At 43.3% G+C, this 576,716-nt stretch overlaps 4 protein-coding genes across 6 annotated transcripts; 2 read left to right on the top strand and 2 right to left on the bottom strand.

Annotated features, from left to right (window-relative positions):
- Window positions 1–34,988: 34,988 nt before the first annotated feature.
- On the bottom strand, window positions 34,989–37,115 carry LOC147886090 (protein NRT1/ PTR FAMILY 8.2-like). Its single transcript, XM_087395057.1, has 4 exons — window positions 36,944–37,115; window positions 36,641–36,858; window positions 35,983–36,509; window positions 34,989–35,898 (listed from the first exon to the last, which is right to left on the bottom strand). Exons 1-4 carry the CDS (start codon window positions 37,113–37,115, stop codon window positions 34,989–34,991), a joined length of 1,827 nt encoding a protein of 608 aa, XP_087251183.1.
- A 125,874-nt stretch (window positions 37,116–162,989) lies between these two features.
- On the top strand, window positions 162,990–165,849 carry LOC147886089 (protein NRT1/ PTR FAMILY 3.1-like). The gene is made up of 4 exons (XM_087395739.1): window positions 162,990–163,422; window positions 163,585–163,802; window positions 164,106–164,653; window positions 164,810–165,849. The coding sequence occupies exons 1-4, from the start codon at window positions 163,272–163,274 to the stop codon at window positions 165,813–165,815; spliced, it is 1,923 nt and encodes a 640-aa protein (XP_087251865.1). The 5' UTR covers window positions 162,990–163,271; the 3' UTR covers window positions 165,816–165,849.
- Window positions 165,850–172,003: 6,154 nt separating this feature from the next.
- Window positions 172,004–477,150, bottom strand: EMB2771 (E3 ubiquitin ligase). Of its 2 annotated transcripts, XM_087395130.1 has the most exons (37): window positions 476,839–477,150; window positions 476,563–476,626; window positions 475,836–475,920; window positions 445,325–445,632; window positions 439,815–439,920; window positions 434,808–434,977; window positions 434,542–434,714; window positions 434,287–434,353; window positions 424,028–424,213; window positions 409,345–409,841; window positions 393,942–394,410; window positions 393,489–393,791; window positions 393,171–393,263; window positions 386,016–386,108; window positions 385,864–385,923; window positions 371,361–371,459; window positions 371,105–371,245; window positions 370,936–371,016; window positions 370,096–370,167; window positions 354,657–354,728; window positions 347,698–347,791; window positions 347,448–347,536; window positions 347,134–347,223; window positions 329,002–329,079; window positions 328,763–328,884; window positions 328,505–328,677; window positions 328,189–328,265; window positions 327,973–328,086; window positions 304,760–304,861; window positions 268,300–268,440; window positions 211,818–211,991; window positions 211,631–211,694; window positions 211,284–211,423; window positions 187,167–187,297; window positions 186,973–187,051; window positions 186,750–186,860; window positions 172,004–172,540 (listed from the first exon to the last, which is right to left on the bottom strand). In XM_087395130.1, exons 1-37 carry the CDS (start codon window positions 477,078–477,080, stop codon window positions 172,091–172,093), a joined length of 5,610 nt encoding a protein of 1,869 aa, XP_087251256.1. In that variant the 5' UTR covers window positions 477,081–477,150; the 3' UTR covers window positions 172,004–172,090. The 2 variants fall into 2 exon arrangements, with proteins under 2 accessions (XP_087251256.1, XP_087251257.1); XM_087395131.1 differs by lacking the exons at window positions 385,864–385,923; window positions 386,016–386,108.
- Window positions 477,151–513,289: 36,139 nt separating this feature from the next.
- LOC147886087 (uncharacterized) lies at window positions 513,290–576,151 on the top strand. 2 transcript variants are annotated; one of them, XM_087395133.1, is made up of 17 exons: window positions 513,290–513,383; window positions 513,580–513,624; window positions 513,876–515,734; window positions 515,897–515,943; window positions 516,059–516,184; window positions 516,681–516,823; window positions 516,935–517,631; window positions 517,762–518,003; window positions 518,120–518,155; window positions 518,298–518,523; window positions 548,991–549,191; window positions 573,910–573,990; window positions 574,083–574,234; window positions 574,336–574,441; window positions 574,556–574,723; window positions 574,823–575,162; window positions 575,312–576,151. In XM_087395133.1, the coding sequence occupies exons 3-17, from the start codon at window positions 514,003–514,005 to the stop codon at window positions 575,461–575,463; spliced, it is 4,449 nt and encodes a 1,482-aa protein (XP_087251259.1). In that variant the 5' UTR covers window positions 513,290–513,383; window positions 513,580–513,624; window positions 513,876–514,002; the 3' UTR covers window positions 575,464–576,151. The 2 variants fall into 2 exon arrangements, with proteins under 2 accessions (XP_087251259.1, XP_087251258.1); XM_087395132.1 differs by having other exon boundaries at window positions 515,891–515,943.
- Window positions 576,152–576,716: the final 565 nt, after the last annotated feature.

Here is a 576,716-nt window from a genome sequence, read left to right as displayed (position 1 = left end):
AAGGTCAGAGGGCCCATTGTCACTCTGTGCACCTCGTTGCATCTGTGAAGGAGCAAAATAAGGAATGGGTCATTAGGATTTGCATGTCCATGTGTCCGATCGGGTTCAAATTTGCACAAGCCCTAAAACCTATGATTTCCATGCTCTTGCAAAGTTTGAGTCCCATCCGACACCGTATATGGGCACGGCGAGGTCAGAGGGCCCATTTTCACCCTATGCCCCTTGTTGCATCTGTGAAGGAGTAAAATATGGAATGGGTCATTGGGATTTGCATGTCCATGTGTCCGATTGGGTTTAAAATTTTCATAGGTCCTAAACCCTATGATTTCCATGCTCTTATGAAGTTTGAGTCCCATCCAACACCGTATGTGGGCACGGCGAGATCAGAGGGCCCATTTTCACCCTATGCACCTCGTTGCATCTGTGAAGGAGCAAAATATGGAATGGGTCATTAGGACTTGCATGTCCATGTGTTCTATCAGGCTCAAAATTTGCACAGGTCCTAAACCCAATGGTTTCCATGCTCTTGCAAAGTCCCATCCGACACCGGTGTGGGCGGCGGGGCGAGGTCAAAGGGCCCATTTTCACCCTATGCACCTTGTTGCATTTGTGAAGGAGCAAATAAGGAATGGGTCATTAGGATTTCCATGTCCATGTGTCCGATCAGGCTCAAAATTTGCACAGGTCCTAAACCCTATGGTTTCCATGCTCTTGCAAAGTTTGAGTCCCATCTGACACTGGATGTGGGCACGGCGAGGTCAGAGGGCCCATTTTCACCCTATGCACCTTGTTGCATCAGTGAAGGAGCAAAATAAGGAATGGGTCATTGGGATTTGCATGTCCATGTGTTTTATTGGGCTCAAAATTTGCACAAGTCCTAAACCCTATGGTTTCCATGCTCCTGCAAAGTTTGAGTCCCATTTGACATCGGATGTGGGCACGGCGAAGTTTGAGGTCCCATTTTCACCCTATGCACCTCGTTGCATTAGTGAAGGAGCAAAATAAGGAATGGGTAAACCCAATGGTTTCCATGCTCTTGCAAAGTTTGAGTCCCATCTAACATCGTATGTGGGCACGGTGAGGTTAGAAGGCCCATTTTCACCCTATATACCTTGTTGCATCAGTGAAGGAGCAAAATATGGAATGGGTCATTGGGATTTGCATATCCATGTGTTCGATCGGGCTCAAAATTTGCACAGGTCCTAAACCCTATGATTTCCATGCTCTCATGTACATCAAAGTACACATACATGATGGCCAAAGTATGTGCCACCTACATCGGCTATCATAGGAGGAATTTGACAACTCAACATAGGTGCCTCTAATCACCCTTTGACGAGGCTCCTACACGACATGCTACTCGATCATCCGCTATGTAGAAGTTTCGGCTTCATTTCCATGGGATGCAGCAACACGCTGAGCCACTGCTTGTATCTCCATAATCCTCGCATCCTCCACATATGCACGCCTGAGCTCCCAAAGTCGCTGATCTACATAGATTCGTGCCTCAAGTCTAGCATGAGTAAGCTCCTCCTCATGTTTGAGCCGCTGGTCCATATCCTCCCCAATATTCTGCTGCACCCAATCTTGTAAGGATATCTTTAGGTGTGCCTCTCGCTCAATGCATCGTGCCTCCTCCGCTCGTGCCTCATCGCTGGGCATGATGCAATGTGTGCTGAGACCGTTTGCTCCTGCAGCTCTGCCTCTAGTTATTGTACTTGAGTCTCCTTCTGCCAAACAAACACACATCATGAGGTGAGAAGGGGGCATGGCACATGAGTAACTCATGTGGCACCAAAATATAGTAAAAGATGATGAACGACTAAACCCGCTAGTAGACTCTACCAACTGTGCCTCCAAATCAGCAATACATGCATCATGCTCATCTGTGGGAGGTGGAATCTGTAGTGTGCACATGCAAAAATTATTCTAATGTGACTTTGCAACGAAAAAACATGGCAAATTTTCTAGATCAAGAACAATGATCTCTACTTGTACAGATCTCAAGACAAGGCGGAGACCATGTCATGCAAGGATGTGGCTACAGAATGAATGTCCGAACGTAGTCGTCGTTTGATAGATCGTAATGCTGGTGCAGGGAGCATATGAAGCTTTGGTGCCTCGCATTGACGTCCCACACCTATTGTTTATTGCTGGCGTCCCATCCTGCCACGTCCAGCTCCTAATCTAGGACGCACACTGAGATAATCCACCCTATGCCCAAGGATGAACTCAACATATAGCTGCATCACAAATGAGTGAGGGATTTGGCGGTTATGAGGCAACCGACCACCATTGGTAGCGATATACCTCGGATAGATATGCACTGCCATGATGGGGTGCGTACACCGCAATATGTGAAAAGGCTGTCTTGAATGAGGTCGCTGGGACACTGTCTGACCATCCCAAAAAAGTAGATCTAGAGTTGCCCTATGAGGAGAATCATGCTTAAATAGGGCATGTACGGCTCTCCAATCCATGCCTTGACCTCCTACCTCGTCCTCTGCCTGTGCGACTGAAACGTCTGCTGAAGGTCCTTGTAATCACCTAGTCGATGTAGACCATCGATGACTGCATCCACACTCGCAACCAAGTGAGGGGGGGGCCCAGTGTTCTGCAGAGTCCTCATCTCGACTCTCAAAATCTCAATTTTTTGCTGTATAGTGGCGGGAGCTGCATAAGGTCTGCACAAATAAACACATACATCTAAGGTCACTAATTCAAGTTGCATATGTACGTTTGCATGTGTCTACCCACATACACATGGATGCTCAGGTGTAAAACCCAAAGGTGATCTACATGGATTTGGATTCAGCTCCATATTTTCAAGCACTAACACAAATTAGTGCTCCATAATAACAACATTTGCATCCCTAGAGGACCAAGTCTTTGCTACATGTTTTGGGATATTCTACATGTTTCTATCCATGACTATCATCAAGTGTAACTATTCTTCTATCTCTCCATAATGTTTACTGAAATTCTTTCATTTTACATTTTTTACTTCAAATGAAATTGATGATACAAGTGAAAAAAAGCGAAATCCCGATGAAGGGTACAATGATTTCTTTCTTGACTTTGAAAGTTTATTTCTCTTGGATGAATCAATAGCTATTGCCTCTATGAAAATTATCTAAACCTGTAAAATGTGTTGGCCGCTATTCAACGAGGTAAATTGGGTTCTACCATTGTATTAGGTGATTCTATTTGTTAATGTGAGTAGTCAAGTGTCGCTTGACTCCTTACATTATGCTAGAGATGCATAAACTATGGCATTGAAATTCTTGAGAGAAAGCAGGAGGGACTAGACTCCCACTTGCTAACATGTACATATAGGTGGCACTACCAAGTGGCCCTTATGCTAACCCCCTAAATTAATAATACTAAAATGGAATCAATATAGAAGTTATTGTTACGAGAATTGGAATTATCCCATTAATTTAATCTTTTAGTATTTAGTTTAGTGAGATCCAACATTTTTGTCATGCAGCTGATGCATGTGTACTCGTTGTTCCGTAGTAATGCATGTGTGCTCCTACATGGTTGGATATACGACTTCAGCTATATGAGTGTGTAGCATTGTGTGCACCACTTATGCAATGATGGTATGTATAGCATGTGTGCACCATCCGTACGATTTTATTCGTGTAGCATCAGGTGCACCATGAGATGGTATGTGTCGCAAGTGTGCACCATTCATATGTGAGTTATTGATTTCGCATTGCTATAATACTGAAAGGTTGATTGATTGTGGTGATTAATTCCAAGGTTATCTTATGCTTAAAATATTTCATTACTATTGATCGTGTGAATCCAGGGGAAGAGTAATTGATCGGGCAATGGCATCTCGCAAGCATGAACCGCCATATTTTGGGCGTGTAGGCTCAACTCCAGTGATGTGGGGATGAATAAGGCTCATGCTTAATTTTTGATATTACAAAAACTTATGTACATAATTGAATTTTGGAATATTAGTGGCTTGGCTAAGTGTATAAACTAAAGTTAGAAAAAGCTTTATTTTTAGAAAAAGCTAGCTATTCTAGAAGGTGGATGGGCTTTTTGTAAAAGGGTGTATGGAGGAAAGCACAGAGGCTTTTGTATGATTTTTGCTCGAAAGCTTTTTGGGAAATATACATAAATACATAGGAGGTGGAAGGAGAGCACCACTCCTATGGGGGGAGATTATACTTAGCATGCTTGTTCTGTCTCTTCCATTTGTGAGTTTTGAGAGTTTGTACATATTTTCGAAGAGTGTTACTGTGTTTTTCAAGGATTTGTAGGTTCCGTGAGCGTTTCCCGTTGCAGTGGTATCAGAGCAAGGGTTCATCATCCATAGCACGGGAAGCACACGCACCCTGCGTCCTCGAACAAGATACCGCAGCATGCATCAGATTGCGAACACCATGTACAAGAGCGCAATGAAGTTCGAAGCAGCAGAAGTGAATAGTGCAAAACGGCTCGCAGGTAGGAAAACATGCGACGAAGAGAAAAGAAAATCATAGCAAAAGAAGTCAATCGCACATAGACAGGTCGAAGCTTGTGAATGCACACCCACGCCTTAGCTCCTCCAAGCGTATGATAAAGGCGGCAACCAAGGCATAGTCCTTGGCATACCTGGCACTGAAGGCACCGTTGGCACCGTTGGTTGCGCGCAAGGAAGACTTGGGAGATTGCTCATAAAAACTTCTCAGGAGGTCCCCCATCCCTATTCTAGCTCAAGTCCCTAGCTCAAGTCCCCTTAGCAATTGGTGACTATCCACTAGATCAAGTCACTTTATTGCTCTATTCTTTGAAGTTCCTAGCCATAAAGATATCCTTCAAGGAAAAAGTGCAAACAAGGGTGCAACCCAACGGATTTTGGAAGAGAAGAATCTCAAAAGCAAGTGTTCACAAGAGCAGGAGGCAGTCTACAAGTGCTATTGGACAGTGCTATTGGACACGAGCTTTGCTTTGTACCTTGCAACGTGGATTCACTTATTGGAATCGTGTGAGTTAAAGAGCCCACAGAGATACTATTCGACAAATAGCTGCTTTCAAAGCTTGGAAACCGAATTGAGATAAGTCTTGTGTTTGTGTGTATTTCCTTTCATAGTGATTTCTTCTTTGCACCATGCACAAACTATGTCTGGAAGGCATATTCCATTAGAGATAGGTTATCTTGAAGATCTACATCATGATGAGGGTGTGGAAAACAATCACCATCGGTCAAGAAGAAGTTCAACACCGATGACATTTACTGAGGAAGAATGGCGAGAACGCTATCAGCATGAGAAGCAACAACGTCAAGAGATTAAAGATGCTCTATGCCAAGTGACGACAACTTGGAAGCCACCTATATCGATTGAGGATGAGGAACCTATGCATGCATTAGATTCATTGGATGCATGGAAACATCATGCACGGGACCTTGAGCAGAACTTGAGTACATGCACAACATGTGCGACATGCATAAAGCCAACGAAGAACACGCAAATTGAGTGTTAAATGAGATGACTGAAGTCACAAAGAAGCATATGAAGGACAAAGATGATGAAAAAAGTGAAAGCAGCAAATCATCAGACGCCAGTGATAGTGAGCATGGAAGAAGCAAGACGAGACATCAAAGGAAGAAGTCTAAGCGACTTGTGAAGACTTCACTACGACGACATCATGACACTACTCCTTCACGTGAGTCCAATGATGAAGACAACGTGGGAAAGGCCATCTTGAAAGCACTCAAGGTTCGTGATAAGAAGAAATCTGGTAAGATTAATCACAAAACTTTTTCTTTTCCAAAATATGATGGTAAAAGAGATGGACAAGCTTTACTTGCGTGGATTAGTTCTTTCAATCAATACTTTTTGGGAGAACGCTATGAAGAGATTGAGAAGGTAAAACTTGCTGCGAGTCACATGACAAGCAGTGCACAATTATGGTGGAGTGTGGTTGCCGAAAGCACTCATGTTCCAAAGACATGGGAAGCATTCAAAGATAAAATCAAGAAGTGACCCTTTCGAGTCTATGAAGGCGGACTATCCTACCGATCAAGACTTTTCAGAAATCTGGCATAAGATTAAGCAAGCTAATAGCACTCCTATGGCCTCGTATTCCATTCATAATGACTATCTATTCTACGAAAAGCGCTTGTGTGTCACTGCACCATTTCGACGCTTAGTACTAGAAGAGGTACATCAGCCACCCTACATGGGACATAGAGGCGTCGCTGCTACGTATCAGACTGTAATTCAAGAATTTTCTGGCCTAAGCTTAAAGTTGATGTTGCAACTTTTGTTGCACAATGTCTTATTTGTCAAAAAGTCAAGAGCTACAAGGGCAAATATCAAGGTTTACTTATGCCTTTACCAATTGCTGATGGCCCATGGGAGCAGATTTCTATGGACTTTATTACTAGATTTCCTACAACTAGCTCATGTTTTGATATGATTTGGACTATCATTGATAGATTTAGCAAGCAGGCTTACTTTATTCCTTGTAAGAAGACCTTGACCACAGTTCAAGCTGTTCATTTATTCATCAAGCACATCTTTATACACCATGGCCTTCCAAAAGTAATCATGTCAGACCGGGATAGTAAATTTTGTAGTAACTTCTGGACCGCACTCTTTGACAATCTTGGTACGAAGTTAGATTTTTCCACTGCTTTTCATCCCGAGTCTAATGGCCAAAAAGACCGAGGTCACACAAAATACTATTTGTGACATGTTACGTGCTTACGTGTCTGCTCAACCAGGCAAATGGGACAAATTTATACACATATTACAATTTGCCTACAACACTAAGCACTCTGCTACAGGCAAATCTCCATTCCAAATTGTCTATGGAAAGACCATTCCTACTCCATTGACCCACCTTAAGCACCAAGTAGACACTGCTGATCGATTTTCTGAAGATTTCTCTAGCATTTTGACTACTGTCAAAAAGAATATCGAGCATGCTCAAGCTGTGTATGTCTCTTCCGTTTGTGAGTTTTGAGAGTTTGTGCATATTTTCGAAGAGTGTTGTTGTGTTTTTCAAGGATTTGCAGGTTCTGTGAGCGTTTCCCATCGCAGTTGTGGTGTGTGTTGAGCTAAGCAAAGTCGCACAAAGACTTCAGAGGTATATGCTCCGAAAGAACAAGGCCTGTTTCTGCCTCTTTATTTGTTTTGCACATTCTAACAAAACTACATGGAGGACCTCTATTCTTGATACATGTTGCAATCATCAGGTAATCCATTTGTTGAAATTAAGGGAACCTAGGATGCAAACCTTTGAATTGGACAAAGGTGGATGCTTAGCTTGTCTACGGACAAGTCATTCTACTCGTGACTATAATTACATCGACGATAAAGATGTGTCAACAAAAGACTTAAGCATTCAAAGACAAATACTTGTAACATTAAACCAAACTCATAGACTCATGTACAATCCATTATAAAAGCTCATTCCATCACTATACCATCCAATAGACTCATTGACTTGTTAAACATCATAACTTAAGCTCTATGCTTAACAAATTCCAATGACTAATGTACATCTCAAAATCTCATGTTCACTAGACAAGTGGTATCCATTGACCGATATGGTTGCCCATGCATTTTGATAACAACATTTGATAACAGCCTAGAATTCACCCCAATGCATGCCTGTCACTCCCCCCCCCCCCCGCCTCCACCTCCACCTCCACCTCCACATCCCTGCCTCCATCTGCCTCTCCCCCCCCCCTACGCCTCCACCTCCCTCCCCACTCCCTCCACCACCATCCCTCCCCACTCCCTCCGCCTCCCCCTTCCTCAGCCACCCTCCCTGCGCCTCTACCTCCCTCCCCACTCCCTCCGTCTCCCCCTTCCCACAGCCACCCTCCATATGCCTCCACCTCCCACCATACTCCCTCCGCCTCTCCCTTCCGTCAGCCACCCTCCATGCGACTCCACCTCCCTCCCCACTCCCTACGCCTCCCTCCATACACCTCCACCTCCCTCCATACGCATGCACCTCCCTCCCCACTCCCTCCGCCTCCCCCTTCCCTCAGCCACCTTGGGTCTCATCGTAGAAAAAGATAGAAGGAAGTGCCTATTGAAACACATTATGCATGAGGGACAACTTGGAATCTTCGAGCGCCCCTCGCATCATCGCATTGCCCCTCCCCTCGTTGTGCTACCTTGCATTCGGATCGCCTCCGTCCAAGATGTCCGTCCGAGATGTTCGTCAGCAATTTTCGTCGAAAAGTTGCAATTACCACCTCGATCCTAGTTTTGGACTAAACTCCGGACACGTGTCAGCCTCCCCGTGGTAGTCACAATGGCTTATCATAGTCAAACACCTCGATCGTGGTAATTGGCAAGGCATACCATATAATCAATACCTCGATAGCGAATTTGATGTGACATCCATGCATGCAAGGGATGTATGAACATACCACGATCGAGGTTTCCTTCACACACGTATGCATGTGAGGCATGAAGAACCATACCTCAATCGAGGTCTACATGCAACACCTATGCATGTGAAGGATCCATGTAATGATCACGATCGAGGTTTTCTCCGCCAACTCGGCTGCATGCCAACTTACCTCGATCAAGGTGATTTCTAGGGAAGGAAATAGTAAGTGTAAGTTGGACCAATCATAAAAAATCAAAGAATTTCTAAAATTCAAATGCCAGTTTCGCTTCTTAGGGCGTGTTTCCATGCAGGGGCTCTGCAGGGGTGAAAGCTACACCAAGGTGCCCCTCAATGCCATCAATGGTTGTGGCGTTGCCCAACCACTATCCATCGTAGTTGCTGTTCACGTGCCATTTTAAAAATTGGCCCTGTCCCTGTTCCTCCTGCACCTAGAGCCTGTGGAACCTGTAGGAGAGAGGAGATTGGATGGATGCTTTGCCCGAGGTTGGGGTTCAGCTTTCTATGCAAGCAGCACCCAGGAGCCCCAAAGGATCCAACAAAAAGTGATGGATTCATATTACCATCCTTGGGTTTCCTCCGCCATTTCCTATTCACTCCTTCTCTCACTTGGGAACCTTCCAAACGAGCCTTCAGCGTATTCAAATGGGTCATTTACCCATGCGTGGAAAGAGGCCCTTAGAAGGTGAATCTCAAAAAATTTGTACTCGAAGGTGAGTGGGAATAATATCGTGCGGAGGGGGGGAAGGGGTGACACTTGTCAAGATATAAAAAGGGGGAGGTGACGCCACGGGGCGGAGAGGGGAATTTACGTGGGCGAAGGCAACATCGACGGTTGCATGGCCGCCTTCCACCCGTCCCCCCCGTTTCCTTCCAACACCACCATCGCCATCCTCATTTTCTTCGCTTCTCCGACCCCGTCCGTCACTCGCTCCCGCTGAGCACGACCTAAAAATCCCTTTCATAGGAGCTCTTCTATCCTTGCTGCTCTCGACCTCAGCAGTACAAGACTCATGACTGAGATCACTGTTGGTGGAGAAGGCACAGGCTTTGAGACGGAGCTCCTGAAAGTGGCTTCAGCCCAGCTATATCTTGTGGATGGAGAAGAAAGCCTTCTCATGAAGCAGGGAAATTTCGTCGTCAGGTTTATGAAGCAGAGTCAATCTCCATTAGCTGCCGTCTTGGCATCCGTCGATGATGTCCATTGGCCATTAGGAAAGGACTCACCAGCCCTGAAGCTTAAAAACAGACACTTTACGTTTGTACTCCCAGGTTTGATTTATGGTCTGGTTTTGCACGACTCGACTTCTACGGAAGTTTTGAATCACCTGGAGGTTTTATTGGCTCAGTATTCCGCTTTTGAAGTCCATCAGGAATTACGAATGCCAGGTAAGAGGGGAACTGTTCTTTTCCCGTCGATTCCAAGGCATGCGTTTGAGTGTCCATTGATCTCTTCTCTACGAAAGAAGGTACGTAAAGTGGCCACTTTTTCCTTTTATTTGCAGGTACACCCTCCAATCAAGAGAAGCCTTCTCTCAGCTTCTGGACGACAGAAGCCCCAGAGATTTCCAGGTTAAGCCTAAAAGTAGCGAGAGATGTATGCGGTGCAGGCGGTTCACTTCTGGCTAGTACTATACTTAAGAATATACGCACCCCTCTATCAACATCGTCTTCCAAAGGACATACCAATAGTAATGACATCGGTGGGCAGCTTGATCCAAATTCTCGTTCAATGAAGAGAGTTCAAGCAGCTCGGCGAGTGTCTGCGATCTCTAAGCTGCTGTCAAGAACTCTGGTGCGAGGCGCTCTGAACGCATCGAACCATGTAACGGGTATTTGTATGACGCAGCCAGTTTCGAGAAATCAGGTGCAAGGGCTGACGGATGTAGCTGTTGCAAGTGTGGATGCGATTACAAAGGTCGTGGAAGCGGTAGAGTCTGCAGGGAAAAGCTTGAATTGGGAAGGTGGAAAGTCTGCTTACAGGCCAGCTGCGAGCAAGCAGGGGGAAACGATGCTTGGTAAAATAGGATTTGGCAACGCAAACACACCGAGCTGGACTTTGAACAGAAACGGGCTTGCTCTGCTTTTCCATGTAACAGCTGCATCTGCCAAAATTCACTCGTCCAAAACTCATGGTCATACCAATTCTGTCCAGGAAACCAGCTTGTCCTCTCATGAGATCAATCTTCCTACGTGTGTAAATAATTGTAACGCACACAGCACTGAAGCATCCTTGAACTCTGCTGAAGCGCATCAAGACACGCTATCGCGGCATCTTAATTCATCACTAGAAGCTTCATCATTTCCTGAGTTATCAATTTCTGCAAACCCTGCTTTTGCTTCAGCGTCTCATGCAATTGCTCCACTCTCGTCACAGAAGCAGCAGCCAATTATGTCAAGTGGCCCGCTTACGCCGTTTCTCCCAGCCAATCCGTACTTTGCTAACAGCGCGTTCCAAAACATGGGAGGCGCACTTGACCGACAGCATTTCTACCATCCTCACTCTTGAGAAATGAGCCTGGATGTCTTGCACGTCCTAAGGTGTCTAGGAACGCAAATATGAGCGTACATTCTCTAAATGTTTATGTGCGAGGTCTTAGTTACTGTCCGTCTAGATCTGGATGTACGAGAATATATCTGCTAAAATTGAAACAGATTCTTATGAAAGCTCACCGGATTGAAGACCTCAAAGGCTTGAAGCAAAACGGTCAAGCTGGTGAAGAAGCGACAGTACTTGAAGCTAGAGAACGTCCTTTTTGGGATTTCGTGTGAATCTTTGTAAATTACGGGTTTGATTTGAAAATTTGAGAGTGTCTTTTGATTTCCTCTGCATATCATTGGAGTGTAGGGTTTGTGAATCTAAAGACATTAGGTTTGTAAGTTACGGGTTTGATTTGAAAATTTGAGAGTGTCTTTTGATTTCCTTGCATACCTTTGAAGTGTAAGGTTTGCCAATCTAAAGACATTATTTTCATCCTTCTTTTCCAAGGGCAAGCGTACGTTATATCTTTGGTAAGAAAACGCTACTTAGGAGAGTTTTTTTCATAAGTATGTATTTATTTAGGTTTCAATCAAGTTTTGAGTCATGTGGAAGCACGTAGCAACTACAACTCAACTCATAGCTTGCCTAGATTCCCTTCTTTTCCACTCAATTGGCGACAAGTTGTTTAAACTAAGTATACTATCTAAAATATTTATGACCACAACATCATGACTATTTTGGGCCCCTCATAGTGAGATTGTAGCCAGTTGTAGGTTGTCCATGCTCGATAAATATCTCCACTTATCTAAATTTTTTTGGATGACATCGAGACTATTCAACACCTTCTTAGTGAGAGAGTATAACCAATTGTACGAATGCCATGTGAGATGCAATTGCCATGTTTGACAAAAGAAAATCGTGTTGTCACATTTGTAGACACTCTCAATAGTAAATCTCAAGAGAGTCTAGTACTTTGAAACAAAACACAATTGCTTAAGTTGCAAAATTTTACAATGGTTAAAATTTAATATAATTTATCAAGTCAAATGGTGAAGGCAATTGTAAAGAGGGAAATTAGTTTGTAAAATGTAAGCTTTATTGTTCAGGGTGTTCTATGATGAATATTCAAAGAAAGAATAAAAGCTAAAAAGATAATTGAGATTCAATCATTCAAAAAGTGATTCAAGTGGAAGGATTTGTCACACATTACACTCATCGAAGGCGAATCATTATGCAATGATGGTTTTTAAGGACAATGATGCTTTTTAAAGGGCTTGCTTTTGGGGGTGGATGATGGTTTTTAAGGACAATGATGCTTTTTAAAGGGCTTGCTTTTGGGGGGTGGTCACTAGCATATATAAAACAGGAGGACATTTTTTGGAGATATTTTTGTTTATAGGGTGTTATAACTCATGGATTTTTTAATTCAATTTTTTTGAGAGTTTTATTTATAGGGTATTATCATGGATTTCGAGAAATTTTTTACAAGAGTTGAATAGAAACTCAATAGAAAATGGGTATATATAAATCTTACACAATTCTAAAATAAAGGATTTTACATGTATCCCTTGAATGCACGTGATATAGTAGGTTTTAATGTAAAGAACCCCTCTTGCCTCCATTCTTATATTGAAATGTCTATGTATCATTTTTGCGAATGGCAAATTAGCTTAGTCTTTTGTTGTCTTCTACTCAACAAATTTTGCATGCCATTAGCAAATAAGAGACTTTACATATAACCCTTGAATGCATGTGATATAATAGATTTTAAGGTAATGAACCCCACAAGGCTTGCCTCAAGCCTCCATTCTTCTATTGTAACCTCAATGTATTCTTCTATCTAATGGAAAATCATCTTCTATTCTCTTCTACTCAACAATTTTGCAATGGCAAATCATCTTAGTCTTTTGTTGTCTTCTACCTAACAATTTTTTGCCCAAGAGTATTTTGCATAGTAGAGTATCCTGTGCCACCATGAGGATTCAACAAAGATCTTCCTGTGCCACCATGAGGATTCAACAAAGCCCTTTGTAAAGATTGGTATATGGAATTGAGTAGGATTTGAGTGTGGTGAGAGTATCCTGTGCCATGAGGATTCAACAAATCCCTTTGTAAAGATTGGTATATGGATTTGAATAGGATTTGAGTGTGGTGATTTGCAGCTGTGGATAAATGTCCCTTGAGCGACATGGAGCCCTACCCAACAACTATGCTCATATAATACTCCTCATAGGGAGAGGAAAATAATGCAATTTTAATTAGGCTGACACAATTTTGATTAGGCCTCAAAGGGACAGAAAAACAATGCAATTTTAATCTTGGGGACATTTGAATTCTTTTCAAATGTGTATCTTGAAAACTATTGTATAATGGCCACTTGAATTCTTTTCGAATGTGTATTGAAAACTATTGTATAATCTTTTCTCTTAAGTTGAAATGAAAGTTCTTACGATGGTCTTCTCAAAGGAACATATATATAAATTTTGAAGGTTCTTTTTTCTTTTTCATTCAATTATGGATCCTTTCCAAGCTTGAGATCAATCTATAGCACGTGCAAGTCTATAGCATGTGCATGTCTATTATACATAAGAAGGACGATGTCATTTGAGAGCATCGTGGCAAGTGAGGGAAACTTGTCATTGTAGAAGCCCTTGATATTCTTGCAATGTGCCTAATGGAATGCATTTATATGTGACCGTCACTAACATGGGGTGACATCCATTCACATATAAATCACAATATTTAGATAGAATCCATTTGTTGAAGAGGAGTAGAAAGCTTAATTGTCAAAATCTCTTTGGAAACATGTTGAAACTAAGAGATATCGTATACTCTAGGCCCTGGGGTTCCCAAATAGTAAGTTGCAAAAACATGCGCACACAACTAAGAGAATTCATGTACAGAGACCTCAGGTTCCCAAATAGTAAGTTGTACAAATATTGTTGGTATTGGATATCATTTGAGAGTTAAAGCTATATCATTGTGAGACAAGAAAGTCTACAATTCCAAAAGGTGTGATAGGGAGAATAGAAAGTGTGATATAGAGATAATGAAAAAGAGGGAAGGGGGATAGGTAGTTGCCAAGGTAGGGATTTAAGAATCAATCCCTTAAAAACTTATTAAACTCATAATAGTGCAGCTACCATTGCATTTAAAGAAAGCATATTACACTTAAAAACTTATTAAACTCATAATAGTGCAGCTACCATTGCATTTGAAGAAAGCATATTACACTACTATTGCATTTAAAGAAAGCATATTACACTACAAGGTATTGGCCGCTTCCTTCTATTTTGTAATTTCAAAAAAATGCAAACTTACATTTAAAGAAAGCATATTATACTACAAGGTATTGGCTGCTTTTCGATGGAAACTACAAATTAAAAAAAAATTTCCAAGGAGGGAAGTGTTGGAATTTCCATAGGAGGGATTTTTGAAAAAAAATAGTGGAATAGAATGGGGTTTGTTTCAACCCCTTTTTGACCTACTATATTTATTTTATCACAAGGTAGTACGAAAATGAATACATGTAATCCAAGCCACAAAATTGCTCAAAACTCTCTCATCGTTTATTATTACATATACAAAAGTTCGCACTTCCAAAGAGGGTAGTACAAAAATTGAATAAGAGCTACAAAACGGCAAAATGCCCTAAGTGTGGCTAAATCAAGGTAAATTATTCCTACTCTTCATCATCATCTCCTTCTTTACTGGCTCTAGGCTCACCTCTTTCGTCTCTTTTTCCTCCTTATCTCCTTCTTTGTTGTCTCCTTTTCCCTCGTCTCCTTCGCCCCCACCTCCAGGTTCATCTCCTCCCTTGCCTATATCCTCACTTGGGTTGACCATGCCACCCTAAGAATATTGCTACAACACTTTAGAAAAAATAACTAAAGCTTGATTGTAAGAATGAAAAGTTCAAACATGATTAATGAGAACAAGGAGGTTCAGAGAATTAGCATGCTGACCTGCCATTGCACTCCAATTGCCGGTACACCCTCTTGGTCTAACTTCTCAAAGAGAGCTTTTAATCCATGCGTAAATGCATAATTATATTCATCATACATAGGAATGCAACCAATCCTAGCATACTTGTAAACCGAAAAAGAAAACTTTAGCAGAAGTACTATGACCAAAATAATTTATTCAACTTTAGCCAAAGTACTATGACCAAAACAATTTATTCAACTAAAAGTTATAAAAGAAGTGTTCTACAACACACATATACTTACCACCCATGCCTCAATGCCTTTCTTGATAGAGCTATACATATCTCACCCTAACTCAACCTAATCCTCAACTATATATATGTCTATGATGCATGAATACACTCACTACTTTTACAATCTTGTGTCTGACTCCTCTCTCCCTCTTCTTCCAACATGGTATCAAAGCTAGGGCTTCCTCCCTCATAGTACATCGACTTTTATATATGATGTTTTTTGCCAAATCTTCCCATGCAACCTTACGGACAAGGCTTGTTACAAGAATTTTAAGATACAACATGAGGGTATTCATCGTGAGATGAAAAAGATATGGCTCACACTCTGATTTTGGCTATGCTATATAGGGACTGCCTCCTTTATAGTATATCGACTTTTGTATATGATGCTTTTTACCAAATCTACCCAAGCCACCTTGCATACCAAGCTTGTTTAAGACCCAACTTGAGGGTATCCCATCGCGAGATGAAAAAGATATGGCTCGCTCTCCAATTTTGGCTATATGAGACAGAGACTGCCTCCCTTATAGTATGTCAACTTTTGTATATGATGAATTTCGCCATATCTTCCCAATTTACCTTGTAGAATAGGCCTATTCCAATAATTTTAAGACTCAAGATAAGGGTATTCCATTGCTAGTGAAAAAGATATGGCTTGCTCACTGGTTTTGGCCATACCAGACAGGGACTGCCTCCATCATAGCCCTGTGAAAGCAATTGAAAATAAAAATTTTGCTTCTCTCATGTTTGACATTGGAATCAAGTTTGCGACGACTAATGGATTTAAAACCAGGTGCATGTTTTCTCTTCATCAAATTTGCTTTTAGGTATTGTTGAATTATCTTCATGTCTTCTTAGTGAAAATTTTAAGCTTGCTTTAGGCCTTTTGACAAGGAATTTTTTACCAAACCCAAGTCTTGTCAAGCTCTTATTAATATCGTAAACTGTTGCACCAAGATAATAATATATTTAACTCTTGCTTTTAGATCTCTAACTATTATATTTGATATCTTTGGAATGTTGGAAATAAGTGGAGTACCTCTAACTAGTATGTTTCTATTAATAAAACATTAGCTTACAATTGGTATCTAACTAGCACATGAGCAGAAGTTTGCCAAGTTAGTACTCTCTGCATGAATGCTAACTAACTAACATAGGGTAGTTGGGAACATACGTATACCGGTTTGTGCACAATAGCATAACTTGTGCATTGAGTAGAATATCTAGTACGCTAGTTAGCTTTAAATAAATGTCAAATGGGGGTTGCCATGGTAAGAGAACAATTTTACAAGGGTTTTCCTCAAAGCAGGGTATTTTATTTATCATTTATAAAAGGGACTATGAAGTCTTTACAACTATAGGAGACCAAGTCACAACATCTACTAGACAACACATAGGTTTTCAAAAGTAGAAAAACGCCACATTGAATATAGGACCCTTGGTTCCACTTTGGCATGGACCTGAACAACAAGAAATTGTACATAACTTCTTGCATGCACATGGTTTAACAACATTCTTAACAATAGCATCCTCCGTTGTGCCGGATGGCATCTTTTGTTTCTTTAAAGATTCAAGTAGAGAAGCAAAAGTGGACTTTTTCTTCTTGCCCAGTTTGGCAGCCATGTTTTCTAAGAACCGTCATCGTGCATGTCCATCTAGACAGTAGTAGAGCTGATGCCTCCAATTGCATTTCAAGCTTTCTCAATCATTCAATACTTCAATGATATCATTTGTCATCACATCCACATATTTAGGCATGGGGACATTACTAGACACATCTTCACTGGGGACGACCTTCGGGCGCAAGTTGTCCTCTCCACCCGATTCATTTGTTGCAGCCACCTTTCCAAGCTCCTCCTTTGTAGAAAAATCATCTCCAAGGTGTTTAGTGTAGGAGCTGTCTCTTCACCATCTATATATGCAAAATATAGTTTAAATCAATAGTGGAAACACATGTGGCTTTAACCATACAAACAAAAATATATGGTAATTAGCATATATGCTAATAACAGATGTGCCAATTTTACATGTTCTAATAACACATGTTCTCAATGATATTTTAATTAGCATATATGATAATTAGCACGTATGGTAATAAAAAATATGCTAGTAACTGATATGATAATTAGCACATATGCTAATAACTGATATGCTAATTAGCAGATATGGTAATAGAATGATATGCTAGTAACTGATATGTTAATGACCACATATGCGAGTAACTAATATGCTAATAATTGATATGCTAATTAGCACATATGCTAGTAACTGATATGCTAATTAGCACATATGCTAGTAACTGATATGCTAATTAGCATATATACTAATTAATAGAATATACCTGATATGCTAACTAGTGCATATGCTAGTGATATGCTAATTAGCAGATAATAGAATACCTTATATGCTAACTAGTACGTATGCCAATAATAGACATGCTATTAACAATATGCTAATAGCACAAATTTGCTAATAGCATCCTGGTAATAATATATATGCTAATTAGCACATATGCTAACAATAGATATGATGATTAGCACATAGATATGCTAGTAATTGATAAGCTAATTAGCACATATGCTAGTAACTTATATGCTAATAACTAATATCGTTTTAGCACATATGCTAGTAACTGATATGCTAATAGAATACCTAATATGCTAACTAGTACATATGCCAACAATAGACATGCCATTAACAATATGCTAATAGCACAGATCTGCTAATAACATAATTGATAATAATACATATGCTAATAATAGATATGATGATTAGCACATACAGATATGATTCATGAATTGACATGCTAATCAGATGTGCTCAAAACACAGGTATGTTGAATTTGAGGTCTATTAGTGAACTTGAGATGTTCAACGTTACACCATGCTTCTTACCAAATAGATCCTTGCCAATAGTTGTTGTTGTAGATTGCATACCAATGGGAGGTTTTTTGGTATCATTGTCCACAAACATCCCAACCATCATGGTCATCACACCATCATCAATTACATAAGTTGCAATCAGAAGCCCTGCATAATGAGCCTATGGAGCAAGTTGTGCCAAAGCACAAAACATGGTAGCTATGTTTACATGGCAAGCATACCAACATCATGGAGTTCTCATGCTCAAGGGACATCCCACAGCTTATGCACCACCCTACAACATTGATTTGGCCCTTTAATGCACAATAGGGATGAGGAGGCTAGTACAAACTGCATGCCCCTTGCTCTTCAAGTGACGTAGCATCTGGATAGCGAGAGCATGTTGGCCTCCCAACTCTGACAAATGCTTTGAGAGTGCAGGCCTCAACCGCAGCCTGCAAACATGATACAACGTGGACAAGTCTTATAATTATTGAATGAATATATGCAAATGCAACTTAACATGGGACTAGGGACAGTTAAATTTGGTTGCACATGCCCGGACATCAAACACTTCGTTCTCAGCATGTTCGGTGTCTAAGCGGGCCCGGGTCTTAAAAAGATGTTCAATTATCAACTGCAGCTCAAACATCCTCTTTGTATCTGCAGAGTCTAGCTGCTAGGATTGTAGTTCAATCTCCACTTTTTCCTTCTCTACTCTAAGTTTCTTCACAACTGCACTTATAGTTTTCCAACTTCTCTTCCTAACCATTGCATCTGTTAATGAAGTGTTCGCCCTCTCCAATTCTTGTGCAATAGTTTTAAGTCCAGCATCCAAGTGATCAACCAGAGAAATAATTTTTTCCTCTGCATGTGGGTGGCAAACAAGCATACGAACCTTGTTTTTCTTGCCATGCCTATAAACTCTCTTTGATATGGGGGTTTCTTCAAATGCCCCTTCTCATCTATTCCAAGAGTGTCATCCTGAAAGTAATATTCCTCATCATCATGGATTGTAGAACTTCCTTCATTATTTCTCTTCCACTTAATGGGGTGGCTCAATATGCTACTCTGAAAAACCGCCCATGCAAAATCATCTAAATTGCATTGCTCAATTGCAATCGCACTAAACTATTTTGCGTATGCTCTCGCAAAGGCCACTGTGACCTCCATATTAGTAGGGCATTGTTTTTGGTACACCTTATTGTGGGAAAGAAGATAATACCTATATGCTTTAGGACGAATACTATTGCATTTAATTCTACACATGGACATATCTATGGGAGTCTTAAACACGCCCAACCATTCCTTCTCTGATAGATCAACCCCCTTTAAGGTTTTTGGATCACCTCCCATCAAATTAAGGCCGTATTTAGCATGAAAAACCTCCTTCGTAAGGCACAACCTCCTTTGCTTTGGATACTCTAGTTTGGTGCCCTGAAAACAGAATGCCACATTAGTTGAAGTGTATAAACAACGTGGAGATGAGACAGAGAAAAAACAAACTTATAGGTATAGAAAAATGACAAACTAGTAGTAGAAGAGGCTTGTATGTTGAATCTCCTCCTCTTTGGAGGGGTTTTGTCTTCTGCTTTTAGGCAATGTCAATGTTTGGCTATGCTAACAATGGAATAATGCCTAATAATCATCATCAAATGTTGTTACCATTTGGCATGTAGTTGCATGAAGCCTTTAGATTAGGACACTGAGTAGATTATAGTAGCATGCAGTTTGGTAGTGGAGTTGGTAGTGGGAGGATGCAGGACTAGCCTATAGCTCAATGGAATACTACTTAATATCTTGATGGAAGAATGCCTAATAATCATCAAATACCCTTATATTTTGGCATGTAGTTGTATGTAGACTTTACATTAGGACATCAATTAGATTATAGTAGCATGCAATCTTGTAGTGGAGTTAGTAGTGGGAGGATGTAGGACTAGCCTATATCTCAATGTGCAAGACATGTTGCACGTTGTATTGGTGGGCCTCACTTAGGATGTAGGTGTGAATTTGTACCAACCTCTTCTATATAGGTGCTAGGGACCCATATCAAAGTGGGTGTCAAATCAATAGTCAAGTCCATTCACCATGTGTTGAGTAGTACTTCGAGATTCCAGCCTCCCATCACCATGGTATATATCTCTTTTCTTATTTTTTTTTCCTTATAGTTTCAAGTTGAAGTTTGTGGTGCTTGTTTATCTTTGAAATCTCATATAGGTTCCATCATCAACTCCTTTTACTGGCAGAGATGCATGCTTTGTCTGTGTATTATATTCTTGAGCTCCCACTAGCCCTAGAAAGGTATGTCCTTTTTCTTTTTTGCAATAAGCTATTTTTGTGTTCATATGTCATTGTAGTACTTATTCAATAATTTTATATTGGTTTAGTACTTGTTTTAAATTTTATTAAATAATATAGACTTAATTTTAGTATTTTCTTTAGTGTGTGTGTTAGTTGGGCATATGTGCAAGCTAATAGATTAGTTTTGGCTAGCTCTTAGTCATTTACATGGCCATGTAGGGATATAGGTAGCCAGTGAATAATTTTAGCCAATTAGGATGTCATATGAGATTCACCTATACATGACCTTATAGAGAAGTAGTACATGTGTCTTATAAGGAGCTTGCATGGCCTTGTATAATGATGCATGTCTTGTGTCAGGACCTATACATGTATTTATAAGGACATATTAAGACCTATGTGATCCTTTTAAGTCCATTCAAAGGGATCTTTAATTGTTGGAAATATAGATAAGGACCTACATGGCATTAGAAGGACTCTACATGGCCTATGCAAAATTAAATTTTGTATAGGCCATGTAGAGTCCTTCTAATGCCATGTAGGTCCTTCTATGTAGTTTACATATTTTTTGTAAGTACCTACAAGGCCTTGTAAGGACATAAATAAGGAGTAGACCTAAACCTATGAGGAATTGTAAGGGCCTACATGGTCCTTATAAGGCCATTTGAGAAATTTTTAATTGTATAGATATGTTATAGTACTTGCTTGTTTTATAGTGTATTAAATGCTATAGGATTTTTTAGAGCCATGTTCCTTATTTAAAGTACAAATCCATTATTGTTTACATGTTTCATATAGGTAGTACCATTCATCCATTAGAGATGAAATACTAGTTGTTGTATCATCATCTATGATAGCACTAATCTCCCCTATTGAGGTATGTTTCTCTATTCTTCTATCCTTCTTATATGCAATTAGTTCAGTTCCTCATTGAGATTTTGGTACTTTACTTTTGTTGATAAGAGTGCCTAGATACTAAGTACTCAAGTCTTTAAATTGGTTTTCACAGGAAGGCACCATCCTCAACTTCTTTTATTGATGGAGATGTAGCATCAGGTTTTGGTTCATCACCCCATGCACCCGTCGGTCTTAGTGAGGTACTCATCCAAACTTTTTGTTTTCTTTTGTATACAAAGTTTTTTTTGAATCTAGAATCATGGTTATAGCCCATGCATATATATATGTAGGGATGTGCCATAGTCTCAAATATAGTTGAGCAGATAGTGAGAGACTAACATCAAATTTGAGAGAGACACATGGTCGCCTAGATGAGGAGAGCACTAAGTTGATGGAGACATAAGAAGTCCTAGAGGAAGAGATCACTAGGTATAGGATCACTAGGATTCTAGAGGAGAAGATCATAGGATTCCTGGAGGAGGAGATCAATAGGCGTAGGATTGCAAAGTATAGATCAAAGCATTTTGGATGCAATAGTTGATCATCATATGGGGGTTAGGGTTGATCCATCATAGCCCTCTACCCACACCGAGTGACAGAGATTATGGGACATCATGTCCTTCCATCTATAGCAACCAATATTAAGAATTGTGCAAATTATTGTACCCATTGAACACATACACATGATGGTAGAAGCACATCGATGCATATTTTTCAAGCACTTATGCATGGTACATGATAGATGATCACCCTTAATACAATCGTAATATGGCCATTTACTGACCAGAATATGCTCTCATGCAAAGTGTCAATAGTATTCCCTCATGTTGAGAGTTGTGGTGCCATGAGCACATAATTAGAGGCTAAGGTATGGTATAGGAAAGAATTAAAGTAGCCACCCTAGGATGTAGACTACATGACGTGGAGATGTGGATCAAGGATATCCATAAGGAGAGATGTGGATGAGAGGATCCCACATGTGTTGACTATTCTAAAGGCTCTCTCTATATAAGAAGCCTATCACGTATTGTTGAATATGCATATTGCAATAGATTGAGTGTTTGCTTCCCTATGTCTCTCTTGTTGTGCTTTGATCCTCCTTGATCCCATATTTTGTCATGGTATCAGAGCTCCCTTGCCTTTCGTTGAGGCATTGTGATCCTTGAGAGTGTGAGAGAGTGATCGAGAGATTGAGAGATATAATTTCCGTCCGTTTGAGCAAATTTTTCTACAACACTTTCCTGAGTGTTTGTGAAAGATTTTCATTCTTCTGCGAGAGAATTCTATTCTTGAGAGATTGAGAGATCTACGGTGAGAGAGAGTGTTCTGCTTCCTTTGTACTTGGAGTAAGAAAGGAAAGATAGGGAGTCTTATCTCTGCAAACAACAAGTAAAGCTTTAGTGAGATCTCTCTTCGAAGAGAGAAGAGAAAGAGTTATGTTTGGAGCTCAAGTCTTGCGAGACTCCAAGTCTCTCATGTAACTGGAGAGCTCCAATTGCTTCGACTCTTCCAAGTCCACACAGCTTCATCTGCCAGAGCCTTCAACACGACCATCAACAGCCTCAAGTGGAATATCAAGTCTTCAGAATACCGACGACGCAAGCCTTAGCCTGTATCTGCCATATCAACGTCCTCATGCACACGGGCAGCCTGCTCGAAACGAATGCCACCATTCAGCAAACCACTGTTGCAACGACCGAGCACCGCAATCTCTCCAACAGCGGCTTCCACTCCTCCATCGAGCCTTTCTCCAACTACAAATGCCACCGACGGACTTCATCGATGTGCCTTCTCCACCGCATGCTTCCAGTAGCCGCCTTTGTCAAACAACACTCCTGCTCCATAAGCCGTAGCCATCGCTCAGCCTTTCGAATGTCGCCCTCCAAGGCAGCTTAGTAGTCTACTCGATTGCTTGCACCAGCAAATATCAACGCTCCATCCCACTGGCCCCTGCATCTAAGGCCCTTACAACAGCAACACACATAAAAGGCAGCAACGCACACAGGTTGCAGCAACGCTCTCCTACTCTTTTAGCTCCTGCCCACGACCAGCGCATCCACGTTCACTGCTTCACGGCTCTGCGCTCCTCCATTGCCGTCATCGCGTCGTGGCAGAAGCCTCCTCCGAGTTCTAGTTTTCTTCTTCTCTAAGGTTTATAACCTTAAGACACGTGGCAAAGATAGGAACTAACCATGGTTAACTGACTTGGACCTTGATTAAGGATGGCCTTGGGTTTAGGTTATGGTTAGTCTAACCTTACGATGGTTAAATCTTTGTAAGTTTGGTTTAGTTAGTTGCCACGTGGCATAGTGCCACCTAAGCACATAGCCCCTGCAAGCAGAGTGTATCTACAACATGTGAATGCCCTTTGTGCCACATCATCATGCCTCTTCTTTCTTCATAAAAGCTTTGACAAGCCATAACTCTCAATCCAGAAAGAATTTGCATGCGCTTCGAATAGGAAAAATAACCGGTTTTTCAAGCTCTATGCGCCAGTCAACTTAGATTTTCTGTATGCAATTAGACATTGCTAGATTTGAAAGAATCTTCAACTGGTAAGACCTTTACAATGGCAATACACACCCCAACTATTGAGAAGTTCATTGGGTAAGGATTTCACACCTAGTCTACACAAATGAGGTATCTCCTAATGCATTAAAAGCTTTGGAAAGACTGTAAAAGAAGACATACCCATTGCACAAAATGATGCGTGGAAGGAAAAAGATGAAGCATCACTATCACTCATTGGATTGCACTTGGGTCCAAACATAATTCATCGTATAGACTCCAAGGATCATGCCAAGGATGCATGGGATGAGTTGAACATAGTGTTTGGTGCAAAAACCAAAAAACCAAGAAATCCATCTTAAGATTGAAATCTATGGTTTGCACATGAGCTTCAATGAATCGATGGCACAATTTGTCAACAAAATAAAAAGCATTATGACCCAACTAGAAGGCATAAATGCAAAAGTAGGGAAAAAAGATGCACTTGCAATTCTCCTTAAAAGCATGCCTGCAGAGTGTAGCTCCACTGACAACCACTTTGAAGAGTTTGCCAGATCTAAAGTTTGAGGAATGTGTATTCTCTCTTCTTGAAAAAGAAAGAGAGTTCAAGGCATCGACATCGACATCAATATCTACATCAACACGCAACACCTATAATGTAGAACAAGCACTATTCAGTAAAACATCAACGAAGTGCTACCATTGCGGAAGGATGGGTGACTGCAGATTGAAGAACAAACCAAAGTATCACCATTACAAGAAGCTAGGACACAAGGAAGAAGATTGTAGATTGAAGAACCAATAGGTCAACTACGTGGAGTCATCATCAAGCCATGCGCTAAATGACAAGCACAACATGTATTGAGAAGCAACATCCTTGCCACCTTTAGCCCATATGTTTGTAAATCAAACGTGACCACCTAAGAGTAGCCATGTAAGCACCCAGGGGAGGATTTGATCTTGTAACTCACCACTTTGTAGTAGCCAAAGGATCATGGCACCAAGGGGATGTGTTGAGAGTTGTGGTGCCATAAGCGTAGAATTAGAGGCTAAGGTATTGTATAGGAAAGAATTAAAGTAGCCACTCTAGGATGTGGACTACATGATGTGGAGATGTGGATCAAAGATATCCACAAGGAGAGATGTGGATGAGAGGATCCCACATGTGTTGACTATTCTAAAGGCTCTCTCTATATAAGAAGCCTATCATGTATTGTTGAATATAAATATTGCAATAGATTGAGTGTTTTCTTCCCTATGTCTCCCTTGTTGTGCTTTGATCCTCCTTGATCCCATATTTTGTCACCTCATGGTCCTCCAAAGCAAGTCACCAATGTCGGATGGTAGTCCCCTTGCTACTGCACACTCGATGAAGTTGTAGCTGCTAATACTAGCGAAACTCGATGAACCTATAGTGCCTCTCTACCTATTGGAAGTAGGCACCCATGACCATGCTATGGACATCAAGTGGCATCCCATGGCCATCCACACTATCATGTTTGATCACACTTTTTGTCTTAGAGCATCTCAATAGATAGTACTCCACATGCTCCTCATTCTCCTCAGGAGAAATCATAATAAAAAAATCACCAATGGGTAACAAATCTATCAAATGGTCATAATCCCTTCTAGCTACCTCCCAAGGCTGATATGGAGAAAGCTCATGCTAATTCCATGGATCAGCCCATGCCACCATGGAACATACTCCCCAATCACAGTCAACACATGTGAAGCAAGCATGCAAACATCGACACACCAACAAAATCTTCTCACAAACCTATCATCACTCTTATGATAAGAAGAGGCTATACTAGGGCTCAAGTGCTGTGTGCACCACCCAACAAAATCTTCTCACAAACCTATCATCACTCTTATGAATAAGAAGAGGCTATACTAGGGCTCAAGTGCTATGTGCACCACTCAATAACTTATTGAGCATCCCTGAACCGCTCGGCATCATGATGGAGCTCATAACACCGTAAAGCATACTTTATGCATAAAATTCCACCATCATGCTCTCCTTTCCCATGGATATTCTCAAAGTAACTCCAAATGACTTGGATGCTAGTGCGTAAGTGCCATCTACATAACCAAAGAAACTACCTTGTTGTTTTGAGGTGTGCGCAACATCCGTCAGACCAATCCAATGCTAGTGCCATGTGATGCCATGATCTCCCAAGAAAGTATCTTGATTATTGAAGCAATGTTTCACAAATTGTGCATCATGAGAGTGATCATCACTCACATAGAAATGGTACTCTCTAACAATCACTCAAGGCTCAGGAGTGCTATTAACCCCATCCAACACTATGTACAATGATAACTAATGTGCACAAAAATAGCAACCTATGTAAGGAGACATTAAAAATATAGGAAAATAGTATGGATATGAAAGAACATTGAATAGAGAAGAGAACTCAAAGTAGGTCCTTGATGCACGGAAGGACACACTTTGATGACATGGCAAGTTTAGGAGGAAAAGTAGGGCCTTACATGGAATGATGTGGCAAGTTGAGGTGGCAAAGTAGGGCCTTGCACCTTGATGACATGTAATTCATGATGCACCAACATGTATGTGGTGGCAACACTAGTTGGTAAGGTGATGTTGGCTCGGGGGGTCACTCAATAATATATGTGACTATCACATGAGTTCAACATAAGGGCATTTTTAATTTCATTTTTTCTCACATTTTCACAAACAGAAGGGTGTTCTAAAAAAATTTTGGGAAAAAATTTATAGATTGAATAGGAAAATGGTGCATATTATTAATGAAAAATTCACAGATAAGGGGTTTTATAAATAGGCCTTGTACACACATGATATATAGGGTTTATACATAGTGATCTCCCTGAGGATGTTGGCAAGATATGTGAGGTGGTAAATGACACGTGTTCACTTACATGTCGTTATTGTAAGGTGGCAACATGAGGTGGAAAGGGCAGGTTGCAACCATGCTAATGTGGCATGTTGAGGTGGTAACATGATTTGGCAAGAGGGTCACTGTGGCACCTCACATGTCTATTGTATCAACCTAGAAGGTCCTTCTACAAGGACACGTTGCCCCACTCTCAACTTGCCACTAAGACTAGTATTCCCCCAAAACCTGGCTTTCCAAGACTAATAGAAGGCTATGTAGCCTTGTATTTGGCTAGTGAGATCTTTTTCCCCTCTATAAAGTATTTTTCATGCACAAAGGGCACAATTTACCCTTTCCTTACTCAAAATTTACCAAAATTTTTTCGTAGCTTTATCACATTAAGGAATATTACCCTTGTGAAATTGGATATGATTGGAGTTCTTTACAAATTACTACATTTTGTTTTCAATTTACCTAACCAAACCTCTGACAACTTGAGGTAGAATTTAAAAGTAGATCTCACAAGATTTGACCATTGGATTATAGATTTAATATGTGAGCAACATAACCTTGAGTCAATGAGCCCCTATTTATTCAAACATGTATAAATTATAAAATTGAGTACCTTTGATTAGAGAATAAAAAATGCACATTTTAAAATACTTTTAATTAATTTCTAATTAGAAAAAACTTCAATAAAATACCAATAAATTGGGTTAATCTGTACACTATGTGAGGTGCCTCCATATAAATTGATATGGCCATATGATATATAATCAGGGAGATAATTTTGATTTATTATCACACTATCTACTTGTTTAAATCTGGGACAGGCAGGCCTTATATACCCATATCGTACATATTAAGGAAATAAGGACTAACATATCTTTGATTAGATTCTATTTTTGTGTGAAAAAATAGATCTATGATGTTTCATTAGAAGACTAGAAAACATGTGAAAGTTAATTGCTGATGTGTATTATATTGCATATAAGTATCTTGAATGTGCAAAATCGAGAAAATTTGAAAGGCAACCCACACAAATTGTATCCGATAGACATGAGACTTTGTAAGGACATTAAATTTATTTATTTTGAGACTTGTGAAACATTAAATACTTATCAGACACTTGGACATGTGAAAGTCGATACCTGATGTGTATTTTATTACACATACGTACCTCGCATGTGCAAGATTGGAAAATTTTGAATGGCACGGGCATAAGGAGAATCTGATCGTGATGGAACTTTGCAAGTCCATTAAATTTACTTGATTTAATACTTGTGCAAAATTTTGATACCTATCTGACACTCCGACATGTGGAAGTTGATTGCCAATGCATATTTTAGTGCATGTGTACCTTGCATGTGCAAAACTAGAAAACTGACACGAATGGTATCCAATCAAGATAAAACCTTGCAACGATATTAAAGTGGCCTAGTTTAAGATTTCCAAAAAATTTGATACCAATCCGACACTCCGTCATGTAAAAGTTGATTGCTGATGTAGCATGTATGTACATTACATGTAAAAAATGGAAAATTTTGAAGGCAACCACACAGATCATATTTGAATGAGATGAAACTTTGCATGTACATTCAAATTACTTAGTTTAAGACTTGTGCAAAGTCTGATATCTATCCGGCACTTTGATAATTACCAAGGCATATTTTAATGCACATACACATCCAACCATCTTAGCATTAAAGAGTTGTTGTGGCACACATGCAAGAGAAATTTGCTCATGATGCATAAAATAGGAGAATATGTAGATTTGATGGCCATGAAACTTTACAAGGGCGTGTAAGGGATTTATGTAAACACCCATATAGATTTCCATGGCCATTGAATCTAAAGTGATGCTCCTATTAAGCAATGGGATCCAATTTCTCATGCATATGTGCCATAATAGGTCCTTCTAAGTCCTAAAATGAGGCGTTTGCTCCCCATTGACATTAGTAAAAAATATAATTTTATCATAGAAAACATGAGATAACTCAATCTTACATTTTCAAATAATATTATCTTTATGCAGTGTGTGTTTCTTAGCTTGTGAAAAAATTTACCCTTTATTAGTAACTTTTTCATTAAGTTGTACTTTTATCTTAGAAAACATGAGATAATTGAGACTTTCATTTGAGTATCAATTTGATATTGGAAATTATACTTTTAATTAGCATTTTCATTTGAGTTTCAATTTGATATCACACATTGTATATTTGACAATTTAAGTATGTTGCCCTTAGAAATGTGTCAATTTAATATGTTTTTGGATGTAGAGAAGAATAAATAGTTTATAGATTGAATCAAGGTAATTACCTTATAATATAAATATGTGACCTTGTTATGTATGTTAATATATATGGTTTTAAGTTTTTTGATGCTCATATTTTTGAAGTTAAAAAGTTTTCTTACATAGAGAATACTATGTTCTTGCTTATTTCCTATATAAACAACTCATTTCCTATGTAGACAATTATAATGACTATATAGGAAAGGGTACATTCTTTCTAATTTCCTAGATAAAAACCTCATTTACTATAAACGAAACTTACAATCCAATCCACATGTGCTAGATAACACTATGTGCGCTATATAGGAAATAAAATTCCCTATATAGAAAAAGCAACATCCCCTTGATTTTGTTTATAATAAAAAACATTTCCTAGATAGCACCATGTGGGCTAAATATAAAATAGAAATCCCTAGATGAATATAATTTCCTTTCATCTATGTAGGAAATATGCTAGTAATGTACCAATTTTCTATAGAGAGATTGGTCAAATCCTTGCACACGAGTGTTCATGTGTCACATAATAGTACAATCCAAAAAGGGTAAAGATAAATAGAAAACTCTAGAGTCAAAACTATGAGAGAGAGAGAGAGAGAGAGAGAGAGAGAGAGAGAGAGAGAGAGAGAGAGAGAGAGAGAGAGAGAGAGAGAGAGAGAGAGAGTTGATTTAATTAATACTAGCCATTAGGGGAGAATTGGGCACTCAAAAGGGCCTCCAATTAGTGTTTCCTAATTTCAAGGGATTAGAGAGTGATTTGAGGTGTACCAATGAGGGTGCTAGAAGGTGTGGGGCAATGGTATGTTGAGGTGGAGGGTGGGCAGGCCTGCAGAGAGCCCCTATTGGTTGCTCCCCTTACACTAGGGACCACCCAAACCATCCCCCCCCTCTTAACCCATGTTTACCCTCCTACCAGGTGCACCTCCACCACATGAACCCAAAACTGCCTTCAATGGGATGGTAGGGCCCTTTTGGCAAATTTTTCTTCTGCCCTCCCTCTTTCTAGGGCCTTTGCCCCCCACTGTTCTAGTCCAACCTGCCAAATCACTCCATTTGAACCAAATCCCATGCATTTTCCCTCTTCCCTCTCTTTCTCTGCTCCCTCCTGCTCTCTGGCATGCTTGCGGCAGCTCCTCTCTCTCTCTCTCTCTCTCTCTCTCCCCCCTCTCCTTCTCCTATGCCTTTGTTGGAGCTACGCTGTCCCTCTCCTTCTCCCTCTCCTGTGCCTCTGTTGCTGTTGCTCTGTCCCTCTCCTTCTCCCTATTTTGTGCCTCTATTGGAGCTGCTCTATCCCTCTCCTTCTCCCTCTCTTGTGCCTTTGTTGCTGTTGCTCTGTCCCTCTCCTTCTCCCTCTTTTGTGCCTCTGTTGGAGCTCCATTACCCTGTGTAGGAGTCCCATTCTTGCTATTGCAACCTCTGCAAGCATGGTGAGGAGCATGGCTACAAGACCACACAATGCTATGACCTCTTGTGTCTTCCACAACACCAGAAATGCATTGGATGAGTGGATCTTGCACCTACAGCTTAAATGACTGGATAGTGATGAAAGGATCAGCCAAAGGACCACATAAGCTTCCTAAGAGCAAGAGAGGTGACATCTTGCATGAGTGGAAGGGGCGCATCTTGAAGTTCAAGTTTGGGAAGAAAGGATAGCTCGCAAAAGTGCAACATGTTTACATGGGAAAAGCTATGGCCATCTGCAAACCATTGCGCCACCACAACTTCAAGACATGGATTGCAACAATGTGGACTCCAGGACATTGCAATCGTACAAGAACAAGATTGCAAAGGATGTGGGCATGGTCATGAAGTTTACGTTTGGATCCAAATGGGCAAGGTTATCACGGTTTATGCCTTTGCACATTTTTACTTCTTTATTTCAAAATATACATATGCATGAAACAAAAACTATGCGGTCCTGCAAGTGTGTAGATGAAAATGCTCTTGAAGATTTACTTGGGATGAATTGGGGAACTAGGTCAGGTGACCAAAAGGGTGATGTGTTTCAATGTCATGCATGTAAAGACAATGTGGTTATTAGATACCATTTGTCACACCAAATGTTGTATTTAGCTTTTCAGTACAGGCGCTGGAAGAAAACAAATGGCTAGTGGCTTCCCCTAGACTCTAATGAGATGAAGACAATACAAGGGTAAGTTTGTCTATTGATGTTGAAGAGGGAGATGTCAAGAATGTGAATGTCACATCGCAATGGACTTTAAGGGATGTGCGAGAACACCTATTGGTCATGGAGGATGGCATGCCGGAGTCCTTCTACTTTACCTTAAATGGTGGTAAGATCAGCCGCCATGTGGAGAAGTGCATGCATAGTACCAATTTCATTCCTCCTGCAACTATGAAGATTGTTAACAATGTGTTTCACTAGTGCAGCATTTAATTTTTTGACTATCAAATCCTAGTTATTGCTTCAAAAGATGATGGACAATTAAATTAAAATGTTATTTCTTTTAATGTTTTCTCCTTTCAGTACATGGTAAATCTTTTTCAAAAAATTTGGGGATTTTATGATTAATTTTAATTTTTAGGGTTTTGATATATATTAAGGGGTAAGAGCCCTTTTTACATCAATTCTCACTTTCACATTTAGAGAGCCATAGAAACTCCCGTCCTCAGAAATTACTCCCTCCATCAACTACTATTTGCCATGGATTCAGCTAGAATTGTGTTCCATGACTTCATCTCACAAACTGCATTTGCAGATCGTGAGGAAGAGCTATTTTTAGTGTTTGATAGGACTGTAGATGTCCTAGGCACATATATGTGAGCCAAGGATGACTTCTCAGATCTCATCCTTTACATGCAAGATAATTTCTCAAATTTTGCCTATACACTTGACCACTCTTCAAAGAGATGGGTTCCCATAGATTACATAAAGTATCTGTTCGTAGAGGAACCCAAGTTTGTAAAGCGTTTGGCCTGCTTTTGTGACAACCTTACAAACGAAGGGTTTAGGATAGTCGAAGTTCAAGACATCCTAGACACGGGGATCACACGAAATACAAGCACCAAATTCCTTTCATGGAAGATGACATTCATCTTCCTTCTCCAAGAAGGAAATTTAGAGGAAGAAGCCTCATCGTCCACCTCCTCTAGTGAAACTGCTGATTTGGTCATCCCTAGACTAGACTCGGACATCTACATGGAAGAGAGTCTTGACATTCCAATAGAGGAGATGGAAGCAGCTCAAGCATTGAGCCTACTTCAAGAGCCCCCAGTAGAGCAAGAATCTACATCGGAGACCGCTGACCCAGACTTAGAATTATGGTCCTTGTCCCCTCTCATCATCGATGGAGAAGAGTACGTATTCCTCCATGACATAGAAATCCTTTTTGGACCACGAGAGGATGAGGCACTCGGAGTCCTATCAGGGTTCGATGTTGACACAAGTGTCAAAGATCCCGAGGGTTTAGGTACTAAAGACTAGACAATAGAAGACTTTCTCTTGACGATGCTAGTTTCAATGAGGGATGTAGACATGTCCGTATACGATGCACAACCCTCTCATGTAGAAGCTTCCACCTCCAACACAGGTCAGGAGAAAGCGTCCACCTCCCAAATGGAACATCACACAGCACCTGGTTCCACCAACATTGCAAATGAGGAAGGGATAGAAGCCGACGATGTTGTAGTGGTAAGTTCGAACAATATTTTTTATTTTGATATTCTTTAGTATAATTTGTTTTGTCGGTCTTTTAATGTTTATTAAACTGTTGTAGGATGTGTTTGAGCTTGATGAATTCTCATCTCGATGGGGTAATGTTCGCAGTGCATTTGGGCGAGATCATTCTTTGGTCCATTACCTTAGCAAAGTCACAGAGCATATCATGGTCTTTCACAATAAATTTTCTCCTCGAGGTCCTTCGGACCTGCTGAAGTGCAAGGCATTGTCGTGCACTATTAGATACTCCAACACTACTCGAAATGTCGACAAAGTTATTTTGGTACACCGCCTAACTGCTATCAATGCCTTTGGATCGAACATTCATGGCAGGGCATTGACAGCAACGGCTATGTCTTTGGTAGCAGGAGAGGAGGATGTTAGTGCTGTTGCGACTAGATTTATATCTAGGAATCCATTAGGGGATTCAAAGACCCCTATTCTCGATGTACTCGAACTAGCCAAGAAGAAAGATAGCTTGTGAGGCCTTTTGTATATATAAACATATATTTAAATGGATACATGACTACATGTCTTTATTATTTGTTTTAAGTTATCAATGCTCGTCATGAATTCCATTGTATTTTGTTTAAGTCGTTGATGATATATTTTATCCATCATTTTAATTGTGTTAATTTAATAGATTTCTAGTCAATTTAGTATCATTTTCACCAATTCTGGGTATCAAAAGTTCATTTCTATCAAATCCTGAAGGAATTTCATCGTCGCACAGAAGGGAAAAGTGTCCAGCACGTCGCTAGGACCCCAGAAAGCCCAAAATCTACCACGGCACGAATTTGGGCATTCTGGCGGGTTTTGGGCTTTCTTGGGTCAGAATGCCCAAGAAAACCCGCCAGAATGCTGTGGCAGATTTTGGGCTTTCTGGGGTCCTGGCGACAAAACCCGCCAGAATGCCCAAATTCGTGCCGTGGCAGATTTTGGGCTTTCTGGGGTCCTGGCGACGTGCCATATACTTTTCCCTTCTATGTGACGGTGAAATTCCTTCAAGATTTGACAAAATTCAAAACTCACATTAAAATGATCAGTTACTGCAGTCATAGAAATGGAAAATACACAATAATACGATAATGTAGAGAATGTCGATATATTTTATTAAAAAAGATCGGCCCTTGGGCCTTAGATACAATATAGTGCCTTCAAGGGAAGGGGGTGGTCTAAGTCCTAAGAGTGGGCTGCAAGAGAATCTAGGGCTTCAAACTTGGGTCACTTCGTAGCCGCTTCACCATAGCCATGTTCTTATACATGACCGTGATGCACTTTGCATGCAGGATGGCACACAAGTTGGCATCCTCGAACAGAGCAATGGTCACTTGCTCCGCAACCTTTTGGAGCACCCCCATAGCTCATGTGTTGAATTGCATGTCGTCCTTGTATCCTTGTGCTATCTCCCATACCACACATTGGAAGGGAGCACACGGGATCAGGTTGTCGGTGGTATTTTGCATTTGCTTGATCTCCCTTAGGGCCCGCGCTCCTGGCAAGTTTGCTTTGTATGGCTTCCTGACTCTTGGTGGAGGCTTTACAGAGGTACCCAAACACGATCTCACGGCCTCTTGTTTGCCTTGAATTTCTTCCTCTGCTCTTGTCTGCATTGATCCTCCTCCGAATCCTCCTCTCGTGGATGTCTTGAGCTTTGTCCTTCTTTGGAATGGGGCTTCCTCGACATCTGCTTTACCCTCTTCATGGGCATAGGGATCATAGAGGAGGAAGGGTGGAGGCAGCGTGCAGTGGGTCTAGCAGTGTTCTTTACTCTTGCCATTGAATAATGAGAGTTAGGGTTTTTAAAAACGTTTTATATGGACCCATCATGTTTTGACATCCCTTTTAATTACATTTAGGGTTTCATCGTGCCTCCTATTGCCACCCTAACCCCTCCAATCCCCCCCACCCTCGTCGCCCTCCCCTCCCATTGCCCTCCCCCTACTTGCCCTGCCCACACCCGTCGCCCTCCCCCATACCCCCCCTCCCCCCCTCCCCCCATCCTTGCTACCACTCCACCCCTCCCCTTGCCCTGCCCCATGCCCCTCCCTTCTTTTCCCCCTCCTTCACCATGTCCCCACTTTCCCCAACGTCACGTGAGTACAAAAATTGTGGTCAAAATAAGCAAGATATTAAAGAGTGAGTACACAAATTGTGGTCAAAATAAGCAATATATTTATTTCATATTTGTATACAATTACACCATAGCTTATGTTGGTGGTTGGACCCATCTGCTCCCTTCTGTGGGGTCACTTTTGGGTGTAACCCACCTAGGTGAGAGGGGGTTAGGACTTTTTGGAACCTACCTTGGCCCTTTCATTAGGACTAATCCATTTCTTAATCTATTCCTTATGCCAATTCTCCCCTAATGTTTCGAAATGTAGAGACCAGAGATACAACATGATGGAAAGAGTATTAGTTTTCCACTAATGGAACTCGTACATGAAGCATCATATGAGAGTTTCTGATCAACGTTATGTTGAGCACAACAGACATGATCTATAGAAGATGGTTTTACAGAGGAGCATGAAGCTCATCACGATTGGCTCCTCCTACGAGTTGATTGTCACAAATATCTTGAGCATGAAGATCCTTTTGAGAGCCCTTGTACGTGAATTGGTGAGCCACAACTAGGAACATGACAAAGTTGCAAGATTGTAGCACAGCCAGGAGGTAGAAGAAGTAGTCAAGATGCCCACGATTGAGATTGCCTGCTAGCCAGTCTTCGTGCCCTGGTGTGCGTGTGTATCTGTGCACTAGTTGTAGGATAATGGTGCCGGCATAGTGACCTATGCCAGCGCTGCACCAGAAGACCGCCCCAGCCATGCTGCGCATGTTATCAGGAAGCTGGTCGTAAAGGAACTCTAGCTGCCCAACCGCATGAAAGGAATCCCCCAAGCCGTAGAGGCAGTATTGAGGCACCAGCCAAAAGACGGAGAGAGGAAGCGGCGCATGCGGTTTGTTGGTGAAGCCATGGTCGCGAGCAAAGTTTCTACGTTTGGATTCGACTAGCCCAGACATGATAAGTGCTACCACGTATATGAGGAATCCAATGCCTACACGTTGCAACACTTTGATACCGCCCGGATGCCCCGTAATCCTACGTGCTTTGGGTACAATAATTCTGTCGTAGATGGGCATCCAAATCAACAAGGTGGTCGATGCGAACACGCTGAGGGATGCTGGGGGTATCTTGAACGATGAACCGATGTGCCTGTCCATGGTTTTGGCCTGTGGTATGTTGAAGGCTCCGTGCTGAGAGAGCACTGTAACGGATAACATGTTGATCATCCAGATTGGCGTCAAGCCTATAAGTGCTTTGAGTTCCTCTATTTGACTCAGAGTGCAAAGTCTGAAACGACTTTTAACACTGCCATCTTCATTGAAATCTTCCTCAGTTTCGATAGCTGCATGGTCCAGCCACCTGATGGAGAGAAAAACTACGTGAGGAATAGATTATGTTCGACAAGAGCGAAACATAAAGCGTTGCAAGGAGGAAGAGCTCTACCTTAGACGGTTTGTGTGAGGGAGGTCGATTTTGCGAATCTGAGCGCCGTGGTGGAGCTTGCTTGCATCCAATGGCACCACGTGGTTCCTCTTTCTAAAAGCTGCTACTACCACTTGGGCGAAGCCCGTGAAGGGGCTGCCAGTTGGAGGGACAAAGCGATAGTTTCTGCTTCCTAGTAAGAGAAGGCTTATAGCGAGGACAACAGACGCACACGGCACACCGAAGCCCCAAACCCAGCCGGCACTGTCTTGCACATAGACCAGCACTGTGGCACCCACTAGTGATGCCGCATAGAGGGAGAAGAAATACCAGTTAAAGAAACTTTGCGTCTGCTTCTTGTCTTCGAGGGTCCCTGCTTGAAACTGGTCAGCTCCAAAAGCGTATATACAGGGTCGAAGCCCTCCCGATGCAAAAACCGTGAACGTGAGGGCTCCCAAGAGAAACGCAAACTGGCCATGGGATGCCTGCTGATGAGATGCCGGCCGAAGTGATGGGCAAGCAGCAGTAGAGAGGAGGAGAATCGATGCCTGAAAAGATAAGAAGCAGCCTGCATCAACTGGTTTCTGATGATTAGAACTACTTAAGCAGTTATTACGTGATTTGATTGAGTTAAAATTTTGGCAGCACCCAAGGTGACGCAATCCATAATACAACATACAATCAGGTTGCAAAAGGAACCCAGGATGATTGTCCAGAAGCGGCCCAGGTACGCATCGGACAGGAATGCTCCCACCAAAGGTGTAAGGCTGGCTGTGCCGGACGTAATGCTGATCAAGGAAGCGGCTTCAACCTGGTTCATGTGGTATTTCCCCATCAAATATGAGATGAAGTTGAGGGTAAATCCCACACTCGCAAGCCTCTCGGCAAGCTCGTTCACTGCAATATCAAACCTCACATTATTATACCAGTGCAACACGAGATCATATATAACTCAAAGCAAAGCGAGACCCCGAGGGCTTACGCAGAATGTAAGGCATGCTCCTCCATCCGCCGAGCCGCTGGCGTTCTTCTGCTGGAGGAAGATTGGTTGGACTAGATTGATCCAGTCCATGAATACCATTATCTAAACGCCGTCGGAAGGGGCTAAAACAGCCACAGCTGCTGAGTTGCACAGCACTGTTAGACGTTTCCATGGGTCCGTCCACCCAACACCAGACCTTCCCTCTTCCTTAATTAGACTTGATTAATCAGCTCGTAGCCACGAGCTCTCATGTGGGCATGTACGAGTTCACCCGCAGAGAGGGCTTTGGCATTGGTGCAAAGCCTCAAAAGCAAGGGAAGAGACGGAAGAAAGCAGCTACGGCGGCACGGAGGCCTTATGAGGAGCAAGAGTTTATGTGTCGATGCAATTGCAGAGCCTCCCAAGGTCTTATACTAAGCGGTTCCAAGACTAATTAACAGGTACTATTTAACAGAGAGTCGCCTGCACGATTCCGATCCTCTTGCGCGGGATGACAGCAGCTCTCCTTCTCTCTCTCTCTCTCTCTCACACACACACACACAAATTAACCGAATCCTTGCCGGCAAATATTCCCCCCTTCCTTCTCCATGTCATGCGACTTATCGTGATCAACCTCTGCACAGGCTTCACAGTCGCCCTTCAAGCCCAAGATGAGTGTGCGCCCTCCCTCCACGGGTAGTACCCCAATTATATAGCCACTTCGAAGCTAGCCCATCTCTTTGCACTTGATTTGGGCGTCCTGGCGCATCACCAGTGAGATCACGTCTCCTACCTTTCGTACTGGCCCTTCCCCCCCCATCGCCATCTGTCCGATCCCCTCAAGTGTGCTGTATGACTTCTCAAGCTCCACAGCGACTTGGAAAGCGCACTAACGCATGGCCTTCCCAGTTTTTGCTGCCTAGAAGATCCACCTTTTCAAGATATGTATGATGGAAAATTTACGATCTGCCCCATAATGAGAACAGAGTCGATAGCTATGCCTATGCAACTCTGCGCGTTTGGGCTAGTCTAGTCAACCGAGAATCTGCCGACTGGATTGAACTAGACCCCGAGAGAAATGCATCATCTCGAAATTAATCATTCCCAGAACTCATCTCCATCGCGATTTCTCGTCAGGCTTCCTTTGACGGAGCTCTGTCACCCGAATGGGTATCGATTGATGCTAGCTTGAAATACAATGTCGTCATCATTCACTAAGAAGGTGCCACCACTACTCAGGTTAGCAACGAGTGCTAGAAAAAAACCGCACTTCAAGTGTACTCCTGGCAAAAATGTTTTTGGCTGATTAGTTACCATCCCAACCGGCTTGAAGGTTCCAACGTGAGTTTCTCTAGAAGGACGATTGGCTAAAATTAAGAAAAACCTGTATTGTTAAGATTTTGAGAAATTCTATGTAAAATATGACAAATATGAGTGTTCTAGATGCAAAAATTGGCTTGTACCCTTTATTTTCATTGGTTGGGAAAAAAGAATTAAAAAGTCCTATAATTAATGGAGAGGGAGAGAGAGAGAGAGAGAGAGAGAGAGAGAGAGAGAGAGAATGCATAGGTCGGCACAATTCATTAAGTTCCCCGTTAGCCAAGAATGCATAAATGTATGCAAATTTATCAAATGCCAAAAGTGGTAGTCCCCTATTGGATAAGAATACTAAAAATGGATGGGCATACATAAATGGGAGGGGGCACAAAAGAATACTAAAAAGTGGTAGTCCTCTATTGGATAAGAATACTAAAAATGGATGGCCATACATAAATGGGAGGGGGCACAAACGAGCTGTAACTATGGTTTAAGATTGTCTATCGATCATCATTCTTTTCCACAACATTTTACCCTTGAGGATTTGGTTGGCTCACCCTCTCAAAGGGGGCTATACATCGAGATTGAGATTGAGATAAGACACAGAGAGAGAGACAGAGAGAGAGAGAGAGAGAGAGAGAGAGAGAGAGAATTGTGTGAGCATTAGAGATAAGTTTAAAATTGTTGATAACAAGCCAAATTATAAACACTATATTCTAAGTCCTTGTACAATGCCTAGTTCAAAAGTTAAAAGGATCTTATGAAATGCTTCAAAGAATCCACTCCAACTTTCAACTATGTTACTATACCAGAATGCTCTAATGGCCTCTTAATGTGAGGCTAGTAGTCTTTACACTAATAGAATCTTGCAAAGCATGCCAATCACAGTCAAATAATAGAATAACTTTCAGGACATTTGACATTGTGACATATGATGATTCAACATTGTGACATATGATGATTTGACATGGGGAGTTTCAAGGAGAACATTGCAAAATTTTGGCTTGGCATAAAAATATCATTACATCATATCATTGCTATTGCATAGGCTTAATCTATGACATGAATATCTACCCCACCTATCATTTCATTTTTATTAAATATATTTGATGGCTAAATCAAACCATCAACGAGGATCATTGATGATTATGAATCCAATTTTTAACGAATTCAATTTCTGCATCCTGGGCAAAAAAGGGAATCAACATCTTAAAGCCTTGTCTGCCATTCATATATGAGCATTTTATGTTTCATGTAGAGAGATCATCCTTAAACTTCTAGAAAGGCATGCCTTATAGATGCGTAACATAACTTAAATGTGAAAGGTTAAATCTTTTGCATTTTGAAAGCACGCCGATTAGATATGTCAATCACATTTATGTACTATTTCGTTATCATGCCTATGAAATTCTCACAAAATATCAACTATCACGCCGATTAGATATGTCAATCACATTTATGTACTATTTTGTTATCATGCCTATGAAATTCTCACAAAATATCAACTATCACAACCACATGTGTTTAATTCTTTTAGAACCAAACTCATGTGAAATTAATAATATGAACACTATATTAAAAAATTTGGGACTTTTTCTCTTGTTTTGGAATATTTTTTAGACCAATCACCTCTATTGGATATTGACTTCAAATGGGTGTCTTTGCAACAATACAGAATCATAAAAGAGAGGTGGGTGTGACAAAGAGATTGTAAGGGGAAGAAAAAATATTTTTTCAGTATACATCAAAAATGAATTCATTAGCCCGTTTTTGAATGTTGTGACTATGAACATGACTACATTCTAATATTCCAAATGAAAATTATGATCTAAAAAAGGGGAAGGTTACCCCCACATGTGGCTTGCACCATTTGTGGGGGAGGGGGGAACACGTGGTGTGAGTCTCATGTTCCCACATGTGGTATGTGCCATATGTGGGGGAGGGGGGGGAACATGTGGTGTGTGCCTCATGCTCCCCCTTCCAAACACATAGCATGCACCTTATATTTAGAATGGGACCTAATTAATTTTTTGATCAAGGAGAGGCTATCTAATTAATTAATAAATTAATTCTTTGATTAATTGTTGATTACATTATTGATTGATTGTTGATTAATTTCTTAACTAATCATTAATCAAGAGCTAATCAACTTTTTAATTAACTTATTTACTAACTTGTTGATCGATTATTGATTAATCTCTTAACTAATTACTAACTAACTTTTCAATTACTTATTAAATACTTTTTATTACTAGCTATTTTTTGATTAATTAATTAATTATTTCTTACCTAGTTAATAATTACTTTTTATTACTCTCTTGCATCTTCATTTGTAAGGTCAAATGTTGAGTCCTAGCCTTGATCACTTTTTGATGCTTTGTAATATCTTAGACATGGCAATCTTTTAGACAAGTTTGTTGAAGTCAATAGTTTTCCAAAAGTATTCAATGATTGAATATGCTGTTGACTCACTTCTAATTCAATACAAATATCAAGACTAGTATCACAACTAGGGTTGGCTAGTCAATTATACCCTCATGACCACATTTGTCACTAATGTCGGGAAGTAGCAAGCTAAGGGTGTCCACTTTTTGTTCACTCCCCAATCCTTAGGAGGTGGAAAAACAAGCTTTTTAGCACACAAAAATGCAAATCTCACCTACTTCCCTATGGATCTAGTCTTTGAAGTCTTTAGACACAACATCACACATCTATTGTGCACATAATGGTATAGTCTGATCGAAAATTTGATGCACACACAAAAAATTTCTTTGTGTCACACGGCATGGTTCCAGGGCAGTCACACCTTTGTCACGAACAGAGAGTGTCATATTAAATTCTAAATTTCTCACTCATTTTAGATTAAATGTTATTAAAACTTTATAGGTGGTCTCTTTACATTATGTAGAGCTTAACTTGATTTATTGGTAATTATTTGAGTGATTTATCTAATTGTAAATAATTATTTATAATAAATAGTCATAAAATACATGCATTTTAGTAGTACACCACATTTTTTCAGTATTTTGAATAATTAAGCAAATCCAATTCGGTGGAAGGTTAGTAGGCACATGAGGGTGTGTGGTTCAATCTTCAAATCCCAAATCCAACGGTTAGATTTAGGAAGATTGAAGTTTAATTTTTACTTTTACTCCTTAGAGGATCAACAAAGAATATTAAAAATAAATCTAGTAATTCTCAAACATGACCAAACATTTCAAAAATGTCAATATTTTTAGTCCTCCACATGATGAATAAGAGGAAAAATTTTTGGTTAAATTTGAGTAAGGAAACGTACAATATGGCCTTTAAGAGTGAAATCTCCCTAGTTTTGTGGGGGAAAAAGGGCCACCCAAGCCTAATACCAAGACAAGGTAGGCTTGGTATTAGGCTTGGTGAGGTAGGCTAGGAGCATCACCGACCCTAGTGGCAAGCCTTTGGAGTGTGCATGCGGCATGTGGAAGGCTGAGTCATCTATTTTTGCCTTGCAACCATGCCACGTTGTTAGACCGCATGGTGCCACGTCATCAAGGAGATGTGACATCACTCCTTGCCATGTCACCTTAGATTGCCACACATGTTGCCACATCAGCCACATGTGCCACCTCATCATTCCACATCATAGGAACTCTTGGAGCCATGTCATCACACCTTGCCACCTTGGCATACCTCGTCAACATTGCCACATCACCAATCCCTCCACCTCAATTTGCCATGTCAATCTACCACCTCATGAATGCCAACTCATCATGCCACATCACATTTCCACATCATGGAAGAGACTCATATATTCCACACCATATTGCCACATCATCACCATGCATGGTGCCACATCAGCCACATGTATACACATCATGATGATGGCGAGCCACATCATCAACATGCATGGTAAGTTATACATGCATGTGATTTGAGTGTGTGAGGCAAAGACTACCACGATCGAGGTTTATGACCACGATGTGCGTGAGGCATAGAATACCACGATTGAGGTATTTGGAAGTGGCAAAATAATCAAATTGGCATGGTTTATGACCATGATCTAGGTGTTTGGAGGTATCCAAAGGTGACAAAATAATCAAATTGTCATGGTTTATGACCACGATCGAGGTATTTGGAAGTGGTAAAATAATCAAATTATCATGGTTTATCACATAGGTTATTCTCAAATTGCATTAACGAAAATATTAATCAAGATAGCACATATGTTATGTGAATATTAAACTGAAATAAATTCAAACGATGCAAATATTCAAAATTAACATTGGATTCCATGTATATATAATATGATTAAAATCAACTTATTTGAGTAGACCACAAAAATTAGTTTCAAAACAAAATCAAACGGAATTTTAGTAGCCAATTATTTTCAATCTTAGCACCTTCTCCACCAATAATAATCAAGAGCAATCTAGTGGATGAGTTTAGGCTCTCTATAAGACACCACTTTTTGGTTCATTTCACCCATTCTTAGCCATTCTTGCCTCCCCATCATTTTGTCACACCTTCCATCCTACTTTCATTGAGAATGGGTTCTCAAAGCCGTAGAGCTAGTAGATGTGAAAGATGTAGGAACCCCCCCCCAAATCTCATTGATGAGGAGCACAAGCGGAAGGCTCGTGAGCGTAAGGGAGCCTCTAGAGCTAGAGCTCGCGTTGCCACCATCGATCCACCTCCATCTCTACATCCCACCTCCACCTCCACCTCCACCCCCACCCCCACCCCCACCCCCACCTCCATTGTCCCCCCCTCCACATCCTCATCTGCTCCCCTACCTCTAGCCTCTGCCCTTCCCCTAGCCACCTACATTTTGCCCTCCACCTCTACCTCTTCCCCCCCCACCCTACCATCTCCCATTGATCCCCTTGCCCCACCTTGTAGCAGCAGTGTTGCTTCACGATGTGACTTGCCAAAGTCCACTATCCGTCGTCGTACTAGCAAGATTGTGCAGTCTTTTTTAGTGACCTTACGCCAGCTTCACAGTCTGCTCTTCTCACGTCCCTAATTGATCACCCTGACTTGGTAGAGTGTAATAGGCTTACTGGTCTTGGTGCACGTAGAGATAGGGTTGTATGTAGCGAGGTCCTTAGCAGTGTTCGACGTTCCTATGCTTCTATTAAGCATAGGAACTCCAGTGATGCCTTGGCAGCACGTCGTGCTATTGTGGTTGCCATTAGTAGACCTCATATGATAGGCCATGTGCGTACTGCTTCACGTCTTCTTCAGATTGCACCGTGCACATTGCGAGCAGGCATGATTAGGAGGCAGAGTCTGGAGGATAGTGAGACTGATGCTCTTTGGGCTTCGAGTGGTCGTGCACCTCGTAGCGATCAATTGTTGGATGATTCCACTAGGTCCTTCATACAACAGTTTTGGGAGGAGCATTGCAGAGCATCCCCGGTGTTCAAGAAGGCATTGCAGAAGAGGGTGTCACATGATGTGTACATTGAGCATGGTGCATGTTTTTTGGAGTGTACCCAGACTGAGTTGTACACTCAGTTTGTAGAGGTGCACCCGGAGTTCAAGATTGGGCAGAGGTCATTTGAGCGATGCAGGCCATGGTTTGTGCGATGCTCTCAGGAGCGTGACACGTGCTGTTATTGCTACCATGTGGATTTTGGATTGATGTATGACGTATTCCGTTCCCTTGATGGTCATAGGGGAGTGGTTCCTACTAGCCCTCACGACTTCATTCATTCCATATTGTGTACATGAGATGGCAATGCTTTATTCCACTCCCTTGATTGTGTGGAAGGCAGGTGTACTTTGTGTGGTGACTTTGCTAGAGTGCCACGAGTTGTACTATATACTTGTGACATGCAGATGATTCGCTGTTGGTAGTAGTATGAGTACAGTACCCTGACATTAGATGGTGGTGCACATTCGAGGAGGTTGCAGCTTGTGGGGAAGGAGAGACCACGTGTTGTATTCATTGACAGTTTTCGAGGGAAGCTATACTGCTACATACGCCACTTGCAGACTGCGAAGTGGGAGGATCATCAGTTTTGTGCATGTTTGAGGACATTTCCTATAGGGGTGGTTGTCTCAGTGGTGGACTTTGCGAAGAATTATACCTTAGCACCACAGCATGAGATCCAATCGGAGTATTATTTCTCTGAACAGGTGACATGTGATTGAGTTATTGGTTTTTTAATGGCCTCATTATATTGAATTATTTCAATAGTCATATTTTTTTTCAATGCCATATTGTAGGTTGCTATATTTGTGCACATTAGCTATCATCATGTACAGGCTCATGTGGATGGCATTGATAGCACCATGGACTCACACGTCATTGTGCGAGAGTATCACTTCTACATTAGTGATGATCGATCATATGATACCCATTTTGTGCAGCATTGCTTCAATTTGCATGATAGTTTCTTGAGGGATCATGGTGTCACATGGCAGCGGCACTGGATCTAGTCAGATGGCTGTGGTGGTCAGTTCAAATTTGCTAGACAGTTTTATTGGTTCTACAGATGGCACCATGAGACAGGCATTCCAATCACATGGAGCTACTTCAAGATAGGGCACGGTAAGGGAGAGCACGATGGTGCATGTGCTTACGTGAAGCGTGCTTTGTGTCGATACCAGTTGCATCACAGTGCCGATTGCTGCAAGGATGCACATGATGTGGTGCGGTGATGAGCACTTATCCACTAGTGCTGTCTCCTTGTTTCAGCCGCGTGACGATAGGGTGGTGAGTCGATATTTTTGGTGCATGGACATCGGGAGTCTTGATCGGTCTAGGCCTTTTGATTGTCATTCAGTGTCTAGCACTCTTGATTTCCATTCCATCAGGAGCATAGGTGAGTCTCACCCCACGATCTTTTCTCGACGGTTTGCATGTTTTTGCTCTGCATGCATTGATGATGATTGGGGAGGGTGTGCCATGATACCATGGGCCGATCCATGGGCACGTCGAATGCTTTCTCCCTTTTAGCCTTGGGAGGAGGTACATGATGATCAGGATGCAGGATTCAGTTCCTCTAGAGATTATGACCAGCTTATAGATATGTTGCGTATTGGTGATATCTTCACGGTCATTGCTTCGGAGGGCAATGAGGAGGGTGTGGAGTATTACTTGTTGCGATGCTCTATGGTGAAGAGCGTGCTAAATGAGGATATAGTGGATGGGCATGGGATGCACTTCGATGCTCATAGCATGATCGTAGGTGGCCACTCTTTTTAGCAGATACAGAGGCATGGCCATTATATTGAGTTCCAGGAGTACATGGCGGATCAGGAGGCATACATGTATTCTCATCTTGTTGTTGCGATCAAGATTACTTTGAGTCGTGTTTGCACTCACAAGGCAACATCCACTCCACGATGGCACCTTGCAGTGGAGGATCATGAGAGCATACTTGCAACTATTGGCATGAGAGCCGATCCTGAGGAGTAGCACATTACATATCATAGTTTTGGGATCATCACTTGATCAGATAGATTTTTATTGGGTATTACTAGTTCATTACATATTTTTGTATTCGATATGTATAGGCTCACTGTGTGACCGTACCATTGTAATTTTCAAGGACACATATTTTGTATTTCACTATGATGGTTTTATACACATTCATACACATCATTGTATTAGATTCTATTTTATACATGATGTCCATTGTCTTCTCAATGGGATTTGTTGTTTCTATAAAACAAAAAATTCTTTATTAGTAGTTATGTTGTAATTGTGTTTTGTGCTTTAGGACATTTTAAAAATGTGACTAAGAAATTTGTGCACGTACTAACCAAATATGCATGTGGACTTATCTATTGGGGATGAAACTCTGCATGGCTCTTACCCTACCCTAGATCTAAATCCATGCAAGATTTGGTCTCCAAATGATTTGGTATGTGCCATGTGGAAGGTATAATGCGTACATTTTTACAAGCGCTCCCTACTAGTGACTATGTATGAAAAATGGCGCACGTACTAACCAAATACGCATGTGGACTTATCTGTTGGGGATGAAACTTTGCACGGCACTTAGCCTACCCTAGACCTACATCCATGCAAGATTTGGTCTCCAACTGATTTGGTATGTGCCACGTGGAAGGTATAATGCATACATTTTTGCAAGCACTCCCTACTAGTGACTACGTATGGAAAATGGTGCACATACTAACCAAATATGCATGTGGACTTATCTATTGGGGATGAAACTTTGCATCGCTCTTAGGCTACCTTAGGCCTATATCCATGCAATATTTGATCTCCAACTAATTTGGTATGTGCCATGTGGAAGGTATAATGCGTACATTTTTACAATCCCTACTAGTGACTACGTATAAAAAATGGCATACATACTAAGCAAATATGCATGTGGACTTATCTATGTGGGATGAAACTTTGCACAGCTCTTAGGCTACCCTAGACCTACATCCATGCAAGATTTGATCTCCAACTAATTTGGTATGTGCCATGTGGAAGGTATAATGCGTACATTTTTACAATCCCTACTAGTGACTATGTATAAAAAATGGCGCATGTACTAACCAAATATGCATGCGGACTTATCTGTTTGGGATGAAACTTTGCATGGCTCTTAGGCTACCCTAGACCTACATCCATGCAAGATTTGGTCTCTAATTGATTTGGTATATGCCATGTGGAAGGTATAATGCGTACATTTTTACAATCCCTACTAGTGACTATGTATGAAAAATGGGGCACGTACTAACCAAATATGGATGTGGACTTATCTGTTGGGGATGAAACTTTGCACAGCTCTTAGGCTACCCTAGACCGACATCCATGAAAGATTTGATCTCGAACTAATTTGGTATGTGCCACGTGGAAGGTATGATGCGTACATTTTTACAATCCCTACTAGTGACTACATATGAAAAATGGCACACATACTAACCAAATACGCATGTGGAATTATCTGTTGGGGATGAAACTTTGCACCACTCTTAGGCTACCCTAGACCTATATCCATGCAAGATTTGGTCTCCAACTGATTTGGTATGTGTCACGTGGAAGGTATAATGCGTACATTTTTACAATCCCTACTAGTGACTACGTATGAAAAATGGTGCACGTACTAACCAAATACGCATATGGACTTATCTGTTGGGGATGAAACTTTTCACGGCTCTTAGGCTACCCTAGACCTACATCCATGCAAGATTTAGTCTCCAACTGATTTGGTATGTGCCATGTGGAAGGTATAATGCAAACATTTTTATAGTCCCTACTAGTGACTACGTATAAAAAATGGCGCACGTACTAACCAAATATGCATGTGGATTTATCTGTTGGGGATGAAACTTTGCACCGCTCTTAAGCTAACCTAGACCTACATCCATGCAAGATTTGGTCTCCAACTGATTTGGTATGTGCCACGTGGAAGGTATAATGCATACATTCTTACAATCCCTACTAGTGACTACGTATGAAAAATGGTGCATGTACTAACCAAATACGTATGTGGAATTATCTGTTGGGAATGAAACTTTGCACAGCTCTTAGGCTACCCTGGACCTACATCCATGCAAGATTTGGTCTCCAAATGATTTGGTATGTGCCACGTGGAAGGTATAATGTATACATTTTTGCATGCACTCCCTACTAGTGACTACGTATGAAGAATGGCGCACATACTAGCCAAATACACATGTGGACTCATCTGTTGGGAATGAAACTTTGCACGGCTCTTGGGCTATCCTAGACCTACATCCATGCAAGACTTGGTCTCCAACTGATTTGGTATGTGCCATGTGGAAGGTATAATGCGTACATTTTTACAATCCCTAATAGTGACTACGTATGAAAAATGGCACACGTACTAACCAAATATGCATGTGGACTTATATGTTAGGGATGGAACTTTGCACAGCACTTAGGCTACCCTAGATCTACATCCATGCAAGATTTTGTCTCCAAATAATTTGGTATGTGCCACGTGGAAGGTATAATGCGTACATTTTTGGATGCACTCACTACTAGTGATGACTACGTATGAAAAATGGCACACGTACTAACCAAATACGCATGTGGACTTATCTGTTGGGGATGAAACTTTGCACGGCTCTTAGGCTACCCTAGACATACATCCATGCAAGATTTGATTACTAATCAATTTCGTATGTGCTGCGTGGAAGGTATAATGCATACATTTTTGCATGCACTCCCTACTAGTGACTATGTATGAAAAATGGCAAATATACTAACCAAGTACGCCGGTGGACTTATCTGTTGTGCATGAAACTTTGCACAGCTCTCACGCTACCCTAAACCTACATCCATGCAAGATTTAGTCTCCAAATGATTTTGGTATATGCCACGTGGAAGGTATAATGCGTACATTTTTGCATGCACTCCCTACTAGTGACTACGTATGAAAAATGGTGCACGTACTAACCAAATATGCATGTCGACTTATCTGTTGGGGATGAAACTTTGCATAGCTCTTTGGCTACCCTAGACTTACATCCATGCAAGATTTAGTCTCGAACTGATTTGGTATGTGCCACGTGGAAGGTATAATGCGTACATTTTTGCAATCCCTACTAATGACCGTATGAAAAATGGCACACATACTAACCAAATATGCATGTGGACTTATCTGTTGGTGATGAAACTTTGCACAGCTGTTAGGCTACCCTAGACCTACATCCATGCAAGATTTGGTCTCCAAATGATTTGGTATGTGCCATGTGAAATGTATAATGCATACATTTTTGCATGCACTCACTACTAGTGATGACTATGTATGAAAAATGGCGCACGTACTAACCAAATATGCATGTGGACTTATCTGTTGGGGATGAAACTTTGCACGGCTCTTAGGCTACCCTAGACATACATCCATGCAAGATTTGGTTGCCAATCGATTTCGTATGTGCCGCGTGGAAGGTATAGTGCATACATTTTTGCATGCACTCCCTACTAGTGACTACGTATGAAAAATGGCAAACATACTAACCAAATATGCTGGTGGACTTATCTATTGTGCATGAAACTTTGCACAAATCTTAGGCTACCCTAGACATACATCCATGCAAGATTTAGTCTCGAACTGATTTGGTATGTGCCAGGTAGAAGGCATAATGCATACATTTTTGTATGTACCCACTACTAGTGACTACATATGAAAAATTATATTTGTATTATATGATTTTGGACCAATCGTACATAATCATGTATTAATGTTTGACACATGTTACTACCAATGAGCACCATTCCATGCTAAACATTGATATTTTTTTTTTAATCTACAATTCACAAAAATTAGTGACAATATTAGTGAAGCATTGATATATACGAAATTCAATATGACATTCAAAATGATAAAGTTCATAGCACGAGAGAGAGAGAGAGAGAGAGAGAGAGAGACCTTATACTTGAACACCTTTTCAATGCTTAATGTTTACAATTACTTCACACGGCATTATTTTTAAAATACCTTATGTATTAGATGTGTAAATTGAGATATCTGAAATTCAAAATGATACTCCTAATTTTAAATGTTTATGTTAGATTTGAACAAACTATAAATTGAACAAACTATAAATGTTTATGTTAGATTTGAACAAACTATAAATTGAGATAAACAAAGTAAGAAGAACATCATGAAAGTACCAAAATACTCATACATCATAAAAGTAAGAACATCATGAAAGTACCAAAATGAATGTGTACATCATCATCATCATCGTGCAGAAGTGCATCCCTAAACAAGATATGTGTGAAGCCTAAACAATCATCTTGAATCAGAATCTGATAACTCCACATATGATCCTCTAGTCGTCCTCTAACGTGGCTTCTGTATGACTTGCTACCCAATCGTCTGCTGTGTGCCCTCAGGCAAAGCCGGATCAGATGGGCCAGCCTCATCTCCTAGATTAGATGGGCCAGTCTGATCCTGATGAAGAGGAGGGCATGCTGCATGAGCCACTGCTGCCATCTCTGCCTCTCTGGCCTCCTCTATGTATGCACGCCTTAGCTCCCAAAATCGTGCATCTATGAATACTCGTGCCTCAAATCCAGCATGAGTAATCGTCTCTACATGTAGAAGACGCTGGTCTTGACCCCGCCCAAGCTCCTGCTCCATTTACTGCTGTAATGATATATGAAGCTATGCCTCTCGCTCAATATGATGTGCCTCCTCTGCTCGTGCCTCATCACCTGGCATGAAATCACCATATGAGAAGCATCGTGAAACACACACTGTAACCACTGAAGTATCAGCACCCTCCTTGTGGGGGTTAAAGGTCACTGTGCCTTCACCCCAGTTATGTACAATACTCAAACACATATATAAATGAATGAAAAAGAAGATTAGGGTGGTTCTGCACCCACCAAACTTGTGTGGCTCTCTATGTCTCTCCCTCCTTCTTCCATTCTTGCTTCCATTGAGAGCACTCTCAACTGGTATCAGAGCCCGGGTGATCTAGCTGAGCGTGTGTGAATGCTTGGAAGCCCAGCAGCTCTGTGGGAGGAAGGAGAAGCTTTGTGGGAAGCTTTGTGGGTGACTTTACTTGCATCCGAGTGTGCAGAGACCTTGGAGGAACCTTTAGAAAAGTCACTTTGGCTTTGCGAAGTGGTTTTGAGAGCCTGTTAAGTGGTTTGAAAGAAAAAGTCGTTTTTTGAGCTTTTCCCTGTTCCGTTCGATGACAGAGACTCCATATTGACTTGTAGAGGCAACTATTGCTTGCTTTTGGTATCCACATTACTTCAGGAGCTTGGAAACACCTTCATTCTTGAATATGAGATCATTTCAATGGATTTTTGACTCACTGTGTCAGTTCCTGCGTTTTTTGCTTGAGTGTTGGAACTCAAGTTTGGAGCAACCATTTGCAGATCTGTCAGTTCTGGTGGACTCAGGAGGTCCTAAAACTTCTATGTTGCTCATCATTCGCACTCCGGTGGAGTTTACAGATAGCTCTGTTTCCAAAAACGTTTTTCAGTCCGTGCGTTGGACCCAGTGATTGAGACCACGGTTTCCAAAACTGTCTGTCTCATTGCATTCCGGACGCCCAAAAACCCCTACCTATCAGTTCTTACGTGATTCGGTGGAGGATTTTCAGAGTTATAAATCTCTGTGTATTCGATTTTGTCTCTCTGTTATGCATTTTTCATTCTAAGGTTTTAAAACCTTAGATTTATGCCACATGGCAGTGGATAAGTGTTGACTCCCATTTCTCACTCATCGGTTGGGATTTTGGAGTTCTAGCAGAAGAGAGATATTTGTAGATTTTCTTGCTAATTCCGATTATGCAATGGCGCCCATGTTTTGAGGCATCTCAGGTTCTATTTTCAGTAGCGCTCATTACCATGGAACTATGATTTCTTAAGCATACCTTATGCAGATCACTCTGGTTACAGTTTGAGCAGTGTGCGCTCATTCGTGGTATGCATTGGGTTGCAATGGATGATTTATAGGCCATTTGGATGCATTGCGGTCCTTGTTGGATGCGCTGATAGGCCCAAATTGCCTTGTGGGATGCTATTTTTTATGGACGCTTTGCACATGGATGCTATTTTATGCTGAGGGACAGCTTTGACACATTGCTGGTGATGCATTGATAGTGCTATGCTCTCTTGGATGAGATATAATTGATGCATATGCCAGTGGACGGTGTTTATGCTTGAGTCATTTGGCACTCATATGGATGCATAGTATATGCACATGAGTCAGATGCATCTTTTGATGCTTTGAGCTTTGAGTTTTGGTGATATTTCACTCTATTGTGGCATACACATTTGGGTGCACTTGGTATTTGGTGTGATTCTCTCTTGCAGGCACTAGCATTTGGGATTTTGCTTTATTTGCATCATGGCATCCTCTTCCATGCCTGAAAAGGAGTTTTTCAGCATTAAAAAGTTTGATGGGACAAAATTTTCTTTGTGGAAAGAACAGATAAGGGATGTGCTTATTTAAAAGAAGCAGATTAAACCCTTGGCAGGGATTGAAGCTAAGCCTGCAAATATGTTTGAGGATGATTGGAATGAGTTGGATGCATTAGCAAAGTCTACTATTAGACTTCATCTTGCAGAGTCAGTTTATTTCACAGTAGTATATGAGCAGACTACTGAAGATTTGTGGAAGAAACTGTGTGCCACTTATGAGAAGGAAACTGCCTCTAATAAAGTTTACCTCATGAAGAGGTTGTTTGAGCTGCAGATGAAAGAAGGGGTCTCCATTGCTTCTCATTTGAATGAATTCAATATTATTTTCAGCCAGCTTCAGGCTCAGAAAATGAATTTTGATGCGGAGACTAAGGCAATATTTCTCTTATGTTCGTTGCCATCCTCATGGGATACCTTCCGTACAGCTGTCAGTAACTCTGCACCTGGTGGAGTACTGAAATTTGATGATGTTGTGGGTAGCTTGTTGGCTGAGGAGATTAGACGGAAGTCTATGGATGGCAACAAGCAAGATGCAGCCTTAAATGTGCAAAGGGGCAGATCACAGTTCAGGGGGAAGGCCCAAGAAAGAGGGAAGTCTCGTAGCAAATCCAGGGCACGGAACATTGAGTGTTACCACTGTGGCAAGAAGGGCCATATGAAAAAGGATTACTACAAGCTGAAAAGAGAGCAAAAGGATAAGAAAAAGAATGCAAATTGGGGTGCAAATCAAAAGGAAGAGAGTCCAAGGGAGGACAAAGGAAAAGTGAAGATCGAGGAGATCAATGCAGTCACACATGATAGTGACAATGACATTCTCTTCATGTCTAGTTTATCTGCAGAGTTGCTTGCCACTTCAGATGATGCATATTCCCAGGATTGGATTTTGGATTCTGGTGCTTCATTCCATGTTACTCCCCATAGGGAATGGTTCTCCACTTATGATAGTGGAAAGACAGGTTTTGTGCATCTTGGAAATGACTATGCATGTGACATAGTGGGAGCAGGTGACATAAAGTTTTCTTTTGCAGATGGGTCTGCATTTGTTTTGAAACATGTGAGACATGTGCCTAAGCTGACCAAGAGTCTTATTTTAGTGGGTCAGCTAGATGATGCTGGTTTTCACACGACTTTTGGCTTTCAGAGTTGGAAAATTCAGAAGGGCTCTATGCTTTTGGCCAGGGGTGCCAAGTGTGGGACTTTGTATCCCTCACATGTATCAGGGGTATTTGATCATGTTGTTGCAATAACCGAGCAGGCAAGCAATTCTTTGTGGCATTGCAGGTTGGGGCACATGAGCCAAAATGGAATGAAACTCTTATGCTGTTTGGGTTATGTACCGCATTTGAGTTTCTCTGATTTTGAATTTTGTGAGCACTGTCTCTATGGGAAGCAGACTAAATCAACCCATAAAAGAAGGGGAAAGAAAGAGTTTGAAATGCTTGATTTGGTGCATTCAGACGTATGTGGTCCCATGCCTACACGGTCATTAGGTGGGGCTGAATACTATGTGACATTCATTGATGATGCAACTAGGAAAGTGTGGGCTTATGCTATAGCTCGGAAGAGTGATGTGTTCCAAGTATTTCAGAAATGGCTGGCCTTGGTTGAGAATCAGTCAGGTAGAATGCTTAAATGCCTACGGACTAACAATGGTGGAGAGTATCTCTCTCATAACTTTCAGCATTTCTGTGATACACGTGGGATTAAGAGGGAGCTCACATCCCCTCGTACTCCAGAGCAAAATCCAGTTGTAGAAAAGATGAACCGTACCATTCAAGAAAGGTTGCAATGCATGCTTTCCAATGCAAGTCTTTCTGGTGGTTTTTGGGCTGAGGCAATGAAGACTGCAGTGCATGTGATCAATAGATCACCTAGTAAGAGTTTGGATGGTGGTATTCCTGAAGAGGCATGGAGTGGCAAGAAGCCCTCTTACTCTCATTTGCGTATATTTGGGTGTGAGGCATATGCACATGTGCCAAAAGAGCTTTGAAAGAAGCTAGATCCTAAGTCTAGGAAATGCATCTTTCTGGGTTATGGTGAAAGTGGAGAGATGGGCTATCGTCTCTGGGATCCAGAAGCAAAGAAGATCATACGCAGCCATGATGTGGTCTTCAATGAGAAGAAGATGCATAAGGCACCCATGAGGGATGTGGAAATGAGGAGAATCACTTTCCAGGATGTGAATCCACCTGCATATGTTGATAGACAGCAAGCTGTCCATGCACCAAATGTGCAAGAAATGGTACCACCAAGTACTCCCACAGGTATACAATCAAGGGTAGATGATGGATCATCTATTGGTGGAAATGATGAGCCAAATGTGGCTGATATGCAGGTGGGACAGCAAGCTGAAATGCCCTTGAGAAGATCATCTAGAGTGTCTAGACTGCCTGATAGGTTTGTTCCAGGGGTAGACTATGTGATGCTTACTGATTGCGGGGAGCCTTCTTGCTACAGAGAGGCTATGATGCGTGAGGATAAACGCAAGTGGGAGTATGCTATGCAATCAGAGATGAGTTCATTTATGAAGAATAAGACTTGGGACTTGGTTTCTTTGCCACATGGAAAGAAATCATTGCCATGTAAATGGGTCTACAAAATGAAGGTCACAGGTGATGATGTGCCTAGGTACAAGGCCCGTTTGGTTGCTAAAGGGTTCAAGCAAGAGAAGGGTGTGGACTTTGATGAGATATTCTCTCCGGTTGTGAAGATGACCACACTTAGATGCATGCTTGGACTAGTGGCAGTAGAGGATATGGAGCTTATACAAATGGATGTCAAGACAGCTTTCTTGCATGGGGATTTGCATGAGGAAATTTACATGGTGCAGCCGGAAGGCTTTGAAGAAAAGGTCAAAGAGCATTTAGTTTGCAAGCTGAAAAAGAGTCTCTATGGTCTTAAGCAAGCACCTAGAGAATGGTATCAGAAGTTTGATGCTTTCATTCGGTCCCAGGGTTTTAAAAGGAGTGAAATTGATCATTGCCTCTACACTAAAAGGGCTAAGGATAATAGCCTGATAATCTTGACACTATATGTGGATGATATGCTATTGGCTAGCAAGAATACTTATGAGCTAGATGCATTAAAGGCCAAGTTGCATGAGGCCTTTGATATGAAGGATTTGGGATTTGCAGGTCATATTCTTGGTATGCGCATCACGCGTGATCAGAGTAGGAAACTCCTTTGGCTTTCACAAAAAGAGTATGCTACAAAAGTATTGCTGCGTTTCAATATGGAGGGGGGAAGGCAGTGAGTACTCCATTGCCTCCATATGTGAAACTGAGTCATACAGATAATCCCAAATCAGATGAGGAGAGGGCCATGATGGCCAAGGTTCCTTATGCATCAGCAGTTTGGAGTCTTATGTATGCTATGATAGCTACTAGACCAGACATTGCATTTGCAATGGGAGTTGTTAGCCGGTATATGGGTAATCCAGGAAAGAGGCATTGGGAGGCAGTTAAGTGCATCATGAGGTACATGAAGGGTACCAAGGAGATGTGCATTTGCTTTGGTAGAGGAGACATGCGTGTACTTGGGTACACAGATTCAGACTATGCAGGGCATGTGGATAGTAGGAGATCCACTTCTGGTTATGTGTTCACCTTTGCAGGTGGTGCAGTGTCGTGGATGTCTCGTGCACAGAAGTGCATTGCTTTGTCTACCACAGAGGCTGAGTATGTTTTGCAGCCACAGAGGGTTGCAAGGAGGCTATATGGCTTGATCGGCTAGTGGGAGATTCGGGGATTCATACAGGTGTACCGACATTGCATAGTGATTCCATGAGTGCTATTAAGCTAGCACGGAATCCGGTCTTTCATGCAAAGACCAAACACATTGAGGTTAGGTACCATTTCATCAGGGAGGTACTTGAGGACAAGTGCATAGAGCTTGTCAAGGTTCATATAGATGATAACCCTGTAGATATGCTGACGAAGAGTCTACCTAGTCAGCGGTTTGAGTATTGTCATGTATTGATGGGCATTGGATAGTATGCTCACTGGTTGTTCTCCCTTGAAGGCACATTGTCCTTTAAGTGGGAGGTTATGGGGGTTAAAGGTCACTGTGCCTTCACCCCAGTTATGTACAATACTCAAACACATATATAAATGAATGAAAAAGAAGATTAGGGTGGTTCTGCACCCACCAAACTTGTGTGGCTCTCTGTCTCTCTCCCTCCTTCTTCCATTCTTGCTTTCGTTGAGAGCACTCTCACTCCTGCTGCAGCAAAGCTCTTTGTGCCTCCTCCCTATAGTGCTCTATCAAGACCACATGGGCAAATGGATCGATGGCCTGACGATGACCAAGATACAGATCATCCATGCCTAGTCCTCTGTATGTGGCCACATCAATGTCAGCAAAGCATACAGGGCACACTTATCGTGCCACCATGTGGTGGGTCATGCAATGGAGATGTGCGATGTGGCTGCACCCTAGTCCAAACCACCCTACGGTGTCAAAATCGTCATGGCAAAGGACGCAAGTGGCAGTAGGAAGCCTGGCTATGACAGGTGCATCTATGGGTGTCCTAGTCAGCACATCTATAGGAGGAGCAGGGTACAGGGCCACACTGGGGTGGATCCTATGGTGAGATGGATCACGACTAATATGTCTCAACTACAAAATATAGTGCTCCACTCGATGGTAGGCTATGCATGTCTGAATCCTTTGCTCCTCCAAATCTGCCTCCAAGATAGTACATGAGACTCCATATCCTGTCGCAATAGATGTGCCTGCCAAGCAAACATGTCATGTACATGGTGAGAATGAACCAAAAAACTTTAGTTCGAAACACGCAATAAAAAAAAAACTAAAATAATCAGAATAACTAACCTCAACCCTAGATTCAGCCAACAATGCCTCCAACTTTACAATCCGTGCATCTCGAGTATCCAACTCATGCTGAGGCGGTGTAGATCTGGGAGGTGGTGTAGATGTGGGAGGTGGAATCGAAAGTGATCTCGATAGGGCAGAGACCATGGCGTGCAAGAACGAGGCCATTGAATGAACATCCCCCCTAATCCATCCTCCAACAGCTCGCAATGCCAGTGCAGGGATAGTGTGCAACTTTGGTGCCTCATGTCGACACCGAACACTGGCAGTCTGACGCTCCTGATGCCCCATCCTACCATGTCCCGCTCTTGATCCTGGACAAGTACTAAGGTAGTCTACCCGATGACCAATCACAAACTCGGCGTATAGCTACATGGCAAATGACCTGGCTATCTAACGGTTGTGAGGCAATCGACCACCATTCACAGTGAGATATCTTGGATAAATGTGTGCTACTATGATGGGGTGCCTACAACGTAAAATATAAAAGGGCTACCCTGATCATGGTCGCATCGCCTCAGTGTGACCATCCCAAAACATATCCTCTAAGGCCTACCTATGAGGTGACTCATGCTCAAACAACTCTCGATCCAAGCCATGACCACCGATCTCTGCCTTAGTTTGTGCCTAAAAGGTATCCAAAACGTCCTCAACTGTGTTTAATCGACCTAGAGCATCAATGACTGAATCGAGACTTGCAACCAAGTGAGGGGGTGCCCCAGCATCCTGCAATGCCCTCATCTTAGCTCTCAAAATCGCTATCTGCATATGAATATGCCAGAACCTGCATGCTGGCTAGTGCATGCATAAAAAAACACATGGAAATTAATATTCTATTTGGGTAATGAAAATTAATATTCTATTCAATGGGACTTAATAATCTATTTGGGTAATGAAAACTTTTAGCTAGCCAATTTTGATTGAATTTTTGTAAAAGCTCATGACAAGGTATCATGGAATCACATAAGTCTTTGTATTTGTCTATGTAACTATATCCATACATAGATCTACAACCTTCCCTAGTTCCCTATTTCTATAGTTTCACATGCCACCTAAAGGGATTGCTAGCCACATGATCTACCCTCTCCTTGCATGAACCTCTTGCACCATATGATTTGAAAATGATGTGTAGGCGAATGTGTTGTTCAAATCATCCTATTTGTTTGATTGATTACACTTAGTCACATACTCCTTGATGAGGTAGGATGTCGTTGGGATCATCCTATGCACCTAACAGTAGATGGGCCAAATGTATGGCTATGCCTACAACAGTGCTATGTTGCAAATGCAACACATGCACTCCCTACATGCTCTAAGTTGCTCCACTCTTCAATGGAAGATGCACACACAATAGTTATTTAACGGTGTCATTGAAAAAGGGATTTAGATGTACATCCTTGGTCTTATTTCATTTTCAAAGAAATTTCAAACTTTGTGTTAAAGATGCTGCACTTCCCTAATTTGAAAAAAAATATAAAAACTACTTTAATCTCTTTTTTAAAATAAACTAAATAAATGATTTTAAAAAACAAAATATATACATTTTGATATTTAAATAAAAACTTCAGTAACTTGAAAAATAATATAAAAGCTACCTTAAACTCTTATTTTCTTTTTTTTAATAGATGATTTCTAAAAATAAAATTTAAACATTTTTATATTTAATTCAAAACTTCACTAATTTAAAAAATAACATAAAAACTACTTTAATCTCTTTTTTTTAATAGATGATTTTAAAAAGCAAAATATATATGTTTTGACATTTAAATAAAAACTTCACTAACTTAAATAATATAAAAGCTACTTTAAACTCTTATTTTCTTTTTTTTTAAAAGATGATTTTTAAAAATAAAATTTAAACATTTTTTTATTTAAATAAAAAATTCACTAATTTGGAAAATAACATAAAAACTACTTTAATCTCTTTTTTTTTAAATAGATGATTTAAATAAATATATATATATATACGTTTTCACATTTTAAATAAAAACTTAACTAATTAAAAAAAACTTTTAAATGCATTTTAAATTTGAAATATTTTATAATTAAATTAGATATTCCCATAAACTAAAATTTAAATAAATTTTCGCAGAAAAAAAAATGCTACATTTAAAAAACCTTATCTGGAATCTCCGCTCCATCCATCTCCGTCGCTCCATCGTTCTCTGTCGATCTCCGTCGGTCCTTTTCTGTCACTCCAGCAATTCCATCGATTTCGATGAGGAGGAGCTCGATCGAGGTTTGAAGAATGAGGGGGTCCCTCTCTTTATATATAAAAATTTAGGGTTTCAATACCACGATCGAGGTATCGCGATGCCATGTACCTCGATCGTGGTATTGGACATGCCATATACATCATCGGTCCAGCATACCACTTGCGATGCCACATACCTCGATCGTGGTATATCACATGCGACATACCTCGATCGTGGTATTTCACATGCCACATACACATCGGTCTAGCATACCTCGATCGATGTATAGACATGCCACGATACCTTGATCAAGGTATGTCAGCTGCCAGCACAGTACATGTCGGATGCCACATACCTCGATCGTGGTATTTGACATGCCACATACACATGATTCAGTCCAACATACCTCGATCGAGTTATAGACATGCCATGATACCTCGATCGAGGTATGTCAGCTGCTAGCACAGTACATGTCAGATGCCACATATCTCGATCGTGGTATTTGACATGCGACCATGTCATCGTCGAGCATACCACAATCGAGGTATGTGGACTCGCCACGGTACCTCGATCGAGGTATGTCAGCTACCATGTTGGATGCCACATACCTCGATCGTGGTATTTGACATGACCCATGTCATCTATTCACGATACCTTGATAGAGGTATGTAGACTTGCCAGATACCTCGATCGAGGTATAGGTGCCTTGCCACGATACCTCGATTGAGGTATAGGCTTAGTTCGGTGGATTAAAATGGAGGACCTTGATCGAGGTATTGACTTGGTTCGGTTGTCCTCGTGTGCGAATTTCATTGGAGACGATACCTCGATCGAGGTATTTTCGCTTGGTTATTGCAAACACATTATTGGAAATAATGTCCAAGCCTAGTCCTCAACATTAGAACTACCTTTGTTGCAAGAAAATAATGGAAAGCTTCAAGAATTCTATTCATCACAATTTACAATAAAAGGCAGTAGAACAAGAATTGTTTTGTACATCTCTTTGCACATAGCTGTTAGATAGTCAAAATGGCATCCAAGCATATAACTAGCAAGGAGTAGGCATAACAAACCATTCAAAATTTGGAAAATGAGAACCATGACTTGCTCAAGGACATGGAGTTGCAAAGGCAACGAATTGAGGCATTGAATTAAAAAATATGCAACTTTAAAAGCACACCTCTTGGTTACAAGCAAAGGTCTACGTAGGGATGTCCTTCGAATGATGTGCTTAGTAGAAATAGTAGCTGATGGTGCAACCTAGCATAGAATGCAAGCCACACAGCTTGCATTATGTCCCATTTTTTTTCATTGTGCTTGTTGAATGTGCTTTCCATTTTTTGAATTGTTTCTCTCCATGATGTTGAGTTCGTGTTCATAAAGTATTTTTCAAGAAGTTTACTACTGATGTTATTGGAAAGAACACTTGTGACAAACCTTATGCTATGGAGAGAGCCATAAAAATAAGGAATTCATTTCCATTCTTTCACCAAGATGACGCACGTTTTGCCTTGCAGTATTGCACTATGATCTAGGCAATGTAGTCAAAGTGGTGCATGCTTGTGATGCTACTAGAATCACTAGATCGGGATACCTACCCATTTATAATACTTTAAATTATGATGCACTTCTTTGACATGGTGTAAAGAACCCAATATTGATGAGACCTAAACATATTATGATAGAAAGAAAAAGGTCTAATTCTATTGTGCAAGATTTGTTGGGTAGCTATTTATACATTTCAGACACAATGACATTACACAATGAACAGACTACCAAAAAAGTAGTATGGTAAAAAAATATCTCAAAAAATTCCTTCTAGAGTGCCTTGGTGAAGATATTTGCTCCATTTTGCTATGTTGGACAGTAGACCAATTCCACTATCTCGTCCTTGATCAAATCATGCACATAGTGATACTGAATCTCTATATGTTTTGTGTGCACATGAAACACTGGATTTTTAGCAATGTCCATGCAACTTTGATTGTCACACCTCAGCATAGTTGCCTCATCCTCTTGCACTCCCATGTGCCATAAGATCCTCCTCATCCACACTGCTTCACAAGCAACAAAACATGCTGCCTTGTACTCAGCCTCTGTAGAAGAAAATGCCACTATTGTTTGTTTCTTACTAATCCAAAAGAAGATACCTGAACCTAAAGAGAAACAATATCCAGAAACTGATTTCCTAGAATCAACATCTCTAGCCCAATCTGAGTCACAATGATCAGCCAAGGAAGTTCTCGTACAATAGGTGATGCCATAATCAAGAGTGCCCTTCACATACCTGAGCACCTGCATCCCTGCATTCCAATGATTCTCTCGGGGCTTATTGGAGAACCTACTCAAAATGCCAACAGCAAAACTAATGTTTGGTCTCATGTTGCATAGATAGATGAGATTGTCAACCAACTTCGTGTACCTCCTGATGTCTACTGGTGGTGAGGCATCCTCCATAGATAGCCTCGCATTTACCTCCATAGGTGTAGCTATCTCCTTGCACTCGGATATACCAAATGCCTTCAAGATCTCCCTTGCATATTTCTGCTGAGAGATGAAGATCTTGCCTAACTCTTGCCAGACTTCAATCCCCAAAAACAGTAGTGCATCAAGACTAAGTCTGTCATCTCAAACTCTGTGCTCAATGCCTTTCTAGTCTACTAGATCATGTCTTCATATTATCCACATATAGAACAATAATAGCAGATTTTCCACCTTTCCTGTACACATACAAGTTAGCATCTGAGGCACATATTTTGAAGTTTAATTTATGAAAGAATTTGTTTATCCATTGGTACCATGCTCTTGGGGCCTGTTTCAGCCCATACAGAGCCTTCTTCAGCTTACATACCTTGTTCTTAGAATGGGGGGGCTCAAACCCAAGTGGCTGAGCCATGCATACCTCCTCCTTGAGGTCACCATTCAAGAATGTTGATTTAACATCCATTTGATAAACTGGCCACTTTTTATGAGCAGCCACCGATAGTACTATGCAAATAGTGGTCATTCTGGTAGTCGAAGCAAAAGATTCTTGAAAATCAAACCCTACAACCTACAAAAATCCTTGTGCAACCAATCTGGCTTTGTACTTTTCCAAAGTCCCATCGGCCTTGTACTTTACCTTCTAAACCCACTTGGTGCTAATAACCTTTCTGTTAGGTGGTCGATCTACCAGCTCCCAAGTTTCATTCTTCGTGATGCTATCATATTCTACTTGCATAGCGTTTTTCCAATCTCGGTCTGCAAGTGCTTTCTCCAAACTCGCAGGCTCCTTTACTTCTACAATAACCTCAGCCATCAAGGCCATATTGACTATGTGAGTAGAAGCCCTCCTTTGCTCCTCGATTCTTTGAGACCAGCCTTGGTCCATCTATATGCTACTCAATAGACATAGGCATTTGGTTATCATGGTCGTAGAGTTGCCTTACCCATCATGGCAATGGATTTTTTGATGGTGTAACAACAGGTTGGTGACTTATACCTTCACCATCTGAAATCTCCTCCTCCTTTATAGCTCCTAGGACAGGTTCATACTGAATTACCTCTTCCCTTGATGATAAAGCTGAAGAGCTCTTCTTTGCCTCCACTGCATGTGGCTGCTCCTTGAACACCACATTGCGGCTCGCTATGATCTTCTTTGCCTCTCAGTCATACAACTTATAGGCTTTCTTCTCATCACAATAACCTAAGAAGATACATTTGGTGCTTTTTGGTTGTAGCTTGTTTCTCTCTTTGTCGAGTACATGCGCATAGCATACACACCCAAATGTTTTGAAGTGGGAGATAGATGGCTTCTTACCCTGTAAGCCTCATGTGGTGTTTTACCTTTGAGTGCCTTTATATAGCTGCGATTAAGGATGTAAACTGCAGTATTGATAGCCTCAGCCCAAAAGTGGTTTGGTAGTCTAGCACCTTTTAACATACACCTCCCCATCTCCACCGCGGTCCACATTCGGTGTTCAACACCGAATTTTACTGAGGCATATGTGGTGTCGTTTTTTGTTGCTTGATCTCTTTGCTCTTGCAAAAATCTCCAAACTCTGTAGAAACAAACTCAGCACCACCATCCGATCTGATTTTCTTGACTTTTCTCCCTATTTCATTTTCAACAAGCTATACCCATTCTTTCAATTTACCAAAAGCTTGAGCCTTTTCGCAAAGAAAGTACACCCACATCTTCTTGCTATAGTTGTCGAGATGATCAATAAAAAATAGGAAGATCCCCCTTGGTGTAGGCATCTTATCGCACAAGTCAACATGCACCAACTCTAGAGGAGCATTCGCTCTATTCTTGCTTTCTTGTGGAATGCCTTTCTTTGTTGCTTGCCCATCATGCAACCTTCACATGGTTCTTTGATTTTTGCTACTGTAGGTAAGTGAGCAATCATACCTTGCTTTTGCATCTCCTTCAGTATTGCAAATTTGATGTGGCTGAATCTTTCGTGCCAAATTCTGCTTATGCCCACTCTAGCAGTGGATATAAGAGCACTTAGATCATACACATTGTTCCTCCTTACTCCTGTGCCAACAAGATTGGTAGCACTATCCAGAATTTTTGCTCGTGTCTTGTTGAACCTCACCTCATGGTCAAGGTCAGTTATGGAAGCAACTGATAGCAAATTTCTCTTGATTTGTGGAACATACATCACATTAGATAGTTTCTTAACATCTCCATTTATGAAACAAATGAAACCATACCTGTACCCTCAACAGGGCATTTTGCATTATTACCAACCGTCATGGAGATGGGTTCCTATAGAGGCTACATGGAATAATATAGACCCTTCTTGCAGGTCATGTGACGGGAGGCACCAATATCCAACACCCATGAATCAATGGTTGAAGCTTCTTTAATTGAGGAACACTCTTCCTCAATGGCCAAGAATAGATCCAACTCTGCTTCCGCTGTGTTAGCTGTCTCTTTCCCCTTATCTGTCTTCTTCAGGGTACGATTCTTTTCATCTGCTTTCTTGACCCGACAATCTACAATCACATGGCCCTTCTTCTTGTAGTAGAAGAATTCTCCCTGAAACTTCTTCTTGCTGCCCTTCTTCTTTTTGTCACCACTAGTAGAGGACCCACTTTTGGTGGAGGAACCACCTTTTCCTTTTGCAGTGGCAAAGAATGCAGCATCCCCATTGCCACCTCCATCTTGAGCTTTAAGCCTCGATTCCTCCTCCATAAGTAAAGCACAGAACTCCTCAAATGACAATGGTTGGGGTCTCACCTGAGTGTTAAGTGCTATTACTAGTCCATCAAACCTTGGTGGACATATCTGGAAACACCGCCGAGTTAGCTCTTCACTAGTCTTTTGTATCCCAGCACTAGCCATCTGGTCACATAGATTTTTGATTCGGGTTATGAATGCCTCCACTGTCTCTCCTTCATTAAACTTCTTAGCTCTATGAGTTGATTCTGTAGGTTCTGGATCCTTGTCTGATCCTGCATCTCATACTGACTCTTTAATATATTCCAGGCCACACTTGCCTTAGATGTATGCTGAATCAAAACACTATTAGTAGTACTTGTAACCAGGGCACACAGAGCATCTGCATTCCTACATTTCCAAGCTCATAGAAGGTCGGCATTAGGAGGTATCGTACTCCTCGAATTTGTTGGGTTGGGGGTTCCTCGTGGTTATGGGTCAGCAGTCCCTAGTACTATCTCTAGAAGCTCATATGAATCTAGAATAGCAGTAATTTTAAACTTCCACAGAGTGTAGTTCGTACCATCTAGCTTGCCTTCAATGAAGGCTGGTGGGCGAATCCTCAACGCTTGGATTGTTGGTGCAGGTTTAGCTACTGAACTTGAGCCGCTTCCTGTTGCCATCACTTTGTATGCTGTTGAAGCCCTCACCTCTCTTCTACTCTTCGATCCCTAGAGCCACCTGGGCTCTGATACCATGTTAAATTACATGGCGTAGTGGAACAGAAACTGAACAAAGAATAGAGAGTACATAGCAAACTGGAGAGGAACAAAATCTTCCTTCAATACTAATGTAGTACAGATGATGGCTCCATCTACCCATGCACTCCCATAGTGGAGCATAGATAGTGATCTAGACAGATACTAGGTGAAGAGCTACTAGCTAGAAGATCTCTATTGGAAGATCTGATCTGGTACAATGGACTGGGGAGGTCACCTCTTTATAGCTATGAAGGCAGTAGTCAGATCAATGTAGTCAGTGGAATCGATCAGTCAACCTAGTCGGTGGAACCGACTAGTCATCCATGGAATATTCAAGGAATATTTCCTAGACCCCAGCAAGAGTAAGGGGCTCCCACACAATCGCCTTTCTACCATCAACGGTCTGATTAATAGACCTCATTTGACATGCAAGTTAGTATCCCAGTGTCCTAGGCTCACACATGACTTCTCCTCATATGGGGGCCTTACAACTTGAGCACCTTGGACCACTGGTGGTTATCAGGAGGATGGGACATTGAACATATCTAACAAATCCCACATTCCATAGTTCCTTTTAGCAATGGCCCTTGGGGACTAATCCCACATTCCATAGTGCCTTTTGGCATGTGCACAAGTCGGCACATGGATACAAGGGATAAAGCTCCCTCTCTCATACAATCCCTCGGTGAACGTTTTGAGAGGGGAAAGAGGGTGGCTAGGTGGCTCTGGCTTGTGGCTCTACATGTGGCATCGCTCAATTGGTGGCCATGCAAGTCCTTAACAAATGGCTTTGTTGGGAAAATACATTTTGGATTTATGTGAAAAATAATCAGCCTCAAAGTGTACACCTAAGGCTAGAAATTTTTTTAATAGCACTACTCTGGCACACATGCTATGTACAACATTTTGGATTTGTTTGTTGGAAAAGATATGAGCTGGATTTTTTGGAAATCAAATAGCCTCAACTACTTAAGTCTTAAAATAGAATTCCTAATTTAGCATTGTTTCAATAAACATGCTAGGTACAGCTTTAATTATAGATCCCTTTAATTAGGTACGAAGCTTTACTTTTGTTAAATGCAAAAAAGAACAAATGTATTCATAGCAAAGCTTCGGACGTTGATTCCTTGGAAATTTGCATAAGAAATGCCTTCAACGGATTTAGATGTCTATATTATCTATGAACCATTACCTTTTCTCTTAAAATATGATGATTATGCATGTATAAGTCTACATGGATGATTCTAATAACATAACTTAACAAATTCTTACAAATAAAAATGTGTAGCTATTCTTTAGCATTGAATTAGGAAATCCATTGAACCCCTGCATTATATTTGTGTTCTTTTAAGCCCCCCCTCCCCCCGCACCCCACACATAAAAGTATTGAAGAAAATATCAAAATGGCTAAGCTCATTGAGGAAACAAATCTAAAACATGTATAGTTGTGGTTGCATTTTCTCCATAGACGCTATGATAATGTTGTACTAATTGTTTCCATAACATAAACACTATATTCCAAAAAATTGGACCTATGTAAACTCTAATTTTAGAATTGTAAATATTGTGCCAGTGCAATTTTTAAGCTAACTTTTAAAACCAAAGTTCAGTGAAATAACCAAATTCTTGATGAGATTACTAAAATAACTCCCATGATCAATAAAGTGCTAATGATGAATAGTGTGTGTACTAGCATGATTTTTTAAGATAATTTTCAAAACCAAAGTCTAGTGAAATTACCAATAAAATACCTTAGAGTCCAAATGATTATTCAAACACTATACTTCACATATGCTATGATTAATCTATCTTTTTAAAAAAAAATCTTCAAGGAAAACTATACAAAGAGTTGAAACACAAGGATGGAATCATAAGTTTCATTACAAAATCTCCAAGCAAAATTATGAATGGAGTTTTTTCATTACATCAAAAGCACTACTAAAATCTCAAAGTACTTACACCTTTCAATAGTCACAAGAATATGAAAATGTGTGTGTGTGTGTGTGTGTGTGTGTGTGTGTGTGTGTGTGTGTGTGTGTGTGTGTGTGTGTGTGTGTGTGTGTGTGGGTGCATGTGCGGGTGCATGTGTGTGTTTGCATGCGTGTGCGTGTGCATGTGCATGTGTGTGTGCATGTCCGTGTGCATGTGCATGGGCATGCATGTGCATGTGTGTGCATGTGTGCGTGTGCATGCGTGCATGTGTGTGTGTATGTGTGTGTGTGTGTGTGTGTGTGTGTGTGTGTGTGTGTGTGTGTGTGTGTGTGTGTGTGTGTGTGTGTGTGTGTGTGTAAATCCTTATTTATGATTAGAATACTCTTTTCCTTTTTTCAAGCCATTAAAAAAAGATTTATATTAGCAAAGAAAAAGGATAATGGTGCATGCAACATGTGGGGGGAGGCCTCCCCCCACACGAGGTGCATGCCTCATGTTGAGACATGTGGCACTCATCACATGTGAGGGGGACCTCCCCCCCCACATCTAGTGAGCACATGAGGCACATGCCACATGGGGGGAATGGCCCCTCCCACATGTAGGCCCTCTTGCCACCACGTGGGCACGTGAGGCATCCACCCACCATCCATTCGTCCTCAACAATGACCACCACCCTACTCCCATCCTCACATAGTAAGTTACTTCAAGCCCATCTCACAGTGATAACCTAGCCATCCATTCATCCTCAACAATCCCATTTCATTGAGAAAGACTTGGAGAGCGTTCAGGTGACCATCTCTCCCTCCCCTTGGATTTTCGTCAAAGTTTTCCATTTCTGTCAAAATTTTCCGTCCAAGTTTTTTTCTTTTTTTCTTTTCCCCCCCTCCCCCTCCTCCATCTCCCCCTCCACCTCCACCCCTTCCATCTCCATCCCACCCACCCCTTCCTCCATCTCCTCCTCCACCCTCCACTCCTTCCATCTCCACCACCCCCTTCCCCCCCCCTCCATCTCCACCACCCTTCCCTCCATCTCCATCACCCCTTCACCCATCCCTCTCATACTTTTTCTCACATCTTGCCTCCATCCTCTCCCCCATTTTGAGCCCTATGCAAGACACTCCTCCCTCTCCATCGACCACCACCCTACTCCCATCCTCGCACGGTGAGTTACTTCGAGCCCATCTTGCAGCGATAACCTAGCCATCCACCCACCATCCATTTATCCTCAACAACGACCACCACCCTCCTCCCATCCTCACATGGTAAGTTACTTTGAGCCCATCTCGCAGTGATAACCTAGCCATCCATTCGTCCTCAAAAATCCCCTTACATCGAGAAAGACTTGGAAAGCGTTCAAGTGCCCATCTCTCCCTCCCCTTGGATTTTTGTCAAAGTTTTTCGTTTCTGTCAAAATTTTCCATCCAAGTTTTTTCCTTTTTCCCCCCTCCCCCTCCTCCATCTCCCTCTCCACCCTCCACCCCTTCCATCTCCACCCCCCCCCCTTCCTCCATCTCCCCCTCCACCCTCCACCCCTTCCATCTCCATCTCCACCACCCCCTTCCCCCTCCTCCATCTTCACCACCCCTCCCCCCCCCCCCCTCTCCCTCCACCACCACCCTTTCTCCCCCCCCCCTCCTCCATCTCCACCTCCCCCCCTCCATCCCCACCACCCCCTCCACCCTCCAACACTGCCCCTCCCATCTCCACCCCAACACCCCCCCTCCCATCTCCACCCACACACCCCCCCATCTTTTTTCCCCCTCCCCCTCCACTACCCCCCTTGCCACCCTCCACCCCCCCCTCCACCACCACCCCCCTTCCATCTCCTTCATCCTCCCCTCTCTCTATCTCTCTCTCTCTTTCCCCCCCCTTCTCTCTCTCTCTCTCTCTCTTTCCCCCCCCTCTCTCTCTCTCTCTCTCTCTCTCTCTCTCTCTCTCTCTCTTTCTCTCCCTACCTGCACGACCTAATCTATCTACTTTTCTTAAGAAAGGGCCTAAAGCCCTAACTAAAGAAGGGCCTAAGGCCCTTTTTCATAGAGCGATGGTGTATAGCCGCAGCGCCCACCTATCGGCGGCACAAATCATAGTGCTCGCATGGCGGAGGCTCAGCCAACCAGGCGGCACCCACTCAACGACGGTGCTTGCCAACCCAATGATGCTCCCTAGCGCCAGCCTCCCGTAGCTAGTGTTCACCTCCTTTGCCTACCTCCCTTGCCTCCTCTAGCCCGCCACACTCGGCCCGTGACCTCCTCCTCAATACTAACTCCTCCACCCTCCCTACTTCTCCCTCTACCAAACCTCCAAACCCCCCCCTCTCGATTCCAACTCAAAACCCCCACCTCCGATCGAAAACCCTTGCCCCCCCCCCTCCCCCACCCAAAAAAAAAACCTAACCAAACCATCCAACTAAGTATAGTTAGGTTAGTATTAATTTTGACTTAGGCTAGGTTAGATTTAACCTAGGTTAGCTAGTCTAAACTCTAGGTTAGTTACTTGCAGTTAGGCTAGTTTAACTGTTAGTTAGTTACACTAACTGGATAGCTAGGTTAGTTTGATTGTACTAGGTTATCTCAACTAACTGTGGTTAGTTTAGTTAGCTGTAGTCAATTTAAACCATAACTAGGTTAGGTTAGACTAAATGTTAGGCATCTAACTAGACAGTAGGTTAATTAGACTAATTGGGCTAGTTAGGTCAACTAAGCTGGGTCAGTTACTATCCCTCAGTTAGACTTAAAGCCCATTCACACCAAACCTTAAGACCAAGACCCCCCCCCAAAAAAGGTCCATTTTTCCCTTCTTTAACCCCTCGTAACTCATCCGTTTAGGACCCAAACTAGACCCCATTTGAACCAAAATTTCACACACGAAAACTCCTTGCTACGGGGAATTTTTTCAGCCCATTGCACACCATTTCAACATCCCTAGCACTCGCTCATTTGAGCCCTAGTGTGGGCCTCGTTTTGCACTAATTCGCTCGTATCTTTATGCCATGACCTCCAATTGATGATCCAACTGCACCAGCACATTTCCCTACACACATGGGACAATCTTAGGCACATTATTAACACAACGGTCCCTAAAAAACTAACACCACTATAACCCTTCAAACAAAACCACATCAACATCCGCACTTGCGATAGAGTCACCCTTTGCAACTCTCGCCCAATCTGCATGCAGCTACGCACTGGCCAATGCCTCCGAATCCAATGCTCACCAAATTCACATACAACTCTGCTGCAACCACCTTCCTTGACAATCCTATACCCCGAATCCCCCCCTGAAATTCAAGCAATCCCTTTAACTCCTCCACGCCACAAAATGGATGGATGCCGTTGTGACGATGATGGGGATATTAACCTCGATGCAGAGGCTGACAATTTCTTTAATTGAAGAAATAATAACAATCAAGGCAGGCGCCCCTTAGGAAAACTGGAACTTCCCAAATATAATGGTAGGGGAGATCTAGCCCGATTCCTCTAGCATTTTGATGCCGCATGCCAAGCAGGTGGAGATCAATCCCATGAGACCAAGGTGGCTTGGTTTCCCATGGCCTTAACTGATGAAGTGTCTTAATGGTACCTAGACCTTTTAGTGGGAGAGCAAGCTGCATGGGACCTACTTCAAACAAAATTTAAAAGATGCTTTCAGACAGAGAGGCTACAAGATGATCCTGCTCTCCAACTAAGCAAGATCGAGCAAGGCCGTCGAGAAGATGTACGCACGTATCTGGGTAAGATGAAAAGATTAATCACCAAATGTGACCCACGCCTGATGAAAGTACCTCATGGCCTGGTTCATTGTAGGACTAAGAAAAAAATCCGAAAGGATATAAAAAAGATTAGCAGCTATGAAACGCTATTGCTCATGCAACAGCCATTGACATCGAGGATGGCATGACTGAGTCTGACACTAGCAGTGATGATGGCAGATCTAGTGCACACTCCACTGCTGAAACATCAAATGAAGATCACCTAGAGGCCATGACCATGAAGCTGAAAGAAGACATGATGCAAGCCATGGAACAAAAACTTCACTTGTCTTAGCCACACCAACTCAAACATATCCATGGCGAGAAAATGTCTGGTGTCCACATTGCATGGCCAATCATACAACAAATGAGTGCCTGGTCCCAAGAGCCAGGATCACTGCACAAGCAAATCCACCGCCAAGGTTGTGGTGCCATATCTACATCGTCGATAGCCATGATGAAAACAGTTGCATTTTCAACATGCAAACAACCCGCCTCGACCTCAACAATACCAAGCAGCACCCATGCTAGTGTACAGGCAACTGGCACTTGCAAAAGTGCCCCTAACTTTGAGGCTAAATCTTGTTCCTGTTCGGACACAAGTCCCAAAACTACTTAGGAATCCAAATCCACGACCATATCCAAGAGCACCAAATCCAGTTCCTCAAGCAGTTCCAATACATCAATTACAAGCCGAGGAACTAGACTCGCCATTTGAGTATGAAGCAAAGTACCCAGTGTACTATGTAGAAGGTGCAGAGTGTCTAATACCAGTTTATGCAAATCAAGTACCTCCTAACACATATCAAGCACCAATCAAGTGCTATAGTTGTGGAGAAAATCATCGGATCATAGAGTGCCCTCATCATGGTAGCCCCGCTACTTTCCGACCACTCTGCAGAGATTATGGCATAGGACATGCCTGTATGGATTGTCCCATGAAAAATAAGGTCATATGTTAATCCTGACATCCCAATCGACATCATTGGGGTGGACCATCAAAGTCTGGGTCTGGCAAGTGTAATATCACAACTTGTGAATGTAATTACACGCCAACAAAAAGAGGCAAATTTATCACCTATGTTCATAGTATGCTTTTTATGATCAAGGTCATTAAGTTGAGATATGAGGGCATTATTCAAAGTGTAATGGATGTTTAGATTTACAAGTGCATAACACTATCACTTGGGGGGTATCTTTCTTGAAATCCCATTTTCTTTAAAAAATTTCCTTCAATGCCTTGGACAACAAAATAATGTTGTACCAAAATAATGGAAGAGGACAAAAGGACATCGAGATCTCAAAGACAAGGGGTTGGTTGAATAAGTGAGGGATTGTTGATAAATTTGTAATATTTTCCATGAGGTACCTACTGGCATTGGGGATATCTTGGATTCCATTTATGGGATAAGCGATGCAGTAATAAGGGTCAATAATAGCTTTAGTGATATTGGCCATGAAGTACCTATTGAATTGAAGACATCGACAATGTTTGAGGGAAAAATGATGCAATAATCATTAGGGGAGATTTGGGTTCAAAAAGTAAAAGGCTATTAGGAAGAATCTTGGAACTTGTAGGGGTCAGTGTGGCAATTAAAGTATTAGATGCTCCATAAATTTCCAAAACCTTTGCAAGCTTGAAGATCTTACCAGGTCAAAGACGGGCTTCAATTCAAAGTAGACTAAAAGGAGCAAAGAAAAACGATTTAGATTGAAGCTACTTGATATACTTATATGGATATAGTTGCATACTTCAATGTACATTTGAGTCCATATGCATTACAAATAGTTAGAATGACATACTTGTATTTACCTTCATGAATATTAATACAAAAATTTTTTATATGCTGCATTGTTTCTATTCTGCTTGAAATATCATTATGTTCCTTTCCCATCCCATAGATTTGAACTTTTTGTAAATTGTTGCTAGTTGTGATGCATAATGGTTATGGTAACACTAATACTTGTGATAATTAGTGCTTAGGGTATGTTGTGAACAATTTAAAAAAGGGGTAGACTAGCATGACCATGGGCCAGACGGAGTCCCCATGGGCATGCCAATCTTCCCCTTTCTAGTGCAAGTCCTCTTGTGGGCTCCAAGGGAGTCCTAAACTCCCCTACCTAGGTGGGTTAAGCCTAGTCGATCCCACCTCTTACACCTAGGAGGGGGCCACCTCTTACACCAAGGAGGGGGCACTTTTCCCAAAGTCAAAATTTTGAATTTTGAATTTGAATTCCCTCTCTCTCCCTCCTCCCCCCATCCTCCAAAGTCAAACTTTTGAATTTTGAATTTTGAATTTGAATTCCCTCCTCCTCCCCCCATCCTCCTCCTTGTCTCCCTCCTCCCTCCTCCTCTTCCACATGCCCCATTCCTCCTCCTCCTCCTCCTCCTCCTCCTCCCTCCCCCTACCTCCCTCCCCCCCTCCTCCTCCCTTTGTCCACATGCCTCCTCCTCCCTCCTCCCACATGCATCCTCCTCCTCCCCCTACTGCTTTTTCCTCCTCCCTCCTCCCACATGCGTCCTCCTCCTCCCCCCTTGCTACTTTTTCCTGCTCCTCCTCCTCCCTCATGCTCATCCATTCTCATCTTCCCTCATGGTCATGCCTACTCCTCCTTCCTCCCACTCATGCAAGCTCCTCTTGCCTCATGCTCACGCCTGCTCCTATCCCTTCTACTCCTCCTACTCATGTGTATTCGTCTACCTTCATCCTCACACCTAGTTCTCCGCTTGCTTCTCCGATGCAAACGAGATGCCTAGAGCTTGTGATGTTGTAAATGTAGGTCTTGAAGCTCAAAATTTTATTGAAGAAGAAGAATTCACATGATGCATTACATCTATTTAAATTTAAATTTATAAAATGATGTTTCTTCATATGTGTAGTAGTAAGCAAGAATGGAGAGTCTATCCATTTGGAACAAGAACGCATGGAGAATTCACAATATTGACACAAGGAAACCTACATGATCCATTCCAATGTGTTGTACATGAGATTATAAGAACTTACGAGTTGAATGTGAGATTCCAAATAGGATAGTGGTCTTTCTAAGGACTTAGTCAAGGATTCAAAGACCCTATTATTGGTGTATTAGAGTTAGAGTTGAAGAAGAAGAGAAACAAGCTATGAAGCCTCTTTGTAATACAATTTGAAATACAAACACCTATTTCTAATAATATTTTTCTATCTAAAGCAAAAAAATTTCATGTATCTATGGCCAAATGGTGAATCTTTTGTTATGTCAGCTTGCACACAAAAGTTATATCACATTTTGATGTAACTTACAAGTCAATAAAATGTTGTTTGCCAAGTTTGGCCATTCTAATACATATGTAGAAGGGATTTGACCATGGCACCACATTGATTAGATGGAGTGTTTAAAAACAAAAATTTGGGATTTTCCTACTTCACCTTGTAAAGGATTGATGCATTTCATGATTTTCTACGAAGAAATATAGATTTTGAAGGGGTAGATGAAGAAATTTGACAACTTTAGCCATTTCAATGTCAATTTTTGCCAAATGTAGGAGGAATTTGATCGCAGTGAAGAAGGCATCACGGGGTGTCTAAAAATGCCAAAACCCACCACGGCAGGAATTTGGCCATTTAGACACCCTCCAAATGGCCAAATTCGCGCCATGGTGGGTTTTTGCATTTGTGGACACCCCATGACATCTCGACCAACTTTGTCTTTAGTGCTGCAGTCGAATTCCTTCCACATTTGCAAAAATCAACATTGGAATGGCCCAAATTGTCAAATTCCTTCATGTACCTAATTGAAATCCATGTGTTTATAGATGCATCAACTTCAACATAGATAAACATGAAAAAGAAAATATATACAAAGTAACTTAGCAAATGATGGTTGGTCAATATGACAACTTCTGTGCCTTGTAGCAGAGCTCTGGTAAGACCCTTAGGTAATATATTCTCTATATAATTTCTTGCACTTTGGAGGATCCTTGTAGGTTGGTGATGTCAATGTAATTTTTAATTTAATGCAGAAGACTTTAATCTTCCACTACATCACCTTATAAATTTTCATTTTCTTTGTTTATCTTGCCTTTGGAGCCACCTTTTAGGTTGGTTATGTCAATGAAATATTTGATTTCATATCACTAAATCACCTTGAAATAATTTGATGCATTACATGAGAAAATATATATTTTGAAGAGGAATCTAAAATTTTCATTTTCTATGTTTTCTTAGTCATGGAGGTTTGCTATGTCCATGTATGTTTTATTTTAATTTTTAGGTTTGCTACTATATCACCTTGTAAAGGATTAATGCACTTCATGATTTCCATAAAAGAAATATAGATTTTGAAGAGGTAGATGAAGGAGTTTGACAACTTCGGCCATTTTGATGTCCATTTTTAGCAAATAAAGGAGGATTTTTTTTTTCAAAAAAGAGACTTCTATTAAGAAAGAAACTCACTAGAGCAAGCTCTGTGTGAAAATACACCATGCTAAGCATGTAATAAAAAACACCTCAGAGGAATGAGGTAGAAAGAAACCAAGGCTGAGGCTGAAAATGCCATCTCAACCCTGTAGAAGTCTTAGCAAAGAAGGGAGAGTCTCTCCAATCTCTGAGAAAAGTAACTCTCCTGGAGGAGGCTGCTCGAGATGATCTCTGCATGGTTGCCCAAATGGCCATCAGAGTGTGTATCATATCTATCCAAGTACTGGCCAAGATCTGAGAAGGGTAAACCTAAGAACCCTCCAAAGCCTTAGTGCATCTGGCTCTCTAAATGTTCCATGATGCAATGCTAGCTAGGATCTCCCATGGAGAGGCGACCGAGGAGTGAGCAGCCCTGAAAAGAGTGGCCGGAACATCCTCTAGAGAGCATGAGTCCACAAGGTGTCATCAAATGTGAAGAGCCCAAGAGGAATCAAGTCTCTCAAAAAATATCTGGGGCCCTGAAAGAGTAAGCCAAGCCACTGAACCTCAGGTCATATAGAAAGGTAGGTGAACAAAAGTGCTAAAAAGACTCTTCCATATGATTCTTGCCTATCTACAATCCCAAAGGTAGTGCTGTATTGTCTCCAAAGTAGAAAGGCAGCGAGGGCAAGAAGGGTCAGCTCCGAACCTAGATCTCCAATGGTTTACTACTATCCCACCATGAATAGAAAGCCAAAAGAAGAGAGTGATTTTTCTATTCCAGTGGGATTTCCACAGTCTTTGCCAAAAAAAATTCTGCAAGTCAGCATGAATCTGAAAGTTCTCCCAATGATGAGCTTTGGTGGGCGTCCAACCCCTACAGTTGAGCTGGAATTTCCTGGCATTACTGACCATGTATTGAAAGAGGATGCCCTTCTCTCAGTGCCCTTCATCTATCCATTCCCATTCCCCAGGGTCCCACTACAAAAACCTAATTGGGACACCTCCATAGAGCCACAGCCTCCATGAGCTAAGGGCGAGGAGAAGCGGGTCAGGATCCAAATACTACTATGAAAGAGAGCCATGCTCCATGAAGCCCACTATCCTGACTGGCTAAAATGGTACCTCCAACAAGATATCATCTTTGGATCTTGACAGCCTGCCCCTCGAAGAAACATAAAAATCTAAGGCATCCTCATGTATGTCAAGAAAAGCAATCACCTGTAAAGGAACTCCCAATCTGGAAAATGCCCCCATCCAGGTGGAGCAAGTAATAGGCATGTCATCTATGTCCACCCAATCCAAGGGCAAGGCTGCATCAACCTATTGGACTCTCCCTGCACTCCCTCTGAGATTAAGAACCATCTAGGCTTGTCGGTCTGCAGGAAGCTTCCTAAAGGCTTTCCATGCTCCCATTGTAGATGCAGAGCCCCTCTCCAATCTTGGCCATTGCATGTAAGGAGAAGCTCATCCAAAATCCTGTGATTCCACATGATAGGTTGCCTTTCAATCTCTTCACAGGTGGATGGGGAATCCTGCGAAGAGTACTCCTGAAGCTAGCCCATGCTTTAGGATAGCAACCATAAAAGGGGAAGAGGGAGACTTGAGGTGGGGGCAAAAGTGAAAACCCATCTAGTATTGTGTGTCCAATCCTCTCCTGAAGTGGGTGTGTGAGACTATATGCATTTGATAAAAAAATCCTTCCAAGGCTCTTGCCCTGGCATAAGCCCTCTCACAACGAACTTGCAGAGTAAAGCTCTGCACTGTAGATCTGGGTTGATGATATTCAAACCCACTTCTCTTGTAGGAAGAATCAAGGTCTCCCAAGCCACCCTGGTTGTAACATCAGTTGTGCCATCTAGACCACTCCATAAAAAGTTTCGTATAGGCCTCTTAAGCTGAGTGATACAATCCCTAGAGTGGCACCAACAAGAGCATACAAACCATGCTATGGCTAGAAGAACTTGGTTAACCACCACCACCCTAGAGGCCAAGTCAAGTTAGGTTGAGCTCCAGAAAAGGAGCTTTCTTCTGATGCTTTCCAACACCGGAGCAAACTGATGTGAAGGAGAGATGCCCACCCCAACCTGGCAGCCCAAATATCTGATGGAGATGCCCCTCTGTACCCAAGTGAAGCCAATATCATTACCCCAATCCGGGATGTCATCCTCGCAAATCCAAAAACCACTGGATTTATGCCAATTAATGTGTGCACCTACAGCCATGCAAAACAAATCCAAGGCTGTTCGGAAGGAAGTGAGTGTCTTGGGGGAGGCATCTAAAAAAACAGCCGTGTCATCTGCCAACTCACTATCCAAGAGCTCTTCTTCCTAGCAAATAGGAAGCCTCAGCCCATAAATATCAGCTTGAGATCTAATGTAGATACTCATAGCTTCTGCCACAAACAGAAAAAGAAATGGGGAAAGAGGACATCCCTGGCGAACTAATCTGGAAATTTGAAGCCTGTCCCCTCTTACCCCCCCAATGAGCAAGTGGCTATGGGCTAATCTGTAGAGAGAGGATACTCCTCTAATCCATGCATCGGAAAAACCAAACCGAGATAGAGTACCCTCTAAAAAATCCCAGTCTACTCTATCGTAAGCTTTCTCAAAGTCCAAGAGTAGAATGGCCAATCTCTGGCAACTCTACGTGGCCCAGTCTGAGGTCTCCCAAAATGAGAAAATATTATAAAAAATACTTCTACCATGCACAAACCCTGTCTGCGTGTCATGAATCAAATTTGGAAGAAAAACCTGTAGCCTTAGACTGATGGCTTTCGCCGGAATCTTGTAAAAAGTGCCCAATAGAGTGATGGATCTCCATTGAGACACAAGATTCCTATTACCCCCCTTTGGGATGAGATGAACGAGACCATCTGTAAGTGAGTCCGGCATCTCACTAGAGTCCCACACGCCCTGCAGGGCTGATGTAATGTGATCACCAATCTGCTCCCAAAAAGTAATAAAAAAGGAGGGGGTAAGTCCATCTGAACCTGGGCACTTGCCCTTGTGAAGGGCAAGTAATGCAGTCTTGAATTATGCATTGGTGAAAGGTGTATCCAGAGAAACATACATCTCATCCTTCACCAATATAGGGATACACTACCAAATAACCTCTCTGGCATCATCAATGGCCCTTGCAGTAAGAAGGGATGTAAAAAAATCTGAAGCTACACGGATGATAGCATCAGGATCTGTGACTGTAACACCCCATATGAGTCAACAAGCTGCAAAACACTATCTCTACTATGTCTGGGCCCATGAGTAGAGAAAATGTGTTTGTTGACCCTGCCACCCATCTGAATCCAAAAGGATTACCATGCATGAAAGGCATATTCTACTCTCTGATCCAACGATGTCTACAAATGAGCCCTTGCTGCAGCAAGGCGCTCCTGAATCCAAGCATCTGTGGGCCTCTTCTACTCTTCCCTCTGAAGGGATGCTAACTGCTGGCGTATACCAATCTCACATTTGAGAATCTCACGTCTCCTAGAATCAATGAGTGTATGATAATAGTCACTAATTCCGGATAAGGCTGCAGCTACCTGAGATGGGTGGATAGCTCCATCCTATATGTGAGAAACCCAAATCTGTAAAATATCCTCTGTGAGGCTCTCCTCTACATAAAAGGCATCCAGAATCCTGACACTAGCAGAGCGTCCTCTCCAATGAGGCTCAAGAATTTCCAACACCACTGGAAAATTATCTGAGGTGGAAACCCCAGTAGAAATGCATACAAATCCTCTTCTGTCAAGTGCCCAATCATCTACATAAAATCTATCAATCCTTGCATGAATGGGCATGTGTATTCTCCTGTTCGACCAAGAGTACAGGAGTGACTATGGCATAATATGAAAGGCATCATCCAACCAAGTGTCCCTACCACTGAATTGAAAGAGGAAGGCATCCCAAGCTACCCTCTCCAAAGAATGAATTCCACCCTGTCTGCCTCCCTTTTTGTCTAAAGGCAACTCAACCATGTTGAAGTCGCCACCAATGATCCAAGAATCTGCAATGGGGGACCAAGAGAGTAACTCCTTCCAAAAGGAGATATGCTCCCCTTTGTTGTTGGGAGCATAAAGATTGAGAAGACCAATCTTACGCCCTCCAATCAAAATAATGATCCATTGAGCTCTAGAAGGGGAGATAATACCATGACCAGCAACCAAGGGGAGAATAGAAAGAGAGATCGAAATGCAAGTACCTCCCCTTGTGCCCATAGCAGGCGACCAGAAGGTATGTCCTGAAAGCAGTTTGCTAGACTTAGAGCAATCACTGGAGTCCAAATTGTGTTCCTGGATAAAAAGGATATCAATAGCACCTCCAGTAACATCTGGATGAAGCTCAGCTACCTACGGTGATGGTGTGGAACTCTGCCTAGGCCCTATATGTTCCCTTGGCCGAAACACTCCTACTGAGGGCAAGAAACTCAACAAGTGAAAGGATCCCCACACCTGCTGAAAGGGAGGCCCTATCAGAATGAATCCCAATGACCGAGACCCCTAAGGTGGAGGGCACAAACTCCTCATCATCCATGAAAGTCGCCGAATCTGCTAGTGCCGAAAAAGAGTTCCTGATAAGCAAGTCTGGCCGAGGAGTGCGAAGAAGACCTGCACTCGTGGAAGATGGAGGAGAAGGACCTGCCAGGCCTCTATCAACAGAACTAGAGCTAGGGGTTAAGGAGGCCTATGGCTGGAGTGAAGAGGAATCAGGAGCCCTCATCTATGCCTGCACTTTCTCGGTTGTCTTGACTATGGTAGGAACAGTCTACAGGGAAGAAGTACTTGTAGCCCCCTCATGGTCAGAAACCAAGGGGTTAGAAACCAAAGTGACTGGGGTTGATGGATCTAAAGGCCCCTCTTGATGTGGAACTGCAGTGTTTGGGGCTACAGCAACATCCACCTCTAGAGTCTGGAAAGCATCTGCCTGAACTGAGTCAAAAGTCTCCTTCTTAGGTAAGGGAGCCACTCTGATAGCTCTCCATCATGGTACTGGGTGAGCTGCGGGCATTGGGCACCTTGTTGCCCCTGGTGGTCCTAGGGTGTGTGAAGCAGGGCACCCTGTTGCTCTTGGTGGTTCTGGAGTGTGTGGTACACGTGTTGGGGAGGTGCAGTCATGGTAATACGTGAAGGAGCCAACTAGAAGTCCTCTTGGGTCTTTTTCTCTTCCTTGGGCAGTCTCTAGCAAAGTGCCCAAGGGTCCTGCAAATCTTGCACTGGTCCTGTCTACTTGAAATCTCGACTCTCTGTCAAAAGAGAGAGCCATCTGGATGTTGAAGCATAATGTGGTCATCTGAGATGTTAGGGTTAGAGACAATGACCCTAACATGAGGCACCTCATCTGCACTAACTGCCTCTGCTGAGGAAGAAGGCATGCCAAGAAGGGAGGGGATCTCAGTGACCACTCCGAATGTGGCTCCGATAGTGGCAAGCAGTCGATGGTAGACCTGAGGAAGACCAGGAAATCTAATGAACAGTGATGTGACCTACCTGTCCTCCTCGACTGGATCGAAGCCCAATGTATAGGGTAAAAGAAAGATCCTCCTCCAACCCAAAGCTAGGGGATTAGCTTTGAGAACAAGGGCTGTGGACTCGTGGGAGTCGAAAACCACTTGGAAGAATCCACATTCCAAAAGTCGAATATCCCTGAGGTGTATGGCGAGGTCTCCTGGTAATGCCACCAGCATCCAGTCTCTAGCTTGTGATCTGGAAGGGTGTGACCCAAAGATGTGGGTGAAAAGTGATGTGGAGCCCTCTAATTCCACATCTTTCTTGAGCTGTTGCAACTCGGCTTCTAAAAAAATGATGGTTCTCGCGGCCGGTGGGAGTGGACAGAGATTGGCTAAATGGGGATCCATTCACCAATCGATGTGAAAAGGTCAATTCCAACACTGAAAAAGCTCCGCGTCTATGAAACTACTGCCATGAACGCTGGCACAAGAAGAAGGAGAAAGAGAGGGTAGGAGAGAGGGGAAGGGAAGGAGAGGATAGACTGAAGGGGGAGACAGAGGTAGGTTGAGGGGGAGGGATAGGGAGCTGAGTTAGGAAGGAAGGGGGCAGGGAGGGAGAGGGAGGAGGTTTTTTTTTTTTTTAACTCTTTAAAAAATAATAATAATAAATAGTCTCCTTGGAGGGGGGATAGGAGGGAGGGAAAGGGAGGGCGGGGAAGAGGAAGGAGGGGGAGGGGGAGACGAAAGGAGGGCAGGTTAGGAGGGAGGGAAAGGGAGTGCGGGGGAGAGGAAAGGATGGGGGAGGGGGAGAGCAGCAAGGGGGGAGAGGGAGGGCGAGGGAGGGGGGCGGGGGAGGAGAAGGGGGCGGGGGGGCTGGCGAGGGAGAGGGAGGGCGAAGGAGAAGGGGGCAGCGGAAAGGGGGGTAGCGAGGGGGGGGAGAGAGATGACAGGGGAGGGGGCGGGGGAGGAGAAGGGGGGCGGGGGGCTGACAGGTGGGGGAGAGGTAGGGCAGGGAGGGAGAGGTAGGGGTAGCAAGGAGGAAGAGGTAGGGGGCAGCAGGGGGGAGAGGGAGGGTTGGGAGGAGGAAGGGGAGAGGGAGGGTGAGGGAGGAGGGAGAGGGGGCTGGTGAGAGGGGAGGGAGAGGAGTAGTAGTGAAGGGGGGAGAGGGGTGGCAGCGAGGGAGAGGGAGAAGGAGAGGGGACTGGCTAAGAGAGGGAGAGGGGGGACAGTAGCTCACGAGGAGGAGCAGCAGCTCAGTTGTGAATAGTACCTTTCTTGTAGGTAGTAAAGTTTTGTGGCTATAAAAAATCCCTTGCTTTGATGTGCAAAAAGACTCTTCCAACTCATTTAGAGCAAAGAGGTCTGGTAAGATAATGTTATTAGTATGTGCCGGTCTCCCCTCAATAGCCATGTTCCTATATTATTTTTTAACAGTATCAACATGCTCAGTTATCCTTGCTAAAACTGCCCACATTTCAAATGTGATAGGTGCTGTAACGCTCAAGTCACTGATTGACCACAACTTATGGTTAACCTAGTGTGCAAATGTCCCTTCCAGTATTCTTCTTGGGATAAGGGGATTAACTGAAATATCCTTGATATGTTAGATATCAATGCTCCACTCTCCTGTAACTATGCGGGAACCCCAGCTAACTCTACTTGTAAGCCCCCCATATGAGGAGAAGGCATTTGGGTAGCTCTGTTATCCGGTAGGTCCTGGTTTAGACACCAAATGGGGGCCATGTGTGGCCTGATGGCTGGTCGGCTTCAGATAGTGTTGGCACACTACTAGCTAGGCTACATGCAAGTGCAGGAAGGCATCCCATGACTGACCGCACTAAGGGTAGATGGAGCATTTCTCGGGGCAGCAGCCCACTCTCGAGTTGTGGGGACTATTTGGAGCCCCAGATGATCTCGGATGGCTCTGGGCTGAATGGAGATGTAGGTTAGTTTCTCTATTCTATGGCATGGTTCTAACGTGTGGTCGGTGGCCTATTTTAGGACCCACCTCCAGTTGACCGTTTTGGGCCGACTGGGTCGAACTCCCAATTGGGTCTAGCCGACTACGACTGGTGGCTATATAAGAGCAACCCCGTGAAGCCCATATTCATTATTGGCTATAGCAACCCTGATTCCTTATCATCCAGCCTCCGTCCTATACTGTTTCCAGCATGCCATCGAAGCTTCTCACACAGGAGCGCACGGGTGGGAAGCAGTGCCATCTATTGTATCAGTTTTATAGTAATCAAATTTTTGATTCTCCATATTATGTGCTTTTCTCTCTTGCATACGAGATCCTATTATTTGTTGAGCGCAGACGTTGTATTGTTTTCTTACATGGTATCAGAGCTTGGGCTCTAGCAAGAAGATTTGGTAGTGTGTTTCTATTTGCGAGTAGATTGTGAGAGATGGCCTAGCCCACAAGATTGTGAATCCCACCGTTCCATGAAAGCAAAAAGTTGGATGGCACTAACTATCCACTCTAGAAGTTCAAGATGAAGACCATCCTAAGCGCATATGAGCTTTGGGATACTGCTACTGGGGTGGACGTGAAGTCAGTTGTGAGACCAAATCCAGCCAATGCAGGACAACAGATAGTACCAACTACGGATCAGATTCTTGTGTGGACAAGAAGAAGTGCAGATGCGCTGTGTTCTATTGTTTGCAGTGTAAGTGATTATGTCATGGCATTATTAATTCAACATGTCACCACAGCGGAGGCGGCATGGACGGTCTTGAAAAATTAGTACAAGACCACGAATCAGACGCAGATTCAGAATCTGGAGACTCAACTTACGAACAAGAAACTATCTGAGTTTGAAACGGTAGAGAAGCTCATCACCAGGGTGAAGAATCTACACGATCAGATGACTGCGATTGGCATCACCATCACTAGCGAGAATATAGCACGAAGGTGCATACAAATTCTCCCACTAAAGTACGATGGTCTTGTTACGGCACTAAATATGCAAAATAGAAATCTGCCCCGCAACTTTGAGGATTTCAGTGCAATGCTTCTAGGGAGGAGATGCGTCAAAAGATGAGGACTGGAGAAGATTCAGCTTTCTCGGCTAGATTAAATAAAGGTAAGGGTAAGGACTCTAGTAACCCATCTTCTTCTGATGATAAAAAGAGAAAGAAGAAGATCAAGTGCTTCTATTGCAACAAGGCAGGGCACAAGTAGAATGAGTGTCGGAAGAAGATTGCAGATGAGAAGAACGGAGTAAAGAAAGAGTCCAGCAACAACATGCAATTAGTACCAGTAGAGCTATTCATAGCAATTGAGGAGATTTGCACGGAGGCAATTCATGTACCTACAGATGAACCTTGGATTATTGACAGTGGTGCATCACACCACGTGACCAGTCGGAAGGATTGGTATACCTCTCTACATCCGGTAGGGAATGACATCCTGGTAGCAGTCAGCAATGATGTAAAATGTCCAGCAAAAGGAAAAGGTATGATTACTCTCAAGTCAAATGGAGTTGTAAAACAGTTGTTCGATGTTCTTTATGTGCCAAATATCAAGAGGAACTTGTTGTCCATTTCTACGATCACAGATTGGGACCTCAAAGTTCACTTCGATAAGAATGGCGCACAGATTTTGGATCTTCAAGGGAAGGTCATTGGTAAAGGTACACAGCGCAATAACATCTACAAACTCTCATTTTTCAGTGCTCGAGCCGATGTGAGTAACACTAAGCTGTGGCATGAGAGGTTTGGTCATCTAAACCTTAGTTCTTTAAAGGAGATGCATAAAAGTGGAATGATTGCAGACCTACAAGAAATTATAGATCTGCCCGATGTATGTGAAGCTTGCATGATGGGCAAGTAGCATCGGCAGCCCTTTTCTAAAGAGGCAGCAGGAAAAGGCTCCTCTAGAGCTCATTCACATGGACCTCTGTGGAAAGATGGAGACGGAAGCTTTGGGTGGTTCCTACTACTTCATGACGTTAATCGACGACTACAGTAGAAGAATATGGATATACTTCCTGAAGACTAAAGATGAGGCTTTTAGTAAGTTCAAAGAATGGCATGTAATGGTGAGAAAGAAACGGGGAGGAAGGTGAAGAAGTTGAGATCAGACACAGGTGGAGAGTTCACATCAAGTGAATTTGAAAGGTGCTGCAAAAGTCACGAGATCGAGAGTCAGAAACCCCCGCCACATACACCATAGCAAAATGGAGTAAAAGAGCGCAAGATGCGCATAATCTGTGAAATGGGCAAGAGTATGATGAAAGGGAAAGATTTGCCAAAGACTTTCTAGGCTGAAGCATGTAACACGGTAGTTTACATTCTGAATCATAGCTACATGAAGGCTGTGAATGGGATGACTCCACTGCAGACCTTTTCTGGTAAGAAACCTTTAGCAGCACATTTCAGAGTTTTTGGATGTGACTGCTTTGTGCATGTCCCTGATGCTAACAGGACCAAATGGGAACCGAAGAGCCGGAAGTGTATTTTCTTGGGCTACAGTGAAGAGGCGAAGGGTTACCGTCTTTATAATCCTCTTACCAAGAAGGTAATAGTAAGTCGCGATGTGGTCTTCTTAGAATAGCTGCATCAATTGGAGGAGGATGCTTCCTTCCCAGACAACTAGGACCAGGATATCCATCTAGTACAACCACCAACAATAGACCAAACTCCCCCAACTTTGCTTGGGAGGATTCAAGATAAAGAAGAGGAAGAAGAGCCTGCAGAACCACAATGGCAACGGCCATTCCCGAAGTGGGTAAAGCAACTTTTTGATGGTAGAGAACCTCCAGCCATTGAGGAGGAACCATCCGAACACCGACAGTACAAGAGATTAGAGGAGCAAAGAAGGACACAGGAACACTTGGTCAACTACGCTTTGATGACAGAGGTGATCCGTGCTGAAGAACCCAAGTGTCTTGAAGAAGCACAGGAAGAAGCACAGGGTGATGATAGGTGGATGGAGGCTATGCAATCAGAGTATGGCTCCATAATGAAGAACAACACTTGGGACCTTATGGATCGACCACCAAAACACAAGGTAATCGGCACCAAGTGGGTGTACAAGGCCAAGTACAAGTCCGACGGCACATTGGATAAGTACAAGGCTCGGCTCGTGGCAAAAGGATTCGCACAAGTACATTGTTTTGATTATTAGGATACTTTTTCTCCCACAGCTCGACTAACCACAATTCATAGTGTTTTGGCTTTAGCAGCACAGGAAAGTTGGCCCGTGTTTCAAATGGATGTAAAACAGGAGCAGTCAAGCTACATGCTCTTTGTGGCCTACAAAGCTGAGTCCAATTGTGATTGGCTCATTGCATGTTGGTGTCGTGTGGTGGTCGTATGAGCCAAGGTGTTTTTCAGCCTTTTTTCATGTGACTTCGAGATGGCAGAGAGTGAAGGTCATCCCTTTTCTTCTCCTTCTCATTTTTATTTTGGTTTTATGGTTTGATAATGCTTTCTCAACTAGATATAAGGATTTCTTATGAATAGGTAATGCTAGAATTCCAATGTCTACTTGACCATTGTGGGGGTTTGATCACTTTAATCACTATTCAAGGTCTGAGATTTGAATTATCATTGTCAAACAAGGGTTTTGTTCACCCAAATCTTCAAGTCTGAGTTACGTTGTTTTTCTTTTGAGTGTTGCAAGTTCATTTTTCTCGATTTTCATTTACAAACGAGTAGTGTTGTCATTAAAAAATGATCCTTAGTACCCCTTGATAGAAAGTTGCTCTGTATTTTCATTTAAAGTTGTGAATATGGTTGAAAATGCATTGGTGGAGTATTCAAGATATCATTATTTCAATCCATTAGTAGATTTGTATTGAGTCTCGAAAGTTGCAGTTGGAAGTAGACTTTCCATCAAAGAGATTACAATTTGTGTTATCAGTATGTAGATTAGAAGTTTCCATGTATTTCCTTTACGATATGTGAGTGACAGTGTTTTTTAAGAATTTTTCAAAGCAAACGAGGTTGAGAAAACGTTGTATTTGCTGAAAAGTATTGTCCATCAGTGGGCTAACTTGAAGGTAGCTCGCTACAATTCTAACTAGGGACTCTTTGAGTTGCAAATGCAAGTAGATATTTTTGAAAAATATCTCAACTTATGTGTTGAGTATATAATATTTGAAGTGTCCTTTCTATTTTCTTTCCAACTCATGACCGAGAAAGGGATTTTATATCATTTTTGGTTGTCACACTAGTAGAGGGTTGGTAGATAGACACTTACTTTAACATTTGTAATCAAGACAACAAGTTCTTATAGTTGGAGAAGTTAAATCTCAGAGGTGGCTTCAGTTAGAGTTAGTATGCAGAGTTGTACTTGGGGATAAGAGGCTTTTACCTCTTTGAATTTCCTACATTACATGTTCTAGAAAATTAGTTCTAATCCTTTATTGCATTTTATATTGTCTGCACTTTAGCTTTTGTAATGATAGCCCAATCTGATGTAGTTTGAGAAAGCAAATCTGACAAGTGGTAACAATTACTATTCATATGCTTAGTCTTGTGCTTTACATTTGGGCTCATTGCAAGTTCTAATGTATTGTATTTTCTATTATTGGAATTAAATACAATTATGGCATAAAGAAATGTGGGTTGCTTATGCACATGCCCTGATATCCTCAGTTCAGTTCAGTAGATCAAGAAGCTCATTAATCCTCGGTTGCTCCTTACCATGAGAAAGCAATCCTTATTGGTAGTTGTTTCTTGCTTATATAAATTTCATGCTTTTCTAGTATACGTAGAAGAGGATCAGAGTACATGATATGTTGGTTGAGGGTTGCAAATTTTCTTCTTGATTCGTAAGCTTGATTATTTGAGAATTGGAAGCCTAAGCATTTCAGAGAGAGAGAGAGAGAGAGAGAGAGAGAGAGAGAGAGAGAGAGGTAGGTAGGTAGGTAGGTAGGTAGGTAGGTAGGTAGATAGATAGACAGATAGATAGATAGATAGATAGATAGATAGATAGATAGATAGATAGATAGATAGATAGATAGATAAGTTCTACCATGCTTTAAATGGTTGACCTTGCTTGTACATAATACTTATTGTTGATTCTTTCATTTCAGTATTGAAAGTTTTATTGAATATTTTAGGTCTAAAAGTTGAACTTAAATCATTGTATAAATGTGATTGTTATTAGCCATTCAATTAATTTCCTAGTCCTTCAATAGGACTCTATTGTTGTTTGGGGCTAATAATAAGTAGTTGAATGATTAGTATTCAAATGTTCTAGGACTTTACTATTGTTGTCCTTAGTTTCTTAGGTGACTTTAGTAGATCTTCTTAATTTATTGTTCTTGTCCTGATTTAACTGTATGTCATCAGAAGATGGAAAAGATGCCTAAGATTTAGATGTTTTAGGTTTAATGTTGCTTGCCTGCTAACTTGTGGCTGGATTTATTCCAACCAAGATCAAAGCTACTTAGGAAGAATACTTGTTTTGAGATTTCAATTGAAATACATGTTGGTTGAGCCTATTTCTCACATTTTGTATTTAGCTTTGGATTTCACACTGCATTCCAAAGGGTATTAACATTTTCAAAGGAGGACTATGCCTAAAGTGTCCTGGATTTATGTATTGGATGAGAGCATCTCTTGCTATTGTATGTTTGAAGTAGTCATCATTAGGCATGATTATGTTTTGTTTAATAGGCACTACAAAGTTTTTTTCTTACTTTTTTTAAAGGATTCATGGCATCATGTCAAAATAAAGATTGTATTGCTTGTCTTGAATGATTGGAACTAATGGAAGAATACAACTTAAGTCATCAGGATCCTCCAGTGGCTTAGGTAGATCATGGGTGGCTAAATTCAACATGTTGTAATTGTAGTTGTATTTGTTTCTATTCATTTCAATCATGCTCTCTTGTGCAGTATAAGCATCATGCCATGAATGATGGATTTTGAACTCATCATACTCATCATCTTGGAAGGGGTTGTATAGGAGCAATTGCTCTAGATAATAGTTTTTCAGATCTTTTTCCTTGTTGAACCTAATGAATCTAAGTATTTTGAGTTTTGTATTTTTTGTAAGGAGTTGTTAGAGTGGTTGTAGTTTGCAACAAATTTAGTAGGGCATATGTTTGGCATGTAATGTATTTGTGTATAATTTCTACACTTGTTATGTTTATTGATATACATTACAATTGGGGGTTTTGGGTATTTATGTCTGCATTTCTTTCGCAAGTTGAAGTATGCCTATGTGGTTGTATTTCTTTCATATTATCATTTAAGAAGTCCTTATTGCATGTCTATGAAAGATATGACTTCTTTACAGCATTGCATTTGTATATAGGAGCATTTTGAGCCAAGATAACTCCACGCTCATGTTGAGTTCCCCTACTTTGAATTCTGCCACCAAAAAGTAATTAAGCACATTTCCAATTATACTATGGTCTTTTGAAATTAGTGTTACATATTTTGCAATTTGTGCAAAGAAGACCTTGTACATGGGATTGGATTTTGTCTTGTTAGCTGGAAAATTAGGTCATTTTTTAAGCCTAGTTGATCTCCATCCCTAATTGTGTTGTACTAGGTTGTTTGGAGGCATGTACACAATGGTTCCCATAACCATTATGCAGAAGAGAAGGTCACAAAAAAGGTTGGACCTCATCATGGCAAAAAACTTTTACGCGTAGCTTTTCTTTGAGATCTGGAGAGTTTGAAGGTTATTGAAATCTCTATCGCCTACTGGTGATTTCAAAATCTTCTCTATGTTTTTATCATTCTTTACATCTTTTTCAATCAAAGCAAAATTTATTAATTTGCCTTTTCTTTAGGATACCCATATTGATTGCATGACTTGTTATATTAGCACCTTGATAGATTTCAACAAAAGGTTTGGAATGTTTTGAGAAAATTTTAGTAATTAATGTGTTAGTTTCCATTCATAATATCTAAGTAAGTGAGTTCAGTGTTTCCAATAGATCATTGGGAGCCAAAATATAATGTTGGGAAGTTTAATTTTTCACTATATTTGTCTTGAAATACACCCAAAGATTTTTTATTCTTGCAAGGTGCTACATAAGTTACCTGTGTCTCTAATTTAATTATTTGCTTAGCGCTTATCAAGTTGTGCACCAATGTATCTATAGAAAAATCATCAAAACCATTCTTTATTTTATTATCCCATTGTATTTCTTCATTGATTTCATTGTCTATTGCTTCTATATTTGATAAACTACTATACCACTCATTGTTGATGCTAACATTGTTGATTATATGTATAATGGTGGATTTTTAAAGAGCATATAGCACTTTCATTAGCATCTATGGTCTTACTTTCCCAATTAAATATATAGATTTATACTCAAGTTTCTTTTTTATCCCAATTATCATTGAAGCCACGTCATCCAAAAAACATGGAAACACATTTTGAACCTTGCTTGTGTTTGCTATCACATTCACTATACTACCTGTCACACCATAATGTCCATTGTGTGTTAGTTGTTACTACATGTCACACAATAATGGCCATTGTGTGTTACATGTCTAATTTGTGTGAAAGCTATTCTAGAATATATAAATCTCTCTTCTATCTCATTTAGCATATTGACTGGTGGAATCTCATTGTTAGGTCTAGTTTGAGTTAGCACAAACAATTTTGGCATGTTCTTTTTTATAGCCACCTTACAATCAGAACAAGTCATAGATTTTTGTTCTTGGAACGTTTGGTTCCTAATTCCTTTGCATGACAAGCATTCATTTATAGGAGTGTCTTCTATTGCTTTTATATATCTCACCACATGTTTGGAATGATGGCCAAACATTGTTTTGTATTTTTCCTTGCAAAAATCTTTGTCGATTATATTTTTTTCTTTTTTCAGGAGCAACTGTGAACTTGCAACTTTTGGTGATGTGAGGACATTTAAGGTATTTAGAACCTCTCTGGGTGTATCTCCTTCTTCTTGTGCCATAGGAATGTTGGAGTTTTGTCTTTTTAAATTTTGTATTGTATTTTTTTACTTTCTTGTATTAATTGACATATTTGTGGAGGAATATTTCTTTTATAAGATAACCATATGTGGTATTGTCATCTTACCCCCATTATTTATTTTTTCTGACCAAAAATCTTCCATTTCATTGGCCTAATTTTTTTCTTGTTAAAGCTTTCGCAAAAAGTGCATGGGGAAATGCTCTCCTCTTTCGTATCAAATGACTAGCTAAATTGTGATAGATTTGGTCTCATAATGGTTGTTCTAAAGCTTTTGATATCTCACATTCCAATGTTTATTGTAATTATATAAACAAACTTGTACACAAAGGATCCGAGGGAGATAGCAAGATATCTATGTCTTGCAAAGCATTGAAATATCCATCTATACTTGATATCCTTTGTAGAATCAAATAATTTGCTATCTTTGAAGAATTCACTTCATTTCATGTCATGTCCTTCAATGCATTGTTGAATAGTTGCATTAGCACTGGAAGTGCACTAATATGGAAAATTAGATAACAAGATAGACAAAGGAAAATGCACTTATTCTTTGGATACAATGCTTTGAACTGCACATGTATATGCCATAATCCATTGATTGTTTGATGTCATTCATCAGATTCCTTACCCTAAAAGTGTTTGCAAAAAATATTGAAAGAGGAGCAAGAAATGCACTTTATTGAAAGTGAACCACCCATTCTATGCACGATTCCCACATTTAATAAAAGCATTAGAGAGCCATTAAAACATGCAATTTTTAATATTTTCATGAGTAGCACATGTGAATTTGAATAGAATAGAATAAACAATAAGGCATTGTATGATAATAAAGCATGCATTTATTTTTTTTGTACAAGGATGCGTATGATAAAACAGTTGCAAAACTTCCTACTTTTATGTTTTGAAATTTTTAATTAAATTTGAGACTTGCAAAATTCTCAAAATAACTAAAAATATCTTTATCTACACAGCATGCACATCCCCTAATTTCAAAAATCACACTATGTGAACTAAGCTTAGTCACCCTTGAAGCATTATGTATTTGCTATGGAGATGTAACTCATTGACATAATGACTAAATATATCTGTTTTTGCAATTCAATTGCAAGATTAAGTCTATCATCCATAGTTCTTGTAAATATCGTGGGGAAATATATTTGATGGTTTACATATTATTTGATGCATCTTAATAAACATCAAAATAGCACAAAGAAGTCAAGTAAGGGTATAATGATGGTCTTCTAAGAGAAAGAATACCATCATGGAGTTTTTTTGTACTAGCTTTATGATATTATGGAGGGCATACAATGCAAAATATAAGTAAGCAATAGAATTGAATATCTTATTAAAATTCCAAGTTATATTAATAGACACCTATTTGACTCTCATCTTTTTAAAAGTTTCAAGGTACATAATAGGCATCTAATTTGGCTCTCACCTAGTTCCTCAATTATTTTTCCCATCTATACTTCCCATCTATAGGTTCTTAATCTCAACAAATTATTCCATAAATAAAACTTAACTTAAGGAGAAATATAATTGAAAAGAAATTCATTTTTAAGACAAGTGAAAAGGTGGAGTATCCAATTAAGCTAAGATGAGAAGGAAAGATTCCAAATTTTTATATAAAGGTCGGACATGAACTCAAGACATACATTTTCCACATGCATTAGATTTTACCACTAGGCTACATGCAATGTTGTGAATATAAGAGAGTTTAAGGGTTTTAATTCTTAACCTCACAAACAAGAGAGGAGGGGGACCCTCCCCTCATAAGTAGAGGGAAGTCCTCGTTAATCATCTCCTATTTACCCCTACCCTTGCCTTTTCACCTCTCCCCTCCTCCCTTTTCCACTAATTAATATATTTTTGAATTCTTTTTTATTGGAGGGATCTGAGCAATGATTGATGTTCATCTTGTAAAATCCTACATATGCAAATCATATCAAGAATAACTTCTTGTTAAGTATTTTAATACCTTCCATATCATCCTTTTAGCATATCAAGTCTAGAAGTATAATTTTTTGAATAATTTTGGGGTTTTCATACATGCAAAATGTTCAATCATTGGAGATCTACAAAGTTCTTTTAAGTACATATGCTTTAGGTTTTAAAAATAATACCTACTTGGGTTTTTTTCACCTAATATCTCATGAAGTTTTAATACTAATGCTAAATCTGCATTTGTACCTGCCCCTTAAATATCCTCATTAACATGTATACAATAAGATATTTTGTTATCAAAGTCAATGCCTAGTACTCGGCATTCTTATTTTATTGAATATTTTTATATGTCTTAGGCGAATGATAACCATTAATAAGATGTCCTATATAAGATAGGAAAATGATAACCATAAAGCTCTAGTATTTTATTAACTTACAAGAGCTTCAAGATATTGAGCTTGGTTGATTTCTCTATTCTATGGATGATGAGAATCTCTCTCTCTCTCTCTCTCTCTCTCTCTCTCTCTCTCTCTCTCTCTCTCTCTCTCTCTCTCTCTCTCTCTCAATTATCGAAGAAGATCATGGCCATTGGAATGTGTCATTGTTGCTGCTCTACTTGCTTTTTGTTGGTCACCCACACTTTGGCTTTGAACAATTAGATCTATAATTGAGGTTGTGACTGTATCATGGGTATTTTCACTCGAAAGACACATGGCACGTGTGTCTCAACTTGCCTGTGCTCTGCTCAATGTTGCTCCACACATATCATTACAAGACTAAAAGCCATTGTATGGGCTTTAGATCTCACGATTGGAGACGGGTTCATCTCATGAGCTCTTGGATGAATCCAAGGATCCAATTCATGAGAAATGACATGATGTGCATATCGTTGAATCAACTACTCATGAGGATCTAGTGGATCATAACACTCCACTTTGTCATCCATTGAATGACTAATTTAATATCTACACCATCAGAAATTTGAAATAGTTACTAAAAACAAGATTTTAATTAGGGACAACCCCTAGAGCTCACTGTGACTAGTGAAACCATGAGGTTTTTCCCATAAATTTAAGCAGTTCATCCATTCTCTAATTAAATCCTTATGAGGTATTTTTTACTCTAGCTTGCCCCATACACACTCTCTTTCTCATTTATTTATATTTAAAAAACATTTACTTTTACCCTTTATGCCTAAAGTTTTCCAGCTTTTTTATAATTAGACCTTTGGCACAATTTGCCACACCATTTATGTCAATTCCTTAAAGGCTAAGCATGTAGACAACATAATGTTAACATAGTTATGTCAAGTCTGATCCTTCAAAAGTAAATTGCTCACAAGTTGTCCTCCATTATGCTTCGCATGGGGCGAGAGCAACTTTTTGGAAAGAGAAATTGTCATATATCTAGAGGCAAGTCAAGCAAGTCTGTCTTTGCGTCAATTGGTTCATAGGTGCAAAAGATGGGTTATGTCAATTGTTCCGACCCAAATTTAAAAGAGATGCTCTCAAATCAACACGCCAACCAATCATGGAATTTGCAAAAAACATACATTGGGAAAATGCTCGAAATTATTTTTGGCATCTCAATGTAAACCTTCACTAATGCGTACCTGATTTTTAAGTTCACGTTCTTGAAAGGATGATTAGTTATGCGAAGAGCTTTAAAAATGCTACTTTCCAAAGGCAGCGAAAATAACTTGGCAATCAGGCTGGGATCTTGAAAGAGGACATAGATGCAAGGAATCCAGAATTTGGGACGCGTGCAAGGGTGACGCCTCAGTTACGTCTGATGAATAACGGAAGCTTGTCAATCAGTACGCTTGCGTCTACTGCTCTCTAAAGTCTAAAGAAAAAGATAAAGGAAAAGTGCAGTCGACTGCCGACTAGCCGATCTCTCGTCTATCTACTAAATTTACTAATCGATTCGTCATGTGGCAGACATGCATGAGTTTTCACATGATTGCCACGTAGGTGGCTGGCTTAACTAGCTGATAACTAGCCAACATCCCCACCTCGCAAGCTTATTACATGTGCAAATGTAACCTTTTAGCTTTGAGCTTACATGTGTCCTACTGATGGATAGGTTTGAGAGTATTATTCAATGGTCGTGTTGGACTCAATTCGTTATGCTGTTTGCGCTAGATCATGAAACCTTCGTGGACCTTAATCTATGGTTTGTCTTCAACACCTAGTATATTTTGAGGCTAGAGAGAAATAGTAAGTGAAGAGAGCGTGAACTCTAGTGATCTCTAGTGCAATCTAGCATCACTCAGAGCTCTTCGATTTGAGTTGTACTTACTACATACTAAGAGATATTTGCAATATTCATTCTAGAGCAAGTTGGACTCGTGTATAAATATTTGATAATGTAAAGGATTCCATAGTCCTTTCCCTCCACTCTTTTGTCCTTGTGCATTCTTACTCTTATCCACGCATCATAGCATGATCTAACCTTGTAATCTTTTAACTCCATTCCATTCCTTACAACCTTCCACTCTCTCCTTGCTCTCCAATTCTCATATCTAGTTCTCCCCCCCCTTTTGGCCTACATTTTAGTTTGCAACCATGTCATGCATGTGTTTCTACTGTGAAAACAAAAAAAGGTTGAAAGATCACCAATCAAAAGTTTGTCGAGTTAAGTCATTTTACAAGCAATTTGAACATTTTAAAAACCTTGCACATTTTGCATATTTGTTAGCCATCATGCCAAACACTCATTTGTGACCACATTAAGATCATTTAGAATTTTAAATTAACAAATCCTCATTAGCATCGATCTCATTGGAACACTTTTCTACTTGCTCAAACACAAGATTATCATGTAGGGGACTAGGAAGGGTACATGGCACCTACTTTATGAGGTAATTATTAGTATGCTCTCCCCTCATAGCATCAAATGCTCTTCTGTTTATGTATACATGTCCTAACATTTTTTCCCTATTTGAATACAAGCGATTCCTTATGAATGAGTACATAAACTTGTAGTTAGTCCAATTTTTCTTATGGGAGGAATTTCTAGAAGGTTACGAGAGAGATTTCATAGTAAGAGCTTGCAAGTGATGTTCCAATGCTTCATACTCCTCTTGCAATTTCCACATAAGCATACTTTTTGCCAATTATTATATTCTAAGTTTGTAAATAATCACTCTTTGTCTAGAAAATTAGATGATTTGTGAAGAACCACATAATGGTCTTTATTTTTCTCGAAGAACTTCCCTAAGAGCCCATGCCAAGACTGCATCATCTTCTCAATAGGGAGGTAATGTTAACATAGTTTGCCATCTTGTGGCTTCGTTCAATCTATAGCTCACCTCTTTATGACTTCTTAGGTCAATAGGGAAATATGGTTCATGGTTCGCAAAGTGCCATTTCCTCTCCTATCCCCGACAGCCTCCCTGCTCGGCCTCCCTATCCCTGACAGCCTCCCTGCCCGGCTTTGATGAAAGACCCCATTGCTACCGGTGTTGCCATGGATACCCTCCAGAATTGATTTGAGTTGCCCATGCATGACATTACCTCTAGAGCTCCCCCAGTTTCTTTTGTCATCTGTGATGCCTTTTGTTCTTAGATGTAGGCCACTGTTCATAATTTTTAGGTCCCAGAGTCATGCTTTGGACCACTCCCATCCTTGCCAATATTATGTAGTTTTGTCAAAAACATCTCATGGTAAAAAACCTAGTAAATATTTTCTCTTTACCCTTGATTGATATTTTGCACTTGCAAATCACTGCATTTGGGCTTTATTTTTAATGAGTTTTGTGTGGTCGAACCGAGGCTCTCCAAAGCTTCACATGCCAATAAGCCCAAACTTGCAAATCAAGTAGACCATCTCTTGAAATCAAATAGGTTTGAAACATTTATATAGTCTTTTTATTGTGAAAAGCACCTATATGCTTTTAGTGCTTTAGTCAAAACCTTAGCTTTTACATCAAACAAAATCAAGGGCATAAGATGAAACCAGATCAAGGGCTTAGATTCATGACATGTGGCTCAAGGGGCTGTGACAAAACCCAAACATCTCTGTAGGCTGCCTACTGTAAAGATGTCTCACACACTCATGTACAAGATCTTAAATAGGCAAATGGAAGAGCCCACTTATCTTTCATTAAGCACTCTACTTCCAAGTGTCCCACATGCAAGGAGTTGATTACATTATGTTCCCACATAGCACCCACATGTGTCTCAAACCTAACACATAAATAGAAAAATAGACACCCACTCGAACGTACCTCCCACATAGAATCACTAAGTATGGATGCTATGATCATCCATTTCTCAACAGATACAACCACCTTACTTGTGATGTAATGTACAACCTATACAATTAAAAGTGTTTTCCAATTGTATTGTAACCATGTCCAAAAATATGTTGTAAACATTTAATTCATCAACCTCCATAAGGGCTATGTTAAGGCCCTAAACCTTGGCCTTAAATAGGATTGTAAGCCTAAGCCTTAAACCTAGGCCTTAAGGCACTAAACTATGTCTTAATTAAGACCCTAGACCTAGGCCTTAATTAAGGCCATAAAATTAGGCTTAAATCAAGATCCTAAACATAGGCCTTAACAAGAAGATCTAGCCTCACAGTAGTAAGAGAAAGAAAGGGGGGATGATGCAGAGGAAGAACTGGCCTCACATCAGTAAGAGGAAGAACTAGCCTCACAGCTGTTGGCTCTTTCCCACGGCTTCTGCAAGAAGAGCAGGGTTTTCTTAATATGCGGGGTTCCAAGGCTTTTTGTCACCTATAGATATATCGGTGTTGTCATTTGTAGTATACGTGTAGCTTAGGACCTCGAGTCATACTCCAGTGAGAGATGTAGCCTTAAGTGTGGTAAGCAAACATGGTGCATGCATGTGTAAAAGGAACGTGTATCATCATGGTTAGGGTAATGAAGGCTTTCACCTTCATTGGGGGTTGTAGGGTTTAGGAGGAGATTCCAAGGTTTAAAGAGAGGTTCCAGAGTTTAGAAGAGGTTTCAGGGTTAGAAGGAGGTTCTAAGGTTTAGAAGGAGGTTCAAGGGTTAGAAGGAGATTCCAAGGTTTAGAGAGAGGTTCCAAAGTTTAGAAGAGGTTCTAGGGTTAGAAGGAGGATCCAAGGTTCAAGGTAGAGTACATGGAGAGAACTTGTCTCCCTCATAGATCATGGAGAGGAGGAGAAGAAGGAGGAGGAGGGAGAAGGAGGAGGGAGGAGGAGAAGGGAGGAGGAGAAGGGAGGAGGAGGAGGAGGAGGGAAGAGGAGAAGGGAGGAGGAGGGAGGAGGGAGGAGGAGGAGGAAGAGGGAGGAGGAGAAGGGAGGAGGAGGAGGGAGGAGGAGGAGGAAGAGGGAGAGGGAGAGGATGGGTTGCAAGGTTGGAGGAGAGGGGAGGATGTTGAGAGTTATGGTGCCATGAGCACATGTAGAGCAAAGGTATGAGTAAAGGGCAAGCTGCCACATGGCATGGAGGAGATATCCCACATGTGAGCAAGCAAATGGATGTAAATACCCTCACCTATAAAAGGGAGGTTCATTTGAAGTAATATCAATCAAGCACTTTGCACTATCTTAAGATTCTCTTTATGAGTCCAAGCTAATCTATCTTGGAACCTAATTGACTTGAGGTACATGTCATGAGCACTCTCTTCATAATGTTTCCACATAGGTTTCATCCACCTTAGAGTGCTCCATAGATCCTGAGGCACGCATGCTTTCTCATGGTATCAGAGCATAGGTTTAACTCTCCTAGTTTAGCTCATTAGTAGTTCACTAGGATTACTCCCATTCCTAGAGTAGTTTCATGAAATATTAGTTTTAGATCTCAAGAGTCCTTCATTTAGAGAGATTCATTCTGAATGAGAGATATGTTTAGAGGTTCTTAGAGAACTCCGAGCTCAAGAGAAAGATAAGGAGAGTTCCTGAGATTTCTGAGAGAAAATCTATCTTTGAGAGAGGTTTTTTTGAGTCCTAGTTTGAGGAAACTAGCTTCCTCGACTTCCTCCATGGTTCTCATACAGAGATCTCCAAGTTGCAACGTTGAGTCGAGGATTGCAGGCAGTTGGAGATGAAGCTACAACTAAAGAGTTCCATATAGCACCTGCTCCTCTGCAAAGGAGACCTCCAAGGTCTCCCAGCCGGCTCTCCATGCACTTGAACAATGACTCCTTCTATCCAACAAACAAACCGTTTTAGGCCAGATTTGCTCATATGGATGCATAGTATATGCACATAAGTCAGATGCATCTTTTGATGCTTTGAGCTTTGAGTTTTTTGTGATATTTCAGTCTATTGTGGCATACACATTTGGGTGCACCTGGTATTTGGTGTGATTCTCTCTTGAGGCACTAGCATTTGGGATTTTGCTTTATTTGCATCATGGCATCCTCTTCCATGTCGGAAAAGGAGTTTTTCAACATTAAAAAGTTTGATGGGACAAACTTTTCTTTGTGGAAAGAACAAATAAGGGATGTGCTTATTCAAAAGAAGCAGATTAAACCCTTGCAGGGATTGAAGCTAAGCCTGCAAATATGTCTGAGGATGATTGGAATGAGTTGGATGCATTAGCAAAGTCTACTATTAGACTTCATCTTGCAGAGTCAGTCTATTTCACAGTAGTAATAAATGAGCATACTATGGAAGATTTGTGGAAGAAACTGTGTGCCACTTATGAGAAGGAAACTGCCTCTAATAAAGTTTACCTCATGAAGAGGTTGTTTGAGCTGCAGATGAAGGAAGGGGTCTCCATTGCTTCTCACATGAATGAATTCAATATTATTTTCAGCCAGCTTCAGGCTCAGAAGATGAATTTTGATGCGGAGACTAAGGCAATATTTCTCTTATGTTCATTGCCATCCTCATGGGATACCTTCCGTACAGCTGTCAGTAACTCTACACCTGGTGGAGTACTGAAATTTGATGATGTTGTGGGTAGCTTGTTGGCCGAGGAGATTAGACGGAAGTCTATGGATGGCAACAAGCAGGATGCAGCCTTAAATGTGCAAAGGGGCAGATCACAGTTCAGGGGGAAGTCCCAAGAAAGAGGGAAGTCTCGTAGCAAATCCAGGGCACGGAACATTGAGTGTTACCATTGTGGCAAGAAGGGCCATATGAAAAAGGATTGCTACAAGCTGAAAAGAGAGCAAAAGGATAAGAAAAAGAATGCAAATTGGGGTGCAAATCAAAAGGAAGAGAGTCCAAGGGAGGACAAAGGAAAAGTGAAGATCGAGCAGATCAATGCAGTCACACATGATAGTAACAATGATGTTCTCTTCATGTCTAGTTTATCTGCAGAGTTGCTTACCACTTCAGATGATGCATATTCCCAGGATTGGATTTTGGATTCTGGTGCTTCATTCCATGTTACTCCCCATAGGGAATGGTTCTCCACTTATGATAGTGGAAAGACAGGTTGTGTGCATCTTGGAAATGACTATGCATGTGACATAGTGGGAGCAGGTGACATAAAGTTTTCTTTTGCAAATGGGTCTGCATTTGTTTTGAAACATGTGAGACATGTGCCTAAGATGACCAAGAGTCTTATTTCAATGGATCAGCTAGATGAGCTGGTTTTCACACCACTTTTGGCTTTCAGAGTTGGAAAATTCAGAAGGGCTCTATGCTTTTGGCCAGGGGTGCCAAGTGTGGGACTTTGTATCCCTTACATGTATCAGGGGTATTTGATCATGTTGTTGCAATAACCGAGAAGCCAAGCACTTCTTTGTGGCATTGCAGGTTGGGGCACATGAGCCAGAATGGAATGAAACTCTTATGCCGTTTGGGTTATGTACCGTATTTGAGTTTCTTTGATTTTGAATTTTGTGAGCATTGTCTCTATGGGAAGCAGACTAAATCAGCCCATAAAAGAAGGGGAAAGAAAGAGTTTGAAATGCTTGATTTGGTGCATTCAGACGTATGTGGTCCCATGCCTACACGGTCATTAGGCAGGGCTGAATACTATGTGACATTCATTGATGATGCAACTAGGAAAGTGTGGGCTTATGCTATAGCTCAAAAGAGTGATGTGTTCCAGGTATTTCAGAAATGGCTGGCCTTGGTTGAGAATCAGTCAGGTAGAACGCTTAAATGTCTACGGACTGACAATGGTGGAGAGTATCTCTCTCATGACTTTCAGCATTTCTGTGATACTCGTGGGATTAAGAGGGAGCTTACATCCCCTCGTACTCCAGAGCAAAATCCAGTTGCAGAAAAGATGAACCGTACCATTCAAGAAAGGTTGCAATGCATGCTTTCCAATGCAAGTCTTTCTGGTGGTTTTTGGGCTGAGGCAATGAAGACTACAGTGCATGTGATCAATAGATCACCTAGTAAGAGTTTGGATGGTGGTATTCCTAAAGAGGCATGGAGCAGCAAGAAGCTCTCTTACTCTCATTTGCATATATTTGGGTGTGAGGCATATGCACATGTGCCAAAAGAGCTTCGAAAGAACCTAGAACCTAAGTCTAGGAAATGCATCTTTCTAGGTTATGGTGAAAGTGGAGAGATGGGCTATCGTCTCTGGGATCCAGAAGCAAAGAAGCTCATACACAGCCATGATGTGGTCTTCAATGAGAAGAAGATGCATAAGGCACCCATGAGGGATGTGGAAATGAGGAGAATCACTTTCCAGGATGTGAATCCACCTGCATATGTTGATAGACAGCAAGCTGTTCATGCACCAAAATGGTACAACCAAGTACTCCCACAGGTATACAATCAAGGGTAGATGATGGATCATCTATTGGTGGAAATGATGAGCCAAATGTGGCTGATATGCAAGTGGGACAGCAAGCTGAAATGCCCTTGAGAAGATCATCTAGAGTGTCTAGACCGCCTGATAGGTTTGTTCCAGGGGTAAACTATGTGATGCTTACTGATTGCGGGGAGCCTTCTTGCTACAAAGAGGCTATGATGCGTGAGGATCAATGCAAGTGGGAGTATGCTATGCAATCAGAGATGAGTTCACTTATGAAGAATAAGACTTGGGACTTGGTTTCTTTGCCACATGGAAAGAAAGCATTGTCATGTAAATGGGTCTACAGAATGAAGGTCACAGGTGATGATGTGCCTAGGTACAAGGCCTGTTTGGTTGCTAAAGGGTTCAAGCAAGAGAAGGGTGTGGACTTTGATGAGATATTCTCTCCGGTCGTGAAGATGACCACACTTAGATGCATGCTTGGACTAGTGGCATCAGAGGATATGGAGCTTATGCAAATGGATGTCAAGACAGCTTTCTTGCATGGGGATTTGCATGAGGAAATTTACATGGTGCAGCCGGAAGGCTTTGAAGAAAAGGGCAAAGACCATTTAGTTTGCAAACTGAAGAAGAGTCTCTATGGTCTTAAGCAAGCACCTAGAGAATGGTATCAGAAGTTTGATGCTTTCATTCAGTCCCAGGGTTTTAGAAGAAGTGAAATTGATCACTGCCTCTACACTAAAAGGGCTAAGGATAATAGCCTGATAATCCTGGCACTATATGTGGATGATATGCTATTGGCTAGCAAGAATACTTATGAGCTAGATGCATTAAAGGCCAAGTTGCATGAGGGATTTGGGACTTGCAAGTCATATTCTTGGTATGCGCATCACGCGTGATCGGAGTAGGAAACTCCTTTGGCTTTCACAAAAAGAGTATGTTACAAAAGTATTGCAGCGTTTCAATATGGAGGGGGGGAAGGCAGTGAGTACTCCATTGCCTCCATATGTGAAACTGAGTCATACAGATAGTCCCAAATCAGAAGAGGAGAGGGCCATGATGGCTAAGGTTCCTTATGCATTAGCGGTTAGGAGTCTTATGTATGCTATGATAGCTACTAGACCAGACATTGCATTTGTAGTGGGAGTTGTTAGCAGGTATATGGCTAATCCAGGAAAGAGGCATTGGGAGGCAGTTAAGTGCATCATGAGGTACATGAAGGGTACCAAGGAGATGTGCATCTGCTTTGGTAAAGGAGACATGCGTGTACTTGGGTACACAGATTCAGACTATGCAGGGCATGTGGATAGTAGGAGATCCACTTCTGGTTATGTGTTCACCTTTGCAGGTGGTGCAGCATCGTGGATGTCTCGTGCACAGAAGTGCATTGCTTTGTCTACCACAGAGGCTGAGTATGTTGCAGCCACAGAGGGTTGCAAGGAGGCTATATGGCTTGATCGGCTAGTGGGAGATTTGGGGATTCATACAGGTGTACCGACATTGCATAGTGATTCCATGAGTGCTATTCAGCTAGCACAAAATCCGGTCTTTCATGCAAAGACCAAACACATTGAAGTCAGGTACCATTTCATCAGGGAGGTACTTGAGGACAAGTGCATAGAGCTTGTCAAGGTTCATACAGATGATAACCCTGCAGATATGCTGATGAAGAGTCTACCTAGTCAGCAGTTTGAGTATTGTCGTGTATTGATGGGCATTGGATAGTATGCTCACTGGTTCTTCTCCCTTAAAGGCACATTGTCCTTTAAGTGGGAGGTTGTGGGGGTTAAAGGTCACTGTGCCTTTACCCCAGTTATGTACAATACTCAAACACATATATAAATGAATGAAAAAGAAGATTAGGGTGGTTCTGCACCCACCAAAACTTGTGTGGCTCTCTGTCTCTCTCTCTTCTTCTTCCGTTCTTGCTTCCGTTGAGAGCACTCTCATATGATGCGTGAGGATCAACGCAAGTATGAGTATGCTATGCAATCAGAGATGAGTTCACTTATGAAGAATAAGACTTGGGACTTGGTTTCTTTGCCACATGGAAAGAAAGCATTGCCATGTAAATGGGTCTACAAGATGAAGGTCACAGGTGATGATGTACCTAGGTACAAGGCTCATTTGGTTGATAAAGGGTTCAAGCAAGAGAAGGGTGTGGACTTTGATGAGATATTCTCTCCGATTGTGAAGATGACCACACTTAGATGCATGCTTAGACTAGTGGCAGCAGAAGATATGGAGCTTATGCAGATGGATGTCAAGACAACTTTCTTGCATGGGGATCTGCATGAGGAAACTTACATGGTGCAGCCGGAAGGCTTTAAAGAAAAGGGCAAAGAGCATTTAGTTTGCAAGCTAAAGAAGACTTTCTATGGTCTTAAGCTGGTCTTAAGCAAGTGCCTAGAGAATGGTATCAGAAGTTTGATGCTTTCATTCGGTCCCGAGGTTTTAGAAGGAGTGAAATTGATCACTGCCTCTACACTAAAAGGGCTAAGGATAATAGCCTAATAATCCTGGCACTATATGTGGATGATATGCTCTTGGCTAGCAAGAATACTTATGAGCTAGATGCATTAAAGGCCAAGTTACATGAGGCCTTTGATATGAAGGATTTGGGACTTGCAGGTCATATTCTTGATATGCGCATCACGCGTGATCGGAGTAGGAAACTCCTTTGGCTTTCATAGGAGTATGTTACAAAAGTATTGCAGTGTTTCAATATGGAGGGGGGAGGGTAGTGAGTACTCTATTGCCTCCATATGTGAAACTGAGTCATACAGATAGTCCCAATCATATGAGGAGAGGGCCATGATGGCCAAGGCTCCTTATGCATCAGTGGTTGGGAGTCTTATGTATGCTATGATAGCTACTAGACCAAGCATTGCATTTGCAGTGGGAGTTGTTAGCCGGTATATGGCTAATCCAGGAAAGAGTCATTGGGAGGCAGCTAAGTGCATCATGAGGTACATGAAGGGTACCAAGGAGATGTGCATCTGCTTTGGTAGAGGAGACATGCGTGTACTTGGGTACATAGATTCAGACTATGCAGGGCATGTGGATAGTAGGAGATCCATTTCTAGTTATGTGCTCACCTTTGTAGGTGGTGTAGTGTCGTGGATGTCTCGTGCATAGAAGTTTGTTGCTTTATCTACCACAGAGGCTGAGTATGTTGCAGCCACAGTTGCAAGGAGGCTATATGGCTTGATCGGCTAGTGGGAGATTTGGGGATTCATATAGGTGTACCAACATTGCATAGTGATTCTATGAGTGCTATTCAGCTAGCACGGAATGCAGTCTTTCATGCAAAGACCAAACACATTGAGGTCAGGTACCAATTCATTAGGGAGGTACTTGAGAACAAGCGCATAGAGCTTGTCAAGGTTCATACAGATGATAACCCTGCAGATATGCTGATGAAGAGTCTACCTAGTCAGCAGTTTGAGTATTGTCGTGTATTGATGGGCATTGGATAGTATGCTCACTGGTTGTTTTCCTTAAAGGCACATTGTCCTTTAAGTGGGAGGTTGTGGGGGTTAAAGGTCACTGTGCCTTTACCCTAGTTATGTACAATACTCAAACACATATATAAATGAATGAAAAAAGAAATACTTACTAACGATTTAAAAAATGGATTTGCACTATGGGAACTAATCAAGTGACTAAAGCAATGGCACACTTAGATTGGTGGAGTTCATATCCATCTCTATTGTAGATGCTATGGAGGGTATGTTCATATTTAATCATTCTTTGGTTGTCAAGAAGTTTGCACTTGCAACACATAACTCAAATCCATAAAGTTTATGATCACATAGACCATCCATGCATGTAATTAATTGTCATTCAATAATTCTCAATGAATTGCATAGTGCAATCATGCCACTAGATGCAATGCATGCTTCTCAAATTGGTGAGTTGTAGGAAACATATTAACTTAGTAATGAGAATTAATTGTCATTTGCAAGCGTCATAATATCAGTGGGGGAGTTGGGTGTTTTGCACCCACCAAAACGTGTGTGGCTCTGTGTTTCTCTCTCTCCCTCTTCCATTCTTGCTTCCATTGAGAGCACTCTCATTCAAGGCATTAGATAGCTATAGGTGTTTTTCTTGGAGAGAAACCGTGGTTTGTAGGGCATCCTTTCTACTTTCTACTAGAGCATTTTGTCCAAGGAGCTGTTGTTGCATTTGTTCTACCATGCTTTCCTTGAGCTTAATAATTTTAGTCTCAGCACTTTGCAACTTGGTTTTGAGTGATGGGAGTATCTATCTTTCCATTTCTCTTTCCTGCTCATCTAATGCCATGGTAGCAAATAATTGAGACCATTGTTGTAATTGTTGGTTGTGATGTTGTATAATCGGGAATGTGCTATGGCCTTGCTTGTATTGGACATACAGTTGACTCCCATGTGCCCATGTGGAATTTGATCTATTTCTTGAACAATAGTTTGTTGTATGGTGCCACTAGAGGCATTTGGGGGTTGTGACTCTAGAGTCATGGAGTCTTCAACATTGGTGACTTGTGATTCTTGGAGAGGCATGCTATTTGGCTCTCTTGCAAATTTATTAAGTGGCATGGTATCCGCTTGGATTTCCACGGTCAAGTCCTTCTGTTGCACGATTGGGCTGAGTTGCAGTATTCTTTGGCAGAGTTCCACATTGTCATTCTCTGGATCTATTCGTATTGTTGCCCATCCATGTTATCCGCATTGAGAGTAGGTGGAGGTTCTAATTCCCATTCTAGCAATAATATCAATGTTTCAAAGTCCTCTATATCTTGTGTTGAGAGGGGTGTAGAGTCATCCTCTTGCTCTATTGCAAACCCAATTATTATGGCCAATAGATGGGCAATGTAGCTTTTGCCATTATGTGTAGTGTATATACATAATTGGTTAGCAGCAAGGATATGTGTTGAGCCCAGTCTTGTAGTTTTACTCTACCAAGGAGTGTAAGAGTTTTTACTGACATATAGTTTTTTCTCACTCCTATATGATTAAAAATGTCAACCAAAGACTTAGTTGCCTCTTTGCATATGGGACCCAAAATCATATCATGGCATATTCCCCCGCTTTGTGACTTTGTGTTAGGTGGGAATAAATCCTGAATTTCAGAGAATCGTGCATCCAAATGTTTCTTTGAATATTCTTATGGCGCCTCTGAAAATGAGAGAGCATCTTGCATAGTGGATCTCTTGAGGTATATCTGTAAGGGCTTTTCTTTATATGTTAATGTTCCATACTTATCTTTCTCCAACTCTTTGCTTTTAAATGATGTTATGAATTGACAAATGTATTTTGTCATAGCAGGTGTTAGTAAGAGGGATTTTAGCTTCTCAAAAAGACTACCTAGTCCCTTTGACTGCAAGAAGTTGTAAGCATCGTGTGACATGGCGAACGTTGAGACTCGTGGCCATACAAGCTGTATTGTTCCATCTGTTGCTAGCTCTTTATTGCTCTGGTCATCAAGGTGTCCTTCAGCTACATCCTACATAGTCAATTGCTCTGCTTCAATTTCTCCTGCCTCTAGGATCTTTCAGTTTTGTGGCATATCTTCTTGGCATGTTGCATTTATTTGCTCATCAGTATCACTATCCAAAACCACTAGTCGTGATCATTTTGGTGCTGTTAGTGATTCTAGACCGTGTCCTTTAGGTTAGTGATTTGAGGAGGGCTATTGAGGTTGAGGCTTGGGACGTTTGGCATGGTGTCTCTTTGTCGATGGTGTTGTAGGCCTTTTTTCCATCTTATTGGACTGTCTTCACCTCTGCATTGCACACATAAATCAGGTCCCAGTTTGACAGTGCTAATATAGTGCCATGTGCTAAGAGTGCCTATCTCTTTTCTGAGTGGTTAATGCATCTTACTCTTTTTGTGATGAGGGTGCCGTGTGTGTGGATCAAAACAAGTATCTCTTAGGGCTTTTATTTGCAATTTATTCATGGTGCTCAAAATGTGTGGGTACGCTATGCACGACTAGTGAGGTGGGCATTCCTCCTATATGCTTAATATGCTAGGGGAATCATAGGGCAACTAGGATGACTCAATCATCACCTCTGAGCCCTAGGTTGAAATCGATTGAAACTACCTATATGTGCAAAGGCGTACATATGCTAGTGAGTGCTCGTGATACAATCTAGTCCTAACTATGGAGGACTTGGGGCCCCCAAATCTTCATTATTATCGAGGATAGCTTGCATGTTGATGTAGTAACACTTCAATCGGCTCTCGTTTATTGTTGTTGTGAACTATACTCCATCCAGTGTTTCTAGCAGCACAACTCCAATGGGATTCATTTTTTTGACTCTATAAGGTCCTTGACCTAGAAATTTGAGCTTTCCCTTATGGACTTTGGTATTGTACAACAAAACCAAGTCACCTTCCTTGATGTCTGTCTTTGAGGTTTCTATCAAACCATGCCTTCCTTCTTCATTTTTCTATTGTCATGGCATGGTAGGCAAATAATTTGGTCTCTGTATGCTTCTCTAATTGATAGATTCTTTCTTTCAGCGATGCATGATCTGCCATACATTCTTGTACTGCTATGCGTAGACTAGGTATTACAAATTCTAGTGGGACCACAACTTTAAGGCTGTACACCAATTGAAAAGGTGTATTTCTTGTACTGACCTTGAGTGTGGTTTGGTATGCTCGGCTTGTCCATTCCCTTGGGGGTAGTAAGGTGTGCTCTTTCTATGGATCACCATAAAGCCATACAAGAGTTCTTGGATGACCTCATTAACAAAATGTGTGCCTCTATCTGACACAATTTCAATGGGACATCAAAATCGGGTGATCACATTCTCGTACAAGTACCTTGCTATGCTTCTGGCATCTGCTTTTCTGACTACTTTAGCTTCAGCCCATTTGGTAAAGTAATCCATGGCCACAATGATGTAGCATGCCTGTGTTCCCTTTGTTGTTGGATCGATGGGACCCACAAAATCAATCCCCCATTTTTTAAAGGGTTTTTGTGCAATGAGTGTTGCTAGGGGATTGAAGTCTTTGTGTTGTGGTTTAGTAGATCGTTGGCATACATCATAGCTTTTGACATATTCATAGACATCTGACCAAAGTGTTGGCTACTAGTATCTTGCGATGACTTTTCTTACTATTGCTTCTCCTTAGAAATGTCCACTTGCAATGCCTTCATGTGCTTCATTGAGGATTGGCATGATCTCATGTGGCATTACATGTTGAGATATGGTGCCATGAGCACATAGATTAAAAGGCTAAGGTATGTGCTAAGGAAAGAATTAAAGTAGCCACCCTAGGATGTGGACTACATGATGTGGAGATGTGGATTGAGGATATCCACAAGGAGAGATGTGGATGAGAGGATCACACAAGTGTTGACTATTTAAAGGGCACTCTCTATATAAGAGGCCTATCATGTATTGTTGAGAACACACATTGCAAGAGATATAGATTTGCTACCTCCCTCTCATGTCTTATTTAGTATGCTTTGATCCTCCTTAGTTCTTCCGCTTATCTTGTGTGCACTAGGCTAGTACGATCCGCACTTTGTTATGGTATCAGAGCATAGGTTTAGCTCTCCTAGTTTACCTCATTAGTAGTTTACTAGGATTGCTTCCATTCCTATATTTGTTTCAGAATGTAAGATTAGTTTCAGGTCTCAAGAGTTTCTCACATCTAGTTTTGAGAGAGATATTCCTATGGTTCATTTCCATTTGTGAGACTTTTCGTTGTGAGGAAGAGAGATATCATTCTGTCCATTTTCTTATGAGAGAATTTCTCTTCATGAGTTCAGTGCTCTTTCTTCTCTTCTTCTCGGATGAGGAAATTTCTGTTGTTAAGGGAAAGAGAGCTTTGGAGAGAGATCTAGTCTCTCGGTTTTGTGAAAGGCAAGAACGGCTAAGTGATAGAAGTGCTCAATGTTCCTATGCACACACCACTCAACTAACAGCACCAATGAGCGGTTAGTCATTGATCTTGGCATCTCTTATGGGCTACCTATGGCCAACAGCTACTTCTTTGCTTAGCTCAAGCAAGACTAGCCACTGGGACAGCTTATGGCAAAGCAAGCCTAGGCGGCTCCCTCCAACAAAGGCGTTCGACTCCCCGCCAATGCAATGGTCAACATCCTTCAACAACAATACAATCCAAGCCTCTACATCAACCTGAAGCCCATCTCTGCTATGTGCTCTACCAGCCCGATAGGTAGACAACGACGCTGCAGTAGCAGTGGTAGTGTTTCCTACGACTAAGGCAAAGCTCATGGGAGGCTCCAATGAAACGGCCTCACCGTTGAGCGCATCTAGCTCCTCGACTCTGCAACGGATGAGCTCCACCCACCGGCGCCTAGCAACTAAGCTCTCCAACGACCTACGCAACCTTCAGCATACGCTAGCTCCACGACAGACGCCACGCACAGCAAACAACTTCCTCACGGGCTACCTCCTAAGGTGTAGCATAGCCTAGAGACAAGGCTTCATCTACAACAACCACATGTGACTATTGTAGGCGACAATAAAAGCACATAGTAGCGCACACACCTAGTGCCAGCTGCAACCCAAGGACTCACGACAAAGACTCAATCTTGTAGCAAACGGCTCTCCAACACAATAGGGTCATGGGCGAGCGATGCCATAGCCTTGCCTCATAGCTCCAGAGCTCAAGGCCCTCACGGACTCAGATGAACAGCCCACGCTCAGCTTCAAATGAACAACCCATAGTAGACTCCGCTAAGCTCCTCCTCCATCGCACTTCTGTTCACTGATGCCCACGTAGTCCGCGTCGCCGCTTCGATGCCATGGCAGATAGGCTTTTGATTTAAATTTTTCATTCTTCCTAAGGTTTCCTACAAAGTGACACGTGGTAGATAAGACTTAATCGAGGTCTAGTTAACTTAGCCCACCATGATTAGAGTCAAGGTTAGTTATGCCACATCAGCATGCACAGTCAAAGTACCACCTGAGCACAGAGTCCCTTGCTAAGCATAGTATGGAATTCAACATGTGAATCCCTGTGCCACATCATCAAGACCCCCTCTTCTTCACAGAAACTTCGACAAGGCGTAACTTGCAATCCAGGAGGAATTTGCACATGCTCCAAAAAGGAAAATTGATTGTCTTTTTGAGCTCTACGCGTCTATCAAGTTAGAATCATTGTTAGCAATTAGACACTGCCAATATTGTACAAGCTCCTTTTTTTTCTAGACCAATTGCTATTGGATAGTGCTAGAGGGTAGCTTGGGGTATTCTATGGCCATGAGTGCCTATAGGTTTCCCAAGTCATTGTCAAATACTTGGCCTTCCACAACTGCATTATCAGTTTCTATTTCCATATCCCAATATATATTACCACTGTAGCCTTCTATTATGGACTCTTTAGAGTCACTGTCCCATTCGACACCTGTCATGAAGACTGGCATTTCCACTACTTCTGATTCATCATCCCAGATTGGTGCTTCTAGTTGTATCATTTGGGCATCCACATCTGGCAACATTAGATGTGTTGTTTTACAATTATCTATTGTATCCAATGTTTGTATCCAATTATTGATGTCACTTTATGTATCCCCTTCTATGAGCTTTAGTACATTGGTAGGTATAGGGGATGCATGACTAGTGGCTATAGTGGAAGAAGTGTCTTTAACATTTCTAGGAATAGTGAGTTTGATTTCCCTTGTTCCCAGATTTATCTTGACAGTGGTTTCTCTATTTTGGATATTGATTCTATCGGTGCCCCAATCATGATGTACCGATGCTTCCCGAAGCCATGGTCTTCCCAACAATATCTAGTATGCTGTGGCTCCCTTTAGAAGATAAATTGGAGTGTGAACCTTACTCCAGCAGTTTTTGTTGACACATTGTCAACGATACCCAATGGCTTCATTTTTGTGTGGTCAGCTAGGTGGATGTTAAATGTGGCCTTTTGCATTGGAGGTAGGCCGCATTCTTCATATAGCTCCCTTGCTAGAATGTTTACTCCGGCTCCGCTGTCTACTATTGCCGGGTATTGACCAAAGGCTTTATGCTCCAGTGGGATGGTTACATTTTTTATGTCATCCCTAGCACCAAATTTTATTGAAATTACATTTTCCTCTTCTTTAGGTGGAGGGGAGTATTGTGAAGATTCGATCCATCCCTTGAAACTCTCCCACATTGTAGGGCAATTTTTTAGTAAGGTCCTAATTGGCATCAAGACGGGGTAGCTTATCAAGCTTGCTAGTGTGGTGCCATCCAATTGGGGATGTTTTGCATGTTGCTCTATTACCCGTTGGAAGTTGTTGGGGTCAATCAATGTGTCACTGGGTGCTGATGGTGCCTCTGCTGCTGGCATCCTGTCTGCCTTAAATTTTGTAGATGTGCTAGGCATGGTGTGTTGTGGGATTGGCATGGCTTGTTTTGCCAGAGATCTCTTTGCTTTTTAAGTGAAAAGGAGTTTTTGTTGTGGCACTTCTTTCTGCTATCTTGTTATGATCAAGACTTCCTGTGATGGCACACTTGTGATGCCACACTATGATTTTCCACACTTATTATCCCTAGGGGTACATTAGGTTTTACTTCCATGGTTGGTTAAGGCTTTGTTCTTAGTGGGCAATCCATCAAGCATGTCCAACTCTACATTCCCTGCACACAAGTTGGAAAGTAATGGGGTTACCCTTGTGTGGGCATTTTGCTATGTGATGGTTTTCTCCACAACCAAAACACTTGATGGGTGTTTGATATGTGGTGGGCCTTACTTGATTAGCATACACCGGGATGAGTCCTTCGGCACCATCCATGTAGTACATAGGGTATTCTATTTCATACTCATAGTGCGGTTCTAGCACTTCAGATTGGAGTTGTTGCACCAGAACTACTGGAGCAAGATTGGGAGCCCGTGGATATTGCAAAAGATTGGGATTCCTCATTCATTGAGGCACTTGTGTTCTCACTGGGAGTGGGTTGAGATGTGGCACTTACGCATTAGGTGCCAGTGCCGGTTGTTTGTACACTGGGATTGGCAGTTGTTGGTATTGTTGGGGCCGGGGTTGTGCTACCCTCATATTGTAGAAACAAGTATTTACATCGTACCCTGCAACATTGCAAATGGGACAGCATAACCATGGGGCTGAGCCACTTCTGGTGGGTTTAGTCTATTCCTTAAGATTGGGCATTCATTGGCTGTAGGGTTGGCCATATAGTGTGGGCACCAAACATTTTCTCTCCATGGGTACTGTGGTGGCTGAGAGACACACATCTTTTTCTCGATGGCTTGCATCATTTCATCTTTTACTCTTAAGGCCATGGCTTCCACTTTGTCCTCGGTGGTGCGATCTTTGTTGGAAGTGCTACCCTTGTTTGAAGATTTCTTGTCACGTTGACTTGATTTATAGCCATCACTGTCACTATCAGAATCAGTCATGCCATCCTCAATGTCAATTGCGGCTTCATGAGCATTGCTGAAATGTGCATAGCTGCTGACTTTTTTCATGTCCTTGCGAATGGATTTTTTCAGGCTAGAGATGAACCATGCTATGAGGTACTTGTCATCAAGATGGGGATCATACTTTGCTATTAATCTTTTCATTTTGTCTAAGTATGTTCTGACCTTTTCTTTCTTGCACATATCTAAATTGCCTAGTTGTAATGCGGGGTCATCTTGCAGCCTTTCTGTTTGGAATCTTCTTCTGAACTACTCAAATAACAGTGCCCATGTGGCTCTTTCCTCTACGAAGCCTCTTCAATTAGGGCCATTGGGAACCAGGTGGCTTTGGTTTCATTTGACTGATCGCCTCCAGCACAACATGCTGCATCGAAGAGTTGAAGGAATATGGCAAGATCCCCTCGTCCATTGTATTTTCACATTTCCAATTTACCAAAGTGTCATCTGGCATTGTTTTGTTGGTTGCGATTGCATTGTTCTCTAAGGTGATCTGTAGGATGCAGATCATCATTACCTATTTCTTCTTCACTTGTTACGTCATCCATGCTGCTTGTCGATGGTGAGAGGCTGAATTCTTGAAGAGCTTCGACAGTCGAAGAAAGCTCGTGAAAGTATGCAGGTGCTAGTCTTATTCCTGATCTCAAGTGCGTAAACAAGTCCTATTTGTGACCCTCGAGTGAGTGCATATGACTGCGAAGTCCAATTATGATTTGGACCTTCGTGGACCTAAAAATGGTAAAAAATAAGCAAGCGGCAGATTGAAATCAGTGCCTATGTGAGGTGACTACCGAAGCCCAAAAATGATGGCAAAACACTTTGAAAAACTTCATTTACAGTAGATTTTTACATGCATTAGGGGAGAATTGGGGTCTCAAAAGGGCCTCATAAGGAATGGGTTAAGAAATGGATTAGGCCTAATGCAAGTTCTCTTGTGGGGTCCAAGGGAGTCCTAACCCCCCTATTAGCCCAGTTGATCCCACCTCTTACACCTCTTACACCTAGAAGGGGGCCACCTCTTACACCTCTTACACCAAGGAGGGGGCACTTTTCCCAAAGTCAAAATTTGAATTTTGAATTTGGATTCCCTCTCTCTCCCTCCTCCCCCATCCTCCAAAGTCAAACTTTTGAATTTTGAATTTTGAATTTGAATTCCCTCCTCCTCCCCCCATCCTCCTCCTTGTCTCCCTCCTCCCTCATTCTCTTCCACATGTCCTAGTCCTCCTCCTCCTCCTCCTCCTCCTCCCTTCCCCCGCCTCCCTCCTCCCTCCTCCCTCCCCCCCTCCTCCTCCCTTTGTCCACACGCCTCCTCCTCCCTCCTCCCTCCCCCCCTCCTCCTCCCTTTGTCCACACGCCTCCTCCTCCCTCCTCCCACATGCATCCTCCTCCTCCTCCTCCCCCTGCTGCTTTTTCCTCCTCCTCCCTCCTCTCACATGCGTCGTCCTCCTCCCCCCTACTGCTTTTTCATGCTCCTCCTCCTCCCTCATGCTCATCCATTCTCATCTTCCCTCACGCTCATGCCTACTCCTCCTACCTCCTACTCATGCAAGCTCCTCTTGCCTCATGCTCACACATGCTCCTCTTGCCTCTACTCTTCCTACTCATGCGTATTCGTCTGCCTTCATCCTCACACCTAGTCCTCTGCTTGCTTCTCCTTCCTCATAATCATTCATGGTCCTTCTCATCCCTCCTCAAACATCACCTACCTTCTATCATGGCCTATCACACTCTGTAAACTCTACGACTATTAATGGCACCATTTGTGGAGATCTCCCATGTTACCATGTGACCGTATAGTTGCAGGATCAATATGTGATCCATGATTGTTTTTTTCAAGAAAAGAAGCATCTTGAACCTCAGTAGGTGCTCTAAAGAGAAGAATATGAGATAAGATGTTAATTTCATAGTGTTTCAATGTAATTTCTTACTTTGGATTATCCACAGTGGTGCATTGATTTTGCTAAGGTTCCCTTAGTTGTTCTTTCATGACCTTCATGGAGGATGATATGAGAATGGTGGGCATGGATGATATGGACTCTTCATATCGAAAGACACAAAGTCATGCATGAGCAATTTGTTTTGGAGGTGATGTAGGACTTGAAGGGAATGGTGATGCAAACGAGATGTGTGGAGCTTGTGATGTTGCTAATGTAAGTCTTGAAGCACAAAAGTTTATTGAAGAAGAAGAATTCACATGATGCATTACATCTATTTAAATTTAAATATCTAAAATGATGTTTCTTCATGTGTGTAGTAGCAAGCAGGAATGGAGAATCTATCCATTTGGAACAAGAAGGCATGGAGAATTCACAGTATCGACACAAGGAAACCTACATGATCCATTCCAATGTGTTGTACATGAGATTATAAGAACTTATAAGTTGAATGTAAGATTCCAAATAGCATAGCGGTCTTTCTAAGGACTTAGTGGAGGATTCAAAGACCCTATTATTGGTGTATTAGAGTTGAAGAAGGAGAGAAACAAGCTATGAAGCCTCTTTGTAATACAATTTGAAATACAAACACCTATTTCTAATAATATTCTTCTATCTAAAGAGAAAAAAATTTCATGTATCTATGGCCAAATGGTGAATCTTTTGTTATGTCTATTTTAATTATCTGTTGTTTTTAATATTGCATCTTTTTTTATATCAGCTTGCACACAAAAGTTATATCACATTTTGATGTAACTTACAAGTCAATAAAATGTTTGCTAAGTTTGGCCATTCTAATACATATGTAGAAGCGATTTGACCATGGCACCACATTGATTAGATGAAGTGTTTAGATTTTGAAGGGGTAGATGAAGAAATTTGACAAGTTTGGTCATTTCAATGTCAATTTTGGCAAATGTAGGAGGAATTTGATCATGGCAGAGAAGGCAAAGTTGGTTGGGACATCATTGGGTGTCCAAAGATGCCAAAGCCCACCATGGCACGAATTTGGCCATTTGGACACCCTCCAAATGGCCAAATTCGCACCATGGTGGGTTTTGGCATGGGCATCTTTGGACACCCGATGACATCCTGACCAACTTTGTCTTCAGTGCCGTGGTTGTTCCTTCAACATTTGCAAAAATGGACATTGGAATGGCCCAAATTGTCAAATTCCTTCATCTGCCTAATTGAAATCCATGTGTCTGTATAGATGCATCAACTTCAACATAGACAAACATGGAAAAGAAAATATTTACAAAGTAACTTAGCAAATGATGGTTGGTCAATATGACAACTTATGTGCCTTGTAGCACAACTCTGGTAAGACCCTTAGGCAATATATTCTCTATATAATTTCTTGCGCTTTGGAGGAACCTTGTAGGTTGGCTATGTCAATGTAATTTTTAATTTAATCTAGATGACTTTGATCTTCCATCACATCACCTTGTAAATTTTCATTTTCTTTGTTTATCTTGCCTTTGGAGCCACCTTTTAGGTTGGCTATGTCAATGAAATATTTGATTTCATATCACTAAATCACCTCGAAATAATTTGATGCATTACATGAGAAAATATATATTTTGGAGAGGAATCTAAAATTTTCATTTTCTATGTTTTCTTAGTCATGGAGGTTAGCTATGTCCATGTATCTTTTTAGGTTTGCTACTATGCTACCTTGTAAAGGATTGATGCACTTCATGATTTCCTATGAAGAAAGATAGATTTTGAAGAGGTAGATGGAGTTTAACAACTTCGGCCATTTTGATGTCCATTTTTGGTAGATAAAGGAGGAATTCGACCATGACGTAGAAGGCAAAGTTGGTGAGGACATCATGGGGTGTCCAAAAATGCACAAACCCTCCAGATGGCCAAATTCATGCCATGGCAGGTTTGTGCATTTTTGGACACCCCATTATGTCTGACCAACTTTGCCTTCTGCACCATGGTCAAATTCCTACTACATTTGCAAAAAATAGTCACCAAAATTAGCAAACTTGGTCAAGAGTATTATTTTAACTTGGAATATTCATAATATTTTCCTAAATTAGTTCTACAAAAATATATATACAAGTAATAGATCAAGAGTATTATTTTAACTTGGAATATTCATAATATTTTCCTAAATTAGTTCTACAAAAATATATATACAAGTAATAGGACTTAAATGCATGGAATATGAAGAGAATAGTAAAATAGCTATAGCTTTTGCGCTATAACTCCGATTGGAAAATTTTCTAGTTCAAAATCAAAAGCATGAGTAGCTCTATGATATTAGACTGGAAAAATAGGGTCTTTCCCTGAATGTTCAAATTCAATGTAGAAGACCTTCAAAAATCAGTCACAAGTTGAGGGAGTCATAAATTTGTAATCACTTTGGATACAAATGAAGGAAAGGGGACAAGTTTGCATCTAAAAGTTTCACCTCTCTACACAACAAACTTGGAGGTGGTGTATTCGATACTCTACAATTCAAAGCGACATTACCTTATATTGAATTAACAACACATTCGAAATTTCAACCATGACTCAATCAAAATTATTGCTAATGACATGGTATCTTGCAAGGAAGAGAATGTGATAAAATGTACATTTTGTTTTATAATCTCTCCATTCAAATACAAAGACTCTTCATAGCCTGTACCTCCTCTTTGCTACCTCTAATACATAGAAAAAAGAGGATTTTGAAATCCCTAAGTAAGATCCTAATACTAATACCATTAAGGTTCTCCTCTTAGAGTAGCCAGGCACAAAGATTTTTACACCATTGCCAATGGGATACAATTCAATAGGAGAAGCCATGTGATGTGGATCACAATGATCAAGCTATCAATGCTTTGATGCACTTCAGTAGTTAAGTAGGCCATTCTAAAAATTGGATGTGAAAGACCACAAGGTATCCTCCTGCTCGACTAATATAGTGCACCAATGAGTGATCTCAAATGTCTTCTGCATTAATTCAACAACCATTACATTAGTAGACCTAACAAAGCACATTATATTAGAAGACCATAAAATATAAATCAATACATAGGATGCTTACCATCATGGCATTGTCTCCTTTAATGATGCAAGCAAGGCAAATAGGTATAAACTGTAAACTTTAGACATAAAAACTTTTTACATATTACCTGAAAACTTTGGACACAACACCACACAATAAAACCACCAATGCTTTTAATGTCCTCCAACTCATGAAGAAAACCTATGGAAATTCCAAAATACCCAACCTATAATTTATGGATAGCTTGTACTAGTCAAACACATTGTTTGATGTTGCACGAGGGATAAAATGGACATTTTTATGCATTTCTCTAGATTCTTGCCTGCTATTCCATCATTTCAAGTAAAGTTGAAGGACTATACATTTGGTTTTCCATGACTAAAAGGTATTCCTGCACATAACTTACAGATAGTCCATTGTCAGTTATATCAAAGATTCCACTACTTCCCACTCCTATGTTAAAATAGGATCTTGTATACAAGATAGGCAAGGAAGGTACATAGTCTAAGAAATACATCCTTCCTCTTAGGAAGCTTATGTGGACCCTTGACAAAACCTTCCATGACTATCTAGTTAGTCAAACTATAAGTTCAAGTCATCCAATGCGTTTTTCATGTTCTAGAACACACTAGAGCTCACAATATTGTCAACTTCTATCACTTTCTTTCTGACCATGCCTCTAGAACACACTAGAGCTCACAATATTGCCATCTTTGGCCACTTTGGTCACTTGTTTTTGACCATGCCTCTACAACACACTAGAGCTCACAATATTGCCAGCTTGTGTCACTTTCTTCCTGACCATGCCTCTAGAACACACGAGCTCACAACATTATTACCTTGTGTCACTGTGTTGTAGACCATATCTATTGGGAAAACAATAGTTATAGGAGAGGAATGAGTAGTTGTATCCTATATGAGAAGGAAAAGAAAGAAGGAATAAGCTCCTATAGGAGAGCAAAGAGTTGCTCTAGTAGAAGGAAAAGTGCTTGTAGGAGGGAAAAGAGCACATGTACTAGAAGGAGAAGCACCTACAGAAGGGAAAGAGAACTTGTAGGAGAAGCGCCTATAGAAGGGAAAGAGAATCTATAGGATATGGCGGCTAAGCAAAAGGCCATAGAGCAAGAGAGGCCAGATCAAGAGAGGAAAGAGAAGGCCGAGGTAGAGCATGAGGGGATAGAGCAAGAGAAGGCATAGAAATAGTGAGAAGAGCAGGAGAGAGAAGACCAGCTGTAGGAGGTGCTGCAACCCAAATTTTGAAAAATGGAGGGAGAGAGTAGCTGGACTAGAGCAAAGGAGAAGAGAGAGAGGGGACAGTGCAGTAGGCTAGAGGACAAAAGAAATTGGTCCAAAAGGTCCCACAATGGAGAGAGAGGAAAGTTGGACTAGAGCAGGGAGTAGAGAAAGGGGGCAGACCTACAGTAGGCTAGAGGACAAAAGAAATTCGTCCAAAAGGTCCCACAATGGAGGGAGAGGGCAATGGACCAGAGCAGAGGAGCAGAGAAAGGGGGCAGACCTGCAGTAGTCTAGAAGGCAAAAGAAATTCGTCCAAAAGGTCCCACAATGGGTGGAGAGGGCAGTTGGACTAGAGCAAGGAGCAAAGAAAGAGGGGGCAGACCTACAACACACCTAAGGAGAAGAGAAATTTGCCCACAAGGGCCCACAAAGAGATAAATGAGATTTGGGGATGATCTAGGGTGGGTGCACATGAGAGGGTGGTCAAGCATGGGTTAAGGGGGGGGAGGATGGTTTGGGTGGTCCCCAATGTAAGAGGAATAGCCAATAGGGGATCTCTACATGCCTGCCATCCCTCCACCTCAGCATACCATTGCCCCACACAAAGGAGCACTCTCATTGGTACACCTCGAATCCCTCTCTAATCCCTTAAAATTAGGAAACACTAATTGGAGGCCCTTTTGAGACCCCATTTCTCCCCTAATGCGTGAAATATGGGTTCAATTCGGGTGTAATTTGGCCTCCAAATGACCAAGAAATGGGCCTTCGACGAAGGGGCAAAAAAATGCAATTTTGTGAGGAAGGGTCCCCTCTCCCTTTTTTTTTCTAAATAAATAAAAATCAATTTTATTAAGGGAGAGCTCTTATATATATATATATATATAAAATAAAGCTTATATATATAATGAAATAATTAAAGAATTTTTTACTTGGGAAGAAAAAAAAAGGTGGGAGGAAAAAGGGGGGTGGTGGTGGAGGTGGAGGGGGGGAGGAGATGGGGGGGGGAAGGAGATGGGGGTTGGAGGTAGAGGTGGGGGGGGTAAGGGAAAGGGGATGTTGGTGGAGGTGGAGGGGGGGAGGAGATGGGGGGAGGGGAGGTGGAGGTGGTGGAGGGGGGGGGGGAGTGGAGGTGGAGGTGGGTGGAGGAGATGGGGAGTGGAGGTGGAGGGGGAAAAGGGGAGATGGGATGTAGAGAGAGGTAGAGAGATGGTGGAGTGGAGGGTGATGGGAGTGTAGAGAGAGGTAGAGAGATGGTGGAGGGGAAAAAGGATGGTTACCTTGCATGGGGGAGATGGGGGATGGACGGAAAAAGTGGAGGTGGTGGGGAGAAAGATGATGGGAGGTGGAGATGGAGATCAAAGAAGGGGTGACCGAAAAAATGGTGGTGGAAGGGGGGGTTGATGGAAAAAGTGGTGGTGGTGGAAATGGTGGACGGAAGTTGGACAGAACATAGAGATAGATGGAAAATATGGAGGCTTAACGAAATTTGGAGAAGGAAGTGGCTAGCAAAAGTGTGGGGAAAGAAGTGAGGGGGGGTGGTGTTGCTTTTATAGGACGTGGGGGAATTAAGGGTTAATTTTGGGTGTTTAGTATATTAATGTGATTTTGTAAGTCAACATTATCCCTTTGCATCATTTGGAAGCATTTTTTCACTCCTTTGCCTTGAGGGATGTATCTTGAATGGTTTTTCAAAGGGGTTCTTTTTCACACATGCAAACACATGCTCCGCTTTCACTTCAGGCACTAACCTCCCTAGTAGCAGTGCCAAATGTTCTTTGTTTCTCCCAGGTGCAAGTTTCAAGGGTGTTGGTCACCTACAATCATGTCATTGCTCACTGTAGCATAGGTGTTCACAAGTGTAGCATAGGTCCTCGGGTCGTGTTCTGATGAGAGGTGTAGGCTAAAGCTTGCAAAGCAAATCTCATGCACGCATGGGTGCAAAACAGGGTTCGATCATAATGATTGATGGAGGTTCTTGCCTCCACTGGAGTTCAAGGGTTTAGAAGGGGATTTATGGGTTCGAAAGGGGGACAAGGTTGAGAGAGCTAACTAGAAGTTCTAGGGTTCAAAGGGGGTTGCAAGGTATAGGAGGAGTCCAAGGTTGAGGACTGGAGAGCTAGTCTCCTTCGCAGATTCGAGGGGTAAGGAAGGAGGAGGGAGTAGGAGGAGGAAGGAGGAGGAGGAGGAGGAGGAGGAGCAGGAGAGAAGGAGGAGGAGGAGAAGGGAGGAGGGGATGAGGGAGGAGGAGGAGGGAGGAGGAAGGAGGAGGAGGAGTATAAGGGTAGAGAGTGCAAGGGTAAGGGCATGCTAGAACACGATAGTGTAAGAGAGCATGGATGCAATGGAGCATGAACACAATAGTGAGTTTGAACACTGAACCCCAAAGAGTCAGAGCTTCATTCAATTGAGAGATATTTATACATGTTGGTCTCTACACGATCTGTAGGTACCTTCGTGGTGGGACCTCTTTTGTAGGAGACCTTTTGGAAAGGAGTCCCTCCATATTGGGGGGGACCTTTTGGGTCTCTACACAAAGTGGAGGGACCTAAAGAATTGTAGGCTATTAGTCTTTCTCTCTCTAGATCATGATTCTGCAAGTATGATTGGATCTCTTCTAGAGAGGATTTTGGCTATCCTCATCCTTTAAGATTCATCATTCCATCTTTCAGGCTCAATATATTACAAGCGCCACTACTCCACACACATAATGTTGTCATAGTTGTTGTTGTAGACAACACTTCTGGCCCTTGTTGCCACAGGGTCAACAGCAGCATGCTAGTAGTTAATTACCAACCACAGCAGTGGCTTGCAATTACTCACCTTCCAGTTACCACCACTGGGCTTGCATGCATGATTACTACGAGTGTAGTAAATTACTAGTCATCGGGCTTACGTGCTTAGTAGAGTACTAGAGTGCATGGTAATGAGTGGTTAGAGGTGATTAGGCTTCATGATCTATTTTTGTGGTAATTACTACTCGGTGGTGGTAAATCTCATCAGCTACGTCTGCGGTGGTGGCTCTCATCAGCCACATCTGTGATGGCTAAGATGCCACCAAGCTAGCAATACTAGCGACTGAAGTGGCCTGTAATTACTCACTTGCCAATTACCACCACTATGCTTGCATGCATGATTACTACTAGTGCATTAAATTACTAGTCACCGGGCTTGCATGCTCTCAGTAGAGTACTAGAGTGCATGGTAATGAGTGATTAGAGGTGATTAGGCTTCATGATTTGATTTTGTGGTAATTACTACCTAGTGGTGGTGGTTCTCATTAGCCATGTCTTTGGTGGCTAAGATACCACCGGGCTGGCGGTTAATTACCAACCACCATAATGGCCTGCAATTACTCACTTGCCAGTTACCACCACCGGGATTGCATGCATGATTACTACAAGTACAATAAATTATGACCCACTGGGCTTGCATGCTCAATCCAGTAGTGGTGTGCATGGTAATGAAGAGTAATTAGAGGAGATTAGGCTTTGTGATTTATTTTTGTGGTAATTATTGCTCGATGGTGGTGGCTCTCAAACCCTTCATTCCCATAGTCAATTCCCCCTATATCTGCAGGTCACCACCTTAGATGACATGTTCACCTCCTCTGGCCTCTTTATGGCTATGTTGTATGGGTTCCCCCTAGGCGTTGATAAAGGCCTCAGGATTTCCACAGCATAGTACTCTTAACTTGTTAGGGTGACTGTAATTTGAGTCTTGGCAATGTGCATGCTCTTCGACCTCTCCATTATCTCCTCCATTGGCTCCCTTAAACATTTTAATGGAATAAGCTGGGCTGGCAACAATACTGAGTTGTACAAATTCTCTTACTCAATGAGGCTCATAACCACTCAGTAATGGTTGGATGTAATCTTTTGTCCTCTAAGGCTCTCCACGATCTTTTGACTTGGTGGATGTAATGTTTTGGTCTCTAAGGCTCTCACTGATTTTTCATTACATTTATGTAATATCTTTTTATTCAATTTGAGGCTCTCAGTATGCACTATTGTTAACTTTTATATTTGAATGGCTATGGCCGCTAGATGCTCGGCTAGATGTAATCTTTTGGCCTTTAAGGCTCTCAACAATTGCTAAGTTTTTATAAATGTAAGATCCTCTATTCAATTTTTGCTCGGTATAAGTTGTTAATTTTTCTATAACGTGTTATTGGATGTAGATGTACATTGTAATCTCTTTTTCTTAATTTTCACTCAATGAATTGTAATTGATTATCTGGATGGCACCATCGGGCATCCAGTCACCATGGTGGCTCGGAATACTTTTGCCCTCATTTAGGATTTACTGCCAACAAGGACTAAAATACCAGTAAAGTAGGACTACAATTTCCTTGGTTTAGGACCAAAATAGTGTAAAATAGCTCCAACAACCCACCGTTGTGGTTGCATGGAGATACATCTAGAAAAATACAATTGACATATATGGCCTTTAAGGGGTCCCCTCTAGGGGCAAGGGTCATATCAACATGCGTTATACAATATCTAGGATGCTACTGGATAGATATGGCATGTCAATATGGCCCTTACCCCTAAAGGGGACCCATTAAGGGCCATATCATCAATTGCATTTTCCTTGGTTGCACAAGGAAATACATTTTCCTTGGTACACAAATATATAACTCCAAGAACCAGTGCAATAGCTATCATAGATCTCCTTCTATTTGCCAACATGGTGGTCGTCATAGAACTCCTCTTGCAATGCGTAAAAATACTTAATGGAGCTATAACTCCAAGAACTAGTGTGGTGGTTGCTCTAAGACAACAACCTTGAATTTTGGGCAATGACAAGTCGTCAAGCCAGAGACTGCGTTGAGGCAATGTTCAGAATGATAGATTGTGTATCATTATTACACTAAAAACTAGCGCAGTGGTCTCTCCGAGCCAACCTATGATTTGCATGGGTGCGTTGCCTAGTGACAGGTGGCAAAGCTACGGTAAAAGGCTGCACAATGACAGGTGGTTAGGCAGAGATTGCATTGTAGTGGTGTTTAAAATGATAGATTGCATCTCATTATTATGCCAAGAACCAACGTGATGGTCTCTCCAAGACAACCTTGATTTTTAATGATTTGCATAGGTGCACTACCTAGTGAGACAGGTGGCAAAGTTACAACAAAAGGCTATGCAATGATAGGTGGTCATGTGTTGTGTGATGTAGTGTAGAGATGCACGATGTAGTGTAGAGCTGTCATGTGTCGAGAGCTCTATGGTGTTCAAAATAAATAGATTGCATCTCATTATTACGCCAGTGTAGCATCATGACATCTAAAAAAAATTTCGGCAAGAGCGCGGGTTTGTGCAAATTTCAAAATTGCACCCAGGAGCGCATCGCATTGCTATCCCAAAATGGCCCCAAAAATAGCTCTACGATTGGCTACACCCATGCAAATGTTGACCCCAATTGCCATATTCTGATTTTTGAGTTGTATCAAACTTTTGAAATTGACATGTCCATATCTCTTGTGCGATACTGCAAAAGGTGGCATCTATAGTGGTTGAGCTAACATGGCATGCAAATCTGGTACTAAAGCTAGCATTCTAAACAAGCATCCTTCCTTGACTGCTTTTTCTACTAGCTGATATCCTGTGGATTTGTCTCTAATTGTGCAGTCATCTCCATCAAAGATGACTCGATAGTTGTGTTCTATCATGTGACCAATTGACAAGAGGTTCTTGTTGAGCTTTGGAGCATAGAGTACGTCCTTTACCAATCCTTTCTTACTAATGAAATTGTTATAGGGACAATCCTTTTCCCTTGAAGTAGATTCGATGTATTATCTGCCATGTAGATAACATTCTTTTGTCCTTCTAATGGTTTCATCTCTGTGAACAATCCTTGATGCTTTGTCATATGAGATGATGCACCACTGTCGATGTACCAAGGATCCTGATCTACTTCATTGAGTTGATATCTGCATTCTCCTTTTGAATTGTAATCTATGTCAATATAAAACTGTTTTATTCTTTTGCATATCCTCACTTTTAAGAAACATATTCTCAGGTTCATTGGCGTAATGACTGTGACACGAATGTCCATAACAATGATTTCCTCTTCCTCGAAAATTCCCTCAATTTTTGCTGGTCATACTACTTCTTGCAGCAAGCTCTTTCATAGTGTCCAAACTTATGACAGTAGTTGCACTGAATGTTTGACACATTGGTGGATGCATTCCCTCATCCTTGGAATCTTCCTCTGTTGTAAAAATTTCCTCTTGGATTCTGATGTTGATGTTGTTGGTGATGATGTTAATGCTAATTTTGCTCTTTCTCTACCTTTGCTTCTATTTGAAGCTATGAATGCTTGATCATTGGAATGCCCTTTGGGGGTGCACACAACCCTATTGCACATGCAACAGGTTAGGGGTCCACACAACCCTATTGCACATGCAACAGGTTGTAGGTGAATACAACCAGTTGCACAAATCATCAAATTTTCTTGATTTATGCAACATGTTATATAACCCCCAACTTGTTGCACATGCAAGAGGTTGGGGGTACACTCAACCTATTGCACATGCAACAGGTTGGGGGTGCACACAACCTATTGCACAAATCATCAAATTTTCTTAATTTTTGCAATAGGTTATATGCACGCCCAACCTCTTGCACATGCAACATGTTGGGGTTACACTCAACCTATTGCACATGTAACAGGTGTTAGAAATGGAGCATGAGCAAGAGCAAGTGAGCAAATGAGAACAATGACTTCTTGATTTCATTCATGAGTAGAGCTACATATAGGGGAATGCCCCTGAGTAGGTGGCTCCAGATCCATTATTATCTCCCTGATTGTCTCCATCAATAACACCCCCAAGTCCTCCATCAAACTGGCCACCAAGTCCCTAACTTATCTCAATCACACCTAGATGGGTGACACCTAATTGATGAGTCACTTGACACACCTACCATGGTGCTCACTAGCACTCACACCATGTCCTACACAAGCACTAGCACACTGGCACACACACACCACATGACCATGTCCATAAATGTGTCCCCTAAACATCAATTTATCCAACAACACGTTTGGGGTGCACACCACTTGTTGCAAAAATCATCAAATTTTCTTGATTTGTGCAATAATTTGTGTGCACCCCCAACCTATTGCATGTGCAACAGGTTGGGGGTGCATAAAACCTATTGCATAAATCAAGAAATTTTGATTATTTGTGCAACAAGTTGTGTGCACCCCCAACCTGTTGCACATGCAACAAGTTGAGTGTACGCCCAACCTGTTGCATGTGCAATAGGTTGGGGGTGCACACAACCTCTTGCACAAATCATCAAATTTTCTTTATTTGTGCAATAGGTTATATGCACCCCCAACCTGTTGCACATACAACAAGTTTGGGGTGCATGGAACCTGTTGCACAAATCAATATATTTTATAGCTAAAGTTTAGGATCTATGGTCTAGGGTTTAAGGTTTAGATCCTAAGTCTTAGGGTCTAGGTTCTCGGGTCTAAGATCTACATTTTAGGGTCTAGGATGTAAGGGCAAGCATCCAAGGTCACGAGTCTAGGGTTTGGGATTTAGGGCCTATAGGTTAGTGTATAAGGTTAAGAGTTAAGAGTCTAGGGTCTAGGTTCTAGGGTCTAGAGTTTAGGGTCTAGGGTCTATGATTTAGGGTTTAGGGTTTACTATTTAGGGTTTAGGGTTTAGGGTTCATGGTCTAAGGTTTAGTAAAAAATATGTAAAATGTATTCCACACTATGAAATTGATATTCTATTGGTAGATGCTTTGCACATGCCTTAAAATAAGTAACTTTTAGACCTGTTCAAAGTATCATATCTATCTAGGACAAGCACATAAGCCAAAAGCACACTGATGCATATTTTTCAACACTCATGCATGATGCATGATAAGAAACAAGGAAATATGCATTTCAAACCATGAAAATGATATCTTATAGGTATGATACTTTATAGAGGCCTTATAATAAGCATGTTTAAAGCTTTTGCAAAGTATCATACCCATCAGAGCTAGGCATATACCCTAGAGGCACACTGAAGCATATTTTTTAACACCCAAGTATGATGCATGGTAAGAAACAATTCAATAATATCCATTCCAAACCATGAAAGTTATATTTAATGTTATGTTACTTTGGAAATCATTGAAATCTATTTATTTTAAGGCCTAAATAAAGTATCATTACCATTGGATACAAGCACATCGGCTAGAAGCACACTGATGCAAATGTTTCTACACTCATGTATGATGCATGCACGAAACAAGAAAATACTATGCAAATGATATCTAATGGGTATGATACTTTGTAGAGGCCTCAAACTAAAAAACTTTGAGGCCTCTTCAAAGTATCATACCCATTAGAGGTACACACATAGTATAAAAGCACACTAATGCATATTTTCTAACACCAAGCTTATAAATTCATTCGCTAATTTCTAAATTACTTTTGGAATTGTACGTAATCCTTAGTTTATGATTCACTAATTCTCTTCAATTTTTCGAAGAAATTCTTTTTAATTCTCAATTTTTTTTTGAATTTTAAAAATATTTTAATAAAAATAAATGTTATATTAATAATTATAAATTAATTTAAGTTAAATTTATTGTAATTTATATTTTTTCAAACATTGAATATCTTGAAAAGTTTTAAAAGTGCAAATCAAATCAAGCTTCTTAACATTGTTATGACTTTAATAAAATAAAAGTAAATTTTTCACGATACAAATAAAACTAAATTATAATATTTTAAAACAAAAAGTCTCTTTATATTTACTTTTTATATTTTCAAAAATTACTTAAAAATATTTTAATTTGATTATATTTAATAAATAATTAAAATTATTTTTTAGAATATATAAATTGATTTAAATTTATTTCATATTTTAAAAAATTAATTAAAAATATATTAATTTAAATGATATTTAATAAATAATTACATTTATTAATTAGAAAATATAAATTGATTTAAATTGACTTTTTTTAAATAACATTTATTTATTTATTTATTTTCTGGGACAGGAGAGAAGAGACCAGGTAGACATCGAGGCATGTGAGGATGGGAGGTGGGAGGAGGCCAAGGTAGGTGGAAGGGGGGTGGGGCAAAGCCACATCGAGTGGAGGGGGCCAGCATGGACAAAGACCGGAGCAAGCAAGGTCGAGAGGAGGCCAGGGCAGGTGGAGGAGGATGCATGATGCATGATAAGAAATAAGGAAATTATTTTTTAGAATATGTAAATTGATTTAAATTTATTTCATATTTTTAAAAATTAATTAAAATCTATTACATGCACAATAGGTTGGGGAGGAGGGGGAATTGTCCCCCCACCCAACCTATTGCATACAAATAGGTTGGGAGGGTCGGTAGGTGGGTGGGTGGGGAAACGAGAGAGAGAGAGAGAGAGAGAGAGAGAGAGAAGAGGAGAAAGAGGTTGAGATAAAGAGTCTAAGAGAGAGAGAGAGAGATGGGAGGGAGAGAGAGGAGGGGAGAGGATATGAGGGAGAGAGAGGAACGGTATATACATGTGTGTGTGTGTGTGATAGAGAGAGAGAGAGAGAGAGAGAGAGAGAGAGAGAGAGAGAGAGAGAGGAGATACGAATGTGTGTGAGAGAGAGGAGAGAGATGGAGAACATGGTGGGAAATGAAGGAAAGGAGAGGAGGAGGAGGAGGAGGAGGAGGAGGTCGAGAATGATGGAGGATGATGAAGATTTCAAAATGAGGAGTGAGTAGGATTTTATGGGAGGCAGAAAAAAATTAGGTTTAGGGTAGCTTTTTGTTTAGATAAGTATAAGTAGCATAACCTTTAGTCGTCCTTCATTCTTTAATAGTCATGGTTCTCTCCTCATCTAACCTATTGCACAAATGGAAAAATTTTCAAAATGTTACAATAGGCCAACCTATTGCATACGCAACAACATCCAACTATTAAGTCTTGGACCTTTTTTGGGGATTTCCAATGAAATCTCTCTCTCTCTCTCTCTCTCTCTAGGGGAGGAGGGATGAAGGAGGGGGAGGGTTTGCCCACCCCCCTCTCCCCAACAAATTGCATACACAATAGGTTGGGGGGGGAGGGAGAGGGGGAATTGCTACCTCACCCCCCCAACCTATTGCATATGCAATAGGTTGGGTGGGTGGGTGGGGGGAGGGATAGCAATCCCTCCCCCCCTGCGGCCCGCTCCAACCTATTATGTACACAATAGGTTTGTGGGGGATTCAAGGGAGGGGGTGATTGTTTCCACCCCTCCCCCCATCCAACCTATTGCATATGTAATAGATTGTTGCCCCCCATCCAACCTATTGTGTACGCAATAGGTATGGGGGGTGGGGTGTTACCTCTCGCCTCACCCCCCTAAAAAAAAAACCTATTGAGTATGTAATAGGTTGCGGGCAAGGGGGGAAGGGACAATAATCTCTCTCTCTCTCTCTCTCTCGCTCTCTCTCTCTTTCTCTCTCTCTCTCTTTCTCTCTCTCTCTCTCTCTCTCTCTCTCTCTCTCTCTCTCTCTCTCCCTCCTTATGCATGCATAAGGAGGGACTTTAACAACATTACAAAGGAACACGACACCCTCGCAAGCTTGCTTTCACATACCCATATAGCCACTCTGGGCAATTTTATTGCCAAGATTCTTCAATATCGGGAATGTTGTATTACTCAATGTATTTCAGAATAGTTGTTTTCCTACCCCTTCCATAAAAGAAGGGAGACACTTGTATTGTGATTTTCATGGGTCCCATGGGTCGGTTTCTCGGCCCCCAGAGGACGGTAATACATTCTTCTTCTTCTTCTTCTTCTCCAGCTCCTAAGAAGGTGTATTTTTACACCAAGAAGGTGTATATGTACACCACCTTTCTAAGAGAATTGGTCATCTATTAATGTTCAAACTTTAAAAACAACATTACAAGTGTATTCATATTTTTGTGAATGTTTTTAGTGCAATTTTAGAATGGACTAAAAAAAGTCAAAAACATATGAATATTGTGTTTAGAATGATAATATTGCTATACAATAGGAATCAAAAGAAGGCAAAGGTCTCAAATTCTTGGGACAAATTTCACATGGAATAACCATTGCTTCAGGAAGTTTCTCATATGATATTCAAGTGATTGAGGTAGCTTATGGCATAAATATATAGCCACCCTCTTCTTACATGGCAAAATGGAAGTAACAATTGAGGTAAATGCCTACTACAGACTTATTTAAACTCTCAATTCCCTCAAGCAAAGGAAATGGAGTTTTGTTAACATCAAGGCAAATTTTGAAGGAAGCCTTGTTAGGGCTAAACATAAGGTAGACCTTAGATGACTATGATGCATTCAAGATGTATTTTTATGGAGAATAATGAAGGGGCCTATTCTCTACAAGCAACAAAACTTTTGACTTCTCTAATCATACATCTCACACTCTTCTTGTGAACATAGGAAGGCTAGATGAGAATCCCAAACTGAGACAAGGTATGACATTTCTTGATTAGAAGCCCAGTGGTATGCAATAGCCATCTACATGAAAGAGAAAATTCATTTGAGATGGACCTTGCCAATGTTTCAACATTGATGATGGTATTAGCTTGTTAGTATAGGATACCCTCTTAATAGATTAGAAGGTAGTGTATTTAGCAAAAGGTAGCAATTGGTCTGCTTAGATGTATATCCTTAATAGTGTGTCATTTAGCAAAGAAAGAGATTCTAACAACTTATTCTTTTTGTGAAGGAAAATCAAGAAAACGAGTACTCAAGATAGATAAACCGATAGCATGTAGGGACCTTCGTGAGTACCGATTCATTTTGCCATTCTCATGGCTAATTTTGTATGTTGCAAGCCACGGGTCTTGCACTTGCACTAGTTTGTTCTTATCGAGATAGAATTCTACATATATGCAGCAAAACTAATTAAATAGAGAACATTGGTTCACCTCAAGCTTAGTAATAACGATCTAATCAAACCAAGTGGGAATATCAAATTTTCCATACTACAGATTATGTGGCTCAGTAGTGGCTAATCTAGCTAGAGATGTTCATAAAAAAGTGGAGCTATTTTTTATTGCCACTCAGTCTTTGGTGAACTTTGAAGAATGGACTTAACAGTTCCATGCTCAAAACTTTGTAGCCTTTGTAGACTTTGCAAACATCAAGCTACCTAACATCCTTTGTTACATATGGTTCTTGCAAGTTGAAATATAAAGCACCTAATGTCACTATAGCAACCTCTATTCAAAGTTTTGTTTCTTAGGATGACCTATTTTCAAGGTTCTATTTCAACCGTTTCAAGATGGAAAATCTGAGATTTGAGTGGGCACAACCTTCTACGTAGATGTTCATATGGCACTTTGTGGTGCCAAGTGAGTAGAGCCTCCTATACAAAGGAGCGTGTGGTAGAAAAATGATGAAAATACCATTTTCTCAACACCTTCTCACATCAACTTACAGAATCTAAAGGTGCAAATCATAAAGAGAATATAGTCAGATAAGGCTAATCAATACTTTGTATATTTCAAGGGCTTCATAAGCTTGAAATTGATGAAGCCATAGCTTGACAAACTCATCCTATTTATGATTAGTACACAGAACATTTCATTGTAAAATTTACTAGTTACAGTTATATTGAACAATGCCATGGTTGTTTTCTCATGAACAAACTATCTAACAATATACTATACTTCTTTCATGTTTGGACTACAAAACTTTGCAAATTTGTCGCTTAAATAGTTTTAGTATAGATGTAGCATATTCCCACAATCAACATCCCTAGTTTATTTGTATTTGCTTTCTTTATGCAAAGTTATCCTTGTCTATGCTCAACTTGTTGAGAGGACACTTATAGTAGTGATTTACAAGATAGTGGAAGAACACTACTATATAATTAAGGATGCCATAACAGAATGGAGAAAGATATGAGTTGAAACGTGGAAATATCTTAGTATGAAGAGCAATTTGGTCATGCATAATATCTTAGTAAGGAGAGAGTTTGGTTATAGGGTGAATGAATACAAGATTTAGACTTTGTACAATAAAGAACTACTTACAAAATGAATGCCAAACTTTGCAATGGAATTATGGATGGAACGGTATATGGAGACTCATACACCTCTATTGTATCGATAGTTGCCCATGTCTATCATTGTAGCCTAGTTCCTACAAAATGCAAACTACAAACTACCATGCCTGCTACATCCATTAGCAGCAAGCTAAAGGGGGAAAAAAGGGGTGAGGACAAAATCTACACACACTTTTGTTTGAAAATTTTGAGGGAATCAAGGTGGGAAGGAGGGGAATGCGGTGGGAAGGAGTCACAACAAGGAGGCATAAGTGAGGAATCTAAAGGCACACTAGATGGAAAGAGGGGATTTGAGGGGGGAATCAATGGCATTAGGCACTCAATGGGAGATTCTAGAGGAAGATTAGGGAGAGATTCTTAAGGGGAATTTCCTTTATTTTAAAACAAAATTCTTTCTTTTCTTTCCAGGCTCACATTTTCAAAGAGAAAATTCTCTCCCCTCCCCTTTCTCCTACTTAGCAAAACATAATAGTAAACTCATAAGCCTATAGATCAATTAGTCCAGTACTACCATAACTGTGTATAGCTCCATTCTAGCCACTCTAGCTGGGAAAGTTTAAAGCCACACAAAATAAAAGTCACTAACCACTACCCTAATCTAGGCCTAGGGCTAAATTTTTCAAATGAGGAAGTTTAGCCTAGATGTAAATTCTTTAGTCAAATTTATAAATATAAAACCCCCTTTTATAAATATACCATTAGCCTTTATTGTGTGCAACCTTTTGTGAATAAATTTATGTGGACCCAAGCAATAAAAGAATACCTTCTATTGAATGCACGTGCTTCACTCACATATTGATGATTAAACCCCTCGAGCATATTTTGTCACATGATTTACCTAAGTTAGAGAAGTCACTGGAGCATTCATGAAGTATTTGGAGATATCATAAAACAAGTCATTGTCATAGTTCCACTCTACCTTCACAAACTTACTCTATGAATCTATCATGACATGCATGATAGTACTATGGCAAAATTATATGGATTTTGCTATACCCACTAAGTTAGTAGAGTAAGGTAAGGTTTCATGGAGTAAATATACACAGCATGAGATAAATCCTTCTCTTTTCTCCACTCTACTTCAAGGTTTTGTGATCTAGATAGATAGTATGACAAGAGTGCATGCATTCCATTCTCTAAATCAGTCAAGTGAGTTAAATACTTCACAAAGCTTGGTCCATCAAGAGTCCATGATCTAGTACATAGATCTAGATAGACACTATGATAAGAATGCATGAACTATATAGATTCACTATGTCAATCGGGCAAGTGAAGTTCTTTAAGGAATTCATTTTTCAAGAATCTATGGGCTTGATAGACATAATGTATGATAAGAGTGAATGCACTTAATAGACCCACAAATTTATGAGAGGAATACTCATCCTTGCTCCATTCTTCTCTCATCATCTTAGTCCATGAAGAGCCCATTATCTAGTAGCATTATAATTACACATGCATTCTCTAGAACCACTAAGTCGATCAAGTTGGGTTGGAGTCCATGAAGCAAATATACACATCATGAGAGTAATCCTTGACCTTGTTCTACTATACCTTTATAGACTTGGTCAATCAACTATGCATAATGTATATGGGGTAGAACATAGGTCCAATGGACACATAAACATCTCATCTCTATATTATTTGTTTTCTTTTTTTGTTTCTTCTTGCCATGATGTTTGTTAGTTAATTAGTTTAGCAATGTTGATGTTGGATCTATGCATAAAGATAGGGATGTGTATTATGAAAGAAAATAGTGCAAGGCCTACGAAAGTGATTCCTTATCAATATATTCTACCTGTTATAGATGTGGAAGAAGATGAAAATTGAACATTTTAATCTTCACCTTGACATATGAATTTGTTAGGTTAAATGGAGATGTGTTTCTTTAGGTGAATGAAAATGGACAAAGATATAGATATTAGGAATAATTTTTAGCATGGAGAACATAATTTTTTCATATGGTGCCCCTTGTAACTTTTCTCAAGTGGGGTGTCCACAAAAGAAGAGAGAAGAGAGATTCATTAGTGTATAATTTCTATATCCTTGGTACTCTCCCATCATGATGGTGCCAAAATAAAATGGAACATGATCAAGACGGGCTGAGAAATTCTAAAGCTTTCATAATGGATTATAGATTTTGGGCTCTCTTCATGTGATGAAAGTATTGAATGATCTAAAATCTTAACAGCTAAGAACACTAAATAACAAAGATATCCTTGCTCTAAAGTTTATTTTAGTATTATAAAAGATACATAGAAGGGAAAGAAGCAACATACAATGATAAATGATGTGTTTTCTAGAAGAGGCACTCAATTAGCTTTAACTACGGAGGCACAAATAGATCAACATGGTAAGTAAGTACTATGAAGTGGTTTTTAAATAGGCAAGTACAAGATCAATATCATCTCTTCCAATACATGTGTTACCATTTCATTCAGTATTGCAATCTCCATTTTCCAATCACACAATTTTATTACACCATACTATTCTTCTACCACTCACCATCATCTAGTGCTCCATGACACCATAATTCTCTACACCCTCCCTTAGTGGCGACATGGCTATTGCCAGGTAGTTGGACGTGAGATTACACTTTTCATCTTGACTCTTCCTTTCTCTCCTTATGTGTTTAGGTAGCTTTGGCATTGTAGCAACTCTGTCTCTTCACCTTGAGTGCATCATATGGTTTTAAAGGGTGGTAATAACAACTTTTGTAGAGAAAAAAGTGTGAACACCTACAATGGCTTCTGAAAGAGCTTTGCTTGAAATTTGACTAGGACTTCTTGGGCTTTGATGTAGTTTGTTTGCTTTTTTTTGTGGTAGTGTTTCTCTTATTTATAACTAATTTTTCCACAAAATGTGAATCCCAACTTTGTTTGGTTCTTGTTGCAACATTCATTCCTGGTATGCCCAAGATTTCCACAATGGTAACACCTTGGCATTGGTGATGAGTTAATTTTTCCTCCTTTGGCATAGAATACTTGATCTCTTAAAGTAATGGGGAGAGCTCTGTCCTTTATTTTGATTCATGCTTGAGCAATGCTGCTTCAATGAAGCATAGCTATTGCTTCATCCACTTCAATCTTCTTCTTTATCCATACCAATTGTTGCTTCAATGCCTTGAACTACCAAACAAATTGCACTAAGAGATTCACCTTTGAGCTTTTAGCCTCACTTCCAAAGTCTTTGTTGAGTTTCTCCCATGCTAGTTTTGTATCTTTGATCCTTGGAATGTGATGTTTCAAGTGCCTTGTGATTATTAATTGTGCTTTGTGTCCTCTCAATCTCCATACTTGTCTCAATTATCTCCCATAATCCCTTTCTCATTAAGATGGACATGGTTTTCATTTGCCATGTATATAACCCGTCCCCATTAAATTTTGCAACAATTACTTTTTGTGCTCCATGAAGGGTCTTTGTCAAGTACTAGTTTCTACCTCCTTTACAACTTTGGATATCGTGGATGTGTAAATCTTAAAAATATGGGCACTTTTTCCTGTTGGACCAAGTACAAATGCTTCCTAGATCAAAAGTTACAATGTGTCAAAGTTCTCATGATGTATATGAGACATTCACATGCTATTTACTAACTACTCTTAGCAAGAGTGACATCTGATTGTGCATGTTGAGGTATTAATGTTAACATGGTAGGTGACACATGTCTGTTGATGTGGTAAAAGTTGTGTGCCACATGGTAGCATACTGACGACTCTCCAGATTTAAATTAAACAAAGCTAAACAAACTAACCCATGCCACATGTCAATCAATGGGAACCTTAACTGAAAAGAAAAGAACTTTGAAGATGCATATAATCTTGATGGTGGCATCAACAAACTCAATTGTAGATTCTAGAGAGTGAGGAACAAGGCCTACAAAGGAGATGGCAACTACAAGGAAGGTGAAGGCACTAGCTACGATGTCGATTGCAATCGTTGCTAGAGACTTTGTGCATTAACTTTGTTGTGTCTCATAGGTACATTGCTTGTTGTTATCAGTTGTTGCAGTAGTTGTCTAGTGCTATTTTCTTTTCTCTTTCTTGAGTCGTGTTGTTTGTGTGCCTCAGTAGGTTGTCTATTGCCACTTTGCCATATAGGCTTCAAGTAAAACTTTGAATACTACATAGTGTGTCGCTTCTCATTGCGTCTAGCTTGTGTGCTACATCCTTTAAGTAAAACTTTGAATACTACTTGGTGTGTTGCTTCACATTGTAGGTTGTCAATTGCCACTTTGCCATATAGGCTTCAAGTAAAACTTTGAATACTACATAGTGTATCGCTTCTCATTGCGTCTAGCTTGTGTGCTACATCCTTTAAGTAAAACTTTGAATACTACTTAGTGTGTTGCTTCACATTGCATCTAGCTTGTCTACTACATCCTTCATTGTTATCATAGAATTGATGTTCCATCCTTTGTCGTTGTCATAGAGTCAATGTTGTGCTTAGGTGTTGTTGCATCTTGTCACTACTACTTTTGTGTAAGTGTCTTGTTTCTTTTGTGTTGGCCTCCTTGACGTCTATAGTTACTTGGATGAACTTGCTTAAATGTTGTAGTTTTGTGTCTATTAACAGTGTTGTTGACATGTTGTATGCTTCGTCTTTTCTTCTATCGCTCTAGTCATTGAAGCAATTGTCTGCCTTGAAATTATTATTGTAAAGGGTGCTTATGTTGCATCTGGTCATTAGGTGGAGTCCATGCGACTGCTTTGAGACAACTAGATAGAATGGTAGTAGCATGAGCAAATAGGTGACTAGTGTATTCAAGAAATAGCATGAGTAGGATGGAAGCTCAATGAGAGGAGCAGAAGAATGAAGAGGGCTGTATCAGAAGGTCCCTACAAAAGGCTTTGACACCACATGTAACTACAAAGTCTCAAAATAGATCAATATTGCAAAGAAGTACTTGCAAATGATTTCACTTTCGATTAGCAGAGGCCTTTTTAAATAGGCAAGTACAAGATAAACATTATCTCTTCCGATACACATGTCACCATCTCATTTTCCATAGGAGGTGCCTTTTAAATAGGCAAGTATAAGATCAACATCATCTCTTCCAATGCACATGTCACCATCTCATTGCTGCATCCTCCATCTTCCAATTACATTTTTTTCCACTCCATACCACTCTTCTACCACTCACCATCACTCTCATGCTCCTTGTGCAAATTTGGAATTGTAATGAAGACAAAGGGGAAGGTCTCTAAGACAAAAGTTCCTAACATAGATTGTGTGAAAGAAAAGATTCAAGAGAGTACAAAAGAATTGGAGGTACTTGTTGACAAGGATATAACCTCAAACGAAGTTGAAGATAAGATAACGATAGTAGATCCAAACATCAGAAGGAATCAAATCAAAAACTCTTCAAAAGAAAACAAAATTGACAACATCTTAATAGAGAAATGAAACATTAAAAAGCTTCAAAATTCATGGATAAGATCTAGAAATAGGCTTTGTAAAGATTTTGTATCAAAATTATCTATAACTAGAATAAAACAAAGGGAATTTTTTGATTTTCCACAAAATCCAAGGGGAGGGCAGTCCATGGTAGACTCAAAATGGAAGGTAAACAATGAACAAAAACATGGAATTGACAACATCTTAATGGAGGAATGAAACATTAAAAAAGATTCAAGATTCATGGAAAAGATCTAGCAATAGGTTGTTGTAAATATTTTGTATCAAATTCTCTATAACTAGAATAAAACAAAGGGAATATTTTAGTTTTCCACAAAATCCAAGGGGAGGGGAGTCCATGGTAGACTCAAAATGGAAGGTAAGCCATGTACTTGTGCCATGTTTTTCTTCATCGATTGATTTTATGTTGTTAATATTTACTTGAGATTTTTTTCACTAGACAAACCATCAATATTCATTTTGCAAAGTCAAAGTTTTGTATACGTATATCTATCATCCATATATAGAATAGCAGAATTCAAACATTGCCTTTTCCATAGTTCTTCAAGTCTGTCCAAGATAAGGCAATGTTTGAATTCTGCTATTCTATATATGGATGATAGATATAATCCATGATAGCTAAGTAAGGCAATGCTAAGTAAGATATATGCAGTCAACTTTAGTAATAATAATCCATGATAGCTAAGTAAGCACAAGAATGTTCTAGAGTCAAATCTTGCCCATAATATCCTAGCATCCTTTTATGGTCAATAGCATCAGTTCATCTGTACTCTTCCTATGTAGCCCAAGAGGGAGACATAAGCCAGATATAAGTACATCAATCGTGATTATAAGCCCTGCTTCATCAATATTTTTAGATAGCTTGAGGGAAAAAATAGGGCAAATGTACATCATCCCGTGATCAACCAGGTCTCAGCAAAACATAAAACCACACAGCTCAATAGAAATGTAAAAGCTTCCATTATCTATTATACAGGCTCAGTCCAAGGGAATATGATGCAAATACAAAGATCTATGGCTAAGAAGCAAACTGCACACAGTTTGAACAAGCCAAACCAACATATACAGTCATAAATGCGAGGTTAAACTAGGGAGCTTAAGCGTTTCAGTCATCAACCATGGCATGGAGCCTGCTACTGCTACAATCAGTGGCTGAGGAGCAATAGTTGAGCATCATTCATCATGCATATAGAAAAGCAATGTATATCTCAACTTTAGAATGGTGAACGGGTACACAGCCTTTGGTCATTCAAGAAATTCATCAACTAAGGGATCACGGGATACAGAATTTTGTGGTTATTACCCCATTGAAAGTAGAGTTGACGTAAGACACAAGCTCTGAACTGAGTTCATCCTGTGGAAGCTTGCCCACAGTCGCCGGAACTCTCACGCTCCTTGAACCTCCTTCACAAGTTCTCTCGCTAGTGCTCACGGGTAGCGTATGGACAATATGTGGAGTAGTAAAGTATTACATGTTGCTTATAACACTAGAGCATCAACTTCGTGGAGTGATCGGAGGTCGTTCTCCGTGGCCAAATGTGAGACGCTAGGATTTTAAAAAACATAAGGCATCTCTTGTGCCTACTGTGTCCGATTGCGACAAAAAAGAACGACCAACTACCGAGCTTTTCTGATATGCATCAAAGACTATGCCAATATAATCTTCGAAGGAAAAGCGCAGTTTCCACGTCGATACCTCGAGCGCTTATACATGCTAGGTCTTCAAGGATTCAACTCTCCTAAATCCCGGTGCAAATCCTTGCTTCTTCATGCTCCTGGAGCCTACAGTCATTAGAAGCAATTTAGAAGCGAATGCACTTCTTCAGGTAGGGTCGTCGACCAGGGACCCAGCCCTATATTACTTTGGAGTATATACGGACTGATCACGTAGTGTTACAAGATGGGTCACTTCTGATCTGTAGATACGAATTAAAACAGAAGCAAGCGAACGGTAACGTGCGTCCAAACAGATCGTAAAACAGTTGTAGGAGTTCGTTTCACTTGTCAATATGGGCGCTCCCTGCGATAACGGCCAGAAGGTAACTCTGATTCTCCCACTTCCTCAATGCCTAGGGGTGGCATCTCGTGGGCAGGCTCCTCCATTCCAGAGTAAAGGGAGGCCGTTCTGGAGTGGAGACTATGAGCTCAGTTCTCTCCCGATTGTATGTAAGGTCTCTCCCTCACCCCATATTACTAGCAGAAGCAGACCAGATCTTCAACGCGTTTGTTATGAAGCGGATTTCGACCGCACTCTACGTGGGCTGGTCACCGTCTGGCTTCGGCTAGGCGAGTTCCAAAGCTAACGTGAGCATATGTTGGAAAGACGACGAGGGGGAGGGGGGTCGAAATGCAATACACTTAAGAGAAGCAGCTCCCGTCTGGCTGCGCGACGCGCCTCCCGGCCTGCGAAGTCCCACCCATTAGTGGTCGTGGGTCATCGCTCCTCGCTTCATCAGGCTCATGAGAGCCCTCTGCCACTGTCTCCGTGTTCCGCATCTTCCATGCAAGCTTCGCTGTTGCAAGAGCTTAGGGAGAGGGAGGGAAGGCGATGCCATTCCATGCATGGTGTAGAGCGGGAGCGGGGGGAGAGAAAAGTTGAATCCGTGTCACTTACCTGTGCGCCCTCCATCGTTTTGTGGAGTGTGTCCTTCGAGGGTCCCTAGCTGCAGTGAAGAGCCTTGTCAGGGATGGGTTGTCACACCAGGGTTCTCGGCTTTTGTGCAGGAGCTTGGAGCTTCTTGGAATCCGGTTTGTCAGAGGTTTCATAGGCTTTTCCAGGCGTTGGGGTCAATGCGTTGGAGACACCTTGCGAAGGGTGGGAAGCCGGGGCCCGGGAAGAGGAATTCGCATGTGACGGTACTACGCACTTTTGTCAGGCTCCGGGGGCGTTTTGTCTTTATTGCCCACAAGTTACATGCGGGAATGGGCGGTCCTATCCCCTCACTTTAGTCAAATACTTTCTCCATACCCATAAGGCACCTAATGTGCACTATTTGGGATTTAGTTCGTGATGTTCCACCTCTTTGAGGGGGTCCATCGTGGGGGTTTGTAGATGCCCCTAGTTTTTCGGTTGAATTTCCCCTTTAATTGTGGGTAGTACCTTTGTAGTTGATCCTACACATGGAAGCAAGTAGTTCCATCCGTGGGATCTTGATGGGATCGAGTCCCTTCCCTCTTGGGAGGCCAATGTGTGTGTGTGCGCGCATTTCAAGACAAACATTATCCATCTTAGACTTATCAATCAAGTGTGTGTGTGTGTGTGTGTGCGCATTTCAAGACAAACATTATCCATCTTAGACTTATCAATCAAGACTGTACATGACAATATAATTTTTACACGGAGGGATTGAAAATATATTCAATTTACTAAATTATAAATACCGAATGATATTGAAGGAGCACTTGCATCCATCCACAACAAGGACAAGTTAGAACAAGAACCTTAGCTTGTGGGACTTTTGGCTTCAAAGCACAACTCCACTTAATATTGATGTCACAACATCATAAACCATTTATAATGGTATATCATATCGACCTTCGATGGTGATGCATCATGTGGCACCTCAACATTTGAGTCACAGGTATCCAGATGTTCCATGTGTGTGGTGTAGGTAATTCACTCTTTCCGAACTGTCATTTTTCAAAATCCCCAGGTAAGGGGTCATAAGATACTTCACATCATATTTTATAGAGTAACATTTTCCAAGTGAAATGGCTAATTAACCAATATATCAATAATGAAAACTATAACTGTCACAATCTGGGATTATGTTCCCATGTGGAAATTGTATTTGTCTTTCCTAACATGACCCTTTTGTTAAGGTAGTTGTTCCATTATCTTTATATACATCAAAGGCAACAAGACAAAGATCTGTTAAAGTCGTTCATATTTCTCATCACACACATATACCATCCCCATGATAGTACAATGCCAATTTACCTTATCCATGGTGTTCCATAGCCTATCTTTAAAGGGATGGTAAAAATAGAGTTAATACCGATAATATGTCACATGTTGATGTTTACTTTAGAAAATCATACTTTTTGTGAAGATGATCCAAACTCCTCTAAATCTGCCCTACTTTGCTTAGTATGCAAAGCCCTCCATCCCTTGCTCTTAGTAATGAGTATGTACATAACGATAATTGCCTATCCATGTGATAAAGTTGTAAGCTTATGAGTTGTCCTTTATGACGTATGTAGTAGTTATAAGGATCTAGAGATGTCTCAACAATACATAGCTACTATAGTCTCGTAGTTATTAAAAACAAGTGTTCCCTTTTATTAGCCAAATAGTCAAGAAAGTCCAGGTGTATAGCCTTACCTTCCAAAAATCCTATTACTAGTAGTGCTACTAGTCACCCAAATCCTTAGTATCAATAGGTTATGACCTGGCAATGTACAACAGTTCCACGGCTCAATAGTTGGCCACTAGGTTCGTTTAGTCTTCCATCCATGACAGCCATACAAAGGATAACCGTGATGAATTATGATATTTGTGTTTACGGGGCATTAGTGACTTTTAGATAGTTATGCATAGCTTTAAGACAATATATAAGTCTCCATATTACCTCTAATGGCCACTTGTCCAATCCTTCAATCATTTTTGGATTAAGATGACTCCCCCATTTGTCTAATGCTTGACTAGCTCAGATGATCATGCTGTGGAGCTTGCCCAAGTCTTTAGTCCTATGCTAGTAATATCACCTAGTCATGGTGATCTTCAGGGCGAGCCTTCAGATCGTGGGCAAATACTTGAGAGTGGCCAATAGGCCTCGAATGTAGACACCAAGACCAGCACCAGTAAACAGTGAGAATTTTTTGCTGCTCCGTGAAGGATGTTTAGTAGCAGTTTTATGTGTCGGCGCTAAGTCCTCTACGTACACAGCTCATCTATATTGCCTCTTGGGGACATTTTAGCTATGCATAAGCTCTAATTCAACAATCATACATATTGCAAACAATCATGATGCATGCAATATGCGATCATACTGTGTATTTTGAGCATCTATCACCCAGACAGTAATGAAGTAGAGGCAAAGTGTACGTGACATCTTACTTGCTTTTAGCTCGAGATCATGAATGTAGAAGGTACTGCGCCCTATAATTCGACTACTATGTGCTGTCTTAGAACATCAACTAGCTCCACCATAGATGCCAAGCATGGAAAAGGTTGTGTAACTCTAGATCATGGTGTTAGATCTTTCTTAGGCATTATCCCTCCAAGTGTGGCACGAGATAAAAGAATGTTGGGTGGCCATGTATGTGACTGAGAGTTTGAGGCAAAAGTGCCATGCTAAGTCTACTATGTAGAGAGACCAATGATCAGTTCTATGCATGGGAGAGCACCAAGAATGTTCCAATAATCCTACTGGATGTGGCTTAAGGCAAAGAGGTGAATCAAGCTCTATCTCAGGAGGAAGAAGGTGTGCTTTGAGTAGCTTTGGCCTATAGGGAACGTTTATATAGACAATGCTTGCTACGGCCGACTCAGTCGATTTAGTTTAGTGTGTCGTTTCATTTTCCCTTGAGTAATATCGCGTAAAAACAAGTATAATATGCATAATAAATTTCATACACTCCAATCATGAAGACCATGTATTTTTATGAGCGCTCCTTCAAATAGTCATGGCTTGTAGTTTTGAATTTGTGTCCATTCAATGGATCTATTGGATGTACCCTTCTATTACCATTCAAAGTCTCCCATCATATTCATTACAGAGATGAACTTGTATATGTACATATCGTCGGGTTGTGATGCTTGGGTTCCCATGGACCGTAGATAATGTTTTAATGCTCTTTGACTTCCCAGCATATCAATGATTATAGTGTATGTACTCCTTTATTATCACCAACAGGTTTCATTCATAGATATGACATCGTACATAACATGTACCATGAACCATCATTCTTGTCTTAAAACATTTCAAGGATCATCAGATATTCAATCACCACATTAATGTAATGGTCTAGCTTTAAATGTTAGTCCAACACGATAATGTTGTAGCAAGCATGTGTGTGTGTGTGTGCACGTGCACGCGTGCCCAACCATTCGCTCGCACAATTGCAAACCGGCACCCTACGTGGGTCACCATGCCCCATTGTAGGGAGGGGATCATGTTGCCCACCTTTAGATATGAATGATATCTGAAAAAGCTTAATTAGATCATGAATGTTGATCAATGTTCCAGGAAAATATTTATGAGAAAGTCAATTATAGTCCCCATTGTTATCAATTTTTTAAGAATCTTGATACTTTATAAAGGGAGAATTTATACAAATTTTATTAGATCCTCAGTATTGGTCAAAGTGCCAGGGAAATCACCCTTGAGAAAGTTACAAACAATCCTTTTGAGTCTCAGGCTATTGCATCCATTATCAAAAAGGTATCTGAACAATTTATGGATAAAGTATTTAGCCTGCTTAGGATTGTTACAAATGTAAAGGATAGGCATAATTTGATAGCATATACCCATATAACATAGCTTTGATGATCTATTACTATCCACTTTGATGAATCTTGACACCTTAAAAGAGAGGGAATCTTTCTTATCATATTTGAGGATGATGAATGTCCCATTATGTACGGATGTGATAATGATCTTTGTGCTAAGAAATTTAGCGCTAGAACCCATTATGCAACCATTCTCTTACCGGAAAAATGTTGTGGTGTCAGCGATAATCTCCACAAAATCTAGAGGGTAGAAACAATAATCACCATGAGAGCAAAACCTCATAGGGTTAGGTATATTGATCATGCAAATGTCGTCAATATATTTAAAGGGATATTGAAACCATTTCATAATATCCCGTCTGCCTTGTCTGGCCAGATTAATGCAAAATTTGTACTCAAAGTGAAATAGGTATAGATTGCACCAAATGGGTGAGCACGATAAGCCCATAGGAATTCCCATCTTCTGTCTCCAGGTCATGTTGTCTAGTTGTAGGTACATGTTCAAGATAAGCCCCATGAATTAATTTTAATGATAGTTTCCATATCATAGTTGAGATCAAGTCCATCTGTCATGGTCCAAATTCCTTCAATGGGAGAATGGGGCATCTTTCAAAAAGAGATGAATTTGAAGTTACTATCTCTAAATGCCATAGTGATTATTTCCCTTATGATGTTAACTAGACCATTTTCACATACTAAATATTTTGTCGGGAAGATTTAGAGTGTAGTCGTAAAGGGATTCAATCCCCCACCAACAAGAACATTTAACACCACTTCTGAGAAAGACCTCATGCTGAGTTTTAGCACATTTATTTTTAAGTTGTGAGATGCATGTTTTTAGTAAGCACGTATCGATAAGTCCAATTTCATCATATATGCATACAGCAGCATTGGTAATCCATCTAAAAGTGTTTTTATAGGCTTTGTACATACCCATAATAAATGGCAATTTTGTGGATAAAGGTGTCATAGAAAATGAATGGAGTTTGGCCTCTATCTTAATCTTTAAATTTAATGTATTTATGATTTCAAAATCTCCATCATTAAGTCTCCCGTAAGGCGAGTCATGGGAAAATTTTTGACAAACCAATGCCAAGTTATTATAAGCTTTGTCGATTCCATGCATGATGAGAGTACTTAAATTTTCCAAAAGTGTTTATCACTCCATGCATCTTTCATAAACCTCTTATGGTTGGGTAACTTTCTATATTGGTTCCATATCCAATCATAAGAGAATTCTATGAAAATTTGTAAATGCATGTAGGGATATTCCAAGTATGTGGCACAATTTTTTTCAAGCTTGTTCAAGAGCTTTATGAGCATCTCGTACACAAGGTCTTTCAACTAGGTATGATGTGGTTTAATCAGTTTATGAGCTCATGTCTTAACAGTTCGTAATCAATAATACTTAAATCACAAGTAACGACATGACCCCATTTACTATCGATAAAATTTTCAAATTCGTGGCATGAGCAGTGTAACTCAACACTATTACAGAAGGTCTCCTTTGGAGAATAAACATATCCCAATAAATTTTTTTGGAGTTTCCATGTAAACAAGATTTCATCAAAGATAGTATTACCCACCATTACTTTGCACAAATCACAGGCATTTAAAAAAAAGTCTCTCAAAATTATTCCCTCAAGTAGCAGGTTATAAAAAAGAACATGGATGAAGTGTGAAAAGTTACTTTCTCTCATACTTTCCAACACCTTCCTTCCGTGAGTTGAAAAAGAGATCCATCTATGAACCTGTATAAAAAAAGAATCCTTTTAGTAGGATCCCCTTCCTCTATAATAGATATTCTTGATTCTTGAAGAGCTTTTACTTCCCTCCTTAGCATCATATCTTGTGTTGCCATGTCTTGAGTTGTCCATCACGAATGATCCACCGGGGGCGAAATCAAAAGTTTCATGTCTTCTCCCGAGATCACTGCCTTTATTAAATTCATAGGTATCAACTAAATGTTGCCCTCTACCTCTACCCATGGGGGGGTGGTAGCCTCCTCTTCTAGGTATGTTACCCCATCTCCCACCATGTGCTGAGTTGCCACCACCTCTAGAACTTCTGGGTCGCCTTTCATCCATAACTCTAGCCTGTTTTGGGTTGAGAGACCTTATCAAAAATTTAATCCCTTTGCCATTAAGTCCTTGAAATGGATTAGTGTCTAGATCATTTATTGTAGCCTTTACACCTTCATTGACCAGCTCTTAGTAATAGCAAAAAATCATTGCTTGCTTAACAAAGAATTAAAGAAAAGATGAGCACCATTGTATGAAGGCATACATTTTTACTATAAGGGAGTTGCCATGCATAAATATGTGTACATGATTCAGTATGTACCATATAGCATGGTTAAACCACATTATCTTGTTTGGGCATTGTAAACCTACATTGTTAGAGTTGCATTTTAAGTGAGGTTGCATATAATTCCAAACACTTCAAAGCTTCTTCGACTTCTAAAAGACGAATTTGACCACGGCGGAGAAGGCAAAGTTGGTCAAGACATCATGGGGTGTCCAAAAATGCACAACCCTGCAACGGCACGAATTTGGCCATTTGGAGGTGTCAGATGGCCAAATTCGTGCCGTTGCAGGGTTGTGCATTCTTGCACACCCCATGATGTCTTGACCAACTTTGCCTTCTCCGCCATGGTCAAATTCCTCCTACATTTGCCAAAAATGGTCACCAAAATTACCAAACTTAGTCGAGAGTATTATTTTGACTTGGAATATTCATAATATTTTCCTAAATTAGTTTTACAAAGATATATATACAAGTAATAGAAGTTAATTGCATGGAATATGAAGAGAATAGTAAAATAGCTATAACTTTTGCACTATAACTCCGATTTCAAAATTTTTTAGTTCAAAATCGAGAGCATGAGTAGCTCTATGATATTTGACTAGAAGAATATGGCCTACGATCCTATTTTTCCCCGAATGTTCAAATTCAATGTAGAAGACCTTCAAAAATCAATCATAAGTTGAGGGGGTCATAAATTTGTAATTACTTTGGATACAAATGAAGGAAAAGGGACAAGTTTGCATCTAAAAGGTTCACCTCTCTACACAACAAACTTGGAAGTGGTGTATTCAATACTCTATAATTCAAAGTGACATTACCTTATATTGAATTAACAATACATTCAAGTTCTCAACCATGACTAAATCAAAATTATTGCTTATGACATGGTAAATTGCAAGGAAGAGAATGTGATAAAATGTACATTTTTGTATTATAATCTCTCCATTCAAATACAAAGACTCTTCATAGCCTGTACCTCCTCTTTGCTACCTCTAATACATAGGAAAAAGAGGCTTTTAAAGTCCCCAAGTAAGATCCTAATACTAATACCATTAAGACTCTCCTCTCAAGGTAGCCTGGCACACAAAGTTTTTTACACCATTGCCAGTGGGATACAATGCAATAGGGGAAGCCATGTGATGTGGATCACAATGATCAAGTTGTTAATACTTTGATGCACTTCAGTAGTTAAGTAGGCCATTCTAAAAAATGGATGTGGAAGACCACAACGTATCCTCCTGCTCGACTAATATAGTGCACCAATGAGTGATCTCAAATGCCTCTTGCATCAATTCAACGACCATTACATTACCAGACCTAACAAAGCACACTTTGGTCACTTTGTTCCTAACCATGCCTCTACAACACACTAGAGCTCACAATTTTGCCAACTTGTGTCACTTTCTTCCTGACCATGCCTCCATAACACACGAGCTCACAGCATTACCATCTTGTGTCACTGTGTTCTAGACCATGCCTATTGGGAAAACAATAGCTATAGGAGAGGAAAGAGTAGTTGTATCCTATATGAGAAGGAAAAGAAAGAGGGAAAAAGCTCTTGTAGGAGAGCAAAGAGTTGCAGTAGCAGAAGGAAAAGTGCCTGTAGGAGGGAAAAGAGCACCTATACCAGAAGGAGAAGCACCTGTAGAAGGGAAAGAGAACCTGTAGGATATGGCGGGGCTAAGCAAGAGGCCATAGAGCAAGAGATGGCAAATCAAGAGAGGAAAGAGAAGGCGGAGGTAGGGCATGAGGGGATAGAGCAAGAGGAGGCCCAGAAATAGTGAGAAGAGAAGGAGAGAGAAGACCAGTTGTAGGAGGTGCTGCAACCCAAATTTTGAAAAATGGAGGGAGAGAGCAGCTGGACCAGAGCAAAGGAGAAGAGAGAGAGGGGGCAAGCTTGCAGTAGGCTAGAGGACAAAAGAAATTCATCCAAAAGGTCCCACAATGGAGGGAGAGGGAAGTTGGACCAGAGCAGAGGAGTAGAGAAAGGGGGGGGGACCTATAGTAGGCTAGAGGACAAAATAAATTCGTTCAAAAGGTCCCACAATGGAGGGAGAGGGCAGTTGGACTAGAGCAGAGGAGCAGAGAAAGGGGATAGACTTGCAATAGGCTAGAGGACAAAAGAAATTCGTCCAAAAGGTCCCACAATGGAGGAAGAGGGTAGTTGGACAAGAGCAGAGGTGCAGACAAAGAGGGGTCAGACCTACAACACACCTAAGAGAAGAGAAATTTTCCCACAAGGGCCCACAAAGACATAAATGAGATTTGGGGATGATCTGGGGTGGGTGAACATGGGAGGGTGGTTAAGCATGGGTTAAGGGGGGGAGGATAGTTTGGGTGGTCCCCAATGTAAGAGGAATAGCCAATAGGGCATATCTGCATGCCTGCCATCCCTCCACCTCAACATACCATTGCCCCACACAAAGGAGCACTCTCATTGGTACACCTCAAATCCCTCTCTAATCCCTTGAAATCACGAAACACTAATTGGAGGCCCTTTTGAGACCCCATATCTCCCCTAATGCATGCCCAGTAGCCCCATTGGTGATTTTTGGAGGCAATACCCAAACATCTAGTTAGGAGGAGGATGGGACCTCTGTGGAATTTCAATGAGTATTTGCCAAGCACAAATCACTCTAAACATCAACATGAAATTGGAACCATAGGCCAAAGCTGCTCAATGAAAAGTACCTCCTTAAATACATATAAGCTGCATCTCCCTTTTGCACACATCCCACATTTGATGTGGTACCCCGTCGCTACTAGTGGGATGCCAATCATCATGATCTAGATAATTCAGATGCTCCTCATAATTGGCAGTTGATCGGAACACTATCATAGCCTTGGACAAACATGCATCAATTATGCAAGGCAGTTATGACAAAACACTCAAGGAAAGTGCAAAATATAGTGAAGTCTTAGCAGTCATCTTGGAGGTGTCCCTCACCATTGATGACCAATTGCCCGACCTCAGCTTCAATCTAAATCAGTAGATAGATGCTTAAACAACAAGTTGCCTCTTTCAAAGAGCCATATCTCTTCAAGGGCGTTATGTGTATTTGTTAGAAGAAATGGTTAACACCGTCTTCTTAAAACCTAAGCAAGCAATCTACAGTGTTCCTGGATTACAAGGAAAAGATAGACAACAAGCTCGCTCCATCTATAACCACCACCATCTTTACCATACTCATTGGGTGAAGACAACCGCAGCACATCGTCTGTAAACTCAACCATAACCCAAGTACAGATAATCAAATCGGTCCAAGGGAGTTGTTAACCCTATGGCAACAAGGGCCAAAAGTGCAGTCTAGGACAACAACTATGATAACATTGTGTGTGTAGAGTAGCGGCAAAGCTCCGCTTGTAATATCTTGAGCCTGAAAGATAGTATGATGAATATTAAAGGATGAGGATAGCCAAATTTCTCTCTAGGAAAGATCCAATCATACTTGCAGAATCAGGATCTAGAGAGAGAAAGACTAAATATAGAGAGAGAAAGACTAAAAGCCTACACTTTCTGAGGTCCCTCCACTTTGTGTAGAGAGACCCAAAAGGTCCCCCCCAAAAGTAGAGGGACTCCTGTCCAAAAGGTCTCCTACAAAAGAGATCCCACCATGAAGGTACCTACAGATTATGTAGAGACCAACATGTATAAATATCTCTCAATGGAATTAAGCTCCAACTCTTTGGGGTTCAGTGTTCAAGCTCACTATTGTGTTCATGTGATTGATTTCCATTGCGTCCATGCTCTCTTACACTATCATGTTCTAGCATGCCCTTACCCTTGCACTCTCTACCCTTGTACTCCCTCCTCCTCCTCCTCCTCCTCCTCCTCCGCCGTCATCCTTCTCCTCCATCTCCTCCTCCTCCCTCCTCCTTCTCCTGCCTCCTCCTCCTCCTCCTTCTCCTCCTCCTCCTCCTCCTTTCTCCTCTTCCTCCCTCCTCCTCCTCCTCCTCCTCCTCCTCCCTCCTCCTTCTCCTCCTTCCTCCTCCTTCCTTGTCCCTCCTCCTCAACCCTTACCCCTCGAATTCGTGAAGGAGACTAGCTCTCCACTCCTCAACCTTGGACTCCTCCTATACCTTGCAACCCCCTCTGATCCTTGGAACTCCTAGTTAGCTCTCTCAACCCTGTCCCCCTTTCAAACCCTGAAATCCCCTTCTAAACCCTTGAACTCCCTTGGTCTTGCCTCCATCCATCGTTATGATCAAACCCTCTTTCTCACCCACATGTGCATGAGATCTGCTTTGCACGCTTTAGCCTACACCTCTCATCAGAACACGACCCAAGGACCTATGCTACACTTGTGAGCACTTATGCTACAATGAACAACGACATGACTGTCGGTGACCAACACCCTCAGAACTTGCACTTGGGAGAAACATAGATAATAGCTAGAATCTTAGTCACCACCATAGATGTGGCTGGTAATCTTAGACTCCACCACCTCTAATCACTCATAACTATGCAAGGTAGTACTGCCTCCTTGAATTAATAAAAATTTGGGCGAACCATTGCTATGGATCTCACCTTGATAGTTCCTTGTAGTCGAGCTACAAACTTAAGCCTCCGCTACTTCATTCCCTTCATTGTTTCATCTTCTATCCCTCTTGACTATTTCTTTCTCCCTTGCACTCGGACTGTAAACTTAAGCCTCCACTATTCCATTTCCTTCACTATTTAATATTCTATCCCTCTTAACCATTTCTATCTCCCTTTCACTCTTCTTACAACTTCTATCCTCTCTCATAATGGACCTTGCATAGTCTGGGAGCTCCTCACATAGTCTTTCCTCCCCCTTTAGAGCGCAGTGCAAGAGCCTTTCCTCCCTTGATCTTGAAATCATGACATCTAGGATCTCCTCACTCAATCTTCAAAAAGCCAATTTAAATGCTCTCAGCAACTTCACCAGGTTGGTATAGGAGGTGAACATGTAGGAGGGACAAAAATTTTGCCAAGGTCATAAGATTACCATCTTTGAAAGCGTGATTGAAAATGTGTTAGGCATTCTTGGAGGCAATTTAGAAGCACACTCCTTTGAGAAGCAGTGGAAGAGACATGATATTCTAGATCTATACCCCAACGCTCAGATAAGTAAAGATGGTGGAGTCAAGCTTTCTACCTTGCCAACAGACCTCCAAGATTTGTAGAAGAAAATAATGCACTTCTTTCCTAATATGAGAGGAACCGTGAAGTTCCAATAGGTTCAAGCAGTAGTAGAGCAACTGAAAGGACATGATGTATCTTTCTCAAGGACAATCTCCAAGAGCATGATAAACAACCTAAAGAATTGCATGGATAGAAATCCCAATTTTCATCTCAATCCGCTAGAGTTCCAATGCACCTGATTACATCTACCCTCAAAGGGATTTTTGAGCAATACAATAAGAAGATGTCTTAAAAGGTGCCTTTTCTACAAGAGAAAGCCACCGATGTAGCAAAGGCATGGCAACTTGAGAAAATTCTCAGCCTGGAGGGTGTAGAAGCCAAGGTAGAGGAGGCAGAAGCGAGGGCCTTTCAAGCACGAGAGCAAGCTGAGGCCACTGCAAAAATGGTCGACATGGAAAGGCAGGAGAGAAGAAGCAGAGAAGTGCATCAAGGAGCTCTAACATAGGCTTGAAGAAGTTATACTTGATGGGGACATTGCTAGCAATGATGCAAAAGGAGCTTGAAGATCAGAGTTCCAAAAATGAGGGTCTTTATAAAGGCTCTACAACATGTAAAACATATCAAACATTGAAAAAGACCAGATGATGGAGAAACTGAAAAGGGAGAATGCAAAAACCAAAGCGGTGATGGAGCTAAAAAATTAGGTTTTTTAGAGCACTAAATGGGTCACTTATATACAAATATGGCCTTATTAAGCTAAATGGCATACGATTCATTCATTTAAATATTGTGGATTAGTTATGTGATTTCATATTTCTCAATGCAAGTGCACTTGTTAAGATATGTGTGTGTGTGTGTGTGTGTGTGTGTGTGTGTGTATGTATAAATAGAGAGGAAAATAGCTACAAGGAGGACATGCTTGGCAATTGGCTATATGACTTGGAGTCGGCAAAGATGGTGAATATTAATTTCCTTGGCTATCATTTTTTCTACTCCTTTAAGGTACTTATCAAGCTCATGACGTAGTTTCTTTTGGCATGACATGATGGCGGTACGAAGTTATATAGAGCTCCAATACTAGGATAAAGAGGACCCCGAGCAAAATGGAGGAGTTACTATGGGCATAGGCAGAGGCAAGCAAGTAGTTGATGGTCTGAGTGTGTAATGAGGTCTACGATAGTTCATCAGACTGGTCTAAAGAGTTGGGAGATGCTTGCTATAAAGAGGTTGATAAGATAGTTGGGAGTTTGGAATTTCCTTGACGAAAAAATGTCATCATATTCTTAAAAAAGTAAAAATCTTGCATGCATTTCTTGGACTTGTGGACTGCTAAGGTTCCCTTAGTTGTTCTTTTAGGTGTAGAAGCCAAGGTAGAGGAGGCAGAAGCGAGGGCCTTTCAAGCACGAGAGCAAGCTGAGGCCACTGCAAAAATGGTCGACATGGAAAGGCAGGAGAGAAGAAGCAGAGAAGTGCATCAAGGAGCTCTAACATAGGCTTGAAGAAGTTATACTTGATGGGGACATTGCTAGCAATGATGCAAAAGGAGCTTGAAGATTAGAGATCCAAAAATGAGGGTCTTTATAAAGGCTCTACAACATGTAAAACATATCAAACATTGAAAAAGACCAGATGATGGAGAAACTGAAAAGGGAGAATGCAAAAACCAAAGCGGTGATGGAGCTAAAAAATTAGGTTTTTTAGAGCACTAAATGGGTCACTTATATACAAATATGGCCTTATTAAGCTAAATGGCATACGATTCATTCATTTAAATATTGTGGATTAGTTATGTGATTTCATATTTCTCAATGCAAGTGCACTTGTTAAGATATGTGTGTGTGTGTGTGTGTGTGTGTGTGTGTGTGTATGTATAAATAGAGAGGAAAATAGCTACAAGGAGGACATGCTTGGCAATTGGCTATATGACTTGGAGTCGGCAAAGATGGTGAATATTAATTTCCTTGGCTATCATTTTTTCTACTCCTTTAAGGTACTTATCAAGCTCATGATGTAGGTTTCTTTTGGCATGACATGATGGCGGTACGAAGTTATATAGAGCTCCAATACTAGGATAAAGAGGACCCCGAGCAAAATGGAGGAGTTACTATGGGCATAGGCAGAGGCAAGCAAGTAGTTGATGGTCTGAGTGTGTAATGAGGTCTACGATAGTTCATCAGACTGGTCTAAAGAGTTGGGAGATGCTTGCTATAAAGAGGTTGATAAGATAGTTGGGAGTTTGGAATTTCCTTGACGAAAAAATGTCATCATATTCTTAAAAAAGTAAAAATCTTGCATGCATTTCTTGGACTTGTGGACTGCTAAGGTTCCCTTAGTTGTTCTTTCAGGACCTTCATGGAGGATGATATGAGAATGGTGATCATGGATGATATGGACTCTTCATATCGAAAGACACAAAGTCATGCATGAGCAAGTTGTTTTGGAGGTGATGCAGGACTTGAAGGGAATGGTGATGCAAACGAGATGCCTGGAGCTTGTGATGCTACTAATGTAAGTCTTGAAGCTCAAAAGTTTATTGAAGAAGAAGAATTCACATGATGCATTACATCTATTTAAATTTAAATTTCTAAAATGATGTTTCTTCATGTGTGTAGTAGCAAGCAGGAATGGAGAATCTATCCATTTGGAACAAGAAGGCATGGAGAATTCATTGTATTGACCCAAGGCAACCTACATGATCCATTCCAATGTGTTGTACATGAGATTATAAGAACTTACGAGTTGAATGTGAGATTCCAAATAGCATAGTGTTCTTTCTTAGGACTTAGTCAAGGATTCAAAGACCCTATTATTGGTGTATTAGAGTTGAAGAAGAAGAGAAATAGGCTATGAAGCCTCTTTGTAATACAATTTGAAATACAAACACCTATTTCTAATAATATTCTCCTATCTAAAGCAAAAAAATTCCATGTATCTATGGCCAAATGATGAATCTTTTGTTATGTCTATTTTAATTATCTATTGTTTTTAATAGTGCATCTTTTTTTATATCAGCATGCACACAAAAGTTATATCACATTTGATGTAACTTACAAGTCAATAAAATGTTGTTTGCCAAGTTTGTCCATTCCAATACATATGTAGAAGAGATTTGACCATGGCACCACATTGATTAGATGGAGTGTTTAAAAACCAAAATTTGGGATTTTCCTACATCACCTTGTAAAGGATTGATGCATTTCATGATTTTCTATAAAGAAATATAGATTTTGAAGGGGTAGATGAAGAAATTTTACAACTTTAGCCATTTCAATGCCATTTTTGCCAAATGTAGGAGGAATTTGATCGCGACGGAGAAGACAAAGTTTGTCGTGACATCATGGGGTGTCCAAAAATACCAAAACCCACCATGGCACGTGGCCATTTGGACACCCTCCAAATGGCCAAATTCGTGCCATGGTGGGTTTTGGCATTTTTGGACACCCCATGACATCCCGACCAACTTTATCTTTAGTGCCACAGTCAAATTCCTTCAACATTTGCCAAAAATGGACATTGTAATGGCCCAAATTATCAAATTCCTTCATCTACCTAATTGAAATCCATGTGTCTTTATATATGCATCAACTTCAACATAGATAAACATGGAAAAGAAAATACTTACAAAGTAACTTAGCAAATGACGGTTGGTCAATATGACAATTTATGTGCCTTGTAGCAGGGCTCTGGTAAGACCCTTAAGCAATATATTCTTTATATAATTTCTTGCGCTTTGGAGGAACCTTGTAGGTTGGCTATGTCAATGTAATTTTTAATTTAATCCAAAAGACTTTGATCTTCCACTACATCACCTTGTAAATTTTTATTTTCCTTGTTTATCTTTCCTTTGGAGCCACCTTTTAGGTTGGCTATGTCAATGAAATATTTGATTTTATATCACTAAATCACCTTGAAATAATTTAATGCGTTACATGAGAAAATATATATTTTGAAGAGGAATCTAAAAATTTCATTTTCTATGTTTTCTTAGTCATGCAGCTTGGCTATGTTCATGTATCTTTTATTTTAATTTTTAGGTTTGCTACTATATCATCTTGTAAAGGATTGATGCACTTCATGATTTCCTATGAAGAAATATAGATTTTGAAGAGGTAGATGAAGGAGATTGACAACTTCGGCCATTTTGATGTCCATTTTTGGAAAATAAAGGACAAATTTGACCATGGAACAGAAGGAAAATTTGGTCAGGACATCATTAGATGTCCAAAAATGCACAAACCTACCACGGCACAAATTCGGCCTTCTACGCCATGGTCATATTCCTCCTACATTTGCCAAAAATGCTCACCAAAATTACCAAACTTGGTCGAGAGTATTATTTTGACTTGGAATATTCATAAGATTTTCCTAAATTAGTTTTACAAAAATATATATACAAGTAATAGAACTTAATTGCATAGAATATGAAGAGAATAGTAAAATAGCTATAACTTTTGTGCTATAACTCCGATTGCAAATTTTTTTAGTTCAAAATCGAGAGCATGAGTAGCTCTATGATATTTGACTCAAAAAATATGGCCTATTACCCTATTTTTTCCCGAATGTTCAAATTCAATGTAGAAGACCTTCAAAAATCAGTCACAAGTTGAGGGGGTCATAAATTTGTAATTACTTTGGATACAAATGAAGGAAAAGGAACAAGTTTGCATCTAAAAGGTTCACCTCTCTACAAAACAAACTTGGAGGTGGTATATTCAATACTCTATAATTCAAAGCGACATTACCTTATATTGAATTAACAACACATTCAAAATTTCAACCATGACTCAATCAAAATTATTGCTTATGACATGGTAAATTGCAAGGAAGAGAATGTGATAAAATGTACATTTTTGTATTATAATCTCTCCATTAAAATACAAAGACTCTTCATAGCTTGTACCTCCTCTTTGCTACCTCTAATACATAGAAAAAAGAGGCTTTTGAAATCCCAAGTAAGATCCTAATACTAATATCATTAAGGTTCTTCTCTCAGGGTAACCAGGCACAAAGATTTTTTATACAATTGCCAATGGGATACAATGCAATAAGGGAAGCCATGTGATGTGGATTACACTGATCAAGCTATCAATACTTTGATGCACTTCAGTAGTTAAGTAGGCCATTCTAAAAATTGGATGCGGAAGACCACAACATATCCTCCTGCTCGACTAATAAAGTGTACCAATGAGTGATCTCAAATGCCTCTTTGCATCAATTCAACAACCATTACATTAGCAGACCTAACAGAGCACATTACATTAAAAGACCATAAAATATAAATAAATACATAGGATGCTTACCATCATGGCATTGTCTCCTTTAATGATGCAAGCAAGGAAAATAGGTATAAACTGTAAACTTTAGACATGAAAACTTTAGGCATGAAAACTTTATACATATTACTTGAAAACTTTGGACACGAAACCACACAATAAAACCATCAATGCTTTTAATGTCCTCCAAATCATGAAGAAAACCTATGCAAATTCCAAAATGCCCAACCTACAATTTATGGACAGCTTGTACTAGTCAAACACATTGTTTGATGTTGCACGAGCAATAAAATGGACATTTTCATGCATTTCTCTAGATTCTTCCCTGCTATTTCACCATTTCAAGTAAAGTTAAAGGACTATACATTTCATTTTCCATGACTAAAAGGTATTCCTGCACATAACTTATAGACAGTCGATTGTCAGTTATATTAAAGATTCCACTACTTCCCACTCCTATGCTAAAATAGGATCTTGTAAAGAAGATAGGCAAGGAAGGTACATAGTCTAAGAAATACATCCTTCCTCTTGGGAAGCTTATGTGGACCCTTGGCAAAACCTTCCATGACTATCTAGTTAGTCAAACTGTAAGTTCAAGTCATCCAAAGGGGAAAGACCTACAGTAGGCTAGAGGACAAAAGAAATTTGTCCAAAAGGTCCCACAATGGAGGGAGAGGGCAGTTGGACCAGAGCAGAGGAGTAGAGAAAGAGGGGGGCACACCTACAACACACCTAAGGAGAAGATAAATTCGCCCACAAGGGCCCACAAAGACATAAATGAGATTTGGGGATGATCTAGGGTGGTTGCACATGGGAGGGTGATCAAGCATGGGTTAAGGGGAGGGAGGATGGATTGGGTGGTCCCTAATGTAAGAGGAATAGCCAATAGGGGATCTCTGCATGCCTACCATCCCTCCACCTCAACATACCATTGCCTTACACAAAGGAGCACTCTCATTGGTACACCTCAAATCCCTCTCTAATCCCTTGAAATTAGGAAACACTAATTGGAGGCCCTTTTTAGACCCCATTTCTCCCCTAATGTTTTTATCGGATCCTTCAACATTGACATTTTTAAATCTCCTCCATCTTAGAGGAATATGGTTATCTTCCCTCATTTCATTTGAACAGACATGAAATGTTTTCTTCTTCAGCTTCAAAATTCAATGCTTGCATATGCCACGAATGCATTCATTGCGGTGCCACTCACAATCTCCCTTTGGACATACCACTAGCTCCCATAGAGAGCTTAGGCTACAAAACCTGCTCTCCCTTGCAATACATGATGAGGATCCAGATGGCCTGCAAATTGTGCATTCATCGGGGAGACATGTGCATCAATCCCCAATGGAGAAATGCTCCAACATGACCAGATCTCAAGTCATTCATAGCTTGTCGGGCCAGGTCAAAGTCTATGTGTGTTTTGCAACAATCGACATTTATGTCTTTGAGTTTCTTGGCATTCCAAGGCTTACAATGCTCAAAGCTCCTCTGCCCAATTGAAATGTCGGAATTCTGATCCATAAACTTAAGATAGAACTCCTTCTACTGATCCAACATGCAGAAGCAATTGAACAATGAGCCCTCTTTTAAATGGAACAATAGTGCAATGAGCTCCCTTTTTGCACTACTAAAACAAGACAAAACAAAGTATGCACAAAAATGTGGTCTAATTAAAGTATATAATGAAGCAAAACAATTTTCAACCACCATGCTAGTTTAGGATAGTCACAATTTCAATTACCGAGCTGGTTTAGGACCTATTTAGGACTGTCACAATTTCAATCACCGGGCTGATGTAGGACACGTTTAGGATAGTCAACCACCGGGCTAGTTTAGGACACATTTAGGACAATCATAATTTCAACTACAAGGCTGTTTTAGAACAGTCACAATTTCAACCACTGGGTTAGTCTAGGCTGATAATCTCAACTTCACATATTAGATAATAACAAGTATATTGCTTTGCATTTCTAGATTTCACAATTAGAAAATAACATTTCACAATTAGAAAATAACACTATATTGCTTTTCATTTTTGAATTTCACAATTTCAATCAATTCAGTGATGTTTGCCTTGAACCAGCACCGGACTGGGTTAGGATCATCAGATTAAGTCCAAGCCATCGAGGTCTAGAAATTAAGTGGTATATGACCCAAATAGTAGGAAATTAAATTTAACTAATTTAAGTACTAAGAAACACAATAATTTCAACCATCGAGAGTATCTATTCAACCCCGACAATCACATAACTAGTGATTGAGCTAAAGCAACCACAGTTGCATGATGTTCCAACCATCGGGCTGGTTTAGTAAAAGAACATTATATTACTTTTCTAATGTGAAATATATTTCCTATTATGTTCTGCTCAACCATGCCACTGGCCTGGTCAACAAGTAATGTTTGTTCAACCACTCCAATTCAGAACAATCACATAATTGGTGATTAAACTGAACCAGCCACGGTTGCATAATGTTCCAACCACCGAGTTGGTTTAGTAAAATAACTATATATTGATTTTCTATTGTGAAATATAGTGCTATCAATTTTTACTCAATCATGCCACTAGGCTGGTCAACAACTAAGCTGGTTCCGAACAATCACATAACTGGTGATTGAGTTGAACCAGCCTACGATTGCATGATGTTCCAATCACAGAGGTGGTTTGGGACAATCACATTTAGTCCAAGCATGGTTTAAGAAATGAAACAAGTAGACTATCCCAAAACTCAATCACAAACAACCACCAGGCTGGTTTAGGCACTACTGACCTACGTTGTATCAAGCATGTGTATGATGTGCTCCTCAAACACCTTGCGTATCGTCCACTTTTTACAAATGTCCTTTCTATTTAAAGAAACTCTCATATTTTGGTGCCAAAACGTTGTCACTATAGCAATGACTTCTGCAATTAAGCTATCTCTCCTTTTCTTACATTCTATTGAAGCCCACAGACTTCTCGGATTGGAATGATCGTGCATTGCTTTTGCTCTATGAGTTCAACCACTGGAGCCACGTTGGTCCTTTTGATTGTGACAACATCTTTGACATTGTGCACCCAAGCCGTTTCTCCTTTGTTTTAGGGGACACCAACATAGCTAATGTCTCCCTCTTTGCAGCTAGTTGGGGAATGATGTGTCAATATAGATAACTCCATATATTATTGACCTTGTAACGTTCAAATTGAGTTCTAATTTTGATCATTTTCATTGTTACTTTTTTAGTTAGATGACCATGGTGATATAACATGAATTAAATTAGTTCTTGGACTTGAAAGATGACCTATGTAATGAAGATTCAAAATGAAATAGATCAAGTTTTAATAGTCCAATTTGAAATAACAAATATGAGTTGATGAGCATTAAAAATGACCTATAGCTATATTATGCAAACCCATTAGAAGGCCTCATTTTGTTTATAATTTTCAAGTTTGAGTCTCAGAAGTCATTGGATTGTCCCAAAATTCCTAAAATGGTCTTCACACACTTTGGAAGTCTCTTGGATTCTCTATAGTAGTTAGAGATTTGAGCATAAATTTTGATATAGATGTGCACACCTTGAACATACCTTTAAAGGAGACGTGATGAATGCATATGCATAAAAGCATAGGTCACTCACCCACCCCAAATGCTTCCCCCATGGCACATCTTTAAATGGATTGAATGCATAGGTCACTTCATCCACTCCAAAAGCTTACGCCTCCACTTCATTGTGCTTATTGATCTCATTTGGGTTGTACTAGCACTAGTCCTTGATGATGATGAATGCATATGTACAAATGAAGGTCACTTCACCCACCCCACATGCTTCCTCCTATGGCACACGTTCAAAGAGACCATGATGAATGCATAGGTCACTTCTTCTACCCCAAAACTTCCCCCTCGCTCCACTTCATTGTGCTCATCAAACTCATTTAGGTTGTACTAGACATGATGCAAACATGTAAACAATGGGTGAGATATCTTAAACTTGATCGACTTTTAAGTTCAAATGGAAGTAAAGGTTTCCAAAGCATGAAATAGAAATTTTGTCTCTTATACCTTGAAAAAGTGCACATAGTCAAACATAACACTTCAGGTAGTGCTATGTGGAGGGATACCATGCCACAACTTATGTTTAGTGAATTGAACTTATAATATTTTGATGTTTCCATTAACCAATATTCTAAGAGAAATAAAGCACACTTACAAGTACTCAGGCAAGGCGACAAAGATTTTAAGCTCTTGAGACAAGAATTCTAGGGAGCAATAAGAAAGTTGAGGAAAGATAGGGCATGTGCACTTAATGTCAATAATTTCCTACTTAACTCCACGTTTCATGTTGAACATTGTGAGTTGTCTAGCCCCTACTTTCACCATTGTAAGCTTCTTGGACACATGAACTGTATGGTTACATGTTCTCCTCATTATAAGATTGGATTTATCTTATACTTGACTTGCTTGATGATGTGTTTCTAGATGCTATGATGGTGTGGTTCTAGATACAACTTTGTAGTAACAAGATGATCAACTATGAGACTTAACTTGGTAATTACCACTTTTCTTGATGCTATGTCCACTCTAGGGACATGAAATGTCGAGTTATATTTTACTCAAACTCATGTTTTATAGTACTATGCATCTACTGATAGTACTAATAGACTATATTTACTTCTTCACAATTAATAAACTGAGAATAGGCTTTTCTAAGTTTATATTGTAGGAAGTAAAGCCTACTCAACTTTGTGATCAACCTATAGGTCTAGTAAGCTAGCACAAGATAGGCGTACTTCCTTTGTTAGCTTAATTAGTTGAATCTATCTTTTTCAAACCATTAAAGCAGTTGATTGTTTTGAGTTTACTATTATTTGTCTAGATCGTGTTCTCCAAAGGCTCTCCATATGATTTATACATACCATGCCCTTACACCCAATTGTCGACTCTACATAGATCTTTGCATCACCATAGCATCTTCATAAGGTAAAAATCTTGGTAGAATCTAAATCGATTTTTCTTGAGGATATTGGGGAATATAGCGCTCAACTTATGGTAAACTAAATTATGAGTTAGCCTCTAAGGTGCCAAGTTATATTTAGTGTTTGAGATTTAATTCTAGTTTAAAATTACTAGATTTAAATATAGATAAAAGGGAATAGAGTGCCCTTCATATTGTAGCCTGTAGTAGAGTAAATAATGATTAGCCTTTGAGACCCCAAGTTCACTTGTGTGTCTCAAACTAGGTTGGTAAGAGAAATATATATTTTTAAAAGATTCTTTGTGCCCTTGGTAAGATAAAATAACTTTATATTTTGTCTATTTTTGACACACTTGATTTTTTACAAATTGTTGGATTGATTGTCGTTGTACCCTTTCTTTTCTCATAGGGGGATTGGAAACTTTTTGGGGGGTCTTCTTCATCTTATAACATTTGTCATTTTATTCCTTTATCCATTATTGTGTTAAAGAATTACCCACAAGTCTCCACTTATTATCATGCTCTTGCATATAATTTGCTCAATATGTTTTGGTTGGGGTGGCTAAAATAAGAATCATAAATTTTTTGTGAAGGCTATATACACTTCTAGAAATGCGAAGTTCACACTTACTTCCTTTTGGGATGGTAGCAAGTGAGTCGATTTATTTCTCTAGGGATATGCACCATGACCTTTTATTTAGGATACGAAGGTATCACCACTTATATTTACTTTATTGAAAAGATCAATAAATTGAAATATTGAAAGCTTCTTTTTGTATAATAGTTTTGATGAGACTAATATATTTTTGCAAGTTTATAATATTTAAATTACCTTTTAGTTTTTGGCATAATAGCTGGTCAGTGTATAAAACTTGGTTATATACTTAAGTTTAACTTTTCCAGTAGAGATGGATGGCTTTTTTAAAAAGACTTTATTTGTTAGTTTGTTTTTATCAATAGGACACACACCCCCGCGAGAGAGAGAGAGAGAGAGAGAGAGAGAGAGAGAGAGAGAGAGAGAGAGAGAGATTTATGAATTCTAATTATTAGATGCAAGGTCATTTCTACGTCCAATTCTAGATTTCTTCGACCACTAGACTATGATGGTTGAAAAGTGGCATAGTAACATCAATCAAATAAGCTTATTCCCCGTGGCCATGTAGAAAAGGCATGTAGAAAAGGCAATCGTGCATGTTTATCAACACGACCCCTTTAGAAATCTTTAAGAGATCTTCATATTATTTTTCCTTGGTATCTTTTTATGGATTCCCCTCCACATCAACTCTTCATTCCAATTAATGCACTTCATTTTAGTATTTGTCCTATCATTCTTAGCATGCGCATTAATTTTTCATGCTTCATTACTCATATGTGGTATTTGTGTGAAATTAGCTTTATGATCATTCGGCTTAACTTTATGATTCGCATGGCTTATTTTTTATGAACTTAAGAATCTCAGCATGCGCATGGTGATCCTAAACTTTAAAGAAAATAAAATTAGGTGATATCCAAATTGCGTACGCTACGGATAGACCCATATTACAGTGTTTGCATTACTCAACTACGATACAAAAGTTCTCAGCTTTTGGAAAGGCAGCGTGCGTTGTTCAAGGCACACTTGATTGACGGCTCATAGACAGAGAAAGCCCGGGCGCCACCATGGTAAAGGGCACAGGCATTGCAGCACCGTGCTGCACGGGTGTCCTTTTATGGAATGATGAGGGTGGCTGGCCTGGCTGCCCATTTCAAAAGTAGATGTGCGAAGCACTGTCCAGCAGCTGCTATATAGTCTACTGGGATATGGGAAACTTGGAAGGCGGCCAGAAAACTTAGAGAAGTGCTAGAGAGTAGGAAAGCTAATATACAGCTGGCTGAGCTGGGTAGCTGAGGAATATAAATAGGAGGCAAAGAATGAGAATTGAGAGAATGAGCTGAGCAGTTTTGATGAGGAGAAGCTTGACGCGAAGCTGACCGAGAAATGGGCAGTTTGCCCAAGAAGAGGGCAAAAAGATAGAATTTGAGTCCACGCACGGTCCTTGTGAGTGACGCTAATTAAGGTATCCGAGGATCTTGGTGTTAAACCTGTCGAGGTTTCATCCATGGAACCGTCGACTGGCACTATCCGCCGGTTCATGTCGATGGGCTGCTGTGGGTCTCCTCAATCTGTCCATGGGCATGCTCCCGCAATCCCTGCGCCTACGGCTGACCAGCGTCGACTTGGCGGCTGGAGGAGTATGCCTTACATCCTGCGTAAGTTCAGCCCGATTTCCCCCGTGAGCTGCCAATTAATAGTTCATGCTTGTGCTCGCTGATTATTATGTTTGTGGGCCTGTATGACTCTATAGCTCCTTTTTTTTTACAGAGCCCATGCATTGAAGTCTAATCTTCGTCTTCATGTGGCGCTGCATGCAGTGAACGAGCTTGCCGAGAGGCTCGCCAGTGTGGGCTTTACCCTTAACTTCATCTCATATTTGATGGGGACTTACCACATGAACCAGGTTGCAGCCGCCTCCTTGATCAGCATCGTGTCCGGTACCGCAAGCCTCACGCCTTTGGTGGGAGCATTCCTGTCGGATGCTTACCTGGGGCGTTTCTGGACGATCGTCCTCGGATCCGTTTCCAACTTGATTGTAAGAAAATCTCTGTCCGGAGTACGCTTTCTGAGTGTTTTGAAGTTCGTCGATTATCTCAGTTTGGGGCTTGCAAATATCACACTAAAAACAAATAATTCAACGAGGAAGTTTCAACGGAGCACTGGAACGAGAAGGTCCGATTGAAGCCTGTTCAGCGAATTGACCTCGCGAAAAATCAAGCATTGGGACGAGGAGGCCCGAGCGAAAATCAATGTGACCTAGGAAGCCCGATTGAAGCCTGGATTAAGTGCATCTCTCTTGAGCTAGACCGTAATCGAAATGCATGCATTGGGTTTGCAGGCATCGATATTGCTTATCTCAACCGCAGCTTGCCCGTCGCTCACACCGGCAGCCCATCAGCAGGCATCCCATGGGCAATTGGCGTTTCTCGTCGTGGCTCTCACGTTCACAGTCTTTGCAGCCGCAGGGCTTCGCCCCTGTATATACGCCTTCGGAGCTGACCAGTTTCAAGCAGGTACCCTCGAAGACAAGAAGGAGACGCAAAGCTATTTCAACTGGTATTTCTTTTTCATCTATGCGGCTGCCCTAGCCGGTGCCACGGTCCTTGTATACGTGCAAGACAATGCCGGCTGGGTATGGGGCTTCGGTGGACCAGGCGCCTGCGTTGTCGTCGCCTTAATCCTCCTTTTCATGGGAAGCCGTGGCTACCGGTATGTTCCTCCTGCCGGCAGCCCCTTTACAGGCTTCGCACAAGTAATTGTGGCAGCATTACATAAACGAAACCGTGCCTTGCCACTTGATGAAAGCAAGCTGCACAAAGCTGCGGGCCACCAAATGATCGAGGAAGTTTCGAAGGCCGACCTTTTCCCGCACACAAACCGTCTGAAGTGAGTTCCCACAGTCCCACTTCTCAGACTTGTTTCATTGTTCAGCGGTTTGACTTCATCCATCGACAATGCTGTTTCGACCAGAAAATGCTTCTCGTCAATAGGAGAGAACCGAATGACAGGTTTCTGATATTTGTAATTTGTGTCCAATATTAGGTGGCTGGACCATGCAGCTATCGAAACCAAGGACGACTTCAATGAAGATGGAAGCGTCAAAAACCGTTTCCGGCTTTGTACAGTGCATCAAGTGGAGCAGCTCAAAGCCATAATCGAAGTGGCGCCGATCTGGTTGATCAGCATGCTATCAGTCACGGTGCTCTCTCAGCACGCGGCCTTCAACATACCCCAAGCAAAGACCATGAACCGGCACATGGGACTGTCCTTCAAGATACCCCCAGCATCCATGAGCGTCTTTTCTTCCGTTACATTGTTGATTTGGATGCCGATCTATGATAGAATTATTGTACCCAAAGCTCGCAAGATTACGGGGCATCCCCACGGAGTCAAGGTGCTGCAACGGATTGGCATCGGATTCCTCATATCAGTATTGGCACTGATTGTATCGGGCTTGGTCGAGTCCAAACGGAGAAGCTTTGCTCGCGAACATGGCTTCACCAACCAGCCTCACAAATCTATTCCTCTTTCCGTCTTCTGGCTGGTGCCCCAGTACTGTCTGTACGGGCTGGGCGATAGCTTCCATGCAGTTGGCCAGCTGGAGTTCCTTTACGACCAGCTTCCTGACAACATGCGCAGCATGGCCGGTGCGGTCTTCTGGTGCAGCGCTGGTGTGGGTCACTACGCTGGCACCATCATCCTGCAGATGGTGCACAGATGGACCAGTACGCCAGGGCACGAAAACTGGCTTTCAGACAATCTGAACCGAGGCCATCTCGATTACTTCTTCTATCTACTGGCGATGCTACAGCTCTGCAACTTCCTCATGTTCCTGACTGTTTCTCGCCAGTACAAGTATAAGGGCTCTCACAACAAATTTGACAACGATAATCAGCAGCAAATCGGAGTAGCAGCAGAAAAGCCTGATCAAGAGATGCTTTCTCATCATGGTGCTGTCTGTACACCAGCAGCTTTCGAGGGTCAAGTGATACCTGTAGGAAATCCACTTCTGCGAACGTCTGCTGCCCAAGTTGATGTTGTAGTATGAAAAGATATGGAGCTAGTTCACGCTGCAGTGTGTTTTCAAGGCGGTTGTTGCGAAAGAATGAACGAGTATTGCAGATGTTTGAAAACGTTGTAATGTCGCTTGATAATGAAGTAAATCTCACATAATACAGTGTACCAATTCTTTGGCCCATACCCATTTTGAAGTAGAACTCTCGCCTGTCGGATTTGCATTTTTGGCCCTCATTATATTCTTAGTCCAAGAGAATGAACTATAGTATACATTAAAATGAATGTGGTGGCCACATTGGTTGTGGCAAGTGGTAGGAACGTTCTTCTTAGAATGGCCCTTTAGGGAATGCCTACTAGAGCTTGTGCATGTGTGTGCGAGTGCTTGCATGTCTGTGTGTGTATGAGAGAGAGAGAGACGAGAGAGACGACAAGAAAAAGGTCTAAAAAGGGCGATCCTAAAGGGCACCCAATCTATTGGCTGTCCTTTTGTGAGGCTTGAAGGACGGTCAAAACAGTTTTGATAGGACAGGGCAACCAAAATTTTATCCACCCTTTTTTCCTTGAAAATGGGCACAAAGAAGGGCGGCCAAACAAGTCCTCCCTTTTCTTTCAATAACTAGATTTGTGGCAGGTAACCTTTCCGTCGTGAAGCGCATAACTACTAACTTGAAATTCAACCCAAATCATAGCATTTTATCAAATTTTTAAAGGAAGAAAGCAAACGAGAAAAAATGTGGACATGAGACACGGCACAGCGTCCAATAGGACCCGATCCTCCCTGCAAATGTAAGGGGTGGTGATTTATTATTGACTTGGTGATGTCCATGTTGATTGTGCAATTTGGAAGTTGAAGCCCACAACAAACACATGAATAAAGCGACGCTCACAAGAGCTCATAACTGATCCTCATCGTAGACTATATAATATTGTCACATGGATCACAATCATATGAATAAAGGTGTCGATAATATATATAATTCAATCTTGAATCTAGCTTGGCTTTCCTTGCTCCCTCACACTGAGAACATGCATCAAAAGAGAGGAATGTTGTAAGAATTCAGATCGAAAACAAGCAATTTTGAATGGACGAGCAATTGAAAATATTTGTATGATAATATTATATTATAATATATATACCACACATAGTGTAGGCATAGAGAGAGCGCTCTTCCTTCCCCAAAGAGTTATAATCTGAGGGAACGGGCAAGGCCCTGGGCACTGAGAATATAAACGTCGAGAATATAAATGTCAAGAATATAAGCCCTGAGAATAAGTCTTGTGAATGGATAAGATACTAGCATATTACCTGGATGTCAATAGCCGTAATTGTATTTGTAACAATTTTAAATGACATCGAAGAGCGATTGGTTGCTCCCAGAATAGCATTTACTCAAATCAGAGAGCTATCATAAGGCAGCATTGTTAATGTTGTGTCCAACACAAGTAAAGTGCAGCATATCTTGCTACGATTCATTAACGATGAGTCATCCATTATTCTCGAAATCAAGAAAAACTACAATATAAGAGCACATACCTTTTCGAAAAAGTTCTTCCGAATGTTTTGATGCGAGTACTACACACCCTCATTCAAACACCACTTTACAGAGCTAACAACGTTGAAATAAACAACCAATGGACTGCACATTTCCAATAAATAATACATGATAATCAAACAATGGAGGAAGACAACGACGACGACGAAGCTGATGACGAAGAAAAAGATGACACCTATACAGATACACTAATTCATAAACTTATTACAGCTGAGCAAGTCATAGATGACAAAACAGACATCAGGTACGTTGCTCCTTGTGAAGACAACAGACCGTTGGATTTGTTCCAAGACAAGTGCAGTGAAGAACTAAACTTTCCAACACTCTTCTTAAGACATGAAAGAAAATTGAAAATGCCAAGCTTACATACGAAGACATAGAAAAATGATAATTAACACACACATCCCTTCATTTCTCACAAAATATACCAAATCTGTTCTTCAAATCAATCAAAGTTTGATCAACCAAGTGAAGCAATCGATTTGGGTTCGCTTTCGTAAAGGGGCTTTACAAAATAAAACAACATATGCAAAGGATATTATGAATGATACCAATATTGAAGCTATTCTGAAGTCTACAATTGGATACAGAGACTTCGAGAACCTACGCACTTCTCCAGACTATAAAGAGAAACTAAAAAAAGATGTGTTCGCAATGATGAAACAATTGGGCCACCCAACCTTTTTTATGATACTACCATGTGCAGAGAGACTATGGGAATCTTTGACAAAATGTCTACAAAAAACGAACTCAAACAATAACAAAACACATCCAAAACACAAAGACTCAATCATCACATTAAGAGAATTGATAAGAGACAATCCGACAATATGTGCAAGATATTATATGCACAAACTCCAAATTTTTTAAATTTAATAATGAAAGAGAAACAATTACTCCGAAATGTAATGGACTACTTTTTTGTTACAGAATTTCAAGATCAAGCAACAAATACAAGTGACAGTCTATTAATTGACAACGGCAATACAACAATAAAACATGAGCCCACACAAGAGCACGAATTTTCCAAATACGACATTGCATTAGACATGAAAACAAAACAATGGAAAACATTGAATGAGAAATTCATCACTTCTATTAAAAAACAAATACTCGTGCAAAATGACAAGTACTTCAAACTGATGCGATCGTTGAACTTTGAACAAAGAGAACTATTCGATGATGTTAAATTAAACCAAACGAAAAAATACACCTATTCCTAACAGGTGGGGCTGGAACAGCAGGGAAAACATATCTTCTGTTGCTCATAGTACAAGGTTTGCTTTTACAACCAGACAATCCAAAACATAGATTACGAATTACATGTGCTAATGTTAGCTTACACAAGAAAAGCTACATACAACATAAACAACCTCACTATTCACTCCGAACTACATTTACCATTATAAACAAAGAACCTAACAAGCTTGGCCAAGGAAAGACTAGACACACTCATCCGTCTCTATGAACAAGTACAACTTATTGTGTTCAATGAGATATCATTAGTTGGTAGGCAAACTTTAGATTTTGTAGATCTTCACATGCGTACATTTAAAAGAAATCACCGCTACAACAGCAACGATGATGAGAAACTAGAAAAAGGAGGAACCTTTCAGAATTGGATAGGTGAAAGGATGTGGTATGAAACTGTTATGTGTCCAACGGCCAATATTTGCATGCTCTAATTTGCATGAAGGTTTGTATTTGTGCCATGAGTGGTTGGTGCAATGAGGTATGTGCATGTGGTTCATTTGCATGCACATGTGCATGTGCTTTTTCGTACACATAGCATGTTGAACATGCACCACAAGTCATGGTAGTGGACAAAGCTCACCTCCTAGGCCCAGTCTTAAAGTACTAGAATATCTACAAGATATATAAAACTTATGAGCGGGTACAAATACATTTGTGAATGTAAGGCTCATGAGGCATGCTATCATATGGCCGTTGATTTTGTATGTACCAAGCCTATAGGCTTGACTAAGCTTATGGGTTATAGTAGTGGAATCCACTTCTTGTCATTGGATGTCATTGGCCGGTGCTATTTAAAGTATCAGCTATGGCTACCCTCACTAAACATGCCACCATAGCAAGATGGTGTGAAGTCGTGGTCATGAAACAATTGTTTGTGTTATTGCCTTGAAAGTACCATACACATTCCAATCTTAACCTAGAGTCTAGATTGTGTGCTTCGCATTAATACTTTGTTTCTAATGTTAGCTTTGAGTGAATTGTCACATTAAATAGTATACATTAAACCTAACAAATAGTTTGTGGTGGGGTTGAATATGAGAAGTTCAGTTTGAGTTAATAGTCAAGCCTTGAAAGTATTACTTTTTTTAGGCCTATTTATGTATTTCATTGTGTGCATGTGTTGAGTCATCATGGGGCAACATTTTCAGAAGAACTATAAATGTAATGAATTAAATTATCATATTTTCTTTCCTAATTAAGGCTACATTATTCACTCTGAATTTAAAAGTATCTACATAAATTAAACATAAATGTTGTTTTGGGATTGTGACTTGATTTTTATAACTTTCTAGCTTTTTGTTCTTGTTGAGATTTGAATGTCTTCTTGGTTCCTTATTTATTATTGATGATTAGCATATAGATTGCAATGAGGGAGAATGGGAGAGGTGTGGTGCAATAGTACCCAAGAGAAGCTTCGTGAAAGAAAGCATAGGTGGTTGATGCCATAAGGGATTTCAATCTTTCTTTCCTTGTATTTTGAACGAGATTTGTTTACAGAGTGGGTATCCTCAAGCAAAGATTGAATGAGCCATTGAGGGGATATACATATCAATTTGATCTATTTTGTTGAAAGTTTAGACATCCATCTAACTTAGAGTAGCTAGTATCAAAAGTTTTGAAGAGGGTAGAGTATCCAAAAGGAGGTGATGCGCTTTGATGTGATGGATCAGAGAGAGGATTGATTTTGGTGAGTCGAATTGAAAATAAGAGAACTTATCACGAGAGATTTGATTTGGGATGTGATAGAAAGGAATTTAGGAAAGCTAAAGATAGAATCTCATGTAAAATGACTCAATCATTTTCAACACAAAGTGTTAGCACTAATCAAGGAGGAGATAATAGAATAGGATCGTGGAACACAAGCGCCACCATGAAAGTGATTAGATAAGAGGAGTAATCACTTTTTATTGAGGTTTGAGATTCCTAAATGATACTGTTACTTGTGTAGATCTGAATAATAACTCTAATACCTCTCTTCTAGTTGAGTGCTTACTTGATGTTTTCTTAAATGTAACTTTTTGTGTACAAGAAACTTGCTAACTGGGCCAATTTTAAATTATTTGCATGGTGTTGGTTTGCTTTGTATTGATTTTCTAGTTTTACTCTTGTTAATGAATTAAAGTTGAGACTTGGCTTAGGATATAATTTTCTTGACTTCCATAACCTTGCTAAATGTAGCAAGTAGTTTCGCGTGCGCACACGCACACATCTTGCTAATGGAATCAATAAGTTGAATAATTTTCATGGTGTTAGTTTGTATTGAAATTCTTGTTTATTAAGTTGAGACTTATTTTAGGATCAAATTTTGTTTCAATGGTAGCTCCCATATAATTCTGGGATAGAACTGCTTCAAAATGAGGTGGATAACACAATTACATTTGGCACCTTAGCAAAGTCATAGCGTTCAAAGGCATCAACCATCACCTCCAATCTTATAAGAATGGAACAAATCATGAAGTTGAATTATCTAACATCTAGGACAATGGCTCTTCCACTTCTAATTCTAGAGCATATAACAATTCCTTGCATCCAAAAGTGCAGAGTAAAACAAGGTGGTGGCACCACTATGGCCCTACTTGAATGATTTTTTTGGTTTTAATAATTTTGTTTTTAACAAATTAAGGTTTTTTTTTGAGTTTTTTATATGAGAAATGAAGTTATCTTTGTTTTTTTTATTTTCTTTTGAGTTGTTTAACATGTAGTACGATGTGAAAGTCCTTGTTTTATTATGCATGTATGTATGTTATGGAGTGATTTGTCCATAATGAGCGGTTGTCTTTGATATGTTGCTCCAAATGTGATCTAATTGTGTTCCATATATTGTTGTGATGTGGTCGCATTGTTGGTCGTATTTAAAGGTAGTCATAATTTCTTTTAATGTGTGTGATTGTTTTGTTTTTTGTAACATATCAATGTTGAAATCTCCTAGCAATATAGCATTGTTCGCTTTATCGATGGTCGATAATGTGTTATGCAACAATCGAAAGAATAATTTGTATTTGCTAGATGGTAATCTGTATATATTTGCAATCGTGTATTGGGTGTTTTTTTTTATACGTATAGTTGTAATTTCAATTTTGAATTGTGCAATCGTGTTTGTTTGTTGAATAGTGATGTTATTTCGTACTAGTGTGCAAGTGGAGCGGTTATTAATGCATTTGAAAGTTGAAGGGAGATGTGTTTCATATTGTTCAGTCTTGGTTTCTTGTAAACATATAATATCTGAATCCATAAGTCTTTGAGTGGCTATAATGTCTTATGTTTTTGTAAGGATCTTGTGTTTAAAGATTGGATGAGAATAGTTGATTCTCTATGTTTGTGCGTTCTATTGTTGAGGTTTTTCCATCTTGATCGAGTGGCTAGTCTTCGCATTTCTTCATGGACGTCTTTGTCTACAAGAAAATGATTTAAAAACTGGAGTTTTTCCCTCACATAACTTAGTATGTCCAGCCATAAGAAATCAAAACTATCTAAAACCGTAACTTTTCTTAAGCACATATCAGCGTGTGCACCAATAACATAATAAATCATTAAGTTGAAGAAGAGTTTGGGTCGCTGTTCCTGGTAGCATTAATGCCAACTGTGGCAAGTTGAAAGAGTCAAACTTCATAGAAGAAAAGCCAGGAGTGCAGCTTGATAATTGCTTGATAGCATTGGCAAGTACTGAAGAATATGGAATATCATACCATGAGAGATAGCATGCAAGAAGAGAAGGACTTTGCAATTCCTTCAGTTGGCGGTCATTCTGAGAACTATTCACTATATCTAAGTATTTCAGAATGTCGTTCAAGAGTAGATTTGAAGTATTCTGACCAAGAAGAGAGCCTTCCAGAGTGAGAATGCCATCCACACGCTTGGCAAGGGCTGCAAGGAATGTTTGCTGTACCAAAGGCCCTCCCTGCAAATGCAATTTTTTTGCCCCCACTGCTTCATTATATGCCAATGCAACCTGCATAAATAGCAAGCAGAACTTTTTTCACAAATTTCCTAGTCCTAAAAAACTGGCATCATAATTTCCTGTGTGGTGAAGGTACTTACACTCTGCTTGAACAACTTGACAGAAATACTTTGGTATATTATACCAGAACAATGACGTAATGATACTAGTGTTTGACATAGAATAACTCAACTGAGGCTCTGAATTTAACAGGCCCATTCGCACTAAACGTGCACAAAAGCTTCCACTCTTAAAAAATGAATGCAATACTACTGTATCTTGGCTGGATATTTCAACACGTTTCAGGTTGGCTTGAAGAACTCTTGGAATATCTAAGTAGCAAATTTAAATCCAGAAATTGTAACTACTGATACAAAAGATATTAATCAATGATAAGAATCAAGAAAAGTAAATTGTAAGAATGTGACGAGTCATTTTTCATTCAAATAAAAAAGATGAAAGAACACATGAAATATGGCATATCAAAAATCACAACCAAAAAACTGTAGCCTATGTCACAGGTATCATGAGCACTATGGCTTCAGTTACAATTTTTTGTTGCGTCCGTGAAATAGAATTCTATTAAGTATGAAAGAAACAGCCAACAGAAGAAACTCAAGGCAGGAGTACATCATGCACGGCATGCTCATCCAACAGTATAATAACCGGTCTAAACAAAGAGCAACAAGATAAAAACCAAGAAAAACCGTCCTCTTGGTTGAAGGTGACCTAGAAGAACCCTGGATCCTAGACCAAATAGTCATGAGAGCGTGTACAATATTGGCCCAAATGCAGACCAAGGTATGAACTAGGTGGACCTAGGTGACGCCAATAGCCTCTGTATATCTAGATCTCTAAACGTACCAGGCAGTGATGCTCGCTCACCACAAGCTCCAAGCAAGTGTCCATTGAAGTATTTGCACGCCTGTACTGAGAAGACATGACAGTGAAGTCTGTAAAAGTGCACACGCTGGGGCCGCACCAAGATAGCCCAAGAGGAGTCCTGACTGTCATAAAAGCTCTAAGGCCTTAAGGAAGAGCCAGGCCATGCAACTCAAAGAAATGAAGAAAGTGGATAAGGAAAATATACATAGTAGACCTATAATCCCAAAGCTCACGAATGTCTCCCACGTCTGGCAACAATCTGAAACTTCTTGGCATGACTTTATTGTTAAAGTCCAAAACAGAAAAACCCTTTGTGTGGTTAATTGTTTTAATCCACTCCCACTCGCCCGGACTCCATTAAAGAAACTTTATGGGGACACCCCCAAGAAGCCAAGACCTCCAAGTACCAAAAGAGAGATTTTTGGATGAAAGCCTACAAACCAGCCATAAGCGAAATAACATTGCTCAATAAAGGCCACAACCCTGATTGGCTCCAAGTGTGCATCAAACCCCACATCAACATCGGAAATCTGACCAACCTACCTCCGGACTGCAGATTGAAACCAAATAGTCCTCACCACTATCCTACTAGAGACCTATCGACCTAAAGAGCGACACTTTTGCACCTGAAAAACTGTTGCTCACCACTGTAGAGACCTATTCTAGAGGAATAACTGCTTCAAGATAAGCAATCCTCCTACCATTCTTTTTAGGTGATTAGTCAGCTTAAGTCTGTGAAGATCCTTGAAAACCTTCCAGGAACATAAAGAAGCAGCAAGACCTCTCTCCCACTTGGACAACTACGTATATTCCGAGGCACCAAGAGGTCTACCAATCTCATCAAGAATAGAGTCATTCCACATAATTGGATGCCTGTCAATCCCATCTTGCAAGCTGGGGAAACCCTTTGTAAAAAACTTATTGAAACCCCGCCAAGCTCTGACAATAGCAGCCATAAAAGGTAAAGGACATATCCTGATGTCCGCAGAAGAAAGGAGTGCTGTCCATCCAGGTACCACCAGAAGGGGTGCAAGAACAAAGCATTGAAGTAGGAAATCTCTCCAAGGCTCTTCACTTGGCATAAAGTCCTTGACCACAAGCTTGCAAAGTAAATCTCTGCGCTGAAAATCATAGCCAATAGTGTTAGGCCCTCCCCCCTAGGTCGGATGAACCAAGGTCTCCCAAGCCACTCTGACTCTTGCATTTGAGGACCTGTGAAGTCCACTCCAGAGAGTTCTTGATAACTCTCTTAAGCTGAGAAATGCAGCACCTAGAGTGGCACCAGCATGAACAAACAAACCAAGCAATGCCCATCAAAATTTAGTTAACAACTACCACTCTAGACGCTGGATCCAGCCTGGCTTAACCCCTAAAGCAGGGTTTCCTCTTGATACTCTCCAACACGAGAGTAGAGTCTAAAAAGAAGAAATGTCTGTGCCAACTTGACAACCCAGATACGTAACAAATAGTAAAAGGGCATCCCTAACGGACTGATCTAGAAATCTGAAACCTCTCTCCTCTAGCACCTCTGATAAGAACTCGACTGTGGGCTGAGGACACCCCTCTAATCAATGAATTAGAAAAACCAAAACCAGCAGCGTACCCTTCAAAAAACCCCAATCTACTCTACCATAACCTTTCTTGAAATCCAAAAGTAGAACAGCAAGGTCCTTGCCACTTTAACTAACCCACTTAGAAGCCTCTCACAATGAAGATGTTATAAAAAATGCTATGCCCATGCACAAAGCAATTTGTGCGTCATGTATCGAGTCAAAAAGTAAAGGCTGATTGCCTTCGCTAGGATTTTATCTGCAATGTGATTGGCCTTCCCTTTTTTATGAATGTTTGCACCCCTCCTTAGGGATCAGATGCATGAGACCCTTAGTACTTGAAACACGTATAACACTAGAGTCCCAAATGCCCTGCACAGCAAAAACGATACGATCACCAATATTGTCCTACTAAGTAATGAAAAAACATGGGTCAAACCATCTGCACCTGCACACTTTTCCTTGTCAAGGGCACGTGAAGTCCTAAAAAGTTCGTGAAAGGTGTGTCAAGAGAGATCCTCATATCTTATTTCATCAACATTCGAAACTATTTGCCACACCCTCAAATGGGTACCATCTTTGTTACTCATGTCCGGATCTGCAATAAGGACGGAAGCATAAAAAATCAGAAGCAATATGCATAATAGTACAAGAGTCTGATGCAAGACCTGTCAGAATCAATCAACAGGGAAACACTATCTAGCAAGCCTACGACTAAGACTAGAGAAAAAGTGTTTACTGACTCTTTCCCCCATCTGAACCAGACTCTCATATATGATATGAAAGCTCAGATCTACTCTCCATGGGAGTCTACTGGTGCGCCCTTGCTGCAAGAAGGTGCTCGTGGTCCCAGGCATCTAAAGGACTTTCTTGTTCCTCCCTTTGCAAGGCTGCCAAGTGCTCACAAATAGCAATAACCTGCCTAAGAATATCTTGTCTCTTGAACCTCGCAACAAAGTGATAGAAACCACAAACATAAAAAAGAGCTGCAGTAGGAATCCCAGATTTGCATAAAGGCCACTAAAAAGTCCTCCTCTATATAATAGACACCTGGAATCCTAATACTTGCATAGCGAGCATGAGTGTGAGGCACAAAAATAATATCAGGATAATGATCTAAAGTACATACACTAGGGGGCATCTCCTATTCGACCAAGAAAATAGGAGCACTTGAGGCAACCCAACAATCTCTGTTCCTGAACTAAAAAAGGAAAGTAAATCACAACTTCTCTTCCCTCTCTTTTATCTGTAGCAACTCCACAATGTTGAAGTCACCTCCAATTACCTAGGAATCAACAATATGGGCCCAAGAAAGAACCTCCTTTTAGAACATAACTCTTTCACCTCTATTATCGAGATCATAGAGGTTGAGCGAGCCAATCTCACATCCATTTGTCAACAAAATAATCCATGAAGCCCATGGTTGTACAAGTCTTTAGGTGTGTAGCATGAGGTGGATTAGGTGTGAACTTTGTAATAGGTTTATGATCAAAATTTTAAGGTGCAAACTTCGGTAAAAATTTATATTTGAAATTTGAAAAAAAGGGAGAAGGGGAGGGAAAATACTTATATGGCATGTAGTGAAGCATAGGGCGGGCATACATAGATGACTTGCAATATCCACATGCATGCACCATGGGAGAAAAACTATGAGAGAATTTATAATGGGGGGTTTGAGAATGATAGTGGTTGCCATTTGGGACCCCAAGTTAGTGCCATGTGTCTTTAAGGACCTTTGCTTAATAGACCCTCTCATGGGCCCTTATTTGCACCCCATGTTATTGCCTAACCCTAGGATTACCTCTTCACTCCAACCCAGTTAAGGGAAACAGAAACAGGGAAACGGGGAACAGAAACGGAAACGTTAACGTTTCGGGATTTTTGGGAGGGCTGAAACGGGAAAACGCCACGTCACGAAGGGGGGGTTTAGAAAAGGGGGTTTTGAGATGAGAACACACATTTAGAATGCTACAGCCTACAGCTTGAAAGAGAGCCAAGGGTTGAAAGAGAGGGCTGAAACTTGAAAGTGGGGCCTAAAAGAGGAGGGAACAGAAGGCTGAAAGAGAGGGCTGAAGGAGGGGGCTGGAGGGGAGTAGATGATGATGGAGGGCTAAAGCAGCTTGTAGGAGAGAAAGGAGAGGAAAGGAGTGAATGGGGCTCAAGGAGGGCTGGAAAACCTTGAGGATGGAGAGAGTATGAGGCTGAAGGAGGCCAAAATCGAAAGCAAAAAGACCAAAAACGGGGCTGGCGGCGGATTTCGCGTCATTTTGGAGACCTAGCAGCCTGTGTTATCTGAAACGGCCCGTTTCAGGATTCTGAAACGCGTTTCAGATTGGCTGAAACGTTTCAGCCAGCCGCTTCAGGGTCCTGAAACGTTTCAGACTCTGAAACGCGTTTCAAGAAACGGGGCTTCTTTGAAACGGCATTTCAGGCCTGGCTGGGCTCTGAAACGCGTTTTAGCATAACTGTGCTTTTAATACAACGACAGCCGGACCAAAATCCCAAAAGAGACGAAGACTCCAAGTCCGATACAAAAGGGACGCCCACTGCTTTGACCCCAACAATCTCTCCACACCATGGAAAAGATGTCCACGAGTTAAGGCATAGCCAAGGTGGGCGAAAAGAGAAAACGAAGGAATCAAACAAGTCTAGGAGCTGCTTCTGGAGTAACAATGAATCAAGAAGTTGAGAGAACACGAGCGAAGGCAAACAGTTGATCTCACTAATTCCGAGCCTGAAGAATTTGGCCAGTCACCAATGCCCATTCCCCCGAGAACCGGACAAGAGAACTTGCTCGCAGCATACAATCTCGACAATGCAAAGTGCCAACGAGGGAGTTTCTATCACCAATCTCCCTCATCATTCCTCTAAACCGAGAACGCATGGAAAAGTACAGATCCCAATGCGAATTGTGAAGGACTTGGAGATCCGAAAAGTGACGGCCAACAATTGAAACACACTATTGGATGATAGAGACGATCCCAAGTCCGTGGACCAAGCACGAGATCATTGTCTATTTCAATATTGTGAAGGACTAGTACTACAAGATGCATTGCATCTCACAAGTCCAAGCCCCACAGATCTAGAGCCTATAACGCCATAATGGAATACAAACACCAAGCAAAGGTACATGGAACAACAACCTGAGGTCCAAGCGGAGAGGACACGATAAGACAACAATTGGGAATAATGTTGACCCCCCTAAATGGAGAAATCCGGCTTCAACAACAGGAGGCAAAGGCGATGCTGAACGAAGAAACAAAGGCGAAACTGAGCAATGAAGGGCACCAGCAACGAAGTGGAATGAAGGCAAGGCTTGGGGAAGCGAGGGGCGATCAATTCACCCAAGTCAACATCGCCTTCACCAAACCAAGGTGACAATTGCAAGAGCGTGTGACGAAGAGCTGCCTGTGTCAGAGTATTTACAGCACCCACCTCCCCAATAGGTAGGTGCATATAAATGTAAATGTGGACAGGTGGTATCCATGCCATGCATTGTCAGAGGGGAATATATATAAAAGGGAGTGAGAGAGAGGTATATCAGGTCATTTTGATTACTCATACAAATAGTGGATTCAGCTGAAAAACCCTTTGCATTGCCATTGCCAAAAGGTATCTTAATACTAAGAAACTTTTTACCATTGCCTCCTTGTCTTGAGTCCTTCCATTCAATTATCCTGAGTACTTCTTTGCATTCATTTCAAGCAACTTGTTTACTTGCTTTTCATTTGGTGCTATGTTCATTCATTGGAACAAACATCAAACTCCCTTCCTATCGACCCGCCTAGAAGCAATGATGTGCCTCACAAACACGCAGAACAATTGCAAATCACAATACCATGCTCAAACGGACAAATCAGCATGTTGACCACGATTCAATATTAAGAGTGAGCTCTCCACTCTCGGCCCTTCCCCAACGTCTCCTTAGTTCTTCCTTCCTCTAGGCAATATAGCTCAAAGAACTCTCTTTCAACTCCCTCTAGGCACTTATCATGTCCTTAACCTCCTTTGCTTGTGGTAGACATACTCTTGTCCTCCACTCCTTCTTGAATTCTTCCAATGCCCATCCTTGCATCTCCTTTTGCTCCTAGTGGTGACACACTCACTCTTGGTATTGGCTTTTAAATTCATGGCACCACTCAGTGCTGTCCTCTCTATTATAAATAGGCTTCAACAACTCCTCACTCAAAGCCCCTCTTGCAAAATTTAGTGTCCTCAACTCCAATTGTATAGTTGTGAAGATAGTGGGAGAGAGGGAAGGAGTCTCACTTGCGGCTTTCTCACATACACAATGGAGGAATACACACACAGGTGGAGGCTGAAAACAGTTTTCCTCTTCTTAGTTGTGAAAGCCAAAATAACTCTAGTACAAAGAAATAGAAGAACCCTATATGTGAGTCTCAAACCAAACTCAAGTAACTAAGGTGGCATACTAACTGAGCCACGAACTAGAGTAGATAAGGATAGCTGTCATCCAGCTATTATTCATGGGCGGTATACCAACCGCATCTGCAGCTAACAAGTCGGTGACATAAATGCACAACGGTCACCCTGGCATATCGCGAGTGAAGCTCGATATCTCAACACTCCCCCTCGAGCTCAATCCCAATTTCTGCACACCAAGCAGGTCTCTGAACTTGTGCAGCTTCTCTGCACCCAATGCCTTCGTGAATATGTTAGCTACCTGATCCTCTGTGCTGACATAAACTAGATCAATAAGACCTAGTAAAACCTTCTCCCGCACATGGTGATAATGCACCTCAATGTCCTTTGTTATAGCATGATAGACTGGGTTATTTGCCAAGTGTATACTGCTCATGTTGCCACAATAAATGACAACTGGTCCATCTGTAGACTGATGCATATCATAAAGTAGCTTATGGGGTGTGATTTTTTGGTGAGCTTTTTGTCATGAGCTTTTTTTCAATTTTCATGAGTATTGCGAGCTTTTCATTCACTTGAGAGAGAGAGAGGGGGGGGGGGTCATGGAGTGGGGTGGGTTGAAAGTTTGGGTTGTGGTTGCAGTTAAGAGGAGAGAGGGGGAGGAGGGGAGATAAAGGAAAGGGGGAGGGACGGACGCATAGGTAAGGTGGCATGGAGAAGGAAGGGGAGGGGAGTTGGAACATATATTCATTATCATAGTGGAGAACGTAGAGGGGGAACTTATAAGGTATGCAAAGAGGAGTGCAAGGAGGAGAGAGAGGATGAGGAATGTGAAAGTTATGTTCATCTACTAAATGTAAAGGGGAAGGGAGAGCATGTGGGAAATTTGTTTATTTTAAAAGTGTATAATTTGACAGATTTGACCTCATATTTGGATTCCTCGTCGAATTCCGGTCATTTTGAGTATCAACATGACCATATTCTGATAAAAATTGGAAAAATGGTGTTTTTGTCATTTTGGCCTGTTTGGGGCCTGTTTTGAGTCTAGCGCTAGACTCAAAACAGGCCCCAAACAGGCCAAAATGACAAAAACACCATTTTTCCAATTTTTATCAGAATATGGTCATGTTGATACTCAAAATGACCGGAATTCGACGAGGAATCCAAATATGAGGTCAAATCTGTCAAATTATACACTTTTAAAATGTACATATCTCCCATAGTTCCTCCCTTCTACTTTGAATATGGACATATCTTCCATAATTTTTTGCCTCCTACTGCCACTCATATCCTCCCCCCCCTTGTGCATAGTATACACCCTTGCACCCCTCCCACATGCTATGAAAATGAACATATCCTATATTCTCTCCCTCTCTTTCTAACCTCCCCATCTTTCTTATAACAAAAACATGTATGGATTTCTAAAAAAAGCTCGCAAAAACAAAGGACATGGTAAAAAAGCTCACATTAAAAAGCTTGCCAAAAGATTTTCCCCTAGCTTATGAAACCAAGCTACCTCTCATGCAGCCATTGCTGCATCCCTGTACTCAGTCTCTGTGCTCGACAAGGCAACTGTAGGCTGTTTCTTGCTGCTCCAGGTGACTGCAGCACTCCCAAAAGAGAACACATATCCACTGGTAGATCGTCTATCAGAAGTACTATCAGTCCAATCAGCATCAGTGTATCCATGCAACTGTATCTGAACCCCAACCTCATAAAATAGTCCATACTGCAATGTGGACTTCACATACCTGAGTATGCGTCTAGCCGCATCCAAATGCGGTTTTCTTGGAGCCTGCATAAACTGACTTACCAATCCAACAGCATAGCTTAAATCTGGCCTGATAATAGTCATATAAATCAAACTTCCTACTATGCGTCTGTACATAGTAAGGTCTTCCAGAAGCTCACCTGCATTTGTGCTCAGCTTCACATTCTGCTCCAAAGGAATTGAAATAGACTTACAGCCTGTCATCCCATATTTGGACAGCATGTCCAATCCATACTGCCTCTGCAAGAGTTGTATCCCACTTGATCTAATCACCTCAATGCCCAAGAAATAACGCAGCTCTCCCAAATCCTTCATCTCAAACTTCTGCTTCAATAGCATTTTCACATGAAGGATATCTTCATCACTATCACCTATGATGATCAAATCATCAACATAAATGACAAGCAGCATAATACCTTTCTCTCTCACATAGAGTGAGAAATCTGCCTTGGAAATCTGAAAGCCAATAGTGACAAGATACTGTCCTATCTTGTCAGACCATGCCCTAGGTGCTTGCTTCAAGCCATACAAGGCTTTCTTCGAGCTGCAAACAAACTCAGGATGAATAGCATGAACATAACCTGGTGACTGTTCCATAAAGACCTCTTCTTGCAAATCACCATGCAAGAAGGCATTCTTTACATCCATCTGATGTAAAGACCATCCCTTTGATGCAGCCATAGCAATGACTGCTCTTACAGTTGCCATCCTTGCAACCGGACTGAATGTTTCTTCATAATCAATGCCATATGTCTGCATACCCCTTGACAACTGATCTTGCCTTGTATCTGTTCACAGAACCATCTGCATTGTGCTTGATCTTATAAACCCACTTACAGCCAATTGCATTCTTGTCTTTAAGCAAAGGCACCAATTCCCATGTAGCATTTGCTTCTAAGGCATCCATTTCTTCATCCATGGCTTTCTCCCATTTTTCATTTCCCATGACTTGCTCAAAAGAAGTGGGTTCTGGTTCCTGTATCACTTTGACCATATAGGCATAGTGAATGGCTGTAAATCCATCATATTTCAGCCTATCCACAGGATACCTAGCTCTGCTAGACTTGCGTAAAATAGGCTCACTTCCAGGTGCTCTCAAAACATCCCTGGTCTTTCTTACTCCAGGTGTAACAACAGAAGGAATACCCAACTCATCATCAATGCTCTGTTCTGAGCCACTGGATTCATCATCCACATAAGAGTGACCTGCATTCACATCAAACATGGGCTGATCTACCTTCTGTTTTTCTTTTCGTGATACCTGCGTATCACTATTTGCATTGCTTTGAGGAGATTCTCTTGATCTCAATCTGCCTGTCCATGGCGAAGTATGTGAACCACTGCTAGAGGACACTACAGGTCCACTGATATTTTGTGATTGCTGCTGTGAATTCTGTGCAGCATTACCATTTTGTGCATCTACATCAATCATTACATTTACTGGTTTATACCAGCTGCTCATCTCATCAAAAACATCTCTGCTCACTGTAAACTTACGAGTAGAAGGATTATAGCATCTATACCCTTTCTGCTGCAGAGAATAACTTATAAAGATGCACTTCTCAGCTTTCGGATCCAACTTGCACCTCAACTCATTTGGCACATGAACATAGGTAATGCAACAAAAAATTTTCAAATGAGAAATGTCTGGTTTCCTACCAGTATACATCTCCTCTAGCGTCATGCCATGTATTGCTGCAGTGGGAGTCCTGTTCATTATGTAAACTGTTGTAGCAACTGCTTCAACCCAATAATAATCTGATAGATCTTCTCAGCTTTCGGATCCAACTTAGACCTCAACTCATCTGGCACATGAACATAGGCAATGCAACAAAAAATTTTCAAATGAGAAATGTCTGGTTTCCTACCAGTATACATCTCCTCTGGCGTCATGCAATGTATTGCTGTAGTGGGAGTCCTGTTCATTATGTAAACTGCTGTAGCAACTGCTTCAGCCCAATAATAATCTGATAAATCTTTTTCATTTAGCATGGCCCGAGATACCTCTCCAATATGCATGTTTTTCCTTTCTGCAAGTCTATTTTGCTGTGGGATATGACTGCATGAATATTGCTGCTTTATGCCATGCTCCTGCACGAACCTTGCAAACTCATTTGAGAGGTAGTCTCCCCCTCCATCTGACCTTAGGCATTTTATTTGTAGACCTGTTTCTTTTTCAACCATAGCTTTAAAAGCTTTGAAATGCCCAAACACTTCACTTTTATTTTTCATAAAATACACCCAAACTTTTCTGCTGAAGTCATCAATAAAAGTGACAAAATAGTGACAGCCTCCAATAGATGCAGCTTTAGTAGTCCACACATCAGAGTGGATTAATTCCAATGGCTTTTTACTGTCTTGAACATGCCTAGGAAATGGTTTCCTTGCCTGTTTTGCAAATTGACAGACTTCACAAAACTTATTCATTTTTGCAACCTTGAATTTAGGCAATCCTGCAACAATATTTTAAGCTTGCATTAATTTAAGTCGCTGTATATTAACATGAATGCGTTTATGCAGATATCAATATCTGCAACTACACTAGTCCCACGTGTAAACATTGCTGCACTCAATTCAGGCATGTCCGCATCCAACGTAAACATCCTGCCCTTCTTTCCTTTTGCTATCAAGCGACCGTTACTTTTCATATCCTCAACAAAGCATCCATGAGGATTAAATCTGACCTGCAAGCCCTGCTCAACCATTTGACCAACAGAAACAAGGTTCTTGGTGATGTTCGAGACATGACATACATCAGACAGGTATTTCTTTTTCCCATCCTCCATAGACAAAGGGATTTTACCAATCTGCACAATAGGATGTGCAGTATCATCACCAGTCTCCACAAATCCTGATTTTTTCATTTTCCTTGCATCCTGCATCCATTTTGCATGACTTGTCATGTGGTTTGACGCACCTGAGTAAACATACCACACATCATTTCGTTCTTCTGCACTTGTCACACAATTGGTCATGTGCTGCACCATAAATAGATGCTCATTTCTGTCATCACCCTGTCTACTAGAAGATGCATAATTGCCTTGCTGCAATTTTCCATTCATAATGTCATTCTGCTTTTTGTAGCAGTCCTTTGCCATATGACCCATTTTACCACAGTAGTAGCATTTAACATTGGTGTTTGCATTTTGACCTCTCTGCCATCCACCACGGCCTCTTTGGCTCCCCCTGTCTCTAGAGTTACCACGTCCTCCTCCATAAGACTTGTTTTCTTGAGTTTGCTGCATATTCTGATTTCTACCACGGTAGTAGTATAACTGCCTTGCTGCAATTTTCCATTCATAATGTCGTTCTGCTTTTTGTAGCAGTCCTTAGCCATATGACCAATTTTACCACAGTAGTAGCATTCAACATTGCTGTTTCATTTTGGCCTCTCTGCCATCCACCACGGTCTCTTTGACTCCCCCTACCTCTAGAGTTACCACGTCCTCCATAGGACTCGTTTTCTTGAGTTTGCTGCATATTCTGATTTCTACCACGGCCTGCAGATCGGCCTCCTCTACCTCTACCTCTACCTCTACCTTTGCCTCTACCTCTTCCAACATTTGAGTAGAAGACAGTTTCTTTTGAAGTTCCTCCTGAAGAAGATGCACCCCTATTTCTCTGCTCTTCAGAAATTAGAAGAGCAAACAACTCTTCAAAATCAGGAAATTTTTCACGGACGGCAATGAATGTCCAGAACTGTGCATAATCCTTTCCTAGACCATTCAAGGTCACAGAAACTAGATCATCATCTTTCACTGGCGACCCAATGGAAGCAAGTGCATTTGTAATTTTCTTCACCTTCATGTGGTAGTCATTGATGCTCATATTTTCTCTCTGCACATTGTGCAACTCCTGTTTGAGCTGCATTTTCCTGACTTGCGTATTTGTGCTGTACATTTTTGCCAAAGTATCCCATGCCTCCTTTGACGTACTTGCATTCTGAATATGCACAATCATAGAATCCGAAAGACTGATAGATAGCCAGTACATAACTTTTCTGGCTCTCTCATGGCATCCTTTAAATGCATGCATTTCCTGTTGATTGGGAACATTAGGAAGAACTGGTTCTTCTTCATTTCCTGTAATGAACTCCCAATAGCCTTTTCCCATAAGGAAATTCGTCATTCTAAACTTCCATGCTTGGAAGTTGTTCTTGTCAAGCTTTTCAGTGACAATCTGTGAAAGAGAATCAGACGCCATTACAGAACACTGCAAAATATTCTGTCACTGCAAAAAACAAAGCTTTTGCCTCACACGGACATATCTGCAAAACTGACGAAAGTGGTATTTGACCACACAGTCACGATTTTGCATCAACAGGCAACAAGCATGATTCTGCAACTCCCAATATCTCTGCACACAGGCATACGATGCAATTTCTGCGGCAACTTTTCACCGACCAGCAGAGCAGTGTCGCACAGCAAAAACAGAGCCTTTTTCTGAGTGCCTGCGAAGAACATCCGCCTTCAAAACGGACCCCGAAATAGCCTCGAATCAAAAAAATAAAGTCATCGAGAGCTTCGCCTTATCCCGCATCATATACTGTCCTCTCGCCACACCACGAAGGGCGTCTCAATCTAAGACAGTGCACTCTTGCACTTCCGGCTGTGCTACTTGCAGAGATTTGCTCCCAAACTCGAAAAAGGAAAGCAACATTGGTCCTCTTACCAGGACACCGCGAACTTGGTTTGCTTTCTTGAGCTCCTTACCACGAACAAGGCTCTGATACCATGTGAAGATAGTGGGAGAGAGGGAAGGAGTCTCACTTGTGACTTTCTCACATACACAATGGGGGAATACACACACAGGTGCAGGCTGAAAATAATTTTCCTCTTCTTAGTTGTGAAAGCCAAAAGAACTCTAGTACAATAGAAATAGAAGAACCCTATATGTGGGTCTCAAACCAAACTCAACTAACTAAGGTGGCATATTAACTGAGCCACAAACTAGAGTAGATAAGGATAGCTATCATCCAACTATTATTCGTGGGCGGTGTACCAACCGCATCTGCAGCTAACAAGTCGGTGACATAAATGCACAACGGTCACCCTGGCATATCGCGAGTGGAGCTCGATATCTCAACAATAGTTAGCCTCTATTGTAGACTCTTATTCAAATCGATGGTCATCTAGTCAGAGCTGAGAGCACAATTGTCCCTTTGAGACAAAGGCATTGCTTCTTCCGCAAGAGATTGATTTCTGTTAGGTCATAACTTTCCAAAGCACTTTATTCATACCAGGCTAGAGTATCTATAGATCACTCCCATTACAGTTCTATCTTTCACATTGATCATTCAAAATATTACTTCCGGATTGAAGATGGAGCCTACTTACCTTATTTACTCAAGAGGATGACTCCTCTTCATCAGCCTTCTTCTCCCTTGAGGGATTCCTATCGCTTATTAGATCCAAAATTGATGCCAGTTTTATGAAATGTGGAAATTTATTCCATTATTGATGCCGCTTTTAGGTTTGTTATCCATACGAGTCACATTAGGTTCCACTCAATGGCAGAGCATCAAATTGGTTGGTTCCCAAGGTAAGATGTGGTTCATTGACCCATCTTGCAGCATACAGGAACCTTCTTGTTAGTAAAGATGGAAGGGAAAACTAGTTCTCGGTTCACTTACCTTAAGACTGCAGAGAGACAAAGATCTGCTGCAAAAGCTGCTTAAAGTTTCACAGTGACCTCTTGCATTATCTATGAGTGACTCCACCACAGTGTAGAAGGAAAGATAGGTCTGCATGCAAAGGAGATGATTGCTCAGGGTTGCATTTTCTGGTTTCATCAAATCTAAGTTAGATGCTTCGAATGGACCCACTAATCTTGTAAATGATATTTGAAAGACATACCTCCAAGACAGCAGCTTTGTCTGAGCTAACACATTCCAACAAGGCTTGTAAGCAAAACTCCTCATAATCATTTCCCAACCTGGAGATCAAAGTTGTAAATTTTACACAATTTGCAACATCAATTAAAGTAAATCTCTTCATTGCAGGCCTTAAATTGTTCTTTTAAAATAAAAAGAGTAGAAGAAGGGACACACTTGACATGGTGAGAATTGCAGAAAACTTGAGCAAATGCCAAAAGGCTTGGGTCTGCCGAAAATGTGCTGACTATTTCATCCACTTTTGAATCCCTATCCTTGACCAGACCTGTGCCATCCTGCTTTATATTCTGTTTGTATTCAAAACATCAAAACTTCAGATTGCCAAGCAATGGGACCAATCCATAGAATCAAGGACAACAAACACATTTATATTGCACGAACCCAGATCAAAACATATTTAGAAGTGATGAAGTCCACCAAAGCACAGGAATATTCTATGCTGTGGTGCCAAATCAAAGAAAATTTATCTCATATTTAAGATGTACTAGACCGAATCTGTTCTCCAATTCATTCATTTTCATCCACATCATCACATTCTGATGCTCTATTTACCCAACAGCAAAGGCATCCATCATCCTGAAGGAAGGTACCACTTCATGTCCTCCTCGCTTTCAACTGCAAATGCTATGGACCCTCTTTTGTTAACCAGGCTCAAAGTGTGCTCCATCGTTTGAGGGGAAAAAAGGTATTAACAAGAAAAAAAGCACAGAGGAGACCTGAAGTTCCAATTCATCCATCACATACAATCAAACATGTACAAAATATGATGTCAGTACATCGGATGCATTCCACTTGCAGAAGTGAAAGCTGGCAAAACAATTAGTGTGGGAAGTCTTGCCTATGGGACTGTAGACATGCAAGGATCATCCAGAATTGCTAGATTATTGAGCACTCCGCTTTCTTCATGATCTAAGGCACTGTAGCTTGGGTCTCTCTTTCGGGGCCTCAAATGATTTACGAAAGACATGACTTGGACTCTTTCAGTTTGACAAAAGTTGGTTCAATCATGTTCTTTGGATGACAAACTTGGATCTCCATATACACCTGGGCATGCCTTTGTGGATACTTTATCGAAGATTCTAGCTAGCATATCAATGTGGCATATTTGGAGATCTAGATGCACAGAGGCCTTGGATGGTCCCTACACACACACTGGCCAGTATTTCAATAGATAAGGTACACACCTTGGTGGCTATTTGAAGGAGCATACAAGGGTCTTTACAAGAAGCCTCTATCAAGAGGACTCTTTTCTTACGGAGGATCGTTTGCCAGTCACGGCATTCAAATGGATCGGCTTCCCCCGTTTCAGTATAGCATGGATGCACCGCCCGAGTTGATCCCACAGGATGAGATTAACCGCATCATATGGTTAGATCTCCTCCAACTCCACATATCTCGCACTTTGGGGGGGGGACCAAGAGTTCTCCACCAAGACCCAGCACTACTATGACCATTTTCTGAGAGTATCGGAGGATGGGCTCATCATCAGAGCTTAGTATCTCGAGGGCAGAGGAGTCTCACACACGCTGAGGATTGCCATCGGACAGATGCAGGTCTCGTCCCATTAGCTGAGGATCGAGGCAGGGAGAGCTGCAGGCATACCCAGAGAGCAACGGACTTGCAGGTTGTGCACGATGGGGGCGGTCGAGACAGAGGAGCACTTTCTATGTGTCTACCTAGCCTACTATGAGATCCGAGGGCGCTACCACTGCCTTTTTCAAGAGGGACACGGCTTTGGCCCACTCTCACGACTGATCCACTTTCAGGACCAGGTATGTATTGGGCTCTACCTAATGGAGATGCGACGACACAGGGAGATGCTACTAGACATATCAGAGAGCAACAGGATGGGACCACCGCACCACAAGGTACTCAGGTAGACCAAGCGCAAAGACAGCTCACGGATTTCTATGAATTCGACTTAGCTTCGGGACACTCTAGGGTAGAGGAGGAGGAGCTAGCCGACATGAAAGAAATATGGATCGGTGGAGAGAGCCGACACAGCATTGCTGGACGAGGGACACAGAGACCGTACACGACACAACAAGCAACCAGAGCACACACGATCGTGGTTCGACCTCTTTCAACTCTCCTCAGGGGAGATCGACGCCCAGCTTTGATCATGATACTGCCTAATAGCACGTCACTTAGGGCGAGATGAATCCAACCGGTCGAAGCGAGTCATCATCTGGCCCCAACTGATAGACATCATATACGCTTTTTTTTTTTCTTTTTTTTTTTGTGAAACCAGTAACTATATTATTAACTTCATATCAATGTACATGATATTAGACTCCAAAAGAGAGCCTAATGCAAGAACTCAAAAACTGTCAGAAAACACTTCAAGGCTAGTCGCATTCAAGTCCCTCGCAGCATAGCTATCATGTAAAGATTACTTGAGGGACATTCTGAAGAAAACATATGCCTGAGGAAACTCTTGTCCCATCCTAGAATGCAATCTCTGTGTCCAAATAGTCCAGAGTACCCAAAAGCGAGTCCAGTGAAAGAAAAGGAGGAATGGAGACATCTGGGATGAGAAGCATCCAAACATCCAGAATAGTTTCCCAAATCTGATAGAGGGAAACCGAAGCCGCAGCAAATGGATCAATAACCGAGAGTGCGGACAAGACCATAACAAATGGGGAACTGTCTCACGGTGATAAGAATAACGGGGGCAGGAAGACGAAGCAATGCGACGTGCTGCCAATTTCACCCCAATGGAAAAAGCTCCCACTATACATCTCCAAAAGAAAAGCCTCTGTTTCAATGGCAATTTGGCTTTCCAAATTTTCTTGAGTCATGATTGCCACCAAGATAGAGGCCTATCCTAATTCCAAAGATTGTTGGCATGCTTATCAATCCATGGCGGTGGAAGAAGAAATCTGTAAACCATCGAGGAGGCCAGATTATGCATTCAAAGCGAACAGGTAGCAGGGGATAAGGAAGTCAGATTCCAGTCCAGCAATCTGTCATGTACAAACAGTGGAGGCACAGGAACAAATGGCTGCAACATAGTTGTAAGTATTCTCCAAATGAGCCGATGATGCAGACCCAAGGGGAATGTCCTACAAGCTTGTGGGAATGAAAGCACATAACCATGTTGATCCACAACATCTCCGATAAATCTTATGCCCAATTTCATAAGATTATATGCTTTGATAGGCGCCTGTAAAGCAAGAGGCGATTCAAACACCTTGCTCCAATGGATACTTTCCAAGCGAAAAGAATTACCATGATTGGAAGAAGCACCTGTCCATTTAGCATAAGAGAGAATTCTCTTCCAATCATGAATAAAAGCAGTAGAGACAGGACAACCAGGAATTTTCCCCTGAAATGTGGTCATGACTGCTTCCCAGTGATCTGTAATCCAATGCCCATATGCATGGGACGTCATGTTTCCACACATAGCTGCTAACATAATAGCCCATGGCTGTTTTTGCTGAAAAAAATCAGCAATCATAGTGCTCTTTCTTGCCAGCATATGAAACTGAAGATTGAGAATACTCAGTCCCCCATGAGTCTTAGGAGAGCAAACAGGCTGCATGGGAAGAATTCGCAATGCCTTTTTGTGAGATTTGCTTTTCCAAAATATCTCCATAGCCTGGGACATATAGGAAGCCAAATGCTTAAAAGACCAGGGAAGAAGAGGCAATTAAAATTGCACGTATGCCATAATGATAGACTGGACTATCCGAAGTCGAACATGTAGAGGCCAAGTGGACAAATGCCAGTATTCCAGCTTCTTGTTGATCTTTTGAAGCACCCATTTGAGCTGTTGTTGAGGGGTAATATTCCAGCCAATGGGATATCCTAGATGCCTCACAAGAGTGTGGGAAGGGAGGATGTGGCCAGGCCAGAGAAGTGCATGCCAATCAGCTTCTTTCAATGCTAAAAGATTGGATTTCTGAAAGTTAATATGCAGTCCAGCAGCTATGCCAAAATCATTCAGAGTATGCATCAAGTGAGAGAGGTCAGTTTGAGAATTCCTGGGCATGAAATATGAATCATCAGCATATGCCTGTGCCAGAAACGGCTGTGCCCCTGGAATTTGCAAGCCATGGAGCTGCCCTGTAGTTGTAAGATGGTCCATATGCAACAACAATGGATGAGTAGCAATGGCATATAGTAGCGAACTAAGAGGGCAACCTTGTCTCACTGAGCGGGTCATAGTCCATGCTCTTGACAACCCACCACCAAGCAAACATTGCGCAGTGGCATGAGAATAGAGCCAATAAATAATGCCGAGGGCCAGATCCCAATTTGTGCAAAGTCTGAGAAATAAAATCCCAATGGACAATATCAAATGCTTTGGCAATGTCGACTTGCAGAATGAGAACATCTTGTTTAGAATATTTGGCATACTCAATTGCAAGCAAAGCATTGGAGATATTATCAGTAATCTATCTTCTGGGAACAAACCCATACTGCCTAGGATGAAGTCCTACTTGCAAGATACATCAAACCCTGAGAACAATCATCTTGACAATGAGTTTGTAAATGACTGGCATAAGAGATATGGGTCGCCAATCAGCCATTGTCTCACACAACCTTTTTTTGGGGATCAATTTGTCCAGGCCATGTTTCCAAGAAGGAGGGAGAGATTGTTCTGCCCAAGCATGATTGATCATAAGAATTCACGTAAGTGAGCGTCATCCATTTCATTAAGCATAAAGGGCTGCTCCAGTGCACGAGCCCGTTCCAAAGACAATATGGGCTGAACATGCATCAAAAATTGAGACCTAGCTGCATTCACTTGCATTGAATGATCAGGCTGAGGAGAGAAGAGATGCTGGAAATGACTAGAGCGTTACGATTCCAATTCTGATTTGGATGTGGTCCAGGTGCCATCATCTTGCCTGATTCTGCAAATATCCTCCTTTCACCTATCCGCATGCAGGCTTTTAAAGAAAGCTTTGGAGGAGCAGCCCTTATCCAAAAGGGGTTTCATGCGAGCTCGGATTTGCCACTTCTTTAATTTGTGAAGATCATTTTGATGAATGATGTGAACCGCATAAGCACAGGAATCCTATTCAAAGGAGGTAAGCTGCCTATGAGAGCGGATTAAATCCATTTGTTGCTTGTGAGATTGAGCCCATTTCAGCTTAAGCCTGAGGGCTCCCATGTAACTCCGTCCATAATCTTGAATGACAGCCTGCAAACGATGGGCAAGACTGATCTAGGCGAAATCCATGTCCTCCTGAGCATGTGAAAGGAGGGGACGGACAGCCACTCTCACCATGTTTTGAAACTGCTGATGCAGCAAATAAGCACCATTAACATGGAGCAGGCGACGACCAAAAAAAGGCATATCATCTGTCAGGCGTGCTAAAGATAATGTCAAGCATACTGGGAAGTGATCAGATAGCAAAAGGGAATGATCAACCCATAGTGCACATGTGAATCTAGCATACTACTGAGCATGCAACAAATACCATCTGTCAAGTCGAGCCCAGTAATGAGTAAAGGCATTGTAATGGTATGTGTAACCCATATCTCTATCCCTTGTTGAGAGCCATAAATCTTCTGCATGCAAGAAAGAAAGCATATCTTCCCAATGTCGAAGCTCAGTGGCCATCATGTGAGAACGATGAGTGGTGTTGTCTTGGATGGCTGGCGAGTTATTAAAGTCTCCACACAAAAAGGCATTGGACAGCCAAGGATATTGTTTGAGGGAGGCCCACATTCGAGCTCTTGTCGCAATAATTTTGAGAGGCATAAACAGATGCTATTTCATAAAGATCCGCTTGACAGATGCATCTGATCACCATCCATCGACCCTAGGGGTCATTGTAAGCAACTGTGGGCTGCATATCATGTTTCACCAGCATGCATACCCCCAAAAAGTTCATTGTACCAGCATAAAAGATGTCATAACCAGCATAATGGCCTTGCTGGCCAGCCAAGAAGTGTTGGTTGTGTTCTTGTAAGCAAATTACATCAGGGTGCATTTTATGTACATAGTGCCAAAAAAGTCTCCACTTATTGACATTGCAAAGACCTTGAACGTTGTATGAAATGCAAGTAATTGAAGTAGACATAGAAAGTATGTACAGCCGAGCCAAAAAGCATAGTGAAGGTGTAACTTGTCAGGCCTCAGCCATGACATCGACATCCACTTGGCCTCCTGGATCAGTAGCTCTATAATCCTCATCATTATCACATACAGGGATGCCCCTCTTGAGCACATCAACCCACAATTGAGAAGTGAGGCTATCAGCAGGGGTAGAGGCCTGACCAGGGGTGGAAGTAGAGGCATCCCAATGGCGAGATTGTAACGGTCGTGGCTTGAGCGCAAATACCTTTTTGGGTTGCTGCCAGGCACCCTGAGGAGCAGCATGAGATTCTGAAATTTTGCCCTTTCCCTATCCTTTTGCTTGGCTGGAACCTGAAGCACATTTTCTTTGAGTGGGGCAGATTTAGATGCCATATCCCCCTACTTACTAGGCATAGCCTTAGGCCCCGGAGCATAAGTTGAAGGGGAAATATTTTCTGGAGCAATAGCTGTGGATGGGAGCTGATGCAGGACTGCAGGACACTGTGAAGCTAGGTGGCCAAATTTATGACATGTGAAGCAAGCACCTGCAAATACTCCCCATTTCAAGTCAAAATATTTTTCGCCCAAGGGGACGTCCTCCACCTCCACCGCAATAGAGGGAGGGGTGGGGTGATCTGTATCCCAAAGAACACAAAACCGATTTCGATTACTCGAAGGACGGGGTGGGCATACAACTTGCCCCAAAGTAGCTGCCAGGCTTGGTAACTCAACCCTCATATAGTCTGGAAAATCTACGACCTCAACCCATACAGGGTAGTGATGTCGAATGAGACCGTGATAATCCTTATTTGGCGACCATGGCATGACATGGACCATTTGTCTGCCATAGAAAAGAGGGGACATCTCCAATATCTGCTGACGATATGAGGCATCCAAAAAGTGCACTTCATAAAAACCTCGAGAAGCAAAATATACTCCTTCAACAAAGCAACCTCCCAACAAAGCCTGAACCCACTGAGCTACATCATTTGCTGAAGGTAGCTTCCCTGGAAAGAAAATGATAATTGCTTGCTGAGAAAACTTTCGGAGGGGAGCGACCAAAGAGGGCAGCTTCAGCCTGTATTTAAGTGCCGGAGGAGGTTTGGCCCACTCCTTCCGGCTGTGATGAAATTCATCCTTGAGCATGTCGAAAACATAGTGAGCATCTACAGAGGCTGAAGTAGAAAAATCAACTTGCTGTCTTTTGGGGTCCCGGGACAGGTCCTTCCGGGAATAGCTTTTGAGATGTTCCTCCATGAAGTTAAGCAGGGCAAGATTGATGAAGAGTCAGAGAGAACTAGAGCTGTACAGCAGGGATTGAGCAGAACAAACAGCACGGGAGAAATAGGGAAACAGTACGGACAAATGAGGACTGTACGTACAGTACGGACAGACAGGAGCGTACGGACTGTACAGATTGCTGACAAGAAGGACAAAGGCTGTACGGAACAAAACCACTGTGGCAGAGATGCTGACGGAGGGCAGGGAGGGCGAGGTGAATCTGGCCGGCTGAAGCGAGCCATCACCCGGCCTTGACTGAAAAAAAAAACAAGGCTAGAAGCTCACTAGAAGGGAAGTGCGGGAGAAATCGGTGAAAATGATAGCCAAACTATGCTTTTATAGACCCCAATTGAATACACCGTCCGGTGTGATGCAGCATGCTACACCGACCAAAGTATTATACCTAATGCATGCGCGCCACGTGGTATGATGTGACATACCAATCACTGTAGATGAGGCACCACCCTTGATATAGCCCATCAAATCCAAAGATCAAGGAGACCATGCCCTCCATCAGCACGGGAGACAACCTGACAGATGCAGATACGTGAGCTCTTTGCATCTCATCAGAGAGCCACCATGGAGCCTAGATACATGGAGCCGGCTGTAGCTCTAAGCACTTGATATTGTCATGCCACCCTCATGCGTCTGTATGAGTTACTTGATTTTGTACTTTGTCCCATAGGCCCGCAAGGCCTTCTGCGGACATTAATATATCTGTCTTTTCTTTCTCTCTCTCTCTCTCTCTTTCTCTCTCACCCGCTCAGCCCCTCCGCCTCAGCCCCCCCCTCACCCGCTCAGCCCCTCCGCTCAGCCTCCCGCTCAGCCCCTCCCTCACCCGCTCAGCCCCCCGCTCAGCCTCTTCACCTCAGCCCCCCCCCCCCCCTCTCACCCGCTCACCCCTCCGCTCAGCCCCCCCGCTCACCCCTCGCTCACCCCTCCGCTCACCCCCTCGCACTCGCAGCCCCCGCTCACCACTCGCTCACCCCTTGCACCCCTCCTCTCACCCCTCCGCTGCCCCCCCGCTCACCCCTTGGAACCCCCCCCCCTTCACCCTCCGCTCAGCCCTCACACCCCTCCTCTCACCCCTCCGCTCAGCCCCCGCAGCCCCCCCGCTCACCCCCCTCCCTCAACCCTCCCGCTCACCCCCTCGGTCAACCCCCCCGCTCACCCCCTCGCGCCCCTCCTCTCACCCCTCTGCTCAGCCCCCTCAGCCCCTCGCTCACCCCCCCCCTCGCACTTGCAGCCCCGAACCCCCCCCCTTTTTTTTAAAAAAAATAAATTAAAACGCAGCCCCAAACCCCTTTTTTTTTTTTTAAAAAATTAAAAAAACCCCAACTTTTCTTTTTAATTTTAAAATCTCTTCTCTCTCTCTCTCTCTCACGTAGCCTCACGTAGCCTCTCCGTAGCCTCTCCGCTCAGCCTCACGTAGCCTCACGTAGCCTCTCCGCTCAGCCTCACGTAGCCTCTCCGCAAAGCCTCTCGCAGCAGCCTCTCCGCTCAGCCTCACGTAGCCTCTCCGCCCAGCCTCTCCCCTCATAGCCTCTCTGCTCAGCCTCACGTAGCCTCACGTAGCCTCTCCGCTGCCAGTCTCTCACAGCCCCTCGTAGCCTCTCCGCTAGTCCCTTGTAGCCCATCCGGCAACCCCCACACCTCTCTCCCTCTCTCACCCTCTCCCTCTCTCCGCTTTTGAATCCAGATCCTGTAAGTCTTTGTTCTAGATCCCGTAACACTCTGTTCCGGTTCCCAATTCCGGATCTCTCTAGAATCCGGATCCCCGTTCTCAGCTCACCCCTCCGCTCACCCCTCGCTCACCCCCCCCGCTCACCCCTCCGCTCACCCCTCGCTCAGTCCCCCCGCTCACCCCTCCGCTCACCCCCCGCCCCCCCCCCCCCGCTCAGCCCCCACAGCCCTCACAGCCCCTCGCTCAGCCCCCCCGCTCAGCCCCCCCCCCTCGCTCACCCCTCCGCTCAGTCCCCCCGCTCACCCCTCGCCCCCCCCCCGCTCACCCCCTCGCACTTGCAACCCCGACCCCCCCCCCCTTTTTTTTTTTTTTTTGTGGGCAGCCCCAACCCCACCTTTTTTTTTTTTTTTTTTTTTCGGGCAGCCCCAACCCCAACTTTTCTTCCCGCTTTTCAATGTTGCCGGCTTCCCGTAATTAAAAATGGCCGACACCGTCAAGCATGTTACAGAAGCAGCAACAGCAGCAACATCAATGGCCGCCACGACCGAGATGCTGCACTATAGTAGAAGAGGACTCGCATCTTCTACAAAGGACAGCGCACTGCCCGCACTTGCCGCACTCCCAGTCGCAGGTACACTGGTTTCAGCTCCATTGTCCCATCTTCCGCCCAGCGCAGTGCCCGCACTCCCAGTCGCAGGTTCACCGGTTTCAGCTCCATTATCTCATCTTTCACCCATAGCTACTTTATACCCGCAGTTTTTTTCACCCCTCCCCTCTCAGGTTCCTTCTTCTCCTACCCCTTCTCCACCCTTTTTTCTCTCCCTCTCACAGCCCTCTGTCACCTCTTCCCCTTTGTTACCTATTTTACCTACTTTGCCAGAGGTTACCTCCTCCTCATCCTCTCTACAGACTTTACCCATCCCCTCCTCTCCTTCCCCGGTACCCGTTTTCTCTCCCCCTTTCATGCCTTCTCTTTCATCCCCGCTACCCACCTTACCGGTTTCCCCCCTGTCTCCCTCTCTTTCTCCTTCCATGCCTTGCACTGTTTGTCCTTGCCGCCACATCCTGCCAGAGCTTCAGCACTTTGAGACCCATCTCCGAGCTGCACTTCAGATGCTTCACAGAAAGGACGAGACCATTTCTCTACTTACAGCTCAGGTTGCATCTCTTGCTGATCGAGTGACACAGCAGGATCGGGAGGTCTTATCTATTAGGACAGATCTTCAGGTCTTACAGGCGACCCATAGGACTCTTGCTGGAGAGATTCATGGACACACAGAGCGAGTGCAGCAGATCGAGACTCGCGTTCAGCACATGGATACATCTCCCACTACAACAGTAGCAGCGGTTGAGGAGCGTTTGACCTCCCTTCAGACAGAGGTCCAGAGAGCCACAGAGTGGGTGGATGTCGTCCGCCGTCAGCCATCACAGCCTCAGAGATCTACTGTATCAGCTACATTGGTCGAGTCACAGCAGAGGGCCACAAAGGCCCTCAACATTCGCATTTGTGGTATCTTGCCCTCGGCGACAGAGTCCACGATGACACAGGCTGTGACCTTTGTCTCTCAGACATTGGGAGTACAGGATCATGGCATAGTAGGAGCATATAGAGTCGGGAGGGATCCTACTAGAGAGCAGCCCCTCAGAGCAGCCCCTCATTATCAGATTCAGAGATGCCCAGGCACGTCTAGCTGCCCTCAGGAGGAGAGGGACACTCAGAGACCACCCACAGATTTCCATGCACGAGCAAGGCGCTCATGCCTCAGAGAGATGCAGCCCGAGCTCAGGGCAAGTGGGCAGTGATTAGGGAAGGCAGACTCATCATAGGCACCTTGAGGCGTGCTCCCACAGTGCTTAGAGATGGCAGACCAGCAGATACAGCCCCACCTCCACCTCCACCTCCACCTCCTGCCCCGTTCGCTTGACGGGACAGGGCCCATGGGACACACCACCCGTCAGATAGTCTACGCATCGCTGTATGGAACTGCAATGGTTCTTTCACAGCACAACCAGGCAATCTACGGGGGGCATTCCTTGGGAGAGAGATCATCTTTTTCACGGAGACACACGAGAGTCCAGAGAGACCTTTGCAACGAGTGACAGGGTATACATGGAGATCTGCCTTCAGGCAGCATGCCCGGACATTTGGAGTGAGAGGATCTGGAGGAGTGGCCATTTTGTACAGAGAGCATCTCGATCGGATCATCACAGTGGAGAGAGCAGATTCACATGCCCGATTCTTGTGGGTACGCATCTGCCGCAGGGCCCCTCTGCGAGATCTTTTTATTGCAGTTTGCTACTTCCCCCCGGCGCAGTCGATCTATTCTTCCACTGGACCAGGCCGGTCCATATTTGAGGATCTCTCAGCGGACATTGCAGATTTTTCACGTCGCGGAGAAGTCATCCTTTTAGAAGACTTCAACGTGAGGACCTCAGAGAGACTGGCCTTCACTTATGACTTCATGGAGGATCCGGTCATACTCCCAGCATTTCACGATGATAGCCTCTGTCGGACTTCATCAGACTGCACAGTACAGCCCACAGATCAGGGACGTCAGCTACTGGAGCTCCTCACCTCGCACAGTATGGTCATTTATAACGGCTTGTCTAGGTGGCCACAGTCTTCCATGCCTACATTCTCTTCTGCTTCTGGGCGTGGTACTAGCGTGATCGACTACATCATAGGTCCCCCGACTCTAGTCCCTTCCATCCATAGCCTTACTGTTAGCCCCTTCATCCCTCTGCCGACCATGCACTCATCCACTTTACTTTGACTCATGTCTCCCATGACCCACTTCCCCCTCGTTATCACGACCGCCAACCCTACTACGAGGTTCATTTCGACCACCAGTTCGATGATGTATATAGCCAGAACCTCAGCCGCCTACTCCGTCCTCATCTATTAGATGCTCTACCATCCACGCGGGACCGGTGGGAACTTGTACATACTTCACTCGTTTCTGCCGCTCACATGTCGTTCCCTGCCACATGTCATTCGTCTAGTCCCCCACCGGTTGGTCTTGTTCCTTGCAACGGTTGGTATGACGAGGAGTGTAAGGAACTCCGCAGGAAACTTAACCTTGAGACCAAGGAGAAGTCTCCCCTCCTTGCCGAAACCAAGAGAGACTACAAGTGGTTGGTTAGGCGCAAGAAACGCCAATTTCTACCCCGGAATGAGGAGGAGCTGAGAAGCTTGCTTTTCAGCTGTGACTCCAAGGAATTCTGGAGAAAATTCCTCCGCTCGAAGTCTCAGAGCCCCCTCACAGATCCACGTGTCTGGTCTGCATATACTTCAGCTCTACGATGTTCCAGATCAGCCAGATATCGATTTATCCCACTCCCCTAGGCCAGCTTCATCTAGTCTCTTCACACCGGAGAGTGTCCGTGCAGCAGTCCACCGATTGAAGAACAGGAGAGCTAAGGATCATGATGGATTGCAAGCGGAGTATGTAATCCATGGGATTGATACCTTAGCTTTTGTTCTCTCCCGTCTCTTCAATGAGTCTGTTTGTACAGGCCTACCACAGTCCTGGTTAGGCAATACCATAGTACCTATCCACAAGTCGGGGGACCCTATGGAGCCGTCGAATTACAGGACCATCATGATTGGCCACGTTATGGCCAAGATCTATCCATCAGTTTTGGAAAGCCGTATAAATGACCATGCCGAGACGACAGGACTCAAAGCTAGAGGACAGACTGGATTTCGCAGAGATCATTCGACGCTTGACCACATTCTCACACTCGCACTCGTAGAGGAGGCGAAGTCACGAAGGCAACGGCTTTATTGTTGCTTCGTGGACTTCAGGAAGGCATTTGATACAGTTCCGCGATTCAGATTGTTTCAGAGGATTCGCGAGATGGGATTCAGTGGAGAAACACAGTGGGCTATCATGGCTTTGTATGAGAGGGTCACTGGTCGGGTTCGGACACGTGAGGGGCTCTCAGAGGAGGTATGCAGCACGATTGGGGTAAAGCAGGGTTGCCCGCTCTCTCCTACTCTCTTTGGACTATATATTGATGAGCTAGAGATGTTCGTACAGATGACAGGCGGTGTGGGCTCTACTCTCTCAAGATCCTCCATTCCTATCCTCCTGTATGCGGACGATGTGGTTCTCATTTCCTCTACTGCTCAGGGCCTCCAGGCACATATTGAGGCACTCCACAGGTTTTGCCAGGACAGGGGATTGACCGTAAACCTTGGCAAGACCAAGGTTATGGTTTTCAACACCTCTGATCGTATCTACAGCACGGATGAGTTTTGCTTCACTTATGACGGACAGCCCATTGAGCTTGTTAGAGAGTACACTTATTTGGGGGCAGTTTTCAGGGGACTGATCTTTACCATGACATATGCAGCACGAGATAGGATTAGTAAAGGGTATGCTTCGTTGGCTCATCTTGAGCGTCAGTGTTTTCAGTCCCACTTTCAGCATCCCGATACGAAATCCCTGCTATTTGACACATTGGTGAGACCAGCTGCGATGTATGCAGCTCCTTTCTGGGCAGGAGACCTTGGCGCTGCAGATTGGAGACGAGTAGAGAGGTTACAGATCATCATGTTCTCTCGGCTCATTAGGGCCAAGGCTACAGTTCCGCACGAGATCATGCTAGCAGAGTTTGGAGCTACTCCCCTTGCATTGCATGCAGCATTTCAGTCGGTCATGTATTTGCACAGGGTTAGGGCGTTTGGAGACTCAGCAGCAGGCAGAGCTCGGTTGCCATGGTTAGCACTTGCATCTTCTATGGAGTTGGCACGATCTGGGGCCCGATACTGCTGGTACTTCAAACTCACTAGGTGGCTCACATCTCTTGGACTAGACATGGATAGACTGCCTCCCTTCCGATACAGCATAGATGCCCCTCATCTCGAGTTGACTCGCCACGAGCTTAGTCAGGTCACGAGAGCAGACTCGCTGCAACTTCATACGTACCGCACTTGGATTTATCCCACGCAGCTTCCGACGAAGATGGCCACATATCGTGACCACTTCCTTCGGATCTCAGAGGATGGATTTGTCATTCCACCAGGCTACACAGGTATCCACATGTCCCACTCACTGAGGATTGCCCTTGGCCAGCTTAGAGTCTCTTCGCATCAGCTCGAGATAGAGGCTGGTAGGATGCGACGCATGGAGGATGGACGGCGTCCAGGCCGAGAGACCAGGATCTGCCCTTGTTGCACCATGGGAGAGGTGGAGTCAGAGGAGCACTTCATTTGCAGATGCCCGCTATATTATGAGATCAGAGGTAGATTCCACTGTCTCTTCACGGATGGCTTTGGACCTCTCTCACGAGTGATGGATTATGAGGATCAGCATTGCCTAGCTCTTTATGTCAGGAAGGCCACTATGCTTCGACGACACTACCTCAGAGACGATCAGCACAGACCGGAGCGTGATAGAGCCCAGCCCGATAGAGTTCGGACACACGCTATACCAGATGACAGGTATCAGGAGGAGCACGAGGAGGTCAGAGCTCACACAGGACACATGCCTCCACCCTGTGGATGTACATATGAGATGGTTTGTAGACGCCGCAGGATCTTGTTACATAGGGGACGTACTCGCCGCTTCATCTCCAGACGATCCAGGATGATGGCAGCTTTTCGGAGGAGACTTACTCATGGAGATCTCGCCCTACCAGCCGCTCACCTCACTTTTGCTCAGATTTGTACTCTCATAGCAGAAGGCAGAGTCGATGGACAGGATTTCCAGTATTATTTTGGTTCTCAGACTCCGTGATACATGGACTTGTATCTTTGCATTGACATATTGTACTCATCCCCCCATTTTGCACCCAGGGGCGGTTTCCTTGCATCTAGCTTACTTTGTATTTAGGCTCGGATTTGACATTATGTACTTTCACTTGCATTGTATTGCGTAGCACTTAGATGATATTCGACGATGCCTCTTCTTTCTGGCACGTTGATTTTGTGCTATCTTGTACGCAGAGTTCTTGATGTCCCATGGGCCCATTTTGGCCTTTAGTGGACAATAATACACTTTCTTTCTTTCTCTCTCTCTCTCTCTCTCTCTCTCTCTCTCTCTCTCTCTCTCTCTCTCACATCGCGCATTGGCAGCACTCGCCATCTCCCGCTTTTCAATGTTGCCGGTTTCCCGTAATTAAACATGGCCGACACCGTCGAGCATGTTAGAGAAGCAGCAACAGCAACAACATCAATGGCCGCCACGACCGATATGCTGCACTATAGTAGAAGAGGACTTGCATCTTCTTCAAAGGACAGCGCAGTGCCTGCACTTGCCGCACTCCCAGTCGCAGGTACACCGGTTTCAGCTCCACTATCTCATCTTCCGCCCAGCGCAGTGCCCGCACTTGCCACACTCCCAGTCGCAGGTACACCGGTTTCAGCTCCATTATCTCATCTTCCGCCCATAGCTACTTTGTACCCGCAGTTTTTTTCACCCCTCCCCTTTCAAGTTCCTTCTTCTCCCACCCCTTCTCCACCCTTTTTGCTCCCCCTCTAACAGCCCTCTGTCACCTCTTCCCCCCCTTTGTTGCCTATTTTACCTACTTTGCCAGAGGCTCCCTCCTCCTCATCCTCTCTACAGACTTTACCCATCCCCTCCTCTCCATCCCCGGTACCCGCTTTCTCTCCCCCTTTCCAGCCTTCTCCTTCATCCTAGCTACCCACCTTACCGGTTTCCCCCCTTTCTCCCTTTCTTTCTCCTTCCATGCCTTGTGCTGTTTGTCCTTGCCGCCACATCCTACCAGAGCTTCAGCACTTTGAGACCCACCTCCGAGCTGCCCTTCAGATGCTTCACAGGAAGGACGAGACCATTGCTCTACTTACAGCTCAGGTTGCATCTCTTGCTGATCGAGTGACACAACAGGATCGGGAGATCTTGTCTATTAGGACAGATCTTCAGGTCTTACAGGCGACTCATAGGACTCTTGCTGGAGAAATTCATGGACACACAGAGCGAGTGCAGCAGATCGAGACTCGCGTTCAGCACATAGACACATCTCCCACTACAGCAGTAGCAGCGGTTGAGGAGCGTTTGACCTCCCTTCAGACAGAGGTCCAGAGAGCCACAGAGTGGGTGGATGTCGTCCGCCGTCAGCCATCATAGCCTTAGAGATCGACTGTATCAGCTACATTGGCCGAGTCACAGCAGAGGGCCACAAAGGCCCTCAACATTCGCATTCGTGGTATCTTGCCCTCGGCGACAGAGTCCACGATGACACAGGCTGTGACCTTTGTCTCTCAGACACTGGGAGTACAAGATCATGGCATAGTAGGATCATATAGAGTCGGGAGGGATCGTACTAGAGAGCAACCCCTCATTATCAGATTCAGAGATGCCCAGGCACGTCTAGCTGCCGTCAGGAGGAGAGGGACACTCAGAGACCACCCACAGATTTCCATGGACGAGGATCTGACTCAGATACAGGTTGAGGAGCGCAAGGCGCTCATGCCTCAGAGAGATGCAGCCCGAGCTCACGGCAAGTGGGCAGTGATCAGGGATGGCAGACTCATTACAGGCACCTTGAGGCGTGCTCCCACAGTGGTTAGAGATGGCAGACCAGCAGATATAGCCCCACCTCCACCCCCTCCTACGACCGATTGACGGGACAGGGCCCATGGGACACACCACCCGTCAGATAGTCTACGCATCGCTGTATGAAACTGCAATGGTTCTTTTACAGCACAGCCAGGCAATCTACGAGGGACATTCTTTGGGAGAGATATCATCTTTTTCACGGAGACACACGAGAGTCCAGAGAGACCTTTGCCACGAGTGACAGGGTATACATGGAGATCTGCTTTCAGGCAGCACACTCGAACATTTGGAGTGAGAGGATCTGGAGGAGTGGCCATTTTGTACAGAGAGCATCTCGATCGGATCATCGCAGTGGAGAGAGCGGATTCACATGCCCGATTCTTGTGGGTACGCATCCGCCGCAGAGCCCCTTAGCGAGATCTTTTTATTGCAGTTTGCTACTCCCCCCGGCGCAGTCGATCTATTCTTCCACTGGACCAGGCCAGTCCATATTTGAGGATCTCTCAGCGGACATTGCAGATTTTTCACATCGCGGAGAAGTCATCCTTTTAGGAGACTTCAACGCGAGGACCTCAGACAGACAGGCCCTCACTTATGACTTCATGGAGGATCCGGTCATACTCCCAGCATTTCACGATGATAGCCTCTGTCGAACTTCATCAGACTGCACAGTACAGCCCACAGATCAGGGACGTCAGTTGCTGGAGCTCGTCACCTCGCACAGTATGGTCATTTATAACGGCTTGTCCAGGTGGCCACAGTCTTCCATGCCTGTGATCGACTACATCATAGGTCCCCCGACTCTAGTCCCTTCCATCCATAGCCTTACTGTTAGCCCCTTCATGCCCTCTGCCGACCATACACTCATCCACTTTACTTTGACTAATGTCTCCCATGACCCACCCCCCCCTCGTTATCATGACCGCCAACCCTATTACAAGGTTCATTTCGACCACCAGTTCGATGATGTATATAGCCAGAACCTCAGCCGCCTACTCCGTCCTCATCTATTAGATGCTCTACCATCCACGCAGGACCGGTGGGAACTTGTACATACTTCACTCGTTTCTGCCGCTCAGATGTCGTTCCCTGCCACATGTCATTCGTCTAGTCCCCCACCGGTTGGTCTTGTTCCTTGCAACGGTTGGTATGACGAGGAGTGTAAGGAACTCCGCAGGAAACTTCACCTTGAGACCAAGGAGAAGTCTCCCCTCCTTGCCGAAACCAAGAGAGACTACATGTGGTTGGTTAGGCGCAAGAAACGCCAATTTCTAGCCCGGAATGAGGAGGAGCTGAGAAGCTTGCTTTTCAGCTGTGACTCCAAGGACTTCTGGAGAAAATTCCTCCGCTCGAAGTCTCAGAGCCCCCTCACAGATCCACGTGTCTGGTCTGCATATACTTCAGCTCTACGATGTTCCAGATCAGCCAGATATCGATTTATCCCACTCCCCTAGGCCAGCTTCATCTAGTCTCTTCACACCGGAGAGTGTCCGTGCAGCAGTCCACCGATTGAAGAACAGGAGAGCTAAGGATCATGATGGATTGCAAGCGGAGTATGTAATCCATGGGATTGATACCTTAGCTTTTGTTCTCTCCCGTCTCTTCAATGAGTCTGTTTGTACAGGCCTACCACAGTCCTGGTTAGGCAATACCATAGTACCTATCCACAAGTCGGGGGACCCTATGGAGCCGTCGAATTACAGGACCATCATGATTGGCCACGTTATGGCCAAGATCTATCCATCAGTTTTGGAAAGCCGTATAAATGACCATGCCGAGACGACAGGACTCAAAGCTAGAGGACAGACTGGATTTCGCAGGGATCATTCGACGCTTGACCACATTCTCACACTCAGGGCACTCGTAGAGGAGGCGAAGTCACGAAGGCAACGGCTTTATTGTTGCTTCGTGGACTTCAGGAAGGCATTTGATACAGTTCCGCGATTCAGATTGTTTCAGAGGATTCGCGAGATGGGATTCAGTGGAGAAACACAGTGGGCTATCATGGCTTTGTATGAGAGGGTCACTGGTCGGGTTCGGACACGTGAGGGGCTCTCAGAGGAGGTATGCAGCACGATTGGGGTAAAGCAGGGTTGCCCGCTCTCTCCTACTCTCTTTGGACTATATATTGATGAGCTAGAGATGTTCGTACAGATGACAGGCGGTGTGGGCTCTACTCTCTCAGGATCCTCCATTCCTATCCTCCTGTATGCGGACGATGTGGTTCTCATTTCCTCTACTGCTCAGGGCCTCCGGGCACATATTGAGGCACTCCACAGGTTTTGCCAGGATAGGGGGTTGACCGTAAACCTTGGCAAGACCAAGGTTATGGTTTTCAACACCTCTGATCGTATTTACAGCACGAATGAGTTTTGCTTCACTTATGACGGACAGCTCATTGAGCTTGTTAGAGAGTACACTTATTTGGGGGCAGTTTTCAGGGGACTGGTTTTCACCATGACATATGCAGCACGAGATAGGATTAGTAAAGGGTATGCTTCGTTGGCTCATCTTGAGCGTCAATGTTTTTAGTCCCACTTTCAGCATCCCGATACAAAATCCTTGCTTTTTGATACATTGGTGAGACCAGCTGCGATGTATGCAGCTCCTTTCTGGGCAGGAGACCTCGGCGCTGCAGACTGGAGACGAGTAGAGAGGTTACAAATCATCATGTTCTCTCGGCTCATTAGGGCCAAGGCTACAGTTCCGCACGAGATCATGCTAGCAGAGTTTGGAGCTACTCCCCTTGCATTGGATGCAACGTTTCAGTCGGTCATGTATTTGCACAGGGTTTGGGAGTTTGGAGACTCAGCAACAGGCAGAGCTCGGTTGCCATGGTTAGCACTTGCATCTTCTATGGAGTTGCCACGATCTGGGGCCCGATACTGCTGGTACTTCAGACTCACTAGGTGGCTCACATCTCTTGGACTAGACATGGATAGACTGCCTCCCTTCCGATACAGCATAGATGCCCCTCATCTCGAGTTGAATCGCCATGAGCTTAGCCAGGTCACGAGAGCAGACTTGCTGCAGCTTCATACGTATCGCACTTGGATTTATCCCACGCAGCTTCCGACGAAGATGGCCACATATCGTGACCACTTCCTTCGGATCTCAGAGGATGGATTTGTCATTCCACCAGGCTATACAGGTATCCACATGTCCCACTCACTGAGGATTGCCCTTGGCCAGCTTAGAGTCTCTTCGCATCAGCTCGAGATAGAGGCTGGTAGGATGCGACGCATGGAGGATGGACGGCGACCAGGCCGAGAGACCAGGATCTGCCCTTGTTGCACCATGGGAGAGGTGGAGTCAGAGGAGCACTTCATTTGCAGATGCCCGCTATATTATGAGCTCAGAGGTAGATTCCACTGTCTCTTCACGGATGGCTTTGGACCTCTCTCACGAGTGATGGACTACGAGGATCAGCATTGCCTAGCTCTTTATGTTAGGGAGGCCACTATGCTTCGACAAGACTACCTCAGAGACCATCAGCACAGACCGGAGCGTGATAGAGCCCAGCCTGATAGAGCTCAGGCACACGCTATACCAAAGGACAGAGACCAGGAGGAGCACGAGGAGGTCAGAGCTCACATAGGACACATGCCTCCACCCTGTGGATGTACATATGAGATGGTTTGTAGACGCCGCAGGATCTTGTTACATAGGGGACGTACTCGCCGCTTCATCTCCAGACGATCCAGGATGATGGCAGCTTTTCGGAGGAGACTTACTCATGGAGATCTCGCCCCACCAGCTGCTCACCTCACCTTTGCTCAGATTTGTACTCTCATAGCAGGAGGCAAAGTCGATGGACAGGATTTCCACTATTATTTTGGTTCTCAGACTCCGTGACACCTGGACTTGTATCTTTGCATTGGCATATTGTACTCATCCCCCCATTTTGCACCCAGGGGCAGTTTCCTTGCATCTAGTTTACTTTGTATTTAGGCTCATATTTGACATTATGTACTTTCACTTGCATTGTATTGCGTAGCACTTAGATGATATTCGACGATGCCTCTTCTTTGTGGCACGTTGATTTTGTGCTATCTTGGATGCAGAGTTCTTGATGTCCGATGGGCCCATTTTGGCCTTTAGTGGACAATAATACACTTTCTTTCTTTCTTTCTTTCTCTCTCTCTGCCTCTCTCTCTTTCAAATGAATGGAAAGAAATTACCACATCACTAGAATGAAAGAATGCTCTCAATCTCGCTCGAGCACTCACCTAAATGGAAGAATGCTCTCATTCCATGTTACCATTTAGAGAGTAGCTAAAGTGGAATGTGGAAAGAGAGATGAAATCATGAAACACAAGATATCACAAAGCAACACTAAGTTTTGTATTGATCACAAAGAAAATACAACGATTGGGCTAACTCACCAAGATGTCACATTCATGTACAATACCTCCTACTCTCTTGCCCAGGGTGTGATTACAATGTGCCACATAGCACCTACGATGACCTATGCAGCCCAGGCACGGCTCACACAAGGGCGTAGTGCTTTGGCTAGACTAGAGCGACAGTGCTTCCAAGAGCACTTCCAAGATCCACCGACGAAGGGCTGGCTTTTTGACACACTGGTGCGACCGACTTCCATGTATGTAGCGTGCATCTGTCCTTTGTTGAATGTTACACGTCTCGATCTCGGGTCTTTGCCTTGCCTACTATCCCCCTGAGCAGTATGCTCTGGTTGGAAGAACTCTGTGATCACACTCTGAGATGAGTTTGATAAGGCCCCACGTCCCTATCTCTATGATCTGATAAGACACTCTCTATGTTGAACCGCCTCACGAATCAAAAAGGGCACCTCTGGTTTGGGTATGAGAGAAGTCTGGAAAGGGGTAGCCGTTTCTAACACAGTTACGCTGAAACGCGTTTCAGAGCCCAGCCAGGCCTGAAACGCCGTTTCAGAGAAGCCCCGTTTCCTGAAACACGTTTGAGAGTCTGAAACATTTCAGGACCCTCAAACAGCTGGCTGAAATGTTTCAGCCAGTCTGAAACGCGTTTCAGAGCCTTGAAACGGGCTGTTTCAGACAACACAGGCTGCTAGGTCTCCAAAATGACGCGAAATCCGCCGCCAGCCCCATTTTTTGTCTTTTTGCTTTCGATTTTGGCCTCCTTCCACTCCTTCAGCCTCATACTCTCTCCATCCTCAAGGTTTTCCAGCCCTCCTTAAGCCCCATTCACTCCTTTCCTCTCCTTTCTCTCCTACAAGCTGCTTTAGCCCTCCATCATCATCTACTACCCTCCAGCCCCCTCCTTCAGCCCCCTCTTTCAGCCCTCTCTTTCAGCCTTCTGTTCCCTCCTCTTTCAGGCCCCACTTCCAAGTTTTAGCCCTCTCTTTCAACCCTTGGCTCTCTTTCAAGCTGTAGGCTGTAGCATTCTAAATGTGTGTGTTCTCATCTCAAAACCCCCTTTTCTAAACCCCCCTTCCTGACGTGGCATTTCCCCGTTTCAGCCCTCCTAGAAATCCCGAAACGTTTCCGTTTCCGTTCCCCCTTTCCCTGTTTCTGTTTCGCCTAACTGTAGTCTCTAAAGAGGCAATGGTATATCGTCCACCATGGAGCTCGTAGTAGACTGGGCAACGGAAGGCGAAGTGCTCCTCTGACTCAATCTCATGTCGATCACATAATGTGCAAGTACGACTCTCTCTAGGTATCCCCTTTCCTCGTCTACTCTCGATACGAAGTCGGTGTGATGAAACACGGCATTTCCCAATGGCAATCCTAAGCAAGTGTGGAAGGTGGATCTAAGTGTACTGTGGCGGGTAGTTTACTTTGAGATTAGAGCGGATTCTATTGTCTATTCAGAGGTAGCTCCGGGTTGTTATCCCGATTCCTCTCTTTTCTAGATCAAAGGTACCTAGGCCGCATTCATTCATGAGGCAGTCAGGCATCGTAAGCGCCTACTCTGATCTCAGAGACAGGAGGAGCGTACCTTGGTAGACTCTTCTCAGAGCATGATCACAGAGTTCTTCCTGTTGGAACACATAGACTCCCCCCTTGGAGGCCCCAAGCATGATTGGGATCCTAAGCCAATGACACGATAGCTCAGGCAGAGGGTTGATAAATAGATTACACTTGGGAACATTCCCTCCATGTACAGAGTAGGAGCGCAGCCGATAGGGGTGATTGTTGCCCTTGTTAGACGTAGAGCTATGAAGCGCAGGATTGCACTACAGGCAACCGGTAGCACTCTATATCTGATTTCATGCTATCGCTCCCTCACGCTAGATGAGGGGGATCTCGGTGACCTTGGAGCATACTTCACTTTGTAGTATGATGAAAGTCGCATACTTCACTTTGTATCACGCTGGATGAGGGGGGGGGATCTCGGTGACCTTGGAGCATACTTCACTTTGTACTATGATGAAAGTCGCTCTAAAGATGCTGTTGATGATAGTGATGTTGATGACTATTATTTTGATATGACTATGTAGGATATAGGTTTTTGCTTTTTGTATGGGTGTGGATGCTCGATTAGTAGCTCCACTCTTTCAGCTGGCTTGTATCAGGTTTCTCATAGTCTCATAGACCCATCAGTCTTCCGAAGAGTTTAATAAACTTTCTTTATTTCTTTCTTTTTCTTTCTCCGGCCTCCCTCTCTCTTCCTCCCTCCCTCCCTGCCGCCTCCCTCCCTCCTACCTCTCACTTAGCCAATACTTAACCTCTCTCTGAAATAAACCTAGATTCTTCAGCAGACAAATAAGATGAAGAGTACAAAGACATGGATATTGAGGAGCTTTCTCCGACTCAGCTCAAACAAAAGAATATTGAACTCACTAAAGTGAACGCTGCACACAAAGCAGGAAAATGGGCAGCTACCGAGATGGACTAGCATTAATTAGAGATTTCAACTCCAAAGCTAAAGACTCTTAATCTTAAACCGATTTAATGAAGGCCACTATGCTATAGGACTATAACATAGATCTGTGCTAAAATAATCTCAGGCTGATCTGCCATGTGCAGTCCTCAACTCTGTAACATTCCAAGATGTAGTAGCTACCTTTTCTGGTGTGTATTGTTGTCTCGAAGGCCCTTGAGGCCTTCTGAAGGCGTCAATACACTAGTATGCATCAACACTAGCTCACTTGATGGAATTCCAATGGGTCTTTTTAAATAATGCACCACCCTACATTGACAATTAATACATTACCATATGTGAGACTAAGGGAAAACACTCCCACTTGCATTTTTGCTAGCATTCATGAAAGGTGGACAAGACATGCAATGTAGACAATGAGAAACAATGGGCCTACTTTTCGCTTGCAAGCTTGCTTGTTTGCATGTCATCTTATCTTCTTACTTAGATCATTAAACCTTTAAACAATCCTGAACATGCCCATTCTCATGCATACATATGCTTAACGTTCTAAGTGATACCTCAATGCCATGCAAAACACGAGAAACAAAATACTTTTTACTGCCTAGTGGCCTCACTAAGCCTCTAAACAATCCTCAACATGCTGAATTGCCTCTCTTTTATCCACATTGCTGTATGTATATGCTACTGTCCTTGGCATTAGCTTACAACTACATTGAGCAGCTCTTTGTTAGCAGTTCTAATACTATCTCTAAATACTTTTTTAGGATGTCAATAGCCTATAAGTTTACATATACATAATACAGTCCCCATTCTTCAAGTTTATCCTTTTAATTCAGTAAAGAAAAAAGGGGAAAAACTGTAGCATGTCTTACACTTATATGACTTTGTTTTACACACATAAAGAAGCAAGTCATTACCTTATGTAAGGTGCATGAGAGCAATGATCGACAACCGATTGGATCATCGCCATAAGACCGAGCTCCGACTTTTCGCTTCACCAAGATTACCCCGTTTTTGAATGGATTTTCAATCTCATTAATATCCCACCAAGAATTATCTATTCATATGCTCCAAAAAAGTGTAATTAGTCATTGGAGAATGCTATACAATTTATAAAAAGATATATAAGCATATACACCATAAAACACGAGCCTATTTCAAGCATCCGTCTTCAAACTACACAATATGATGGAAGTCCCATAATACATGGCATTCAAGGACTCAAGAACACTACATCATACAAATATGGTAACCATTCATTTACCGCATGGACGAAGCATGATATCTTGAGGCCAATAACGCGGTCCACATACCCGAACACGTTTGAGCTGCATACATTTAAGACATACTAATGAAGAGTGTTCTATTTCATCCATATACATATCAGCAACACTAAAGTGTACTTCAATTGTAACACTTTAAAAGACGAGTCAATAATAGAAGATACCAACCAAGGATCGCTCTGGAAAAATACAAGGAGACACTTGACAAAATGTTGTTTCCAAGTGAGAGGAGGTTTCCTTCAGTGTCATCTCAAGTGGAACATACACAGGCAGCCCTGTGTCAACATCAATAGTTTGGATACATCGTGCTTCTGTTGACAACACATACAAGTGCCTGAAAGCCTACACAAGAACATGATTAGATTTTGCTTACACATGGAAAAACATATACATATAACCATAAGAAGAAGGATACTACTCTTTTTTAAGCGGACTGTCTAAGCATGCATGTAGATAGAAGTAGCTACCTATGCATATATATGTGCTTAAACATGCCCGAGCCTCCTAGTGCATCTGCATCCATGCAAGAATACATTTGCACACCTACCCACCCAACCACCCATCCATGTGCGTGCGTGCACACACACACACACACACACACTTTTTGTAGTGAGAAGAAATATTTTATTGCTGTGAAATAATTACATTCACAGGTACTCCAAAAGCGGAGTAACTACTACTCAACCGGAAATCTCAGTATAGGCCATATATACATCATGATCAATCAAATGAGTCTGAAAGCAATCATAAAACCATTGCTGTAGAGATCGTTTGAAAAAAACGAAAGATGGAAAAGTAGGATCACCAAAGACTCTATGATTTCTGTCCATCCATAGAGTCCAAAGTGCCCAATAGCGCACCCAAACAAAATATAAATCAAAACCTTGTCTAGCGGGATGAAAACCAAATAACCAAAAGAACCTGCCAAAAGTAACAGTAGGAAATCTAGCTCGAAGCCCCTGACGAATGAGAGCCAGGAAATCACAAGTATGTGTACAGTGCTAGAAAATGTGAGGCACAGATTCAGCAGGATGTAAACATCTATGGCAAGCAGGATGTAAACATCTGTGGCAAACAACCGGGGCAATATGTCTATGCGCGAGTAATTGCCCAGATGGAAAAATGCCAAGTAGGACTTGCCAGAGGAAAAGTTGTTATCGAAGAGGAACTTTATAATGCCAAAGGAGACGCAGCCGCTTTCTCCACCACTTTGATGGGCGATCCATATGCCAAACTGAATTGGCTCTGTCAGAAACCCAAGACGGAGGTAACAACACTTTATACAGAGAAGACACTATGATATGTTACAGCTTCAAAGAACAGGTTAAAGAAGAGGAAGAATGCAGAGTCCAATCCTCAAGCCTATCCTGAAGTTCACACACACACACACACCCACTTTTTTTTTTTTAGTAAAATCTTATATTTCTGTGTGGGAAACCTCAAAAGAGGTAAAAACCCACCAATAAGTATAAGGAAAAAATTTACAAGTAAAGCCTCAGAGCAAAAGTCATGAGGCAGCCAAGTAAATAGTTACATATCAAGCTGGAGGAGGATCAAACCACACACACACACACACACACACTTTTTTTTTTGTGAAATCTTTGATTGATTATATTATATGAGTAGCAACCTCAAAAAAAGGTGCTACAAATACATCAACTGAAAATTTCAGTATATGCCAAAAAGACCTCATGATCTATGCAGCGGGTCTACAAGCAATCAAAGAAAGATTGCTGCAGAGAACGCCTAAAAAAGCCAAACAGAGAGAAAGTTATGTCCATAACGTGCATAGTGCCCAGTAGCGAACCCAAACGAAGAAAAGATGAAACTCCGATCTGGATGGATGAAACCCAAATAGCCATAAGAACTTCCCAAACGGAACAGATGGGAATCTCGCTCGCAGGTGCTGTCGAAGCAGATCAAAAAACTCACGAGAGCACGGACAATGCCAAAACAACTGAGGCACAATCTCCGAAGAAGCAGAACATCTATGGCAAAGTGCAAGAGCAATGTGTCGATGAGCTAATAGCTGTCCAGATGGAAACACTCCCAAAAGAACTCGCCAAAAGAAAACCTGTCTACGTCTGCATTTCCACCTCAATGTCCGGGCCTCTGCCCTGGGAGGAAGCATCAGCTTGAGGACAGGACAACAGTGCAACAACTTCTTCTTCAGGAAACAAGGTCCGATTTGCAATCACAGTAGCCCAGGTCAAGCCAACACCAGAGTTTTCAGCAGGTGTTTTCCTATGAGAGGATGCACCACTCCAAGTCCGAGAAGGCAAAGGTCGCCTCGGGGAGATCACTTCGCAAGGAGTTTGCCATCCATCAGTCAAAAAATTTTCCCCCTTCCCCTGAGGTGGAGAGGACAAAGGCATAGGAAAAGAAGCATTACCATGTGAGACAGCCGGGGCTTTGCCTTTGTCTTGAACAAAGAAAAACTGTTTGACCCCTTTGTTTTTTACCACAGAAGAGGCATTTGCATTCTTATTCAAAGGCTGAACCATTTCAGCTTGCACTGGCATCCGTGGAGCTCGGGAAGGACATTGTGAAGCCATGTGCCCAAATTGCTTGCATTCAAAGCAAGCACCTGCAAACAGCCCCCACTTGAGCTCGTAAAAGGCACTCTCCATGGAAACATTATTCACAGTAACCGAGTATGAAGCTGAAGTGGGATGATCTCTATCCCACAAAATGCAGAAGCGATTCCACCTTACCGAGGGAAGCTGCAATTTTAGGTAGAAGGGAAGAAAAGCATTGAGGAAAATCCACAACTTCTACCCAAACAGGGCAACGATGCCGAATCAATGCCTGATAATCCCGGGTGGGAGACCAGGGCAGAACATGGGCCATCTGCTAGCCATAGAAAAGAGGAGAGTGCTCCAGCAAAACCTGACGGTGCTCCTCATCAACCATCATGATCTCAAAAAAGCCCCTCGCTGCATAATGAACTTTTTTGACATAAGAACCACCCAGGGTTCGAGTCAACCAATTCCCAACATCTGCAACAGCAGGCATCCGTCCTGGGAAGAAAATTATAATGGCATGCTTTGCATACTCCTTAACTAGATCAAATATATCATCCACTTCCACCATAATGCCAGTGGTGGGAAGTGGATCTTTCTAACCTTTACGGGTGTCTTCAAACCCTTAATGCATAACCTCATAAACAAGCTGAGCCTCAGCACAGTCATGAAGGGAATCATCTGAATCCATCACCTGTTTTTGTTTCTTGTTGGAAACCGACTTGTCTTTGTGAAAGGTTTTCTCATAGGAATAATCCGCCATTCGAGTTAAGGAAAAAACTTGGAAGCAGCAACGCTTTACAAGGAGGAAAGCACAGCAGGTACAAAACTGTACGGTTTTTTCCTGGCTGTATGGACAAAACGTACGGATTTTTGACAGTACCAATTTTTTTTTATTTTTTCTGACAGGCAAACTGTACGGACTTCCCTGACTGTACGGACAAAACTGTACGGAATTCTCTAACTGTATGGACAAAATCGTACGGATTTTTGACAGTTCGAAAAAAATCTGACATGCAAACTGTACGGACTTCCCCGACTGTACGGACTTTTCTGCCTGTACGGACAAAATCGTACGGATTTTTGACAGTACGATTTTTTTTTCCGGATTTTCTAACAGAGCGTATGGACAGAAAACAGACGTCAAAAGGAACCTCGAGGGTGTCAAACTGAGGGAGAAACAAGAAGTTGTAGCGTGGGAGCACGAGGGCTAGCACGGAATCTCACTCTCTCTCTCTCTCTCACACACTTTTTTTTTTTGTGAAACCAGTAACTATAAAATTAACATGAAATCAATGTACATGACATTAGACTCCAAAGGGGAGCCTAATGAGAGAACTCAAAAACAGTGAGAAAACACTTCAAGGCTACTAGCATCCAAGTCCCTCGCAGCATAACTATCATATAAAGATTGCTTGAGGGACATTCTGAAGAAAGCATATGCCTGAGGAAACTGTTGTCCCATCCTAAAATGCAATCTCTGTGTCCAAATAGTCCATAGTACCCAAAAGCGAGCCCAGTGAAGGAAAAGGAGGAATGGAGACATCTGAGGTGAGAAACATCCAAACATCCAGAAGAGTTTCCCGAATCTGATAGAGGGAAACCGGAGCCGTAGCAAACGAGAGACATGAGTGATCAGTATTCGAGAGTGCGGGCAAGACCATAACAAATGGAAAACTGTCTCATGGTGATGAGAGCAACGGGGGCAGGAAGAGGAAGCAATACGGCGTGCTTCCAATTTCACCCCAATGGAAAAAGCTCCCACTATACATCTCCAAAGGAAATTTACATGTGCAGAGAAAATTTACATGTGCAGGGTCAAACTCTGCAAAGACATGATACAAATGAATGTCCATTGGCTTGAAGGATGAATATTCAGCCCGTATCTTGTCCAGCATCCTGACCATCTCAATCTCACTAGCTCCACATCTCGGCCCGATACACCTCCTGCCCCTCTCGAACTCCAAGATGATACAAGACCACAACTGCTTGCAAGCTGTTTCAATCGCTTCCCTGCTAGAAATTTAACAATACTTATCACCTATTGGAACCTCTCTCTCTCTCTCTCTCTCTCTCAGGACTCAGAGCCAGAGGGCAGGCTGGATTTCGCAGGGATCATTCGACACTTGACCACATCCTCACACTCAGGGCACTGGTAGAGGAGGCGAAGTCACGAAGGCAACGGCTTTATTGTTGCTTCGTGGACTTCAGGAAGGCATTTGATACAGTTCCGCGATTCAGATTGTTTCAAAGGATTCGCCAGATGGGCTTCAGTGGAGAGATACAGTGGGCTATCATGGCTTTGTATGAGAGGGTCACTGGTCGGGTTCGGACACGTGAGGGGCTCTCAGAGGAGGTATGCAGCACGATTGGGGTGAAGCAGGGTTGCCCGCTCTCTCCTACTCTCTTTGGATTATATATTGATGAGCTAGAGATGTTTATACAGATGACAGGCGGTGTGGGCTCTACTCTCTCAGGATCCTCCATTCCTATCCTCCTATATGCGGACGATGTGGTTCTCATTTCCTCTACTGCTCAGGGCCTCCAGGCACATATTGAGGCACTCCACAGGTTTTGCCAGGACAGGGGGTTGACCGTAAACCTTGGCAAGACCAAGGTTATGGTTTTCAACGCCTCTGATCGTATTTACAGCACGGATGAGTTTTGCTTCACATATGACGGACAGCCCATTGAGCTTGTTAGAGAGTACACTTACTTGGGGGCAGTTTTCAGGGGACCGGTTTTCACCATGACATATGCAGCACGAGATAGGATTAGTAAAGGGTATGCTTCGTTGGCTCAGCTTGAGCGTCAGTGTTTTCAGTCCCACTTTCAGCATCCCGATACGAAATCCTTGCTTTTTGATACATTGGTGAGACCAGCTGCGATGTATGCAGCTCCTTTCTGGGCAGGAGACCTCGGCGCTGCAGATTGGAGACGAGTAGAGAGGTTACAGATCATCATGTTCTCTCGGCTCATTAGGGCCAAGGCTACAGTTCCGCACGAGATCATGCTAGCAGAGTTTGGAGCTACTCCCCTTGCATTGGATGCAGCGTTTCAGTCGGTCATGTATTTGCATAGGGTTAGGGAGTTTGGAGACTCAGCAGCAGGCAGAGCTCGGTTGCCATGGTTAGCACTTGCATCTTCTATGGAGTTGGCACGATCTGGGGCCCGATACTGCTGGTACTTCAGACTCACTAGGTGGCTCACATCTCTTGGACTAGACATGGATAGACTGCCTTCCTTCTGATACAGCATAGATGCCCCTCATCTCGAGTTGAATCGCCATGAGCTTAGCCAGGTCACGAGAGCAGACTTGCTGCAGCTTCATACGTATCGCACTTGGATTTATCCCACGCAGCTTCCGACGAAGATGGCCACATATCGTGACCACTTCCTTCGGATCTCAGAGGATGGATTTGTCATTCCACCAGGCTATACAGGTATCCACATGTCCCACTCACTGAGGATTGCCCTTGGCCAGCTTAGAGTCTCTTCGCATCAGCTCGAGATAGAGGCTGGTAGGATGCGACGCATGGAGGATGGACGGCGACCAGGCCGAGAGACCAGGATCTGCCCTTGTTGCACCATGGGAGAAGTGGAGTCAGAGGAGCACTTCATTTGCAGATGCCCGCTATATTATGAGCTCAGAGGTAGATTCCACTGTCTCTTCACGGATGGCTTTGGACCTCTCTCACGAGTGATGGACTACGAGGATCAGCATTGCCTAGCTCTTTATGTCAGGGAGGCCACTATGCTTCGACGAGACTACCTCAGAGACCATCAGCACAGACCGGAGCGTGATAGAGCCCAGCCTGATAGAGCTCAGGCACACGCTATACCAGAGGACAGAGACCAGGAGGAGCACGAGGAGGTCAGAGCTCACACAGGACACATGCCTCCACCCTGTGGATGTACATATGAGATGGTTTGTAGACGCCGCAGGATCTTGTTACATAGGGGACGTACTCGTCGCTTCATCTCCAGACGATCCAGGATGATGGCAGCTTTTCGGAGGAGACTTACTCATGGAGATCTCGCCCCACCAGCCGCTCACCTCACCTTTGCTCAGATTTGTACTCTCATAGCAGGAGGCAGAGTCGATGGACAGGATTTCCAGTATTATTTTGGTTCTCAGACTCCGTGACACCTGGACTTGTATCTTTGCATTGGCATATTGTAGTCATTCCCCCATTTTGCACCTAGGGGCGGTTTCCTTGCATCTAGTTTACTTTGTATTTAGGCTCAAATTTGACATTATGTACTTTCACTTGCATTGTATTGCATAGCACTTAGATGATATTCGACAATGCCTCTTCTTTGTGGCACGTTGATTTTGTGCTATCTTGTATGCAGAGTTCTTGATGTCCCATGGGCCCATTTTGGCCTTTAGTGGACAATAATACACTTTCTTTCTTTCTTTCTTTCTCTCTCTCTCTCTCTCTCTCTCTCTCTCTCTCTCTCTCTCTCTTTGTATCCAATAGATGTAACTATTGTTAAATTGCCAACGAATTGGTGCTTGGGATGAATAAGTAATTGAATCTTTTTATGTTTTTATCGTTGTGTAAAGCAGCGAGTAGTTTGACGAGTAGATGTAGTTTGTCCAATATTTTGCACTTTCTGTTTTTGAGTTGGTCCATATGTGATCAATTGTTGTTCCATGTATTGTTGTTGCACTTGAAATTAGTTAAACCATTCCATGGCTTTCCAATAGTTGTTTTATTTTTAGTGTCGGTGCTATGTTAGAATTTCAGTGGATATTGAAGTTGCCTACAATGTATGTTGTTTCCTCTCGTGGTACTCTATTTAACATTGTCTTGATACTTTGTGTCAATGCCTGTGTTCTTGTTTTTGGTGACTTATATGTGTTTAAAACTACTATTTTCCTTTTTTATTTCATCCTGACTACATCTTTGGAATACACTACCTGACCTGGCCAGAGAATAGAATGCCAGTCACATTGTTTCAGGAGAAGCAATTTGGATTTGTCAAAGTTGACATGCACTCCCGCTGCTAATCCATACAATGATAATGTGGTCATAAGCATGCGGACTTCCCAGGGAGAGTTTTGTGGCATAAAGAAGGAATCATCAGCATATGCATGTGCCAAAAAGGATGCAGCCCCAGGGATTTTAAGACCAGTCATCTGTCCTGTGTTTGTAAGATGATCAAGATTCATCAAGAGGGGATGGGTCGCAATGGCATAAAAAAGAGCACTAAGGGGGCAGCCCTGTCTAACTGATCTACCCAATGTCCATCACCGAGATAGATGACTTCCAAGAATGCACTGAGAGGCAGAGCCAGAATAAAGCCAATAAATTGCATTTGCTATCATGGGACCAAAGCCGAACTTTGTCATGGTTTGAGAGATAAAATCCCATTCAACAGTGTCAAATGCCTTAGTGATATCTACCTGCAATATGAGCACACCTTGATTCGAGTACTTAGCATATTCAATTGCAGTCAATGCATTGGAGATATTGTCATGGATTTGTCTGCGCGGCACAAACCCATACTGATGAGCATGAAGGCCCGCATTCAGTATCCCATGAAGCCTATACACAATCATTTTGGCAATGAGTTTGTAAACTCCATGCATCAAAGTAATAGGTCTCCAATCTGACATATGATCACACAGATTTTTTTTAGGCACAAGTTTGATTATGCCATGCTTCCAAAGGTGCGGCAATTGATTTTCTTGCCAGGCAACATTGATCATTTGTAAGAGAACATCTTTCAAATAATCCCAAAAAGAATTATAAAATTCCACCGTAAGACCATCCCAGCCAGGGGACTTGTATTTGCCGAGATGGGACAATGCATTATCAAGTTCTGTGTCAGTAAAAGGTCTCTCGAATGTAAGAGCATCATCTATTTCCACTATCTCAGAAACATATTGAAGAAATTCAGTCCTCGCATCAGTCATTTGATTTGATGGGGAGCCAGGGGTAGAGAACAATTTCTAGAAGTAATTTTGGCATTCATCTTGGAGATCAAAGAAAGAGTGCGTCCAAGAGCCATCTAGCTTCCTTACCCTTAGACATGAGTTTTTCTTTCGAGTAGCATGCAGGCCCTGGAAGAAGGCATTTGATGAGCAGCCCTTATCCATGAGGGGCTTCATTCTTGCTCTAATCTACCATTTGTGCAATTTCCTCTGATAATTATCAGTCAGTTTGATCCGGGCTTGTGAGAGGGAATCATTTTCTGATTCAGAGCGAGGCCTTACATGTGAAAATTCAGTCAATTGTTGTGCTGTCCTTTTTGCCCATTTGACCTCATTCCTCCATGTAGCCATGTGCCAGTTTCCATACTCCCTAATGACATTCTGTATACGAGAGACAAAACTGTCCCAAGCATAATTCATGTCCTCCTGGGCAAGCAAAGGCAAGGGATGAATTGCAAATCTGATCATTTGCTGGAAATGTTGATGTCGGAGATAAGCCTGATTAACATGCAGTAATCTGCCGGAAAGAGTCGGCAAATCATCCAGTGGCATACCAAATTGAAGATTTATCCATAATGGGGCATGATCTGACAAGCCCAATGAGAAATCTATGAGGAGATGAAGGCTAAATTCTGCATATTGTTGTGGATAAAACAAATACCATCTGTCAAGCCTTGCCCAGTATGTAGTAAATCCATTATGATGAAAAGTATATCCGGGCACTGCCCCTTGTAGAAGCAGCCATAAATCTTCAGCCTGCACAGAAAGAAGCATGTTATCCCATTTCTGTCTTTCCGATGATAGCATATGAGATCTTGAAGTGGTGTTATCTCTCAGTAGAGGGGAATTATTAAAATCTTCACAGATAAATGCATTGGATCTCCATGGATATTTGCTTAAAGAATCCCATAAAAAAGCCCTCATGGCAGAGGTCTGGGAAGCATAGACTGATGCAAACTAGAGAATGTCACCATTGACATTACATTGTATGACTATCCATCAGCCACTGCTGTCATTGAATGCTAACTGAGGCTCCAGCTCATGTCTAACCATTATGCATACACCTGAGTAGGTAGTGGTACCAGCATAATATATATCATAGCCGCCAAAGTGATCATGATGACTAGCCATAGAGTGTTGATTATGTTCTTGCAAACAAACAATATCTGGCTGCATTTTATGTACATAATTCCAGAAGAGCCTCCACTTTGAGACATTGCAAAGGCTCTGTACATTCTTTGTAAAGCACTTAAGTGTTTGATGCATCAAAGAGATATATACAGGAAAGTATAAGTATGAAACAAGATATCTGAGAGGCAAAGCCTCTGCCTGCATGGGTTGCATGCCTTCATGATCCATGAAAGATATGGCATTCTCCCCTTCTTCATAATCACATATGGGGATGCCCTTCTTCAAAACCCCCACCCAATTTTGAAGGACAGGAGCTGAAGTGGAAGCCTGTCCTGGTGAGGGAGAAGAAGCATCCCATTGACGGGATTGAAAGGGGCGTTGCTTCAATACAACCACCTTCTTAGGCTGTTGAAAACCATCCCGATCTGTCCCCACAGATTCCTTCATCTTCTCTTTTTCTTTTTCTTTTCCTTTTCCAGCAAGTGATTGCACCTGATTAATTGATTTAGCATTCTTTGCTCCATTTCGATTTGCTGCCTTAGCTTGCAAATTCTCATTCTTTTCCCGTGTCTGGGGCGGCAAGGCATTAGGAGGGGGTTGATGCAGAACCATTGGGCATTCAGAGGCTAGATGCCCAAACTTGTGGCAGGCAAAGCAAGCGCCTGCAAACACACCCCATTTCAAGTCAAAAAACTTTTCCCCCAATCGCACACCCTCAACTTCCACTGCAATAGAAGGAGAGGTAGGAGTGTCAGTGTCCCAGAGGATGCAGAACCTGTTACGATTTCCATTGGGGCGTGGAGACAAATGACCTGTCCCAATGATGCAGCCAGGCCAGGCAATTCTTCATGCATATAATCCGGGAAGTTAACAACCTCAACCCCTACAGGACAATGATGTCGTATAAGACTTTGGTAATCCTTGTTTGGGGACCAAGGCATGGCATGTATCATCTGCTTCCCGTAGAAGAGGGGAGAAAACTCAAGGAGCCTCTGCTTGCACAAGGCATCTGATAAGTGCACCTCATAAAAGCCTCTGGATGCAAAATAGACACCCTCTACAAAGCATCCTCCAAGGATAGACTTGATCCATTGCGCAACATCACTGGCTGCTGGGATTCTTCCTGGAAAGAAAATTATTACCGCGGTTTGAGATAGCTTCCTGAGAGGATTCACAAGGGAGGGCAATTTCAATTTGTATGTGACCTCTGGAACTGGTTTGCCCCATTCCTGTCGTGACTTCTGAAAGTCATCCTTAAGTGTATCAAACACATATTGAGCTTCCATAGTAAGCTCATCATCTTGTGATGCAGGCTGAGAAGGAAGACGCTTGGCATCTGCGGGTCTTTCTTTTCTAGCATATGTACAGACATCAGAACCTGAAGCCATGATTGAGATATGGCAAAGCAAAAAAGAAATAGAGTGAAAGATGAAGCAGATAGAGAATATGTACGGAAAGGCACAGGGAAATGTAGGGAAAGCCACACACTTTTTTTTGTGAAACTAGTAGCTATATTATTAACATGAAATCAATGTACATGGCATTAGACTCCAAAAGGAGTCTAATGGAAAAACTCAAAAACAGTCAGAAAACACTTCAAGACTAGTAGCATCCAAGTCCTTTGCAACATAGCTATCATATAAAGATTGCTTGAGGGAAATTCTGAAGAAGGCATATGCCTGAGGAAACTGTTGTCCCATCCTAGAATGCAATCTCTGTGTCCAAATGGTCTATAGTAGCCAGAAACAAGCCCAGTGAAAGAAAAGGAGGAAAGGAGACATCTGAGATGAGAAGCATCCAAACATCCAAAAGAGTTTCCCGAATCTGATAGAGGGAAATCGAAGTCGCAGCAAATGAGAAACATGAGTGAGCAATACTGGAGAGTGCGGGCAGGACCATAACAAGTGGGGAACTGTCTCGCGGGGATGAGAGCAACGAGGGCATGAAGAGGAAGCAATACGACGTGCTGCCAATTTCACCCCAACGGAAAAAGCTCCCACTATACATCTCCAAAAGAAAAGCCTCTGTTTCAATGGCAATTTTGCTTTCCAAATTTTCTTGAGTTGTAATTGCCAACAAGATAAAGGCCTGTCCAAATTCCAAAGAGAGTTGGCATGCTTATCAATCCATGGCGGTGGAAGAAGGAACCTGTAGACCATCGAGGAAGTGAGATTATGCATTGAAAGTGAACAGGTAGCAGGAGATGAGGAAACCAGATTCCAGTCCAGTAGTCTGTCCTGTACAAACAGCGGAGGAACAGGAACAAATGGCTGCAACATAATTGTAAGTGTTCTCCAAATGGGTCTATGATGCAGACCCAAGGGGAATGTCCTGCAAGCTTGTGGAAATGAAAGCACATAACCATGTTGATCCACAACATCTCCAACAATTCTTATGCCCAATTTCATAATATTATATGCTTTAATAGGTGCCTGTAAAGCAAGAGGCGATACAAACACCTTGCTCCAATGAATGCTTTCCAAGCGAAGAGAATTACCATGATGCGAAGAAGCACCTGACCATTTAGCATAAGAAAGAGTTCTCTTCCAATCATGAATAAAAGCAGTAGAAACAGGACAACCAGGAATTTTCCCCTGAAAAGTCGTCATGACTGCTTCCCAGTGATCTATAATCCAATGCCCATATGAATGGGACGTCATGTTTCCACACATAGATGCTAACATAATAGCCCATGGCTGTTTTTGCTGGAAAAAATCAGCAATCATAGTGCTCTTTCTTGCTAACATATGAAACTGAAGATTGAGTATGTTCAGTCCCCCATGAGTCTTAGGACAACAAACAGACTGCATGGGAAGTAATCGCAAAGCCTTTTTGTGAGATTTGCTTTTCCAAAATATCTCCATAGCCTGGGACATATAGGAAGCCAAGTGCCTGATAGACCATGGAAGAAGAGGCAAGTAAAATTGCACATATGCCATAATGATGGACTGCACTATCCGGAGTCGAACATGTAGAGGCCAAGTGGACAAATGCCAGTATTCCAACTTCTTGTTAATCTTTTGAAGCACCCATTTAAGCTGTTGTTGAGGGGTAATATTCCAACCAATGGGATATCCTAAATGCCTCACAATGGTATGGGATGAAATAATGTGGCCTGGCCAGAGAAGAGCATGCCAATCAGCTTCTTTCAATGCTAGAAGATTTGACTTCTGAAAGTTAATATGCAGTCCAGCAGCTATGCCAAAATCATTCAGAGTTTGCATCAAATGAGATAGGTCACTTTGAGAATTCCTGGGCATAAAATATGAATCATCTGCATATGCCTGTGCAAGAAATGGCTGTGCTCCTGGAATTTGCAATCCATGAAGGTGCCCTGTGGCTGCAAGATGGTCCATATGCAACAATAATGGATGAGTAGCAATAGCATATAGTAGCGAACTAAGAGGGCAACTGTCTCACTGAGCGGGTCATTGTCCAGGTTCTTGACAACCCATCCCCAAGCAAACACTACGCAGTGGCATGGGAGTAGAGCCAGTAAATAAGATGGACCAGCCGAGGACCAAATCCCAACTTATGCATGGTCTGAGAAATAAAATCCCAATGGACAGTATCAAATGCTTTTGCAATGTCCACCTGCAGAATGAGAACATCTTGTTTGGAATATTTGGCATACTCAATTGCAAGCAAAGCATTGGAAATATTGTCAGTAATCTACCTTTTGGGAACAAACCCATACTGCCTGGGATGAAGTCCTGCTTGCAAAATTAATCGAACCCTGAGGACGATCATTTTGGCAATGAGTTTGTAAATGACTGGCATAAGAGATATGGGCCGCCAATCAGCCACTGTCTCACACAAGCTTTTTTTGGGGATCAATTTGACAAGGCCATGTTTCCAAGAAGGAGGAAGAGATCGTTCTGCCCAAGCATGATTGATCATAAGAAGAAGAGTGTTTCTGAGATCACCCCAAAATGCACGGAAGAATTCAATTGTCAATCCATCCCAGCCAGGAGAGCTGCCTTTACGTAAATGACTCAAAGCATCATCCAGTTCATGAAGCATAAAGGGCTGCTCCAATGCATGAGCCTGTTCCCGACACAGTATAGGCTGAACATGCACAAGAAATTGAGACCTCGCTGCATTCACTTGCATCGAATGATCAGGCTGAACAGAAAAGAGATGCTGGAAATGACGAGAGCATTGTGATTCCAATTCTGATTTGGAAGTGGTCCAGGTGCCATCATCTTGCCTGATCCTGCAAATATCCTTCTTTCGCCTATCCGCATGCAGGCTTTTAAAGAAAGCTTTGGAGGAGCAGCCTTTATCCAGAAGCGGTTTCATGCGAGCTCGGATTTGCCATTTCTTTAATTTGCGAAGATCGTTTTGATGGATGATATGAACAGCATAAGCACAAGAGTCCTACTCAGAGGAGGTGAGCTGCCTCTGAGAGCTGATTGCATCCATTTGTAGCTTGTGAGATTGAGCCCATTTCAGCTTAAGCCTGAAGTTTCCCATGTAACTCCGTCCATAATCTTGAATGACAGCCTGCAAACGATGAGCAAGACTGATCCAAGCAAAATCCATGTCCTCGTGAGCATGTAAGAGGACGGGACGGACAGCCACTCTCACCATGTTCTGAAATTGTTGATGAAGCAAATAAGCACTATTAAGATGGAGTAGGCGACGACCAAAGAAAGGCATATCATCTGTCAACAGATAATGTCAAGCATACTGGAAAGTGATCAAATAGCAAGAGGGAATGATCAACCCGTAATGCACATGTAAAACTAGCATACTGCTGAGCATGCAACAGATACCATCTGTCAAGTCGGGCCCAGTAATGAGTAAAGGCATTGTGATGGTATGTATAACCCATATCTCTATCCCTTGTTGAGAGCCATAAATATTCTGCATGCAAGAAAGAAAGTATATCCTCCCAATGTCGAGGCTCACTAGGGATCATGTGAGAGCGATGAGTGGTATTATCTTGGATGGCAGGCGAGTTATTAAAGTCTCCATACAAAAAGGGATTGGACAGCCATGGATATTGTTTGAGAGAGGCCCACATTCGAGCTCTTGTCGCAGAAGTTTGAGAGGCATAAACAGATGCTATTTCATAAAGATCAGCATTATAGGTGCTTCTGATCACCATCCATCGACCCTGGGGGTCATTGTAAGTAACCATGGGCTGCATATCATGTTTCACCAGCATGCAGACCCCCGAAAAGTGCATTGTACCAGCATAAAAGATATCATAACCAGCAAAGTGGCCTTGCTGGCCAGCCAAGAAGTGTTGGTTGTGTTCTTGTAAAGAAATTACATCGGGGTGCATTCTATGTACATAGTGCCAAAAAAGTCTCCACTTATTGACATTGCAAAGACCTTGAACATTGTATGTAATGCAAGTGATTGAAATAGACATAGAAGGTATGTACAGCTGAACCAAAAAGCATAGTAAAGATATAAGTTGTCAGGCCTCAGCCATGACATCAACATCCACCTGGCCTCCTGGATCATTAGCTCTATAATCTTCATCATTATCACATACAGGGATTCCCCTCTTTAGTACATCAACCCACAGTTGAGAAGTGAGGCTATCAGCAGGGGTAGAGGCCTGACCACGGGTGGAAGTGGAGGCAGTCGTGGCTTGAGCGCAAATACCTTTTTGGGTTACCGCCAAGCACCCTGGGGAGAGGCATGAGATTCTGAAATCTTGCCCTTTCCTTTATCCTTTTGCTTGGCTGAAATCTGAACCACATTTTCTTTGGGAGGGACAGATTTAGATGCCACATCACCCAATTTGCTAGGCATAGCCTTAGGCCCCGGACCATAAGTTGAAGGGGAAGTGTTTTCTGGAGCAATAGCTGTAGGTGGGAGTTGATGCAAAACTGCAGGACATTGTGAGGCTAAGTGACCAAATTTATGACAAGTGAAGCATGCACCTGCAAATACAACCCATTTCAAGTCGAAATATTTTTCACCTAAGGGAACATCCTCCACCTCTACCGCAATGGAAGGAGGGGTTGGATGATCTGTATCCCAAAGAACACAAAATCGATTTCGATTACTTGAAGGGCGGGGTTGGCATACAACTTGCCCCAAAGTAGCAGCCAGACTTGGTAACTCAGCCCTCATATAATCCGAAAAACTCTCTGTCACACACACTTTTTTTGTGGGAAGAAATCTTTTATTTCTGTAGAATAATTACATTCATAGTTACTTCAAAAACGAAGTAGCTACTACTCAACTAAAGATCTCAGTATAAGCTGTATACACATCCTGATCAATCAAACGAGTCTGAAAGCAATCGTAGAATGATTGTTGCAGAGATCGTTTGAAAAAAAGAAAGGATGAAAATAGTGGATCACCAAAGACTCTATGATTTCTATCCATCCATAAAGTCCATAGGGTCCAATAGCGCACCCATACAAAAAATAAATCAAAACCCTGTCGCTGTGGATGAAAGCCAAACAACCAGAAAAATCTGCCAAAAGTAACAGTAGGAAATCACTGTCGAAGCCTCTGTCTGATGAGAGCAATGAGATCATAAGTATTTGGACAGGACCAAAAGATGTGAAACACTGATTCAGCAGAGTGCTGGCATCTGTGACAAACAGCTGAAGCAATATGTCTATGTGCGAGTAACTGTCCGGATGGAAAAATGCCAAGGAGAACTCGCCATAGAAAAAGCTGTTGTCGAAGAGGGACTTTCTAATGCCAAAGGAGACGCAGCCTTTTTCTCCACCACTTCATTGGACGATCCATATACCAAACAGTATTTGCTCTATGGGAAATCCAAGGTGGAGGTAATAACACTTTATACAATGATGACACTGTGATATGTGAGAGCTTCAAAGGACGGGCGTATAAGGAAGGAGAGCGTAAAATCCAGTCCTCAAGCCGATTCTGAAGCTCCAAATGAGGTACCGGCAAGTACGGTTGGAGCATTGTTGAAATTCTATGCCATAACGGACGATAATGAGCTCCCACGCCATATTTACGAGCAGCCATAGAAAAAGATAAAATTGTGCCATCATCCTGAAGTACATCCGCCACAGATGAAATGCCTTTGAATGAGAGAAAATAAGAATGTCGGGGTTCTTGTATGGCCAAAGGAGGGTGGAATACTTTAGACCAAAAAATATTCTCTACCCTCAAAGAGTTGCCCGAGAGAGAGTCCCTGCCATGCCATTCCAAGTGGGATAGAATGTGTTTCCAATCCAGAAGCAGATGAGAGACAAAAGGGCAGCCTTTGATCTTGCCTTGGATAGAGCCAAATAAAAAATCCCACTGAGTAGGCTGCCAATTCCCAAAGGCAGATATATGAAGATGTAATAAGAGAGAGCGGATCACGAAAGCCCAAGGCTGATCTCCTTGCATAAACTGTATCATCATTTTCCCTCTGTGAGCAAGTAAATGCATTTGAATATTGAGAATGTTCAGACCCCCGTGCATCTTTGGAGAACAGAGACGATGCATAGAGAGTAATCTGAGACTTTTCTTGCCATGTTATGAACGCTAGACAATTTCCATAATAGCTGAGATAAATGAAACCAGATCTGCCTTAGTGAACATAGTGAGAGGCAGATAAAATTGTTGTATGCTATCAAAATGGATTGTGTAATTCGCAGACGAACATGTAATGGCCAAGTTGCAAGCTTCCAATATTCAAGTTTTGCCCTTCACTTTACTAGCACCCAATCAGTTTGTTGTGAACGGGTGAGTCCCCAGCCTAGAGGATAACCGAGATGTCGAATGAATTGAGAAGCCGGGACAATTTTCCCAGGCCACAGAAGGTTGTGCCATTCCTGTGCATGTAACGGCAACAATTTTGATTTCTGAAAATTTACCCGAAGGGCAGCAACCAATCCATATGTAGAAAGAGCGTGCATAATCATGGACAGATCAGCCCGAGTATTTTTTGGAGTAAAGAATGAATCATCAGCATATGCCTGAGCAATCATGCTATGGCTGCCAAGAATCTCCAAACCGTGCAACTGGTCAGTGTCCAAGAGGTGATCCAGATATTGAAGCAGTGGATGAGTGGCTATGGCAAACAGTAAAGCACTCAGGGGACATCCTTGCCTTACAGAGCAAGCAAGAGTCCAGGATGGAGAAATATCTCCTGAAAGTATGCAAGCAGCTTCACTGTCTTGATATAGCCAATTGATGAGTTGCTGCATTTTTGTGCCAAAACCCAATGCCTGCATAGTCGATGAAATAAAATCCCACTGAACAGTATCGAAGGCTTTGGCAATATCAACTTGCAATAACAAAACATCCTGCTGTGTGTATTTGGCATATTCAATTCCAATGTAGGCATTAGCAATGTTATCTGTGATATGCCTACGCGGGACAAAGCCATATTGAGAAGGATGCAACCCATCATGTAAAAACCCCCTTAGCCGATCAACAATCATTTTGGTAGTGACTTTGTAAATTACGGGCATAAGAGTGATAGGTCTCCAGTCTGCCAAAGACTCACAAATTTGTTTTTTGGGAAGGAGTTTAACAAGACCTCTCTTCCATGTGTCCGACATTTTCTGATTTTGCCACACAGCATTCACCATATATAGCAATGAATGCTTCAAAATAGGCCAGTATGCGAGAAAAAACTCGACTGTTAAACCATCCCATCCTGGGGATTTCCATCTGCCACATGATTTGATTGCATCTGACAGTTCCCTCTCAGTAAAGGGTTCCTCCAATTCCAAAGCTTGAGTAGGGGAAATGATTGGAGAAACATGTTGCAACAGTAAATTTCGTGCAAGCAAAATCTGTTGCGAGGGAGGAGCTGCAGAGCCAAATTGCTAAGAGAAATGATGCACACAAATAGAGGCAAGCTGTGACCGTGAAGTAGTCCATGATTCATCGGGCATAAGCACTTTGCAAATTTCTGCTTTGATTCTCCTCTTATGTAAACTTTTGAAAAATTATTTGGAAGAGCAACCTTTATCTGTGAAAGCTCTTTGTCTTGCTCTAGTCTCCCATTTTGCCAGTTTCCTATGATCATTTAGTTTCAGACAATGTCTAGCCTGGCATAGTGTTGTTTGCTCATGCATGGACAACGAACGATGATGACTGAGTTCAGTGAGGTCTTGACAAGTAGATTTGGCTTGAGCAATGGTTTCCCTCAGAGTCTTCATGTAAGACTTGCCATAAGCTCTAATCACCACTTGCATTTTAGAAATAAAAGAATCCCAGGCACCATCAACATGAAGATGGCTGCTAGAGGAAAGACAATGAGCTGCTTCAGTAACCATTGCCTTGAAATCAGCATGTTGCAAATAACTCTTGTTTATGATTAGATGTCTCCTTTGTGGCAATCTATCATCTCGCATATGATAAAAAGATAACCGCAACCATAAAGGTGCATGGTCTGAATGCACAAAGGCATAGTCGATCCACATTTTGCATGTGAAATCCCCATTTTGTTAGGGAGCGACACTATACCATCGATCCAGACATGTCTGATAAGCTGAAAGAGCATTATGTTGAAAAGTGTAGCCCGGTGACAAAGGCTGCAATTCCTTCCAAAGGACAACCAAATCCAAATGCAAAAGTAGTTGAGACCATGCATGCCTTTCAGCAGACAACATATGGTCATGTCTGGAGGTGTTGTCTCCCTGTTGTGGAGCATTATTGAAATCCCCACATATGTAGGCAGAATATCTCCACGGATATTGTTGCATGGCATCCCAAATTGCAGTTCCTTCTCTAGAGGACTGAGGTGCATAAACTGAAGCAAATTCAAACACCTCTCCTCTAATAATGCATTCGAGAACAAGCCATCTGTCTTTGTTGTCATTTAATGCAATGACTGGTTCAAGCTCATGTTTGATCAGAAGGACAACCCCTGAGAAAGAGTGCTCCCCAGCATAGAAAATATCATATCCACAGTAGTGTCCTGTCTTGCCTGCATAAATATGTTGGTTGTGCTCTTGTAATGCCACTATGTCAGGCTGAAATCTGTTGATGTACAGCCACACAGATTTCCATTTCCTACTGTCACACATGCCCTGAACATAAGTGTAAAACATTTGATGTGAGCAGTCATATATACAAGTATTTATAGTAATGTAACAACTATGTACAGCAGCAGAATTTATGCGCTCAGCCTTGCATTTCTATCTTAGGGTCGAGGCCTCGCCCCTGAGAAGAAGTAGCCGCCTGAGAAGTAAACAGCAAAGCAGCAACCTCTTCTTCAGGGAAGAGTGTTCTGCTGGCTGTTACTGCAGCCCATGTAATCCCAATTCCTGAATTTATCTCTAGGGTATTTCCGCTAGAAGATGCACCATTCCAAGTGCGGGGGGGTGGAATTCTTCGAGCAGAAATAACTTTTCTTTGGCTTTGCCGGCCATCAGTTGAAGGGCTTTCCTATGGTCGAGGATTGAATAGCAGGAGGTGAATGTGAGGTGAGATTCCCATTGGGGGCCACTAGAGCTTTGCCTTTATCCTGACTCCCAGAAGGCTGCCTGAAAGTCCGTTGTGGGAGACCATGGCAAGACATGCACCATTTGCTGCCCAAAAAAGAGAGGTGAATGTTCCAAAAGCATTTGTCTGTGGATCTCATCCACCATGATAACCTCAAAAAAGCCCCTGGCTGCATAGTGTACTTTACGAAATGTGCGTGTCAGCCAGTTGCCTATCTCTGCAGCAGGTGGCATCCGGCCTGGAAAGAATAATATGACTGCATTCTTGGCATATTCTCTGACTGGATCCACAATTTCATCGACCTCAACCATGAGGCCAACTGAAGAAACCGAGTCTTTCCACTCTTTTCTCGTATCTGCAAATCCTTCATGCATTACATCATATACCAGTTGAGCCTCAAGAGTATCATGCATCGGGTCATGCTGACCCTCAACCTGCTTTTGCTTCTTGCAGGGAGCCGAGCACTCCTGTTGAAACGTTTTTTCATATGAATACTCTGCCATGACTTTGTAAAAAAGGGAACTTGAGAATCAAATATCTGTAAAAGGGTAGTAAGAGCCAAATAAACCAGTCCCAAAGAAAGTAAAAGAGAGGAGAAGGAGAGTATAACTGGTAAGGAGAGAGCAGAGGGATAAGTGAGATTTTGGCAGAAGACACAGGACTGCTAGGGAAGACACCGGAGCAGAAAAACCCCAAAAACTGTACGGCAAGAGGTACCAAAACTGTACGGACGATGATGAGCTGTGCTGTAGTAGATACGCGCTGCACAGGGGGGGAGTCTGACTGTATGGGAAGGCCGAGTTGGTACGGAATCCTACCAACGTGCGACCGTACAAACGTACGGACACAAAACTACACAGGGTTCCTGGCGAGAACAAGGATGCTGACGGAAGGAAGGCGAGCTGAAACGGTACGGAGATGACAAAAGTGTATGGAGGTACAAAAAAAGGCTTCAGAAGAGAGAACGATGTCGACGCACACACACGCAGAGTTTGGAACGGGATTACACAGGTTGCGCAGGGCGAGCAGAACTGAGCGTACAGTCCGTCCGTACTGACGTACGGCACCTGTACAGCAGCCGTACAGGTGTACGGGCAGAAGAAGGAGCTGTACGGAGCTGTGTCTCTTGACCTGATCTCCTCTCCAAGCTCGGACAGCGCACACACACTCTCTCTCTCACACACTTTTTTTGGTAAAATCCAGTGTATTTATATTATCATAAATTTACAAGATGGGAAGTCTCCCACTCACTGACATGAGACTCAAAAAAAGAGCCCAATGGAAGAACTCAAAAACAGGTAGAGAACACTTCAAGGCTAGTGGCATCCAAGTCCCTTGCAGCAAAACTGTCATATAAGGATTGCTTGAGGGACATTCTGAAGAAAATATATGCCTGAGGAAACTGTTGACCCATCCTAGAATGCAGTCTCTGTCCAAATGGTCCATAGTACCCAAAAGTGAGTCCAGTAAAAGAAGAGGAGGAATGGAGACATCTGAGATGAGAGGCATCCAAACATCCAGAAGAGTTTCCCAAATCTGATAGAGGGAAACCGAAGCCGCAACAAATGAGAAACATGAGTGATCAGCATGCGGGAGTGTGGGCAAGACCATAATAGGTGAGGAACTGTCTCGCAATGATGAGAGCAACGGGGACAGGAAGGGGAAGCAATGCGGCGTGCTGCCAATTTAACCCCAATGGAAAAGGCTCCCACTATACATCTCCAAAAGAAAAGCCTCTGTTTCAATGGCAATTTGGCTTTCCAGATTTTCATGAGTCGTTATTTTCCTCTCTCACACACACACACAAAACACAACACTCACACACACACACACCTCCAACACTCTCTCTCTCTCTCTCTCACACACACAAAACACAACACTCACACACACACTTTTTTTAGCAGTGCATTATATTTATATTCTCATAAATTTACAAGATGGGAATGGAGAGTATCCCAAAGATCAGAAACATAAAAAGAAAAGCTCTATGCAAGAAGCATGTATATCCCCCTCATGGCAAGCATCATATAAGGATTGCCGCAATGAGGCTCGGAAAGATTCATATGACTTGTGAATCTGCCGACCCAAGTATGCCAAATTATGTTCACTCCAGATTGTCCAAAGAGCCCAATATCTCACCCATGAGAAAAATAGTGAGTATAGAGACAGAGACCTCATAAATCTGCCAAATAATCAAAAATGTTTCCCAAATCAGTAACTTGGGAAACGGAGCCGAAGATGATCTGAAATTCTCCCAAGGAGGTTCCTAGAACACTGGCAGTGCCAAAGCAAATGAGGGACAGTCTCTGAAGGAGCCTGACATCGTAACACACACATACACACTTTTTTTTTTGTGAAACCAAGATACTTATATTATGAAACATTCATTTACATCTGGGCAGTGCTCAAAAGAGAGCCAAACCCCTATCCATTAGAAGCAATAAAAGAAAAGCTGAATACAAGAAACATCCAAATCTTCCTCATGTAAGGCATCATATAAAGACTGCCGCAATGAGGCTCGGAAGAACTCATATGGATGCTGAAGGGGAGAATTCAGATATGCTTGCTTGCGCTGCAGCCAGAGGCTCCATAAGGACCAGTATCTGATCCAATACACTCACACACACACACACTTTTTTTGTGAGAAGAAAGCTTTTATTTCTATTGGATATTGTTGCATGGCATCCCAAATTTCAGTTCTTTCTCTAGAGGATTGAGCTGCATAAACAGAGGCAAATTCAAACACCTCTCCTCGAATAATGCATTGAAGAACAAGCCATCTGCCTTTGTTGTCATTTAGGGCAATAACGGGTTGAAGCTCATGTTTGATCAAAATGACCACCCTTGAGAAAGATTGCTCTCCAACATAGAAAATGTCATAGCCACAATAGTGTCCTGTCTTTCCGGCATAGACATGTTGGTTGTGTTCTTGTAATGCCACTATGTCAGGCTGAAATCTATTGATGTACAGCCACACTGTTTTCCATTTCTTACTGTCACACATCCCCTGGACATTGAGTGTAAAGCATTTAATATGAGCACTCATATTTACAGATATTTATAGCAATATAACAACTATGTACAACAGCAAATTTCCTGATGTCAGCCCTGCATTTCTATCTCAGGGTCAATGCTTCTCCCCTGAGAAGAAATATCCACCTGAGTAGACAACAGAGCAGCAACCTCTTCTTCAGGGAAGAGTGTTCTGCTAGCTGTCACTGCAGCCCATGTGATCCCAATTCCTGTATTTACCTCTGGGGTGTTTCCACTAGAAGACGCACCATTCCAAGTGCGACGGGTCTTCTAGCAGAAATAACTTTTCTTGGACTTTGCCATCCATCGGTTGGAGGTTTCTGTCCTTTTGCCGAAGGTTGAATAGCAGGAGGTGAATGTGAAGAAACATTCCCCTTTGAAACCACTGGAGCTTTGCCTTTATCCTGAATTCTAGCAAACTGTCTACTACCTTTGTTTTTATTTGCAATAGTAGTAGGAGCATCTTTAGTGGGCATATTCTTTGACAGGATCCACAATTTCATCAACCTCCACCATGAGGCCAACTGATGGAACCGAGTCTTTCCACTCTTTCCTTGTGTCTGCAAATCCTTCATGCATGACATCATAGACCAGTTGAGCCTCAAGAGTATCATGTACCAGGTCATGCTGACCCTCAGCCTGCTTTTTCTTCTTGCAGTGAACCGAACGTTCCTTTTGAAATGTCTTTTCATAGGAATATTCAGCCATAGCTTTGTAAAAACTGGAACTCAGAAAGGAGGTACCTGTAAAGTGGTATTGGACGAAAGAAACCAGTCCCAAAAAAAGCCCACAGGAAACCCACAGAGAAGAGAAAAAGAGTATATGTGTAAAGAGAAAGAAGGGAAAGAGGTATGTAGAGATGTAGAGGTCAAGATAGGATAGAAAACAGTTTTGTAGAGGAAGAAGAGAGAAAAAACCAGTAAAAAACCCCAGATGAACTATATTTCAGAGGAAAATGGAAGATTTTGGCGATGGGAAAGGTGTAGCAGACCCAAAGACTGAAGAGGGGAGAAACGGGAGCGAAGGCCTTCAAGATCCCAGCTCTGGTCCGGAGGCAAAACCCTACGTGGAAAACAGTCCAGAAACCAGATATGATAAGGAGGTTCCTAGAACCCGCGCAGTGCCAAAGCAAATGAGGGATAGTCTCTGAAGGAGCTTGACATCGTAAACATGTGGATGGTGCAATGTGACATTTGGCAAGTGTGATTCCCACTGACAATCTGCCAGTCATGCATCTGCAAAGAAAAAGTCTTTGTTTCAAAGGCATTTTACACTTCCATAATATCCGGAGATTCTTCCGCCACCTGAGAGGGGCTTCCTGATATGCCACAGAGTATTAGCATATTGCTGAATCCCTAGAGCAGGCTGAAGAAGCCTGTAGGCTTTGATCGAGGTCAAGGCAGGCAGAGGAACAGGATGAGAGCATGTAGCAGAGGGTTGCAATTGCCAATCCATAAGCCTGTCTGTGCCAGCCATACGAGGAACAGGTAGAAAAGGAAGTAACAAATCAGCAATTTTTTTCCATATCGATCTATGATGCATTCCCAATGCATAGGAAGCAGTGGCCTGAGGAAAAGATAAGACATAGCCTTTATCATCTACCACATCATTGATGTATCTAATTCCCAATTTCATGAGATTATATGCCCGAAGAGATTCCTGTAAAGCAAGTGGAATGTCAAAGATGGCACTCCAATAAATACTTTCTTTCCTCATTGAGTTTGTCCCCGAGCGATTATCGGGAGCCCATGTGACCTTAGAAAGTACTTGTTTCCAATCAAGTATCAAAGAAGTAGAAAAAGGACAGCCAGGTATCTTCCCTACAAATCTCCCGATGAGAACCTCCCAATGATCAGTAGTCCAATGGCCATAAGCAGATGTCCTCATGTTGACACACATGGATGCTATCATACAAGTCCATGGCTGTTGTTGACGGAAAAAAGTATGGAGCATAGTCGCCTTCCTTGCAATAGACATAAAGGCTGAAATATCTCTGGAGGACCAATGTAGCAAAGGCAAAAAGAACTGAACATAGGACATTACAATGGACTGTATTATTCTGAGCCTGACATTAGGTGGCCAAATAGAGATTTTCCAATATTCCAATTTATGCTGAAGTCTTTGGAAGATCCATTTTAACTGCTGCTTCCAGGTGATATGCCATCCTATAGGATATCCCAAATGCCTGACTACATCTTTGGAATACACTACCTGACCTGGCCAGAGAATAGAATGCCAGTCACATTGTTTCAGGGGAAGCAATTTAGATTTGTCAAAATTGACATGCAATCCCACTGCTAATCCATACAATGATAGTGTGGTCATAAGCATGTGAACTTCCCGAGGAGAATTCTGTGGCATAAAGAAGGAATCATCAGCATATGCTTGTGCCAAAAAAGATGCAGCCCCAGGGATTTTAACACCAGTCATCTCTCCTGTGTTTGTAAGATGATCAAGATACATCAAGAGGGGATGGGTCGCAATGGCATAGAAGAGAGCACTAAGAGGGCAGCCCTGTCTAACTGATCTAGCCAATGTCCATGACCGAGATAGATGACCCCCAAGAATGCACTGAGAAGTAGAGCCAGAATAAAGCCAATAAATTGCATTTGCTATCTTGGGACAAAAGCCCAACTTTGTCATGATTTGAGAGACAAAATCCCATTGAGCAATGTCAAATGCCTTAGCAATATCTACCTGCAATATGAGCACATCTTGATGCAAGTACTTAGCATATTCAATTGCAGTCAATGCATTGGACATATTAAAGCCTATACACAATCATTTTGGCAATGAGTTTGTAAACTACAGGCATCAAAGTAATAGGCCTCCAATCTGATATATGGTAGCACCGATGTTTTCTGGGCACAAGTTTGATTATGCCATGCTTCCAAAGGTGCAGCAAGTGATTTTCTTGCCAGGCAACATTGATCATTTGCAAAAGGACGTCTTTCAAATCATCCCAAAAAGAAATATAAAATTCCAGCGTAAGGCCATCCCAGCCAGGGGACTTGTATTTGCTGAGGTGGGACAATGCATTATCAAGTTCTGTGTTAGTAAAAGGTCTCTCCAATATAAGTGCATCATCCATTTCCACTATCTCAGAAACATATTGAAGAAATTCAGTCCTCGCATCAGTCATTTGATTTGATGGGGAACCAGGAGCAGAGAAAGAGTGCGTCCAAGAGCCATCTAGCTTCCTTACCCTTAGACATGAGTTTTTCTTTCGAGTAGCATGCAGGCCCTGGAAGAAGGCTTTTGATGAGCAGCCCTTATCCATGAGGGGCTTCATTCTTGCTCTAATCTGCCATTTGTGCAATTTCCTCTGATCATTATCAGTCAGTTTGATCCGAGCATGTGAAAGGAAATCATTTTCTGATTCAGGGAGAGGCCTTAAATGTGAAAATTCAGTCAATTGTTGTGCTGTCCTTTTTGCCCATTTAACCTCCTTCATCCATTTAGTCAAATGCCAGTTTCCTACTCCCTAATGATATTCTGTATACGAGAGACAACACTGTCCCAAGCATAATCCATGTCCTCTTGGGCATGCAAAAGCAAGGGATGAATTGCAAGTCTAATCATTTGTTGGAAATATTGATGTCGGAGATAAGCCTGATTAACATGCAGTAATCTACTGGAAAGAGGTGGCAAATCATCCAGTGGCATACCAAGTTGAAGATTTATCCATAATGGGGCATGATCTGATAAGCCCAATGAAAAATCTATGAGGAGATGAGGGCTAAAATCTGCATATTGTTGTGGGTAAAACAAATACAATCTGTCAAGTCTTGCCCAGTATGTAGTAAATGCATTATGATGAAAAGTATATCCAGGCACTGACCCTTGGAGAAGCAGCCATAAATCTTCAGCATGCACAGAAAGAAGCATGCTATTATTTCTGCCTTTCCGATGATAGCATATGAGATCTTGAAGTGGTGTTATCTCTCGGCAGAGGGGCATTATTAAAATCTCCATAGATATGATATCTGATATTTCCATCTTCAGCAGTCTCAATGCTTTCACTGCAGTTTTTGTCTTCCATAACAGCTCCATAGCTTGAGACATAAAAGCTGAGATATCTCTGGAGGACCAATGTATCAAAGGCAAAAAGAACTGAACATAAGACATAACAATAGACTGGACTATTCTGAGCCTGACATGAAGTGGCCAAGTAGAAATTTTCCAATATTCCAATTTGTGTTGAAGTCTTTGGAATATCCATTTTAGCTGCTGTTTTCTGGTGATATGCCATCCTATAGGATATCCCAAATGCCTGACTACATCTTTGGAATGCACTATCTGTCCAGGCCAGAGAATAGAATGCCAGTCACATTGTTTCAGGGGAAGCAATTTGGATTTGTCAAAGTTGACATGCAATCCCGCTACTAATCCATACAAAGATAATGTGGTCATAAGCACGCTGACTTCCCGAGGAGAATTTTGTGGCATAAAGAAGGAATCATCAGTGTATGCCTGTGCCAAAAAAGATGCAGCCCCAGGGATTTTAAGACCAGTCATCTGTCCTGTGTTTGTAAGATGATCAAGATACATCAATAGGGGATGAGTCGCAATGGCATAGAAAAGAGCACTAAGGGGGAAGCCCTGTCGGACTGATCTACCCAATATCCATGACCGAGATAGATGACTTCCGAGAATGCACTAGGAAGTAGATCCAGAATAAAGCCAATAGATTGCATTTGCTATCTTGGGACCAAACCCCAGCTTTGTCATGGTTTGAGATATAAAATCCCATTGTACAATGTCAAATGCCTTAGTAATATCTACCTGCAATATGAGCACATCTTGATTCGAGTACTTAGCATATTCAATTGCAGTCAATGCATTGGAGATATTGTCATAGATTTGTCTTCGCGGCACAAACCCATACTGATGAGGATGAAGGCCCGCATTCAGTATCCCATGAAGCCTATACACAATCATTTTGGCAATGAGTTTGTAAACTACAGGCATCAAAGTAATAGGCCTCCAATCTAACATACGATCACAGAGATTTTTTTTGGGCACAAGTTTAATTATTCCATGCTTCCAAAGGTGTGGCAATTGATTTTCTTGCCAGGCAACATTGATCATTTGTAAAAGAACATCTTTCAGATCATCCCAAAAAGAAATATAAAATTCCACTGTACCCAGCCCGGGGACTTGTATTTGCCAAGATGGGACAATGCATTATCAAGTTCCGTGTCAGTAAAAGGTCTCTCAAATAAAAGAGCATCATCCATTTCCACTATCCCAGAAACATATTGAAGAAATTCAATCCGCGCATCAGTCATTTGATTTGATGGGGGGCCAGGGGCAGAGAACAGTGTGTGGAAATAATTTTGGGATTCATCTTGGAGATCAGAGAAGGAGTGCGTCCAAGAGCCATCTAGCTTCCTTAACCTTAGACATGAGTTTTTCTTTCGAGTGGCATGCAGTCCCTTGAAAAAGGCTTTGGATGAAAAGCCCTTATCCATAAGGGGCTTCATTCTTGCTCTAATCTGCCATTTGTGCAATTTCCGCTGATCATTATAAGTCAGTTTGATCCGGGCTTGTGAGAGGGAATCATTTTCTGATTCAGAAAGAGGCCTTAACTGTGAAAATTCACTCAACTGTTGTGCTATCATTTTTGCCCATTTGACCTCGTTCCTCCATGTAGCCATGTGCCAGTTTCCATACTCCCTAATGGCATTCTGTATACGAGAGACAAAGCTGTCCCAAGCATAATTCATGTCCTCCTGAGCATGCAAAAGCAAGGGATGAATTGCAAATCTAATCATTTGCTGGAAATGTTGATGTCGAAGATAAGCCTGATTAACATGCAATAATCTGGTGGAGAGAGTTGGCAAATCATCCAGTGGCATACCAAATTGAAGATTTATCCATAATGGGGCATGATCTGACAAGCCCAAAGAGAAATCGATGTGGAGATGAAGGCTAAAATCTGCATATTGTTGTGGATAGAACATATACCATCTGTCAAGCCTAGCCCAATATGTAGTATATGCATTATGATGAAAAGTATATCCGGGCACTGACCCTTGTAGAAGCAGCCATAAATCTTCAGCCTGCACAGAAAAAAGCATGCTACCCCATTTCTATCTTTCCGATGAAAGCATATGAGATCTTGAAGTGGTGTTATCTCTCAGCAGAGGAGAATTGTTAAAATCTCCACAGATAAATGCATTGGATCTCCATGGATATTTGCCTAAAGAATCCCATAGAGAAGCCCTCATGGCAGAGGTCTGGGGGGCATAAACTGATGCAAGCTCAAAAATGTTACCATTGAACATTGTATGACTATCCATCGGCCACTGCTATCATTGAATGCTAGCTGGGGCTCCAGCTCATGTCTGACCATTATGCATACCCCTGAGTAGGTAGTGGTACCAGCATAATATATATCATAGCCGCCAAAGTGATCATTATGTCCAGCCTGAGAGTGTTGATTATGCTCTTGCAAACAAACAATATCTGGCTGCATTTTATGTACATAATTCCAGAAAAGCCTCCACTTTGACACATTGCAGAGGCTCTGTACATTGTATGTAAAGCACTTAAGTGTTTGACGCATGAAAGAGATATATACAGGAGAGTATAAGTATGAGACAAGATATCAGAGAGGCAAAGCCTCTGCCTGCATGGGTTGCAGGCTTTCATGATCCATAAAGGATATGGCATTCTCCCCTTCTTCAGAGTCACATATCGGAATACCCTTCTTCAAAACCCCCACCCAATTTTGAAGGACTGGAGCTGAAGTGGAAGTCTGTCCTGGTAAGGGAGAGGAAGCATCCCATTGCCGAGATTGAAAGGGGCGTTGCTTCAATACAACCACCTTCTTAGGCTGTTGAAAACCATCCCGATCTGTCCCCACAGGTTCCTTCATCTTCTCCTTTTCTTTTTCTTTCCCTTTTCCAACAAGTGATTGCACCTGATTAACTTGTTTAGCATTCTTTGCCCCATTACCTTGTCTTGCAAATTCTCATTCTTTTCCCTTGTCTGAGGCGGCAAGGCATTAGGAGGGGGTTGATGCAGTACCATTGGGCATTCAGAGGCTAGATGCCCAAACTTGTGGCAGGCAAAGCAAGCGCCTGCAAATACACCCCATTTCAAGTCAAAGAACTTTTTGCCCAATTGCACACCCTCAACTTCCACTGCAATAGAAGGAGGGGTAGGTGTGTCAGTGTCCCAAAGGATGCAAAATCTGTTACGATTTCCCATGGGGCGTGGAGGACAAATGACCTGTCCCAATGAAGCAGCTAGGCCAGGCAATTCTTCATGCATATAGTCCGGGAAGTTAACAACCTCAACCCATACAGGACAATGATGACGTATAAGACTTTGGTAGTCCTTGTTTGGGGACCAAGGCATGGCATGTACCATCTGCTTCCCGTAAAAAAGGGGAGAAAGCTCAAGGAGCCTCTGCTTGCACAAAGCATCTGATAAATGCACCTCATAAAATCCTCTGGAGGCAAAGTAGACACCCTCAACAAAACATCCTCCAAGGATAGACTTGATCCATTGCCCAACATCACTGACGGCTGGAATTCTTCCTTGAAAGAAAATAATTACCGCAGTTTGAGATAGCTTTCTGAGAGGATTCACAAGGGAGGGCAATTTCAATTTGTATGTGATCTCCGGAACTGGTTTGCCCCATTCCTGTCGTGACTGCTGAAAGTCATCCTTAAGTGTATCAAACACATATTGAGCCTCCATGGTAAGCTCATCATCCAGTGAAGCAGGCTGAGAAGGACGACGCTTAGTATCTGTAATTCTTTCTTTTCTAGCATATGTACAGACATCGGGACCTGTAGCCATGATTGAGGTATGGCAAGGCAAGAGAGAAAAAGAGTGAAGGACAAAGCAAACAGAGAAAACGAACGGAGAGGCACAAGGAGAAAATGCAGATCAGTACGGCAGAAGCTACACAGAGGGGCTGTACGGAAGGGATAAGCTGTACGGAAAGACCTGTACGGAAAAGCCTGTACAGAAGGACCTGTACGGATAGTCTGTAGGAAACAACGGGAGGAAATGTACGGAAGTTACTGTACGGACGAAGACTGGTTGTACGGGAAAAGCTGTACGGAGGAACCTGTACAGAAAGTGGGAAAAGAAATACAAGGATTCTGTACGGACAGATGGTGCTCACAAAAAAGTACGGAAATGTACGGGAAAGAGCAGGGTGGTACGGGGAGGCTGGGTGTACGGAAGATGGCGACGTCGTACAACAGGGCTGACAAGGACGTACAGTATGTACGAAAAGACAACGGGGTGTACGGGCCTGCACACCAGGGGAGTCCGTACGACGATCGTACGGACGTACGGACGGAGGGGGAGAATCCTAGCGGGTACCTTCGTCTCACCGTCGCTCACCGTCTCTCCTCTGCTCTCAGACACTACCAGTGCACACACTCACTCACTCACACACACACTTTTTTTTTGGTAAAATCCAGTGTATTTATATTATCATAAATTTACAAGATGGAAAGTCTCCCACTCACTGACATGAGACTCAAAAAAAAGAGCCCAATGGAGAAACTCAAAAACAGGTAGAGAACACTTCAAGGCTAGTGGCATCCAAGTCCCTTGCAGCAAAACTGTCATATAAGGATTGCTTGAGGGACATTCTGAAGAAAATATATGCCTGAGGAAACTGTTGACCCATCCTAGAATGCAGTCTCTGCGTCCAAATGGTCCATAGTACCCAAAAGCGAGTCCAGTAAAAGAAGAGGAGGAATGGAGACATCTGAGATGAGAGGCATCCAAACATCCAGAAGAGTTTCCCAAATCTGATAGAGGGAAACCGAAGCTGCAGCAAATGAGAAACATGAGTGATCAGTATGCGGGATTGTGAGCAAGACCATAATAGGTGAGGAACTGTCTCCAATCTGTTGAGCCCACATGCTATTCTTACAAATTTATGACTGAATCCCCAAGACATTTGTTTGGATGAACACTTGTGATTAGGAGCATGCTTTAGTAGTTGATCCTTGTGGAAGTAGATGAGTTACGGAATAGTAAGGGAGAACGGTAGAGTATAGTGCATTGGAAGGGGGGGGATGGAATATTGTTGATAGATGTGCAACACTATCTCTTGAACATATTAAGATCATTGGGCAATGTCTAAAATTCAAATTGAGCACTTTTTAATGAATGCTTCATATATCTCCTAAACTTGTACAAGGCTTGGTGCTTAAATGGTAGAAATGTATGCAATTGTTTAAAAGTATCTTTCTTCCTTGTTATTACCCACCACCGTTACTTCAACTTTAGGTGAATACCTCAATTTGGGCTACCTAACTCTCACTAATTTTACAATTTATCCTGTCAAAATATCCATGGTTGGGGAGTTACCCTTTTGAAATAGCCAAATGAAGGGATTGTTTGTGAGGAATTGAGCACTTGGGCTATCCAAACCGGCTTCCTTGCCTAAGAATACCCTCACCATCCTTAGTTTGGTGCATGGAGGAACTTTTGGTGAGATGAAGAGTTTCTTGATGGGTAACAAGAAGAACCATGCCAGTCTTTAGTGATCAAATCTGAAACTATTTGATTGATTGGGGACTTTTGCCCCATTGTGCCTATGATGCTTGTTGAGAACAACGGGGACAGGAAGGGGAAGCAATGCGGCGTGCTGCCAATTTAACCCCAATGGAAAAGGCTACCACAATACATCTCCAAAAGAAAAGCCTCTGTTTCAATGGCAATTTGGCTTTCCAGATTTTCATGAGTCGTGATTGCCACCAAGATAAAGGCCTATCCAAATTCCAAAGAGTGTTGGCATGCTTGTCAATCCATGGCGGTGGAAGAAGAAATCTGTAGACCTTCGAAGAGGTCAGATTGTGCATTGAGAGCGTATGGGTAGAAGGAGGTAAAGAAGTCAAATTCCAGTCCATTAATCTGTCTTGTGCAAACAGTGGAGGAACTGGAACAAAAGACTGCAACATAGCTGAAAGTGTTCTCCAAATGGACATATGATGCAGGCCCAAGGAGAATGTCCTGCAAGCTTGTGGAAATGAAAGCATACAACCTTGTTGATCCACAACATCACCAACAAATCTGACGCCCAATTTCATGAGATTGTATGCTTTAATAGGTGCCTGTAGAGCGAGAGGCAATTCAAACACCTTACTCCAATGGATGCTTTCCAATCGAAAAGAATTACCATGATGAGAAGAAGCACCTGTCCATTTTGCATATGAGAGAATTCTCTTCCAATCACGAATAAAAGTAGAAGAAACAGGGCAACCAGGAATTTTCCCTTGAAATGTGGACATGACTGCTTCCCAGTGATCTGTAATCCAATGCCCATATGCACGAGTCGCCATGTTTCCACACATAGCTGCTAACATAATAGCCCATGGCTGTTTTTGCTGAGGAAAATCAGCAATCATAGTGCTCTTTCGTGCCAACATATGAACCTGGAGATTGAGAATATTCAGCCCCCCATGAGTCTTAGGTGAACAAATGGACTGCATAGGTAGTAGTCGCAAGGCCTTTTTATGAGATTTGCTTTTCCAAAATATCTCCATAGCCTGGGACATATAGGAAGCCAAATGCTTGAAAGACCAGGGAAGAAGAGGCAAATAAAATTGCACATATGCCATAATGATGGACTGTACTATCCGAAGTCGAACATGTAGAGGCCAGGTGGACAAATGCCAGTATTCCAGCTTCTTATTAATCTTTTGAAGCACCCATTTGAGCTGTTGATGCGGGGTAATATTCCAGCCAATGGGGTAACCTAGATGCCTGACAATAGTATGGGAAGAGATAATGTGGCCTGGCCAGAGAAGTGCATGCCAATCAGCTTCTTTCAAAGCTAGAAGTTTTGATTTCTGGAAATTGATGTGCAGTCCAGCAGCTATGCCAAAGTCGTTCAGCGTGTGCATTAAAAGAGAAAGATCACTTTGAGAATTCCTGGGCATAAAGGATGAATCATCAGCATATGCCTGTGCAAGAAATGACTGTGCCCCTGGGATTTGCAAACCATGAAGCTGTCCTGTGTCTGCAAGATAGTCCATATGCAACAGTAACGGATGGGTAGAAATGGCATATAGTAAGGAACTGAGAGGGCAACCCTGTCTCACTGAGCGGGTCATAGTCCAGGTTCTTGACAACCCACCACCAAGCAAGCATTGCGCCGTGGCCTGAGAATAGAGCCAGTAGATGATGTGGACAAGCCGAGGGCCAAATCCCAATTTATGCATAGTCTGAGAGATAAAATCCCAATGGACTGTATCAAATGCTTTCGCAATGTCTACTTGCAGAATGAGAACATCTTGTTTGGAGTATTTGGCATACTCAATCGCAAGTAGGGCATTGGAGATATTGTCTGTGATTTGCCTTCTAAGGACAAACCCATACTGCCTAGGATGAAGTCCTGCTTGCAAAAAGAAGCGAACCCTGAGGACAATCATTTTAGCAATGAGTTTGTAAATGACAGGCATGAGAGATATAGGCCGCCAATCAGCCATCGTTTCACATAACCTTTTTTTGGGGATCAATTTTACTAGGCCATGTTTCCAGGATGGATGCTATCATACAAGTCCATGGCTATTGTTGGCAAAAAAAAGTATGGAGCATAGTCGCCTTCCTTGCAAGTACATGATATCTTATATTGAGGATATTAAGTCCACCATGCATCCTAGGAGAGCACACCATTTCCATCTTCATCAGTCTCAATGCTTTCACAGTAGTTTTTTTCCTCCATAACATCTCCATAGCTTGAGACATAAAGGCTGAAATATCTATGGATGACCAATGTAGCAAAGGCAAAAAGAACTGAACATAGGTCATTACAATGGACTGTACTATTCTGAGCCTCACATGAAGTGGCCAAGTAGAAATTTTCCAGTATTCCAGTTTATGTTGAAGTCTTTGGAAGATCCATTTTAATTACTGCTTCCTGGTGATATGCCATCCTATAGAATATCCCAAATGTCTGACTACATCTTTGGAATGCACCACCTGACCTGGCCAAAGAATAGAATGCCAGTCACATTGTTTTAGGGGAAGCAATTTGGATTTGTCAAAATTGACATGTAATCCCGCTGCCAATCCATACAATGATAGAGTGGTCACAAGCATGTGAGCTTCCCGGAGAGAATTCTGTGGCATAAAGAATGCAACCCCAGGGATTTTAACACCAGTCATCGTCCTGTGTTTGTAAGATGATCAAGATACATTAAGAGGGGATGGGTCGCGAAGAGAGCACTAAGAGGGCAGCCCTGTCCAACTGATCTACCCAATGTCCATGACCGAGATACAATGCCTTAGCAATATCTACCTACAATATGAGCACATCTTGATGCGAGTACTTAGCATATTCAATTGCAGTCAATGCATTGGAGATATTGTCATGGATTTGTCTTCTCGGCACAAACCCATACTGATGAGGATGAAGGCCCGCATTCAGTATCCCGTGAAGCCTATACACAATCATTTTGGCAATGAGTTTGTAAACTACATGCATCAAAGTAATAGGCCTCCAATTTGACATATGCTCACACAGCTGTTTTTTTTTGACACAAAATTGACTGTGCCATGCTTCCAAGAGTGCGGTAACTGATTTTCTTGCCAGGCAACATTGATCATTTGCAAGAGGATATCTTTCAAATCATTCCAAAAAGAAATATAAAATTCCACCGTAAGGCCATCCCAGCCAGGGAACTTGTATTTGCTGAGGTGGAACAATGCATTATCAAGTTCTATATCAGTAAAAGGCCTCTCCAAGGTAAGAGCATCACCCATTTCCACTATTTCAGAAATATATTGGAGGAATTCAGTCCTCGCATCAGTCATTTGATTTGATGGGGAACCACGAGCAAAAAACAGTTTCTGGAAATAATTTTGGCATTCATCTTGGAGATCAGAGAAAGAGTGTTTCCAAGAGCCATCTAGCTTCCTTACCCTTAGACATGAGTTTTTATTTCGAGTCGCATGTAGGCCCTGGAAAAAGGCTTTTGATGAGCAGCCTTTATCCATGAGGGGCTTCATTCTTGCTCTAATCTGCCATTTGTGCAATTTCCTCTGATCATTAGCAGTCAATTTAATCCGAGCATCTGAAAGGGAATCATTTTCTGATTCAAAGAGGCGCCTCAAATGTGAGAATTCAGTCAATTGTTGTCCTGTCCTTTTTGCCCATTTAACCTCATTCCTCCATTTAGTCATATGCCAATTTCCATACTCCCTAATGACATTCTGTATACGAGAGACAAGGCTGTCCCAAGCATAATCCATGTCCTCCTAGGCATGCAAAGGTAAGGGAGGAATCGCTAGTCTGATCATTTGCTGAAAATAGCGATGTTGGAAATAAGCCTGATTAACACGTAATAATCTACTAGAAAGGGGTGGCAAATCATCCAGTGGCATACCAAGGTGCAGATTCATCCATAATGGGGCATGATGTGACAAGCCCAATGAGAAATCTAAGAGGAGATGAGGGCTAAAATCTGCATATTGTTGTGGGTAGAACAAATACCATCTATCAAGCCAGGCACTGACCCTTGGAGGAGCAGCCATAAATCTTCAGCCTGCACAGAAAGAAGCATGCTATCCCATTTCTGCCTTTCCAATGATACCATATGAGACCTTGAAGTGGTGTTGTCTCTTTGCAGAGGGGAATTATTAAAATCTCCACAGATGAATGCATTAGATCTCCATGGATATTTGCTTAAGGAATCCCATAAAGAAGCCCTCATGGCAGAGGTCTGGGAGGCATAGACTGATTAAAACTCAAGAATATCACCACTGACATTACATTGTATGACCATCCATCTGCCACTGCTGTCATTGAAGGCTAACTGAGGCTCCAACTCATGTCTAACCAGTATGCAACCACCTGAGTAGGTGGTGGTACCAGCATAGTATGTGTCATAACCGCCAAAATAATCATGATGACCAACCTTAGAGTGTTGATTATGCTCTTGCAAACAAACAATATCTGGCTGAGAGGCAAAGCCTCTCCCTGCATGGGCTGCATTCCCTCATGATCCATGAAAGAAATAGCATTCTCCCCTTCTTCAGAATCACATATGGGGATTCCCTTCTTCAAAATCCCCACCCAATTTTGAAGGACAACAGGAGCTGAAGTAGAAGCCTGTCCTGGTGAGGGAGAAGAAGCATCCCATTGACGAGATTCAAAGGGGCGTTGCTTCAATACAACTACCTTCTTAGGCTGTTGAAAACCATCCCGATCCGTTCGCGCTGATTCCTTCATCTTCTCTTTTTCTTGATCTTTTCCTTTTCCAGCAAGTGATTGCACCTGATTAATTGGTTTTGCATTCTTTGCTCCATTTCTATTTGCTGTCATAGCTTGCAAATTCTCATTCTTTCCCCGTGTCTGGGGCGGCAAGGGATTGGGAGGGGGCTGATGCAGAACCATTGGGCATTCAGAGGCTAGATGCCCAAACTTACGGCAAGCAAAACAAGCTCCTGCAAACACACCCCATTTCAATTGCACTCCCTCAACTTCCACTGCAATAGAAGGAGGGGTAGGTGTATCAGTGTCTCAGAGAATGCAGAACTTGTTACGGAGGGCATATGACCTGTCCCAAGGAAGCAACCAGCCCAAGCCATTCTTCATGCACATAATCCGGGAAGTTAACAACCTCAACCCATACAGGACAATGATGTCGTATAAGACTTTGATAATCCTTGTTTGGGGACCAGGGCATAGCATGTACCATCTGCTTCCCGTAAAAGAGGGGAGAAAGTTCAAGTAGCCTCTGCTTGCACAAACAAGGCATCTGATAAATGTACGTCATAAAAGCCTCTGGATGCAAAATATACTCCCTCTACAAAGCATCCTCCAAGGATGGACTTAATCCACTGTGCAACATCACTGGCTGCTGGGATTCTTCCTGGAAAGAAAATTATTACCGCAGTTTGAGATAGCTTCTTGAGAGGATTCACGAGGGATGGCAATTTCAATTTGTATGTGATCTCTGGAACTGATTTGCCCCATTCCTGTCGTGACTGCTGAAAGTCATCCTTGAGTGTATCAAACACGTATTGAGCTTCCATAGTGAGTTCATCATCTTGTGATGCAGGCCGTGAAGGACGGCGCTTGGCATCTGCGGGTCTTTCTTTTCAAAAAGCATATGTACAAACATCCAATGCTGAAGCCATGATTGAAATACGGCAAGGCAAGAAAGACTGTACGGAGAAGTATAGAGGGAAAGAAAAGGAGACAAAAAACTGTACGGTAATGCACAGGAGCAAAGCCCAGAAATCGTACGGAAAGGATACACGCGCGCGCACACACACACATTCAAGATACTTATATTATGAAACCAAGATACTTATATTATGAAACATTCATTTACATCTGGGCAGTGCTCAAAATAGAGCCAAAGCCCTATCCATTAGAAGCAGTAGAAGAAAAGCTGAATACAAGAAACATCCAAATCTTCCTCATGTAAGGCATCATATAAAGACTGCCGCAATGAGGCTCGGAAGAACTCATATGGATGCTAAAGGGGAGAATTCAGATATGCTTGATTGCGCTGTAGCCAGAGGGTCCATAAGGCCCAGTATCTGATCCAGTGGAAGAAAAGAGATTACTGTGACAAAGAAGCTGATAGTTTGCCATACATCCAGAAAAACCTGTAGAACCTGTGTGCTGGAAATCTGAGAGATAGGAAATAGGAGATTCTGTCTAGAAGGTCTCTGGAATATGAACAAAACCACTGTAAATGTGGAATACTCTTTGATGTAAGGTGACATCTTGGACAAAGAGATGTAGCTATCCTTCTTTGAGCCAATTTCACCCCTACTGGAAGAATACCAACAATACATCGCCATAGAAAGAGTCGTTGCTTCAATGGCATTTTCAACTTCCATATCAATTGCAATCTTCCTTTCCACCAAGCTAATGACTTGTTCAAATGCCATAGAGAATTAGCATGATGGGCAATCCAGGGAGGTAATATCAATCGATAAGCCTATATAGAAGTCCATAACTTCAAAGGCCTAGAGGATATGCTTGTATTTGAAGACCGAAGGAGCCAATCTTGAAGCCTGTCTCTGACATTCAATGTCGGAATCGGAACCAGAGGGAGTAAGAGATCAGCAATAGCTTTCCAAATAGGTCTATGATGCATCCCCAGATTGTATTGTCGACATGCTACTCTAAAAGTGAGAATATTTCCTTGCGTATCTACCACGTCATCAATGAACCGGATACCCATTTTCATAAGATTGTAAGCTCTGATGGGTTGTTGAACAGCAAGGGGAGAGGAAAACACAGCACTCCAATGAATACTTTCCATTCTTAGTGAGGAAGCTATAGAAGCAGGATGGGGAGACCATTTGATGTGAGAGAGTACTTGCTTCCAGTCCTGAATCAAGGAATTAGAAAATGGACAACCAGGGATTTTTCCTTGCAATTTGCTAAGTACTACTTCCCATGGATCAACTAGCCAATGTCCATAAGCATTTGTGCTCATCTGTCCACACAAAATTGCCAACATGATAGACCAAGGCTGCTCTTGTTCAAAAAATGTCTTAAGCATAGTGATCTTTCTTGCCAACACATGAAATTTGATGTTTATTATATTCAAACCACCATGCATTCTTGGTGACCAAAGCAAGTCCATTTTGAGCAGCCGTAAACCTTTTTTAAAAATATCCATGGCTTGAGACATAAAGAAAGTGAGATATCGAGATGACCAATGTAATAGAGGAAGGCAGAACTGGACATAAGCTAGAACAATAGACTGGACAATTCGAAGCCGTACATGCAGAGGCCAAGTGGAGATCTTCCAATATTCTAATTTGTCCTGAATTTTGTTTGCCACCCACGACATTTGTTGCTTATTGCTGATTTTCCAGCCAATGGGATAGCCCAAATGTCTTACTATGTTTTCCGGATAAATAATCCGCCCTGGCCACAAGATAGCGTGCCAGTCACAATGCTTGAGAGGCAAGAGTTTTGATTTCTGAAAATTAATTTTAAGACCAGCTGCTAACCCAAAATCTGAAAGGGTATCCATCAAGAGGCGAATCTCCAAAGGACTATTCTTTGGCATGAAGAATGAATCATCTGCATAGGCCTGTGCAATGAAGGGTCGTGAACCAGAAATCTGAAGCCCCTCTAGCTGTCCAGTATCAACCATGTGATCCATATAAAGAAGCAAAGGATGTGAAGCGATGGCATAAAGCAAAGCACTGAGAGCGCATCCCTGTCGAACTCAACGTTCGAGAGTCTAAGACTTAGACAAATGATTCCCTATAAAGCATTGTGCAGTGGAATCTGAGTAAAGCCAATATATGACATTAACTAGCTTTGGCCCAAAACCAAGTTTTAACATGATTTGAGAAACATAATCCCACTGTATTGTATCAAATGCCTTCGCCACATCCACCTGCATGACCAACACATCTTGATCTGAATATTTTGCATATTCCATTGCAATGATAGTGTTAGAGATATTGTCATGTATGTGCCGTCTTGGAACAAAACCATATTGCCTGGGATGAAGTCCTTCATGAAGGATATCCTTTATCCAATGTACCAACATTTTGGCAATCAGTTTGTATATAACCGGCATCCAGTCATCCATAGTCTCACATAGAGGTTTTTTGGGCACAAGCTTAACCAAACCATGCTTCCAAGCTGAGGGAAGATGTTGATGCTGCCAGGCTACATTTATAAACTGCAGAATTGGACCCTTCAATTCAGGCCAAAAGGCTTCAAAAAATTCAACCGTCAGACCATCCCAGCTAGAGGATTTATGTTTACCCAAATGCCTAAGAGCTTCATCCAATTCAACATCTGAAAAAGACATTTCCAGCATTGAGGCTTTTTGCAAGGAGACAATAGGAGAAAGAAGCTCAGTAAATCTGTTACGAGCTGAAATAACCTGAGGTGTAGAAGAAGATGGCTGAGAAAAGAGAAGCTGAAAATGATCCAAACATTGTTTTTCTAGCTGAGATAGAGTCTGGGTCCAAAGGCCGTCTGGTTTCTTGACCCTCATGATAGATTGGCTTTGTCTATGTGCATGTAAGTTTCGAAAAAAAGATTTCGAGGAACAGCCCTTATCTAGCATAGGTTTAGCTCTGGCCCTGATCTGCCATTTGGACAGCTTGCATTTATCATTGGCATCAACTATGGAGGAAGCACAAGACAATAAATGCTGCTTAGAAGCAGATAGAGATCTTTGATGACTACTCTGTACCAAATACTGCTTGTATGATTTTGCCCACTGGATATGCTGTCTGGTTTCTGCCATGTACCATCTTCCATATTCCTTAATGACATTTTGAATACGATGTATGAAAGAGGTCCAAGCAAAGTCCAGATCCTCCTGAGCATGGGAAAGCAATGACCTGCAAGCCAGTCTGATCATATACTGGAATTTTTCACGAGAGAGATATAATTGATTGACCTGTAAATTTCTGACTGAAGAGAGCTGCAAGTCATCCAGAGGCATACCAAAAGAAAGAATGAGCCATAGTGGAGTATGATCAGATAATTGTTGTGAATAATCAGTCGACATTTGACATGTATATTCATCATATTGCTGAGCATGAATGAGATAATATCTATCAAGCCTGGCCCAATATTCTGTAAAAGCATTATGATGATATGTAAATAACTGATGGGTGAGTTGCTGTCCATAATTCTGCAAATAGAAGTGATGATGTCATATCTTCCCATTGCTGGATTTCAAAGGGCAGCATATGGGATTTATGTGTGGTATTGTCCTGCCAGTGAGGAGAATTGTTGAAATCACCACAAAGTAATGCATTTGACGACCAAGGATATTGCTTCATGGAGTTCCACATTTGAGCTCCGAAAGCTGAATTTTGAGAGGCATACAAAGATCCTATTTCAAAAATCTCTCCATTAATCATACATTGAATAATCATCCATCATCCACCAAGATCATTATATGCTATCCAGGGTTGCAGATCATGTCTGGCTAAAATGCACAGCCCAGAGAATTGTTCAGATCCTGAATAAAATATATCATATCCAGAAAAAAACCCATGCTGGCCAGCAAAAAAATGCTGATTATGCTCTTGCAGACACACAACATCCGGCTGAGTTGTATTTATATAATGCCATAGAAGCCTCCATTTATTCTGGTTGCAGAGGCCCTGTATATTATAGCAAAAACATTTAAGAGAAGCACGCATGAAAATATATACAAGAGATGATCGTTCCTTGAAAAGAACACGAGGCCTCAAGCCTCTGCCATTGCCACAGGGTCTTGCTGACCCTCAGCATCCAATTCCCTGATAATACCATCTTCTTCACAAAGGGGAAGACCCTTCTTGATTGCATTAACCCATGCCTTTGAGATGGGGTTGCTTGGAGAGGTACAAGATTGTCCTGGAGAAGGAGCAGAGGCATCCCGGAGAGGTCTTTGTTTGAGAGGCACCGTCTTCTTTGCAGTCTGCCATCCCTCATGAGAAGATGGGTTATTTTCCCCTAACTTGCTTTTTCCTTTATCCTTATTTTGAGCTGAATTGGCCTGGCTCCCTGTATGAACTGCAGGCTTTGCTCCTTTAGCTTCAAGATGCCCAAACTTGTGACAAGAAAAACAAGCTCCAACAAAAATGCCCCATTTTAAAGTGAAATATTTCTTTCCCAAATTAACACCCTCAATCTCCATCTCAACTGCACTAGAGGAGGGAGTCGGTCTATCAGTATCCCACAAGATGCAAAAACGATTTTTATTACCTGTGGGACGAGGGGGACAGATCACTTGTCCCAATGTCATAGCTAAACCTGGAAGCTCTGTTCTCATGTAATCTGGAAAATCAACCACTTCAACCCATACAGGGCAATGATGCTTGATGAGGTTCTGATAGTCCTCATTAGGGGACCAGGGCATGATATGCACCATTTGTCGACCAAAAAATAAAGGAGACATTTCCAGCATCGTTTGTTTTGTCAAGGCATCCAGAAGATGACCTTCATAAAATCCTCGGGAGGCAAAATAGACTCCTTCTACATAGCATCCACCTAGAAGAAAATTCACCCATTGTCCCACATCATTAGCAGAGGGAATTTTTCCTGGGAAAAAGATGATAACTGCAGTTAGAGAGAGCTTCTTCAAAGGATGCACAAGAGAAGGAAACTTCATTTTGTAAGTGAGTTCCGGAGCAGGTTGAATCCATTCCCTTCTACTTTGTTGAAAATCATCATTCAACATATCAAACACATAGGAAGCATCTTCAGATGAAGGAGCTATGGGGGGAGAGGTTTCCCTTGATTGTCGTTTGGATTCAGGAGAGAGTGCTTTCTTGACATAATACTTGTTTGCTTCTGCCATGGAGGCCAAGGGATTGAACAGATATCAAGCGAATAGAATGAGATAAGGCTGAAGCACTGTACTAACGAAAGGAGAAGCTGACAGAACTGTACGGAAGGGACGCTGGACTGAGGCACGTGCGGACGTACGGAGAAGTGACAAAACTGTACGGAATATTCACACAGAGAAGCTGACAGAACTGTACGGAACAGAGATGCTGACGGGACACGAAGGGGCTAAGCTGTACGGAAGAGCCAGGGATGTACGGACGTACGGAGGTATGAAGAAGCTGACAGAGCCGTACGGAATATTCACACAGAGAAGCGGCAGAACTGTACGGAAAAGAGATGCTGACGGGACACGAATGGGCTAAGCTGTGCGGAAGAACCAAGGAGGTGTAAAGATTGTGGGAGAGAGGGAAGGAGTCTCACTTGCGGCTTTCTCACATGCACAATGGGGGAATACACACAAAGGTGAAGGCTGAAAACAGTTTTCCTCTTCTTAGTTGTGTAAGCCAAAAGAACTCAAATACAAAGAAATAAAAGAACCCTATATGTGGGTCTCAAACCAAACTCAACTAACTAAGGTGGCATACTAACTGAGCCACAAACTAGAGTAGATAAGGATAGCTGTCATCCAGCTATTATTCGTGGGCGGTATACCAACCGCATCTCCAGCTAACAAGTCGGTGACATAAATCCATAACAGTCACCCTGGTATATCGTGAGTGGAGCTCGATATCTCAACACTCCCCCTCGAGCTATATCCCAAATCCTGCACACCAAGCAGGTCTCTGAACTTGCGCAGCTTCTCTGCGCCCAATGCTTTCGTGAATATGTCAGCTACCTGATCCTCTATGCTGACATAAACTAGATCAATAAGACCTAGTAAAACCTTCTCCCGCACATAGTGATAATGCACCTCAATGTGCTTTGTTCTAGCATGAAAGACTGGGTTCTTTGCCAAATGTATATTGCTCATGTTGTCACAATGAATGACAACCGGCCCATCTGTAGACTGATGCATATCATAAAGTAGCTTATGCAACCAAGCTACCTCACATGCAGCCATTGCTGCACCCCTGTACTCAGCCTCTGTGCTCGACAAGGCAACTGTAGGCTATTTATTGCTCCTCCAAGTGACTGCAGCACTCCCAAAAGAGAACACATATCCACTGGTAGATCGTCTATCAGAAATACTACCAGCCCAATCAGCATCAGTGTATCCATGCAACTGTATCCGAACCCCAACCTCATAAAATAGTCCATACTGCAATGTGGACTTCACATACCTGAGTATGCGTCTAGCCGCATCCAAATGCGGTTTCCTTGGAGCCTGCATAAACTGACTTACCAACCCAACAGCATAGCTCAAATCTGGCCTGATAATAGTCATGTAAATCAAACTTCCTACTATGCGTCTGTACATAGTAGGGTCTTCCAGAAGCTCACTTGCATCTGTGCTCAGCTTCACATTCTGCTCCAAAGGAACTGAAATAGGCTTACAGCCTGTCACCCCATATTTGGACAGCATGTCCAATCCATACTGCCTCTGCAAGAGCTGTATCCCACTTGGTGATCTAATCACCTCAATGCCCAAGAAATAACGCAGCTCTCCCAAATCCTTCATCTCAAACTTCTGCCTCAATAGCATTTTCACATGAAGGATATCTTCATCACTATCACCTGTGATGATCAAATCATCAACATAAATGACCAGCAGCATAATCCCTTTCTCTGTTTTTCTCACATAGAGTGAGAAATCTGCCTTGGAAATCTGAAAGCCAATAGTGACAAGATAATGTCCTATCTTGTCAGACCATGCCCTAGGTGCTTGCTTCAAGCCATACAAGGCTTTCTTCCACCTGCAAACAAACTCAGGATGAGTAGCATGAACGTAACCTGCTGGCTGCTCCATAAAGACCTCTTCTTGCAAATCACCATGCAAGAAGACATTCTTTACATCCATCTGATGTAAAGACCATCCCTTTGATGCAGCCATAGCAATGGCTGCTCTTACGGTTGCCATCCTTGCAACCGAGCTGAAAGTTTCTTCATAATCAATGCCATATGTCTGTGCATACCCCTTGACAACTAATCTTGCCTTGTATCTGTTCACAGAACCATCTGCATTGTGCTTGATCTTATAAACCCACTTACAACCAATTGCATTCTTGCCTTTAGGCAAAGGCACCAATTCCCACGTAGCATTAGCATCCAAGGCATCCATTTCTTCATCCATGGCTTTCTCCCATTTTTCATTTCCCATGGCTTGCTCAAAAGAAGTGGGTTTTGGTTCCTGTATAACTTTCACCATATAAGCATAGTGAATGGCTGTAAATCCATCATATTTCAGCCTATCCACAGGATACCTTACCCTGGTAGACCTGCGCAAAAAAGCCTCACTTCCAGGTGCTCTCAAAACATCCCTGGTCTTCCTTACTCCAAGTGTAACAACAGAAAGAATACCCAACTCATCGTCAATGCTCTATTCTGAGCCACTAGATTCACCATCCACACAAGAGTGACCTGCATTCACATCAAACATGGGCTGATCTACCTTCTCTTTTACTTTTCGTGATACCTGCATACCACTCTCTACATTGCTTTGAGGAGATTCTCCTGATCTCAATCTGCCTGTCCATGGCGAAGTATGTGAACCACTGGTAGAGGACACTCCAGGTCCACTGATATTTTGTGATTGCTGCTGTGAAATCTGTGCAGCATTACCATTTTGTGCATCTACATCAATCACCACATTTACTGGTTTATACCAACTCCTCATCTCATAAAAAATAACATCTCTGCTCACTGTGAGCTTACGTGTAGAAGGGTTATAGCATCTATACCCTTTCTGCTGCAGAGAATAACCAATAAAGACGCACTTCTCAGCTTTTGGATCCAACTTGGACCTCAGCTCATCTGGCACATGGACATAGGCAATGCAACCAAAAATCTTCAAATGAGAAATATCTGGTTTCCTACCAGTATACATCTCCTCTGGCGTCATGCCATGTATTGCTGCAATGGGAGTCCTGTTCATTATATAGACTGCTGTAGCAACTGCTTCAGCCCAATATTAATCTAGTAGATCTTTTTCATTTAGCATAGCCCGAGATACCTCTCCAATATGCCTGTTTTTTCTTTCTGCAATTCCATTTTGCTGTGGGGTATGACTGCATGAATATTGCTGCTTTATACCATGCTCCTGCAAGAACCTTGCAAACTCATTTGAGAGCTACTCTCCCCCTCCATCTGACCTTAGGCATTTTATTTGCAGGCCTGTTTCTTTTTCAACCATAGCTTTGAAAGCTTTGAAAGCTTTGAAGTGCCCAAACACTTCACTTTTCTTTTTCATAAAATACACCCACAGTTTTCTGCTGAAGTCATCAATAAATGTGACAAAATAGTGACAGCCTCCAATAGATGCAGCTTTTGTAGTCCACACATCAGAGTGGATTAATTCCAATGGCTTTTTACTCTCTTGAACATGCCTAGGAAAAGGTTTCCTTGCCTGTTTCCCAAATTGACAGGCTTCACAAATCTTGTGCATTTCTACAACCTTGAATTTAGGCAATCCTGCAACAATATTTTGGGCTTGCATTGATTTAAGTCGCTGTATATTAACATGACCAATGTGTTTGTGCCAGATATCAATATCTGCAACTACACCGGTCCCATGTGCAAACATTACTGCACTCAATTCAGGCATGTCTGCATCCAACGTAAACATCCTGCCCTTCTTCTTTCCTTTTGCTATCAAGCGACCATTATTTTTCATATCCTCAACAAAGCATCCATGAGGATTAAATCTGACCTACAAGCCCTGCTCAACCATCTGACCAACAGAAACCAGGTTCTTGGTGATGTTCGAGACATGAAATACATCAGACAAGTATTTCTTTTTCCCATCCTGCATAGACAAAGGAATTTTGCCAATCTGCACAATAGGATGTGCAGTATCATCACCAGTCTCCACAAATCCTGGCTTTTCCATTTTCCTTGCATCTTGTATCCATTCTACATGACCTGTCATGTGGTTTGACGCACCTGAGTCAACATACCACACATCATTTTGTTCTTCTGCACTTGTCACAGAATTGGTCATATGCTGCACCATAAATAGATGCTCATTTCTATCATCACCCTGCCTGCTAGAAGATGCATAATTGCCTTGCTGCAATTTTCCATTCATAATGTCATTCTGCTTTTTGTAGCAGTCCTTAGCCATATGACCCATTTTGCCACAATAGTAGCATTCAACATTGCTGTTTGCATTTTGGCTCCTCTGCCATCCACCACGGCCTCTTTGGCTTCCCCTGCCTCTAGAGTTACCACGTCCTCTTGCATAGGACTGGTTTTCTTGCGTTTGCTGCATATTCTGATTTCTACCACGGCCTGCAGATCGGCCTCCTCTACCTCTGCCTCTACCTCTGCCAGCATTTGAGTAGAAGACAGTTTCTTTTGAAGTTCCTGCTGAAGAAGATGCACCCCCATTTCTCTGCTCTTCAAAAATTAGAAGAGCAATCAGCTCCTCAAAATCAGGAAATTTTTCACGGACAGCAATGGATGTCCGGAACTGTGCATAATCCTTTCCTAGGCCATTCAAGGTCACAGAAACCAAATCATCATCATCCACTGGCGACCCAATGGAAGCAAGTGCATCTGCAATTTTCTTCACTTTCATGTGGTAGTCATTTATGCTCAAATTTTCTCTCTGCACATTGTGCAACTCCTGTTTGAGTTGCATTTTCCTGACTTGCGTATTTGTGCTGTACATTTTTGCCAAAGTATCCCATGTCTTCTTTGGTGTATTTGCATCCTGAATATGCACAATCATGGAGTCCGAAATACTGATAGACAGCCAGTACATAACTTTCCTGGCTCTCTCATGCCATCCTTTAAATGCCTGCATTTCCTGTTGACTGTGAACATTAGGAAGAACAGGTTCTTCTTCATTTCCTGTAATGAACTCCCAATAGCCTTTTCCCATCAAGAAATTCGTCATTCTAAACTTCCATGCCTGGAAGTTGTTCTTGTCAAGCTTTTCAGTGACAATCTGTGAAAGAGAATCAGATGCCATTACAAAACACTGCAAAATATTCTGTCACTGCAAAAAACACAACTTTTGCCTCACACGAGCAGATCTGCAAAACTGACGAAAGTGGTATTTCACCACACAGTCACTTCCTAGTGACGATTTTGCATCAACAGGCAACAGGCATGAATCTGCAACTCCCAATATCTCTGCACACAGGCATACGATGCAATTTCTGTGGCACCTTTCCACCGACTAGCTGCGCAGTGGTCACACAGCCAAAAACGGGACCTTTTTCTGAGTGCCTGCGAAGAACTTCCGCCTTCGAAACGGGTGCCAAAACGGCCTCAAATCGCATCATATAACTGCAATCTCGCCACACCGCGAAGGGCGTCTCAATCTGAAACAGTGCACTCCTGCACTTCTGGCTGTACTACCTGCAGAGATTTGCTCCCAAACTCGAAATAGGAAAGCAACACTGGTCCTCTTACCAGGACACCACGAACTTGGCTTGCTTTCTTGAGCTCCTTACCACGAACAAGGCTCTGATACCATGTGAAGATTATGGGAGAGAGGGAAGGAGTCTCACTTGCCGCTTTCTCACATGCACAATGAGGGAATACACACAAAGATGGAGGCTGAAAACAGTTTTCCTCTTCTTAGTTGTGTAAGCCAAAAGAACTCAAATACAAAGAAATAAAAGAACCCTATATGTGGGTCTCAAACCAAACTCAACTAACTAAGGTGGCATACTAACTGAGCCACAAACTAGAGTAGATAAGGATAGCTGTCATCCAGCTATTATGCGTGGGCGGTATACCAACCGCATCTTCAGCTAACAAGTCGGTGACATAAATCCATAACAGTCACCCTGGCATATCGTGAGTGGAGCTCGATATCTCAACAGGAGGTACGGACGTACGGAGGGAACTTCAGAAGGGGAAAATCGATGGCGAGGTGAACAGCAGCGGGATCAGTCGAGGCTGCGCAGGGATGGGCCGAACCTGTGCGTACAACCGTACAGTGAGCGTACGGCGTCCGTACAGATGTACGGACGGAAAGGGGAGCTGTACGGGGACCTGGCTCCGCGTCGACCTCCTCTCACGCTCTCTCACGCTCTCTCTCTCTCTCTCTCTCTCTCTCTCACACACACACACACACACACACACACACGCATGCACACACGCACGTACACACATTTCAAAAAAGAAATAAACTTTTCTATAAGAATTCATAGCTGCCCCAGAGTGGAACAACTACTACTCAAAACTAGAAACAATAATAAAAGACTTCCACCACACACACAAACACTTTTTTTGTGTGTGGTAAAAAGCAGTATTCATTAGAAAAGATATGCATTCATAGCTGTCTCAAAACGATAGCTACTACTGAAAGTCTCCAAGAGAATGCGCATCTTGGAGAGATTGATGCAAAGGATGAACAAAAGAAATGATAAATATCCAACTAAGATGCTCGTGCAATCGAATGTTACGAGCATGATATAATGACTACAAAGCCAGTAACAACACCGATAGAAGAGCTGATCATAATCTAGTCTAGAGGCATATCTGCCAAATAACCAAAACTGCATGCCAAAAGACATCCTGGGAAGACGAGCAGATAGACTAGCTCTCAGCCAAGGAAGAAGATCCTCGGAACAAAAATAAAAGGTTTCCACACACTTTTTTTTTCGTAAAAGAATTTTTGCATTAAGAAAGCATTTACATTCATCCAAATTTTGGAGCCTTGTGTTGTCTCACATAGGAGAATTCTAGATCCCTGACATGTTGGGGTATTGAAGAAGCTTATGGAGCTGTTTGAGTCCAAATACAGCAGCAGCTATAATGAAGATTATTTTCAGTTCTTGACATTTGGCAAGGACAGCATATCCATAGATGCAATGCAAAGACAGCTCATTGACGCGCTCATGGATGCTACCATTGAGGGTATATGGCAAAGCAATCAATGCTTTACATGCGGAGAAAGTGGACAGCAAACCACAATGTGGTGTGCACAACAAAAACCATGGGGACAGCCGTAACTTATGTGATTATGGAGTTTCATGATGATAATCATGGCAGGAGGGATTACCACCACCCACATGACCCTGAAGGTGCCAAAACACCCAAGGCACAGGAATATATTACATTTCCTTTTGGCCCCGGTGGTATGCATGACGGTGTATGTCCTCTTTACAACAAGGACCCATCACCTACAATTTTGAGGACAAATTTACTTTTTAAAGGAGGGATGGTTGTAATGAAGGCCAAAAGTGGGTCAAGTTAGTGGGGGTTAGGATATTTAGTATTTGGGGAGACAGCTACCACTCATAACAAAATACTGACAACTAAAAGCAGTAAAAGCTGCTCCAGTAAAGAACAACTAGTACAAAAGAACTAAAAACACTCCAAAAACACTTCCAGCTAGGCCGCCGGAAAATCTCCCATGCAATGTGCATCTTGCAAAGAGCAAATCAGGTAGAAATGGAAGAAATGATGAACATCCATAGCAGAATGTCCATAGAGCGAGAAGTACATGCATGATATAATGACCATAGAACCCAATAACGACACAAATTTAAAAACTGAATGTAGTCAAGGTAGTGGTATATCTCCTATGGCTTGGGAAAGAGTAGATTGTCTCCTTCTTGGTATGTCACTTGTCTTTGTTCTCTTTAATGCCATGACGGAGAAGATGGCAGTCCCAACAGATACGGATTGAGAGGACGCTTGGATGAAGAAATATCTGAGCACACCATCTCCTCTTGTGCCGTTGAGATGTTCTTCCTTTTCAGTCAAGGGTGGATAGTCCTCACAAAATCCCCTTGCATGGTCAAGATTGCCCACCTACCTTACACAAATGGATAAGAAGGCAGGTCACACTTCTAGTTTGCACCTTGGGGCAAGCAATACTTGCAATGCCACTTGCAAACATTGGACGTTTCTTTCACTCTCTCAGAGAAGGCAAAGACTTCATAAATATTCGACCGTATGCGAGGGGGAGAGAGAGAAAGAGAGAGACAAAGACAGAGAGATAGAGATGGAGAAGAGAGACATGGAGATGGAGAGGTAGATGGAGAGGAAGGCAGAGCGAGATGGAGAAGGAGATGGAGATGAAGGGGGATCTTGATGGAGAGGCCCGAGGGAGCTTGATGGAGAAGAGATGGAGAGGAGCTTGATGAAAAGCGTTGGAGACTTGGGAGCTTGGGCTGCTTGGTGGAGAGGGAGATGGAGAGAGGAGAGTGCTTGATCGAGAGGAAGAGGGGGGGAGGGGTATATATGCAGGTTTGGAGGAGAGGAAGACCCAAAACGGGCAGAAAGCAGCAAAAACACACCTTAAAACAGCTATTTTCTGAACCTGCAAACGGTCATTTTTTGCTGGAAACCCTAATCCTCATTCACCGTACATTGAATGTAGGCAACCATGCTGCTGACCTAGGTGGGGAGGCTGAGCTAGGCGGGAGCTAGCATGCAGCTAGGCGAAAGTTGGGCAGGAGAAAATAGGGCTATTTGTGATTCTCCTTAGCCGCCAAAGAGGTGCCAAGAAGTGGAAGCAAAGCTAACAAGAGTAGTTGAGAAATTTGGTGCAGTGCTCTTCCTACTCCCATAGATGAACACAATACCTAGAAAGAAAAGCCTCTATTGTAGGATGTAGTTATCTTCACGTCCTCATGAGGAGAAGACTTGACTCCAAGGTTAATAGGAGTGGTAGAAAGAGTAAGTGCCATGTGGCATGATTCCATGCAAGTTTCTACGTGGTTATTCATAGCAGCTATGTCTCGACCTTTCGAGTCAGTGTGAAGCTTCATCATTGTCAATGTGGAGATCCTCCATAAGAGTCGGGGGTCTTGACTATTGGCAGCTACGAGGAGGTCACTAGGAGCTGAGGCGCGACATCTTACGATCACCTCTCGGGTCGGTTCTGTCTCCTTATCAGGCTGATAGATAGGTAGTGTGTGCGTGGCTTTTGTAGCTGTCGTGCGTGCTCTTTGTGAGCCTATGCATGTGTAAGCCTTTGTGTATTATTACTTACAACTTGTAAACCTCCACAACAAGCACAGTAGTGATGCGTGAAGGTCTTTAAGTATTTCTTGAAGATTAATATAAGCTTTCGACTCATTCTGTACTGTCAATTTATGTGACCCACTTCGCATGCATAATCTACTTTGTGTATCTAAAAAACCAACATCTGTGACTACAGATCTATCGACGGATCAGCCTCGAGGATATCCACCCTCAAAACGGTGGAACCATCTCCTCCTATCCATCATCCTATCGAATTGGACGAGTTTTTTGTTATGTGTCTTTGGAAGTTGCTTGCTTCCCATGCGATGAATGGGATATGGTCTTGTGGTAGTCAGGTAACTTTGGCTATGTACTATGTTGTACACAGTCCACACACACACACACAACGAAAGAAAGAAAGTGTAAGCTACTCTATGCTTTTATCACTTTAGAAAATGGAGTCTCACATCTTTATTTTATAGAAACTCTTTCAAATTGCTAACACACATAAATGCTGAAATTGAGAGTCTGCAGACGTGGCTGAATTCAGATTTACACAGCTTAACAATTGTTGCTGACAACAAAAAGAGATTGCAATATGGTTGAGGGGCCAAGACGCCCCCCCCCTCCGGAGGGACTGAATTGGACGTTGGATTTTTGTGTAAAAGAGGGGGGGGAAGGCCTTCTTTTATTGGCTCAGCCCACCCTCTGCCCAATTAAGAATGGGGGCTGGCCCCCCTTGGATTTTGGTGGGCTGCACGGCTGCAATTCCTGCAGTGACAAGTGGTGCCATGGTCCATGCATGGCTCTCCACATGTCCCTACAAGCTGCCATGTGTCCCATGAGCTGCCATGTCGCTATGTCACATGTCAAGGCTGCCATGTCAGCATGCCACGTCACCAGTCCAAGTGTTCAGCTAGACTAGGCCTACTCAATGTTAAGAATCCTCCTCAAGGTGTCCTTATCTTAAGGGCACCCATACACTAGGTATGGTTGCTAAATCCTTTTAACAGGTTGAACACTTGGACCAGCCCCACTATTAAGCCAGCACGTGCTATGACCTCGTGGTCATGACAAAATGACTTGGGCACTATCGGCTAAGCAATTGCAAAGTTAGCCACAGGGAGAATGTAAACTTGAGATATCGCTGATCCAAGTAGTCCTTAAAATGGTAGCCTGAAGATATCCCATTTCTAGATTGGATGAATTAGATTACCACTAGCGGAGAATGGTAGTGATGCCAATCTCATGATGTCAGCTACATAATGACACTGAGATCATCAAACTCACATGTGGAATAGAATAGGACACCACTCTCTTATGATCACTGGAATACCCCTCCTAGAATAGTAGGGTAAACATTTGTATAAGTGGAGAATGGCAGTGGTGCCAATCTCTTATTAGGCCCTAAGAAATGGCATTGAGAAGCCTAAACTCACATGTGTAGAGATCATATGGATTTGTGTCAATATCTGTGGAGAATGCCACCAGTGGAGAATGGCAGTGGTGCCAATCTCATACCATGACCTGAAAACATGCACTTTTGCCATTATCCTATTGTGCATTCTTCTATGCAATGATAATTGTCTCCGCTGTGTAGAGATCATATGGAATCGTAAACTCACATTTGGATTGGCACTTTTGCCATTATCCTACTGCAGCCAATAAGATTAGTGGAATGTCAATCTATAGGTTCACTTTGTCTAGATTACCACTAGCGGAGAATGGAAGTGATGCCAATCTCATGCTTGCCCTAAGAAATGGCATTGAGAATCATAAACTCACATGTGCATTCTTCTATGTAGTGATCACTGTCTCCACTGTGTAGAGATCATATGGAATTGTGTCAATCTCTGTGGAGAATGGCAGTGGTGCCAATCTCATACCATGAACTGAAAACATGCACAAGGAATTCTAAACTCACATGTGCATTGGCACTTTTGCCATTATCCTACTGCAGCCAATAAAATTAGTATTATGTCAATCTATAGGTTCAGTTTGTCTAGATTACCACTAGTGGAGAATGGCAGTGATGCCAATCTCATGCTGGCAACTACATAATGATAGTGAGATCATGAAACTCACATGTGGAATGGAATAGGACACCACTCTCCTATGATCACTGGAATACCCGTACTAGAACAGTAGGGTAAACATTTGTACAAGTGGAGAATGGCAGTGGTGCCAATCTCTTATTAGGCCCTAATTAATGGCAGTGGTGCCAATCTCATACCATGAACTGAAAACATGCACAAGGAATTCTAAACCCACATGTGCATTGGCACTTTTTCTATTATCCTACTGCAGCCAATAAAATTATTGGACCACTAGTGGAGAATGGCAGTGATGCCAATCTAAACTCACACTCGGATACTCAGCATTTTTTCATACCTCCCCCTTCTTCATGACTTGGGGCTCGATCGCATGGTTATCCCTTACTGGGCCCCAGATGTTTTATGAGGGTGAGCCTTCTTCTTGGGCACTCTCGGTCCGCAGGCAGGTGATAGAGACCTACTCTCTTCAAAATGTACCATTTACGCCCTTCAGAGCTTCTCATGCTTCAGTAGATACTTCCTGGGAGATTCTGGCTAGCATTTCCTCTTGGCACATGTGGAGAGCCAGATGTACAGACGCCCTGGATGGCACCCAAATACACCCTTCACAAGTGTTCATGGGTATTTGGACTGACACGGTTCATACTTTGATAGCCATTTGGGCTAGCATGCAAGGCCCTTCATGGGCAGCCTCTTCTAGGAGGACTGTATTCCTACGAGTTTGGAGGGGTTCCCTGGGAGAAAAAGGAAAACTAGAAAGAGTAAGAAAGAAAAAGAGTGAAGAAAGGGTAGAGGGAGAAAAACTGAACAAAGCTAGAAAAACAACCACAAGGGAGCTTTGAAGTAGAGAGTCTAGTAAAAATATTGGAAGCTTCTGTAGTCCTTATGCCTATTATTTTCAAACTGAACTGCATGCTTAGCTGGTTCTAAAACACATGTCTGGTCTTTATAACCCAACTAACATTTATTGATTGTTGTATTAGGATGCCTTGACCTCCACCGGTAATCCGCCAAGGGTGAAGGGTGAGCTACTCTCTGTGCATGAATGTGTTGACGATCATAATCTTGGATTTACAAAGATAGATCTTTAGATCATGTGTCTCAACAGAGGGTGTGGGTGCATCCAGGTGTGGCTGGAGGCCATCACTTGAAGAGAACAGTAGGACCAAATCGCCTACATAGAGACGAATCTGAATCAAGGAGCCCACAAGAGATGAGCTTTTCCCTCCTAGTGTCCCAATGAAAGTCTCAAGCTTGTCCATATAGAGGGTTAATAGAGTTAGTGATAATGGACAGCATTGTTTGCCCTAACAGTGCTCTTCATCACCTCTCTCTACCCTATAGCCAACCAAACCCTACTTGAGAGCATGTCATAAAGTGCCATAACTACTCAAATGATCTTCTAAATATACCCCAATCTTGCAAACATCTGGTGATCTCTCGGCAATGTATGAAAAGCCTTGCGGGAACCCACAAAGCAACAATAAACCCTCTATCTCTATGCTCTAGCCTCCTCAATGACACCTATGAGTGTGAGGATGTGATCTAGAGTCGCATGATCAACTCTGAGTCCCTAGAGCTCTGCAAACTGGATAACCTTGCATGGAGCATAGAGGCATCGATCTTGGACATGACATGCCCAATCGTAATGGTCCTATAGCTTAGGCTCATGGAATCCCCTGCCTTCTGAATGGGAGTGCTTGTGTTAAGAGCCCAGGTCTCGGGAAAACTGGTGCAAACCACTTCAGTAAAAATCTTTGCCAAGTCTGGGGCCATAGTACTTTGTCCATATGCAATTATTTCGTACATAGTCCCTCATCATATTTGGCTTGGCTGTCATGTAGCTTTAGAGCTATGTGTCGATGTCATTGGTGGTGACCAGTGCACATGAGGTGGGACTGGGTAGCTGGGAGCTCACATGGTGGGTTGTGGGGAATGTTGTATATTGTGTGTGTGTACAAGTGCCAAAGTTTGGTGTCGGAGACCGAGAGACAATTAACATTTATAGAAGGCAGATATCGCCTATGGGACCAAAAAGTGTCATTACAAACCAAAATGCCTCGTATCAAGAGCTATCTATGGTAAGGAAACAAACTTGCGCCTACATGCTGCTATGATCGGGGAATTTTGATATGCTTTCATGCAGATTTGCAAAACTTTCAAATTGTTGAACCCCAATGATGAAAAATTAGGAAATCGATTTCAAAAGAGACAAAGACAAATTTCAACCAACCCATTATTTCAAGCAACGTTTATCAAACTTTACTTGAAGATGGCATCGGTGATCATTTGGTGCTGTTGGAAAACGTGGATATAAAGCAATCAATAGTGCCGCAACCGCATTGTTGTTTGTGGCAAGTGTGAGAGTGCCTCCCCCAAGGAATAAAAAACCAGTAGCCATGCTGATCTGTCATCACCCAACACTGCTTGTCAGGAGAATACAAATGAACAAATATAGCAATTTTTATGATCTCTACTAACAATCCAAGGCTAAAAGCTGTATTTACCATACTAAACAACCCTATTTGCTGAAAAGGAAAACAGAAACCAGAATGTTGCAACATAGCAAACAAATATAATTATAATTATCTAGACTTGTTGTATAATACTTTTTATAGGTTCCTATGATGTCCAAACTCATAATTCACAATGCAGATCCAGGGGATCCCAAGCCTAAAATTTACTAAAATATCAATTTTGTATCAAAACCTCAGCACAAGCATAATTGCATGTTTACAAATGGCCTTGAGGTAACATAGAGCAGCACTTCATAGAAACACTTACAAGAGTAAGAGCAATGTACATAACACCTGACTGTTTCGAAATGCTTCCCATTATGCCTTTGTTGAACATTGGAAAGAGGTTCACAAGGAATTCCATACAGTGTAATTATGCACATAGCATTGGGACTTCATTCATGCAGCATGCCTGGATGCATTGCACAATTTTGGCAGCAATAGGCCACGCCAAGACCACAACATTGAAGGTCAAGCCTCTCCTCTTTTAACTTCTCCTGGCTTCCTCTACCCCCACCAGCGCCTCTCCCCCCGAGCCCCTCCTCTTCTCCCCATGCCCTTCTCTACCTCCCTTTTGTGTCCAAAAAACAAAGTTTTTAAAGCTAGATCTATCCAGCCTTGTGCGCAACCAACCCCCACCCATTGCTTGTTTCCTGCTAACCCATTCAACTATGTTCCCACCCCCCTCTCACCTCTGGCCCTTTTGCCATCCACACCATAGTTGGGGGAAACGGAAATGGAAACGTTTTGGGATTTTTGAGAGGGCTGAAACGGGGAAACGCCACATCAGAAGGGGGGGGGGGTTAGAAAAGGGGGTTTTGAGATGAGAAAGGTGGGCTGAAATTGGAAAGAGAGCCAACGGTTGAAAGAGAGGGCTGAATCTTAAAAGTGGGGGCTGAAAGAGGAGGAAACACAAGGCTGAAAGAGGGGGCTGAAGGAGGGTTGACAGAGGGCTGAAGCCTGAAAGAGGGCTGAAGGAGTGGAGTTTGAGCTTTGAAGGAGGGCCTGAACGGAAGTAGATGATGGAGGGCTGAAGCAGCCTATAGGAGAGAAAGGAGTGCCAAGGAGTGAATGGGGCTCAAGGAGGGATGGAAAACCTTGAGGATGGAGAGAGTATGAGGCTGAAGGAGTGGAAGGAGTCAAACATTGCACAGGAGGCCAAAATCAAAATCAAAACGACCAAAATCAGGCTGGCGGCAGATTTTCGCGACATTTGGAGACCCTAGACGCTTTGTTGTCTCAAATGGGCCGTTTCTATGCCCTGAAACGCGTTTCAGGCTGGCGAAACGTTTCAGCCACCCATTTCAAGGTCTTGAAACACGTTTCAAAATCCAAGCTTCCCTGAAACGGTGTTTCAAGCCAAGCTGGGCTCTGAAATGCATTTCAGCTTAACTGTGATCCATACTGCCCATAACAACCTTCGGCAGGCACCCTTTCCGTTCAGTGTGACAATGTTCACATAATTGCTTTTTGGAAATCAAACGCAGCAATCGCTTTTTTGCTCATGCTCAGGGGAGACCTGCTTGCTATGTTTACCAAACAGGGAGTACAATGAGACTAGTAAGAGGAAGGTGCAGCAGCAAACTAAGGCTCCTCACAGCCAACAACTCACCATACAAGACAATAAGGCAGCAGTCGACTCCATGAACGCGGACCTTCACGACATGGCCGAGCTGGCAATGATGACGTGGCACAGTGCCACGTGTCAGTGCTGATGTGGCAGCTGAGGTGTCTCTGATGACAAGGCTGTGCTGACATAGCCTACTGAGGTGTCTCTGATGACGAGGCAAGGATCAGGTTGATGTGGTGGTGCCACATGTCTTGCTGAAGGTGTAGTGCCACAAGGCCATGCATCATTCATCATTCGCAGCAATGCAACGCTCCACTCATCCCAAAATTGAGTGACGAACTCAACCGTGAGACCATCCCACCCTGGGCTTAAGCATCCCAACTCACTCAATGCCTCTTTAAGCTCTTTATCAGTAGATGGCAACTCTAATGCATGCACCTCATCTAGGGAGAGATTTGGTTGGACATTTCGAAGAAACACATCCGGGTATCAGCCTCTATAGGTGAAGAAAGAGGAGGGGCTACAAACAAATCAGTGTAGTATCATTGTACCACAACATCAATCTGTTGCTTGTTCTCTGTCCATGAACTATCTGGGCCAAGTACCTATGCAGCGAATGCATCTGCCGGGAGGTGTGTAGGCTTTTGAAAAAAGCCTTAGAGGAGCAGACAGTTATTCAGCAGGAGACTGCTCAGGCTGCAGTTACTGTGATGGATGCCTCTCCCCAGCAGTCCGTTGAGAGAGTGGTATTTTACGACACAAGTCAGAGTCAGAGCCCGTCCCAAGATCTCATGCGCCTGTACGAGGTTCCCTCCAGACCCCTTTCACAGCCCCATCGCACAGTATCTTCCTTTGTTGCTATGCGGAGCGTCCTTTTAGACACCCCTCCCAGTACAGCCTCGTCCATGCAGCTTTTCACTCCTGGTTTATCCAGATCTTTTGAGAGTGCGGTCACAGATTTTGCTCAGTACCCAGAGAGGCGTGAGGATTGGGAGATCCTAGCAGACGAGATCGAGCGAGAGTATCAGTCACCCACGCGGACAGGCACCTCGTCGCAGATTCTTCCTCTCCCTCTCACCTATTCCAGGAGCAGAGTCAGGACGGCTCAACCCTTTTCAGCTCTTCTGAGTCCTAGACCTGACCCCAGGATGGTTGACAGAGATTTGCCCGTTGAGTTTTGGCCCTTTTTGGCTCGAGGGGTTATCACAGACTCCCTCACTCGATTGGAACTTCTACCGGCGTTTTGCCGACGGTCAGAGGAGGTAGAGAAGTACTTGGGATCTGTTACTCTCTCAAAAGAGGGGCACGTTCTTCGTTTCTTTGCAGGTAGCTTTCAATCTCGGGGGAGCGAAAGCTGGTCCGCTGAGTTACTTGACAGCGAGATTGCTAGACATCTTATGAGCATGACTCAGTTTTCATCGGTTCACCGTATTGTCGACTCGCAGATTCATTCTTGCCCTAGGACTCTTCGACCTGGCTTCGGTGGCAAGGCCTTTCTGTTTCTGTCCTTTGAGATTCAGGGAGACTTTGATTTGCCCAGGAGTGCTGGTTGGTTTGACTTTCAGCTCCTCGGTTCGCACCACAGTACTATTCCCTTGGATGGAGCCATTTTACATGAGTTGGGGCAGATTTGGAGTTTGATCAGACACCGACTTTGGATTGCGCCGTCAGAGAGAGAGTTTTGTGCCGTTGCCACTGGCACACCCTCACTTCCATCCGATGTCTAGGTTGTCCACTATTTCTTGGAATGTGAGAGGACTGAACGGCCACAGATTTACCTCAGATGCAGATGGTCGTAGATTGGGAGTTCCTAGATTGCAGTTGCTTAGGGACTCCCTTCGGTTTATTTCCTCAGGGTCCCCTCCAGACATTGTGCTTATCCAAGAGCATAAGTTCTCCCGGGACAAGATTGACAGATGCATATCCTTACTCAAAGGACAGAGCCGGACATATTGGAGCCCAGTGGATGGCACGAGGGGAGGAGTTTGCATTTCAGTTTCAGCTAGGTGGGCCTCAAAGATCACCCAAGAGGGTACACTAGTGGAGAGCAGAGCATGCTATGTTATTCTTCATATTGAGAGCACAGCAGTTGGTGTTCTCAATGTGTATGCTCCCACGGATCTAGCCCACAGAGGTGCTTTTTGGAGACAGCTCACAGAGTCCCTTCCTCAGGCAGACACCTGGATTGTTAGAGGTGATTTCAACATGGTTGAATTCGCTGAAGCCAAGTCGGGTCAAACAGAGGGTGGCCTTTCTGATAGGGAGAGAGAGTGGAGTGGGATAGTTTTGTTTTGCATGCTGGACTTCATGATGCAGCTCGATTGGACGACTTTCGTCACTTGGCGAAGGAGAGTCAGCAGGAGATTGCAGTTCTTCTTCTCGATTTTGGGAAGGCTTATGATAGGGTGGAGTGGGGTTTCTTGGAGGGCACTATGAGGAGGCTAGGCTTCTAGACAGGAGCTCAGCAGGATACCCCAACATGGGGAGGAGACAGAGGCTTTGTATGGATTCCCAGAGGCACCTCCACGAGATATCTAGGCTTCCAGGTTGGCATTGAGGTGTCCCCGACGCAACAGTTTGCCCCAGTTCTTGAGAGCATCCGGAGAAAGCTAGCCTACTGGAGCACGGCTAGACTTTCTTTGGTCAGAAGAGCGCTGGTACTCAATCAGGTTCTACTAGTGACTATGTGGTACGTTGCGTGATGCTGGAGCTTTCATGCTGACTCGATCCGTCAGGTGAGGAGATTGCTCCGAAACTTCCTGTGGAGTGGTGGCGACGGTTCTGAGGACACTAGGGCTAGGGTTTCATGGGATACTATCACTTTACCCTCCTCGCAGGGAGGACTTGGGGTTCTTGATCCTGAGATGCAGAGCAGAGCACTTTTAGTAAAACATCTTGCTAGAGGTTTGACTCCAGGAGATCAGCCGTGGAAGCAGTTCCTACTGCATGGGATTCACCAGTGCACCCCCAGAGCAGCAGGCCAGTGGGGGCAGGTAGAGTCAGTTGGATCTTCCTGATGGACCAGCATTCTCAGCCTTCCTCACCACTTGTGAAAAGGCTTATTCAGATATGGGATCAGTTTCGACAACACCTCATCAGAGCAGTTCCCTCCTCCAGAGAGGAAATTGCCCGACAACCACTCTATCATAACCCCCTGGTTCGGTATCAGAGATTTTCCCCTGGTACAGAACTTAGGACTCCCTTGGCCAGATGGCATGCTCAGGGGGTTGTGACAGTCGGAGATTGGTTCAGGGGAGGTGTGGAGATGTTAGAGGAGGAGATCAGAGATAGACACGGGCCACTTCGACACATTGCAGCCACCAGATTACTGATCATGAGAGCTATTCCTCAGGAGTGGAGGGATATGCTTACAGATCCAGCCTATGATCATCCCATCTCTACTTGGTCAGGTTGTTTTAGTGAGGCTGGGCTATGCATTGGAGTTCGTTTAGGACCGGCACCGTTTACTTATTTTGAGACGGACTCCTCTCACAGATTCTATCCCACTCAACCCCTGGATCGACAGGAGCTCCTTTGGCAGAGAGTCAGGGTCATTGGTTTCCTGGGTAAGGAATGGGCCACAGATCCTTCCAGGTTGACCATTGCAGAGGATCCTAGATGGAGACTTTAGATTTTTCAGGGTCGACCTCTTGCGGAGCTCGACTGGGACCCAGGTGAGTGGGCGTGGCCTGCTCCGGTGGCAGGCGTTCGTCCTCTTTCTTTTTTCCAGTACTCGCAAGGGCAGGTTACACGCTTCAACAGAGAGACTCTCATCACCTACCATCTGCCTCACAGCATTGGCACGCACAGGAACTTACTGCAGAGCTCTTGCTGAGCTATTGGACTCACTTTTGGGGCATCAGTAGAGCCAGGAAAGTCTCCTACTTTCTTTGGCTCACTATACATAGGGGTATACCTGTGGGTACTTGGCTTCAGCAGATGGGCAGACCCTCCTTGTGTATGCGTTGTCAGCTTGCAGAGAAATCTAGTAAGCATTGTTTATGGAGCTGCCCTAGCTCTAGAGTGGTATGGACAAGTATCTTCAGGTTGTTCTCATATGTTACATCCGAGTCCTTTCTGATGACATGGGGTGCTGCCCTTTGGGGGAGAGGATCTGGAGCCTTTGCTCTCTTTGAGTCAGAGCCAAGAGACCACGGTTTCTTCATGCAGCGTCACCAGAGATTTACTTTTGGTACCTGTACCAGCTCAGGATTCCATGCCTACTTCACCTGCAGGGTCAGCCTGGGAGGTGATTTCCAGCATTACCCTATGGCGGATATGGTGTTCGCGATGTTCTTTTGTCCTTGGGGGCCATTTATGCACGAAGGCTGACACTCTCACTTCCATTTGGGCGGAGATTATCTTCACTCTCAGGAGTCAGTGGGAGCGGTGTACAGGCACCTCTTTGGCAGCTCGTGGGAGACTTTTATCCTTCATGAGGACATGGGACTGCTCATTATTTTTTCGTTTGACCCCTTTTGGGATGTCGTGGCATTTTCGACCACCACCATGGCTTTTTTGCCACATTGTTGAGGCTAGGGATAGAGTACTTTCTCTCCCACCTGTTGTATGATTCGTTTTGAATGGAATATATCACTTTTTCTTTAAAAAATGATGTTGCAGTTTATGCAAGGGGATCAGCATTGGGCTTTCATGATCCGCTCTCTTTTATTGCATATTGATACTTCTGCTTTTGGGCATTGGCAGCCTACACAGTGGGATTTTCTACTTGGCTCTATTCAAGGCAAGATCAGAGGCTGCCCTTTTCTCCCTCATTGGCTTCTTCATTGGAAGCATATTTTATCCCACTTGGAATGGCATGGCAGGGATTGTTTGTAGGGAAATTCCTTGCGGGCTGACAATATTTATTGGTCCAAAGTATTCCACCCTCCTTTGGCTATACAAGAACCTAGGCGTTCTTATTATATTTCAAAGGCATTTCTTCTATGGCAGATGTACTTCAGGATGATCGCACTCTTTTATCTTTTTCTACGACTACTAGCAAATATGGTTTGGGAGCTCATTATCGTCCTTTATGGCATAAAATTTCCGAAATGCTTCAACCTTTCTTTCCGGTACCTCATTTAGAACTTCATGATAGGCTTGAGGATTGGACTCTACATTCTTCTTCCTCTTCAGCCCGTCCTTTGAAGCTCTCACATATCACAGTGCCTTCTCTATATAAAGTGATGTTACTTCCGCCTTGGATTTGTGACAAAGCAAATTCTGTTTGGCATATGGATCGCCCACTAGAGTGGTGGAGAAAGCGGCTGCGCCTCCTTTGGCATTATAAAGTCCCTCTTTGGTAACAACTTTTCCTTTGGCAAGTCCTACTTGGCATTTTTCCATCTGGGTAGTTACTCGCGCATAGACATATTGCTCCGGCTGTTTGCCACAGCTGTGTACATTCTGCTGAATCTGTGCTTCACATCTTTTGGCACTATCCACACACTTGTGCTTTCCTTGCTCTCATTCGACAGGGGCTTCGAGCGAGATTTCCTACTGTTACTTTTGGCAGGTTCTTCTGGTTATTTGATTTTCATCCAGCTAGACGGCGTTTTGATTTATTTTTTGTTTGGGTGCGCTGCTGGGCACTGTGGATTCTATGGATGGACATAAATCATAGAGTCTTCGGTGATCCTACTTTTCCATCTTTTGTTTTTTTCAAACGATCTCTGCGGCAATCGTTTTATAATTGCTTTTAGACTCATTTGATTGATCATGATGTATATAAAGCTTATACTGAGATTTTCAGTTGAGTAGTAGTTACTCCGCTTTTAAAGTAACTATGAATGTAATTATTTTACAGCAATAAAATATTTCTTCTCACCCAAAAAAAAAAAGTGTGTGTGTGTGTGGTGGCACGATGGAGACCTCCTTCTCTGCCCTGCCAGCCTCGTCTTCCTCTACATTTCCATCTGTGCAGCCTACTTTGTCTTTCGTACAGCTGCCATCAGCTGTACGACCTTTCGTACAAGTTCCGTGCACCCTGCAACCCCGCATAAAGCTGCCCGTACAATTTCCCGTACAGCTCCCGTGCTCCCTGCACATCCCCATACAACCTTCCATACAATCTTCTCTGCAATCGTCTACTCCGACACTTTGTCCTTCGGTGCCTGCCATACAGCCATCCGTACAGGCTATACGGCCACCCTGCAGCACCCCATACAACTCCCCGTATAGTTTCCCGTACAGCTCCCGTGCTCCCTGCACATCCCTGTACATCCTTCCGTACAACCTTCTCTGCAGCCGTCTACTCCGCCACTTTTTCCTTCGGTGCCTGCCATATGGCCGACCGTACAACCTGTACGGATGGCCGTACGATCAGAAATCCAAGGCGGAAGTAACATCACTGTATACAGAGAAGGCACTGTGATATGTGAGAACCTCAAAGGACGGGCTGAAGAGGAAGAAGAATGTAGAGTCCAATCCTCAAGCCTATCCTGAAGTTCCACACGAGGTACTGGCAAGAAAGGTTGAAGCATTTCAGAAATTTTATGCCATAACGGACGATAATGAGCTCCCAAACCATATTGGCTAGCAGCCATAGAAAAAGATAAAAGAGTGCCATCATCCTGAAGTACATCCGCCACAGAAGAAATGCCTTTGAAAGATAGAAAATAAGAACGCTTGAGTTCTTGTATAGCCAAAGGAGGGTGGAATACTTTGGACCAATAAATATTCTCAGCCCTCAAGGAATTTCCCGACAAAGAATCTCTGCCATTCCATTCCAAGTGGGATAAAATATGCTTCCAATCAAGAAGCAAACGAGAGACAAAAGGACAACCTTTGATCTTGCCTTGAATGGAGCCAAATAGGAAATCCCACTCCGTAGGCTGCCAATGCCCAAAAACAGAAGTATCAATATGCAACAGAAGAGAGCAGATCATGAAAGCCCAAGGCTGCTGATCCCCTTGCATAAACTGCAACATCATTTCCCCCCTGTGAGCAAGTATATGCATTTGAATATTGAGTATGTTCAGACCCCCGTGCATCTTTGGAGAGCAGAGACGATGCATAGAGAGTAATCTGAGACTTTTCTTGCCATTTTTTGAACACCAGAAAATCTCCATGATAGCCGACATAAAGGAAACCAAATCTGCCTTAGTGAACATGATGAGAGGCAGATAGAATTGTATGTATGCTATCAAAATGGATTGTGTTATTCGCAAACGAACATGGAATGGCCAAGTTGCAAGCTTCCAATATTCAAGTTTCGCCCTTAACTTTGTGAGCACCCAATCAGTTTGTTGAGAACGAGTGAGCCCCCAACCTAGAGGATAGCCAAGATGTCGAATCAATTGAGAAGTTGAAACAATTTCCCCAGGCCACAAAAGACTATGCCAGTCTTTAGCATGCAACGGCAATAAGTACAAAGGAAAAATTTACAAGTGATGCCTCAAAGCAAAAGTCATGAGACAGCCAAGTAAAAAGTTACATATCAAGCTGGAGGAGGATCGAACACAACATCCTCCAGCTTCAGATTATTGCTTTGTAAAAACTGATGCAGCACACCATCAATAAAAACAAGCTGTTTTTTGCCCTTGTGATTCTTCTTAATATAGGTGGGCACCCAAAATTTATGAATCACAGGGTCAAAAACCTGTTGTAACATGGGATGAAAAGAATCCAGTAAAAATGGCACATCTGCATCCCGAACAGAAGAAGACTCTGGCACAGGCATCAGAGGAAAAGGAGCCAGATAAACATTTGTATCCTCCGATGAAAGAGCTGCATCTGATAAAGCAGGACTCAGCATTTCAGCTTCACTCCGAGGATCAACCTAAGAAGGACCATGTGCAACATCCTGTATGATCCCCTCTGCAAGGGGCACATCCATATCCTGAGGAGGAGGCTGATGATGCTCAACAGGAGTCGGATCCTGAACTTCTTCAGCAAGAGAAAGTGTGGCCTGTGATTTTTCTACCTTCCTCTAGTAATGCTTCAGAACAGTAAAAGAAGGCTTATCCAGTAAAGCCTTAGAAACAACTGGAGGAGGAGGAGGAGTAATCTTCACAGCTGAAAGAGGAGCAGGAGGAGTGGTCATGGAAGCAGAAGGACAAGCACGTGCAAAATGACCAACCTGACGACACCGATAACAAGCTGTAGGAAAAGAAGCAAAATGCAACTTGATGCGCATTGGATGAGCAAATCCAAGATCAAGATCCAGAGTAGATGGCATGGGTTGCATCATATCCCATAAAATACAGAGCCTAACATCACGGGTAGCCTGCAAGAAATCCTGTCTCGGAACATGAAGAGGCCTGCCCAAAAAAACTGCAAGAGTAGGAAGATGCTGAAGAAGAGGCACAGGCAGCGCTTTGAGGGTAATCCAAACCGGACAGTGCGTTAGAAGGGAGGCAGACGGATCAAATAAGGGATCCCAAGGCATCACATAAGCAAAAACGCAAGCTCCAAGAACACCAGCACGACTGACAAGACGCTCTACCACCTCAGTCGAAGAGCAATGGGCATAGTAAAATCCTTTGCCCACAAAGACAAAGGAAGAAATACAATCCACACCCACTGCAACATTAGCCCAATGACGAAGATGAGCCGAAGATAATACCTTGCCTATAAAATAGAGGTAGACTCGAAATTCCTGAGCTTGTCAAAGACCGGAGACCAAAAGGGCAGAATCCAAGGAACAAACAAGCGGGAAACCCGAGTAAGGAACTTTTGTGACAGAGGCAGAGCACAATTGGCGAAGAAGATCCAACTGGAGAGAAGAAGAAGGGCCATCGGAAACATCCAGCTTTGCCGATTTAATCGAAGGCGAGGCAAACAAACCACCATGCTTCCGCCGAAGAAAAACACGAGTAGGAGAAGCAGAGGCAGAAGGAGGCGCTGAGGCAGAGAAAACAAAAGAAGCAGGTGTTGGAGCACCAAGAAAGGAGGAGGGAGATGAGACCGGAGCAAAAGCCACCGAGGGCTGCAACACAGATACGGAAGGAGGCTGCGCAGATCGCGTGCTTTCTGCACATCCCCGTACAACCTCCTCTGCAGCCATCTACTCCGCCACTTTTTCCTTAAAGTCCCTCTTCGGTAACAGCTTTTCCTTTGGCAAGTCCTACTTGGCATTTTTCCATCTGGTCCAATTACTCGCGCATAGACATATTGCTCCGGCTGCTTGCCACAAATGTCTACATTTTGCTGAATCTGTGCTTCACATCTTTTGGCACTATGCCCACACTTCTGATTTCCTCGCTCTCATCCGACAGGGGCTTCGAGCGAGATTTCCTACTATTACTTTTGGCAGGTTCTTCTGGTTATTTAATTTTCATCTAGCTAGACAGGGTTTTGATTTATTTTTTGTTTGGGTGTGCTACTGGACACTGTGGACTTATGGATGGACAAAAATCATAGAGTTTCTGGTAATCCTACTTTTCCATCCTTTCTTTTTTTCAAACGATCTCTGCAGCAATCGTTCTGTGATTGCTTTCAGACTCATTTGATTGATCATGATGTATATACAGCTTATACTGAGATTTTCAGTTGAGTAGTAGTTACTCCGCTTTTGAAATAACTATGAATGTAATTATTTTACAGCAATAAAATATTTCTTCTCACAAAAAAAAAAAAAGGTGTGTGTGTAAGAGAGAGAGAGTCATTGGGAGTATGAGAGAGAGATCCCGTGCTAGCCCTCATGCTCCCACGCTGCAGCTGCTTGTTTCTCCCTCAGTTTGATGCCCTCGAGGTTAAGTTTGACGCCCGTTTTGTGTCCGTACGCAATATCAAAAAATTCGAAGAAAAAAAAAAGGAAAAAAATAAATTCCATACTGTCAAAAATCCGTACGATTTTGTTCGTACAATCAGAAAAAATCCGTACAGCTTTGTCCGTACAATCCGTACAGTTTTGTCCGTGCAGTCGGGAAAATCCGTACAATTTTGCTGTCAGAAAAAAAAATCGTAGTGTCAAAAATCTGTTGGGATATATCAAGGTGTATGCCTCAGGCACACCTTGGTTTCTATGTGTGAGTGCTAGAGGCACAGTTAGGTGCCCATAAGCACAGTCAAGTGGGGGTAAGCCACATAGGATGATTGAGAGAATCTAGGAGCAGATTGAGGAGATGATTGTGGAGCTCTGAAGTCATCAGTGATGTCAGTGAGCATGTAAGAGGTGCCTACATAAGGACCTCACTCTTCTTCATTCTATATGCAAGTATTCTGAGTTTGTGTTCACTTCAAAGGAAAGCATAGAGTGAACAAAAACTCAGAATACTTGCATATAGAATGAAGAAGAGTGAGGTCCTTATGTAGGCACCTCTTACATGCTCACTGACATCACTGATGACTTCAGAGTTCCACAATCATCTCCTCAATCTGCTCCTAGATTCTCTCAATCATCCTATGTGGCTTACCACCACCTGATTGTGCTTATGGGCACCTAACTGTGCCTCTAGCACTCACACATAGAAACCAAGGTGTGCCTAAAGCATACACCTTGATATATCCCAACAGACCCCCCCTCAAGGGAATGCCTCAGGCTATGTCAAGGGTACAGCTAGCACAAGGTGTCTCATGCCATCTCATGGTGGTCATGGATCTATCAATGGCTAGGATCTCAAGCTAGCAAGGGTTCCCATGGGTGTAAGGTATACAAAAGGGATACAAAATACCTTCCAATGGTTATCTCCCCTGCATGTACATGCACACAATGTCTGCAGGAGGTACCATGGAGCAAAACACATACACATGGCCTACATCATAAGGTGACCAGAGGTGTAAAACACACAAAACAGAATAGTTTATTTCATTCATTTTGGAGGACTATCCAGGCTGAGTACCTTGACTCAACATAAAAAGAGAGATCTGAAGCATACATAGAGATGATTTAAAAAGCATAATCTTCAAAGGATGCCTCATCTTGTGGAGGCACATCAACTGAAAGTAGATTGGCATTTTCTGTCTTTGAAGTTGCTTCCTTTTTTGCTCTGCAAAACTTCTCATGATGATTGTTTTTGCCACAGTGTTTGCATGGATTGATTTTGAAGCAATCCTTTGAGAGGTGATTTGTCTTCCCATAATGATTGCAAGGTGAAAACTTGCCCTTCTGGATTTTTATGGCATAAGCTGTGTCATTGCCCTTCCTGAGCTCCATGTGCCTTTCTTCTTCTTGGAGAGCAAAGATAATACCTTCAAGATTAGGATTAGGAAGATTTTTCAAAGTGGTAACAATATGATCATAATCTTCAGGCATACTCTTAAGCAACACTGCCATAGCATCATCTGTAGTGATAGGAGAGTTGATAGAAGCAAGTTGAGTCATAAGACTCCGCATGTAATTGACATGGGCAGCCAAAGGAGTGCCACTAACCATCTTCAATTCAAAGAAAGAAGTTTTAAGTGATAATTTTGAGACGTGAGAGCTAGCACCAAAAATCATGTCAAGCTTCTGCCAAGCTTCTGAAGGAGACTCTAAGTCACAGATGTAATGAATATAATCATCTCCTAAAGCAAGAGCAATGATACCATATGCTTTCTCCTCTCTAGCGGGATCCCTTGCCGGGAGTGTCGGAGCTGAGGATTCTCTAGCATTGGAGGCTGTAGAAGAAGAAGTTCAAGTCGGTTTGACAAGTCCCCAGAGGTTTTCCCTCATCAATGCAAATTTCACCTTCATCTGCCATGTGTGGAAGCCCTTTCCATTGAACTTATCTATATTCAATATGGTAGCCATGAGAGGGTCTAACCCAGGTATTGGGCAGTGTCTTCTCTCTTACAAGGCTAGAATAACAACTGAAAGGCTTCAAAATATAAGCATTTGATGTAGCAAAGACTAGTGACCAAATTCCAATCAATGATGCTTTTTCTTACATGCTTCACAGAGATGGCTAAATGAAAGCTTTCCAATCAAAACCAGGTATAGCAACTCAAAGCAAAGTTGAACCCACAATTGTACTGATGCTATTGAAAACAACAAAAACTCAGAAATGCTAAAGTAGCATCTTATGTAGCATCACTTTCAAAAACTTGTCAAAAACAAAGGACTGAACTTGGAGGGCTTGTATCTCACTCTCCACAGCAAAGAAAAAGGGGGTTTCTGAGGCAAAAGAAAGCTTATATACCACAAAAGGTCCACCGAGGAGAAGGGGCGCAAATCCGCGTCAGAGCGCCATAGCTTGCCTCTTCATTTTCGACTGGTTTCTCTGTTTTCAGCTTGAATATGCAGCCATTGCTGCTCAGATTTCAGCACAGGATAGCTCAAGGTATGGAGAAGCTCCCTCTGAAAGGAATTAGAGAAGCATGGAGCAGTCTCAGAGAAAACGTGGAAGACAGGGTCGACGATCTACGTGAAATGACGACGAGCAGAGGCAATGATTCGTTAATTCCTTGCAACCAAGGGTTCGCCCCTTCGAGGTGTATCTCCAACAGGAAGGGCGTGGAGAATGGCAGAGAAACGGAGGAGAATAGGCTTAAGCAAGAATTGGGAAGAAGAGGAAGAGATGGTGAAGAAGAAGATGGAGAAGAAGATGATGATGTGGCACAGTTAGGTGGTGGTAAGCCACATAGGATGATTGAGAGAATCTAGGAGCAGATTGAGGAGATGATTGTGGAGCTCTGAAGTCATCAGTGATGTCAGTGAGCATGTAAGAGGTGCCTACATAAGGACCTCACTCTTCTTCATTCTATATGCAAGTATTCTGAGTTTGAGTTCACTCTATGCTTTCCTTTCAGTTTACCAACAAAATCCGTACCATTTTGTGTACAACTTGGAAAAATCCGTACAGTTTTGTACCTGCTGTGACTTCCTCCTTGTAAAGCATTGCTGCTTCCAAGCCTTTTTCTTAACTCGAATGCCAGATTATTCCTATGAGAACCTTTCACAAAGACAAGTCGGTTTCCAACAAGAAACAAAAACAAGTGATGGATTCAGAGGATTCCCTTCATGACTCTACTGAGGCTTAGCTTGTTTATGAGGTTATGCATGAAGGGTTTGAAGACACTCGCAAAGGTTGGAAAGATCCACTTCCCACCACTGGCATGATGGTGGAAGTGGATGATATCTTTGATCCAGTTAAGGAGTATGCAAAGCATGCCATTATAATTTTCTTCCCAGGACGGATGCCTGCTACATCAGATGTTGGGAATTGGTTGACTCGAACCCTGGGTGGTTCTTATGTCAAAAAAGTTCATTATGCAGCGAGGGGCTTTTTTGAGATCATCATGGCTGACGAGGAGCACCGTCACGTTTTGCTGGAGCCCTCTCCTCTCTTCTATGGCCACCAGATGGTCCATGTCCTGCCCTAGTCTCCCACCCGGGATTATCAAGCATTGATTCGGCATCGTTGCCCTGTTTGGGTAGAAGTTGTGGATTTTCCTCAATGCTTGTCTTCTCTTCTACCTAAAATTGCAGCTTCCCTCGGTAAGGTCGTATATCCACCGCGATCCAATGGAAATTCAAATCGCTTCTGCATTTTGTGGCATACAGATCATCCCACTCCAGCTTCATATTCGGTTACTGTGAATAATGTTTCCATGGGAAGTGCCTTTTACAAGCTCAAGTGGGGCATGCTTGCAGGTGCTTGCTTTGAATGCAAGCAATTTGGGCACATGGCTTCACAATGCCCTCCTCGAGCTCCACGGATGCCAGTGCAAGCTGAAATGGTTCAGCCTTTGAATAAGAATGCAAATGCCTCTTCTGTGGTCAAAAACAAAGGGGTCAAACAATTTTTCTATGTTCAAGACAAAGGCAAAGTCCTGGCTGTCTCAAATGGTAATGCTTCTTTTCCTATGCCTTTGTCCTCTCCACCTCACGGGAAGGGGAAAAGAATTTTGACTGATGCATGGCAAACTCCTCGCAAAGTGATCTCCCCCAGGCGACCTTTGCCTTCTCGGACTTGGAGTGGTGCATCCTCTCATGGGAAAACACCTACTGAAAACTCTGGTGTTGGCTTGACCTATGCTACTGTGAGTGCAAATCGGACCTTGTTTCCAGAAGAAGAAGTTGCTGCACTTTAGTCCTCTCCTCAGGCTGATGCTTCATCCCAAGGCAGAGCCCCGGACATTGAGGTGGAAATGCAGACGTAGACAGCCCGTTAGTTGCTGTACATACCTGTCCCATAACTGTAAATATGCTTGATCATCTGAAGTGTGTTACTCTCAATGTACAGGGAATGTGATGGTCGCAAATGGAAACTGGTCTGGATGTATATCAGGCAATTGCAGCCTGATATAATTGCTTTGCAAGAGCATAATCAGCATATGTATGCTGGTCAAATAGGCCATTTTATTGGTTATGATATCTTCTATGTTGGAGAGCAGTCCTTTTCTGGTGTAGCTTTTTTGGTAAAGCACGACCTTCAACCTGTTGTGGCTCTCAATGATCGCCATGGTAGATGGATTATTGTTCAATGCCTTGTTCAAGGGAAAATTTTTGAATTTGCATCAATTTATGCCCCCCAATCTTCTCGTGATAGAGCTTTGATATGGGCTGCCATGCATACTTATCCATGGCGACAACATGCCTTCATTTGTGGTGACTTTAATAATGCCCCTCCACACTCATATGTTGGCTTCTGAAACACAAGCATGGTCTGATTTTTTGCTTCAATTGCACCTGGTTGATCTCTAGAAGGAATTACAGCCCATGCTTCCGGGCTATACCTTTTAGCATAATGCTCAATCTTCGTATCGGGCACGCTTGAACAAATGGTATCAGATTGATCTACAGCATTGTGATGCCTTTACTTGTCAAATTTGGCTTGATCATGCTTTCACACATTCGAATCATGCTCCTCTTTGGTTGAGGCTTTCCTTGCATGAATTTCCCACTGACAAATTGCCTTGCCGAAGGCTTTTGCTGATTAATAATAGTTATCTAGAGCATGCTGACTTTAAAGCCTTGGTCTCTGATGCTATTAAGCCTCTGTCTCGTCAGATACACATTGGTTTGGATTATGCCTAGCGCTTTTGTTGCTCGGATGCAAGCAGTTATTCGAGATTATGGCAAATCCTATATGCAAGCCACAAGGGAGACTGTAGCACATGCCAAATTTACTTGTCAAAGTTTGACTGAGCTTGCTCATCTTCGCCCTTTCTCTTCAGAGGAAAGCATGCTCTTATGTGAGGCCCAATTCTCTCTTCAATCCAATGATCGCAGAAAGCTTGCTAAATGGGAAACTCGATCCAGACAAAGGGCATTTGTTGATAAAGGCTGCTCTTCCAAGCAATTTTTTTAAGAGTTTACACTACAAAAACCAGGCTGCAATTATCTGTCGGATCCAGATGCCTGATGGTTCTTGCTCAACATCTCGTTCAGAGCTTGCTGATTTATGTGTGCAGCACTTCTCCACTCATTTTGGGCATCTGGATACTCTTTCTTCTCGGGTCGTGTCTGCACGTCAGCTTCTTTTGCAACATATTCATCCAATTCTGTCTCATGCTCAGGCTTTGGAACTTGAACATCCCTTCACTGAAAGGGAATTGTCTGATGCACTAAGATCCTGTGGTAGATGGAAATATCCAGGATGGGATGGTCTCACTGTTGAATTTTTTCTTGCATTTTGGAATTATTTTTAAATTCACCTTGCTGCAAATGGTAATTGCAGCATGGCAAAATCAGCAGATGCCTGTGTCATGGAAAAAGGGTCTTCTCAAACTGATTCCAAAAAAGCAGCTATGTGATTCACTTGGTGATTGGAGGCCAATCACGCTCATGCCAATCATTTACAAGATCATTGCCAAAATGGTGGTTGATCAGATTAAAGGTTATTTACATGATGGGTTGCATCCCTCCCAATATGGCTTTTTTCCATGTCGCCATATCACAAATAACATTGCCAATGCGTATATTGGGATTGAATATGCCAAATACACATAGCAGGATGTTCTACTCTTGCAAGTAGATATTGCAAAAGCCTTCGATACAGTTCAATGGGATTTCATCTCGCAAACTATGCGAGCTTTGGGGTTTGGACCAAGAATACAGCAGGTTATTTACTGGCTTCACAGAGATAGCAACGCGGCTTGCATTCCCTCTAGGGATATCTCTGATGAGTGGATTCTTCGTTGTTCGGTCCGCCAGCGATGCCCTCTCAGTGCTTTACTGTATGCCATTGCTACTCATCCTATGCTGCAATATATTGATCATCTTGTGGCTACAGGATCACTTCATGGCTTGGAATTGGATGCTAATCGCAGCATGGTTGCTCAACCTTATGCTGATGATTCTTTCTTTACCCCGAAGAATACACCCCATGATCTTGGTGCCTTGATGCAGGCCCTCTCTGTTTATGGTTTGGTAGCTGGTCTTCATGTTAATTTTTAGAAGTCTGAGCTGCTCCCTTTGCATTCCAAAGACTAGCATAGTCTATTATGGCCCGGGGATATCATTCCACCCACTCAGTTTGTTCGTCATCTTGGTTACCCTTTGGGGTAGGAACTCACTCACTGACAACAAACTGATTGGGTTTTGCCTAAGCTTCGGAAAAAGTTTGAGTATTGGAAACTGGCAACCTGGCCTTTGCACGTTCGTCTTCAAATAGTGCAGTCCATCCTTGTGGCATATATTCAATTTTACATGCCATTAATCATGTTCACTAAGGCAGATCTTACATCTTTCATCTCTGTCTTTATGGAAATATTCTGGCGATCCAAACATAGCACAAAAAATCTCAAGCTGCTTTCGATGCATCACATTTGTTCTCCCAAGATGCATGGTGGATTGAACATCACGGATATTCATGTGCGTATTCTTGCCCACAGGGGGAAAATGTTGCTGCAATTTCTGCAAGGTGATCAGCCTTGGGCTCTTATGATTAGGACTCTTGTCACTCATATCAATATTTCTGTGTTTGGTCATTGGCAACTCGATCATTGGGATTTCTTTTTTGGCTGCACTGATGGCACTTTGCCTGGCTGCCCTTTTGTCTCCTGCTTGCTTCTTGACTGGAAGCATGTTCTTTCTCATCTGGAATGGAATGGACGGCAATCTTTGCTTGGGAATTCTTTGAGAGCTGAAAGCATTCACTGGTCGAAAGTGTTTCAGTCTCCCTTGGCTTTACTGGAACCTCGACGTTCCTACTTTGTCTCGTTTAAAGGCATCACCTCAGTTGCTGATGTTATAGATGATGCTGGTACAGTGCTCCCCTTTTCTCTAGCAGCCACTACATATGGATTGGGCTCTCATTATCATCCTTTGTGGCGACAAATTACTTCTATGCTTTCGCTTATGGTGTTGAATCATAATTGAATCAAAACTGACAACGTTTGCTAAAAGAAGAATGGGAAAGTAGGATAAGAATCAGGAGGGGAGCTGAAGAACATGAATATGTACCTATAGAGAGTGATCAATGCATTGCACGACAATATATATGCATATTTTGATCCAAATTGAAGAAATGAGCATGAAGAATGAGTACAATTATAACTGCACCCCATGACACCTAAGATAGTCAAATACAATATTGTACATAGGATCTAACACATCTCATCTTCCAACAATTAATCTCATATTGAACCTACAGGCTCCTATGTGGAGTCTAAAATAAACATCACCTCTCTTTTTCGATAAGGAACCTTGTCAAGTTGTGATAAGAGATTTGTTTAAACATTAACCTATTTGACATTTGCTTTTTTGCAAAAGTTGCTTCATATATTCCTTCCCAAAGGGTAATATGGTCTTGGAGTCTAGAAAGAGGCTCTCATACCATTAGGTATAGAACACTACTCATGTTTTCCCAAATGATTGTATTCTTTATAGGGATGCATATGGTCATGCTACAATTTGTCCAAAATGTGGAGCACTATAATATAGGCAAGATACATAAGGCGAAAAGATATCAAAGAAGGTGTTGTGACATATGCCCCTCCTTTCGAACTCCAAGACCGGCTGGAAGATTGGACTTTGGCTTCTCCAGGGTCCTCTTCTCGTCCTTTGAGGCTATCTCAGATTACTGTACCTACATTGTATAAAATCCTTTTGCCTCAACCTTGGGTTTTAGAGAGAGGTGATTTTGTTTGGCGAATGCATCGCCCAGCCAAGTGGTGGAGGAAAAGATTACAGCAACTTTGGGCCTATAAAGTACCGCTTCAGCAATAGGTTTTCTTTTAGCGAGTTCTTTTGGGAGTGTTTCCATCTAAACAGCTATTAGCTCATCGACACATTGCTCCTACACTTTGCCAAAGATGTTCTGCTTCTTCAGAGACTGTGCCTCACTTGTTTTGGCATTGTCCGTGCTCTCGTGAGTTTTTTGATCTGCTTCAACAGCGCCAGCGAGCGAGATTCCCATCTGTTCCATTTGTGAAGTTCTTCTGGCTATTTGGGTTTCATCCATCCAGACCGGAGTTTCATCTTTTCTTCGTTTGGGTTCACTACTGGGCACTATGGACTTTATGGATATATAAGAATTGTAAAGTCTTTGGTAATCCTACTTTCTCTCTGTTTGGCTTTTTTAGGCATTCTCTGCAGCAATCTTTCTTTGATTGCTTGCAAACCCGCTGCATAGAACATGAGGTCTTTTTGGCACATACTGAAATTTTCAGTTGATGTGATTGTAGCACCTTATTTTGAGATTGCTACTCATATAATATAATCAATCAAAGATTTCACCCAAAAAAAGTGTGTATGTGTGGTGTGTGTGTGTGTCTTGTGTGCAGTGTGTGTGTGAGGTGAGAGTGTGAGAGACGATGGAGAGCTCTGGAGCCCCCGCAGCCCTGGTCAACCCTCCGTCCCCCTCTGTTCCCTCCCTCGTTTTGCCTGTAGTGCCCGTACAGCCCCCGTCTTCTACCTTGCAGCCTTCATCGCCATCCGTACAGCTCCTGTCAACTGTACGAAATTCCTACAGTCCATACAGCCCCCCCGACCCCTGCAGTTATCTACACAACCTTCGGTTCAGCCCTTCGTACAACCCTCCGTCCAGGCAGACGTGGTGCAGACGCCAGTACCTGCTTCATCCGTACCTGCAAAATCCGTACAAATTTCCCCACCCGTATAAGCTCCCGAAACATCCTTTGTTTTTTTTGCTTCCTCTGTTCCTCCTGCTCAAGTCTTCATTCGACGAAAGCGTGGTGCTTTGCCTTCTTCATCCTCTTTCAAATCGGCAAAGCTTGATCTCGCAGATGGCCCTTCTTCTTTCCTGCAGCTGGATCTTCTGCGTCAGTTATGTTGAGCCTCTGTCACAGATGTTCCGTCATCAGGTTCACCGTTTGTTTGCTCTTTGGATTCTGCCCTTCTCGTTTCACGACTTCGACAGGCTCAGCAGTTTGGAGTCTGTCTCTACTTTATGGGCAAGGTTCTTTCTGCCGCTCAGCTTTGTCGTTGGGCTGAAGCTGCAATGGGTCCGGATTGTATTTCCTCCTTTGTCTTTCTGGGAAAAGGATTTTATTATGCCCACGTTTCTTCGACTAATGTGGTGGAGCCGCTAGTCAGTCGTGCTGGTGTTCCCAGGGCTGGTTTCTTCTCTTATGTGATGCCCTAGGATCCACTTTTCGATCCTTCTGCTACCCCTCTGACTCATTGTCCGGTTTGGATTACTCTCAAAGCGCTGCCTGTGCCTCTTCTTCAGCATCTTCCAACTCTTGCAGCTTTTTTGGCAAGGCCTCTTCATGTTCCGAGACAGGAGTTCTTGCAAGCTTCCCGTGATGTTCGCCTTTGTGTTTTGTGGGATATGACGCAGCCTGTGCCATCTACTCTAGATCTTGATTTGGGATTTGTCCATCCGATGCACATCAGGCTGCATTATGCATCTTTTCCCACTGCATGTTATCGGTGCCGACAGGTTGGTCATTTTGCACGTGATTGCCCTTCTACATCCAAGCCCATTCCTCCTGCTCCTTCAACTGTCAAGGTTACTCTCCCTTCTCCTCTGGTTTCTACTATGGCTTCTTTGGAGAAGTCTTCTACTGCTCCGAAGCACTACTGGAGGAAGGTAGATAAATCACAGGCAAATCTTCCTCTTGCTGAAGAAGCTCAGGTTTGCACCCCTGTTGAGCACCATCAGTCTCCTTCTACTCAGGATATGGATATACCCCTTGCAGAGGGGATTTTACAGGATGATATGCATGCGCTCTCTCAAGATGCTGCCCCTGCTCTTACTCAGGTTGATCCTCAGAATGAAGCTCAAATGCTAGGTCCTGCTTTATCAGATGCAGCTTTTTCGTCGGAAGATACAGATGTTGATTTAGCCTATTTGCCTTTGATGCTTGTGCCATAGTTTTCTTCTGTCCGGGATGCAAGAAGTACCTTTTTTACTAGAATCTTTTCATCCCATGTTACAACAGGTTTTTGACCCTGTGATTCAAAAATTTCGGGTACCAGCCTATATCAAGAAGAATCACAACGGCAAAAAACAGCTTGTTTTTATTGATGGTGTGGTTTCATCACTGCATCAGTTTTTACAGAGCAACAATTTGAAGCTGGAGGATGTTGTGTTTGATCCTCCTCCAGCTTAATATGTAACTATTTACTTGGCTGCCTCATCACTTATGCTCTGAGGCTTTACTTGTAAATTTTTTCCTTGTACTTATTGGTGGGTTTTTGCCTCTTTTGAGGTTTCCCACACAGAAATATAAGATTTCACTAAAAAAGTGTGTGTAGATTGTGTGTGTAGATTGTGTGTGTAGATTGTCTGTGGTGAGAGGATTCACAGCTTGTTTGTTCTTTGGACTCTGCCCTTCTCGTTTCCAGTCTTTGATAGGCTCAGCAATTTGGGATCTGTCTCTACTTTATGGGCAGGGTTTTATCTGCAGCTCAACTTCGTCGTTGGGCTGAAGTTGCCATGGGTCAGGATTGCCTTTCCTCCTTTGTCTTTCTGGGCAAAGGTTTTTATTATGCCCACTGCTCTTCGACTGATGTGGTGGAGCAACTTGTCAGTCGTGCTGGTATTCATGGGGCTGGTTTCTTTGCTTATGTGATGCCCTGAAATCCACTATTTGATCCGTCGACCTCTCTTCTGACTCATTGTCCGGTCTCGATTACCCTCAAAGCGTTGCCTCTACCTCTTCTTCAGCATCTTCCTACTCTTGCAGCTTTTTTGGGAAGGCCTATACATGTTCCGAGACAGGAGTTTTTGCAGGCTACTCGAGATGTTCGCCTTCGTATTTTATGGGATATGATGCAGCCCGTGCCCTCTACTCTAGATCTTGATTTGGGATTTGCTCATCCGATGCGCATCGCTTTGTTCTCCAAAGATGCATGGAGGTCTTAATATTCTCAATATCCATCTGCACATTCTTGCCCATAAGGGGAAACTCATGCTGCAGTTTTTGCAAGATTCTCAACCATGGGCTGCCATGATTCGTCGTTTACTCTTGCATGTTGAATCTCCAGCATTTGGTCATTGGCAGCTTTCCCAGTAGGAGTTTCTTCTTGGTTCTCTGACAGGTAAAATCCCTAGCTGTCCTTTAGTTTCCCATTTGTTAATGGATTGGAAACATATCCTTTCCCACTTGGATTGGCATGGCAGTGATTCCTTGCAGGGCCACTCTTTCAGAGCTGAAACTATACATTGTTCTAGAGTGTTTGCCCTTCCTTTGGCTTTGCGGGAGCCTCGACGTTCGTATTTTCTAAGTCTCAAGGGGATTCGTTTAGTTCAGGATGTTGTTGATGATGCCAGATTTCCCCTTACTTTTCCTTTGGCCGCTGCCAAATTTGGCCTTGGAATGCATTATCATCCACTTTGGCATAAGATTACTTTGATGCTCCAACCTTTTCAGCCGGTTCCTCCATTGCATCTACAGGATCGTCTTCAAGACTGGCCACTTTCTTCTGTGGGCTTCTGATGCCGTCCTCTGCAGTTTGCACATATTCCTCTCTGCTCTTTATAAAGTTCTACTTCCTCCACCATTTATCTCACAAAAGGCAAATCAGCTTTGGCATCTTAATCATCCTATGAAATGGTAGGGGAAACGTTTGAGACAGATTTGGCATTCTAAGATTCCTCTTCGTCAACAGGTTTTCTTGTGAAGAGTTTTGTTGGGTGTTCTTCCTCATGGACAGCTCTTGGCACAATGACATATTGCTTTCTCTATGTGTCGCAGATGTCTGGCTCCGAAAGAGACCATGCCTCATCTCTTTTGGCCTTGCCCTTCCTCTTGTGCTTTCTTGGACTTCCTTGGGCGGATTTTGAGAGCTCGGTTTCCTCAGATTGCTTTTGGTAAATTCTTCTGGCTTTTTGGTATACATCCACCTAGACAAGAGTTTGATATCTTTTTTTGTTTGGGTTCGGTACTTAGCACTCTGGACTCTTTGGAAGGATCGCAATCATAGGGTCTTTGGTAATCCCGTTTTTTCCAATTTCTCTTTCTTCAGACACTCTTTGCATCAATCGCTTTTTGATTGCTTGCAATCTCGTGTCTTTAAACATGATGTATATTTGTCCTACAGTGAGATTTTCTCTTGATGTATTATAGCTCTCCCTTTCTGGGATCGCTTTTTCTGTAAGATAATGACTCCAAGATTCCACACAAAAAATGTGTGTGTGTGTGCGCGCGCGCAGTGTGTGTGTGTGTGAGAGAGGCAACAGTGTGTGTGTAAATGTGGTGTGTGTATGTGTGTGCGCTCAGTGTGTGTGTGTGTGTGCAGTGAGCTAAGTGCTCGCTGATCAGCGTCATCCGAGATCGTTTGGCACCTGCCTTTTTGTCCGTACCTCCGTACGGCCGTCGTACGGTTCCCGTACGGCTTTTGCGTCAAGATACCTTACCATCGCGGCTCCGTTCAACCCTGCACGACATTTCTTACCTGCAGTCTGCCTTCTCAAATTCCGTACAGTCCGTCCGTACTGTTCCCGTACAGTCGTCAAATTTTCACATCCGTACTGTCCCCATACTAGTTCCCGTACAGTCGTTAAATTTCCCGTCCAGACTCTCTGTTGTCCCGTACAGCCTGTCAGCAGTCCCGTACAGTTTGTCAGTCCTTTCCTGCAACCTCTCAATCTGTCCGTACAGTTCTGTCAATTTCTTCGTGCCACCGTACAGTGCTTCAGTTTAGCGTCCGTACAGCCTTACAACCCTTCTTTGTGCTCTGTCCGATTCTCTCTGTTTGATATCTGTTGAATCCCTTAGCCTCCATGGCAGAAGCAAACAAGTACTATGTCAAGAGAGCCCTCTCTCCTGAACCCAAAAGAAAATCAAAGAAAACCTCTTCCCCCATAGCTCCTTCTGAAGATGCTTCCTATGTGTTTGATATGCTGAATGATGATTTTCAACAAAGTAGAAGGAAATGGATTCAACCTGCTCCGGAACTCACTTACAAAATGAAGCTGCCATCTCTTGTGCATCCTTTGAAGAAGCTCTCTCAAACTGCAGTTATCATCTTTTTCCCAGGCAAAATTCCCTCTGCTAATGATGTGGGACACTGGGTGAATTCTCTCCTAGGTGGATGCTATGTAGAAGGAGTCTATTTTGCCTCCCGAGGATTTTATGAAGTTCATCTTTTGGATGCTTTGATAAAACAAAAGATGCAGGAAATGTCTCCTTTATTTTTCGGTCGCGAGATGGTGCATATCATGCCCTGGTCCCCTAATAAGGACTATCAGAACCTCATCAAGCATCAAGCAGTATTTGGTACAGAGTAGTCATCAAAGATCTCTATCTGCTTCTGAGCAGCATTTATTGTCTTGTGCTTCCTCCATAATTGATGCCAATGATAAACGCAAGCTGTCCAAATGGCAGATCAGGGGCTGAGTTAAACCTATGCTAGATAAGGGCTGTTCCTCTTATTCTTTTTTTCGGAACTTACATGCACATAGACAAAGCCAATCTATCATGAGGGTCAGGAAATCAGATGGTCTTTGGACCCAGTCTCTCTCTCAGCTAGAAAAACAATGTCTGGATCATTTTCAGCTTCTTTTTTCTCAGCCATCTTCTTCTACACCTCAGGTCGCATTGGCTCGTAACAGATTTACTGAGCTTGTTTCTCCCATTGTCTCCTCGCAAAAAGCCTTAATGCTGGAAATGTCCTTTTCAAATGATGAATTGGATGAAGCCCTTAAGCATTTGGGTAAACATAAATCCCCTGGCTGGGATGGTCTGACGGTTGAATTCTTTGAAGCCCTTTGGCCTGAATTGAAGGGTCCAATTCTGCAGTTTATTAATGTAGCCTGGCAGCACCAACATCTTCCCTCAGCTCGGAAGCATGGTCTGGTTAAGCTTGTGCCCAAAAAACCTCTATGTGAGACTATGGATGACTGGAGGCCCATTACTTTGATGCCGGTCATATCCAAACTGATTGCCAAAATGTTGGTACACCGGATAAAGGATATCCTTCATGATGGACTTCATCCCAGGCAATATGGTTTTGTTCCAAGATGGCACATACATGACAATATCTCTAACACTCTCATCGCAATGGAATATGCAAAATATTCAGATCAAGATGTGTTGGTCATGCAGGTGGATGTGGTGAAGGCATTTGATACAGTACAGTGGGATTATGTCTCTCAAATCATGCTAAAACTTGCTTGGTTTTGGGCCAAAGCTAGTTAATGTCATATATTGGCTTTACTCAAATTCCACTGCACAATGCTTTATAGGGAATCATTTGTCTGAGTCTTGAACTCTCGAACGTTCAGTTCGACAGGGATGCCCTCTCAGTGCTTTGCTTTATGCCATCGCTTCACATCCTTTGCTTCTTTATATGGATCATATGGTTGATACTGGACAGCTAGAGGGGCTTCAGATTTCTGGTTCACGACCCTTCATTGCACAAGCCTATGCAGATGATTCATTCTTATGCCAAAGAACAGTCCATTGGAGATTCGCCTCTTGATGGATACCCTTTCAGATTTTGGGTTGGCAGCTGGTCTTCAAATTAATTTTCAGAAATCAAAACTCTTGCCCCTGAAGCATTGTGACTTGCATGCTATCCTGTGGCCTGGCCAGATTATTCATCCAGAAAATATAGTAAGACATTTGGGCTATCCTATTGGCTGGAAAATCAGCAATAAGCAACAAATGTCGTGGGTGTCAAACAAAATTCAGGACAAATTAGAATATTGGAAGATCTCCACTTGGCCTCTGCATGTACGGCTTCGAATTGTCTAGTCTATTGTTCTAGCTTATGTCTAGTTCTACCTTCCTCTATTACATTGGTCATCTCGAGATCTCACATCTTTTATGTCTCAAGCCATGGAGATTTTTTGGAACACTAAGCTTCATGAAAAAGCTTTACGGCTGCTCAAAATGGACTTGCTTTGCTCACCAAGAATGCATGGTGGTTTGAATATAATAAACATCAAATTTCATGTGTTGGCAAGAAAGATCACTATGATCAAGACATTTTTTCAACAACAGCAGCCTTGGTCTATCATGCTGGCAATTTTGTGTGGTCAGATGAGCACAAATGCTTATGGACATTGGCTAGTTGATCCATCGGAAGATGTACTTGGAAAATTTCAACGTAAAATCCCTGGTTGTCCATTTTCTAATTCCTTGATTCAGGACTGGAAGCAAGTACTCTCTCACATCAAATGGTCTCCTCATCTTGCTTCTATAGCTTCTTCACTCAGATTGGAAAGTATTCATTGGAGTGCTGTGTTTTCCTCTCCCCTTGCTGTTGAACAACCCATCAGAGATTACAATCTTATGAAATTGGGTATCCGGTTCATTGATGACGTGGTAGATATGCAAAGAAATATTCTCACTTTTCCAGTAGCATGTCGACGATACAATCTGGCGATGCATCATAGACCTATTTGGAAAGCTATTGCTGATCTCCTACTCCCTCTGGTTCCGATTCCGACATTGAATGTCAGTGACAGGCTTCAAGATTGGCACCTTCAGTCTTCAAGTCCAAGCATATCCTCTAGGCCTTTGCAGTTATTGACTTCTATACAGACTTATCTATTGATATTACCTTCTCCCTGGATTGCCCATCATGCTAATTCTCTATGGCATCTGAACAAATCATTAGCCTGGTGGAAAGAAAGATTGCAATTGATATGGAAGTTGAAAATGCCATTGAAGCAACGACTATTTCTATGGAGATGCATTGTTGGTATTCTTCCAGTGGGAGTGAAATTGCCTAAAAGACGGATAGGTTCACCTCTTTGTCCAAGATGTCACCTTACATCTGAGAGTATTCCGCATTTATTGTGGTTTTGTTCATGTTCCAGAGCCTTCTAGACAGAATCTCCTATTTCTTATCTCTCAGATTTCCAGGTTCTACAGGTTTTTTCTGAATGTATGGCAAACTATCAGCTTCTTTGTCACAGTATTCTCTCTTCTTCCACTGGATCAGATACTGGGCCTTATGGACCCTCTGGCTGCAGCGCAATCAAGCATTTCTAAATTCTCCCCTTCAACATCCTTATGAGTTCTTCAGAGCCTCATTACGGCAATCTTTATATGATGCCTTACATGAGGAAGATTTGGATGTTTCTTGTATTCAACTTTTCTTTTACTGCTTCTGATGGATAGGGCTTTAGCTCTCTTTTGAGCACTGCCTGGATGTAAATGAATGTTTCATAATATCAGTATCTTGGTTTCACCAAAAAAAAAAGTGTGTGCTCGCGTGCACAATTTCCCATTTGTTATGGTCTTGCCCGCACTCTCAGATATTGATCACTCATGTCTCTCATTTGCTGCGGCTTCAGTTTTCCTCTATCAGATTTGGGAAACTCTTGTGGATGTTTGGATGCTCCTCATCTCAGATGTCTCCATTCCTCCTTTTCTTTCACGGGGCTCGTTTTTGGGTACTATGGACTATTTGGACACAGAGATTGCATTCTAGGATGGGACAACAGTTTCCTCAGGCATATGCTTTCTTCAGAATGTCCCTCAAGCTATCTTTATATGATAGTTATGCTGCGAGGGACTTGGATGCTACTAGCCTTGAAGTGTTTTCTGACTGTTTTTTAGTTCTTCCATTAGGCTCTCTTTTGGAGTCTAATGTCATGTACATTGATTTCATGTTAATAATATAGTTACTGGTTTCACACAAAAAAAGTGTGTGCGCGCGCGCCAGGTATCTGATCTTTGGGATACTCTCCATTTTGGAGACTTCCCATCTTGTATATTTATGAGAATATAAATACACTGCACTGGATTTTACTTTAAAAAAAAGTGTGTGTGTGCGATCCAAACATGGCAAAAAAAGTCTCAAGCTGCTTTCGATGCATCACATTTGTTCTCCCAAGATGCATGCTGGATTGAACATCTCGGATATTCATGTGCGTATTCTTGCCCACAGGGGGAAAATGTTGCTGCAATTTCTGCAAGCTGATCAACCTTGGGCTCTTACGATTAGGACTCTGGTCACTCATATCAGTATTTCTGCGTTTGGTCATTGGCAACTCGATCACTCGGATTTCTTTTTTAGCTGCACTGATGGCACTTTGCCTGGCTGCCCTTTTGTCTCCCACTTGCTTCTTAATTGGAAACATGTTCTTTCTCATCTGGAATAAATTGGATGGCAATCTTTGCTTGGGAATTCTTTGAGAGCTGAAAGCACTTACTGGGCAAAAGTGTTTTAGCCTCCCTTGGCTTTACAAGAACCTCGACATTCCTACCTTGTCTCGTTTAAAGGCATCACCTCGGTTGCTGATGTTATGGATGATGCTGGTACTGTACTCCCCTTTTCCCTAGCAACCACTACATATGGATTGAGCTCTGATTATCGTCCTTTGTGGCGACAAATTACTTCTATGCTTTCGCCTTTTGTTTGGATTCCTCCTTTCAAACTCCAAGACCGGCTGGAAGATTGGACTTTGACTTCTCCAGGGTTCTCTTCTCGTCCTTTGAAGCTATCTCAGATTACTGTACCTGCATTGTATAAAATCCTTTTACCTCAACCTTGGGTTTCAGAGAGAGGTGATTCTTTGGCAAATGCATCGCCCAGCCAAAAGATTACAGCAAGTTTGGGCCTATAAAGTACGCTTCGGCAACAGGTTCTCTCTTGGCAAGTTCTTTTGGGAGTGTTTCCATCTGGACAGCTATTAGCTCATCGACACATTGCTCCTACACTTCGCCACAGATGTTCTGCTTCTTCGAAGACTGTGCCTCACTTGTTTTGGCATCGTCCGTGCTCTCGTGAGTTTTTTTATCTGCTTCGACAGCGCCTGCGAGCGAGTTTCCCATCTGTTCCGTTTGGGAAGTTCTTCTAGCTATTTGGGTTTCATCCATTCAGACCAGAGTTTCATCTTTTCTTCGTTTGGGTTCGCTACTGGGCACTATGGACTTTATGGGCATATAGGAATTGTAAAATCTTTGGTGATCCTACTTTCTCTCTGTTTGGCTTTTTTAGGCGTTCTCTGCAGCAATCTTTCTTTGATTGCTTGCAGACCCACTGCATAGATCATGAGGTCTTTTTGGCATATACTGAAATTTTCAGTTGATGTAATTGTAGCACTTTATTTTAAGGTTGCTACTCATATAATATAATTAATCAAAGATTTCACCCCAAAAAAAAAAACTGTGTGTGTGTGCGTTTTTTGGTAAAATCCTTGATTGATTATATTACATGTGTGTGTGTGTGTGTGTGTGTGTGTGAAGTGTGCATGGTGAGAGAGAGGAGTCACCTCTACCACTCTGCCTCGTCAAGGTTTCCGTACAGCCTCCCCCTTCTGTCCCGTACACTTGTATGGTCCCCGTACAACATCCGTACGCTGTCAATACGTCTGTAGAAGCCTAGGTTGCAGATTCCGTACAGGTTAGGTGTACGTACCTCTGTGCAGTTCTGCTCGCAGTTCCGTACACGTTCCGTACAGTCCCGTATGCATCTCCGTACAGATTTCGGAAAGAGCACGTCTACAGCTCCGTACACGTTTGTGTTTCCGTACTTCTCTGTAGAGTCCAGCATCCGTATGCTCAGCTCCCGGTTTCCTGGCTGTTCATCCCTCTGTTTACTCCTCCCTCCTTCCCTTTTTCCTTGACAGTCTATATCCTTTTTGTGACCTCTTGCAGCAATACCTTCTCTTGTCCAGTCTTTTTATTCTGTCTTCCTTCGTTACTCTATACATATTTCCCTTTCTTTACCTTTCCTCTTTCTTCAGAAAATGGCAGATGGTCCATATGCAAAGACTTTTCAAAAAGAAAGATCAGTCCAAAGCAAGAAGCAAAAGCAGGTCATGGGTCAGGATGACCCCTTTCATGCCTCTGCAGAGACTCAACTTGTATACGAGGTGATGCATGAGGGTTTTGAAGATACCCGAAAATTTCGGAAGGATATAATTCCCACCACAGGCATTATGATCGAAGTGGATGATATTTTTGATCTAGTCAAAGAATATGCCAAGCATGCCATCATTATCTTTTTTCCAGGACGTATGCCTACTGCTACAGATGTGGGTAACTAGTTGACTAGAACCGTGGGCGGTCGCTATGTCAAAAAAGTTCATTATGCAACAAGGGGCTTTTTTGAAGTGATCATGGCACATGAAGAGCACAGACAGATTTTATTGGAGCACTCCCCTCTTTTTTATGGGCAGCAGATGGTTCATGTGTTGCCTTGGTCTCCTACCAGAGATTATCAGGCGTTGATCCGACACAAATGCCCTGTCTGGGTGGAAGTTGTGGATTTCCCTCAATGTCTAGCTTCTCTTTTGCCAAAAATTGCAGCCTCTCTTGGCAAAGTGGTTTGTTCACCACGGCCTAATGGCAATTCAAATAGATTTTGTATTTTGTGGGACATAGATAATCCCACCCCGGAGTCTTATTCGGAATATTTCGATGGGCAATGCCTTCTATAGGCTGAAATGGGGTCTCTTTGCACGTGCTTGCTTTGAATGCAAGAAGTTCGGACATATGGCTTCGCAATGCCCTTCACATATTCCCAAAATGCCATTGCAGGCTGATTTGTCACCGCCTTCAAGCAAGACTTCTACTACCTCCTCTTTGATGAAGATTAAGGGGGCGAAACAATTCTTTGCTATCCAGGATAAAGGGAAAGCACCGGTTGCTTTGAATGGTGATGTTCCTCCTTCTGTGCCTTCGGCCTCTCATCCTCAGGCGAAGGAAAAAACTTTGAATGATGCTTGGCAAACCCCAAGAAAAGTCTTCTCACCTAGGAGACCTTTGCCCTCACGGACTTGGAATGGTGCTTCCTCTCAGGGCAAAACACCGGCTGAAAATTCTGGTATTGGTTTGACTTGGGCTGAGGTGACTGCCAATCGTACCCTCTTTCCAGAAGAAGAAGTTGTTGCCTTATTGTCTTCTCCTCAGGCTGAATTTTCTTCTCAGGGCCGAGGCCCGGATACTAAGGTGAAAATGCAGACATAGAAGGCATTTTTGCTTTTGTACATACCTGCCCTATACCTGTAAATATGCTTGATCATCTCAAATGAGTCACTTTGAATGTACAGGGTTTGTGTGATGGTCGAAAATGGAAACTGGTCTGCCTGTATATATGCCGATTGCAGCCTGATATAGTGGTTTTACAAGAGCATAATCAGCATATGTATGTTGGCAAATCTGGACATTTTGCTGGTTATGACATTTTCTATGTTGGAGGGCACTCTTTCTCTGGGGTAGCCTTTTTTATTAAGCATGATCTTCACCCTATTGTGGCCTTCAATGATCACCATGGTCGATGGATGATCATACAATGCCTTGTTCAAGGCGACATCTTTGAATTTGCATCAGTATATGCTCCTCAATCTTCTATGAATCGAGCTTTGATTTGGGATGCTATGTTTAAATATCCATGGCGGCATTATGCTTTTATCTGTGGTGATTTCAATAATGCCCCACAACCAGAAGATAATACCTCGGGCCACACTCACATGATGGCTACTGAAAAGCAGGCATGGTCTAATTTTTTGCTTCAATTGTCTCTAATTGATCTCTGGAAGGAATTGTGGCCCATGCTCTCGGGCTATACCTTTCAGCATAATGCTCAATCTTCATATCAGGCACATTTGGACAGATGGTATCGGGTTGATCCGCAACATTCCGATGCCTTCACTTGTCAGCTTTGGATTGACCATGCTTTCACATACTCTGATCATGCTCCTCTTTGGCTGAGGCTCTCTTTGCATGACTTTCCACACGATAGATTGGCTTGCAAACGCCTTTTACTGATAAATAATGGTTACCTTGACCATGCGGATTTTCAAGACATGGTTTCTGATGCCATTCAGCCTCTTTCTCATCAGATGCACATTGATCTGAATTATGCATGGCATGCTTTTGTTGCAAGAATGCAAGCTGTTATTCAGGATTATGGTAAATCTTACATGCATGCCACACGGGAGACCGTGAAGCATGCCAAATACACTTGCCTGAGTTTGACAGACCTCAGTCATCTTCGGCCTTTGTCTTTAGAAGAAAGCATGCTATTATGTCAGGCTAAATTTTTTCTCCAATCGAATGATCGAAGAAACCTTGCTAAATGCGCGATCCGATCTAGGCAAAGGGCTTTTTTGGATAAAGGTTGCTCTTCCAACCAATTCTTTAAAAGTTTGCATTACAAAAGACAAGCTGCCAAAATTTGTCGGATCTGGATGGTTCTTGGTCCTCATCTCGCTCAGAGCTTGCTACTTTTTGTGTGCAGCACTTTTCATCTCATTTTGGGCATGTGTCTGCCCGCCAACTTCTTTTGCAGCATGTCCATCCCATCCTCTCTGATGCTCAAGCTTTGGAATTGGAAATTCCTTTCACTGAAAGAGAATTTCCAGATGCTGTTAAATCCTGTGGCAGATGGAAATCTCCCGGATGGGATGGTCTCATTGTTGGAATTTTTTCATGCCTTCTGCGATATCCTCAAGCAAACTTTGCTGCAAATGGTTAATTCAGCTTGGGAAAATCAACAAATTATGTCCCAGAAAAAGGACTTGTGAAGCTCCTTCCAAAAAAGCAGTTATGTGATTTGCTCACTGATTGGAGACCAATAACACTCATGCCAGTTATTTACAAGATCATAGCCAAAATGGTTGTTGATCGTATTAAAGGTTATTTGCATGATGGGCTTCGTTCCCCGTAGGCATATCACAAATAATATTGCCAATGCTTAAATTGGGATTGAATATGCCAAATACACACATCAGGATATTCTGCTCTTATAGGTGGATATTGCAAAAGCCTTTGATACAGTTCAATGGGAATTCATCTCGCAAACAATGCGAGCTTTGGGGTTTGGAACAAAAATGCAGCAGATTATTTACTGGCTTTACAGGGACAGCAATGCAGCTTGCATTCTTTCTGGAGATCTCTCTGATGAGTGGACTCTTCGTTGTTTGGTCCGTCAAGGATGTCTCCTTAGTGCTTTATTGTATGCCATTGCTACCCATCCTATGCTGCAATATATTGATCATCTCGTGGCTACAAGCTCCCTTCATGGTTTGGAATTCGATGCAAATCGCAGCATGCTTGCTCAACCCTATGCTGATGATTCTTTCTTTACCCTGAAGAATACGCAAAATGATCTTTCTGCTTTGATGCAGGCTCTCTCTATTTATGGTTTGGCAGCTGGTCTTCATGTAAATTTTCAAAAGTCCAAGCTGCTCCCATTGCATTCTAAAGACTGGCATAGTCCTTTGTCGCCCGGGGAAATCATTCCACCCACTCACATTGTTCGTCATCTTGGTTACCCTTTGGGGAAGGGTCTCACTCGTCATTAACAAACTAATTGGGTGATGGTCAGGCTTCGAAAAAAGCTAGAATATTGAAAATTAGCAACCTGGCCTTTGCATGTTCGGCTTCGGATAGTACAGTCCATCCTTGTGGCATATATTCAATTTTATTTGCCTTTGATCATGTTCACCAAGGCAGATCTTGATTCTTTCATGTCTGCCATTATGGAAACCTTTTGGCGTTTCAAACATGGCAGAAAAAGTATCAGGCTGCTTTCAGTGCATCAACTTTGTTCTCCCAAGATGCATGGTGGTTTGAATATCACGAACATCTAGGTGCACATCCCTGCTCACAGGGGAAAAATGTTGCTGCAATTTTTGCAAGGTGATCACCCTTGGGCTCTTATGATTAGACCTCTAGTTACACATATCAATAATTCTGCCTTTGGTCACTGGCAAATCAATTACTGGGATTTCTTATTTGGTCGCATCGATGGCACTTTGCCCCTGCCCTTTGGTCTCCAATTTCCTTCTTGATTGGAAGCACGTCCTCTCTCATCTGGAATGGAATGGTCGATAGTCTTTGCTGGGAAATTCTATGCGAGTTGAAAGCATAATCACTAGTCGAGAGTTTTTCAGTCTCCACTGGCTTTACAAGAACCTCTTTGTTCCTATTTTGTTTCTTTTAAGGGCATAACTTATGTTGCTGATGTTATTCAGGATGATGGCTCTGTGCTACCTTTTTCTCTGGCAGCTACATAGTATGGCTTGGGCTCTCATTATCGTGCTTTGTGACAACAAATTGTTTATATACTTTCGCCGTTTGTTCCGATTCCTCCTTTGGAACTTCAGGACAGGTTGAGAGATTGGACTTTGACTTCACCAGGGTCCTCTTCTCGCCCTTTGAGGCTATCTCAAATTACAGTGCTTGCATTGTATAAAATCCTTTTGCCTTAACCTTGGGTTTCAGAGAAAGGCAATTCCATTTGGCGAATGCATTGCACAGCCAAGTGGTGGAGAAAGAGATTAAAGCAGCTTTGGGCTTACAAAACTCCTCTTCCACAACAGGTTTTCTTCTGGCGAGTGCTTCTGGGCATTTTTCCATCTGGACAGATGTTGGCCCGTAGACACATTGCTCCTACTTGTTGTCACAGATGCTTGAGTAGTTTTCATCCACCCAGACCAGAGTTGCATCTTTTCTTTGTTTGGCTTCGCTATTAGGCACTCTGGACTTTGGTGATCCCATATGTTCCTTGTTTCATGATCCCATCTGTTCCTTGTTTAGTTTTTTTAAGCGTTCTCTGCAACAATCCTTCTTTGATTGCTTTGCAGACGCACTGCATAGATCATGATGTATATTTAGCATACACTAAGATTTTCAGTTGATGTATTTTTGGCTGCCTCGTTTTGAGGTTGCTACTCTTGTAATATAATCAATCTTGCGCATCTAAAAAAACACTAAACTGACCTGAGGTTTTCAAGATTACATCCATCCTACAAGCTAACTAATCTCACTCTAAGGTTTCAGAGATTACGTTGGCCATAGAGGGTGACACTAAGTAATCTCATTTTGACCTTGTTACCCAAACATGATAGCCTGGTGTTAGAACCCTAAAGATGAGCAAAGCAGTATCTCGTACGACTTGTGATCATCTAAGACCAGCTGAAGGGTGAACCGGTAAAATTGAACAAGTCCTAGCCAGTGAACTAATAAGCTCATGTCACCTATGGTGATTGACTGAATACTGTGAAAGATGTTGGCTATCACTACCTTCCCACAAGGTGCCACTACCCTAGCTGGATGGTATAACTTCATGGTTAAAACCATGGAAAGAGATATCTCGGTATCTGATGAAGACCAATGCATACCCTGCCAGTGTATGAAGCCCAAAAGCAAGAACTCATACAAAATCTCACACGTGTGATCAGTATGCATGTGCACAACTAAAGAAAAAATGATAAAAAACAGAAGTGAATATCCATGGAAAAAAGTCGGCCTATTACAACAAAGTTTCCAGTTTCATCAAAATCACAACAAAGTTCCTAGTTTCATGAAAATCACCAAACTATCTTATTTTCTAATAGAGCGTGAATATCCATGGAAAAAAAGGGGCCTATCACAACAAAGTTCTCAGTTTCATAAAAATCGTCAAATTATCCTATTTTCGCATAGGAGTATTGTGTCAAGGATATTACAGCCATATGATTTCCATAAGTAATAGCTCCATCAACATCATTACGTCGCCGTAGATATCGTAGAAGCCTAAAAGTTTCTAAGTGGCCACTTCCCGCCATTACCTACAACAACATCAGCATCAAAAATCACTTCCTAGGACAAAAAGCAGTCTCACATTTTCTACCATGACTCATACAACAAATCCAACATAGAAAGTCATTTCATTGAATATAAAATCCTACAACGAATTGCTAATTTCATGATGCGTAAACAATTTCAGCTTCCCTTATTCACATTCCACATATGATAACCTAAATGCCGAGTAGATGTATTGATTGTACAAGAGGAGTGTGGCCACTATATGGCCCTAAATGGAGTATATAGAAAGTACAATTGTGTCACTATATGGCCCCAAAGTCAACTGATTGACCAAGACTAGGACAAAATGTCCTAACTATATCAGGAACAGGTGCTAACAAACCCCCCTCCATGGTATGGCTGTAGTATCCTGGATGCATCGTAGGTAAACTATAGCATGGTTGCACATATTCGTCCACCTTGGATATAGCAACCTATGATAGTACAGGGAGATCAACATCACGTAATAAATGGTGCTAAGTGTAAGGCATGTCAAAGTTGGGTCGTGGCAGAGCCTTCGTGAAGAGATCTGCTAAGTTATCCTCCGTGGGAACGAAGGGCTACTGTATATCTCTAGCTTATAAGCGCTCTCAAACATAATGATGATGTATCTCAATATGCTTCGTCCACACATGAAACACTGGATTACGCGCAAGTGCTAAAGCACTCTAGCTATCAGTGTAGATGATCGTAGAAGCGTCCTGGTTGACATGATTTACGGAGCTAAAAACAGTCTACAGTAGTTACGAAGGCTGCCCTAAACTCAGCTTCACAACTAAAAGTGACAACTCTAGGCTGCTTCCTTCTAAGCCAAGAGATGTATGAAGAGCCAAGCATGCACCATGTTGGCACTATTTGACACATGGGTGTCATAACAACCTGCCCAATTACTATCGTGAATGCATGCAAATCCATTGAAGACTGGTCACCATAAAACAATCCCAAATTCTGCGTGGCCTTCAAGTAATGGAAGACCCACTTCACTGCCTGCCAATGCCGTGTGCTAGGCTTGTGCATGTACCTGCTTAACTGGGAAACGGCATACTACAAATCAAGTCGGTTATGACATAAGTAAATAAGGCAACCCACAACAGCCTGCTGGTTTTAAGCATTCTTTTTTCATGAAATTACTGGTTTTTTTAAATGTTTGACATGAAGTGTATATTTCATCCCTCTAATTTGGACTATATGCACATTTTTTGGGATTTTTTCCAAAAATGGAGTTGACTTGTCGTTTGCATGATTTTGTTTTTTTTTTTAAATGACTTGGTGTTAATATGGTTTAGTCTTTTTTTCATACACTCTTGTAGGAAAGGGTGTCTACACAAGCTAGGGTCAGTAGATAAAATATGAGTTCCAAGTCCTTCAATTTCCTAAGTAAATAGTTTAAATCTTTTTGATATAGAGAAAATGCAAGAAATGGGGTCAGATTCATAATTAGAGAAAGTGTCAAAAGGTTTATATAGTAAACAAGACAAGTTTTAGAGTATTTCCAGCTAAAGCCAATATTGAATGTAGAAAAAGATTTGTTAATGAATAATCTTTCAAAGAATTCTAAAAATTCCAATGAGAAACAGAAGCCAGGTTCCAATGGAGTAGAAACAGGCTTGCAATCCTCGAATTGGAAGCACTACAACAGCTGTCCTTGACTCAGCATTATGCCCCCCCTGAATTGGAAGCACTACAACAGCTGTCCTTGACTCAGCATTATGCCCCCCCTCAACATTAGCAAATTGGAATTGCATATGATTTCTGCAAATCTGCCTTGAAATTTGCAATTTTCTGAGTGTTTGAGCCAGAGATAAGCATGTCATCCACATCAAGAGTTAAAATCAAAAATTTTGATTCACTCTTCTGGACATAAAGAGTGGGCTCTGTAGGGCTGTTTTATAATCCAAGGCATAGAAAAAAAGGAATGTATCTTCGCATACTATGCCCATGGTGCCTACTTCAAACCATAGAGGGCCTTTTTCAGCCTGCATACCTTATTTACAGAACCTTCAATCTCAAAGCCTGGAGGTTGGGTGACATAGACCTCTTCCAGTAAATCACCATGAAGGAAAGCAGTCTTATTGTCCAGCTGGTGAACTTCCCAATTCTTGTGGGATGCAAGAGCAATGACACACTGAATGGTCGTGATGCGTGAAGTGGGAGCAAATGTCTCCTCAAAGTCAATGCCATGTTGCTCGGCATAGACTTTTGCAACAAAGCGGAATTTGTAGCGATCAACACCGCCATTGATTTGTAGACCCACTACCTGGTGGCAACTCACACACCTCCCATGTGCCATTTGAATGAATGGAATCAAGCTCAGCTCTCATGGCATCCATCCATTCTCTGCTATCAGATGCATCCTTATAACAAAGGGATTCCTCATTGCAGGCTGTAGCAATCAAAGCAACATGAAGCAAATTGGCATCCATTTGTTTTATACCTCCTCTGGTGCAGGCAGCCAAGGGCTCAGCTTTCTTGCTGTCCCATAGAGTATCCAAGAGCCACCTTGGAACACGTTCCTCTGTAACCGCATGTTCAATAGCATGATCATCATGTGGCTGCAAATTAGGCTGAATATGGTCAATAGGAGGCAGCTGTGAGCTCTTAGAAGCATTTGTACCCGGATTCTGCAAAGTTTCATCTGAAGCAGTGAAATGGCATCAAATAGATCAGACGCTTCAACAGATGGCTGTTTTTTTGCAGTCCAGCCAAGGTGAAGCAGCATTCTCACCAAAAACAACATCTCTGCTGATGATAACCTTTCCTGTACCAGGCTGATACAACCGATATCCTTTGCTCTGTGAGCTGTAGCCAATGAAAATGCATTTAATAGCCTTATCCTAGCTTATGCCTCAGCTGAGATGGAACATGTGCATATGCCAATGACCCAAACACCCGCATGTGGGAAATCACATGCTTCTTGCCACTCCATGCTTCATAAGGAGTATTGGTCTTAAATACCCATGTGGGTAGTCCGTTCAGTACATGGTTGGAACACATAATGGCATCCAACCAGAATTTATTTGGTAAAGACTTGCCCTTAAGCATGCACCTGCCCATTTCCATTTTTATGATTTGCAAACTTGCGGAATGTATGGCACAGTGCATTGATGAATTATACCCCAAGCTGCTAAAAAATCAGAATATTCATGGGACATATACTCACCCCCCCGCCAGCAAGGAGAGTCGAGAGTTTGTTCCCACTTTCATTCTCATCCATGGCAAGAAAGCCCTTGAAACAAGAGAAGACAACTGACTTGGTCTTCATGCCATAAACCCAAGTGAATTTGGTGAAGTCATCCACAAAAGTAGAGAAGTATAAGTCATCCCCAAGTGATGCCGTCCACATCGGCCCACACACATCATTATGCACAAGATGCAAATTCTTTGGGAAATGCGAACCGATGCACTTTGCTCCATAAGCAGCCCTCACACACATGTTTGGCAGGTGCATGCATGGGTGGAAGGTCTACTACCATAACCTTTGAATGCATTTTCACCAGATATTTGTAGTAAGATGCCCCAATCTCTCATGCCACAAATGTGAATCTGAAATGACAGATTCAAAGCCCAAATTTGCTAGCAAAGCACTACGCCCTCGTGTGCGTCGTGCCTGGGCTGCATGTTTCATCATGAAGATGGGTCCTATGAAAATTGCTCCTAGATATGTGTATGACTGCACTATCTCCACTAGTTCACCACGATAGGTGAAAGTGAGTCGATTAGTCACCGCTCGTGAGCTGTTGAAGATCATAACCTTAGTTTCCCAAGGTTGACTGTCAGATCTCTCTCTGTGCAAAACACCTCTAAGGCCTCCAAATCTCTCTGTAGTCCCTCCGCTGAAGAGGATATGAGGATATGAGAGAGAGAGAAACAAAGAAAGAAAGAAAGTGTATTATTGTCCACTAAAGGCCAAAATGGGCCCATGGGACATCAAGAACTCTGCGTACAAGATAGCACAAAATCAACGTGCCACAAAGAAGAGGCATCGTCGAATATCATTTAAGTGCTACGCAATACAATGCAAGTGAAAGTACATAATGTCAAATCCGAGCCTAAATACAAAGTAAGCTAGATGCAAGGAAATCGCCCCTGGGTGCAAAATGGGGGGATGAGTACAATATGTCAATGCAAAGATAAAAGTCCAGGTGTCACGGAGTCTGAGAACCAAAATAATACTGGAAATCCTGTCCATCGACTCTGCCTCCTGCTATGAGAGTACAAATCTGAGCAAAAGTGAGGTGAGCGGCTGTTGGGACAAGATCTCCATGAGTAAGTCTCCTCCGAAAAGCTGCCATCATCCTGGATCGTCTGGAGATGAAGCGGCGAGTACGTCCCCTATGTAACAAGATCCTGCGGCGTCTACAAACCATCTCATATGTACATCCACAGCGTGGAGGCATGTGTCCTGTGTGAGCTCTGACCTCCTCGTGCTCCTCCTGATACATGTCATCTGGTATAGCGTGTGTCTGAGCTCTATCAGGCTGGGCTCTATCACGCTCCGGTCTGTGCTGATGGTCTCTGAGGTAGTGTCGTCGAAGCATAGTGGCCTCCCTGACATAAAGAGCTAGGCAATGCTGATCCTCATAATCCATCACTCGTGAGAGAGGTCCAAAGCCATCCGTGAAGAGACAGTGGAATCTCCCTCTGATCTCATAATATAGCGGGCATCTGTAAATGAAGTGCTCCTCTGACTCCACCTCTCCCATGGTGCAACAAGGGCAGATCCTGGTCTCTCGGCCTGGACGCCGTCCATCCTCCATGCGTCGCATCCTACCAGCCTCTATCTCGAGCTGATGCGAAGAGACTCTAAGCTGGCCAAGGGCAATCCTCAGTGAGTGGGACATGTGGATACCTGTGTAGCCTGGTGGAATGACAAATCCATCCTCTGAGATCCGAAGGAAGTGGTCACGATATGTGTCCATCTTCGTCGGAAGCTGCGTGGGATAAATCCAAGTGCGGTACGTATGAAGCTGCAGCAAGTCTGCTCTCGTGACCTGACTAAGCTCCTGGCGAGTCAACTCGAGATGAGGGGCATCTATGCTGTATCGGAAGGGAGGCAGTCTATCCATGTCTAGTCCAAGAGATGTGAGCCACCTAGTGAGTCTGAAGTACCAGCAATATCGGGCCCCAGATCGTGCCAACTCCATAGAAGATGCAAGTGCTAACCATGGCAAGCGAGCTCTGCCTGCTGCTGAGTCTCCAAACTCCCTAACCCTGTGCAAATACATGACCGACTGAAACGCTGCATCCAATGCAAGGGGAGTAGCTCCAAACTCTGCTAGCATGATCTCGTGCGGAACTGTAGCCTTGGCCCTAATGAGCCGAGAGAACATGATGATCTGTAACCTCTCTACTCGTCTCCAATCTGCAGCGCCAAGGTCTCACCAATGTGTCAAATAGCAGGGATTTCGTATCGGGATGCTAAAAGTGGGACTGAAAACACTGACGCTCAAGATGAGCCAACGAAGCATACCCTTTACTAATCCTATCTCGTGCTGCATATGTCATGGTAAAGATCGGTCCCCTGAAAACTGCCCCCAAATAAGTGTACTCTCTAACAAGCTCAATGGGCTGTCCGTCATAAGTGAAGCAAGACTCATCCGTGCTGTAGATACGATCAGAGGTGTTGAAAACCATAACCTTGGTCTTGCCAAGGTTAACGGTCAATCCCCTGTCCTGGCAAAACCTGTGGACTGCCTCAATATGTGCCTGGAGGCCCTGAGCAGTAGAGGAAATGAGAACCACATCGTCCGCATACAGGAGGATAGGAATGGAGGATCCTGAGAGAGTAGAGCCCACACCGCCTGTCATCTGTACGAACATCTCTAGCTCATCAATATATTGTCCAAAGAGAGTAGGAGAGAGCGGGCAACCCTGCTTCACCCCAATCGTGCTGCATACCTCCTCTGAGAGCCCCTCACGTGTCCGAACCCGACCAGTGACCCTCTCATACAAAGCCATGATAGCCCACTGTGTTTCTCCTGTGTTTCTCCACTGAAGCCCATCTCGCGAATCCTCTGAAACAATCTGAATCGCGGAACTGTGTCAAATGCCTTCCTGAAGTCCACGAAGCAACAATAAAGCAGTTGCCTTCGTGACTTCGCCTCCTCTACCAGTGTCAAGTGTCGAATAATCCCTGCGAAATCCAGCCTGCCCTCTGGCTCTGAGTCCTGTCGTCTCGGCATGGTTATTTATACGGCTTTCCAAAACTGATGCATAGATCTTGGCCATAACGTGGCCAATCATGATGGTCCTGTAATTCGACGGCTCCATAGGGTCCCCTGACTTGTGAATAGGAACTATGGTATTGCCTAACCAAGACTGTGGTAGGCCTGTACAAACAGACTCATTGAAGAGACGGGAGAGAACAAAATCTAAGGTATCAATCCCATGGATTACATACTCCGCTTGCAATCCATCATGATCCTTAGCTCTCCCGTTCTTCAATCGGTGGACTGCTGCACGGACACTCTCCGGTGTGAAGAGACTAGATGAAGCTGGCCTAGGGGAGTGGGATAAATCGATATCTGGCTGATCTGGAACATCGTATAGAGCTGAAGTATATGCAGACCAGACACGTGGATCTGTGAGGGGGCTCTAAGACTTCGAGCGGAGGAATTTTCTCCAGAATTCCTTGGAGTCACAGCTGAAAAGCAAGCATCTCAGCTCCTCCTCATTCCGGGCTAGAAATTGGCGTTTCTTGCGCCTAACCAACCACTTGTAGTCTCTCTTGGTTTCGGCAAGGAGGGGAGACTTCTCCTTGGTCTCAAGGTGAAGTTTCCTGCGGAGTTCCTTACACTCCTCGTCATACCAACCGTTGCAAGGAACAAGACCAACCGGTGGGGGACTAGACGAATGACATGTGGCAGGGAACGACATGTGAGCGGCAGAAACGAGTGAAGTATGTACAAGTTCCCACCGGTCCCGCGTGGAGAGAGAGAGAGAGAGAGAGAGAGAAAGAAAGAAAGAAAGAAAGTGTATTATTGTCCACTAGAGGCCAAAATGGGCCCATGGGACATCAAGAACTCTGCATACAAGATAGCACAAAATCAACGTGCCCCAAAGAAGAGGCATCGTCGAATATCATCTAAGTGCTACGCAATATAATGCAAGTGAAAGTACATAATGTCAAATCTGAGCCTAAATACAGAGTAAACTAGATGCAAGGAAACCGCCCCCGGGTGCAAAATGGGGGGGATGAGCACAATATGCCAATGCAAAGATACAAGTCCAGGTGTCACGGAGTCTGAGAACCAAAATAATACTGGAAATCCTGTCCAGGTGTCACGGAGTCTGAGAGAGAGAGAGAGAGAGATGATGTGATCTGCTCTGATATGATTGTATGGGACTGGAGACCCTTCAAGATCTATGGGACTGATATGATCTGCTCTGATATGATTGTATGGGACTAGAGACCCTTCAAGATCTATGCGAATGGAGATCACAATCAACTAATAGTGATCCCTTAGCTCCAGTGAGAAAATTTACAAACTTGTCATCAATTGAGTACTTATTGGGCTAGCTTGTGTGCTAGACCCAATACCTTGTTGCGATGTTCCAAAACTTCTTTCAAGTAGCTTTCTAGCTTTTTCGTTGGCTGCTCCAACTGATCGTTTAGGTCACTGCTGTCTCCATATCCTTCTCTGATGTGTGTGTAGGCTTTACATCTTAGGAGTACATGCTGTTCATTCTCTACCTCCCCTCTTTTCCTCTCAAGGAATCTGTGGTCTTTCCCATCCACCCCTCACTACCTCAAGATCATATGAGCTGGTTCTGATTTTGCAGATGAGATGCCTTTTAAATGTTAGCATGTCTTCCCTGAGGTATTACTCCATTCCATGGCTATCCATTGAGTTAGTTTCCTATTTTAAAACTGCATTTTTATCCTCGAGTTTTGCCATAGACTTTTTGTAGCATTTTCTGCGTCACAATCTCTTGCATTTCATATGCATCTCCTGATACATCAACGGCTTTTATACCCCATGTTTCCATCCATTTCATCCCCTACCTATGCCAGCCCATGCTCTGCGTAGCTTCCATCGTCTTGTGTGGCATTATATTGTCGTCTATCTTGTTAACTTTGATGAGTTGACACAATGCTTCCCCCTCTAAAGGTATAATACTCGTCTCAGCCAGTAGGATCAGGTAGGGTGTCTGTGCCTTAATCCCCAACTCCCCTATCAAGAAGTCTATGTATAGTTTCTATTCTTTGCCAATATGTTCTAGACAGCCTAGGTGCCAAGCGGGGCATCCGTAGAGGATTAATGTCTGCACACGCATGGTGTACAGAAACTTTCTCATTTCCTAATTCCACAGTTGCACCTTCTTGCATTTGTTTTGGACGCTATATAGAGCTTTCAAACCCCTTAGAATCCTTTGTTCCACACATGCATTCCTGAAATTCAGAACTAAATATTTATATCAGTTAACTATTTCCAAGGGCTCCCCTCCATATGTGACATGTACTTATTTGTTGTGTGTCCTGGTGACCATTGCCTTTGACTTGTCAATATGGACATGCATCCCCGACTGTTTTCAGTGCATCCAAATGTGCTTGCAGGCTCTCCTAATTCTTTGTGAATAATACTACGTCATCTGCAAAGATAAGCATTAACAAAGCGTACCCTGCAGTCTGAACCCCCTCCTTGCTATACATTATCATCCACTCTTCCAACTCATCGATAAAAAGGCCGAAGATTGTCTCTGAGAGGGGGGCAACCTTGTTTAACCCCTATTTCACTCCTTATTACAGCTTTCCCCTTGGAGCGCTACCCGTACACTAGCGGCTGTGCTAACTCAGCTAGTACCTTTTCATAGAGATGGTATGTGGCTTCTCTGGGTTCTTGAGGAACTTTGAGCTTTTCGAGTCTTTTCCATAACCTCTTACGCGGCACTGTATCGAAGGCATTCCTGAAATCCATGAAACAACAGCAGACAGCATCTTTCTCAACTTTGACTTCTTCAGTTGCAGCCCTTATAGCCACCTCACAATCAACCGATGAGTGTTTGGAGTAATACCTTGCCTGGGATGTCGCCCTCACTCCTTATTCCTCCGCCCATTTGCTGATTTTCCACTCAAGGATAGTGCCATGTATTTTTGCCATTAGGCTGCTTACCATGATTGTCCGATAGTTCTTTGCCATCTTGCTATCTCCCCCCTTATGAATCAATACAATCCTACTTATCTACCAATCTATTGGAAACCCTTCCTCTAGAGCCATATTCCATAACCCCGGAAAGCATTTTCTTTGCTTTCTCACCTCTGTTGGAGGTGGTGGACTTCACCCCTCATTGTGCGTGAAAAAGGCTTCATGAAAGGGGGCGCAGCCTCATTTGACACGTAGATCTAATGGGAGTAATCCCATAAGCAAAGGTGTGTATTTGGGGGCCTAGGATATAATGGCCCATTTGAACCACTCTCTCTAATCCCTCCCGGGATTTTTTGGGAGGAGAGAGAGGCCGTTTTCATGGCTAGGGAGCGGGCTTGGGACCCCCCGTACCCAGTGCACACGTGGTGCCCTCTGCGCCTACATGGTATCAGAGCAGAGATACTCTGTCGACCTGTGCGCTCACGGGTTGCTGCGTTGTCGACGCGTGGCAGCTCTGGCAGATTTACTGGACTGTGCCGGCGGATTTGTCGCGATATGATGGCGTAGTAAAAAGTGTGATTGGACTGTTTGGCGGCTCCCCCTTGCTCTGTTGATGATTGTGCAACTGTTACCTCCTTCGTGGGCGTTGGTGACCTTTGAAGACTTTGTGGCAGCTACACTTGAGTTTGTGACGACCGCGGTACATTGTGCGCTTGTGTTTGTGCACGTGTGCATTTGTGTGCTTCGGGGATTAGCCCACAGGGAAGTGTTGGAGGTGGTGGCCTTCACCCCTCATTGTGCAGGAAAAAGGCTTAATAGAAGGGGGGGCATCCTCATTTGACATGTAGATTTAATGGGAGTAATCCCATAAGCAAAGGTGTGTATTTGGGGGCCTAGGATACAATGGCCCATTTGAACCTCTCTCTCTTATCCCTCACGGGATTTTTTGGGAGGAGAGAGAGGCCATTTGCATGGCTAGGGGGCGGGGCTTGGGACCCCCCGTACCCGGTGCACACGTGGCGCCCTCTACGCCCCATGTTAGCATCTCTGCTACTAGTCCTTGCGTATCTAGAGCTTTCCCATTAGCTAGCTTTTTCTGGCTGTTTCCCGTGCTCCTTCTATTATGATTCCATTTGTTGCTTTGATAGTATAGTTGTGGTTGATTTTTTCTTCCCCTTCTCTTTCATAGAGACTTTTGACAAATTGTATCATGCCTTCCTCCCTTGGGATTTGTTGCCATGTAGTTTCTGAAAGTATTCTCTGGGATTTTGCTTCAGCTCAAAGCTCTCAAGCTGCTTATTTTTTAGATATATCCTTTTTTAATGCCTTACTACCTGTCTATATGTTGAGCTTTGTCCTCACTTCTCTGCTGGAAAATCTTGGCTTTGCTAATTTCAAGGCTCTATTTGCATCCTTGCAATCTTGGTCGTGCCAATGATTACATGGCATTCCCGCACTTCTCCCCTTGCTTTTAGTGAAACATTTTTAGGCTGTTGACAGCAGCATATTTGTTATGTATTTGCTCATTTCTTGACAAGTTGGAGGCATTTGCCCTTGTGCCATTGCCACCTCTATCTCCTTTTCATATATATGCACTTTTTTGTAGTCCATTCTTAGCCTGACATGTGAAGTAATTTTATGTTTTTTCACACCATGCTTGTTCCTATGATGCCTATGGACATTGCTTTATGGTCTGACTCAACAGACTCATCCTCAACATGTGCTTTGCATGTGACTTTGTGATCACATAATCAACTACACTTGACCCTTGAGATGCCTTGCATGTGTACCCTCCCGTGTTTTGAAATTTCATTGTGCCATTACATATTTGGCATCTTCAGGAGGCCTCACAGGCCCATAACAAAGTACATATCCAAAAAGGTAGGAAAACATCCCTACATGACAGAGAGTCAGGATTGCACAAGGCATCCCAGCTCGAAACTATTATAGCACACTACTATATTATATTCCTGTCACGAAGTGGCCCTCATTTCATCATTTTAAGACTCAAAGTCTTTGGGCCTAGATTTGAAGTCTCTGATTAGCGCTATCCCATCTTGGTAAACAGCCCGCTTTCCTTCCTTTTGAGCTTCTTTTCCTTCAGTCAATTCTGCATTGACCTGAGTCGGAGTGAGCTCCTCCAAAATCAACATCCCGGTACCTCTCAGCTTGTTAGTTTGTTAGAGAACATTCCTCCTTTCTACTTTTCCTAAAAGACTACTTTTTCTTGTGCCCTCTTTTGGCAATCATAAGCTATTGGCAGCCCTGGTTTCTTGCTCTTTTACCTCATCATAGACATCACATTTGTTAATCTTGTTATCCACAGCTACTGTGAATTCCTGCATCATATACTTGAGTTGTGTGGTAGCTATTTATTGTACCTCAGTCACAAGGCTGTGGTGTAGGTGGTGTTGTAACTTGTATTACATTGCTGCAATACCTCTTGGACTACTTCCTATTTTTCCTTCTATTCATCTGAAACTTTCCTCTCTAGAGAGGCAATTCAAAGCTTTGCATCTCTAAGTTCTTGCTGCAAGAAGTAGATCTGCTCCTACGAGTCAAGCTTGCTCTAAAATCTATTGTAGGCCAAGGCATAGAGGGAGATTGTCCAGGCTACAGCAACATAGGAAAGTTTCTTTGGAGTCATATTCGTTGCTGGAGTCAAAATGGTGGGTTTCCTGTCCATAATGGCCTGAACTGTATCGAAACTCCCCCTAGCTATGTAATGCCTGAGCCGGGCTAGGGGGTCAGCCCTAAATGAGAGTGTGAAAAGTGAAAGGGGGGCTGCTGTGAGCTTCTGCTGCTGGGGGAAATGACCGCCGGCAGGCTATTGGGCAACAACGAGATGAGGCAATCGATGTTGCCTGGCTGAGGGCAGCATTGCTCCACTGGCGATGTAGCTCAAGGCGGCGCTGCTGCTAGAGGGTAACATTGCTGGCTAGCGGCACTGACCTACTGGTAGCTAGGTGGGAGCTAGCCAAAAAAAGAAAGAAAGAAAGAAAGTTGTGTTAGCATCTTAAGGAGGCCTCGCGGGCCTATGAGAAAGTACAATCAGCAGAATAGCTCATACAAGCCGCTATGGGCTGAAGTAGAAGGCTCGTTGGACGTTCTATTTATATTCTCTTTATCCAAGAATGCAAGATGGATGCGAGAGATTATGCAAATTCAGGTAAATGGCTTGTAGGTCATACCTTTTGGTAACCTATTTTGGGCGCTATGGGAGGAACCTACATTTTAGATTCAGATTCTTTCTTCTCCTAGTGGTTGGACATTGATATCATCACATCCTCTACGAGACATTGGATCACGGGGTGAAAGGTTAGCCTTCTCAACCTTGATACCGCCAAGAATAGAGGGGATTGTGTCCTTTTCTATATGTAGTTTCTTTCTTCTGTTCCTATTGCAGATTCAAGGATCAATGGAGGTGACTTGAACATGGTGGACTTGCCTTTAGATAAAAAGGGGGGAACACAAGGTGGCATTCACTCACTAGAGAGAGCGGCTTGGGATGCCTTGCTTTTTTAGTTTAGAGACAGAGTGGGACGGCAGATTGGCAAGGGCGTTTTGAAAGGGGATTGCTAGTTTATTGAGCATTTTTGTCCCCTCTCCCTTCTTGATGACCTTTGGCTCCGTGACTTGGCTCTCTTTCGGGACCTCATGTGTTTTAAGAGAGAAACGACTCTTCTTGTACTCTCTCGGTTCAACAACATGTGCATGCCTTAGTGGACACTTATTTGGTGATTCTAGCGAGCTTTTCAGTGTGGCATATTTGAAGGGCAAGATGCACAAAGGATTTGGATGGCTCCAAGCTCCACCATTCACACACTTTGGCCACTATATGGATAGAGCTTGTACACAATTTGGATGAGCATGCAAGGATCTTCCGGAGTAGATTTCATGAGGCGTGACTCCCTGTTTTTCTCGGCATTCTGTGCAGGGTTGAGGTGGTATTTACAGCCTCAACCTTGGATTTTTTGTAGCTCTCTTTGATGAGCACATTATTTTCCCTCCTAAGATGTTTGCTTTCTATGCTCCGCATGATGTACCTTTACCATGAGCTTGCTCTTGGTGTTTCTTTGATACTTTATAGAAGTCTTTTCTTTGAAAATAAAATAAAGAACATATAGTGGAGTGAGTATCTATAGGGCGTGAGTGGCAACCCTTACCCAGGCAAGGGAATTCTAAGGAGATCATTTACAAAGTAAAGGCTTTAATAAAAACAATTCATTCTTGAGCTTCTCCCTCTCAATTCCCTTGACCATTCTCATTGCTAAGAACTTTTATTGATCAACAGAGTGATTAAATTGGTAAATGAGACACCTTTAGACATATTTTACGTTTCTTTCTTAGTAAAGTGTTAGACCCACACGAGGAGTGTTGTTTCCAAAAGTTCTTTCAAGTAGATGCCTTTGGATGAGCTTGATCAGTTTCAATCACATCCAGATGGATCCATGGATATAATAGTTCATTAAATGCCATTTAGACACTGTTGAGCTATCACCCAGAGTACTCCCATCCCTACTCGATGATGACATAGACCTCACACGTGCCTCGGACGCCCTTGTCTCAGTGGTACAGGACGTTGATACATTAAAAAAACTATTAACGCCTAACTTCCTTTGTAATTCACGGGCTCAAGCACATACACTTTCCTCTCAGGCAACCTCAGGGGTTGCAAAACTCAGAATACCAAAATTACGTGAAAGCTCCTGCTTGCAAAATTCCACCGAGCCCCAATTCCCTAGATTGATCTAGTATGCCACATGTCTTCATTCTAAGGTACCTCCTAAATGCATCATTTACCCCTCTCTTGTAAAATATCATTGAAATCATTTGCCCCTTGGCACATTTAATGCATTTAGTGTTATGCTCTAGCCGAGATAACATGACCTCGGATAGATCGGTGGGCATTTTCTCTTAGATGACCAACTTTTGTAATAATTAATGTGCGTAATTAAATGGTCAAGAGAAGTAACTGCCAAGGTCCTAGGTGAGGGCGTAATGGCGTTGACTAGGTAGTTCTAATAGGGCTTGGGCCTAGGTGCATCTAAATGTGAAAATTGCCAAGGGGCAATTGGTTTTAAAGGAACTCCAAGAGAGGGGTGAAAAAGGATGCATCTAAGTAAGGGCCTAAAATGTAAACATGTGGCCAGGAACTATCTAGGGAGATGTGGGTCTCAAGGATAAGTATGAGGGAAATAACGTAGATTTGTGTGTGAAAATTACGTATGCAGTCCTTGAGAATTGGCTGGGAGGTATAAAGAAACTGCCATCGCCCGTGAGCGTGACAAGATAGTGCGCAGGTTCAATATTAGTCAGGAACTGTAGATTAAGGAAAGGGAGAAAATTGTTAACACTTGGTATCAGAGCGGAGGCAAGGAAGAGTTCAACGGGCTCAACCTCACCTAGGAATTTTACGGAAAGCTGACGGAAGGCTGTGCGTGAACGGACAGTAGACGACCGGTGTGGGTGATTTGCTGATCACCGTGAGGCGTTGCGCGGTGGCTTGGTAGAAGAGAATCGACGAATGATAGAATTGTCGATCATACGGGTTGCAGTTAGAACCGGTATCGTGAATCGAGAAGGGGCAAAGTTGATTGCGATTTCAAGCGACTGGGAGAACTAAGCGTGACTGTAGTTCGATTCGAGACTTCGTGCAACCGGTAGCAGCGTGAGAAGTGACTTGTCCGTGGCTACAGCAGTTGGGTGCTTCATCGTGCGGCATATACTCTGAGCGCCGATGCAAGGATTTGGAAAGCGATAGCCAGGGGTAATTTAACGTTTTCAAAAAAAAGGTACTCGCCCGCAACCAACAACGAACTATTGGGCTTTGGATAGCGTGGTGGTTCGCCGGTCAGACGGGACTTCTGAAATTGTGGCTGGACCTAGAGGGTTGCCGTGACGATGGATAGCAGCAGTTCGGAGGTTGGAGACCGTGTGGTCTGAAATACTCACCGAAATAAGAGAAGGATATCCCGCTAGCTAGCGCTTTGTTTGCATCGGAGTTACATCGGGCGTTGGTACCTTTAACGTGGAGATTCCAGGGAGCATTTTATTTCGAAAAAAAAATAATTCTGAGTGCTAAGTACCTGTTAGTTCGTTTTTTTTTCCAGCAGGGACTGTTGTTTATTTTTTCTGTGTATAAGAAAAAAGGGAAATCCAAAAAAAAGAAAAAAAAAAAAAAAACCCCCATCTTTCATTGCGAACTTAATGGAAGCAGAAGGGCAGAATTCAAGGATGAATCCTAGTGAGTCTAGAGCTCAATCTACACAACAGATGAGCACCTACATTGATTGGTAGGATTTCAATATTAGAGGATGCTTTACAGCAGATTATGAACCAGCAGCTTCAGGTGAATGCTGGTCAAAATGAGATTAGGGAGATGGTGCAAGCCTTGTCGGCTAGACCGTCTAGGATTGATAAGGGCAAAGCTCCAGTAGAGCCAGAGCCCAGTGTACATTCCTTAGAGCGCGCAAGGGTCAAAGTGCCTAATATCGCTAATTATAGACCGGAGAAATACGCTGGTCGGATGACCGAGCGCAGCTCTGATGTGATCGAGGTTTGGTTGCACAAGTGGGAAGAAGCCTTCGCCATTTGTGAGATTAAATCCGATCTAAAGAAAATCCGCGAGGCCACACACATGTTTATTGAGGCAGCGGACAGATGGTGGATAAAGCAACAGAAGGATCAAGTTGCTCCAACCACCTGGGAAGGGTTCAAAACTGAATTCAAGAAACACTTTCTCCCACCTGATGAAGAATCCCGAGCTTGGGATGCTTATAGAAATCTTCGTCAGAGGAGCTTGTCAGTGGCAGAGTACACTGACAAATTCAGGGAATGTGTTATAAAAAAAACAGACCCTCTCCCTATGTCGGTTCAGTTAAAAGACTATATCTATGGACTAAACGACAAGATCAAGATGGAAGTTCGGGCTAAATATGTGACTACATTAGATGAATCTATAGCAGTAGCCCTGAACTATGAGGATGCCAGAGGTAGATCTGGTGGATTTGTGCAGGCTGGGACTCAGTATGAGCACCCGAGGAAAGGGGGATTTCAGAGGAAATGGGTTTCAAAGACAAGTGTCTCGCAGCCAAGTGGCCAAACCAAGCAGGTGAAGCCGGTTGAGGGACCAACAAAACCAAGTACCACCGTTGGGGTGAAAAGGAAAATAACTCCAATGGCAGCCCGGGCTTGGTCAACGTCCTCGTTGACCCCTGAACAAAAAGAGAAAGCTAGAAAAGAAGGATTGTGCTTCGGCTGCCTTCAGCGACATCAGTGGAAGGATTGTCCACTGAACAAAGATCGTCGCACGGCTAATATGATAATATCTGAATGCGACGTAGAAATGCAGGAGAGTCCCAGTGCGGAACATATGCAGATGCAACTGGCGGGACCTTCTCAGAGGTTAGTACCATGTTTGTTATGTGTATCTGTTGCTAAGTTAGTGACGAGTGCACCTGATAACATCCTATCTAAGCCCGCAGCAACGGGGTATACAGCCTTCAATGATACGGAGTTAATTAAAATGAAAGGGCAAGTGGCCAGTCATGATGTCATTGTGTTGTTTGACTCAGCGTCAACTCACAATGTGATTAACTCCAAGCTCGTGAAGAGGCTGAAATTAAAGACAAGTCCATCTGACTATGCGTATACAGTCAGGATGGCTGATGGAAGTTCAACTGAAGTATGGGACCAAAGGGTTACCCAGTTGGAGCTTCGAATTCAGGACTATGCTGAGAAGCTTGATTTTGAAATGACCAAGCTTGCTCATGCAGATATAGCCCTGGGAATGGCGTGGCATTCTAGGAAGAATCCAGCCATTGATTGGAAAAAGCACGTATATCAATTCAAGATGAATGATGTGCTTTATGTCTTGCGAGGTGAAAAAGATATACCTCAGGGACCGTTGGTTTCCGTGATGGAAATCAGAAAGGCTCAAGTAGAGTTTTTGTACCTTTGCACCGCATCGGTAGAGTCGGTGAATGATTCTTCGACTAGCACTGATGTTACACAAAGTGATGAGATGGCCAAGCTGGCTAATCTTATAACAGAGGAGTTCTCTGAATGTTTTAGGGATGAACTACCTTATGGGTTACCTCCAGAGCGGAATGTTCAGCATAAGATTGAACTGATCCCGGGGGCAGAACCTGTAAATAGACCTCCCTATAGAATGAGTTTTACTGAAGAAGCGGAGGTGCGTAGGCAATTGGAAGAATACCTCAAGCTGGGGCAGATTCAACCAAGTTTCTCACCTTTTGCTTCACCAGTGATATTAAAGAGGAAAAAGGATGATACGTTTCGCCTCTGTATAGATTACAGAGCATTGAATAATATCACTGTTAAGCACAGGTATCCGATGGCTCGGATTGATGATTTGCTAGATGCATTACATGGAGCCGTGATTTTCAGCAAGATAGATCTTAAGTGCGGCTATCATCAGATCCGGATTAGAGCCGAGGATGTGCATAAAACCGCTTTTAGAAGCAGGTTTGGTCATTATGAGCTTTTGGTAATGCCCTTCGGACTTACCAATGCTCTAGCGACCTTCGTCATGCTTATGAATGATTTACTACGTCCGTATATCGGAAAGTTCGTAGTACAAATTATTGACGATATCTTGATATTCAGTAAAAGTGTTACTGAGCATTGTGAACACTTAAGGATAGTGTTCAGTACTTTGAGGAAAGCCAATCTTTACGTGAATAAAAAGAAAACTATACTGTGTATGGTTAGGCTTGAGTACTTAGGGTTCATAATTACTCCACAGGGGGTAGAAATGGATCCGAAGAAAGTGGCTGCGATACTAACTTGGCCAATCCCTCAGAGTCTGACCGCGTTGCGATCATTCTTGGGATTTGTCCAGTTTTATAGAAGGCATATCAAAGGATATTCCGAAATAGTATCGCCATTGACTGATCTGACCTCAGATAAAGTACCTTTTATTTAGGGACAGAATCAACAAGAAAGTTTTAACACCATAAAACAAGCTGTGGTCTCAGTACCGGTGTTAAAAATAGTTGATCCCCAGAAACCGTTGTTCCTAGAAACCGATGCAAGTGGCATTGCGGTAGCAGCAGTCCTCCTTCAAGAGGGAAGGCCAGTAGCCTTTGAAAGCAAGAAGCTTTCTCCCTCTCAAAGGAATTGGCCAACTCATGAATTGGAGTTGTATGCTGTTATCCATGCTTTGAAAACATGGAGGCATTATCTGTATGGTTCAGAGTTTTATGTGGATGTAGATCATGATACTCTGAAACATTTTTGTAAACAACCTGACTTGAGGGGCCGCCAAGCTAGGTGGGCAGAGCTCATGCAGGAGTTTAATCTAACGATTCGGTACCGAAGAGGAAAAGACAATAAGGTAGCTGATGCGTTGTCTCGCATTATGCACAACTTGAGTTTCACGGTATTAGAGAGTGCTCTAATGACCGAGATCAGAGAAACTCAAAAGGTGGACGAGTTTGTCCAGAGCTTATGGCCTAAGGCTCATGTGTTAAAACCCGGGGAAAATGAAAAGGATGACCTGGCATCCAGAAAAGGCCAAACTTATGCAAGATATACCATAAGGAATGGTATGCTAGTTAGAAATGGCAAGGTTGTAGTACCTGGTCAGAATGATCTCAGGCAGAGAGTCATTCGACAATGCCATGATAGCCCGTGTGCGGGACATCCAGGAGTCGAGAAGACATATGATCTCGTGAAGCGAGATTTCTTTTGGCCAAAGATGAAAAAGCATATTCATGAATATGTGACACGGTGTTTCTCGTGTCAGGTAAGTAAGGCCGAGCGGGTGAAGCCACCCGGACTTTTACAGCCCTTGGAAATACCACTAAGTAAGTGGGAGAGCATTTCCATGGATTTTATTGTAGGACTACCTGCAACACAAGGAGGGTATAATTCTATCCTTGTGGTGGTTGATCGTCTAACCAAGATGGCTCACTTCATTCCGACTAGAGAGTCTATTAGTGCCCCGCAAGTAGCGGAGTTGTTTATTAGACATATATTTCGTCTGCATGGATTGCCTAGATCCATAGTGTCAGACAGAGATGTCAGGTTTACCGGTCACTTTTGGACAGCGGTATTTGAGACACTAAGGACTGAGTTGGGAATGAGTAGTGGGGATCATCCTGAGACGGATGGTCAGACGGAGAGAGTCAACCAGACTTTAGAGGATATGCTGAGGGCATATGTGTCATTGAGGCAACATACATGGGACAAGTGGTTGCCATTGTTGGAGTTTGTCTACAATGATAGAAAACATTCATCTACTGGGTTCAGTCCGTTTGAACTGAACTATGGTTATAGACCAGCTAATCCAACTATAGTTGGAGTACCTCAGAAAGTGCCTAGTGCCGCGAACTTTGTAGTTCAGATGCGGGAGATGCTAGCACTTGCGAGAGCTAATATCCGCCAGGCTATGGATAGAGCCAAGGTGTATGCGGATGAAAATCGGTCTATAAGAGTATTTGATGAAGGAGAAAAAGTTTTTCTCACAATTCCTTCGCACTCGAAGTCGTTGACTTCAGGGGAGTGTGCTAAGTTATCACCTCGATACTGTGGGCCGTGGTTAATTCTAAAGAGAATAGGCAGTGTAGCCTATAAATTAGAATTACCACAAGGGTGTAAGGTGCACCCGGTTTTTCATGTTTCGCGCTTTTAGAGGAGCAAAGAAGGGCGCAAGAACACTTGATCAACTATGCTTTGATGATAGAGGTGATCCGTGCTAAAGAACCCAAGTGTCTTGAAGAGGCACAGGGTGATAATAGGTGGATGGAGGCTATGCAGTTGGAGTATGGCTCCATAATGAAGAACAACACTTGGGACCTTGTGGATCGACCACCAAAACGCAAGGTAATTGGCACCAAGTGGGTGTACAAGACCAAGTATAAGTCCGACAGCATGTTGGATAGGTACAAGGCTCGGCTCGTGATTTATGGATCGGTATTGGAGAGGGCGATCAGCAATTATACAGAGGACCTTGGACAATGGGCTCTTGGGCAGGCAGGCTTCCGGAGACAACACTCCACACCGGACCATATTTTTACCCTCAGAGCCATCATCCAGGAGGCGAAGTCGAGACGCCAGAAGGTCTACACTTGTTTCGTGGACTTTCAGAAGGCCTTTGACATTGTCCCTCGCTCTCGCCTGATCAAGCGACTATAAGAGCTTTATCTCCCAAAGGTCATGATCTGGGGAGTGATGAGCCTATCCGAGCCCGTCAGAGGGCATGTCCGCGCTCCTAGGGGGCTTTCAAATTGGGTTGGGAGCACCATAGGGGTGAAACAGGGCTGCTCCCTCTCACCGACTCTCTTCGGACTATACATTGATGAGATCACATCCTTTGTTGATCGCTTAGCAGGAGAGGACTCCCTATTGTTTGACTTGATGGTACAGATACTACTTTATGCAGATGACATAGTCCTCATTTCGTCCTCAGCAAAGGGTTTGCAGAAACACTTAGAGACCATGGAGATGTTCTGTAGAGAGAGGGACCTTACAGTCAACCTTGAAAAAACCAAGGTTATGATCTTCAACACATCCCAAGGAGTGCTTCACCACCATCGACGTCCCATAGTTTCAGTTATCGTGGGCAGTCCTACACGTACCTAGGGGCAGTATTCACAAGACCAAGCTTCACGATGACCCATGCTGCCAGAGCACGACTCACACAAGAGAAGGGAGCCCTGGTCTGACTAGAGAGAGAATGTTTCCAACCGCATTTCCAGGATCCACCGACGAAGGGCTGGCTTTTTGCACTCTCGTGAGACTGACTGCCATGTGTGCAGCACCTTTTTGGCGGAGTGGGTGATCATGGGGTCTAGGATGATTCGGAGTAAGCCTTCAGTCCCCCATCAGATCATGCACGCAGAGTTCGCTATGACACCGCTCCAAGTGGACGCCCTCTTTCAGACCGTAACGTTTCTCGACAGAGTTTGCGCCCTACCTCAGTGGAGATTACTGAGACTGGCATTGGAGTAATCCCGACGCCTGGCAGAGAGAGGCTTTGATACAGCATGGTATGTGCGGGTGTCCACTTGGTTTGATAGCCACGGTATCCAGATGGATAGGCTCCCCTCCCTTTTAGTACCGTATGGATGCACCACCAGAGCTCCTTCCACATGATGAGATTAACCGTATCATACGGTTAGACCTTCTCTAGCTTCATGCTTCTCAGGCTTGGGGGGGGGGGGGGTGGGGGGGGTGGATCAAGAGTTCCCCACCAAGACCCAGCTCTATCATGATCACTTCCTGAGGATATCGGAGCATGGTCTCATTATCAAGCCCCAATACCTCGACGACAGGAGAGTCTCACACACCTTGCGGATTCTATCGGACAGATCTGAGTCTCATCCCACCAGTTGCAAATTGAGGCTGGGAAAGTGACCGGCATACCTAGAGAGCAACGGATTTGCAGACTATGCACGATGGAGAAGGTCAATACAAAGGAGCATTTTCTATGCAATTGTCTAGCCTACTATGAGATCCGAGGATGATACCAGTGTCTTTCAGGAGGGGCTCAGTTTCGGACCACTCACTCGACTTATACATTTCCCCAACTAGGTTTGCATCAGGCTCTATCTGATTGAGATGCGGAGACAAAGAGACTCCCTCCTGCGGCACGTCAGAGATCATCTATTATAGTTGATGCCTCAGGACACCAAGCTAGACCGAGCACAGACACGTGTCACTGGTTTTTACACATATGAGTCAGTACCGGATGAGATTGTGGGGGAGGAGCTCGAGGAGAGTACTATGGATCAATAGTGAGGCCCATCACCACGATGTGGTTGGACGAAAGATACGGAGACCACATATCAGAAAGACATGGGGTGAGGTTCAAAGGCTAAGGCCACAAGCATCCAATCCTAGCATGTGATCTGGAGGGGTGGGCCAATGAATGCATGTAGAGAGAGTGGAGGAGATCCGAACTCACTTGGGAGAGCTGGTGGAAGTAGGCAAGAATTGACTAAATCAGTCACCATTCAACAATATAAGGTGAAGGGCCGATTCAAACAATTGGAGCTCACTTGGGGAAAGTTGAAGGGAGAAGCTAGAGGGGATAGGCTGAGGGGAGGACGGCTGGGGCGGCTGCAAGTGGTGGAAGGGCAGTTGCAAGGAGGTGGAAGAGGCTGCTCTATGAGTGAGGGAGGTGCAAAAGTCGAGGGAGAGAGAAGATGGCAAGGAAGGTGATGGGGGGTGGGGGGGGCGCGTGCGCGAAGGAAGCTGCGGTGAATGAAAAAGAAGCTGCAAGAGGAATGCAGCTACCAGGAGGGATGAGGACACACTGTTGGTGGAGAAAAGCAGCCCACGGAGGAGGAGGTAGGTGATGAGGGGCACGGCAGCTGTGGGTGGCTGCAAGGAAGCTGCCCTGGAAGATGGAGCACACGAGACAGGCTGGTGGTGGCAGAAAGAGGCCGCAGGGGATGGAGCAGGTAGCTGAGCAAGAAGGCAGGATGGGCAGCCGAGGGAAGAGCAGGAGCGACAGGGAGGAGCAGCAGTTCCAATTCCTCACTCCACTATATCAACTTGATGCCCTCCAGTAAATTCTGGAGTCTCTATTCAAAATCTAATTGAGGTGTGCAATATGGCTAGCCCTTTTCTGAATATTAAAGACAGACATAAACATTCTATTTATCATAGAACTTTCCAACAACAGTTGAAGAGGGAAGCCGTAGGCATGTAATTGCATAACTGTCTTCTCAAAGCCAAGTATGCAACTATCGAACCAGTAAGTTCCACCCTCAAGAAGGCATTTAGATTCCATTAACTTCTCACCATACACATCAACAAACAATGTTTTATTGAGAAAGCATGGTCCAACCCATACCAAGGCCACATCTGCTAATGTGGGATTTTGCTTGAGAAAAGTTCAAGAAAATACAAAGGAGACTTCCACTTTTATGTGTTTTACTTTTCCATAACATTTAACATTCCTACCATCCCTTCTGGCAGCATGGATTGATGACTTCCCGCAAACAGCCACCAATAGTCTCAAGATTAAGGCCTACCACACTAAGAGACAGTATCGCCACATTCAAGCAGGTCTCCAGGGTGCCACGGTCAACATACGTGCATCGACCATTTGGACCAACTGTTCCACTTAAAGGTGCAGCAGACCGTTTCTGCACATTTTACTCAACAAGATACAAGTCTTTAAGCCCCTCTTCGAGAAACTACCTTGATCTTCCAAGAAAAGAAACTCAGTGAAGTCATTTGACCAATACCTCTTTTAGAAAATATAAAGCATAGCGGTATAGTAATTTCTGAGCATCAGAGCTTGAGGTCCCTGCATACCGAAGTCCTGCAATCCCAAAAGAGCAAGACTCTTTACCAGATATGCCAATGATACCTTGAACTGAAGAATATCTAAATGAAGCAAAGAGCATCCCATGACAATATTTGAACATAATGTCCTGTTTAAAAGGATCAGTATCTTCCATAAGCAGACCAAACATTTTCACATGTAATGTGCACTCAATACTCTAACAATAACAAAATATAACAAACACATAAAAATTCATTAAGAGTTTTAGGGCATACCAATTGATAAACATGCTCCAGCTAGTATGTTCACATGGGCTTGTGTCAGGGCTTCCATGTCCACCTCCCCAAGAGAAGTATCCGACCCTTCTTCATCCTTCAATGTAGCATTTAGAGCCTCTTTAATTATATAGGGTATTTGTGCTTGCACCCAATCTTCATTCGCCTGAACACTGTGGAAAAATAAATTCAGACTTCAGAAAGAGACAAGAAACAGTCATAACTAACAAATGGAACTAGAACTCTAGGTGACCTTACCTGTCCCACAAAATCAGACTGCGGGCAACAATACGGAGCAAGATAAAATCGGGGCGTACATATTCAAGAGCGAAATGTGTGTCCGGAATTGCAAGCCTTGCAGCAACTTCCTCACTATTCGTCTGCCATCGGTCATACAAAAACTAAGTCCAAACCCAATAACCCTTGAAATTACACCCACTGGAGAAGATATCAAGCCAATTTCTGAGAGTCACCCCAACTATAAGATAAGAGGTGACCTTCAAAAACATTAGACCAAGTGCAAGCGTGGCTCCAGGAGCTGTAACATCAAGGTTGACCATGGATCCCTCCATCACCTACAAGGCATCATATGTGTAAAAGGAATATAATATGAGAAGATAAACTATCTTTGATCCCAGAAAGTAAAGCTACTACTTGACGAAGTTTGAAGCTGATATTTCAGACAAGTTTTCGACTGTTTCAAAATTCACTCACACATTTGTGATCACAAAACATTTTTTAATCCAGCACATAAAACTAGTCCTTCAATACATAAGTTGCAAACGTGCATGTGAGCATCCATACCATTTAAACATAAATGGAAATGGTTTTGACCATAAGTGAAAATACTGTCAACAGATACAGTTGAAAGATGCTACAAAAACTGAAGACTTTGAAGCTTGAACCGACAACATAGAGCAATTTTCTCAAAAATGAGACGCATATACCAACATAAGACAAGAATATATCCAATCTTTCACATAGGGTTTGTTTTTCTTAACTGAAGGTAAGAAGAAAAGAAGACTACAACAGAAAATCTATAGACAAACAATCTGCTTTGATGTCTGCCTTCTTACACAGGATCCTTTTCTTCGTGTCTTTCTTTCAGTGTAGTTCTTCAGTAGTGTTAAGGTACTATCACATGCAGAACCTTCCCCTTCCCCTTCTCCGCTCTTTCTTTCCACCCATTGGATCGAAACAATATGCTGTAGTCATATTTGCACAAATTCCTGCCCTCCTGGCTGGCTACTTCCGGCCCACTCCAAAAAACCCCCAAAAAAAAACTCCCTTCTCTCTCAAGTAATTTTCTAAAGACCTACACCACAATCTAGTCTAATGCTTACACTAAAACATGTTTGAGATTGGAACTAGAAAAGGATGACATCTAGACACATTATTTATAAAAGAAAACAATAACAAGTAAACCTATGATTTAGGGCAATTTCAAGGCCCATGAATAACGAAGAGGCCTTATTTTAGATCACCCTTGATAGGCCTTATTCTAGATCAACCTTGAGAGGATGTGAATGGACGTGACCCCAACCTTCTGAAAGTATGGCATTGCAGCATATGGTAAGAACACCTTCTCATATGTCATAGAAAGTTACCAATAATTTGTATCCATTGGCATGACTATCCTCGTAGGACTACTACAATTAGGACACTACAATATGGACTAATGCAACAAACCTCCGTTTCCATGGTTATTCATTTTCTATTCTTGTATTGATTTATTATCTATTTTCCTTGTACATCCGCATTAGTTTGGTTGTCTATGCCCTTGAATTGGTTTCCTAATACCCTCATACTAGGCCTTTGGGGTGAGCCTTGATGCATTAATGAATGATGCTTGTTTAGTGAGATCAAAACGAGTAAGTGTTAATGAAATCTCAAAAACCACCTTTCAGTAGTTTTCCTAAATTCTACAAGATCAACTTAACCACTTAGACGCACACTAAGCAGTGCACAATAAAACTTAACCATCGATTTGAATTTCAGTTAAATCTAGCTTTTCTAACATGAGTTGTGATCCTAGTAACCTCATGTTTGCACGAGCTTGCCATGGCTTTTAACAGTTATGAAAAGCAGTCCGTCGTCTTGCGAGATTTCCAAATTAGAGTAGAAGTCTTGGAAACCGCCCATTTAGATGTTTTTCAGCAATTTACGCAACTTCAACAGATGCTAAGGGAATCAGATGAAGCTGTTGCACAAAGTGAGCAAAAAGTGGAGGAGATGAAGGAGAATATCCGCAGCCTTAGGATGAGGGAGGACGGAATCAAGAAGCAACTTCGTCATGTACAGAGCAAGATTGTGGTATTGACGGCCGCAATAGTTAAATCGGATGCCTATCCTACTATACAGCAGGGTCCAAAATGCATGGTCTGCCATACCCCCATCAGAGATGACTGCTGTATCCGATGGCCTGCATGCTACCACCCTATGCACGTGCATAGGGCCTAAAGTTTAATCCGTTATGTGTATGGATAGGGGATTGTAAAGAAAAATTATACAAAAAGAATTAACGTTTGAATTCATTTAGGTTAGCATATTTAGTTTAAAACTACATACAAAAAGAAAAGGTAAAAAATGTGTGGCACCTCAAGCTTGAGCTTCACCATCGTCTACCAACATCCTACTATCCATACCTTGCTCCTAGTGAAAAATCCTCACAACTGTCAATACACTAAATAAATTTGTATGCTTTTTCCATGTAAGGGCAACATCGGTATAAAAGAAAGGAGAAGTGTATTCTCAATGGCAGCTATTCCTCAAGAATTGGAAGGAATGGACATGAATCAATATAGGACTATCCCACTTCACCATGTCGGTGCTCGAGATTGATGTCCTTATTAGTGTTGACAGGTTAGATGCCTTCTCATCTTCAAACTCAATCCCTTGAGATTGATGTTCAAAGCCAACCTCTCAACCACCTTCAAGGAAATCGATAGTGCCGAATGCATCAAACGGATTGCCAATTTGTTCGACATGGTTCTCAACAACGGCAATTCAGATGGTTTGTCTCCAGCAAACATACAAGAACCAAGGCTCTCAAAAAATTCCAGTTCCGAAAAACCTTACTAGGGGCCATAATCCACTCTGTCTTTCGGCTCACAATTTACATACCATGATGCCTTTGGCAAGACCATGTAGACAAAGACTAGCACCTTTATCTCACAGCAGGTGACCAATCATAGTTGTCCTCAAACCTTGTACTTGATAAGAGACATTATGTTTCAGCACGAAGGTGGCATGGGTGGCCAGCCAAACATTGATGACATGCTGTCCATACTTTGTGGGCATTTTGTAATCTATTTGAGCACATCCTATGTGAACCTCAAGAGGGATGATGCTGATCATTTGGAGGAGGTCAGCCCACAAACTGTGCTTCCAAAGATGTTAAAGATAAGCTCAACCAGGACACTCACACCCCTAATAACTTTGAGAAGTAGGACACAAAAGATGAAAGATTATTTCTGCTTCTATACTAAGGATGATGAGGAGAGGATTGCATTGTCAGGTATGCATCTAAAAGGCCTAGCCACATTTTGTGCCATCACATGCAGGATTAATCAAGTAGTATACATCACACGACCAATTCAAGAGCCTAACACTCACCACGCTTGTATCCAGACCAGTACTAGGAAGATTTTTATGCATTATCCCAAGCTGGCATGATCCAAAGTGCACACAGAAATTTCAAAGGCTTTCCTTGTTCGATATATCAATGAGAAGTAAGTTGCTAAGTTTCATTTACAAATTGCACCCCACCATAGCATGTGAGGTTAGGAACCATGAGCCTGAGACCATTGATTGAGCTACAAAGCTTGCCAAGGTTTTTAACCCAAAGTATCCAAGCAAATACAATATATATAGATAGTGCATACAAGAATACACTACCAAAATCCTCAAAGGCATGATAGGAAAGTTACAACAGCCCCATGTCATAGATATCCAATAGTATCACACAACCGAACGCCTTGTGTCAAGCACCATAAAACTTAGAAATTGAGAAGCACTGAAGGGCCATAAAAGAAAAAAGTCAGATCTATGTTTTGACTGAAGGAAACAAGAACGGCAGCCTGCTAGACTACAGTGCCCTCCACGTACATGTAGGAAAAGATACACACACATGAACCGCTGCACATTCATATGCTAACGCTTCCTAGAAACGAAGGCATACAACTGAAAATGCAGCAATTGAGCAATAAATGCACAATGAACCCTATATAAAGCAAACCAACTAAGAAGGTGAGGAAGTGAGGAGCTTCTTGAGAGGCTTCCAGTGGCTTCTCACAGAAAGCCAGACCTTCAGTACCATCCTATGTGGCACACTGACACAAAATGCACCAAATACATGTACTAGATGCAGTACTTCCATCTGATTATCTACCCTAGAGTGAGTGAGATATTGAGTAAATGTCTGTGTCCCACGTGGCAAGGCCACAAGAGATAGACCAATAGTATGGTGCCACGAGGCAACCACCCCATTCAACACTAATGTGATACAGACGCCGACACTAATGCCAATGTAAATGTAGGTCATGATGATGATGTGGATGATGATGTTGAGGTCAACGCTGCTGCGATTGTTGGTCTATGTGCAGTTGGTGCTATATATCTGAAAACCATTTTGTTTCTTTCATTTGTTGACATCCTCTGTGATCTCCAGTTGTTGTTGAAATCCTTTCTAGTGGCTTTTTTGTTGAACACCACAGGTTTGAGATGGCAGTTTCGCCTCAGCTTGGCAGCTTTACTGGCTCTTCTTGGTAAAGATGTTTTTAACCCACTCGGTTTGCTTTTCATGCTATGCATGATGTGCTCTTTCCATGAGCATTTCCTCTTGGCGCTTTTTTCCTATTTATAGAGGTCTTTTCATTGACCCCAAACAAAATATAAAAGAAAGTGTCATTTCTTACGTCCCACTAAGCATCGATTCTCCTCGCCTATCTTGTTCCTTGCGTGGGTGCCCTTGTTTGGTCTCAGAGTGCCAATGTTGTCCAAGCGCTTTGTACCCATTATCATACCAAGTATTTTTAGGAACAAACCCTTTGTTTGGCTTCCCCACGACCTGTGTGAAGAGAAATGAGTATTGGGCTGCCATGTGGATGGAGTGAGTGAGGAGTTAGATGAGAATGGGCTGGCAGTCTATTCTCCTAAGAGAGTGGCATGGTAGCTGCCATATATGTGATCTAGGAAATGGTCAAATTTACATTGATAATATGTCAAAAGAGCAAGAAGTGCCACATGAGTGGTCAGCCCCTGGCATGAGTGGCTGGACTCTGAGGCTGGAAATATGTGATCTCAAAGCATAAGACCCATCGACATAATCAACAACGCTATGGTGACCCTTGTGGGAGCCATGTGCATCTCTCTAATCCAGGCGATCTCAGCAAGCCATTATATATGACCTGGTCGTGGGCTGTTCATATATGTAACAAGTACTAGTCATACCAACTGACCATAGCCTGTTCATGTGTGGTCAGAATCTCTACATGATATTATGATAGCGCATGGCAAGTGGGGGAAAATCACTTGTGAGAAGCCATTGATTCTAAAAACCCAAAGATGCAAGTGCAAAGCAGAGTATATAAAAGACAGTGCTACCTTCAAAAGCAACACCATTTATGACAATGAGGATGCACATGAACAAAGAAAGGAAGGCCTCAAGAGGATGATGGGAAGGCGTGTCGGAAGCTTTTAGAGATGGCAAGTCATTGTCCAAGACCACAAGCCTGTTCTCACTCATTCTAGAGCTATAATCCTTAACAAGCAACTTTACTAAGACCCTCGAAAGAAAAACATAGTTGTCTACATGGAGACACACCAAAGGCGACAAAAGAGTCCATACTACATGGGTACCCATACCTTTCCACAAAAGAACTCGACCCACACAGCAAGGTAGAGTACATGGGTCAAGAGTTATGGGGGTATTAGTCACATCTATACATCAACACAATAGACATAAAACACAGTGTAGCTGCTTATGCTTGGACACTGATGGTGACATAAGTGTTGCTTTGCTTGCTAATTATGTCTTCCTTTTGTTTTTCAAAAAAAATTGTTACCTCTTTTTTCTGGAATTTTGGAATTTAGAACAACACAAAATCTAAATTCGTACGATTGGATATATTCTAATCTCACAAAGGTATATAAAGTATGCATGCCTCTATATGTGGATATGCCTCCACAAAAATTCAACTACGGGATAATAAATTGCAGCATGCTATTTCCATAGAGACATCTCACTATGCTAAAGCCTCCACTATGTTTATACTATGGTCTACACCCATGTTGGGTGCTGATGATGTCAGTGGGGATCTCATAGTAGCTAGTCCCTGCTATGCGGGATGGAGTTTATGGTTTTCAACCTTATGAGTGACTATCATGAGATTGAAACTGCACTATGTTGTGTTTTTAGAGAATGAGTTTGGGCATGTTCCTAGATTCATCTAGATATATGCTAAATCCTCTACACGAGGGGGATATCACCCTTCATGGCACTGTAAAAGAATATATAAAGGTATTCCTTACAAGGAGATGTTCTATTATTGGTTGACTAATGCCAAGACGTCCGACGCGCGAAGAAAAAGCTATATCTCGAGACAATCCTAACATGCTAACACTGAAAAACATTGGGGTAACTGAGTTTTTTTGACATTGGCCAAGATACAAGACCGATGCATTACCTCACAGTATGGCCACTCATTGGATGTCATATTTGGTAGCATATCTATACCTTGGAGGAGATAGACAACCAACTTACCCTAGAAGCCTAAGGTCAGATCATCACAAAGTGAAGAGGGGAAAGCACTTACATGATGCTTGCAGCAGCTTTTCTTCCAAGACTAACAAGGAAACTTACACAAGGGGTAGACCATAGGGTATCATGCTTAGTGCAATGCAAGGAACATCAGCTTCTTGTAAGATGAGAACTATTCAGCTATCGTAGTACTCTCAAACAACCATGGACGATACTCTTGGAAAAGGGGTCACCGTGTCTCATCCGAAAACACGAGCTTGCACTAATATTTTTAAATGTACCAGCCAGCACATACCTCAACCTTGACCTTAGACAGTTCAATCTTGGTGAAGTCCTAGTTAGTCCGGTTATGGACATAACATTCTCCCTCTTTAAAATAGATTTATGTTGGCATAAGTCAGGGTGGGAAAACTAATCAACTATTCCCAGTAGTATCCGTAAAGAACTTGGAATCTAGACAATTACCATACAAGGTAGATTGAGAAGTATTCATCTAGAATTCTCTAGGTAAACTCAGAAATTGATTACGGCTCGCTTATTCAATCCTCATCTAAGGGTTGAGTAGGCAATATTCAAACTCTTGTTGAGTATCTTGATTCTGTATTCATCTCAGCAATATCAATGTTGTAATCTCAAGGTCATGCAGTAGTTCTACTCTTCAAATCTGGATTAATTGTAGCCTGTTTAGGGTAGTATCTGTCCAAAAACCCTTAGAATCCATACAAGTACACGTAGATATAAGGAGAAATCCCAGTCGATAAATGCACTTGGCAAAATTTAGAGACCGATTACTATGCTCTTGTAACTCTCTTAATAGAGAGTTAAACAAACCAATAGTGAAACCTTTACTAGTACTGGCCGATTGTAATGGTAAGCTGCCCTATCTGAGCTTAACCGATGTCAAATTTAAAAAACGACCAGTGGTGCGTGTAAAAATGACAAGATAGTATGCTACTTCAGCATTAACTTCTAGCACCAGCCTGATCAAAAGCGGTGAGAGAAGTAGTTGTAGGGTAGTCGCCGAGCGGGCCAGTGGGGGAGGGCCACAAGGGGAGAGGGGGGTAGACAGAAACAGACAGAGGGAGAAAGGCAGTTGAGAAACTTTGGATAGTCCTTTCAATAGCCTTATACTCGCAAAACATCACATACTAGACATTTAAGGAATGCTCCACCCCTCTCTGCAATGAATGCTATGCAAGCTTCTAAATTGGCTATACACCTAGGGTACAAGGGTACCTATATCAAGGAACACATTGCTAAGGCCTATATAGATCGGCTATGAAACGCATATTTTCCACGAAGACACAAGTGTCAACTTTTTCTTTTTTTAAATCTCAAGTTACTATGATGGTTATTTGGATCTTTGAGCTTATCTTTTGTCATGTAGAGATATATATGATTGAATCATGCTTGAGTAGGTACATAGTAGAATCTGATTAGCTTGGAATGCTAAAGTTTCCTATTACTATCAATAAGGTGTTTCAAATCAAAAGAGTGGCTTTTGAGGTGCATGAGTAGACTATTGCAAGTGCTAGCCTAGGCTTAGTTGTGCATGATTCCCTCAAGAGAGGGACTACCATTTTCCATTATGGAGGTGACTAGTACTTATAGGGAGATTGGAAAGAATTTATGTAGAGCTCATTCAAGGCTAAATAATTAATCCATCCAAGAGGACCTTACTATTGCTTTGAAGGATATGGTGCACATTGTCGGTGATGTTTGGTATGGAAATGTGGCTGCGAGAGGGAGGGATGGGGAGAGTCATGTGGGAGGGAGGGAGAGAGACTGTCATGCTGTAGCTGTTTCTGTGAGAAAACAGTAAATGTACCCAGTGGAATTGCATATAGGATACGGTAAGAGATTGGCTGAACTGCTGCCTCATAGTGTTGTAGTTGAAACTAGTTGTCTCCTTTGTTAGAGGACATTTTCCTCGTATTCACATTCTACAAAGGTATTTAACGAACTATATGCAGCCAAGTCACTAAAGCTGAGCGCTCCTTTTGCTAGCACCTCCTGGCTACTGCTCTCACTGCCCCCTCCTCCTCGCCTCTCTCGCCCAGCCCCCCTGCCACTTTCCGCCCCCCCCTCCTCCTCCTTGCTTCCACCCCATCCCGCCTCCTCCCCGCCTAGTCCCGCCGCAACCCCTCCACCTCATTCCGCCTCCCTTTCCTCCGCCTCATTCTGCCTCCCTTTCTTCCGTCGGGTAGCATCTCCCTTCTCCCCCCTTGGCTGGTTTTGCCTTTTCCTCTTTCCTTCCTTCCCCGTAGCTTTGTTTTGGAGAAAAAGAAACCTTGGTGGTGGCTCTATGGCAGCACCCTCGAATCCCACAGCCGTTAAGGTCATTCTTTCTCCAGCTGACAAGCAGCAACAGGTGCAGCATGCAGTTCAATCACTTCAACACATGGTAGTCATCGTGGGCAGAATTATGGGCCTCACACCCACAAGGAGACAGGTGAGAGAGTGGATGCAGGCGAGCTTAGCACTAGAAGGCGACCACATCCAGGAGGTCACCATCTCCGAAAAAGGTGTCTTCCTCATCCAGTTGAGCTCCCCCACCACCGCCTAGACACTTGTGGAGAAAAGCCCCATCCTCCTTGGCCCGCATTTGGTGTACCTTCCCTCTTGGTACCATGGCTTTACAGTGGAAGACATGGACACGACACACGGAGGAGCAGTTGCATGAGCCCTTGGTTGGATCTCTCTCTCCCCCAACAGCAGGGGCCACTGTCCACCCAGCTGATCCTCCCTTAGTGGAGGTCCAAATTTTGCAATCACCTAGGCATCAACAACGAACCTCAGGAGTCTCTGACGTTAGGATGGCAGAAGCTACGGAGGTTAGCTCAACAACGGGTGAGGAGGGGATCCAGAGCCGCGGCGCGCCTGATTAGCAGGGTGAGCTTGCATTCATCCCTATTCCTCCCCAACCCCTCCCCCTCCCCAGATCCCTCTCCCTCCCCACCCCCACTCCCTCCTCTCTACTGCCCATATCTTTGGATGTCTTCATACACTGACAAAAAAGCGGATACATGTGCACTCCCTATGGTGACCCTAGCATACTCTCATTGTATCGCGAGGAAAGTAGCATGCTTCAATGTATACATCTCTAGAGACACTGACATAGGATTGCAGGTACGAGCAAACCAGAATCGCCACTTCACCTTTCCCTCCTACTCTCGCGTGTCTCCATCCAATGCATTGCTCTCTAGTGCTGGCATCTTGTTGAAAGTATCTTTTTGGACTCCTTTGCCTTTCGGCATTGTGTAGGGGGGGAGAATAGTTGCACCACCTGCTAGTAAGAGTGATTGGCCACCTATTAGATACCAGATCCACAACTGTACTCCGAGCTCAAGCCATCTCCTACTATTCTCGATCAGGCACTATTCGTGCATATGTTTTAAATCACAGTCACAAGTCCACAGCCAATCTTTAGTTTCACTAACGAGCTTCTCGGCTCACATTGTCTACTACTTGCAAGTCAGTATTTGAAGGGGGGGGGGGGGGGGGGGGGGGGGGGGGGGCGCAACCTGTCTCTTCTGCATAATGGCTCGCCCATCTGTATATACTGCATATGTCCCTTGCCAACTAGCCTCCAAGTCTATATTGAGACCCTCCTTTTGTTGCTCTACCTGCATATATATGTGATCTTCATTAATGAAGAAAATGGTCCCCTTTAGACTAGCCGTTTTTGTGAGAAACATTTCTCTAGTTTTAGCATCTTTGCACTTGATGATCAAGAGCCTTCCCCATGTCTCATCTCTATCAATTCTCTATGCATTCTCAATCTTCCCTTTTTCTTTCATGGAGGAAGTCTTTGGCTGTGTCCAATGGCTGGTCACATCATCCTTTATCCCAACATCTTCACATTCCGTGCCTTGCATTTGCTTCATGATTCTCTTGGATGACCTTTTGTGGTTGCTGTTCTTTTACGAACAGGATGTAGTTTCCTTGGATTGCTCTTCCACTTTGGCTGCAATTTTTCGGAATCCTCAAGTGCTTGTCCATGACAAGCACTTAGTTCCTTGAGGTTGGCCCGGAATGTTGCATTTTTCGCCTACGAATTCTCTAAGAATTGGATGTTATATCCTCCCCATTGGCAACCCATGTGAGGCTATCAATATCTGATTAACTATTGTGACAGCATGCTTGTCCACTATGTTGTTATTCAGTATCTCATGTTCTTTTTTTGAAGAATTCCTATGTCTCCTCGGTTGTAAGAATCATGCATTCCTTGAGCTTTATGCCGAAATCCTGGGTCACATTGTTCTCTCATGCTGGCTTCTTGTTGAGTGTCTTCTTCCAAAACTTCTAGGATTCCTCTGCCTTTTGGTATTGTGTAGGGCAAGAGAATAGCCGCCACCTCTACACCTCGAGATCTATGAACTAGTTTTGATTTTCTTATTTTTTCCAAAAAATAAACTTCAATTAAGTGTGAATGAAACCAGCAAGAGCAAGCTCTACGCGGAGATACATCATGCTGTGCATGAAAAAAAAACTCACAAAATGAGGTCGAAAATAACCAGGTTTTAGGCTGGAAATGCCAGCTCAACCTTGTGGGCATCTGAAAGAAGAAAGGAGAGCCCTTCCATTCTCTCAAAGAGATAGCTCTCCTTGTAGTGGCTGCCCGAGAGGATCCCTGCATACTCATCCAGGTGGCCATGAGTGTATGTATAGTGTCTGTCCATGTATTGGCTAGAATTCAAGAGCAGGGTAAACCTGTGTCCCATTCAAAGCCTCTCTGCATCTATGCAGGGTGAACTAGTTCTAATTTTCCAAATCAAAGGTCTTTCAAATATTGATTTGCCTTCCCTGAGGTATTTCTACATTCCATAGCTGTCCATTGAATTAAAATCCGCGTGAAACCCTTCACGATCTATGGGACTCGCGATCACTATCAACTAATACTGACACATCCAATCAGAGAAATATTTCAAACTTGTCGTAACGTGAGTATTTGTTGGACTACCTTGTATACTAGTCCCAAACCTTGTTGCAGTGGCTGCAACAGCAGATTTTTGAGATCTCCGCTGTCCTCATAGCCTTCTCTCATGTGTGCCTAGGCTCTACATCTTAGAAGTACAGGTGGCTCATTTTCTACCTCCCTTGTGGGGAAGATTTTGCAGATTCTTTCCTTTCTAAGGATCCGCGGGGCGGGGGGGCGACAAACACACAAACACTTTTTTTTTTGTGAAAACTTTTGATTGATTATCTTACGAGAGTAGCGACCTCAAAACGAGGCAGCCGAAATTACATCAGCTCAAAATCTCAGTGTATGCTAGATATACATCATGATCTATGCAGCACATCTGCAAGCAATCAAAGAAGGATTGCTGCAGAGAAGGCTTCAAAAAGCAAAACACGGGAAATATAGGATCACCAAACTTCCTGTCTGTCCATAAAGTCCAGAGTGCCCAATAGCGAACCCAAACAAAGAAAAGATGAAACTCCAGTCTGGGTGGATGAAAACCAAAGAGCTAGAAAGACTTCCCAAAAGGAACAGTCGGGTATTTCGCTCGTACGCGCTGCTTAAGCAGATCAATGAACTCACGAGAACATGGACGAAACCAAAATAAATGAGGCACGGTCTCCTGAGAACTCAAACATCTGTGGCAACGAGCTGGAGCAATGTGTCTACGAGCCAACATTTGTCCAGATGGAAAAATGCCCAGAAGCGCTCGCTAGAAAAAAACTTGTTGCCGAAGAGGGGTTTTGTAGGCCCAAAGCTGCTGTAATCTCTTTCTCCACCACTTGGCTGGCGATGCATTCGCCAAATAGAATTGCCTTTTTCTGAAACCCAAGGTTGAGACAAAAGGATTTTATACAATGCAGGCACCGTAATCTGAGATAGCCTCAAAGGGCAAGAAGAGGACCCTGGGAAAGTCAAAGTCCAATCCTCCAACCTGTCCTGGAGTTCCAAAGGAGGAATCGGAACAAAAGGTGAAAGCATATAAGCAATTTGTTGCCACAAAGAACGATAATGAGAGCCCAAGCCATACCCTGTAGCTGCCAGAGTAAAAGATAGCACAGAGCCATCATCATGGATAACATCAGCAACAGAAGTGATGCCCTTAAAAGAAACAAAGTAGGAATGACGAGGTTCTTGTAAAGCCAGTGGAGACTGAAAAACTATCGACCAATGAATGCTTTCAGCTCGCAAAGAATTACCCAGCAAAGATTATCGACCATGCCACTCCAGATGAGAGAGGGCATGCTTCCAATCAAGAAGGATACTGGAGACCAAAGGGTAGGGACAAAGTGCCATCGATGCGACCAAATAAGAAATCCCAGTACTTGATTTGCCAGTGACCAAAGGCAGAAATACTGATGTGTGTGACTAGAGATGGCTGGATCACCTTGCAAAAATTGCAACAACATTTCTCCCCTGTGAGCAAGGATATGCACCTGGATATTCGTGATGTTCAAACCACCATCCATCTTAGGAGAACAAAGTTGATGCACTAAAAGCAGCCTGAGACTTTTTCTGCCATGTTTGGAATGCCATAGGATTTCCATAATGGCAGACATGAAAGAAGCAATATTTGCCTTGGTGAACAGATCAAAGGCAAATAAAATTGAATATAAGCCACAAGGATGGACTGCACTATCCGAAGCCGGACATGGAAAGGCCAGGTTGCCAATTTCCAATACTCTAGCTTTTTTCCAAGCTTGACCATCACGGAATCAGTTTGTTGACGACGAGTGAGACCCCACCCCAAGGGGTAACCGAGATGACGAACAATCTGAGTGGGTGGAATGATTCCTCTGGGCCACAAAAGACTATGCCAATCTTAGAATGCAATGGGAGCAACTTAGACTTTTGAAAATTTAATGAAGACTAGCTGCTAAACCATAAACTGAGAGAGCTTGCATCAAAGCAAAAAGATCATTCTGCGTATTCTTCGGGGTAAAGAAAGAATCACACACACACACACACACACACAAAGGAAAGAAAAAAGGGTGTATTAACGTCTTCAAGAGACCTCGCGGGTCTATGAGACAAGGTACAAAATATATGTAACCCATACCAGCCATTGTGGGCTGAAGCAAAGGGCTCACTAAGGCCCTTACTGAGTGTTAACTGCTAAAAATGCAAAAAGCTAGTACAAAATAGTAGGAAAAGAGCAATCAAGTATTGCTCAGAACTAGAGCTCCAAGTACATGTGCAGGCTCTATATAACCCAGCTCCCCGATGGCCCTCTGCTGATGTGATGCAAAGAACTCACGTATCTGTGTCTGTTGGGCTGTCTCCCGCGGTGACGGGGGAGGCGCTCTCCTGGATCTCTGTATCCGATGGGCTACATTGAGAGTAATGCCTCGTCTCTGGCGGTCCCCTTTGAGCAGGACAGAGATAGGCCGGACCTCAATCGTGCGTGCTCTGCTCACCTCACGTGCCGTGTGTGGTCTTCATGTCTCTCGTCCAATCGCATCGTGGTGACAAGTCTCAATGCTGATCCATAGTGCTCTTGTCTCCTCGAGCTCCTCCCCTTTGATCTCATCTGGTGTTGGCTCGGATGCATAAAAATCATTGACGAGTGTCTACGATCGGTCTAGCTCGTGTCCTGAGGCATCAACTGTAGCTGATCTCTGCCCTGCCACACAAGGGAATCTATGTGTCTCCACATCTCAATCAGGTAGAGCCCAATGCAACCTTGGTCGGGAAAATGTATTAGCCGTGTGAGTGGCCCGAAGTCAAGCCCCTCCTGAAAGAGACACTGATATCACCCTCCGATCAACCTCCCCCATCGTGCAAGTGATCATGACAGAACTAGGTCTTGGTGGGGAACTGTTGATCCCCCCCCAAGTCCGAGATGCATGGAGTTGGACAAGGTCTAACCGTATGATTCGGTTAACCTCATCATGTGGAATGAGCTCCGGTGGTGCATCCGTGCTGTACTGAAAGGGGCGGAGCCTATCCATCTGGATACCGTGGCTATCAAACCATGTCGACACCTGCACATACCATACTATATCAAAACCTCTCTCTGCCAGTTGTCGTGATGACTCCAATGCCAGTCTCGATAATCTCCCCTGTGGTAGGGCCCAAACTCGGTAGAGAAAAGTCACGGTCTAGAAGAGGGCGTCCACTTGGAGAGGTATCATGGGAAACTCTGCCTATATGATTTGATGGCGAACTGAAGGCTTACTCCGAATCATCGTAGATCCCATGATCACCTGTAGGCTCTCAAATCCATTCGAGTCAGTAGCGGAAAGGTCACTCCCCCAAAAAGGTGCTGCATACATGGCAGTCGGTCTCATGAGAGTGTCAAAAAGCCAACCCTTCGATCCTAGAAATGCACCTGGAAACACTGTCTCTCTAATCAGGCCAGGGCACCCTTCCCTCGTGTGAGTCGTGCTCTAGCAGAATGGTTCATCGGCAATACTGCCCCTAGGTACGTGTAGGACTTCACTATCTCCACTTGCTCCCCTCAATAAGTGAACCTACGTCGATGTCCATGTCAATGAAGCACTGCTTGCGAAGCGTTGAAGATCATAACCTTGGTTTTCCCAAGGTTGACTGTCAACTCCCTCTCTCTGCAGAACATCTACAAGGCCTCCAACTGTTCCTGCAATCCCTCGGTTGAGGACAAAATGAGGACTATGTCATCTGCATATAGTAGTATCTGTGCCATCAAATCAGCCAATAGGGAGCCCTCTCCTCCTAGGCGATCAACAAACGATGTGACCTCATCAATGTATAGCCCGAAGAGAGTCGGTGAAAGAGGGCAGCCCTACTTCATCCCTATGGTACTCTCACCCCAGTCTGACGGACTCATATAAACTCATCACTCCCCAGATCATGACCTCTAGGAGATGCAGCTTCTGAAGTTTCCTAATCACGTGAGAGCAAGGGACAATGTCAAAAGCCTTCAGAAAGTCCACGAAGCAAGTGTAGACCTTCTGGCGCCTCGACTTCAACTCCTCGATAATGGCTCTGAGGGTAAAAATGTGGTCAAGTGTGAAGTGCTGTCTCCGGAAGCTTGTCTGCCTAAGAGCCCGCTGTCCATGGCCCTCTGTATGGCTACGGATTGCTCTCTCCAATACTGATCCATAAATATTAGCCAGGGTGTGGCCAAACATGAGAGTGCGGTACTATCCATGGGGTCCCCCGCCTTATGTATCGGTACAATGGTGGTAGTGCTCCAAGTAGGTGAGAAACAATGGCATACTGCATGGTTGAACAGATGCGCTAGAACCGGGACCAAGACCTCCTATCCATGTGCGAAGTGCTCTGTGCGTAGCCTCTCATGATCTGGTGCCCTCCAATTATGCAGACACAGGAGGGCATTCCTCACGTTCCGCGCAGTGAACAAGTGACAAGTAGTGGGTCTGGGCATAGAGGACATATCTGGTGGAATCTGACCTAGGATGTCGTATAAGGAGCATGCATATTTGTGCCAACTCTTTGGGTCCATAATGAGAATGGTCTGTTTCCCCTCTGATAGGAGTCCCCAGCCAATAGCCAGGTCTCCGCCTTGAAAGGATCCAACCACCTCATCAATCCTGCGAGTCAAAAAAGTCCGCTTCTTACGTCACGTCATCCAACGTGAGATGCGATAAACCTCAAATGAGGTCAGGTGTCGCAGGGACTGCTGGCGTGTGAGGTGAGCTCTCATCTCTTTACATTCATCATCGTACCAAGGGTTTTGAGGCATCTTCCCAACCGGGGCATGTGTGGGTCGAGTCATAGGGAAAGATATGATAACAGCCTCGTGTACCACTAAAGCCAAAGTGGCTGAAACCTGAGCAAGATCTACCTCTGCTCCATGTAGGGTCAGAAGCTCTCGAGCTAAGTGACTCACGTAAACTGGATCGAGAGTCCGGTCAAAGTGAACAAGGGTCCGAGTGGGCGCATGAAGGACTCTCTCTGTGGCTGGCCTGGTAGTGGAAATACAAAATGTCAGGTAAGAGTTATCAGCACCAAGTGAGGGAGGGGGTACTACAAAGTCGTGAATCTGAGATGCAAAGGCAAGGGAGCCAATTAGATAGTTCATTGTGTGTGTCCCTTCCCCATGTGGGAAACAAGTGAGTCCACCGGATGATGGCCATCTCTGAAGACCATTGTTTATGATCAGATCACGTACTGCTCCCATCACAAGTAGGTGCCGCCCATACCCTGGAGCATCTGCTGAGTGTCTCACTATCCCGAGCTCAGCTGCATCTAACTCTGGTATTATGAGGGAATCGGATGCAAAGTCAGGTAGTCCCACCTCATTGTCCCCTGTGTGTGCATTGAAGTCACCAAGAAGGAGGATGTCACCCTGTCTAGAGAACTCTGTGATATCATCATGTATACTCTCATATGGGCCGTACCCCTCTGTGGCAAGCTCACGTGAATAGGATGATGTATCCGGAGGAAAGTAGCTATCCTATATAATTTATATTCCTCCAACAAATACCTAGGGCAGATATTTGATGTATGTTCGAGACATACATGTATTTTCTCCAACATATGCCTAAGGTAGGCAGATTAATGTATGTTCGACACATCATGTCATCATTTTCCTCTATTCCTTTTGTCCTCGTTGCAGTATTTGAGTTATGATGATCTGGAATGAGTCATCTGTGTGGAGGCATCTTGCAGCGAATTCAGCCACGATAATGTTGTGCGAAATGCAGCTAGCATGTCTTTCCAACCTTGCCAATAAGGCCTACCCTCTACCCAAGCACGTATTTTCATGGAGAACTTGGGACTGGCAAAGGTCCAACCAAAATATACATATGATCTGACTATCTCAACCAAAATCCCCTGCAAGTGTAAATCTCCCACACTGAAGATTGCTGACCTCGATTTTACCCAAGTTGGCCTTCATGCCTTGACTCTGACAGAAGGTCTGCAGCACTGTCAAATGCATCTATACTTCCTCTGTTGTGTGAGATATCAGAACAACATCATTATAGCAGTATAGATATGGCAATCTATGTCAAAGTTGAGGCTGGACCTCCTAGTGCGTCCACAAAAGAGATCAGCTCGTCAAGTAGAGGCCAAAAAAAGTTGGGAATGGGGGGCACCCATGTTTCACCCCAATGGAGCTCTGTATATCCTCTGACAATCCGTGTGTCGTGCGTACTCTGCCTATAACTCTCTCATATCAAGCCACAACAACCCATACAATATCATGTGAAATATTTAAAGCTCAAAGTCGTGCAATGAGCCAGACCAGTGGTACTGAATCAAAGTCCTTCTGGAAAGCCACAAAGCAGGAACATACTCTCTATTTTGGTGTCTGGCCTGCTCTATGATGCCCTAAGGGTGAAGATGTGGTCTAGTGTGAATATGCCTGCCCAGTTGCTTGCATGTCCACTCTCTCAGCGTATTCACTGATGTGCATCTCAAGAGCCAACCCATCCATCTTGGCCATCAAGTGGCCCACCATGATAGTATGGTCATTGCTTGCATCCATGGAATCTGAATGGGCATGATGGCGTTTGTGGTCCAAGGATTGGGGAAGCCTGTACAAAAGGCTTCATTGAGCATCCCTTTTGAAGTTCATGCCTTCAATAACAAAGGAGGGTGCATCACAACCACCTGAAAATTTGTCTTTTGACAAAAGAGAGTAAAACCAGCACGAGCCAGCATAGAAGACCAAGTCAAGAAAATATATAACAATGAAATTTCTTCATTCACCTTTTCACGATAAATTATAACCTTCTCTAAAACGAGCAGTATTAGATGTAAATCAATATCTACTACATCTGAGAAGAAGTAAGCATTGATTGATTAAAGCAAAATTTGCTAAGGCTCAGGAAACATAGAGAAAATAAGTCAAGCTGCAAAAACTTCAATATTTCTCCTCTAAAATTCATTTTTCTTTTTTTTAATACATATTATTGGGAGGAATTATGACACCCTGCAAATCCCTTCTAGACAAACCTGACCACTATTTTGATACAAGTCTTCAAGGTTTTTCGATGTGTTAAAGAAAACAGGGCCAAAAGATCCATCAAGTCTCTGGTGTCGTCCCTGAAATAGATAAAACAGCTGGATGTCAGCTTGCATATTATTGTCATTTCAAACACCAGTTTCAATTTGTTGATGTCAGCTTGAACAAAACATAAATGTGGCTCAAAGTTCTACTTCTGCCACATTTTCTTTATCCATATTTAAAAGCATCATACAACCACTAACCCCTGCATCCTACGAAGGAGACTCAAAGATAGTTTACAGAAATTGGTAATTGAGCTTACGTCACTAGGCTCTGTGCCACCTGACATGTAGTGGAGCAAACGCTCTTCAATCAGAAGATCTGCCAAGCCCCAAGCACCTTTTCCCTTCCCTGCTCGTCAAAAGTGTCATGATTTCCATCATACGCTAACTAAAAATTTTCTACAACTAGCTACCTTAACTTTTCTACTTCATACTGGAGTTGGCATAGATAGCAATCTCTAAGAACAATTCTGGTTGAGCAATAGTATTTAAACACCAACGATACATCACCTAAGGTCACAAGACCCAATGCAAGACCTGCTGCAAGAGCATAGCCCTCCCTTTCTAAAGCATTATCACCTCCCGGTTTGCGTCCAATCTCTGCCTGTATCCACAATTAGAAAAAGTCACAACTCTCATGACTGCACCTGTTTCGCTATGCAAAGTGTTATCCAACACAGCCTGCAGAGACAAATCTTTACAATAGAAAGTAGCATGTTTTCTTCTAGTGAGAGCTTCCACATTTCAGGAAATAGTTTTCTTACCATTGAAACCGATTCACTCTACCCCAAAACCAGCATACCAATATGGCTGCTTAGCTGATAATACATTAAAAAACATTCGCCAATTAATGAGGAACGACTTTTACCATCTGTCCCTCTTTGCTGCACTCTTCTCATTCCAGCCAATCCCCCCCCCTCCCGGTCCCCAGCCATGAGAACATGCATTTTCTCTGAAGATGATTGCAGCAGCTAAAAAAATTCGTCGAGGTAGAGAGCCAGTCTGTGACAACACACAAAAACTAGCCAAGCACTGCTCTACGATGGCGGGGAAACAAAAATGGTCAGTGATGGTAAATGCATACCAGGAACATGGTTCACTCATCATCTTTGAGAAAGAAGAGAAAATAATCTTCTAGTTTCGTGATCCACTCCTCACGGTCATTCAGGATTCAAGTATCCTTTTTAAGTTCTACACTCTAAGCTTATCCTTAACATCTTTTAGGATACAATTGCATGCTTGGCCACCTTTATGCCCTCAAGAATCCTCTTGCCTCATGCTGACATAATGCTAAAGAGGCCTCTCCTGTTGCACGTCATCTGGTATAGCACGATTTGTCCATAAGGCATTGGATAGGATCTCATCAATGTCAGACTAGCCACTAGCTGTCTTCCCTTGCTGCAACAAGGAACGTCTTGTATGATGATTGGACTACGCTTGCCTAGAAGTGCTCATCCGTGATACAAATGCATCAAAATGCAGAAGTTGCAAAGCAAAAGGATACGAACACCTCTCTATACATGCGAACTAGTGGGGTGAAAAGACTAATGGTGCTCATGGGGAGAACATCCGCATGCCCAAAGCAAGATGCAAGCTAGTGGGATGACCAAGAATCAATGCCTTCATCTAAAAAGGTGCAAAGGGTTGGAAATGCAGATGGCTGCCAATTATCTCATATTAAATTACTAGAGGGTGCAAAGAAAATGCTCTCAATGCCAAGGTAAGACCCATACTAGAATATTCATTACTACATCTGAAATGACATGGAAGGCTTACAATCAAAGCGGAATCTACAAATCTCAGAGGATGGTTTTACTGATCCCCTTGCCTATACTCGGATCAATCTCCCACATGCACTAAAGATCTCGATTCGATAGTTTCGTGTAACACAAATCTCACGGAGGAACTCGAAAGATTCACAAAATACAACATTCTCTCTCTTTAATAGACTTTCTTTCAATATTCAAATTAAGATTACCATGTACTATGTAAAATAATTCTTTTCCAAGTGATCTCCATATTGATGCAGCCAATCATTCACAGTATTGATGAATTTGTCCATATCACATTCATCAAACCTTTTCTTTTGTAGAAAAGGTACATACCAGGCTATCCAAATCTAAAGAAACTCAAACATTTTCCAATGATCCCCCCCCCCCCCCCCCCCCTCTTTCCCTTTTGTTCACAACAAGCATTGTGTAACTTTCATTAACACGCTTGATTTTGTCAATTTCTTTGTAGAAAGAAAGTTTAAAGCCTTACTCCACTAAAGCTTGGCCTAGATGAAATATTGCATGTTTTTCCATACTTTGTATCATCTTTTGTAAATTTCACTTGGATAGAGTGTAGTCCCATATGTGATAGGAGAGAAGTAAGGATGCCCCCTCTCACCAACAACATTTGGGCTCTGTATTGATAAGATCATGTCTTGCATGGACCACCTAAGAGGTGAAGAATCCTTGCTCGCCGATTTGATGATAAAGATATCGTTGTATGTAGATGACATAGTCCTATCCTCTTCAACAGCAAGCTTAAAGAGACATCTAGAGGCCCTAGAGGCATTTTGCCAAGAGAGAATCCACCTTGGCCACGCAAAGTGGGAAAGGCTTGCGTACCTACGAGGCCACTGGTGGTGATATTCCAAAGTTCGAACAGCCATGGACAGGTCCATTTTCAAGAGCATGAGGGCCATACTGAAGGGAACTAGAGTCTAGGACATATCTGGATGGTAACTTCACGCTCTTGCAAAAAGAGCACCACAGAGAGGGGATGGTCCGTGTAATGGCGGCCAGAGAGGAAGGAAAGTGGGTTGTCTACAAAGATGGCAAAGTCTTTATCCAAGAGAAGGAAAAAAGAGGAGAGAAAGAAAGAAAGAAAGTAAGTAAGTAAGTTTATTAAAGTCTTCGGAGCACTGATTCAACAAGATGACACAGTGGAGCCATTGAAAAAGGCATCATCACCCATGCTACATGAGAAATGTCACATAGTTATAGAAGGTACCAATACTACACATTCCTAATGTCAACATCATCTACATCATCATCACCACCATCATCGTGTAAAATCAAATCCAATCTCTAGTCTAGTCCGGTGTATATAGAAGATACTGGGGGTCTCCTAGAAGAGAGGTCATAAGGGACCCAATGACTGGTGTGGCTGTGCGAGTAGAAGATCAAAGATAGAACGCTGAAGGCTATCTACGTGTGTCGGTCGCGTGTCCTCTTGACTGCAGCTCTGCGTCTTACAAGGGCAATGGTAAATCATGTGGGCCATGTAGGTCACGCCCCGGGTCTAAACACGCAAGGGATGTCCCCAAGCATAATCTGTGCATCCTCCCTCTGTCGAGTATGCCATGTCTCTGGCTCTGAATCTCTACCTCGTCGACTACCAATGGGGCCATGATACGTGTGATCTGGCTCGAAGAACTCTGTGATCATGGTCTAAAATGGGCCTGCCTGTGTCACCTGTCCCTATCTCTGTAGTCTGAGTAGGCGTTTCTCAATCCCTATTTGTCTCATGGATGAATGCAGCTAAGCATCTATGATCTATATAGGAGAGGAAGTGGGAGAGCAATCTGAAGCTATCTCTAAAAAGACAATAGTAGCTGCCTCGAATCTCATAGTACACTAGGCAGTGGAAGATGAAATGCCCCTTTGACTCAATCTCATGTAGAAATTGCCCAATAGAGATCCTCAATGAGTGGGGGACATAAATTTGAGCATATCCTAGACGATCAATAAAGCCCTTCTTGGAAATGTGTAGGCAGTGATCTCTATAGAAGTTCAACTTCATCGGGAGCTCACTCGGTGCCCACCAGGTCCTAAATGTGTGTAGCTATAGGAGGTCCTAGCGTATGACCTAGCTAGCCTCATGCTACCCGAGCGATAGAAATGGCACATCAATGCTATATTGAAACAGAGCTAATCTGTCCATGTGGAGCCCCAATCTCTCAAACCACCTACATTTGTGTGCTGGTATGCATCTCTGTTACCCTCAACTACTGAGGTCATGGAAGAGAATAGCCATGGTAGTCTACGTCGCCCTTGAGTGCAGTCGCCATATCCTCTAACCCGGTATAAATAAGTGGTGACCAAAAATGCTACACCGAGCTGCAGAGGGGATGACCAAACTCAACATAGATGATATGGTGGGGGACTAATGGCTACTGTGTATCATCCTCGATAGCATGAGAACCTCAAGACGCTCTACTCGATTCCACACTGCATCAGAGAGATCCAGTCGCCAACATGGGCTACCACATATGCCTGCTGGCCGGACCACGAATCGAAGAGGAGAGTCTTGGTCCAAGCGTCCTAGATAGGTGTATGACGAACAATCTCAATTGGTGACCCATCAAAGGTGAATTGCTCTCTATGCATAGTTGCTTGTGATGTATTGAAGACCATGACCTTGGTTTTGCCACGGTTGACCTTCAAATCATGCAACTTGCAGAATGACGATAATGCATCAAATGTTTTTGGAGGACCTTTGCAGAGGAGGACAACACAACGTCATCCGCATACAACAAGATCCAAATAAGAGAACCAGCGGGCGGAAACATCCAACCCCTCCTAATGTCTCCATAAATGCCTCGAGTTCGTCTAGATAGAGGCCAAACAAGGTTGGTGAGAGAGGGCACACTTGTTTGACCCAGATAGTGCTCATGGTCTCCTTTGTCCACCTAGCTCATGTCCGGACACTGCCTGAAACACTCTCGTAGAGTGCCATAACAGCCCACATGATCTCCTGGCACAACCCAGCTCCTATAGCTGTCTAAAAAGGCGGGCTTTTAATACTACTTTGCGAAAATCCACAATACAACAATAGAACCTCTGTCTTTGTACCCTAGCCTCCTCGATGACCCCCCTGAGTGTGAGTATATGATCCATAGTCTTGAGGTCACGTAAGAAGCCAACCTGCCCCTCTGCCCTGAGTCCCTACAACTCTGCGAACCGGCTAACCTCAGTATCAAAAAGTGGTGCATATATCTTGGACATGACATGTCCAATCATGATGGTCCGATAGTTTTCCAAGCTCATGAGATCCCCCGCCTTTTGAATGGGTGCGAGGCCGATGGTAGTGTGGAACTGCAATGACGCCCTGTGGTTTGACCCAGAGTTTTCTTAGAGAACATACGACAGCGAGATTTTAGTCCAGGTACACCTAGGAGTCCACCCACATGCAGGAGACGGGGAGAGACAGGTGGGTACAAGGCTCCACAGATGTGGCAGTTCCTTTGAGATCACATCTAAGACCGCTTATCTCTGTGACATTAAGGAGAAACATACACAACATACGTGGGTGCGAGTTCAACGGTCCGATACACGACCGGTTTTTATTGGAGTATGCTACTTCTCCCCAAACACATCATCATATGCGCATGAGGTCACCACATAGGGCCAAAGTCCATACGAGACAATCTATGACGATATCACGGAGTTCTCTAGGCAGGGAGAGGTTCTTCTCTTAGGTGACTTCAATGTACGTATAGGGAGAAGAGAGGTGGTATTGCTAGATTTTGAGTTAGATTCCCTCGGAGTGCCAGAGATGGACCCGGCAAAACTTGGGATAGTGAGACACTCTGAGGATGGACCACTTGTGATACGGGAGATGGGAGCAATGCGTGATTTGATCATATATAACAATCTTCAAAGATGACCACTAGTAACTAGAGGGCTTACCTGCTTTCCACACTAAGGGGGCATTGGTACAGTGGACTTCTTGGGCTCCCCAGCATTTGTGACACAGGAACATGATTTTATAGTATCTCATTCTTGTCATTTATCATCTTGACTGCACACACATAGGAGGTGATCCCCTACCCACACCCAAGTCCAGGTACATTTTGATCATGCTCTTGATGCAGAATATGTGATCCACTTGTCACATGGGCTAGCAACCTCCTTTTGGGATGATGCAAATCTTGCTCACACTTCAGACACACTTGTATTCGTACTCCATGAGGCCGCCGTCAAATTATTCCCCATGACCCAATCTGCAGCACGCCTTCTAGTTGGGAAGATGCCCCAAAATCCATGGTTTGACGATGAGTGCTGGAGATGAGATCTCAGCTCATATGATAGCAGGCTTTGGGGGGGTACTTCACAAGGTCTCAGGCACAATGAGTCTCACGGCGTTTGACACAATGCAAGAGGTGAAGGCGGACTTTCCTCTCACACAAGATGGATGAGGTCATTTGACCTTCAAAGGAGGTGACCCCACTATTTCATGGGGCCTTTTATCTAAGGGGGAACCACCTATTTCTATCACAGATTTTGGATGTAGCACACATACGCGGCATAGCTCTATGACATCCCAATTCAGATACCGCTCGATATGTCCTCTATCCCCAGACCCACCATATGCATTTTCTTCACAGCATAGAATGTCCAGGGTGCTTTACGTCGGCTTCACAACCAACGAGCCCAATACCATGAGGGATTGCGGACTGAACACTTCACACATGGGTACGAGGTCTTTGCCACAATACTAGCACAGTTGTTCAATCCGTATGCCACAGATTGGTTAAGATTTATGGGTCTTGCCCACCTAACCAATCTTGGGTCTTGCCCAAGATCCCCTGAGAGCAAAAGAACTGCCAAATCTCACCCACAAGGGAGGCAGAAAATGAGCAGGCATGTACTCCTAACGGCCTATGCACACATCAAAAAAGGCTACGAGGACAGCAGAAACAATCTTTAAAATCTCTTGGAGCAGCCGGTCAAAAAGCTAGAAAGCTACATAAAAGAAGTCTTGAAACACTGCAACAAGGTAGTAGGACTAGCACACAAGCTAGCCCAACAAGTACTCACTACATAGAAAGTCTGTAATATGTTTTTTACCGGATGTAAGGATCACTATTTGTTAATATTGACCGCCAATCCCAATCCCATAGATCCTTAAGGGTCTCACGCAGACTTTGATACTATCATGTCATATCATATCCTCTCTCTCTCTCTCTCTCTCTCTCTCTCTCTCTCTCTCTCTATATATATATATATATATGTATACATATATACATATATGTATATATATACATATATATATACATATATACATATATGTATATATATACATATATGTATATATATACATATATGTATATATGTATATATATATACATATATACATATATGTATATATATACATATATGTATATATGTATATATATATATATATATATACATATATGTATGTATGTATGTATGTATGTATGTATGTATGTATGTATATATATATATATATATATATATATATATACACACATAGGGGTGTGTGTGCGTGCGCACGCGCACGCGTGAGCGCATGCATGTGTGCAAATGGACGTGCACATGTGTATTTTGGTGCATAAGGAGGGGGGGGGGGGGGGGGGGGGGTTTAATCTTTTGTATTTTGAATTGTCATTGGGGGTGGAATGAATGATAACTCAAGGCCACAAAGGAGTACCAATGTTACAATAAGATACTCACCAATAAGATCTCTGTTGTCAAACGATGAGCAGATCCTTGATAAAGCATCCCCACAGCCATCAATGCCGCAGACTGATATAAGTCAAAGAAGGCCATATAATTATAAACTCGTAAAACCAAGGCTTTTTGTGTAAGGAACAATACATATCAAACAAAATTTTCAATTTGGAATTGCTCTCTTGCACATTGAAAGAATATATGGAAAGAAAGTGCATTCCTGTTTTTTTTTTTTTGCCTTTTTTAGAGAAGATTCCTCTTTTGTATATCCCAAAACCTACACAACAAATCATGCATGTAAACAACCTTTGCAATGCGTCTGCTTGACACGTGTTGGGCTTATCCTTAAATACTCTCTTGGATGTCACATTGGCAAGCATCCCCTCCCCCACCACCCTCACCCTTCAAACATGCAGCCCTACAAGACCCCCAACATCTCCATCTCCAACCATGACCCTCTCCAACCTCACAACATCCTTGTGGCCTCCTTTTCCATCTTCCACCATTTCTTGGCTTAATCACAACTCCCTTTAAGCCTTGTATCTCCTTGTTCACAATGTCATCCTTCTCCTTCATTACCCTAGCAACTCCTAGTTTCTATGACTTCATTTCTAGCAACACCCCCTTCCTAATCGCAACTCCCTTTCAGCCTTGTATCTCCTTGTTCACAATGCCATCCTTCTCCTTCATTCTCCATTTCTAGCAACGCCCCCTTCCTCCCCCCAACACACTAGTTGAGCCTAGGCTTTGGTACGATCAACAACCTCTTTATTCTTCCTGCATAATCTACATCCCCCATGCCTTTACTTCTTGTTGAACCTCGTAGGCGCTCTAGAGGCCCTTGATTGGCCATGCAAGCAGCAGTTCAAGCATCATTACAGGCTATGCAGAAGACCGTAGGGTGTCTCTCCTTGCCATTCTCCCTCTCTTTTAGCCTTCATAGCTTCACACGGATGGCAATAGGTGCTACCTCTTTTGGAGGCTGTGATTGGTGGTTCTATGGTAATTTGTCTAGCTTGTGGAAGGGCACTAGAGGCTTTTACGACTTATTCTCGAGATATGTCTTGACTGATTCCATGAGTGTCCAACTCAGTTTCTCGTATATAAGTTAGTTGTGTTGTAATTAGTGATCTTAAAGAGGCATGTAAGGCTGTGTAAGTGTTGCAATGAGCTCTAAAAGGCTGGGGTGGGACAAATGACTATGGGCAGCAAGATATGATCCTGACATTGAAAGTCTCCATGATCGCGAAGATACAAGATAGCCTAATAAAGAGGAACACAAAAGACCTAAAATTCTAGAGTGGCATGCGGTAATGGAAATACCTCAAAAGTGTTGAAGTGTTACAAGAAATAAATTTCACATAATACTTGCCACGGATATTATTTTATTTTATTGTCATGTTGACTTTGGCAAAGTATACCATAGACCATATCGACGTGGCAGGGTTCTAGTGGAGCCTTGCATGCTACAATACAATGAACTGAAGAGTTGAGCCACTAAACGGGCATCAACACCTAGGACAAATACAAAATCCATAACCAAAATTCATGATCCATAACCTTGTCCATAACAGCGTTTGTACATAGAAGGGACAAAATCTCTGAGTGGAAGCCAACAAGAGTGCCAGCCTTAGACAGAGGATGTGGATATGTGAGGCTGCAAAAATCCTATGATAGAGCGCTGGTAGCTGTCAGTGTGGGCAGCTCGCAGAAGTGTCCTAGCTATAGCCTGACGATGAAGTGCCACAGTCACTCCTCTGGGTCGGGCATATGGGTAGCAAAGTCTCCTAGCATTATTTGTGCCTCAGTGCACTGGTGAGTCTGACGTGTCTCTGACTCGGGTACCCAGAGGGATGCCTATCTAGACTTGTGTTTGTTGCCATGCTAGATGGTCGGTATTCTGGCTGATTCCATGCTAATAGTGATATTGCTAGGGTTATTGGTGTTGTGTTTGATTATTGTACTTTGAGAGCAATTCTATTGGGATAGATTGAATCGATGATTGGCTTGATTGATTGCTAATGACTAATGTGATTGCAACTGAGTACAAATGATGGAGCTAATGATGAGCATTGTAGGAAGTGCGAGGGTACTGATTGAGGTATCACCCACCCATGTTATATGGCCATAGGCCAATTTTTGTACAACTTTGATATTGTATACCTAGGGCAATATTTTTGTATGAGGACATAAATCATGACTTATTTTGTTGAAGGAAAGGGATAATTTTAGCTCCTCATGCTTTAATGAAATATCTCAAATACTATAGATGATTGGTTGCACGGGTATCAGAGCAAGGCTAGACTATAGGCCTATTGGGAAGGAGAAGAAAACGAGCTCCCTCGTGTGAAGGTTTCACGAGAGAGCCAAAGAGTACATGTGGCAGAATTCTCAAAGAAGAGAGAAAAAGAAACCAAACAAGGGGCTTCTCCAAAGTCAGACTTTGCAAAGGGTGATTTGAAATTAATTCTTTATCAATTGGTTCCTGTGTGTCAGAGTTCACAACATCCACGTTGCACGAACACATCCATGTCTATGAGCTTGTATCATACTCATAGCCTCACTGCACCTTTGGCCAACCACGAGCCATTGCAATAGACGTGCTTCAAGGGGAGTGTCTCCATATAGCCACTCGACCAGTAAGCAATCCTCTGAAGTGTGTGGCAGAATTCACTGTCTCATGAATGCATTGACAGCAATTCAAGGTGCCTCCCAAGCAGCCTTAAACCAATTTTTACTATAGTCTATCCGTACAATGGAAGATTCTGTAAGCAACAAGATGTCTAGATCATGCTTACCACTTAGATTCCCATGATCTAGACCTGAAGATCAGAGGATAGGAATCCAAACGAGTATTACTGCATCTTGTAAAGCACCATATAGAGTGAAGCAAATAGAGCAAAAAGAAATCCAAGAGCAAGTCGAGGAGTTGATAGAAAGGGGATTGATAATACCTAGTAGTTCTCCTTATGAAGCACATATTTTATTGGTCAAAAAGAAGGACCCTTACCGAAATGTGCATGATTATCATGCACTAAACAAGATCATAGTGAAAAAACAAGTATCTGATTCCTCGGAAGGATGAAATTTTGGATAAATTCATAGGGACCAAGGCCTTTAGCAAAATTGATTTTAAATCCCGTTATGATTAAGTTCATATGGCAAACGAAGTCATATATAAGACTGCCTTTACAAACTCATACAGGGACATAATGAATTCCTACTTATGCCTTTTGGGTTAAACAATGCTTCAGATACTTTTAGTAGAATAATGAAGCGGTTTTCTTAAACACCAAGACTGTATTGTGGTATTCTTTCATGATATTTTGGTGTTTAGTAAAGATTTAAAAGAACACAACAAACATATGGAGTTGGTCTTTACACTCTTGAACCAATATCATAATCCTGAAGAGAGTAGTCTCTTTCAAGATCAAATAAAATACTTAAGCCATATAATATCAGCCGATGGAATCCGAGTAGATCCACAGAAGATAGAATGTATAATCACATCAATCCTAGGATTAAGTAGCTTTTATAGAAAGTTTGTCAAGAATTTTACATTCATTGCCAACCAATCGACATGAATTTTTAGAAAAACTAAACATTTTCATTAGATTAAGTCAAAAGATAAAATCTTTTGAAGCTTTGAAAGAAGCTCTTGCAAAGGATCGTGTGTGACAACTACTTGGTTTTTCTAGACTATTCTTTAGGGTTGGAGCAGTCCTTATGTAGGATGGACATTCCATAGCTTATGAAAGCCAAAATTAAAACCAGTGCAGTGCAAGTACAGCACATATGATGAAGAATTGATCGTCGATGTTCATGCATTAAGGATGTGGAAGCATTATCTGAAGGGAGCTTAATTCCTTGTCAAGATCAACAAAGTATTTAACACTTGTTGGACCAGCCATTCATATCAGATAGGCACATTAAATGGGTATCATTTAAACACAGCTTTCAACCGGCAAACAAAATGTAGTTACTAATGCTCTAAGCAAAAAAACCAAGTACTAATCACATTACTACTTTAGAAATTCCGTCATTCAAACACATGAAGAATTCTTATCAAGGGGATCCAAACTTTTCTAATATATAGAATGAATTGGATAATAACAATCGATAACCTATGTCAAAATAGTCATACAATGATGCATACCTCTTTTACGACAAAAGTGTGATGGAAGAAATGCATCAACATCATATATGGTGTTACGCTCAAGTTGACGTAGCATGACCTCGGAACGGTCAGTGGACATTTTCATTTAGAGGATCAATGTTTGTATTATATTTACTTGGGCTTCATGTAAATGGTCAAAAGGATTAATGTCAAGGTCCTTGATGAGGGTGACAAGGCACGGACTAGATGGGTCTAAGGCTATGGGTCTTAAATGCATTGAGTATGTAAAAGCGCATAGGGACAAGTAAATTAATTGGTATCCAAAGAGAGGGGTAGAAAAGATGCATTTAAGAGGTACCCTAGAATGTAGACATGTGGCAGACTAGATCCATCTAGGGAATTGGGGCTTTGTGGATTAGCATGCAGGAGCTTTCACGTGCGATTAAAGTTTTGAGAGAGCTTGCTACCATAGAGAACCAGCTAGGTGGAACGATAGCGTGCCATCACCCGTGAAGAGAGAGAATTGACGAAGGAGAGCGTAGGTGTGTTAATATTTGGTATCAGAGCCGAGTGATCGATGAAGGGATGTTTGGTTTACCGTAAGGATGGACAAAAGAGTATGGGAACAAATTGCATAGGTGCCATTACGGTAGGAAAAGGCGAATTCTTGGTAGTGTGAAAAATTCATGTCATCAAGAACAATTGCGCAACCGTTGTCATTACTGGACATATTTTCACATTGTGTCAGCCTTCACATGTTCTCCCACATTCGTAGATTTGGGTCAATCAAGGAAGGTTCTCATCGACGCTCGGTGGCTTTACTCGACCATGATTACCTTCATATGTTCATGCTGAGGGTATGAGGTTTGCTATGATTAGCAAGCAATGAGCCTCTAGTATCCGACGCGCAAGTTAATGATGCTTGGAAGTTCTACGCTACAAGTTGACAATTGGAGTAAGACATTGGAATCGTATTCAGGGAGCGTGGGCGTAGAGTGGAAAAGGATAGACGGACGTCGTCAACATTGCAGGAGTTTATGACTTCTTTTCCGTACCCGCTCCACATAGTACTTGATTGTCACAAGGCTTTCCAGGCAAAGAATGACACACATGTACTGCTTCACGGTTGCCCTACGAAGGCTTGTTGACGATTGGGTGAAGTCGAATTTGATGGTATAGAGAATTACGTCAATCAGTGACAGAATCCCGTTTTTTTCCGTCCATATATTGACGGAACTTGACGAAAAATCAATTTGGAGGTGCTTTTGAGTAGATTTGGATATATCGAAGTGGCGTAGTGTTGAATTGAGGTGATTAGGGACCTGAACACAGAAGTTGGGACCAGGGATCTTTCTATTTCTTTATGCCTTGGAGTTGTTTAAGTTTTAAAATTTTATTGTGGGTTTGGTTATCTCCCGTTGCTAAAGATTGCAGATATTTCCCTAGTATTGTGAAGTTGCAGTTGTCTAGCTTGCAGGCATTCCCTAGTATAGGAAAGTTGTGACAGTTTGCATTTACAGTTTATATAGAGTGTGTGGGGGGGGGGGGGGGGGGAGGGAAACCAATCGACCTAAATGGAAGTTGAAGAAGAAGCTTCTAGGGTGGATCCCATAGAATCGGGAGTCCGGCCGACCCTGCAGGTGTCACGCCGAACAAGCCATACACTGTGCGGTAGAATAGCATTATTGGAGGATGTCTTGCAATAGATTTTAGCTCAACAATTGCAAGCAAATGTAGGGCAATCCGAGCTCAAAATTATAGTTCATAGTATGTCCACCAGACATCTCATGGACAGAAAGGTAAAGCTCCAATGGAGCCTAAAACCAATGTTCATACGGTCGAGCCTAGGAGGGCTAAGGTGCCTAATATTGCCAATTATAGGCCAGATAAGTATTCTGGTCGGATGTCTGACTGTAGTTCCAATATCATAGAGACCTGGTTAAACAAATGGGACGAGGCCTTCATTTGTGAAATCAAGAATGATATGAAGAAAATCCGCGAGGCCACCCACATGTTTAATGAGGCAACAGATAGATGGTGGATAAAACAACAGAAAGATGGAGTGGCATCCACTACTTGGGAGGGGTTTTAAAAAGAATTTAGAAAACACTTCTTACCTCCTGACGAAGCCCGAGCTCGGGATCAGTATAGAAACCTTCGTCAGAGAAATTTATCAGTAGCGAAATATACTGATAAGTTTAAAGAAGGTGTAATAAAATTTTATGAGCCTCTACCTCAGTCGGTGCAGGTAAAAGATTTTATCTTTGGACTGAATGATCAAATCAAGATGGAAGTTCGAGCTAGATATGTGAACACGCTAGATGAAGCAATTGCCACAACCTTGAACTATGAGGATGCAAAAGGAAACAGACTAAGTGGGTTTGTACAAAGGTTGGGACTCGGTACGAGTACCAGAAGAAAACTGGGTTTAAGAAGAAGTGGATTAGCAAAGGAAGTGCCTCACAGCCTAGTCGCTAAGCCAAGCAGGCGAAGCCAGTTGAGATTCCTTCTAAATCAAGTACCACCATTGGAGTGAAAAGAAAAATAACACTAATGGCAGCCCAGGCTTGGTCGAAGTCTTCTTTGAACCCAAAGCAAAGAGAAAAAGCGAGGAGAGAAGGCTTGTGTTTTGGATGCCTTTAGCCTCATCAGTGGAAAGATTGTCCATGAAACAAGAATTGTCGGATGGCTAAGATGGTGATCTCAGAATGCGACGTGGAAATGGAGAAAAAAACCAGAGCACGCCGGAAGCAGATTCAACTAGCAGGATCTTCTCAAAGGTCAGTACCTGTTTTGTTATGTGTCTGTTACTAAGCTAGTAGACAGTGCACCTGACACCTGATAATATCCTATCAAAGCCCGCAGCAACGGGATATACAGCCTTTAACGATACGGAGTTAATTAAAATGAAGGGGCAAGTAGCCAATCATGACGTCATTGTGTTGTTTGACTCAGCGTCAACGCACAATGTAATTAACTCCAAGCTTGTTAAAGAGGCTAAAATTAAAGACTAGCCCATCTGACTATGCATACACAGTCAGAATGGCAGTCGAAAGTTCAACAGAAGCATGGGACCAAAGGGTTACCCAGTTGGAACTTCGGATTCAGGACTATGCAGAGAAGCTTGATTTTGAAATGACAAAGCTTGCTCACGCAAATATAGCCCTGGGTAAGGCTTGGCATTCTAGAAAGAATCCAGCCATAGATTGGAAAAAGCACATTTATTAATTCAAGATGAATGATGTGTTGTATGTCTTACAAGGTGAAAAAGATACACCTCAAGGACTGGTTGGCTTCTGTAATGGGAGTTCGAAACAAGAAGAGTTTTTGTTTCTTTGTACAGCATCGGTAGAGCCGATTGATGGTCCTTCGGCTAGCACTGATGTTACCCAAAATGGAAAGATGGCCAAGTTGGCTGATCAAATAGTAGAGGAGTTCTCTGACTGTTTTAGGGATGAGTTACCTTATGGGTTTCCTCCAGAGCGGAATGTTCAGTATAAGATTGAACTAATCCCGAAGGCAAAACCTGTAAATAGACCTCCCTATAGGTTAAGTTTTACAGAAGCAGCGGAGGTGCGAAGACAACTAGAAGAATACCTCAAGCTGGGGCAGATTCAACCCAACTTCTCACCTTTTGCTTCGCAAGTGATATTGAAGAAAAAGAAAGATGATACTTTTCGCCTTTGTATAGATTACAAAGCATTAAATAATATCAATGTTAAGCACAGGTATCCGATGACTCGAATCGATGACTTGCTAGATGCATTACATGGAGCCATAATTTTCGGTAAGATAGATCTCAAATGTGGCTACCATCAGATCCGTATTAGAGCCGAAGATGTGCATAAAACCGCTTTTAGAAACAGGTTTGGACATTATGAGTTTTTGGCTATGCCGTTTAGACTTACCAATGCTCCGGCTACATTCGTCATGCTCATGAACGATTTACTATGTCTGTATATCAGGAAGTTTGTAGTACAGTTTATTGACGACATTCTTATTTTCAGCAAAAGTATTACTGAGCATCATGAACACTTGAGAATAGTGTTCAGTACTTTGAGGAAAGCCAGTCTCTATGTGTGTAAGTCTAAGTCTATGTCTTTGTGTGGAGACACACTTACATAGACGCATTTGAAAAGTGTTCAGTACTTTGAGTAAACAACCTGACTTGAGAGGCCGCCAAGCTAGGTGAGCACTTTAACTTGATGGTTCAATCCTAAAGAGGGAATGATAATAAAGTTGCTAATGCGTTGTCACGTATTATGCATAATATGAGTTTCACGGTATTAAGCAGTGCTCTAATGACCGAAATTAGAGAAACTCAAAAGGTGGACAAGTTCGTCCAGAGCTTTTCTATCCTTGTGGTAGTTGATCGTCTTACCAAGATGGCTCACTTCATTCCGACTAGAGAGTCTATTAGTGCCCCGCAAGTGGCGGATTTGTTTATTAAACATATATTTCGTCTGCATGGATTACCCAAATCCATAGTGTCGGACAGGGATGTTAAATTTACCAGTCATTTTTGGACTGCAGTGTTTGAGACACTAAGGACTGAGTTAGGGATGTAGTGGGGATCATCCAGAAACAAATGGTCAAATGAAAAGAGTCAACCATATTTTAGAGCATATGCTTAGAGCATATGTTTCATTGAGGCAACATACGTGGGACAAGTGGTTGCCACTATTAGAATTTGCCTACAATGATAGAAAACATTCCTCTCCAGGGTTCAGTTCGTTTGAGCTGAACTATCGTTATAGATCAGCAAATCCAACTACAGCTGAAATACCTCAGAAAGTGCCTAGTGCAGCGAACTTTGTGATTCACTTGCAAGAGCTAACATTCGCCAAGCTATGGATAGAGCTAAGGCATCTGCGGATGAAAACACATCCATTAGAGAATTTAACGAAGAAGAAAAAGTTTTTCTCAAAGTTCCTTCGCACTCCAAGTCTTTGACTGCAAGAGAGTGTGCTAAGTTATCACCCCGATATTCTGGGAGTGGTTAATTCTAAAAAGAATAGGGAAGGTGGCCTATAAATTAGAACTATCACAGGGTTGTAAGATGCACCCAGTGTTTCATGTTTCTCGTTTAAAGAAATTTTTAAATTTTTGCCCACAGGTGATTCACTAATCGAGGGTGTTGTTTTGTTTTGGGAGATAGAGGATAATGCAGGGTCCTCTAATGCAGGGCGCAAACCAACAAGAATCCTGGACCGAGAGGATTACCAAAAAACGAGCGAGGAAAAGTGAGCGGACCAAAAAAAGCGAGTAAGAAAAAGTGAGCGAGCCAAAAAAAACAATCAAAACAAAACAATAATAGATTGACAAATCCTTATTGTAGCAACTGTTGAAGTTCTTAAAAAGTCCATGAGAGAGTTGGAAGGATTACAAAAAATTGAATGAGTAAAAGTGAGCGAAGATAGGATGCATCTTTACTAATGATGCCTTGGCAATGACATAGGCATAATCAAGTTCTCTCTCTCCACCAACATAAGTGAGATCACCAATGGCATCCTAAATTCTCATCTTTTGGGCCAAAACAGGCAGCGCGTTAACCCGCTCCCTCTTTTGGTCCAAAAGGTGATAATTTCGACGTCATGTATCTTTTGATTTACGAATCCAAATGGGGTCATGTTACATATCAAAACGAATGGCAAGGCATGATTTAGATGATTATCATGACCTTTTGCAACATTTAATAAAACTTCATGCATCAAAATGTGAATTTAATGGAATTTTTGCCCCCTTCTTGCATTAGAGTTAGAGCAAGGCCGCTCGTAATAACATGTTATGATCATGTTCGATGTTGAAGTTTTTATTGAATGATGTACTTAAACTATATACTACCTGTTGGTAGCCAAAGCATTTCCATGCAAGCTCATCTCATAATGAGAATAAATAACAATATCACTAATGTAGACTTACACGCATATGTTATAATCATCTTCAAAATTATGGTGATACTATAAAGCTTTATTAACGATCAATACATACATATAGTGAGGTTATGTTTTTCTCAAGTGATGCACTTCAACAATATAGTACTTGTTTCTATTTAAGCTCATCTCATTGAATGTAGAGCACTATTACTAATGTGCACTTGCAATATTATGTTATAATCATGTTCAATGTTGAGGAAGCACTATAAATCTTTATTAATGATGAGCGCATACATACAATGAGATTATGTCTTGGTAGCCCAACCATTTCTGCTTTGCTCACTTTATCTCGCTCGCTTATTTGGTCTTGCTCGCTCAACATCGCTCGCTTGATTGATTGCTTCTTGGAACGAGGACAAGTACGCAATCGGAAGATACCCACGGTGTTGGTTGCATGGCATGGTTTACCTCTATCAGAAGCTACCTGGGAATCCGTATACCAGTTATGGAGAGCGTTCCCAGACTTTATCATCGAGGACGTTGATGCCTAAAGAGGGAAGGAATGTGATGCTCAAGTTGAGGTAGCATGACCTCGGAAGGGTCAGTCGACATTTTCCTTTAGAGGATCAATGTTTGTATTATATTTATTTGGGCTTCATGTAAATGGTCAAAAGGATTAATGTCAAGATCCTTGATGAGGGTGACAAGGCACTGACTAGGTGGGTCTAAGGCTATGGGTCTTAAATGCATTAACTCTGTAAAAGCGCCTAGGCGCAAGTGAATTAATTGGTATCCCAAGAGAGGGGTAGAAAAGATGCATTTAAGGTACCCTAGAATGTAGACATGTGGCAGCAAACTAGATCCATCTAGGGAATTGGGGCTTTGTGGATTAGCATGCAGGAGCTTTCAGGTGCGATTAAAGTTTTCAGAGAGCTTGCTACCACAGAGAATCGGCTGGGTGGAACAATAGCGTACCATCACCCGTGAAGAGAGAAAGAATTATGCTCAAATTGACGAAGGAGAGCGTAGGTGCGTTACATATGGGATATAGCGGCGTAACTACTACTCTACAAGCGATAGCAAGGGAATTTTATTGGCCTATTATCAAGAAAGATCTGACAAGATTTGTTGCAAATGCATCACTTATCAAAAGGTAAAAATTTATAAAGGAAATACTCCTGGATTGTTAATGCCAGTGCCCATTCTTACTCAATCTTGGGAGCAAATATCCATGCACTATAGTAGACTGCTTTAGTAAGCAAGCATTCTTTATCCCATGCAAAAAGACTCTATCCGCTCAACTGCACAACCAGATCCCTTTTTTCATTTTTTTGGCAAAGAAAAGACTTCTATTAAGTATGAGAGAAACTCCAAGAGCAAAGCTTAAGGAAGGAGTACATTATGCAAGGCATGAGAAAACAAACACCCTAATAGAGAATAACCAAGCTCATATAGAGAGCTAGAAAAAATCCAAGGTTGACGCTGAAAGTGTACCTCAACACCACAGAGGATTCCGAGAAGAACAAGAACCCAATCCACTCCCTCAGGAAAACAGTCCTCCTGGTAGAGGCTGCCTAGGAAGACCCTTGCATGCTCCCCAAAATAGACACCAAGGTAGGTACAGTATCTGTCTAAATCTGGCCAATATGTGTATAGAGGCCTCTGTGCATCCAGAGTCTTCTTGACCTCCAAATACGCTATGTTGATATGCTGGCCAAAATCTCCCATGAAGTATTACAGAGGCACGTGTGCACGTCTATGAGGAATGCCAGCAACATCATCCAAAGAGCAAGACTCAGCCAAATGTTGTCGAACCGAAAGAGCCCAAGAGGAGTCATGTCTCTCATAAAACACATGAGGCACCAAAAGAAGAGCCAAGCCACCGAGCCCCAGGTCATGAATAAAGGAGAAGGCAGAAAGGTGCTCAAGCAGCTAGCAATCCCTTCACTTATATGCTTGAATTAGCTGATCATTCAACAATCCATAACGCATTTCACATTAGCCTATTTCAACCATTCCAGGGACCTCTACCTACACATCATGTTTACAAAGAGGCTCCATTGATTCATGACAAAGAAGAAATACTTGAGCCTGATTGCATTGTTGAAATCACAACTGGAAAAAGAAAAGCTTATGTCAAGTATTTGGTCAAGTTTTCCCAACCGCCAGAATGAGGGCTCCCGTCAGCTATCTCGGTCACCTGTATAGCAAAAAAGAAGGCTCCCAAGCCTCCTATTCCTATCTAGGGATTGCATCAAATTCCTTACCTCTCTGCTGCGCATGCTTTAGGGTGTCTAGATTGTAGAAATCGCCACCCACAATCTAGGAAACCATTTCTGGCAAGACCTCCACCAATGATTGCCAAAACGTGGCCCATGATCGAATCTCCGTGGAGGCATAGATGTAAACTTGGTAGACTCCACACCCATGCTCACCCATAGGGTGCGACCTAGAGGAACGATAGTACCATGAGCCACCACATGAGAGAGAAAGAAGGCACCTATAGTAGTCCATACTCCACTATTACCCCCATGCTCTCCAATCGAGGGCTCCTAATAAGTATGAGAACGCCTAGGCATAGCCATACCTGAACTAGCCGTCTACTAAGAAGACAGCTTGTGCTCCTATAATAACAATAAATCGATGTGTCCAAGCAATGTAGACTAGAGTTCCTATCAAAGAACTAGAGTTATTGGACCACGGGACCCTCTGCTATGATGCCCATTCATGTTCCAAGACACCAAGTGTGGGCTCATGATGAGGATGCTTGCGATCTCATTAGTTGCTTGTTCGGGGGCTTAAAAGATGAGGAAGCAGATGCATAGTCACGTAGTAGTCTTGCCAACGGTTTGGAAGGAAATACTGAGTTCTCCACCATTCCACTACAATGTATCATAGGAGGCAACCGCCTGCCATGAGATGCCACAAGCTCCCATCAGCCAACCCACCATCTCCACGTGGGTCATCTGCTATGGAGCCTGGCATCCATGGGAAGAGTCCACTCAGGTAATGATCTGTAAGTATTTACGATTCAACCTTCCTCCGCCCACGGGAGTTCAACTTTGCAATCCGACACAGATTTAACCACACGGGGCACTCATTGCGACAATGCCCTTTCAACCGGCGTGTAGAAGCAAATGATTACTCTTGGGAGGGTGACAAAACTCTCTCCGGGGCCTCAGCTTGAGGGGCTGCTTGTAAAGCTGCTACCTTGGTTGCTGGAAGTGCAGCTCCACTGGCCTTCACCTACTGGTTCTTCCCATAGTGGCACTCTTTCGTGGTGTGATTTTGAGTGGTCACACAAATGCACGTTGCTTTGTCTTCAACTGGCACTCCTCTCGAGTGTACCCATGATTACTACATTTGCCACAATATACACCCTTCTGAAAGCTCAGATTACCTTTTGACATGGCCATCATTTTGTCTAGTGCAGCCAACATTTTCATTGACAAGTTCCTTATTATGCATTTTTTTGTTTCTTTTCTCTTATGACGATGATGTCATCTCTGGATGCTTCCATACTATTCGCAGACATATCTTCACTCTTCTTCTTCTTTTATAAGTTCAGTAGCTTTAATCCACTCTAGCCTAGTCACAGCTTCCATCATCTCATCCATCTTGTCCATGACAATTAGTCACCAAGAGCCTTTGCACTCTTTGTGCAACCCAAGGATGAACCAGTTTACGAACAATTAATTATCCACGAGGGCCTCTATAAATCCTTTGGAATAGGTTTGGAAGCTTGCTCGCAAAGTCCGCCACCAACTCTTGCTTCCCTTGACCCATTGTGCATAGCTTTTGGAGTGCACGATTGTTTGAACTCTTTCCAAAAACATCATTTTCATTGCCTCCTAGCCTGTTTAGTGATCATTGCCATATTGGACATACCATTGCATGCCACTCCCCTTCAACATGCACGAAAACATACTACTATGACCTTCGTCATCCCAGACACCATTGTACAAACGGCCTCAAAGTCCATAACATAGATATTCATGTCTTCTTTCTGCTTGCCTTTAAAATGAGGCAATGGCACTTTAATTGAATTCTAAGGACTGGGCAGGCGTGAACAGATGTGTACTACTGGAGGCTTTGGTTTTGTCGAATCCGCTTTTGAGGATTCAGTGCAAAACCCCTCCTATCAAAGTGTGTCACCACATATGCAAGGCTCGCTCCGTTAGGGGCACTTCTGGGTACTCCTCAAGAACAGTGTACACCTAGGTGCCTGTCATATTTGGCAAACAACTTGTGGACATACCACGTCCCACTGCTCTTGTTCATAGACCAGATTGCTACTCCACTCTGACCAAAATCTTGGCGCAAGCAACTCCTCTCTCCCCATCCGGATCACCAAAAAGCGTTGGTGCTTGTCACACACACTTAGATTCTGGTTCTAACCTGGAGGAAATGAGGAGGCTTAAGATGAAGGGTGCAGGATTGCAATGGACATCAGAATAAAAGATTTCAGCATATCGATACACACAGAACATATAGAGGAATATCCATCTTCATGATCATTCCAATTGAGAATCTGGCATATATTGCCACAATGAAATGGACAAGCAAAGAGTACAATCCAGCCATGAACTCTCACAAGACATACACTGCTCTCTCTCTCCCTTTACATGCATTAAGGAGACATCAATCTCAACTACAAATGAGCTACAGCACAATCCATGCTACTTCTCCTTTGACACGGATCACATGCAATGATCACCCAAACATGCAGATCAGATCATTACAACGATCAACAAATTGTTTTTGTGGATTAAGGATCAAGGATACTCTGCTCACACAGATCCTGTCAATTCCGCTCAAACTGGCCAGTCACATCAAAGGAGATCAGGTCATAACTGTCCGAATGGTGTGGCTTTGCATACCACTTCTTCACAAGGGTACCCGCCCTCTGAGTTCCGCCTTAGCCCGGAATTAAAACTCAAAGATAGTTCAAACTCTGGTCATGCTCTCAACCATACTAACAGCTTTATGTCACCCCTACAAAAATTCATTACGGTAGAAGCTATAACCTCTGATTACTCTATTATTTGAAAACTATGTATCTGGCTAGATCATAACTATGTTAAGCATGGCTAAAGAGATTCCTTGAATAATGCTGCTCTCTTCTGTATGACAGATGAACAGAAGCACTCGTCCAGCAGACAATCATCGAGGTTGTTACTTGTCCTGTGTGATAGACATGCACCACACTTGTCCCCTCCATTTCACTGCACGTGTGTCTTGATATTTTTACTTGAAAGTTTACAGTTTATATATTTTCTGCAAGGCATTCATTTCAGATAAGAAAGAAAAAAGCATGGAGAGCACATCCATTTTCAATCAAAGTAAAAACGAAGCGAGCAGGAAAAATAAATTAATTTGGAGCAATCAAATCTTGAAATCAAAAGATCCAACAACGACCAGTATCAAAACCACATTTCAAATAGCACACCTGCATCAACGTGGGTAGTTCCAGCTCAGGAAAAGAGGGTGGATGGCGTGCAGGTATGTGAAGATATAGCATCTGCACCAACATGTACTACAGCAAATTATTTCTCATTCTCATCTGAATTGTTAACAAACTTTAGACATAAAGTCTAAAAGTGAGGGTATTTATAGCATTTAGGGAGTAGGAAAAAAATCCCTACTTGCAGTTTGAGCAAGATTTTGTATATAAACCTTTGGCATGGAACCATTGAAACTTAGAATCAAAACAATGGCAGCATCTTGACCTCTCATCATATTATACAGTAGAATGCCGGGCCAGTATGCAAGAACACGCATTAAAAACATCAAAGGCATAAATTTAAAAGCAAGATTAATGCACCTATGAATAAAAGTTCTACGTCTCTAGTCACTGTCCTTTTGTCTCCTAAGGAAAACTGTAGAATGGCATGTAGCTAGACCAGCATTTTGGAGAAAGAATGAAAGTTTGAAGTTCCTTTGCATCAGGAGTATTCTTTGAAGACAGCTAAAGTTGTAAGCTTTGAAAGCAAGCCTAATGCAGCTAACAAATATAGGTTTTAGATACCTACAGGCATTTCTTTTTCCCAGTAAAGAAAAACAAATAGGCAAAACTTCGATGCCAATAAGAAAAAACAAGGTGATAACACAATTGCAGGTTCAATGGACCGCAGTGATCTGCAATGGACAATATCAAATCTGCAAGCCTTTTCAGTTGTATTAACAGTTTTGGTTGACAAAGGGAAGAGACATGAATGATCACTCTTCCTAATGGATTCACTGCTATGCAAGCAATTTGAAGTACACAAACATAGGTTTAGAAACTAGCCTTAGAGATTGCTGGATCCCTGGTCCCCTGGTGTGCTGCTGCCATTCCAAGAAGTACGCCAACTGTTGTCGCTTCATGCTCCTGGCAACAACTGATGAAGTGTTACAAGGATTGCTAGACTGATCAAGTGCCCTTCAAAAGCTTGATCATTAATAGACATTGAAATGACCTGAGATAGGTAACGGTAGACATCTGTGGCAGCAAGAACCCGAAGATGCCTGTGTAGACCAAGCGACATAAGTAAACCTGCATGTACATAGCTTGGCTCATCTGGTTTGTTATATACAATCCAGGTGCGAGTAATCTTGTCCTGAAATCAGAAATCCAAAGTACCAATATATCATGAGAAAGAGCAGGAATGTACTCCAGACAACCACAACGTTCAGAAAATCTCTTAAAAATAAGTGAGATTTTCAAATATTGACCTGACAAGGAGCAAGTTTCAATCCTGCTGCAACACCATTGTGAAATTCTGGCCATGATGTTAAGTCTGAAATATTGCCTGCACTAGCATCCAGGTTGACCTACAAGCAGAGAGATATTGAGAGCTTGATTAAACCAGTATCAATATAAAGGAAACAATTATCAGTAAAGTTTACTTACAAATAAGTAAACAATATGATGAGGAAATTATAACGGTTTCCAATGAGAATGTTCCTAATAGATAATAAAATGTCCTCAACTTTAAAAACATGCCTAGAAGAAAGTTTCGAGATGAGCTTCACATTTTGTGTACAATTTAAGCCTAGTTTAAAGAGAGCCAAAGGGATGTTAAACTTCGCCTTTGTCTATATATTATACATAGTTAAGATATGGCCAAAAGGATTATTGAACCTTTCTTAGTACCCAAGCACCTCTCTCTCTCTCTCTCTCTCTCTCTCTCTCTCTCTCTCTTTTGGGGGGGTGATCCAGTTGCCATTATATTACAAAGAACAGTCCCAAGAAAAGGGACAGTCAGTTACAAGTATCAAAAGATATCATTATATGACAAGAATGCAGGATGATCTATGTCCCGAGCATGTAGACAATCATAAAACGATTGCCTTAAGATGCCCGAAAGAACTATATTTAGCCAAACACTGATCACCAGGTTACTATATTTCATGTGTTGCTAAGCCCGTGGCTACTTCCATGGTCACTTTAGCCAAGGGGACTGGCCTAGAGGAAGCACTCACTTCCTAAAAGTCCCTAGTTCAATTTTCAGTGCACCTACTAGGCCCAACTGCTAAGGGTTGAGGGGTCTAGAGGTTAGGCCCAAGAGAAACCAATGTTTCTTTTGTTTAGAGGGTTAGGATTTTAATGTGAGGGCCATACCAATGTTTCATTGGTTTTGGGGGTTAGAGCATTAATGAGGGGGCCACGTGGCAGCCCCTCATGCAAGCCCACCTACCCATTCCTCTCCTTCCAAGCTAAGGTATACGGGATTTTTGACGTTTCTTTTTGGCTCTCATTTTCTCACGCATTCCGAGGTCCCCTATTCATCTCTCCTTCTCTAAGGTTCACTCCCCAAGGCTTCTGTACGAAAAGCAATAACCACGGCTGTACATAACAAATCGATTGTACGGGCTGTGCACGACTTCCCAAGGTGCTCAATACCTGCTGTACGGGTCACCATTAATGCAGTACGGACTGTTTCTCTAGCTGTACGAACACTTCTACACATTTTTCAAGGTCCTTCAGTTGTTGTACGGACCTGTTGGCACCCATTTCGAGCAAGTCGATCACTGTATGGACTGGAGCTGCTGCTGTTTGGGCTGTTTTGAAGCTAGCACACACTTCAAGGCAGGTTTTTGGAGCTGCTGAGGACTTCTTGCTTCCATTCTGGGGTTCCCTCCTTTGCAGAATAGTTTCTCTCTACTGTTTTCTGGCTTCTACACCCGTGAGCCTTGCTCTTCCCTCTCTTTTCAGCTCTCAGAATCTGTATCCCCACTTTCTCTTTCTTTCCCCTTGGCTGGAAGTCATTTCTACACCCCTGGGGGCCTGGGCAGACGATAGGTGCTCTTTCCCTCTTCCATGGACAGTGGGTATGGACATTCTGACTTCCGTTTGGTTTGACTTTGCTATCTTGGAAGCTTATTGCTTTGCATTTTGTTGTATGGAGGTCTTTTTGGGCATTACAGGCTGTAGGTAGATACCCAGCCACAGAGGGTATGTTTGGTTGGTGCCAAAGGGACAGATTGGTTGCAGTTTGATGCCTTGAGGCTATTTGAGCATTTATGGGGATTCGCTTTGAGCCTTGTCATAGTCAGGTGACACAGTTGTTGAGTTATGCCTTAGCTTTGACCCTTGCATTGGGGTACTAGTGGTGCACTAGAATTGGATGCAGGCAGAGGCCAAGTGTTGGCTCTGGTAGTGGAAAAATACAAGCAGAACAGTATATGGGTGCGCCCTTGTTGTAAGCATTTTCCATTTTCAAAAGAATTAAATAAATATCGAAAGGGCTGCCAAGGCGTTTGGGGCCAGTGGGTGTCTCGTGTGATGTTTCATTGAGAAGGATATTCGAGCCTCCATCCAGCTATTCTCAGTTTATTTGTAAGTGTTTTTCCGTGGCAATTAATTGATGGAAGTGATTGGGAATGATGCAATGTGGTTGTAGAAGGTGTGAATGCTAAGGTAGTTATGATTTACTGCCCTTTAGTTAATTGAAGGCCGGTTTCAGTTACGCTCCTTCCAAAGAGGACATAGTGCCCAATAGCAAACCCAATAAAAAAGTAGATCATATCCATGCCTTACTAGATGAAAACCAAACAGCCAAAATCTCTTATCGGAGCAAGCACTAGGAAAACGAGCCATGGCATGAGCAAGAAATCATAAGATTCGGGGTCTTGCAAAAGATATGGAGCGTTAACCCCCATGAGGACAAGCAGCATCTACAAGTGGCAGGGGCAATGTGATGACAAGCCAAAAGCACTCCAAATGGGAGAACTCCAAGTAAAGCCCACCACAAGAAGAATTTTTGCCGCAACACAAGTTTGGAAGCCCAAATATGTTGCAACCTTTGGTAGCATCACCAAGAGGAGCGTGTCACAAACCAGATGCTATTGGCACGAAGAAAAACACAAGGCGGAGGCAGTAAACTTTATACAAAGATGCAACCGTGTGATATCACAGCATCTGTGACTGTAAATACCATACAAGCCTATAGTGTTGCCCCAAAGCATACCGTTTGGCAATTGTAGGAAAGGAGATGACCATACCAGCTGCATCAACCACATCATCCACATGACAGATCATCAAGCACATCATGCACATGACAGATGCCTCTGGACAAAAAGAAAATAGGAACAACTAGATTCCTACAAAGCCAAAGGGAGCACGAAAGTCTTGACCCAATGAAGGATCTTTGCACGCAAGGAGTTATCTGTGAGAGCCATTATATTTCGGACGTGAAAGAACATGTTCGATGACATCTTGGTCTTTTAGAGACAGAAGAACAACATAAGGAGCACTTGGCCATCGTGTTCTAGGAACTTTGAAATCACAAGCTTTTTGTAAATGGCAAGAAGAGTGAGTTTCCCCTTGATGAGATTCACTACCTCGGGCACATTATCTCCAAAGAAGGGATTCGGATAGATCCCGCAAAGATAAAATCAAGAATGGCCAAAGCTTACCTCGGTACATGAAGTACGTAGCTTCCTCGGTCTTTGCTCCTATTACAAATGCCTCATCAGACACTTTGCTGATATAGCACCCCGTTACGTGATTTGACCAAGAAATCGGAAGTTTTCAAATGGGGAGAACAGCAAAGAACAACTTTTAATACTCTTAAAGAGAAGTTAACAACCGAGCCGATTCTAGTTATTACAGATCTACACTAGCAATTTGATGTGGTTTGTAATGCATGTGGAGAGTGTGTAGGAGCTGCTCTTCACCAGGATGGTCGAGTGATAGCTTAGGAGAGCAGAAGGCTGCGTGAGACAGAAAGATTTATGGGTTTGTACGAAAAAGAGATGCTAGCGTTCATTTATGCTTAACCATCTGGAAGCATTATCTTCTTAGAGCTGACTTTGAAGTCAAGAGCGACCATCACAGCCTCATGTATTTCTTGACCTAGACAAAGATCTTCGAAAAGCAGATCAAGTGCGCAATACATGTCAACATTGTTCACCGTGATTGAATGAGACTCCGGTGTGGGATTATGAGTATCCCAGAGACTGCAAAATCGATTACAGTTGCCGTTAGGCCGTAGTGGGCAAACCACTTTGCCTAAAGTTGCTGCAATTTTAGGCAAGGGTGAAGCCATGCATTGCGGGAAGTCTACAACTTCAACCCAGACCCGACATCGATGCCGAATCAGAGCCTTATAATCCCTTGTGGGGGACCATGGCAAAACGTGCACCATTTGCTGCCCAAAAAGAGTGGCGAATGTTCCAAAAGCATTTGCATGTTAACCTCATCTACCATAATGACCTCAAAAAAGATTTTGGCTGCATAGTGTACTTTACGAACAAACGAGCCAGCCAGTGTTCGGGTCAACCAGTTGCCTACCTCTGCAATAGGTAGCATCCAACCTGGGAAAAATAAAATGACTACATTTTTGGCATATTCTCTAACTGGATCCACAATTTCATCCACATCAACCATGAGACCAATTGATGGAACAGAGTCTTTCCACTCTTTCCTTGTGTCTGCAAATCGTTCGTGCATGACATCATACACCAGTTGTGCTTCAACAGAATCATGCACGGGGTCATGTTGACCCTCAACCTGATTTTGCTTTTTGCATTAAGCCAATCCATCCTTTTGAAAAGTTTTTTCATAAGAGTATTCAGCCATGTCTTCTGAAGAAGATGAAACCCAAAAAGGAGGTACCTGTAAAGTGATAAAAGAGGAAAAACAGTCCGGAAAAACAACCCACAAAAAAGAAGGAAATAGTGTATTTGCAAGGAGAAGAAGACGAAAGAGATATGTAGGGATTTAGAGAGAAGAAAAGACAAGTTCTGGAGAAGGAAAAGAGAAAAAACCAGAAAAAAATCCAAGATGAACTAGAAATCTGAGAAAAAAGAGAAGTTCTGGCGATGGAAAGAGAAAAGGTAATCAAGTAGAAAGATTGAAGTTTTGATAACAAACATCAAAACAGCATACAAAGAGAAAGGAGAGAGAATTCGATAGCAAGAGCAAGCAGGATGTGAATTCAAACGAGAAGAAGTGCCTCCCACAACATGCAGGTCCCAACAGCAGTCCGTACAGCCGTACGGTTCCGTACTGACTGTACGGAAACTGTACGGGCAGGAAGGGGGTCGAGGCTGGACTTTGGCGGGTTTGTACGACGAGCAAGAGGCGGGCAGAAGGGTGCACACACACACACACACACTAGGACCCAAGATAATCTGGCGGGCTGGTCCCCCCCCCGCCCCCCTAAAGGATTTTATTATCCAGAGAAATTCTGAATACAAGCTTCACACACACACACACACTTTTTTTTTGGTAATATCCAGTGCAGTATATTTATATGCTCATAAATTTACATGATGGGAGGTCTCCGAAATGGAGAGTATCCCAAAGATCAGAAACATAAAAAGAAAAGCTCTATGCAAGAAGCATCCATATCACCCTCATGGCAAGCATCATATAAGGATTGCCGCACGGAAAGATTCATATGACTTGTGAATCTGCCGACCCAAGTATGCCAAATTATGCTCACTCCAGATTGTCCAAAGAGCCCAATATCTCACCCAAGAGAGAAATAGTGAGTATTGAGACAAAGACCTCATAAATCTGCCAAAGAGCCAGAAATGTTTCCCAACACACATTTTTGTTGTAAGAGAACACACACACACAACACACATTTTTTTTGTGAAGATTTAGTTGCTTTATATTATACGGTAGTTTCCCCCGAAAGGGAAGCTCAAAAGTACATCAACTAAGAATCTCAATATATGACAAGTACACATCATAGTCTATCTAACCAGTCTGCAGACAATCAAAAAACAATTGCTGCAGAGAGCATCTAAAAAAAGAGTTAGTGGAAAAAGTGGGATCACCAAAGACACTATGATTGTGATCCTTCTATAGAGTCCACAGTGCCCGGTATCCAACCTAGAAGAAAAATCACACACAGACACACACACTTTTTTTTTTTTGTAAATCCATGACAGGTATATTATCAGCAAGATTTACATGAGGGTCTCAAAAAACAGAGAGCCTCAACAGGAAATCAAAAGCAAAGAGAAACTATTTCTAGGCATGACTGAGGAAGATCTCCTTGATGGCAAGCATCATAGATAGATTGCCGTAGGGAGAGTCTGAAATATTCATAAGATTGCAAGAACGGATTCCCAAAATATCTCATGTTGTGATCCTGCCATATGGTCCAAAAAGCCCAATATCTGACCCAGTACAAAAATAAAGAGTAATGGACCAAGGTTGTAGGAAGTCTGCCAAAAAGCCCAAAATGTTTCCCAAAAGGAGAGTTAGGGAAACGAAGGCGAAGCAACATGGAAATTTTGCATATGAAGGTCTTAGTGCTGGAGCACATCCAAAACAAATGAGGCACCGTTTCAGAAGGGGCCATGCATCGAAGACAAGAAGCAGATGCAATCCTTCGTTGAGCCAAAGTGACCCCCACGGATAAGGTTCCTGTAAGACAACGCCATAGGAAAAGCTTTTGCTTGAGAGGCAATTTGCTCCTCCATAAATTGCGGAGATTCTTTCGCCACCAAGCAAGTGATTTTGCGATATGCCAAAGAGAATTAGCATGTAAGTCAATCCATGGTGACGGCTGGAGGAAAGAGTATGTCGTCCTAACCGTTAGGCCAGAAAGAGTAACAGGACGAGAATTTGAGCCCACCGGGTGTAACAGGCAACATGCCTGGGCACATTATGCAGCCCTATGATGTGGTCCACACACACACACGCACACACACACATTTTTTGGTTGATTCCATGTATGTTTATATGAAGAGGCGGTCCCCAAAGTGGAGACCAAACTCAGCTCTCCGTGGATGAATGCCAAATAGCCAAAAAAGCCTGCCAAAGCAAGCAATAGGAAACCATGCTTGGAGGCGTTGTTGAATTTAAAACAGGAAGTCACATGTGATAGGGCAATGCCAAAAAAGATGGAGCAAAAATTCCCTAGGAGCAAGACATATGTGACATAGACCAGGAGCAGTATGTCTACGTGCCAAGAGTTGGCCAAAGGAATAACACCAAGCATCACTCTCCAAGCATCACACACACACGCACACCTTTTTTGTTTAATAAGATCCATTTGTCATATATTGCAAAAAACAGTCCCAAAGAATGGGACGAAAATTTACAAACATCAAAAGACATCATTATATGACAAGAAGGCAGGATAATCTATGTCCCGTGCATAAAGACAATCATAAAATGATTGTCGTAGAGAGGCACTGAAAAACTGATATTTAGCTAGAGAGGGATCACCAAAGATCCATGATTGCGATCCTTCCTCAAGGTCCAGAGTGCCCAATACGAACCCAATAGAGAAAAATATCATATCCTTGCCTCACCGGACAAAAACCAAACAGCCAAAAGTTCCTGCCAAAGGAGGCATTGGGAAAAAAGACTTGAAGCTGCTACTGTTAAAACAAGAAATCACGAGACTCTGGGCAATGCCAAAACAGATGAGGCATAGACCCCCATGTAGACATGTATTGTCGACAAGTGGCACATGCAGTATGGCGACGAGATAAAATTCAAGCATAAGTAGCTATTAGAAACACACACTTTTTTTTTTTGGGTAAAAGAACCTTTAATTAAGAAAGAAAGAAAGAAAGAAATTTTATTAGAGTCTTCGGAAGACCGATGGGTCTATGAAACTGAAAGAAAACCTGATACAAATCACAGTAAGGGTGAAGCTATTGAAACGAGCATCATCACCTGTGCTGAATCCTAAGTCTGATCATACATAATCAAATACATCTGGATGTAACAATGAAAAGAAAAGGACTGGAGCGGAGCGGAATCCTTCGTATGGCATGTCCCCCTGGCTGGTGCATAGCCGGTGATGGGACGCTGGTGCCCGTCAAGGAGGCTCGACGCAAGACCAAAGCCACCGTGACTCCCGTGGGACGTATCCCGAGTCTAAACAATGACAGGAGGTCCCCCAGAGTGATCAGTGTGTCCCCTCGATGTCTCGTGTGTCGTGCTGCGATCGTCGAGTTGGGGTCTCTGTCACGTCGGCGGCTAGAGACTGGACGATCAATGTCACTTGATAGGAAGAACTCTGTGATCCTGCTCTGAGAGGTGTCTGATGATGTGGCCAAGCCCCGTCGCCTGAGTAAGTACTCTCTATGTCGAACTCCCTCGTGAATGAAGGCCACGAGGCATCTCTGATCTGGGTAGGCGAGGACTCTGGAAAGAAGCCCAGAGCCGTCTCTGAAGAGGCAGTGGTAGCAACCTCGGATCTCGTAGTACACTGGGCACCTGAAAATAAAATGCTCCTTCGACTCAACCTCTTGACAGTCGCACAATATGCATAAGCGATGCTCCCTAGGAATCCCCTCTGCTCTGCCGCTCTCTATGCGGAGGTAGTGTGATGATACCCGAAACTGTCCAATGGAGATCCGTAGTGAGTGAGGCATATGAAGCTCAATGTACCCCGGTGGTGTGATGAATCCCTTCTCCAAAATGCGAAGACAGTAATCTCTGTAGAAACTCAGCTTCACTGGAAGCTCCCTCGGCTCCAACCAGGTCCTAAAGGTGTGTAGCTGTAGGAGATCCTCTCGAATGACCCAGTTTGTATGTGGCCCAATCGGGATGGTGGGTGGGAGCACCAGAGGGGCATCTAAACTGTACTGAAAAGGAGGTATCCTATCGATGTGGAACCCTAGTCTCACAAACCATCTGTGAGTCCGTGCATACCAGCATCGCTCGTCTCCCTCTGCTGCCAACCTCATGGAGGAATCGAGAGCCAACCATGGCAGCCTCTATCTCCCTAATGTGCAATCCCCATATGATCTAACCCGGTGTAGATATGGGCTCCAGCGACACCTGGATGCACTGCAGGCTTTTTGTTTATCCCATGATTTGGAGGTCAACCTTGGCAAGACCAAGGTCATGATCCACCGAAGCAGTTTACTTTTACTTTGGGTGGGTCACCAGTTGAGATCGTATCCTCATACACTTACTTGGGGGTCATCTTCTCTGGCCCGATCTTCACGATGAGACCAGCGATGCAGGCCAGACTGAGCAGGGGATACGCCTCACTGGCTCGGCTAGAGAGACATTGCTTTCACTCCCACTTTCAGGACCCTCGGACCAAGGCTCTTCTCTTCGACTCCTTGGTTCGACCAGCCGGTATGTATGGCAGCCCTTGTTGGGGGACCTGACATGTCACAGATAGAGTGGACACGGGTGGAGCGCTTGCAGATCCTCATGCTCTCACGGATGATCCAAAGGGAAACCGTTTGTACCACATCACATCATTCAGGCTGAGTTTGATGCTTCTCCACTCCTCGGGTGTGGACGACAAGAGTGCCACATCATCTGCATAAAGAAGAATCCTGATGATGACCCCGGCAAGTGAGCAACCGGTCCCTCCGAACGTCCCCATGAAAGTCTCAAGCTCATCAATGTAGAGGCCAAACAAGGTCGGTGATAAGGGACAACCCTGTTTGACCCCTATGGTACTCAGGATCTCATCTGTCCAACCTGCGCCTGTACAAACTCGGCTTGAGACTCTCTCATACAGTGCCATGACTACCCAGATGATCTCATGATCAAATCTCAGTGTCAGTAGGCGTGTGATAAGACGAGCTCGAGGTACTGTGTCAAAGGCTTTGTGGAAATCCACAAAGCAACAGTACACCCTCTCCTTCCATGATCTGGCCTCCTCAATGACACTCCTGAGTATGAGTATGTGATCCATAGTCCCATGGTCTCGCCTGAAACTGGCCTGACCCTCTGCTCTGAGCCCTCTCATCTCTGCGAACAGGCTGTCCGATGCATCCAATACAGTTGCATAGATCTTGGACATCACATGTCCAATCATGATAGTCCTGTAGTTACTCGGGTCCATGGGATCCCCTACCTTGTGGATGGGGGTGATGGTGTTGAGTGTCCAAGTGCGGGGGAAGCCAAGGCAAACAGAGTCATTAAATAGCTTTGCTAGGATCGGGGCTAACGTGTCGATCCCATATGCGACAAACTCAGTGCATAGCCCCTCGTGATCCTTAGCTGTGATCCTTAGCTCGACCATTGTGCAGTTTCAATGTCGCGTCCTTGAATCCCCCTCTGGTGAACAACGTGCAAGTGGTGGGACGAGGTGTATGTATGAGGTCTGGAGTGGGCTGGTGTGGGACATCATATAGATGGTGTGTATACGTGTGCCAGACTCTCGTGTCGGTGAGGGGTGATGGGGACCCACGCTCAAGGAATCTCCGCCAAAAATCCTTAGAGTTATTGCTGTACAAGATGTGCAGCAATAGCTCCTCATTTTGACAAAGACAAGCTTGCTTCTTCCGACGTACGAGACGTCGATACTTGCGTACAGTGTCTGGTGTGTTCGGGAGGTGACATCTGGTTTCAAGTCGGAGCTATCGGCGATAAGCCTTGCACTCCGCATCGTACCAATTGTTGCAGGGTACAAAACCAAGAGGTGGTGGTCTAGTGGACCGTGTGGTGTGGGGAAAGATTTGGAGGGCAGCCTTGTGGAGTATGCGACTAATCAGGGCAACACGGTCCTCTATGAGTGGTATGTGATCGATGTAGGTTAGGAGTCTGTTTAGGCGTCCAGAATAGACCGGTGAGAGGTTGTGATCAAAGTGTATGTCGTGGTAGGTGTCGTGCTTCCTATGTGGTGTGTGTGGCGTGGCTAAGCGTGGGGTGGCGATAGTGAAGAATAGATATGTGTGATCAACTCCTGGAGGGAGTGGTGCTACGGTGAAGTCGGTGATACATGAAGTGAAGGTAGGGGATCCCATGATGTAATCTACTACACTAGTGCCCCCCCCCCGTGTGGGAAGCAAGTAAAACCACCTGAGGAGGGCCATAGGTCGAGCCCGTTGTAGATGATGAGATCATGCATCCTGCCCAAATCAAGGAGCGCGTGTCCATATGGTGTAACAGGCCCGTGTCGGTCCGATGAGGTCCTGGTCATACCTGCTCCGTCTAGGTCCATGTCTAGCAGCATGATAGAGTCGTCTCGGAAGTCCAGGAGTGGTGCATGTCACGTACTCATCCTAGCGTTGAAGTCCCCAACAAGGAGATCTTCCCCGCGGGCTGAAAGGTCTGGGATATCCTGATGTAAGGGTGCATATGGCGATGTCTCACCCTCTTCTCGTGCCACTCTGGCGAAGTGGGATGTGTTTGGCGAGAAGTAGCATATTGCTATGAAAAGGTCACGGGTGTCTGTGCGTCGAATCCGGATCCACATGAATCGGGAGTGTGCGTCCTTCCTCTCAATGGAGACGGCTCCAGCGAGGGAAGACCTGTACAATACTGCGACCCCGCCTGATCCTCGGACGACTCCTGTATCCCTCGTTTCATCCCTGAAGGCTGACTTCCATGTGTAGCCACTGACTATCGGTAGTGGACGCTCTGGGCTCTGGTGTATCTCGTGTAAAAGACTATGTCTCGTCCTGTATAAGACTCCGAGAAGTTCCCAGGGTCTGACCATAAGATACCATTACAGTTCCAAATGGTGCAGTCTAGGGTCTCGAAAACCTGAGTCTCATAGGCCCCATCCCCCTAGGGGGTACGGGTGGGAGCCCGATGGGTGCCGGTCAACAACCTACCATCTCGGACCACGGCCCATTTCCCCTCCTTGCGGGCAACATCCCGCTCTGCAGAAGAACTCGTCACTCCTCAATCTGTAGTGGTGTCAAATCCTCGTCCATGGTGGACAAGGTGGGATGCTCTCGTAGATAGGCTCGGCGTCGGAGTGTCGCTAGTCGAGCATGTGAATCTCTGAAGCGAATGACTAGGGGCTGCTCTCGGTTGGGATCTCTCCCAACATGCCATGCTCCCTCTATGCCATGGTTGGGGACCCCCATGGCAGTGGTCACAAAGGTAATCGCCTCCTCCATGGGCGTCGTAGTGGTGCTGGTGTTGTCTCACGTGATCCCTCGTATCCGGATGTTGAGGGCCTTCGAAGCCCTCTACTACTGCTCTGTATGGCGGCTGAAACGGTTGCCTTTGTGGGCTCCCGTTTTGCCACGTCCACCCATCGAGTCGTCTCTGCTATAGCCGACTGTACCGTGGCTATCTGTGCCTCCATCTCTGTGACTGGGATCTCTCCACTACTCGGAGGGTCCCGAGCTCCTCTCGAAGCTGTGTGATGTCGTGTCTGAGTCCTTGGATAAGGGTGCCCTGCTCATGTATAATGCGAGCCTGCTCCTAGGTGTAATGTGTCAGCTCTGCCTGACAGGCCCGGATGCTGTGTATCTCAGCCAATAGGGAGTCCCAAGCATCTGGCGGGGGCCTAAGATGTCCTGGTCCAAGTGGGAACTGGATCTCGAGAGGAGTTGGAATGAAGGTGGGCTGCTGAGGTTGTACTAAGGGTGGGGACAGTATGATCTGGGCGGGGGAGTGATATGTAGGAGTAGCGAGGCCGGACGAGGTGATGAAGGGTGGCTGACTGAGAGGTAGAGGTGATACGAGGGGAAAGTACTGTGGAGCCGTGGTTGGTGGGGCCAGTGATGAGGCTACTGGAGAGGAGACCTGTGATGATGATGCAGGAGAGGGGGAGGAGAGAGGTGGCATAGATGATGAGGCGGATGATGGTGGTGAAATAGTGGTGGTAACCATAGAGCTCGAGGACGTTTGAGCGGCATGGGCTTTGGGTGGGCCCCTTTCTTCTGGGCCGCGGTGCTGTCCACTGTCAAACCGCTCCGGTTGCTGCGTTTGTTGAAGTCCTCCAGATTGAGTTGCTTTTGTGTTTTCGCCTTGTCACCGTTCCCCTTCCCCATCTCCACGTGTATGCAGATTTGGATCGAGGGGTCTCCCGCCTAGTCTCCTGTCCTCATCCCCTTGCCCCTTCATTATGGGGGCAAAGAAGGGACTGCAGGAGGTCGAAGCTGCTGTTTTTTTTTTTCTTGAAAAAAAAAAGAAAAAAACGAGCTCGGGAAGGGGGGGTTAGCGAGGGGGTACTGAGGGGGTAGCGGAGGGGGTAGCGGGTGGTAGAGAGGGGGTAGCGAGAGGGGTGGGGGGGGGGGGGGAAGGGATAGCGAGGTAGCGGGGGGGGGGGGGGGGGGGGGGTAGCGAGAGGGGTAGCGGAGGGGGTAGCGAGGTAGCGGAGGGGGTTAGCGAAGGGGGGGGTAGCAGGGGTAGCAGAGGAGGTAGCAGGGGGGTTAGCAGAGGTAGCGGGGGGGGGTAGCAGAGGTAGCGAGGGGGTACGGAGGGGGTAGCGGGGGGTAGAGAGGGGTAGCGGAGGGGGTAGCGGAGTAGAGGTAGCGAGGGGGTAGCAGAGGTAGCGAGGGGGTACCGAGGGGGAAGCAGGGGGTAGAGAGGGGTAGCGGGGGTAGCGGAGGGGGTTAGAAGAGGTAGCGGGGGGGGTAGCAGAGGTAGCGAGGGGGTACGGAGGGGGTAGGTAATCAGGCATTGAGGGGGGGGGGGGGGGGGGGGGTAGTAGAGGAATGTACATTCATAGCTGTCCCAAAGTGAGATAGCTACTACTCATAAACTAGAAGAAGAGGAAAAGAAGACTAGCATAGCTGCTCCAAGGAAGACCGCCCAACACAACAAAACTAAAAACAGTGAAAGTAGCTACGCCGCAGGAAGATCCACCATGAAATGCGCGACTGAAGGGAGTGATGCAAGGAGGAATGGAAGAAATTATAAATATCCATAGAGGAACACCCATAGTGCCCAAAAACGACACCAGCTGAAGAACTAAACATAGTCCGGTGTAGAGGCATATCTGCCAAATAGCCAAAACTGCCTGCCAAAAGAGATGCTACGAAGATAAGTCCCCAATTTGGGAAGAAAACACACACACATACGTAAAATATTTGGTGACCCGTCTCTAGAAAATAATAATTTCTTCTGAACATCTATGCGACAATCGTTCTTCGATTGTCTGCGTGCTTGTAATATAAATACAAATAGACTTCACCTTTTTAAAAAAGTGTGTATGTTTATAAATCCCCACCATGACTAACTCCTTCAAGCTATATGCTAGGGAACACAAATTGAAATTTTTGTGAATAATTTAGTTTAGAGCATTACAAAGGAATGCATGCCATGATCTTCAGGTGGGAGGGAGACTTGAGATTAACACTTGGGAGGACTTCAAGAGTGAGCTTATTCAACTATTTTTGTATCCTCATTGCTTGCTAACGAAGTATCAATGAGATGTATGATTTATTTCAGCAGGATAGCATGAAGGGCAAGGCTGAAATAAGCGACACATGGCACAACTGACATGTGACATAGGACAATAGCATATGCACAGTTGACATGTCGATAGTCAGATGGGCATAAAGGCACATAGGATGATATTGGGCAAGGACAGCCACATGTCATAACTAACACAGGGTATGACACGGCAGTAACATGTCATGAGTGATAGGTGGCAAGGACAGCCACAAGTCATTTGTGACAGACACACAGGCACATGTACGAGTCACGCAGGGAACAGCCAAGTGGCAGCCACATGCCATGGCCAGTGACATGTGGCAAAATGCCACCTGGACATTCTAACTGTTGAAACAGGGCACTCTCACTATTTGACAATAATACAACCTCCAACTGACAACTGGCAGGGCCATCTATAGCACATGGCACCCACATGCCAAGACTAGGAACAATTGTCCTCCAGGCCACCAACATTCAAGTGGCCTTATTTTTTCACTCTAATGGGCACATGTAGAATAATATGAACTTGCTGCGTCCTCTGCATTCATCATTTTGATACTCTGTTGCACAAAGCAAAAGACTATAAGGAACAGTGAACAGAACACACTGCAGCTTCCTTAGACTGATAATTATTTGGCATACAATCAACAGGAGTTCACTTCCACTTACAGTAGCATCGTGTTGTGAAGGAAGTCGTCCAGCCAAGACTAGCTTTGGAACAGCTAACACCTGGGTAGGATACAATACAGGCTTTAGCAGCTGACGAAACGAGAGTTTTACCATATGCTTGTTGCCGCTCTTCATAGACAACAATATATTACCTCTGTCAGGAGGGTTCTCGTGGTTGCAAGTGTAAAGGCCCCTCGACCAAAAGTTAAAGCCGTTGTTCGTTGTGCAAGCTGCCACAACTGTGCCTGTGCATTGTATTCACTGTACTTGAGAATCATCTTATGCTAGAATATGAGCAAGAGTCTTCAGCTACGGGAACTGTACATGCTTGGAGACTTCTCTGCAAAAGGCTACTTTCAAAATTACAAACAAAAATCTTTATTTACACAAAAAATCACACAGACCATGCCATGGTAGCAGTCCTCCATCTCATTCCTCCTCCACAACTTCTACGAAAAGAACCCCAAGATGTAATTCCAAGGGGAGAAACTGTCAAAATTCAATAAATATATATACGACAGGAGGCAGCTTAGAAGACAGCATCCCTAACATAGGATAGGATGTATCACAACCGATTGGGAAGCGCATGAAGCCAACCTAAATGCTGCTTTTTAACACCAAATCTGAATAAAGATGAACTTTAAAAATTTGTCGAGGATTAAAACCAAGTTCAAATGGTGTATCATAATCTGCAGACCTCTCAAGGAGTACACCATCAGTGTCCCAAAAATTTGATAAATATTCCTATTGTGGCTTTACTCAAAGGAGCTTCATAAACTACCCCCCCAAATCGTCACATAACCAGAGCTACAAGCACCCAAGAAGCATCGCAAACAAGAAGTGCTTGTAGATTCCAGTGTCTCTCACATGTAATCGTCCCCAAAGTCAAGAATACAGCAAGAGGTTTCAGCTGCAAGAGCCAAATGCTTGTAGATTCCAGTACCTCTCACATGTAATCGTCTCCGAAGTCAAGAACTCTTGCTACAAAGTCAGTGAAAGGGGATAGAGAAGAGAGGGTGAAAACTCAAAACCCTTTAACATGATCAGCACGAGTAGGAGGCGTGGAGTGTAGAACATGCAATTGACAAACTGAAAGTAAAGATGCACATCATGCAAGCTGAAAACAGGAATCATTCCTTCTTGTCTTCAAAAACAACAGTTTTCCTAGACTCTGTGACCCCAACTTTCTTGTCTATATTTTGTGTTGATCACTAACTAGAAAGGCACTTCATAATCCTGGTTGCAGCTTCTCCACATCCCAGCTACTAGATGCACTCTTGTAGCCTCAGCAACAATTGTGGTTCAAGGGTGTCCTCTTTTGTTGTCTTCACTACTTAGAATACATACGGAACCTTTGAAAGAGGCTTGAATGGCAGGAAAAGGGAGCATAAGTACTGCTGGGATGCAATTTTAGAAACATTTATGATGAGAGAGAAAAATGAAACAAAATCCAAGAAATCTGGCTCAGCCTGCCACTGTTCACCTGCCACTTCTTCTAGCGTAGCCTTACCTTGTTTTGCCTTGCTTTTCGACACTCTTTCATATGTCATCCCCCACCATACTTCTCCTTACCTTAAGGTCACTTTACACGTCATCGCCTAGCCCAGCCTCTAGTCCTTTGCTCAATTGTGTCCACTTTGCATCTGGCTTATCCTCTTACATCACTCTGACTGTATCTGGCATTATTAGCACTGCCAAACTTTGTCTCGTCACTCTTGGCACAGCCTATGATTTGCTTTATCCATATTTATATAATCCATTAGACAGAAAATCCTGCAGCCCCCTCCAATCAAGAGCATTATGTTGTCACCAAGAGGGGTTACAAGTCCATGTAGATATAACCCTAGTTAGCAATCATCAACTAAACCCATGTGTCTACATGAGTTATCATATAATAACGTAGAATTACCTTCATTCATCAACCCATTTGCTTCAGTAAGCATTCATATCCATGTATTCATGTATATCTTTTATGTTATGGACAGGTAAGGTTTCATAATGCAATTTTATGCATGATCCATGCTACTATTAATCAAATAGCTTGAAGCATCAATATGATAAAGACTTACCAATTCATTCACACTTGAATTTAGAATTCCAAAAAGGAGAACATTTCCCACACAACACACTTTCCTTAAGTGTTCACGATGCTCAACAATACTTTTACTATAAACAAGAATGTTGTCAATAAAATGCACCAAGAACTTCCCAATATACGGGCTCAGTAAGTCATTCATAAGCACGACAAGCGTAGCTAGAGGATTAGTAAGTCCAAATGGCATTACCAAAAACTCGTAATGTCTAAACTCACATCTCAACTTTTTCAGTACAACTTAATCCATAGGGAGGTCTGCCTTCAGGTTCTTCCTCTAGGATACGTTCATTCTTGCGTTGAACATTCCCCTCTAGAGGTAACCCATAAAGCAACTCACCCCTAAAACAATCAAAGAACTCCCCCACAATTTAACTTGGCCATTTCCCCATCTTGGGCATCATAGAAACTAACGGACCTTGAGGGAAATACTTTTCACCTCGCAGAACGTATTGCACATCATTCATCATGAATTGACAAATGTGATTTTTCCAATCAATGCCTGGACTCTTCTTAGAATGACAATCAATGCCTCGACTCTTCTTATAATGACATGCCTTTCCCAAGGCTATGTCTGCGTGAACAAGCTTGGTCGATTCAAAGTCCAGCTTCTCTACACAGTCCTGAATCCAAAGCTCTCATTGGGTAACCCTTTGGTCACATACTTCAGTAGAGCTTCATCTGCCATTCTGACTCTATACACATAGTCAAATTGACTAGTTTTTAGTTTCAGCCAGGGACAGCAAGACACCACACGCCAACACAGAGCCAAAGTACAGAACTAAACAGACCCATGACTGCAGGTTGACACTCACATGAGTACTGCAAACATATCCTCTCTTTTCAAAATGGGGAGACAGACCATGAGAGCAATGATAGCAGCCACCTTATAGAAGCTACAGGAGAGGAGGGAGGGACCTGGACCAATCCAAGCACCAACACTGATTCATCACTGATTTTCTTCCTCGGCATCGTCCTTCACTAGATATGAAGCCCACTGTCAAACGAGGTCCTATTGTCTCTCCTCAGCCCTCTGATGGAGTTGGTCCCATAGACAACATACATAAGTTCAATCACTAGGACAAATAGCTAACCAATTGGGAGATGACCAAGGGCCTCTTCCCTGATCTCGTGGCATAGTAAGAGCCAGAAAAGTCCATTGGGCATAAGAGATCAACTCCTGCTGTAGCCCAAGTTTGCTGAGGGGAACTGTGTGTTTGCAAAAATGGAAGGAACAAACTCCAAAAAAGTCTCCACAAACAACTAAGACAATAAAAGCATTATGCTGCACAACTTGAAATGTAGAGCCCCTCATAACATGGGTGTAACATGGTTTTGGGAGACCAAGTAGGAGGAACTAGGGAGAAACTAAGAGTTATACACCTTAGGTTAGTTCATCATGTTGAAATCAATCATCTATGTCTAATCCCTAGATCCATTTGTCATCTTTCATGATGTGACTTTTAATGAAATCCTTTTTTGGTCCTTTAGAATAGCCTAGACACTTATTTGGTACAACATTTAGCAAATGCCTCCTCTAGCCCTTGGACACAGTTTGGCTCAATAGCCTTTATGAGCTTATAGCTCTGTATATAAGTTATTTGCCCACACTCGGGCCATGACCATCAAACTTAGAGCTTATACCTCTATATATAAATTATTTCCCTAGTCGCCATTGCATGTCCTAACATGGATCACATTGTCATGACCTAAAGCTTATATCGCATTCTTCTCATCCTCTATATCTACTTAGAGCATATAGAAGAGTTGTAGGCTCAACCTTTAGCCATCTTATATATCACACTTCTAATTATCTATATCTTTTTAGAACATATAAAGAGTTCTAGGGTATAACCAATATACCCTTTAGACTACCATATCACTTCCTCATTGATATCTAGTGCTCATCATTGCACTTAGTGGATTTCACATGGGCTATGTCCATCGTCAAGCACCCATCATGGCACTTCATGGCACCATTAATCTACTCTTTATACCACACTGCAAAAGCTATTACTTGCATACAGTCCATTAGACCTTGCCGTACCAAAAACTCAAAGGTTTGTCAGAGATTAAGGGATAACTTGATAATATTAGAAACATGGTAGAGAGAGAGAGAGAGAGAGAGAGAGAAAGGTGAGGGTGTGAGGAAATGATACATAAATATAGACATAATGAAAGGCTATCTTATTCATAATCATGAGAAGTACAAGCCTTATAGGCTACACACTCACACACTTGCACCAAGTGCATATGGGATAAGTCCCATAGTGACACGTGGCAGTCACACATGAACTAGTACTAGAACTCCTAGTACTACACACCAACACATCACATCACCACGCTCTTTGGCTATGATATCTCCAGCAAGCCTTCACACTTAAAATCGATGGATTTTGACGCTGAAAATCCCTCTACTGTAGGCAGGTCTGCAACAGCAATCCTGGAAAAACTCGAAATGCAAGTAACTGCTCCAAAACAGGTCCGAAGGTGCTCCAAATGGCTTGAAAATCTGCAACCATCGCACGTGGATGGACTGCTCTGCTGCAGCGGCCTGGAAACCCTAAAAACAGGCATGAAAATCCTCTGAAATGGCTCAAATTTCCACAAGTGCTGCTCCTAAGAGACCCGAAAGGAAGCGAAAAGAGGAGAGGAATAGAGTCCGCAGGCTTTGGAGATTGTAGACAGACAGAAACAAAGGTGAAGTGGCTATGGAGGAGGCTAAATGAAGGGTATGCATGGAGTATCCCGCTGAGGAGATATCTACATGCAGCTACAAAAGAGATTCACGGCCTCTCTCTTGAGGACCCATACGACCAGGATTGGGCTTTCTAGGCCCTCTATGCTATGTGTGTTTGTGTTGAGTCCATAAAGGTTCTCACTCTAAGAACAGATATTGCTACTTCCACGCAATATTTTTGCAATAACTTCACAAAAGAAATTGGAGAACACAAACTGAAATCTGAAAATCAGAATTGCAGCACTTATCTCAAAGTTTCTTCACGATAGAACAGAAGGAGAGAAGGCGACGCAGCACACGCAACACTAGGGCTCAGAAATAAGGACTGGATCCCCCCGAAGGCCTTTATTGCAATAGAATAATACTTTGTACAACTGGCTCTGAAAAGAGCATGAAGCTGAGTACAACTCTTGAATGAATATGGGAGACCTGGGTCCTTTCTTTTATAGACTAGGCCTAGCAAAAAGCTAGGTTGTCCCTTTAAACTGAATGTATTTGGAGTCAATAAGCAAAATTGAATGTATTGTCTTTTACTTTGGTTTGACGATATTGACCACCTAGTTCAGAGTAAGGGGGGGTGACAAGTGATGATTTGCCCTTGCCGGTTGCAAGCTGACTGAGAACGGGAGGTGTTGGATAGTTGGACTTGCTCTTTGCAATATTACGGTGGAGGGGGGATCGGTCTACTCTTTGCATGTTGGGTCCCACACTCTTTGCTCTAAAGGGGGGGCGTTGGAGATATCATAGCCAAAGAGTGTGGTGATGTGATGTATTGGTGTGTTATACTAGGAGTTCTAGTACTAGTTATGTGTGTAAATCGTGTGTGCGTGCCACGTGTCACTACGGGACTTATCCCATATGCACTTGGTGCAAGTGTGTTAGTGTGTAGCCTATAAGTCTTGTACTTATCATGATTATAAATAAGATAGCCTTTTATTTATGAATCATTTCCTCACACGCTATCACAGCCACTGTTAGCAGGAGAGGCTGAGACCCTGAGTCCCTAACGCGACACACTCGGCAGAGGACAAACACACAGATCACACTCACTGACATCTCCTCTGTTTTCAGACTTGGGGTGCAACCTACCGGGGTGACAGTGGTGCTCGTCAGACGTCGGGTAGCGGCTAGGAGGCCACGACAAGTTACTCACCCAGATAGCAGGCAGCGATCCATTACGAGCTTCTTGCCTACACTGTCTATTGTATTGTAGTGGATCAGACTATGTCTCCACATGAGGATGATGATGCCAAGATGGCTGCATAGGTTTATGGTGGACATGTACTATGATATCATTGATTATGTCTACACAGTTCTCTAGCATGGGTTAGGATGCTTGCTTAGTAGCTCCACCCTTTTGCTCATTGTATCAGGGTTTTCTTCAGTCTCATAGACCCATCGGTCTTTAGCAGACTTTAATAAACTCTCTCTCTCTCTCTCTCTCTCTCTCTCTCTCTCTCTCTCTCTCTCTCTCCACCATGTTTCTAACAGATAATACTTGCTTTCCATACTCTTGACCCATGGTTAAGATTTGCATAGTAAGTGGGTGACCCCAGGGTTTAAAGTGATCCTTGCCAGAGTTTAGATAGACTATCTGGAACGAAAGACCCACGTCCTAAGGCCTGTCTCCGCCTCAGCACATTGTTTTTGCCAGCATATAGTGAAAGCAATCAGCACCCCTTTCTCAAAGTAAAGACGCTCTCTTAACTTGATCCACAAAGATAGGCCATGCGCGTTCTTATTAAGGAAGGAGGGATCATCACTCCAGTGAAATTGTTTTCAGATCCATCTGCTACATGCATCTTCTTACATCATCATTCCCATAATACTATCAGTATATGACTTGTTACTAAAATTTCAAGTGACTGCATGAGCAAGTTTTCAACAAGATTACTATTGTAGGCTAATGAAAGTACATATAGACCCCATTGCCCAATATCCCTTTCCACAACATGATTTACAGAGCCTTGTCTACATGTAAATCAAATGACATAGGATTTCCATCAGCCTATCAGTTGTACCTACATTTTTAGCTTTTCTCTGAACTGTCCCCAAAGCCGAAAGGGGGCGGGGACAGGAAAGGCCGGGGAGCGCTAGGGAGGCACGATAGAGCATATCACCTTTGCAAGCTAAAACATACAATCTCAGAATCTGTACCATAGTTCCATACTGTAAGTGGAAGGTTCAAACAGAGATCTATTTTTCTTTCGTTGATTTCTTCCAAAATTTGTCCTCGCATTTTTGTATTGGCAAAACCTCTTTGTTCTTTCACAAATAGTATCTTGACCTTTCAGGGCACATCATCCTTTATATGCATACTAGACTGAGGCTACACGCCTCCTTTTAAAGCACTTCAAGAACAGCTCTCAAAAACATCAGCTCTCTTTGCTCGTTTATGATAATAAACTACACCTCCTTCCAGTCACAAGACATATCCCAGAAATCTAGCTACATGTAGATCAAAATGATATTCACCTGTTGCTGAGCAACAATATCAGGATCACTGACATCTGGCGGGTTTGCCATACGAACAGCTACAGGCCTGGATGAACATAACAGCCGCCTAACCTGGAGCCAAAATTCACATGTATTTAAAGAGAACTCACTGCACAACAATTACTATTTATCCATCAGAGGGTTTTCAGTGTATTCCATAGCCTGCACCCCAGATCTATGTTGCCTGAATAACAGTCATTTTGTACAAAGCAACAGTCCAAAGCGTGCATCAGATGTCATAGAGAATGCCTACAATAGAAAATGCATCCTATGTCTATGTTTCTAAATTGGTCCTACCTCATTCAAGCGAAGATCACGCCCAAAACGGAGCTGAATTGTCGCACTAAATATGTGCTCCATGCCATCACTAACTACTTCCTCTGTAGGAGTTGTGTCTATATCAAGCCCTTCAGAAGCATCACTTGCAGATGAAATAACTGGCACAGGTCGTAAGTGCAGCATGTATGGTGCTGCCATTACTGACCCACTTGCATCGACCGGCTTCACTCCCCGCATTGAAGCCAGGTCTTCACGCCCAATGAGAACAAAGGCAGACTCGGGCCAGTCTGAAGGAGGTGCTTCCCTACAACTGTTCAAAGCCTGCCAGGGACAATTAAAGTTAAGACTTAGTACCAAAGGAGATATCTTATGTCTAGTTACACTCTCCAAGACTGCTAGTATCACTCGAAGGCTACTCTACAAGAAACGAGAATGTTGCTAATCAAAAGGAGAAAAGGAAACAAGATATACATGGCGCAGAGGAAGAGAAACCCCTGCTGGTAAACGATCGAGGTCTGGTAAACCAAAGCCTTCACCAACCATTGCCAAAACCAACATTTGCTCAGGATTGCAAAGGGTTCCATCTGCAATGTGAACATGCATCCCAGATGGAAGAGTGCCGGAAATTGGTTCACAGCCAGCGAGCAGCTGATAAAATGCCATAACCTTCCGTGACCAGTGTACACAAGCAGAGCCTTCCTTTAAATACAATGGAGGCAGTTTCTCACCGCTTCTGAAAAGTCCTGTTCCTCTCATGCACCTCTCGAGCCAATGAAAAATATTAAAAGGTACTTTCTGTGCCTGCATTCTACTTTGTAAAGATGCTCCTTGGAATAGCCCGAGCAATTCTGCAAAATCTCGAGCATAATGATCCACGTAATTCCATTCGTGTAATGAAGCTGCTATATAGCCAAGCAAGAACGAAAGCGGCTGTAACTCCCTGAATACAGCATAATCAAATGATACAGGTTGAAACATCCAGAAAAAAAAATCATGCAAGAAAGACATGCATATACAGAAGAACCCTTCTGCTATTTTAGGCCAACAGACTAACATGAACATACGAATGAGCAAAGTTGGGTTACATTTGAGTTCAAACTCGTTGCCCAAAAACTATAAAAGCGCTTCCATTTCCCACAACATATACTGCACATATGCAAGGTGCTATATCCAAATACCCTCTCTAAATTTAGTAAAAAATAGCAGATCGAGCTTCCATAAAAATGCAAAATTAGAGGCTAACAATTGCACCCTTGGGAACCTTCTTTTCTGCAATAGAAATGCAAGAAAAAATAATTACAGAAAAAAAGAGTGCAAACAGAGAAATGTACAATTGAAGAACTAGTTATACTACGTAGAAACTCTCAGCACTTCCGTGTCCTTTCAGCCCCCCCTCTCTCCTCTCAGTCCCTCCCTCTCCTTCTCAGCCCCCTCTCTCAGTCAGACCCTCCCTCTCTTTCTCAGTTCCTTTCTCTTCCTACCAATGGACGGATCTTCCAATTGTATAAGTTGGCCTTCCACCTTCGATTGACGAATGGATTCCCATGCAGTCAGACCCTCCCTCTCCTTCTCAGCCCTGTGTCTCAGTCAGACCCTCCCTCTCCTTCTCAGCCCCTTTCTCTTCCTACCAATGGACGGATCTTCCAATTGTTTAAGTTGGCCTTCCACTTTCGATTGACAAATGGATTCCCATTTCAGCCAATCCGCAACCACTTCCACCGGCTGCAACAACCCGAACATTTTCAAAAGACGAGTTGTTGCAGCTCCCAAAGGATGTAGATTTTGAGAGTTCTACCACCCTCTTTGCAATCATCCATGGGTCACAGTCATAGAATAGGAACTTGATGCTTGCCACCCTACCTGTGGACCTCGACCCTTGCTTCGTGATGTTCGGTTATTGGGACGAGGGTTCTTTTAGGTGTCTTTTGTTTCTCCAGGAGCCGCAGACACATTGCTCAAGGCTATCCCCTTAGGAGGATTTTCCTTACACCTTTCAAGTTGTGTTTCAACCCAGTAGAGAAGGACAGTCAGGTTGCATCACTCTTCATCGTTCCCTGGCGCTTCATTATAGGAGGATTTTCCATACATCGTTCATGCTGGGTATCGACCCTACAGTAGAGGAGGATAGTCAAGTTGCATCGCTATTCATCAGGTTTATCATCGACACCTTGCCAAAAAAAAAAAAAAAACTCTCGCCTCCCAACCAGCAGCCCCCCTTCCATGTCATTTCCACAGACTTCATTCATTAATTGCGAGAAGGACGTGGCTCCAGCTTCACAAATAGGGATTTTATGACTCCCGCGCCATACTTGATTCAAAGGGACCCTTTCTTTCCTCTGGCTGATTTTTGACAGGTAGAGTTTGTGCCTTCTACCTTTGGTGACGTTGTGCTTGGTTTTTTTATCGATACGGACTCTTCTTCTATCAAGTGTGGGCGTTCTTTCCCCTGTGGATTTCCCTCCTCTCCGCTACGCCAAGAGATCTTCTACTCAAGAGAGAGTTGTTTTCACCACAAGGTCAGGTAAGCTTTTCCCACCATCCTCTCATTGATGAGGATTGTTACCTAGAATATTGAGGGCCTTGGTTGTGTGCCCCATTGCTATCGACAGTAGCTGATTCGTAATCAACTTCCTCTAGCTGTCAGTGGGGGTCCCATTAACATTCTCTTTATTCGAGAACACAAACTGGATGCTAAGGATTGTGCAAAGTCAAATAAATTGCTTATTGGTCATACCTTTTGGTTTCCTAGTTTAGACACTAGGGGGGAAACCTGCATTTCAGTTTCACATTATTTTCTTTTCCTTGTGGTCGGGCATAGTATCATTACACCCTCTAGATCAAAGTGGATCATGTTGTCGATTAGGTGACAAAAAGATGGTCTTTTCAACCTTTATGCCCCCAGCAAAAGGTGTTCTTTTCTGGAAGAACTTATCCCTTGGGCTCCATTTGCAGACTCATGAATTATTGGAAGTGACTTCACCATGGTGCAGTTGCCTTCAAACAAAAGGAAAGAAGAGAAGGTGGCATTCACTCAATTGTGAGAGCAACTTTCCTTTTTTAGTTCAATGGCAAAGACGCTTGCACAAATGATGTTTTTCACACTTTGCCGCATTTGCTCATGTTCTCCAATTCACCTGAGTGTGACAAGGTCATCCATAGATGTGCCATTATAAGCATATCCCAACATATATTGCCAAACCAATGCTGCATATATGATTCTCACAGCCTAGGATAGCAAACCATATACACTGCAACAAATTGTACCATAGTGACTAGTACACTGATCATAGAAGTCCCAAGGTAGATATACTGTCAACAAGCAGTACCTCAGGTGAACATACAATGTCACCAAGCGACCTCTAGATTTCTGAGCCTATCTGTGCCAAAGCAACGGAGTTAGTACCCCTCTCTTGACCATCAGGCAATGTTCCAAACCTCTGCTCTACTGGGCCTAAAGGAGCCACAACTAAAGTTGGCTCAAATTGAAAAGCTTCCAGGTAAAATTGTAACAACTGAGGTGTATCTTCAAGATCACCCTCTTCCAGCCACTTTGCATGCAATGGCGAATAATTTCAAAATTTCACCAAGTAGCGACAGGAAACTCTACCTTTGACTTTCTTTTCCTTATGTGTCAAAATCTGCTCTTGAACTAGGATCTCATCCAACCCCTCTGAAACCGGCCTTCGGGAAATCCAAAGCGCAGTGAACAGTTAATAACCAAAAAATACTTAATTTACAGTCACTTAGAACTTCCCACAGCAAACCAAATCAACTTAGTGTTAGATTCTAGTTCACACACTCACATAAAATGATAGAGGAATAAGATGAGACTAAAAGCCGAATGTAAACTATATTATTGCATGTAGATAGAAAGCTTATGAGACTTCCACCATCGAGGATCCTCCTCATCCCTACGGGGCTTGCTGGAGGATCTCACAAACTACATCTTCTCAAGGAAGGCTTACAATGTGATTAGCAACAGTCGAGAAACCTTATGTATCTTCCCTAAGCTATGAGCATTGTTATAAGCGTGGTTTGTAGATGCAGCTGAGCGAAATCACCACCATTGATTTCGGGTTTCCATAGTCTCGTAGAAGAGAGCTCCATTTATCCATGCATAGTGCCACTTGTTAGCTATCTTATCTAACCATCTACTATTGCCCATGCAAAGGTTTGCCTCCTTCCAACACCCCCCTCAAATCAAAGCAAGGCAAAGGTATGATTGATGACACAAAATGATTTTCAATAAAATCTGAGAACACAAAAACAAGAGTTCCCAATGCAATTTGAAAATCAATTCGTGATATTTTCTTCACAAAAACAAGTGAAGAAAACTGCCATCGGTTCACGACCAAAGATGAAAGAAATGCACATAGAGAAGATTCATGCTTCTGTTGTAAATCTATCAACTAGCTAAAAATCCCACTCGTCATCATCGGAGCTCAGCGTAGCCATGCAAAGTGCAGCATCAGCTTCGGCAACAGTATGAGCTGATCCCTGACTCTTTCCGGTTTCCTTGTTCCTTTTCTCAGTGTCCTCTCTTTTCTTGAAACAAAATTCTTCTCGATGTCCAAGCTTCCCACAATATCCACATAATAGATCCTTCTTTGCCGCCTTCCCCTTCTGAGGAAATACCTTCGACATATAGGCTTGATCCATTTCAAAATTTCCATCCAATTTTTGTCGCTGCTCATCATCCAGGAGAGTCATGATTAATTCTGGCAAAGATACGTCTGCGCTCACACGTAAAATTTTTGGAATTCCATCATACGCTGGTGGCAGACTTGTTAGGAGGACTGCTTTAACGTCATCATCATCAACCTTCACTTCAAGATCAAGAAGTTGATTCAGGATCGATCGCATCTTATTCAGATGCTCTCCCAGAGAAACAGTTTCATCCATTTTCAGACTAAAGAATGCTTGCTTTAACATCACCCTCAAGTTCTTGAGACGGGCACCAAACAAAGCTTCAATTGCCAACCAATTTTCTGTAGCACTGGTGGTTAATTCAACATGCTGGTTGTACCTTGCGCCCAAGGCTCTACCAACAATACCGAGAGCTTTTTCATTCCGGATCTCCCACTCTGCAGAATCATCCGAATCCTTCTCACAAGCTCCTGAGACAATTGGTCATAACCCTTTTTCCATGAGGTAAAGTCGCACTGACAGTTGCCATGCAGGGAAGTTGCTGCCAGTATAAGTCGCCAGCTTCACAGCTTCTAACTTGGTCTCCATCACGCGCAAAACTCTCGTTCTACAGACCTAGCATGCAAACAACGAATCCTCACCCTATAAGATGACCTTCTCTGATACCAACTGTTAGATTCTAGTTCACACACTCACATAAAATGATAGAGAAATAAGATGAGACTAAAAGCCAAACGCAAACTATATTATTGCATGTAGATAGAAAGCTTATGAGACTTCCACCATCAAGGATCCTCCTCATCCCTACGGGGCTTGTTGGAGGATCTCACAAACTACATCTTCTCAAGGAAGGCTTACAATGTGATTAGCAACAGTCGAGGAACCTTCTGTATCTTCCCTAAGCTATGAGCATTGTTATAAGCGTGGTTTGTAGATGCAGCCGAGCGAAATCAACGCCATTGTTTCCATAGTGACTCTAAACGAAATTAGAGGCAAGAATCTCGTAGAGAGAGCTCCCTTTATCCATGCATAGTGCCACTTGTCAGCTATCTTATCTAACCATCTACTATTTGCCCAATTGGCCCTAAACTTAGCACCCCTTTCGGTATTTCTTTATCTTTTATTCAGAAGGCTTGCAAATACAAGAATAGCACTGCAGTGCATCAGCGCACAGACAGCCAACTAAATAATCCGATCACGCGCTTCCGTCTTGCTATGCAATCACTGGAAAAAGCATCCTAGCCCAGTGCAACATTCCAATTTCCATGGCAGCCCTTCTTTCGAATCTGGCTGAGGGTTCTAACCTGGCAGCTCTGATACCCACTAGGGGAGTCCTAGAAGGATGGAAATCAGCCCAATCCATCTTGGTAGCTCTAAATACCCGTCACGGGAGTCCTAGCAAGACAGAGGCCAGCAAAACAACCACCTGTCTGTTCCTAGCAAATAGAAAGGCCAGCTGTGCAAAGCAAAACTCTAGAAAGCAATCAACCGATCGTAAAGCTCGGCAAACCATGGGAAATCAGCAAACATGGAAAAACGAAATTCCCTAGTAAGATCTTTGGCACCCTGCCAGGAGAAAATCAACAAAAGCAACCCTAGAAAACCTGTTGGAAGAGAATCGCCAAGTTTGGAAACAAATCAAGTTGCCTGGAAGCTCCAAATTGCCTCGAAAAGTGTGATTTTGATAGGCAGCTGGCCTGAAAACCTCATGGAAGAAATGCAAATTAGATTTGGGCCTCTGGGAAGGCATGAACAGTAGGCATGCGGTAAAAACGAACTGATCTGGAGGCTCTTGGCACAAGAGTTTCTGGCAGCCCACAAACTACCTTGGTAGTCAAAAATCAGCAAGGCAATGTGAAAGAATAACCCTAGAGCACTTTCCCAACCTGTGACTTGCCTCTCCTTGTTCTTCTGTGGTCCTGAAGAACTGCCTCAAAGACAATCTTGCCCTTGTTTCTTGCTTCTCAAGCCAGCTTGCTAAACATGGCCCCCCTGAAGCTATTTTTAGCACTGGGATTTTTACCCCTCTCTAACCTTTAGTCCCTTGCCTTGGCCCATGGCATTATTTGCACTGAAGTGTCCTTCAAAATTTTAATCACTTTAAGGCAAGGTCGATCATCGTAAACTCCTAAAAAATAGAAATTCACGTCCTCGTGACAGCCTCAACCTCTTGCAGCATCTCAAAGGCATATTCTCTGGCACATCTCCCTGGAAAGGCTTAAGAAGACTCACATGGAAAGCGTGTAAATCCTCCAATGATCTCGTAACTTCAACCTATAAGCTACATCATTTATCTTCACTGAAATTTAAAAAGGCCCATAGTATCTCATACACAACTTGGGAAACAACCGGTCTTTCTCCCTCTTGTTTTTCAACCTTGCCTTTTCAAAACACAAACAAACCCAACCACCCTCTGCAAACACTAGTGCACGGCAATGACGATCAGCTCCCTTCTTTTGCTTTGCCTGAGTCATTTGGAGAGCTTGCTTCACTTTGTGATATGCCACATCCATGCTCTCAACATACTTATCAGCCTCAAAAGTCTCATCCTTAGTATGCAAAATAGGCGGCACTTTCCTCCCTCCATCCACTATTTCAAATGGAGTGTTTCCAATGGAGATATGCACAGTAATGTTTTAAGCAAACTCCACTAGTGGCAAATACTTCTCCCATTGTGTCTTATGCTCAGACACATGGCATTTCAGTAAATCAAGTATAGTGAATTCAGCCTCTTCGGATTGCCCATCGCCCATATTCTCAAAGAGCCCTCAAAAACAGACTCGTCTTGTGCGGATCTCTATAGACTGAGGCATCCCATGATATTAAAAGATGTTGTGCATGAACAATCTTGCCATGTGATCCGTTGTAATTTTCTTCCTCATCGGAATGAAATGTGCCTTCTTAAGTAACCGGCATACAATAGTCCATAGGCCCCTGATATACTGTTCATTCATTGCATCCAACTCATGGTGGTATGCAATGGAGAATGCTGAAACCTGGGGTTTCCGTGATAATGTGTCCGCCACAACATTATTTTTACCCTCAACATGCATGATCTGAAAGTGAGAGATGGATAAAAAGCTGGCCCAAGGCATCTTCTTCTCAGACGACTTGGACCGAGTACGAAAATATCTACGGGATTGATGGTCTGTCTGCATTGTGAAAGCAACTCCAAGAAGATATAGAAAGAGCATGAATTACGGCCAACATCTCTTTCTCATAAATCCCCAAATGTCTCTCAACATCTTGCAAGATTCTACTCTCATAAGCAACAAGGCGGCCATCCTGCATTAGAAGTGCTCCAAGGCCGTTCTTTCCACATGCATCACATTGGGGATGAAAAGCTTTTCGAAGATCTGGCAAGATCAACACTGGATCCAAAGTAAGCTTTTCTTTCAGCATTGTAAATGCTGCAATTTGACTTTCAGCCCATATAAAAGATGCTCCCTTTTTTTGCATTGCATTATGCATAGAGGGGTGAAGCAATCTCAACAAAATGGCCTATAAAGCATCTGAAGTACGAGGACAAACCCAAAAAGCTCCATACATCATGCAAATTTCTCAATTGTGGCCAATTGCGGATTGCTTTCGTCTTAGCAAGATCCATCCGCACTCCATCCTTGGAGACAATGTGTCCTAGAAAATGAATCTTGAGCATAAAGAATTCACTTTTCTTTGCATTGACAACCAACCTATGGTTTCTGAGTTCTGCAAATACTATGGCCAAATGCTTTTTATGCTCCGACTCACCCCGTGAGTATTATGTGCTCACGAACAATTATGTCCATCATTCGATTAATGTGGCAGGAGCATTTGTAGCCCAAAAGGCATCACTAAAAACTCATATAATCCAAAGGAGGTTCTGAAAGTTGTCTTGGACACATCCTCCGATTGAATGCATGTCTATTGATACCCACTCTTCAAATCTATGCGGCTAAAACAATCGATCCCTCCAACCCATCCAAGATATCATCAATTCTTGATTCTTAAATGTAATCTTCTTCAAGGTGCAATAATCTATGCACATACCCCATGAACTGTCAGAACCAGTGAGCGGTAAGGAGATGAACTGGGCTAAATCAGCCCTCTTTCTAATAAATCCTTTACTTGGCTCATGATCTCTTCCTATTGAGCTGAACTCACCATGTATGGTTGGCTTGTTTGGTGGGCTGCTACCTGGTGTTACATCTATGCCATGATCCTCACGCATCCCCTAGCAAAGAGTCAGAAAAACAATCCCCAAACTAATTTAGGAAACCTGTCTACTCTTTATCCAGCTTAGATAAAACCATATGCGAATCGTCAAACTCAATATCCTTTACAAAAACTAAGTACGCAGAAATATGACTGAAGAGATTGCAGAGGCAGATACAATAGGGACTGACTTGCCCTTAAGTTTGGCATCCATTACATGGGTCTTCCCTCAATGCATCAGGGTAATTTTTTAATTAAAAGTGTCCAGCATAGCATGCACCCTATGACACCATGGCGGCGCCAGCAGAACATCACAGCCCTCTAATAGCATAATATTAAATTCCTCGCTGTCCACAAAGCTCTATAGGTGCAAACGAAGCTTCTTGATGATAGGAGTGACTGGTGGAGAAGCCAAGCCTGTCTCACTCATAGACCCCATCTCTTCTGTGAAAATCCCAAGTTTTTTTTTCCCCCAAGAAAGAGACTTCTATTAAGTAAGAGAAAAAAACCCGCGAGAGCAAGCTCAAAACGGAATACATCATGAAATCATGAGGATAAATAAACCCCCTCAAAATGGGGTGGAAGACAACCAAGGCTGAGGCTGAAAGTGCCACCTCAACCCTGTAGGAGTCTCAGAGAAGAAAGGAGAATCCTTCCATTCCCTGAAGAAAGAAGCCCTCCTAGATGAGGCTGCACGAGAGTCTCCCTGCATCCTCGTCCATACGACCAAGTATGTATGGTGTCTGTCTAGATACTAGCCAATGTGTACGAGGGATGAACCTGACTTCCCTCCAATGCCTCTGTGCATCTGGCTCTCCAGATATGCCAGGCTGCTATGCTCACTAGAATCTCCCAAGAGGTATCCACAGAGGCATGTACAGCTGCAAAAGGAAGGTGTGGTATCACATCCAAAGAACAAGAGGATCCCAAGTTTGCCTGCCAACTTAGGGGAAATAAAATTTACACGAGCCCTTGGATCAAAGAATATCAATGCCGTTTGATCTCTCACTTTGCCCCACACGCTAGATAACTCAGAAGCATCCCCATCTGGTTGCGCGTCAATCACGTCAAGTATTAATCCAGCATTGGGCTTACGCTTGTTGCCGTTCTGCTCATCCCTTTCATCAGCCTTGCCTTTCAATTTGCGTTTTGGGCATTCCTGTGCCATATGCCCCCCTTCCTTGTATTGAAAGCACTCATTGGCATCCATCAAAGCTTTCCTCTCCTCACATGACAGCCAATTAGAGCCTGGTCTATCACACTTTTTCCCCTTATTAAATGGAGCTTTTGAAACACTCGATGGCTTTCCTGCTCTCTTGAAGGTGTCAGATTTGCTGCTCTTGTACCACTTGTTTTCCCAAGCAACGACACATTAGCAGTAGTTGCATATTAAAATCAATTGGGACATATTGGTGACCCTTGTCTTCGTGCATTAATCTCTGATCTCTTTAAAAAACCCACAACAGTATTTCTCAATCTACTCTGAGCACATGCCAATAAGAGCTAACCGTCAATAAAGCTTCCCAAAACTTTTTATTGTTCTCCTCCAAGTCATGGCAATTGGCTGCATCCAACTTACGCCATGTTATCATAACATCCATCTCAAATGTGGTGGTCATCTAGGTAGCTGAGAATAACTGTTAAACTGAACCCAGCTCGTCAGTGCTCTATTCTGGAGCAACAAATTTGTCCACCACTAAAGGGCATTCCCTTTCAGAAAGGTGGTTGCCTTACGCATCTTTGAAGATTCAGTGAAGTTTCCTCCTGAGAAGGCTGCATCAAACTGTTGAACATACGTTAATCCTTTCAGCCTATCTTGAGCCCTATTGAAGTTCTCAAACTTCACTACTGCCCCACCTTCCTTGAAGTCTTTTGCTTTCCCTTTGGGTGTCAAATTGTCATCCACAAGTGGCTGTAAAAATGGAGGATGCATAGCATTACCTAAGCCTTGTCCAGCATTGCCACCACTCTGATCAGCATCAGCACCATCCTGACCAACATCACCACTTATAGGTGGGTTTGCCATACCGACCCCAGTCCCTTGCACTCCAAACATACCTGCAGGAGCTCCCAAATTACCATGCATTCCTCCTTGCTTCCCTGGCTGCATGCCAATATCCCCATACATTATGCTATGCATCTTCCCTTGCATACCCTGCATACCAGGCGGAAAACCCACTGGATAGTTTCCAGACATTCCAAGATATTCCACAACTTGCCCAGCAATGGCTTGGAACACTAAACCACCACCAGAATATCCTGGTTGCATTAAGGGTTGGGTGAAAGGCTTGTTGTCCCTGATTTGGATTCTGAAAATTATTCCCTTGACCATGCAAATCAACTCCAGGACCATAAATGGATTTCTGCAATGGAGACACTCTGTACATTCGACATTACTGAAGGATGTCCGTTACATGGCATGGAACCATAGGGCTGCTTCTGAGCCCCAATGGTTTCCCCTGGATGTGTATGACCCTTGCTCCTCTTTCTTGGCCTCCCTCACCTCAATGCCTTGGAAGAGCAAGGAGCAAGAGGGAAAGGGCTAGGAGAAGGAAGGATGGAGGACGAAAGAAAGGGAGGAGGAAGGATGGCTCCAATACCACATGAAGGAACATGGTGAAGAGAGAGAGAGAGAGAAAGAAAGAAAGAAAGAAAGTGTATTATTGTCCACTAAAGGCCAAAATGGGCCCATGGGACATCAAGAACTCTGCGTACAAGATAGCACAAAATCAACGTGCCACAAAGAAGAGGCATCGTCGAATATCATCTAAGTGCTACGCAATACAATGCAAGTGAAAGTACATAATGTCAAATCCGAGCCTAAATACAAAGTAAGCTAGATGCAAGGAAACCGCCCCTGGGTGCAAAATGGGGGGATGAGTACAATATGTCAATGCAAAGATACAAGTCCATGTATCACGGAGTCTGAGAACCAAAATAATACTGGAAATCCTGTCCATCGACTCTGCCTCCTGCTATGAGAGTACAAATCTGAGCAAAAGTGAGGTGAGCGGCTGGTAGGGCGAGATCTCCATGAGTAAGTCTCCTCCGAAAAGCTGCCATCATCCTGGATCGTCTGGAGATGAAGCGGCGAGTACGTCCCCTATGTAACAAGATCCTGCGGCGTCTACAAACCATCTCATATGTACATCCACAGGGTGGAGGCATGTGTCCTGTGTGAGCTCTGACCTCCTCGTGCTCCTCCTGATACCTGTCATCTGGTATAGCGTGTGTCTGAGCTCTATCGGGCTGGGCTCTATCACGCTCCGTTCTGTGCTGATGGTCTCTGAGGTAGTGTCGTCGAAGCATAGTGGCCTCCCTGACATAAAGAGCTAGGCAATGCTGATCCTCATAATCCATCACTTGTGAGAGAGGTCCAAAGCCATCCGTGAAGAGACAGTGGAATCTCCCTCTGATCTCATAATATAGCGGGCATCTGCAAATGAAGTGCTCCTCTGACTCCACCTCTCCCATGGTGCAACAAGGGCAGATCCTGGTCTCTCGGCCTGGACGCCGTCCATCCTCCATGCGTCGCATCCTACCAGCCTCTATCTCGAGCTGATGCGAAGAGACTCTAAGCTGGCCAAGGGCAATCCTCAGTGAGTGGGACATGTGGATACCTGTGTAGCCTGGTGGAATGACAAATCCATCCTCTGAGATCCGAAGGAAGTGGTCACGATATGTGGCCATCTTCGTCGGAAGCTGCGTGGGATAAATCCAAGTGCGGTACGTATGAAGCTGCAACAAGTCTGCTCTCGTGACCTGACTAAGCTCGTGGCGAGTCAACTCGAGATGAGGGGCATCTATGCTGTATCAGAAGGGAGGCAGTCTATCCATGTCTAGTCCAAGAGATGTGAGCCACCTAGTGAGTCTGAAGTACCAGCAGTATCGGGCCCAGATCGTGCCAACTCCATAGAAGATGCAAGTGCTAACCATGGCAACCGAGCTCTGCCTGTTGCTGAGTCTCCAAACTCCCTAACCCTGTGCAAATACATGACCGACTGAAACGCTGCATCCAATGTAAGGGGAGTAGCTCCAAACTCTGCTAGCATGATCTCGTGCGGAACTGTAGCCTTGGCCCTAATGAGCCGAGAGAACATGATGATCTGTAACCTCTCTACTCGTCTCCAATCTGCAGCGCCAAGGTCTCCTGCCCAGAAAGGAGCTGCATACATCGCAGCTGGTCTCACCAATGTGTCAAATAGCAGGGATTTCGTATCGGGATGCTGAAAGTGGGACTGAAAACACTGACGCTCAAGATGAGCCAACGAAGCATACCCTTTACTAATCCTATCTCGTGCTGCATATGTCATGGTAAAGATCGGTCCCCTGAAAACTGCCCCCAAATAAGTGTACTCTCTAACAAGCTCAATGGGCTGTCCGTCATAAGTGAAGCAAAACTCATCCGTGCTGTAGATACGATCAGAGGTGTTGAAAACCATAACCTTGGTCTTGCCAAGGTTTACGGTCAATCCCCTGTCCTGGCAAAACCTGTGGAGTGCCTCAATATGTGCCTGGAGGCCCTGAGTAGTAGAGGAAATGAGAACCACATCGTCCGCATACAGGAGGATAGGAATGGAGGATCCTGAGAGAGTAGAGCCCACACCGCCTGTCATCTGTACGAACATCTCTGGCTCATCAATATATAGTCCTCGAGAGAGAGAGAGTAGGCTAGGGAGAGAGAAGATAATACTCAAATGGCAACATAATGAAAGTGAAAAGAAATGGAAATGAGAAATAGACCAAAATGGAAAGACTCACATTGATAGCTTGGTGTAGACTCCTTGATGTGTGTTCACGTGACACACAAGTACAATCATATTTAGGATAGGCACACACTAGAATACCAAAGTGTATATGGGATATCTCCCAATATGACACGTGGCACTCACACATAAGACTCTACTAGAACTCCTAAGAGAACACACTAAAACACACTCGGCTTCATGTTCTAGGGATACACAACAGGTTTAACTTCCCTTGCATTCTCTGCATATCTCACTTCTAGAAGGCATCAATTCCTCAAGCAATAATCTTGTTGGGCTCTGCTCTCACCTAACAAAGCAATAGGCATAAAACACTTCCAAATGCTTGCATGAAACTTGGAAATTGTTATTAGCTGGGGTCACACAACTCCCCTGCCTGCCTCAGGTCTCCACTGGGCTACTAATATGTCCAAGCAATGGATGAAAGCATAAAAGATCAGCCTGCAATCTCGAGAACTTGCAATCGAACTGGAAGCATCCACTATAAGCCACCCTGCCTACAAAGTCTCTCCAAGACAGCTCACAACAAAGAAGCAGGATCAAGAGGAAGCAACCAGCTTGTCCCAATCAATCTGGCGGCATCCAACTAAGCTCATACGCGAGCTTGTGCAACCCATTCTCAATGGTGCATTATCCTACCCGTACATCAGCATACCTTGCCCATACAGCAACTTACCATGCCCGTAGAACAGCTTATCGTGCTGTACAACAGCTTGTTCACTAGCAGTCCGTACATAGCCTTGGAATCCATACACTCCGTACACAGCCTGCAGTCCGTACAACCCATACGTATGACTACTCTTCAACTTGACTCACAACCCCCTGGAAAACCCCCGCATGCAGCTTTTGCTCTTGGCTCCGATTCTGTACGGAAACTTGTCGCCCCTCTAGCTCTCTCTGAATTTTGTCCGTGCGTCGTCGACGCCCACGCTATGTTTTTACCAACTACTTCCAGCAGCCCCTTAGCCATGCACATAGCCTTAGCCATTTTAGTAAGTGCCATGTGGCATCTACATTTCATTTGTCCCCATGCCCCCTCCTCTAGTGCGGCACTTTTTGGGACCAAACCAATGATCCAACCGTAGATCCTTAGAGCCCTTGCCCCCTCTTTGGACCGTTCAACCAATTCACCCCCAAGACATTAATTCCTAGGGGGCCTTACACACCTAGCAACCCATGCCCTTGCCCATTATTTTTCCAAGGTCCTACCCACATGCAAGCTTGACAACTCATGCCCTTGTAACAGCTTTGCTCTCTCTTTCAGGGCCTCAAGTCTTTTACAAAAGGCATGACTCTTCTTGGGCTCTTTTAGTTCGACGTCACTTAGTTAAGTCATGCTCTCTGGATGATCCTCTTGGCTTGCCTTACGAACCTGCACATGCTACAATGGATACTCGGTGGGGAGATTCTGGCGAGCATTTTCGCATTTCATATTTGGAGATCCACATGCACAGAGGCTATGGTACACACTTTGGTGGCCAGTTGGGTCGCCACAAAGAGATCTTGCCGACCGGCTTCTACCAGAAGGACAAAGTTCCTCATGCAGTGGAGTGGCTCCCCATCTTTCTTGACGTCCACTATAGGGGCACTTTCATATCAACCTTGGTGCTTTTCTAGCTGTCTAAGAAGCACGATTTTTTCCCATTTAGGGTGTTTTATTCTCATGCCTTGCATGATGTATTTCAGCCTTGAGCTTTTCTCTTGGGGTTTCCTTTTTTTTTTTGGCAAATGTGGTAATTTATAATATTCAAAACGGATTATACGAGAGGTGTGAGAGTAAGAGCTCCATCCCTGGCCTCTAAAATATGACAAAAAAGCCAAGAGGGTTGTCTATAGTGCCACAACATCCCAAGTGCTGTCAAATGAAAAAATAGAGAGCAATCCCTTTGGGGTTTCTTTCATACTCATTAGAAGTCCTTTCGTTGAAAAACAAAAACTAAACAAAACAAAGAAACAATTATGTTATCATCACATACAAACACGAGCTGCCCTCCTAGTTTCAAAAGCTTAATACACCTCTTACATATTGCCCAGTTCAAGAAGTTATGGTCTCAAAAATATAGGACACAACCAAAATCCCAGATTTATCTATTTTTCTCACATGTGTCCAAACCACATGAGTGTTGGCATCACACACAATTCATTGGAACAAATCCTCTCTCTTTAATCTTAATATGTAGGCGATGGTATCACGCTAGAATGACCCTGTCACATAAAACACCAACCAGTAAGAAAGAGGGCCTACTGGAAAGTTCCAGACAGCTTACCTCCAGCGCAAAGAGTCGAGTTTTCGATCTTCATATACTGTATGGAGAATGACTAAAACATCCTTTAATAGTGCCAGGCATTCTGGGGAATTCTGATTAACACCCTCAACATAATTGCCTTGGAAAAAGGTATTGGACTTCTCTGGAAGAGCTGCTAAAGACAGGCCACTGTGTATATATTTATTCTTTCTGTGCATGGTGCTATTCAATAGAAAATCCCAAGCAGAACCAGAACGAACATCTTTGTGACCCTTAGCTGGACACCCTTTGTTACACCACTGCACCAGAATATCAGCAAAGGAAGCCCATTCTAAATCAGGGCTCCCACCTGCTCCTAAGTTTAATCTGAACAAATCATTAGACCATGAGTATTTGTGCTCCCATAGTGAAACCAGGAACTGATTATAGAAAGGATGTTGTAGACCTTCATCCATAGCATTGATACAAGAGATCGTGAGAGCAGAAGCTGGTGGAGGGCAAACAGCACATCGATATATCTGCAACATTGACAGGAAAGATAATTTAACACACTATACAGTAAAATGTCTTTTATTTTAAAAGCACATTCCATCACTGAGAGAAAATCACAATAAGGCTCTTACCAATTCAACTCTCCCAGACCCTGCCCTGAATTTTGGTAGAATCGCATATCAGCAAGGGAGATTGATAGGTACTGTCTTGCCTTCAAAACTATCCAAGTCCAACCAACAAGGTGGCTTGTAATGCAACCTCACACAAGTTGGTAACGAAAATTTTGACAATCCAAAGGCAAAGAAAATGGGCTAACGCAAGAGTTCAAGCTCTATAAGCGATGCATATAGACATGTTTTCCAGCCTAGGCCATTGCTGCTAGTTGTGATAGAATTAAAATAATATTCGTTATAGGGAAAAGGAGATGCCATAGGTACTCCACTTCTTGCATTATCTTCTACTTTTCCAGTGTCAAAGGTCTTTTTGGGATGTAGTACTCTCGCTCACTCTCTCCACCAGGATTATGAATATGGCTTTACAGGAAGGATTTCCTTCAGAATGGCAGCTTAATAGGATTGTACCAATCAACAAGGGGGGGGGGGAACAGCAAAATGGCAAAAAATTATGGTACAATCACACGGCGAGCAGCCTAATGGCCAAGTTGTATGGCACTATCCTTGAGTAAAAATTCAGTAAATGGGCAAGGCACAAGGGGTCAGGGCACCATCCCAGGCTGGGTTGCAGCCAAACACTCAACAATAGATCACTTAGTTGCCATAAGAGTTGCATCGGAGGGAGCTAAGCATAAATGAGGTAAAGAAGCTCTAGCTTTGAGCAACAGTGCTTTCAGTCACACTTCTAGGACCCAACAAAAGAATGGCTATTTGATACACTAGTCAGGCCGGCAGTCATGTATGCAGCACTCTTCTGGGGGAGTGATCTCTCAACAACTAACTAGAGGAGATTTGAGCAATGGTAATTATGGGATCACAGATCATTCGAACTAAGTCTTCACTTCCTCATCACATAGTACAGGCAAAGTTTGCCTTGACACCGCTTCAGATTGATGCTATCCTCCAAACAGTGACATTTCTTCATAGGGTTTGGGCTTTGACCCAGTTGGAGATACCGAGGTTGGCGCTACAGTCGTCCAAAAGGCTAGTACATAGAGGGGGTAGCACGGCACGGTATGCACAAGTATACACATGGTTCGCCAGTCAAGGTATTCAGATGGACCGACTTCCCTCCCTCACCCCCTTCAGTACACCGATGCACCGTCCCCCTTGATCCCATGAGATGAGATCAACCGTATCATACAGTTGGATCTATTCCAGCTCTATACGTAATGGAATCGGGGGGGAACCAGGAGTTCCCAACCAAGACCCAATTCAATCACGACCACTTCTTGAAAGTGCCCGAGGTAGGAGTGATCATCGAACCCAATCACCTAGAGGACAGTGGAGTTTCACGTGCATTAAGGATTACCCTTGGGAATATGCGAGTCGTCCCATTAGCTAAGAAACGAGGCGGGAGAGCTGCAGGCACACCTAAGCACGTTGTATGAGGTGGAGACAGAGAAACGTTTCCTTTGTACCTACCTAGTCTATTATGAAATCCGAGGTCGACACCACTTCCTCTTTCAAGAGGGGCCTGGCTTTGGACCACTCTCTCGGCTGATCCCCTTCCATGACCAAGTCTGTGTTGGCCTCTATGTGACAGCACAGAGAGACCCGATCACATAGCAGCAAGAGGTGATAGCGCCGCAGGAGACTAGGATAGACCGAGCACAGCGACATGTCACAGAGTTCTACACATTTGAGTCAGCCCCAGGACATGGTGGGATGGAGGAGGAGGAGCTAGCCAAAATGAGAGCAGCGTGGATCAGTGGGAAGAGACAAGGCGGAGCGGCGGAGCCAGAGACGCAGAGACCACACAACGCAAAGACTAAGTAGAGCACGGATGATGGAGGTCCAACCTATTCTAGCTCTTCTCAAAGGAGAACGTCAAAGCCGGGTTGTCACCCTTGACCGGCTCATTGGACACAGAGATCACGGAGACCACGCCCCCGCCAAACCGAGAGACGACTCGACAGACACAAATACGAGATATCTTTGCAGCTCACCAAAGAGCCACCACGGAATTTGGTTTCATATTTGGAGTACTAGCTTTCAATTTTGAGTTTGAGCTTTGTGCTTCTTAGCTTAGTATAGCACTTAGCAAGGCCCCTAGCAAGCCCTTTGCCTCAGCCCACAATGGCTTGTATAAGTTACTCTTTTAATTGTCCTGAGGGCTTACCTGCTTCCCACACAAAGGGCGCAGTAGCATTGTGGACTACCTATAGGGCTCCCGACTTTTGTGACACGGGCACATGACTTCATAGTCCTCCCTCCCTTGGCACCAACCACTCATACCTGTCATTTAGCATCTCGACTGCACTACCAAACACAGGGGGTGCCAAACACAGGGGGTGATCCCCCTACCCCCACTCAAGTCCAGGTACACATTGATCATGCTCTTGATGCAGTATACATGAGCCACTTATCTCGGGAGCTATCGACTCCCTTTGGACCACATCATTCCCCACGACCTAATCTGCAATACGTCCTTCAACTGAAAAGATGCCACAAAACCCATGGTTTGACGATGATTGCAGAGAGACGAGGTCTCACCTCATACGGGAGCAGACTTTGGAACATTTGACGAGGCTTGAGGCACAGCGGATCTCACGACGTCTAACATGACGTAAGAGGCAGGCATTCCTCTCACATAGGATGGATGAGGTGATTCAATCTTTTTGAGGAGCTGACCCCACCTTTGCATGAGGAGTCCTGTCTATATGACAACCACCTATTCCCATTACAGAACCAGATGTGTGGCACACCTATACGACAAGCCTCTATGACGTCCCAATCCAAGCACCACCTCATATGTCCGCCCTTCCCAGACCCACCACATTTTGTTCACCGCACAGAATGTCTGAGCTGCAATACGCTGGCTTCACAACCGGAGAGCGCAAGACCATGAGGGGCTATAGACTAAGCACTTTGCACATGGATAGGAGGTCTTGGCCGCGATCCAAGCACAGATGTTCAATCATGTTGTATGCCACGGCTTCCCCCTGCTTGGAGTACCACCAACATCGTGCCAATACACAAAGAAGGGGATCCCATGGATACTGAGGACTACCTTGCTCTCATGATTGGCCATACATTGGCCAAGATTTATGAGTCGGTACTAGAGAGAGAGATCAACTTCTACACAGGAACACACGAGCAGCGGGCAATAGACAGGCTGGTTTATGGAGACAACATTCCATTCTCGATCATATCTTCACCCTACGCGTAGTCATCAAGGACGAAAGATCGAGATCCCAGAAAGTCTATGCTTGTTTTGTACACTTTCGGAAGGTCTTGATCTCGCATGATCAAACAAGGGGATGCAGATCTCAGAGTCATGACTTGGAGGGGGAACGAGTATATGGGAGTTATTCAGAGGGAGAGTAAGTGTCCCTAGAGGCCTGTCGGATTGGGTCGAGAGCATAATAGGAATGAAGCAAGGATGCCCCCTCTCACAGACACTATTTGGGCTCTATATTGATGAGATCACGAATTTCATTGACTGCCTAGGAGGGAGGTGTTGGCCGATTTGATGATACAAATGCTGTTGTATGCAAATGACATAGTCCCATCTATCCTCCTCAGCAGCAAGCTTATAGAGACACCTAGAGGCCCTAGAGGTGTTTTGTAGAGAGAGACCTAATAGTCAACCTTGGCAAAACCAAGGTTATGATTTTCAACACCTCGCGGGCAGTACTTCATCGATACAGCTTCACTTATCGAGGGAAGCCACTGGAGATTGTACAGTCATACACCTATCTAGGAGCAGTCTTTGCAAAGCCAGTCTTCACAATGACCCACACAAGGCATTAAATGTCTTAGTCAGAGGCTTAACAATTGGACACACCCCCATGTCAGCTGCAAGGATTTTATTCACCAAAATGGGAGTCAATCTCACATGCGAGACAGCACGGAGGGTTGGTAAAGTTGAGGCCCCTACCCCTTCTAATGAAACTCCGAACAACTGTGGACAGGTCTACTCTCATGAGTATGAGGGCAACCTTGAAAGAGACCAGAATATACTTGGATGATGACCTCACACTGCTGCAAAAAGGAACATCAGAGAGAGGGAATGGTTCAAGTTATAGCATCAAGAGATGCAATTAAATGGGCTGCCTCATTACGCTCGAGAACTAGCTGTTCACCATGATGATGGGGGAAGGAGCATGACTTCCTTGTGAAGGTGAAGATTCTAAGAGATCCTCTAAGGCAAGGTTCTTTGTAGGACCTAGTCTATCCTTAGTTTTTGTAGGGGACGACTCGATGGTCATTTGCTAGACGGATGATGGCCTTGACATTTGCAGAGTCTATGGTGGCTTCGTGGCTGAATCTGTTGATGGTACCTGCAATATACGAAGAGATTGGCATGTTCCTCATTCGGAATTGTGCTACCATAAGCGGTTGGCGCTGCGTGGAAAGAATTGTGTACGAGAATGGTTTGCTTGTATGGAGCTGGAATTGGAAGAGGAGAATAGAAATGGAAAAGTGATTATCAGAGAGAGAGCATACAGGGGAGAAAGGGAAGGAAGAGAAGAAGGAGAATAGACAGCTTATAACGGTGTCAAACCCAGGGGAAGAGGGCACAAGGGGGCTTGAAAAAGGCGGTTTGGAACTGCAATGGCACCCTCTGGTCCGACCCAGGTTTCCTATAGACATACACTGATAGGGACATAGTTTTCTATACCAAGACACAAGGGAGCCTAGAGAGAGGGCTGCCCACTGTGATAGGATACACATGGGATTCTACCCCTAGGAGCCTGACGAGGGATATTGGAGTACGAGGCTCTGGGGGTGTGGCTGTCCTCTTCCAATCAGCTCCCAGGCCACTCCTTTCAATGGTTAGGAAAGAGAAACATGCACGCCACATGTGGATTAGAGTTCAGATACCAGAGGCACGACCAATCTTCATTGCGATGTGCTACTTTCCTCCGGATACATCATCCTATGCACGTGAGGTTGACACAGAAGGGAACAGCCCGTATGAGAGTATGCATGATGATATCACAGAGTTCTCTAGACAGGGTGACACCCTCCTCCTTGGTGACTTCAATGCACGCACAGGTGACAACCAGGTGGGACTACTTGACTTTGCATCCGATTCCCTCATAGTACCAGAGTTAGATGCAGCTGAGCTTGGGATAGTGAGACACTCAACAGATGCTCCACACGTGACAGGATATGGGCGGCACCTACTTGCTATGGGAGCAGTATATGATCTGATCATATACAACAGCCTTTAGAGATGGCCATCATCCAGTGGACTCACTTGTTTCCCACATGAAGGGGGGACAAGCACATTGGACTACCCGATGGGCTTCCTTGCTTTCGCATCTCAAATTCACGACTTTGTAGTACCCGTAGATGGATATAACCAGTCTTTTTGCTTCCCAGATTGAGGCATTGGAAGCCCAAATCACTAACCTCAAACAGGAGAATGAGAAACTGAGGGCAGATACACATGAGGATGGGGAGTTTCTGCACCCCCTAAATGAGGAGCTCAACCTCATTAAAGAACAAATGCAACAGCTAGAGATGGTAACCTTACAGGCCACTTTGCAAGGTAAACATATTGAATTCACGCAGCAAATCATTAAGGAAAAAGCAAAAATGCTAGAATGGAAAGATAGGGCACAACAGTCCCCAAGAAGGAGTTCATTTCTGATGCCTGAGAGGAAGACAAGAGAACGGGCAGCAAGGCCCTGAATGTCCTAGTTAGAGGGCTAACAGTAGGTGATACCCCTTTGGCAGATGATTCTTCACTAAGATGGGAGTTAGCTTGACATGTGAGACAGCCTGGCGAGTGGGCAAAGAGGACACACCAACCAGGCCACTAATTATGAGGCTCCGGACAGCAGCAGATAGGTCCACCCTCATGAGCATGAGGACAGCACTGAAGGGCACCAGGACTTCCTTGGATGATGATTTCACTCTCTTGCAACAAGAACACGGACGGGAGGGGATGGTACGTGTAATGGAAGCAAGACCAAAAGGAAAATGGGCTGTGTACCAAGATGGCAAAGTGATCATATGAGAGAGCAGAAAGGCCAAAAAGGAGGGGGACAGCACATGACGGTGTCTCGGTTGAAAATGGCAGTATAAATTGAAATGGCACCCTCTGGTCTGAGCCGGGAGGTTTCTCAGAAACATACACATGATTTTCTACACCAAAACGCATGAGAGCCCAAAGAGAGGATTGCCCACAGTGACAGGGTACACTTGGGAGTCAGCCCATAGGAAGGAGATGAGGAGAGACAGTGGGGTATGTGGGTCGGGGGGTGTGGCTGTCCTTTTCAGATCAAACATGTGACCACTCATTTCTGTGGTACGGAGAGAGAAGCACGCTCGACACGTGGGTACAAATCCAGCCAACAGCTACACGACTGATCTTCATTGCAGTGTGCTACTTCCCCCTAGATACATCATCGTATGCACATGAGGTCACTACAGAGGGACACAACCCATATGAGACAATACATGAGGACATCATAGAGTTCTCCAGATAGGGGATTTAATGAGTCACTTCAGGGGGAGTGCAGGGAGGATTGAGCAGATTGATGCAGCCATACCAATGGAGTGGTTGGAGACAGATGATATGCCAATGACTTGCTCTCCTTGAATGGGGGGCTTTTTTGAGAGTGGGCATACCACTGCAAGTTATTGCCGTTCGACGTGCAGGTCAGGATGTCCTTGTCTTTGATGTCCACTCAGGAGGCAAGCTATCCAAATCCACATATGACATTTTGCTGGAGTATCCTTTTCAGCCTGTGAGGATCTTAGGTTTTATGGAGTATGGTTCTGACTCACAGTGGTACCTTGATCTTGACCCGCTTCTTATTGCCCTTGGGTTCATGGAGATTGTGGCTCTATGGAGGTGTCCCCATAAAGTTCTTACAATGGGACCCCAAGGAGTGGGAGTGGGAGTGGGAGTGGGAGTGGGAGTGGGAGTGGATTGATGAGGAGCACCGAGAGAAGAGCCTCCCCTTCTTTTGTTACACTGTTAATAATATCAAGAGATTCCCATCTCAGCTGCAAAGGTTGAAGACCTTCCAGATCCACTCATTGGGAGAATTTTCAGATTTCTTCAGACTTGCATCTGGTTTTCTAGAAGAGACTTTAAAAATCCCTCAGGAATAGATAAATCATTTAAAACGCTTGTGGACGTTCAAAATGCAAAAAATGTGTTTTTAATAACCGGTCGACATACACCAGTTGACCGGCTAAATACCGCTCGGTGTATCACAACACCGGTCGGTATCTAGCTGAATATACCGCACGGTGTAGTAAAACACCGCTCAGTGAAAAAAACACCGATCGGTGATTGCATGTCAGGAGTCCATCCAACACTGCTTATGGGAATGCAGACAAGTTGGGATAGTTTGGAAGGGGGTTGCCAATATTTTCAGTACTTCTGTAACCCCTCCTTTCTTCATCACTTGGGGCTCAGTTGCTTGGGTTATTCTTACGAAGCCTCAAGTGTTCTACAAGAGGCATGACTCTTCATGGGCTTTCTCGATCCAACAACACATAGTCGAGTCATGCTCTCTGGATATCGTTCCTGCCTCACCTTTCAAAGTTGTGCATGCTTCTATGGATTCATCCTACGAGATATTGGCTAGCATTTCAGCATGGCACATTTGGAGAGCCAGAAGCACGGAGGCTATGGATGGATCTTAGGTTCACCCTAATCACACTTTGGCCAGTATTTGAACGGATACTATTCATACTCTAATGGCCATTTGGGGTACCATGCAGGGTTCATCTCGAGCAGCCTCTCGAGCAGCCCCTGCTAGGAGGACTATCTTCATCTCAGGTTCTCCCTTCTTCTCACAGCTTTTTGCAGGGATGAGGTGGCATTTTCAGCCTCCACCGTCGCTTTTTTATAGTTCTTTTTTAGGAGTCTTTATCTCTCATGATTCACATGATGTATTTCCACTTCTGAGCTTATGCTTGCAGGTTTCTTTCGTACTTGATAGAAGTCTTTTTATTGAAAAAAAAAATCAGAACTAGTCCACATGATCTTGAGGTGGAAAATGGTTCGTGGGCAAGACCTAGGATCCCAAGAGAAGAAAGGACCTGCAAAAGGGGAGGCAGAAAATAAGCAGCATGTACTTCTAAGATGTAGAGCTGTACATATCATGCACTTCTACTAAATTGATTTTGGGCAAGAAACCGGACCTAGTTGGGACCGAGCAGACTCCCAGTGAAGCTTAGCTTCTATAGAGATCATTGTTTACATATCACAGAGGAGGGTTTCATTGACCCACCAGGATACATACATGGCAGATCCACTTACCCCACTTACTGAGGATCTCTACTCGGCAGTTCCGGATCTCTTCACATAGACTTCATATCGAGAGCGACAAAGCACAGTGCCTACCGAGGGAGAGGCGCTTATACACATTATGGGACATGCAAGAGGTTGAGACGAAGGAGCACTTCATCTTCAGGTGTCCCGTTTACTATGAGATCCGAGGGCATTTCTACTGCCTCTTTAGAGATAGCTATGGGGTTTTGTCCCAATTCCTCTCCTATCTAGATCAAAGATGCTTAGCAAGCTTCATTTATGAGGTAGTCTAGCACCGCGAGAGGACACTTCAATCACAGAGACAGAAGCAGACCTCTTCCTTGGCAGACCCCTCTCAGAGCTCTATCACAGAGTTCTTTCAGCCATATCACCTGGACTCACCCGAGACGAAACCTTGACATGATCGGGGCCCAAAGCCAGTGACTAGACAGCTCAGACAAAGGACGGACGTGCAGATTACACTTTGGGATATTCCCTCCATGTTTCACGTCAGAGCGCGACCGACAAGGGTTACTATAGCCCTTGTTACGCGTAGAGCTATGACCAGCACAGGACTGCACCCTTGAGTGGTCAACAACACTCTATCGCTGACTTCATGCGTCCAGTGCCTCATCCACTCCTGATGTCTTGATGATGATGATGATGATGATGTGACTGATATGTAGTCAACCACCGACATGACTATGTTGTACTCAGTACTTAGTACTACCATTCTGCATTTTTTTGCATTCTGCATTGGTGTGGATGCTCGTTTAGTAGCTCCACCCTCACAACGCGCTTGTATCAAGATTTCCACAGTCTCATAGACTCATCGGTCTTCCGAAGACTTTAATAAACTTTCTTTCTTTCTCTCTCTCTCTCTCTCTCTCCAAATATTTGGGGCTGGAATTTGCAGACACTTACAAGTGGAATGCATGTGTGGAAAGAAGAATCTTGGGAGATTCGAAAGCTTTATAGCTTTCAAAACAAGTGCAGAAAGGCACACTTATGGAGCTGGGAAATGAGAAAGTTTTTGTATACCATGTTCGTACAAACAGTGGTCCTTTACGGGTGTCCAGCCTAGGCACCTGGGCTCTCTAGGGCCTACTGGAACCGAATAGAGACTTTGCATAAACGATTTCTCATAGGGGAGTTAGGGGTAAAGGCACAAACACCATACCCCATCTTGTTGGCTGAGACAGGTATGATACCTCTCGAAGGAGAGGCATTGTGCCAATTCATGGCATACCTCAACAAAGTTGGAAAGACAGACGCCAATAGGATACCACACAAAGCAATGGAAGCTACGCGAATCACTGGATGGCACAAAGAGGGGCTGAAATGGATGGAATTATGGGGTATAACCGCTGCTGATATTCCCGAAGATGCATGTGAAATCAGGGAGTTAGTGACGCAGAGAATGCTACAGAAGCTATGGCAAGAACCGGGGGCAAAAAAGCAGTTTTATAAGCAGGAAATCAATCCGATGGACAACTATGGAATGCAAAAATACCTCGAATATTTAAAAGACATTTAATCTGCAAAATCAGAACCAGCTCACATGATCTCGAGGTGGAGACGGGAAGATGGGCAAGACCCAGGGTACCAAGAGAGGAAAGAGTATGTAAAATCTGTCCCGCAGGAGAAGTAGAAAATGAGCAGCATGTACTCCTAACATGTCGAGCATATGCACAAATCAGAGAATGTTACAGGGGCAATAGAAGCAACCTGAAATCCCTACTGGAGTGGCCAGCCAAAGAGCTAGGCAACTACATAAAGGAAATTTTAGAATATCGCAAGGTCTAGCACACAAGCTAGCACAACAAGTACTCACTGCATAACACATTTATGCTTTTATTTATGCTATATTCTTTCAATGGATGTAAACAATCACTACTTGTTGATAGTGATCACTATCCCATAGATTCTGAAGGGTCTTATGAGGACGTTAATACAATCATATCATATCATCTCTCTCTCTCTCTCTCTCTCTCTCTCTCTCTCTCCTACTCTCTTTGGATTATATATTGATGAGCTAGAGATGTTTATACAGATGACAGGCGGTGTGGGCACTACTCTCTCAGGATCCTCCATTCCTATCCTCCTGTATGCGGACGATGTGGTTCTCATTTCCTCTACTGCTCAAGGCCTCCAGGCACATATTGAGGCACTCCACAGGTTTTGCCAGGACAGGGGGTTGACCGTAAACCTTGGCAAGACCAAGGTTATGGTTTTCAACACCTCTGATCGTATTTACAGCACGGATGAGTTTTGCTTCACATATGACGGACAGCCCATTGAGCTTGTTAGAGGGTACACTTATTTGGGGGCAGTTTTCAGGGGACCGGTTTTCACCATGACATATGCAGCACGAGATAGGATTAGTAAAGGGTATGCTTCGTTGGCTCATCTTGAGCGTCAGTGTTTTCAGTCCCACTTTCAGCATCCCGATACGAAATCCTTGCTTTTTGATACATTGGTGAGACCAGCTGCAATGTATGCAGCTCCTTTCTGGGCATCCTTTCTGGGCAGGAGACCTCGACGCTGCAGATTGGAGACGAGTAGAGAGGTTACAGATCATCATGTTCTCTCGGCTCATTAGGGCCAAGGCTACAGTTCCGCACGAGATCATGCTAGCAGAGTTTGGAGCTACTCCCCTTGCATTGGATGCAGCGTTTCAGTCGGTCATGTATTTGCATAGGGTTAGGGAGTTTGGAGACTCAGCAGCAGGCAGAGCTCGGTTGCCATGGTTAGCACTTGCATCTTCTATGGAATTGGCACGATCTGGGGCCCGATACTGCTGGTACTGAGAGCAACTTACCTGACTTGGAGCAATCTCTGATATCCAGTTTGTGTTCCTGAAGAAAAAGAATGTCTAGGAAACTACTTGAAACACCTGGATGGAGCTTATTCCTGATCAGCTGTCTGCAACGGCGATGAGGGATGCCGCCCAATCTCTGTATATTCCAACTGGCTATCCTCATCGGCGGGAGGAAGTGGGTTGGAATACCTTACCCGACCTGGTGGCAAAAATAGAAGCCTCTACCGGAGCAGACCTCCTGCCATACACACGAGGTCTGAGGGGAGGAAAGTCCACACGTGAGAGAGAGAAGGATCTCTCAACAGGGAAGCCGATAACTGGCTCTCCAAAAGTAGAGGGTACAAAATCATCATCAAGGAGGCTAGAGAGGTCCTCCAAAGCAGAAAAAGAGTTCCGTTGAGCCAGTCCTGGGAAGGGGGTACGAAGGATTCCTACCGAAGCAGGAAGAGAATGTAAAACCCCCTTCCCTCTCTCCAAAGAGGGAGGCACTTGTACTAGATCCTGATAAAAAAGTGATACAAACGAGGTGCCAACAACCTGCGCTGCTGAGGAAGGTACAGCCTGATCCAAGGGTGAAGTCGAACAAGGCTCCTGAACAGTAGTCTCCTCCTGAGGCTCCAAGGGAGTAGCCTCCGAAGAGGTGGAGGAGTGAACTAGAGTAGAGGGCCTAGCCGCGACCGGAGCCCACCGTGGGCCAGAGGTGGCGCGGGGTGCCGAAGGGACTCGAGTAGCCCTAGGAGAGGGGGGAGCCTGTGTCTGAGGCCGTGTCTGTGGAGCGGTATGTCCTGCTCCAGCTCTCTGTCGTAAGCTAGTACGAGCTGGTTGCTTTGTGGGCCTCTTTTTCTTCTTTGGGCAATCTCTGGCGAAGTGCCCCTGCCGACCTGCAACCTCAAATCTCTGGCGGAAAAAAGACCCATCGGGTCGCTGTAGCATGATGTGGTCATCTGAGATATTGGGGTCCTGGACAATGACCCTAACCCTAGGAACCCCGTCCATCCTGACCGCCTCAACAGCCGAAGAGGGCTCGCCAGGGAGAGGGGGAATCTCTGCCACCACACCAAACCTCTCGCCAATAACTAAAAGAATCCAGTGATAAACTGAGGGAAGACCAGGGAACCTGATGAAAATAGAAACTCCCTGCTTGTCCTCTTCAACTGGGTCAAATCCCAGTTGGAAAGGAAACAAAAAGATCCTCCTGTAGCCTAGAAGTAGAAACCCGGCCTGTAGCAGGTCTCTCGTGACGTCCGGGGAATCTAGGCACACCTGAAAGAAACCCCGTCCCAACAAACGAACATCCTTGAGGTGGGGGGCGAGGTCCTAAGGAAGCGCCGACAGCATCCAATCTCTAGCTTGTGACCTGGAGGGGTGTGAGCCATGAATGCGTGCGAAGAGAGTCGTGGAACACTCATGTTCGAAATCCTTTTGCAACTGCTGTAGCTCGTCTTTTGAAAAAGTGACAGTTCTCGCGGCCGGTGTGAGCGGAGACGGATTGACTGAATGGGAACCCATTCGTCAATCGAGGTGTGTTGGCCGATTCAAACACAAAAAATAAAAACTCCATCCGCTTTCCTGAATCCCAGGAGACCCCTATAGGAGAATAGGGGTAATCCAGATGAAGGAGAGGGTGAAGAAGGAGGGAGGAGGGAAGAGGAGGGGAGGATAGGGGAGAGGAGGAGTGGAGGAGAGGGGGAGAAGAGGAGTAGAGGAGAGGGGAAGGAGAGGGGAGGAGAAGCAGCAGCAGGCTGCAGCGGGGGGAAAGCAGCAGCAGGAGCGGGCGGGGAGCAGCAGGCTGCAGCGGGGGGAGAGCAGCAGCAGGTGCGGGGGGGGAGCAGCAGCCTGCAGCGCAGGGCAGCAGCAGGCACGGGGGGGGGGGGGGGGATGAGGCTGCAGCGCAGGGGGGGGAGGCTGCAGCGCGGGGGAAGGGGCAGTGCGGGGAAGAGGGCAGGTAGGAGGGGGCAGCGAGGAGGGAAGGGAGGGGGCAGCGAGGAGGGAGCAGGAGGAGCAGCAGGGAGCGGGGAGAGAGGCAGCAGGGAGCGGGGAGAGGAGCAGCAGCAGGAGGGAAGGGAGGGGGCAGCGAGGAGGGGAGCAGGAGGAGCAGCAGGGAGCAGGGGAGCAGCAGTGAGCGGGGAGAGCAGCAGGGAGCGAGGAGAGCAGTGAGGAGGCGAGCAGGAGGAGCGCGGAGCAGCAGCAGTCGTCGTCATCTCCAGTTTTGGTTGAAGGTAGAGCACTTTCTGCCATTGTTCAGCTCCAGCAGTAAAGTCTTACTAACCTATGCATATGCCTTTCATTATCCGAAGATACACACCACATTCTGATCTCCTGTCAATACCTACTAGCAGACAATTTCTGACTTTTTGAAGAAGACTTCAAGAATAATCCGAAGAAAAATGAGAACGTGTTGTGTCAGCTGGCATCTCTACAAGAGATGCACTCCCTTGGGAGAGATACACCTGTGCAATTGGAGATTGTTGCTGTTTGACACCAAATTAATTCTCTCCCCCCACCCCCCCCTTGCTACTCTCCGATTCTCTTGGTCAAGCACATGAATGGCTCGTAGTACATCAGCTGCTTCAATCATTTGATGAAAATTGTAGACAATACAATTCCAAAAAATCCCACCAGTGTCCTTGTAAGTAGATTTATCAACGAAAAGACAAGCTGTTGTATATACAAATATATACAAATAAAAGAATCATGTTCGATCCCCGCTTCACATAAGCTTCAAAGCACAAACTTTGTCATGCATAGTGTTGAGCAGATGCCATAAGAGCCTAGGTGGCGTGCAAACATATAATACATTCTGTTCAGTGATCTTACACTTCAGTACACAGCAACATACTGAGTATAAATCACTCCAGAAAATGAACAAAGGCTAGCATCTAGAAGGCAGAACTGTATTAGAGTAAATCAAACACAAGAAGTCTAGACAATCATCTTAATACAAGGAAGCAGGAAGTAAAAAGCCAAAATGTGCAAAATTAGCTGCAACACCTGCCCAGAAGATGTAATCACATTGACACGACCCTGAACAGGATCGGAAAGACCAACTACATGCCCCTTACTACCAAAACTCTTGAGGTATTCTGTCTGCATCATTTCAGGCATATTGGACATCGAACATAAAGTGTTCACCTCACTCCATGGGAGACAAAGTTCGCATAAACGGAACTTCCCTCTCTGCAATGGCACACAAAAAATAAAAAGAAGACCGAACTAGATTAGTACAAGATTACAAATAAAATAAAACAACATCAAAGGGTCAAAACAGAGTCTCTCAGAATTTTCTTGAATAGGATGCAGGCACTACTCAGGCAGGTGCAAGATCTTGGGGCACGTGTAGATGACGAGGATAAAAAGGCCATTCTCTTAAAGATTTTACCTCCTGATCGATTTAATGAGATAGCATGTATACTTTGCCTTGATGATACTATGGATTTCCTTGATTGTGTAGGGATGTACCGAGTGAAGAGAAACGACATAATTCAAGGACTAAAAAACATCATATGCCAGAATTGACTTTTCAGGAAACTTCTCTACTGAAGGCAATGTTATTTCTTCATCAGAGATTAACTTAAAGTTCTCTACACTCCGCAGAGCACAGCAAAACCTTCCATTCCATCTCAATCATCAACTTCATCTTACATAAAAATTTCCAGTTTCATTAAAGCCTACTCTAACAAACATTAAAAATATGCCTCTAACTGAGGCTGATAACCTACAGCTACACAATCAGGTTTGAAAAAATCATTACCCTCCCACACATTATAAATTCTCCTCATCCCATCATATGACCTCACTGCACCTATTGGAGGTGGCAGCAAAATCATGAACGTGTTTAATCAGGTATATCATATGTGTCTTAGCCAATGAGGTCTTGTGAAACTCGAAAGTCACCATCAGAGATTCTGAGGCTACCCGTTTCAAGCCATTTGGGCAACTTGGCCAAGCAAACATGATTTAATTAATAGGTATATCATATCTGTGTATGCATGTCTAATAAAAATGTATTGCCATTTTATTGAGGCTTGTGTGCACTTACATGCACGCATGGACATGTTAGGAGTACACATGGTTGGCACACACTCAATAACAACACGAAGAAAATTGGCATGAGATTTAAAACTCAAAGGCTTCAAATAGAAGAAGATTTACAAGAAGTGACTCATCGCCAGGACAGAAGAGTTTGAACAGATGTGGACCATCCTCAAAAAACTAAATGCACACAACTTTCAAGCCTAGGAGATAATGACTAAAGAAAAGATTCAAATCCAGAAGAGAATTCAAAAAAACAAAGGAGAGAATGAAAGATACTCAAGGAAAATTTCACAAGCAGAGACACTTCAAGAGATGTGCAAATCTTACTCTGATTCAGTAGAAACAGTAGATTCAAACTTAGGTGCAAGCCGTAAAGACTAGAAGTATTGAAGATTTAAGAGAGTTCATGAACCTCAGGAGATTCAATAAACACCATTTCAGGCCTTTCTCCCATGATGGATTCAAACTTAAAAGCCTCAGTAGTGAGAATGTTCAAGTCAAATTCAGGCACTCATCCGTGCTGCTGCTCCCCGTCTCTTGCATCTCCCTCTCACCACCCTCTGCTGCCCTATTCTGCTTCCCTTCCAGCATCTGCTACCACTATTCATGCACACTCTACTCACTGCTCCGTTTCAAAGCACTTGAAATTTCTTTTGTATTATATAAAAAAGGGGGGAAAGTGCTCAAATACATCAAGAGAAGATTTCAAGATATGACAAGTATACGTCATAGTCTATGTACTAAGTTTGCAGACAATCATAAAAGGACTGCTGCAATCTGAAGTGCAATCCCAAACTGAAAATGCACAATCCAAATCTGAAATTGCGCACCCACAAGTGCTAAAATGCATCCAACGGAGCTCAAAAGCATCCACTGTAAAGTAACTACAAATGCACCCAACAATGCAGAGTATCTGCAAATGCACCTGAGAGTGCAAGAGTATGGGCTACAAAAACAGTCTTGAAGCAAAATACACAGCTCAAAACACTTACTGAAAGTGCACCTTGGCCCGAAACACCTATAAAACAGTCCACTGACTGTTAGCTAGTGTCATGAATTGTTGAATTAAAAGTATTGATACATGTCTGTAATGCATTATGTTCCCCAATCTAAGGAAATCTAGTGAGATTAGTTTCAACCTCAACTTTTCACAAGAAACGATATGCATATGACGATAGTCTATAATAAGGCCACTTGAAACCGTCATGTCCCCATTTCAATCTCAACTTTCCGGAAGAAACATGACAATAGTAAATCATAATTTCCACAAGAAACATGAGGATAGTGATCTATACTAAGACAAATTCAAATCATAATTTCTAAAGCATATGTTGGCTTATTTGAAAGCTAATTAATGGGTGCTTCTATAATATTTAAAAAGTATTCCGAGCATGTGAGCTCTCTTGCTAAGAAAGGAACCATGCTCATCTGCAAGTCTAATGCCCAGGGCCCTTGGAACGTGTGCTCTCTAGCTATGCCCTCTCTCCTCATCTCCACTCTTCTCCTCTCCCCTCTTCATATTTTGTCATCTCTCTTGAGCACCTAAAAAAAGAGAAAAGTGAAAAAGTTGGATTGCCAAAGACTATGATTTCTGTCCACACACACACACACACACATTTTCTATTTTTGGATAAAAGTAGATATTTTACACTCAATCACACTCCGGGTCATTCCAGGTGGCACTCCAAGAGGTGAAGCACTTTTGACCGTGCACAAGAAAAAGCGGAGCAAGTGCCACAAAAGTGGGAGGAGAGGGCATCTAGCCAAAGATTGCTGGTCCAAAGGCAAAGCTAAGGACTAGGACTCAAAACTTACATCTGGCCAAAGATTGCTGGTCCAAAGGCAAAGCTAAGGACTAGGACTCACCAGTAAGACAGTCTTCCCCCACAGGTCACAACCAAAGAGGGCATGTGTGAAACCTCGGGCCTGCTTTCTAAAAGCTACTTTTACAAAAAGCCAAGCTTTTAGTCTTTTTCCTTCTAAATCTAGAGCTCTGGAGCTTTTAGACGCCTTTTAATCTTGTGGGCCCTCCTTTTATTGAGGCGCCTCCTTGTCTTTACTTTTTGAGCCTTGGGTGGGACCTGCTTTTTACACTTTTCTCCCCACTCTTGGGTCCTTTTTGCACTCTCTTAGGTCCTACACATGGCACAAACAAATTCCAACACTTTAACCCATTAAAGGTTAGCGAAATGCATGCATTCCTAGTTCTTGGACTAATCCTAATCCCTTGTGGGTGTCCCCACAGTTCTCTTTTACCAATGCAAAGCAAAAGTAGTAAAACTTATTCTAGTGAGCCAAAGTCAATTTTCTTTGACCAAAGTCAATCTGATAAAGACTCTTCTTTATTTCTTGGGAGAAATACCAATTGGTGACAATGTGGGCAGGAGTGCCGGCTGATAATGGCCCCGATCGTTTGAAAGTCGAGCTATGGACCAAGTGAGCTTGGAGTTTATTCTTGACGTCGCAGAGACGATGGACGATGATTACTTGTCCAAGGTTCATGTACGTTATGTGTTTACCGGAGCTGAGGACATCTCATTTCTTGTTCAAGGTGGCATACTGGTTCAAGGATCCACGCTCTTTGGTGCTCTCTCCGAGGTGAATCCAGTAGGCACGTTGTTGAAGGATCCCATGGTTGCATCTTCATCGGCTCGCTTCTTCAACTCATTGTGCTCACCATGCGCTGCAAAGAGGGTGTTAGAGTGTGGCATCTCATAGTGAGAGAGGGCTTCTTTGTGGTTGTGCCCACCTAGAGAGGGTAGGTTAGGTAGGCCTAGTTTAGCTGGCACGTAGGGCTGAGTTTGGGTGTCCAAACTGGGCCCTAACCATGGTTGGCTATCCACTCAGATTTGGATTTGATATTTTAGGTACTTTGGATGTTCATGATGTACCACTAGTGTGGATCTGAAGAGATGGCCATAGGTGGGTAAAGCATGCACGAACTTGTTAGAATTATTATTATATTCTAGGCAGTGGCCAATGTAATGTAATAAGTGGGTTAGGGGCACTTTTCCCTCTTAGAGGTTTTTCTCCCTAACCACAGTCTAATCTCTAACTACAGTTAGTGATTAGATAGGGTTTCGTCACTTAGACAAAACCCTCATCTCTTTCATTGTACTTCACTTCATTCAGTCCACTTTGGGAGTGACCTACGTTCAGCTCGCTCTCTACTTGCTCACTCTTGCTCTTGCTTCCATTTATCTCACATTTGGTATCAGAGCAGCTCTCCTTCCCGGACCTCTCCTTGCTTCCGTATTTGCTCTCCTCTTCCTGCTCTTAGCTCCCGTCCATACAGATCCCGCACTTCAGCTCCAACACCTCAACAGAATGGTAGAGCTGAGCGCAAGAATCGCACTCTTATGGAGATGGATAGATGCATGCTTGCCAAAAAGTTGCCTCACAAGTTTTGGCTTGAAGGCCTCATGTGTGCCAACTATGTTTTGAATCCTGCTACAACAAAGGCTTTGAAGACAATCACTCCCTCTGAGGCATGACATGGGAGAAAGCCTTCAGTGGATCACTTTAGAGTTTTTAGCTGTGTTGCATATGCCCACGTACCTGTGGAGTTTCGACACAAGTTGTCAGATAAGGCACTTAAATGCATTTTTGTGTGGTATAGTTCACAAAGCAAAGGCTATCGTCTCTACAATCCTGCTTCACGCAAGATTTTTGTTAGTAGAGATGTTACATTCTCTGAAAATTCAGCACATACACATGCTGAATTTCAGATTCCAGCTTCTTCAGATGATGTTTTTGAGGGGATGCTTCCTATAGCATTTGGTTCCCCCGCTGAGGTACATGCTGAAAATCAGAATTTACAGCAACCTCCTCCTAATCCACATGCCCCGATTCATCCACCGGTTGATTATGTACCTCCACAAGGTGTGGATGAAGTTGTCAGGCAAGAGATTCAAGAGATACACGCAGCCAAAACAGTCCCGAATTGGTTGCTACAGAAACTCAGGGAGAGTAGGCTTGAGGCCCCATTGCCTGGCAAGACTTGTAGTGCAGTAAGGCACGAAAGGGGAGCTCTTTTAGTTAAGACAGCTTATGCAGGGACTCTTCTTGATGAAGAGGAGCCTGACTCTTTTGAAGACGCAAAGGATAATGTGCATCCGATGCATGCCATGCACAATGTATTGCAGTCCATAGAGAAAAATCAGACTTGGGATGTTGTGGATTTGCCACCAGGCAAGCATGCCAGAGCTACCAAGTGGGTTTTCAAGGTAAAAAGGAAGCCAAATGGGTCTATTGATAGGTACAAGGCAAGGCTGGTTGCCAAAGGCTATGCACAGAAGAAGGACATAGATTATGAGGAGACTTTTGCTCCTACATCCCGAATGACCACCATACGGTCTGTTATTGCAATGGCTGTAAATTTTGTTTGGAATGTCCATCAGTTGGACATAAAAACAGCTTTCCTTAATGGGGACTTGCAGGAAGAGGTTTATGTTAAACAACCTCCTGGATTTTAACTTTCTGGCAATGCACTTAAGATTTGCAAGCTTAACAAAGCTTTATATGGGCTGAAACAAGCCTCACGTGCATGGTATGCCAAGATAGATGCAATCCTGGCAAATAAGGGATTACATAATAGTCCCACGAAAAGCACCCTCTACATCAAGAAGGATGGGGGAGATATTTTGGTCATCATTCTATATGACAGATTTGGGCATGTTAAATTTTTATTTAGGGATCCAGTTTATACAAGACAAGCATGGCATCGTTATGTCTCAATCCAAGCATGTGCAAAAGCTCTTGGATAGGTTCAGCATGCATGATTGTAAGCCTATAGCCACTCCCATAGAGCTGGGGCTGAAGCTTGCTATGTATGATGCAGGTGAATCAGTGGATGTCACACTTTACAGGCAGGTTGTTGGATGCCTCATCTACTTGTGCAATACACGGCCCAATATTCACTCTGCAGTATCTCAGGTGAGCAAATATATGCACCTCCCAAAGACAACACATTCGCAGGCTGTAAAACGCATCTTCCGTTATTTGCAAGGCACAAAGTCTTATGGCTTAATGTTTCCCAAGGGGAGTGACTTGCAGATGCATGCTTACAGTGATTCAGATTGGGCTGGAGACTATGATACCAGACGGTCCACTAGTGGTAATCGTTTCTTTTTGGGCAAAGCTTGCATTTCTTGGCTGAGCAAGAAGCAATCTACAGTGGCTACTTCCTCATGTGAAGCTGAGTACAGGGCAGCTTTCACAACGACAGTTGAGTGTGTTTGGCTGAGACGTTTGTTCGCTGATCTTGGTCTCTTATTGGAGGGTCCTTATCCAATTCTCACTGATAGTCAGAGTGCTATAGCAATGGCAAAGAATCATGTGTTTCATGCTCGCACGAAGCACATTGAGGTTCATTATCATTATGTCAGAGAGAAGTTGCATGCAGCGGAGATCAGTATAATCTATGTGTCAACACATGACAATGTTACAGACATCTTCACCAAAGCACTTCCACGTGAGAAGTTTGAGGCATTTCGCAGTGCCCTAAACTTATCTCCTTTTGGTGATTGATCACTAGCTTGTACACCACATTGGCATTGCAAGGGGGTGTTAGAATTATTATTATATTCTAGGTAGTGGCCAATGTAATGTAATAAGTGGGTTAGGGGCACTTTTCCCTCTTAGAGGTTTTTTCCCTGACCACAGTCTAATCTCTAACTACAGTTCGTGATTAGATAGGGTTTTGTCACTTAGACAAAACCCTCATCTCTTTCATTGTACTTCACTTCATTCAGTCCACTTTGGGAGTGACCTACGTTCAGCTCACTCTCTACTTGCTCACTCTTGCTCTTGCTTCCATTTATCTCTTAGAACTATCCCTGGGAAGTACAGTCTGAGTATCTATGTGCATGCATTAAGTGTTTACACATGCTCATGATGTATCATTGGTAGTGGGTCCTTAGGGATGGCCATACGTGAGGTGGATCGGACATCATGGGGAGCATATTGTTTGTGAATGCATGTATGCATGTATGCATGTATGTGGAATGTCTGCTTGTCTTTTGCCTAACAAACATTGTAGTGTTTTCACTTGGTTTTCTTTTGCAAGCAATCAAGGACATTTGCCTTCTTTCAAGAGGGGCTCTATCACGAGGACGTGAAATTATGGGGCTTTTGATTTGTGACTCCTGTAATTTGCACATGACTGCCTTGAGCCTCTGGGACGCGACAATCCAGCCATGGGGTGAGACTTCGGGAATTGAAATTCCTAGTGGACCATTGGAAATAGTGAATGTGCGCCCAGTTACTAGGCACTTAATTCCGAGAGCCAAAGTGTGCAATAGGGAGGCCAAAAGATTGGTGCAATTAAAAATTGCTAATTTTAGCACAGGACTACAAAAAGGACCCAAAGCTCTTATTTTGGGTTCAATTGGCCAAATCAGTTCTAGAAGGAGTCAGATCATCAGTTGTGAGCTGCCAGAGCCTGCCAAGAGCTGCTAGAGCAAAATCGCATATTACCAAGAGCTTCCAAGGCCTACCAAGGGAAATCGTCACCAGTCAGGGCCTGTACCAGTGCATCTAGGGCCTACCAAAGGAATACGCACCAGATTGAGAGCCTGTTGTACATTGCGATTTTTGCCAGGGTGTCTGCTGCAAATTGCAATTCAATTTCCAAGTCCTCCGAGCTGTGCCAGGTGACTACATCCTGTTCTAGTACTGTTTTCAGGTATTTTCGAGCTGCTACAGTAAATTGCGATCTGTTTTCAGGAGTTTCCAAGCTGTCCCGGGGAAATTGCGATTTTGTGTCTAGGTTGTCCAGGCTGTGCAAGAAGATTGTGATTTGATTCTGGAGGCTTCCGGGCTGTGCCAGCTGATTTTGGTGACTTTCCAAACGTGGGTGTTCACTTCTAAGCTGCTTTTGGGGCTGTGCCAGAGCGAAATCAACTTATCTCCGCAAGATCTAGGGTTTTTCAGCCAAGGTGACCTTTCTTCTGTGGATACCGAGTAGAAGAAGGCTTGTCTTTGCCTGCTTTTGCCGTTCCCTAATTGGTTCCTGGCTAGTTATTGCATTAAGGTTTCTTTCCTCGTGAAGAAGGGTTGATTTATGCTGTTGGGCAATGGCCAGGGAGGCTATAGATTGAGGCAACCCGCTGGGAAGCGTTTGGTTGTTTGATTGCACCAGAGTTCAGCTGTTGAGGGCTTTGTCTTGCAGTTGTTCAGCCGTGTTTGGTTGGTTGGGCACTTGGATGTGCAGTTGCAGAAGTGGTTCAGACAGTGGATGCTTTTGGGGTCTCTGCTGCATGCTTTGGTTGGTTGAGGATACAGGATTGTCTAGTGACTGGATGATGTTCACCGTTTGAAGTTGAGCAGGGAATTACAGGGTGGGCTGGACGGGGAGTCTGCGGGCGTTGGTTTGCCTATGTTGCAGCTTCCCAGAGACCTTTGTAATCAATCGCTTGGCTCAAAATGAATGTTAAATAAATACCACAGGGGCGCCAACGTTTGGGACCAATCGGTGTCTTGTTTTTTAGTAGGAGCGCTCTAGCTCCCCTGTAATTTGTTTTGTCGTGCATATTTACTTGTCAATTTACTGTGTATGCATACATTAAGTGGATCCTACCAGTACACATTCAGTAGAGAAAGAGAGTGGGCTCTCGACGCTGAAGCTTCCGCAAGGAGATGGTGAGCTCCCGACTGCTCACTGAGCTTCCTCCTCTGCCCGTGGCGGCTTGAGAGCCTGCTGCCCGCGGCCCCCCTTCCGCCTTGCCTTGTCCTCACCCCCCGCTCCGCCTAGCCTCCTCCTTCGCCTTTGCTTCGCCCGGCCTCCTCCGCCCTGCTTTGCCTTCTCCCCGCTCCGCCTTGCCTTCCCCCGCCCCGCCTTGTCTTCTCCGCTCTTGCCCCCTTGCTACTCCTCCGCCCCTTCCTTCTCCCGCCTCATACCTTCTCCAGTTCTCTTGCCTCTCTTGCCAGCGTGCCCCCCCGCCATTCCACCTCCCCCCGTCTTTCTCCTCCTCCTCCCACCTCTCCACTCCTCCTTCCGACCCTTCACTCCTTCCTCCTCCTCTTCTCCCTTCTACTCCTTCCTCTCTTCCCCTCTTCCTTCCCTGCCACCCTTGCCACCTCTCTCCCCCACCTCTTTGTCCTTCTTCCTCTCTCCTTTTTCATTTGCCTCCCTCCAGCGGGAGCATTTGTGCTTGTTACAGTGAAAGAGCATCTTGGTGGTGACCCTTGGTCTGGCCAAAGGGGCTCTATGGCAACACCCGCAACTCCCACAGCCGTTAAGATTCTTCTTTACCCAACTGACAAGCAACAGGTACAGCATGCAGTTCAATCCCTTCAAGACAAGGCGCTTGTGGGCAAAATTGTGGGCGTCACACCTACACGGAGACAGGTGCGAGGGTGGATCCAGGCGAGGTTGGCATTAGAGGGACACCACATCCAGGAGGTCACCATCTATGGAAGATGCGTTTTCCTCATCCAGTTGAGCTCCCTCGACAATGCCTCGACACTTGTGGTGCAGAGCCCCATCCTCCTTGACCCACATCTTGTTTACCTCTTTCCTTGGTATCATGGGTTCACAACGGAGGACATGGATACGACACTCCATGTTCCACATTTTCCGGTTACACTCCGCTTCCCAAGGCTCCCCAAGGAGTATCGTGCCATCCTCCCTCTCCCAAACGTGCACCTAAATCTAGCTGATAGGGCAACGCACCATTTAAGATAGAAAGGATTATCATGGGTTCACAACGGAGGACATGGATACGACACTCCATGTTCCACATTTTCCGGTTACACTCCGCTTCCCAAGGCTCCCCAAGGAGTATCGTGCCATCCTCCCTCTCCCAAACGTGCACCTAAATCTAGCTGATAGGGCAACGCACCATTTAAGATAGAAAGGATTATTGCAATACTAGCAGGCCGCAACTTGGACGAAAACTTCACAAGGTGAAATTTGCATGTCCGCTAATACGGCAGAAGCATATACCTAGATGAATCCAGGAACATTCCCAAACTCATCCTCTAAAAGCATAGACCTAGATCAATCTCTTAGTCCAAAACTGAGATCTCAGCATGCCTTCTAAAGTTTAGTTTCAAGGCACCAAAGCAGCAGCCTCAATGGTGCAATATTTTCGCATCTCATCATTTTTATTACATTTGCCTTCCTTACATATCATAGGTGCAGCTCCTTGTCAAAACGGAAAGGACATAGATCAAAAGAATATTAATACTCGTCAAAAGAGAAATTATCTTACATGTAAAAAGAGTGATCCATCAAGCGCCAAGATAATAAGGTCGAATTGCTTGACTGATTGCCGCAGCCTACAACCAACATATATGGTGCAAACAAAAGATCAAGCATGCCTCGATTTACAAATTTACGACGACTAGTCATTCAAAACTGAATACACACAACTCTTGCACACTTAAGAATTCTGGAATAAGAAGTACAAAAATGCGTGTTGCAAGGCCACAATATTCAAAAATTCAGGATGTGAAAGTACAAATACCAAGGGCGTGTTGCAACCACAGGAGCTGTTGCCATTGCAGGAATTGTCCATGCAATGTCACATTGCAAGCCTGTAGCCTCAATACTTAAAAGCCTCAATGCAATAATCTTTTGTAAAGCCTTCAGCAAAAAGCAAAGGATAGCCACACCATCATCATCAGTGGCCAAGAACACCTGGAAGAAAGACCAAAAAATAATAATTAGCAAAATTGTCTAATGGGACCCAAGTTTGTGCCTTTGAGCTGAATAACAAAAGTGTAAATTTACCTGATCAGCAACTGTTTGAACCCCTTCATCCTGCCATATGCGTTGCAGGCAAACATTCTTATTGCCTTCAAGAGCGTGAGAATGTGGACATTTAATCCCAAATAAAGGATCTCTTGACTCTCTTTCCACTTCAAGTAACTTGATTTTCCATACTGAATGCTGCATCTTCACTTCCTTGTATAAAAGCACAAACATATGGAACCCTTTCAATCTTTGACATGAAATATGAGACTATCAAAATTTGACCAACCCTCACAAACCAAAAAGCCACCACACCCTCAAAAAAAAAGGCAAGGTGAATTAAAGGATAAACCACAATGGATGAGAGTGTTAGAGTGAAGGGGCTGAACAGAAACCCTAACGCAGCGGAATAAACAAGAAAGATGCACTCAATAACTGAAATTACACACAGAAGTACAGCATAGAGAGGAGAAGTAGCACTCAAAATATATTCATCCACAACTGTGGGAAAACTGCTCAAGGATGAGCTGAACAAATCCAGCCAGAGATGCTGGGCAAAATTGCAATCAAGGATGATTGCCTCCCACTGAGAACTACAGAAGGGAAAGATGTATCACACCCCTTCACTCTGCGGGGCCTTTAGAGGCTTCAATGGCTGCTAGTACGTATGCTGAGATAGGCGCCTATTTATAGGCGATGTGGAGGGCTGAACCCTACACCACAATACCAAATCCAGTCTGCAAAACACCTGACTGGTGCTTGCAGACACAGACCAGGTCTGTCCCGACTATTACTGTTTAGACTGCGACCTGCAGCTGCTGGAGTCGCCTACTGTAAGGCCTATAAATAGGCCTGAAAGTGCAGTTAACATGTTCTACAGCCCTACTGGAAAGAGCCTTTGTAAAAATGTCAGAGATGTTATCTTCTGTTGGAAAACTAAAGCAGCTCCATGATCTCGTCCAAAATTAACTCTCGAATAAAGTGGTTTTAAACATCTATATGCTTTGTATGAGCATGCAGTACCGGTTCTTTGCAATCGCTATACAACTCGCGTTGTCGCACGCGTTGTCGCACGTGATCACTGTTACCTCGTCCAGAAGAACTCCCATGTCCTTTGGTATCCATTTGAGCCAAATGGACTCGCATGCTGCTAAACAAGCCGCCCCATATTGGGCCGTGGAAGACAACTCAACTCTACATTGCTTCTTGCTAGCTAAGATATGGCACCTGATGCAACCATGAAGTAGTAGCCTGACCTCGAGCGTCGAGTATCCCAGTCTCAAACCCAATCTGAATCACAGAATCCTCCAAGCTTGCCCCCGGAATGATACGTGACCCCATAGCTGGTTGTGCCTTTGAGGTACGTTAGAACCCTGAGTTCGGCCTTCATGTAATTTTCCCTTGGCTTTGACGAGAGCTGACAGACTCATTCCCACTGTAAAAGTTATAGCTGGTCGAGTATGAGTTAAATACAGCAAAGTACAAACCAGACTGCTGCATCAACCAACTGAGACGTGTCCTCATTGCTCAGCTTTGTCCCATCCTCCATTGGGGTTGGTGCTTCTTTGCAATGCTCCATCTGAAATCTCTTCAGCGCCTCTTGACAGTACTTCTCTTGATAAATGAAGAAGATGTCATTCTTTTGCCCAACTGCTATACCAAGGACATAATGAAGAAGTCCTAAACATGTCACCTCAAACTCCTTCATCAAGATTCCTTTGACCTCCTAGATCTTCTTCCGGTGATCACTTGTGACAATTAAGTCATCAAAATAAAGGATGATGATCATAATAAATGAACAAGTACATGTGGGCATCAGAATAACTATGAGATATGTGTATCTCATAGAAGTAGTCATCTATCATTGGATGGCACGCTCTCTATGCCTATTTCAGCCCATAAAGTGGCCAGCGAAGCCTGCATGTCTTCTTTCCTTCACCTCGTTGTTAGAGGCCTTTTGGCTGCTCAACATAAACTTCTTCCTGAAGCTCACCGTTTAGAAAGGCAGACTTCATGTTCATTTGAAAGATTAGCCACTGGTGGTAGGCAGTCAAAACTATGACCGTGCTTCTGAAGTCATCCTGGTTTTAGGCTCTCTGTAATCAACTCCCTCTGCCTGTGCATAGTCTTTGACAACACGTCTCGCCTCGTACTTATCCAAAGTACCATCAGATTTGCACTTGGCATAGTAAAGCCACTTGGTTCCTATTATCTTCCTCTCTCGGGGTCTATCAACCAAGTCCCAAGAATGTTTCTTCAAAATGGTCTCCATTTCTACTTTCATGGCAGCTTGCCACTTTGGAATTTCCTTTGCTTCTTTAAAAGTCCTTGGTTCCAAGATCTTCTGAATCTGAACCAATAGAGCATAGCACTTTGCTCTGAGACCTCCTTACCTCCGAACTGCTCTCTCAAATATTTGTGACTCTTGAATCCTCCAAGGTCTTCAGGTACCACCTTGGTAGCTTTCTTTTCATCGTCAGTTGGCTTAGGTCTCTAACTCTGGATCCTTTGCTCCTTTTCTTGCATGATAGCAAGCCTCCATCGCTGGGGAACAACTCAAACTTTTGGTGTGGTTGCTGGTGGCTCAGACTCTGTGCCCTAGAAAACAACATCCCTACTCACCACTGGCTTCTTTGTCTCTGGGTCATACAGTCGATAGACCTTTTGCTCACTGTTCCCAACAAAGATATAATTCTTGCTCTTGAATCCAAAGTAATCCTATTTGCTTTATTCAGATGTACATAAGCATGAGAAGAACAATTCCTTCAATGAGAAATAATGGGCTTCTTACCAAAGTACGATTTGTATGGAGTTTTCCCCTTAACCGCTTTGGTTGTTCTGTAGCATGTGAACAACCATATGAACTGCTTCACCCCAAAAAGATCTAGGAAGCTTCTTCTCCCTCGGCACACACAGCCCCATCTCAGTGATTGTCCAGACCTTTCTTTCTGCTCGCCATTTTGTTGGGATTTTGATCCCTTCTTTCTCGCTGTAGATGTTGAATGTGTCCAAATCTTTCTTTTTGCTACCCCGTTTTGTTGAGATGTGTGTGCAATAGTCAACTGTCTTGATTCCTCTCATGTGCACTCTCCCCCTTGGTCAGTTCGGAAGGTCTTGATCTTCTTTCCACACTCTTTTTTGACATTGGCCTTCCACTGTTGGAACTTGGTGAAGCCTTGAGACTTCTTTGCAATGCAGTAGATCCATATCATCATACTGAAATCATCAATGAAGGTAAGATAATATACAACTCCAGAGAACGATGTGGACATCTTTCCACATATGTCAGAGTAGACCCAACTCCAGTGGTACCTTGGCTCGATGCGTCGCCTCCTTTGGGAATGCCTCCCAGTGTTGCTTGCTCTCCCTGAAAGCCTGGCAGACCTCGGCACTGTCTCCAATGTGTGAAAGTCCATCCACTAACCCAACTTTGTGCATTTCTGAGAGAGTCCCATAGCTAACATACCCAAACCTTTCATGCCACGGTTTTGAATTACCTATATCCACTTGGGCCATTAAAGCCCAAAGGGGATAAGAGGGGGCTGCGCGAGGGCTGAGACTCGGGCTGAGACTCAAGAGAGAGGACTGAGAATGAAAGCGGGCTACCTTCTTCTTTTTCTCACCCCCCTTCTCGTCTTCCTTGCCAAAAGTGCTGGTAAAAGCAGACTTTCTTCTATTACCCCTTAGGGTTTTCTTTTGCCCTTATGGCCTACAAATCTGTAGCCATCATATCACTGCGGTTTTGCCTAGACTGCTCCTCTTGCAAATAAATTGACTAGCTCGAGAAATGTGAATGTGTCCTATCTTCTAGCAACAAACATATGCATAGTCTTGGCAAAATCTTGCAATGGAACCGACATGGCATTCAATATGGCCAACACTTCAAACAAAGCCGCAAGCCCAATGTGAATAATAGTTAAACCAATGGACAGCTCTCTTTTACCCCTTAAACTAACAAGAGAAGCATAGGTGATGCAGCCGATGATAGAGGCTTGCAGTAAAGAGCCTAGCCAAACAACCCATTAGCACGTGAGAGAACTGGTTGAGGCATTTACATGACTCATAAACAAAAGTAGGTAAATAAACCCGGAAATGTGTGCTGATCAAGACAGAATAATAACAGTATATGTGCTGATCCCATGAGGGTCACCTTCTACTCTTGGTAGAGAACTCTTTTCCATCTCAACCTTCTTGCTGAGTTCCTTTTGTCAGAGTCTCTAGAAATGCTGTTACTTATAGAGTTACGATATATCTCCCATTTAGCTTGTTCATTAGATGCTATCTCTCTTCATATAATGAAGTTTCTATTGACTCTTGATATGCTGAGTCTTTTGCCAGAGTCTCTAACTTGATTGAATGCCATTACTCATATAGTTACAAGATATCTTCTGTTTAGCTTCTTCATCAGATGCTACATCTCCTGATATGATGAATTGTCTATGGACTTGGTCAAATTAACCAAAGGCCCTTACTATGCTTGCTATAATCATCCATTATACCAAATTGAACTTACTTGTATAGTTGTGTAGCAAAATGTACTAGTTTCTTTTCATTCTAATGTTGCCCTTTGGCACATTTGGTATGTGAGACCAGAATGCCTCTCTCGCCTTATGAGAGAATATAAACAAGAGTCATTGCAATGTAGCCTACACCATTGCATTGAAATTTTTATTTACCATTTCTACAAGGAACAAGATCAACCCCTTTGTGTTTTAGTTTGTTTGTGGAGAGACCAAAAACAAACTTGGGCTTAAGGTCTGTTGAAGTGGATTTAACCTCAAAATAAGGCAACATGAGAAACATGTTCTCTATACATTGAGCAAGCGTACAATGATTGGGAAATAACATATAGAGTGCTTATGAAAGCTTTTAAAGAGAGACAAAATGACAAAGTTGAGCCCCGCAAATGAGTTAATAACTGGCTTTGTGTTCTTCCCATATAAATCAAACTCACAAAGTTCTCACTTACATGATAAAAGCTACTAATCGTGGCATTCAAATAGCCCTTTTCAAGAGAAAGAATAAGATATGCAAGCAATAACATACCGTTGTGATAAGAAGCAACATAAGGAACCTCACTGCTTGTCCAAATGATTCGCTCATCGCCATCGATCATGCCACATATTATCCCAGCTTCTTCAAATTGCAATGCCTACATAACCACATCCCAAGTTAGACACACACACTTAAAATTTAGAAGTAAGCAACAACACTATGAAGAAAACAAAGAATAACTAAGATCCTACGTAGGATATGGTGATCTCCTTCCCAAGAGTTTCATCGCAATACAATTGCACAACGTACATAAGACTTCTTGCCCATGTTGCACAATGAATTATTCGTTCTTGCGTCGCACTAAGAACTCGTACTCTTTTCTAGTCTATTTCTTGTCTTTTTTCTCTTGTTTGGTCTTAGAATGCCAGAGTTACCTAAGCGCTTTGCATTCATTATTATACCCACCAATCAAAGGGACACACACTTCAGATAGCTTTCCATGGATTCAAAAGGGAATACTATGTGGATATGTGGATTGAGTTAGTGAGGAGGTGGGCTTTGACATCCAGGTTTGGTCAACTATCTATGTGCTCCAAAAGTAAATCGAAATTATATTTCTATAGCTATAGTTAAGCTTTTATTTTACAAAAATCAATTTCACTAAGTTGAAGGAAGCTAAGGGATCAAATAGATTGCATTTTAGAACCAACAATATAGAATGGTGATAATACGATGTCAAATAGTCAAAAACATATTGAAAAGTGTCACAAAAATGCAAAACCTAAGTCTATTTTTAGCCAAAATCAATCATCCATATTCTAATACAAAATATTTGTGGTTTTTTTAAGTTTCAATCTCAATACCTTTACAAATGGATCCCTAATGTTTCTATTTTTTTACTAAGGTTGCAAACTTCTAATCCTCCCTTATACAACCTCCAATTGGTCTTGGAAACCATATTAAGCAGCAAAAGAGCAACATTTAGTTGTCTTGTTACATACTACCTACTTAGCTATGCATGTAGGAGACTAGGCATACATATGGCCCAAGTTGTAAGCTTTGGATTCATTGAAGACAAAAAAGTCCTTAGCCTAGAACATGCAATTTGCATACTAGGGTACTTTCTGACTCTAGGAGAATATAAAGATCCAAAAGGAATGTCAAGATTTTGTTCATGCAAAGTGTAGGTTGTTAAGCTCAAATTCAAGTAACAAGACCTTGGAAGGGTGAGTCGGCATTTTCCCTTTAGAGGACCAACAATTGTAGCCGGAGACATGGAGTGGTAATCTAGAAATCTATTTTGGCTAGCTTATAGAAAAGGGGGATTGTTGGTTCTTCCCTAGAGGACAATGTTGCGGAGATGGTGTCCAGCATCACTGCTTGGAACATCGAGGTTCCAACTGCAACTTGGTGATGGGGGGCCACCAAGTCCCTCGGCTGCCACCCTTGTGGCCATTTGGCATGATATCATTTGCACACTGCACACAATTTTGGAAGCATGAGACAACAGGATCTCGGATAACCGCTGAGAGGCAGACGCGTTCCTATAAGGCTTGGCCTGCATGTGTCTTATGTGCATTCACAGAGTGAGATATTCACTAGATGTATAGTCCGCCTAAGGTCACACGCCTACGTGCAACGAATTGTGAAATGTGCCTAGGGGCAAATGACTAAAATGTACTCCAAGAGAGGGATAAACGGTGCATTAAGGAAAGGTCTCAAGATTGTGACATGTGGCATGTAGACGCATCTAAGGAGTTATGGGCTTGATAGTGAGCGTAAAAGAATCAACATTTGACAAATATTATGACTGCGCTACAGAGGTTGGCTAGGAGGAATAAAATCGTGCCATCGCCTCTGGTTTTGTCAACTGAAGAGAAAAGGACACACAAGTCTGATTTTCGTATTTCATTTGGTATCAAAGCAAAGGCAATAAACCTGGGGAAAGATGGGGTGATGATGAAGCAACCTAAAATCATGGTGTAGCGTGAGTCGTGGGTGGAATCTCCTTGTCTATAATCCATAGTTTTGACAAGGCACGATATGACGGTCTAATTCGGACAACTCTACCTTTGAAGATATATTTTGCTTTTGTTGTGGAAGGAGAGTTCCTATTCCCTATGATATACCAGTATAATTGAAGCAAGGGGTTTTTGTGATGAATCCTTCGCTCACGCTAGATCGACGTGAGAAAATTTAGTGCTTGAGCGATCTCTCCCTCTTATATTTTACGAAACCATAGTTCCCTCGTATAGAGAGGATTGTCAATATAGAAGCTAAAAGATCATAGTGGTAGGGAGAGAAGCAAGCTAACACTAGGAATGGAAAGGAAAGATAACAAGCATAATGGAAATGAAATGGAAAGAAAATGAAAGCAATGGATAAGTACTCACATGATACCAAAGAGCTTGATGTTGACTGATATGAAAAGACTCAAGACAAGTACAACACTATATAGTGACACTAGACTCTAGAAAGCCATAGTGTATATGGGATAACTCCCAATATGACATGTGGCATGCCGAGGACTCACTAGACTAAAAAACACACCTAGAACACTCATTTTAGACTCACTTTGGCTTCATATTCCAACACCCCCCCATGAAGGTAAGGTGAGAGACTACTGGAATGGAACCAAGAACAGAACATGACAATGACAGTCATCAAACTGTGCACCCTATGTAACTCAAAGGCTAAAGTCTGAGCGTGTTCAGAGGTTGATCCAAGCACTCTCATGACTTGAGACTCAACATGCTCAGAGGCTCACGTTATAGCATGGCTACATGACCAGCTCATGGGTCTAGGAATACACCAACATCCTAGTATAAAGAAAATACTTGGAGACAAATAAAACAATACTGAAGACTAATAATGGCTGAAGAAGAAATATATATCACAAACGGAACTCAGTACAGGAGAAGATATGAGAGAGAAGCTCTGGAGGAAGCAAACGTCAATCCTCCAGGGAAGACAACTGTAGTGGACTTCTGCACTAGCTCCACAAGTTGGAACTGAACCAAATCTGAGACAGCAAACTGATGCAAGAGTTGCTGCAGATTTGGAATAGAAAGAACATAATCTGGAGCAGAAGTTGGGGGCAGATCTGGAGCGGAAGTTGGGGCAGATCTGGAGCAGAAGTTGGGGCAGATCTGAAGCAGAAAGGAAGGCAGATCTGGAGCAGAAAGGAGGGCAGATCTGAAGCAGAAAGGAGAGCAGATCTGGAGCAGAAAGAAGGGCAGAAGAGGAGGCAGCAGAGGAGGCAGCCAGGAGGCAGAAATGGAGGCAGCAAAGGAGGCAGCCAGGAGGCAGAAGTGGAGGCAGCAGCGGAGGCAGCCAGGGGGCAGAAGAGGCTCAGGGTGTGCAGGTACCTCTGGAGCTTGAAGTGATTAAGAATACCTAGGCCCCCCCCCCTTTAAATAGGAAGGGGCTAGTCGGTCAACCAGCTGGTCGGCCAGCTGGTTGACCCAGATCTGACCGACCTGGTCAGATATTGACCGACCAGGTCAATCTGGTCGGCCAGATTTGGTCGGCCAGCAAGGAGCCTTTTTTGACCTCCGAACCGGGGCTCTTTGACAGGGCACTTGATTGAAGGGAAGGCAGTGAACATGCATAACCGTATAAAGAAATTTTTCGATCTGGCAACTTTGTATTATCAGTCTTCCGCTGTGCATACCCTCTATTGGTCGATTTCTAACAATCGAAGGCTTCAAGTTGCGAGAGGTCCTTGCTTACTGTGCCCACACTCCCAATAGAACATAGTGAGGGGGAATGTGCACTGGTCAACAGTCATGCGATACAACAGCAACCGGGACTTATGTTTAGGAATTACAATGGTCAGGGCCTTATATATGCCTGCAGCAGGTCAGCCAGCAAGCAGGGGCCATGACCCACCCAGAACTGGTCAGCAGTTGTTCTGCAGTACCATTGGGGGTTTGGTTATACCAGGGATGGTCGGCCAGATTAAAACTCTGGTTGGCTATTTTGGGGGGCATACAGCCGTCTATACAAGGGCCCCCTTGTGTGGACATTTGACACTCAGCCAGGCAGTCTTCAAAGGTGTCCAGTGTGCACATCAACAGCAGCACACTTGAGGCAGCAATCTGGTGTAATCCCGTGTGCATACCAACCCTGTTGGAAAGTAACTGGAGGTTGCATAGACCACGAGCATATTGAACAGTAAGAACTCATCCTTTAGCAGTCCTGAAGCCTATGAAGTGGCACACAGCAGTAGGGAAGAGTTCTATAGCAGTAGGAGCAGCATACAATGTCCATAGGGGTGCCATACCTGGCTGGAGCTCAGGTGGTGGACACTATATAGTTTTGTATTTGATTTCATACATTTATACATGGAAATTTGGTTGTAGTACTGTCTGTATTCTTTCCAGATCTGAAAGTTCTGTACTATACCTGGAGTTTTGGTTGTACTCCTGTGTGTATTCTTTCCAGATTTGGAAGTGTTCTTTATCTGATTGTACTACTGTAATCTGAAAGTGTTTCTTTATTACTTGTGTGCACACATGCCAAGTAAGATAAGGTGGTGTGTAGTATCCTGGCAATTAAACTTCCACATTAGATGACTTTGAGTCAAGGTTGGTGATTGATGCAAGTTCATTGTTATTTTAACATGGTGTCTGAGCTTGAGAACCAGACACTTGTTGAGATCTCCCACGTGGTACAAAGTGAGTGGGAGATAATTGTTGTGCTTCCAGCGTGGTATCAATGCCTTGAAAATTGTATTCATAGGCCTATTGGCATAGCCTATAAATATACTCCATGAAGGTAGACCAGTTGCAACCACTGTAAGTCATATTCCTTCACTCTCATGTATGCACGCAGATGTGGACTCTCTCTACTTTAGTTGGTCTTTTATGCTTCCAATTCAGTCAGTAGCACGTACATCCTTCTAAGAGGAACATAGCTTACACATAGCCCGCCCATGTGGCAGTACTGTGGTTGCAAGGACTGCTACACTTGACGTGCCACTATGCCATTGCTTGCCTAGCTGAGTAAGAACGGCTGACACATCACCTTGTAGAGGATGCAACAAAGCATCCAAATGAGTCAGAGTGGGAAAGGCCCTCCATAGGATCTCCCCCTCAAGGCCCAACCACTAGCTTGGCTAGTTTTTCTCCCTTCATTGACAAACAAGTGTGATCTGCATGACATCTGGAGTACGGGAAAGCAGTGTCGTAGTAGTGTTTGCTGTGTGTGAATCCCATACAGTAATGATATCAAACATTGTACAAACCATAGACAAAAGTAGTCTTTCACCTTTCAACCTCATACCGTAAGACCTTCACAAGAGTTCAAAACCCTTAAGGCTCATTTGGGCATCGTTGAACTCCTTATAGCCATCGAAATTGCAGACAATTACATTGTGTACGATTTGCCCATATTAAGACGAAACAGCTTTTTAAATTACTTTTGAATATTGCCTTCAGATTAAACAAGCAATTGGAAACAAAACAATTCCATTTGTAGTATTTACATTGACATGTGTTCCATCTATTCCAGGGATAAAGAGAGAACAATCCTCAAGTTGAGAAAATAGATGTACTAACCTCTGGCTCTTCAAGAGGATGTTGCAATGTGAAATGTGAAAAATTAGGAGAAGTGAGTGAGAAACTAGGAGGGCCTGAAGAGCTGTAAATTGAAGAAGGAATCTTGCTCCCACCGCTACAAGCAGAAGTTGCATCTCTAGTTCCTTCAGAAATGGAGCCTTGATTTCCAGGTTTGAGTATATCAGATGATAGTGCACTTCCAAAACCTTCAAATAAACCACCATCAAATGCTCTCTGCAGCAGCAATCCCCAAGGAAGAGGCCAAATTGACGCCATTCGATAAGGCAATGGAACAAGGTTCATTTCACCTGCATGCATAAGCATCCCCAAAAAAAAAAACATAAGCAATCAACATTTATATACATATTGACTATAGCGCACCCACGCATGCATGCACATGATAAATATATATATATATATATATATATGCCATGTGTGTGTGTGTACTGGGTCAGATATTGGGCTTTTTGGACCATATGGCAGGATCACAACATGAGATATTTTGGGAATCCGTTCTTGCAATCTTATGAATATTTCAGACTCTCCCTACGGCAATCTATCTATGATGCTTGCCATCAAGGAGATCTTCCTCAGTCATGCCTGGAAATAGTTTCTCTTTGCTTTTAATTTCCTGTTGAGGCTCTCTGTTTTTTGAGACCCTCATGTAAATCTTGCTGATAATATACCTCTCATGGATTTACCCAAAAAAAAAAAAAAAGTGTGTGTGCGTGTGTTTTTTCTAATGAGTATTGCTTCTTACAACAACAAAAAAGTGTGTGTCTCCCTGTCAATGACATCTTCTGATGTTTGTAGCTGATTGTCCCTTTCTTTGGGACTGTTCTTTGTAATATACATACCTTTGTAAGACTAGAATATATACAATCGTACAAATTTTGATTTTTTGTTGTTCTTTGTAATATAATGACAAATGGATTTCACCAACAAAAAGTGTGTGTATGTGTCTTTCTATGGAAAGACAGAAATCATAGAATCTTTGGAGATTCAACTTTTTCCAAGTTTCACTACTTCCAGATGTCACTCAAGCAATCTTTCTATGATTGTCTATGTGTTCGACAAATAGACTACTCTATTTGCTTGTCTTACATTAACATCTTTTGATGCGGTAATTGCATGACCCTCTTTGGAAACTGCTTCTTGTAATATAAACATACATGGATTTCACCCAAAAAAATCAGTATGTGTTTGTGTGCACGCGTGCGCACGTGTGTAGATTAGAGCAAGAATGAAGCCCCTCATGGATAAGGGCTGCTCATCAAAAGCCTTCTTCCAGGGCCTGCATGCCACTCGAAAGAAAAACTCATGTCTAAGGGTCAGGAAACTAGATGGATCTTGGACGCACTCTTTCTCTGATCTCCAAGATGAATGCCAAAATTACTTCCAGACACTGTTCTCTACCCCTGGCTCCCCATCAAATCAAATGACTGATGCGAGGACTGAATTTCTTCAATATGTTTCTGGGATAGTGAAAATGGATGATGCTCTATTATTTGAGAGACCTTTTACTGACACGGAACTTGATAATGCATTGTCCCATCTCGGCAAATACAAGTCCCCTGGCTGGGATGGTCTTACGGTGGAATTTTATACTTCTTTCTCAGATGAATTTAAAGATGTTCTCTTACAAATGATCAATGTTGCCTGGCAAGAAAATCAATTGCCGCACCTCTGGAAGCATGGCATAATCAAACTTGTGCCAAAAAAAAATATTTGTGATCATATGTCAGATTGGAGGCCTATTACTTTGATGCCTGTAGTTTACAAACTCATTGCCAAAATGATTGTGTATAGGCTTCATGGGACTCTGAATGCGGGCCTTCATCCTCATCAGTATGGGTTTGTGCCGCGAAGACAAATTCATGACAATATCTCCAATGCATTGACTGCAATTGAATATGCTAAGTACTCGAATCAAGATGTGCTCATATTGCAGGTAGATATCACAAAGGCATTTGATACTGTACAATGGGATTTTATCTCTCAAACCATGACAAAGTTGTGCTTTGGTCCCAAGATAGCAAATGCAATTTATTGGCTTTATTCTGGCTCTACTTCCCAGTGCATTCTCGGAAGCCATCTATCTCGGTCATGGACATTGGGTAGATCAGTCAGACAAGGCTGCCCCCTTAGTGCTCTTTTCTATGCCATTGCGACTCATCCCCTCCTGATGTATCTTGATCATCTTACAAGCACAGGACAGATGACTGGTCTTAAAATCCCTGGGGCTGCATCTTTTTTGGCACAGGCATATGCTGATGATTCCTTTTTTATGCCACAGAACTCTCCTCGGGAAGTCCGCATGCTTATGGCCACATTATCATTGTATGGATTAGCAGCAGGATTGCATATCAATTTTGACAAATCCAAATTGCTTCCCCTGAAACAATGTGACTGGCATTCTATTCTCTGGCCTGGTCAGATAGTGCATTCCAAAGATGTTGTCAGGCGTTTGGGGTATCCTATAGGATGGCATATCACCAGGAAGCAGCAGCTAAAATGGATCTTCCAAAGACTTCAACATAAATTGGAATATTGGAAAATTTCTACCTGGCCACTTCATGTCAGGCTCAGAATAGTCCAGTCTATTGTAATGTCTTATGTTCAGTTCTTCTTGCCTTTACTACATTGGTCCTCTAGAGATATCTCAGATTTTATGTCTCAAGCTATGGAGCTGTTATGGAAGACAAAAACTGCTGTGAAAGCATTGAGACTGCTGAAGATGGAAATGGTGTGCTCCCCTAGGATGCATGGAGGACTTAATGTTCTAAATATCAGATATCATGTACTTGCAAGGAAGGCGACTATGCTCCATACCTTTTTCCATCAAAAACAGCCATGGACTTGTATGATAGCATCCATGTGTGTCAACATGAGGACAAATGCCTATGGCCATTGGACTACTGATCATTGGGAGGTTGTCATTGGGAGATTTGTCGGGAAGATTCCTGGATGCCCTTTCTCTACTGCTCTGATACTGGACTGGAAACAAGTGCTTTCTAAAGTCAAATGGGCTCCTGATAATCATTCGAGGACAAACTCAATGAGGAAAGAAAGTATTCATTGGAGTGCCATCTTTCACACTCCACTTGCTTATCAGGAACCGGTTAGGGCATATAATCTCATGAAATTGGGAATCAGATACATCAATGACGTGGTAGATGATCATGGCCATGTCTTATCTTTTCCTCAGGCCACTGCCACTTATGCATTGGGAATGCATCACAGATTGATATGGAAGAAAATTGCTGATCTCTTGCATTCTTTTCTACCTATTCCCCCTGTGGCTGACACAGACAGGCTTATGGATTGGCAATTGTACCCCTCAGCTACATGTTCTCGTCCTATTCCTCTGCCTGTTTTGACCTCCATCAAAGTCTACAAGCTTCTTCAGCCTGCCCCTTGGATTCATCAATATGCTAATACTCTGTGGCATATCAGGCGGCCCCTTTCATGGTGGCGGAAGAATCTCCGACTAATATGGAGTTGTAAAATGCCTTTGAAACAAAGACTTTTTCTTTGGAGATGCATGACCAACACACTGTCAGTGGGAATCACACTTGCCAAACGTCACGTTGCTTCACCCACTTGCTTACGGTGTCACGCTCCTTCAGAGACTGTCCCTCATTTGCTTTGGCATTGCCAGTCTACTCGGAACCTCCTGGGGAAAATTTCAGATCATCTTCGCCTCCATTTCCCGAGTCACATATTTGGGAAACTTTTTGGGTTATTTGGCAGATTTAGGATGTCTTTATCTCAATACTCACTCTTTTTCTCATGGGTGAGATATTGGGCTCTTTGGACAATCTGGGAAGAGCATAATCTGGCATACTTGGGCCGTCAGTTTCAAAAGTCATATGAATCTTTTAGAGCGTCATTGCGGCAATCTTTATATGATGCCTGCCATGAGGGTGATATACATGCATCTTGCATTGAGCTTTTCTTTTTATGCTTCTGATCTGTGGAATACTCTCCATCTTGGAGACTTTCCCTCTTGTAAAGTTATGACAATATAAATACACTACACTGGATTTTACCAAAAAAAAAAAGTGTGTGTGTGTGTGTGTGTAGTGTGTGTGTGTGTGTGTATGAGAGAGAGGTAAAAGAGCACTATGATTGCTGATTTTTTTCAGCAAAAACAACCATGGGCTATTATGTTAGCAGCTATGTGTGGAAACATGGCCTCCCATGCATATGGGCATTGGATTACAGATCACTGGGAAGCAGTTATGACTACCTTTCAAGGGAAAATTCCTAGTTGCCATGTTTCTACTGCTTTTATTCATGATTGGAAGAGAATTCTCTCATATGCAAAATGGACAGGTGCTTCCTCTCATCATGGTAATTCTTTTCGCTTGGAAAGCATCCATTGGAGCAAGGTGTTTGAATTGCCTCTCGCTTTACAGGCACCTATTAAAGCATACAATCTCATGAAATTGGGCATAAGATTTGTTGGTGATGTTGTGGATCAACAAGGTTGTATGCTTTCATTTCCACAAGCTTGCAGGACATTCTCCTTGGGTTTGCATCATAGGTCCATTTGGAGAATACTTTCAACTATGTTGCAGCCATTTGTTCCGGTTCCTCCACTGTTTGCACAGGATGGATTAATGGACTGGAATTTGACTTACTTACCTCCTGCTACCCATACGCTCTCAATGCACAATCTGACCTCCTCGAAGGTCTACAAATTTCTTCTTCCACCACCATGGATTGACAAGCATACCAACACTCTTTGGAATTTGGATAGGCCTTTATCTTGGTGGCAATCACGACTCATGAAAATCTGGAAAGCCAAATTGCCATTGAAACAGAGGCTTTTCTTTTGGAGATGTATAGTGGGAGCCTTTTCCATTGGGGTGAAATTGGCAGCACGCCGCATTGCTTCTTCTTCCTGCCCCCGTTGCTCTCATCACTGCGAGACAGTTCCTCACCTATTATGGTCTTGCCCACACTCTCGCATATTGATCACTCATGTTTCTCATTTGACGCGGCTTCGGTTCCCCTCTATCAGATTTGGGAAACTCTTCTGGATGTTTGGATGCCTCTCGTCTCAGATGTCTCCATTCCTCCTTTTCTTTCACTGGACTCGCTTTTGGATACTATGGACCATTTGGACACAGAGACTGCATTCTAGGATGGGTCAACAGTTTCCTCAAGCATATATTTTCTTCAGAATGTCCCTCAAGCAATCCTTACATGACAGTCTTGCTGCAAGGGACTTGGATGCTACTAGCCTTGAAGTGTTCTCTACCTATTTTTGAGTTCTTCCATTGGGCTCTCTTTTGGAGTCTAATGTTAGTGTGTGGGAGACTTCCCATCTTGTAAATTTATGAGATTATAAATACACTGGATTTTACCCCAAAAAAAAAAAAAAAAAGTATGAGAGAGAGGTGTGTGTGTGAGAGAGAGAGGTGTGTCCGGGTGTAGGTCATGAGAGAGAGAGGATCCCTACTGCTCAGCCTCGCATCCTCTCTACTGCTCAGCCTCGCCAAGCTCCCGTACAGGCTCGCGCCCTGTCCGTACAACTGTACGGACGCCGTACGTCCACCGTACGGTCGTACGAGCAGCCCGTTTCCTCCCTGCGCATCTCCGAGCATCTCCGTCCCTCTTTTAATCGTCATCCCCGTATCTAGTCTGAATCCCCTGCTGTATATCCGTACCTCCCCCTCCCTTTCCGTACAGCTCAGTCCACCGTGCTCCGTCAGCATCCCCGCCCACTTTTCTTTTCCCGTACAGCTTCTGCGCGCCCTAACAACATCCCCGTACGATTCAGCCTCTTCCGTACAGCCTCTTTCGTATACCCGTACGGTCCATACAGTCTGTACAGTCCGTACTCTTGCCCTGTACTTCATCCGTACTCTTTGCCTGTACAAACTCTGCCGTACAGTTTTGTTTCTTTTCTGCAATTTCATCAATCTCGCCCTGCTTACCTCCATGGAGGACCAGCTTAAAAGTTACTCCCGCAAGGAATCGACCCGGGACTCCAAAAGACAACAAGTTCATTTCTCTACTGCAGCTTCTGTAGATGCTCACTATGTTTTCGACATGCTCAAAGATGAATTTCATCACAGCCGGAAGGAGTGGGCCAAACCTCCCCCGGCCCTCAAATACAAGTTGAAGCTGCCTCATTGGTCGCTCCTCTTCGAAAGTTCTCTCAACAAGCAGTTATCATTTTCTTCCCAGGGAAGTTACCTTCAGCAAATGATGTGGCTCAGTGGGTTCAGGCTTTGTTGGGAGGTTGCTTTGTTGAAGGAGTATACTTTGCTTCTCGAGGTTTTTATGAAGTGCACTTTTTGGATGCCTCATATCGTCAGCAGATATTGGAGATGTCACCTCTATTCTATGGCAGACAAATGGTGCATGTCATGCCATGGTCGCCAAATAAGGATTATCACGGTCTCATTCGACATCACTGCCCTGCATGGGTTGAGGTAGTGGATTTTCCGGATTATATGAGGGCTGAGTTACCAAGTTTGGCAGCTACTTTGGGGGAAGTTGTATGCCCACCCCGTCCTTCGAGTAGTTGCAATCGGTTTTGTGTTCTTTGGGATACAGATCACCCAACCCCTCCTTCCATTGCGGTAGAAGTGGAGGATGTTCCCTTGGGCGAAAAATATTTTGACTTGAATGGGGAGTATATGCAGGTGCTTGTTTCACATGTCATAAGTTTAGCCACTTAGCCTCACAGTGTCCTGCAGTCCTGCATCAGCTCCCACCTACAGCTATTGCTCCAGAAAATACTTCCCCCCCAACTTATGGCCCGAGGCCTAAGGCTATGCCTACCAAGCTGGGTGATGTGGCATCTAAATCTGTCCCTCCCAAAGAAAATGTGGTTCAGGTTTCAGCCAAACAAAAGGATAAGGGAAAGGGCAAAATTTCAGAATCTCATGCCTCTCCCCAAGGTGCCTGGCAGCAACCCAAAAAGGTATTTGCACTCAAACCACGATCGTTACAATCTCGCCATTGGGATGCTTCAACTTCCACCCCTGGTCAGACCTCTACCCCTGCTGATAGCCTCACTTCTCAACTGTGGGTTGATGTGCTAAAGAGGGGCATCCCTGTATGTGACAATGATGAGGATTATAGAGCTAATGATCCAGGAGGCCGGGTGGATGTTGATGTCATGGCTGAGGCCTGACAGCTTATACCTTTACTATGCTTTTTGGTTTGACTGTACATATCTTCTATGTCTACTTCAATTACTTGCATTACATACAATGTTCAGGGTCTTTGCAATGTCAATAAGTGGAGACTTTTTTGGCACTATGTACATAGAATGCACCCCGATGTAATCTCTTTACAGGAACACAACCAACACTTCTTGGCTGGCCAGCAAGGCCACTATGCTGGTTATGATATCTTTTATGCTGGTACAATGCACTTTTCGGGGGTCTGCATGCTGGTAAAACATGATATGCAGCCCACGGTTGCTTACAATGACCCCCAGGGTCGATGGATGGGGATCAGATGCATCTGTCATGCTGATCTCTATGAAATAGCATCTGTTTATGCCTCTCAAACTTCTGCGACTAGAGCTCGAATGTGGGCCTCCCTCAAACAATATCCATGGCTGTCCAATGCCTTTTTGTGTGGAGACTTTAATAACTCGCCTGCCATTCAAGGCAATACCACTCATCGTTCTCATATGATCCCCACTGAGCTTCGACATTGGGAAGATATGCTTTCATTCTTACATGCAGAAGATTTATGGCTCTCAACAAGGGATAGAGATATGGGTTATACATACCATCACAATGCCTTTACTCATTACTGGGCTCGACTTGACAGATGGTATTTGTTGCATGCTCAGCAGTATGCTAGTTTTACATGTGCACTATGGGTTGATCATTCCCTCTTGCTATCTCATCACCTTCCAGTATGCTTGACATTATCTATAGCACGTTTGACAGATGATATGCCTTTTTTTGGTTGTCGCCTACTCCATGTTAATAGTGCTTATCTACTTCATCAACAATTTCAGAACATGGTGAGAGTGGCTGTCCGCCCCCTCCTCTTACATGCTCAGGAGGACATGGATTTTGCTTGGATCAGTCTTGCTCATCGCTTGCAGGCTGTTATTCAAGATTATGGACGGAGTTACATGGGAAACCTCAAGCTTAAGCTGAAATGGGCTCAATCTCACAAGCAACAAATGGATGTAATCAGTTCTCATAGGCAGCTTACCTCTTCTGAACAAGATTCTTGTGCTTATGCGGTTCATATCATCCATCAAAATGATCTTCGCATATTAAAGAAGTGGCAAATCCGAGCTCGCATGAAACCCCTTTTGGATAAGGGCTGCTCCTCCAAAGCCTTTTTTGAAAGCCTGCATGCGGATAGGCGAAAGGAGGATATTTGCAGGATCAGGAAAGATGATGGCACTTGGACCCTCCAAATCAGAATTGGAATCGCAATGTTCTAGTCATTTCCAGCATCTCTTTTCTCCTCAGCCTGATGATTCGATGCAAGTGAATGCAGCCACGTCTCAATTTCTTACGCATGTTCAGCCTATATTGTCTCGGGAACAAGCTCATGCATTGGAGCAGCCCTTTATGCTTAATGAACTGGATGATGCTTTGAGTCATTTACGTAAAGGCAGCTCTCCTGGTTGGGATGGATTGACTGTTGAATTTTTCCGTGCATTTTGGGGTGATCTCAAGAACACTCTTCTTCTAATGATCAATCATGCTTGGGCAGAACAATCTCTTCCTCCTTCTTGGAAACATGGCCTTGTCAAATTGATCCCCAAAAAAAGGTTGTGTGAGACGATGGCTGATTGGCGGCCCATATCTCTTATGCCAATTATTTACAAACTCATTGCCAAAATGATTGTCCTCAGGGTTCGCTTCATTTTGCAAGCAGGACTTCATCCCAGGCAGTATGGGTTTGTTCCCAGAAGGCAGATTACTGACAATATCTCCAATGGTTTGCTTGCAATTGAGTATGCCAAATATTCCAAACAAGATGTTCTCATTCTGCAAGTGGACATTGCGAAAGCATTTGATACTGTCCATTGGGATTTTATCTCTCACACTATGCATAAATTGGGATTTGGCCCTCGGCTGGTCCATATTATTTACTGGCTCTATTCTCATGCCACTGCGCAGTGTTTGCTTGGTGGTGGGTTGTCGAGAACCTGGACTATGACCCGCTTAGTGAGACAGAGTTGCCCTCTTAGTTCGTTACTGTATGCCATTGCTACCCATCCGTTACTGTTGCATATGGATCATCTTGCAGATACAGGGCAGCTTCATGGCTTGCAAATTCCAGGGGCACAGTCATTTCTTGCACAGGCATATGCTGATGATTCATATTTCATGCCCAGGAATTCTCAAAGTGACCTCTCTCATTTGATGCATACTCTGAAAGATTTTGGCATAGCTGCTGGACTGCATATCAACTTTCAAAAATCAAATCTTCTAGCATTGAAAGAAGCTGATTGGCATGCACTTCTCTGGCCAGGCCACATTATCTCTTCCCATACTATTGTGAGGCATCTAGGGTATCCCATTGGCTGGAATATTACCCCGCAACAACAGCTCAAATGGGTGCTTCAAAAGATCAACAAGAAGCTGGAATACTGGCATTTGTCCACTTGGCCTCTACATGTTCGACTTCGGATAGTACAGTCCATCATTATGGCATATGTGCAATTTTATTTGCCTCTTCTTCCCTGGTCTTTTAAGCATTTGGCTTCCTATATGTCCCAGGATATGGAGATATTTTGGAAAAGCAAATCTCATAAAAAGGCTTTGCGACTACTTCCCATGCAGTCTATTTGTTCACCTAAGACTCATGGGGAGCTGAATATTCTCAATCTTCAGTTTCATATGTTGGCAAGAAAGAGCACTATGATAGCTGAATTTTTTCAGCAAAAACAGCCATGGGCTATTATGTTAGCAGCTATGTGTGGAAACATGACGTCTCATGCATATGGGCATTGGATTACAGATCACTGGGAAGCAGTTATGACCACATTTCAGGGGAAAATTCCTGGTTGTCCTGTTTCTACTGCTTTTATTCATGATTGGAAGAGAATTCTCTCTTATGCTAAATGGACAGGTGCTTCTTCTCATCATGGTAATTCTTTTCGCTTGGAAAGCATCCATTGGAGCAAGGTGTTTGAATTGCCTCTCGCTTTACAGGCACCTATTAAAGCATATAATCTTATGAAATTGGGCATAAGATTTGTTGGAGATGTTGTGGATCAACAAGGTTATATGCTTTCATTTCCACAAGCTTGCAGGACATTCCCCTTGGGTCTGCATCATAGGTCCATTTGGAGAATACTTTCAACTATGTTGCAGCCATTTGTTCCTGTTCCTCCACTGTTTGTACAGGACAGATTACTGGACTCGAATTTGACTTCCTTATCTCCTGCTACCTATTCGCTTTCAATGCATAATCCGGCCTCCTCAATGGTCTACAGATTTCTTCTTCCACCGCCATGGATTGATAAGCATGCCAACACTCTTTGGAATTTGGATAGGCCTTTATCTTGGTGGCAATCACGACTCATGAAAATTTGGAAAGCCAAATTGCCATTGAAACAGAGGCTTTTCTTTTGGAGATGTATAATGGGAGCTTTTTCCATTGGGGTGAAATTGGCAGCACGTCACATTGCTTCCCCTTCCTGCCCCCGTTGCTCTCATCACCGCGAGACAGTTCCCCATCTATTATAGTCTTGCCCGCACTCTCAGATATTTATCACTCATGTCTCTCATTTGCTACGGCTTCGGTTTCCCTCTATCAGACTCGGGAAACTCTTCTGGATGTTTGGATGCTTCTCATCTCAGATGTCTCCATTCCTCCTTTTCTTTCACTGGACTCATTTTTGGGTACTATGGACCATTTGGACACAGAGATTGCATTCTAGGATGGGCCAACAGTTTCCTCAGGCATATGTTTTCTTCACAATGTCCCTCAAGCAATCTTTATATGATAGTTATGTTGCGAGGGACTTGGATGCTACTAGTCTTGAAGTGTTTTTTGACTATTTTTGAGTTCTTCCATTAGGCTCTCTTTTGGAGTCTAATGTCATGTACATTGATTTCATGTTAAGAATATAGTTACTGGCTTCACACAAAAAAAAAAAGTGTGTGTGTGTGTGTGTGTTCACTTTCCCTGGCTGCCCTTTGGTCTCCAGTTTGCTTCTTGGTTGGAAGCGCATCCCCTCTCATCTGGAATGGCATGGTCAACAGTCTTTGCTGGGTAAATCTTTGCGAGCTGAAAGCATTCACTAGTCGACAGTTTTTCAGTCTCCACTGGCTTTACAGGAACCTTGCCGTTCCTACTTTGTTTCTTTTAAGGGCATCACTTATGTTGCTGATGTTAATGATGATGGCTCTATGCTACCTTTTTCTCTGGCAACTACACGATATGGCTTGGGCTCTCATTATCATGCTTTGTGGCAACTAATTGCTTAAATGCTTTCGGCTTTTGTTCCAATTCCTCCTTTGGAACGTCAGGACAAGTTGGACGATTGGACTTTGACTTCCCCAGGGTTCTTTTCTCGCCCTTAGAGGCTATCTCAGATTACGGTGCCTACATTGTATAAAATCCTTTTGTCTCGACCTTGAGTTTCAGAGAAAGGCAATTCTATTTGGCGAATGCATCGCCCAGCCAAGTGGTGGAGAAAGAGATTACAACAGCTTTGGGCCTACAAAACTCCTCTTCGGCAATTGGCTTTCTTCTAGCAAGTGCTTCTGGGCATATTTCCATCTGGACAGATGTTGGCTCGTAGGCACATTGCTCCTGCTCGTTGCCACAGATGTTTGAGTTCTCAGGAGACTATACCTCATTTATTCTAGATTTGTCCATGTTCTCGTGAGTTCATTGATCTTCTTCGGCAGCGCCTGCGAGCGAGATTCTTGACTGTTCCTTTTGGGAAGTCTTTCTGGCTCTTTGGTTTTCATCCACCCAGACCGGAGTTTCATCTTTTCTTTGTTGGGTTCACTATCGAGCACTCTGGACTTTATGGACAGACAGGAAGTTTGGTGATCCTATATTTTCCTTGTTTGGCTTTTTTAAGCGTTCTCTCTGCAGCAATCCTTCTTTGATTGCTTGCAGACGTGCTGCATAGATCATGATGTATATCTAGCATACACTAAGATTTTCAGCTGATGTAATTTCGAATGCCTCGTTTTGAGGTCGCTACTCTTGTAATATAATCAATCTAAATTTTTCACTAAGAAAAAACGTGTGTGTGTGTGTGGTGACCCCTATTCTGAATAGTCTATTCTATAGACTATTCTCATTGTAAAAAGCTTTTCTAATATAAATACACTGGTTTCACCAAAAAAAAAGTGTGTGTGGTGACCCCAAAAGAAAAAAAAGCGTGTGTGTGTGTGTGGTTGATGTGTGTGTGAGAGAGGTGTGTGTGGAGGTGTGTGTGCGTAGAGGAGAGGGCAAAGCTGAGCTATGGCAACCTCAAGCCCCCGTCTCTGTTTCAGGCCTCCGTTTTGCAGTTCGTCGGCCCTTCTATCTAGGTCGTCACATCTCCTTCCTTTCTTGGCTGTTTGGAACTTTGTTTTGGTTTTTGGCAGCTTCTGTCTAGGTCACGGTTCCCTACTGCGTCAGTTTTTCTTTCGTGAATTTTCTCTGCTGCTCCCGCACCCAGAGTCGGAGAACCTCTGCGGCCTCCTTTTTCCTTCTTCTATTTCATTTTTTGTGTTCTCTTCACCACGTGTGCAGCTGTTGTTTTAGTGCGCTCTTGTGGGTTTTTTGCAAGGGGGGTTTCTCTGTCTTTGGTGACCACGCTATAAGTCTTCCAGTCCTTCCTCTTGTTAGTGTGGAAGGGGAGAGTGGGAGCACACCGACACACACAAGCAGGATAAACACAAGAAGTGTGGGGATAAAACGTATGTGTGTACCTCCCCTAGCACACAGTCAACCTTTTATATGAAAGGATAAGGTTACAACACTAAGTACGGTGTACTTAGTGTACTTAACAAATAAAGTATTAAGTGTACTAACTGTACTTGGGTGGCCATAGTGCCTTTACCCCAACAACCTCCCACTTAAAGGCAATATGCCCTCAAGTAAAAATAAATGAGGCTCAACCTATACCCATCAACTGTCCAGCAGATCTGTTGACAAAAGGCTTGCCTGCTGGATTATCATCTGTGTGAATCTTGACAAGCTGAATCAGCTTATCATCTATCACCTTACTGATGAAGTGATACTTCACATCAATGTGCTTTGTCTTTGCATGAAAGACAGGATTGTGTGCCAACTGAATAGCACTCTGACTGTCACAATGCAACAATGGAATATCACCTGTAATGCCCAAGTCTCCCACTAGCCGAGATAACCATAAGGCCTCCTTGCATGCCTCTGTGGCTGCAATATATTCAGCTTCCGTAGTAGACAAGGCTATGCACTGCTGCATCCTTGACATCCATGACACTGCACCTCCAGTGAATGTATAAACATAACCGGTAGTAGACTTCCGGTTATCGGGATGACCAACAAAATCTGAATCCACATAACCATGCACCTTTGCACTGCTGTGTACCCTTCAGGTATCTCATGATACCTTTCACTGCATTCCAATGCTTCTTGCCTGGATTTGCCATATACCTGCTAACCACTCCCACTGCAAACGCAATATCAGGTCTGGTTGCAACCATGGCATACATGAGACTGCCACAAGCTAAAGCATACGGAATCTTGGCCATTTCAGCCCTATCAGCATCTGAGTGTGGGCTGTCCATTGCACTGAGTTTCACATACGGAGGCAATGGAGGGTCTTCCCCCCCTCCATATGAAACCTGTGCAATACTTTGCCAATATATTCGGTCTGAGACAAATACAACAAACGCTGTCCCCTGTCTCTCCGTATCCGCATTCCCAGTATGTGATTTGCATCACCAAGGTCCTTCATATCAAAGGCCTCATGCAATCTTTTCTTAAGGTCATCAAGCTCCTTACGAGCTTTACCAGCAATAAGCATGTCATCCACATATAAAATGAGAATGATTAAGCTGCCATTTGCAGCCCTTTTGGTATATAAGCAGTGATCGTCATCACTTCTCCTGAAACCTTGGGACTTCATGAAGGTATCAAATTTCTTATACCATTCCCTTGGTGCCTGTTTCAGCCCGTAAAGGCTCTTTTTAAGCTTGCATACAAGTGACTCCTTGCCCTTGACTGCAAATCCTTCTGGCTGCTGCATGTAGATCTCCTCATGAAGATCACCGTGAAGAAAGGCTGTCTTCACATCCATTTGGCATAATTCCAAATTCTCACATGCAACCAAAGCAAGTACAATCCTGAGTGTGGTCATCTTAACCACTGGAGAAAAGATCTCATCAAAATCAACACCATACTCCTGCTTAAAGCCCTTGGCAACCAACCTGGCTTTATACCTTGGCTTAGCTCCAAGTGTGACTTTCAATCTATACACCCACTTGCATGGCAGTACTTTCATGCCCTTAGGCAACTGCACCAATTCCCAAGTACCATTTTTATGGAGACTGTCCATTTCAGACTTCATGGCTAGTTCCCATAGCCTTTTATCATGCATTTGCACGGCTTCCTTGTAACAGGAAGGTTCTCCACAATCTGTAAGCATAATAAAATCTGCTCCTGGAACAAATCTGTCTGGCGGTTTCATTTGTCGAGTGGACCTTCGGACCCATTGGTCTTGCTGTCCAACTTGCTGCTCACCTAAAACAGGTTGCTGTTCTAGTAGATCAGGCTGCAGAATTATGCCTGGGAGGTCTTCCAAAGGTGGCATGTCCCGTAGTACATCTTCCGCCACTGCGGGCTGTCCATTTGGACCTGCTGCAGCATCATGCATTGGCTGATTACGCTGCTGTTGTGGCTGATTTGCAGCCTGCCTGAATTGTACAGGATGTCCCGAGTCATCAATGTCAACCTCTGAAGCATCAGAAGGCTTATCTGCTGCCTTAAACATACATGACTCATCAAATAAGACATCATTGCTGCGTATTAGCTTCTTATTCACAGGATCCCATAGGCGGTAACCCATCTCACCACTGTCACCATATCCAAGAAAAATGCATTTAAGAGACTTAGGATCAAGCTTGCTGCGATCTTCTCTGCGTATATACACGTACGGAGTGCAGCCAAAGACCCTCAAGTGCTTATAGGAAGGAGGTTTTCCTGTCCAAAGCTCCTCTGGCACTCTGCCATCTAGTCTTTTATTTGGTGACCTATTGATGAGGTGTACTGCTGTTTTTACAGCTTCAGCCCAAAATCCATGAGGTAAAGCAACATGTGACATCATAGAGCGAGACTTTTCCTGTATGGTTCTATTCATACGCTCTGCAGTGCCATTTTGCGCTGGACTGTAAGGAGCAGTGAGTTCTCTTTTAATACCTCTAGCATCACAAAATGCATTGAATGCATTAGACATATACTCCCCACCGTTATCTGACCGCAAAGCCTTCAATGTTCTGCCTGTTTGGTTCTCAACCATAGCAAGCCATTTCTGGAACACTGGAAAGACATCACTCTTCAATCGAAGAGGATACACCCACACCTTCCTTGTGGAATCATCTATAAATGTGACAAAGTACCGTGCACCTCCAAGTGAAGGACTAGGCATCTCACACACGTCTGTATGCACAAGCTCAAGTTGAGCATCTTTATGTCCTAATCGCCTTTTATGAGGACACTGTAACTGTCTACCATATATGCAGTGCTCACAAAACTTTAAATGAGAAAATTTAAGAGACGGTAAGTAGCCAAGGCGAGCCAATTGCTCCATTCCACTTATGCTCATATGTCCCATCCGGCTATGCCACATAGAAATATTCGGCAGCTCGGTGGCATGAATATCAGCATGATTACATACTTTAGCATGAAGAGTATACATTGTGTCAACCTTAGAGCCTCTAGCAACAACCAGGGCACCTTTGGTGACCTTCCAAAAACCATGACCAAAGCTGGTCACAAAACCTTCGTCATCCAACATGCCAGTAGAAATCAGATTTTTCTTGACTTCGGGTACATGCCTAACATTGTGAAGCATAAGCTGAGTACCATCAGCAAATACAAGCCTGACATCTCCAATACCAACAATACTGCATGCATGATTATCCCCTAGAAAGACGACTCCATTATTGCCTGCTGCATATCTTACAAACAATTCTTTGTAAGGTGTAACATGGAATGAGGCACCTGAGTCAATGATCCAAGAGTGCATGTCTGCAAAATCTCCTCCATGGAGAGAATGAGCATCCAAAGTAGAGAGAAATAGAACCTCTCCCTCACTGTCATAACCGTGTGTAGAATGAAGCTCTTCAATCTTCACACTGCTCTTGCCATTGCTTACTGGTACAATTGCTTTTGCATCTGACGCATCAGTGTTTTTGGCTTTGTCTCTCTTATCATTTTTCAGTTTAAAGCACTGCTTTTTGGTATGTCCCTTTTTGCCACAGTAGTAGCACTCAACATCTTTGTTGGAGCAGGACTTGCTCCTCCCTTTTCCCCTTTCCTGAGATTTACCTCTTTGCTGACTTCTCCCCCTTGCATTTAAGGCATTGTTAGGCTTTACTGCATCTTGAGCTTTCAGCTTCTGCTCTTCTTGCAAAATCAGCCCTGTGATATCTGAAAAACTTATGAAAGTGTTTGCATTTGTTACAGCTGTGGTGAATGTATCCCAACTTTCAAGAAGAGAGATCAAGAGTGCCATACCCTTGGTTTCCTCATCCACCACATATTTTTGATTTGCAAGTTGAGTGACAATTGAATTAAACTCATTGAGATGTGCATCCATGGAGGTCCCTTCCTTCATCTTCAAATTGAAGAACTTGCGCAGCCAATATATCTTTGTGGCTACACTGTGCTGCTCATATGTGTCTTGTAGCTTTTTCCACACACCCCAGGCTGTTTTTTCACCATCCACATTCCAAACAACACTCTCATGGAGTGACAATTCAATTATGGACTTTGCTGACAGATCAGCTAGTGCCCAAGCATCATCAGATGTGCCAGTGGGCTTCACACCTTTGTGTATAATAGGAGCATGAAACTGCCTGAGAATTAGCACATTCAGGACCATCTTTTTCCACATTGGGTAGTTAGCAGCACCCTGCAACTTTTTAATATTGAGAAGAGAAGATTCCGAGGATGAAGCCATTACAATCAGCAAGAAATATAACCCACACTTGGGTGCCTGACTCCCTGCAAACTAAGTGCACAGATGCACTTGTAGTTGTGCTCAAAAGTTAATTCCTGCAATGGAACACAGGACCTGCAACTTTCTCCCACTAACAGTAAATACTGTCTGTTTCCTGCCTGCTGCAGATCCAGAAAAGAAATACTTAATGCATTAATTGATGCTCTGTAGTACAGTACAGCAGTACCTTGATTTGACACAATGTATGTCCCTGCTGTAACAGTGAAAACAGCACTGTTTTCTGCACTTTAAACTTCAGTAAAGTGACTGTTTACAGTCCAAAAATTGACTCCGAACAGTACCCAACTGTACTTTCTAGTACAGCAACAGAAATTGACTGTATAACTGTCCAAAACTGTCAGAATTAGACTTTCTCTTGCCTCTATAACTGTGTTACACAGTTTAGAACTTGAATGAGGCAAAAGCCCCTTGACTGGAAGCCAATTTTTGAAGATTTTAGTGCATACACCGCTTTCCCAAAGCTCCACTGATCACATAAGGCATCTAGGTGTTTCCCCCAACACTGATATGCATAACAATGTCAAAAGCCGCAATTCATATGCATCTGCCACTGTCCCGTAAGTCATAAAATGCATCAAATCCTTGCACAAATCAACTCCAATCAGGAGGATATACGCAAACAAGTGCGTGTATAAGCCAATGCTTGGCTGTGGCTACAAAAGCCCCTTGATTCCGCAATTCAAAGAAAATGAGAATTTCTCTCACATAGGAGGCATAGATCTGCAGATCTACCTCACTGACAATACATCTGACCCACAATGCTCAAGTATGAGCTCAGAAATTGCGCTGGGACTGAAAAGAACTGAAGGCTGAAGGAACCAAAAAAAACGGGTGAAGCGGGCTGCTCTACGATCGTGAACGTCTCCGAGCTCTCCGGCGATGGCGATGGCGAGGACATGCACCTGTGGCCACTTGTGGCGCTGATGGCGGAATTGCTGGCACCGCCTGGCTTGCTGCTGGTGGCGCCGCTGGCGTCGCTGGTGGCCTTGGCCCTGGCGTCGTCGGTGGCCTTGGCGCTGGTGTCGCTGGCGTCGCCGGTGGCCTTGGCCCTGGCGTCGCCGGTGGCCTTGGCGCTGGCAACAAACAGCCTCGAAGGCTGCTAGCGCTGGCAAGGCTAGCAGCTGAAGGCGCTGCTGACGGCGCTGTCTGCAGGCTGCCGCTGCCTAGCGATGGCTATGCTGATGGCTCTGATACCAGTTGTGGAAGGGGAAAGTGGGAGCACACCGACACACACAAGCAGGATAAACACAAGAAGTGTGGGGATAAAACGTATGTGTGTACCTCCCCTAGCACACAGTCAACCTTTTATATGAAAGGATAAGGTTACAACACTAAGTACGGTGTACTTAGTGTACTTAACAAATAAAGTATTAAGTGTACTAACTGTACTTGGGTGGCCATAGTGCCTTTACCCCAACAGTTAGAAGGTCACTGCCCCACCTGTGAGCCCCCGATTTGAGGGGACAAGGGGTAGGCGCTCTTGGACCTGCGCACGGGCAGAGTTGGCAGCCGCAACAGCAGCCCATAAGCAGGGCTTATGGGCCCTTAAGTAGGGCTGGCCTAAGCTGGCCTTACCAGCCAGCAAAGGCCGACCAATCAGGTCGGTTGGTGGGCTGGCAGGTCGGTGCCTTGCGCAGGGAGCCAAAGGGGGCCTAGCCCCTCCTATAAAAAGCCCCCCCTTCCCCCCTCATTCCTCATCACCTGCACTTACAGCCTTGCACACAGGCAAGCGCACACGGAGAGGAAGAGGCTCAGCATCATTAACAGCACTCGGGCTGTTTGTACACCCTCACCCTTGAGCTTTTGTTGCCCACGATTGTGGAGGAATATATCTGAGTTTTGTCCTATTTCTCTTTCAGTTTTTCTGAGTGTTGTATGAGCAAGAGAGGAAGTGAGGTGTGAGTGATTCTATCCTCTATTTCCAACAACTCAGGTTTGCTGCGTGGTCAAGTTCTCCGCTGTATATTCAGTTTACTGTTCTTTATTACAGCAAGGATGGAGGACAAAGATTCTACTATTGCCTCTTCAGCCTCTTCTCTTCCTTCCTCCTCCTCCAGATTCCTCTCATTTACAATCCCGAACTTCGGAGAGTCAGGGAAGCTAGATGGGTCAAACTACCCGATTTGGAAAGATCTGGAGTCATCTTGTGGCCCGGAAGTTGTGGAAGCTAACGACGGGGGTGGAGGCAAAACCGGAAGACTTGTTGGACAACAAGGGGAAGATTATCATTTCAGTGGATGGTGAAGAGCTTGAGAATCGGGAAGAGAGAGATGCCCACTCCGTAGCATTAATCATTGGGACCACGGCAGACTCTGTTCTTCCGCACATCCAAGTAGCCGAGACGTCTGTAGAGGCGTGGGCTATCCTAAAGGATTTGTATGAAACAGACTACATCTCGGATTCTGATGCTCCAACACCAACTGTACAACCTGGACATGAATGAGGCAAACAATGTTCATGACCATCTAACAAAAGTCAAGATGGTGAGGGACCAGCTCATGGCAGTTGGTCAAAAGGTAGAGTCAAGTCAACTGGCACTGTTGACCTCACACAAGCTACCTAGAAGCTTTAGGAGTTTCGTGACTACGGTCACTGCAGGACAGAGGACCAAGCCTCTCACCTTTGAGGAGCTTGGGCCTTTACTATTGCAAGAAGAGGCTCGGGAAAAGCCGTTTACGCAATCGGACGAGAAGGCTCTCGTGGAGAGGGACAAGCCTGGCAAGGGTAGGTTCAAAGACTCCAAGAATAAAAACAAGACCGAGGATGCAGAGAAAAAGAGGCAAATGAAGTGCTTCTACTGTGAGAAGCTTGGTCATTCTGCTAAAGAGTGCCCCAAGAATAAGGCGGACCTCAAGAAGGAGTCCAAGTCCAAGGAGGAGCCAAAGACCGAATCAGCAAACGTCACAACCGGCACTCTCTTCATCATCACTAAGTACTGCTCCGCTTATACAGTCAGTGAGTGAGAGAAAGGTTGCTATGTGGACAGTGGAGCTTCAAAGCACATGTCCAACAAGAAGGAATGGTTCAAAACCATGGGAGGTACGCATCCCGATTCCAAGGTCCTTTTGGGGATAACTGGTCATGCCTTGTGAAGGGTGTCGGTAGTATTCCGTTCATTACCACTACAGGAAACGAGGAGTTGATTTCCAATGTACTATATGTACCGAATTTGTGCAAGAACCTATTGTCTGTCAGTCAAATGGACAAGCACAATATGTCGGTATTATTCAACAACGGCAAGGTCACTGTCACATCCAAGGCAAACCAACAGGTGGTGGCTCAAGGTGTCGAGGAGCATGGGCTATATCAGCTCAACACTTTGTTGGTGCACGGGGACCATGGAAGATCCAGATTATGGCACTAGCGGTTCGGTCACGTCATCTATGGCACTCTCTCCAAGATGCACAAGACAAAGATGGTGGATGGACTTCCACCGATTGCAGGCAATGATTGTGTCTGCAGGGCTTGCGTGGAAGGCAAGCAACACAGGGACAAGTTCCCACAGGATGCCTCATCACGGGCCAAGAAGCCGCTCGAGTTGGTTCACGCCGACATCTGCGGCCCAATGTTGACAAATTCATTCGCATATTTGCGGTATTCTTTTACTTGTTGATGATTTCAGTCGCATGCAAGGGTATTTTGCCTGGCCAAGAAATCTCAAGCTTTCGAGAAATTCAAAGACTAGAAGGCCCAGGTAGAGAGGAGAGCGGGGAGGTAATCAAAGCCTTCCGCACTAACAGAGAGGGAGAGTTCAATGGATTCTACAAGAAGCAAGGGATTAAGAGACAGCTCGCACATCTCAGCAGAATGGAGTTGCTCAGAGGAAGCACAGGACCGTCACAGAGACAGGGTTGACCATGTTGCGAGGGAGGAATCTCTCGAAAGCCTACTGGGGTGAAGCCGTGAACACTGCCGTTCACATTCTCAACAGAACCAAGAACAAGGTTGTTGATGGCAAGACTCCATACAAAGCTTATTATGGTAAGAAGCCCATCATATCTCATCTGAGGGTTTTTGGTTCTAAAGCATTTGTGCATGTACACAAAGACGAGCGAACAAAGTTAAATCCCCATAGCCGAAGCTATATCTTTGTGGGATAGGAAGAGTCCAAGGCCTACCACCTATTCAGACAAGAAGAAGATCCTTATCAGCAGGGATGTAATCTTTGAAGAGACCGAGGCACAGCCTACCAAGGAGGTTCCGGAACTTCCAACGTTACCCCCACCCAAAGTCACCATCCGCGAGGTGGAGCCGACTGAAGATCCCGAGGAATGGAAAACAATATCGAATATGCTTTTGCACGAACACATAATGTCTCTAGATTTTCAAATATTTCTTGCCAAAACAAGAATGCAAGAAGAGGAATACATACTATTGCTATGCTCCAGCATTCAACAACCTACAATCTTCTTGAGAAGACAAATGAGGGACATATACACCAACAATTTCAAATAGAAGATGACAGAACTATGGGGGGCAAACACTGACATCTAGTTTGTTCTAAACCCTCACAGTGCAGCCTTGCTGTACTTTGTACATGACTAAAATCAACAAGGACACACATGACACAGTAAAAGTAGCAATCACAAAAAGTATCCACAACATGAGTCTAGCCAACGAAAGAATTTGCAATGTCAGTAATGCAATAACACACACTCAACACATAAGTGCACAACACGGAAAATACCTTTGCCTATCCCTATCTCTTTCGGCCATCATGAGGGAGTTTTTGTACATAAACACAAGCAGTCCAAATGACTGTACATTGCTCCTAAAAAGGAGGGCCGTCCTTCAAAGATGGACCCATCAAGCATAGACTTTTTTCCCCTATATAATCTCAAACTACATGTCGCGGGGGCCAAGCTTGAGTGGCACATGCCTGACATCTTTCACAAGCAAATTCACAATTAAACAAGGGGTTCCAAGGGCTAGAAAGTGCCCAAGAATAATACGCTAGAATAACTACATCAAACACAATAAATTGGAAGACCACTATGGAGAGCAATGCTTGTTGTATTTGCCTTTCTCCACTACTGAGCATTCCCTAGACGAAAAATTCAAAACTTGGCACAACATGTACACAGCAAACATGGTGGCAATAACTTCCAATGAGGCAAAGTTCAACAAAATCAACTCTTGCACAGAAGCTCCATCATGTGACAGATCAAGCACAAAAACCTCAGCGAGCCAGTCAAGTAGTACGAGAAAAAACATCGGGAAATTTGACATTCGGATTGAAATCCAAGAAGACACAAACAAGAAACAAGGAGCTACCTTAATGGTATTTGAAGACGTTAGCAAACTCAGGGGTCACGAACATACCCGAGAGCAGTTCCAGAGTGCGGCGGTCTCAAAGAAACATGAAGACTCCCTCCGTGAACTTCGCTTTGGTAGCTCAACTTGCGAAGCCCCGTTCCTGGAAGATATACCAGAATGGTAGGAAGCCATGAAGGCAGAGATGGATGCCATTTTGGAAAATGACACCTGAAATTTAGTACCTAAACCAACCAGGCGGAAGGTCATCGGGACTAAATGGGTGTACAAACTTAGTTCAAGTCAGATGGGAGGTTGGACAAGTACAAAGCAAGATTGGTGGTGAAAGGCTATGCACAATCAAAAGGACTTGACTTCGACGAGACCTTTGCCCCCACTGCTAGGATGGTGATTATTCTGACAGTCATTGCCTTGGCTGCTCATCACAGTTGGCCTATCTTTCAAATGGACATCAAGTCTGCATTTTTTAATGGTAACTTGGAGGAGGAGGTATATGTGGCGCAGCAACCAGGATTTCAGATTCCAAGATCCCCATCAAAAGTCTACAAGCTGAAGAAGGCCTTATACGGGCTGAAACAGGCCCCCAGAGCTTGGTACCAACGGATAGATGTTTTCTTTCAGAAGATCGGGCTTTAGCAGAGTCCATCAGAAGCAAATCTCTATCTCGACACAGAGGGGGATTTGCAGCCAATATTGATTCTATATGCGGATGACCTCATCATTAATGGGGATCATACGAAGAAGATTGCTCAGGTCAAGAGACTTCTTATGGAGGCGTTCGAGATGACTAACTTAGGCAAACTTCACTACTTTCTTGGGATTGAGGTGAAGCAGGGAAAGAGCAGTCTCTTTATTTCACAGGAGAAGTATTGCAGGGAACTGCTCAAACGCTCTGAGATGGAAATTTGCAAAGCTACAGTGACTCCCATGGAAACTGGTCTGAAGCTGAGTGTGCGTGATCCATCCCAACCAATTGATTCATCACTATATCAACGCTTGGTGGGGAGTTTGCTTTACCTCACCAATACTCGACCAGACATTTCCTTCGCAATTGGAATGCTTTGTCAGTTCTCCGCCACACCCAAGAAGGCTCATTGGGACGCAGGTATGAGGGTGCTAAGGTACTTGAAGGGTACCTGCACCTACAGCATCACTTATACCAAAAGCATTAAGTTGGGAGGTTTCTGTGATAGTGATTGGGCAAGTGACATTGATACCCAGAGATCGACCTCTGGATATTGTTTCTTACTCTCATCAGGAGCCGTGTCATGGCTGAGTAAGAAACAACCTATTGTCGCCCTTTCATATACAGAGACGGAGTACAAGGCTGCCTGTACAGCAGCATGTGAAGCATTGTGGCTCAGGTGGATCTTGGAGGACATGAATGTGGCCCAAGAAGATGGGACTGCAGCTATGTGCGACAACCAGAGTTGCATACCGATCGCCAACAACCCCGTGTTTCACGCACGGACGAAACACATCGAGGTCCACTACCACTTTGTTCGAGAACTCATCGACAAAGAAGTCATAGAGTTGATATACTGCCCGACCAAGACGACATCTCACATGTCTTCACGAAGGCGCTTCCCAAGGAGCAGTTGGAGCACCTCATTCGTCGCATGGGGATCGGCCCACAATTGTGACATTGAGAGGGGGTGTTAGAAGGTCACTGCCCCACCTGTGAGCCCCCGATTTGAGGGGACAAGGGGACGGGAGACCATAGGGGGTAGGGGAGGTGAAAAGGCAGAAGACCTACTTGTCAGGGAACCCGCGCTGTAGCGTGAAGATGGCGCGACATCCTAGGTGCTCTTGGACCTGCGCATGGGCAGAGTTGGCAGCTGCAACAGCAGCCCATAAGCAAGGCTTATGGGCCCTTAAATAGGATTGGCCTAAGCCGGCCTGACCAGCCAACAAAGGCCGACCAATCAGGTCGGCTGGTGGGCTGGCAGGTCGGTGCCTTGGGTAGGGAGCCGACTCCCTGGTCGGCCAAAATGAGGGGGCCTAGTCCCTCCTATAAAAAGCCCCCCCTCATTCCTCATCACCTGCACTTACAGCCTTGCACACAGGCAAGCGCACATAGAGAGGAAGAGGCTCAGCATCATTGACAGCACTCAGGCTGTTTGTACACGCTCACCCTTGAGCTTTTGTTGCCCACGATTGTGGAGGAATACATCCGAGTTTTGTCCTATCTTTCTCAGTTTTTCTGAGTGTTGTATGAGCGAGAGAGGAAGTGAGGTGTGAGTGATTCTATCCGTGTGTGTGTCGCTTGTCAGGGTCCGGTGCCTTCCAGCCACCGTCGTGACCTTTGCAGCCTCCCATACCACCCGTACGGCTAACGGCTGTTCCGTACAGGTCCCAGCCTGCCTCAGCTATTCTGTACAGGCCCGCATCTGTTGCTGCTCCTCCGTACCTATTGTACAGTCTCCTAGGTGTGTGTGCACTGCTCGCGGTGTGTTTGTGTGATCCCAGTGAGGTGTACGCCGCTTTGTGTTTTGTCCTCGCCAAGAACCCTGCGCAGCCCCGTCCGTACATCTGTACGGTCGCCGTACGGCGTCTGTACGATTCCGTACGCAAATCTGCGTCGGTTCTGGTCCCCCTCTGCAAAGTCACGTACATAGCCCCGTACTTTTTACGTTTTGTCGTCCTTTTTCCTGCAGGTCTTCCCGTACAATTGTCCGTCGTTCCGTACAAGCCAGTCTTCCCGTACCAGGTCCGTATTTCCGTACATTCAGACTTCTCTCCGTGCAGCCCGTGTATACCTCAGTACAGCTCAACGTCGTCCGTACAGTCTCGTACTTCTTGCCGTACAAGTCTTGGGTTTTTTGCTCCGGTGTCTTCCCTAACAGTCCTGTGTTTCCGCCAAAATCTTACCTTTCCCTCCGGTATCTCCTTACCAACTATACTCTTCTTCTTCTCTCTTGTGGGCTTCCTGTGGATATTTCTTTGGGACTGGTTTTTTTGGCTTCCACTACCCTTTTACAGGTACTTCATTCCTGAGCTCCCTTTCTTACAAAGTCATGGCAGAATATTCATATGAAAAAACGTTTCAAAAGGAGCGCTCAGTTCCCTACAAGAAGCAAAAGCAAGTTGAGGGTCAGCATGACCCGATGCATGATACTCTTGAGGCTCAACTGGTATTTGATGTCATGCATGAAGGATTTGCAGATACGAGGAAAGAGTGGAAAGACTCGGTTCCTTCAGTTGTCCTCATGGTTGAGGTCGATGAAATTGTGGATCCAGTCAGAGAATATGCTAAGAATGCAGTCATATTATTTTTTCCAGGCCAGATGCCACCAGCTGCAAAGATAGGCAACTGGTTGACACGCACATTGGCTGGCTCATTTGTTCGTAAAGTACACTATGCAGCCAGGGGCTTTTTTGAGGTTATCATGGTGGATGAGATACACAGACAAATGCTTTTGGAACATTCACCTCTCTTTTTTGGGCAGCAAATGGTGCATGTATTGCCATGGTCTCCCACAAGGGACTTTCAGGCTTTAATCCGACACAGATGCCCGGTTTGGGTTGAAGTTGTCGATTTCCCACCATGTATGGCCTCACTTTTGCCTAAAATTGCAGCATCTTTAGGTAAAGTGGTCTGCCCACCATGGCCAAATGGCAACTCAAACAAATTTTGCATTCTCTGGGATACTGATAATCCCACACCGGACTCTTATTCAGTCACGGTGAATAATGTGAACATGGGAAGTGCTTTTTATAAACTCAAATGGGGTTTATTTGCAGGGGCTTGTTTTGAGTGTAAAAAGTTTGGACACATGGCTTCACAGTGTCCAATGAATCAGCATAAAATGCCTCGTACCACTTTGCCGGTTCAAATGCCTACCAAGGATGCTCCTACTCCAGTTGCCAATAAAAATAAAAGCAGTAGACAGCCTTCTGGGAGTCAGGATAAAGGCAAAGCTCCAGTGGCTCCCAATGGGAATCTCACTTCACATTCACCTCCTGCTATTCAATCCTTGACCAAAGGACAGCAACCTCCAACTGATGGCTGGCAAAGTCCAAGAAAAGTTATTTCTACTCGAAGAATTACACCCCCCCGCACTTGTAATGGTGCATCTTCTAGCGGAAATACCCCAGAGATAAATACAAGAATTGGGATTACATGGGCTGCAGTAACAGCCAGCAGAACACTCTTCCCTGAAGAAGAGGTTGCTGCTTTGCTGTCTACTTCTCAGGTGGCTACTTCTTCTCAGGGGCGAGGCCTTGACCCTCAGATAGAAATGCAAGGCTGACCTCATAAATTTTGCTGCTGTACATAGTTGTTATATTACTATAAATACCTGTACATATGACTGCTCACATCAAATGTTTTACACTCAATGTCAAGGGCATGTGTGACAGTAGGGAATGGAAATCTGTGTGGCTGTACATAAACACATTTCAGCCTGACATAGTGGCATTACAAGAACACAACCGACATATCTATGCAGGCAACACAGGACACTACTGTGGATATGATATTTTCTATGCTGGGGAGCACTCTTTCTCAGGGGTAGTCCTTATGATCAAACATGTGCTTCAACCAGTCATTGCTTTAAATGACAACAAAGGCAGATGGCTTGTTCTCCAATGCATTATTAGAGGAGAGGTGTTTGAATTTGCTTATGTTTATGCACCTCACTCCTCTAGAGAAAGAACTGCAATTTGGAATGCCATGCAACAATATCCGTGGAGATATCATGCCTACATATGTGGGGATTTCAATAATGCTCCACAACACGGAGACAACACCTCCAGACATGACCATATGTTATCTCCTGAAAGGCATGCATGGTCTCAACTACTATTGCATCTGGATTTGGTTGACCTTTGGAAGGAATTGCAGCCTTTGTCACCAAGCTACACTTTTCAACATAATGCTTTTTCCGCTTATCAGGCACGTCTGGATCGATGGTATAGTGTAGCTCCCCAACAAAATGGGGATTTTACATGCAAAATGTGGATTGACTATGCCTTTGTGCATTCAGACCATGCACCTCTATGGTTGCGGTTATCTTTTCATAATATGCCAGATGTTAGATTGCCACAAAGGAGACATCTAATCATAAACAATAGCTATTTGCAACATGCTAATTTCAAGGCAATGGTTACTGAAGCATCTCATTGTCTATCCTCTAGCAGCCATATTCATGTTGATGGTGCCTCGGATTCTTTTATTTCCAAAATGCAAGTTGTGATTAGAGCTTATGGCAAGTCTTACATGAAGACTTTGAGGGAAACCATTGCTCAGGCCAAATCCACTTGTCAAGACCTCACTGAACTCAGCCATCATCGTTCGTTGTCCATGCATGAGCAAACAACACTATGCCAGGCCAGACATTGTATTAAACTAAATGATCACAAGAAACTGGCCAAATGGGAGACTAGAGCAAGACAAAGAGCCTTTACAGATAAAGGTTGCTCTTCCAAAGAATTTTTCAAAAGTTTACATCAGAGGAGAATCAAAACAGAAATTTGCAGAGTGCTTATGCCTGATGGATCATGGACTACTTCACGGTCACAGCTTGCTTCTGTTTGTGTGCATCATTTCTCTCAGCAATTTGGCTCTGCAGCTCCTCCTTCACAACAGATTTTGCTTGGTATGGGTGCGCTATTGGACCCTATGGACTTTATGGATGGACAAAAATCATAGAGTCTTTGGTGATCCACTATTTTCATCCTTTCTTTTTTTCAAACGCTCTCTGCAACAATCATTCTACGATTGTTTTCAGACTCGTTTGATTGATCAGGATGTGTATACAGCTTATACTGAGATCTTTAGTTGAGTAGTAGCTACTTCGTTTTTGAAGTAACTATGAATGTAATTATTTTACAGCAATAAAAGATTTCTTCCCACAAAAAGTGAGTGATTCTATCCTCTATTTCCAACACCCCTTTGTTTTTTTATGCTCGTCGTTAGGTCCCTTGCTGTTCATGCTTTCTTGGGTCTATCGCCTTCTTAGGAAGTGGTCGCGTAAAACTAGGACTTGGTAGGAGATCCTAATCTCCCCTAAAGTCCGAGACGTATAAAGTTGGAGGAGATCTAACCATATTATATGATTAATCTCATCTCACAGAATCGACTCAGGGAGTGCATCCATGCTATACAGAAAGGGGGAAAGCCTATCCCTATGAATATCGTGCCTGGCAAACCATGTGGATATGCATGCATACCATGTGTTTGCTCTACTCGTTAAAATGACTCCAAGGCCAGCCTCAGTAGTCTCCATCGAGGTGAGTCGCTGCCTCTATGGATGAATGTCATTGTCTGAAAGATGGCATCAACCTGTAGAGGGGTCATGGCGAACTCTACATGTACTATCTCATGTGAAACTCAGGGCTTACTCCGAATCATCATGGACCCCATAATCACCTGTAGCCGCTTAAATTTCCTCCACTCTGTAGTCGGTAGATCACTCCCCCAGAAGGGTGCTGCATACATGGCAATCGATCGCACTTGTGTCGAAAAGCCAACCCTTCGTCGATGGGTCCTAGAAGTGTGTCTGGGAACATTATCTCCCTAACCGAGCCAAAGCACTCCGCCCCCGCGTGAGTCATGCCTAGGCTGCACACGTCATCATGAAAATGAGTCTTGTGAAGACTACTCCCAAATATGTGTAGGACTACACTACCTCCACTAGCTGACCCCGATAAGTAAAGCTGAGTCAACGGATCACTGCACATGAGGTGTTGAAGACCATAATCTTGGTCTTCCCAAGGTTGACTGTCAAGTCTCCCTCTCTGCATAACACCTCCAGGCCCTCCAGATCTCTGCAGCCCCTCCGATGAAGATGATGTAAAGGGCTAGTAGTAATCCCTTGCCTCCTAGGCAGTCTATAAGGATGTGATCTCATAGATGTAAAGTCCGAACAGGATCAGTGAGATTGGGCATCCCTGCTTCACCCCAAACATGCTCTCAACCCCCAATCCGATAAACCACATGGGGCACGAACTCTACCTCTGACTGACTCATATAGACTCATCACCCCAAATCAACGTCTCTGAAATCTGCATCTCCTGTAGTCTCCTGATCATGCGGGATGTCAAAGGCCTTCCAAAAGTCTACCTCCTTCAAAGATGCAGTGCAAGTCCCTGAGTGGCAACATGCAATGGATGAAGAGAGCAATGCACAAAGCATGTGTAGACTTTCTGGTGTCTAGACCTCGCCTCCTCAATGATAGCCCTCATAATGAAGATGTGATCTAGAGTAAAATGTTACCTCCGAAATCCTACCTTTCCAAGTGCCTGCTGCTCCGGAGCCTCTGTATGACTACTGAGCTCCCTCTCTAATATCGATCCATAAATCTTGACCAGAGTATGGCCAATCATGAGGGTAGGGTAATTCCCGGTATCCATAGGATCCCCGGCTTTGTATATCAACACAATAGTAGTGGTGCTCCAAGCAGGTGGGAAGCCGTGACATACAGCCTAGTTGAACATCTATGCTAGGACCGGAGCTAAGACCTTCTGCCCTTGTGCAAAGTGCTCAGTCCGTAGGCCCTCATGATCCTGTGCTCTCCGATTATGTAGTCAACAGAGTGCAGCCCGTACATTCTGTGTGGTAAACAAGTAACAAGTGGTGGGCTTGGGCATTGAGGACATGTCCAATGGTGTGTGCATCTAGGCATCATAGAGGAAACATGCATACGTGTGCCACACACCTAGGTTAGTAATGGGGATAGGTGACTTCCCCTCTAATAAAAACCTCCACCCAATGGTCGGATCTCCACCTCAAAAAGATCTAACAATCTCATTCATCCTGTTTATGAGAAAGGCCCGTGTCTTCCGACGTGTCAATTGTTGAAAGATCCTCCACAACTTAGATGATGTTAGTTACAGCTGGTGTCACCACCCAATATGCATGATCTTATGTGGTTTAGGAATCAGGAATCTAAAGAATCATCCGGTGCCTTAGGTTTATCGAGTCTCCACAATATCACACTCCAAAGGTTTGGGCTAACATCCGAGGTTCAAGGCAATAAAGAAAGACTGGAGTTTACGCATTGAGATTCAGGGCAGCAAACCATGACAAGGAAGACAGAAACTTACCAGTAGGAGCGAACGTTGTTAAAGAATCCGCATGCAAGATACAAAGAAGAGGCTCAGTGATGGAACTGAACCGGCACCAAATAGCCTGCCATATTTTATTCTTACAATGAGAAGCTGGCATACATATTATAATCGTTTCACATACCAAAACCTTCACCTAATCAACCACGTGTAATTTTTTTCATTTCCCCATAAGTAAACTATTTCCAAATACAATTGAGAGTAGGCATGGCACTTTGAGATTTGTGTTTGACATGGTCTATTTTAAAGCTTAGATTGGAACTACAAAATGCCAATGGGCTTTGTCCAGCATTTTTGTAAGAATAATTGCTTTTCAGAGCTGAGAGACACCTTTAGTTCCCACCCATAAGGGTATATTTTTTATGATGGATTTTAGCTCCTTGGTCTAATAGGTTTTTTGGCCTTTTGCAAAGTTTAGAAACCTCTCTCTCTCTCTCTCTCTCTTTCTCTCTCTCTCCTTCCTTTTGGTCTTATAGGGGCTCTTTGGGCCTTCCGTAGACGTTTATTAATAAAACTTTCTTTCTTTCCCTAGAAGCAATCACAACCTGACTTGAGTCTGAGAACGAGAAATGGAATGCATGCGTGGAAAGAAGAGTCATTCATACGAGGTGTCTGTGAAAGCAGTTGAGCTTTGGTAATCCGTCTTTGTTCTACCCTAAGCCAATTTAAAGCAACGATGATGTCAAACCGGACTGGGACAGATCACCTGTATGACTGCTGAAGTTGCGGTGAATCGCTTTCTCACTTGGAGCCCAGCACTCCATATTACACTGTGAGAATACAGAGAGGACGTAAAAATCATGCAACATGATTTAAAAAGTCGAATGATAGTAACCAACGCTTCCTGAACACCAATGCATCCATTACATAAACCACTAAAACGTCTGACGCAACAAGGCAACTCAACATTTATGAAGGGTGCAAAACCACATTTTGGCAATTCCAGTCAGGCAAGTTGAAGACGAAAAGCGAGGTTGCGTACGAATTGCCATGAATGAAAATCTCCTCGTCATGGTCGCCACATGAGGTTGACAAAAAAGAATCCGCCGAGTCGGAGCTGCGGCTTCTGGCCAACTCTGGATCAAACAATGAATACGAGTATGTGCCATTGGCCGATCGGGCGTCCTCTGAAAGCGTAGTAGGGCCTGAAGAGCTGCCAGGAAGACGCTCGGCAGTCAAGCCAAAAGGCTGGAAGGCACCCAGCACACAGAGAGGCCGAGCCATCTCTGGCGAGTTGAACAACAAACGAGGCAACGTCTCCCGCCTTTTCAATTTGTACAAAGACGCTCTTCAGTAGCCGTGCCACATCCGAGCTGCTTAATAATTATTGTTCTCTCATCATGGCCAGCAAATGTAGAGCATCATGAAATGTACCATTAAACCCACATCTATGTGACTTACCTTAATCATCGCCATTATCATCATCTTGATCATCCATGCAAGGGGCGAGTGCCCCTAGATAGCCTCAAATCTAGTGTGTGAGTGGGTGGGTGTGTTTATATATTTATTTATTTATTTATTTATATTTATATTTAGAGAGAGAGAGAGATAACTTGTTCTAATTTGGTCATTTTCTTTGTTGTTGTCCTAAATGTTTATGGAAGTGATCCAATTTCATCTACTTGAAGTAAAGCCAATGTGATCTCAAATCTAACACCTTGGTTGAGTGTAGTCTTAGCTTCTCTAACTCTAACACATTGATCTCAATGCTAAAATACGTCCATTTTTTTCGGGGGCTAAAATACGAAGTAATAGTGGAACACCCATTGAGTGCTATAAGCGCCCTCAAGGGAAACCAAGAGGTCACCAGCTTATGAGCACCTATGAAAACCACAGCAACACTCAAGCCTTCACAAGGCAAGGAAAGTGAAAATCAACACAACTAAAATCACACGGGACAAGGGCACCAACATACATAGGATCTAGAATCTAGGTGGCACTCAACATAGACCTCCTCCTTGAGCCCTCCATTTAAGAACGTTGACTTGACATCCATATGAATGATGGACCACTCCAAATGGGTTGCCATCATTTGGATCATCTCCATTCGTGCAGTTGGAGTAAACATCTCTTCATGATCAAGAGCTTCCACTGTGCATGGGCTACCAATGCAATCACCATCTAGATCATCTCAATTCAGACTAATAGAGCAAAGGTCTCTTTGTAGTTTGAGACCTTTTCCTATGAAAACCCTCTTGCCATCAACTTGGCCTTATCCTCGTCACACATCCATCAAACTTATACTTAACCTTGTATATCCAATTGGGCCCTATGACCTTCAGTCTAGATGGTCTAGAAGCCAAATTCCACATCAAACTTATGTCGATGGAATGCACTTTTCATTGTTGATTGCCAATCCCCAGATTGTCCTTTGCCTCTTTAAAGGGCCTTGAATCCTTTATGAACTCCATCAAATGTAGTTTAATGTAGGTATGTTTTCAATCTCTATACCCCTAAGAACTTTTCTCTATTCTCGAAATCTTCCATTGTCGTCACACATCAAAGCACGTTGTTGTATAAATTTCTCTCTTCCCTAGGTCCAAACCTATCTCTGACCCAGGAAGAAGAAAAGGCCCAAGAAGCCCTCTGGTACAGCTACCGCCCCAGGGCATCGACAGGGGGGACAGGGGGGTGGATTAGACCCTACACTTGCCCCTCGACCTCGACCGAGGGGTGGTACAGGTCCAGCTCCTGCTCCTCGTCTTCGCTTGGCGGTCCTCCTCAGTTAGGTGGTGGTACAGGTCTAGCACCTATTCCTCGGCCTCGACAGGGGGGTGGTACAGGTCCTTCACCTGCTCCTCGACCCCCACCTCCCTCAGGCACACGCGACGCTCTACAGTGGGTTCCAGTACGTGTGCAGGTCCCTCCCTCGGTTCACGAGGGTACCTTAGTAGACTCTGCTTCACCTCGAGCTGTCCCTCCTGTCTCACCTTGCACAGTCCGAGACGCTGAAGCTTCGACCTCCTCCCTAGTTGCAACTTCTTCCTTAGATCCAGCAGTGCCAGATGCTCCTCTTGAGGCAGGAGAGATCTCCGCGGCTAGGCAGACACAGGATAGAGAGCATTCCTCACTTCCTCCCTTGGATAGGGGGAAGGGGATAGCTTACACTATTGATCCTCTTCCCTCACAAGGGATCCTTCGCACTCCAGTGTCTGGCTTGCTCCACAGGAACTCGTTTTCAGCCTTGGCAGAGAGTTCAGATTTCCCAGAGGAGGAGTTTGTGCCCGCTACTTTTGGGGAGCCAGTGGTTGGGTTTCATATTGACAGGGCTTCTTCTTCAGGTGCCAGTATTCTTTCCCCTGTTGATTTTCCACCACTTGGTTCCATCCCTCCCTCCTCGAGCAGGAGGTCTTCCCCTGTTGAGGGGTTTGTTTCCGCCACTAGGTCGGGTAAGGTGTTCCACTCTACATCCTCCCGTCGATGAGGATTATCAGTTGGAACATACAGGGCCTAGGTGGTGTCCCACATCGCCGCCGTAGACAGCTGATCCAGGATCAGCTTCATCTAGGTGTTACTGGGGGTTCCATTGATATATTATTTATTCAAGAGCACAAGCTAGATTATAGAGATTGTGCCAAGTCAGGCAAGTTGCTTTCTGGCCATACTTTTTGGTCGCCTGCCTTGGGCACCAGGGGAGGCACTTCTATTTCAGTTTCACAGTCAGTTCTCCCCTTAGTTGTTGGGCACGGAGTCATTATCCCCTCTAGAGCTCAGTGGATTATTCTTTTGATTGGAGGGCGTAAGGTTGGCTTCCTTAACCTATATGCCTCCAACATTAGAGGGAAACGTGTCCTTATGTGGAAGACTTTGCTCTCCTGGGCCCCCATTGTGGATTCATGGGTGATTGGAGGTGACTTTAACATGGTCGAGTTACCGTGAGACAAAAAAGGGGGTAGAGAAGGCAAACTTCACTCTTTGGAGAGAGCAGCTTAGGATGCCTTCCTTTTCCATTTCTGTGGCAGAGATACTTGGTGTGATGATGCCTTTCTTATTCAGCCACAGTCCCTCCTGTTCTCTTGGTCGAACAGGAGGCGATAGATGCCTATTCATGCACGCATTGACAGATTTTATGTAGATGACTGGGCACTAGACAGAGGTGGATCGGTATGCATTGCTGCGGGGGTTTCCATTTCAGACCACTTCCCTGTTGTGCTGGCTATCTCAGAGCCTCACTTGAGAGGCCGGTCTGCCAACATCAGGATTCCAGATGCCTTTTACATAGAGGAGGACCTTACAAAGGCAGCCCTACAGATATGGTTTGCTCATGTCCAGGGTGGGCAGCCACATCCATCACATGTAGCCGCTGCCCTTTCTGGTATTAGCGACTTTTACTGCTCAGTTGCTTGTACCAGGAGACGAGATATTCTTAGACGTGAGATTGGTGTTCGCCAGCAGTTGGCAGCTTTGCAAAGGGAAGAGCAGAAACGGCCTTCAGATGCTTGGATTCAGGAGCGCCTTGCTGCAGCAATGGCTCATCTGCAGTTATTGCTTGATCAAAGAGCAGAGTATGCCTTTCATGCATGGGAGTCCTTCTGGATTCAGATGGGTGGTAGAGTCAATAAACACTTTTTCTCTACTCTTGGCCCTAGACATAGTAGAGAGAGTGTATCCCAGCTTATTGACTCACATGGGGTTTTACAGACAGAGCCTGATGATGTCTTACGCATAGCTTCAGATTTCTATGCCACCCTCCTTACTGCTGATCTTGAGACACACGATAGAGAGGATGCTAGACAGGCTATTTGGCAGAGTATCCCTGTGTTGGTGAATCCGGATATGCATGTTCTACTCGATGCACCTTTCACCAACACAGAGTTCAGGACTGCACTTTCAGCCCTTCACAAGGGCAAGTGCCCAGGTTTAGATGGCCTCACCCCGTCTTTTTTCATTGCATTTTGGGATATGATTGGAGACTATATTACTTCAGCCATGCAGGCCATTTGGGACTCTGGTGAGATGCCTGGGTCGCTTACAAAGGGTCTCATCCACCTTATCCCAAAAGGAGGTAGCAGAAATTTATTGTCCCAGTGGAGGCCTATCACACTTCTGGGGACTTGTTACAAGATTCTGGCCAAGGCTATCAGCCTCCAATTGCAGCCACTTCTCCCTGATCTTAATCATGACACTCAGACGGGTTTTGTGCATGGCAGAAGTATTTTTTATAACATTTTTTATTTCTGGGAAGCTTTAGAGTGGGCCATGCAGAGTGGCCAGAATCTTGCCATTCTACTATTGGATTTTGAAAAAGCTTATGACAAAGTAGATTGGAGTTTTTTGGAGGGCACCCTTCTACGCTTTGGATTCACTGATGTTTGGATCAGAGGTGTTTCCTCTTTGTACAGATCAGCCCATAGCCAGGTACTTATTGGTGGGGTAAGGGGTGAGAGATTTTAGATTTCGAGATCAGTCCATCAGGGATGCCCCCTTGCTCCTTTCCTTTTTTTGTTCGTGGCCGAAGCTATGAGTATCTATGTTAGATCTCAAGCTGACATCTTTGGGCTGAGACTTCCCATCAGAAGAGAAGAGGAGCTACTTGACAGTGAGTTGGCTGACGACACAGCAATTTATTTGGATGCCTCTCCACAGACACTCACTTCTTTCAGAACAGCATTGGATTTATTTTGCTTGGCGGCAGGGGCGCAGATAAATTGGCATAAATCCAATGGCTTTTGGATTAGTGATGAGGACACTCCAGTTTGGGGGCTTGACATAGGGTTCACTTGGGTTCAGAGGGGTGTGCCTATCAGGTATTTGGGCTGCCAGGTCGGCTTAGGTATTTCTACCACGCAGCAGTTTGCTCCCGTGTTGGAGAGCATCAGAAGGAAGCTTCTCTTTTGGAGCTCAGCCAAGCTGGATCTTGCCTCTAGAGTTGTGGTGGTCAACCAGGTCCTCTTGGCCACAACCTGGTTTATATGTTCATGTTGGTGCCATTCTAGGGACTGCATCATTCAGCTCAGAAGACCGATCATGAATTTTCTCTGGAGTGGGCTTGATGGCACAGCAGATGCCTTAGCCAGGGTGGCTTGGGAGACCCTCATCCTCCCTACACAGGATGGGGGTCTTAATATTATTGATCCAGATTTACAGTGCAGAGCTTTACTTTGCAAGATGGTGGTGCGAGGACTTATGCCAGGACAGGAACCGTGGAAGGACTTTCTTATCAGTAGCATACAGAGGTGCACACCTTCCTCGCGAGGAGACTGGATGAGCAGTGTTAGATGGATCTTCACCACAGCACACCTCAGGTCACCTTCGTCCCCTCTCATGGTTGCCATTCTAAAAGCTTGGGCCAGTTTCAGAAGCTCTCTTCGGAGGATTCCTCCTTCCTCCCAGGAAGAGATTGATAGGCAGCCCATCATGTGGAACGACAGTATTTTAGATGATCTTGGCAGGCCACTGGGTGCCTCACTCTACATGCAGTGGGCCAGGTGGGAGAGGGGACCTGCTTCTTCTTTGGGATCTTGGAAAGCTTTCCATAGGCTTCCAGAGGAAACCAAATCAAGGTTGACAGGACATCTCAGAGGGAGTGCAGGGAGGATCTTGTAGATTGAGGCAGCCCTTCCACAGGCTTGGATAGACACAGATGATATGTCACTCACTTCCTCCACTTGGGCAGGTACTTTCTTGAGAGGCGGGGTTCCGCTTCAGGTCTTAGCTTTCCGAGATGCACAGGAGGATGCTTTGGTTTTTAGTGTCCAGGATGGTGGCAGATCGCTCAGGTCCACAGAGGACATCTTGCTTGAGTCTGCTTTTCAGCCTATCAGGGTTGTAGGTCTTTTGATGCAGGGATCAGATTCAGAGTGGTTCTTAGACCCTAAACCCCAGCTACTCTCCACCGGGTCTTGGAGGCTCTGGCTCTATGGAGGAGTTCCCATCAGGTATTTACAGTGGGACCCCGGAGAGTGGGAGTGGATTGACGCGGGGCATCGAGAGAAGAGCATCCCCTTCTTTCGTTACATGGTCAGTAATGCCAGGAGATTTCAGCTCAGTAGTAGAGGTTGGAGACCCTCCAGAGTTCCTCATTGGGAGACTTTTGGTATTACTGCAGATCAGCAGAGGTACTTCTGGAGGAGGCTATGGAAATCCCACAGGAATAGAAAGATCACTATCTTCTTTTGGCTTTCTATCCATGGAGGGATTGCAGTGAACCTTTGGAGGTCCAGATTCGGCGGAGCCGACCCTACTTGCCCTCGTTGCCTTTCTGCTTCGGAGTCTATTCAGCATTGCTTATGGGATTGCAGACAGGCGAGATTGATTTGGATGGGGATAGCCAGGATCTTCAGTCACTTTGCCCATTCCCCACTTTTTATGACTTGGGGCTCGGTGGCTTGGCTTTCTCTTACAGGACCTCAGGTTTTCTATGAGGGAGTTGACTCCTCTCGGGCCATTTTGGCTCGACGTCATCGGGTTGAGTTCTGTTCGTTGGATGTGGTACCACACCGTCCTTTTACAGCTGTACATGCCTCTGTGGATACTTCTTGGGAGATTCTAGTGATGAGCATAGCAGCTTGGCATATCTGGAGAGCCAGATGCACAGAGGCTATGGGTACTCAAGTTCATCCCTCGCACACATTGGCTAGTATCTGGACAGACATCGTACACACTCTGATGGCCGTATGGATGGGTATGTAGGGGGACTCCCGTGCAGCCTCAGCTAGGAGGGCTTCTTTCTTCAGGGAATGGAAGGATTCTCCTTTCTTCTCTGAATCTACTACAGGGTTGAGATGGCACTTTCAGCCTCAGCCTTGGCTTCTTTCCACCTCACTCTGAGGGGTTTTTTTATTTATTCTCATGATTTCATGATGTATTCCGCTTTGAGCTTGCTCTCGCGGGTTTTTGTTCGTTCTTAATAGAAGTCTTTTTCATGGAAAAAAAAAAAAAAAAAAACCTATCTCTGGCTCTTGATCATGGAGCACAAGGACCCGGTTTTAAGGTATGCACGAGAATGTGATCCTGAGGCTACTCCACTATTTGGGTAGTCGATCTCTTGGAAGACACGTCAACATATTGCATCACTGGATTGAGCAACATGTAAGCCTTGGATTCTCACTCCTACTCTTTGGCTGTTGACCTTAGACTTGAGACAACATTACATTGCTAAGTCCATCTCTTGAGTAGCCTTTAAGGTCCACAATAATTTTAGTCACGCTTATAATACTATATTTTCATCCCATCTTGAATCATAGTAGGTGATTCCATATCCAATGATACCCTTCAAATATTGGAGCAACCTAAGCAGGCTTTCCAATCTATCTCACTTGGTGCACATGCACTTTCGAAGAATTGACCTAATCTAAAGTGTGTCAGAAGCAAACCTATATCTCTATTTATAGGGGCAAGAAGTTGATGGTGATTTCATACGTCAATCAGTTGACATGATAGGGGATCATAAGGAGAAAATCAAAGACATATTTGAGATTGATCTCAATGTACTTTATTACTTTTCAAGCATTCAAATCTAGAAAGAGAAGGGTAGGATATTCATTTCATAGGAGAAATTTGCTAGGAAATTTGAAGCAGCTATGGGTGGAGATGATCAAAGGGGGCGTGGGGATTGTAGGCACCAAAATGAGGGAGTGTTGCGAATCTTACCGAGAGTCCCCAAGCAGTGAAAGTGGATAATCAGGATAATCTAATTCGATAGGCATCTTGGGGGGGGGGGGGGCTCGTCATATTCGTCGCCTATTCGGGTGAAGGATCATTTCGAGGTAACATGAACATAGGCGAAGGGGCTGTGCAGGAAGGCAGAGTGAGAGAGTAGGACAAGGCAAGATGAGGGGGGGAAAGAAATAGTGCAAGAGGGGAGAGAGAGAGAGTCCTAAGGTGAGATGGGGAGGGGGATAGGAAGTATGTAGGAGGGTAGAGGGGAGCTTAGGCAAGATGGGGAGGGGGAAAAGGATTGTACGGGACAATAAGGGGGGGGGGGGGGGGGGAGGTATTGTGCAAAAGGGTAGACAGAGAGAGGGGAGGGGCCTAAGGTGAGATGGGGAGGGGAAAGAAATTATGCAAGAGGGTAGAGTGAGTGAGAGAGGGGAATGAGGAGAGATGAGGAGGGGGAGAGGGACTGTGTAAGAGGGCAGAGAGAGCAAGCGAGAGAGAGAGAGAAAAAGAGGTGCCTAGGGCAAGATGAGGAGGGGAAAGGGATTATGTAGGAGGCTAAATGGAGATAGGGGATTGAGACAAGTAAGAGAGGGGGATGGGTCTGTGAAGGAGGGTAGAAGCAGAGAGGGGGATGAGTTGAGAGAACCAAAGGTATGTTGCACTCCATGGTAGTAGGGAATGGATTCTCAAGTGGTTGGAGAAAAAACGAGGGCGTGGAATGGAGAGGGGAGAGATGTCAAGGGGAGTATTTTGACATAGAGAGAGAAGAGGAAAAGGTTCAAGGGGATACATTGACATAGAGAGACTAGAGGATATGGTGAAGGGAATACCTTGAGGAAGGTGACACCAAATCTTGTTGTAATTTGTGGGAAGTGACAAGGGGATAAGGTGAAGGGAAATACCTTGTGGAAAGTGACATCAAATCTCGTTGTACGTTTTATCAAACATGAAGTGACACCAAGGCTCCTTGTACTAGGTGACCTTGTACCATGTATTGAACTTGAGGTGACGCCGAGCCTCCCTGTACTAGGTGATACCAAACCACCTCATACTATGTACGGAACCTGAGGTGACATCAAGCCTCCTTGAAAAATGTTACATCAATTCAATTTTTACCATCCACTCAAGGTGAGGTGATAGCAAACCTCTTTATATCCCTCCATCACAATGCTGACTAATTGTTCCTACTTCAAAGCCCTTCAGATCCACAATTGTTTTCCCTTTGCTGGTGATCAATAGCTAAGGTTCTTATGTGTCTGATAACACCCATTTGACATTTGATCTTGGTTCTTTATGTCCTCTTTAAACCAAGAGTGATACGCGACCAAGGATCTCTAATGGATATGTAACAAATGTCCTCTTCGGTCCTATGCACCAAGATTGGATATGTGACGAAGTTTGTCTTGTGTCCTATGGCACCAAGATTGAGAATGTTACCAAGGTCATCTTCTATCCTGGAACTCACAATATTAGAGATTCTTGTCATGTTATGCCTTCTACCTATTCTATCATACTTCATGAGCAAAGACTACATCTTGTCAATGCTCATCCAATGCTTCCAAATCCCATAATCTTTCAATTATGTAGGCCTCTAAGTTGCCATCATCTCTACCATCACCTTGGTAGTTTTCATGCGGAACTCATAAGGCCTGCTGAAAGCCTCAAGTCCATACAACAACTGTAATGGTGAATGCTTTCTAGCCTTATATGTGGTCTGTTATGCAAGCAAAGTAGTTGGGAGTAAAATATCCTAGTCTCCTAAGCAACATAGAAACATTTTATTAAAGATAGCACAAATAGTATTGTAGTTGCTCTTATCTAGGCCATTTCCATGAGGGTAATATGGAGTGGATGATAATTTGTAGTTGGTTGATTAGTGCTTCAACGATATCATTTGAGAAATCATATCCACGATCAAAGTCATCAATTCTATTGGATGCCTAAGCCTAGGGATGATCTAATCATATAAGAACATGGCCACTATATGGGTGATACATGTTGAGATTATTACCTTGGCCTCTACCCACTTGGTACCATAGTGTATGGCTACCAATATATACTGATTCCCCCATTTTGTGGTAGGAGCGATTGTCCCTACAAAATCCAAACTCCATCAATAGAAGGGTGGGATTGGATTGAATGCTTGGAGAGGTAAATACTCACGTTTGGTGGGTTTGGGACCAACTCATTGACAAGATTCCATTCAACTCACATGGGTGTAACACACAAGAGTCCATTTGAGACACATTCGACACACATGGGCGTAACAATCTTGGAACAACTTGGGCCACCAAAACTCAATTCGGATTATCTTTTTGGTCCTAGCTCTTATGGCCATATGACCACCCCCCATTCTAGCGTGAGCCTCTTGAAGGATGGGTCGAGTTTGATGTGGGAACATGTACCACCTCAAGATGCGATCGTCAACTTCTATGATTGCCATGCAATCAATTTGAAAGGTGTAGCTATTTCTCTTCTCTGTTGGGGTTAGCCCTTGATTAAACTCACGAATGGAAAAAAAGAGAGCTATATTTTCATGTGATGGTGGAAAGCAATCCACAATAAGCAAGCATCCACTAGTGGTTGCTTTCCTTCAAGATATCCATGACAAGTGCTCTACAGGATGATGTAACATGTCGGGCCTTACAAGAGTGTCAAAGTCAAATACTTGGAAAAGAAGGGTCCACCCTCAATCTTTCCTTAAAGTGGCTATATTCATCAACGATTTGAAGAGCTTCATGATTTGTGATGATAATAAACCTACCATCCAAAAGGTAATGTCAATACTTGGTCATGGCACAAACCATAGCTAAGCCCTCTCGTTCAATGGTACTATAGTTCTATTATGCTGGCAAAGTGTAAAGGCAAATCTACCTTGTGGTTCTTGTTAAGCGGGGCCAATATTGCACCAATGGCAGCATCCACATGAACATGGAAAAGGCTAGTGTAGAATGGGTGCCTACACTAGACCTCCCTCTAGATTCTCAAATGCTAATTGCCAAGGTTTGGACCATACAAAGGACCGCACTTGGTCAAGAATTTCCGTCAATGCTGTTGCAACTTTCACATAGAAACAAATGAACCTTTTGTAGTAACCCACATGCCCTAAAGAGGACTTCAATTCTCTAGGAGTATGAGGAATAGGTATTGTGAGGATTACTTCCACTTTAGATGAATCTATAGTCATTCCATCATTTGAAACAATGTGTATGAGGAGAACTCCTTTTTGTGCTGCAAATAAGAATTTTTCAAGATTTAAGCACAAGATGACCTCTCTACTCTTATCAAAAGCCCACCCCCAATTTCTATGAATGATTTGTCTATATGGCATTATCAAGGTGGGTGGGAGGAGTTCTTACTATTGAAAGCATAGAAACCATCTAAAAAGATGTCGAGGAAGTTTCTAATATTTTATTGGAAAATTTGGTGATGAGTCATTGAAATGTCGCTTGCACATTACACAAAACAAAGGACATTATCCAGTAAGCATGTGTTCCCCATTGGGTAACAAAGGTTATCTTGTATTGATCCTACTCCCTAACCTCTAACTTGAGTTTTTCCACTACACCCATGCATAAACAAGTATAGACTATGATCAACTATTGCCTCCAAAACCCTATTAGTGAATGGGAGAGGAACTCAATCTCTTTTTGTGGTTGCATTCCAATTCTTGTAGTCTACACAGACCTCAAGTTTGATTGTACCCACTATACCCATAAACACTAAACCCACTATCAGTGAATGGGAGAGGAACTCAATCTCTTCTTGTGGTTGCATTCCAATTCTTATAGTCTACACAGGCCTCAAGTTTGATTGTACCCACCCACTATACCCATCCATAAACAAGTACAAAGCATGACCAACCCAATATCTCCAACACCCTATCAAAGAATGGAGAGGAGACAATCTCTTATTGTGGCTACATTCCAATTATTATAATCTTGATTGTCTATCTTTTGGAAATAATGGTACATCCGCTCACCCAATTTGAGTAGTCTATAGGGTAGATCAGCCATGCTTGCTCCATTCTATTATTATCAACTTGTATGACCTTTTCATAGTTAGAACTATCATTGTGTCTTTGTCACAATGTAAGTCAATCGAGTGCTCCATGATCTCAGCAAGGACTCCTTTTAGATCTGCATATGACTAGGAAATGACATCCACATCTCTTGAAAAATAATAGTTGATGTAGCAAGGATAATCTTTCTCACAAACCCAACTAGCAATAATCAAATGCCAAGGTTGGTGGTCCTTAGTATGATATTGAGGTACCACCAATTCCATGGTCTACTTGGGACATGTGTGTTGTAGTGGATTTGGTTGGCTTCATTGCTTCCAACCCTTTGTGCACAGGAGTATCTTGAAGCACACAAATCCCATCCCACTTCCCTCAACCATGACTATGGAAAAGATACCTATGCATCTTCTTGAAGGAGTTGAGAAGGACAGCCAACACTTGATGGCATTCCTTTGGGGACATCTCTTTTTACATTTTTGGGCTTGCTTAAGCAATCCTTGGTAGGGTAATCCTTCCACCTAATAGATTGTCATTGGAAGACCCATTACCATATTGAGATTTGCATCTAGTAGGTAAAGTTCAAGAAATGTGAGTTTTTTAACCATAGGGATTAGAATGGTCTAATGGCTCTTATGGTATTGTTAATGTCCTCTCCATTTGTAGGTGCTAGTTGGGTCCTTGGTCCAAGAAATATCCATGTCGTGGCTCCTATGGTGCCATCAATGTCCTCTCCATTTGTGGGTGTTTGATGGTCCTGAGTCCAAGAACTATCCATGGGCTCACAATGGTCATTTCCCAAAGTCACACTGGTGACCTCACCACCACCTACCCTTGTTACTTGTGGAGACCATTCTAATACATGTGTGGATTGTTACAGAGACCAAAGGGAATCTTGTCATAAACTAGTTCACCTAGGCTTGGTGAAGTAGATGCTTCTTGGGTTACTTCTTCCTCCATCCTTGGGCTATCAATATGGTCTACAAAGTTATCTAAACAACGTAGTTCCACCTTGTGACTTGATTCCTACAACACCCATCCAATCCAAGATGATAACTTCTTCTTCTTTTGGGTTAGTATGGTCCAATAAGTATGTCAAGCTCTCACCACCTTGTAGTGTATCCACATCATATGTTTTATCTTGAAAGGGTGAGTCCTCAATCATTTGCCTTGTATGGGCCACTATCCAAGAGCCTAATGTTCCTCCTCCATACCCTCTTCTTCTTTTTAATCCTCTTCCTCCATTTCTACTTGTCTCTAGTGATCATCTTTATTTACACGGATGTTAATCCCAAGGGCAACCTGACCTCATCAATGGACCAATGTTTTAATAGCATTGGAAAACTTCAACCATGGTCAACCAAGAAAGAGAGGATAGGTTTGTCCATCTTCAGTCATTCTATGACAACAAAGTTGGATAAGAATGTGACTCCACCAATCTTTGTTTCAATACCTTTAGCCACTTCCATTGGCATCACTTTGCATCAATGAGCCATTTGTCCTTTGGAAATGTACATCCCTTGTTACAACTGGCCTGGGCGGTTCTTGAGGCTTCTTTTGCTCCTTTCAGGCTGAAGGCCTCTCAGGGCACTAGACTACAACATGCCCCTCATTTCCACACTTGAAACATTTCTCCTCTTTACAAAGAATGGCAATTTGTTTAAGGGTAAATTGAGATTTTCCTTTGTAAGCTCTTTGTAGGCCATCTCCTGGTGGTTCTAGTGATGCCCTATAGGCCATGGTATGTGCCTTGTAGGCATAAATATAGGCACTTGTAGTGTTAGTGCCTTTTAGGCCACATAGGACACTTAGTCCTATGTGACACCTAGGACACTTAGTCCTAGGTCTAGGTACAAGTACTTTGTACGCTTTCTTTTCTATTATCCTAGTTTGACGTGATGGCATTTCTCATCGACCCTTGTACCTTGTACGTGCTCTCTTTTGTCTATGTGACCCTTCAGTGGTATCAGAGCTCAGATCTACTTCCTGCGCCACTTTTTTATACTAACTGTACACCTATACGGATGTCCGTACAGATACGTACGGATCCCGTATGCTTCCTCTAGCTGCTGTCCCGGGCTTCCAGCGCTCTTTCGTCCCTCACACTCAACCTCAAATTTTGTTTACATTGAGGACATCTTAAGTTCAACATTGGATCATTGTTGATACATCTTGACCATATCCTCCTCGAACTTGTGCCTTTTTTTGACCTTTTGGCATGCATTTCAAGTATGCAATGGTCAGGTGCTTGATTTGTGGGGACAATCGACATAGTTGCCCTAGCATGAGGTTGGGTCGAAATTCCATCCAATCTTCCATCAAATAATAGGGTTGCATGATCAATTTTAAGACCTGAGAACCCTAGCTTTGGTATGAGCATCAAATCCCACTCAAGGTCGAGGGCATCTATATGAATTTCTAGCCATTGTCTCTTATAACATTCATTCCATCATTTGGTTGCTCTCCCTCATCCATGCTTTATCCTCTCTGTAGACACTACTTAGGTCACTTGCAAACTTATTGTATTGATCTTCCAAGAAGGAAATTGAGGAGTGCTTCCCTCTTTCTCAAAACTTGATTGTATGTCATGCATTAACACCCCTAACCATATCTTGGTACCTTGAAGGTGTAATTTGGTCACTTGGAGAGGTACCACTCTTAGAAGCTATGATAGGTCTTAACAGCATGGCCTGTTAGAAATTATTTCAGAAGCAATAATGGTAGAAGACAAGGGTGATGCATTTTTTTGGTACATTATCGACTAAGGAGGTGGGGGATGGCTTCCTTGAATAAGTCTATGGGGATGAGCTTGTATTGGCTTTTGTGATGGAGGCAGTCTTGGTTGGCAATGAGGCCTCCAATATTGGTAATAAGTTATCCATAGAATTGTCACCTTTGATTTGTGACCTTGTAAATGCTCGCAATACAACCCTTTCATGTGTAGGCTATCTACCTCCCCCACTGCTACTACCTTAAACATATGGACCTGACGTGTTTGTTTCTCCCTCCCATTGGGATAGAGGCCATACAACATTTATTGCTAGCACAAAATTGGACTATGAAGGTTGAGCCCTCTACCTAGTCCTCCCTAATCTCCTTAAAGACCACCTATCGACCTCGTGGGGATAAGATGGTCCATACCCACGCCTGGAGCAAGTGGTTAGTATAGTGTATGATATGATTGAGGATAGTAATATGGGGCCCCAACTTGATTGGGTGTAGGATCTTGAAGCAAATGAAGATTAGAAGAAGTGGAGGTGGCTCTAATATATTCAAAGGAGAAGGGCGTATCGGTAGCAAACCGAGAGTGGTCGATGTGGCTCTTTGGACTACAATAGTGACCAAGGTTTCTCCAAGTGGATACTCTAACAAACACTTCCTTAACCCCTTAAAATACCTGCATTTGGACGCATCATGTTAATTAATTCCATAAAAGGTGCAAAAGGAGGTAGAAGTGGGTACCTTACATTTGGAGTGATATTCCTAGTGACCATGACTAGAACCTTTGCACTTGATGTACAAGAGACCACCTCTGACTTGGGTTTCAAAGGATGAATGCCCCTCTGCTTTTGTTCTTTCTTTAATTCCTTGTTTGATTTCTTCCAAATCTTTATTAAGATGTTGCCTTGTTCAAACTTTCCAACTTGAAAGTTTGTAAAAATTGCATGAGGTCCTACCAAGTTTGGCAAAAATCAAGGGGAAATTGACTATACCACATGTTAGTTGCATCTTCCAAAGATGATGGAGAGATGCATAGAAAAGCATACTCATTCTCTGCACCTTTGGCCTTACATGTTGAGTAATTTTATCACATGAGCTTCTATATCCTGATGTAATTAGCCCTTGAATTTTGGGTTTTTTACATGGACTTTAGTGAGTAATTCAAGAAGTGGCCCTCTCTTTGTAGAACTACAAACCATTGTGGCTGATGTAGCACCTCTACCCAATTAGGGCCTAAAGAAATTGCAATGATTGAAGGGTCCCTTGAATGAACAATAGCAAGTGTGGGTGCCACATGTGCATATGATTGAGAGGCCATGGATGAGACAAGGACCCCTAGGGAGCACTAGTAAAGTCATGACTCATGTGACCATGGACGAAGAGTATGTAGAAAGTATAGTGAGTGCTGAAAGCACTACAATGCAAATGTAGATGGTGAGAACATAGAAGATATGAAATGTAAGATGATGCAATAGTATTTGGGAAATAGAGATATGGAATGGATGCCATCTATGATGGGTAAGTGGTAGGAAACAACATTGGATAGTGGGAAGGGTACCATAGATGAGAGAGGAGGGGGGACATTCATGGACGGTACTAGATACATTACCAAAGTGAAATGATACCAAGGGGTGTAATGGATGTAGAAGATAAACTTGACAAAAAACCATGGTTTTGGATGATAGACAAAATAGCATCCTAAACAATTTGCAGTGTAGAGTCAAGTGTTGAAATAGATAAAAATCCCATTAAACTAGTTGTTGTTGAAAATGACATAGTTGCAAGAGAAGAGGAGATGTTATCTTGAACTTTATGAGCTTCTAATGAAGCCTCATCCTTCACGCATTCCTCCTTCACTTGCTCTTTGATTTACACCTCTTCTTCCCCTTCAAAGTCCCAAATTAGATCTAACCACCACAGGTCTTGTTATGCAAATGAATGACAGCTTTGACAAAGCTGATAGCTTTGGGAATTGCTCCAATGAGTTCACTTTGTGCTCAGCTTGAGAGTTATCCAAACTTTCATCGCACATAATGCTTCTTATATTGTGTTTGGTATGCATAAAGCCTTCTCTTCACTCTTCTCAAGTGCCTTTTGTCTCTCTCACTTACTCCCTCGAGGTTGTCAAAACTACTTGGCATAATATATCTCTACCCTAGGACCCTAGGATACCACTTTGCTCTTTGCTAGGGTACCACTTTAGTCTTTTCTACTCAACAGCAACAATGTCTAACTATGATTGTCATAAAGTATCAGAGGGTAGGTATGGCCTCTTTGAGAGGTGCTATGGGAGTCCAAATGCAACTACTGCAAGGTGCAAGGATGCATGGAACTACAAGTGTTGGTGTGATACTACTAGTGACTTCATCCTAGGTCAAAATGCAATGGATCGCACATTGAAGGTGCAACTAGGGAAGGTCCTTCTCCATTGGTGCGATCTCCTCCCTCCATTTTCATTAGTTGTCCTCATATCTCCTTTAGCTACTCCATATCTTAATGGCTTCGGTGGCATTCTGATTACACAATCGTCTACCTCGTCACAGCACCACCCAACTCCTTCACGGGCACCACCTAATGCCACTAAGTGGTAGTGGGCTATGCTAGGTCAATCGCAATATTTGACAGTACTTGGTATCCTCCATGTGCACCAAGTGGTCTTTAGGACTAACTCAAATGTCGAACAAGTGCCATCACCTCTAACTATCATAACAATCACATTGGTCATAGGTTGTCCTTGTACCAACCACATATGTTATAGGTTATCCTTGTACCAATTACATTTTCAATCTCATTTGGGTTGTGCCTCATTGGTAACTTAGGCCAGTGGTATAAGGCTCTAAGCATTGAATAAAAAATTAAATGGGAGATGATTAGAAAATCATTTATAGTGGGGCTTGCCCGCATTAGTCCTAGGTAGAGCCCTATTAACCAATGGCATGAGGTAAAGTAGAAGGATGAGTCCTTATGGGAGTATATTGCGAGGATCAAACATTTGAACTCCCATTGTGAGCCTCACGAGAGGATGAGCGATGAGCGATTACTACCATGCTTCCTCATCTGGCTAAGGGATGCAAAGCTTCATGATCATCTTTTCACCCTAGACCCCACATCATTTGAGTTGTGTAGCAAGATGGCAATGCTCTTAGATGACAATATGAAAGACAAGGCCCAGGTAGAAAAATCACAAGTGGCTTCATCAAATGTGTCCCTTATTGGTAAAACCATTAGTACAGGTGAAACCAAGGAGGCAACTCCATTTGCCAAGGGTGCAAATATAGATAAGGTGGCCACCAATCTCTTGAATTGAGTGGTCCAACAACTTAAGGGGAGGTCCCAAGCAATCCTCACCTATTCCCTAGAAGAGATAACATTTGGTGTGGTCTTTGTATAGAGAACCATCCTACTAGTTTGTTCCCTTGACTTAGGACAAGGTCGGCACTCTCTACTATGCCCATTATGGTAGACGGGGAAACCATGAGACATCTTAGTGTCACTATCCTAAGATCATATCCCAGCCAATGTACTAACAAACCTATAAACCAAGTGATCATTGAGGGTGGGAGGAATCGCAGTATGCCCCTTTGGCAAGTGACTCCTTACTATATGAGGGTTCCCCATACGAGCCCAGCCAGATGGGCCATTACATCATGTAGGATGAACAATACATCATGGTGTACCAAATTCTCTTGCCATTACATCTTGTAGGGAACAATACATCTCGATGTACCAAATGCTCTTGCCACTAAAAGAGCCCAAGATATGAATACCTTGACACATGGACCCCCTATGCAGTGTCATACTTGTAAAGGACCACATCGAGCCAGTAAGTGTCCCTACAAGATGCCAACTAATCAACTAGTGGCTTGCTATAAATGCCAAAGACCTCACTTCCTAAAATACTACCCCTATAAAGATGGTCAACCCCTGCCCACAATAACTACCACTAACACAAATGCTCCATTGTGTTTGGGTTGCATGGTGGATAATCTTTACAAGGAATGTCCAATGAGAAGGACCCCTAGAATGGCCACACATCCTAAGACCAGCATTAATTTGTTGAGTATTGAGAGGGGCCAAGTTTCTTTGGTGTCCTTAAATATTATCACTAGGGCCCAGGCTAGAGCTATGAGCAAGGATCTTCATAAGGAAGCCCAGAAAGATAAAGCAACCACATAGCTCGACATGGGTCAGATAAGTGCTATTAACATAGGGAAAGGATAGGGCAAAGTGATTATTCAAAGTGGATATGATGAGGACACAGCTACCGTGTCCACTTTCACATCTTCAAGACACACCCTATTAGACACAAATCCAAACAATCCATGGCCTAAAGGCAAGGATAATGCAATGGGGGTCCCAACTTACAAGTAGAATCCAACCCCTATGAGTCATAATGATTACCATGACCATGCTATCTAAAAGTAGTGCCTTGCAAAGGCACAATAGGTGGTGCAAGAGTGTCAATAAATATTTGAGTAAAAACTCAGCACCAGCAAGGGCACTGACTCAATATATCCAAATTACCAAGCCCTAAACAGAGCTCCTAATGCCTCCCCCATCCTAGAGAAGGTGGATGAGGAAGAATCAGGTGGCTCTTTAGTGGGACATTCTCTCTTAACCACAACATATTTGAAGAGGATCCCACATGGCAACAAGCTACAAAAGAGGACCCTATGTCCTTTTACAACTTCAAAGAGCCACAATCAGAAGGCTAAGAGCCTATCAACTACCTCAAGATGTGGCTTGGGCTAGCTGCGTTCTTGTCCCATAAAAGCAACCCTATAAGAGGAAATCCCATCCTTTGGAGAGATCCCTCCAATTGGATGGATGTACACATGGTCACATTGAGGAGGTACCCACCAAGATAGTAGAACCCTTGTGGAGGAGCCAACCTTTTTAAGAGACCGGTAATTAAATTTGGCTAGTACTTTAAAAGATATGAAACCAATGTTGTACTCCCGATAACCTACCAAAACAAGAGTTCCCCAGCAATCCTAGATGGAGGTTCAAGGGTGAGCATAGTCACCAAACAATGTTGGATCAAGTGGGGATGGCCTGCAATTGCAAGTACCAATCTGGTGGTCAAGCTAGTAGATGGAGTGATAGCTCAACCAGTGGGATTCTTGAGGGACATCAAGATCAAAACCTTTGGTCTTACCTACCATTTTTGGTTTGTTGTTATGGATTTCCATGGCCAACGATATGCTCATGATGTTATTCTTGGAAGGCCCTTTATGCATGCAGTAGGACTAGTCCATGACTGGTCCCATAATCGATCTATCTGTGCAACGATCAGCAAATTATGAGGGTCAATCTTTAAACTTGGGAGGCCTACCCTATGACCAAAAATCTATTTGCAATTGATTTCGATACAACACAGTGGACCACCTCCGTGTTCCAAGCCTACAATGACAAGGATGTAGGAGAAAAATGGGACAAACACTGATATGCTCCATTACTAGAGCTCGAGCTCTCCCAAAATTGGATGCATGTCCTTGTGACCATAGATAGGGTCAAGAAGATAGAAACACAGAAGGGGGGGTACAAACAAAGGTGCTCAAGACTATAGTCCCACTAAATATGATTAATGTTTTGAGGTAACTTGAAGACAAAAAAGGGATATGGAAGGTCAAGTATGACCTCCATTGGCTAAGGTATGTTGATGCTGTCAAGTTGCACCACAATTTCTCTTCCAATTAGGGATCTAGGTTAGACAAAATTAAGGCCCCCTTAAGATCCCTAAAAGCAAAGGAAACCAATGGATAAAATTTCTATAGATTCTAAAGCCCCACATGAGGATAAGGCCCCAAGGTCCAAAAACAAGAAGACTTTTCCTAAGGAGAAGTAGCCTGAAAAAAAGCCTTGGAGCATGACGAAGAAGAAGAGGCTGGCCCACGTCAAGTCCCCAAGAATTTCAAAGCATACATGGTCCAAGACCCTGAGATACTTCTTGAGAAAGCGAAGAGGATTGCTAAGGAGGGAAATCAATATGATTACGATGGTTTGGCTAAGGTCAAGGAAGTAGACCTTGTATCAAAAGGTAAACTGGTCTATATAGTTGATGACCTCATAGTTTGGCAAGAGGAGGCCCTGATTGCCCTCCTACAAGAATACAAAGACTGCTTCACTTGGAAATATATCAACATGAAGGTTGTGCCTCCCAAGGTCATGCAACATACCATCCCAATGATGGATGACCTAAGACCATGAGGCAAAGGCCCTATCCCAATCGTGCAATGATTGTGAAGGAGGAAATATAAAAACCCATCAATGTGGGATTCATTTATGAGATCAAACATACAGATTGGGTGCCCCCCATTGTCATTATCTTGAAAAATAATGGCAAAATTTGAGTATGTATCGATATGAAAAAGGTTAATGCTGGCACATGTAAAGACCATTATCTGTTACCATGAAGCATGTGCTAGAGAGAGTCACAGAGGTAAAGAAGCTTATAGCTTCTTGGATGGATTCTTGAGGTACAATCAAGTATCCATCGCATCGGCAGATCAATATAAGATAGAATTTGACACCACAAAATGGGGAGTATATGCTTCTAAGTTGATGCTCTTTGGGCTCACCAATGCTTCCACTACATTCCAATGGTTGATGACCACAACTTTCAAGAGTACTTGAGAGACTTCCTAGAGGTGTTTTTAGACAACCTATGCATACATTCCACGTGGGATGATCACCTTAAATATGTCAGACTGGTTTTTGAGAGGTGTTGCTTGTATAGGATTCTCTCAATCCTCTCAAGTGCCAGTTTTGGGTTAAACATGGGGTAATATTAGGCCATTTTGGGTTGAACAAAGGGTATTTTTAAGCCATCTTGTATCCAAGAATGGGATTTCTAATGGATTACAATAGCAAGATAAAGCTCATTTTAGAGCTATCGCCCCCTACCAATGCAAAGGGTCTATAGCAGTTTCCTAGGCATAGGAGATACTATTGTACATTCATTTATAGTTATGCCAAGATTGCTCACCCTCCGTATAAACTGTTGATTGTATTCAACTAGATGGAGGCTTGCCAAACCTCTTATGACACCCTTAAACTTGCCCTGGCCTTTGCCCCTAGCTTGCAAGCACAAAGTGAGATGTAATATTCCACATGCATATAGATGCCTCTAAGTTCACAATAGGGTATGTGTTGGTGTAGCTAGGCTCTAGCTAGGTAAGTAAAATTTGGACTATCTTATATATTTTGCTAGTCACCAGCTTAATGATGTGGAGATGAACTACACAACTATGGAAAGGGAAGACCTTACAAGGTCTATGATGTGAAAAACTTTCATCACTACTTGCAAACAAGTTTGTGTTTTTTGTGGATCACCAGGTAATCCTTTACCAGTTAATAAAACCTCCATGATAGGATGCATCAAGCGGTGGATGCTCAACCTTTACGATTTTGATTTCACCATATCATTTCACAAGGTATGCATCCATTTCATGGTTGATCATATGTCTAAAGTCCCAAAGGGAGAACCCACAAATGACGGTAGATGATGATCTCCTACCAGAAACCCCACTATTTCTTTTAGATTTATGGGAATGAGCTCAAGAGGTTCATCATTTCTTGGCCAATGGGTTCCCATAGGACGAGGCCCTTAACAAAAACATGGCCCAAGAGCTGATCAAAGATGCAGCACCATACCAATTAATAGCTGGCCAACTCTATCAAATGGATAAGTGGCATAATGCACCATTGTGTCCACAAGGATGAGCTCATAAAGGTCCTTGAAGAAGCCCATTTGGGATGAGGCAATGAAGACTGCAGTGCATGTGATCAATAGATCACCTAGTAAGAGTTTGGATGGTGGTATTCCTGAAGAGGCATGGAGTGGCAAGAAGCCTTCTTACTCTCATCTATGTATATTTGGGTGTGAGGCATATGCACATGTGCCAAAAGAGCTTCGAAAGAAGCTAGATCCTAAGTCTAGGAAATGCATCTTTCTGGGTTATGGTGAAAGTGGAGAGATGGGCTATCATCTCGATCCAGAAGCAAAGAAGATCATACACAGCCATGATGTAGCCTTCAATGAGAAGAAGATGCATAAGGCACCCATGAGGGATCTGGAAATGAGGAGAATCACTTTTTAGGACATGAATCCACCTGCATATGTTGATAGACAACAAGCTATCCATGCACCAAATGTGCAAGAAATGGTACCACCAAGTACTTCCATAGGTATACAATAAAGGGTAGATGATGGATCATCTATTGGTAAAAATGATGAGCCAAATGTGGTTGATATGCAGGTGGGACAACAAGCTAAAATGCCCTTGAGAAGATCATCTAGAGTGTCTAGACCGCCTAATAGGTTTGTTCCATGGGTAGACTATATGAGAAGATCATCTAGAGTCTACCTAGTCAGTGGTTTGAGTATTGTCGTGTATTGATGGGCATAGGATAGTATGCTCATTGGTTGTTCTCCTTTAAAGGCACATTGTCCTTTAAGTGGGAGGTTGTACGGGTTAAAGGTCACTATGCCTTTACCCCAGTTATGTACAATACTCAAACACATATATAAATGAATGAAAAAGAAGATAAGGATGTTCTGCACCCACCAAAACTTGTGGGGCTCTCTGTTTCTCTCCCTCTTCCATTTCGCTTCTGTTGAGAGCACTCTCAGGGCTGTTGGGGGGCTCAAGTTAAAATATAGGAAAAGTCTTCTCATAGTGTTGGGGGAGAACTTAGCAAGTCCTAGCAAGGCTTTATTGTCCTCTTCAATGCTCTGGTCGAAGGATTGTTCCAACTACTTTATCAGGTCAACCATTTCCTTCATTTTTCCTTTTCCAAGGACCAATATTCCTTTGGAGTCCAATTCAATTATGAGTTCATGGACCCTCTTTGGAAACATAGTCATAACAGTGTGGCATGCTTGAGATGGGGCTGGTAAAGGATTTCCATAGCCAACTTTTCAGAGATCCTCACACCAACCAAGGGCCTAGGGGAGACAAGTAAATTTGTTAAGTTAGGATCTTTGAAATCCAAGTAGACTTGCTAGGGTGTGTACTACTTATATCACTTTAAGGCATCTACTTCAAGTATCCCTCGTGCTTATCATTTCAATAAATCAAATCCCATAGCAACCATAGCTTAAATATGACAATGCATCCATATGATTCAATGCACATGTGTATATCAAAATAAAACACCCCAATGTTGGCTAGTATTTCCATTAGGTGTCATAAGGCTTTCCATTTCAAGTACCAATGGTGTATAATCCAGCCCTTAATATAAAACAAAAGCATTACAAGATTTTTGTCATTCCTAGCAAACAGAGTCCAAAGAAACCAGTATACTCAGGTTCATGATAGCTCTAATAGCTAAAAATAAGTATTTGAGAGTTACATCAACTGAAATTGTAAAACGAAATTCAAAAAATCCAAGTGAAAAAAGTTATATGCTCTACATCATGCATGAAAAACAGTAGAGAGCTGTTGGTCAAAAAGATAGTCTTTTTCAAAAAAGCCATTGTTGGGGCTACAATGTCTTAATTAGCAAGGTTCCTTATGCTACATCCTTCATCCATCACTGTCCTTTGCATTGCATGTTGGTGTCACATGATAGGGTATCCTCCTCCTTTTTATATGTCAGAATACCGAGATAAGCAATTGGACTCACCTGCATCAATCAAGGTAAAAACAAAAGCTAGAACCATTGTTTTACACTTATAATTACAGGCCTCAATGCCCAACCATGGTTGTCATCCCTATCCATCTTAAAATTTTAATAGGAAGAGGAGGAAAAGTTTAAAATAAAAATCAGGATTCTTTTTATATAATTTCCAAATACTCATAAAGGGGCTAGGATATTGTAACCAAAAAAATTTCCCCTAACTGAGTGCAGCACCCTCATCCTATAGAGTATTAGCCTTCTAGGAGTGCATTTTGCAATACATACATAAACATATAAGCTTTTTGAGGACGAATTCTATACTCCCTCACATCCTTATAGTGTATGGATGTCCTAAAAAGAAAGATTATAGTATTCTCATACTATGTCCCATTCAGTGGGTGACACAAACTACTTAAATGGATTAAGTGCCCTAATGTATCTTAATAGATTAATTGCAACCTCTTATATTAAACAATTACTCACTTGCCAATAAATCTAGTAATCCAAGTACTAAGATCAATATTGAAAAATATAGATTTCTTTTCTGACGGATAATGCCATCAGTTGGGATGTACTCCCTCCAGTAGCAAATATTGGGTTGGGCTTTGGGCTTGAGGTTGCCAAACTGTTTCACATATACCCCACATCAAGTTACTTAGGAGAGAGGTGTTACCTAGCTCGGTGGGTCTATAAGTGTTGTTTTTTCTCTACTAGTATCTATATATATTCTTAATAGAATGACATAAAAATGATATGGGAAGTAATGTAATCCTTAAATGCAATGATCATAGTAAGGGGAACATATATGTTAGATTGGCTGGGGTCCCTCGGAGGTCCTAATGGCACCTTTTAAGTCTTTTTGGGTGTAGAATGGAGCCCCCAACATTACACATGCATAGGCAAGTGTAAGGCTTGCCAACCATGGGGATACAGGAGCATGCAACATCCCTAACAAGGGCTAGGTGACCACCATCTTGTGTTAGAAGGGCAAAGAATACGAGCTTCGTTGTTGTATGCCAAATCCTATTATAAATATTTGTGTGGCATTTCCTATTGTAGACTCTAATGCCACTAAAGCTACAGGCGCATTATGGCCTTCCATATTCCAATAAACATGCCTCAACATTTTTAGCTTGCTTCCTATGCATTAAAACTGGAAGGAGGAAACCCCATCTTGTGGGAGGCGGGTGCCGAAAATCATAATGGCTTCCCTCCTAGTCAAAGCCATTCCCTAGGAGGTCGATTAATGGGGTAGGTGGGCCACAATTTTTGTCACATGCAACATGCATGTTCAAGCCGTTCATGCATATAAGCCAATTGTTTTAGGCTATAAGTGCTATACGTAACATGCGCTACCAAGTATACCATTAACTATCCAAAGAAGAATGGCTCACTGTTTCATGGGGAAATGTTCTTAGGAATACAAGTTAAGCACATCATGAAATGTGATTGATGTCGTAGTGGAAGTGTCGTGAGTAATGAGGTACTGACATTGAAAACCCATTATCTCCAACTATTTCTTCTTTCCCATTGGGGAACTTAGGCTCACTCTCATTGAGCCTTTTTTATTGCATTCTCCTCCTTAGGGGTTTAATTTTCACGTAATCACGTGCCCGTTTGACATGATTTGCATATATGAATAACATTATCACATAATGGTAGGTGCAATCATGCATGAAAACCTTTCAGTTACAATTACCTTGAGACCAGTGGACTACTACCAATAAAGTTTGACTATTATTGGTAATTGTGGCCAATTACCACCACTAGTAAAATATGGATTTCCACTAGTTAATAGGCTTACTATTGTCATTAGTAGGCCAATTATTGATGGTAGCATGGACTAGTGGACTTATGCAAATAATGTTTTGACTATTGTTGGTAATTGTGGCCAATTGCCATTAGTAAAATATGGATTTCCACGGGTTAATAGGCTTACTATTATCGTTAGTAGGCCAATTATTACCAGTAGTCACCACACTACGGTGAGTAATCCCTGAGGAATCTAGAAAGTTGTGTATGGTTTTTGGTGTTTGGCATTAGTACAATTGCACGCACACACTTACACACATGAATTCCTCCCCTAGAGATGTACATATCCTAATGAGACGAGTGGAATGGAACTCAAGATAGAGAAAAGAAAGGGCCATAGATATGGAAACCTTTACCACTTGGGAATATTTTGACCCTCGTAGGAGAATAAAAAGCAAGAAAGGACCCTAATAGGCATTAAATGCCCTATGAGGACCTTAGGATAAGTATTGACCCATGGAGGATTGGTTACTTCATCAATTAATGAGGTATAACCATACCTTCACATGCCAATATCCTTGTGTCCTTGAACAAAAAACCCCAAGGCATGGCCATAGAAAGAAGACTACACCAAGTAAAATGCATCCTATAGGAGCATTTTTAAGATGAAGATAAGGATGCTAATATACCAATTTAGTAAATTTCAACACTTGGAAGCATAATGAGAATAAAGAAGGGGCAAGCGAAATAGGGATGATAACCTCACATTGTCTAGCATTATTATATTCCCTTAAGAATTTTAATTGGGCCTTTAGGAAGGTATATGACCTTGTAGAAAAAAGGAAAAGGAAGAGAAATTTTCTTAAGACTGTATGACCTTGGAAAATAAACAATTGAAGGGGAAGGAATTATAATGGGATAATAAGCAAGTTATATGCACTCCACACTTATTAGGCATTGATGAGCACATTCCCCCCTAGCGTCTACTATTAGATACAAGGGAAAAAGAAAGAGCACTCAGACAATAACAAGTTGCAGCCATAGTTCCGACAGAGTACCTAAATTACATGGTGGCCCTTGCCCCATGTGGAGATAAAATAAGCATGAGTAGTACTAGAATGAATCGCAAAGTAGATATGAATGTTGGATTATGGGACTTTGGTACATTTATGGAAAATCATGGGGATATGGAAGTACAGGACTACGGCCTTATTGGTCTTCCCTGCCAATACCCCTAGCACACTCAAAACCAGATGTCTAATTTAGGAGCCCTCCATGCATAGAAAATGAACTTCCCCACCCTCTCCTTCCAAGGAGCCACCTCGAATACTAGGAGTATCCAAGGAAGCACACTCATCCATGCACTAAAAAATAGCAGCTAGACATGCCGTGAGCCAAACATGGCCAAAAAAATCGGTACAAGCAATTTGAATTACCTCAGGCAAGCCAACAAGGGTGCAAAGGACCATAGAGAACCCATAGGTCTATCTATCTTCCACTTTCATGCCCTACTCTCACTTCATTTCATGAGCCAACAACCTCTTATGGAGCCCTCAACTATGCAACCCTAGGAAGGATCCGCGAAGCACAGTGATGATCGAAGCACCCAAGTGGGATGAAAACTTCTTTGTCGCCTTTCCTTTTTCAATTTTTAGCTTCCTCCTCCCACCAAATGGGAGCTTATGATGATAATGGTGCCCTACCTAGCTTCAGGCAATAAGGGGTGGTTCACAACCATGACATGTTGAGTTTCCCTCAAAGGAACAAACTTGGATATCTCCATGGGCTTTCTGCAATGCTTACAATAATACTACGTATACTATTTGACTTCGAACCCTTAGAGCCTTGACCATGCTACTTTGTATTGCATTTCAATGTAAGAAATGCCTACTTACCGATAGAATTCTCATGAGAGCATAAGGAAATCGTGGAACTACCCATGTCTAATAGAGTTGAGAAGTAGATCGCTCATTACCCTGGCATAGCTTAAGTTCCAGTGAAATGGAGTACTCAAAATAGGCTCGAAACCTCCAATAGTCACTAAGAAGGTTCTATCGTGAGGTTACATGAATATATTTTAAAAGAAGTAGAGTATAAGGGTCATAAGTTTTCACCCTCATGAATAATAAAGGAGGGGCCCTCTCCTCATAAAATAGAGGGATGCCATCATTACCCTCTCCTTGCCTTTCTACCACTCCCCTCCTACCTTTTCCACAAATTGATAACATTTTGAAATTTCTACTCATTTACATATGTGGCATGGTTTGAATGCTTACATTGTTATTTTGTTGCATAGTAAAGATTGCACGAGTATACATTCTTTTGTCTAGGAATGGTGGAGTCTTTTCGTAAAAGAATTTTAAAATTTTGATTCTTAGAAAATATTCTTACCCCATTATCCTTTTGGAGCATGATGTTGTAATTCACACTTCTTTTTTGTCATCAAATAAATGTTGCAATTCTTTAAAATGCAATTGTTCTAAAATGCAAATCATTTAAATGCAATTCTTGTACGTCATCATTTGCAATTCTTGTTTGTAATATGAAATTCATTCCAATTTCTTTGACGTGCACATCATGACGTTGTAAATAGCAAGTGGTGGAACAATGTATCCTAGCCCCACTGATGAAGTTATAAATCTTTCGAAGGACACTTTACTCAAGGAGCTTAAACCTCATCAAAGTATGCATGATAGATTTATAATTTCATTTGAGGCCAATTTGTGAAGACAAACTTGTAGCTTTCGTTTCCAATTTGCAAAACAAAATTAGAGTGTAATTTTAGAGTGTAGGTTCAGTAATAACCATGCCGTATATACATTGTCTAGCCACATTCAATATGAGCAAAGTATAGGGAGTGCTCATTTTACAAAAAATTTAGGCAAACTACATGTGCCCAAAAAAATACAAGTGGTGCCCATTCTGCAAAAATTACATTTGGAGCTTGTCACAAAAACTACACATATGCAAAACATGGCTAATGAGTACATTATCTACGATATAACAACTATGAGCATAGATGGAACAAATTAGCATGTACTTTACTAACCTGAAGCTGGGCTTCACACGTTAGCAGGTGGTGACAATGGGGATAGCGGTGGCTACAGCTATCCTTGGCTGCGATAACCGTTTGTTGTGTGTCCGAGGAAAGGAGTCGAAGTCTACAGGCACGTCGAGCACAAACTTTGCATATAATATCTTTGCAAAGTAGAGTGGCACGGCACCGTTATGAGGCTTCTCTGATTTGATCATGCAATGAATATAATATGCATTTCTCCCTCATAGCTTGGTGGTGATAGTTTTTTGATGGGCCACCATCCATATGAGGCATCGTTGCAATCCCACATTTGCTACTACATCGTCGTTTGGGACCACGGTGTTGATGAAGTCATACTTCCGACCATTCATATCACGAAAAAGGCTTGCATTAGCAATTGTGTGAGCCTCATCTTTCCTTGTTGGTAGGAGGGTAGCATCAGCCATAGCCATTATATGTTTCATTGCTATCTTAACCCTCATGTTTTGGTCCTCAGGCTCGTGTGCAGTTTGCATTGACCGTTGCGATTAGGATGCCATGGCGAGTGAGAGAGTGAGTGAAGATCTATTAATTATTCCAATAACGAATGAGTGACATGTTGTTGAAACATTTAATTGTAACATACTTATTCAAATTACAAGATGTGAGAATTTATCTAACTATTTTAATTATGGACTGACCATGATCAATTAAACTGAACAAATAATGCTTACAAACTCTTGCAAATTGTTACAATCAAGTTAAAGATACATGTTATAGGAACATTTTTAAATCCATATGTACAATCCAAGGACACTACAAATTTGGCAATCAAAATTGTGGTCATATGGGTCATACTAAACAAAAGATACAGCCTATGTTCAACAACATGTCTTCATTTCCTCAATGGGTCACATTGCCAATCCTTGTTTACATTGAAACTATGCATTCTTGTCAAAATTGCTTCCATGGTAGCTTGCTGCTTTGGATCAATCCTGCAGAGCGAGTTCCCACAATCAACCAAGAGCTTGACTGCAATGTCTTCTTTAATCGAGTTGTCATCGAGAGCTCCTGTAAGATCTATGAGAAAGTTGGCAATTCCTCTAAATAGCCAACAAATAGCAAAACAATATGACCCTGGTGCCCATGCACCCCTGGATTTGTACGTGTATTTGTACTGGCATACAACTCTGGCTCTAACCATGGAAATGCCTTTGGAGGAGCATAGGTAGGGTCTTGCAGATACCTGCTTTTGGTCCAGTGGAGGCTTCTTCCCCACTCGTCATCCCTTGTGAAGTCCAACATGTAATTGGTTGCTTGTAGATTGGTGTGCGCATATCTTTATTCATAGACAGTTCTCAAACCACTAGCAATAGCAGCAGCAATGGACAAAGCATGGCAATAGAATAACCTTGCTCACAACTTGGTGAGTGGAGAGTTCCAATCAAAGCAAGGTTCTTCTTTCGGATGTATGGTCTTAACCCATCTCGGGTGTATGGTCTCAAAGCGAGGTTCTTCACTTAGATGTATGGTCTTAACCCATCTCACATGTGTTCCACAATGCTATGGGAGACACATTAGCATATTGTGCACACTTCTACCATTAACTAATGGAGTGATGACCCGAAGCTTTTGGGTGTGCGAGTACCCCAATACTCGACAGACAGCTCTATTGACCATTGTTGTCGATAGCTCATTCTTTAGTGCTAGATGAGCGTGAGCATCACCTCTATTACTCCTCTTGCTAGCGTAAGACAATGTTGGCCTAAGACTTGCGACACCCATAGCCTATATATGGAATACCTTTCCTTCTCCTCCCTTTCCCAGCGGTTCAAAGTTAGTGCTTGCAATGGAAAGCACACATGTCGGTTGCAAATGTCATACATAGTTCTATCTATGCTCTCCCTTCAGCTTGGGCTGGATCGGCATTTGCTTCTGGCCCACTAGCCATCTTGGTCATATGGACCAGGCAATGGCTATTGCCTTTCTAACATCACCTTTCTCCTTCATGTTTTTTCTTCGAGTAGAAACCTGCGACGCTTTCCATTTAGTCGTCCAGAGTGCAAGCTTCTCCTCTCCATTGACAGGCAAGGTGGCATTGTTCATCTTTGCATATATTTCCCATTGACCCATAGGATCTCCTAACACTCGATGAAAATATTGATTGACTATCAATTTAACATTCGACCGTGACATTCGGCCACATCTGGGCTAGCTCATGTACAGAAGGTCAAATACTCGGGTTAGCATTTGATCACATAAATATTTTGAGGTCGCATGGGCCCGAATTTCTTTATCTCTCTATCGTATCAAGTGTTCGATCGTTAGCTTACGAATAAGCATTAGAATATCAGCCTTCAGCTAGTCTTGTGTTGCCATCAAGGATGGGTGTAGTGATCTAGTGCATGCAACTATCGTTTTGTAAGCGCCCATACTACTTCAAAATAAAGAACACGCAAATTTGCAATCCTAACATAAATTAAAACCACTCACAAGCAACATGCAACACAACTAATTGTCATGTTCCAAAATAACTTTCACAGAAGTTCCAACCCTTAGAATAATAAACTTCTAAATACATTTTGCTTTCTAAGGCAATGGAATACTATGTAAAGCAATTCGCTGCTCATTGTATAATCCACTACTATAGCAGCTCACCAGATAATCCACTATCATAGAGCGAATTTCATAGAGTCACTATCAAGTGTCAACCTATTAGCAGCTAGTGGAGGCTAGAACATGAAACATATAACATCACATAACCAAGATGATATAGATTAGCTTTGCCAATCACACATCTGGTTGGGAAGGGTTGTTATCAGGATGAACCAATAGACAAAAATGGGCTATCATCCAGATAAAACCCGGCTCTACTAACGCCTATGTATATAAATAGTGTATATATAAGAAGATTGAAGCGGGGTGAACCGACTGGAAAATGGCAGCCATCACCTAGCTTCGATCTTTACTATGCTATTACAAACGTTAGTCGAGGTAAGGCGATTCCGACTGGCCGAAGCGGGTCATCTCCTAGCTTGATTGATACACAAACATGCATCTCTCTCTCTCTCTCTCTCTCTCTCTCTCTCTCTCTCTCTCTCTCTCTCTCTCTCTCTCTCTCTCTCTCTCTCTCTTTCTCTCTCTCTCTCACATCCTATAGTCAGCTAGGTCCAGGTGATTCCAATCGGTCAAGGCGAGCCATCACCTGGCCCGACCAACTAACACCAAAGCCTAAAGAAACTCACCTAGAGACATAACAAAGCAGGCAAGCAAGAGAAAGCGATAGCTCTAGGCTCGATGGTGGTGGGGACACGGTCTTTCTATAAGATTTCGCAACAACACCGTGCAGTACTTCAGACCACGTGGTGTCTCAACAGCTACACAATTGCAGATCCTTGCAAATTGGAAGGTCCTTGATGGCACACGTGTTGCCCTGTACAACACCACGTGGTATGGGTACATCACCCGACGATGTCTCATGGTGCCCTAAAAAAAATAGCACCGTATGTGTGGGGCACCATGCGGGGCGTCTCTTACCCCTCAGTATGGTGCTATACTGCGAGGTGTGTGAATGCACATACCACATGTTGTTATGACAAACCGTGCGGTATGTTCTCGGTCGACAGCCAATGGAAAGAAACACGTTTTTTGCGTTTAGGGCGTTAGGCCACGTTTTTTAATTGAAAAGATTATATTTTTACGTTCTTTTTAAATCTCATACTATTACACGTGTAGATAGATGCAACATCTATGCAGGCGTGCACACACACAATCACATAGGTGCATATGCACACATGGATATGTAGATACATGTGCATATATGTACACATGCTAAAATAGTTATGTGTTTATATCTATGCTACCTATTATCCATGGACCTAAAAAAACCACCACGGAGGGTTTTTTGACACATCAGTGCTTGGAGAAGAGCTTAGAAAATGTTTCCACGTGCCCACTGATGGACTCTTGGACTATCACTACCTTTTGAATTACCACCTTGGACCCTTGACTTTTATGGACTCATGAGCTACCACATGCCCTTCGACTACCACCGTTGACTCTTAGACTACCACAAGCTCTTAGACTACCGCCCTTCAACTCTTAGTCTACCGCGAGCTCTTGGACTACCACCCTTGGACTGTTGGACTACCGCCAGCCCACATATACACACACACACGCACACGCACACACGCACACACACGCACCCCCCCCACACATGTACACATACACACACACGCGCAATTACACACGACACATTCAGTGCACACACAACAACACTACCATAAACATGTGCACACACACACAAACATTTGTTTTGTTGTAATCGTGCATGTGCATACACACACATACACACACACACATAGGTGTATGTGTTCACATGGACATGCAGGCGCATGTACGCACACCTACATAAATAGTTATCTTCTTATATCTATTTAACCTATTAGCCACAAACATGGAAAAAACCCACATAGGGGTTTTTGACATGTGCCAGCTTGGTGGAGAAAGCTTAGAAAATGTTGCCATGTGCCGCCCTTGGACTTTTGGACTATTACGACCTATTGGATTACCACCCTTGGACTCTTGGGCTCTTTTACGGACCCATGAACTACCACGAGCTCTTGGACTCTTAGACTACTACAAGCTCTTGGAGTAGCACCCTTGGACTCTTAGACTACCACGGGCTCTTGGACTACCACCTTGGACCCTTGGAGTACCATTAGCTTGTGGACTACTACCAATGACTACATATACGCATCACACACGCACACACATCACAAATATACACATGCACAAACAACAACACATAGGTATGCACATGTATACATTGCACAAAACACACGCATCATGCTCACACGTACACATGCATACACAACCACCCACACATACATGTACACATGCACGTGTACAAATAGGCATGGAGTGCACACACACACACACACACACACACACACATGTGGGAAAGCATAGACATACATATGCAAATGTGTACACAACACGCACATAGGTAGGGAGTGCACACACACATGCGTACGTACACATACAAGCACACACTCGCTAATACACATACACAAACATGCAAGTGTGTGAGCAAAGACACACACTGTTACAGTTGCAGATAGATGCATACACAGAAACACATATGCAGGTGTGTGCGCGAACACACACATAGGTGAGGGTGGGTAGGCATTGCTTAATGCCCACCCATGAAAGGAAAGGGTTGGTTGGTGCATGTTTACACACCAAATGGATGGTTGGGACAAAAAATCTATAAATTGACAATTCCACAGGAGAAGCGCAATCATGCATACCTGTTGTCAGGGTCGGGTGAGGGTCCCGACTGTTCACACTCATGGGTGCCCCCTCTTGAGGAATTGATGATATTCATGCATGTGGTAGCCACATCAACCTATTCCCCTACTCTTGCATGGGTGGGCATCAACTTGTAAACATCCTAGATATGCATTCATGGACATGCACATACATACACATACCACACATATACATAAATACCTCTCTATTATTATTTAATTAAACAGTCAGGCAATTGTCGCACCATCATGGGGGCTCCATATCAAACAATCATGCGATTGTTGCCACGGGATTTCAGTCGAGAACTATCTAGTGGTGGTAGGACCTACTTATCTCAGGGTCTAACTCGAAAATACAGAATTTTGAGGTGCTGCATGTGTTGATTGACATTTGGAGGGTCAAGCTTGGAGATTCACAATCGGCAAGGAATAATAGTTTCATAGGGGATGGGTCTTTGGGGATCAATACATGGTTGCATGGATTTCCATATCGGGATGGCATTGCACCAATACAAAAAAGCGGAAGACTCTAAAAAAGGTTGCCTATTTGGGGATTGCAAAAATGGATTCACATGTGCGATTTGGGCGTCGTGGTTGGAGCGATGTTGCTACCATGTCACAACTGAATCACAAGGTCACACCTTTTGATTCTTGTGACATATGGGCGGACAAATTGTTGTTTGGGAGATCACATTGTCATACTAACTTAATTTTTGCTTTAGCGGATTATATCTCCATGAAAGGAAGAATTTCCAACTGGAAATTGATTAACCTTATTTATAGTTATCGTGGTGCTGAGATAGAAACCCACTACCATATATTTTTGGACTGCATAGTAGTTCATGGCTGGTGGCATTCCTTTCAACGGTGGTTTCAACATGTTGATATTTGCATTAACCTTGATTGGAAATTTGGATTACTCACGGACAAAGGCATCCTTAATGATGCTCAATATTGACTATGGACCTTGATTGGAGCTACTATTCTCCAAAGTATGTGGAAACAATGAAATGCCATGACTTTTCACAAGAAGATGATACTGGTAGATTTTTTGTTTCACTTGAAAAGAGAAGTGTTGGATACATTTGCTTTCTTTGCTCCTTGTTTCCAAGGAATGCTTGTAGTTTGCCGTGCATTATAGAATGTGCCTACCTAGAAGCTTGTATGGAGCTATAAACCTTTTATACTCTTCTTGTTGTTAATATTTTTCTTTATTCTTGCAAAAAAAAAAAGAGGTATAGGGTGCCGAGAGCACTGCTCGTTAATATTCTTTATTATTTTCTTAATGTTGATGTATTTCTTTATTCTTGGAAAAAAAAAGAAGAGGTACAGGTTGTCGAGAGCACTGCTCGTTTTTTAAGAGACTCAAAGATTAAAAAAAGGATGGTTACATTCAAGAGTTGGGCATAAAGTGAAAGGCATGCATTATAATACAAAAAGCAGTAGAACTCAAGTTAGGAATGATCCTAGGAAAACTCAGAACTTTTCCATTGTCGCCGCCTTTAGGGCAATGCTAACAATGGTTATAAAAGTGAGAAAGAATTCTTGCCCTCTACAGTAAGCTTTAATAGTGACTTGTTCTTTTACATAGCTCATGGTTCTTTGCTAGATCCTAACATTGACAATATCTCTGCTTATTGTCCTTTGAGCATGTGTGCAAGGTGATTCTTACATGTGACTCCAGAGCCTCCCCTAAGCTTTGGCTATGGCTTCCATCCCCTCTATCACTTTCTCCTCGCTCTCTTTGTCTCTTCTTATCCTAAATCTGGAAATGTAAATCCTCTCATAGTTTCCCAATGCACGAATGAAAATTCAATGGGATCCCTTCGACCTCACTCATTCCATCATCATCTTTGAGTTTAAGCCGGCAACTCTTCCACTGCGGGCCTCCTTAGCTCTAATTTCTTTCGAGCGTACCACCCCACAAGTAGGTCTTCTGACTAGCCTCCTTCCTCATGGGCCTTTTTTTGCAGTAGTCCTATTCTTGCTATGTTCACTACTTGTTCAACCACTCTCTCAAGGTCTTGTCGAGCTCATAATGAGCTTTTCCACTATGCTCGGGCTGGTTCACATCTGTTAGTGGGATGGCAAACTTGATAAGATTGCCTCTTTTGCTCGCCCTCATCTATTTCGTTACCAACTTTGATGGCTTCCCAGTTTGACATTCATGAGAACTTGACATTGATCAATGCTTTCTAAACTAGAAGATTGAAGACTCCCACGTTTGTTTGGAGAGTCAATTCACGAGGCGTGCCAACTACCCTCGCAAAAAATCAGCACTAGGAGGACACTATGGGGGCCCGGGGTGCCACAAATGCACGAGAGAGGCAGTGTTAGGGACTCAACGTATATAAGGCCTTGAAATGAAAGCTGCTTATCACAAAAACAACGACAAGCACCACCATTTCGCCTTTTCGCCCATTCTCAATCGCTCCCTGCTCATCGTCTTCCACGCCGGTTTTCCTCCCGTCTTATCCGCACTTGTAAATGCTCACTTTCAATTTTCGGTGTGCTTTGTGATCTTAGGTCTGGGTTTTGGTTTGCAATCCTTGGGTGCTGTGCCTCGCAGCATTGCCGTGCCTTTGTTTGTGTGTGTGTGTGTGTGAGAGAGAGAGAGAGAGAGAGAGAGAACTCCTTCATGTTCTGATTGATCTCTGCATGTCTGGCTGGCATCCTCAGCTACTGAATTTGTGGCAGCTCCCTCTCCACTTTGGGCCGTTTCAGGTGAGTTTATCCTTTTCCTTTGAAAAGAAAAAGAATTTCGGTGTTTTCCCATTTAGCTACGTCTTTTGGAGCTTTGTTTTAAAGAAACGTTGGTTTATGCCACTTATTTCTGAAAGTTTAAGCGTTTCCAAAATCACAACATTCTTACAGACCCTTAAACAACAGTCATACGGTTCATCTTCCCGTGTCGCATCAGGTAGGAATACAATCTTCATGCAGCGTGGGTTTTACATTTGTTTCTCTGGATGCAGGTCTCACGATACTAGTGTCGAGCTTGACTTTATCCAGCCATTCGCTGTTTCCTGAGCATCGAGGGGGTTTCGCTTTGAAATTCTAGGTCGCTCTCCCATCATGTAACCAGACACTTCACAATTCAGGATGGAGCCAGATGAAGCAGACAATTCCGTTCCCGGATTGGAGACTGCATCTTCTACAGCGGAAGGCTCAGTAATGGAGACTCTATCGTTACCAGTACAGGAAGGAGCGACAAAAACAGCAGCTGCGCCAGTGGAGACTCCGTCGTTAGCAGTACAGGAAGAAGCGAAAGAAACAGCAACAGAATCGCCCTATGACGTCCCGTTAGGGGAGACTTTAGAACCCAAATCGCAGGAATCTTCGCGGACAGACTCAGGATTAGTAGCAAAGGTTCCATCTTCGCCAGCAGAAACAGCAGCACCCAAGATTTCGTTCCCAGAGGCAGTGGAGCCAACTCATGGAACTCCATTGCTAGAAACACTAAAACTAGGGGTGGAGGCTTCCTTCATAAACTCTTCTGAAGCAGTAAAAGAGACCGTGTCGCATAATGTTTCCAAGTTAGCATTGGAGACTCCAATAGCAGTCTTGCAAGCACCACCACCAGTAACGGAGGACAGGTTGACAGCACCTGGCGCACCAATGGAGACCACAGCATTGACAGTTCCAGGACAATTGGTAGAGATTATTAAGTTAGAAGCTGCGTTAGATACAAAGCCACCTTCTTCATCACAGCTTCTGTCAGTAGGTTCTACTATATTACCCTTGCCATCATTTTCAAGCCAGACTGCAACACGTCCCATGCTCTCGTCAACAGCACCTGAATCTACGTCACAGGTTCCATCAGAGTCTTTGTCTCCTGTGACAGAAGAGCCGTGTTCTGCTGGTAGCCAGATGCTTGAGGCGGTGGTGTCTCCAGGTGCCATTGAGCCTGGACCTCCATCTTCTGTGGATACCCCGTCTATGGCAGTTGAGCTTGTTTCTTCCAGTGGGGTCAGCTCAACGACACTTATTTTAGAGTCTAAGCCTTCTTCTCCACTAAAACCCTCTATTTCCTCAGAACCTGTGGTTTCTCCCCTCAATGTGCCTTTGCCTACACAAGTTGATGAGCCTAGACCTTTCGATGTCATAGCCACTGCCTTGTCAAAGGAAACCTTGCAGTCTGATACTCGGGGGCCTGTAGAGGAGCCACGGTCTCCTGCTTTTGCTGACTCCATTCTTGCACCTGCTATTGAACAAGAAGTGCAGGATGCAGTTTGCCATGTTAGTCCTGAATCCCATTTGGAGCCCTTACTGCCTGCTAGGACAATGGAGTCTTCTGTTCTGGTTGACCAACCCCTGGAACCAGCATCTGCAATTACGGCGGAGGCCAAAGCCAATGATTCATTACCAGCTGCTGCTGATCCCAGCAGTTCTCATGAACTACAGCTTCTATCATCTTCAGATTGTGGGTCACTTCTGGAGCCGGCACCTTCTACTGCTACTGCAGAAGCTTGTTCTTCTGGTGTGGCTGCGCAAGCCTTACAGCCTGTTGTTGCAATTGCAGAAGTCATCTCTACGAGTGTCGCGGAGCAAGCCTCAGAGCCTTCTGTTACTATTGAAACAAAGGAGGTCGTTAATGATTTGTTACTCGCTTCTGCCGTGGGTTCCAGTAGCTCTTATCAAGCAGAGCCTTGGCCCAGTGCTGCACATGAACAAATGCCTGCCTCTGGATCGAGGTCCTTGCTTTCCGTGGCTGATGCTGCAGGTACCTTTGGAAACAATCGGGTCTCCTCAGTTGTTGGAGAAACGGTGCTGGTTGTTGACAGATTAGGGGTTCCATCTCCCACCATGCATGTAGTAGATAAAGACTTGCCTGGTATGTTTTCCATCTACTATTTGCATGCATCATTAATATTGATCCAGATGCTTGAGCGTTTCTTTTCAAGCATATTTTTTCATACATTGCACCATTGCAAGATAGAGTTGAACATGATTTATCTTTTGAAGTGATGGGTTGAGCTTTTATTTTAAGGTGCAGCGAGCAAGTCCGAAACTACCGATGAGCCGAAAGAAGCAAATAAAGATGTACGAGAGCTTTATTTTATGCAATCATGATGCACCTCACAAGCATGTCGATTCTGCAGAGTCAATAGCACCTTCCAGCAGTTGTGATCTTTTGCTGATAAACCATTGTCAACAGGGGTACTCAGAGACCATGCATGCCGGAGGCCATGACTTGATGGGCCGAAAGGTTAGGAAAAGGTTTGGAAGGAAGTATTTTGAAGGTGAAATTATCAAGTTTGATCCAGAACTGCAATGGTATAAGGTATTTCTTTGACACAATCCTGTCTGAACGTGCTTTTTTGTATATCTATGGGTTTGATTTTATCAGGCACATAACTATGGTTGAAATTCAGAAAGGATGGTCCTGTTTGCATCATCCGATGCATGTGCAGCCTTGCAAAAGCAAGAATCTCTAGCAAATCCTAACCTGCGAGCTAGCTTTTTCCCCTTGTGCAAGAATATGGCACATAGGTCTACGAGCATTCCATGCCTTGTGGATGAGCTACTCTTGAATAAGACTTTCTAATGGATCAATCTTTCATGCAGCCTGCAGTCCCTGTTTTTTTTCCTGAAGTCATCTTCATCTCAAGCAAAGAAGGATAAATTTTCAGCTTGTTCATTTTAGATTCCTAGTTTTTGGATTAAAGACTTTTAGGTTTATTGCTCTCTCTTTGCTCCAGGGTTTTTGTTAGAAAATACAGGTCAGGGTTTAGGAAATACTTTCTTTACTAAACAACCTGTGCGGGTGATAAATGTAGGTTATGTATGAAGACGGGGATGAAGAAGAATTAGATCCGAGGGAGATTAGAAAAATATTATATTCTCGCAGTGGTGCAGAGGAAGAAAGGCCTGCAAAGGAAAGGTCTCGATGGTCTAGTGGTACCTCTAATAATGTGAAAAGGTTTCTTGCTTATACTTTAAGATGTCTTTTCCCTTTCCCCCTCTTTGCACTGTGTTTTGTAATTGTAATGCTTTAAATTCAAATACGGATTTCACTTCTTCTTGAGTGCAGGGGCCTTAATAAGTCCAAGAGACTTGGTGCTTTAGGGTCTTCACCCAAATCTAGTGACCAAGCGACTGTATCGGAGGAGAATCATCAGATACAAGAAAAGTTAAGGTTGAGGGGACTACACAAGCGAAATGTGATAGACACATCCAATGAGGGTGGTGCAGAGCCATCTGATGAAATTCACCTCTCTGAGAGCACAGATCAGGCATCAGAAGCAAAATCTTCTGACTCGCAGGACGAAGGAGAAGTAGAAAAATGCACTGGTTCGCGCAGAAAAGTGAGGGGCAAAAGGCGCAGGTCAGAGGATTCTTCAAGGTCTGGAAAAAAAAGAAAATTTGGTGGGAAGTCTGATGTGGAGGAGGAGTTTCCTACTTCCGAGTCAAGGCTTCGTGGCAAGCAGAAGGCGGAGTCAGTCTTAAAAAGTCAAGAAACTCCGGGAGAGCATAGGATTGCTACTAGAAGCTCTACAGGCTCTTTAAGTACTCACATTAGTCCGTCCGAGGGACATTCTTCACCACTTTTCAAGAAAGTTCAAGAGGATCTCCAAGATAAATCGAAAATTGAGAGTCTTTCTTCACGTGCGCTGTCTCCTTTGGGAGGAGGCCCCAAATTGATTGGAAGGAAGACCAGGAAGGATTTTGGTGGACAGTTTTACAGTGGGGAGATTATTGGTTATGATTCCAGGGCGAAGTATTACAAGGTGAGTGCAGTAGTGAATACTATTGTTTTCTAATTTACTTTTGTGCTGGTTATACTTTTTCAATTCTGTTTCTGATGTGAGAAAAAGAACCACAGATCAGACTCACAGCCATGAACATGGCATATTCCAGGTCCGTTATGAGGATGGGGATGAGGAAGAACTTGAATGGGATGAGCTAAAATCTACTTTGATTCCACAAGAAGAACAGCAGCAGGTGCTGGCTTTAGAAGCTCCTTATCAAGCAGTGAGGAAATTTTCAAAGCGCCGGTTAAAGGAACATTCTAGAAGGATTCAGACCCCTAAAGGCAAACAGGGAGCTCTTATTTTGTACGACAGTGGAGCAAACAATGGGGAACTTTCTAGCCCTACAAGGTTTGAACCATTTCAAAACATGAGAATTTGCGCTTTGTGGATTGCTGTTTCTCTGTTTCATAAGTCCTGTTTTAGTTTGAAAGTGGCAGCTTGCTCATACTTACATTTTATTGCAGAAGATGGAGGAAGAAAATTCGTACCGCATCAGTCAGGTAAGTGCTTCCTTTTTCACTGTTGCCATAAGAGGCCAAATTCTTCCAAATCATGGGATTCTTTCTTTGACCACTGGTGCGGCAATATGTTGCCAAACCAATTTAGCAATTCTGTTTCCAGTTTAATGATCACTGTTTCCAGTGTGATGATGAAGGGAACTGAAGATTGGACTGCAGCTCCTGTAACTCCTCCAATGGAAGCTTCTCCCCCTCGTCCCCTTGCTGCTGCCCGATTTGCTTCAGCAAGTGATGCAGATATTTTTGAATATTTTGGCTGGGGTGAAGTTGTTAGTTTTGAGAAATCAAAGTGTCCTGAGTTGCGAGCTGCACGTTTACTACCTACATCTTCTCCAGTGGTTCATTTAGCGGTAAGAAGCACTTTTCTAGTGGGTCAACCTGTAGGCAGACATAGCGAGGCTTTTGAACAAGCTTGCCAAACAGGTGGCACTTTGAAATGTAATAACCACTTTGCATATGGATGCCTAGTTGTAAGAAAGCGGCTAAATACATGACAGCTGTCAATCTTGGGTTGCACTAGTTTCATGAGCAAAATACTTATCTCTTTAAACAATTTTATGTTTTGTTGCATATTTCTGTCCGTCTCTCTCCATTAGAGGTGAGCACCATTTGTTTAGGTCCCATTTTATTTACACAATTAACTTTGAATTTTAGAAACTAAATTTGCAGTCTTTTTCCATTTACACTGAAAGGAAATAACTTCAGACATAAACAGTCGTGTTTATGTCTTAAAATGAAATAGATTTAGATGCTCGTTTGGGAGAGACTAAAATGAAATCATTTAGACTTCACAAGCAGTTGTAGCTTGAATGAAGAGAATTTGGACTACTTTTTGATTAGCCTTCTCCTTTAGTGCTAGCCTTCGTCATGGCTGAGTCTGCCTTTCACCTCCAGAGTGCCGACAGAAAGTCAGTATGAAGACTTTGTATGAATGGATGCTCAAGTATGTGTGGGTGTGTGGATTTGTATGTGTGAGAGCATAGTTTTATACTATGGTCTACACGCATTGTTGGGCGCTGATGACGTCAGTGGGGATGTCATAGTAGCTAGTCCCTGCTATGTGTGATGGAGTTTATGGTTTTCAACCTTATGAGTGACTATCATGAGATTGAAACTGCACTATGTTGTGTTTTTAGAGGATGAGTTTGGGAATGTTCCTGGATTCATGTAGGTATAAGGGATAAACAGTTACGGTCATCCAGAATCCACAGAGAGTAGAGTTTGGAGAGGATAGAACACTGAATGGCATGTGGATAAGCCTGATCCCTGCTGTATTTTTATCTAGTTCATGAATAGGAGGTGCAAAAGAGTGGGCTTTTCCTCCGTAGATGCCATTATGTAGGGAGAGGAAAGGCGAGGCATGGCTTGTGAGGGGAGAGTAGTGTGGGTGGGTTTTGAAGCCTTGGTTTCATTGCCATCATCTTGTCACTCTCCTCTTTACCTTGAACTTAATATTCTCTTGTACTTCCTCTTTTTCTTCCCTTCATCCTTTCCTAGTCGAGAGACAATTACTTTTCCCAAAAGGCATAGCTAGAACTATAGCTCTTGTAATACTAGCCTTCTATCTTTCATGTCGTGGTTTGCTTGTAAGAGGTTCTACCATTGTCACCGTAATCCTTCCTTCTTCTTCTTCTATTAGCTATAGCTGACATGCACTGAGGACTTGCGCTTCGACATCTTCATTACGTTCCCCATCATCCATGCGCTCCTTTTTCATTTGGGATGTAGATCCCTTCTTGACTGGAGGGGCCCTTGTAGGACATCTTGCACCATCAAAATATTCAAGCATTATCTTGAATGCATTTGATTTGCCTCTAGAGTATGAAATTTGTTCCATACATGTCTGCAGGGGTTCCAATTTGATCCTAAGTTCTTTTAATTATGATGGTTTTGGAGGTACCATCATGACATGTTCAGCATCTTTTTTTTCCATGATTATTCCAACTACAATGCCACCATTTATCTTGCTTTTTTGGAAGAACGGTTCATCATTTAGCCCACTCTACAAGGTTATCTCAATGAGCTTTCTCTGCATAACCCAGATGTGGGAATCAGCTTGCAAATATTTGTGCTAGTTAAGGGTTTGGAATATCGATCACTATCTCCACATTTGCAGATCCAATAAGCAATGAATTTCTTTGAGGGATGCCCAAGTTAGAAGATAACTGACATTTCTCAAGAAGAATTTTTTTAAAATGCAAGTTGAGTCTAGGTGGTTATGAGACAGGCACGACAAGAATACAGGGTTTGAATTGGAGGTCTGGAGAGGGAGATATGGTCAAAAACGAAATTTATGTGTAATGAATATCTTGAGTGGAGGAGGTTAGTGGATGATGCAGGGTTAGACAATGCAGAAGTGAAGGAGATTTTTGCAAAAAGCAAAACTCAGCCAGAAGCCAAGTGCACAGACGAGAGCAAAGCCATGTAAATGATAAGATTTTAGAAGTTGGAGAAGGTGATGGGTTAGAAGAGAGAGACAAGGTTTTGCAGGTTTGGCCTAAAGCAGTTAAAAAGTAGGAAAACAGAAGAGTATAAAAGCTTAGTTACTAAGGAGCCTATGCACATTGTGTCATGTGGTAGTCTAGGTTAATCAAAAGGTGTAAAATGAAGGCAATGATTAGGGTAATCTTAGATTAACTAGGCCTTTAAAAATTTTAGCCCACGACTGTTTATCCTTACAAGTAATCAAGTCAATTTAGAGTCGAACATCATGAGATTGAACCTGCACTATGTTGTGTTTTTAGAGGATGAGTTTGGGCATGTTCTTGGACTCATCTAGATATATGCTTCTGCCGTATCACTGGACATGCAAATTTCACATTGTGAAGTTTTCGTCCATGTTGCGACCTGCTGGTATTGCGATAATTATTTCTATCTTGAGTGGTGCGTTGCCCTATCAGCTAGCTTTAGATGCTCGCGTGGGAGAGACTAAAATGAAATCGTTTAGTCTTCACAAGGAGTTGTAGCTTGAATGAAGAGATTTTGGACTACCTTTTGATTAGCCTTCTCCTTTAGTGCTAGCCTTCATCATGGCTGAGTCTGCCCTTCACCTCCGAAGTGCCGATAGAAACTCAGTACGAAAGCGCTGATGACGTGGATGTTTGTTGGAGGTCAACATCTCTTGATGTCACTGTAGAGAGACATGGCCTTGCTTGTTGGTGTGCCCGCCCAGCGAGTGAGGCTAGCGTAGGTAGAGAGAGGGCTTTTGTTGTGGGTGTGCCCGCCTGTGTGAGGGTAGATCTACTTGCGCTGGCAAGTGCGTTTGGGGCAAGAGACTAGGTCCCAACAACCCCTCGTATAGGGTGTTGGGTTGGCCCTATCACCAGGCGTGTTCGGCCATTAGGCGGGGGAGCCAATCCCTTTCTAGAGCTGTGTAGCAGCCTTATTGTAGAGCAGTGTGTTCTTTTCTTCGATCGATGGTTGGTCTAGATCTAGATTAGAGTAGACTAGATCGCCATAGTGGAGACGATTTGAATTTCTCCAAGTTGCCAATCTAAGCCATGCCCAAAATTCCAAAATTCCCGACTAGTTCCTATTCGGAGTCGGTCCCTGCGCTCACATGTGGTTTCACACTCATTACATTTTCTGAAATCCTACCATCTTCGGATCAGCGAGCAGTCTTCAGTGGTATTGGCACATTGTATTAGTGGGCAGATTGCAGAGTATTGCACATTTGCACTTCACATTGTCACTGTTGTAAAGCTTTTAATCAGGCTATTTTCTGGCATTTGTGCACATCAATTTAATCAGGCTATTTTTTGGGATTTGTGCACATCAATTTGAGCCTTGTAAAGCATCATGAGGGGAGGGGGGAGGCACCATATAGTCCCTAGCCCCCCCAGTCAGTCAGCCTGCTAGGACACTGACCAGCTGCACATAAGGGGCCGACCCCACTGCTGTATGTGGGCCGACCCACCTCTAGGGCTGTCCTATAACAAGGCCAACCAGGCTGCCTCTGCCCCCATAGAAGGGGCTCACACTTACCTGCATATGAAGGCTGAGCAACAGCCCTCTAGGGCCGACCTTGTAAGAAATTGTAGATTTACTATATTTAGAAATGTGCTAAGGAACAGAAAGGAGATTGAAATAGCAGAGAACAAGGAATATTTGTATTGCTTGAGTGTCTGTAGTCATCCATACAGTTGGGCCTCTCTTATATAGAGAGTGAAGAGTCACATGTGAAAAGGTGTGTACTCCAAAGTCTATGTGCATGAAGAGGTGTGTACCCCTTGTGAAGGGTGTGACCCTTGATGAGACGGTACATTACAATGGTAGTGTCTCTTCAATAGAATGTCTCTTGTGAAGGGTTGTGCCTCATAGGAAGTGTCCCGTCAAAAAGGCATACCCTACCAAATAAGACCCTGGTGGAGATAATGAACTAATGTAGAAAATATCACAGATTCTGAAAATATTGTTGTAATATGTCAGAGCATTTCCTCCAAAACTTGGTTGACTCTTTCAGTCTGGCCATCTGATTCTGGGTGGTAGGCGGAACTGAACAGTAGAGTTGTACCCAAAGATTCGAACAAAGAAATCCAAAAGTGACTGGTGAACTTAGGATCTGTGTCGGAAACGATATTCTTGGGCAATCCATGGTCTCGGAAGATGTGTTGTATGAAGAGTTTGGCGATGTTCGGAGGCTGTGCACTTCTTTTGCAAGCAACAAAGTGTGCCATCTTTGACAATCGATCAACAATTACCATAATATGAGTGTTTCCTCTGGAGGATCGTGGTAGTGTTGTAATAAAATCCATGGAAATACTTTCCCACCTTTCAGTTGAAACTGGAAGAGGCTGAAGAAGTCCTGCTGGAAGTCGTCGGCTTGCTTTCATTTGTTGACAAGATAAGCAAGGTGTAACCATTTTGATGACGTCGCTTTTCATCTGAGGCCAGTGGTATGTTGCACTGAGTAACCTGTAAGTCTTGTTGATGCCTGGATGGGCAGCATAAGGAACTACATGATGCTCTTTTAATAAAAGACGTCCAACATCCTTGTCATGTGGTACATAGACGCGATCTTGATAATACAAAAGGTCGTCCGTATAAGAATAGGATGAGAAAATCTTCTGTTTGGAAGTCGTAGGTTGATCTTTCGAAAGAACTTGTACTGCTGTACCGAAGTCTTTATCATTGAGATACTTCCCTTTGAATGAATTTGGAACATCCACAGATAATGTAGAGATTACCATAGCTGATGCTAGAGTTAACCTGCTGAGAGCATCTACAACTACATTGCGTAGTCCTGGAATATACTCAATGGTCATGTGAAAGTTGGCTAGAAACTCAACCCAGCGTGCTTGTCGAGCGTTCAATATTGGCTGAGTAAAGATATACTTTAGAGAGTGATGATGTGTCTTTACCATCGAGTCGGCTCCCATGAGATAATGTTTCTAAGAGCGATAAGCATGTACAATGGCAAGAAACTCCTTATCATAAATTGGGTATCTGGTTTGGATATCGGAATGTTTATGGCTGTCAAAAGTAATAACTCTGCCTTCTTGCATAAAGATTGCTCCTGTAGCGATGTCGGAAGCGTCGGTCATGACCTCAAATGGAAGGTTTGGGTCAGCAATAGCCATAACAGGTGTGGTAGTGAGTGCTTGCTTGAGTTGTTGGAAACTATACTCTGTTTCAGGAAGCCACTGGAAAACTGTCGTGCTTTTCAATAACTCAGACATCGGAGCTGCAATCTCGGAAAACTGATAGACCTTTGTATGGTAGAAGTTTGCCAATCCGAGAAAAGAGCGGACATCATGAACATTCTTAGGAGTAGGCTAGTTTCAGATTACCCCGACCTTCTTGGGATCCATAGAGATGCCTTGAGCTGAAATAACATGTCCCAAATATTCGAGTTGCGTTTTGAAGAACTCACTCTTCTCAACGTTGATGTAGAGAGAATTTGCACAGAGAACTTAAAAAACTTGGTTAAGATGTTGTTTGTGCTCATGTAGGGATCTGCTGAAAACGAGGATGTCATTGAGGTAAACGATGACGAACTTATCGAGGAAAGGCCTGAAGATGTCGTTCATTAGTGTCATGAATGTGGCTAGGGCATTGTTTAACCCAAAAGGCATGACCAAACATTCATAGTGTCCATACTTTGTTCGAAAAGCTATCTTGTACTCATCGCCTTCTCGTATGCGGATTTGATGATAACCTGAACGAAGATCAATCTTTAAAAATTGTGTTGCATGTAGAAGTTGATCGAAGAGGTCATCAATGCGAGGCAATGGATACTTGCTTTTGATAGTGAGCTTGTTGAGGGCTCGGTAGTCGATGCAGAGGCACATTGACTTATTCTTTTTTCCCACAAGTAGTACATGAGATTCGAAAGGGCTGCGACTGGGCCGAATGTGACCTTTGTCAAGTAGTTTGGTCACCTGTCTTTGGATTTCTTCATTTTTAGTGTAAGAAATCGATAAGAGGTTTCGACGGTGGATTACTGTCGGGAATACGTTCGATTGGGTGATCCACTGGTTGTCGAGGTGGCAATTCTTGTGGAAAAATATCCAGGTAAGGCTGGAAAAAAGGTTGGTTGAGGTACTCAGGAGGATCCTTTGTCGGTGTCTCCTCAACTGCCGTAACCAACATAAGTGAAGATTGAGGTTTACGAACCCACTTCTTTACTTGTGCGGCGGAGGCGATTGGAGTTGAAGGAGAGTCCCTAGAACCAATTAGCTCAATAAGTTTTCCGTGGTGGACAAATTGGATAGTATGGATGTGAAAACTGATTGATGGATCGTAGTGGTAGAGCCACTTTTGTCCGAGTATGACATTGTACGGCATGATGTCGAAGTTCAACTTGTCCGTATAATGTTGGATGCGAAAGGATAGGTTTTTGATCGTGGTGTTGCACAAGAAGGTAGTTCCATTTGCGAGCTCAATCTAATAGTCCATGGGACTAGGATTGGTGGTCAACCGAAGTTTTTCGATCATAGAACTAGCTAGGAAATTATGAGAGCAGCCACTGTCGATGAGGATAGTGACTGTTGTTGCTCGAATCAATCCTTGGACGCAAAGTACTTGAGTGGCATGGAAGGTTAGGGATTGCTGGCAAGGCTGATGTGGATGCTATTTGCCATTCGAACGGTTTTGCCTTTCTTTTCTTATGCTGGGGTAGCATCTTCTGTTTGGGAAGTGCTAGGTTCCATATTGGAATTTTGCTTTGGTTGCTTTGGACAATCGAACCATCTATGGTCGCCCGTGCAGATGGCACAAAGTCCTTTTGTGCTAGAGTTGTTCTTCTTGTCAGTGGCCGCACCTTTATGTTGGTGATGACGGTCATGACTTTGTGAAGAGGAAGAGGCGCGATCCTTGGAGAAGTGCTTTTGTTGGGATCCAGCATACGATTTCTGAGATTTGTTGGGATCTTGAGACTATCGATGACCTTGATTACTAGAGTTTTTCTGAACTTTGAGTTATCGTGAGGGCGATCACCCTTGGCCATAGTAGAGTTTTGTGTTCTATTAGAACTTTGCTTCCTTGTGTTTTGGAAATCTGTAATGTGCTCTGCGTAAGCAATAGCGCCAGATGTGGTGGTGATGTTTGCTTTGAGGACATCAATGCGTAATGAGGGATTTAGGCATGAGATGAAAGCATGAAGGCAATCATCATCAGTTACACCATCGATCTCCAGTTCCAATGTGGTGAACTGAGAGATGTAGGAAGACAGGGAGCCCGTTTGCTCCAACTGGCGAAGTTTTGAATGTGCTTGGAAGTCCGCATTGGCAGGTATGAACTGCTTACGGAGCACGTGTTCAAAACGTTCCCAAGTTAACACATTTTTGCCGTCCTTTAGGTGTCGTTACCACCATAGGAAAGCTGTATCTTTGAGGAGGGAGGCTGCCAAGGCAATCTTCTTGCCTTCAGTGAGGTCGACAGTATCAAAGTACATGCGCAATTTTGTGAGCCATCGGTCAACTGTTCGGCGATTTCGTTGACCAGTGTAGGCTTCCGGAAGTTTAATGTCAAGTCTTTTAGTTTTGGAAGCTTGAAGTAAGTGGTAGAGGGCACAGAGTTTAGTGTTTTCTACCTCTGGTGGGAACGAGTCCACATAGTCATCCGGTGGCGTCACGTCATCCTTTGTATGTGTGGTACTGCGAGAATCCTGGAGTAGTTGGACTTTTTGGACCAAGTAGGAAATGCTGTCTTGAAGCTGAGAAATTCGAAGTTGAAGTAGTGCTTCGCCTTGTATGTTTACTTCAAGGGTCTTTTTGGGATTAGGGTCGCTTATCTCCGGAGAGGCTGCACGCGAGCGTTGCGACATATCTGAGGTCCCTGTGAGAAGAGCACGAGAATGCGCTCTAGTTTGTACCATTCCTGGAGGAAGATCCGGGCTGCTCCCTGAGATTGCTTATGTTGGAGGGGGCAGGCGAAGTAGGATGGAACCACCTATGGAAATTTGGCAAAGGAGGTCCGAATGAGGTAACACTGGTGATGCCAAAGTGGGTGTTATTGCTCGTGAGAGGACAAGAGTAGGATGTAGAGTCCACGGATCTGAGAAAGGATAAGGAGCTGCTGTTGGAAGCGGAGGATATCTAGGAGAAGGAGTGCCTTCAGAGTGTAAATACTGTCTTGGGGAAGGTAAAACCTGTTTCCGGAGGATATCTGGGAGCTGAAGGAGGTGGAGAGTATACTCGAGATGCTGAAGCTGAGGGGTAAAAGTCTCTCCAAAGATGGACAGCAAACTCGTGTGGAATATCGGGTAAAAGTCTCTCCACGTGTCTCGTGAAACACAACGTGGACTGTGCTGAGGAAGTAGTGTAATTGAGGTGCCTCACGCAGAAGATATAGGATGTGGTTTAAATCAGTGGAAGGGCACATGACACAAAAGACCCATGATGCAAAAGCTCCGAAGTGGGCTGGTTGTGCAATCTGAACCCGTTATTGAGTGATAGGTGATGCCTAGGGTGTCCTTAAAGGGGCTGAGGCATTACCAGGGGTTTCCATGATTTAAGGAGAGGGCTTTCATTTGCTGTAATTTGATAATAAGCAGCAAATATCGATGTGAAAGAGACTCCTTAGAATATAGAATGGAAAGAATCCACTTTGCATAGATTAGATCTGCCAATTAGTCGCGTAGAAGGGCCTGAAAATCTCTGTGTGGAGGTCCATTTTGCAGTCTTTGCAAGTCCACATGAATGTGTGAACAAGAAACAGGTGCTTGGCGAGACTTTCGAGGTAGATGGGGTGTTGGCAGAGGTGTTTTGCAGATTGCGTGAAATCTGGCGCACTTTATCCTGCGCTGAAATCCGTGGCCTGGCTAAGGTGGCCTGCGTTGAAACCTGTGGGGTACTAGAAGCAGGACCGGGCTCGGCTAGACGGAAATAGAGGGCAGTAGAGAGCCACTGTTCACAGGCTATGAGCAGCAGGGAACCAGGCTGATTGGATTTGAGATGAAAAGGGCAGCAAGGCTGCTGGTCCCAGGCAGTTATGGCGGCATGAGCAGGAGAGAAATTGGCACTGCAAACTTCTCCAAAAGATGCAGGGCCTGAGTGCAGGAGGAATGGCGAAATCCATACGGCCGTTTTGGAGTGGAAGAATTGACGTGAAATCGCGAGTTGTTCTCGCCCCTTCATTGCAATCAATCTAGCTTGTGTCTTGTCTACACTCTTCTCAAGGTACTTCTTTGTCTTTCAATCTTGTTCTTATTTTACTTCTAGTTTTCTAGTTTCTAGTTCTTCCTTTTATATTCCTACATGGTATCAGAGCCATGTAGATCCCTCTTCTCTCCCCTCAGTCTGCTGTAGCCATAGCCGCCTCTTCTCAGATTTCTGCCCCGCTCAGCTGGTCACCATCATCTCCGAAACGGGCTGCTTCTGTCTGCCCGGGCATTCTCTGCGCCACGGGCTGCTCCTGTCTGCCCTGCCACTCTCTGCGCCGCCATCTCCATCTTCTGCCCGTCTTCTCCATCTTCTGCCCGTCTTCTCCACTACATGGTATTCAGACCGTCACCTCCAGCTGCTGCCGTTCCTGTTCAGGTTGCCGCTGCAGATCTGCCCGCCTCTTTCTGCCCCGCCATCTCTCTGCCAGATCTGCACCACCACATCAGGCTGCCATCTCTGTGCCAGATCTGCACGCCATTGCGCTGCCAGATCTGCTGCGCTCAAGGCGCCATCTCTGCCACATCTGCGTGCCATTGCTGCGCTGTGAGCTGCTGCCCCTGTTCACGCTGAAGAGCCGCTCCATGTTGCTGCCCACGACTTTCTGAAGCTGCTGTCCGTACCTTTTTCTGTTCGAAACAAAGAAGGAGCTGAAGCTGTTCTATCTCTGCCCAACCTGCATTCAGTTCTGCCATCACTTCCTCTTGAAGAGTCTACAAGGTACTGTGCATTGTCTCTTCAGTTTGCTGAGCAGTCTTTTTTTTGTTATCCTCATATCTGCAAACTGCTGGTTCCTCCTGCTTCGATGGGCTGTCACATGCTATGGCCTTGACAAAGTGGTGAGAGAACCGGCTTCTTGGATCTCTTCTGCAATATTGTAAGGGAATAGACACTGCCCTTGCATCTTAGCAAGAGGTAAGACCTTCCCACATGGCCTCTTCCTCTCATTCTCTCATGTCTATCGACAAATTCAATGGGTCCAACTTTCATACTTGGCAAATCAAAATCAAGTGCCATCTTATGAAAGAAGGTCTTTGGGACATTGTTCACCGTGCTGCTCCCGAAGATCCCGACATTGAGCAAGTTGTCACTGCCAAGAACGACAAAGCCTATGCTATCATCTTGCTCGGTCTTGGAGATGATTACATTCATCACATCTCCGACATACAGTCTGCTCCTCAAGCATGGATCACTTTGGATACCCTTTTTGGACCCCGATCTAAAAACTCTAAGATTGCACTTATGATCTCATTCTTTGATCTACATATGCAGGAAGGAGCTACTATAGCCTCTCATGTCAATTATCTTCGCAGTCTTATGGTTCAGCTTGCATCAGTAAAGTCTCCCATCTCCGAAGATATTGCTATTGCTGTGCTTCTCAAAAGCTTACCTGACACCTATGCTACTCTTGTCACTACCTTCAAGTATCACAATAATCCTTCTCTTGAAGGTATCATCAATGCTCTCCAAGAGGAAGAAAGACCTCAACAACGAAAGGTACCTGACACTGCATTTTTAGCAAAGAAAGGAAGTTCTAAGGTAAGAAAGCCTTGCACCCATTGTGGCAAAACTAATCATATGGAGAAGGACTGTTTCAAGGCTCATCCATGCACCATTTGTGGCGGTGATAATCACCGGGAGAGGGACTGCTACTCCAAACCCTCTACATCAGCCCCTGCATCTACCTCAGCCCATGTTGCCGCAACATCTCCATCAGTAGATCCTGCTGTTTCTTCCTCATATGATGAGAAGTGGGCTTTCTGATTACTTCATATTTCTTGTCTACCACTTTGACCACCGATGATGTAGGTCAAGGGGTTCTAGTGTCTTACTCATTCTGCTTTTGGACCTGAGGAGGGAATATCTCCAAGGTCTATCTGTTTGTCTACAGTCAGTCTTCTGTCTATCTAGTCTTGTCTGTCTGTCTATTTGTTTATCAATCTGACTGTGTTTTGTTTCAGATCCATCTTGTCCCTACCCTTGTGGACCCATATGAGGATATCACTTGAGGAGGGGTGTCTCAGGATCTTTGTCTGTCATGTCTTCTATCTTGTCTCTCAGTCTATCAGTCTTTATGTCTGTCTTCTAGTCTTGTCTTTCTGTCTTCCTCCTAGTGTCCACTTAAGGAGGGTGTTGGAGATAAGTGCACACTAAGTGTACTATTACTCTAGTCTACATTTGTCTAGTCTAGTCTAGTCTTTGTGTCTTGAGTGTGTGCCATGTGGCACCTCTACAATTATCCCATAAGCACTCTTGCTTTATGTCTTGTACTTTGGCCCATATATTCATGGGTTACATCATTGCAATCAATCTAGCTTGTGTCTTGTCTACACTCTTCTCAAGGTACTTCTTTGTCTTTCAATCTTGTTCTTATTTTACTTCTAGTTTTCTAGTTTCTAGTTCCTCCTTTTATATTCCTACACAAAGTGCGTGGATATCCTTCCAGCGGAAGTAGATGTATCAGATAGGCGCTAGAAGGTGGGGGCATTTCCTACAGGCAGGAGCGAAATTTGCTCTGATACCACTGTAAGAAATCCTAGATTTACTATATTTAGAAATGTGCTAAGGAATAGAAAGGAGATTGAAATAGCTGAGAACAAGGAATATTTGTATTGCTTGAGTGTCTGTAGTCATCCATACAGTTGGGCCTCTCTTATATAGAGAATGAAGAGTCACACATGAAAAGGTGTGTACTCCAAAGTGTATGTGGATGAAGAGGTGTGTACTCCTTGTGAAGGGTGTGACCCTTGATGAGAGGGTACATTACAATGGTAGTGTCTCTTCAATAGAATGTGTCTCTTGTGAAGGGTTGTGCCTCATAGGAAGTGTCCGGTCGAAAAGGCATACCCTACCACAAAGTGTCCATTCATCAAACCATCCATAAGTCTAAGGTATAGAGAAAGGAATACGTCACAGATCGTGATAGATCTGAGAGAGAGAGAGAGAGAGAGAGAGAGAGAGAGAGAGAGAGAATCTGGAGATAATTATTTATGTTTGATATATAATTTATATAAAATACAAAATTTTTACCCCTAGAAATGTTTCTCGAAACATGTTTCTAGAAACGTTTCTTGTGACACTGTGATCAATAAATGGTCAACTAGAACTTCAACTTTGGAGTATTTACAGCTTGGTGACACCTTTACAAGCGTATGTTTATACTATGGTCTACACCCGTTGTTGGGTGTTGATGATGTCAGGGGGCATGTCATAGTAGCTTGCTATGCGTGATGGAGTTTATTGTTTTCAACCCTACGAGTGACTATCATGAGATTGAAATTCCACTATGTGTTGTATTTTTAGAGAATGAGTTTGGGCATGTTCGCGGATTCATCTAGTTATATAAATCCTCCTATGTGCTTGCCTAGAGTGAAACAATGACTAAGATTTGACTTGGTCAAACCCAAGGCTCACAACCTAACCCATTCAACAGTGATGACAAAGCCCTGCCAGAGGTTTGAGGTTAACTCCCCACCTGTGAGTCCCCACATGAGGACATAGGGTAGGGGAGGTGTCAAGCATAGGATCTGATGTAAGCCACGTACGGGGGCAGAAAGAAAAGCACAAGTTCTAGTGTTGCTGCCATTCAGGCAGCAATGTAGAACTGTAGGAGAAAGGCCTGATTTGAGCTAGTAATTCTCCCTTTTGCTCTCCTGTCTAGCCACTCCTCAAGAAAGATGGTTCTTTCAGGATGTGTATGGAGTATCGAGCCTTGAACAAACGGACAATCAAAAACCGTTTCCCTATTCCTTGAATAGATGACATTTTTATCATCGGGGAGGATCTATGATTTTCAGCCACATAGACCTTAAGAGTGGCTAATGATCGAGTGGTACTTGAAGATATTCATAACTTATGTCATGAGAAGTCTTCAGATATCGCCACTCCACAACCGCTTGTATCTTGGCTATTTGTTGGTCTATGCTCATATTATAGGAGATTTATTTGACATTTGCAGGGATAGCTGCTGCCCTACATGATCTCACCAAGAAGAAAGTTAAGTTTAGATGGACTTCAAAAGAGAAAGAAGCTTTCAAAAGCCTGAAACATGCCCTAACCATTGGTCCCATTCTCATTATTCATGATCTATGAAAATCCTTCTTGGTAGCAGCCGATGCTGGTGGTGATTGCATTGGAGCTGCTTTACCTCAAGGCGCTTGTGCAATAGCCTATGAAAGTAAAAGGCTAGAAGATGCCAAACTCCATTATGACATCTATGAGAAAGAACTCTTTGCAGCGATACATGCCTTAAAAATTTGGAAACCTTATTTGCTTGGAATAGACTTTCTTGTTAAGACTGATCATCAAGGCCTACAATACTTTTTGAAACAAGTTCTATTGAGAGAGGCATATGAGATGATCTATTTTCTTATACTCTTTTCATTTCCAAATTTAGTACACTCGCGGAAAAGAAAATATAGTGGTAGCTGCACTGTGTCGTAGGCCAAGAATTCAGCATATCTGAGTCACATAGCATGATGAATTGACAGCTCTTAAGGATGTATGCATTTTTCTCAAGTATGGATGCATTTGATGACTGGAAGTACTTACCATGCTTACTACATTAATGATGGATACTTGTATATGCAAGAAAAACTATGCATTACAAAGGATCCCCAACAAAATGTTAGAAATAGACCAACAGAGGGTACGTACAGCGGAAGACTGATAGAATAGCCCAGGAGCGCACACAGTGTGGTGTGGGGTGTGGAATCACAACTTCTTAAACTTATGTGCATAGAATAGATGTTGCAGAGTCATCAATAGACAATGAACCAGCTAGATAGAGAAACCACCAAAATAATATATTTCCGTCCAAAGCTATGGACACAATACCTGTGACATCCAAAGCAAATGGACAGATGGTGGCCCAAGGAGTTGAAGAAAACGGACAGTACCGCGTCAGTGCAATGTTGGTTCATGAAGACAACGAAAAGTCCAAACTTTGGCATGAGTGCTTCGGTCACGTCAGCTATGGAACCTTGGCTGAAATGTCAAAGTCGAAGATGGTGGATGGGCTTCCACCCATTACAGGCAATGATGGTGTCTGTAGGTGAAACCGGCCTCTAATCACTCAAAGGGCAGTGGAACTAAACCTTTAATCACTTCAGCACTTATTTACAGCTCACAAAGCATATATCACAACCATTAACCATTGCATGATCACCATTTGGCATTTACCCATTTGTTCACAAACAAAACCACTGAAAAAGGGATGGAGGCTGGAATGCCCCTGCTCAACAGACATAGACAAGTGCACCCGATTGGCCCCAAACACCGTGGCGCCCCTTTCGGTATTTCTTTATATTTCACAATGAAATGATTACAAGTTGCATCTGGGAGATCTTGCCTGCAATTGAGCACGCAGCCCCAATTCACTAAGCCTTCGCAAGGCTTTCAAGCATAGAACACCATCACATAAGTGCACTTAACCCATAGGCTCAACCCAAAGGCATTTTCTTTTCCGAGTGCAATTCCATTGGCTGTCCAGATGCAATCACACTGCACCCCAGCTGCACTCTCTTTGAGTGGTTTCCAGATGGCATTCACAAAGCTTTTCAAAGCTCCAATTTAAAATCAGCAAAGTACCCAACCAAAGAATGACTCATGTAGCACTGCCTGGGCACCTGTGAGCCAATAAAGAGGCGGCACACGAGGCCAACCAATAGCTTATGGCAAAAAGAAATTGCAGTAGCAAAATCACAACTCACCAAGCCCTGAAAACTCGAACCAAGTCCTCAATCGCCAAGAGGACATAGTAGCCAATGCCCAATTGCATTCTCAGCCAAAGAGGAGTGCAAAGGCATGAAGAAAGAGCATTTACAAGAGCCGACCAGCAAGAATTCCACTGAAAAATGCGAAATGAAGCACTTCTGTCGCAGAGAAGTGGGAGTTCTTGGGCTCAAAAGAAGCGTGCTTCAGAGAGGAATGCATTGAGAAGGTTTTGGAGAAGTTTCATCGCTGGAAAGTCCTCCAAAACTGAGAAAAACCAGTCAACCAGCGCGTGGGACCACTCGAAATTCGACAGAAAGTTGTAGCTCTGCAAGAGGAGAGGCCCAGGAGGCGGTAGAAGCAAAAAGGTCCAGAAAAAGCCACTTTTGCGAATTGGACCAGCAAAAGAAGTGCTCAGCTCTGCCCGTTCTACCAAACGCACGGAGGGAAAAGCATATCACTATGAAGGGGAGGCAAAGGGGAAGCCATCGGGCCAAACGGAAGTCGAGGAATCCAAACGGGTGAGGGGTTATGAAGAAAACGGAATTCAGCTGAAGGAGGCTAAAAAACCAGTCCAAAATCTCAACAAAGGGAGAAGATGTGAGAGAAAACCACACGATTTATGGGGGTATCCATAGGTTTACATTCCTTCATCCCAAACCTTTCCAGCATGTTCATAGCATATTGCCATTGCATAAGCCAAATACCATCAAGTGTTCTCAACATCTCTATGCCAACTCCATGTTGAGCATGCTCTTAATTCCAAAAATGTCATCATCATCACTACCAGTCAATATCAAATCATCCACATAAATCACAATCACAACATAGCCAGTAGCTATCTTCTTTGTGAACAAGAAATGGTAAACCTTCCCCATTGAAAAACCAAGCTCGACATGCAAGTATCTACTAACCTTGTCATTGCACTCAGACATTCCGAATGCTTCATAATCTCTCTAGCATAATTCTATTGTGAGACAAAGATCTAATTTGACTCTTGTCAAACCTCAATGCCCAAATAGAAATGCATAAGTCCAAGACCTGTCATCTCAAACTCTTTGCTCAGCATCTCCTTTGTCTGTGAGATATTCTCTTCATGGCTCCTTGTGATACGAGGCCCCTATTTTAGCCATAAAGTGCCTTCCTGAGTTTGCAAACGTTGAAGTTTAGAAGGCCCAGGAATGGCAAAGGAGCATGTAGAAGGCACTAGAGCCACCTGGAACTCTAGGGGGGCCACTGAAGGTACATGGCCTTCTAGGGGGCGCATTAAAAATGCCACATCATCATTTCCCAACAACCACTCTTTTAATTCCTTGGAATGCCTTTGGGCCTAGGGATTAATTACGCTTATGTGCTAGGCACCATGCCGCGTTTAATTACACATTATTAAGCCCACGCTTGGACTTTTAAAACCAAAGTTGTCACGGTCTTGTAGTACATTAAAGTACTTAGAATTTCACGCCCCCGTGACATACCCCTCTCTTGAAACAACAAACCACAGTTTGCTGCCCCAAAACACAGGAGCATGAAATATAGCATAAAAGAGTATACAAGAAAGCCACAGCTATAGTATACAGAGACAGTGAAAATATGGCTAGGAGAGGCATGCATCCATCCATATACACTGCTCAAAATCTATGTGATCCTCGGCGATCAATAGTCAAGATGCATCAATATCATGAAGTCTCACAGCAGAAATACTGTCAGCTCAGTATCTCGGATGAAACATACAGTGTCATCAAGCGACCTCATGAAATCACAGTGAGCCCGTCTGTACTGAGGGAGTGGAGGTGCTACCCCCCTCTCGAACACCAGGTAATGCTCTAGACGCTCGCTCTGCTGAAGTACCTGTAGGAGCCTGGACCGTAGTCGGCTCTAATTGGAAAGCATCAAGGTAAAGCTGCAATATCCCAGGTCTGCCAGTTCACCTTCCTCCATCCATTTCGCATCAAGTGATGGGTAATTTTGAAATTTTACCAAGTAGCGACGGATAACTTTACCCTTGAGCTTTCTATCCCTGTGTGCTAGAATCTGCTCTGGGACTAGAAGTTCATCCTGTTCTTCCACTTCAGGCTGCACCTCATCAGGTAAATCCTCGGGAATATCTCCATGATATTGCTTTAATAAGCTCACATGAAAGGCATTATGTATCTTCCAATGCGGAGGCAACTTCAGCCTGTAAGCTACCTCGTTTATCTTTTCAGAAACCTGGAAAGGACCATAGTAACGCATGTTCAGCTTTGTGTACAACCTTTCCTTGCCTTTCTTATTTTTCAGCCTTGCCTTCTAAAAACGCAGCAAAACCCAATCACCTTTTGTGAATACCAATTCCCTGCGGTGCTTATCTGCTGCTCTTTTCTGCTTGTCCTGACTTCTTTGCAAGGCTATTTGATCTTCTTGTAAGCCTCTTCAAGGCTTTCCACAAAATGATCAGCTTCGAAGATTTTCTCTTTTGTATGCAAAATGGGAGGTATCTTCCTGGCACCTTCCACTATTTTAAAAGGTGCTTTACTTGTGGATGTGTGCACCGTATTATTGTAAGCATATTCCAGCAAAGGCAAATAATGCTCCCATTTGCTTTTGTGGTCTGAGACATAGCATTTAAACATATCCAAGATGGTAGAGTTTTCCTGCTCCGATTGTCCATCAAACTGAGGGTGAAAAGATGACGAAAAATTCAGCGTAGTGCCCATATTTTCAAACAGTCCTCTCCAAAAGAGCTATCACTGATTATGGATTCAGGCATTTCATGATACTTGAAGACATGCTGCAAAAACAATTTGGCCATTTGATTTGCTGTAATTTTCTTTCTTATTGGCACAAAGTGGGCTTGTTTGCTAAACCTGCAAATTATTGTCCACAATCCATCATGTCCAGTAGGAGTACGTGGAAGAACAAACACAAAATCCATAGCTATGCTTTGCCATGGTCTATCCGAAATTGGCAAAGGGTGTAACAACCCAGGTGCCTTCTGCCTGTCAAACTTTACTTTCTCACAAACCATGCATGTTCTCACATATTCTTCCACATCTTTCCTCAAAGAGGGCCAATAAAAGTATTGCTTTACTGCTGTAATTGTTGCTGTAATTCCCCTATGTCCTGCATATGGAGGAGCATGACTTTCCATTATGACTTTCTGTCGCATCTGATCAGTGACACAGAGTCGTCCATGCATCAAAATGAAACCCTCTTTCAACATATAGTGATCATGCCTTTGACCATCAGAAAGCTGATCATAAATAGTTGAAAAATCAGCATCATTAACATATTGATCTTTCATCACATCTAACACATTGTTGTAAGCAATGCTCACTGCTGAAACACTAGGTTTCTTGGAGACTGCTTCAGGCTGTGGTTTCCTGAAAAGTGCATCAGCCACGACATTTTTGTTACCTGGCACATGTACAATTTGAAAATGAAACATTGAGAGGAAGTTAGCCCATCTCATGTGCTTTTCAGATAATTTTCTCTGCGTGAGAAAATATCTAAGTGACTGATGATCTGTCTGCACCTAAAAATCAGCTCCAAGAAGGTAATGTTTCCATGTGGTCAAAGCATGTATCACTGCTAACATTTCCTTCTCGTATGTCTCCAAGTACAATTCAGCATCTTTGAGAACTCTACTCTCATATGCAACCACTCTGCCACCCTGCATCAAAGTGCCTCCTATGTTGTTTCCACATGCATCACAAGTTACAGCAAAGGGTTTTGCAAGATCTGGCAAGATAATAACGGGTTCAGAACACAACTTTTGCTTCAGCTCTTCAAAAGCTGCATTTTCCTTTGGTCCCCATTGAAACGGTACAGCTTTCTTTTGTAAAGCATGCAAGGGAGAAGCAATTTCTGCAAAGTACTTTATAAACCTCTGATAGTATGAACACAACCCAAGAAAGCTTCTGATTTCATGCAGATTTTTTGAAATTGGCAACTCCTTATGGCCTCAACTTTTGCAGGATCCATTTTGACTCCATCCTTTGACACTATATGACCGAGAAAATGAATCTCATGCATAAAGAACTCACTTTTCTTGGTGTTTATTAATAGCTTGTGTCTTTTCAACTCTTGAAACACAATAGTGAGGTGTTTCGTGTGCTCCTGCTCATTTTTAGAGAACACAATGATGTCATCGAAGAAAGTGTCCACAAACTTTCTGTGTGCTCTAAAAATTCTGTCCATCATTCTATTGAAAGTGGCAGGTGCATTAGTCAAACCAAAAGACATCACAAGGAACTCATATAAGCCAAATGAAGTGCGGAAGGCAGTCTTGTAGACATGTTCAGGCCGTATCCTTATCTGATGGTATCCACTTTTAAGGTCAATACGACTAAACATTGAGAACCTTCCAACCGATCCAATATATTATCAATGCGTGGAATTGGAAAACGGTTCTTAATTGTGACTTTATTCAAAGCCCTATAATCAATACACATTCTCCAATTGCTATCCTTCTTTTGCACAAGCAACACAGGGGAACAATAAGGAGAATTACTTGGCTGTATTAATTCATTTTCCAAGAGTTCCGTCACTTGTGACATTATCTCTTCCTGTTGTGCCTTACTGACACGATAGGGAGGTATATTAGGCGGTGAGCTTCCTGGAATTATATCAATTTGATGATCCTCGGGCCTCTTGGGAGGTAATTCTTGAGGAAGTGCATCTGAGAAACAATCCTGAAAATCTGAAATAAAAGCAGCCCTTTCTCTATTTAAAGCAGAAAGAGTAGAGCCTTCCTGAATTGGTTAGCTGTCCTCTTTGACAAAAATCAAGTACGCTGAAATATGACGCTTTATTACATTGGAAATACAAGAAGCTGAAACTACAGGATGGACTCCCCTTTCAACTTTACATCAAGTACATGATTTTTGCCTCTATGAGTTAAAGAAATCTTCTTGTTTCTCATGTGCACATCAGCCCCCACCCTGTACATCCAAGGCATCCCAAGCAAAGCATCACACTCTAGCAAAGGCATAATGTAGAAGTCCTCTGCATCCTGATATCCCTGGATATGCATCCTCAACTTGCCAATGATAGGAGTGACAGGTGTGTTGAGTTCAGGGTTGGCCATATCACACATGCCGGATGGCCCCATTTCCTCAGGCTTGATGCCAAGCCTTCCTGCCATATCAGGAGTTATGAAATTTGCCTCTGTCCCATAATCAAAGAAAAACAAACAATTCTGATTTCTGATTTTTCCCCATGCTCTGCACATCTCAAGTCTTTTTCATTTCCTCTTCATCATGTGCATGTGGCAAACTCCCAATCACATCTGGAAGAAGTCCTGCGGAAGGTTTAGGCTTCTTGTCCTTCCGATCAGCCTGTTTATCACCATTCTTATCATCATCTGACCTGTCTCTTTTCTTGAATGGGCAATCATAATGCGGTGTCCCTCTCCTTTGCATATAAAACATTTGTTTTGCTCCATGAGTGACTTTTTCTCTTCATCAGATAACTTGGTACGGGGCTGTTTATTAGGCTGTCCACGCCTTTGACCAGCTTTGAATTGGGCTTTTGCTCCCTTTTGAAACGGTCGTTTGCCATAATTTTTATTTTCAGATTTTATGTCCTTATCCTGGTGTTTGGCAGCCCGTTTGTTGTCTTCTTTCTTGCTGTCCATAAAGCCCAAATTCTTCTCCTGCATCCATGCATATGCTGTTCTTGCATTCTCAATTAATTGAGTCATAGAACCCACCTTGGTTTTGATGCAATAATCACGTAGCTCACTAGGCAATCCACAACAGTACCTCTCTATTTGCTCTTTCAAAGAAACATGCCTGTAAGAGCTCAATGGCAGCAAAACATCCCAAAACCTTTGGGTGTAATCATCAAGATTCTTGCAAAGTTTGTATGACAAGTCATGCCAGTGTGAAAGTACTTCAACTTCAAAAGTTAGAGTGAGCCAAGTAGAAGAGAACACTTGCTTAAATTCCAGCCAAGTAGTAGGTGCATCTCCATGAAGCATAAGGTTGGTGTACCACTTAAGTGCATTGCCTTTCAAAAATGTGGCAACCTTCCTCATCTTGGATGCTTCTGTAAACAAACCCCCAAGAAATGCAGCATCAAACTGTTGAAGGAATGTGAGGGCTTTGTACCTGTCCTGTACTCCATTATATGTATCAAACTTGACATGAGAACCACCATCCTTAAATTCTTTATATACATTTGATATTGGCTGTCCCAAAGATGGCTGTATATTTGCAGCATTCCCTTCACTAGGGAGAGCCATGCTTGGCTGAACATTAGGCATGGGAGCATATGCTGTGGCTTGCATGCCTGGCTGCATTCCCACATTGTCATACATGGCTTGCTTTCTATGCCCAATTGGCGGTGAAATCAACATAGCATCAAAGATAGAATCTGTACCAAAATATTCAGGTTGCTGCCTCAAATATGGATGAGGTGGTTGAGCCACATTTATGGACTGCACATTATTATTTTGAGGAGTAGAAGTACCCAAACCAAGGCCTTGTGCTGGCTGCTCATACTGTTGCACTGGCTGTACTTTTTGTACCTCTTTCTCAAGTGCTCTTTTGGGCGATTCCTCTCTCTTGGAAGTCACTTTCGGAGTCATTTTTGATGGCTGTCCCTTATGGGAAACTGATGCATGAGTGTGCGGTCCGCCATGAGAAACTGATGCATGTGTGTACTCACTCTTTCCGTGCTTGTGCTTTCTTGATTTCTTCTTCTTCTTGGCATTTGTTTGCACAATTTGAGCCAAATTTTGAGCCAGCTGAGTCAAAGCAGTCACTGCACTTGCAAGCTGTGCATTCAACATAGTAGCATCATCTGACTCACTGCTGGAACTAGTATCACCGTTGAGCTCAGTTGTAGCTTTATGTGTGGCCTGCTCAAAAGGCATTTGTTGTGCTCCTTGCAGCTGTACACTAGTTGAATCATTAAGGCTTTCCTGCCTTCTCCTTTGAGGAGTTGTGGAGCTCTCTTGCTCATGGGTACTCACCATGTTTATGGTTGTAATATTCAGCTGTCAAAAAGTGCAGCAAAGATATCCTTCCACCAAACTACCGAGGCCCACCTCTTGAGAAAGAGTGTGTGGTATCCCGGCAATGGAACCAATGAAACCGGCCTCTAATCACTCAAAGGGCAGTGGAACTAAACCTTTAATCACTTCAGCACTTATTTACAGCTCACAAAGCATATATCACAACCATTAACCATTGCATGATCACCATTTGGCATTTACCCATTTGTTCACAAACAAAACCACTGAAAAAGGGATGGAGGCTAGAATGGCCCTGCTCAACAGACATAGACAAGTGCACCCGATTGGCCCCAAACACCGTGGCGCCCCTTTCGGTATTTCTTTATGTTTCACAGTGAAATGATTACAAGTTGCATCTGGGAGACCTTCCTTGCAACTGAGCATGCAGCCCCAATTCACTAAGCCTTCGCAAGGCTTTCAAGCATAGAACACCATCACATAAGTGCACTTAACCCATAGGCTCAACCCAAAGGCATTCTCTTTTCCGAGTGCAATTCCATTGGCTGTCCAGATGCAATCACACTGCACCCCAGCTGCACTCTCTTTGAGTGGTTTCCAGATGGCATTCACAAAGCTTTTCAAAGCTCCAATTTAAAATCAGCAAAGTACCCAACCAAAGAATGACTCATGTAGCACTGCCTGGGCACCTGTGAGCCAAGAAAGAGGCGGCACACGAGGCCAACCAATAGCTTATGGCAAAAAGAAATTGCAGTAGCAAAATCACAACTCACCAAGCCCTGAAAACTCGAACCAAGTCCTCAATCGCCAAGAGGACATAGTAGCCAATGCCCAATTGCATTCTCAGCCAAAGAGGAGTGCAAAGGCATGATGAAAGAACATTTACAAGAGCCGACCAGCAAGAATTCCACTGAAAAATGCGAAAAGAAGCACTTCTGTCGCGAAGAAGTGGGAGTTCTTGGGCTCAAAAGAAGTGTGCTTCAGAGAGGAATGCATTGAGAAGGTTTTGGAGAAGTTTCATCGCCGGAAAGTCCTCCAAAACTGAGAAAAACCAGTCAACCAGCGCGTGGGACCACTCGAAATTCAACAGAAAGTTATAGCTTTGCAAGGGGAGAGGCCTAGGAGGCGGTAGAAGCAAAAAGGTCCAGAAAAAGCCACTTTTGCGAATTCGACCAGCAAAAGAAGTGCTCAGCTTTGCCCGTTCTACCAAACGCACGGAGGGAAAAGCATATCACTACGAAGGGGAAGCAAAGGGGAAGCCATCGGGCCAAACGGAAGTCGAGGAATCCAAACGGGTGAGGAGTTATGAAGAAAAACGGAATTCAGCTGAAGGAGGCTGAAAAACCAGTCCAAAAACTCAACAAAGGGAGAAGATGAGAGAGAAAACCATACATGTGAAGTTTAGAAGGCCCAGGAATGGCAAAGGAGCATGTAGAAGGCACTAGAGCCACCTGGAACTCTAGGGGGGCCACTGAAGGTACATGGCCCTCTAGGGGGCCCATTAAAAATGCCACATCATCATTTCCCAACAACCGCTCTTTTAATTCCTTGGAATGCCTTTGGGCCTAGGGACTAATTACGCTTATGTGCTAGGCACCATGCCGCGTTTAATTACACATTATTAAGCCCATGCTTGGACTTTTAAAACCAAAGTTGTCACGGTCTTGTAGTGCATTAAAGTACTTAGAATTTCACGCCCCCGTGACAGTAGGGCTTGTCTAGAAGGCAAGCAGCACAGGGACAAGCTCCCACAAGAGGCCTCGTTTCGGGCCATCAAACCACTTGAGTTGGTTCATGCCGACATTTGTGGCCCAATGTCTACAGCATCGTGGGCAGGATCCAGGTACTCACTTCTCTTTGTGGATGATTTCAGTAGAATGACCTAGGTGTATTGTTTGGCTAAAAAGTCACAGGCTTTCGAGAAGTTCAAGGACTAGAAGGCCAGAGTTGAAAAGGAGACAAGGGAGGATGTCAAGACGTTTCGTACAGACAGGGGGGGGAATTCACCTCAAATGAGTTCAACACATTTTGTCGCAAGCATGGGATCAAGCGACAACTCACCACAGCGCATACTTCTGAGCAAAACGGGGTAGCCGAGAGGAAGCATAGAACCACCACGGAGACAGGGCTTTCTATGCTCCGAGGGAGGAACCTTTCTAAAGCCTATTGGAGTGAAGCTATCAATACAGCCGTACACATTCTCAACAGGCCGTTAAGGACAAGACTCCATATGAGGCATTTTATGGTAAGAAGCCCTCTATCACTCATCTTCGCATTTTTGGTTCTAACGCATGGGTGCATGTGCACAAGGAAGACAGGACCAAGCTTGATTCTCGAAGCAGAAAATGTATCTCTGTTGAGTATAGCGAAGAATCCAAGGCCTATTGACTCTTCGACCCAGTAAAGAAGTAGATCCTTATGAGTCAGGATGTCGTCTTTGAGGAAAAGGAACCTGAACCCCAGGAGGAGCCTCAGATTGAGGAGGAGGAGATTGTTTAACCCCCGAACCCACCCTGCCCCAGGTTGACCATCCAAGAGGTGGCGAAATCGGAAGCTGATGTTCCACAAGGTATTGAGGAAGAGCCGGATGTTTTAGAAGCAGTTCCAGTTCCTACTCCCACTGAGAAGGAGAAGAGGTTGCCCCAATGGTACCTAAGAACATTGGAAGACTTTCGGATCACCGAAATACTTGAGAGTAGCAGTTCCGGATTGCGTCAATTCCAACGTCTTTAGAAGACCCCATCCGTGAATTTTGCCTTGGTGGCTCAGCTTGAAGAGCCAAGGACCTTTGAGGAGGTGAAGGACAATCGAGAATGGCAGGCTGCCATGCAGGTAGAGATGGATGCTATCTTGAAGAACAATATTTGGGACTTAGTGGCTAGACCCTCGCGACGGAAAGTCATCGGCACTAAGTGGGTATACAAACTTAAATACAAATCAGACGGCAGCTTGGATAAGTACAAAGCAAGGTTAGTGGTCAAAGGTTTTGCTCAAACTGAAGGCATGGATTTTGATGAAACTTTTGCTCCCTCAGCTTGCATGGTTACTATCTGAACAGTGATTGCCCTTGCTGCCCAATTCTAGTGGCCTATTTTTCAAATGGACGTGAAGTCCACATTTCTTAATGGAACCCTAGAGGAGGAGGTATACGTAGAGCAGCCACCGGGCTTTCAAGATCCAGGGTCCCCATTAAAGGTCTGTAGGTTGAAGAAGGCGTTATACGAGCTGAAACAGGCCCCCAGAGCTTGGTACCAAAGGATTGATGTATTGTTTTAGAAGATAGGGCTAAGTCAGAGCCCTTCTAAGGCAAACCTCTACTTGTTCATTGAGAAGGGGTTGCGATTGGTACTCATCCTCTATGTTGATGATCTTATCTTGATAGGTGACCATGTCAAGAAGATTTCTTAGGTCAAGGAGCTACTCATGTTTGAGTTTGAGATGATTGACCTTGGGTTATTACACTACTTCCTTGGGATAGAAGTAAAGCAGGCCAAAGACAGGATTTTCATTTCACAGGAGAAATATTGCAGAGAACTTCTGAAGAGATTCCAGATGGTGGATTGCAGGACAGCAGTAACTCCCATGGAGGTCGGGCTCAAGCTAAGTGTTCACGACACATCCCAGCTAGTCGATACTCCTTGGTACCAACGATTGGTAGGAAGTTTGCTTTACCTTACCAATACTCGACCTGATATTTGTTATGCAGTTGGGCTATTATGCCAGTTCTCTGCTTCTCCCAAGAAGAGTCATTGGGATGCAGGTTTACGGGTGTTGAGGTATCTAAAGGGTACTTGCACCAATGGGATCACCTATACCAAAGGCATTGAACTAGGCGGGTTTTGTGACAGTGATTGGGCGGGTGATGCTGACACCAGAAGATCAACAACAGGGTATTGCTTCTTACTTGCATCTGGTGCCATCTCTTGGCTGAGTAAGAAGCATACCCACAGTGGCCCTTTCATCTACAGAGGCAGAGTATAGAGCTGCGTGTACAGCAGCTTGAGACACTGTGGTTGCGGTGGATTCTGGAGGACATGGACGTGTGTCAGGAGAGCGCAACAGTGCTGATGTGTGACAATCAGAGTTGCATAACCATTGCCAAGAATCCAGTGTACCATGCGCGGACCACGCACATTGAAGTTCATTACCACTTTGTTCGAGAACTCATCATCGACGACGTGATCGAGCTCATGTATTGCCCGACCATCGACAACTTGTCCGACCTCTTCACGAAGGCACTCCCTCGAGAACAGATGGAGCACCTCATCAGACGTATGGGGATTGGCCCACAGTTGTGACATTGAGGGGGGGTGTTAGATTCTCATTGTGCCCACCTGTGAGCCCCCGATTTGAGGGGACAAGGGGCAGTGAGAGGTAGGAGGGCTGGGAGAGAGACTCTGGCCAGAAACAGAGGGAGGACAGCATGGCAGAAATAGGCGACCAGCACATGGGCTGGTCGCTGCCTGCAACAGCAGGTATATAGGGGCTTTAGGCCTCACGTGGAGGCTCCTGCAGCAGCACAGACTGGCTGCACAGGGCACCCTTATATAGGGGCCTGTGGCGGGCCAAGTCGGCCCAACCAGGGCCACTGACCAGGGCCTGTGGCGGGCCAAGTCGGCCCAACCCTGGGCGGTTTAATGGGGCCACGTGGTCGGCCACCAGACAGGGTACCGACCCTGCTGGTCGGTCATCTGAAGGGGCCTGGGCAGTGCCTATAAAAGGCCCACTTCTCCATTTAGCCCAGCATCCAGTGCGAAACTGAAAGCCCCTCTCCAAGGCTGTGTTCTGCACTCAGATCTGGAGCAGTTTCCGAGAGAGAGTTCATCATTGTTTTCCAGCACCCTGCTGAGTTTTGTATTGCTCCCTTGGAGCCATTTTCTGCCCACCATTCGGTGGATGAATATACTCTCTCTCTCTCCGTCTATATTTCTGAGTGTGTGTTTGTTGCGTTTGTGATCATCTATTTGAGTTGAGTGTGTGAGAGTTGGAGAGATCTTGGGTGGAGGATTGAGTGATTCATTCCCTCCTATTTTCTAACATGTTCATCCAGTGGCTCTCACTCCACCAGGTTTGGTTCCGCTTCCGTACACCATCCTGGTACACTGGTCCATCTCTGGTAGCACCTCTTGGCACCACCACCACCAGCACCTTCAGTCACGTTCCCAATCAAGTAATCTAGCAGTCACAATCTTCCTATTGTCCCCCTCATAATGAGTGAACAACCTGGAGTCTTCCAGGCACCATGCTCTGAGGGTCTGTTTCAACTCATCCTTCCTTTGGCATGGTCTGCAACCAATGAATATCTCCATATAACCTGGACCACGAACTCTCATTGAGTTCTCAAGCAGGTACTCTTTTGGCTTTTGTACACCTTGTCCATCGCCTTCCAGCAATCCGTGTCCGAGATTTGAAGAAGCACCCACACTTTACCTTCCGCCTTTGAATAAGGCCAATTCCTTCCAATCTCGCATTACCTAAGACAAATGAAGAGCAGAGTCTCTCCACAGCATGCTATAAAGGCTCAAATGAAGAACATTAGGTACATCCCAGATCGTTGTATTGCCTATGTGCTTGCTTTGAAGCAAACCATGCACCTCATTGAGGCACATTTCAATAGCCTGTGTAATCTGATACTGTCCCCTTCTGAAGTACAGTGTCCCTCTGAACATGAAACCCCATGGCACTCCATGGAATCCACCCGTGTCAGTGTCAACAGCCACGCACTTGGAAGATACCAAGCACTCCATGCTGTCCTTCATCTTCACAAAGGTCTCTGACTCCTCGTCGACCCACATCTCAATTATCACTGTGGTTTCTAGGTTGGCATATCTGACCTCAATAACACACGGAGATGTTACCAAGAGCAACTCTTCGATTACCACATTTGCTTTGGCTGTTGTATCACCCTCTGAATCTGAGTCGGACTCCTTCCTTTTGTTTTTTTGATCCGCCTTCTTCTTTCCGCAGTCCTTTGCAAAATGTCATGGCATGTCACAATAGAAGCACTTCTTTTGCTTCGACTTTATAGAACAACAAAAATCTGAATTTGTACAATAGGATATATTCTAGTCTTACAAAAGTAAACATATTAGTTATTGGAGGTCTTATAGACAAGGCATGTGCCGGTTTATCTATGCTCCTGGTGTATGCAAAATCTGAAATTGAAACATGGAGCCCATCTCATATACTTCTCTGAAAGCTTGGCTTTGGTTAAGAAGTAGCTGAGGCTTTGATGATCTATCTTGACGGCCCCGAGAAGATAATGTTTCCATATAGTTAATACATGAATAAGTTCCCAATAGTTCTTTATCATATACTTGTAAGTGCTTCTCAGCTATAGGAACCTTGCAAACTCATTTGAGAGGTACTCTCCCCCTCCATCTGACCTTAGGGTTGGTGCTTTAGGGAAAATGTGAAAAGCAATGGCTTTTTCCAAAATCTGGGTGCCTACGTAATTGTAGCTGCTTTTCGCCTGTGGCACCCTCTTTAAAGCTGGTCGCCCCATTTTGAAGGGATTTCCCCCTTAAAACATGGGTGAATTTCCATAATTCCAACGCATTTTACCCATTAATCGTTAGCCAATGCATGCATTCTCGTGCTCTCAACTAATCCTAGTCCTCTGTGGGCATCCCCACCACGCATCAATTCTCTTTGACCAGACTCGAAATATTTTCTCTTTATTTCCTTGGGACATCAAAAAGTACAATTCTGTGACATTATGTGCACCATCACATGTAATGCATGATCATTTTTCAAATACTTTCTACAAGCGTGGTCCACCTATGTCTATTGCAACTCTACCCAAGGCAAAGTCGTTCTTTCTTTCACTGTTAGACTGACCTCTACCTTAGCATAAAGTTCCACTAGTTTATAGTGGCCTTCAGACTGAATACAAGCTGAATTATTGCAGATCAACTCTTCACCATGGACTGGTGAATATCTCGAAATACTTCCAAGCATGCCTTGATTTTGTCTTGTGCTGGAAACAGTGCCCTGCTTTTATCTTGTGCTGAAAAGTCTCAAGGTACCCAAATATGATATTTATATTCAGAGAGAGTCTCTCCCATCTTGGTTCTGAATGAATCCCATATAAGCACATCTCTCTGAAATTGTGCCATTAATTTTTTTTCTGAATCTGATTTTTGAATTAGCTCCAAGCTTGTGTTTCATCACCTTGGGCTTTTACTCTGTCACCAACAAAGTTTATCTTTGCCTGATCAAAAGGTCTCTCTCGAGCACAAAGTATCACCCAAAGGACTTTGGGTTTGTCATCATTGTTGTACTTTGAGACGTTGACACGTTTTCCAGCTTAATCTTCTCATGCCCAAATGCTGTTGTGCGATTCCATTGCAATATATTGTGATTGTAGAATGATGCTAGATTCGTAGTTAAAGTGTTGATTACAGCAATGTTCTCATATATTGGGTGATTGCTATCTTAGTTAAAGTTGTGATACATATAAAAATGTTCCTGTGTATTAGGTGGCTCCATGTACCCCTCTATAGGGCGTGATTGACAGAGCAAAATGCTTAATTCATAAACAAATGTCAAACTAAAAATAGACCATGTTCTTAGTGTGGTCTGAAGATGTTACTGTGAAATAGATCGATAGCCTTAGGAGTTTGGCCCAGAATGCCAAAGCAAAACTGAACACATTATGGGTTTACTTAGTCTAAACACATTTTCTGTTGACTAATTAATCAAAAGTTAGGAAACCAATTCAGACTTAGTTCCACTGGATGATGGTATGAGCAAGAAATATGATAGAGCCATATTGGCCTTCCTTTAAGGATGTGGCTCCCTTGTTCTCGGGGATTTGATCAACTTTAAATCCGCTTCTACCCCGTCAGCAGGTTGGGCGCTCTGTGGTTTGTGGTGTAGTGTTACCTGGGGGGCAAGAATGCCTTTAATATGCCTTTACTTATTTGGTAATGGTGAAGCTGATATAAGGATTCTGAATCTTCTTTAACTGCAATCAAAGGACATAGGAATTAACTGGAAAAATTGTACTACAAGTGGTTGAATGTGGGTGAAAGTGGTCCGCTAGAAATAATATTATTGGACAGCCTTACATGATTACTTTTAGTTTTTTGTTAATGATAAGACTGAAAGTCAATCCAATTTTAGTCTTCAGTGTATATAATATTTGTGTTTACAAGGGCACTATGTGGCATTTTTGCAGGTTTATATTACTGTCTGCAAGATTTGGATTCCAATTTGCATTCTAGGTTAGCTTGTATCAGAGATCATTCAAGTTGAATCTGATTGTAACATAGCGAGGGACAGGAAAAAAAGAGGAATCTTTTACGCATGTCTAAGTTCCAGTGTTTACACGTAATATAAGATTTGGTCGTGTATAGATGGACGTCTCATGCTTGAATACTTGGATATTTACATGTTTGAAGACAGGTGTGAGTAGATTTTAAAATCAAGGGCTTACGGATCTTTCAGGAAATGTTGAGGGTTATCAATGTGTTCATGTTGTTTCACCCATTTACATCTATCTATCTGTGCTGCATACATACCTTATACCTTTGTTGTGGAACAGGCAAGCCGTCATCATCTTGCTGCAATTACTGCTGCTGGCCAAGTATGGGTTTGGCGCAGTAAGCATGGAAAGATTCGTAGCCGATGTAATGAATGGGAGCATATCTCAATTCTAGATGAGAGAAATGTTATTCTGGTTGATATCTCAGGGCCAGACGTGGACAGGACTTCTGCTGGTTATGAAGCTGAACAAGAAGACCAGGTACAGAGATGATATGAGATGACTTGTGTCCTCCAATGTGCTGTGCTTGACTGTGTGAACATTAAAGGGTCTTGAACTCCTCAATATCATTTTTGTCTGGGCTTATTTGTTCAGTCACAAATTCTTCCCAACTTTGTGTAAGAGCTTCAGTTCTATCTTAAATTTGTATCTATTTTGGCTTTGGTTTTATGTTTCTGTCTCTGTTTCTGAAAGGGGGACTGTCTTAAGGCATGGATTACATTTCCTTGGTCTATGCTGGGGCTGGGATGGGGAATGGTGCCTAGTAAAAGGGATCGGTTTCCCCAAAGTTCTTGTCATACGACTCTACTGCCACATTCATGGCATAGTTTTCTCCAATCTTGGACATGCATTGCCTCCTCAACTCTCAAAGAGCCTATGGTGAACCTTCATTATATACTAGCCATATCACGCCATCCACAAGCATATGTGATTATGCATCCTCCAAAGTCCACGTGTAATCCACTGCCAAGGGCTACTAACCCCGTTTTCATATTTGACATACATTTTGATTAGGTCCTTGATTTTCATGCTGGGTTGTGCTTGGCCAAAATGTGCGAACAACCTTTCCCCCTTGGCCAAGCACCAAACAAATGTGACCTCCCACATTGGGCCAGGCCTTCACATAGGAGCTTCTGCACAAGGACCACGAGTTGGTTTGAGAAGTTCGTGCTGAAAATTGTCCTCAGCTGGCTGTAAATCAAATCATATTTTTTTTGGAGGTGCCTGAAGGCCAGAAGGAGGCAGGGATTCAATGCGAATTGTTGGCCACTTGAAAAACGTGGGAGCAGCCAAGATCTCGAGAAGCATGCAAGAATGAGGTGGCAATTGGCACTTTATATGGCTGGTTCTTATCCTAAAACTGATAAAAGCAGTGAAAAAACGAAATTAGACGTACATGTCAATTAAAATGTAGATCAAATATTCCTAGCCTATATAGTGGGAATATAACTTTAATAATTCAATTTGCTATTTGATTCTCTCTCTAAAATTTTTCCCCATGACCCCTCTACCCATGCACATAATTAATGCACAACTAGGTTTAGAACATTCAATTGTACCCTAGGCTATAACTTAAGCTAGACTTATCAGAATCTACCGAAATGGAAACCATCAATTGTAGCTCGTAGTGTACTATCTTATGTGCATGTGAGTGATCTAGGTGTAAATAATTACACTCAAAGATTATTGGTTTTGGTGATTACATTCTACTCAATTTTATTCTATCCTCGTAAGAATCAGCATTACCTCCTGTTAAAATCGGCCCCTTTTTTGTGTGTGTAAAATTAGACTTCCATTAAGTATGAATAAAACCCGCCAGAGCAAGCTCAAGGCAGTAATACATCATGGTGTGCATGAAAAAAAGCTCCTCAAGAAGAGGTATAATCAAGGTTGAGGCTGAAAATGCCATCTCGATCCTGTGGAAGACTCAGAGCAGAAGGGGGAGCCCCTCCATTCCCTGAGGAAAGCAGCCCTCTTGGTAGAAGGTGCTCGAGAAGACCCCTACATGACCGTCCAGATGGCCATCATTGTATGTATAGTGTTTGTCCATATAGTGGCCATAGTCTGGGATCCATCCAATGCCTCTATGCACCTGGCTCTCCCTATATGCCACATTGATATACTTGTTAGTATCTCGCAAGAAGAGTCCACCGAGATATGCACAGCCTTGAGGGGTGAACCTGGGATCCATCCAATGCCTCTATGCACCTGGCTCTCCCTATATGCCACATTGATATACTTGTTAGTATCTCGCAAGAAGAGTCCACCGAGATATGCACAGCCTTGAAGGGTGAGGCAAGGACTTCGTTCAAAGAACATGGCTCAATCAAGTGTTGTTTGATAGCTATAGCCCATGATGAGTCATGCCTCTCAAAAAAGACCTGAGGCCCCGAAAGGGAAAGCCAAGCAATTGAGCCCCAAGTCATGAAGAAGGGGGAATGTTCAAAAGAACTGAAAATTCTGGCAATCGCCTTTTATATAACTCCTACTTGTCTGCAATTCCATAAACAATGCTGAATAGTCTCCACAGCAGCATAGCAATGGGGGCAAGTAGGATCAGCCCTGAACTTGGATCTCCACAGGTTCATTGCAATCCGGCCATGAATAGAAAGCCAGAAAAAGAGAGTGATTTTTCTATTCCCATGGGATTTCGAGAGTCTCCTCCAAAATCTTTTCTGCAGATCAGCAGAAATATGAAAGGCAACCCAATGAAGAGCTCTGAAGTGCCTCCAATCTCTACAATTGAGCTGAAATCTCCCGGCATTATGAACTGTGTAACGAAAGAAGGGGAGGCTCCTCTCGCTCCTCTCTCGGTGCCCTTCGTCAATCCACTCCCACTCTTTTGGGTACCGTTGCAGGAACTTTATGAGTACTCTTGTATAAAGCCAGAGTCTCCAAGAACCCAGGGAAATGAGAAGAGGGTTAGGATCCATTTACCACCGAAAGTGGAAACCAATCTCCACATAGCCTACAATCCTGACCGGCTGAAGCCTGCCTTCCGAAAGCACATAAAAAACTAGGGGCATCCTCATGTACATCTCGAACTGCATTAACCTGAAGTGGAATAGGTGTGTTGAGGAAGCAAGCGCTGCAATGCAGAGTGGGGAAGTGGGGCAAGTGATAAGCATGTCATTTTGTCTCCATCCAATCCACTGGCAAGGCTGCATCGATCTGCTGGATTTTGCCTGCACTCCCTCTTAGATGACTAATCATATGAGCTTTACTATCCTTTGGAAGCTTTTTGAAAGCTTTCTAGACACCCACCGTGGAGGCAGGTCCCCTCTCCCAACTTGACCACTGCATGCAATGAGATGCACCCAGTGGTCTACCATGCTCATCCAAAATGCTGTCGTTACATATGAGTGGCTGCCTATCAATCTCTTCGCGAGAGGAAGGGGGAACGCTCCAAAGAGTACTCCTGAAGCTGGACCATGCTTTCAGGATAGCTGCCATGAGAGGGGAGGAAGGAGATATGAGATGGGCTGAAGTGAAGATCCATTTGGTACTATCCATCGAGTCTCCTCCCGAAGACGGTGTGCATGACTGTATGCTGTGGAAAAAATATGGCTCGTGTTGAGGCATAAGTCCCCTCACAACCAAATTGTAGAGCCAAGCCCCACACTGTAAATATGGATCAATTATATTGAGACCCCCTTCGAAGTGGAGAGAATGAGAGTCTCCCAAGCAACTCTGGCTGTAACATCCTCTATGCCATCAAGTCCACTCCATATAGAATTCCTTATTGGTCTCTTAAGCTGAGTGATGAAATCCCTTGAATGGCACTAGCAAGAACACACAACCATGCCATGGCCAAAAGGACTTGGCTGACCAAAAGGTCAAGCTTTGCAGAGCCCCAAAAGAGGAGCTTTCTCTTTTACTCTCCAACACCGGAGCAAATTGTGTCAGAGAGATGCCCAAGCCAACTTGGTATCCCAAGTATCTGACAGGAACACCCCATCTCAACCCAGGTGAAACCTATGTCACTTCCCCAAAACGGAGTATCCTCATCACGGATCCAAAAGCCATTGGATTTATGCCAATTAATATGTGCCCTTTGTCATGTGCATGGATTGGTATCTGACGTGTACTGGGTACACAAGACTAGCTCAGGTAGCCTGGGGAGGCTTAGAGCTAGGCAGGCTTGATTCTCGGGTTGAGTGGCAAGGGCACGAACCATTTATAGGTCTTCGCTTTTTTTGGCGCTGGGGCCCAAGTCTATAAAAGGGGCCTAGGGGGTTCAGTTCTCAGTGTGCCGATGGGAGCAAGTTTCGCTTCCAGGTGCTAGGTCTGTTCCTAGATTGTGTCGCGGACGCGCGCCTGCATCTTAGCGTAGCCCAAGGCCCAGTGGCAGAACCCAGGCTTCATAGCGCCATCTGGTGGTATGGGACACCAGGCTGGTTTAAATCTGATTGGGAGTTCGTGCCAGTAGCTCAGCTCGTGGCTCGGAGGGGACATCTCCTGATTCGAGATCACATCCCGTAGATGTCATGGTTGGGTGGTGAGCACCCTGCTCAGTTTCTCATGTTGTGTGTGTTTGTTTTGCAGATCAGAGGTTTCAGGAGTGCTGGGACGTGTCAGTGGGTATCAGAGCCAGCTCCTGAGGTAGGAATTTCTGATGCGAATACTTTGGACGATTTCTTCTTCCAGGTATGCCCTAAATTCGAAATTTGCTGCTGCAAGTTTTGGTTGTTCATGGGTTATCAGGGGTGGTCAGGATGTAGGGAAAAGGTAGGAGAAAGAGAGAGCGAGATTTGGAATTGCTGAAGGGATTAGGTGAGAGAAGGCTGAGGCGTAGCTAGGAGAGTGCAAGTAGGAGAGGCGATAGAGGAGCTGAGTGGTAGGCGTGGAGTTCGAGGCTGATCAGGGCTGCATAGGGTTAGAGGACGCAGAGGCGAGTGGTTGTGTGGTGCGCTAGGGCTGGAAAGAGTTTCGGCTAGGGCAGGGTGTTGCGCAAGGGCTGGAGCAAGGTGCGGCCACCTTGAGGGAGGTGCTGCTTTTTTCGAAAAAGCAACACCCTCCAAAGTTGGGAGGGTGAGCTTATCTGGGAAGCAGGGCTTCCTAAATTAGCTGCCCTGTTCCCTATATAGCTTGGCAAGGTCCCAAGCTCAGCCACAACCTTGCATGAGAAGCCCTCTTTGCCTAACGTCTAGACTGCGCCATTGGGATTCGGGACAGCCTGCGACAGGCTGTCGTACAGCCAGCGTCATCTACCGTACACCCGCGCCAGCGTCATCAACTGTATGGACTGCGTCAGCATCCGTACAGCTTGCGTCAGCTACCGTACACCCACATCAGCAATTGCACGGACTGCGTTAGTGTCCGTACAGATCACGTCAGCAATCGTACGGATTGTGTCAGCAACTGTACGGATCGCGTCAGCAACCGTACAGCCACGTCAGCTATCCGTACTGATTGCGTTACCTGTACGGCCAGCAGGAGGATTCCGTACTGTACGGATTGCTGCAGAATTTCGTACACTGCAGCCTGCAGCGAATTCAGCAAGAGGAAGACTTCGGGTTTATTGCGCCCGCGGTTCGCCAGTTTCCAGCATCCTCTTCCGTTAGCATCTCTTGGGACGGTTTTTCTCTGCTCCACTCTCCTTTCAGCTTCGATTCCCTCAGTTATTTCTCTCAGTTTATATTCGTTCAAATCAGATTTCAGATATGTCTGAACCTGCAAATCCCGAGTTCACCATGGGAGATCAGGATTTGGATTACACTCCTGTGGGAGAGGAAGACCAGGGTCTTTATGACGATCTGATTACGAAGAAGGCCTTCAGTGAATTCACCACTGCTCTGGATGGAAAATTCGAGCAAGTTAATGCGAATCAAACGGGGTTGACACAGCAACTCCAAGGGATTCAGGTGAGTCTCACCCTTTTGGCTAGCACTGTGCAGGCACTCACGCATGTGGATGCCATGGCTTCAGTGCTAGGTCCAAACATAACTCCAGATCCTTTTCCGGGAGATCAAAAGTCTCGAACTAAGGAGGTGGTTGACACTTGGTTACACAAGTGGCAGGTACACTTCCAGTTCTACCCGTACCCAGATGAGAAGAAAATCCAGCTTGCAGCCGGTTTCATGTCAGGTAAAGCGTTGCTATGGTGGAAGGAACTCCAACCTAAGCCGGATACATGGATAGATTTCGAAGGGGTCTTCAGGAAGGAGTTCCAGAAGAAGGAGGACGATTATGATATCGTTGGCAAGCTTAAAGCCCTCGATATGTCAAAGCTGAACTTGTCATTTGAAGTTTATCTTCAAAGGTTTCGGGATCTGCAGACCAGGGCCACAAAGATGGATCCAGTGACCTTGTTAGGTTTCTTTGTGGATGGTTTGCCAGATTCGTACAAGTTGCAAATAAAGAACAACAAATGCACAACGTTGCAAGAGGCCATGAACTACGCGCGTATTTATGATGATACCATGGCCGGTGCAAAAGCAACTACAGTTTTCGACACGAGTGGAAAGAACAAACGAAAGTTCTTTTAGCCTACGACTGGTACCGGGGAGACGAAGTCTACGGACAACGCCTCCAAGAAAAACTTGACTCAGGCAAAGATGGTCGAGCCCGTTTCCTTCGCACATTGAAGCTTAAGAAAGGACGTTGCTTCTATTGCGAGGAGCGGGGCCACACCAAGAATGAATGTCCAAAGCGAAAGAATCAAAAGTTAGTGCTTGGACCGAAGCTCCAGGGGGGTCCGGGTACCAAAGCCAAGGGAGCGAACCAAGTTTCGATGACAGATATTTCTGTAAATGTCATTACCTGCCCACTTTCTTGTAATTGCACTTTTAATACTTCGTTATTTGGTTCCCATGATCTTTTCCGAGTTTATGGAGAAGTTATGGACCAACAGGTTCACATTCTCTATGATCCGGGCAGCTCTCACAACTTTGTTAATTACAAATTTGTGCAGAAGATGGGGCTGTCCACAGTACCTAGCGATCACACCTATGAGGTGCAGCTTCCAGCTGGGAAGCAGTTTTGGGATCGCAAGGTTGAAGCGCTTTCTATCCGGATTCAAGCTTACACAGGGGCTCTTACGTGTTATGTTATGCACCTGGAGCATGTAGACTTGTTAATCGGAATAGAGTGGTTTAAAACCCACAATATTCAGATTGGATGGACGGAGCATACCCTTTCTTTTGTAGATAAGGACACCCAATTTTGTATTCAGTGTGATAAAATTCCCTCTTCTCAGGGACCATTGTATCTGCGATGCAGCTTCGGAATATATTAAACACTTCTCATTATGATGTCTATCAGTGTGTTTTGATTCCGCTTTCTTCATTTGTTGTCTCTGTAATTAACAAGAATGATTTAAGTGTGTTTGAACACCGTGAATTGAGAATGTTGTTAGATAGTTTTAAGGATGTATTCCCTGCTCAACTGCCTGAAGGTTTACCTCCAGAACGGGCAGTAGATCATCGCATAGACTTACTCCCAGGGGCTCAACCTATTAGTGTACCACCTTATAGGATGAGCCAGGTAGAGGAGGATGAGTTAGCTACCCAGCTACAGGATTACCTGAATATGGGCTATATACGCCTAAGTAAATCACCTTGAGGTGCACCTGTCCTCTTAAGAAAGAAGAAAGATTCTACCTGGAGAATGTGTACAGATTATAAACGATTAAATAAAGTGACAATTAAGAATCGATACCCTCTACCTCGTTCCGATGATCTGATAGACCGTTTGGCCGGAGCGAAGTATTTCACTAAGATTGATTTGCGTACGGGTTATCACCAAATCCGTATCTATGCTAAACACATAGATAGAACCGCATTCCGAACTAGGTATGGTCACTACGAGTTTCTTGTATTACCTTTTGGTTTGACCAATGCTCCTTCCACATTTCAGCAGATGATGAACGATTTGTTTCGGGATTATCTGGGCAAATTTGTTATAGTGGTCTTAGATGGCATCTTGGTATATAGTCGAACGCTTGAGGATCACATAGGACACCTCCGGATTGTCTTAGTTATTCTAAGACAGCATAAGCTCTATGCCAAGATGAGTAAATGTGACTTCTTTATGAAGGAGATCATTTACTTAGGACACAAGATTTTCTCTGAAGGTATTAGCATTGACCTGGATTGTATCCAGAAGGTTTTAGAATGGCCTATTCCTCAGACTGTGAAACAACTTCGTTCTTTCCTAGGATTTACGGTATTTCTACGAAAATTTGTGCGTGATTATTCACATCACGGCACCCCTGACAAACATATTGAAAGGTCGTGGACGCAGGTCTACCCAGCCAATCTCTTGGAATGATGCAATGAACAAGGCTTTTGAAACCTTGAAGTTTTCTATCAAGGAAGCACCCGTTCTTGCATTACCCGATCCTACCTGGCCTTATGTTTTAGAGGCCGATGCGAGTGATTATGCGATTGGGGCAGCTTTATTCCAGGAGGGCAGACCTGTAGCTTTCGAGAGTAAGAAGCTAGACGACACTCAATATCGTTGGCCCACACTCGAGAAGGAACTTTATGCTGTAGTGTATGCTCTTAAGGTTTGGAGACACTACTTGTATGGTTCAAAGTTCCTTGTATTGACTGATCATCAGTCAATTAAGTATGTGTGTGATGGATCTGAATTGAGGGGACGGAAAGCTAGATGGGTAGAATTAATGCAAGATTTTGATTTTGAAATATGTTATCGTAAGGGTTCGTTGAATAGTGTGGCGGATGCCTTAAGTCGAGTTAAGTTTGTAAATGCTGTGTCATTTACGGAAATATCCTCAGACCTATTTCAATCCTTGAGAGGGCTATACGCAACTGATAGTCGTTTCAGCTCTTATTGGCAGAGCGTCCAAGATGGAGCTCCATGGTTGACCAGGACTCAGGGATTGTGCTACCTATGGTACAGGCGGCGGGAGGTCAGTGGATGATTAGGAACGGCTTGCTGTTCCGAAATGAAAAGATTTGTGTGCCAGATGTTCTGGACCTTAAATCCAAGATTCTCTGGGAGTGTCATGATGCTCCTAGTGCTGGACATCCATAGGACTCTGTCTCTTGTGAAGCATACCTTTTATTGGCCTAAGATGCGTGCATTTATTAAGAACTATGTAGTAGGTTGCCGGGTTTGTCAAGTTACTAAGGTAGAACGCCTTAGAAGCGCGGGCTTATTACAACCATTACAGATTCCAGGTAATAAATGAAAAAGTATTTCCATGGATATTATTACTGGTTTGCCTCGCACGCGCAAGGGTCATGACTCCATTTGGGTCATAGTCGACCGTTTGACAAAAATGGCTAGATTCTTATCTACTAGAACAACTATTTCAGCTGTTCAGCTGGCTCACGAGTTTGTGGACCACTTGTTTAAGCTGTACGGTTTGCCATCTGACATAGTCAGTGACAGGGACTTAAAGTTTACAAGTAACTTTTGGACACTTGTTTTTGAGAAGTTAGAAACTACTCTAAGTATGAGTTCCTCGGATCATGCACAATCCGATGGCAGTACAGAGAAGGTTAACCAGTTGGTTGAAGACATGCTTCGGGCATATGTATCTAAGAGACAGTCTTCATGGGAAGATTATCTACCTATGATAGAATTTGCTTACAACAGTGCAAAGCATTCTAGTATGGGTTACAGTCCTTTTATGCTTATGTACGGGTTCCAACCTAAGTCACCAGTTATGGTTGGATTAAAAGGAATTCAAAATGATGCTGCTAAGAACTTCTTGCTAGACATGCAGGAAATGTTGCAGTTTGCCAAGGAGTCTATTAGAAGTGCCCAAGATCGGGACAGATTTTATGCTAATAGACATCGTTCACCTAGAGAGTTCTTTGAAGGAACGATGGTATAATTGCGAATTCCTAAGGAATCCAAGAGCTTAAGTACTGGTTTGGTTCCGAAATTATCCCCCAGATACTGTGGCCCATTCAAGGTCATTAAAAGAATCGGACCAGTTGCATATCGACTAGAATTGCCTCCTGATGTTAAAGTCCATCCAGTCTTTCATGTCAGTAGATTGAAAGAAGTCTTGGGTGCGGATGATCATGCCAGAGAGTCATTCTGGACACAGATGGAGGTAGAGTCAATAAAAAATTCTTCTCTACCCTTGGCCCCATATATAGTAGAAGAGAGTGTTTCGCAGCTCATTGACTCAGACTGGATTTTACATATAGATCCAGATGCCGTATAACACATAGCTTCATATTATTATGCCTCCCTTCTCACAGCAGATCCTGATACTCAGACTAGAGATGATGCTAGACATATTATTTGGCAGACTAATCCATGTTGGTGAAACTGGATATGCGAGTCTCACTGGATACACCCTTTACCAACACAAAGTTCAAGACTGTCCTCTTGGCCCTTCACAAGGGCAAGTGCCCAAGTTTAGATGAACTTTCTCCCTCATTCTTTATTGTTTTTTGGGATATAATTGGGGATCACATTACCTCATCCCTGCAGGGCGCTTGGGACTCGGGTGAGATACTTGGCTCACTTTTGGAGGGTCTTATTCATCTTATCCCAAAGAGAGGTTGCAGAAATTTAGTGTCCCAATGGAGGCGTGTCGCACTCCTTGGCACGTGTTACAAAATTCTAGCCAAAGCAATAAGCCTGTGATTGCAGCTCTTACTTCCCGATCTTATTCATGACACGCAGACTAGTTTTGTGCATGGCAGAAGCATTTTTTATAATATCTTCTCATTCTTGGAGGCTTCACAATGGGCCATGCGCAATGGCCAAAGGCTGGCCATTCTACTCCTGGACTTTGAGAAAGATTATGACAAAGTAGATTGGGGCTTTCTGGAGGGCTCCCTTCTTCGTTTTGGCTTTACAGATGCATGGAAACGAGGGGTTTCCTCTTTATACAGATCAGCCCACAGGCAGGTGCTTATTGGTGGTGTAAGGGGAGAGAGTTTGAGATCTCTAGATCAGTCCGCCACGGATGTCCCCTTGCTCCCTTTCTTTTTCCATTTGTGGCTGAAGCTAAGGGTATCTATATTAGATCTCGAGCTAATATTTTTGGGTTGAGACTTCCTTTGGGAAGCTGGCTCAAGACATTGCTGTTTTTTTGGATGCCACACCATAGACGCTCACTTCTTTCACGACAACATTGGATTTATTATGCACTACTGCAAGGGCACATATTAATTGGCATAAATCCAATGGCTTTTGGATCAGTGATGAGGATACTTCATTTTGGGGAAGTGACATAGGTTTCACCTGGGTTGAGATGGGGTGTTCCTGTCAGATACTTGGGATACCAAGTTGGCTTGGGCATCTCTCTGACACAACAATTTGCTCCGGTGTTGGAGAGTAAAAGGGGAAAGCTCCTCTTTTGGGGCTCTGCAAAGCTTGACCTTGCCTCCATGTAGTTGTGGTCAGCCAAGTCCTTTTGGCCATGGCATGGTTGTGTGTTCTTGCTAGTGCCATTCAAGGGATTGCATCACTCAGCTTAAAAGACCAATAAGATCTATATTAAATCTTATTGGTCTAATATTAGATCTCGAGCTGATATTTTTGGGTTGAGACTTCCTTTGAGAAGCTGGCACAATTTTTTGCATGCCACGCCATAGACACTCACTTCTTTCACGACAACATTGGATTTATTATGCACTACTGCAAGGGTGACACGTCCCAGCACTCCTGAAACCTCTGATCTGCAAAACAAACACACACAACGTGAGAAACTGAGCAAGCTGCTCACCACCCAACCATGACATCTACGGGATGTGATCCCGAATCAGAAGATGTCCCCTCCGAGCCACGACTGAGCTACTGGCACGAACTCCCATTTAGATCCAAACCAGCCTGGTGTCCCATACCACTAGGTGGCGCTGTGAAGCCTGGGATCTGCCACTGGGCCTTGGGCTACGCTAAGATGCAGGCGCGCGTCCGCGACACAATCCAAGAACAGACCTAGCACCTGGGAACGAAACTTGCTCCCATCGGCACACTGAGAACTGAACCCCCTGGGCCCCTTTTATAGACTTGGGCCCCAGCGCCAAAAATAGCGAAGACCTATAAATGGTTCGTACCCTTGCCACTCAACCCGAGAATCAAGCCTGCCTAGCTCTAAGCCTTCCCAGGCTACCTGAGCTAGTCTTGTGTACCCAGTACACGTCAGATACCAATCCATGCACATGACATACTCCCCGTCCTATAAGAACTCACTCCTGAGTTCGCTAAAAAACTCGGAAATGTTCTCTGGAGGTTTTGTAATGTCTCCCATGTTGCATCCTCCTCAACACGATCCTTCCACTTGATCTTGTATTCCGTGATAAATCGATTACGAATCTGTCTGTCACGAAATTCAAGAATACACTCAGGTTCGTGTGGAATAAAAGTCAAATCTGTAACTTCTATTATCTCGTGAGGAGAAACAAGTTCTCTGATCAAGCAATATCTGCAAATGAGCCCTTACCGCAGCAAGGCGCTCGAGAATCCAAGCTTCTGTGTGCCTTTTCTTCTCTTCCCTTTGCAGGGTTGCCAACTGCTGGCAAATACCAATCTCCCGTCTCCTTGTACTAGCGACGGAATGATAAAAGTCGATAACTCCAGTCAAGGCTGAAGCCATAAGTGAAGGAGATGGCACTCCACCCTGCATATGTGACATCCATATCTGCAAAGCTACCTCTATGAGATCCTCCTTTGCATAAAAAGACATATGGAATCCTAATGCTAGCAAAGTGTCCCCTCAAGTGAGGCTCAAAAACCATGAGTAGTACCGGAAAGTGGTCTGAAGTAGGACCACGAGTGGCAATGCTTATTGACCCACCTCTCTCCAAAGCCCAATCATCGATATAGAATCTATTAATCTGAGCATGTATAGGCATCCGCTATCCCTTGTTCGACCACGAAAACAGGAGAGACCGAGTCTGATGTGAAAGGCATCATGCTACTGAAACGAAACAAAAAGGTATCCCAGGTTGCTTTCTTGAGAGAGTGAATGCCACCCTCTCTACCCCCTTTTTTATCAGAAGGCAACTCAACCATGTTGAAGTCACCTCCAATGACCCATGAATCTGCAATGGGGGCCTAAGAGAGCAGCTCCTTTCACATAAGGACACGATCCCCTCTATTGTTGGGGACGTAAAGGTTTAGAAAGCCAACCTTACGTCCCCCAATCAAGAGAATAATCCACTGAGCTCTGGAGGGAATGATCACTCCGTGTCCAACAACCAAGGGAAGAAAAGACTGTGAAATTGAAATGCAAGTACCTCCTCTAGTTCCCAAGGCAGGTGACCAAAAGGTATGACCCGAAAGAAGTTTGCCTGACTTGGCACAATCTTTGGCATCCGGTTTGTGCTCCTGAACAAGAAGAATATCTATAGGGTCACTAGTAACACCTGGATGTAGCTAATTGTGAATCATCTGCCTACGATGACGATGTGGCACACCGCTTAAGCACTTGTATGTTCCAACTAACGATCCTCATCTATGTAAGGTAGTCGGATGAAATACCTCACTCGACTTGGTAGTAGCTGAAAACAAACCTCTCCTGAGTAGTATAACTCCTACTTAGGGGAGAATTCACTGGAGAAAGAATGCCTACACTTGTGGAGGGGGATGCCCTATCAATAGGGATTCCCACAACAATATTCCCAAAGGTGGAGGGAACAAACTCTTCCTCGATGCTTGTCAAATCTGCCAGTATAGAGAATGAGTTCGTGTGAATCAAGCCTGGTTGAGGAGTACGAAGAATGCCTATGCTCAAGGACAGTGAGGGTGGTAGAGGGGAAAGCTCCTTGCCTCTATCAATGGAGGTGGAATGAGGAGCAATAGAGGTAGGGGTCTGCACCCGAGAGGCTTCCAGAGTCTTAAAATTAGAATGAGCATCATCACTGGTCCTGTTCCGTGGTGGATCTGGAGTATCTTTGGCGGGGAGTGAAGCATTGGAAGGCCCCTCCTGATCTGCAGCTGGTGGGACGGGGGCGGAGGCATCCATAGCATCACCCTCTCGATCCTGGGTGGGTCAGGGGCAGGGGGGGTGTCCTCGTGTGAGGATGGAGGATCCATAACCTTGATCGGTACCCAATGGGAAACCGGTGCGGACCTAATTGAGGGTGCAGGATGTGCTACTGCTGAGGGTCGTGGGTGCGCTGTTGAAGCAAAATGTGACGTTGGAGTGGCATGGTAGCGCGCGTCAAAGGTGCAAGGCGAGAAGATGGTGCCCAAGGAGCGGTATGAGGAGGGGCTGCACCAGAAGACGGCTTGGGTCTTTTTTTCTTCCCTAGGCAATCCCTGGCAAGGTGCTCAAAGGCTTTGCATATCCTGCACCGGTCCTGCTTACCTATGATCTCGACTCTCTTATGAAAGGAGGAGCCATCGGGACATTGGAGCATAATATGGTCATTCGTGATTTTAGGGTCTCAAACTAGGACCCTAACTCTGGGCACCCCATCGGACCTGACTGCCTCTGTTGCTGAAGAGGACATGCCGGGGAGGGGGGGAATCTCTACGATAAGATCAAAGGCAGCTCCAATGGAAGGAAGGAGTTGATGGTAGACCTGAGGGAGGCCAGGATACTTAATGAAGAGGGAAGAGATGTGGTTGTCCTCCTCAATAGGGTCGAAGCCCAAACAGAAACGCGAGAGGAAGATTCTCTTGGAGCCTAGCATCAGAGGGTTAGCCTTAAACACTATGGCCGCAGACTCTAGAGTATCAAAAACCACCTGGAATAAACCTTGTCCCAATAAGCGAACGTCGGTGAGATGGGGTGCAAGGTCTCCAAGTAATGCTGCGAGCATCTAGTCTCTGGCCTGTAGCCTGGAAGGATGGGATCCAAAGATGCGGGCATGGAGAGAAGTAGAGCTTTCAAGCTCTACATCTTTTTTGAGCTATTGCACATCGTCTTTAGAAAAAATTACTTGTCTGGTGGCCAGTAGAAGCGATGGAGGATTGAACTGCCCCAAAAATTTGAGATATCTGCCCTGAGTCTGCACTACTTAAAAGCTGCAAGAGTATCTTAAGGCCCAAAATGTCTACAAAAGAACTTGCAAAACTATGAATTTTTACAATTTCTTGCTAATGTCAACTTGTTTGCGTGTAAAATTAGATATGAGGCAAAATCCTTAAATTTAATTGACAACCCGAAATTTCAGAATCAATTTAGAAATCTATTTGAATCTGCAGAAGTAGCCAACAACCACCATGTACAACAAAAGGGCTGTGGTGGTATATTCATATGCGCTGGATTTGTACCATGGAAAATACATGGACGAGTTACATGGATGCGATTGTATGGACGGGTTGCAGTGCAGAATCATATGTCCATATAAACAGGCTGTGCGGCAGCTGCACAGGAATATGGTGACAAAGCAGGTCGTGCACAGTATCAAGGCAGCAGCTGTACTGGTTGCACAACAAGAGGAGGTACTTGCTACAGCTACTGTGTGTCAGATTTTGAGAGTTGCATCAAGTGAGCACCACATTGCTATGCCATTCCATGCATAGAATGATCTCGAGGGTAATAGTTACGTGGATGAGGAGCAACAGTATTGGGATGTTGAAGCCTTAATTAGACTTCAAACTCAACTCCAGAGGTCAAAACATAGCTCCTTGGTTAATTCGCACTTGCAACAAGCTGGAAGCAAGGGAAGGACAATCGCAGCTAACTGGCACAGATTGCAATGGGAAAGACTTCGTTTGGAAGCTGGAAACTCCGAGCAGCATGATAGAAACTCAACTATGGGGCTGGAAAGTAAATTGCTGTAGAGTGAGAGCGTAGGAGAGGGAGAGAGAGAAGGACAAAATAACACTAGGGGGCAGAAATAAGGGCTGGTGCGTCCGCCCTTGAAGGTCTTTATTGCAATAGAAATCTCTTTGTACAAGGTGGCTCATGAGGAAGCAGAGTCTAAGTACAAATAATCAACTCAATTGAGAGCCTAGAGGCTCTAAATTTATAGACTAGGCCAGCCACATAGAAAGCACGTGCTTTTCAAAAGCTAGGGCCTGCTTTTCTTGCCTAAAATAGGCGATTTTCTCTAGAAAGCTGGGTCAAGAAGTTCCTAATACTTTGGTGATCTGTCTTGACCGTAAAACCAGCCCCCAAAAGATAGTGTTTAGGATGGTAAGAGCATGAATTATTGCTAACGTCTCTTTCTCATACGTGCCATATGTCTCTAGACATCTTGCAATCTCCTACTTTCATAGGCAATCACATGTCCGAAGAGAGCTCCAACGCACTCTCCGCAAGCGTCGCAGTCCACATCAAAAGGGTTGTATAAATTGGGAACAATAAGAATCGGTTCCGTGGTTAGCTTTTCCTTGAGAGTTTAAAAGCTGTCCTTTGTCCCTCTCCCCTTCAGAATACTGCAAATTTCTTGGTCAAGTCATGTACGGGGCTGCAATTTTAGTGAAGTGTCTAGTGAACCTCCTGTAGTATGAACATAGCCCTAAAAACCCTTGCCCTGCTGCAGATCCCTCCCCGCTCCCCCTGCCTTCCTCTTTACCTCCGCCCCCTCCCCTTTCTCCCGTTGTAGTCACTCCCACCACCCGCTCCCTGTCCTCCTCCACCTCCCCTCCCTCCGAGTAGAAACGGTTCCTCCCTCTTCCTCATCTCACCCTACTCCTTTGAAGTCACAGCCTCCTCCTACGCCTAAGTCTTTAGGCAAAGGTGAGGTTGAGACTTCCTCCTCTCAGTCACAGGCTTCTTCCTCACAGTCTCGACCCGGCTCTCCCCGTCATAGGATGCAACCCCTATTGAGCAGTCAATGTCAAATGGCTCTTTCTTGCAGCTTCCAGGTCCAAGGCCTTGTCTAGGTCAGCCACTCCAAAGTGGTTTTTGGAGACTCGAACCATGGAATTGCCTCAGCATTCTAGATGATTATCCCCTTGCCCTAGAGGTGACAGTGGTAATATTGCAGCCTGTAAGAGGGGCTCCATTGGGGCAATTGGTTCCTCCTCTCGTCCCTTTTGGGGTTCCAACTTTGTCTCCACGGGAGAGCAAAAGCAGACTCCGGTGCATTTTGATCTCATTATGAGGGACCAAATGTTCCATATGGTGGAGACCACAACCCGTGGAGAGAGGTGAAGTTCTTGAGACTTCTTGGCAGCCTCCTTTTCTCCTTCAGCTAGTGGAGACATGATGGTTTGCTACACTGTCTTGATAGGTTTTATGTGGTCGATTGGGCGATGCACATAGAAGGAGCCACTGATATTTTGGCCGGTACGATGATGTCAGATCACTCTCCAAGTGTGCTTTACTTAGAGCAGCCCCGTCGTGGACTCCCCAAGAAGGGAGTCCGTATCCCTGATGCTTTACTCTAGGAGAAGCGGAAAGTCCTCCCAAGGGCGGGTGGACTACATGGATGGCTGACATGATTTAGAGGAACAACGCGGAGATCGAGTCCTAGGCTCTTTGCCGGTGGCACTTTCTATAGTAGAAAGCATTGACACATGACTTAGCATCCGTAGAGTAGGATTCGGTCTCTCAGCGGCTCATAGACGGTTTTGAGAGCGCAAAACTTGATCTCCAGGCCACGGAGGTCCGAGTTCTCTTTTCACTCTTCATGGGCCCGATGGGTGCAGTAGGGAGACAGGAGGACTAGGTAGTTCTTCTAGACCCTGGACCACATTCAGTAGGGACACAGCTCCGACATTTGAGGGATGAGAGCGAGGGAGATGCATGCATAACCATAGGATATCCTAGAGATGACCACATAATTCAATCAGCAGTTGTTTTACTCCAAGGAGGAGTCTCAAGTTATTGCAGCCCAAGAGGCCATGTGGGCCCAGGTATTGATAGTTGTTCCTTGTGGGGGATAGGTTTGACATCTAATAATAGAGACGGATCAATTTGTTGGACATGCCTACAAGATCTTAGCTGAGATCTTGAGTTGGTAGTTGAGGCCTCACCTTGTAGATAACATCCATGACATGCATATCAGTTTTTTTCAAGAAATCATCCTAGACAATATCTTCACCATTTGGGAGGTAGTAGATTAAGCATGCCTATCGCGATCCTTCTTCTGGATTTCGAGAAGGCTGATGATAGTGTGGAGTAGTCTTTTCTATTGGATAGATGGATTTGAGGGGTCTAGGCTATGCATGCAGGGAGTGCTAGCCAGATGCTCGTAGGTGGTCAGACGGGAGAGGCCTTTGCTCTTTTGCGCTCAACTCGTCTGAGCTATTGCCTTGTGCCCTTCCTCTTCCTCTTTGTAGCAAAGGCTTTGGCCTACTCTCTGCGCTCCCAGCTCACAGAGATGTGAGTACCGATTTGTCAAGAGAAGGAGCTTTTGGATTGAGAGTTTGCAGACGATACGACACTCTATGTGCAGGGGATCAAGGAGAGCTAGAGGGGTAAGTGGAGTCCTCGCAACTCACTGCTTGGCCTCAAGACGAGGATCAACTGGACCAAATTAGTTGGTTTCCTCACGACGACTGAGCCGGCCTAGGAGATTGAGGATTGGGGGGTTGTGCGTGGTTTTTATTGGATTCAGAGGGAGCACACAACTAGATACTTAGGCTACCAAGTTAGCATTGATATTTGAGCAGAGCAACATATTGCCTGGTATTGGAGAGCGTGAGGCGCAAGCTTCTATATTGGAGCTCGGTCAAACTTTCTCCAGCAGGCAGGCCTTGGTGGCCTTGCGTGGGCAACGAGGTTCTCTTTGTGATGGCATGGTGCATAGTGTCCTGTTGGTGGTGTTCTCACAAAGGTTGTATGGGTCAACTTAGGCACCTAGTGTGCAACTTCTTATGGGTAGGATCGGATGGCACGAGGAACACTAGAGCCAGGGTTGCCTTGTAGATAGTGATCTTGCCACAAGCATAGGGAGGACTTTGTATCATCGACCTAGAGATGTAGAGCTGAGTCCTTTTGGGCACGATGCCTTGCTGTAGGCTCTGATTGCTAGAAGCTCTTGCTCCAACAAGGGCTTCAAGAACACCCCCTACACAAGCGGACGGTCGTAGTAGTCCCACTGGTGGATTTTCTCAGAGGCTCCCCTCATAGGGAAGGGCTCCCCTTATATGCGGAGCCTTTACAGGGTTTGGCAACGCTTGTCTGGCGAACTCATTCGGGCCAGCCCTTCGTGCTTGGAGGAGTTTGAGAGGCAGCCACTCATTTGGCCCCCGGCGGTGCGTGATCAGGAGGGACATATGTTGGGGCAGCGGAAACACACAGGTTCGACAATTTGGGACAACGACCCAGCTAGATTTTTTTCGGACATGGAGACACCTTTCTGTAGGATCGATAGGCAAACAAAGAGTCGATAGAGTCTGTCACGTCAAATCTTAGATAATGAAAAAATCTAAGTACAAGGTACTTGTACTTAGACCTAGGACTAAGTGTCCTAGGTGTCACATAGGACTAAGTGTCCTATGTGGCCTAAAAGGCACTAACACTACAAGTGCCTACACTTATGCCTACAAGGCACATACCATGGCCTATAGGGCATCACTAGAACCACTAGAAGATGGCCTACAAACCCCCTTGCAGCTTCAAGCCTTGAGGCTAGACATTGAGTCACATTTTGCAGGACATTGAGTCATTTTGCAGGACATTTAGTCACTTTTGCAGGACATTGAGTCAGATCACATTTGCCAAAATTTCAGCAAAATTTGGGGCTTTTCTGCATTTGCCCTTTTTTGGCCTATTTGCCCTCAATAAATTTGGGGCTTTTGCCAGATTTGCTATTTTTTGCAGTGAACATTGCCTGTCACAATCACATTTGGGTCAGATCTGCATTTGCCCTTTGATTTGGGTCAGAAATTTGCAGATATTTGCTGTCATTTTTGGACAGCCAGCTTTTTGCAGTGATAGCCTTGAGGCTTTTGGGTTTTCAGGTCTTTTTCAGGGTAACACATTTGCTATGGTTGGGAACAATCAAGATTTATTTAAAGTTCTTCGTGAAGATGATAAGTTGGATGGCACCAACTATCTGATGTGGTCTTATCTCATGAAACATATTCTTGTTGCAAAGCATTTGTGGAATATTGTTTCTGAGGCTGATCTGAGGCCAGCCAATGCTACAGTGGTTGCCTCTAGTGCTGGTCCTTCTGCATGGGGTACTCCTCCTGATGCCTCTTCCTCTAGCACTCCTGTTGCTGCTCTTCCAACTCAAGAACAGTCAAGATGGGATGCAAGAGATGCAAATGCACATTCATGCATTGCTTTATCATGCAAGAGAATCATTATTCCACACATCCGGTCTTGCAGGACAGCAATTGGCTTCTCTCTATCAGATTCGCAATGAAGCTCGTGTTGCATATTTGAGAAGGCAATTACAGGAAGTCAGTATGAATGAAGGTGAGTCAATGGATGCATACTTGACAAAGGTCAAGGACCTCATGGAACAGCTTGCTAACATTGATGAGGTGGTGTCAAATTCACAGCTTGTCAGTACCACATTGAATGGACTGCCAGATACATATCAAGGGTTTGCTACAACCCTTCGATTAGTGGCCATGGGTAATCCAGACCACTATTCTTTTGATAAGCTAGTTACTTTGCTTTCGCAGGAAGAGCAAAGTAGAGCTAATAGACAAGCCATTGTTCCTGATCATGCATTTGCTTCACAGCAGACACAAAGAGGCAAGGCTTCCAAGCCTATGGGCAAGCCAAAATCTGCACATAGCAGCTGCAATTCCTCCCATGCATAAAAAAATACAGCAGATAAGGTAAAGAAGAAAAGATGCAACTATTGTCGCTTGGACATGACATTTTAGAATGCAGGAAGCGCATTGCTTCAGAGAAAAAGAAAGCAGGATTGACAGTTAATGCCTCTCATGCTATTGAATCCCATGAGCCAGAAGATGCTTCACATGCGCATGCTCTTCAGGATGATTGGGCATGGGTTGTCCATTGCTCATTTGATCCATCCCAAGCTGATGCATTCTTCACTGCTAATGATGCTCAGTCCTGGTACTTTTATAGGGGTGCTTCCAAGCATGTCACTTCTTGCAGACAGTTGTTTCATTCTTTAGCTGATGCACCTCGAGGGGGGACTGTTACATGTGCTAATAATGCTTCATATGCTGTAAAAGGAGTTGGAGGTGTGCAGCTCACATCCATTTCAAGCCATACTGTCACTTTGACAAATGTTCTTTTTGTGCATGGCATTGAAGTCAACTTGATTTCAATTTCAGCAATTGCTACTTCAGGTTTCAGAGTAATTTTTGATGGCTACAGATGTCTAGTTTATGATCTTCGTGATGATAATGCCATAGTTCTCACTGGCACTTTGCAAAAAGGGCTTTATCACCTTGATCATCATTCAGCTGCACTTTCTATTGAAGCATTGGCTATTTCAGATTCACAGCTTGCTGAAAGTCATCTTTGGCATGAGAGAATGGGCCATCTCAATTATAGAGCTCTTGCAAAGCTACATTCACAACAGATGGCAAATGATGTACCTCAGACTCGTAGAGTTTCCAAACATGTGTGTGAGGGTTGTCTTTTGGGTAAGATGCATCGATTTCCTTTTCAAAAGAATTGTCCAAAACTCTCACAAAGGAAATTGCAGCTAGTACACAGTGATGTCTGTGGCCCAATGAGGACAAATGCCATTGGGGGGTATAAGTATTTCATGACTCTTATTGATGATTTCACAAGATATTGTTGGGTATATCCTTTAAAGGCCAAATCTGAAGTTTTCTTATGCTTTCAGAGATGGCTGAATATGGTTGAGAATGAAACTGGACGCAAGCTTGTCACCCTCAACACAGATGGGGGGGGAAAGAGTATATGTCAAAGGAGTTTGATGCATTTCTGTCTTCACGGGGCATTATTCACTCATGCACTACTCCTTACACTCCTCAGCAGAATCCTGTTTCTGAAAGGAAAAACAGGTCCACAATGGAGATGGCCAGATGCATGCTTAAGGCCAAGTCTTTACCCAATAAATTTTGGCTTGATGCTGTAATGTGTGCCAACTATGTGCTGAATAGATCACCTACATGGGCATTGAAGACTATTACACCTTATGAAGCATGGAAAGGCAGGAAGCCTTCACTTTCACACATGAGAGTTTTTGGGTCTCTTGCATATGTTCATGTACCATCTCAGCTGAGACATAAGCTTGATGACAAGGCAATCAAATGCATATTTATTGGTTACAGCGAGGAGAGCAGAGGGTATCGGTTATATCAACCAAATAGTGGGAAGATTATTGTCAGTAAAGATGTGATCTTTGCTGAACATTCAGCTTCTCCTCTTGTGGACTGCAAAGCAAAGCCAGATGTCGACATGTTTGATGCCTTTAAATCTTGGTTACCTCTGCCATCATCAGAAGAGGATTTTAACCAGCAACACGAGCCTCCTGCAGGCCCTCCACTAAGCAATAATCGGCCGCAACCTCATGCTGATTTGCAGGTTTCTCTTCCGGCACAAAATGATCCCACTACTCATGATGCAGTCATTGAAGAAAGAGCTGTCAATAGATAGCAAAGGCAAGTTCCCAGATGGCTTCTTGATACATTGAGGGACAGCAAACAAAATCAGCCTTTTGCTGCCCCGACAAGATCAGGGAACAGATAGCATGGTCACTTTCTTGAGTTTGCACTCCTTGCTACAGCTTGCAATGAAGAGCCTTTGTGCCATAAAGATGCTGTTGACAGCAAAGAGTGGATGGATGCAATGAAAGCTGAGTTACAATCTATTGCCAAAAATGACACATGGGAATTAGTAGATCTCCCTCCTGGCAAGCATGCCATTGGAACGCGGTGGGTCTACAAATTAAAAAGGAAATCTGATGGCAGCATAGATCGATAGAAAGCCTGCCTTGTTGCAAAAGGGTATGCCCAACAACAAGGCATTGACTTTGAGGAGACATTTGCTCCCACATCCCGGATTACTACCATTAGATGTGTCATTGCCATTGCAGCCCATCATCATTGGCAAGTGCACCAACTTGACATCAAGACTGCTTTTCTTCATGGGGATCTGCAGGAAGAAGTTTATGTCACACAACCTCCTGGCTTTGAGGTTGTTAATTTTGAAAATAAGGTATGCCGGCTTAGAAAAGCCCTTTATGGTTTGAAGCAGGCACCCAAGGCATGGTATGCCAAAATTCATGCACACTTACTATCCCTTGGTTGTCAGAATAGTCCCACAGAACCCACTCTTTATGTCAGTGGGAGTGGATCTGATTTTTTAGTGCTGATTTTATATGTGGATGATATGCTCATCACGGGCCCAGATACTCAGCAAATTGCAGCTTTCAAGGCTGATTTGTAGCAGATTTTTGACATGTCAGACATGGGACGGCTCCATTATTATCTGGGCATTCAGTTTGCTCATGTTGAGGGGGGTATCATGATGTCTCAGTCCAAGTATATTGGACAGCTCCTTGATCGTTTTCAGTTTGAGGATTGCAAGCCAATATCTACTCCAGTGGACCCTGGCTTCAAATTCTCAGCTCATGATGGGAGCCCACCATGTGATATCACTCTTTATCAGCAGGCTATTGGAAGCCTTATTTATTTATGTCACACCAGACCTGACTTGCAGTATGCAGTATCTCAGCTCAGCAGATTCATGCACATGCCCAGTTCACAGCATTGGCAGGCAGTGAAGAGAGTCTTCAAATATCTCAGAGGCACTGAGGATTTAGCCCTCTTCTATGGTGATCAGGGTTCACTTACCATGCATGCTTACACGGATAGTGACTGAGTAGGATGTTCCGACACCAGAGTGTCACATACTTGCAATTGTTTTTTGCTTGGCAATTCATGTATCTCTTGGCTCAGCAAGAAGCAACCAATAGTTGCCACGTCTAGCTGTGAGGCTGAGTACAGGGCAGCTTTCACCGCTACAGTAGAGTGTGTTTGGCTTCGACAGTTACTTACAGATCTTGGTATTTGCCAGACATCCTCCACTATTGTCTACATTGACAGCCAGAGTGCTTTGGCCATTGCGCGTAACCCACCTTGTACTAAGATTTTTTCATTATCTAAGATTTGACGTGATAGACTCTATCGACTCTTTGTAACCTGCACTCTCTCTTTGCCTATCGATCCTACACTTTCCGTGGATGTAGAGGCACGAGGTTAGATACTTTCTCATCTAAGAGGGGTAGGCACCCGAATGAAGAAGATTGAGGTCTTGATCCCTGAGACATGAGAAGGGATTGCGTAGTGCCTTGGTCCTCCACAACTGGTACGAACAATCCTCGAGGACTGGGGTGCCTCTCAAGATCCAGTTTTGGCCGTCTTCGGCCAGAGACTGTGAGAGACCCAGACATAGACGGAGTTTGGATTTGCTCAAGTGGCAAAGGGTCCAAGTGGTAGGCCGCTTGGGCAAGAACTGGACCATTGAACCAATTCTAATTTTGACGGGACAGGAGGGGGCGAGCTGGCGCCTTTGTTATGGGAGGGCTAGCCTCTTAGAGAGATTCAGTAGGATCCAAGGCAGTGGTTTTGGCCAGTTCGCCCTCCGTCTTCTCTAGAGGATAACGTATGGGAGACAATGTGCAGCATCATTGCTTGGAACATCAGGGTTGCCCATTGCAGTTTTGTGATGGGAGACCATCAGGTTCCTCCAACGGCCACCCTAGTTGCCATCCGGCAGGATATTATCTACACTTTGCATACCATATGGGAGCGTGAGACTCCCGGTTCTAGAGCAACCGCTGAAAAGCGGGAGTGTTTGTGCAAAGCTTGGACTTTTATGCCGTTACCGCGAGAGGTATTCCCTGGGTGTATAGACCTCCACCCTGGCTTTTAGCCCCTGTTCCAGAGATTTCCTAGGCAGTGAGCTGGGTTCTCTTGAAAAGGCTGGTTTTAGACAGCCAATTGTTTGTTTTCCTTCCCCATGATCAGCACCTTTGGATTGCTGATTTCTATTGAAGATGAATAGAAGGCTCGTTAAATTTGGGGGTGGGGGGGGGAAACCAATCCCGTGCCATTATCCCTCTTTCCCTCCTTTTCTATCTAACGTGGATCTCTCTGTCTGTTTGGGCAAGGATAAATTTGGGGCTCAATTCTGATTGCTAAATCTCTAGAAGTGAAGCCCAAAGTTGAGGGTTTTCATTGATTTATTATTACTGGTGAGCTGTGGGTGTTGGTGTCACATCTCTCTCTCATTGTTCCAAATATTACTGTCTTGGAAGACATGTGCGGGCTGCGGTTTTGGGAAAGCTTTTACTGATGAAACCACGATTGACAAATGAAAGTGTTTGTGAACAGCCTTGTCTTTCAATTCATGTATGATTTTCTGGAAGAAGATGGATTTCAGTTGGTTTTGAACAAGTAATTGAAATTGCAGATATTTGCATGACTAAGCTTACTTTGCTTACAGGTGCCAGATCCTTTTTACTTGGTTGCAGTCTGTAGCAATGGCGAGGATGTTATTCTTCAAGGGTCACAACCTCATGAGCCGGTTAGTGACAATGTATTGGCATTGCTTTATCTTGTGTGAGTATAATTTCTTTGCTTATGTAAAGCTGAAATATTCAAGAATGCTGCATTTAGGTGCACACTTATCAATATGATGATGAACCACGCCATCCAGGGCTGAGGGATGCCCTTCTGCAGTCTAACTCAGACTCTTTAGACGATGTCGGTAAAATTGTACAAGTTAGTGTGGGAATGGTCGAAGCTGCTGACGAATCTCCTTTTGTGGGGTAAATAATGGTCTCAGTTTTTTTTTTGCAAGGTTGCTGTGACTTAAGTTGTGATTGCTGCCTTTGCTATCACGTGCCAGTGAGTTCATATTTTTGTGCAGGTACATCACCGATACTGATCGTGTCTATATCCGATCAGCTACTAGAGATTACATGGAAGAGGTCAATCTTGTGACAGGCTATACAGGCAAGCCTGTAAAGATCCAGGTATGTATGTTTTATTAGGCAGTATATTGTTCCAGAGAAAAGAACTTCTATTATATTGTTAAATCAATTGGAGCTCCACTGTGCTTCTTGCAACAATGTTCTTTTGTTGATCAGTGTGGCAGAGTCTATCATGCTATAATAATGACAGATGATGGTCGGGCTTGGACATGGGGACAAGGCTATTATCCTGGTTCAAACTCAATATCATCAAGTTTTGCTAGTAAATGGTCCTCACCTTTTTCTATGTGTCAGCCTGCTGTAGGTACACTGGTTGGGCGAAAGGTACTTAACCTGTTGTGCCTGTAACAATTGGTTATTCGCATGTATGCTTAGTATTCCTGTCTTAAGACACTATCGTTTCTCACCTTCAAGTCCTTGCAGGTTGTTGATGTGGGATGTTATGGTGAGGATTTTATTGCCCTCACAAATGATGGAGATGTGCATCAGTGGACACATGCTGTTCCGAATCCTGCAGCTGGCGTTTACAATGTACCTGCAACCCCAATTTATGGGCAGGGTCCAAGCATTGCAAATGGCGACAAGCTTAAACAGGTCTCAATTGGCGCAGGCATGTGTGCTGGAATTTCCGAGTGTGGTAAAGTGCATTCTTGGAGAACATCTATGAAAGGAGGGTTCGTTGGTGTAGTTGGATCAGAGCGTGATGCTCTGACACCCTTAGGCCGCGATGAAGGGTACAAAGAGACCGTCATATTTTCTCTTGGTAAGGACAAGGTTTTGGTGCGAGAGTTACAGTGCAAGGTTCTAGTACTGTGCTGGAGAAGGCATCTGTTTGTCTTTTTCACCCTGTCATAGCTTTTGTAATATTATATAGGATCACCTTTGTTTTCCCTTTTCAATTTGTTTATGCAGGTACGAGGTTTGCAACAAAGGTTATGTGCGTTGCAAGCTCATTGATAGTGGTTGTCAGAAGGAAAAGTAAACCTAGGCGTGGTGGGAAGAGAAAGTTGGATGTCTGTTTCAAAGCGAAAGACAAGCATAGGGCTGATGACACTCCTGGCTGATAGACACATAGGGATGATAGACAAGCATGCTGTCCTTATTACATGTCCATGGTTGTGTTCACATCTAATTGATGTGCAAGTAACTCATTGTAGCCATGACTTATCCTTCATTTATGTATCTGTGCCATATGATGTTTCCCAGGGCCTTTTGTGCCATAGTTGTATACTGGCCCATGGAATTAAAGAAGCCTTTGCGCTTGCACATTTAGACTGTTCAGGTGACATCGCTGTGCTGGATTGAGGACTTTAACCTCCATCATAGGAAAATGGGTACTGCCAGTTGAAGGTGCACACGAGGGGTTTTGTCAGAAGGATCCAAAACCAAAAGATGGAGTAACGGGGTTTGATGAATCCCAAAGAAACATTGCAATCAGGTGGAACCAAATGGCAAAGAGAGACTGTACCAGCCAAGCTGTTTGTTTGGATGGCCTATGTGTTAGCCCTCAACTTTTGGGGGGCCTTTGCCATTTTCCTATATCCAGGCTCTTTTCTTGCATCTTTGTGCTTCATGTCATTAAATTCAAAACATGTTGACACTTTGAGCAAGGGCTGGTGTCTGTTGGATGGAGAGTTCGACCACTATATATATATTCTATCGTTGATTATGCAGAGTCTCTGCTGTCTTTTGTTTTCAGGCAAATGACCAGCTTCCCATACATTTTATTCAGTGTTGATTATCTTTGCTTTATATTGCGTACTTAACTGGAGTTCATGGGATACAGACGAGTGACCAGCTTTACGTATGTTTTATTTGGTGGTGTTTATCTTTGCTTGACATTATGTACTTGTGGAGTACATGGGATACAGTCTAAGTGCTGGGTTTATTCTACCTCAGGTCCTCTGATTCATATATAATGTATTGCCTTAAATCGTTTAATAGTACTCAAGGACGAAGTCAAACCAAAGGTTAACTCAAGAACTCCAAGGTTTATCTCTCATAATTAGGTCAAGACTTTTCATAAATGTATTTTATGGCCATTATTGTAGGTGACTCGCAATCCTGAGGAAAGAGAGAATTTAGTATTACTCGTGTCTCTCCACAAATCCTCAATAAAGAAGAGGAGAAAAATTTACTACATGTACATTACCCATACTCTTGGACTCTCAAAGCTTATTCATAGCTCATACTTGCATACACTTATTCGTGCTAATCACATCAGCATTTTAATTTAGCAATTATGGCTGTCTAATCACATGGCAAGACATCGAAACAATTGCTAAATGCCTTACAACATAGACATAGCGTTGAAATA

This window comes from Dipteris shenzhenensis, chromosome 24, assembly GCF_047967505.1.
Source record: "Dipteris shenzhenensis isolate YYH24624 ecotype China chromosome 24, Dip_SZ_1.0, whole genome shotgun sequence".
Classification (NCBI taxonomy): domain Eukaryota; kingdom Viridiplantae; phylum Streptophyta; class Polypodiopsida; order Gleicheniales; family Dipteridaceae; genus Dipteris; species Dipteris shenzhenensis.
The sequence above is the reverse complement of the archived record's forward strand: the minus strand, read 5'-3'. Positions and strand labels throughout refer to the sequence as shown.

Bases quoted from the DNA above. Each gene is read 5' to 3' on its own strand.
- EMB2771 (XM_087395130.1), bottom strand. From the start codon at position 477,080: ATGGCTCGGCCTCTCTGTGTGCTGGGTGCCTTCCAGCCTTTTGGCTTG. The intron at 304,862-327,972 runs GTAGGCCTTAAT...ATGTTGTTGTAG, and splicing joins CGATACTGTCTCTTAGTGTG to GTAATGGCGGGAAGTGGCCA. The intron at 268,441-304,759 runs GTAATATCCTTG...GGGTGATGACAG, and splicing joins CTTATGGAAATCATATGGCT to ATCAGCATGGCTACTGGTTT.
- LOC147886087 (XM_087395132.1), top strand. From the start codon at position 514,003: ATGGAGCCAGATGAAGCAGACAATTCCGTTCCCGGATTGGAGACTGCA. The intron at 515,944-516,058 runs GTACGAGAGCTT...CATTGTCAACAG, and splicing joins CGAAAGAAGCAAATAAAGAT to GGGTACTCAGAGACCATGCA. The intron at 518,004-518,119 runs GTTTGAACCATT...ATTTTATTGCAG, and splicing joins GAACTTTCTAGCCCTACAAG to AAGATGGAGGAAGAAAATTC.
- LOC147886089 (XM_087395739.1), top strand. From the start codon at position 163,272: ATGGAACCGTCGACTGGCACTATCCGCCGGTTCATGTCGATGGGCTGC. The intron at 163,423-163,584 runs GTAAGTTCAGCC...CGCTGCATGCAG, and splicing joins GAGTATGCCTTACATCCTGC to TGAACGAGCTTGCCGAGAGG. The intron at 163,803-164,105 runs GTAAGAAAATCT...TTGGGTTTGCAG, and splicing joins GATCCGTTTCCAACTTGATT to GCATCGATATTGCTTATCTC.
- LOC147886090 (XM_087395057.1), bottom strand. From the start codon at position 37,115: ATGGAAACGTCTAACAGTGCTGTGCAACTCAGCAGCTGTGGCTGTTTT. The intron at 36,510-36,640 runs GTATGTTGTATT...TTATCTTTTCAG, and splicing joins GTTCCTTTTGCAACCTGATT to GCATCGATTCTCCTCCTCTC. The intron at 35,899-35,982 runs GTAGAGCTCTTC...TCTCTCCATCAG, and splicing joins CCTCACACAAACCGTCTAAG to GTGGCTGGACCATGCAGCTA.